Consider the following 541,468-nt stretch of genomic DNA (forward strand, 5'->3'; position numbering starts at 1 on the left):
GGAGGAGCTTGATTTGATTTGCTTCTGCAATACAAACACAATTGCCATTATGGAGGGCACTGTACATGCACATACAGTACTCTATATAATGATTAAGGGTTGAGCTCATTCATGAAATGATCTGCATGTGTTGATAGAGAAGGGTGTTTTTTTTAATGTTCTTTCTTTAATTGTGGGATAGGTTACTGGATATCACAGGTGTCAAACTAAGGGCCGGGGGGCCAGATCTGGTCCACCACATCATTTTATATGGCCCACAAAAGCAAATAAACTTTCATGATGCTTGCTAAAATTTCGACCAAAATGTCAAATTCTCATTGAATATCTCATGTAATAAATAAGAGTGACGCTGTAAGCATTTTCTTGTGACCAAACATGAAACATTATGAGAGTAACTTAAACAGTCGGTTAATAAACCGTTATTGTTGACTTATTTATATGCTTTCAGTCAAACCGGCCCTTCAAAGTGAAACCGTAATTAAAATCTGGCCCCTGACAAAAATGAGTTTGACACCCCTGCTGTATATGGAGATCATACTCAACCATTAACGTGATACGAGTCAGAATTTAGAGAGAAGAAGGAGGAGGACTAGGTTGGGTTTTTTTTCTACTTCTTTATACTCGTCTTGAACACTTAAGTTGTGCAGCGTAGAAACATCTATTGGTGTCCTTTGCCTTTCTTTCAATTTATTTTTTTATTAAAAAAATCTCTCAGATATGGTTGTATATGCTCCAGAAATCAATCAGTCAATTATATAGGGGGAGTACATTCACCTCACAGTTCAGCCGTTCCAATGGAGGCTCCAGCTTTCCTGTGTGGGCTTTGCATGTTCTCCTCAAAAATGTGCGTGTTTTCTCTGAGTACTCCGGTTTCCTCCCGGTTTCTCATGTAGATCCATTGTGGATAAATACAGTATAAATGTATGCTTGCCTCTACTCCGAAGACAACTTTAGTTGTCTTTGGGGGCCAATTAAGGGAGCAGAGAGCAGGATCGTTATTGACTCCAGTTTACAGCATAAATAAGTATAAAATATGAAAGGAAAAAACGATACATTCCAAGTGTTTTTTTCATAAGACAAAATAAGAAAACCTTTATTTGTCTCACAATGCACCAAAAGTTATGAACGGAAGAAAGTAGAAGAACAAAAAGTAGAGTAGTTGCTGTCAAGGAAGCCACTCTCGCGGCGCCAACTTGAAGTCATGATAATACAATAACAAAATAATACAACACAACACATAAGACACAGACAGCCATTCAATCTTGACCCCTTTCCTACATACTCATTGTTGTTTGAAGCAGTTACAGATGCAAATGACAAAAGTAAGCAAGCGAGTCCCTGCTGCACATTTCGTCTTTTTGACTTTTGACCGCCCAGTCACGCCGGGGCAAGTGACACAATGGATTTTCCTGAAAAGTCAATATCACAAACAGGGTGACATCACTCATCAAGTGTTATTTGTGAAAGACTGACGACAGCTTATACAATAAAATAAGCAGACAGCATTCATCACTTAGGGGCGAGGACCAGTTTTTATTGAGTGGCCAACCGTAAAGGTAAAAGCTTAGATCATCCAAGAAGCATAACATTCTGTGCTAAAGGGCTGTTTGATTGATGTTGATGATTGATTTAACAAATCCACGTATGTTTTCTTTATCATTAGATTACATGCATGCTAGACGTTAGTGTTTGGCAATACGCAATGCATTTTAGTATGTGTTTGAATCCCTGGGGAGTTGTATTATTATTAGCACAGTTTGCAGCAGTGTAGAAGGGCCCCGCTTCACAGTGAGGGATGTTTCTAATTTTGTTCCTCTCATGTAGCTAGAAATGTCACCCAAATCTCAACACCTTCTCTAATTTGACAGCGGCAATTAAAAATCAGCATTATTGAATTTGTAAAAGCAGAAAGAAAGCTCCAGCAAGTGCCTTCCTCTGCTACATTAAAAAGAAGCTCAATACAGTCAATAAATGAATATTCTTATCTCATTAGTCTTTATCGTTGCATGCATGTCATATCACCTCCAAAAAGAATTCATGTAAACTACCGTACCAGTGGACACAAACCAGACCGGAATTTCTCAAGCATATTCTGTGTTTTGCCTCTTCCAGAGTACATCATACTCAAGTGATATGAATTCTTCTTAAAACCAAAATGAAAGCAAATTTGGAGACAAGAGCAGAGAGAGGGAGAGAGGTGGGAATAAAGGCACGGGAGAGAACTTATTGAAGATACCAAAATAGTACCTGCAAGTAGATGCTATTGCAAAAATAGACCGTTCTTTAGAACAAATCATGTATCAAGTCGATGAATACAAAGCACACTTGCTCTTTTGAATTTTACCCCCCATGAACCAGTCTGAGGTATGAAACTGTTTGATTGCACCCCTGCTCCTCAAGTTTCAGCAGCCACCAATTAACACCGATCTATTGCTCAAATACATTTTATCATTGCATATCGTTTCTTTTCAACCGCCTTCCTCTATCTCTTCTTTTCCTCCTATGTTCAACAACTAATACTGCAACTTTGCCTCGAATGAGACACATTAAAGCCTTAAAGAGGCTTTAAGGTCCAGTTGGCAGCCAGACGGTTGCAGGCAAACTTTTATTCTGCTAATGGGTCGGAGTGGGGTGAGTAGTTAATGAAAATCAGACCCTTGAAATGAAATGACCAATGTCCCAAGGTAATGAGGCGCACTGCGGCAGTGAGCCTTTACACGCATTAAGCTAACTTCATATGGCAGGATTATGTAAAAACAACTAATGATGCTGATTAAGTCGCGAAGGACTGACTGATTATTACATGCTCAGCTAACAAATACACTGACTACTGACTCACAGCAGTCACTGTGATATTCATATGGACCGCATCCGCTATCCCTTGCCAAATGCTATCAATGGGTCTCGTCCCACACAGCACGGCGAGCTTCGAATGACTGCCCGTAGTAATGTGCCGCAATATCGTATGTCACAAGACTCCCAAATGAAAATGATCACGCGTTACCTTCAGAGTGCAGCTTTGTGACCTTTCTTAGCCTGCAATCAAAATGACTGTGCCAACAACAGTTCAGATCTGTACCAACTGTAACACCTGCCTTATATAAGATTGCACTGGCCTTATATAAGATGCCTGTATATCTTATATAAAATACCACCTCGCAACTGTAACACCTACATTGTATTTAATCAACCTTATATAACAGGTAACCACCTTGCACTGTAACACCCGCATTTAATTACATTTGCCTTATATAAGAGGTAACCACGTCGCAACTGTAACACCTGCATTCTATTCCATCTGTCTTATATAAGATGTAACTACCTCGCAACTGTAACAGCTGCATTCAATTACATCGGCCTGATGTAACAGGTAATCACCTCGCAACTGTCACACCTGCATTCAATTATACTTGCCTTATATCAGTGGTAACCACCTCGCTCTCTAACACCTGCATTTAATTACATTTGCCTTTATATAAGAGGCAACCACCTTGTAATCGTAACACCTGCATTTAATTACATCCACTTTATATAAGAGCTGACCACCACATTTGCCTTATGGAAGAGGTAACCGTTGCAGATTGTTTGCTTGATAATGAGGCTTCTCAGAATGCCGCTACTTGAATATAGTATTCGAATAGATTGGCAGAATAATAATTTTCTTTAAGAGAAAGCCCTTTACATCAAGAGAAATGAAGACCACTGCAGAAAGTTGGCAGGACATGTTTTTCTTGATGTAAATAATGAAGGTGAAAAACACTGGCCATAATTAAGAACAGGAAATCCAGATGGAGTCTTGCCAGAAAGTTTTACGTTCGGGAGTAAAATTCTTCGGACAAATAAAATCAAGGTCAACTATTTCAACAATGGGATGAGAAATGTACAGTGAAGCAAATTTACGACTCTAAGTCCTCTGTCAAACATTGTACAGGCAATCTCGTAGAATGAGAAGCATCGAACTTAAGTGACAAAAATCCAAAATTGAACGAGGTGTATGGTTTGTATGAAAGACTATTTTGAGCTTCATCCGCTTCATTTTTAGGTCAAATATTTGGAGTTTTGTCATAAAAGTCTCAACTTTAAACAGGAACAACTACAAACCATACAATTTGATTTTACATCAAAAGCCAGTGGCACCCTGATATCGGAGGCATCGAAACATTTTGTAGTTCACTGCCTCCTTGCTTCTTATCCCCTGCAACCATTGCTGCTTCGTTAGGCTTTCAAATTAGGAGGGAAAACTTGCTTGTCATGATACTGGCTATGCCCAGCCTCAGCCGTGTGGTAGCCAACATGCCTACATATTTATTTATTTATTCTTCTTATTTTTATTAATGATATATATATATATTTTTAAATCTTTTTGAAGGTGCTGGACTCTACACTTCTCCTATGTCTGTGGATGCTCTATTTGATTGCCTTTTGACCAGTAATATTGTATTACATTTCCTTGACGACACTAGTGGTCTGTCTAAAGGAGGAGGAGCGGGCAGTCAAAATAACAATGCAAATCTGGCGCATATTCACATTAATGAGGTGCATGGCTTTCATCAGAGACTGCAGGGGGTGGGGTGGGTAAAGTGAGGCTGCATTCAAATCTTTGAAAATGCAAACTCTCCCTCAATACTGAATCTGGTTGTATAGAAACACAAAATCGCACAAAAAAATAACATGAAGGATGACCGTGAGTGACATTTATATTCATCCTAAACAGATTAGCACAGAAAAAGAAAACTTGCTCAGTCGTGGTTAGAATGTAAATTTGTAATTTTATATCTTTCGCCACCGTTAACTCTGGAGTGCACAAAAGACAAAAAAAAAACAACAACAATTTTGACAAGAGTGAATTCTTTTGCGCTGGAGTTTTAAAGTAAACATCAGCAGGGGCACAACACTTGTTTTGATTCAACTCAGAATGAGGCGTCATCTCAGAGTACAAAGTAAACACGAAATGTTGTTGTACCAAAATAGATCAGAATAAACGGTTTGATTTTTTTTGTTCATTACTCTCTCGAATATGGTTACAGAGATGGATCGAGGGGAAAAATGTTTCCAGGCATATATTGTACATTTTCAGTGTTTTATTTATATAATCCATATTTCTATTGAGAGTAATACAAGGGCAGAATTGAGTCATTCTGCCAACTCTGCTGACTTTTATTTTTACTTTCTGCTGAACCAAAGAATCCTCTAGGCTTTTACGTATTTAATAGACAATACTGGAAAATGAGACAATTGAACTTTAAGGAAGGTAATCAAACTTAGAACTGGATGTGCCATTATGTTGTTAGCTTTGTGCTTTTTTTTCTCCCCTCTTTAGAATGGATTTTGCTTGAATGCATGTGAGTCAATACAAATGTCGAACAAAGCAAAGAAGCTAATAGAGACTGAATAATAGTGAAAGGTAATAATAGTGGGCAGTCAAGAATGTGTTACAAAAGCACTAAATATGAAATGTCGATGTGGACAAACTCAAAAGAATGGCTGCAATAATAGCCTGAATCTGTTATGTCGGAGCATCAGGAGATGCTCCCCCTCATCACTCATGCATGCGAAGGGCTCATAAATATTGTTTGCGCAAATGTGCAAATTGGCAATACAGTATTCTTTGAGTGAGGTTGGGGGGGGGGGGGAATCAATGTTTACTGATGAGAATCAAAAAGCACTCTTTAATTAATTGTTTGTTTTTATTTCTTATCTTACCTTGTGTTGGCTGTTACCCCATTTCCACCTTGATGTCAAGTGCCTTTTCTCTCGCCATTACTGTAATGACCCCATTTCCTCCTGGATGTCAAAGATTTTCTTTGACTTTACATAAGGCTTTATGAATACACCAGAACAGTTTGTAAGTACATGTTGTATTTCTTCCTTTTGTCGGAGCATTGCTAATTGCACTTCCTTATTAGCATGTAGCGTAATGGTGGTGGGGGTGGGGGGGCCACCTCTGAACAAGTTCGCCGCACACACGACAGCTTCTTGTCCGCATCCTGTTTTTTTCTGAAAGAGAAAAGGAATTGTGTGTGAGGCTCCGCTTGAACTTTAACCTCAAACATTTCACATCTGCTTGGTGGTTTTTGTAACTGTGGACAGGAAGACCGCTCAGGAGACAGACTGCAGGGAGAAACCTCTTGTGCTTCTTTTTTTTTTTTTTTTTTTTTTTTGTGCGAGCATTTTTGTTGTTCCGGCCGAGGCTACGACCCAGGAGATGCAGCATTGTCGACCCCCCACCCCATCCCCTATCATAACTCCTATCTGATGGCCTGGGACCACTAATAGTCTTGCCAATAGATTCAGCAGCCTATGGTAATGAGCTCAAAAGGATTCCGATGCTCCGCGCGCTGTCACTTTGATAACTCCAAAATTAACACTGTGCAGGAAATGTTCAACACCTGCTGTAATAACTTTGGAGATAGAAGGAATATGTCAACAGTAATATTGGTACAGGAAAATTAGTGTAACCCTTCTTGTCAAATATAATTAGGACCATGGAAATGCAGATGCACCACAATGAATAATTTGTTTCTTTATTACTTTTGAGCCACACAGAGTATTGTCATGGGGGTTTTTTGTTTTGTTTTGGGGTTTTTTTATGAATGGGAAAAGGAAGGTCATTGCGATCCACACACTAATGCACAAGTTTCACACAAAGCATGGACACACATTAACGTGCATAAACGTTTTGACAGAGGATGTGACATATTGTCCCACACTTGAACATACGCATCGACGCGCTCTCTCTCTCTTTTCCCACAGCGCACCCCTCCCTCTCCTTGACCTTCTCTTTTCATTAGTCAGAGCGTGTCCGCGCCTCTGAGCATGCTGATAGTGCACTGCTCCAAGGCTGCATTTATCATGATGATAAAGCACTCTCAGGCAACAGCCCAGCATCTCAAGGCTAGCGGAAGCAATGCCTGACAAGTGACAAGTCACACAAACTGTCCCGCTTTCTTCATCCTCCCCCGCCAGGTGTCATCGAGAGAGTACGTCGGGCTCTGGTCAGTCACAGGTTGTCGATTTATGTCACCTGACCTCCTAATGAGCAGTTAAAGGAAGGTGGGATGATTGTGCGCGAAGCTGATCTGCCGCACATCAATGTATCGTACATCCGGTGTGCTGTTGAGCGGTGTAGCATACGAGGCTCTATATTCATGGACTGTGTCGATGTGCCAAAGTGTAAAAACTTGTACATCCTGCTTTTTATGACGACGCAAGCCTCAGCGTGCTTGTTGGGAATTTTCTCTGTGCCCTGCTCGGAGTTCTGTCATACCTTAGGGGGGGTTCCTAAGAACTAGTGGCTAAGTGTAGACTAAAGTTTACGCCTGCTGGAACCATTGTCTAAGTATCGGTGCACATAGTGTCACGCGAGCTTTGAGCGAGCTTCAGATATGCCGCTGCTTAAGTAAAGTGGAAAAAAGGAGAGCACCACCATCTGTACTTTCAGCTGCTCATGAAAGGTGCAAACACACAACCACAAACTCTAAATGAATAGACTAGTCCAATAGAATGCCAAAACTCCCAAAAAAGTAGCCATGTTACGGGCATCACTCACTAGGCCACACCCCTACAAGGCACAAATGAACACTGCAGCTGAAGATGCCTTGACTCGCCTATCAGTTAAAGCACATAAAAAATGTGTTGGGTTTTTTAGGGGGGATTGGGGGGGGGGGTCGCTGTATTTCATCTCTGTTCTTTGTCAAGCATGTACTGTATGTCTATTTCAGAATATTTTATGTGACACTTTCTACCGTCTTTATTACCGATTTGTCTTACTGTTTATTGTGCATGTTAAATTGCTCCATGTGCAGCACTTTGTATGCAGCGATGGCTGTTTGAAAGTGCTATATAAATACCGTTGACTTGACTTGACTTATACATGAAAGTGGAATATCTTGTCAGGAGAGTATCACATCAATTAAACTGAATCTGATCAACCAAACATTTAATTTTGGTCCAAACAGCACTAAAAAGGAACGGCTGAGATTATTTGAAGTAACAAGTAATCACTTTTAATTAAAAAAGTTCAGGTCACTTATGTTCACTTGCTTTAGTGTGGACAAAGTTCTGTGGCTTTTAATTAAAGTGAGTTTAGTTTAATGGAATGTCTGAATGAGTTTGCGTGTGGAGAAGATGAGGGATTGGGACCAAATGGCCGCCTGTCAATGGGGAAAGTCTGGTTGTGCATCCACAGAAGGTATCATTTGCAAATCTGTCCAAGGACGGCATTGGAAGCTTGAGGAGACTTTGGATGCAGTAATGGCTTTTATATTGAAGGATTTGCAGCTCCAAGAACAGACAGGGTGTTTCGTCCAAGCACGCTTCACAGATCAAGTCATCCAGGGCATCATGCATACCCAACAGATTATACGTGATTTTTTTTCTGAATATTCTTTCATCATATTGCATTCATATTCCTCCTACTTGCGCTCACTTCCGACTCTGCACCATACAATCTTCTGTCCATCCATCTGTTTTTATACTTTTTTTTTCTTGTCCTGTTCAGCATCACGGGGAGCTGGAGCCAATCCCAGCTGGCATCTGGCGAAAGGCAGGGGGGGGGGGGGAGAAATATGTGAAATATGTGCATTCTTGTTATTTTGTATTAAAAAGAAAAAATAATAGATCACCTTTAACCAATGGTAGCACATGACATCCATCTGGGTAGTTTTATTATTATTATTATTATTGCTGTTGTTTTAACCTCTTCCTATTAAAAGTTTTTCATTTATTTTCTAGACTACTACGACAGTGTAAAGTTTGTCTGATGGCGCAAGTTTGAACGTGCAATTATTTTTTTTTCTTTTTCCATTCAAATGGGAAAATTATGTCAAAACAAATTGGAGGTAAAGCATCCATTTTGAACAAATGTGTCTAGTTCTAAGGCATGGGTGTCAAACTCAGGTCCTGGTGGGTCGCTGTCCTGCATGTTTTCCAAGTCTCCCTGTTGCAACACACCTGATTCAAATGAACAGGTTCAACGTCAGGCTTCCGCAGAGCTTGCTGATAAATCTGTCTAAGGTATTTCACTCCACAGAGCAGAACTCAAACTGGAATCTTACATCAATAAGGACTGGACGCATTGTATCAGAAGGAGCGCTACCAATGGCCCGTTCTTCAAAAACCGCTCATTCAGTGATGCTCCCTGTCGACCACTGGAACATACTCTCTTCTTCATGTGCAATACTTACATCTGAGAAATGCTAATTGTGCTATACGTAGCATATGCCATGACATAGTTGGGTCATACACCAGCATATGAGAACGTGTTTTTAATTCGCCATAAACTTCACTTGGTTTACCAAACATTTTGACCCGTTTTGGTGACAATTGTGTTCATGCCCATGAATGGCGTAGTGTGGTTTTCCTCAAGTGTAGGACTACCATATGCTGTCTCTTATCATAGGTTAGGATAATTAATCCCACCACAAAGGCTTCTGGTTGGAGTTTTACGATATTAGCAGTTCCACTAACAGGAGACAATGGTCCAATTAGACACATTTTTCCTGTGTTGTTTTATTATGACTCTTTACCTAGCTCCAAGTTTAATTTAAACGCGGTGTGATTAAGAGACCATTATATTAAGGAACGTTTGACTGGAATTCTGAAGTGAATTGCTGAAGGAAATGAAAAGGCTCACAAGGTAATATTACGTTCTTTATTGCTCCAGAGTTTAATTTTATTTCTGTAAGTCTGCGCGCTCATTGTTATTATACAATTACTAAACCGTGGCAAGATGCAAGAGGAATTGAGGCAAGCTTTTCAACATGCCAACCTTGTACCGCGTAGTTCCATTTCATAAATTGTGCTCTTTCATCAATATGAACCAGTTTTTTTTATTATGCATCTGAAGTTATGTACCTCAGTCAGCAAAGGGATTTTACAATGACACATTGGTTTGTCTTTGATCTTATACGGTATTTCCATTTTGGGAGAGTTTCCATTTTTAGCTCGAGGCAATAACATTCTGACATGCAGATACTTGACACTTTTTTTTTTTGCTTGCACAATGCAAATTCCCACCTAAGTATAATGAATAAATGCTTGAGTGAATAGAAAGTGGTCGGTGAGACTCTGCAACCATCCACGGCCATCCATACTAATTGTAGTAAAAGGCAACTAATTGCCTGAAATCAGAGTCCTGCTGACGATGAGATGACTCAGTCCTTTTGACTGAGTCATGAGTGCAGAAGCACACAGCACTGCACTCAAGTGAAATTAAAAATGATTAGTTCGGAGTGATATTCGATGACTTCTTTGGTATATTGTTTCAACTTCTGGTAAAGTTCACTCAAGTTACTTTAGTTCAGGAGCGTTTTTTGTTGTTGTTGTTGCTTTCATTCTATTATTGGACTTTATTTATATATTTTTTTTTCATTGATCATTCCAGATTAATTAGATCGTGAACCAGACTTTTTTTTTTTTTTTTACGGGGTGGCAGCTGCCACACGTATCAATCCCCATTTGCCACCCCTGGCAGTTGGCAATGATTCTTTCAATACTAAATTCCAAAATGTATGAGAAATGTTCCTTCTATTTTCTCCATAGTGTGCATAAAATGTGTGTGTGTGACACCCCAGGAGTGATATGATAATCCAATGCAACAGCAGTATAAATAATTTTAAAAAAACAGATTGTTTATAAACCATAAATTATTGTTTTGTGGATGCCATCAAAATACACCCACTGGTGAAGTTATCCCACCTGCATCTGTTCAAATGACACAATTAAGCATGGGCTGTATATGTAAACACAAACTGTTAAATATAATTAAAATACGGATCGTTAGAAGTGTTGATCATTAAATAAGTTAAATGAGAGCCAGTGGAGCATTGTGGAGGTAATCCTCATTAAAATCATCATTGGGTATAAGTGAGCGCACAGGCCTACTTACTAAACACTAAAAAACAAGGTGGTGTTATTTATCTGCAATTTGGCCTTTTGCGCATGAATGTGGGTTGCTTTATGTGTGCCTGGAAATGTTGATGTAATAACGTAAAAGACATTAAAAAAAGACAATACGGTAAATCAGAATTGGACACTTGGACCTGCAGCGTTACTAAGTCAAGCAATAATTATACGGCTACTTAAAGCCTTCACCATAAATCATGTTGAAGAGTTTCTGATCAAGAAGTGGTTAGTCATGTGTGAAAAAGCAATTTGCAAATTACAGTATAATACAGCCCATTGCATGTACAGTTTAGGGGAGAGGAAGCTTATCACAACTGACATTGGCTGGCCGTGCGCAGCTACGCAAAGATGATGCTTTTCCTGTTTCTCACAAGGTTGTTTGTGTATTCCAGATCATATCTCGCCGTCGATGCTTGAAGCTCACCTTTGTCAGGCTGCCTCTCTATCGATCACCGAATCAAAGACAACAATGTTTGTCATCAGCAGCTCTACAGAAACAAGGAAATTTTGCGTGCCCTTTTGTTGCGCGGTTAGAAACATTGTTTATGGAGCATTCTGATTATGGATTGTTGACTCTAGAAGAGAAACAAATCAGTGATAAGCAGTAAAAGCAAAACAAAATATGAATGGGTTATTGAATACTTTATCTGTTGCGCACATCTTCTGTCCCAGTGTGTCTCCCCAATCCATTCCAAAACAATTTAGAAAGTACTCATTAAAACAATAGACACTTTTTTTTTTCTAAAACACTGCTTGAAAAGTCAATGTGACGTGTAAACATCTGCGGATTGACCTTTTTGTTTTTCGGTAGGTCTGCTTTGCTGTTTTCCACAGAGGTTTAATCTCAAATGTGCAATTTCTACACACTCTTCAGTTAACGTCTAAACCGGTGATTCCCAACCAGTGTGTCGTGGCACATTAGTGTGCTGTGAGAGATGGTCAAGTGTGTGTGTGTGTATATACACAGTATATATATACACATATACATTTAATTGTACATTTTATTTTTATTTTTTACCTTTGAGTGGGGGGAAGAGTCCAATATAGTTATTCTTTTCAGGCAATCTTGAAAAAGCACATGCAATATACAGTAGAGTGGCATTTGGAGCTGGAGGCTTTAACATTGGCTGGCAGTGCAAGACCAGAAGTTGAGGGGTGAGTTGTATGCAATGAAACTCAGGTGGATAAAAAGTGACCTGGAGGCAAAAGCAGAGAATAGTGTTCATAAGAACCCATGTGAATGGCTCAAAGTGATGGGCTTACCTGGCTATGAATATTTCAAACAGCGCTGATGTATGTTATTACAACTCAGCAGGAACTCTCACAGCGTGGGCCGAGACATGTGCCATCACAAGATAGGATGGAGGACAGGCGCAATTTCTTCCAGTGATCAAAAGAAACACTTTTGAAATTGTTCATTCCTTTCATAGAGCACAATGTTGATGTTGGTGAACAAACATTAGTTTCCACTATGAAAACTCAAGAAGAGAAGTAGATTTATACATTTGTGGAACTGGAATTTTAAGATAGGTGAGAGAAATCCATGTGCCATGCTTTACTTGAGGCGGAACACATGTATAATGTTTGCTTTCCATTTTGCCTGCAAACTACTACAGCAAATCAATTTTACTGGGCTCGCTTCCAATAACAGAGTCCGTTTTGATATATACCATACATGAGTTTAACAGCAGCTCTGTTTCAGGCTACCATCTCTTTTAAATGAGACTGTCACCGCCAACAATGATGGAGGAGATGCCTAAAACACAGTCTAATTATGGCGCAGCGTACAGTAATAGGTTGCTGGCAGTGTCAGAAACAACCAAGAATAATTTATAACTTCAACTAATTAACGCAAACAGCTCATTGATGTATTTTATTTATTTATTTATTTTTATCATAGGAGGTCAATATATGAGGTCCAGAAGAAACAACAACAAATTGTGGCTCATATCAGCTTGACACTAACGTAAAAGCTCCAAGCAGGGAACAGCCAGTCTTATGCATTAAACATCAGCCCTCCGTAATTCATCAGAAAAGACATGGATTAACCTGTACGTAACCTGGCGTGCGTCATTAATATTCAACAGAATGTGCTCTTTGATTGAATGTGTCCAAAAATAAATAAATAAATAACACTCAGCACCTTAAAAGCGTGACATGTAATTAACAACCGGCCCTATCAGGACCCTCTGATCTAAACAGTCTCGTTTTTTTGTGAACCATTTGGAAATCATTCACATCCTAATTCAGGGATGTGTAATTACGGTATATGAATATTTATGTAAATATTTATAATGTAAGATTTATGGTGTTTATAATGAAACGAGGGGGTACACATACTGTATATATTACATTGATTTTGCTGGTGCAGCAGCTTCAGCCGAGAAGCCCACAGCTCCCTATCAGGAACCACTTTGTGAAACTCTACGAGGAGTATCCAGAGACAAAGTGGCGTTCCTCACAGGTCATACTTGTGGCCTCCTCATTCCTCAACATGTCCAGAATACCTCATCATGCATCCAGGAGACGTCCAATTCGAACCAGATGTTATGTTAAAAGTGGTCATGAAGAGGGCGGGACAACTGGTTAACAAGTCTGCCTCACAGTGCAGAGGTGGAGGGTTTGATTCCGGCTCTGGCCTGCCTATGTGGAGTTTGTTGTGTTATGTTCTCCCCGTGCCTGTGTGGGTTTTCTGCAGGTTCTCCGGTTTCCTCCCACATTCCAAAAACATGCATGGCAGATTTAATGGAACACTTTACATTGTTCCTCGGTGTGACTGTGAGCTTAAATGGCTGTTGGAAGAAGTAAATTATTTTCTTTGTTTTTTTTTTCATTTTATTTTGAGGTAAATCATCTTTTCTTTGTTGCGCCTGCTAGTTAGTCACCAATTCATTCGCATCGTATCACAACAAAAAATCGTTAAATGCAGCTCCCTGGTAAGTGGTGTCAAATAATGGGCCTTGGCTCAATAAAGGTTGGCAAACTGGTCACTTCTGATAATGAGCTTCACCTGCCCGGTCCTTTTTTGTTGTTGTTTTTTTTGCTCCGCCCAATTCCCTCTCGACCAATCATTTACAGGCTTGCTCTTGTATTTGCATTCTACCCAGCTGTGCCTAATCTCATTAATAAACCTGAGTATATATACACCTTCCGGTTCCAGCATCATTTTGTGAATGCCCTATGTTGGCTTGGTTTTCTGTTGTCCTTTGTGATTGTCATTTCCGAGTGTGGTTTTTTTTTCCTTCTCTTCTCCCTTCAATAAATTGTTTTAGTAAATAAATATTTCATTACAAGACAAAAAAATGTTAGGGATACACTTACCTCGACAAGGCTGTTGTGATAACAGAACCCAGCTGCAGCTAAAATGCCTTCTGCATCACAATGATAAACAAGAATGTGAGGTTTACATTTTTTGAGCGCAGTACATAGAGAGTTTTGGTTAACTCATTGAACGTGGATTGACTCAAAAAAGGAGTTTTACCTTTAAAAGTCAAGCCAAGAAAGTTGCAGTCTGAAAAAGTAAATGGTATTTGATCCTTTGCGAGTGGGGAAAATTTGATTATTTTTTTTTTAAAGAACCTCTCAATCTTGACTGCAAAAAAAAAAAAAATAGTTTAAATGCACTTTACGCTTCTGTTTAAGTAAGGTTTTCATGTTTAAATGAATAACTTTGCATTTTAATGAAAACTTTGCATCTTGTTTTGGTCATAATTCACCCTCTGGGGGGGGGGGGGGGGGGGACACCTGAATGTTATTTGTTCAAGGATAAAGATGGAAAATCTTTACTGTTTGCCAAATGATTCAAATGAGCAATCATCCATCTCCACCTCCTCAAAGATTGCTCAGTTTGAGTATGTGATGCATTTTTTGTTCAAGTTGGCCACACACGCTAAGCAACCTGATAAATTGGCACATATCTTCAAGGGTATATGGGGCTGTTGCTTTTTCTACTTTCATACATCTTATAGAAATATTTATGTCTCTGCAAAGGTGAAAGTCAATATTTCTCCCTGTGAATTCAATTATTCACCGCACTTGGTAGGGATAAAAATGACAGTGAGGCACAAGCCGGAGCAAAAGAAGCGTTCAAGTTAATGACTCTCACCTGCCTGGTGGAGATACAATTCATATTCAGTTAGCTTTTGAATTAACATTATTAGTTTTCTATCATGCTGATGGGCTCAAAACTAATTTGCTTAAGACTGGGGCGAGAGCGATCCCCTGGAGGATGTTCCCTCAGAAAGAACACGGCGTGTAAAATAGCCAAGCAGGTGTACAATAAACCCTTTGTGGAGTGTTCAAGCGGAGCAGGTCTTAACACCTGCCAGAATGTCAATTTGGAGAGTCTACAGGAGGGCAAATGGAGTGTGTGGGTGCGGGCGAGTGTACATAATGAAGGTGACGTGGAAATGTATGTAATTTCTGGCATCGCAATAAATGTAATGCTACGTATTGTATTTGTTTTTGTCTATTAACATGGTCCTTGACGTTCATATAGACCTGTGTCTCAAGCATTGGTCACTTCTCACTAATGTCCGTTTCATAATTGACCTGTATTAGACTGGAGACCATTATAAGAAAATCTAAATTGTCAATTGTCAGATTTATAAATCGGATCGACAGTACGTTGGTAGGTGAGCGTAAATGGTGCGCTTGGGGGTGGGGGGAGGAATGATAGTTCATAAGTGACATCTGTGTTGGTACTGTATTGTATTCCTTGTGATTTGAGGAGATGATTGGGTTATTTGCCTCCGTTAAATATTAGCTGCAAAATCGTACAGATTTGGAAAGCTTTCACTTCTTTCCAAAATTGACACCTAAAAACCATGTTAGATTTTAACCCGTGCTTAATCCCAACTGATTCTGAATGCACATGGGGCAATTGCTTGTCGGCACTCGTTTCTTACCTCGAGAAGAAGCTGAAGGTCATCTATCAATCTCGCTGAAGTGGATAAATGGAGACCTTTTGAAAAGTGGAATCCAGCCAGAGGGGTGAGAGTGACTATAAATGATTGGTGTCTGAACTGAAAAAAAGAAATTGCTATGCAAGTGCCCCACAACATTTTGATGGGTCTTCATCATTCACTGCGCGCACTCCACTATGAAACGTTATTAGACAAATTAAACAAGTGAACAGTGACAGTGAGGACTGGGAAAAGAAATCCAGACGTTGTTGCTCATGACAAATGCGGCAATGACTTGCTGGTGATATCCACTGTGTAAATCCGTGTGTCATACTTCAATTTTCAGGTTCACTGGTTTCCCTCTGTCAAGACAAATCTGATTTATCTGGTTCCACTTTCCTCAGGCTCTGAGGGGGCAACTCTCATTCGCTTCACATCGACGAAAGGCGAGGTCAACATAATAGCAGAATCGTGTTCATGCCTTGATTAATACTTTTGATGTCTTGCAAATGCAAAGAGGAAATGATGAAATGCATTTTGTTGCCAGGATGTCAAAATGGTTCAATTCTGTGTTTGTCTTAAAACCACCAAAGCACTTCACAGATGGATCCTGTTTCATCAGTGACCAGATATTCTCTTTTCCCTCTGACACGTCTCAGGAACGTGACTTTAATGTCATCCAGATTCTGTCTATTGTGTTTTATAAGGTCCCAACGTTTGTCACACACTTGAATACAAAATCTAGTAATCAGCTGGCTGCATCCCTCACTCTTGCCTAATTACTTTTAAATGTCTTTCAGTCCATACTGCATATATCCGCCTAAGAATCGAAAGTAGTTTCCCTGTTTTCTGATGAATCGATTCCACCGTGTGGTCTTCTTTAGTTAGGCTCATTCGGCACTCGGAAATTCAAGTGGAAATCGTTTTGAGCACCACCTATGCGTGAATAGCTGCTGGAGTTCAATGATGGGCTGCTTCAATGTGCCATTCGTTGCCCAAAGTGATGCAGCGGGCATACATGAATAATCGGGAAGTGCTGGGAACGGGAGATTATCCTTCAGCAGTGCCATCGGCTCAGGGCCGCGTTGGAGGTGAGGTGGAAGCGTACGTGACTTGAGCAAGGGAGAAAAAGAAGCAAAAAAATGAAACAAAATTATTCCCGTCATTGAATCAGCTTTGGGGTTGTTGTTGTTTTGTTTTTTGTTTTTTTTTTTTTTTTGCTGACCATCATTTTGCAGTTTGGAGTGGAACGCTGCTGCTTTGTTTATTTCAAATAAGTACCGGTAAATGTTTTCCAAGGTTCCAATTCAGATGCCAACCTGCAATGCCTTTTGTATTGGTGAATAGTTGTTTTCCCTGCCATCGCCTGAAAAGGTTTAGGAGAATTGCAATGCACCGCACCAGTACACTTTACTGTAAATGAACTGTTTATTTTGGGCTAAAATAAAGAAATAAATCCAATCACGCTGTCCCAGAGTTGCAGATTCCCCAAGGGTGGAACTGAATGACCTGCCAAATCTAATTTCTCAGTGTGTCTATTTACCAGAGGAGCCCTCATGGAGAGGGAAATGTATTGTGTCAGCGTCTGGTGGCTCGCTCGGTTATGGAGGTTCAGTGGCCCATTGTTTCGTGGAGTCATTTGCACAGTAACGTCGTGGAGAAATAGCAGAAAACAACAAATTACATCACGGGATACTTAGAAATTAGATATTTGACTGCAGGATTGAACCAACTGCTTCCACAGTTTGTAGCCAATAAAAGCTAATGAGGTGTGCTGATGGAACTCTCGAACTCTGTGCCATAAAGTGGACACAAAAACTTGACTCTGTATTGAAATCTTACGCACATGATTCAGAGTTTCCGGTGAGAAGGATATATACAGGTGTGTGTGTATATATATATATATATATATATATTATGTGGGAGTTAGGAAAAGGTTAAACTGAATAGCACATAAATGCTGCACGCATGATCTCACAATATTGATTTTGTTGCTTGGCGAGCCGCTACATGAAAAGGAAAGAGATGTAATAAGACGTATCTCTCCCAAATGTATTATGTCATCCTTTCATGGTACCGTGCAAATATTGTGATAGCTTGTCGTTAATCTGTAATGCTGTGTGAGAATAGTTACGATATTGAGGGTAGCGATTGGTGACTATCAATTCCAGGCTTTTTTTTTTTAAGGTATCGGGTACTCATGAAGCCCGCCAATACATACGAGCCACTGATACTTAAGGCGAAAAAAAAAATGTGCACACACATTGTTGAATCATCATGTATGCTATTAAGAGGTCTTGCGTATGCGTCTTCAAACGGTACATTTGGATGTTCACAATAAATCTCACCACGATTGGAATTCATCCGGTCGATGCCTTTGCTTCCGGCTGACCTGACCACATTGGAGTGGGAAAAAATAGAATTGTGTGAATCACGTACTGTAAACAGATCCTTGAAGACATGCGTGTCACCCATTTTCCTTGTCCTTCTTCCTGAGGTCAGCTAAATGAAGGAATAGCCTTTTTCTCTCTTGGGACTTAGCAACATATTTTCTTATTGAGCAAGGAATTATCTACATCACTGTCATGACTATCTCAAAGCACTCATAAAATAATCCTTATTCTGTTTCAAATTTTTACTCCGTAGAAAGGCGTTACACCAAAAATTCTTTTGAGCTTAATTATATTGGTCATTTCCTGAACGACGATAAATGCCGTACTCCAGAGCATTAGTTATAAGTGACTGAAAGAAATCCGGATTTACACAGCCTTGTTCCGAGACTCTGATTCTGCCGTGCTGTACCATGGATCATATTTACGCTTGCACAGCAGATGAGGACTCGGGGGACGAAGAAGAGTCTTAGGTCACTTGACCAAACACAACCTGTAAAGACCTGTGGGAAGAAGCCAGCAGCCGTATATCATGTCAGAGGCCATTCATCAGCCTGGATGCTCAATTTTGTGGCAGCTACTTTGAGCGTTTTCAGCCAGTCCCTTGAGGGATAAGGCGGAGACGGAGCTTCCCTCAGATCCACATTACTTCTCATAAGATGGTCACTTGGGTCGTCTCATGTACGAGCTCACACACAAAACATCGTTGTGGCTTTGGCTCTCAGATGCATTTCAACAGAACCGAAATGCTGCTGTGCAGATCTGTGTAATGACGTCTAATGGCTAAAAGTTCAAATTACAACACCACCTTTTGCTATCCAGCCCAATGAATAAACTAATTATATGAAACATATTTCATTACAACAATCATGAATCCAAAAGTCCTATGCCAAGACAGTGTCGATGATCCAAAAAAAAATCTATTTTAGATACTTCCCTACAAAGATACAAGCCACTATTTACATAAAGTATTCAATGACCAATTTTGGCTCTCAGCCCTAAATTGGGAATTGAGAAATCCTGTTGTCGTGTATTATGCGGGTGTTTGGAGTGACTCCAAACATGCCATCTGCTCTGTGAGACATGCCTGTAAATTCAGCAGTAAAACGAAATGTTAATGCCTGCTATCTTTGCATTTATGGCAGCGGTACTCGCTAGCTTTGAAACTTTGGTGGCCACCAGACTGCCGAGCGTTTGGCTTCACCTTTAGACCGTGCTAAAATATTCTTTTGACAATTACTTTAAAAATCGCCGGCTTTTTATGAACAACATTCATCCAATGAACTCAGGTGTTCAAGTTTTAACCTCAAAAAGCTGTTTGTGAAAGTCACCTGATAGTATCTCGGGGACATGCGGAATTAAGCACAACTGGATGTTTGGCAACAGTCTTCCGCAACAGCAGGACTCCCGGATTGGAATTGGGATCTGGAGATTCAAGGATCATTAGAAATACAGCTTGACTGCAGCTGCGGCGTGCGGAGAAATAATGGCCGTCGGTGAACACAAAGAGTCGGATGAAACTAGGATTTTAGCACCTGGCATCTAACAAGGACATAGCCATCTAATAACAGTAATCAGGTTTGGTTAAAACCCACACGAGCTTGTTTTTATTATAATTAAGTCTGGCTTGCTGCACTGTATCAAGTTAAATTACTTGCCTCCATACACAAGCACAATGGATTTGAGAGGGCGTGTGGTGGTTGCAGGGGGATGGGGGGGGGGGGGGGGTTGTTGGGGTTTATCTGTTATTTATTTATTTTTCATGGCCCCTCGATTTTCAAGGAGCCAAAAGTATTTGGTATAAATTAACGCCCAAGTGGCAAATTGCCAAAGTACAGTCCACTTTTTTTTGTAACTTGTTGGTATCAAGGTACAGTATTGAGTTTGCATTCGGTGGCTGTTTGTGTTGAGTCTTGCTGGAACATGTCTGGACTTGAAGCATAATTGTATCATTTTCATTTCATTCGAGTGTTAATTAATTATTCTTTTTTTTAATCTGTCCATAGGTTGTGTTGAAGGAAGAAAGTTGATTTTAACATCAACTCAACAGTTAATATGACTTTGAATTCACCGACTAAACCAATCGGGATACCAAAATTGCGGGCAATGATTTATTGCATCAAGTTCATGAAACTTTTGCAAATGACGGACGTCGTATTGAAGAATTTTTTTTGTCATGTTCATATTGAAGATGTGTCCAGACTTTAAGACCACTGTGTGTCATATCAATTTATATGAACTCATTGTGATAATTTGGTCGGATTTTCTGTTGTCTTTGGTACGAAGCAAAACATCCATTTGTTTCTGGCGCAAGAAAAAGCCCAATGTTTGTTTTCAAACACGATTTCTAAAGCGAAGGGTGAAACACAGTTAATGAAGTCACATTTCAGGCACCACTTTTTTAGTTTTGTGTGTGTGTGAAACAGGTGACTGATCTTTTTAATACTTTTCCACCGAGAGTGGCTTAGAGGAAAAGCCATTTACCCCCCCAAATGTGGACCACTCTGTTAGATCTTATGTCTTCGCTTTTAACACACAGAAACATGAAGCAGTGACAAAAGTGGTAACTATCTTTTTCGCAGGGGCACACTGCAGCAGCCGCCAACATGAAGAATAACACGCAGGCTTTTGCAACCTTGGCTCATTGTGACGCTCAAGCAATGATTTCAACAGACATTTTTTTTCCCTGAGCCGTGCATTTCAACTATTTGTTTTCAAGATTCACACTTTGCTTCAGCGCGAGTCGGTGCAGAAAGTATAAATATAAAATATATCAAAGATTTCCCACGGCTGAAGGTGTGATTTACTTTTACGGTAGCTTCGACACAGAGGGAGGAAAATGACTGTATTGTTCCCCCCAGGCTCTGCGAAAGGCCTCGGCAAAATGTAAACAATGTTTGAGGCTAGCTTTTTGAGCCTCGTTACAAGGGCTTGCTACTGTGCAGTGTTCATTAGAGTGGAAATGATATGTGCAAACAAAGAGAGGCACCGAAGCAGCGCGCTCGGCAGCGTTCAGAATTGCAAATGACTGCAGCCTCCTCACCTGTTCCCCGCGGACCGCATCCCTGGGCCTCCAATCATCGCCTTATTGGCGGCAGGTATCCATCAAAACATTGACCCCCCTCTCATGTTAAAGGGGAATAGCCGCTTAAAACACATTCTCCCCTTTCACAATACCGCCACTAATCCTTCCCCGCCTCCACCCAAGGTCAATATGGAGATGCTTGGCAAATAAAGCTGTTTTGCAACAACTGGCATGCTGTTCTATTTGAAAATCGGACTCGTTTTGGCCGCTCTCCAGCTTCTTTGTAATTCTAAAAGGTGCATATTTGTCGAGAGTGGTGCAGGGTCTTATTGGAGGAGACAAGTAATTTCCATTCATGTCAGCCAAGGACACAGATGCATGTAAATCGCACGTGACATGGAAAGCATGTGCGGGAACCGAAAAGCGAAATGACGTATTATGTAAAATAATGCCCTGTGGCACAAGTGATCATGCACTGGAGTGGCCAAAACTCTTGCATGAAACACAGTGGAGATAAAAAAAATATACACTTAACTGTAGGAGAAGTGTTCTTTTTTCTTTTTGTGACAAACAAAACTTTTGGAATGATGGATGGAAAGTTCAACCGTGATTTCATTGGACCAGAATTTTTTTCACGTGTTTCGGAGAATCCAAGTGTGTTTTTACAGTCACATGTTTTTGCCAGAAATTACTGCAGTTCCTTCAATGTTGCTACGGGACTCTTGGCACACTTTCTGACCCTTTTTTTTTTCTCGTATTTTCATTTTGGAGGGCCTTCGAGTTCTTGCTGATGTCACAATGGTGCCATATTTCCTCCACTGTGTTCTATGGTATATTTAATGCCTTGGAAAATGTTTTGTACCCATCTCCTGACTGACACCTTTGAACAATGAGATCCCTTTGATGCTCTGGGAGCTCTCTGTGGACAATGGCTTGGGTTGGAAAAAAAGATAGGAAAATCCTGCAGGAATATCTGAAGATTATTTGGAGTAAATCAGAGGCACTTGACAAAGTGTTTGATGACTCCCGTTTAACATGTTTGAAAGTGATTCCTTAATTCTGAACACAGGCACATTCCCAGTTATGTTGCTCATTTGTTCAGTTTCACTTCTGTAAAAACTTTCAAGTCCCCCCCCCCCTCCTTCAAAAAAGAAGGAATTTGAGCAGGGGTGTGTATAGACTTATATACATGATACCACGAGAGAAAGGGTTTGTTCCTCAGCTTTGCCAGGCTAATGACTTCCTGCTCCAGCGGTTTGCGAAAGTGTTGGGGAGCAAAATAAGTCAAATCAGAAGCCAAATTTAATCTGCCACTAAATGGAAAGCCTTTAAGCAGCCACCCAGAGGGTGCACACAAGCGAGGTGAAATTGCATCAAAAGCTCTCGGGCAGAGTGAAGGACAGGTTGTGTGTCGGAATAGGGATTATAGATTGGTTCGGATAAATAAGAGATTCCCCCCCCCCCCCCCCACCCCAGCAAAACATACTGAGCATGACTATCCAACAAGGTGGTGATGCAAGAAACCATCAATCCGTTTCAGCCTACTCACTGTAAACCGCATCAGGATGGAGATTGATGGGGGAGTAGGAACTCTTAATTTGCCTCCAGCTTATTTTGCATGGTGGAGCTGTGCCGTATACATATTAAAATGTTCGGTGATAACATGAGCAACAGCAGTCAGCATTCCCCCGCAGCTCAACTTCATTCATTTCCATGAATTGTTTGTTTCCTCTCGTCTCCTGAGAAAGCCGACGGGTACGCCGAGAAGATACTCAGAGGTCGGAGCTAAATTTAATTAAACTCATCCTGGACTTGTTTGGTTAAAACTTATTTCTGACCTGCTGTTCTTCCACTCTTTCATGAAGGGATGAATCGAAATGGCATGACGCCGAAATGTCCTCTCCGTCATTGATTTTGCAATTGTTCTTTTTAATTCCTAGAAAAAAAGCTCATTTGAAAAACGATAGCAGATCAGACTGCTCAAGCGGTATATGTAACAACAGCAATAAATGCTTTCGCTTAAACTTATTTGGGATCGCCAACATCAAAGTTGCCTGGTTCTATATAAATATTCATGTGCAGCGCAAAGATGTGGGGGGGGGGGGGGGGAATAAAACAAGACATGAAATGCAGATTAGGTTTTTTTTGGGAAGCTATGCTAATAGCAACTCACATTACATCTTTGTTCTTTTTTTGTACACGTGAGCACAGACTGCAGTTCACATGCACTGCTATATACGTACTTGGACAACATTTCAGTTCATAAATTCACAAACCTCATAAGGCTCAAAATAGAAATATCCATTGTCTCAACAAACTCATGCATCTGTAGTTCTACGAAATGTATGATGAAATCTCTATCCGATATTTTAATGTATTGTATAAATATTTAATTCTGGCATCACAATATATTATGTAGTTCACTCTAGTTTTACCCTTGCAAAAAAAAAAAACAAACAATAAATCAACATCAGCAATGTTTGACATTATATAGAAGCAAGATCAGAATGACAAACTACATTCTTTCATTTTTGAGGGCTCCACAGCGGCCGCAATAAATAAACCAATATGCCTCCCCAAAAAAGTGTTAAACTTTATTTTCATTTCATATGAACAAAAATACTCTGCACATCTTAACATTATTTGTCACCAAATGCGAGGTTGGTCAGATTATATACTTAATGTAATCAATGAGTTCAAGCCTTGTCGTTACAATGAATTCCTTTCATGTACATTTAAATCTTTCACGTGGCTTCTAAACAAGTAGCAATTTACTATTTGAATGGGATTGGCTCCCACTGTGAGTCCAAATTCGACAAGCCCTATAAAGAAAACAGAGCTCTATTATGATCAACCGGATCTTCGTGAAATCCATTTTATTTTAAATGAATCTTGATGAGTTTGTCTCCACTTATATTTACACTATGGAACAATCCTCGGCGAATAAAGAGAAAAATAATTTAAGTGCAACAACAGCTTGGTTAGTTTTTCAAGTGGAAAAGATTCTCTTTTGTTTTATTTGTGCAAGTACTGCTGATTATTTGGTGACAGTTATTTATGTGGTTTTCCAAATACTCTGACGTGAGATATAAATTGTAATTTATGGTGATTAATTTAAAGAGGACCACATTCCTCCCATTGAGCTTCGCCCCCGCTAATAGGAAAAGAGATAAGAGGAGTCTTAGAAGTTGGTCAGACTTTCTTGGAGAAGTCCATCCAGAGCAGGCTTATCTAAATCCTCTTGGCAGGGCTGAATAGACAGGAAGCGCAGAGGAATGCTTAAATTTGCCTGAAGAGCAGCCCTTTAAAATACAGAAGTGGCAAGAACCCCCAACGAAAATAGCTCCGCTTCACTTAACTTTCTCAAGCATCACATCAAAGGTGAGCAGACATTAGCCTCGGAAGCAAACTCACATTCACGAGGAAGAACAAATATGACAGAATCCCCTAAATTAAACTATCCCCCAAATTGTTTTTCTCTGTAGGATTTGCTTCCCTCCTGTGTGTTCGGTTAAACATGAGAGCTCAAGGTGACCCGAGTTTGAGTTACGACGTGCTCTCGCCCAGCGTGCACTCGCCGTAGCACGGCCTCAACAGCTGCCCGTCTGTGTTGAATTCCACCTCGTCCTCAACGTCCGATTTGCCATGGGTCATGTGTCGCCTGGACGCAGGAGGGCTGTAAAAGTCAACACATACACATTCAAATAATAGTTAGGATGGTGTGTTATGGCTTGCTTGCATGAAAACACGCGGAAAACGGGATGTCGGTTTCTTTTTGTTAACTCTCAAATGCCGGATTATTACCTATTCTTAAATGTCCTTCGCTAGAAAAGGAAAAAGCACCATAGTTGATGTTTTCAAATCATAGAATGGCAAGTATTTAATATCGAAGGACAGCGCAATTCAATGCAGCACAGCAATACTTGACAGGCAAAGAAGGCCAATGATTCGCGACAGCAATGGCCTCCGTTTAGCAATGTTCAAGTGTTTGAATGGAAGGGGGTGGGGGGCTTAGAAATGCTATATTTGCCGACTGTGAGGCCTTGCGTTCAACTTCACAAAAATGACAGCACAGAAACACCTTGGGGGATTAAAAAAAAACGGCAGAATATGTGTCGATAGATTTTTAACGGAAATAAAGGGTTTTATTATTTTGAATATATTACAAAGTCCCTCCAATTTTTTTCCCTTTTTACAAGAATCTAATCAATGTAACGCTTTACATTAACATAATATATTATTGTAAACTTGTATTAGAATAATAAATCCATTATATTATGGTGGTTGAATTTTGAATGTAATTTGAACAATTATCTGACATATGACACAAATGCACCCATAATGCAATTACTGTTACTCCTCTGCGTGTTTAAATTTGCCTATAAAAACATCATTACTGTAATAAGACATAACCCCATTGATGTTAATGTTGGTCGTCTGTGAGAAAGGTGCTACTACCTTACAATGCATGCATGCATTGTCCGTTTTGACCATTACAATAATTAAATGTAGTTCCAGTATTTTGTCTATTTAAATCAAACAAAGGAAGACACGGTTCATAAGGTACCCTGAGCTTTGCTGACACCTTTCAAAAGTGCAAGAAGAAATATAAAGATGGAATACTCGAAATTTGATGAAAAAAGGACAAGATGCCAAGGTGTTGATTGCTTTTCTGGTTAAGCTGTTGCTGCAAAACAAATAAGTTATTGGCCAACCTGTGTGGGTGGTGTGACTTGAGAAGTGCAATCTCTAAGGCTATTTTTTCATGTAATTTGTTTCTGTTGTCACACCAGAGCAGAAAATCTTACGTAAACACCATTGGAGAAAGGAGGTTTTCTTTATCACAGTGGTACCAGACCAAAACAGATCATTTTCTTCGTTTTCACATCCAAACCACACTGAACTTTTGTTTTTAAACCGACCTTTTGGTTTTTTTTTGAAGCACCCCAGGGTTGGAATAATAGCCCTCGCACTTCAACAACAGAGTTCATTTTAACGGAACAAAGCCTGTGCAGTCACAAATGAAGTTAGTGCTTTAGAAAGAAATGATCCAATGAGATCACACATAAAATGCGGATCTGTGTGAGGACACAAACCAAACGACAGCGAAGAGCAAGTTAGTCTGTTAAACGTGTGATCCGAGATTAGTTTCTTGCCACACCAAGCATCACCTTCATTTGTTGTGATCAGTCACTGTCTGGTCTGTAGAGGTACTTCATCATCAAGTTATCCATCTTCTTCTGTTTCCTTTTGCTATCCTTCTTCCTGGATGTTCCACCACTCGCGTTTCCCTTTTCGTCGTCAGACGGCTGCTTCGGGCTCTTTTTAACACTGTTCGAGCTGCGGTATGAGACTGCCGAGTCCGACGAGGAGGATTCAGATGATTCTGACTCTGAGGACGAAGAGGAATCTTCTGACTGGCTTTCCTTCTTCTTGGCTCTCTTCTTGGACTTTTTGGCTTTCTTTCGCCTTGCGCTCTTCCTGCTGTGTCGATCGTCTGAAGAGGAGTCATCCGACTGAGTGATTTTGCTTTTTTTGTCTTTGCGACCGTGGGAGTTGCTACTGAGGATGCTCGATGGCCGACTGCTGTAGTCCAGGGCCGAACTGGATGCAGAGCGAAGCAAGCTTGATTTACTGCACCCGAGGCCTTCATAATCTTCTGTCTTCCTTCCCTCCTTGCTGGCCAGTCCTTTCTTCTCCTCTGCTTCCTCATCAGTGGACTCGTCAAGCTTACTACGCTTGAACTTGATGGGTTTGAAGCTGAGAACCTCATTGATGGCGGCCTCCAAGTCGGGGTCCAAATAGTTTCGGTGCGTGACAGGCTTGATGTCAGACGTATCTGGCGGATTTCCGTCTGAAGAGCGAGCTCGGGCCGGGGTGGAGAAACTACGGGTGGTTGAGCGAGAACTGTATGGGGAAGTGCCTCCTTCAGTAAACGCAAGATTTTGGCCATCGTCTTTGTCGTCGTCATCTATATGCACACCAAACTCACTGAGGCCGCAACTACGGGCGAGGGACAGGCGAGAATTGCTGCGCTTGTCGTCTTTCCAGGAGCTGCTACGATGTAGCGATGGCGGGCTAGAGCAACTCACACTACTGATGGTGGACTTGGTGTCGTCCTGATCCAGTATCGCTCTCCTGGTGGATATCCTGCTGGGTGCCGCAGAGGAGATAGTGGAATCCTTATCGAATTCAGGGCTGTTTCGCGAGGTCCAGCGTGACTCCAAACCCTTCCTGGCCCTGCTGGTGGCCTCCGAATAGGCCATGGAAATGACGGAGGCTTTGTCATCAAAGTCATCCTGTGCTTGGTTCTTCTTCCAGTCCTCCTGGAGATCGCCAGACTTGGATATGGCTTTGCGAAGTGAGGTGTGGTCAGGGGTGTCGGGCTGTTCCTTTAGAGTGCTAAAGAGGGAGCTCTCGTCGCCTGTCCCTCCTATGGAGTCTTTGAGGTTTGAACGCTTGCGATAGCTCAGGGAGCTCATTACAGATATTGACCTATTCTGCTCGATGTCTTTGCCATCTTGGCTTCCATCGCTCGCCTTAACCTCATTCACATCTTTGGCATCCACATTTGCAGCATATCTACAGGGTGGCAAAATACACGAATAACCCGATAAAAGATGCATTTCTGTTGAGGCAGACATTAATACAATGAGCAGCATATTGTTCCCGGAGTTGGTGTCATGATGCTAATCCGTAATGTCGGATGCAACTGATAATTTGTCACGTTCTTTTTGTCCTTTGGAGGTTGATGGCGAGGGAGTGCCCTCTCTCCCTCCAGCTATTGCTGTTTGTGTACACGACGGTATTGTGGACAGTGTGGGAGTCAACAAGTGAGAAGATCTATGGAAGCAGAGGCATCATTTAGCAGACGCGCCAACTGGCCACAGGCTAACTTCAATAAATTTGACAGCAGCCACTTCGCCATTCCGCCTGCTGTCATTAGACAGATTACTGGAAAGGAAAGCAATGACACCTAATCGCATAAATCACCCTCTCCCTTTTTTTGCCTCTGGTAATGTTGGGCCTTTAAAGACTCTAGTTGTTTTATCCAACAAGGAGGACTGCAAAGAACCTATTCATGGCATGAAGGCTTTCACATTTTAGGCTTACACATAATAAAACACTAACTAGTAGGACAGACACAGGTTGAAGGATGATGTTAAATATCGGGCCATGGAAGAACTCTAGAATGTTTACATCATGTAACAGCCAGTCTCGCAAAACGATGGACAAGCAAATACATTTTTACTTCAACAGTTTGGAAGTTTGTGTGTGTGAACAAAGTTCAAGTTGGTCATTACAGCATTGGTAAAACAAAGACTCACGCAGAGTACTACACAGTATATAGAGCATGACAGAGGTTCTTCAGTAACCAAACGTCCCGCTCAATATAGGCCCTTATCACTGCTCGATCACAGGGATCCGCGCGGTTATCTGTGATGAGGTAAGAGGATCAGAGAAGGAAGAAGCACTAACCTGGCGCTCCTTAGACTTCCCTCATCCGACTGGGGCTTGGAGGAGGCTTTGTTCTTGGAGAGCCAAGACTTAACCTCATCCACACGGTCCTCTACCTCAGAATCTGTGTCTGTCTCTTGCCCACTGTGGGTACAAAGACGCATGTTATTGAGAAGCATCGGATGATAAAATAAAAACCAAAAGAAGGCATCTATTCCAACAAGTCATATTCCCCATCAGCACTTGATGTACAAATGATTCCATTGGAGAAATCGGTCAACTAGATTTCTCCCGCAATCTGTTTCGCGTCAAAATGTGAAAAATCTCGATGGGTCGGAATCATTTCCACAAGTAAAAAGATAAAATGACTCGTTGAATGAATATTTATGCAGTGGAAATGCCATAAATGACATAATGGTGTGAAATGAATGGCCACTTTGTATAAGGAGGTTCGGGTGATGCATTGCAGTGCCGACAGAAGAAGCATAAATCTCATGCCATTGCTCAACATACTCCAGTTAAAGCACATGTATTATCCAGTCAGAATGCAAATCAAGCCCTTGGTGGGATAATTAACTTGTTTGGCTGCTGGCTGCTCTCGCATCTGTGTGGCGTGTCACCAAATCTGGTGCTTGTAATTGAGCAGAGCCATGAGCACCAAAAGCCCCTACACTTGACATAACAATCAATACAGAGACTTGTTGATCCAAGTTGCGGGGGGGTAGAGTCCACCTGCTCAGACACCTTCCTCATAAACTCCTTTAAATGCAATGCTGAGTTTTCAGAGTGTGACCCACACTGTGTGCAACTCAAGTAGTTGAACTTTTCTAGCAGGAACGCCTGAGGACTGAAAAACATTTTTCGAAAGTGAAACTTCCTGCAGTCATTAGAAGTGATAGAGGCAGTGTAATGAAAAATAAAAATAAAAAAATAAGTTGATCTCTGCTCCTGTTGCAAAATGTAAAAGGTGTATTGCACTACATTTATTGGATAGCGAGAAAACTATTTAGATTACTTGGTGACTTGAAATGCTGTACGGCCTGCAAAGCGGGCACCACGCTATAAATCAAAATGAACAGCCAGACGCAAGACCAACTAATAATTCAATAAATATCTCTTCCTAAATCTATACCGAACAGGAAGTTGAAATCGACCATCCCAATAACTATGTTTCCACCTCGTATGGCATAATACGTAATACTTGCGTTAAAGAATAAAAAAAATAAATAAATACTGGACATAAATTGAAACTCGGGTGCTTATGTGAAGCGGTTCCACATTTGATTCCTATTTTCACAATGAAGCAACAAAATAATCAATAAAAGTGCCAAGATGATCCATTTTGGCATTTTTGCTGATTATGACGAGAAAAGATTTTTCATGACGGTGCAAGATGATAGCCATGCTGGAAAGCTTTATCGGGTGTCCTTATGTCCATCGAGAGAAAAAATCCGACACCAGTGTCACCGTGCCCCCATCGCAAATTCAGCCCTTTTCCCTTTCAGAACAAAGTGTTCCGTCTCTATTTTGAGGGAAGGTCTGTGCTAAAAAGCTATTTTTCTCACACCAAAACTGTAAGGAAGCTTAAGTTCGCATTAAAATCCATTTGTGACGACGGCTCACTTTCTTTACTCTCTCCGTCTATGCAGGATGCCAAGTGAAACAAGTGAAGGCCAACCAAAGAAAGAAGACAACGAATCATGCAATTGCATTTGATAATGCAATGTGCTGAATCCAAAGAAACTTCCTCTCTCACCTCCCACAATAAAACACAAACCAATGTGAAATAAAAGGTGGCTTGCAATTGAGTGTTGTGCAAATGGTGTCAGAACGAATTTGTCCTTGGCCCTACACTCCTTGCTAACTGCTCCTGAGGCCTCCAGATACAAACAAGCCCCAAGAATTTGGAAGTGAACGTTAATGGATTCTGACAATCAGCCTCGGCTGGTTGTAAATCTTTGTCACAAATACTCAAACTCAGCCTCAAATCACATATGGCTGTATGTCTCGGTGTTATCGCTTTGGTACCATACTTTGTTAATTACGAGACATGTCGACAGGCGCATTGCGTTGAACAGTGTGTCTTACATTTCGTACAGTTTATTTGCCTTGCCGGCACCGTGACTACCAGATTAATGCTTCATTTCGATTGACATTAACAGCCCGTGTGTTATTGTGATAGCTGTCTGTAGTCTATAAATGCAACAAGAGCTCTCGACCCTGTGGTGCATTTATACTCTAGTGTACCATAGTATACTGAAAATCCGTCCACTTTCAGATCCACTTATCCTCAGTAGGGTTACGGGTGTGCCGGAACCTATCCCAACTGTCATTGGGCAGTAGGAGGGTTATACTCTGATCTAGTTGCCAGCCAATCGCAGGGCACATGTAGACGATCCCTGCTCACACTCACACCTAGGGACAATTTGGAGTGTTCAATCAGCACGACATCCATGTTTTCGGAATGTGGGAAGAAACCGGAGTACCCGGAGAAAACCCACACAAGCACGGGGAGAACATGTAAACTCCAAAGAGGAAGGAAGAAGCTGGAATTAATAAACAAACGGCATGCATGTGGGAAAAAACAAAAACAAAAAGCAGCTGGTTTGGAAGGGAAAGCTTTTCAGAGAGGGAGAAATTCCAGGTGTTAACGATGCAGTATTACATACAACCTGCTGCAGTTTTCAGTGTAGGGTCTTAATTTTATTTTTTTTTCTCCACAGCTTGTGGAATAAAAAATGATGCCAATACATGTTTGAGTTGTTGTTCCCCTAAATGCATTGTAAACATCTACCCAGTATAATAAATATGTAATTATATTTTAATTTGTAAGAGGTGCAAAAATGTGCCGATAGATTATGCCATATTTATTTATTATGTTCATGTTGGTATTTTTCAGCTCATGACGAAAAAAAAAAATACTGCATTGTTTCCCCCCTCAAAGAAAAGGTGTAAAAACAAGCACTATGACAAACACAAAGAATGATTTTTGCACTCTCACGTTTTGTTCTTTCTTTTCTGATACTTTGTCACCATGTCTTGCAAACTGTAGGGAGAGTGTGGATGACACCAAAACAAGAACAAGAAAACAGAGAAAAGAATAGGTGAGAGATATGCTCATGGCATTACAGTGTTAAAATGATTCTACATTCACACCAAATTATAATTATTAAATCTGTAACTGGCCTTTCTTCTGAAAGAGTTCACACGCTTTTATTACTATCTATTTTTTTTTCATTTTTCTCTTTTATGAAGCTCTGCATTAGTTCATCACTCACACCTGTACGAAAGATCGGCAGCATACAACGGCATTAAACCAGGTCAGCCAGATAAGAGTGACGCATGACCCAGAATTACAAACTAGGTTTATTCACCGTTGGAGACAAAGAAAAGCAAGTTATGATTGACAGAAAAATACATCTTCCTGCGCTCATTAGAAATCGTTTCATTCAACACAATGTTAGTCTACGGTGCTCTGAATCCACTCTGAACATCCCACGGCAACACATTTAGTATTTTTGTACCTGTTGATTAAGTCATCATTGTCATCACTGTCCATTTCGTCCTCGATGGCGGCCTGCAGGTCCCCTATCCTCTTAAAGGCTAGTTTGAGATCCACTTGTAAGCTCTGATTTGCTGCCTCTAAGCTCTGAATGTCCATTTCCTGGTGAATGGATCGTAAAGAAGTCATTTCCTCTTAGGTTTGGAGTACAATCATATTATCCCATAGCGGTCGGCACCTACCGACTCGTGTTTCTTTCGGCTCGCCTCAGCCTCCTTCTTGGACACGTCAGCCATTTCTTCTTTCATGTCCCTTATTTGTCTCTGCATGCGTTTGTTCTGCTCCTTCTCCCTGTTCTCTGCAGCAATATGTTGGTTTCGTTCCTCTGACATCTTCTCAAGATTCTCCTTTAGTCGACCCACCAGGATCTAAGGGGGAAGTGGGAGATTTGTTTGGGTCGGCCTGTCGGTTAAGCAGCGTCGCAGTTAAGCAAACCGGCGATAAAAGCCGAGCCGTGACGATCAAAACTGAACATTATATTATCCTTGATACGGCTCATGTGTTGGATCGCGTTGGATTTTGCGGATGCGCCTAATGTCACGAGTGCTCTTGAAGCCTCCCTCCTGATACATACAAAATGAAAATGTCGAGTCGGATTTGTATATTCTCTGAAGGATGTTCTTTTACATTGAAGAGACACTGGGATTGTCTGACCTCCAAACGTTTGATCTGGGTCCTCTCATACTCCAATTTGGTTTCCAGCTCACGGATCTTGGCCTCTTGACGGCTCACAAGAGACTTTTCCACCATGGATTGTTCCTGAAACTCCAGCTGACTCTGCAGCGAGTGAAGCTGTGCGAAGGACACAAAGACACACACTTTTATAACTGCAACCGCCACCCGCCGCGTGCACACACACAGTCAAATACACAAAACACTCTCGATGCTAATTCTTGATCTTGGCTTTGCTGTTTCAAATGAGGGCTGGAGAATGATCAAATATTGTGTATGTACATTGAATTTATGTTACCCTCGAATTAAATGTGTGCGTAATGAGTTGGAGATAAACCCCAATCTACTAGAAATGGTGCTAGAAGAGCTTGGAGTTAAGTCGAACACAAAATTCACGATAATGAAGTCAATGCCGAGAGTCTAAATGCGAAATGTAAAGCTTCTCGAGCTAAAAAATCTCGAGCTTTTGCACAATAGGTGAGCTACTTTCTTCCTCAGCCTTAACATTTAACAGTGAGGACACAAATGACGCACTCAAGCCACGGTATGCAGGATGATGAGATGAAAGCCTTGAACCTGAAGTCTCAAATTTAGTTTCAAGTTTGAAAACTGATCGGAGGCACAATTATGATTCTACTGAAAGTATTTAACATGAATGTACGTCAACGCTGAGCCTGGATATTTACATGAATCGAATCAGCCAGCCCAGAATAGAAAAGGCCCACATTCAATCATGTGGTTGCTTCATATCTGCAAAATCAAACCATTCAAACACAAACTGTAGCCACATTCAGCCCCTAAATGGACCGCAGTGCTTTTTGTAAGACCATTTCACAATGAAAGGCGGGAAAACACAAGAAATATGATCCGGACCGACCATCCTAATAGCAGGAGCTATGCTGTGGTTACACTGCAAAGTTCGGCAGTGGAGTATTGACTGGGTGGTGAGGACACAGCAGGTCAGCTGCTCGATGTATTCAAATCTCTAATTTAGCAGAAGCATCAAGCCGCTCAAATTCTGAATCGTGGCATTTGATAAGAATAATTTAATTGTATTCATTTGTAGAGGTCATCCACTACTGCAGCAATTTGGCGTTCATTTCCAACACCGTGTGCTTGATTAAAGCTACCCTTGTACCTCACTTTAAATCATCTAATAAGAAGGCAGTCAGGTGTATGCACCGTACCTTTTCTTGAATCTCCTGCTTCTCCTTTGTGGCCTCCTCCAGCTGCGCCTGCAGGTCACTGATCTGCCTTAAATCTCTGGCAGACTAACAAACACACACAGATGCAATAGAAATGATGTCATCGTTTATGATGCTGATTTATATAATACAAATATGATACCAAAAAAAAATTGTGTCGTATAAGTTGATTTCAAAAGCACAAGCATGAAGAAATCCGGATTGAAAGTGCCATTGATGATTTTTAAGCGGGCTGACGTATGGCTTGGTTACCTGGGCGACCGCAGCCTTGTGTTTCTTCATCAGTTCATTCATGTCCTCCTGGTCTTCCTCTGTGCGCGACTGCATGTCGTTCTTCTCTCTCTGAAGGCGGCTCACCTGCTCCTCCAACTGATCCGTTATAAAAGGACGGACGGGAGAAGAAATGGGATGTATTGGTGGGCTATAATAAATGGTCATTAGTGAATCTGGAAGTACTTCTGGCAGGACGATGAGACCAATTGAAGATAATCAATGAGCTCATTTAGGTTGGCAAACGTGCAGGCAGAGCAGATTGCTGCCAACGTCCAAGAGTTCATCCTTTAGGGTGGTTCCAGCCCTCCAAATGCTTTCTTTAATGTGAGACATTTCGAAGACGTGCCCTTGACATATACACAGCAATTAACGAGCACTCCCAGATACACAAAATCCGCTGTCAACAAGTTTGAAATGCAGCCAGCACCATTATGTGACAGCTATTAGTGAGCAGATTGTAAGAAAAAAAAGGGCATTTTCTACTCATTAGTACACATTGCAGAAATCAGACATAATGCTAAAGGGCATGCATCTAAAGTGTGATTATGCACATATAATGGTGGGGACTCAACTGCAAACAGAGGTCAAGTGCTCCCATTCGCATTTGACTTTTAGATTGACAAAGGTCAGACGGTCATGACTTGAAAAAATGAATTGTTGCACTCTTACGAAGAAAAAAAGAACCCTCTAATAATACACTCCAGAAGAACATTACATGATTGCACGCAATCTCCATTGTGATGAAGTTTGGGATAAAAGTCATCTTAGAAGAGTAATTAAAATACAATTAATAAAGCGGAGTTACGTCACACTCTCAGAATGCTTGGCTAACTCACCGACAGTTTGGCTTTCACCACGTCCTCCATCTGGATATGCAAGTCCTCTATCTCTAACTCCATGCTCTTTCGGGCCTTCACTGCAGCCGCACAAGTGAACTCGGACTCCTCCAACTGTGAGGAGAGAGAAGGAGAAAGTGTGTGACAAATGTGAGAAAGGTCACAGATCTCCTCAGACTTTGCAGAGGATTTTTCTTCAAACGTATGACCTTATCCAAGTGTTACGAGTGGCATACTTGATTTCTGAACTGGGCGATCTCTCTCTTGCTTGGGGCATTACTCTTCAGGTGGTCCAGCATAATCTGAGCATCGGCCAGCAGGACTTTAGTTCTCTTCAGGTCTTTCCTCAGCCTCTTCTCGCTCTCCACGTCCCTGTGGCTCACCTGAATGACAAATCATTCCTGTCCAGCCGGTGTGGATAAACATGTTCTCCTTTAATCACAACTCTAAGCACCTGACGAAATTCAGCAGTAAATTAAAGCGCACAATAGCAACCCCGCCCCCACACCCCCACCCCCGCCACACACACACACACAGGTCTGTGTTGACAGGATGAAGATGAGACAAATGGGGCTACCTGGTCCTGCGCGCTCAGCAGTTTGGACTCCAGCTCACGTCTCTCGCGCAACACTTTCTGCTTATCGTCATATTCTTCCTCCAGCTGCACCTCCATCTGTTTCAGCTGAGAGACGCGTGGACGGACCGTCACAAACAAAATAGACAAAATCACACACGCAACCGTCTTTTTGATTGCGTCGTATTTCGAAGTCGCAAATAAATGTTCAGTGCACCGACAATGTATAGAGAGCCATATCGTGACATGTCGTCCTTTTGCCAAACGTTACATTTGGGCTTTTGTATATTTGTGAATTAAAATACAGTGGTGCCTTCTTTCACTAGGTTTTCTTTTCTTTCTTTTTTTTGACATTTATATGTACAGATGTTCAGGACAGAGACTAGTATCAATAGTTCTCATAGCAAGGTGAAATTCCTCAACGGTGTTCTACTACTACTTCTAGCGGAATAATTCCTTAACAATATGTACAAGTAACCTAAATTTTACAAAAGCATTAGATGTCATTAGATTATGACAGTGTGCCTCATGAAGAAGCTGGAGTGTGCAGAAACTGTCATGCAATATTTGGATATAAGAGAGTACAGTGTCAATCTAGCCCACAGGTCCCCAACCACCGACACATTTGTGGAACATTTGATACCAAGCTGAATAAAATCCATATTTTATTGATCAGTGTCTGAAGGAAGTTTATTTGAAAATCAGGTGCATTTCCCTGTGCCTCTGTACAAAAGTCAAAATGTTCGGCTCAGTCACATCAGCCGGTAGTAGAAAAGGAGGCCTATAGTTTAAAAAAATGAATGTATTTGGAGAGATTCTTCAGAAAGAGCAAACCACTCAGCCATAAAATGACAACTTCTTAAAAAAAAACTTTTACACCACAATAACAGCAGTCCTTCTGAAATTACGAGTTCACTGCCACAGGTGATTCTTCTGAACGAAGTCTATTCCGTGTAATATTTTGTGGGGCTCATAAATGTGGCATTGTAGCCCACAAAACTGCCCAAAAAAATCAGTTCATTCTTTCCACCATATAATCTTTGTGAAGTGGGATCAAAAGGGTAGACACGACATCGACTAAGTAACACACTTAAGGTGTCATTGCATCCCCCTGAAAGGGAGCTACCTTCTTACTGCAGGACCGCCTGATCTCATCCACCTCCTCATCTTTGCTCTCAATGTCTTTTGAGTGGCTCTGTCGCTGCCTTTCCATCTCCATCTCCAGTCGTAGCTTAGCCTTGCGTTCAGGAGAAGAGGACAAATCAAGAATAAACCACAGAGCAAAAAAGGTTAAAAAAATGTTGACTGTGGTCAGTTACAAGGATGTGCGATCTTCTTATATACCTGCTCCAGCATCTGGATGGTTCCGGCTTGCTCATCCAGTTCCTCTTCTTGATCTTTCACCTTGGCCTCAAGGTCACGAAGCTGCTTCTTGACCTTGGCCAGCGATGCTTCATCCTTGGACTCCTGCGAAGAGAGATCCTGCAATTCGGCCTCCAGCTGCTGCACCTTCATGTTGGCAGTGCACAAGTCAGCGTCCTTTTCCTGTGGTCCAAGGAGAGCCCAGTGTGACATAGAGAAAGGACAGTCAGTGCGGAGAATATCCTCCGCAGTACAAACCTGAAGCTGCTGGTGGATGTTGAATATCTCTGCCGCCATTGTGTCTTTCTCTCGAGCCAGCTTTTCCCTCAGACTCCTTTCTCTTTGTACTTCCGCCTGGGCCTGGTTCTGCTCAAGATCAAATCTGACATACACGCACAGAGCAAATTATAGCAAATATCAACAACACCTTACATAAAAATTGACTGTAGTTGTAAAATTAGGACAACATTGTATACTAGGAGAGATGATGTGGAAAAACGATCTACCTGCATCACATTAGTAAACAACAATTCCCCACAATATCAGGCAAGAAGTTCATACTTCCAACATTTCAGCCCCCAAACTGTTCTCCACTTCCATTAGCCTGGTGTTTTGGTACCCAGTTGTGCTAATGTGCACCATGTTTTTCTTCAGTTGTTGAGGCAAGAAACACTTATGGTTAGTGAACGAGAAAGCCAAGTGTTTCATGTTGTCAGCTCGCCTCGCTGTAATTTTTCCCCCGGTGAAGCACAACTGAAAATAATTTCACCCACAGAGCATCTTCAATTAGCCGCAGGGGATGACTTCTTGAGTGCTTTAAGTCTGACTCATTTTCTGAGCTAATGCGATTCTGCAGATTCCAGAGCAATTTCGCCACTATTCAAATGAAGGTGGATTGGGGGCGGGGTGTGCATCCTGATATGAAAGGACAAAAGAGCATGCATTGTGGTGAGGTGGTGTGCATTTTTGAAACACTATACCGGACACAAAATTGGTCCTAAAGGTGCGAGTGTGTCTCCGGTGTGTCTGTATGTGTCCACAATGGTTTTGAGTGGTGATCAGTCCAGAGTGTACCCTGACCTCTTGCCCAGCATCATGATTTAGCAACAACGAGAATTGGAGAAACGGTCATAAGTTGTTTCCAACAAGGGGTACAGTAAAGCTCAGATTGCTACAAAACATTTTGGAATTGTTTTCACGTCGGGGTGTATGCGGAGTAGCAATTGCAAGATGTTAAATGGCATGACATTACATCAGCACGACTCATGTAATGAATCAAACAAAGGACAACAATGAAGGACATACTATGATCCTTCTTTATGGCATTTGGAATTTGCTCATGAAAAGGCACTTTTTTTGCTCATAGATCAGAATAAAGGCGCGTCCGAGTGGAGGCCTGCATTAATGGAGCTCGACTTCCAATTTGACCATAGACTAGTTGCGACTGAATCAACAGTGCCAATGTTGGTTGTTGCCATGTACCGTATTTTCTGGAGTATAAGTCGCAGTTTTTATCATAGTTTGGTCAGGCTGCGATTTATACTCTGGGCAATTTGTGTGTGAAATGGTTCACACATTGTACACATCACGTTATTTTCACATTAAACCGCAAGAGGGTGCTCTCGGCCTATGTTGATACTTTCCACGTTGGCGGTAACTGAGAAAAACAACTGACGACTCTGACGTAAGCGATGTAGAAGAGGAGGCGCTGCATCTTCTTCCTCTGGAGTTGGCGGAGTTGTTTGAAAGTGACACAAAGCATGAAGATTTCATTGGATTTCGTTATTTGGAGTGACGCTGATGGTTTGGTAAATTTGCTAGCATGTTCTTTGTGCTATCGTTGTCTAAATAACTCCTAATGTTTTGTGAACATACCAGGCACATTCACACTTTGTTGTTTAAGTGTCATGTAACGTTAGCATATCGTACACTTATTCAGCCTGTTGTTCTCTCGTTTTGTTTTTATGTTAAATTGCTTTTCAAGATGACATGTAGGTTTTTGGTGTTGGATTTTATCAAATTTCCCCCAAAAATGTGACTTATACTCCATTGTGACTGATATGTTTTTTCCATCATATTTATGCATTTTTGGGCTGGTGCAATTTATAATCCGGAGCGACGTATAATCCGAAAAAGACGGTACTGCAAAGAACCACTTGTTGGACATGACATTTAAAGTGGTGCTTTTCCCGAGCATTGTCAAATGATTTTAATCATCTTGAACGGGAGAATGGCATGTCACTGTACAAATATAGGTACAGGACAATATATATTTTTTCTGAGAATACATGACTGAGCAGAGTCATCAGTGTGACAATATGCGTCTCGAATGTAATGACTGACAGACAGAAAGCACGAGGTTCAAACTGACTTCCTCTGCTTCTTTTCCAAGTCATGATTGCGGCTCTGGAGTCCCTCCAGATGACGTTGGGTATCCTGCAGCTCAGCCGTCATCTTCTGGCACTTCTTCTTCAGCTGCTGCACAGAGTGCTGCACGTCCTCATTGTCTGTCTTCAAATCGGCCAGCTGCAGCAGCCACATTATCGTTTTATTTAAACATACAAAGCCGAGGCGATCAAATATTAAATATAGCCATTCTAAATGATTAACTATGACAAAGTGTCTTGCCCTTCTCTCAAGATGTCTTTTGCTCTGCTGCTCCGTTTCCAGCTTGTCATCAAACTCTTGCTGGAGTTTCTTTTGGGTGAATTCCATTTCCCGAATGGCTCTGTTGTATTTTATGCGCCACTCACCCCCTGAAGAAGAAAATGCGAAGAAATCATGTGTTTACATTTAGCCAGCTCCTGATTTTAATGCAGGCCATGTGGTATACAATGACGAAGGAGCTCAACAGCTCAATGATGAGCGATGCTGTGGATTATGTGGTACATTGTACAGGCTATTCCGTTTTATTACATTTGAGGGACCGAAATAAAATAACCTCATCTGAAATAAAACCGTTTTTCATCAAATCCTGGCCTGACAGGGTCAAAATATTTGACAGGAGGACTACAAAGCAGCACTCACATTCGACTCTCGTCTCGGATAAACCTGAGCCTCAAAAGCTCGAGCACATAACAATGGCGGTTAGAGCAGACGTGACTAAGTGGTTCTTCCAATGCCTTTTTGCCGACCCTAATTCTGGAGCTGTCGGGGGCTATCAGAACTTTGACAGTGTCCAGGCAGCCATTCAGTTTTAATCTCATTGCCGAGTTTTATCATTTTTTTTTTTTTTTTTTAGCTGTCCATGTCTCCTTCACATGGCAACACAGGCTCTTCCATCAACGCTGCTCATTAGCATATATATAGCATAATGACAACTTGCAAGGCCACCGGCTCAGATCCCAACGATTATTTTCTCATTCATCCAAGAATTTTGATATGCTTTGTAATGGCTTGTCTGCGGAGGTTGGTTTGAGGGGATGTGTTAGCACAAGGAGGAAATAACGACTGCCTTGTGGACAATGCTCTCTCAGTGGGAGCGCACTTTCTCAGTAGGTAATGACCAATCAGCGGCCAGCATTACTTTTATGCCTGGGAGAGAACATTTTAATCCCCTAGTGTAAAATACCAAACTTGGAGACTTAATACTTAATACCATTATGCAATATGTCTAACTGTCACGTCGCCTACTGAAACAGGCGACTAAAGCCACTGAATCCCGCAGCGACAATTAGAATGTGATTTTTCATGCTGTCCACACATAATGCACAAACCGGATGCTTAATTAGGTACATCTGAACGACCTTTTAGACATTTATAGGTGGTGAATATGTATAAAGTTTTGTGGACAGTTTTGTGCTGATCTAAAACACGACTGGCAGAGGTCTGCGCTCAACTAAGTGTGTTGTATGTGTTTATTCTTGAGGTAGTCATTAGCACCGTGGTAGAACTACTCTCAATGATACTGAGGTTTCTTCTAATTAAACAAAAAGGGTCAAACCTTGGAAACAGTTTTCCAGACTTAGTTTCCATACTTATCGTGGGTCTTTGGCCACAAAATTGAGTCTTAATTGGAAAATCAAATAAACGGCAATGTCTCAGTAGAAAGATGAAGGGTCTCAGGAAGAGGCTCTTGTATTGAATCTGAATGCAAGACTACACTTACTTGCCCCATTCAGTACAACGAATGTGGCAAGTAAGGGTCGTCTTGGATTGCCAAAGTCGACTATGAATGACAAGCATGCAGAGACAACTGTACTTGCTCCCTCGGTTTTAACCACGTCAACGAACCAGCATCATCATCGTCCTCCAGCTCCCCGTTGAGCTCTGAAGTTTTCATGAGCCGAGCTTCCATCACCTCCATCTCCTGTGCTTCCATTTGTTTCTTGGTGGCTTCAAATTTTGCCTGAATCACACATTTTTTTTCTTGATTTTACAGTTTTGAGAACAACAATATTTCTCATGTCATTGTGCGTAGTTGCCTGCAGGTCCTTCATGTCCTTCTCTAGCCGCAGTCTCTCAGCCGTCTCGTTCTCCAGCAGCTGGGATGCTGACTCACTAGTGCTCCTCTCATCAGCGAGTTCTGCCAACAAATCGGCAATCTGTCCACATATGACAGTAACAAGTTACTCACTTACAGTGACCCTTTGCAATATTACAGCTCATTTTTCGCTCCCCGGCGATATGGTGGTATTTTAAAATTACCGTATTTACCCCACTGTAAGGCACACCTAAAAGTATTCAATGTTTTCAAAAGCCGACAGTGTGCCTTCTAATCCAGTGTGCCCTATATATGAATCAATATTCTGATTTCTTAGATGTAGTATTGTAAATGTTCTGAAAAGCACTTTGTTACAGCTGCAGCGCTTGTGAAAAGTCTGTATAAATAAAGCTGTATTGTATTCCATTTAGCATAGCACCATCTAGTGGATGCATCACAACTGCAGCCAATATGATAGCTTCTATTATACACACCTTATAATGCGAAGCGCCCTATGTATGACGACAGTTTTAAAATTGAAGGTGCGGCTTATACTCCGAAGCGCCGTATAGTGCGGAAAATACAGTATTTTGTTGTTGTTTTTTTAAAATGGTGTTTCTATCACAGATTTTGACCTAACGGTGGGTCTGGAATGTATCCCCCGCAGTATACGGCGGTTCACCGTGACTCTATAATACAATATCACCAATCTTGACAACCCTCCTCAGAACCCACTTTGCTCTCCAGTCGATCTGTGTTCAGTCTCAGCTCATTGCGCTCTTTCTCCACCTTCTCAATCTTGGACTTGTGCATCTGGATTTCCTCCTAAAGCGCAGAGCAACTATTATATGGAACGTCACGTATTAAACAAATAGAAGAGATAACATACAATCATAGTGTGCGCATAAGTGCAGTGGACTGAAGTTCGCTTACATCTTTGCTCCGCATCTGATCCTCAGTGAGCTGCACCTTAATGAGTGGCTGCACAGTTGTGAAGAGTTTCCACCATGGCCAGTCCTTCACACCTCGGTTTTTCTGGATGTTCTTCTGGATGCAACGAATTGCTAGATCCTGAATCTGTTGGCATTATAGGAAGTCCACGGCAAACATGTCAATATATCAATGAGAGTATTATTGAATATATGCAATGCTTGACAAGTGTATAGTTACCATTGTCCTGTAAGTTTGTTTTGTATTTGTGTCTGTCTGTTGGTGAAAAATAAACTATACGAAATAATTGGTGTAGCTAGCATTTCATGTCATCCCAGACGTATCTGGTTTTTGTTGCGGGCCATGTAGTTATGTTTTTCATTTCAAAATATGAATTGCTGTAATATTAACCAATATGTAGTAGCTTGTTTTGAGAAAATGCCGCGACCAGGGTCCATCAAAACATGACTAGGAGATGAAGGAGAAAGAGCATGTACTGATTTTACCTTCTCCAGAATCGCCTCAATCTATCTAGCATGCTATCATATAATATTACAATCCAGTGACTATAAACCAAAAAGTGAATGGTTGGGAATCGCAACTAAAATAGTACATTGGAAACTTTGAGTGGACCTGTGCCCAATTATATGAATTGTTCGCATTTTACCGCAACTACACACGACATAAAAACCAAACCAAAAAAAATTAAGAAAAATATCCAGCATGTATTATCCAAAAAGAAGTTGAACATATTGAAGGGATGCGCGCAAATCACTTGCCTATTGAACTGCCTCGACCTCCTCCTGCTAACTTAATGCAAATAACCACTACATGAAAAACATTTCCTGAATCCCGCGTTGTTTTATTGCTGCTGTATGGGGGAAGCAGCTATCCAAGGGCTTTGCCAGCCTCCTACTGAGAATTTCAGCCAAGTGTGTTCCAAGGCTGGAAGCTAATTTCTGATTAATTAAATCAAACACGTTGGCAGCTCATTCTAAGTATTACACGATTTCCATGCTGCTTATGCATGAGGCTCTTTCGCGGCGGCAGATTACGGGGCAAACCCAATTAGAGCAACACAATTCTCAGCATCAGGTACATAGCGCCCTCAAGGTATTCCCTATGACCAATTAGGATTCGTCACACTAAGAACACCTCGCAAGGAGGAAAACGCAGCCGATTCGTGACACACGCCTCACTCGTCTGAGCGAGTCAAAAATGATTGGAAAAACAAACAAATAATTGTACTACATGAGCACCGTGTATAAACATTTTAGCGTCCGTGTTACATGAAGACAATGTGACAACCGTGAAGGCAAATTACACGACAACTGCAGCAGAGCTAAAGACGGGTTTGGGGCTTTGTGCGCATACAGACATGTTTGTATGCGTATCAAACACCTAAGCGCTGCTACTGCTGACACCTTAATCTCATTAGTGAGATTAGTATATTCATATTTGAAAGGATTATCTCCACACGCCGATGTTGGACAAGAGGGCCTGGTTTGCAATCTCTTGTAGTTTTTGAAACGTGTTTGATGAGGCCGAGGTCAGGGTTCTCAAGTTCTCGTCCAAGCAAAGCCTTTATTGGATCTTGCTTTGTGCGGCGTGGCGGCAGTCATGCTGGAGCAGAGACGGACCTCCACGTAAACAAAGTTAGAAACATAACATTGTCCTCAATGTCTTGGTAAGATTGACGGTGAAGCATTAGGGGGACCAAAAAAACAAAAAAAGCCTAATTGATTGTAGACGGGTGTGGTCTATAGTGTATATCTCATGACTTTCAAAATCAATAGAGACAGAGTCATAATTATTCCTGCAAGGAAACATGGATTTATTTCACTGCATCTCTGTCAGCAACCTTGTGTTAAATGACAGGCAAAATCAATGTGGTTCTTGATTGGACAAAGAACAATCATTCCTTTGCCTTTTAAAGTAAACTGAATTGTAATCAATTGGTTGTTGACTAGTTAATGACCTTTAAACTAAGCGTCCCTAAGTAGCCCAATCAGGACGTCAAGCATTGACAAAGAAAGTAGCACTGCAATAACATTCAACAAGTGACCTTTCACTACAATCACCGCAGCGTGCTTGAGTCCAAAATTCAATTACTCGTACAATTCTTGAGCTGAGTGTTTAAACGTCTCTCAAATGCCGAGGATGAAAACGGAAAAGAAGGGAATGTACAGTGCCGCGTTATAATAGTCGGATAGGTGGAGGAATGTTTCTTTCTACCTATTTTGTGCTTCATACTGCTCTTGATGCAAATATGTGACAATATTTACTGTTGTTTTCAAGGCCACCCTAAGGACAAAAACTCACAAAGCAGGAAATGACTGCTGAAGTCAGTCCTGTAAAGCCGAGTTTGTCCTTTACGGACAAAAGGACAAAAACAAGATACAAACACATGTCACGTGGGCGTGTCACGTCCTCACATGCCAGGCGAAACCAATCAACGGACCTCCTGTCACATCATCATCTGTCAACAAACATCTACCCCTCATGCCACCTGGACTGTTCAAACACGAGCGAGATTGTGGACCGATCCACTTTTCCCAACGTGAGACGAGATTAACAGCAAGGGTGCATTGGACGCTATTATATGATGATAATCCTCACACTGATCAACGGGAAACATAAATCATCTAACATCCATCGCTGTGCTTTTGCTCTCATGCTCTGTTGCCAACTAACTGGATCAGGGTTAATGTACTGTATATGCTAAGGGAATGCCCTTTAGGTGTTAATATTGTCTACAAACCCAATCTAATGCTTTCGTTGCAATAAATGACATACATTTTGGTTGTTGTGGCAGCAATGTTTTCAAATTTCATACCGGCTGATGCGTAATTGCGCGTCTTTGTATTTGACTCTTTCACACTAGAAAATTGTTGTTGATCAGTGTCATCCGTCTCCCCGCACACTCGACTCCTACTCACTGTTTGCAACTTGTGATCTGATGAAAGTGCATTTTGGAGAACTCGAGATGGGTAACACGTCCGTCAATGGAATGGTAAACAAGCTAGATCTATTCCATGGATGAGCGAACGTGCCTGTCTCCGCCATAAAAATGTTTTTTGTTTTTTTTTAAATTGAAAAAAAAAATATGAATGCAGTATACATTATCATAAGGACAGTTTTAATAACCCCATACTCCCCACTGTGCATAATGAGAATAACCTATAGATCTCATTTTCAGAGCCTGCCTTAACATTAAACGCATTTATGATTGCATTTTCTAACATACAAAGTCAGTGTGATCCGGCAAGAGAATACCATTACCAGTTAAAATAATATGATGACTTAGCTTCCTATTATATCCATATTTCTAGGGGACAGGAGCCATACGGGGACCGAGGCACGGAAGTGGACACTTTGCACTTTGCAAATTGATTTTATAATTGCACAGTTGCTCAAGCAATTTCACATCACTTCTTGCTGTTGAACTTGAAGATTAAAAAAAAAAGCATACTCGGCTCTTCGCCAATTCCACCGTGTGAATAATGGCCTTTAAACATAAAAGTGTAAATAGAAGAAAATACGACTAAGCAAGATATCTACTCACAAACATCATGTTATACTGAATGGCGATGATCAATTTTGAATTCACTTGCTGCTGGTTCAATAACCACAGAGGAAAGCGGGTATGGGACTGCATACAGAATATGGAGGAGGTCCGTGGAGATTGGGTCTATCAGGTGTTTGCACGTGCGTGACTATGGGGGAATGGGATATAATTTATTCTACCAAATGGACATAACATCTAATTATAGCTCATCATAAGAAGAGAATGCAAAATTTGTTTTGCCAGAAAGGTATTTCTTGAACAATATCTCCGTTGTGGATTGCAATCTCTGCATCATAAAAGAGATTATACTTGTACACCGAATGGGGAATGTGACAAGGCTACATATAAGGGCAAAGACAAACAAACCATGAACACAGCGGCATTGTATTTGGGCGTAATAGAACAAAAAACAATTCGGTTATTGCTCTCTGTGTTTTAGTGCTTGCCGTCTAAAATTGGTTTGTGTTGTGAGCCCTGTTCCGTTCGCCCGTGAGTCTGCCAAACAGCTCCCTCATGGACCTTCATCCGTAGCTTGCCATCTCATCCATCCTCTGGTGTTTAGTCCTTTTGTTTTACCGCTAGGTGCGCTATTTTGAAAACCCACTCCTCTCGTTCCGGGTCTGCCATTCCAAATCCATTCGTGTTCATAATATTTAGCACTTGGTTGAGTCTGTTTATTTGTGGTCTCCTTGAGTAATTCCTCATAAAAAATACCATCTTGTTGATTTGCTGCATTCTTGTCTCCATCTATCCACAACCGTCGCACAATCAAAATCCCTTTCACAAACTGACAGGATGTGTCATATTAAAGCGGGGCATCTAGATTCAGCTTTTTTTTTTTCGTAATTGCTTGGAGGCTTCCAGCAAAGCTGGCAGGATTGACTTACAAGTGCAAAGCAAACAGACACTAAAATTAGGTCTGAAGAGCAATTCATGGTTCCTAAGGCTCACCCTGTTTGCCTGGTCCATATATGGACACGCTCCCTTTATCATGTACTACTTTTGATTGCATTACCTTGTCATTTCAAATGGTGATTTGGATGAAACAAGGGATAGGTTTCACATCCCATCTATTTTCAGTCGGGATGATACTGATAAGCGTGAGGTCATTTTGCTTACCTTTCTCTTTTTAAAAGCTTGCCGTGCCAGATAACCTCGACAAGCAGCTTGGAACAGGATTAAATTCCGCTTGGTTTGCTCATCCCTCTGTTCCTCCAATTTCGCCAAGGTCCCAGCTTTGAAGAATAACTAATACGAAAAAAAAATGTAAACACACAAGAGCATGTTTTTTAAATTAGGAATAAAATAACACATAAGGGAATGACAATGTACAGCTTTAGTGTTGGTACCAAACTTCATAAAGGACAAAGTTTGCATAAAAGCATGAACTCAGGAGGAAACACTCTCATTCAGCGAGAGTTGGATTTTATGTTGGGAACAAAGCTCGATTACATTCATTAAAAAATCTCTCTTGATCTGGACCAAAGGTTAAAAAAAATAAAATAAAATGAAATAAATGTTTAAAAAAAACAAAAGAAAGCAGATCTCTGACAGCTTTCATGTATCGTCGAGGGATTAGTTAGGCCTACTTGCACAAAGCATCTGTCATTTTGTTCCTTGTTGTCTTCCGTAGCACGGTAGAAATTAGGCAAGGTTCAAATTAATCAACATTGATTCATTGTGATAATTTAGCCCAGAATTGTTCAAAAGGTTAAGCGATTCATATTGTTTCAATCCGATGATAGTATTTCCACTGATAAATGTGTCTCAATTATTCGCCAGATGCATCGTGTACTTGAATAAATAATTGGCTCATCCCAAATTGATGCATCCATTTTTTTTCCTACTCTGCGAAAAAATAACAAGCGCCGCCACTTGGGAGCTGCGTTGAACTTTAAGATGGCATCTGATAAACGCAATGTGATGCAGTTGAAATATGTAATGTAGAGTAATGCATTTTTACATGCATATTCATTCGTTATGTGTCACTATATACTGTTAGGTATTAATTTTAAAAATGCTAATTATCCAAAATTTACACCAAATGCACGCCTAGTGCATCAGAGCAGAATTAATAACTGCCACTATTTGAGGACAAATGGCAAATTCAAGCACGATGAGTATCAGTGCACCGGTTTTCAGCAAATTAGAGTGACACATGAATTTCGCAATACTTCTATGGATACGAATATCAGATTGTCTTATCAAAGCTATCGTTCCGCTACACTTGCATGTGTTTCTTTTGTTTTTTGATGCTTTCGGTCTATTGTTTGTGTGGGTGATCTTACCATGTAGGTGAGACAGAAGTTGACTCTTGTTCACCTGCGAACAAACTATTCTTTTCTCATGCCTTTTGAGAAATTATACTATATGATACGAGTGTTACCATGATGTAAGTGTTTTGGAGAAATTTGGAGGACTGAGAATTTTTCCAAAATAAAGGCAAAAAAAAAGCATGATGTGAATAATATATTATTTACATTGCAAACTGGATTACTGGAATATTGCAAACACATTTGTGACACACAAACGGAGCCATTCAAGGAGGTGGTCAAATTTAAAGCCTTAAAGGTCAGGCTTGAAACAAGAAACTGCTTCCCATCAAGATGCATATTTGCACTGAGGATTGAGAGGAAGAAATTTCATCTATGCTGCATGTCATACATAAAGCATATTTGACAACAAAGATGACCTTGACCTTGATTCATATGCAACTTAATAAAGAAATATATTTAGAATAGAACGATGTGGATGAAGTCATGCATTCAATTTATTTATTTTTTTTGCGTCTTGAAGACAGTGACGGAAATGTTGAGCTTGAAATTGAATCATTTTTATGAAAGTGTGTTCGCATGTACGAATACATTGATCAAAATAACCATCTGGTCACTTTTCTAAAATGGTGGACGCTGATTATATGTTGCTGTTTTTGTTGTTGGCGGTGTTTTTGTTTTTGGTTGCTTCTATGCATATTTAAAATGATCGAAAGGAAGAAGAAGAATCGGGACCCGCAGATGTCTGAGAACACCAATTTGCCCGCTACTAAGTCCTCTGATTTCCCTCTTGGCTGACTGCCACTCTCCTGCTAGGATTAGACCGCAAAGAGCAGAGTGGCGTTTACTGCCGTTCCTTTATAAGTTGCTCTACAAAACAAAGACAGGCATCCTTTTGGACGATTTTGCACTCATGACCCGAGGAGAGGGAATTGCGGCAGAAAGACAGCCAGTCGGATCAGACGCGCGCCTTTGGAGTTGCACGTCTCCCAAAGACAAGAAGGGGAAAGGGTGGAGGTTGGCAACTTTCCAACATCAAAAAGGTTCTCAAAGAGGGACAGGTGGAATGAAGGGCGCACACCACAGATGCTGGGAAGAAGAAAAGGTGTATGTGCGTGCATGTGCGTGTGATGTTAATAGGGGTAGAAATGGCAGCATTGCAAAGTGAAGGTTTATTTAATCATTTAAAAGGTGTTTACCCATGCTGGATGCTGTGCGACTACTCACCCGGCTCACACCCATGTGGTAACTGCTCTTCTCTAAATCCAAAGACTCCAGCAGCTCCTCCACAGCCTGAAATTAATGTACACATTAATTCATCTATGCATAGGAATGAGAACCTTGTGCATTAGAGGCTTCAGCCAAAAAGACCACAACTTGGTTATATCGGAGAGTTTCGCCAAAAGAACTGAAGCGCTTTCGTTTCCTAAGTTCCCACAGAAACTCAGAGTACAATGGCACAGGGGGAGGGAAGTGATTTCCTCACCCCTTAACCTTATTCTTTCAATCGCTCACTCCTTTTTCTCCGGAAGCAACATTTCATGTTTCTGAAATCTCTTGTTCCAAAGACAAGAATATATGAACTTACCCTGCTTCATTTTAAATGGTTATGAAGATGTTTCTCATTGACGGTTAACATTTCTACTTTCTTTTGCTTTCACTATAAATGTTTGACTCTCTCTCCACATCAACACACAGGCACTACGAATGCAACGAGGGTCTTTCGCTGCCCCAGTTCCGACCTGCCTCTTTAGCAGGCGCAATACAAATGCGGTCAAGTTGATTAGATCATGACAACAGCTCTTGATGGATGAAGGCTTACTTCTCCGTCAGACGGCTGCTGACAAATAACGGGCAGATGTAATGAAGCTCCCCTTTCACAACATTAATCTTAACTGTTTGGCCAGTGGCAGCGCTCTCTCGCTGATTGACTCACTCTCTGCTCGTCCTTCACAATGTAATTCCGCCCGTGCTTCTTGGTGAGGTGCGGTGCCAGCACATCAAAACGTCGGCGGAACTCAGAGAACACCATGTGGTCCGGGTAACCTGTGAAGGTCAATCAACAAGAACAACATTTGATTTGTTGGAAAGATAGTCTGAGTGGTGGGTCTGGGAAATTAAAAAAAATACCTGGTAGTATATTTGTAGAGGAAAGTGGATCTGGCACGTAAGGTTATATAGCAACGGGCTCACCTTGTCTGTGGATCCGGAGAGCGTCGAGGAGCTTGGATCCCCGCAGTTGAGCACGGAGTAAGGCAACATCCAGCTGCATTAAACCAGAATCTCCACCCTCCCCTTGAGCCTCACTTTCAACACCTTTGAAGAAGGATCCACTCAGAGCCTTAAGAGCATCTGCCTTAGGCAATAGGCAGTGAACAAAGTGAATTCTGGATCTGCGCACCATGTCCAGCAGGGCGTCCTGGAACGAAGGACGGTTTAGGGCTTTACTAAGCAACATTCCGTTGTCGAATTAATATCGATAATTGGCTCCAAACTATATGGCCTCACACTGTGGCCCAGCCGTGCTTACCCTATTTCAAAATAAAAGTAATACTGTAACTGATTTGCTAAAAAAAAAAAACACACACACACACACACACACACACACACACACATGTAAATGACGTGAATTAATGCAATTAAGTCAGTACCAAATTTGACAATTTGTCACAGCGTGTCACAACAATCCCCAGATTGAATGCAGCTGCACGCAGCATATATTCCAGATCCATTCCAGATTCGATCAGCAAAACTGGACTGGACTTTTAAGGAAATTCACTTGAAGAACCGATATGGTATTTTTGGCGAAGATCGGATTGCATTATTAAAAAAAAAAAATACAATTTGAAAGATTAAACTTGTTTCTGAAAGTTAGACTTTATTCAAAAATATGACTTTACCCTGTGATACGATCATTTCAATGTTTGTGGTATTCCTTAACCCAACTATACGATGCATTTTCTTGAGAAAAGAAAACAATATAAAACGTTTAGTTTTGGTTTTCACAAGTTCCACACTCCAAAAGGCACAGTCCTGTCGCATAATTCATTTCATCCATCCATTCTTCAATCCACTTCATCCTCACGAGGGCCGCGGGGTGTGCTGGAGCCTATCCCAGCCGTCTTCGGGCCGTAGGTGGGGGACAACATGAACCGGTTGCCAGCCAATCGCAGTCATTCATTTTCTGTTATTTATTTTTAAATTAACGCACACATTTTCAGCAGTTCAATATGTATATTGTCAGATTAAGATTTGGAAATAGACACAAATGTAAATTTAGTTTGAGAGTTACAAGAAGCAGATTGCTCTAATTCCATGGAATGGCCCATATACTGTAGAACACATTTTGTTTTTACTGTCATGATTCGGTTTGGGACCAACAGGTGGCACTGTTGGGCTCTCCCTGCAGCTGCAAACCTGTTGGTCATTATGTAATTAGTGCTTTAAAAGGACTCCCAGCCCAAGCACTCATTGTCGGGTCACTGTTGCTCTTTGCTGCTGTTGGCTACTGACATGTTTGTTTGTTGCTGTTTCTTTTTGGCTGTCATTTTTGTTTGTTCAGTCACGTTTTGGTCATTGTTATGTTTTATCTTCAGTCATGTGTTTTGTTTGATACTTTGGACTTTGTTTGTTTAGGATTTAGTTTTCTCTGTTTTAATACAATTCGTCAAGTACACCCTGCTCCTCTCTCCTGCCTGCTTTTTGGGGTCCACCACCACCACGCTATGTGACATTTACCCTGTTTCGCTGATTGACTTACAGATTTGATTACATTATAATGATTCGTGTATGCCGTTTGTTTCAACTTTTTAAACCCAGAAACAGCTTCATCCCTTATCATGGGACGATCGATTCGCTGATTATTCTATCGTGCTGAAAACCAACAACATTTTCAATTTGGACTGGCACGCTCACCACTTGAAGCTTTATTTGGATGCACACAGACTTTTTCTTGATCGCGGCCACTCCGGAAGTGAATGTCTTCCTCAGGCTTGAGGCCCGTCGCAAAGACAGCTGGGAAACACCCTCAAGACCTGCGATGGAACCTGACAGAACGGTGGCCCCGCCTGCTCGGCTCATGAACAAAGAGCTGATGATCTTCCTGCGAGACACGTATTGCGTCAGTCCAATGTTTTTTTACTTGATAAACTGCATGACAAATGACGGCTGACGCTTACTTCTGGGAGTCCTGCAGGAGGCTCGTAGCATTGATTGAGGCAGGATTTTGCTTGGCGTAGTTCAGCCACCCACGGGCATCGTACTCTACCCAGTCAGTTCCGTGACTGTGGCCCAGCAGGAAGTGATTATCTTTCTCACTTTTTAGAAGGAAAGTGTGACCTGATATTGATGTAAGAAGCCTGTGTAAGATTTCGTTGTTTCATTGTACTGTGCATAAAGAGAGGTGATGAAAAATAAACAGCCTCCCATGGGAAAATGCATCTTCAGCCTGTCTGCAGGCTGTGTCAATGCAAGCAGAATGTGCTAATTAATCTGGTCTGAATAAAGTTACTGTGTATACAATTATTGATACAGCAATTTTAAAAAGTTTTTTTGTTTAAATCTCATGAAGTTGGGGCGCTGTGAGCCGAACTGATGGGAGTTATTTTTTTTCTCTAAAATCCATAAAATTGCCAACTCAATAATACCGCAATGAGACTCAATGGTTGCATGTCAAAGAGCTTTGGCTGATGAAGTCATCTTGAAATCTGCCTTTATAGAAAGGCCTTAAATGAGATGCTTTCACACGGTGTATTTGACGGTGAAAGAAAGAAGAAAAAAAAAATCACACTTCACGCCTTCAGTTCTTTGAGTGCTCCTGGGAGAGCACTCTGCATGGGCTGTAACCATGGCAACTACGGTCGAACAACAATAACGCAGCAAGGACTTTTGTGGCCGGTCAATCCGTTTGATGGAATTTTGTGTTCGCTATTAATGCTGGGATCATGCTGTCGGTTACATTTTATGACATGGTAAGGCAAGAACATCCTGGACACAACGGGCAATTAGACAGTGGAGAAACGGAGAAAAGAAATTTCATCTTGGATTGGCACCAAAAAAAAAATCTGCCTTCCCTCTTTTCTATTTAACTGAATGTAGATTGTTGCAACGGTCATGAATAAGGGTCTAAAAACCCACTTGCTTATATTCGGATGACCTTATCTAACGTGAGAATAATTTTTCAGGATGACATGTTGAAGTTGTACACCACTTAAGCCATGATAATGATATTAAAACAATCAATTTCTGATCGTTGACATCAAAGATGAGCGTTATTATTCATTTGTTGGTTTATTAGCAGGATTACGCAAAAAAACTGCAAAAGGGACTTCTGTGAAATTTTGCAACCTTCTAATTTTAGTGGCAATCCATGTACAGCTGCAGATAAAATCCATCCATCCAGTTTCCGATTGCATATTCTCACTTGGTCGCATTGAATTTTTCGCCATTAAACTTCACCTAAATACAGGTTCAGCAGATGGAGTTGTACATCCAGAGATAAAATTAAACAGTGGCGCGGCAGGTAATGGTTTCTCATCAAATAAGTCAAGAGTCACGTGGTGGGTGTTATATCCTTGCTGGAAGTGCGTTATACGCCTCTGCTGAGTGCTAGTTGTAATTTAGAAGCTTGATAGAGGCTACTTGTAGCGATTGTATAATAAACAGCAATTGTATTTCATTTATTTACTCTGCTTAATTATTTCGGCAAAAGCACAGATTTAGATTTGTGAACAATGGGAGCAAATCAATTTGATGCCTTATAGGCAACAAAAGCTACAAACACGTTTTGCTCATCTAACTTGTCTTGCTCTTACAGACCAAACGGAGGCCTGAAAGATTGCATGCCAATCTCTGGAGGCAACATGAAGTTTGATTGGTTCAAGAAACAATTCCATTGCCAATTTAGTTTAAGTTACATCGGCCGGCGCTAATGTTTCTGAAAGTCGTCGGCAGATGGGATTGACATAGATTTCTGGAAGCGAATCGCAACAAAATAAAAAGAGTAAACTGTTTCGATATTTCACGGATTGCACATCACTTGTTTGTGCCGATGTACCCAATATTTTGACAGGTGAGGATTTTTATTGATGCCATATACAGCGGAAAGCTCTCATTGTGATGGGTGCTACACTCACCTTTGATCTCGCCTTCAGCTGGTCCATAGTAACTAAAAAGGCGAGCCAGCAGGCTTTCGTCTGATGCCCCAGGCTGCAGAACCTCCTCCTCCATCAGCCACAAAAGCCCACGGGCCTCATCTGTTCGGCCGCTGCGCACCTGTTCAATTGGACGGCACACACAAACAAAATCCCTACTGCAAAACTTTTTTTTTTCTTCCCCAGAATGATAAATCAATTCATAAGCTCACATTCCCAGATGATAAGTACAAAAAAGGAAGAGAGGTAAAACGGCAGAATAGTTTAGCTTGACTTTTTAAATTCGCTTTAATGCAAGATGTTCTTTCAAATGACATGTTTTAAGAATGCGGCTTGGAAATTAAAATTTTAAAATAGTTCTCCTGCGCCCCATCCTGCTGTGTTGACAGCAACATAATCAGTGAAGTTATTTTTTTTCTTGAAATAGAAAGACAGACCTTTATAAATTGAATAAAAAAGGAACAGAATGGATTTGTGACTTTCACATCCAAGTTTTTTTCAAGATGATCCATCAATCCATTTTCTCTACCACTTGACTTTATCGGGGTTGCGGGTGAGTTGACTTTGGGTATACCCTAAACTGATCATATAAAGACAAACAACCATTCACACCTGTAAATTCTCGCCTATGCACAATTTTGAATCTTCAAATAAGCTAACGTGCGTGTTTTTTTTGGAATGTGGGAGGAGATCTACATACCTGGAGAACACACAAGCACAGGAAGAATATGCAAACTCCACACAGGAAGGCCAGAGCTGAGATTCAAACTCCAAACCATAGGACAGACATCCGAACAACTCATACAATCTGCCCCCGTATTATAATACCAAACTAATATTTATTTTCTTGCACTTTCTAGCTAAAGACTCCCACCAAGGTCATTCATGTGGAAGTGAATTCAAGAACCAATTGTGCTTTTGTTCCACTGTTGGGTCCAAAAATTGATAAAATGTTAATGTTGCAGTCGAAAAACATTGTTGCTGTTTTTTTTAAATCTACCTTTTTGTGCAACGCTATCTACTTGTGTCACAAGGTATATTTCCACCCGATTTCTCCTAAATTGGACCAGCAGTTGTTGCTGACAATCGGACAGATAAACAAAGCAACAGGCGCAGCAGAAAATAAAAAAAACGGCTGCTTTAGTCACTTCTATTGTATGGATGAAAATGAGCTGCGGAGATCATGTTCTCCACGTTGCAGTAATGTCTCTGCAACCCGAATGCTTCCTGGAAAGAAACCCGACCTACCAAACCAAAATCGGTTTCAGCGCCTATCAGAAAGTTACATTCTTATCAGCAGTGCGCGCTACACTGACTGCAACACAAAGTATCAGTCTGGAGGAGACAGCTGACAACTTTGTGGCTTTCAGTGAACGGTGATAAAAAAAAATATATTAAAAAAAAAATTGACCCCACACACACACACACACACACACTTGAGTCATAAAAAACATCTTTGATCATCAAAGCATCATGTGAACTCCAAACAGGAATGGAGGAATTGTTGCTGTTTTTCCCCAAGGTGTTGATCAATGGTCCATGGCCTCTGATCACAATCCCATTAGAGTGTGGATGAATTAAAGAGCAAAAACACTCAAATCAAAATTCACTCCAACATGATCTATGACACACTAAATTCTCGCAATTTCTGTTTCCATGGTGCAGATCATAAGCAGCAAAGGCCAAACATTGATTCTTCTTCGTCTTTTGAAGTCCATGTTCTGACCTTTTTTTTCTTTCTCTCTCTCTCTCTGCTCCTACCTTCCCTTTTATTTAAACTCTAGGCCAAACAACTCATTTCCGTATTTGAAGGCCTCATAAAGAAAACCTCCGATGCCCCGCGATGATATTTGTTTCCATATGAAAGCACCACCGATGGAATACCGAAGGAAAAATAAAAACGACAGACCTTGAAAGGTGATCGAGTCCCACTGGTGTTTATGAGAAAGCCTGAATAGGTGAGCAGATTTGTCTCAGAAATAAACTTACAAGTGCTTGGCTCGATGCTTGGTCCACCACCGCCACAGAAAAAGATGTGTCAGGTTCCGTGTCATCGAGGGCAATCTCAATGTTCTCCTGGTGGAAGAGACGCATGCTAAATGTCAAGAAAATGACATTTTTGTTTGGACACTATCAGAAGTATTTCGCCCTGTATACAAAACGCCACAATAAAAAATAAATAAAATAGAAATCCCACACAAATGACAGCATTAACATTCATGAATTACATGTGAAGATGGCGGCCAGCTCATCGATTCTCTCGCATTGTGTTCGGTATGTGCCATATTCGCGTTGTACTTGAAGCGCATCACCTTATTGTTAACCATGACAATTCCAGTGTAATAACGCAAAGAAATGTATTTTGCCAATTACCTGCTTCTGCATATTTGAGTCAAAAATCAATTTTGTTGTGATTTTGACGTGACATCGACACGAGACAAATGAATGAGTTTCGAAGCAGATCAGCAAAGGTATTGGCTTGGCTTTGGCGTTTATAAAGGCTGCTCTAAAGATTAATGGGATCCTCACAGGATGATGCTTTCATGCTAGCCAGGTACGCAATTACAAGTCACTTGTGTATCACGTTTTCTCACAGCGGACCACTGGACAAGAGCTTACCAGGGCGAATATGTACTGTTAGTAGGTATTAGAAGGACCCATAAGGCTTATAATGATAAGGACTTCTGGTTGTTCAGTTAAAAACAAATTGTCTGGGCCTTTAATTCAAATTTTAGGAAAAGACTGATGGCAATTAAAATGTAATTAAGATGTGAAGAGGCAAACTCATACGGAATGTGATGTTCTCTTTGGTATCAATTATGCTTAATTTAATTGCATTCTCTGGTACCAGAGTTAGAATGGATGAAGCTTGTTACTGCTATTGTTACAGCTTCAGTTCCACTGGAAATCCATGGTGAATTATGCGCATTCGCCGGCATCGAAGAGAACACTCCCTCGCAATTGAAAAAAAAAATTTAAGTCATCCAATTCCGCAGGAATGCTTGGAGCCATAGCCTCCACGTGACCCGAGATCTCCAAATGAATGTTGTGTGTCACTTTCTTAATGGATGTCAAATTAGAAATTCTAAATGAAAGAGGTCTGGTCACGACACACTTTTCAAACGCTCTCGGAAGCAGCAATCAAATTAATTACAAATCCCAACTTCCTTGTATTTTCTTATCTCTTCCTGTTGAAAATTATATTGCCCTTTTCAAATGTCCCAGGTGGCTACTTGCTGTTTCCGTTGAACAAAAATCTCTTTGAAATTTTAGTGATTTTAAGTACCGGTAGTCGTAGTCTGAGTAATATTATATTTGTAGTTTTGTGGTCTTATCATATCCCAAATGGTGTCACCATTTGCTACGCAATGTCTGTACGTATTTTCTAAAATATGTTCTGTATACAAAGAAAGGAAAAATGTAAAGGATGCAATTTCTGTAGCAGATGCTAACATTTCAAGGATCATGTGGAGGCAAGTAATGATAAATTACCTTGTCGAGAGCAACAACCAAAAAAAAAAAAAAAAAAAAACAGACACACAAGCAGCTTACAGGCTGTGTCCTGGAAATGTGGAGGGAAAACTGTTTGCGGGGCTAATAGTGCGCACATGACAGATGCCAGTGTTCAAGTTGACTGTATGTGTGATGTACCTTAAATGATTTTCTTTTCTACTGTGGAGATGCAATATGCAGCCGGGAAGACAAAGACAATTCGACCGGCTGCGGTATGCGACAGCTTTTAATTCTTGAAGCACAAAGTCCATTGTGTGCTTGCATCACTTTTTCAACCTGTCATTGCAATTATTGATACAGAGAGGGGTTCAAAAGGAGTTTGACCCAGTTTCTCTGCAATGGCGTCACGGCACCTTATAGTCTGCAATGCACTGACAAAGGGGAATTATGCTACACGCAGACATATGCGGTATTTCACTTTGCTCCACTTCTTTGTCACCCAGGTTGGGAGTTGAGGATGGTGAAATGAATGGAAAATTCCAGCTGCCATGTTCAAATCATCGTCAGTGATTTGTGGTTTAGTGTGCTGTCCCATTTGTAAGATTCGACTGAGAAAAACAATTTACCTTGAAACAAAAAATGTCGTCTTTTTTTTTTTTATATTGAGAGGTATTCATTTAACCGTACTACAGTTCTTGTAGTTAGCAGGGGCGAGTCGTATTATTTAAGTTGTCTATATGACAGGGTCAAAATACTAAAAACACATCTTTGGTATCATCAACACTATTTTCGAATGAAACGTCACAATGTGAATGCTGAGAGTATAAAATTGATTTCGGACAATACCGTTAGCTGATATGTCAAAGTATTAGAACAGAGGATCTCAAATTCAAATGTCAAAGCTAAATTCTCATCAACATGAAAGGTCAAGGAAAGTTGGTCGGGACAGATGTTTTCAATAGACCTGCCGGTACAATAGTTGGCGGTGCATCCAAAATATGCTTTTATTCTGCTCGAAAAGCCGACTGGATGTGCTATCATTTTACAACGATAACCACAAAATGGGGGAAACAAAATGAAATTCATTGTTACGCTGCTTATTATGAGAAAAAAACAACAACCTGAACGACTTTGCTTTACTTGACCACAAGGACATTGCTTTGGAATTTCTGAAACTGTATTTTTCTAAATCCTTCAACCGAAGGTGGCGTTTTTTCTTCAGTAATAACAATTGCTATCTTCCTCTCTATATACACCGTATCATCCAATTTTCCTTTTCAAAAGCATGCCCAGCGGACTTTTGTCGACCATGGTGCAGTCACGAATCGTTTGCTGTTGTTGTTGAGTGACATTGGTGTGACGTTCATGGTTACAAACATATTTTGCAATCGAGATGGCCCTCTTCTTCTTTCTGTTTTTTTGTACTGATTATCTTTTCTCTGAAGGTTCTTTTTGGTCGATACACTGCTCTTCTCTTGCGGGTGAAGTCACAGTGGCGTGTTTTTTCGGTATTGTGCTCTGGTGCGATTATCTTGCAGAAATGGTACTGTAGAAAATCACCAAAACGAATCCTCTAAGTAAGTGACAACTCCCCCCAAAAATTGTCACCGGGAGAGTTTTGCGTGTGTATTGGTAGAGTTGAGCAAACCTGCTAATTTTGAGCTAGCGCCTGTTGGCCTCATCGTAAGAATCATTGGGAACTGATCAAAACCAGAATATTACACTTTGGTGAAAAAAAGCTTTTCATGTATTTTTTAATTAGGAATCAGTTGTTTCGGACTTTGTTTAGGCTCCCTTGAGTGCTATTCCAGTCATTTTTTTAATGCAAAATTGGTGATACATGTCTTTTGTTTCATTTCATTTGATGTGTGCAAGGCAGTGAAAGGATAAAATTTTTTTAATGACACTTCACCCAAGGCAAGCGACAAACATGGCAAAGTACTTTGAATAATGCAAAGAGGGCAAGCAAAAAAAATAAAATAAAATCGATCCCTTACAATAGAGTAACACTATTGTGTTGTGCTGCCGGTGGCGTGTCTCCCCAAGGCTTGTGTTGCGAATGTTTGCACTTTGATCTCTGCAGAAGAGGTGAAGCCTAGCATCGCTAACAAGGGGGTCTAACACACGAACCACTTTGGCTCGTCACATCTCGCGACAGGTGGGACAGATAGATATTGTGACGTGTGAAAGCTCGCCGCACTGGGGTTGATGTATCATGTGAGAGAACGAGCAGGCGAAGGGAAGAGAGAAAATGGAGAAGATGAAGGCTGAGCGTATAGCCTTCACATACTCCCACCTCCTTGTATCGCTCCAGCTCCTGAACGAAGGTGCGCTGGTAGAAGAGTGTCTGCAAACGTTCTTGGGTGTAGTTATGGCATAGGTCGTCAAACGTTGCGCCGCGGTCGTGCTTTACCAGCCTGGGGTTTTGAAAACCCGGTGTGTCCATAATGAGAAGAGAGCACAAGGGAAGCTGGCTGGATTTCAAGGCCCTGAAGCAAGAAGAGAAAACAATACTTTACACAATGATTTATTGATAACATTCACCGAAACCACCCCAAGCTTTAACCTTAGCGCTTTTCACTCCATCCCAGCCCTTCCCAAACTTCGTGTTGATTCTTTTTTTTTTTAACTAAAACCGAATCTTAGCTAAAGTCTGCATTTTAAATGCAGTGATGAAAAAAAATATCCCGAACCCTGGTTCTATCCTCTCTTCAAAACGTTGCTGTTTTAAATAGAATAAGCACAAATGAAAGGCAAGCCATTTGCACTGCATAACAGAACAGTTGAAGGCACTGCATTATGTTTTTTTTTTATATGATACCCACTTCAAAACAAGAGAAGGAATACTAACCGGTTTATTAAGCAAATGAGGATATTGAAGAGTTCAGAGTACAGCCCAGTGGCCATGGCCTCTAAACAGTCCATGGCTGAAGTCTTTGATCCTGGTGTGAAGAGCAGTCACATGCGCATCCAAATCACACAATAAAACAGAAAAAAACAACAACATAATGAGTTGAATTATAAGAAATAAAACATTTTACCCAGTAAATGCGGGAAACATTTGCACGAAAATGGTCACATAATGGCATGTTGACTATATGGCGCTCAGTGGCAAGAAGAAATTGTTACTGAAATTATCTCAGTGAAACTGTCATTTAGGCTTCGGGTGCTCTTGAATTCGACGAGTCAGAGTGTGCGTTTATGCCGGTGCAAAATAGCAATCGCCAACTGTTAAGTTACCCTAACTGACTCCACTATCTCATAAAATGGTGAGTTTCATGGCACCCAAGGGACATTTTCAAGAGTGCTAATGCATCCAAGACTGGAAGGTCATGCTGAAGGGGTGGGGGGGTTGTTACAGATAGGTGAAACTGAGGTCAATTCTGTCCTGTCTTCAAGTATCCTTCCAAGTGTTCCACTTCCACGGTGGTCAGAGAATGTGAATAAAATCAATGCGTGACAATTATGATTTCAAGGACAATGAATGACAAGAGGATCCAAAATTGCTTGTCCTCACGTAAGAGTGTGTACTTATCCGTCAATGCCCATTGTTAAGCTGCGGTTTTCATTACTAAGATAAGATTTTCTCGCTCTAAGCATGCCGTTTCCCTCAGGTGAAGGGGGGGGGGGGAAAAAGCTTGTGGATGTGTTGCAGGAGAAAGAATGTTGGCGAGAAAGTGGATGCATGGCGGGTGTACCTGCATCCGATGTGCAATTTTCATCCAAAGTTTGGCGGATGCTGCCGGCTCTGGGCAGGGCGCCCTTGGCCTGGTGCTTGAAGATGGAGGAGGTGAGCTCCTCCAGGGTACAGCCCAGCAGGTATGCTGCCTTCTGGGCCCACTCGTGACGTGCAAATTGTTTCCTGCCAGCTGAGAAGCATGCATGAAGACCTTCATTAGCCCTTCTGCCAGCCACACGTTTGCACATGGCTGGTCTTGTATTTGCTAGTAATTCTGTCTCTGACACTCTGGATAATGTCACTGTAAGAAGGAGGCCGAAATCGCAAAAGGGTGCATGCAAGAAACTGTACTGAAAGCATGTATTGGCCGTGAATACAAAAACATACGTGTTAAATGTAAACATGTCAGCCGTCGTTCTTCCACTTACAGCTTTACATGTTTGCCCTTGACTTAAGGTGGCATTTGCACTTAAAAAGAAAACATTGCAACAATAACAATTTTTACTTTAACCCCAAGACTAGATAAGTGCTGCTTATGTTTGCGCAAACATCCGTTTTAATGGCCCGTGAATTTATCTTCTAAGGCTTAAGGGAGGCACTGGGAGAATTCACACAGCGAGAGAAGTAGTCGTGGCGCTAGTAGATTTTATCCAGCCGACAGATTCCCTGCAGGGTCAGTCATAAGCAGGAGGGTTGCACAGACATGAAAAGACATCACATATCTGTAAAGACTAAATGTTCCATATTTGCTTTAATCGGTGATTTATACTCCAATTACTTTCATTCTGGTTAACTATCAAGGTGAGGACATTTTATTTGGCATCATAATTAAACATTGCCGGAAAAAAGGTAATCACATGAGCAGTAATAATCAGACATTAATTATTGCAGCGTTTACTTTAGATATCATTGCTGCCCCCTTGAGTTTGACTTCTGCATTGCAAATGCATACAAACACAGTGTCATTACTCATTCATTATCGATAAAGTAGACATTTCCTTTCGCCATTTCCTATTGGGGAATGGCACATAGTATGTTCTTCTAGCCACAGTCTGGCTCCATCTCTGGGCTGCAGCAGCTGGCTCAATACGGTTGAGGATTTCTCGAACTCTTTTTCTTTGTACTACAATACCATCAGCACGCAGGTATGCCCTCATCATCTGCAACAGGTTCATAGAACAACACAATAAAGAAAGTACACTTTCACAATGAATATAATGATATATACATGAAGGGACAAGAGTATGTAGCAGAACACTTGCTTCCGAGCCTGATCTGGGAAATTGGCTGTGCAATCTTCTGTCATGCTCCTCCAGGTCAACATCATGAATGGGAGTAAATCTATTTCTGGCTGAAATCTGAAAAAACTTCTTTTTTTTTATGCAGGTATGAAGAGGAACAACCCAACATCCCCGTGATCGCTCTCACTGTAAAGCCCTGAGTAGGGAGCAGTTCTATTTGATCCCTTGTAATGTCAAGTGCTGGTCTTCCTCGTCTACCTAAAGTATGGAAATAAAAGGATTAAGGAATTCAAGCAAATGAATCACTACGTGTTTTTTTATATACTGTATACATAACAGGCATATAGACACAGATGTACATAAAAGTATATGCAGCTTCAAAACCACGGGCAGCTATTTTCTCTAACCATTTTACTCAAGAAAAAAATAATTCAAACTTATAATTGAATAACTAAAAGATCACTAGATATTGCTTAAAAGTGTATAGCCATCGCGTTACTTAATAGTCTACTGATTTGCAGGAAAACCACTGGTATAAAATGACGTTTGATAAGGTGATAGAAGATAAGTCACAGCAAGTCGTCAGTAAAACCCGTGTGTAGTTCGAATAAAAATACATACAAAAAAGCAATGACAAAAAAATGGTAGCCATTTTACCTGTGTGCAAACGATGTGCCACGTGGGAACAAACACGTCCACCGTTAGGAGCGGGTCCCGCAATGATGACAGATCGGAGATCTATTAGACTTTGAATCAAATTTTGAATAGTATCAGCGCTAAACTGGTCACTAACTCTTCTTAAATTAGCAATTGAAATGTTTATCGCGCGTGCTTCACTTTCACCGGCAGACCCTTGACGACAGGCACTCTCTATTGCCCTGCACCTTCGCCGAATACGTCTCGGGACGCTGTCCGCCATTGTTGTTCTAAAAAACTAAGTGGGCACAGAATTTTCAAAATCATGAGCCCTGACTGGTGGGATGATACTATTTTGAAACGTACAGCCAATAGTATTGCATGTAATGCAAGTACAGTGTAATGTCACTAGCACTACAATGGGGCACATTTATGGCCTTACATGTTCACTAGTAAGCGTCAAAATGATCTTACTAGTGAACTAGTGGGCGTTTTGCGGCTTACATGTCAACTAGTAAGCCTCAAAATGATCTTAGTAGTGAACTAGTGGGCGTTTTGTGGCTTACATGTTCACTAGTAAGCGTCAAAATGACCTTACTAGTGAATGAGTGAGCGTTTTGTGGCTTACATATTCACTAGTAAGCGTCAAAATGACCTTACTAGTGAACTAGTGAGCGTTTTGTGGCTTACATGTTCACTAGTAAGAGTCAAAATGACCTTACTAGTGAACTAGTGGGCGTTTTGTGGCTTACATGTTCACTAGTAAGTGTCAAAATGACCTTACTAGTGAACTAGTGAGCGTTTTGTGGCTTACATGTTCACTAGTAAGAGTCAAAATGATCTTACTAGTGAACTAGTGGGCGTTTTGTGGCTTACATGTTCACTAGTAAGCCTCAAAATGGTCTTACTAGTGAACTAGTGGGCGTTTTGTGGCTTACATGTCAACTAGTAAGCCTCAAAATGATCTTACTAGTGAACTAGTGGGCGTTTTGTGGCTTACATGTTCACTAGTAAGTGTCAAAATGACCTTACTAGTGAACTAGTAGGCACATTTATGGCCTTACATGTTACAGAGGTCAGGAAGCTTGAGGGTTCTGCGCAGTATCCTTGCTGTTCCCAGCACTGCACATTTCTGGACTGAGATGTCCGATGTTGTTCCCGGGATCTGTTGCAACCACTCATCTAGTTTGGGGGTCACTGCCCCGAGTGCTCCGACCACCACAGGCACGACTGTCACCTTTACCTTCCAGGCTCTCTCTAGCTCCTCTCTGAGCCCTTGGGATTTCTCGAGTTTCTCATGTTCCTTCTTCCTGATGTTTCCATCACTTGGGACCGCTACATCCACTACAACGGCTTTCCTCCGGCCTTTATCTACGATCACGATATCTGGTTGGTTCGCCATTACCATCTTGTCAGTCTGGATCTGGAAGTCCCACAGGATCTTCGCTCTGTCATTCTCCACCACCTTCGGAGGTGTTTCCCATTTTGACCTTGGGGTTTACAGTCCATACTCCGCACAGATGTTTCGGTAGACTATGCCAGCCACCTGGTTATGGTGTTCCATGTAGGCTTTCCCTGCCAGCATCTTACACCCTGCAGTTATGTGTTGGATCGTCTCAGGTGCCTCTTTGCACAACCTACACCTTGGGTCTTGTCTGGTGTGGTATATCTGGGCCTCGATGGCTCTGGTGCTCAAGGCCTGCTCCTGAGCAGCCAGGATGAGTGCCTCTGTGCTGTCCTTCAGGCCAGCCCTCTCTAGCCACTGATAGGACTTCTTGAGATCAGCCACTTCAGTTATGGTCCGGTGGTACATCCCGTGTAGGGGCTTGTCCTCCCATGATGGTCCCTCTTCCAGCGCCTCATCTTCTGTTCCCCATTGTCTGAGACATTCTCTGAGTACGTCATCCGTTGGAGCCTTCTCCTTGATGTATTCATGGAGCTTGGATGTTTCATCCTGGACAGTGGCTCTCACACTCACTAGTCCCCGGCCTCCTTCCTTTCGGCTTGCGTACAGTCTATATATAGATATATATATATATAGCTGGATAGCTCAGTTGGTAAGGTTTGGCGTACGGGAGACGGTGGTTCGCTTGGGTCCCGCTTGGGGCAAAAAATGAGCACATAACACCATTCAGTGTGGGTCCTTGGGCAAGAGCCTTCACGCTAATGCCTACCTCATACAATGATGAGAGACAATAAAATGAATGACATGCCAGCTCAGACGTCGCCCGGCCAAACAAGGTCTGTGTCAGGTGTTGGGGAACCAGAGCACCTTGATGAAAAATGGAGCGGAGATGGGCAAGATGCAATAACATGTTGGAATGCTACTACTCAAGCAAGCCTAGTCAGAGAGGTTACATGCAGAGAATGTGGGCTAAATGGTTACTTCGAAACCCACAGTCACGGGTGACCAAGAAACAACTAGTAACTCAGTGTTCCAACATCCACAAACGGCAACTGCTGTCACAACTTGAGATTGATGAGGTACAACGCAGGTTCCATGGTGAGGGGCCCCAGGCTGCCAGATCAGAGGAGGAGTTCATACCAGAGTGAATGCAGATGAGATTGGGAGGCCAGCCCCAATGAATGAAATGCTGAGCGAGGCAGCAACTGACCTGAAAGCTAAGATCATGGCAAGAATGAAAGCTGGGAAACCTAGAAACCGATTACAACGGCTATGTGAAGTACCACCTGAAAGTCTCATGGAAAGTGTGAATCCAGCTCTGAGGGCGAACCCTACCGTAACGATCACGGAAATGAACTGATGTACGCTTCAGCATCAGTGATCCTTGAGATGCTTGGCTGTAAGAGCATCTTATGCTCTTATTCCATGCATGGAAGCCATGAAATACATTACCGACCATGGAAAAGACGGTTGGAGGCTAAGATCAAGGCGGCTCAGAAAGATGTGAGTCAATTGACGGAGGCCCACAGAGGTGTGATGAAAAGGCCGATACCTGAGAGGTACATCCAGATGACCATACCTGAAGCACTCGAAACTGCCAAACAAAGGCTCCAAGCCTTGCCCAGCCGCCTAAAGCGGTACACGAAAGAGAATGAGGCCAGACGAATAATCAGGCTGTTCACAACACAACCTGCGAAAGTGTACGCTCAGTGGCAGGGTCCTAAAAGATACTGGAAAGGCATATGGGAGAAGGAGGTTGCACATAACAGCAGTGCACAATGGCTGGTCTCCCTGAGAGAGGAGCATAGACACCTCCCTGAACAGAATCCAGTTACCATCACAGTGGCAGACATACAGGAAAGAGTCTCAGATATGAAGAACTGGACAGCACCAGGCCCGGACATGGTCCACACCCACTGGCTAAAGAATCTCACAGCACTCCATGAGCGTCGAGCAGCATAAACGAACCAGCTGCTGAGGGATGGGACTCACCCAGGATGGCTAACCGAAGGGCGAACGATACTGATCATGAAGGATCCCTCAAAGGGTGCAGTCGCATCCAACTATCGGCCAATAACCTGTCTCTCCACAACATGGAAGCTCATGTTGAGGCTAAGATAAGTCCACACATGGATCAATACATGAGCGAAGCACGGAAGGGCATTGGTAGAGATACCAGGGGAGCCAAACATCAGCTCCTGGTTGACAGAACAGTCGCACAAGACTGCAGGTCCAGATGTACCGACATGTGCACAGCCTGGATTGATTACAAGAAAGCCTATGACTCGATGCCACATACATGGATCACTGAATGCTTGGATGTGTATAAGGTGAACAGGACCCTAAGAGCCTTCGTTGCGAACTTGATGAGGATGTGGAAAACCACACTTGAAGCCAATGGCAAGCCACTTACCCAAGTGTCCATCAAATGTGGCATATACCAAGGTGATGCACTCTCCCCACTTCTGTTCTGCATAGGACTGAACCCCCTAAGCCAAGTAATCGCCAAGACAGGCCATGGATACCGCCTCAGAAATGGAGCTACGATCAGTCACCTCCTCTACAGGGATGACATGTAGCTGTTTGCTAAGAGCGAAAGGGACATAGACTCCCTGATCCACACAATCAGGATCTACAGCAGCGACATCGGGATGCCATTCGGGCTGGAGAAATGTAGTCGGATGGTGACTAAGAGAGGAAGGGTAGTCCGCACTGAAGGGGTCTCACTCCCTGAAGGAACAATAGCAGACATTGAGGACAGCTACAAGTACCTCGGTATACCACAAGCCAATGGCAACCTCGAACTGGCAACAAGGAAAGCGGCTACGGCCAAATACCTACAGCGATTGAGGCAAGTCCTAAGAAGCCGGCTCAAAGGCAAGAATAAGACCCGGTCAATAAACAGCTATGCACTGCCAGTGATCAGATACCCTGCAGGAAAAATAAGGTGGCCAAAGGAAGAGATTCAGACCACGGATGTTAAGACCCGAAAGCTCATTACCATGCATGGAGGGTTCCATCCCAAATCCAGCACCCTGAGCCTGTACGCAAGCCGAAAGGAAGGAGGCCGGGGACTAGTGAGTGTGAGAGCCACTGTCCAGGATGAAACATCCAAGCTCCACAAATACATCAAGGAGAAGGCACCAACGGATGATGTACTCAGAGAATGTCTCAGACAATGGGGAACAGAAGATGAGGGGCTGGAAGAGGGACCATCATGGGACGACAAGCCCCTACACGGGATGTACCACCGGACCATAACTGAAGTGGCTGATCTCAAGAAGTCCTATCAGTGGCTAGAGAGGGCTGGCTTGAAGGACAGCACAGAGGCACTCATCCTGGCTGCTCAGGAGCAGGCCTTGAGCAGCAGAGCCATTGAGGCCTAGATATACCACACCAGACAAGACCCAAGGTGTAGGTTGTGCAAAGAGGCACCTGAGACGATCTAACACATAACTGCAGGGTGTAAGGTGCTGGCAGGGAAAGCCTATATGGAACGCCATAACCAGGTGGCTGGCATAGTCTACCGAAACATCTGTGCGGAGTATGAACTGGAAACCCCAAGGTCAAAATGGGAAACAACTCCGAAGGTGGTGGAGAATGACAGAGCGAAGATCCTGTGGGACTTCCAGATCCAGTCTGACAAGATGGTAATGGCGAACCAACCAGATATCGTGATCATAGATAAAGGCCAGAGGAAAGCCGTTGTAGTGGATGTAGCGGTCCCAAGTGATGGAAACATCAGAAAGAAGGAACACGAGAAACTCGAGAAATACCAAGGGCTCAGAGAGGAGCTGGAGAGAGCTTGGAAGGTAAAGGTGACAGTCGTGCCTGTGGTGGTCGGAGCACTCGGGGCAGTGAGCCCCCAAACTAGATGATGAGTGGTTGCAACAGATCCCGGGAACAACATCGGAAATCTCAGTCCAGAAATGTGCATTGCTGGGAACAGCAAGGATACTGCGCAGAACCCTCAAGCTTTCTGGCCTCTGGTAGAGGATCCCAGCTGAATGAGGGATGGACACCACCTGAGGGGTGAGACGAAGTTTTTTTTTTATAGATATACAGTAGATATATGGATATGTATTTTTCCCTGCAAGAAAAATTGAAAAGCCATTTAAAAAGTGCTTATTGTATTTAGGAGACAGACACAGCACTCCATTAACTTCTATACATCATGCCACTTCCTTCACACAACGTCATCTTACTCTGAGTATTGCACGGAGGCATCTCTTCATTTAGTTTAACAAAGTTAAGCAGCACTTGTGATCCTCCAAACTCCTTGGCTTACTCGCAGTTGGAGGGTTCCCCCCGAATGGGGGGACAAATCAAGGAACCAATCCCTGCACCCCGAACGGGGTGCCCTTACGGCCGTTTTTTTTTTTTTCCGGCTAACCGCCCCCTGAACCTGGCAGGGTGGCGGGCGGACCTTTTGCTCCAGGCGGGGGACATAGAGACAAATCCGGGCCCCACACAGACACTCTCACGCGCGCAACAAACACACACACAACAAACTACCTGGACATGCGACATTTGCACACAACAGATTACAAGAAGACAGACATCCTTCAGATGCAACCACCACACACCACACTGGGTACACAAACATTGCACAAACATAAACACTAGACAATACAACATAACATGGAAATGCAGACTACATCCCAAAACACCACCACGAACAACAACACCTCGTAGGACACCAACAGGCAGCAGAGCACAAACAGACCAAAACAACACACTCGCCTCACCAACACTACCCTCAAACGCAACACGGACAGACAACTCCAACAGAGACACAACAAACACAAGACCACCCCCCCAAACCTGGACCTGCAATAGCTGCAATAGAATCATCACACGCAGACAAACCTCACTCAGATGCAACTCAACACACCCACACTGGATACACAGACATTGCTCCGGCATCACCACCCGCCAATACACGAACACGTGGACATGCAGAACACACACGCAAACAACAAACACCCCAACACCACAACCCCTGAACAACCCACAAAGAACAACACCCACCAACAAAAACAACAAACACACACTGACCATACTACAAATAAACATCAACGGCATCCAAAACAAGAAAACAGAACTAGAAGAACTCGCCTTACAACAGCACGCAGACATCATCACCATACAAGAAACCAAACTAGAAAAACAACACAACACACCTCGTCTCACCAACTACACCAGCATTAGGAAAGACAGAGAACACAAGGGAGGAGGAGGACTGCTCACATACATTCACAAATCAGTCACATTCACTCCCATGAACATCCCCAACAACATCAACACCAACACTACAGAAATTCAAACCGTAAAGATTCACATAACCAACCACAAAAGACTACACATATGCAACATGTATATACCCCCCAGAGATACCACCCGACCAGACCACGCCACAGAAGACACAGACATCACCAACACCTTCCAATACATAAACTCGCTGAACAACACCATTCTAACCGCAGACATCAACGCTCACTCAACACAATGGCACTCTCCCTACGACGACCACAGAGGCACCCACATTGCAGACATACTACAGAACTCCCAACAACTCACTCTAAACACAAACACACCCACCAGAAAACCTACAAACATCAACCAACAACCAACATCACCGGACATCACAACAGCCAGCAACAGCATCACAAACAGAACAACATGGACCACAATACACGCACTTAGTTCAGACCACCTTCCTATCAAAATCACACACAACACGCATGCTCCTTTCCGCCTACAACAACACCTTCAAACTTACACAAATTACAGGAAAGCAGACTGGGAAGGATACACCTCTGAAATAGAATCAGCACTGGAGAACATAACCATACCTGACAACATCCACACAGCCAACACCATGCTCACAAACCTCATACTTACAGCAGACAAACACCACATACCCCACGGAAAAATAAAAAGCAAATCACTTCTCCTACCACAACACATCAGAACACTCATCAGCCAAAGAAACGACATCAGACAACAAAACCACCAAGACCCACGCATCACAGACCTAAACAAAGAAATAGACACACAAATCCAAAAACACAAACAAGAGCTATGGAAAGAACACTTAACGGATGCATGGAACAACAGACACAAACAATACATACTCTGGAACACAGTAACAAGACTATCAAACAAAGAACAAAAAGCACCAGAAAACACCACAATACAGTTCGGACAAAACACGGCAATATCCAACAAACAGAAAGCACGAGCATTCAACAAACAATTCACCAACATAATACAACACAAAACCAACAGAACATACAGACAACTACAACGCAAAATACGAAAACTCAACACCACGCCCATAACCATCACAGAACAACAAGTCAAACAAGCACTACAACGCTCCAAAAACAACAACTCCACAGGCCCAGACAACATAAACATCAGACATCTGAAACACCTAGGCCCCAAAGCAATAACACTACTCACACACACTTACAACACATCACTCAACACCAACACCATCCCCGCAATATGGAAGACTGCAAAAATAATCCCAATACCAAAACCCAACAAAAACCACGCACTCGGCCCATCTTACAGACCAATAGCACTACTCAGCCCAATAGCCAAAACAATAGAAAAGGTAATACTACCCTTCATTACCAACAACACTCAACTACCCTCTCACCAACACGGCTTCCGAAAACAACACTCCACAACCACAGCACTACACCACATACACAACATCATAGCCACAGGTTTCAATCAACAAAAACCACCACAACGAACAGTTGCCATAGCCCTAGACATGTCCAAAGCCTTTGACACGGTAAACCTACACACACTCACAAACAAACTCAACAACACTAACACCCCAAACATCATCATCAAATACATCTTCAACTACATAAGGGGACGCAGACAATACACTCAATACCGGGGGGAAACATCAGAACATAGAAACACGAAAACGGGGGTACCACAGGGGGGAGTACTTTCACCAACACTATTCAACATATACATGGCAGACTTACCACAACCACCTCCAAATGTACACACAGTTACATATGCAGACGACATCACCATTCTATCCACACATGTCAAACCACAACAGGCACAACAACAAGTACAAAAATATCTCCACGACATATACAACTGGACAAAACAGAACCAACTCACACTCAACGCAGACAAAACCACCACCACTCTGTTCACACCGGATCCGGCAGAATACAGCAACAGGCTCACTTTACAAATAGATGACACCACCCTACCCACAGTCCGCGAACCCAAAATACTGGGATTAACATGGGACCCCAAACTCACCTTCTCAAAACACACACAACACACTCTAACCCGCGCCAAGCAATCAAACAAAATACTTAAAGCCTTAACAACCACTCACTGGGGAAAATCCAAAGAAACTATACTCACCACATACAAAGCAACCACACTCACACGCCTCGAATACGCAAACACTATATGGTCACCAACACTATCGGACACAAACAAGACAAAACTCCAGACCACACAGAACACAGCACTCAGAATAGCAACAGGATGCACACAAGACACAAACATACAACACTTGCATGAGGAAACAAAAACTCTCCCACTGAACACCCATCTAAAACTACACGCATCGCAAATCAGACAAAAAGCCCAACACCCAACCCACCCACTACACCCACTCACTCAACAACCACCACCACCCAGACAAAAGAAACAAACAATCTTCCACAACAACAACTACACACACAACAAAGACACAGCACCACAGGACACCAACAACGACACCATAAAACAGAACATGAAAGACATACACACCCACTTTGTACAAATACACTTGGACACCAGACAACACAACAAAGTAATAGATGCACCAGCACCAGAAATAGACCCATCAGAGCAAGACCTACCACACAGAACCAGACAACTCCTAGCACAACTCCGAACCAACAAATCACCAGCCCTCCACTCCTACCTACACAACATTACACCGGACACACACCCAACACCACTCTGTGCGCTATGCGGCACGCAAGTGCACGACACACAACACCTGTTCACCTGCACAAACATACCCACCACACTGACTCCGGAGGACCTCTGGCGAAACCCAAGCGGAGTGGCGGCCCTGCTCGCCCGCTGGGCGGAGGAGGGGGGTCTGGGGATCCGGGAGACGGAGTGAGGGCCCGGTCCCCCAATGTCGGGGCACGGGTGGGGTCGACAACAACAACAACAACAACAGCACTTGTGATCGGCCCAAGTTACAGCTGCGCGATGTGAAAGCAATTTCTGCTTCCGGTGGACTGTGACAGAACCAGAAATTTTGTCCTCACAGAAACTGTGATGTACTGTTCGGTCAATAGCAAGTACAAAATGTTAGCCCCCTGATTTGGATAAAAACAAGTGAGATTTTCTGCATAATTCATATTCCACAAAGGTAAAATTAATCTGAATACCATGTTTAGACCAGTGTATGTGCATAGAATGTATGATTGTAAAGGCATTAAAAATAAAAAAAGACTTCCCCTTTAAATATTCCTGCTGCATAATATATCTCCTTTCTTTTCGTAAAGAATGATCAGAACCTTTCCTAAGCATTATTAAAATTTAGACGATCTTTGCTCCAGGTGCTACCGGCTCATCTCACTCGGTTAGGATAGGAAAGTTCCTATGCCAAAATGATAATCCAAAAAGGGCCCCTGTTGGTAGATAATCAGGCCATGGGAGGTGTGAGTAAATTGTGAGGGGGTGTTGGCTGGAGCTAGAAATAATTTTGGTGTCTTGTCCCTGCAGTAGGTTCATTAAAAGAGCAACCCGTGTTTTCACCACCATGGTCGGATCTTACTCTGGAGGGTAACCCATACAGGCAGGTGGCTTGGACAAAATATTTCAACACTGTCAAAGCTGTGTTGTCTGTGCTGCAGTTGAGGGTACGTTATTAGCCTGGAATTCCCATCAATGCCAGCATGTGTCACAAACCCCCACCTGTAAAACAAACATGAAAAGAATAATGATTAAATACAAGAAAACAATCAAGTTTCATATCTTGTTTGAAATATCTCGGTAGAGATGATATTGCTGTGCACTTAAGACTACATGGAGGCAATTTGGAGTTTGTGTAACTTGGATATACAAATGATAAAATTCAATTTAATCTGTGCTGTCCATACAATATGGCTTTCTAATGCTCCCACGAGTACAAATATAAGATGATCCCTTATTACCGAATGAGACGCATATGCCCATCTATGTGCCATAAACTATTGGGGAATGGCACATAGTATGTTCTTCTAGCCAAAGTCTGGCTCCATCTATGGGCTGCAGCAGCTGGCTCAATACGGTTCAGGATTTCTCGAACTCTTTTTCTTTATACTACAATACCATCAGCACACAGGTATGCCCTCATCATCTGCAACAGGTTCATAAAACAACACAATAAAGAAAGTACACTTTCACAATGAATATAATGATATATACATGAAGGGACAAGAGTATGTAGCAGAACACTTACTTCCGAGCCTGATCTGGGAAATTGGCTGTGCAATCTTCTGACATGCTCCTCCAGGTCAACATCATGAATGGGAGTAAATCTATTTCTGGCTGAAATCTGAAAAAAACTTCTTTTTTTTTATGCAGGTATGAAGAGGAACAACCCAACATCCCCGTGATCGCTCTCACTGTAAAGCCCTGAGTGGGGAGCAGTTCAATTTGATCCCTTGTAATGTCAAGTCCTGGTCTTCCTCGTCTACCTAAAGTATGGAAATAAAAGGATTAAGGAATTCAAGCAAATGAATCACTACGTGTTTTTTTATATACTGTATACAGTACAGGCATATAGACACAGATGTACATAAAAGTATATGCAGCTTCAAAACCACGGGCAGCTATTTTCTCTAACCATTTTACTCAAGAAAAAAATAATTCAAACTTATAATTGAATAACTAAAAGATCACTAGTTATTGCTTAAAAGTGTATGGCCATCGCGTTACTTAATAGTCTACTGATTTACAGGAAAACCACTGGTATAAAACGACGTTTGATAGGGTGGTAGAAGGTAAGTCACAGCAAGTCGTCAGTAAAACCCGTGTGTAGTTCGAATAAAAATACATACAAAAAAGCAATGACAAAAAAAATGGTAGCCATTTTACCTGTGTGCAAACGATGTGCCACGTGGGAACAAACACGTCCACCATTAGGAGCGGGTCCCGCAATGATGACAGATCGGAGATCTATTAGACTTTGAATCAAATTTTGAATAGTATCAGCGCTAAACTGGTAACTAACTCTTCTTAAATTAGCAATTGAAATGTTTATCGCGCGTGCTTCACTTTCACCGGCAGACCCTTGACGACAGGCACTCTCTATTGCCCTGCACCTTCGCCGAATACGTCTCGGGACGCTGTCCGCCATTGTTGTTCTAAAAAACTAAGTGGGCACAGAATTTTCAAAATCATGAGCCCTGACTGGTGGGATGATACTATTTTGAAACGTACAGCCAATAGTATTGCATGTAATGCAAGTACAATGTAATGTCACTAGCACTACAAGGGGGCACATTTATGGCCTTACATGTTCACTAGTAAGCGTCAAAATGACCTTACTAGTGAATGAGTGAGCGTTTTGTGGCTTACATGTTCACTAGTAAGCGTCAAAATGACCTTACTAGTGAACTAGTGAGCGTTTTGTGGCTTACATGTTCACTAGTAAGAGTCAAAATGACCTTACTAGTGAACTAGTGGGCGTTTTGTGGCTTACATGTTCACTAGTAAGTGTCAAAATGACCTTACTAGTGAACTAGTGAGCGTTTTGTGGCTTACATGTTCACTAGTAAGAGTCAAAATGATCTTACTAGTGAACTAGTGGGCGTTTTGTGGCTTACATGTTCACTAGTAAGCCTCAAAATGATCTTACTAGTGAACTAGTGGGCGTTTTGTGGCTTACATGTCAACTAGTAAGCCTTAAAATGATCTTACTAGTGAACTAGTGGGCGTTTTGTGGCTTACATGTTCACTAGTAAGTGTCAAAATGACCTTACTAGTGAACTAGTAGGCACATTTATGGCCTTACATGTTACAGAGGTCAGGAAGCTTGAGGGTTCTGCGCAGTATCCTTGCTGTTCCCAGCACTGCACATTTCTGGACTGTGATGTCCGATGTTGTTCCCGGGATCTGTTGCAACCACTCATCTAGTTTGGGGGTCACTGCCCCGAGTGCTCCGACCACCACAGGCACGACTGTCACCTTTACCTTCCAGGCTCTCTCCAGCTCCTCTCTGAGCCCTTGGGATTTCTCGAGTTTCTCGTGTTCCTTCTTCCTGATGTTTCCATCACTTGGGACCGCTACATCCACTACAACGGCTTTCCTCTGGCCTTTATCTACGATCACGATATCTGGTTGGTTCGCCATTACCATCTTGTCAGTCTGGATCTGGAAGTCCCACAGGATCTTCGCTCTGTCATTCTCCACCACCTTCGGAGGTGTTTCCCATTTTGACCTTGGGGTTTACAGTCCATACTCCGCACAGATGTTTCGGTAGACTATGCCAGCCACCTGGTTATGGTGTTCCATGTAGGCTTTCCCTGCCAGCATCTTACACCCTGCAGTTATGTGTTGGATCGTCTCAGGTGCCTCTTTGCACAACCTACACCTTGGGTCTTGTCTGGTGTGGTATATCTGGGCCTCGATGGCTCTGGTGCTCAAGGCCTGCTCCTGAGCAGCCAGGATGAGTGCCTCTGTGCTGTCCTTCAGGCCAGCCCTCTCTAGCCACTGATAGGACTTCTTGAGATCAGCCACTTCAGTTATGGTCCGGTGGTACATCCCGTGTAGGGGCTTGTCCTCCCATGATGGTCCCTCTTCCAGCGCCTCATCTTCTGTTCCCCATTGTCTGAGACATTCTCTGAGTACGTCATCCGTTGGAGCCTTCTCCTTGATGTATTCATGGAGCTTGGATGTTTCATCCTGGACAGTGGCTCTCACACTCACTAGTCCCCGGCCTCCTTCCTTTCGGCTTGCGTACAGTCTATATATAGATATATATATATATATAGCTGGATAGCTCAGTTGGTAAGGTTTGGCGTACGGGAGACGGTGGTTCGCTTGGGTCCCGCTTGGGGCAAAAAATGAGCACATAACACCATTCAGTGTGGATCCTTGGGCAAGAGCCTTCACGCTAATGCCTACCTCATACAATGATGAGAGACAATAAAATGAATGACATGCCAGCTCAGACGTCGCCCGGCCAAACAAGGTCTGTGTCAGGTGTTGGGGAACCAGAGCACCTTGATGAAAAATGGAGCGGAGATGGGCAAGATGCAATAACATGTTGCAATGCTACTACTCAAGCAAGCCTAGTCAGAGAGGTTACATGCAGAGAATGTGGGCTAAATGGTTACTTCGAAACCCACAGTCACGGGTGACCAAGAAACAACTAGTAACTCAGTGTTCCAACATCCACAAACGGCAACTGCTGTCACAACTTGAGATTGATGAGGTACAACGCAGGTTCCATGGTGAGGGGCCCCAGGCTGCCAGATCAGAGGAGGAGTTCATACCAAAGTGAATGCAGATGAGATTGGGAGGCCAGCCCCAATGAATTAAATGCTGAGCGAGGCAGCAAAACTGACCTGAAAGCTAAGATCATGGCAAGAATGAAAGCTGGGAAACCTAGAAACCGATTACAACGGCTATGTGAAGTACCACCTGAAAGTCTCATGGAAAGTGTGAATCCAGCTCTGAGGGCGAACCCTACCGTAACGATCACGGAAATGAACTGATGTACGCTTCAGCATCAGTGATCCTTGAGATGCTTGGCTGTAAGAGCATCTTATGCTCTTATTCCATGCATGGAAGCCATGAAATACATTACCGACCATGGAAAAGACGGTTGGAGGCTAAGATCAAGGCGGCTCAGAAAGATGTGAGTCAATTGACGGAGGCCCACAGAGGTGTGATGAAAAGGCCGATACCTGAGAGGTACATCCAGATGACCATACCTGAAGCACTCGAAACTGCCAAACAAAGGCTCCAAGCCTTGCCCAGCCGCCTAAAGCGGTACACGAAAGAGAATGAGGCCAGACGAATAATCAGGCTGTTCACAACACAACCTGCGAAAGTGTACGCTCAGTGGCAGGGTCCTAAAAGATACTGGAAAGGCATATGGGAGAAGGAGGTTGCACATAACAGCAGTGCACAATGGCTGGTCTCCCTGAGAGAGGAGCATAGACACCTCCCTGAACAGAATCCAGTTACCATCACAGTGGCAGACATGCAGGAAAGAGTCTCAGATATGAAGAACTGGACAGCACCAGGCCCGGACATGGTCCACACCCACTGGCTAAAGAATCTCACAGCACTCCATGAGCGTCTAGCAGCATAAACGAACCAGCTGCTGAGGGATGGGACTCACCCAGGATGGCTAACCGAAGGGCGAACGATACTGATCATGAAGGATCCCTCAAAGGGTGCAGTCGCATCCAACTATCGGCCAATAACCTGTCTCTCCACAACATGGAAGCTCATGTTGCGGCTAAGATAAGTCCACACATGGATCAATACATGAGCGAAGCACGGAAGGGCATTGGTAGAGATACCAGGGGAGCCAAACATCAGCTCCTGGTTGACAGAACAGTCGCACAAGACTGCAGGTCCAGATGTACCGACATGTGCACAGCCTGGATTGATTACAAGAAAGCCTATGACTCGATGCCACATACATGGATCACTGAACGCTTGGATGTGTATAGGGTGAACAGGACCCTAAGAGCCTTCGTTGCGAACTTGATGAGGATGTGGAAAACCACACTTGAAGCCAATGGCAAGCCACTTACCCAAGTGTCCATCAAATGTGGCATATACCAAGGTGATGCACTCTCCCCACTTCTGTTCTGCATAGGACTGAACCCCCTAAGCCAAGTAATCGCCAAGACAGGCCATGGATACCGCCTCAGAAATGGAGCTACGATCAGTCACCTCCTCTACAGGGATGACATGTAGCTGTTTGCTAAGAGCGAAAGGGACATAGACTCCCTGATCCACACAATCAGGATCTACAGCAGCGACATCGGGATGCCATTCGGGCTGGAGAAATGTAGTCGGATGGTGACTAAGAGAGGAAGGGTAGTCCGCACTGAAGGGGTCTCACTCCCTGAAGGAACAATAGCAGACATTGAGGACAGCTACAAGTACCTCGGTATACCACAAGCCAATGGCAACCTCGAACTGGCAACAAGGAAAGCGGCTACGGCCAAATACCTACAGCGATTGAGGCAAGTCCTAAGAAGCCGGCTCAAAGGCAAGAATAAGACCCGGTCAATAAACAGCTATGCACTGCCAGTGATCAGATACCCTGCAGGAAAAATAAGGTGGCCAAAGGAAGAGATTCAGACCATGGATGTTAAGACCCGAAAGCTCATTACCATGCATGGAGGGTTCCATCCCAAATCCAGCACCCTGAGCCTGTACGCAAGCCGAAAGGAAGGAGGCCGGGGACTAGTGAGTGTGAGAGCCACTGTCCAGGATGAAACATCCAAGCTCCACAAATACATCAAGGAGAAGGCACCAACGGATGATGTACTCAGAGAATGTCTCAGACAATGGGGAACAGAAGATGAGGGGCTGGAAGAGGGACCATCATGGGACGACAAGCCCCTACACGGGATGTACCACCGGACCATAACTGAAGTGGCTGATCTCAAGAAGTCCTATCAGTGGCTAGAGAGGGCTGGCTTGAAGGACAGCACAGAGGCACTCATCCTGGCTGCTCAGGAGCAGGCCTTGAGCAGCAGAGCCATTGAGGCCTAGATATACCACACCAGACAAGACCCAAGGTGTAGGTTGTGCAAAGAGGCACCTGAGACGATCTAACACATAACTGCAGGGTGTAAGGTGCTGGCAGGGAAAGCCTATATGGAACGCCATAACCAGGTGGCTGGCATAGTCTACCGAAACATCTGTGCGGAGTATGAACTGGAAACCCCAAGGTCAGAATGGGAAACAACTCCGAAGGTGGTGGAGAATGACAGAGCGAAGATCCTGTGGGACTTCCAGATCCAGACTGACAAGATGGTAATGGCGAACCAACCAGATATCGTGATCATAGATAAAGGCCAGAGGAAAGCCGTTGTAGTGGATGTAGCGGTCCCAAGTGATGGAAACATCAGAAAGAAGGAACACGAGAAACTCGAGAAATACCAAGGGCTCAGAGAGGAGCTGGAGAGAGCTTGGAAGGTAAAGGTGACAGTCGTGCCTGTGGTGGTCGGAGCACTCGGGGCAGTGAGCCCCCAAACTAGATGATGAGTGGTTGCAACAGATCCCGGGAACAACATCGGAAATCTCAGTCCAGAAATGTGCAGTGCTGGGAACAGCAAGGATACTGCGCAGAACCCTCAAGCTTCCTGGCCTCTGGTAGAGGATCCCAGCTGAATGAGGGATGGACACCACCTGAGGGGTGAGACGAAGTTTTTTTTTTATAGATATACAGTAGATATATGGATATGTATTTTTCCCTGCAAGAAAAATTGAAAAGCCATTTAAAAAGTGCTTATTGTATTTAGGAGACAGACACAGCACTCCATTAACTTCTATACATCATGCCACTTCCTTCACACAACGTCATCTTACTCTGAGTATTGCACGGAGGCATCTCTTCATTTAGTTTAACAAAGTTAAGCAGCACTTGTGATCCTCCAAACTCCTTGGCTTACTCGCAGTTGGAGGGTTCCCCCCGAATGGGGGGACAAATCAAGGAACCAATCCCTGCACCCCAAACGGGGTGCCCTTACGGCCGTTTTTTTTTTTCCGGCTAACCGCCCCCTGAACCTGGCAGGGTGGCGGGCGGACCTTTTGCTCCAGGCGGGGGACATAGAGACAAATCCGGGCCCCACACAGACACTCTCACGCGCGCAACAAACACACACACAACAAACTACCTGGACATGCGACATTTGCACACAACAGATTACAAGAAGACAGACATCCTTCAGATGCAACCACCACACACCACACTGGGTACACAAACATTGCACAAACATAAACACTAGACAATACAACATAACATGGAAATGCAGACTACATCCCAAAACACCACCACGAACAACAACACCTCGTAGGACACCAACAGGCAGCAGAGCACAAACAGACCAAAACAACACACTCGCCTCACCAACACTACCCTCAAACGCAACACGGACAGACAACTCCAACAGAGACACAACAAACACAAGACCACCCCCCCAAACCTGGACCTGCAAGAGCTGCAATAGAATCATCACACGCAGACAAACCTCACTCAGATGCAACTCAACACACCCACACTGGATACACAGACATTGCTCCGGCATCACCACCCGCCAATACACGAACACGTGGACATGCAGAACACACACGCAAACAACAAACACCCCAACACCACAACCCCTGAACAACCCACAAAGAACAACACCCACCAACAAAAACAACAAACACACACTGACCATACTACAAATAAACATCAACGGCATCCAAAACAAGAAAACAGAACTAGAAGAACTCGCCTTACAACAGCACGCAGACATCATCACCATACAAGAAACCAAACTAGAAAAACAACACAACACACCTCGTCTCACCAACTACACCAGCATTAGGAAAGACAGAGAACACAAGGGAGGAGGAGGACTGCTCACATACATTCACAAATCAGTCACATTCACTCCCATGAACATCCCCAACAACATCAACACCAACACTACAGAAATTCAAACCGTAAAGATTCACATAACCAACCACAAAAGACTACACATATGCAACATGTATATACCCCCCAGAGATACCACCCGACCAGACCACGCCACAGAAGACACAGACATCACCAACACCTTCCAATACATAAACTCGCTGAACAACACCATTCTAACCGCAGACATCAACGCTCACTCAACACAATGGCACTCTCCCTACGACGACCACAGAGGCACCCACATTGCAGACATACTACAGAACTCCCAACAACTCACTCTAAACACAAAACACACCCACCAGAAAACCTACAAACATCAACCAACAACCAACATCACCGGACATCACAACAGCCAGCAACAGCATCACAAACAGAACAACATGGACCACAATACACGCACTCAGTTCAGACCACCTTCCTATCAAAATCACACACAACACGCATGCTCCTTTCCGCCTACAACAACACCTTCAAACTTACACAAATTACAGGAAAGCAGACTGGGAAGGATACACCTCTGAAATAGAATCAGCACTGGAGAACATAACCATACCTGACAACATCCACACAGCCAACACCATGCTCACAAACCTCATACTTACAGCAGACAAACACCACATACCCCACGGAAAAATAAAAAGCAAATCACTTCTCCTACCACAACACATCAGAACACTCATCAGCCAAAGAAACGACATCAGACAACAAAACCACCAAGACCCACGCATCACAGACCTAAACAAAGAAATAGACACACAAATCCAAAAACACAAACAAGAGCTATGGAAAGAACACTTAACGGATGCATGGAACCACAGACACAAACAATACATACTCTGGAACACAGTAACAAGACTATCAAACAAAGAACAAAAAGCACCAGAAAACACCACAATACAGTTCGGACAAAACACGGCAATATCCAACAAACAGAAAGCACGAGCATTCAACAAACAATTCACCAACATAATACAACACAAAACCAACAGAACATACAGACAACTACAACGCAAAATACGAAAACTCAACACCACGCCCATAACCATCACAGAACAACAAGTCAAACAAGCACTACAACGCTCCAAAAACAACAACTCCACAGGCCCAGACAACATAAACATCAGACATCTGAAACACCTAGGCCCCAAAGCAATAACACTACTCACACACACTTACAACACATCACTCAACACCAACACCATCCCCGCAATATGGAAGACTGCAAAAATAATCCCAATACCAAAACCCAACAAAAACCACGCACTCGGCCCATCTTACAGACCAATAGCACTACTCAGCCCAATAGCCAAAACAATAGAAAAGGTAATACTACCCTTCATTACCAACAACACTCAACTACCCTCTCACCAACACGGCTTCCGAAAACAACACTCCACAACCACAGCACTACACCACATACACAACATCATAGCCACAGGTTTCAATCAACAAAAACCACCACAACGAACAGTTGCCATAGCCCTAGACATGTCCAAAGCCTTTGACACGGTAAACCTACACACACTCACAAACAAACTCAACAACACTAACACCCCAAACATCATCATCAAATACATCTTCAACTACATAAGGGGACGCAGACAATACACTCAATACCGGGGGGAAACATCAGAACATAGAAACACGAAAACGGGGGTACCACAGGGGGGAGTACTTTCACCAACACTATTCAACATATACATGGCAGACTTACCACAACCACCTCCAAATGTACACACAGTTACATATGCAGACGACATCACCATTCTATCCACACATGTCAAACCACAACAGGCACAACAACAAGTACAAAAATATCTCCACGACATATACAACTGGACAAAACAGAACCAACTCACACTCAACGCAGACAAAACCACCACCACTCTGTTCACACCGGATCCGGCAGAATACAGCAACAGGCTCACTTTACAAATAGATGACACCACCCTACCCACAGTCCGCGAACCCAAAATACTGGGATTAACATGGGACCCCAAACTCACCTTCTCAAAACACACACAACACACTCTAACCCGCGCCAAGCAATCAAACAAAATACTTAAAGCCTTAACAACCACTCACTGGGGAAAATCCAAAGAAACTATACTCACCACATACAAAGCAACCACACTCACACGCCTCGAATACGCAAACACTATATGGTCACCAACACTATCGGACACAAACAAGACAAAACTCCAGACCACACAGAACACAGCACTCAGAATAGCAACAGGATGCACACAAGACACAAACATACAACACTTGCATGAGGAAACAAAAACTCTCCCACTGAACACCCATCTAAAACTACACGCATCGCAAATCAGACGAAAAGCCCAACACCCAACCCACCCACTACACCCACTCACTCAACAACCACCACCACCCAGACAAAAGAAACAAACAATCTTCCACAACAACAACTACACACACAACAAAGACACAGCACCACAGGACACCAACAACGACACCATAAAACAGAACATGAAAGACATACACACCCACTTTGTACAAACACACTTGGACACCAGACAACACAACAAAGTAATAGATGCACCAGCACCAGAAATAGACCCATCAGAGCAAGACCTACCACACAGAACCAGACAACTCCTAGCACAACTCCGAACCAACAAATCACCAGCCCTCCACTCCTACCTACACAACATTACACCGGACACACACCCAACACCACTCTGTGCGCTATGCGGCACGCAAGTGCACGACACACAACACCTGTTCACCTGCACAAACATACCCACCACACTGACTCCGGAGGACCTCTGGCGAAACCCAAGCGGAGTGGCGGCCCTGCTCGCCCGCTGGGCGGAGGAGGGGGGTCTGGGGATCCGGGAGACGGAGTGAGGGCCCGGTCCCCCAATGTCGGGGCACGGGTGGGGTCGACAACAACAACAACAACAACAGCACTTGTGATCGGCCCAAGTTACAGCTGCGCGATGTGAAAGCAATTTCTGCTTCCGGTGGACTGTGACAGAACCAGAAATTTTGTCCTCACAGAAACTGTGATGTACTGTTCGGTCAATAGCAAGTACAAAATGTTAGCCCCCTGATTTGGATAAAAACAAGTGAGATTTTCTGCATAATTCATATTCCACAAAGGTAAAATTAATCTGAATACCATGTTTAGACCAGTGTATGTGCATAGAATGTATGATTGTAAAGGCATTAAAAATAAAAAAGACTTCCCCTTTAAATATTCCTGCTGCATAATATATCTCCTTTCTTTTCGTAAAGAATGATCAGAACCTTTCCTAAGCATTATTAAAATTTAGACGATCTTTGCTCCAGGTGCTACCGGCTCATCTCACTCGGTTAGGATAGGAAAGTTCCTATGCCAAAATGATAATCCAAAAAGGGCCCCTGTTGGTAGATAATCAGGCCATGGGAGGTGTGAGTAAATTGTGAGGGGGTGTTGGCTGGAGCTAGAAATAATTTTGGTGTCTTGTCCCTGCAGTAGGTTCATTAAAAGAGCAACCCGTGTTTTCACCACCATGGTCGGATCTTACTCTGGAGGGTAACCCATACAGGCAGGTGGCTTGGACAAAATATTTCAACACTGTCAAAGCTGTGTTGTCTGTGCTGCAGTTGAGGGTACGTTATTAGCCTGGAATTCCCATCAATGCCAGCATGTGTCACAAACCCCCACCTGTAAAACAAACATGAAAAGAATAATGATTAAATACAAGAAAACAATCAAGTTTCATATCTTGTTTGAAATATCTCGGTAGAGATGATATTGCTGTGCACTTAAGACTACATGGAGGCAATTTGGAGTTTGTGTAACTTGGATATACAAATGATAAAATTCAATTTAATCTGTGCTGTCCATACAATATGGCTTTCTAATGCTCCCACGAGTACAAATATAAGATGATCCCTTATTACCGAATGAGACGCATATGCCCATCTATGTGCCATAAACTATTGGGGAATGGCACATAGTATGTTCTTCTAGCCAAAGTCTGGCTCCATCTATGGGCTGCAGCAGCTGGCTCAATACGGTTCAGGATTTCTCGAACTCTTTTTCTTTATACTACAATACCATCAGCACACAGGTATGCCCTCATCATCTGCAACAGGTTCATAAAACAACACAATAAAGAAAGTACACTTTCACAATGAATATAATGATATATACATGAAGGGACAAGAGTATGTAGCAGAACACTTACTTCCGAGCCTGATCTGGGAAATTGGCTGTGCAATCTTCTGACATGCTCCTCCAGGTCAACATCATGAATGGGAGTAAATCTATTTCTGGCTGAAATCTGAAAAAAACTTCTTTTTTTTTATGCAGGTATGAAGAGGAACAACCCAACATCCCCGTGATCGCTCTCACTGTAAAGCCCTGAGTGGGGAGCAGTTCAATTTGATCCCTTGTAATGTCAAGTCCTGGTCTTCCTCGTCTACCTAAAGTATGGAAATAAAAGGATTAAGGAATTCAAGCAAATGAATCACTACGTGTTTTTTTATATACTGTATACAGTACAGGCATATAGACACAGATGTACATAAAAGTATATGCAGCTTCAAAACCACGGGCAGCTATTTTCTCTAACCATTTTACTCAAGAAAAAAATAATTCAAACTTATAATTGAATAACTAAAAGATCACTAGTTATTGCTTAAAAGTGTATGGCCATCGCGTTACTTAATAGTCTACTGATTTACAGGAAAACCACTGGTATAAAACGACGTTTGATAGGGTGGTAGAAGGTAAGTCACAGCAAGTCGTCAGTAAAACCCGTGTGTAGTTCGAATAAAAATACATACAAAAAAGCAATGACAAAAAAAATGGTAGCCATTTTACCTGTGTGCAAACGATGTGCCACGTGGGAACAAACACGTCCACCATTAGGAGCGGGTCCCGCAATGATGACAGATCGGAGATCTATTAGACTTTGAATCAAATTTTGAATAGTATCAGCGCTAAACTGGTAACTAACTCTTCTTAAATTAGCAATTGAAATGTTTATCGCGCGTGCTTCACTTTCACCGGCAGACCCTTGACGACAGGCACTCTCTATTGCCCTGCACCTTCGCCGAATACGTCTCGGGACGCTGTCCGCCATTGTTGTTCTAAAAAACTAAGTGGGCACAGAATTTTCAAAATCATGAGCCCTGACTGGTGGGATGATACTATTTTGAAACGTACAGCCAATAGTATTGCATGTAATGCAAGTACAATGTAATGTCACTAGCACTACAAGGGGGCACATTTATGGCCTTACATGTTCACTAGTAAGCGTCAAAATGACCTTACTAGTGAATGAGTGAGCGTTTTGTGGCTTACATGTTCACTAGTAAGCGTCAAAATGACCTTACTAGTGAACTAGTGAGCGTTTTGTGGCTTACATGTTCACTAGTAAGAGTCAAAATGACCTTACTAGTGAACTAGTGGGCGTTTTGTGGCTTACATGTTCACTAGTAAGTGTCAAAATGACCTTACTAGTGAACTAGTGAGCGTTTTGTGGCTTACATGTTCACTAGTAAGAGTCAAAATGATCTTACTAGTGAACTAGTGGGCGTTTTGTGGCTTACATGTTCACTAGTAAGCCTCAAAATGATCTTACTAGTGAACTAGTGGGCGTTTTGTGGCTTACATGTCAACTAGTAAGCCTTAAAATGATCTTACTAGTGAACTAGTGGGCGTTTTGTGGCTTACATGTTCACTAGTAAGTGTCAAAATGACCTTACTAGTGAACTAGTAGGCACATTTATGGCCTTACATGTTACAGAGGTCAGGAAGCTTGAGGGTTCTGCGCAGTATCCTTGCTGTTCCCAGCACTGCACATTTCTGGACTGTGATGTCCGATGTTGTTCCCGGGATCTGTTGCAACCACTCATCTAGTTTGGGGGTCACTGCCCCGAGTGCTCCGACCACCACAGGCACGACTGTCACCTTTACCTTCCAGGCTCTCTCCAGCTCCTCTCTGAGCCCTTGGGATTTCTCGAGTTTCTCATGTTCCTTCTTCCTGATGTTTCCATCACTTGGGACCGCTACATCCACTACAACGGCTTTCCTCTGGCCTTTATCTACGATCACGATATCTGGTTGGTTCGCCATTACCATCTTGTCAGTCTGGATCTGGAAGTCCCACAGGATCTTCGCTCTGTCATTCTCCACCACCTTCGGAGGTGTTTCCCATTTTGACCTTGGGGTTTACAGTCCATACTCCGCACAGATGTTTCGGTAGACTATGCCAGCCACCTGGTTATGGTGTTCCATGTAGGCTTTCCCTGCCAGCATCTTACACCCTGCAGTTATGTGTTGGATCGTCTCAGGTGCCTCTTTGCACAACCTACACCTTGGGTCTTGTCTGGTGTGGTATATCTGGGCCTCGATGGCTCTGGTGCTCAAGGCCTGCTCCTGAGCAGCCAGGATGAGTGCCTCTGTGCTGTCCTTCAGGCCAGCCCTCTCTAGCCACTGATAGGACTTCTTGAGATCAGCCACTTCAGATATGGTCCGGTGGTACATCCCGTGTAGGGGCTTGTCCTCCCATGATGGTCCCTCTTCCAGCGCCTCATCTTCTGTTCCCCATTGTCTGAGACATTCTCTGAGTACGTCATCCGTTGGAGCCTTCTCCTTGATGTATTCATGGAGCTTGGATGTTTCATCCTGGACAGTGGCTCTCACACTCACTAGTCCCCGGCCTCCTTCCTTTCGGCTTGCGTACAGTCTATATATAGATATATATATATATAGCTGGATAGCTCAGTTGGTAAGGTTTGGCGTACGGGAGACGGTGGTTCGCTTGGGTCCCGCTTGGGGCAAAAAATGAGCACATAACACCATTCAGTGTGGGTCCTTGGGCAAGAGCCTTCACGCTAATGCCTACCTCATACAATGATGAGAGACAATAAAATGAATGACATGCCAGCTCAGACGTCGCCCGGCCAAACAAGGTCTGTGTCAGGTGTTGGGGAACCAGAGCACCTTGATGAAAAATGGAGCGGAGATGGGCAAGATGCAATAACATGTTGGAATGCTACTACTCAAGCAAGCCTAGTCAGAGAGGTTACATGCAGAGAATGTGGGCTAAATGGTTACTTCGAAACCCACAGTCACGGGTGACCAAGAAACAACTAGTAACTCAGTGTTCCAACATCCACAAACGGCAACTGCTGTCACAACTTGAGATTGATGAGGTACAACGCAGGTTCCATGGTGAGGGGCCCCAGGCTGCCAGATCAGAGGAGGAGTTCATACCAGAGTGAATGCAGATGAGATTGGGAGGCCAGCCCCAATGAATGAAATGCTGAGCGAGGCAGCAACTGACCTGAAAGCTAAGATCATGGCAAGAATGAAAGCTGGGAAACCTAGAAACCGATTACAACGGCTATGTGAAGTACCACCTGAAAGTCTCATGGAAAGTGTGAATCCAGCTCTGAGGGCGAACCCTACCGTAACGATCACGGAAATGAACTGATGTACGCTTCAGCATCAGTGATCCTTGAGATGCTTGGCTGTAAGAGCATCTTATGCTCTTATTCCATGCATGGAAGCCATGAAATACATTACCGACCATGGAAAAGACGGTTGGAGGCTAAGATCAAGGCGGCTCAGAAAGATGTGAGTCAATTGACGGAGGCCCACAGAGGTGTGATGAAAAGGCCGATACCTGAGAGGTACATCCAGATGACCATACCTGAAGCACTCGAAACTGCCAAACAAAGGCTCCAAGCCTTGCCCAGCCGCCTAAAGCGGTACACGAAAGAGAATGAGGCCAGACGAATAATCAGGCTGTTCACAACACAACCTGCGAAAGTGTACGCTCAGTGGCAGGGTCCTAAAAGATACTGGAAAGGCATATGGGAGAAGGAGGTTGCACATAACAGCAGTGCACAATGGCTGGTCTCCCTGAGAGAGGAGCATAGACACCTCCCTGAACAGAATCCAGTTACCATCACAGTGGCAGACATGCAGGAAAGAGTCTCAGATATGAAGAACTGGACAGCACCAGGCCCGGACATGGTCCACACCCACTGGCTAAAGAATCTCACAGCACTCCATGAGCGTCGAGCAGCATAAACGAACCAGCTGCTGAGGGATGGGAGTCACCCAGGATGGCTAACCGAAGGGCGAACGATACTGATCATGAAGGATCCCTCAAAGGGTGCAGTCGCATCCAACTATCGGCCAATAACCTGTCTCTCCACAACATGGAAGCTCATGTTGCGGCTAAGATAAGTCCACACATGGATCAATACATGAGCGAAGCACGGAAGGGCATTGGTAGAGATACCAGGGGAGCCAAACATCAGCTCCTGGTTGACAGAACAGTCGCACAAGACTGCAGGTCCAGATGTACCGACATGTGCACAGCCTGGATTGATTACAAGAAAGCCTATGACTCGATGCCACATACATGGATCACTGAATGCTTGGATGTGTATAAGGTGAACAGGCCCCTAAGAGCCTTCGTTGCGAACTTGATGAGGATGTGGAAAACCACACTTGAAGCCAATGGCAAGCCACTTACCCAAGTGTCCATCAAATGTGGCATATACCAAGGTGATGCACTCTCCCCACTTCTGTTCTGCATAGGACTGAACCCCCTAAGCCAAGTAATCGCCAAGACAGGCCATGGATACCGCCTCAGAAATGGAGCTACGATCAGTCACCTCCTCTACAGGGATGACATGTAGCTGTTTGCTAAGAGCGAAAGGGACATAGACTCCCTGATCCACACAATCAGGATCTACAGCAGCGACATCGGGATGCCATTCGGGCTGGAGAAATGTAGTCGGATGGTGACTAAGAGAGGAAGGGTAGTCCGCACTGAAGGGGTCTCACTCCCTGAAGGAACAATAGCAGACATTGAGGACAGCTACAAGTACCTCGGTATACCACAAGCCAATGGCAACCTCGAACTGGCAACAAGGAAAGCGGCTACGGCCAAATACCTACAGCGATTGAGGCAAGTCCTAAGAAGCCGGCTCAAAGGCAAGAATAAGACCCGGTCAATAAACAGCTATGCACTGCCAGTGATCAGATACCCTGCAGGAAAAATAAGGTGGCCAAAGGAAGAGATTCAGACCACGGATGTTAAGACCCGAAAGCTCATTACCATGCATGGAGGGTTCCATCCCAAATCCAGCACCCTGAGCCTGTACGCAAGCCGAAAGGAAGGAGGCCGGGGACTAGTGAGTGTGAGAGCCACTGTCCAGGATGAAATATCCAAGCTCCACAAATACATCAAGGAGAAGGCACCAACGGATGATGTACTCAGAGAATGTCTCAGACAATGGGGAACAGAAGATGAGGGGCTGGAAGAGGGACCATCATGGGACGACAAGCCCCTACACGGGATGTACCACCGGACCATAACTGAAGTGGCTGATCTCAAGAAGTCCTATCAGTGGCTAGAGAGGGCTGGCTTGAAGGACAGCACAGAGGCACTCATCCTGGCTGCTCAGGAGCAGGCCTTGAGCAGCAGAGCCATTGAGGCCTAGATATACCACACCAGACAAGACCCAAGGTGTAGGTTGTGCAAAGAGGCACCTGAGACGATCTAACACATAACTGCAGGGTGTAAGGTGCTGGCAGGGAAAGCCTATATGGAACGCCATAACCAGGTGGCTGGCATAGTCTACCGAAACATCTGTGCGGAGTATGAACTGGAAACCCCAAGGTCAGAATGGGAAACAACTCCGAAGGTGGTGGAGAATGACAGAGCGAAGATCCTGTGGGACTTCCAGATCCAGACTGACAAGATGGTAATGGCGAACCAACCAGATATCGTGATCATAGATAAAGGCCAGAGGAAAAGCCGTTGTAGTGGATGTAGCGGTCCCAAGTGATGGAAACATCAGAAAGAAGGAACACGAGAAACTCGAGAAATACCAAGGGCTCAGAGAGGAGCTGGAGAGAGCTTGGAAGGTAAAGGTGACAGTCGTGCCTGTGGTGGTCGGAGCACTCGGGGCAGTGAGCCCCCAAACTAGATGATGAGTGGTTGCAACAGATCCCGGGAACAACATCGGAAATCTCAGTCCAGAAATGTGCAGTGCTGGGAACAGCAAGGATACTGCGCAGAACCCTCAAGCTTCCTGGCCTCTGGTAGAGGATCCCAGCTGAATGAGGGATGGACACCACCTGAGGGGTGAGACGAAGTTTTTTTTTTATAGATATACAGTAGATATATGGATATGTATTTTTCCCTGCAAGAAAAATTGAAAAGCCATTTAAAAAGTGCTTATTGTATTTAGGAGACAGACACAGCACTCCATTAACTTCTATACATCATGCCACTTCCTTCACACAACGTCATCTTACTCTGAGTATTGCACGGAGGCATCTCTTCATTTAGTTTAACAAAGTTAAGCAGCACTTGTGATCCTCCAAACTCCTTGGCTTACTCGCAGTTGGAGGGTTCCCCCCGAATGGGGGGACAAATCAAGGAACCAATCCCTGCACCCCAAACGGGGTGCCCTTACGGCCGTTTTTTTTTTTCCGGCTAACCGCCCCCTGAACCTGGCAGGGTGGCGGGCGGACCTTTTGCTCCAGGCGGGGGACATAGAGACAAATCCGGGCCCCACACAGACACTCTCACGCGCGCAACAAACACACACACAACAAACTACCTGGACATGCGACATTTGCACACAACAGATTACAAGAAGACAGACATCCTTCAGATGCAACCACCACACACCACACTGGGTACACAAACATTGCACAAACATAAACACTAGACAATACAACATAACATGGAAATGCAGACTACATCCCAAAACACCACCACGAACAACAACACCTCGTAGGACACCAACAGGCAGCAGAGCACAAACAGACCAAAACAACACACTCGCCTCACCAACACTACCCTCAAACGCAACACGGACAGACAACTCCAACAGAGACACAACAAACACAAGACCACCCCCCCAAACCTGGACCTGCAATAGCTGCAATAGAATCATCACACGCAGACAAACCTCACTCAGATGCAACTCAACACACCCACACTGGATACACAGACATTGCTCCGGCATCACCACCCGCCAATACACGAACACGTGGACATGCAGAACACACACGCAAACAACAAACACCCCAACACCACAACCCCCGAACAACCCACAAAGAACAACACCCACCAACAAAAACAACAAACACACACTGACCATACTACAAATAAACATCAACGGCATCCAAAACAAGAAAACAGAACTAGAAGAACTCGCCTTACAACAGCACGCAGACATCATCACCATACAAGAAACCAAACTAGAAAAACAACACAACACACCTCGTCTCACCAACTACACCAGCATTAGGAAAGACAGAGAACACAAGGGAGGAGGACTGCTCACATACATTCACAAATCAGTCACATTCACTCCCATGAACATCCCCAACAACATCAACACCAACACTACAGAAATTCAAACCGTAAAGATTCACATAACCAACCACAAAAGACTACACATATGCAACATGTATATACCCCCCAGAGATACCACCCGACCAGACCACGCCACAGAAGACACAGACATCACCAACACCTTCCAATACATAAACTCGCTGAACAACACCATTCTAACCGCAGACATCAACGCTCACTCAACACAATGGCACTCTCCCTACGACGACCACAGAGGCACCCACATTGCAGACATACTACAGAACTCCCAACAACTCACTCTAAACACAAACACACCCACCAGAAAACCTACAAACATCAACCAACAACCAACATCACCGGACATCACAACAGCCAGCAACAGCATCACAAACAGAACAACATGGACCACAATACACGCACTCAGTTCAGACCACCTTCCTATCAAAATCACACACAACACGCATGCTCCTTTCCGCCTACAACAACACCTTCAAACTTACACAAATTACAGGAAAGCAGACTGGGAAGGATACACCTCTGAAATAGAATCAGCACTGGAGAACATAACCATACCTGACAACATCCACACAGCCAACACCATGCTCACAAACCTCATACTTACAGCAGACAAACACCACATACCCCACGGAAAAATAAAAAGCAAATCACTTCTCCTACCACAACACATCAGAACACTCATCAGCCAAAGAAACGACATCAGACAACAAAACCACCAAGACCCACGCATCACAGACCTAAACAAAGAAATAGACACACAAATCCAAAAACACAAACAAGAGCTATGGAAAGAACACTTAACGGATGCATGGAACCACAGACACAAACAATACATACTCTGGAACACAGTAACAAGACTATCAAACAAAGAACAAAAAGCACCAGAAAACACCACAATACAGTTCGGACAAAACACGGCAATATCCAACAAACAGAAAGCACGAGCATTCAACAAACAATTCACCAACATAATACAACACAAAACCAACAGAACATACAGACAACTACAACGCAAAATACGAAAACTCAACACCACGCCCATAACCATCACAGAACAACAAGTCAAACAAGCACTACAACGCTCCAAAAACAACAACTCCACAGGCCCAGACAACATAAACATCAGACATCTGAAACACCTAGGCCCCAAAGCAATAACACTACTCACACACACTTACAACACATCACTCAACACCAACACCATCCCCGCAATATGGAAGACTGCAAAAATAATCCCAATACCAAAACCCAACAAAAACCACGCACTCGGCCCATCTTACAGACCAATAGCACTACTCAGCCCAATAGCCAAAACAATAGAAAAGGTAATACTACCCTTCATTACCAACAACACTCAACTACCCTCTCACCAACACGGCTTCCGAAAACAACACTCCACAACCACAGCACTACACCACATACACAACATCATAGCCACAGGTTTCAATCAACAAAAACCACCACAACGAACAGTTGCCATAGCCCTAGACATGTCCAAAGCCTTTGACACGGTAAACCTACACACACTCACAAACAAACTCAACAACACTAACACCCCAAACATCATCATCAAATACATCTTCAACTACATAAGGGGACGCAGACAATACACTCAATACCGGGGGGAAACATCAGAACATAGAAACACGAAAACGGGGGTACCACAGGGGGGAGTACTTTCACCAACACTATTCAACATATACATGGCAGACTTACCACAACCACCTCCAAATGTACACACAGTTACATATGCAGACGACATCACCATTCTATCCACACATGTCAAACCACAACAGGCACAACAACAAGTACAAAAATATCTCCACGACATATACAACTGGACAAAACAGAACCAACTCACACTCAACGCAGACAAAACCACCACCACTCTGTTCACACCGGATCCGGCAGAATACAGCAACAGGCTCACTTTACAAATAGATGACACCACCCTACCCACAGTCCGCGAACCCAAAATACTGGGATTAACATGGGACCCCAAACTCACCTTCTCAAAACACACACAACACACTCTAACCCGCGCCAAGCAATCAAACAAAATACTTAAAGCCTTAACAACCACTCACTGGGGAAAATCCAAAGAAACTATACTCACCACATACAAAGCAACCACACTCACACGCCTCGAATACGCAAACACTATATGGTCACCAACACTATCGGACACAAACAAGACAAAACTCCAGACCACACAGAACACAGCACTCAGAATAGCAACAGGATGCACACAAGACACAAACATACAACACTTGCATGAGGAAACAAAAACTCTCCCACTGAACACCCATCTAAAACTACACGCATCGCAAATCAGACAAAAAGCCCAACACCCAACCCACCCACTACACCCACTCACTCAACAACCACCACCACCCAGACAAAAGAAACAAACAATCTTCCACAACAACAACTACACACACAACAAAGACACAGCACCACAGGACACCAACAACGACACCATAAAACAGAACATGAAAGACATACACACCCACTTTGTACAAATACACTTGGACACCAGACAACACAACAAAGTAATAGATGCACCAGCACCAGAAATAGACCCATCAGAGCAAGACCTACCACACAGAACCAGACAACTCCTAGCACAACTCCGAACCAACAAATCACCAGCCCTCCACTCCTACCTACACAACATTACACCGGACACACACCCAACACCACTCTGTGCGCTATGCGGCACGCAAGTGCACGACACACAACACCTGTTCACCTGCACAAACATACCCACCACACTGACTCCGGAGGACCTCTGGCGAAACCCAAGCGGAGTGGCGGCCCTGCTCGCCCGCTGGGCGGAGGAGGGGGGTCTGGGGATCCGGGAGACGGAGTGAGGGCCCGGTCCCCCAATGTCGGGGCACGGGTGGGGTCGACAACAACAACAACAACAACAGCACTTGTGATCGGCCCAAGTTACAGCTGCGCGATGTGAAAGCAATTTCTGCTTCCGGTGGACTGTGACAGAACCAGAAATTTTGTCCTCACAGAAACTGTGATGTACTGTTCGGTCAATAGCAAGTACAAAATGTTAGCCCCCTGATTTGGATAAAAACAAGTGAGATTTTCTGCATAATTCATATTCCACAAAGGTAAAATTAATCTGAATACCATGTTTAGACCAGTGTATGTGCATAGAATGTATGATTGTAAAGGCATTAAAAATAAAAAAAGACTTCCCCTTTAAATATTCCTGCTGCATAATATATCTCCTTTCTTTTCGTAAAGAATGATCAGAACCTTTCCTAAGCATTATTAAAATTTAGACGATCTTTGCTCCAGGTGCTACCGGCTCATCTCACTCGGTTAGGATAGGAAAGTTCCTATGCCAAAATGATAATCCAAAAAGGGCCCCTGTTGGTAGATAATCAGGCCATGGGAGGTGTGAGTAAATTGTGAGGGGGTGTTGGCTGGAGCTAGAAATAATTTTGGTGTCTTGTCCCTGCAGTAGGTTCATTAAAAGAGCAACCCGTGTTTTCACCACCATGGTCGGATCTTACTCTGGAGGGTAACCCATACAGGCAGGTGGCTTGGACAAAATATTTCAACACTGTCAAAGCTGTGTTGTCTGTGCTGCAGTTGAGGGTACGTTATTAGCCTGGAATTCCCATCAATGCCAGCATGTGTCACAAACCCCCACCTGTAAAACAAACATGAAAAGAATAATGATTAAATACAAGAAAACAATCAAGTTTCATATCTTGTTTGAAATATCTCGGTAGAGATGATATTGCTGTGCACTTAAGACTACATGGAGGCAATTTGGAGTTTGTGTAACTTGGATATACAAATGATAAAATTCAATTTAATCTGTGCTGTCCATACAATATGGCTTTCTAATGCTCCCACGAGTACAAATATAAGATGATCCCTTATTACCGAATGAGACGCATATGCCCATCTATGTGCCATAAACTATTGGGGAATGGCACATAGTATGTTCTTCTAGCCAAAGTCTGGCTCCATCTATGGGCTGCAGCAGCTGGCTCAATACGGTTCAGGATTTCTCGAACTCTTTTTCTTTATACTACAATACCATCAGCACACAGGTATGCCCTCATCATCTGCAACAGGTTCATAAAACAACACAATAAAGAAAGTACACTTTCACAATGAATATAATGATATATACATGAAGGGACAAGAGTATGTAGCAGAACACTTACTTCCGAGCCTGATCTGGGAAATTGGCTGTGCAATCTTCTGACATGCTCCTCCAGGTCAACATCATGAATGGGAGTAAATCTATTTCTGGCTGAAATCTGAAAAAAACTTCTTTTTTTTTATGCAGGTATGAAGAGGAACAACCCAACATCCCCGTGATCGCTCTCACTGTAAAGCCCTGAGTGGGGAGCAGTTCAATTTGATCCCTTGTAATGTCAAGTGCTGGTCTTCCTCGTCTACCTAAAGTATGGAAATAAAAGGATTAAAGAATTCAAGCAAATGAATCACTACGTGTTTTTTTATATACTGTATACAGTACAGGCATATAGACACAGATGTACATAAAAGTATATGCAGCTTCAAAACCACGGGCAGCTATTTTCTCTAACCATTTTACTCAAGAAAAAAATAATTCAAACTTATAATTGAATAACTAAAAGATCACTAGTTATTGCTTAAAAGTGTATGGCCATCGCGTTACTCAATAGTCTACTGATTTACAGGAAAACCACTGGTATAAAACGACGTTTGATAGGGTGGTAGAAGGTAAGTCACAGCAAGTCGTCAGTAAAACCCGTGTGTAGTTCGAATAAAAATACATACAAAAAAGCAATGACAAAAAAATGGTAGCCATTTTACCTGTGTGCAAACGATGTGCCACGTGGGAACAAACACGTCCACCATTAGGAGCGGGTCCCGCAATGATGACAGATCGGAGATCTATTAGACTTTGAATCAAATTTTGAATAGTATCAGCGCTAAACTGGTAACTAACTCTTCTTAAATTAGCAATTGAAATGTTTATCGCACGTGCTTCACTTTCACCGGCAGACCCTTGACGACAGGCACTCTCTATTGCCCTGCACCTTCGCCGAATACGTCTCGGGACGCTGTCCGCCATTGTTGTTCTAAAAAACTAAGTGGGCACAGAATTTTCAAAATCATGAGCCCTGACTGGTGGGATGATACTATTTTGAAACGTACAGCCAATAGTATTGCATGTAATGCAAGTACAATGTAATGTCACTAGCACTACAAGGGGGCACATTTATGGCCTTACATGTTCACTAGTAAGCGTCAAAATGACCTTACTAGTGAACTAGTGAGCGTTTTGTGGCTTACATGTTCACTAGTAAGAGTCAAAATGACCTTACTAGTGAACTAGTGGGCGTTTTGTGGCTTACATGTTCACTAGCAAGTGTCAAAAGGACCTTACTAGTGAACTAGTGAGCGTTTTGTGGCTTACATGTTCACTAGTAAGAGTCAAAATGATCTTACTAGTGAACTAGTGGGCGTTTTGTGGCTTACATGTCAACTAGTAAGCCTCAAAATGATCTTACTAGTGAACTAGTGGGCGTTTTGTGGCTTACATGTTCACTAGTAAGTGTCAAAATGACCTTACTAGTGAACTAGTAGGCACATTTATAGCCTTACATGTTACAGAGGTCAGGAAGCTTGAGGGTTCTGCGCAGTATCCTTGCTGTTCCCAGCACTGCACATTTCTGGACTGAGATGTCCGATGTTGTTCCCGGGATCTGTTGCAACCACTCATCTAGTTTGGGGGTCACTGCCCCGAGTGCTCCGACCACCACAGGCACGACTGTCACCTTTACCTTCCAGGCTCTCTCCAGCTCCTCTCTGAGCCCTTGGGATTTCTCGAGTTTCTCATGTTCCTTCTTCCTGATGTTTCCATCACTTGGGACCGCTACATCCACTACAACGGCTTTCCTCTGGCCTTTATCTACGATCACGATATCTGGTTGGTTCGCCATTACCATCTTGTCAGTCTGGATCTGGAAGTCCCACAGGATCTTCGCTCTGTCATTCTCCACCACCTTCGGAGGTGTTTCCCATTTTGACCTTGGGGTTTACAGTCCATACTCCGCACAGATGTTTCGGTAGACTATGCCAGCCACCTGGTTATGGTGTTCCATGTAGGCTTTCCCTGCCAGCATCTTACACCCTGCAGTTATGTGTTGGATCGTCTCAGGTGCCTCTTTGCACAACCTACACCTTGGGTCTTGTCTGGTGTGGTATATCTGGGCCTCGATGGCTCTGGTGCTCAAGGCCTGCTCCTGAGCAGCCAGGATGAGTGCCTCTGTGCTGTCCTTCAGGCCAGCCCTCTCTAGCCACTGATAGGACTTCTTGAGATCAGCCACTTCAGTTATGGTCCGGTGGTACATCCCGTGTAGGGGCTTGTCCTCCCATGATGGTCCCTCTTCCAGCGCCTCATCTTCTGTTCCCCATTGTCTGAGACATTCTCTGAGTACGTCATCCGTTGGAGCCTTCTCCTTGATGTATTCATGGAGCTTGGATGTTTCATCCTGGACAGTGGCTCTCACACTCACTAGTCCCCGGCCTCCTTCCTTTCGGCTTGCGTACAGGCTCAGGGTGCTGGATTTGGGATGGAACCCTCCATGCATGGTAATGAGCTTTCGGGTCTTAACATCCGTGGTCTGAATCTCTTCCTTTGGCCACCTTATTTTTCCTGCAGGGTATCTGTTCACTGGCAGTGCATAGCTGTTTATTGACCGGGTCTTATTCTTGCCTTTGAGCCGGCTTCTTAGGACTTGCCTCAATCGCTGTAGGTATTTGGCCGTAGCCGCTTTCCTTGTTGCCAGTTCGAGGTTGCCATTGGCTTGTGGTTTACCGAGGTACTTGTAGCTGTCCTCAATGTCTGCTATTGTTCCTTCAGGGAGTGAGACCCCTTCAGTGCGGACTACCCTTCCTCTCTTAGTCACCATCCGACTACATTTCTCCAGCCCGAATGGCATCCCGATGTCGCTGCTGTAGATCCTGATTGTGTGGATCAGGGAGTCTATGTCCCTTTCGCTCTTAGCAAACAGCTACATGTCATCCCTGTAGAGGAGGTGACTGATCGTAGCTCCATTTCTGAGGCGGTATCCATGGCCTGTCTTGGCGATTACTTGGCTTAGGGGGTTCAGTCCTATGCAGAACAGAAGTGGGGAGAGTGCATCACCTTGGTATATGCCACATTTGATGGACACTTGGGTAAGTGGCTTGCCATTGGCTTCAAGTGTGGTTTTCCACATCCTCATCAAGTTCGCAACGAAGGCTCTTAGGGTCCTGTTCACCTTATACACATCCAAGCATTCAGTGATCCATGTATGTGGCATCGAGTCATAGGCTTTCTTGTAATCAATCCAGGCTGTGCACATGTCGGTACATCTGGACCTGCAGTCTTGTGCGACTGTTCTGTCAACCAGGAGCTGATGTTTGGCTCCCCTGGTATCTCTACCAATGCCCTTCCGTGCTTCGCTCATGTATTGATCCATGTGTGGACTTATCTTAGCCGCAACATGAGCTTCCATGTTGTGGAGAGACAGGTTATTGGCCGATAGTTGGATGCGACTGCACCCTTTGAGGGATCCTTCATGATCAGTATCGTTCGCCCTTCGGTTAGCCATCCTGGGTGAGTCCCATCCCTCAGCAGCTGGTTCGTTTATGCTGCTAGACGCTCATGGAGTGCTGTGAGATTCTTTAGCCAGTGGGTGTGGACCATGTCCGGGCCTGGTGCTGTCCAGTTCTTCATATCTGAGACTCTTTCCTGTATGTCTGCCACTGTGATGGTAACTGGATTCTGTTCAGGGAGGTGTCTATGCTCCTCTCTCAGGGAGACCAGCCATTGTGCACTGCTGTTATGTGCAACCTCCTTCTCCCATATGCCTTTCCAGTATCTTTTAGGACCCTGCCACTGAGCGTACACTTTCGCAGGTTGTGTTGTGAACAGCCTGATTATTCGTCTGGCCTCATTCTCTTTCGTGTACCGCTTTAGGCGGCTGGGCAAGGCTTGGAGCCTTTGTTTGGCAGTTTCGAGTGCTTCAGGTATGGTCATCTGGATGTACCTCTCAGGTATCGGCCTTTTCATCACACCTCTGTGGGCCTCCGTCAATTGACTCACATCTTTCTGAGCCGGCTTGATCTTAGCCTCCAACCGTCTTTTCCATGGTCGGTAATGTATTTCATGGCTTCCATGCATGGAATAAGAGCATAAGATGCTCTTACAGCCAAGCATCTCAAGGATCACTGATGCTGAAGCGTACATCAGTTCATTTCCGTGATCGTTACGGTAGGGTTCGCCCTCAGAGCTGGATTCACACTTTCCATGAGACTTTCAGGTGGTACTTCACATAGCCGTTGTAATCGGTTTCTAGGTTTCCCAGCTTTCATTCTTGCCATGATCTTAGCTTTCAGGTCAGTTGCTGCCTCGCTCAGCATTTCATTCATTGGGGCTGGCCTCCCAATCTCATCTGCATTCACTCTGGTATGAACTCCTCCTCTGATCTGGCAGCCTGGGGCCCCTCACCATGGAACCTGCGTTGTACCTCATCAATCTCAAGTTGTGACAGCAGTTGCCGTTTGTGGATGTTGGAACACTGAGTTACTAGTTGTTTCTTGGTCACCCGTGACTGTGGGTTTCGAAGTAACCATTTAGCCCACATTCTCTGCATGTAACCTCTCTGACTAGGCTTGCTTGAGTAGTAGCATTCCAACATGTTATTGCATCTTGCCCATCTCCGCTCCATTTTTCATCAAGGTGCTCTGGTTCCCCAACACCTGACACAGACCTTGTTTGGCCGGGCGACGTCTGAGCTAGCATGTCATTCATTTTATTGTCTCTCATCATTGTATGAGGTAGGCATTAGCGTGAAGGCTCTTGCCCAAGGACCCACACTGAATGGTGTTATGTGCTCATTTTTTGCCCCAAGCGGGACCCAAGCGAACCACCGTCTCCCGTACGCCAAACCTTACCAACTGAGCTATCCAGCTATATATATATATATATATATATATATATATATATATATATATAGACTGTACGCAAGCCGAAAGGAAGGAGGCCGGGGACTAGTGAGTGTGAGAGCCACTGTCCAGGATGAAACATCCAAGCTCCACAAATACATCAAGGAGAAGGCACCAACGGATGATGTACTCAGAGAATGTCTCAGACAATGGGGAACAGAAGATGAGGGGCTGGAAGAGGGACCATCATGGGACGACAAGCCCCTACACGGGATGTACCACCGGACCATAACTGAAGTGGCTGATCTCAAGAAGTCCTATCAGTGGCTAGAGAGGGCTGGCTTGAAGGACAGCACAGAGGCACTCATCCTGGCTGCTCAGGAGCAGGCCTTGAGCAGCAGAGCCATTGAGGCCTAGATATACCACACCAGACAAGACCCAAGGTGTAGGTTGTGCAAAGAGGCACCTGAGACGATCTAACACATAACTGCAGGGTGTAAGGTGCTGGCAGGGAAAGCCAATATGGAACGCCATAACCAGGTGGCTGGCATAGTCTACCGAAACATCTGTGCGGAGTATGGACTGAAAACCCCAAGGTCAAAATGGGAAACAACTCCGAAGGTGGTGAAGAATGACAGAGCGAAGATCCTGTGGGACTTCCAGATCCAGACTGACAAGATGGTAATGGCGAACCAACCAGATATCGTGATCATAGATAAAGGCCAGAGGAAAGCCGTTGTAGTGGATGTAGCGGTCCCAAATGATGGAGACATCAGAAAGAAAGAACACGAGAAACTCGAGAAATACCAAGGGCTCACAGAGGAGCTGGAGAGAGCCTGGAAGGTAAAGGTGACAGTCATGTCTGTGGTGGTCGGAGCACTCGGGGCAGTGACCCCCAAACTAGATGAGTGGTTGCAACAGATCCCTGGAACAACATCGGACATCTCAGTCCAGAAATGTGCAGTGCTGGGAACAGCAAGGATACTGCGCAGAACCCTCAAGCTTCCTGGCCTCTGGTACAGGACCCGAGCTGAATGAGGGACAGACAGCACCCGAGGGTGGGTGAGACGAGGATTTTTTTTTTCTTAATATATACGGTCCCTGATTGACTGTTGTGTTCTTGAGATACAGCACAAACATTGCTGATTACTTCAGCGTTCATCCTTTCCCTATGGAATGCAATGTTAACGGAGTGGTGGCTTGCTGGTGATGCACTGCAGTTCCAAAACAACAATGGCGGAGCCACCCGGGTTTGCAACTGAAAAAAAAAAAAACACAAGCAGCCAACACCTGCCCAAAAAGATGTTTGTGAGAAATATAACAAGAAAAGTCTGCCTGCTTAATAATACAAATAGGCCTTTTAGGGAAATAAGACATTTTTACTTTAACTTTGTTAAACAGTAGTTGTCTTTTTTCCCTTACTTTAACAAAAACAAAACACTAATTTTACCAAAATAAATACTAAACATGAAAACAAAAATATCCTTTTCATGTGTACAATTCCCCTTTTCAAATCCCCTCTGAAATCACTTAAAAAATATATCAGAAGAGGAGTTAAGAACCATTTTAAATACTGACACAAGGAGCACAGGAATGTGCAGTGCTGTTCTTCCACTATAAGTGAATGCAATGTCTGAGGCATGCAAATATTATTTGAGGACGCCATTGTGACATTCATTTACCTTGCTGTGTCCTGCTGTTAAACAGCTGCAAAGAACCCCGGGTAGACAGTGGAAAAATCCTGTGCACTATGCGGGTGTTCGGCCGTCTCGTTTTTGCCCCCCGCGACGCTCGGGTTCGTCGGAGGGTATCGTCCGAGGCGCACCCTTCGGGCCGCCGCGAGGATTTTAGTGGAAAGTGAATGCAATGTCTAAGGCATGCAAATTTTTATTTGAGGACGCCATTGTTACGTTCATTTACCTTGCGGTGTCCTGCTGTTAAACAGCTGCAAAGAACCCCGGGTAGACGGGAGCAGAACTGCACACAATCGAAACCTTCCGCGATTCGTTTTGTCTAATTGTCTATGTGCGGCTCTCCTGGGCTGAAACTGTGAGCACACTGTGGCGTCGCGCATGCGTCTGTTTCCGGACACAATCCGCGACGCCACAGTGTGCTCACAGCTTCAGCCCAGGAGAGCCGCACACAGACAATTAGACAAAACGAATCGCGGGAGGTTTCGATTGTGTGCAGTTCTGCTCACAGCGTCAGCATATATACGATACGCTGATTGGCTCATTTGAATTTAAGGTGTGCCCATACATAACCGTCAGCACGCGTCTATCCCAATACACACGCATTCAAAATGCCTCGGACGAGTAGTTTTAAGAGAGAGGGGGCGGCGGGCGGGCGGGCAAATGATTTATTTTTCATTTCAGACGACAACACAGGGAGCGTACATTTCGAATCCCGCGATAGACAGTGGAAAAATCCTGCGCACTATGCGGGTGTAGGGAAGTCTCGTTTTTTGCCCCCGCGACGCTCGGGTTAGACGGCGGGTATCGTCCGAGGCGCGCCCCGTCTGTTTCCGGACACAATCCTCCATTTTGAATCGCCGTGTTAAAATCCCGCGCACTATGGGTGTAGGGCAGTCTCGTTTTTGCCCCCCGCGACGCTCGGGTTCGACGGCGGGTATCGTCCGAGGCACGCCCTTCGGGTCGCCGCGCGCGGCGGGTCGACGGCCGCCGCTGCCCGGCTCCGACCGCGCCAGCTTGCAACGGCTCCGAAGGCCCCAGCGCGCATGCAAATTAGCCATGTGCGCGAAAGCCGCGCGCGGGATTCGAAATGTACGCACCTTATGTTGTCGTCTGAAATGAAAAATAAAATCCTTTGCCCGCCCGCCGCCCCCTCTCTCTCCTCGTCCGAGGCATTTTGAATGCGTGTGTATTGGGAAAGACGCGTACTGACGGTTACTTATCGGCACACCTTAAATTCAAATGGGCCAATCAGCGCATCGTATATGCTGACGCTAGGGTATGGGCACACCTTCATTTCAGAGGAGCCAATCAGTACGGAGCATGGAAACGCCGCCGGAGGAGGGGGAAGCGAGCCGGCGTGCTCGTTAATCTCCGGCAGCGCGGATTTCGAACCCCGCTCCCATCGATCCATCTTGCTAATATACGATCTCTGCCAACTAAGATGGATGAACTTCTTCTCACAAAGACCAACAAAACCTTTGCACGCTACATCTACCCGGCTTCCGCCTTCTCCGAGCCGACCGCGACACGGAGCTATCAGGGAAATCGAAAGGTGGTGGGATTTGTTTCTATATCAACGAAGAATGGTGCACTGATGTCACGAAGCTCGACGCACACTGCAGCCCGGACCTGGAGTCGCTGTCTTTTAAACTGCAAGCCATTCTACTCGCCACGTGAGTTCACCTCCTTTTTACTAGTCGGTGTTTACATTGCGCCACAAGCTAACGCTAACACGGCGATACAAACGCTAGCCGAACAAGTAAACAAACTCGAACTAAAATACCCAGAGTCACCCCTGATCATTTTGGGCGATTTTAATAGAGCACATCTTAACCGTGAACTTCCCAGACATAAGCAGCACATCGACTGTTTCACCAGAGAAGACAACATTCTAGACCACTGCTATACAACAATCAAAAATGCATACCGATCGGTGGCCCGTGCAGCATTGGGTCTTTCTGACCACAGTTGAATCCACTTAATACCTACATACAGACAGAAACTCAAATGTGTTAAACCGGTTGTTAAGACTGTGAAAAAATGGACGGATGAAGCAAAGCTAGCTCTACAAGAATGCTTAGACTGCACTGATAGAGATGAAACCTCAGGGTGAAACTGACTGCTTCTTCCAAGGTGCATTTGCATTACAAGACAAGACCACCCCAGTCAAGACTTCCATTTTTTTTCCTAACGTGCATCAGCCTATCCAGATTTTTAGGGCATGCACCAGTTCTTAATGTGATTCATTACGATTCATCGTAATGCATGTTTCTTTCTGGAAAATCTATACATTCCAAAATCCAGTCTAACTGTGCGATCCAGAGTACGAGACAGTTCAGCGATGAAAAATACATAATGCGTAGCACTCAATGAAAACATGAGGGCAATTATATTCATAAAGGAACGGTACTGGATTTTAAGCTCAAAATGTGAGCAAAAAAGGCATTTTTTCTTATCTGGTGCTGATTAGAATTGCCTTTTTTACTTTCATGCACAGCTATATAAATGCAGTGGATTTCAGGAAATGTACCTTTCGTTGCCCCTGCAGCTCCCAGGTGGTAGATGGCCCCCAGGACTAGCCAAAAAGCAACATTCTAGACCACTGCTATACAACAATCAAAAATGCATACCGATCGGTGGCCCGTGCATCATTGGGTCTTTCTGACCATAATTGAATCCACTTAATACCTACATACAGACAGAAACTCAAATGTGTTAAACCGGTTGTTAAGACTGTGAAAAAATGGACGGATGAAGCAAAGCTAGCTCTACAAGAATGCTTAGACTGCACTGATAGAGATGAAACCTCAGGGTGAAACTGACTGCTTCTCCCAAGGTGCCATTTGCATTACAAGACAAGACCACCCCAGTCAAGACTTCCATTTTTTTTCCTAACGTGCATCAGCCTATCCAGATTTTTAGGGCATGCACCAGTTCTTAATGTGATTCATTACAATTCATCGTAATGCATGTTTCTTTCTGGAAAATCAATACATTCCAAATTCCAGTCTAACTGTGCGATCCAGAGTACGAGACAGTTCAGCGATAAAAAATACATAATGCGTAGCACTCAATGAAAAAGTGAGGGCAACTATATTCATAAAGGAATGGTACTGGATTTTAATCTCAAAATGTGAGCAAGAAAGGCATTTTTTCTTATCTGGTGCTGATTAGAATTGCCTTTTTTACTTTCATGCACAGCTATATAAATGCAGTGGATTTCAGGAAATGTACCTTTCGTTGCCCCTGCAGCTCCCAGGTGGTAGATGGCCCCCAGGACTAGCCAAAAAGGCTTTTGTTCATCACTAGTGACCCCCAGAACCTTCATGGCTGCTTGCAGCTTGGAAAACTGCTGGGATGCCCGTTGTTTTTCCTCCACCTGGTGGACACCGCAACACAATTTATCGAAAATCATTTTTGTTTTTTACGAGCGACCAGGTATGAAGGTTTGATTTCACATGCTGTGAGAATCTTTATTTGGTTGTTTCTGAAGTTACAAGATGGCAACGAATAAGTTCTGATGCTTCAAATGGGGAGCAGTAGCTCGTCTGTAAGTAACGTGGGCTTTTGAACCGTATGTTCATGATTCAACTCCCGCTGCGGACATTATATAACCTACTGAATGTTGGAGAGATGCTAGTCTGCTTTCTAATTACTGTTCAGGCACACTTGAGAAAGGTAGAGTGGAAATTGAATTTCCCATTAAGGGATTTTAATGAGTACAATAAATTAAATATGATTACCAATAGTTTAAAAAAATGCCTGCTACATGTAAAATAGAAAATCTGTTTCAGAACCAAAAAAAAAGAATAATGTTCTCCATTAAGTAGTCTACCTTTGTTTGAGGCATGATTCCAAACGCGTTATTTTCCGCAAAGTGGTTGAGGTGCAGCTCAGTTCTAATGAAAACAAAAAAATACAAAATGACAAAGATGTTAGCTTTTCTCAAACCAATGCGATCCACTCATTTGATTCAATAACATTATCTAATAAGAGCTATATTGAAACCCTGTATTTGGAAAGATGAATCAGGAAGTGGAATAAATGAAGAAGAAAAGAAAAATAATATTCATGTGGCCTGATAAGGTAAAAGTTGTGTTCGAAATGGCGGAAGCGTCAACAGCTTCCAGTAGGCGCACAGCTCTTGCGGTAGATCTTATAGATTGTGCAGGTGTACCTAATGTTGTTACTGGTGAGTGTATATCAACATGATAGATGAAGTCTGGCTCTATGAAAGACTATGGGGCACTGTGCATCCAGTTGACCAGTCAGTAGTGATCCATACCTAAGGGAGCTGTCGACTCCGGCCATTAGGTAGTAAAACACGTGAAAAGTGGACTCGCCCTCAGGTCTTCGTGTCACTCTCATCTTTTCCAGGAGCATTGTCTGCAAGGCCGCAGCGCAAATAACGAGACACGGGAGGGGGAAACAGTACTGATGCAAAATGGATACATAAATAAAAGAAATACCTGGATTGAGGCTGAGGTCACCAGGCCTGACTGGTCAAAATCCAACGAAACAACATGGGAGAAACGGCTGGCATTTCCATTCATGCAGCTTGATGCATTCCCAAATGCCTCTAAAACGGTGTACACCGCCTGCCACTTCTCCGCTGCAGACAAATCAGAATGTCGAAAAAAATGGTGACATTCCTTTATTTTTATTTTTTTTTTTACAGGCTTGAACCTTTCCAACCTACTGGAGAATGTTTTGTTGGTGCTGCCAGCAATAGTGACCAAGTATTGAATGATGTGTTGACAGTTTGTAGTCTTGCCACTACCGCTCTTGCCCAGTAAGACTATGGACTGATCCTGGCGAGTGGTCAAGAGCTTCCGATAGGCAGACTGAGCCAAGCTGTAAATATGGGGGGCTGTGTCCTCCCTTCTACACCCTTTAAACATTTGCATCACCTGTAAGAACAAAGACAAACGGAAATAGAAGTGAAGAGTGACTCCTTGGCAACCATTTCCGTGCGTTCTATTCCATTAGATTCACCGTGTAGACAAAGGTATTGAGCTGTAACATAAAGAATCCCACTTAATCATTACCGTAGTTTTCGGATTATAAATCAGTTTTTTTCATAGTTTGGCCAGAGGTGCGATTTATACTCTGGTGCGACTTATGTGTGAAGTTATTAACACATTATATCATTTCACATGTTATTTTCACGCTGAAACCGCAAGAGGGCGCTCTAGGTCTGTGTTGATAAGTCGACAATGAGTGACGTAAGCGATGTAGAATAGGAAGCACCACATCTTCTACCCCCGGAGTTGGCAGACTTGGATTTCGTGATTTGGAGAGACATTGATGGTTTGGTAAACTTGTTAGCATGTTCTTTATTGCAATAGTTATCTGAATAAGTCTTAATATGAACATACCAGGCATTTTTGTTGTTTATGAGTCATGTAACGTTAGCTTGTAACATACTTATTCAGCCCGTTGTTCTCTATTTTTATTTTTATTTGCCTTTCAAGATGACGTGTCTGTTCTTAGGATTGGATTTTATCACATAAATTTCCCTCCAAAATGCGACTTATACTCCAGTGCGACTTTTAGTCCGGAAAATATGGTACATTCAATCCCATTCCCAAAGGTTTAACGCAAGGTCTGTACCACAAAGTCTACCTTTACAAATATTTGCCAAAAGAAGGGTCCTTGCAAAGAGCTCCCTGAATTTGGCATGCTCTGGAATTCAGACATTTCATTTCATAGTTTGATGTGAGGGGTATTCGCACAAAGGAGAAAATTGTGTATACTAGCCACCAAACAATCTGACGAATTAATAACTACGAAATTCCAAACCTGGTCTGGCATTAAATTAGCCCCAAAACTTGAGCCTGACATACTGGTGCTGTTGAATGTAATGCTTTTATAATACAATTTCCTGTAGCATTATTACAGGTATGTCAATGTCCTAATACATCTGTCGATCATCAATCATCCACCTATCAGGCTGCATCATTTGCATGGTAATAATGACAAAGAACACAGCAGAAATTGATTTATCTTTGACACTTTAACGTTCGGAAATCCTAATAAAAAATAACGTCATGTCCCTTGAATGCTCGCTGCAGCTCACCTTCTCCGAGTACATGGAAGGAGCGCTAATGGGGTTAATGACCACCATGTTGGGCCCAGCATGGGTGTGCACCAGGTTACCGCCGTAACGCTGCCGCAGGGAATGCATCACACTGGACTCGTTCAAGTACTGAAGAGAGGCCAGGTCCTCGGCTCGCTCAAACAACGGTGGGTTTGCCTGACGTTGAAAGTCATGAGAAGTTTCACCCGGCGTCGTTTTTGACTGATGTGCTTCATAGGTGATGAAATGATTTAGTACCTTCTCGACATCATCTTCATCTACGTCTAATAAAGATCCATCACTGTCCAAGCGTATTTTCACCTTCCCCTCGGGCAGACTCCCCGCTTCTGTCTTGAGCAGAGTTGCTGCAATACCAGAGCATTAATTCCTCTTGTTATGAAAAATATATGGACCCTGGTAGCTCTTTACATGAAATGAAATGCTAAGAAAAGAGAACCTTTACTCACCCAAAGAAAAACCATCCTTGTGGACAAGCCACACTTTTTCAGTGTTGTACCAGGCTCTCTCAGATTCGATGTTTGTTTCATTCTTCGCCTGTTTAAAAAGGCAACAAATCAAGATTGAAGAGTCTACAGCTTACAAATAACATTAAACGGTCACAGCCATGACTGCTTCGTTAAAAATTATTGAACTGAAAAGGATCCTTGATGGAAATGTCCAAATGCACTCAGCACAGCAGTTGGTAGTGGGAGTTTTTTTTAAATCATCTTGTCTTTTTTTATACAACCCTCCTTGACGGAAACCTCTTTCAGAGTGCTATCTAGGGCAAAGAAAAAGGCCTTGAACTCAATGAGAGTCAGTGAAACATATTCATTAAAAGATGTCTCAGATTTAAGAAAAAAAGTGCTCACAATTTACAAAAGATTGGAGAAGATCTAAAGAGGGAAAACAGTAGATATTATCAAAATTCCTTGCTGGTGCACAGGAGGGTATGTGTTTTTATAAACGTGATACTGCTTCTGGTAATGGTGATTAAATATGAAATTAGAAAAAAAACACAATTGTCTAACCTTTGCTGCTAAGTGTGATGCTTGTAGAATGGTCACGGGGTCCTCGGAAAGCTTTGGCTGGAGAAGGGGAAAAAAGTAAATTCAGAAGTCATTAACAGTCATTTTCGAACAGAGCAATACATGACGCAATTGGGGTTTTTTTTTCATGCAGAAAAACCGAAAAAAAATCATTGACCATATATGGAAGGATGAGAAGAATTCAAAAGTAGATCTCCCAGTACTTTGTCACAGCAAACATCTTTAGTCATGATTAGTAAGCCAAATGTGGTGCGCTCAATCCATCAGAAAAAATATACCACTTCAGGATAACGAAGTGCCGTTACAAAATCGTGTGAGCTCGAAAACACTCGAGGCTGACAAATGAGAGTCCATCTAACCCGGGATTGCAAGAATGGTCAGTGGGTCACATGTAGCCTGTCTTTCACTGCGGCCCACCAATGCATTTGCATTTCACGAGTCCAATAATGTTGCTGCTGTTAATAATGTATTGCTTTGCATTAATATACTATATCTTAGTAGATAATTGTTTAAGTGATTGTTTTTAGTAATTATATATTGAAGTCCAATTAAAACATATCTTGTACTGTACATGATTTTATGCGTTGAACATGTTTTATTGTACTAAATAAAACATTTGGTTGGTTACTCATCAACAAACCTATTATGAAAAAAGATGAGAATGCCTTCATTTTAAATAAACAATTGCACATATATTATCCTCTGAGTTTTTTTTTCCCTCTCCCCACCTAGTGGTTTCCTTTCTGAACTCTGACTGTAAATTTCCCCATTACGGGACAAATATAGGATATCTTAATCTTAATCTTACTTTTTTTTTAAACCTCATCTACGAATCTACACAACTATTTAACGCAATGATTGGCCCGCTCCTGAGCTGATCCATTCAATACCTCCTTGGTTTCAAAACACAAGAAGTCTTTCAAAGAAAAATGCGTTATTCACTATGATGAGCACAGGAAACAACAAGATCAGTAAGAGTAAAGCCAAAAGATATCTACGGCACATTTAAAATACTCATCAGAATATTCATAATCACAACCCGTCTTTTCAGACAAAAAAGTCATCCAATGACGGCCATGTTAGGATAAAGACAGCAGGTGGGTGCAGACAAAGCAGCGCTTCAAAAATAATGAACCAAAGCCACGATCTCTGGCACAGAGTGGAGGTAGAACACAGAGCTTGCAGTCAGTCACACAGGTTGTACCTGAGAGGATTTGGGTCCTCTCGCACGCTAGCCATTCAAGCATCAAAGACGACGGCAGCATGTCGAGATCCAACGACCCGCGAGGGAAGCAGAGAGTAGAAATAACCAGACAATGTCATCATTGCATATCATACCAGTGGGCAAGGTTGAGCACCTCTGCTCCTTTTGAACCACAGCAAAGCAATAAAACAGACGCATTCAAAGGAAGACAAGAAACGCTCGACTGAATCAGTTCAATGCCTTTCCAGCGGCGCAGATATCGTACCGTAACATGTTCTACTGTTTGCAGTATGTTGATTTAAGCATTATGTTCATTTAGGCGTTATTATGCCTGCTCGAGCTTCTCCAGCGACATACAACAATGGAGCCCTTTTGTGACAAGCTTCACAAACAGGGCACATTGGCTGCACAGATAATTGCATCCCGTGCCCTGAATTCCATGCTTTCAAATGTTCACATTTGTCTATTAGACATTGAAAATCATATCATTTTTAGATATGATTTTAATATTTATTTGGAGTAAAATATCCTCTTATGAGGGATTACATTGTTATTTATAAAGATGCTGTTCATTTCTAAAATTGAACTAATGAGCAATAGTCTCCACGGTTACTTCTTTGTTAGCATCTCACAATTCTCTACAGTACACGCGGCGTAATGTAAGGTATGCTTCCAAGCAACTTTTAGAAGTCATGCCCAAAATTTGAGAACCGTGAAATGATTTCACATTGTCAGGGATCATCCCGCTAATTAAAAAGCTTGCTGTGAGTGGAAGGTCAGGGACAGCTCAATACAATACAATACAATACAATACATTCTGATTTATATAGCGCTTTCACAACAGCGGCAGCTGTAACAAAGCGCTTTACAAAACAGTTAACATAAAGTAAAATAATAAACACAACACACAACATAAAACACAAACAGTCGTGCAATCCTAACCACTTTTCCGTCACACGCTTTGTTGTTTGAAGCGGTTTGAGATGAAAGAGGAGAGAATCAAAGTGAGTAACATGAGCAGATGTGTCCCTCAAGCTGGGCGAGGGTACAGAGTAGCCCAGTGCGAGAAATGGCAAGGGCAGACGCAGAAAACAAGCCGAGGAAGAGAGACCTTACATCAGTGCTAGTGATGGTGAAGATCCTTTTCACACGCATGTAATCCTCCTCAGTAGGAGTGACCTGTGAGACCTGCAAATGCAGGGCCAGCAAGTCCATGCAAGAAAATGCATCCATGAATTTTAATTTTTTGGGAATGCAGAAAATGTAAAGATGAACACAAATCCAAACACACCTGTTCACTCGATGTGGAATGAGCCTGGTGGGATACAAAAGGGGATGGTTTGCCATTGGGAGCCACAGTAGGACAAGGGAACTCCTTTATGTAGCAGTTTAACACATCATGCACACAGACAGGAATAAATGATCAATGAATGGACAATGAATGATAGGTTTACATTCTGATGTATGCATGTGGTTAGCATGACAAACGGTCAAATGGTATGGGTTTGAATTTGAGCTTGGACATTTTTGTGCAGTGTTTGCATCTTCTCGCCAGCCTTATGTAGACACAAACAGTACTTTTAATCTGTTACATCAAACTACGTTCGACTTTCTACTGTCTTTTTTTTTTCCATCTATTATGGCTTGCTCATTCCAGACGCACGTTGACATCTTGAGAGCTGTCACTTGATTCGAATTTAACAGTGCAACGGAACTACAACTGGAGTTTGAATCCATTTGACCAATCAAAGAGAGCCAGGCAGTTACATGACCAAACAGTCTCTGCGGCCTCAGACAGATGCAATGTTTTCAAAGTGATTTTTATAAGGGATGTTTTTGGACAATATCTGAATTTACACGTTCACATTTTGTATTTTTGTCTACGTTACGTTCATGCGTTCAATAAAAACAATATATACAGGTACTGTATATCTATATATACCGTATTTTTCGCACTAAAAGGAGCACCTAAAAGCCTCAAATTTTCTTAAAAGCTCACAGCGCGCCTTAAAATCCGATGCGCCTTGTGTATGGTCATTACGGTAATATTTCGACCGCAAAATGGCTCCTTGCTAGAGACATGCTTACAACGCAGATTTCAAACTTAAGGCGATCGGTTACGCAGTTGGACACAGAAATAGAGCAGCGGCAAGAGAGTTCAATGTTAACGGGTCAATGTTATAACTTTCTGTTGGTTAAGTGAACTGTTTCGCTGCTTCATTTGATGAGTTTTAGCGACATCTGATCGTTCTGTTTGCATTTCCTTGAGCGTAGCTCCATCTAGTGGATGCATTGTAGATTGCGTCTTATAATGCGGTGCGCCCAAAGGGTGAAAAAAAATTACAAAATACGCCATTCATTGAAGGTGCAGCTCAGAATCCAGTGCACCTTTTAGTGTGGAAAATACGGTAGTGAGAAGTTACCCACCAGTACTTCAGTAACATCAGTAAAATGGTTGGGCAAATTGAATTCGTTGGAGAGCCAATACATATTTCGACATAGCTAAGTTGTAATCACAATTCGTATCCGGAGGTTATTTTGACAACATGTTTAGATGCGGTCGTGATTTATAAGATAAAAAAAATAAAAAGGTATTTTCTTTGCAAGGCTTTGCCTCAGAGATGGTTCTCCTGGCACAGATGCAATGTTCCACTAGCAAAGAGTGACACTAAAGAGTCACAGCTCAATGCCTAATTGCTTACACATACTGACTGGATTGGGCAACAAGCACACCATTATACCCTCTGATGAGGTTTGGACTGATCATAAACAGCGTTGTGCACTCGGTGAGCATTAATTCTAGAAGGCTTCTTTATAGAGATCTTTTTTTGTCAATGAATATGTTTAGAGAGGAAATGTTTTTTGCAACGCTGAGAAAGGAAGAATACTGCCATGAACTTAAAGATGACTCATACAGGTTCCATTATCAGGTCGCCAAGACTTAACTTGTGTTTGATGGGTAAATATTATGAGCTGTCGTGTCTCTGTTATTATCACCCAGTATGCTTCACTCAGAGGTTAAGTGGCAAACATGCAGTTCTTTCAGTCTGTACCTCTGGTTTCTTCACTGCTACCAGGCGAGGTTTTGGGATGAACCCTGCAGGAGGTGCCAGAGGATTTGTTTTTGGGACCGGAATGAAACCTGCAGGCCTCACTAGACCATTGTTTTTTAGGGGAATTGGACTGGATTTTCTGGCGGGGATAAAACCAAGTGGAGGAATCAAGAGAGTTTGCTTTGTGGCGGGAATGAAGCCAGCGGGTGGGGCCAAAGGGTCGGGTTTAGGTATGAAGCCTACAGCTGGTATAAAGGGGTTCGGATTTTGTGGGACAGTATTTGGTGATGTGCTCTTGAGTACAGCTGCAGATGCGGAGTCCTCTGTTGTTGTGTCCGTTCTCTCCTCCTCTCCCTTATCCTCCTCCTGTTTGAGCTCCTCTTTCATGTCTTCTTTGCGATCTTGTGTGCGTGTGCGAGGCCGGTGCTCCTTGGTTCTTCCTCTGCCCATTAGGCTGGTCAGGCCCATGGAGATGTCATCCTTGTCCTCCACTGAAGACTTGGTAGATTTAAGTGCAGCGGTAGCTTTGGCAGCTTCGGACACAGCCAGCTGGTTCTGCTCGTCCGTTGCCGCAGGAGCAACACGCCTCACAACTCTTCTCATAACCTTCACCACCTTTTTACCACCGGACTTCTGCCCCTCTCCTGGAGCATCTGGACCACCCATGGCAGCGTTATTGCTGGTGTCTTCTGCTGATGATGCACTCCCTGTGTCTTGCGCAGGTTTAGTAACTGCCTGTGGCTGACTAGCATCTACATTAGGCTGGATGCAAATAGAGCAAAACAGCAGTAATGTGGATTGATCACAAAACTAACAGGAAAAAAAATCTGCTCAGTTCTGTCGACTGAATATATTGTTTATACGTATAAAGATGTGCAGGTCAGCTCAGTTTGATGAGGAGCACAATTTTGATGGTGGGAACCCTTGCCAGACCAGGGGAGCGGAGCGGGGGATTGTTCCAACATGACCAGTGGTAGCCAAACTTGACTGTACTGCTTGGTGGAAAGGTGTCTTTAAAAGGGTCGTTAAAAGAAATGTGTCCGCAATAAATTCATTACATTCAGCAGTTTCAGTTAATTGCTTTTTCCTGGCAAACTGCTGGCTTTGGGCATCCCTTAATTAAATGATTCAGATGACAATGAAAATGCATCTAGCCGAAACACAAATATTTATGGCATTAGCTCATCAACACTGAGTTGGCTCATGAAGAGAAGATTATTGCTTAAATGGTTTTTCAAAACTGGAGTTAAAAAAAAAGTTTTAAAGTCAATATACTCAATTGTGATTTTATTATTGAAAAAAGATACCAGATAAAAACACTGAATTTTACTCAATCCGACACCAAAGTTATCCTTAAATTGTTATCATCATTCCAAAATTCATCATGCTGGCTAAACTCTCCAGAACAACCGGAAGAAGCATCATTTGTTTCAGTTCAGAAGGCATTTTCAAATGAGCATCATTCCAGTTCATGTGTCAAAGAATATATTTAAAAGGCACTTACATCTGGCTTGCTCTCAACTTTAACCTACACAAGAAGAATCAACACAACAGATCAAACCCACAGCAAAGCCTTTCTCAAGTGAAATGTGACAAATGAAGTAAGATGCAAAAATGAAATATAAAATGAATGAATGAATTAATTAATTGAAAAGTCACACAGAATAGCGAAACTTCCCTTTTGTTCCCAAAATAAAAAGCGTGATTTGTACGCCATGGTGATGGGCCAGACGGCATGAAACAAGCTGGTGGCAAAGAGAATAAATGTATGCAATGTTGACGATACAAAACAAGAAGAGGATATGAGCTCAGTCGTGGTGATGGGAGCAGTTGGGGATATGATGAAGCACAATTCTGCACACAACGGCCCATTGACCAACAGGGCAGTGGGACCATGCAGCACTGAGGACAAAAGATATGATGAGAAAACAAGATGAGATGATAGCTTAGTTTCAAGCCACTCTCACGAAAACCTGCAACGTGCACACATGAGGCAATTTCTCAAAATCAACCATGCGTACGAGGCCAAATCATTAGCATTTACTTCGGGTGACTCGATGCACTAGAATCACAATACTGAATAATCTTTCTACACAACGAACTCTTGTCAAAATAAAAAGAATGTAGCAATGTGAAGATAAAAAGAACAACTGTGTTTGATTTGGTAAAAATCAAAACAAGCATCCCTGGAACTCAAATATATTAAGACTAGCTCCATCCATGCTAATTTGACTCAAAAGGGAAAGCACATGCACAGGACATAAACTTCCAAAGTTTCAAAATCGGACCAAATAGCATTTTGTGAATTTCCCATTTGATTATTTTGTGAAAATGCACTTTGTGTCCTTTTTCATTGAAAGTAAATATCAATAGTGTCAGCTACCCCCAAGTTTCATCAGTCTCCACCTATTAATAGTTTCAGCAACAAGAGAGGCCATCCTGAAATGCCATCAGAGCCCACTCCGAAGCAGAGCACATGCACCCATGTACCAGCAAACCACACTTTCCAGCACACGCTGAGGCCCGAGTCCATTACCTTCTCTCTAGGCCTGCTTAACCTTCCAATCTCTTAACCTCCAGTGACTGAAGCAAGGGCCGAAGTAGTGTCAGAACCGAGTCGACAAAGAGTTTACAAAGACTCCTCGTGAGAGAGGGGCACGGGCATCCTGGAAGGCGGTGTCAAAGTGGCCCAAGCCTGTAGTCAAAAGAGTAGGGGGGCCAGGGGGTGTAATGTGAGGAGTTGGGCAGTGAGAGAGGACAGCTGCCGGAACACAGAAAGTCTATGAATAGAATTTGCGTAATCATTCCAATACACTCCTGCCACCTTCTTCCCTGGTGACAGACCATCAAAGAAGGGGTCTCCTTCACTCAGATATTCCGTTTATCGCTACCTGCCACTTGGTAATTGTTTTTTTTTTATTAGCTTCCATTTCTGGAGCTCAAATTGTTTTTGCTTAATTAATTGGAATATGCTGTACACTCACTTGACCACGAGAGGGAACCATTAACAAATGTACAAATATGTCACGCACAATGACAATTCAAGAAGAGTGAGACAGTCATTTTATATTTTACACTGGATAGATTAGAGCAGTCAAGATTTTAATGAGCACAATCATGTGGTCATTTCAATTTAATTCCAATCACGGTTATCGGATTTCAAAATAATAAGAATAAAATTAAAACTTGGAAATACATGCTTTGGATTATTTCCCATTTATTTGGTTTATACTTACATTTGCTAAAAGAAGAATATTCTTGCTCACATATTAGCACTCTGCCAACACATGGCTGACTTGGTCCACCATGTATACAGTCTGCTAATCCTTGTAGTCAGATACTGGGACACAACACTATGTAAGCTGTTGGTTGACACATGCTTAGCGTAAAGTAAAGATTAAAGACTCATAAAACATGCATATTGATTCTGACCCAGTTCTGGCTAACCGTAGGATGACAAATATTCATGTTTTTCAGCATTAGCTGGACACAAATGCCACTATTTTCACATACATAAAGTCCAAATGTCATGGACGGTATAACATTTGTCAGTTTTTATTTTATGTTTGCAAAAGGAAGGTTGACAATAGTGAATGGCTAAACCCAATGTTTTTATATCGACAAGGGCAAAATTAAAAACAAATCTTATCAGCATGCAAACTCATTTGTAACTTTTGGGTCAACATTGGTCATGTAAAGGGGAAAATTTTGAGAAAAATATAACATGGATGATGATAAAAAAAGATAAAGGGATGCCTGTATATATAATTGATGTTCAGCAAAATTGTATCTTCTGTGTTTAAACAAGAAGATGGCACACAAATGCGTGCTGTGTTGTGCAGGATAAATCATGTCCTGCGAACATGCATGACTGGTCATACACCACCATTTGAGTGACAGATCTTCACTTCAGAGGACACTCAGTTGTGTCTTCTAATGAAGGAATTTACATTTTAACACAGGGTTCATGTTAGTTAAAATAAAGATGTTTTGTTTTTTTTATGCAATTTCTAGTCTACAAGCCACTCACTGAATTACATTTACGTATTTTTTGGTTGTCACTGTTGTTGTTAATTGTTCAGATTTTTCATTTGAATTATTTAATGATTACATTAACTGAGGTGACAGTGCTAAACTCAGCGCCCTCCAATTAATATTGGGAGAGTATTTTAAAAAATAAAGACATTTTTTAAAAATGTAAAAAAGGATTATATTAAGAAACACCTGTATTCTGTGCAAGCAGAACCAACAAAATCACAGCATGAGGGTAGTTATTGTCAGCTGTTGTGTGGCTGCCACCTTATGGACAAAAGTGTCCTCAACTGGAAATATGTGAGTGTGGGGGGTCGCGGGGGGCACTCATCAATCTAATTTTCTATGGGTAAAATGTTGGGCCTGAATCAATAGCTAGGCTTGAATTATTTTAAATATAGGTTATTTCAACAGTGTGAGAAAGTCAGATTCCTTCCCCAGATGAACAGTCTCGAGTAAAGGTGGGATGTTGATCATGGGTACTTTAGCATCCATCCATCCATCCATCGCAACAATATCAAAGGGAAAGTCGGTACTCTTTTTTTATTTAATAGCTGCAGCGCAATTGTTCCCGTCTTTAGAACAGCAATTCCATAGTCATTGCTGGTTGCCAGGCAGCCTCGTAACCCATCACAAGGTCATTTCTATGCACCCAACCAATCATTACATAACTATACCCTCGTGAAATCATATTAAAAGTAAGATCCATACATGAAGTACAAGTTTCGAAATGCTCCTCAGTTTCCAGGTATATTCTCAAACAAGCTCCCCCCCACCATTTCAAATGCGTATTAAATTCAGTTGCAGCAAACGATACAAAAAGACAATTAGATTATATTAAATAGTATGTTGAAATTGCAAATAGAGCCATATTCATGCAGCGCATGTGGTACGCATCTGCTCTAGATCCAGAGTCAAGATTTTATAATAACCACCTATAAATAGTGCAGCTGGTTCTAGGTCAGCCTCTCAAGTACATTTTTGTAGTTTCTTTAAATTATCTGGCTACTGATGATCATTAAGATGTAGGACAGAGTGAGGAGCTTAATGATGTGAATCGATTTAAAAGATGAAATGTAAACACCAGATGGGATTTTGGTTGGATGGTATCATTTTCACAAGAACAATCTGTGTGTGTCTTCATTGCTAAATTATGGCCCACGGAAATATGTGAGAGGATGTTTTGCTTGAATGTTGAATCATGGAATCGGGTTTGAAATATTATGTTTCCAATGTAAAGCTCATGACTGACTATATATGCTGTTGTAAAATATATCATTCCACCAAGAAAAGAACTACTTCTATTTAAATACAATTAAATGTCGATACCGTTTGTGTATTAGTGTAAGTCAAGAGTCAAAGGCACATATTTAGAAAGGCTGAGGGATAGTTTTTTTCTTTTTGTTTTTGAAAACGTGTCATGGTGAGCTCCTATAAAAGGATTAATTTCAGGTGTACCGTCAAATAAAGAGTTATGTTTGACACGCCCCTTATTGTTACACATGATAATCCACATAAAAAGAAGTGAATAGGCAGCCAACCAGAGACCATATGGCCCTGGACTGTCGCGTTTGGGCCGTTGTCCACATTAGCATCCCATTGTTTGGTGTCAAAGGGGGTGAGGGGGATGGGGGGATTAGATATACACACCAGAAAACATTCTCTGAAAGCACACACAATCCCCTATGAATACCAGGCAGAAATGCATGACCGTATTTTAACAAACTCATCTCCAAGATCAGAATTATTGCATCGATGCCTTATACTTTAATTAAAAAAAAAAGAACATCCACAATCAGATGCGGAGTAGCCTTAAATAACACACTTGGACCAAGACGATGACACTCTGCTTCATATCTATTTTATACCCTGGCACTGGAAAACGTATATTCTGTTCTACACATAAATATGAAATAAAGCCACCGTTCAACTGCCAGAGACAGGATGTGTACTCATTTTCACATTCATCAAGACTATTGGTCTGGAAGAAAGGGATAATCTGTATTGCATGTCATGATGTCAACTAGAGATTGATATCATTGAATCAATTCAATGTGACTTGGGAATTTAATAAATTTTGTAAAAAATATTGCTACAATCGTTTGCAAAGATATTGTGATAACTAAAATTTAGAAAAAAAATTCCAACAACCAATAAATCCAATGATTATTAAAAAAACAAAAACATGCTGAATAAAATGACATCTTTGTGGGTACCTTAACACTTCCAACAAAAAAGACACGAATAACCGGTTTAACATTTGAATTATATTTACATTTAATCCATAAATGTATGCAAATTATAAGTGAAGTTACTGGAAAATATTATTTATGCATGATGCCTTTTAACATTCAAGGAACAAGCCCCCTGAATGTTCATTTTCCTTCATTCTATTAGGCTGTGTGGATAAATATTCATTGTGAAAATGTCAAAGGCATCCAGTTCCCTGAAAAAAAATATGATGATTATGTATCAAAATAATGGCATACTGTGTAGACCACCGTTTTATTTTTTGGGTTTTTTTCCAATCAATTCATGTAATCACTGTGACGTGTTGCCGGCTGTAACATGGCACTGTTCATTTTGGATTTGTTTCCTGATCTGATGTGCTATAAACATGCCATATGGCATGTCTAACCATGTCAGGTGTCATACTTTCCTTTGAGAAAGAGAAAAAAAATGATGTGCACATGTACAGTATATGCATGACATGTGTCATGTTATCATGACACACACTTTTTTTTGAGAAGCAGAGTTGAAAGTGAGTGATGTTAATTACCTCTAGGAAAGATAAATTGCAATTGAAAAAAAAAAAGAATGCAACTTACACTGAAGCCTTCCTTGTATGGTCCCTGCGATGTCCTCAGCCAGCTACGGTTCAACTCACTCAGTTCCAAAATGGGCTGCACCTTGAGTAACACCGACTCCCCAGATTGTCGGATCATCTCCACGATCTCATCCCTGCTCTTGTTCTCAACCTTGATCCCATTGATCTCCACCAGTCTGTCTCCTGGCACCAGGCCCAGAGCACAGTCCTTGGTCGCCGCACCGGGCTCTGCAAAGTGCACCACTTTCCGATACACGTCTCCATCAGGTTGCCTGTCCAACATGGTGGTCCTCCTCAAAGAGAAGCCAAAATCGCCCGTGTTGCGTCGCTTTAGCTTCAGTTCTCTGGGATTTGGTATTGGGGGAGCAACCAGTGCCGGCAACTCTAAGTCGACACCAGGGAATGTTTTTTCTACAAGTTCAGGTATGTGTACCCGATATATGTTTTGAGGTTTGCTTCCTTGGCGAAAATATTGTGGCTTTGATTTCTGAACAGAAACTCTTGACGTATCAAATGCATTGTTCCTCTGGGAAAGGGCCGGGTACCTCGGGCCGATTCCAGAATTCAACTTTGCTAGCTCTCCAAACTTAGCTGCTCTCTCCTTTACAGAGCTGCGTATTTGTTCCTGGTCGATACCCTTGTTTTCCTCGACAGGTCTCACATCCTGCGCTAAGGTGTCACAGCTGCCGAGGCGCTCAGCATCTAAGTCTGCCAGACTGATATCCGGGTTACTTGTCACCTTGATAGGAATAGGACCAGATATCTGCAATTTGCTCCTTGATTCCTTCTTGGAGCTCCCCCGATTGAGGTGGAAGAAGCCTCGGCGTATGCTCATCTCTTCCAGGCTCTTCAACTCGGCTTGGGACATGCGCTCTTTCTTTTTGTCTTCCTTTTTGTCTTTTTTCTCCTTCTTGCCAATGTCCTTTTCCTTCTCTTTCTCTTTCTTCATCAGATTAAACATCATGGACTTTTTCTACAGCCTCTTGACTCAAATTGTGTTTACAATCCAAAAGGGCAGATCTTCATCAAGCACCTGAGAGCATCGACAGTATAATATGAGAGCAGTGAGGAAGAGGAAGGCAGAGAGAAAAAAAAAAACATTGTTCATGAATGAGACCATACAACAAATACTTCTGTGAAGAGTTTCGAAAATATTGTCATGCAATAAAAGTGATTTGCAAAAGCAAAATGAATTTGTGTGTCAGTAAACAAATAATTGATCAAGACAACAGATGCATCACACCCATAGTAATGGAAATGACCGTTGACTGTTGTCCAACCTGTCACTATCGTCACGATACATAGATAGATAGATAGATAGACAATATTGTGAATGATTCAATGAAAACGTCTCTGATATTATCTTTGGCAGAACATTTGACATCGCTCATTTGTTGGATTCTATCCGGGTGTGCAAGTGTACCTGAAAAGTGCCCTACATTGATCTTAAAAGCATTGTTGCACGACACAATAAAATATGAAATCGTCTCTCATGCAGACGACCTAAAATATATCAGTTTCACCGTGACACACAGCACTCAACATTTATGAACAGCAGAATAATCATAGCATTTGAATAATTAATGTATGAACTTGCCTTGCTGATGTATGTACCATCCCTTTCATCGTTTTTTTTCCAACTTAAAAAGACAAAAATCACGTTGTCGTCGTGTTTCCCAGGTCACGATAAGGCACTTTAAAAAGTTAATTAAAAAAAATAACCATACAGCATTTCCCCACAAAATCTACTCGCACCTAGTATGCATTTCTATTCTATTATATTAACCTTTTTGTCAGTAGAGAATTGACTACATGCTCCAAAACTGTGTTTCTATCTTGTCCTGCGAAATGCCCAGTCAGTGCTGGGATATAATTCTAAGCTGCTTTGCCCTCATTAAAAACCCGATGGCCTCAGGGAAGGATGTCAGTGGAGGGTGTACAAATATAGTACAGTATAACGGTCTACATTACAAGCGATAGACAACATCCTACCTGTAACTGTTGTTGTCACCTTTACCTTTTCGGCATTTTCTTCCTTGAATTTATATGAGATAAAATACATTTTACTCCTGGTGCATGCACAATCCACTATAAGGTAAAAAAATATTTAGCAAGAAGATAAAGAAAACTTCAACAGCCTTCAGGTATTGTGTTCTTATGTGGTTGATATGAAAATTAATGTGCCAAAACTGAACAAAAATACACATATGCACGTACAGTAGGTATATCCAGAAAAAAATAAGAAAAGATAAGTCAATAAATAAATAAAGATAAAAGATTCATAAGAGACGCTTCCAATTTAACGGTTTTGTGTACTCCATTAAAATATTACATGAAGTTTGGAAATGTAAAGCTCAAATTTACACGTTTGCGACGTGTTGAAATTCTAAGTACCGGTACATGAACGTCGCATGAGGGGAGTCGGGCAGCAGTGACCTCTGCTGGTCAATTTGAACAAACGCGCATGTTTAGATAAAAACAAGCAAGCTATTTTGGTCTACAAGTTACTATCATACAGTTTAACATTTTATGTATGATTTGTATAATCTTTATGTTGGAATTTGAATGAATTCAAAATAGGTTTATACATACACACAGCTTCCTCCCTCATTCCTAAAAATGCTTGGTAGTTTCATTGAAGACTCAATTGTCCATATGTATCAATGTGAGTGTATAGTAAATTGATTTGTCAGCTGGGATAGGCTCAAGCTCATCTGTGACCTGAACGGGGCACGTGGTATGAAAAATGGATGGAAGGATATTATGAAAAATCTTTCCAGATTGTAAAATGTGTGATCATAAAACAACCCAGACCAAATCTGAGATATTAGAGATTTGTTGTTGCCTGATACAAAATCTAAAGCAGACAGTTCAGTTTGAGGCATATGTTACTCAGAAATTAATACTGTCCAACAATGAAGCAGCAGTGCAGTAGAAATGTGGGTAATATATTGGATAGAAAGCTGTGTTGGATGCTATAGGCCCACCACGCATATGTTTCTTCTTCAAACTTGTGTTTTATTGCATTTACGCTGCAGTGAAGTGCAAGTAGTGTAGACCTGGAATACTCAATGCTTTGGACAGTGCTATCACCATTCAGGTTTTGGTGTCTTTTGTGGAAATACTAAATCAAAGAGTGACATTTGTGCTGCCTGCTGCTAGATGATGCTAACCACACCTAAATTATTCTCAGTGAAGTTCTCATTGTAATGAAGGTGGGAAAAAAGTTTTCAATGTTCACCAGAGGCCCGTATATTCCAAAAGCACTCTAGAAAAAATTGTTTTGCTCATCGCAGAAAGATTAATTATTGTAGGCTATTTCAATATTTAATCTGTGCACAGGTGCATGTAACAATCTCACAAAAGTGTCACACTTGCATAGTAATGAGAATATTTTCTGCAAAGACTAAGGAATACTTGATATGAACGATAGTACTTCACAGTGCACAACCAAGAGTTCATTCATCCCTATTTCAGAATGAAAAAGAATCACCAGAGGCCCGTATATTCCAAAAGCACTCTAGAAAAAATGGTTTTGCTCATCGCAGAAAGATTAATTATTGTAGGCTATTTCAATATTTAATCTGTGCACAGGTGCATGTAACAATCTCACAAAAGTGTCACACTTGCATAGTAATGAGAATATTTTCTGCAAAGACTAAGGAATACTTGATATGAACGATAGTACTTCACAGTGCACAACCAAGAGTTCATTCATCCCTATTTCAGAATGAAAAAGAAAGGCTAAGTCAGAGGGAGTCGCAGTGCTCTTTTGATCGAGCCAACGCTTTTAATCGATAAAAGCAAAAACATTAAATCGTTGATATAAAAAGAGCAAAGGCATTTAAAGATTTTTTTTCATCCATCGAGGGACTATTCATAAAACATCCATGAAACAAGCACATGCGACATCGCGGATAGTCAATAAAATATGCATGGACAGAATCAGCAGACACATGAAATGGGGAAGTTTTGAAAACAGTCTTCATTGCATGAGACGTGAGGTGGGTAAATTATTACTCAAGCAATTCATGAATTTACAAAATATATACAACTTATATTGAAAAAATATATAATTTGATTTAAGAACTTGAAACATGCGCAATTCTAACACATTAAACTCTCATACCCCCGTGTTCTTTGTAAAATGGTATTACCCTTAAGGTTACCGGAAGTTGTATCAGCTGCCATGTTTGGTTGCTTTGTTGTAAGCTTCTACTAGGTTTCCTACAGAATTACTAAGTGTGGAAATGGAGGCAAGCTGGAGTACGTTTCTTTTCCAAGTAAGTTTACTGCTTCGGGAGGGTACTGCTATTGCCCGCACGGGGGAAAACTAAAACTGTAAACACTGAGTCTTTTGGCGGCAAAATCAGTTTTGAAACGAGTAGTGCGAAGAACAAGTCAGCAAGCAAAACAATGGTAAATGAATCCTGGCTTCCAGCTGTGAGGGTCGGGATTGACGCTTGAACAAAAAATCATCCTCCAAGAGGAGATGACAAACGCGATTTGTTTAATATCTGCCGTGTATTTGGAGAAGCCGAGTGCTGTCGCAAAATGCCGAGTTTATTCTCTGAAGTTTGTTTTCCAAGTCGATCCCAACCAAACATGCGGGATCATTTCAAGTGAGGCACTGCACCGTTACAATCAACCCGCACACACACAGCAGCTTGAGCCCTGTAGGAACGCGTTCTTCGGATGCCCACTGATCATGAAATCTCAAGCGGGATTTTGCCACAAATATGAAAAACAATATTTTTCCCAGTCCCGAACGCCGAGTAATTGTGTGCGCTTCGAAAAATCTCTGCAGCTGATAACGGCGGTTCGCGGCCAACTTTCCCCCCGCAGCGACTGGAGCGTTCACTAGCCAACTTAGCTAACGGTGTTTCGGAAAACCTGCATCGCGTTCACCCAAAACTCCATGAAAGTAATTGGTCGCCACGGAGTCGACCTGACTCGCCAAGCACCGACATTGCAATAACTTATTGGCAACTGAAAGGCCCGGGCTCTATCCATTTATTTGTCGGTTTATGCTGCTGAGCGTCGCGGAAAGGAATTCAAACTATGCACACAACATCGGCTAACACTAGCTACGAATCGGCTAATGCTGGTTCATTTCTTGTTTTCAGCACGACTCCGAGTGCTGAATTGCCCCGGAATTAAAAATCACGCGGAACACGATGTTCTCCTGCTCGTATACATACAATTAAACGAGCGATTTTTATGAGCGTGACAGATTCAGATGACGTTGCCTAAGCAAGTGAACATTTTTTTGTGGTGTTCTGGTGTATATATCAATGTTTAAAGTTATGGTTTGGATATCAGAGAATGCATTCATGAGTCCATTTTAGAAATTCTCTCAAATTGTACGTGAATATAAATGAGCGTTGTTACTGACTGAAATTAACTGAGGGCTGCATACCATAGCGATCTCTAGATGCAGGTAATATGCCCACAAGGATCCCTGAGCAACACTGGGGGGGAATCAGAGTGTAGATATTTTATTGTGGGGATGAATGCCTATCGAAACCCGGTATCAGGTACTGTATTGGCCTTATTTTTCGGTAGCGAATATTCATTGAGGGTGCCGATACAGAGCACCGATACTTAACGTAAAGAACGTCTGACATTAAATCATCCTCAGCAACAATTGGCATTCTACTGCGGCAGTTTCACACATCGTAAAATCATTTTCTGTGTCAGAAAGAAATGTTTTGTTCCCAATGCTTTATCATTGTATTAAATCAAATGTTATATCTGAAAAGGTACCGCAGGTATTGGTCTCTATCAGTGAGTACTGAAAGAGTGAATACTTGTACTGGTATGGGTCTGAAAGAAATGGTCTTGAATATTCCGCCAAAACAGTAACAGTCATCTATTTCTAGCTATCTTAATTTATAGTGCAAGTTGGAACGTGATAAATGGCCACCGTGTCTTTGGAATTTGGGGGGGGGGGGGGGGGGTGACGTGGAATGAGCACTTTCAATGCTTCAAAATAGCCAATAAAAGATACATATTTGGGGAGGAGGTGGACATTAATTGGTAAAGTACACCACGTATTCTACTGCTCAATCTTCTATTTGTGCAATTTAAGTCTTGTCCAAGTGTATTGGTGGATATTTTTAATTGACACTTGTCAGATAATCAGAAAGGGGTTTCCTCCGATTAGCTGACAAAACAAAAGGATAAGTTCCAAAATAAATGTTTTAAAGCTCTAATTAGTTTTTTTTACCACATTTTGTATAGGCACACAGAAATGTTCCCCAAAAGGCCTTTTCCCTCCCCTGAAACAAACAAAAAAAAAAAGTTTTTTTCTGTTGAAAAGAAGTTTGCTGGGATCGGCTATGCCTTTGAGCTCACCATCCTTTTTTTTAAACTGCAGTTTTAATAAGTTATAAATTTGCTTGTCTTTTTAGTATGAAGAATATGAGCCTTGGCACAATGAAGTACTTTATCCTGCTATGTGTTAACGCACTCTGTCATGTCAGTTTGATGTTTTTTTTTTTTTTTTTTGTTCTGGTGTGCCTCTGGAGTGCTTTACTTTTTGGACGATGAAGACAGATGGACAGTGTGGCTTGTTTTAAAATATCTGGCATCGTGCCAGACGCCAGTATCCACACTTGCATTATGTACCGCACACTGTTACTTTGTCTTTCAGTCTTTTGTAAATTCAGGCTCCCAGTGGAAGAGGAGCAACACGAGCTTCAGAATGTGTTCTGTTCTATTTTTGAGGAATACTGACCGTATACCCTCTGGAAATATCGAGTCATTTTAAATTCATTTTGAATTCCATACTGAATCGTTTTGTACGCAGCGGCCATAATATTTGCACAAATACCTTCTTGAAGCACAAATATTAGCGGTGCCTCCTCTGGGTCTAAAACTGCAAACCTCTCGTAATAGTAAGAAACATGAGACGGGTGCCTTGTAATACTTCAGAAACTATGCAGCGTGAACAGTTAACACTCTTACAGAAAGTACATTTTGTTCCAAATGTCATGTTTTACACTTTGAGTGCCCCAAAACTCTATGTACAGTACACTTGTATTGTTTATAATCATTTATATCCAGAATCGTGTTTATAGTCTGTAAATTGTGAGTCAGAGAAATCCACGAGAATATTCCGATATTCCTTCAAAACTTTCTTGTTCCTGGGGTGTGAAAGAGCCTAAAGTCTGTTAGTCCAGTGTATCTGAATGGAAAGCAGCCGCGCGTGTGTGTGTGCGTGTGTGTGTGAGACACACAGGAAGTAGACTGTTTATACAGAATATTAATGTCTCCTCCTCTGACACCTGTAGTGTCATTCTGGAAAATGGGATTCACAAGACTCAGCGCGAAGGCTCTTTGCATCTGCTTAGCAATACATTTCTGAATCATGCATTCAGATTCTTGTCTGCTCATTTTCAGGTCTGGTGTTTTTCGAAATTATGTTTTGAGTGGAGGTCATCGAGAACATTTTCTTTGGTCAGGACAGCTCAGGAAATTATTTAGATTCTGGCATGAGCTTATTTTTATCCCAGTACACAGACAAAATCAACATGGGTCCCCAGTGTTTAAAAGTGAGTTAGTTTGAGGTTGTAAAAATAAGTTTTGGCACAGCTAAACAACTTCACTGATAGGGCTCTTCAGGTACACATTTGAGCTTCAAATGTTTGCTGCCAGTCTTTGTGAACTAATGTAGTCTAATCAAAAGCCTGAGTGTCAAACTGCTTATTGGTGTGATGGTGGTTGTGATCCATCTTCCAAGAAATGTGTGTAACATTTCTAAAGCCGACATATGATATTTTTTGAATGTTTAATGTCCGGAGGTAGTTGGATTCATATTGCCGCAGAGGTGATGATGTCATGTTTTTAAGTATATCATCACATGCTTGCTATGGTGACTAACAATAAGCTACTGGCATCTGCGTGTTCTCTGTTGTAGCAAACTTGCTCGACGTTAATATCCATCCATCCATAATTGTCAAACAAAATTGCATTGTGATGTGAGTGACCATCTTTTTTGTCACACTACTCGTGTTGGCATTTCAAATTCATGTAAAAATAAATGAAAATTCAGGGCCTTATTTTGCCTCTTTAGGTTTTTTTTTTCTTGTTTGTTGGTTTAAATGACAGCTCGGGATTTGCAAAGTACTTTTAGCTGTATTTCAATTTGCATACATTATTCCTAATTATACTTCCCAATAATTTGTAGACGTTAGCGTTCAGTAAAGTGACTGTGGATTGTAGAATTCTGATTAGGAACACTTTAAGAATCAGGAGCAAATGAAGACCAAACAAATAGTTTTTACAAGCAAAACTGAAGTAATTTTTTTACATTAAACAGTGATTTCTGCAGCTCTCCCTCGTTTCCCTCCCTCCCTTCCTCCCCTTTCTACCATTTTTCACATGGCCTTTGTTTTGGTCCAAAATGGGATTATGCCAAGCAGCTGTATAGTGAGACACAAAAGATGGAGGCAAGACGGCACATAATCGGACTCACGACTGCGAGAGCTGTTCAAGTCTACAGTGGCCTGTGGAGCCGTCAGGACACTCCCTCCATTTTGATGTTATTTATGAGCGAGCAGCCTCAGTTGCCAGGGCGCATTTGTGTCAAAATGGTCAGAGCTGCGTGAACGCACAGCAGCTTGTAACGGGCCCTGCACCTCTGCATCGGGGCCACGCTGCGTGCAATGTGTGCACAAGCTTCCACAGCATCGCCCCGCCACCCAAACGGCACCCCGACAACGCCCGGCGCGCCAGTGGGACGGGGTAGCATTGCATTATGATGACTAATCCTGGAAGGTGGCAAGTGTGAGCAGGTGCTTTGAGAAATGGCTGCGCTTGGTGGCAAGCTGCATGAGTTCCCCTCCCAGGTTCCCCTGCAAACTGACTGCGAGCTTCGCTGAGTGGTGTGTGGATAAACAATGTCCCCGGCTCATGAATAGATGAGCCAAATCAATGAAGATGAGCATACAAAGCACCCCTGCTGCGGCCCTAGTGCATCACTGCTCAGATTTGTGTCTTTCACAATAGGCTAGATGGCATAAGGAGGACATTGTGCGTTTCATTTTTCTTTCCGAGCCCCAACCTTTTACTCTTGCAACTTCTTTCTTAGCTGGCCTTCCTCGATGGATGATTGAACCTCAAAGGGAAAGGTCAAGCATTTCACCTTGGCCATTCTTGCTGCTGGTTGACAACAATTTTATTTTTTTTGCATCAGGAACTGTTTTACCGAGCTAATGGCATTGAGTGTACTACCATTTTTATATTGGCTCACATGTTATGAAATGTTCTCTACTGTTATACGGTAAGGCAGGTTTTCTCAATTGTATTTTTCCAAAAATAAATGCTTAGCACTCCAAGTAACACCATCATGACCAACACGAAAATACAGGAACATAGTCGGCCTCAGGTCATTTAAAAGTTATTTTTCTCTTTAATTCCTAAAAGGTATATTTTCCTATTGCATGGCACTGTTACATGATGGACAATAATAAACAAATGCAGGACAGCAAAAGAGCTACCTCACTCACTATTTAACTAATTCACTCCCAAAGACATTCTTAAATGTCTTTTCAGACTTGGTCCAGAATTGGCTGGTACTGAAGAGTTAATAATAGATATATTGCACATCAGAACAGGTGAATAAAACTTGTATTTACCTGTAAGTATATATTTTACAAGAGACTAAATATTATGTGAAAATTAATTGTCGGGTTTACCTAAAATTTAAATGAAACTGAATTGTACAGTCCAGTGTACATGGGGGGGAACCCCCCCCCCCCTCACCACTGTTCTACCAATAATTCCTTCAAGTTTGCCAATTGACATTATGAACTTTCTTTCTTGTTGAAATCTCAGAATTTATTATTGCAGCATGAAAGTGACCATAAATTTGGATTTCTTGTGATTGGATCTGGACAGTTAATATCGTCAGTCAGAATAATTCCAGAATTTACCACTTTCCACCAAAAGGTCTAATGAGGTTCATGAGGATATCAAGTCTGATGTGTTTGCGGGCAAGGCCACAAAGTAGTGAGTTGCTGTGCCACTTTCCATTGTGCTTTATAACCTAGATGTGTGCTTTTTACGACCTCTCTTGACCCGCAAATGTGTTGCTGTTCGATTGCAAAAATAATGGTCTTTTTGGTGGCATCCTACACTCTGTTATGCCTCTAGCTTGGAATGTTTGTTTGACGGTCATTGGATGAATCAGCGGGGTCATATTTGGATCTCTTTTTGGGGGGGAGGGGTCCAGTATTTGGATTCTTTTGTATTGGTGTGTAATGTGGCGTCAGTTTCATTACTGAAAAACCCTCTCAAAAGTCTGGAGCCCATTTGGCTCTCACAGTTGTCAAATTAGAACTCAACCGTTAGCCTTTGACCAAAACACAGCTATCATTGGCATTCTGAGGGTTTGGAAAGTAATCCATTTGGATACTGCCACTGTCATCTTGAGGTGAAATAGTTCTGTTTTGTAACACCCTCATAAAATTCAATTTCAATTTTAGTTCAGGATTTCATTCATATGACTTTAAACGACTCGGATTAAATACGGATTTAAAGCTTATTTTGACCCAAAATGTATTGTATTTTACAGAATACATTTCCGTGGAAGCAATGGAAATGCGTATTTGCTAAAATGTCTACCTGCTGATGGACTGCATTAACTTCATTGGCTAATTTCGTTTAATGTATAATCACCAAATTCAATAATGTTAAAAATGTACAAAAACGGCTTTTTAAAAACATGATTGAAACACATTCCTGTGATGTTGCCATCTTCCTCTTCTTTACGTTTTTCTTTTTAAATTCCACCAGCAGGCTAATGAAGCCCTCCACCACCAGCACCAGGTGGCTCAGAACAGCCTGCTGCCCCTTCTTAATGCAGGAAGTGAACCAATTGACCAAAAGCCTGTGCTTCCCATCCAAATCGACCAGAAGAACCCTTCCATTGCTCTCGATCTCCTTAAAGACAATGTGGCCAGCGGAGGAGGTGGACGGCCACCCATGCCTGTGATCAAGAAGGAGCACAAAGGCAAAACACCATTTGTTTGTGGCTACTGTAACAAAGCCTTCCGCGACAGCTACCACCTACGGCGCCATGAGTCCAGCCACACAGGTATCAAAATGGTGTCGCGGCCAAAGAAGACTGCGCAGACGGCCCCGACCATGGTGCCAATGATCTCCACGATGCAGCGAGAGAACAACGGAAATGTTTCTTACATCTCCACGGCGGCGGGCATCCTTTCCACAGCTACCACGTCCGTCTCTTCGGGAGCGAGCATCATGACTTCGGCAATGGGCAACATTCCGCACCACCAGCAGACTGTCCCGAAGAAACCTGCCAAACCTGTCAAGAAAAACCATGGCTGTGAGATGTGTGGCAAGGCCTTCCGTGATGTTTACCATTTGAATCGCCACAAGCTGTCCCATTCGGACGAAAAGCCCTTCGAGTGCCCCATTTGCCACCAGCGGTTTAAAAGGAAGGACCGAATGACCTACCATGTTCGGTCTCATGATGGTGGAGTCCATAAGCCCTATGTGTGTTCCGTCTGTGGGAAAGGTTTTTCCAGGTAAGGTTGAACATTTTAAGAAAATAAATTGCACAGTCAACTCCGAAACCTTTCTTGTCAGTATCCAAAGTACTCCTTTTTCTCCTGATCATCTTATCAGAATGGAATGAGAAAACTGTGGAACTGTGGTTAAGTGCTTTAATGCGATAATTTTCTTTTGTTTTTTCTTTTTTTTTGGAGGGGGGTGACCCTACAGCACCAAACCAATCAGAAGTCTCACAGTCGTGTTTTGAACTGGTGTCAAAAAAGCAGAATGAGAAAAGTATCCATTTTCAGATTTGTGATTCAAACTAGGCTTTACTACTTACATCCTGATCCTTAAATTGACAGATCTACTCCAAATTTTAACCCAATTTCCACAGCCCTAATACATTTAAATATTTAAATGTATACATTTACGCTGTCAGTCTGTTATTTTTGTTCAGCTAAATACATGTGTGTGTGTGTGTGTGTGTGTGTGTGTTTTAATGGGACATAAAATATAGTTCTCATCAGTCCCCTTCTTTGTTTGCAAAGACTTTTATTAGTGGCCACCTTAGGACTATGTAGAAAAAAGAATAGCAACCTGCTTACTTTTCGAATCTTTTGATGTGTTTGGCATTATTTATCTAATCATTCATCTAATGAGCAGCGCATATTAATGCTACCAAGGTGGCGCCCCATTTGCCTGTGCTTACACCGTGACGCTCGTATGTGAGCCACTTTCAGGCATGCCTCCAGTGACGTGGCTAAGGCATTTGTCTGCATGCTGGAAAGTGAGAATGGGCACTGAAGAAAAGGGCACTGAGTCACTGCCACTTAGCTTGATCTGCTGGCATCCACTGCACTCTATTTTGCCTGCTCCTCTTGGATTGGGACCAAAAAAAAAAAAGCAACAAAAAAGTTCCGGTTCATCGGACTGAGAAGTTTCAATGTGACTTCTCATTTGTTTGGATAGGCAATAAAAAATTTAAAAAATGCAGCAGACTGAATCTTTCCGGCTCTCAAGCAACTGCCAACGCAAGCGCCCTTATTCACCCAGATAGTTCTGGATAGCTAAAACTATCCAGCTGTCCGTGGTGGATCCATGCCAAACTGAGATTATCAATGCAAGGGACTCGCCGTTAAAGGTCAACAAGGCAAAGTCTCACTCAGGGAATGTCCTTTTAATTAAGGAATGGATGATAACTGTTGTCATCAATAAGGTGACTCATTTTTACTTTTGAAGGACTGGCATGACGGCACATTCATTCCAAAAGTTTATTTTCAACCGAAATTTAGCATCGGACAAGCAATCTGAAAATGGCATTTTAATGCAAATAAACATGTTGTTTCACATTAGCCTTTCCAGAAACGAAGAGTTCAGATTCCAGTAATATTTAATTGTGGAATAAAACAAGATTTTATTTTTGAAGGTCATTCGAGAGTAAAGGTCAAATATGAGTTGGTTTGGTCAGATATAAAACATTTCAACTGGGTTCAGCCTTCATAAAGTTGAACTAACTTTGTGCCCTACATTTTCTCTTCGTCCCGAGAGAGACGCTATGTAAAATTAGCACCGGACTTTCAGCAGCAAAAATCCAGGAGGCTGAATCCGAAATACTTGTATGACATTAGTATTCACTTAGTATTTATGCAAGCAAATACATCCATCTGAGAGCTATGTCAGCGTCAACGGCCACTTTCCTGAAAGTAAACAAGTGTACAATGTAATGGTACACCATCTCAGTGTGGTGCTTCCTGAAACTAGGCCAAACTAAATCATGCATGATTGATTGTGGAGAATCAACTGCCACTGACACAACTTTTAAGGGCCCACACAAGCCCCTCAAAGCAAGCATACAACATACGGATGTGCGCAGTGGAGCTCATAAAAGTAACAGGAAACGTACGTATGATTTTATTCAATATTGATGGTAATGGTAATTACATTTCTATGTGATCATGTGATACTGCACATTTGAGAACTCCATTCCATGTTACCAATCATTTGAAAGTGGTTGAGTAAACACGTTAGGGTCATTTATTAATACTTGGCACTGAGAATGCGTTAATGGACCAAAGGGCCTTTCTGCATGACACGTCTAACCTCATTACTTTCTTGACCAGTGTTTTTTAATTGTTTTCCCCCCCGCCAGGCCCGACCACTTGAGTTGTCACGTGAAGCATGTTCATTCTTCCGAACGACCGTTTAAATGTCAAGTGACGGTACGTCTGCCTTCTATTTACATTTGATGGGATTTACAGTCGAGGTTATTGTCATTGTTTGACCTTTAACCTGGTGTGCTTTGGGGCTCGCAGGCGTGTACCTCTGCTTTTGCCACCAAAGACCGCCTGCGTTCTCACATGATCAGACACGAGGGAAAGGTGACCTGCAGCATCTGTGGGAAGATGTTGAGCGCAGCCTACATCACCAGCCACCTGAAGACACACGGCCAAGCCAACTTCAACTCCTGTAACAAAGGTATTTTGTACCTGGCAGAAAAGCATGGCAATAGCCCCTAAGAATGCAGTGGAGCCTTGGTTTTTGGACCACACCAATGTTGACCGCAATAAGTGTACGGGAAATATAGTTTTTAAAAAGTATATGTACGGTATATGTGTTGTAGAGTTTTTTTTTTTTATGAGTGTACACTATAGCCTGTCTCGGTCCTATTTTTTTTAGTTTTTTATTTTTTTTAACTAAGTTACCTTTTTACTTAAATCTCACTTTGTATCCCTTCAACTACAGTGCTGAGCTTGGCCAGCGGCTCGGAATTGTAGCTCCCGTAAAACGTTCCCAGTTATGCATTTCTGCTACCATTAATGGATGAAAACTAGCAAGCCCTGAGATTGACCGCTGCCCAGTTTGTTATGTCATCCGCTTTTCGCCCCCAAGTCAGCTGGCATATGCTCCTGCTTTCCAATCCCTCCTCCTGTAAAGAAGAATGGATATTCTGAATTGAAGCACTGTGAATAGTAAGACGTTTGAAATGTGTAAGTGGAGAAGAAGGATTACTGCCTGGAATGCAAGTCACCCCACATAAAGATGCAATTCAGAGTCGAGAGCATGTTGCTTTCTTCTGTGGTTATTGTCTACTTAACCCTAAGGTCACTGGTGAGATTCTGTGGTGTCTTTTAAAATGAGCATCACAAAAAAAGATGAGGAAAAGACAAAACACACAAGAGGAATCAACCTTTTTTTTAATGCCAACTTCCAAATGCACGTTTGTCAAATTTTGGTAAAATTGAGAATTCTGAACCAAGTAAACATTTGACGGCTGCTCCTTGTTGCTCCCCAGAAGAGGTCTGCAACTCTGCCTCAGCTACACCCGTGACGGTTTCAGCTCCCAACACTACGGCGATGAATCGGGGCAACGCCAACAACAACAACAACGCCGTCACCATAGCGGCGCAAATGAACATTAGTACCAATACGGTCAACATCACGTCGCCGGTCAGCCTTCAGCACCCGCTCACCATCACCGGGCCCGTCAACATCGCTTCTGTCAACATCCCCGCCACCGCGTCCATGAATATTGCCCACCCAGTCGCAATAACCACACCCATGCCAATGAATATCGCCGGCCCGCTTAACATTGCCATGAGGCCAGTGGATAGCATGCCTTTCTTGTCCCAAGTCTTGCCATCTTCCCCACCCTGGTAAATAAAATAAACAAACAAAAAAAGGCAAAGGAGAAGAGCATTGAACTGGCCACAGCGAAAGGGAAAATCAAGTTAAACAAGATTCACAATCTCACAATTTGCTCCTCAGGCCAGGGTCTATTTGTTCTTTTTCCCCACCCTAAAACTTTTCTTCTGTCATGCCTCCAAGCAGGTGCTGCATTGACTGCTGTCTCAGATGCATCATGACTCATGCGACAAGAGTGATAGGAGATGTGCAACAGTTGAGTCGAATCAAAGTAGGACCGTCCTTGAAATAAGGACAAGTTTAGGACTTAGCTAAGTCAGTTAGACTGACAAACTGATTTGTACTGTATCAGCGTGTCAGGCGATTCCTTGCACGTGATGACGGACTGTCTTGGAAGATGAACCAGAGTTGTTTTTGGAGGGTGAAGATGGAAGTTACCGTTGCAGAGGAGTAATGGACCGACTTTTCTCCATAGCCTTTGATTGATGCTGTGTACGCTAAAGAAAGTCTGGTTATCCACATTTAATGTAGGAAATAAGCATAGTAAAAAAGGGGGATAGCAGCTTCCAAGTGCATGGAAGAATATTTTTTCACCCTGATACAGCTTTTCCATTTTTTTTTCAGATAGTAGTTACTACGCTCTTCAGGTACAGATGTGAATTTGACATAGTGTGCATTTAAAGTTTTTACGTGTCTTTTCAAGAGGATACCTCAAACAGTGTCCGCTTGATGATGAAATGTTTGTAATGTTATATTTTTATGGAATCATGAAGACTTGTGTTAATATGTTCTAACATGTTTTACCCCCCCGCCCCCCATCCCCCCAATGAGTCGTAGTGGAGTGAGTCTTGCACTGAACGCACGTCCAACACAGTTGAAGAGCAGCAGCAGTATTAACATGAAAGGTCAAGCCAATCTGTGTCTAGCCTCATAGTGGTTAAAACTGGAAAGGCACGGGGTTATCGTGAAGCATTTCAAGCTGTTTTTGTCATAAAAATGTATCTGATGTGATGTCTGAATCCTCTATCAACCTCCCCGCATCACCACCGTTTATCTCCTACTGCCCCAAAAAGACTCACTCAGGAAACACACCTTTTGAAAGAACATGGACTTCACATATTCATTCTGGACTTCTATGTGTTTGTTGTTTGTGTTAATTGTATTTGGTTTGGAAAATCTTTTGGTACCTTAGGAAATTTTTCACAGAACAAAAAAAAAAAAGGTCATTTGAATGATCACCAGTAAGGAACATCTCCACAGCCTTCCAGGACAAATGTTATTTTTGGGGCGCAGCTGACATGTTTTTTTTTCTTTTATTTTTGTTTTTTGGCTGGGGGGGGGGCAGGTTGCTTTATTTTGATTGTTTTTAATTGAGTTGTTGTTTTCACTGTAATATCATACCGGTTGCGCTCAAATCATTTACAGTATATTAATTCCAAGGGTCATTATGTAAAAGTGAGTCTGATTGCCAAGTAAATATTACAGTACCTACAATACTCCAAAATTTATTTTCAAGTGAGCTTATTCTTTTGTGAGTCAGGATTTCATCTTGATCTGAATGTTAAATGTTTATTTTTTAACTTTTATTTCGGGAGGGGGGGGGGTGTTAAACTCCCTTTGTCGAAATAGTTGAGTGAATGTCGGATGTCTTTGGTTGCCTACAAACCTCCCTACTTCAATCACGGCAAAAAATAGTATTTTAAAAGCATAACCGTTTACTGACTTGCTGTCCAATGGCATATCTACTGTACATCTTGTTTTATTTTTTTAAACAAACAGCAGACTCGGTCTGTTCTTCCCACTGAGGACTGACAGGCGATTTTTTTTAAACGAAGGTAATGAAAATATTTGGACGAGACTGAAATTGCATGACCCTGAACACTATAACTATGTTGAACTTTACATATTTCTTTAATGAATGCATTGTTGTCTGACAGTGTTGCAACTCCTGAAGACTTTCAGTTGATGCTGAAAAAAAATGCATTATGCATGATTGTTGTTGTTCAGTTGTTGTTTTTGTTTGTTTTTTAAACTAAATGTTATTTTCCTAATGTAGGCCTACGTATTGCGTAGATACACTATAATCGACTGTTTGCCAAATTTGATACAGCGATGATGTGATGAACTGAACATTTGTTGTTGTTGAATTGAACATCTCTTTATTTTTTACGACAAATATGAATTGGAAATTCCATGAGCCTGGTGAAAGCAGTTGAATGTATATCTTTGTACAAAACTATTTTAGGTCTGCGGATATGTTAGTAAAGATAGATGTGAAAGATAAAATAACCCTTTTTTAAAAAAATAAAACTTTTGTATTAGAATATTAACAATGGTAATTTTGTATATAGAGTACAAGAAAGTAGGCTTTACAATTAGATCAAACATTCCTGCATTTTTTTTCATGTATGTTTGTCAAATAATTACATGAACATGCACAATGTTATGTGCCTTTTATTTGGGTTGTCTGAATAAAAGAAAACAATTTCATATTTGGTCTTGATCAAATGATATTCGCCATCAATCATTGCAGAATACAGGATCGTTTCACTTTATTTCAGCCTCTAACTTTTCATCCCCTACAAACTCCAATCTAAAATCAGTAGTAGCCTCTTTCGTTTGCCTTTGTTTTCTCAGATTGCACTCATTCCGTGCTGAACTGACCCAAGTTTGATCGTGGCCGAATGGAGCAGCCACGAGCATTTATACATTTAGAATCGTCTATAGTTGTCCGGCAGATGGCGCTCAGTAACCATCTTCACATGCGTTCACCGCCTGCATTGAATCAATCGGTTGGTGCCTTCGATGTTTACAGCTTCACCCTGGAGAACCCACGGGGTCAAATTTGGCCCCTGTAAATTCTGCTACTCAAATGCTACCCTTAAATCCCAGAGTGTCAGATTTGGCCCTAATCCTAAATTAGAATTAAAACATTGAATATTTGGGAAAAAAATATATATTCTGGTGTTCAGTGAACATATAGCAGTCATTTAATGTATAATTCATCATTTTCCAAAGAAGAAAAATGTTCTTGGGTTCTCCAGGGTTTTAATAATCAGTCAGGATCTTTCAAAGTAAGCAAACCGTGCATATAAGTGAAATTAGAGAGAGTAAATAATGACATCATCATTTTGTCTGCTGGAACTCTGACCGCAAGCTAAAGAGCAGGTATTCTGCATACACCAAATATATACATTACCCTCTCTAATAGAGGCCACGGAACCCAACGTGCACCCGAAAGTTGCAACAAACTTGAAAAAGGACTCCCAATTTGATTGCTTGTTGGAAATCCTCGGCAGCAAAAAAAAAAAAAAATTGTCAGCTGACTGTCTCCAATCTCATTTGGTCTGAATTGAACTCCGTGCTAAGTGTAGCCACCTGGCTGCTCTTTAAACAGCTTAAGAAGAACACTGTTGGACTGCATGATCCAGGGTCATGCTCTTCCTCAGCTGAGTGACTCACAATCTACCTATCTGGCCGTTGTTATGCTCCCGACACCCGTATGAGGTGTATCCATTTTAGTCTAATGAATAATCAAGTTTGATTTCAGAGCAACATGTTTGTGGATGGGGAAACGACAGCAAAGAGGGAGGAGAAAAGAAAGAGCAAGAAATGGTGAGGACTTTTCACATTTTCTAATCCACTCATGCTGCAAATTAGGTACTTGACATGTAAATGGACATGATAAAATCGCTTAACTTAGAAATGTGTCCATTTTAATGTATGAATTAGTACATGCTGCTGTATTTGTACATTCTGCTGTGTGTCGGTTGTCCAATTGGTGACACAACAGACAAAGTGTGAAAGATAAGACAAATACTGTACTCTCTTTCCTTCCTGGGTGAAGCAACATGAGTGTTTAGCAACATTGACGAAACATTTCTACTCACTGGTCTTCCCCATCTCTGTGCCTCTCATGTCCCGATGCACGAGATCTATCGCAATGCATTCCTTTCAAAATATAATGTTCTGTTGTTTATTGTGATTGTTTTATTCATGAAATAGTATTTTACTGTATGTAACAATCAAGCAGAAAGATAACACCATATAGTAAATAGCATAACCAAGCGATATTGTCTCTCTCTTCGTATGCACTACAACTGCTATTATCATTTTTCATTTGGAGGCAAAGCTGAAAGTGGCACACGCTGTGCTGCTGGCTGGACACCATCAAGTCTGTGCTGTTAGAACAGTACGGCCTAATTAAAACAAAAAGTTGCATAATAACAAAACCACACCAAAAAAAAAAGAATCCCCACTGTTTATACTTTATTTTCTCCAAGGGGTACAGTACATACATGACAAGCAAACAACATGGCTGAGGAGTATTTATGTTTTTGTCAAGAATGATGGACGAACGCGCGGCCGCCACTGACCATCCCTCACTGTGGTGTTGTGTCACCCTGGCCACCCCACTGAAAACTTTCTGCCTCCACCCCTGCATGAGTCATGGCTCCAATACGAGAGATGTCAATTGAAACATCAGAGAAGGATTATCAAACTTTGATTGATTGAATTTTTGTCAGGCGTTTTTAGGCCATGACAAATGTAGAAGACAATAACTTTGTACTGTATTGGTTGTTTTTAGGTGCCGAAAAAAAGTACTTTAATGAACAATTAGCTCTGTTGATTGGATGAACCCTCTCCTATTAGTGCATTAAACCACTTCCTACTTTCCTATTCTCCAGGGCTTTGTGAAAATGAGATCAGGGGAGTTTTTTCATCAAATAGGTTCCACAGGGGGAAAATGCAAATACGTGATTTTTGTCAATAATAATAATAATAATAATAATAATACATTTCATTTATAAGATAGTGAACCACTAATAGGTCGGAGTTCACTGTACACTGTACTGTTCACTGTACTCTACACTGTCCATTCATGGCTCCCTGGTATGGAACAAACCTGAAGCCCCTTGCAAAAAAAAAAAGAAATAGTAAGATGGACACAAAGTTCCTCGAGAAATGACTCACATTCTATTGTATAATTTGCCTATATTAAAAGAATGAACATCACACCCTCATGGCATCAATGAGATGTGTGTGTGAGTGTACCAATATTGCACCCTATTTCTCCACACGAGGATGAACGGCTTCATCTTGAACTTGCAATAAAATGGGAATGGGTCACATTTTGTCAACATTTGTTTGATTCCATTCTGTGTGGAAACAGATCAGTAGGAAGAAAGAGTGATGATGTTGAGCACCACCTGTTGAGATGTCTGCAAAATCCCATCCTGTGCAAAAATGGTTTTGATCATGAATCTTTATCAAAATATAAGAGTGCATACAGTATGTAGTAGAATGGGTCCCCCTCTTCCCCCAACAGCCTCACTACACTGACTACCCTGTGATGTCATGTGGCTCGCTTGCACTCGAGTTGAATAATGGCATTCACTCTTTTGGTACAGCCGTGGCCAAGTGGCTAAAAATAAAGCCCGTGACTGAAGGACCCTTGGCTCGAGCCCCCCTTTGGCACGGGCCATCACATCTGAAGTGCCCTTGAGCCAGTCATGTCGGTGGCTCCCTGAGGCACCAGAAGGCTGTCCCTGGCTGTGTGTCCCCAATATAATGGTGTTTGTTTGCTGTTTGGTGACTGGAAAGAGTTAACTGAATAGCAGGGGGGGGGGGTTGTGTGTATGATTCATGTCAAAAATGTATCAGTACAGTGCATGATGAGAAATTGAGTTACTGGTAATTTATAAAAGATGGAGTGTTTCTATGGGTTTTTGTGAGGTGGACCTGAGAGAAGGCCTGGATCCCAATCTTAACAGTTAATCACACCATGTATTATAGGCTTCTTTCATACCAAACAATTTTTTGCGCAAAGCCCATTTTACAAATGTCACAGCACCCGGCGCCCTCTCTACAACCCCCCCCCCCCCCCCACACACACATACACACACAATGTATGAAATATTGAAATCATGATCATCTCGTCTCGATTTAGGATCAAAATCTGTGTAAAATCCGGGTCTGTTTTATAGCTGATTTACTCGCAGGAAGCAATGACTTGTCCTGATGTTTGAATGGAAACAGGTGAATCCACAGCTCGTTTTTATCTTCTGCCTTTCACTCTATGTTGCTGGCATTGATAGATCGTTAATTCTTGTTATTCATTTTTTCAAAAATTGTGTTGGGAATCACAGAGGTGGAGCATGAAACCAACATATGTGAGTACTACAGCCAATTCGTCAATCATTGGCATATTATATTCATGTCAATTAAATGTTTACTGATTTGTTTTTCTTGCTCAGCCAATTCACATTGTGTTGTCTTGCCGTTTGTTGACTCAAGTGGCAACTTTAACATCTAACAGCTGGAGCACAAAACAGTTGACTCGTCTGCCATGGGCGGACCGGCTGGGGGGGGAGGCACGCCCTATAGACTACATTTCCCAGAGTGCACCGCTCTCCCCATGATGTTCCTAACAGCTGACAGACGCTGAAAGCCACTAGCAGATAACTGTCTGTTGGCGTGGGGGGGAGAAGACTCTCTTGTCGCGAAACAACGGACTTAAACGTCACATCGAGGGAGCTTTTCAACAATCTCCTTCCATCGATCATATTCACTGGATTTAAAGAAAACGAGATACATTGCCTTCGATCACACTCCGGATCGGAAGCTGGGGACAGTCGCTCGGTCAGGTGCTTCTTGTCACAATAGTTCACTGGGGCTGCTGCATATGTCGGATTTTATCCAGTAACGCTTCGACTCAAGCCCTCCCAGCCGAGCCCAAATGCCGAGGAATGGATAGTGTGTCTACTATCGGCGGGAACATGGTCGAGAGTGGCGAGAAGCCGGAGAGGGACGGTGGCGGTGGGGGCGACGCTGCCATGGCCGCGCTCCACCAGTGCGAACTGATCCAGAACATGATTGATATCTCCATCTCCAGCTTGCAGGGGCTCAGGACAAAATGCGCCGCGTCCAACGACCTCACGCAGCAAGAAATCCGCACACTGGAGGTAAATTGCATGTTTCAGCAGTGACAAAAGGCCGTCCCAACCGTCGTGAGCCTGGTCAAACTGCGCAGTCATGAAGCCGAGACGTACGCCTCGTCGATCGCAGAGGCTTTTGGGCTTGTAGGCACCCCCAAAAATGACGTAGTTTTATTTTTAAATATTTGTTATCATTGTTATTGATATTTGCGTTTGATTAAATGGGGTGACGTGTTTGCTTTTTTCCTCTGAGGAACCCCCATTGTTTAATTCGCAGCACAATTCATCTCGTCTTAATATTGAATAATCTGCTCTTATTAATAGAACTGCATGCTCCGCACATGCTGTGCTTGTATTGCAGCCTAGACTCATGGAGGCCCCCACGCTGAACAAATTGTAACAAAAAAGAAAAACGAATTGCACAACATGTTCTTGTTTTATTCGATGCTCAACCTAAGCTATCATGCATCTGAATGCGGCGTTGTAATGACTTGACATTGCTTTTTTGCTGGGCCTCTCCACACCACGCTCTCGTCTGCTATGTGCCATGGATGCACGCCTTATTTTGGAATACAATGTTTGATCATTTAACTTAAAATCAGTAGCTCGGGGTTCAAATTCGTCTGGTGCACTCCCTTTAATATAATGTACGTTTCACACTAGTGTTTAGCTGACATAAAGTCATAAAAGTGACTTGTTAGATTTCATTTTCGCCAACCTTCCCTCATATACTGACCCGTTTAATTCATTCAACTACTGTAGAAAGTGCACAAAGTATCTATTCTGCTATGTCGTTTTCTTTGGTTGGAGGCCATCCATCCATCCATTGTTTGTTTGTGCTTGTCCCTTATTCGGGTTGCATCGCCGGCACCTATCATAGCTGACTTTGAGCAAGAGGCGCGGTACACCCTGGACTGGTTGCCAGCCAATTTTTGAGCACATAGAGAGAAAACTGTACATGCACTCCCATTCTCATTTATAGAAAATGTATAGTCTTCAGTTAACCTGACATGCATGCATGTGGAATGTGGGAGGATGCCAGAGTACCCTGCAAGAACTCAAACAAGCACATGCAAACTCCCAACACGAATGCCAGAGTTGAGATTTGAAACCAGAACCTTAAAACTGTGAGACAGACATGCTATATATATATATTTAAAAAAAAAAAATAATAATAATAATATACAGTACATTACTGTGCAACGGTGTTAGTCCGCCGTTTCATTTGCTCTTTTAGCAATGCCCTAATAACTAGAACCCATCACTCAGTCTCACACATGTCTGTCAGGCCTCAACTGTTCAGGAAAGCGAAAGAAATTCTTGAAGCACCATCTTTGTCTTGTTTTTTTGTCCCTATATGAATTCGTTAACAGGCTACTTCCTGGTTAAATGAGGATTAGGAACAGATGGGAGATGCCGTTATGTCTCAGGGAAGTGGACGAGTAGTTGGAAGTGCACTTAAAAAAAATGCTGGTTGAATTGACTCAGTTTTATTTCATCAAACAGTTGCACAAAATAAAATAATCTTAAAGTAGATGCACTTTCGACTTAAAAAAATCTATCTGGATTCAGATGGTTTTATTCTGTGCAACCACGTGACAAAATTGAAATTGAGTCAACGCAGCACATTTTTTCAAGTGTAGTTTTGTTGGTTGTGCATACACATCCACATTTTATCTGTCCTACTTTACTAGTTTATCTGAGGCGTGTCAAAAACCTCCAGGACTGTTGTGACAAAAAAAAAAAAAAAAAGAGAACAACTACAAAGTTTTCCCCCTTCAAATTGGGCCAGACAATCAACCTGCATGCCAAACAAGAGATCCTGTGCCATTTGCGTCATTAAGTGTGCAAGAAGAGGCAAAAGGTGTGGCAGGACAACTTGGGGCTGCTCCACCATGACAACACACCTCCTCCCAATACTCTGAGCATCCAACAGTTCTTGGTCAAGAATGTCACCATCCTTGAGTGAGCTCACGTCTCACCTGACCTGGCTCCGTTAGGCTCTTTTCCTTTTCCACAGTCTTAAGGCGGGCTTCAAGGGGACCTGTTTGAAAGATGTAGACCAAATCAAGATTCCAGTAGAATCATCACAGGAGTAGCGTATGAAGGCATGGCAGAAAGGACACTGAGGTATTATTACTTCAAAGGGGAAAACTTGTAGTTTGGTTTTGAAATACATTTTTTATGTTGCACCGGTTTTGAAATGCTCTAGAAAAGATGCGTAAAAACAAAGGCAGTGGTGGCATCAGACTTTTGTGCAGTATATACCTATTGCATATAGTGAACATACATGATTCATGGCTCAGCTTCAGAAAATAAGTGAGCTGTGATTGGTCGTCACCTGATCCCTGAACAACTGTGAGGTCATTTTCAGCGGACAGAAAGTGGCAAAATGGCCGCCACCTGAGATGGCTAAAAAACGGGTGGATTTTGCTGCTTAACTCATATTCCACAAACAAAATATGAATGAGAATGCCATGTTTTGACGAGTGAAGGCTCAGGGAACATATTGTAAAGAAAAAAATTCGGGTTGACTTCCCCTTGAATGCCTCGACAGCACATATCCTTAGCACAACTTCCCCCCAAAAAATCAGTCATACATTCTCCGTCAAAGATCCCCTCTAACCTGCCCGCTATTGCCTTATTTGCACAATTTTTCACTCCTTTAATATATTGACCACGTCGGAAACAATCATTTGATTCTATTTCATGTCCTCATCATCCATAAGCATAAGAACATTCTTGAATTCCTTGCAACCGTATGATGCATTTCTTTGTAAGGCCCATGTGACCTTCCTCGAGGGTCACTTCCATCTGAGGCCTCCATGGGATCTGTTTGTGTGCTCCTCTTTTATTTATGTATTTATTTATTTATATTTACTATCATGGCAATAAATAGAACTGTTAGGAACAATGTCACAGCTTGTCACAATGTCAATGTTTTTTTTTTTTTAATTTATTTTAGTTAGCTGGACAAATACAATATGTCCTTGTATTGATTTCAGCACAAACAGCACGGGGGAAGTTTGCTTCGCAGCAGTTTGCATCTTCTCCCTATGCTTGAGTCTGTTTTCTCCCGGTACTCTGACCTCCTCCCACATTCCCAAGAAAAAACATGCATTCTTTGTAATGTTCTCTGGAAACTGAAATTGTCCATTAGTGTGAATTTGAATGGTTGTTCGTCTGTTTGTGATTGACTGGAAACCTGTCCAGGCTGTACCCCGCCTCTTGCCAGAAGTCAACCGGTGAGGCAAAACTACACGTTTTTGCCTCACTAATACTGCGGTAATATAATACTAAAATATATTCATAAATACACATTAAAATCATACCAAATGTTCATTTACCCGGCAAATCTTCGGTTATTTGTCGTGCGTGATGCAAGCACTAAGTTTGATGTACGTGTTTTCCACCAAATGAAAAGAGCACAAGTGCAAGACATTTTTAAATCCTCCGGGCGCTTGGTGATGTTTAAGGAAACAAAAACCGTTCAAATCAATCGCTCTGGGAAAACGAAAGCCATATAACAAATGGCTCACCGATGACGTTATTTTTTTTATCAGTGCACGTTTTGTTTATTGGTGCAATGAGTGTTATGTCATTTTTTCCCCCCCTAATATCAGTTTGATATTTACCGTGCATTCCGAATAGGTTTAAAGCCAATGTCAATGCTTCCATGTACAGTTGTGCACCCCCACCCCTACCATAAAAAGCCAATCCCCGGCTCCTGTTGATGTTCTGCTAGAAGACGCCATCCTTCAGCAGGCCAAGCATGCATGTCACCCTGGAAACCGATATGATATGGCTGAGTACTTCCTGAGCAACGCTGTCTTCCACGACGATTTGTTGCGATACTCTCACGAGACAATCGGGTGGTCAAGCTTCCTGTATTGTTTCTGAACGCTTTTCACGCCAAGCAGTTCGGGCGATTGCCAAGGATTATTTTGTTTAAATCTGAATGTTGAGTTGAGTTTTGTTTTGTGTTTTTTATTCAAGACAGTTGCCGTTGATAGCGAAGTTAGTTATCCACCAATAGTTTTGTTGATTGCTGCTCCTGAGGTTAGCTGAAGAAATATTTCTTGCTGACAAAATATACACTTGTTGAAAGAATTTAAAAAATATATATATCCAATGTGTCCTCTCCCCGGTTCATAAACCGTCACTCGAAATGCAAAACGGAGCATTTTTCTGGAATAAGTATCTGAATTCCTTCGTGATTAATGCATCATTCTTTAAGACAAATTCAGTCATTGCTCATCCTTCAAGTATGTCTGTGCTGATTGCAACTCTTGGTTTTCGGACCGAATTGCTCATTGATTAATCGAGGTGACGTTCCTTCCATAATAGTGAACTACAGCCCGTTTCTCTCTTGAACAATTAATCTCAACCTTGTGGTTTGACCTGATGAATGAATTTGCCGGTCGTAACATTCGGCTACCGAGCCAAGTGCTCAGGTGGTCTTGCAGCATTTGTGTTTTCAAGTGGCTGAGGCTAGCAGGGCGGTGCTGTCAGCGCTCCAACTTCCTTTGTCTTTACTGGCACTGCTTCTTGCCACTTTCATTTCTTGTTTGAGATCTCTTTGTGATTTCACATTCTAAAAGCCAGATAGTTTGGAGCATTGCCTCCAGATGTCTTTTTCAACGCGTTCCTCTATGTAATGAAATGCAGTCACCAAAATAGTGCGATTATGCCTTTTAACTTCTCCAGACAGCTGAATTCATTTCAGTTCTTTGTGTGATGGGTGCGTTAAAGGTTTGACATTAACTTCAAAATATAATCGATCAATTTTTAAGATATTATTTCTGACCAAGTTGTTCGAACACATATCGTGGCACGGATTAAAATGGTCAACCTTAATTTAGGGGGATGGCAAGGTCTGTGGAAAAACTTTAAATTTCACATTTGGGACATTCCCTGTTTTCTTGATTTCTCTACTTATCAAGTTCCGCAATGATTAAAATTCAGTTTGCAAGATTGTCATTTGCTTGCCGCTCCCACACACCAACGAGATGGATGAGCAGTACCTGCTAAATGTTGCAGCTGTCCATTTATTTATGTGTGTGGAAAAAAAATGCATCCCTAACACATTTTTTTAATCACTGGCTTTATATTTCCGCACTATACTTTGTCTCATCAATTTGCTTTCAAGTTTTTGGAAGGTGTGACCCTTTTCCATACCATTTTGCTGTACTTTACTCTTTTCATCATGGGTTTGGTGGATCGAGTGTGTCAGGTTGAACTTTGGGACCGGCATAGAAAGGTCCAGATCGCTACGCCAAACTGTTCAGTCGCAAATAATTAGTCGGGATGGAGATGGCATCCCTGCTTGAGTTTTAATGCCACCGAGTGAACGCCGTGAGGTCAAAGTAGCTCTCGCACAGGTGGCGCGGAGCGGCCTTGTTTCAGTGTTGCGCTGGAGTGTAATCAAGAGTGACTCCAATTCACTTGACGTGCTCATTGAGACAGCTTTATTATTCCACTTGAACTGTGTGTTGTTCTGCCTTGCCAGTGAGAGGATAATGATATCGGCCTCTCCACATGGAGTGCAAACCGCTACTTCACTTTACGCGTGGTAATCCCACTCAGTCTGGCCTCTGTCTGCCTCTTATGCTGCCTACGTTCTACTCGTACTGTGCCTCTTCATAGATTTCTGATTTTGGCTCCCTTCATATCCACTTTTCTCTCCCCTTGGAGCCTGTGCGTTCTTTTTTTAAAGCAGGTCAAAATGTCTGCACGGCTCGTGAGCATGCAACAAAGGACCTGCAAGAGGTCTGCTCATTATCCGTGTTGTGTTTAAATGCATAACGGGTAATTATTGTTCATTTAGGTATTGATCACCAACGAAATTCAAGAGCTTCTCGTTTTAATGGTGGCGTTGCATGGCGGCGATCGTCAAAACAGCGTGGCGTCACTGTGTTTTGTCTCCCCTCTGTGCGGGAGAGAGCCCTTGCCGTGCGCATGTAGCGTGAGCTGTTTTGGCTGCATCTATATTTAGACATCTTCTCTTCCTCCGCATTTTCAGGGTAGGTTGTTAAATAAGAAAATCAAATGACGCGCAAAGAGAGACTAGGAGAGGCGGGGGGTGGGGGGAGGGGGTGGAGGGGAGAATCAAAGCCAGTGCCTCTGCTGATGACATGACAACTTGTGTATGTGGTTGTTTGTGCATGTGTGTGTGTGTGGATGCGTTTCTGTGTGTGACGAAGGAGAAAACAATAGGAGAACGTGGCTCACGTGTGTATACTGAGGAAGCATGACGTTAGTGATTGCAGCGGCACTGACCCTGTCTCTATTTCCGTTTTGAGCCGCAGCGTGTGACGAGAACCTGCAAAACAGTGGAAACCGTGTAGGCAGGACTTGATCTATTCTTAAACCCACCCAGGATTAGTTGTGTCTTGTAATTTTGCGGCGGGAAGAGGGGGCGGGCGGGCGTATATCTTTGCTCCAAACGTATATTTGCTCGTCAAAAGGCCATCTATTCTCCAACGTGTGCATTTTAACTCAACATTCCCACAGATCGAATAATACGATCATTTTGTTTCGCAGTGACTGCTTATATGTTTGCTCGATTATGCATGTGCAAATTAGAAGTCCAACCTTTGGAGGTCGGCGACCTCAGGAGATAACAATAATGGAGGAGGAGGGGCACCATGCAGGCCATTGTCCGAGATGATCAAGCGGGTGCTTGCCCCTTAAAGGTCATGTGACCCAACTACTGCCTATCTTGGCCTCCCTGGCTGCACTATTTTTATCTCCTGACACATTTTCTTAGCTCAGCTTCAAACTGTGCGTCATGAGTTGCTCCTAAAATGGGCCATCTGTCCTTGAAAGCAGTCCCTGTATTAGGATGGCTGGAACGTGTGCTTCTGCTCCCTTGAAGACTGATACATAATCGCCATTAGAAAAAAAAATGAAGAATCACTCGGACGATCACATCAAGCACTCTTTAAAATACACAACGTCATGCACGTTTTTCATGAGCTTGCAGAGGTTCAGTGTTGTCCATACGTCAATTTTCCATACTGCTTGTCATGTTCGATGTCACGGGTGAGCAAATGGACTTAGCGAAAGACGTTTATGGCTGAAACACACACCTCTAATAATTTGTGATTAGAAATCTGTAAAAGGCAGTTTAAACATTTTTTATAGTACCGGTAATAACAACAAGGCAATCTGCCCTAGATTTGATGGTGAGCGTGTGAGTCTGCGTTTCTTGACGCATTTAAGAGATCATTACTTTGGAGTGGTTGGCCCTTTTTGGTGGTAGGGGGGAATCCCGGTAAGTGTAAAAGTAGAACTCGTCAATCCTTTGTTGGCGGTATGGTAATGTCTTGACCTTATTTTTATCGTGGGCCACATTGTAGTTGTGGTTAGCCTTAATGAACGGTTGTCATGCGTCATCGCTAGCAGTGTCATGGTGCACCAAAATCATACTCTGGGTTTAATTTCATGGTTCTGTTCACAATGGATAGAGTAAGGGAACAAAATGCAAAATGAACTGCTTTTGCTTTTTGGTAAATCGGAACATGTTTAACTCATTCACTCCCAAAGACGTTTTTAAACGTCTTTTCAGACTTGGTCTAGAATTGGCTGGTACTGAATGAGTTAACACACTTCAAATGAAACATGTTTTTGCCTTTAGGAAAGTACAATGTCAATAGTTATTATTTATTTTTTTTTTTTAGGGAATTAAGAATGAGAAGATGCCAAGGGATTTTGCGTTGGTATCATGCTCTTCACACCCCTCCTGCCTCTCCCCCCCTTCCAAACTGATATTCACATGATGCCATTTCAAATTAGTTCACTTATTTTCCATTCATTAAATGATGTCAGGCTTGACATGGTTGGTGGGATCCGGCTGATGGCTTTGCGTTTGATGCCCGTGCCTCAGAGGCATTCAGTCGAAGAGTTCCCACTGTATGGAGAAGATGCTTATCAATAAAGGTGTGTTTCATGATTAGGGTTAATCGGACGTGACAAATTGCTTTGGCCTTTTAATGAGAGCTGCGTTCGACTCGTCGCTAAATAGAAATGGGATACAGCACGTCGAAAATTCATTGATCTCCCTGTGTAAATATATCGTCTTTGGACAGAATTTTGTTGCCCGGTTTTTCGTCAGGGTCGCACTTCCCTTGGCAGGTGGCATCGTGTGCCCGTATCAGCAAACGTCAGGAACAATTGGGGCAGCGGTGGATTCTGCTAGGCCGAGTCTGCTGTGTCAGACGGGCTGCTGCTGGGACCATCTCTCTTTGCTCTCTTCTCCTGTCCTGGCTAACACGCTGGCTGTCACTCATCCCCTCCACAGCATTAGGCCGTTGCCATGGTGCCGTTTAACTCGGCTGACAGGTGGGCTCTGACGCCATCTGTCTCCCCACCTCCCGGCCACGCGTCAATAGCTGCTTTCGCTACCCTGCACCAAAAATAATATGGAGGAGGCCTGTTGTTATCGTGGTTTGTTGACACGCTTGTGCACCCAACCTAAATGCCATCTCACTGATATTAATGAGGGACTAGGGGACTTCTCACTTGTGTTGTTTATCAAGATAATAGATGAGTCAAATGCTCCGATAAGATGCCCGAGCTCTTCTGTTGCTGCGCAGAGCCACATGATGACATTTATATGTGGGGTTGCATTTTGTCAGCACTCGGTGTTTCACATGCATGGGAAAATCCCACTGAAATGTTGCTGACAACTCAGAAGAGGGGTTGCTAGGTAACCTGACGTCACGGGGCCGCAGTAGAGTACAGGGGGGCTAGCTCGTTAGCCGCTTCAAGTGAGGTATGATTTGCCCACGGATGTTGTATTCCATCCGGATCACAAGAAACAATTATTGCAGTTTATTTTCTTGTGTAGGTAGAAAAAAAAATTAAAAATCTATATAAGGGTGACAGCCTGTAAGAAAATGGAGATGTAAGAGAAATCTAAGGAGCAAGTTTAACATGGTTGCCCTTAGTCTTGCATGCGACGATGCTATGCTGTCATTTCCAATCAGACTGCCACTCGACTGAACATTATTCATTTAGTCAAATTATTCCATGCGGTAAGTTAATTTAACATGTTAATATGTTAACTATGGTTTGTAAGGATGTTCAACTGTGCTGCATTGACGCCGAGATGTGGTTCTCATCGTACTATACCGAATAATGCACAGCATTAGATTGTGCGGGTGTGGCCGATTAGAGAATTTGTTGAGGGAGGCGGGACAATGTAGCTTCCCCTCATTCGTGTGAAATTAAAAGATTTTAGTTTACCGTAGTTAGAAATGTCAATCAATATTGGCGGCCAGTAGTAGAATAAACTCTTGAGTGTTAAAGGAAACTCTTCCAAGTTTGCTTCATAAGACATTTCCATTCAGTACAAAATCTTTGTTGATCTTCTACAGCAGACAGCTGACACAATCTTTTTTTTTTTTTTTTTTAGTGTCTGACCTCCACTAAAGATGCTTTTTGTGCGCCGCCACAACGTCTTTCTTGCTTTTTCTTTTCTTTTTACGTTTCAAGGCCAGCCTTTCCCAGTGTGAGTTTTTACTCTTTGCCTATCACAAAGAGAACTGAATGAACAGAAAAAGACGCGTGCTCCTATTCAATGCTCAGAGACTCAAGAGGTGGTTTTTTTGTCGGTTTAGAGGTTGTTGGTGTTGCACGGCTCATCCGAAGGTGCCGCCTGCTGTAATGGACCCATGCAGATAGACTGCACGATAGGGGGACACGCGATCCGATCCACAATTTGGCCTGCAAACCAATACTGTGGTGTTCATTGTAATGCATACAATACTCACTCACAAGACCGCTCTGCGATCTAAGTATGCCTTCATTCCATGTTTGAAGTCTGTTTTAACATGACCTTAAGAACTTGAATACTTTGGCCTTTGGAGAGCTTTTACATGTTGTTACGTATTAATTGAAACGAATTGTTCCACTTGAAAATGTGCCATTGTCGAATCATATCGTTACCCCATGTATCAAAATTTAAATCCTCCGAAATGTGACAATTTAAGCATTTTATAGGGTATCAAAACTGCTTTTTAAAAAAAAAAATCTTCATTACCCCCCCCCCCCTAATTTAATGTGGCTCATGGGGGGGGGGGGCATTAGCCACATTAAATTGTGCAGATATAGTCGTGAATGTATTCTTTCAAAAGGTGTCTTGCACACTGGGGGCATTGTGAAATTGGGTCAAAGACACACTGCAGGTATGTCGAGTGGTGTTGTTACAGCAGGTTTGTGGAGTTTAGAACGGAAAAGCTAATACAGGATGTATTGACTGTGTCCCGCTCCGTGAACCACAACTTCTTCTATTGCCGGCCCTTTCCCTCATGTGTCGTGTCCTCTATTGCTCCCTGCAGGTGAAGCTGGTGAAGTACATCTGTAAACAGCTGCAGTTCAAGCTCAAAGTGCCAGAGACCAAGAGGCCCGACAACCTGGAAAGCTATCCGCGCCTGCGAGACTGGCTCCGCACCATCAATTTACGACCAGAACTCATCGAGGTAGGCTCATATTGTCCGCATTACATTTATTAAAAGAGTGTGTCATTCTCACACGATGCAAGTGGCTGGTTGCTCAACAAGATGTGTGAATTTGCGTCCATTTTTTTCCCATTTCCTGTTTTTCTGTTCTATTTTTCATTCCTATTTACTTTTGCACTATTTTCACGACACCGCAAGCATCACTGGGAATGTTTTAGCTTGTTGCATCATGTGCAGACCCCCACAGCACCACAATCCCAATTTGGATTCACATGTTGTTGTATAGTGTTGGTACCACTTATACTATCCATCCATTTTCCGATCCGCTTATCCTCACAACGGTCACGGGGTGTGCTGGAGCCTATCCCCAGGTGTCTTCGGACAGTAGGCGGGGGACTCTCTGAACTGGATGCCAGCCAATCGCAGGGCACACAGAGACGAACAGCCATCCACGCTTACACTCACGCCTAGGGACAATTTAAGTGTTCAATCAGCCTGCTATGCATGTTTTTGGAATATTGGAGGAAACCGGAGTACCCGGAGAAAACCCACACAGGCCCGGGGAGAACATGCAACCTCTACACAGGGAGGCCGGAGCTGTAACTGAACCCGCCCGGTACCTCTGCACTCTGAGGTCGATGCGCTAACCACTGGCCCACCGGGCCGCCCGCACTTATACTAACGGTGCTAATTTAAGATTAACATAACTACTAAATTTAAACAGTTTGCACCACAGAAAAATGTTTGAGGCACGAAAAATAGTTTGCCGCTTTCCACAATGTTAATTTCAGCAATAAATACTGTTGAGCGGCCCGGTAGTCCAGTGGTTAGCACTTCGGCTTCACAGTGCAGAGGTACCGGGTTCGATTCCAGCTCCGGCCTCCCTGTGTGGAGTTTGCATGTTCTCCCCGGGCCTGCGTGGGTTTTCTCCGGGTGCTCCGGTTTCCTCCCACATTCCAAAAACATGTGTGGCAGGCTGATTGAACACTCTAAATTGTCCCTAGGTGTGCGTGTGAGTGCGAGTGGTTGTTCGTTTCTGTGTGCCCTGAGATTAGCTGGCAACCGATTCAGGGTGTCCCCCGCCTACTGCCCAGAGACAGCTGGGATAGGCTCCAGCACCCCCCGCGACCCTAGTGAGGATCAAGCGGCTCGGAAGATGAATGAATGAATGAATGAATGAAATACTGTTGATTATACACAAAAGAAAGCTACGTGTTCAGTCAGTCTTGAAAGAAAGATATCCTGTTCCAAAGATCTTATTTTACTCGAATTCCACTCGCGCCTGATTACTTTTAAACTTTTCATACTTGAACGAAATGCATCATTCATTTTCACTTCGCTCCCTGGCAAATTCAGTGTCGCTGTCATTCCTCAACATATTTGTTAGTCATATTTTACTTCCATTTTTTTTCTCCCATCACTTGCTTTCCTTCCTGTGCAGCTGCAAACTGTCAGCTACTGTATGTTTTTCTTGTCCTTGTTTGCTTTTGTGTTGTGACCTCACTGTAACATGATCAGCGAGGATGTTTCGCTTGCTTGTTCTTCTTTAATACAACCCGCCGTACTTTAAAATGATCATTTTTCAGTTTTGCCACATTTTATTAACTGCATAATATTCCCGTTTTACTTGCTCAGTTTGCTTCATGCATATTCTCACAACCCTTCCTGGTTTTAAAACACTGTACATATATTTCAATTACTTATTTGCATCAACATGTCACATTAACATGCAGAAAGAGGTACTGTGCAACAGTGTATATCTCTCTAATAATCCGTTTTTAAAAAAATACGGTTCCGATGATAGGCAGCACCAAACAGAGGTATGTTTAAATGCTGTACATACTGTACGTTAAGTGTTGCATAGAACTGCATCGCATCCTACTTCCAAGCATCATAAAGCCCTTTTCCCTCATCTAATTGAGTTCCACAGGCACACATTATGCAATTCTCCCGAGGAGAACTGGAGCTTTGCTCATTTGGAGTTACACAATAGAGAGGTTTTATTTTGTTTACCTTATTCAGAGATCCAGGCCTTGGTTCGAGGCCATGTCTGTCATGTCGTCCTGTATTGGTATTTGGGAAACAGAAAGGCTGGCGCTGGCCCACTTGCCTGTGCTGTCCTGTGTAAGCAAAAGTCATCGAAAAGACAGAAGCCGCCAATGCAATGGTGCAATGAACCTTGTCATTTAACATTTAACTACCGACAACTTCAAATCGTTGCCTATTGTCAAACAAGCACCCAATATGATCTCACGTACTCCCCTAAAGCAGAACGTCGGCATCCATCCTTTCGATTTCTACAGTTTTATCCTGTTCAGGGTTACAAATTAGTGTATATGTGGACCAATAATCATTCACACTCACATTCTCACCCAGGGACATTTTAGTTAACCAACTATGCATGTTTTCCGAATGTGGGAGGAAGCTGGAGTCATTTTGTTTTACGAATATACCCAAAAAAATTATATCCACCCATTTAAGGTAGGGATATATTTTAATCATGGTTGATCATAATAAAATCACAAAATCAATGGACATGTTTTTTTTTTCCATCAAAGAATGTCTATGTTGGTTGGTTTGGCATTGCCTTGATGACTTGATGTACTGTTCACAGTCACGTAACTTGTATGTCATCACAAATGATTGAGAAGGTGGGTGTTGCTCCCCTCTTACCACTTTCACTCCAAAATCTCTCTTGCCTGCTTGTGCACTTTCCTTTGTTCGCAGTGGACACCTCAGCGTGTAGGACATTGCCCCTTGCTCTATGATCACTGTTTGCCCTGTCAAAGCGCGGCTTTGACCTGACTGATAAGCAATTGCGCACTTCCCATGTCCAAAAACAACATCCTAAGCTCACCGAGCTCGCGCTTGTTTCCTTCTGATTCTGAAATTTTTGTATCCGGTCATATCTCTGTTCTCTGGCGCAAATATAGGTGGTACCTACTGCATATCCCTTCCAGTAAAATGTTAACTGCAGCAAAAAGGCTGGTATTGATTTTTTTTCTAATTTATTAAGTCATATTAGCCAAATAGTAGGCACCTATGAGTAATATGAACGAGCATTGTTGTGCTTTCTTAAAGTTATCTATTGTTTTTTTTTTTTTTAATGCAAATCTTCATTTTCTTTCCTTGGTTTTGCTTCTGTGTAGGCAGTGGAAGTGAAGTTCTCCCTGGATGCCTTACTGCAGATGGCAGGAACTCAAGTGCGGGACACAATGCGAAGGCTTAGCTTCACCTCAGAAGAATGTGCCCGCCTAAGTGCTGCCCTCTCCTGCCTCAAGAGTGCAACTGAAGCCGGTATGCATGTTTGCTCCCATCTGCGCAATGTTTAATGTCCCTTCCATGGATGCAGAGCGTATTATTCCACTCTTGTCTGTGGTCCAGGAGGTGAACCGAAAGAAGACGGCACAACTTGGTTGTCCGAGCCCGCAAGGAGGGACAGCGGGTCTCTCCTGACTGCCGATCAGGTTTCCAGCCTTGGAAACCCGCTCCGGCCGCACAGCCCCTCGCCTCTAGCCCGCCCGTCCACCATCCATTCCACGCCCTCCACCCCATGCGCTGTTTTTCCTCATCCTCGCTCCGGCTCTGTGTCAGCGGTGCCCACGCCCGAGGCTCAGATTCCACACCTACACGGCGAAAGCCCCCTCGCCAACGCATTCCCCATGTCCATAGCTCGCTCCAGCCGTCTCCAAGGACACACTTCCACACCACCCGCAACGCCACCGTCAAAACGACGCCACCGACTGAAGCCTCCATGCACCCCGCCGCCTCCGTCCCGCAAAGTGCTCCATCTGCTTCCCAACATCACCCTCACACGCAGCAAAAGTCACGAATCGCAGTTGGGCAATCGCATCGAAGACCCACTTACCAACAAGTAGGTACTCGGAACACGTTGGAAGATTATTGCTTTTGGTGAGATTTGCTTCAAGCCTCGTGGTGTGGTTTACAAGCTTTAACGATAGCTTCAGGAAAGTAAAGCACACGCCAAAGCTCTTACTGCCACCATTCTATACGCACATCAATAGTAACAGTGATGAGCACTGAAAAGTGCTGTATTGGCACCAGACATGCCTTTTGAAATTTTGGCAAGTTGCTTTCATATGACCTAAACAAATGTTTCCACATCTATGCATGCAACAGTCCTTTGTACCGTTCTCCTGGCTGATGTTTTTTAAGCATTGAGATCCCTCCATCACTGCTTACCATGACTTGTGCTGTACGGTCTGAAGTTTAAAACTCTGGAACATCCCACTTGAACAGTTTTTGGGCACTTTAGATGCTTGCAGGAGTCTCCCTTTTAACACGAGTTTCAATGTGATTTGTTAATTCCGGACACAGACACGTCCGCAGTTAGGACAGCCACATTATTTCTGCAGTTTTTTTGTCTGCCCTACCGAATTGAACATGTTATATATCACAGTAATGGCGGAAAATAAATTATTACGGAATTTATTTATTCCTTTTTTTTTTTAAATATCACATAAAACTTTGTATTTGAACAGGGGTGTGTAGACTTTTTAGGTCCACCATATCTACTGTGTGTATACCAACTACATTACACTGACAACAAAAGCATCTGTCCTGTTTTTATGTCAGTTTGCCTTTCAGTACACTTCTATTCCCTCTATCATACACACTCTTACTGGGAATGTTTGGCCGGGGCTAATCCGCTCCGATTCCCAGAGATTATGAGTCGTGTCCAAAGAGGAAGTATTTCCTCGGACTAATGCTCAGAGGTAGCAAGTCAAACACACACACAGACATACATGCACAATCTTTCTCCCCTCTACTTTGCTCTATTTCGATGGGGGATGCACAGGCACAAACTAGTGCCATGTTTATCCATCACATCATGTCTGTGCATCGGGAGGCTAAACTATCTCCAAGGCTGATTTAAAAACGCGACCAACTGATTCAACGCGCATTTGCACGGTCTCGTTAGCAATCTGTGCGAAATGGGTCTCGGTTCCAATGTCCGAATATTTTTACCGTTTTTGCCCGCTCTTGGTTGCTCACATGTCAGCGTGTGTGGAGAATTGCGTCCTTGAGGCTTTTGTCTGGCTGGCCGGGGTTGTCACCCTGCCTGTCCCGTGCCGGTCCTGTTTAGCCACTCAAACGTGCCTCCCTCAAATCCCGCTTACATAATCTGCGTCAAACGCTTGAAGCCATGCGGTCCACGTTCTGTCTCGAACTCAAGGGGATGACTCCAATTGAAACTTAACACGCTCCTATTCTTGATTGGTAAACTATTTTAACCTGGTTTTCCCCTGCTTTCAGATGTGTCAAAAAGAACAAAATTCTCTTGAATATGCAAATCAACGGGAATGGCCATGAAGACACGCCTTCTCGCTACCCCGCGGTTCCTGTACGAACCCCAGGGGTGTCCCCAGCTGCAACCACTGCGCCTTACACCCTTCCTGCTACACCGACCCTGTTGGAAGAGCATAGCGTCATCAAAAGTGAGTTTTGCGTATTAGCTTGTTTCTGTCTTACTCATTCAGCAGGTATTATAAGACCGCCTCACGGTATGTGGTCTTACGTATGCTACTGCAAACGACAGATAACCTCAGATAAGATAACCTCTATTTGTCCCACACTGGGGGAAATTAACAGTTTACAGCAGCAAGATTGTGGGTGGAAAGAAGAAAGAAGAAAAACAAAGTGTTTGCATTCACTAAATAAATGTTACAGTTTCAATCATCATCATCGGGCAGAATTTTGACTGCATTGTTTTAGTAGGGCTGCTCAGTCATGGGAAAAAAAATTCTTTTGCGTACAAAATGAGAACATTTTTAAACACAATATACTGAGACAAATCAAATTCTCTGAAAGACAAAATTACGTGAATTCCTTTCGAACAAAACAGAATTTATAATGCGTTGGAGTTTACATGGTATGCGCCTGTAAGTTGTCATGGAACTGTAGTTGAATATTGATAAATTGTGCAGACTTCTGTTTTAGTGGCAAATTGTCATCTCGTAACTGCATGTCATGTTCTTCCGCTTCTTGCTTTCCCGTGATATCTAGATCACAAACCAGTTCACCGCAGCTCTCCGCAAGCTGTGAGGAGGGACATCGGCCTTGCAGTCACACACAGGTGGCTTTAAAAAAAAATATATATATATATATGAATCAATAGAACGCTGTGTTTTATCTCCCATTATGTATCGTCACCCCACAGGAGGCCTTGGTTAATAGAATTAATTGAATGTGTTCTTTTTCTGTAGGTTCTCCACCAAATCCTGGCTCTCCCAGACGTGTCAGGTGTGTCAGAAGAACATGATGTTTGGAGTTAAGTGTAAACACTGTCGGTGAGTTGAGCCCCTTTCATATGAACTCATTCACTCCCAAAGACGTTTTTAAACGTCTTTTCAGACTTGGTTCAGAATTGGCTGGTATTGAATAAGTTAATTAGGAAATACGATGTGATACCTAGTTTTCTTCTGGTCTGTTTCTTATTTGCGTGCAGATTAAAGTGCCACAACAAGTGCACCAAGGAGGCGCCATCCTGCAGAATTTCTTTTCTTCCAAGTAAGATTACTTTGTGTATTCTCCTGCGGGTAACAGACGACGAGACGCAAAAGAATTGTAATGTCTCCTGTTCTAGTTGCCAAAATCCGGAGGACCGAGTCTGTGCCATCAGATATAAACAACCCAGTGGACCGTCCTCCCGAACCGCCACAGTTTGGTACACTACCAAAGGCCATTACCAAAAAGGTAAAATGTCTGGTAGTCTAGTGGTTAGCACGTCGGCTTCACAGTGCAGAGGTACCGGGTTCGATTCCAGCTCCGGCCTCCCTGTGTGGAGTTTGCATGTTCTCCCCGGGCCTGCGTGGGTTTTCTCCGGGTGCTCCGGTTTCCTCCCACATTCCAAAAACATGCGTGGCAGGCTGATTGAACACTCTAAATTGTCCCTAAGTGTGAGTGTGAGTGCGAATGGTTGTTCGTTTCTGTGTGCCCTGCGATTGGCTGGCAACCGATTCAGGGTGTCCCCCGCCTACTGCCCGAAGACAGCTGGGATAGGCTCCAGCACCCCCCGCGACCCTAGTGAGGATCAAGCGGCTCGGAAGATGAATTAATTAATGAATGAATGAATGAATGAATAAAATGTCTAATGCTTTGAAACAGCCATGAATCTCACTTCACTCTCCCGATTGGTGAAGCATCCAACCGCCAGACCCGAGTCTCTTGTCTGGCACTTAAGTGTTTGTATGTGTGAAAATTCAGAACACACTGGCGCAGATGTCCTCTACGTCTGGATGTTCCAGGTTTGTTTGCTTTGGTGTGAAAGACAAATAGTTATGCAGGTGATTCTTGCCATCTGACGTCTGTCTACTTACCACTGCTCTGTGCCCATTAGAGAGTGAATATTAGATTTATTGTTTCCCCTCAATTCTACCTTGAATGAATTTTATTTAGAGGCGCGTCTCAGTCAATACAAAGTCGCTCATTTTTTTGAGAATTGAGCGACTGAAAAGTTGAACTTTTCTTGTATATTGAAAATGCTTTGAATCACCTGTACAGTTGTGTACCTGCACACATTTGGCATATCTACACAATCTCAGATCCAGAAAAATTATACTTTTTGAAAAAATCATGAGTGCAGATTCATACTCTGAGCCGTATCGATTTAATAATACAGCCTGTTTATTACTGTGATTGTCGTTTGCTTTGACTTGGATTACCGAACTGTATTTTTAATATTTCAATTTAACAACAAGATGCCTACTGCAGCTCACATTAGATTGTGCTGGTGTACCTAATAAAGTGTCCTGTGAGTGTGACGTTAGGCTGATTTCTAAACGGAGTGGCTTGTGTCAGCAGGATCATCCTCCCGCCCTGAACCAGCTCGACTCCAGCAGTAATCCGTCCTCTACGACCTCATCTACGCCCTCCTCCCCGGCGCCCTTCCAGCAGAGTAACCCTCCGAGTGCCACGCCGCCACCCAACCCCTCGCCCAAAGGCCATCGGGACAGCCGCTTCAACTTCCCAGGTACGACACTGGCCCTAATGATGAGACAAAAAGTCCAAATACACATGCCAGCATGACTTCCAATACGGTCTATGAATTAATAAGAAAAAGAACCCTCTTTTTTTTACTTACCTCTCTGGAATTAACATTGAAAACCGATAATGGTTGTGCGTTTTAAAAAATTCTTTCTAAAAATGAAAAATAACCTCTAATCATGAGTCTCTCTCTGTCTCTCTCTCTCTCTCCCCCCTTTGCCATGCTTGCTGGCTTTTCCGACTTTAATTTATTTTTTTAAACAAAAGCTGCCTGCTACTTTCAGCATAGACAACAGTTTATCTTCCCCGGTGAGTCCCAACATGTCATACTGCATTGTCACCTTCCCATCATTTCCCTGTGCAAAATCAGCGATACCCTGCAGCTGCTATCGTCTGCTGCATGTCGTTGAACGGGTTTCACAGTGTCATACTCATGTGCATTAGCGCCTCTATTCCGTACATATGATGTTTTACCGCCATCTGGTGGTGATAATTGGAACTTGCATGTACTCTTCCATTTTTCTGTTTTCGTGGTACAAATAAATGACTGAGGGGAATATTTTTGAGTATTGTTTTCCTTCGCAGACGTCTCTGGCCCTGCCACTTTGCATACTGATATCCTCCAAGATACAGTGTAAGACTTGATTCATTTCGTTCCTGAATTCCTAACTCTAATTCGAGAAGTTGATTTTTTTTTCATCTCTCATGTTAGAATGGTGAGAATACTTTTCATTGGATTTTGTTATTGGTTTACAGCAGTGAAATTGTGCAGTCAGTAGAGGACATACATGCTGATCTGGTCGAAGATGAAGATGAAGATGAGGAGGTATGACTGGAATGTCAGAAAATACACAAAATGCTGACAATTAAATGATGGTTTTGCAAGGACTCACATTTATTAAAATGCATTGACATTTAAACACAACAAATGTGATTGAAAGGAAATATAAATCCGAAACCCTTTTGCCGAGTAATTCTGTGCCTATGTCCTGATCAATTAATAAGAACACATTATTTATTCAGTTCCCACAGGAATCCCCGATTCCGCGATTACGGAAGTTGCCGCAGATTTCAAAGCCCTCCTCGCAATTGAAACCATTTCGCAGGGATGAGGGTGTGGTGCAGAATATGACATTTCCATGTAATTTTCATCCCGGCAGCCAGATGTCACACTGCAGGGCATTATGCCCAATTCAGATTCTCTGCTGATTCCTGGGGGAGACCCAATAATAAAATAAATAAGACCCAAAGTGGGCCCAAAAACCAAACGTTTGTAAACCCTGATCAAAATGACTCTACACTTCTGAGTTGAATCCATTTAAAGAGCAAGTTGTGGTCCCCTTTCCAGGAAGGAGATGATGACATTGAGGTCGAAGATGAAGACCCTGAATTGGATGAGGACGATGAGGAGGAAGAGGAGGAGATTTGCGATGAAGGGGAGGACGAGGAGGATGGCGAGGAGATCCGGATGAACATGGGCTCTGATGGCGAGTGCGAAAGCGACAAGTTGGACGATCTTCCCTGCTCGCGGGGTAACCAATGGAAGGTCCCCATCTCTCGCAAAGCCAGCCAGACCAGCGTCTATCTGCAGGAATGGGACATCCCTTTTGAGCAACTGGACCTTGGAGAACTCATAGGGAAGGTAAGGAAGCAAAAACAGACTCAAATTCATTGCGCTCAGTAAGTACATCTGTACAATGGAGAAATTTGAGTTTGAATACTTTCAGATGTTTTTTTTTTTTTTTTTTTTTTAAACCAGGGCCGCTGGGGCAAGGTGCATAAAGGTCGGTGGCACGGCGAGGTGGCGATCAGACTTCTTGAGATTGACGGAAACAATCAGGACCACCTGAAGCTCTTTAAAAAGGAGGTGATGAACTACAGGCAGACCAGACATGAGAATGTGGTGCTCTTCATGGGGGCTTGCATGGCCCCACCTCACTTAGCTATCATCACTAGGTGAGAACTCCCACAGAATCAAACCACACCGGGCTGGATTTACACTGCAGGTCCAAGTTTTCCAAATCTGATTTGACATGTGATAATTATACGATACGTTATCGATCGTTAGCTCACATTGACATTGTTTTGTTTACTGTACATTGCAATCAGATTGGCATGTGACAAATACGTAAATAAAATAACTAAACGCAATCCTTCTTCATTCTGTTCACAGTTTCTGTAAAGGGAGGACGCTCTATTCAGTTGTGCGAGATAGCAAAAACACTTTGGATATCAACAAGACCAGACAAATCGCCCAGGAGATTGTCAAGGTAGTTTCTTGTTGGTTCATTTCGGTTTTAATTGCTCCATAAGCGGTCTTCGATATAAATACTTAATACACTGAGCTGCCAGCCAGTTCTTCATAGCGTGTAATAAACAATGTTATGATGAAACGTAATAAACCGTCTCCCAATATAGGGAATGGGATATCTGCACGCTAAAGGCATTGTCCACAAAGACTTGAAGTCCAAGAACGTCTTTCATGATACCAACAAGGTCGTGATCACAGACTTTGGCCTTTTTGGGATTTCTGGTGTCGTTCAGGAAGGCAGGTATGTTGAGTCGTAGTAGTTGAGCCGCATCAGTCGTTGTGCATTTGTCTTAAGGTGCTGTTTGTGCCCAGTTCTGTTGTTGTTCCAGTCCTGCTGTTTTGTGCCATGACGTAACACCTTCCGGTCCTCTTTGCCTGCATTAAGATAATGTATTGAATTCAAATCAACTTTTTTGTTTCATAAATTCTTTCAGGCGGGAGAATCAACTCAAACTTCCACATGGCTGGATTTGTTACCTCGCACCGGAAATAGTGCGTAAGATGAGTCCGGGGAACAATGAGGACCGACTTCCTTTCTCCAACGCGGCAGATGTGTACGCCTTTGGGTAAGACGTCGTTCGGTGCACCGATATGGGACCGCCTGTCCCAGACATGAAAGAATTAATCATGCATTGGTTCCTCCCCCATTTTTTTTTTTTTTCTCAAAGCACCATTTGGTACGAGCTCCAAGTAAGGGACTGGCCAATCACCAACCAGCCCGTGGAAGCAACCATCTGGCAGGTGGGCAGTGGAGAAGGTATAAACAAGATCCTGTCAGAGATCAGCCTGGGGAAGGAGGTCACGGTGAGTTCGAGTTGTCAGACGCGCAAGTGTATTCGGGAATCGGTCGGTGTTCTGACCCAAAGAGTCTTCTCTGGCTATAGGAGATCCTCTCGGCCTGCTGGGCTTACGACCTGCGGGAGCGGCCCCCTTTCACGCAGCTGGCTGACATGTTGGAGAAGCTGCCCAAACTCAACCGCAGGCTGTCTCACCCGGGACACTTCTGGAAGTCAGCAGAGTAGGTATCCCACGAGTCAGCGAGCCAGATGAACGCTCCGGACCGAAAGGGACGTGGGGGAGGGAAACGGTTTCTTTGCTGCATTGACTCAGTCACAAAATTATCCTTGCAGTTTATATGAAAGAGAAGCTCCTTAAATTGAATGATGATTTATATGCCAGTAATGTGGTTTTGACAATTTACAGAGATTCTTCAGAGAAAATAAATCCATAATCATATTCTGGCCACATTTGGAGTTAAAGGGATTTTTTTTCATGGCAAATTTACTATTTTCTGAAAGAACGTTTTAAATAAATAGTGTTTAAAAAAAAAAAAAAAAGCTACCTTCAATTTTTTCATGTGTTTACATTTCAAAGCATTTTTTATGTATGTCCCACAAATGATGCCCGAGGGTCATTTAGAATGGTACAAAGGTTTTCTCCAAATTGTTGGGAATAGGAATAATATACATTGTAAAGTGCATTTAGTGAACGGCAAGTTGCAATGTATCGCAATGTTTAGCTTGCCTGCCTCATACTTCTGAGATGCTGTGTTACATTCTGGGTTCCGTCCGGCCTTCTTGCGTGGAACTTGTCTATAAATTATTTAGATCTAAAAAAAAAAAAAATGCTTTCACTCAAAATGTGGTCGGTGAAGAAGTAATTCCTTATCCTTTTAATTCAAATTTTCACATGCATCACTCATTTTGTGCTTTTCATAATCGTATTAATAATAATAGTAATTTCATCATAGTATTTACGCATTTTTTTATGACAACCTGTTGCCGCAGCTCACTTTCAACAGTAATATATGAAAATGTGTCCTTCTTTTCTTCTGCGTCATTCACTTTCACTTTCCTGTAAGCGAAAAACCACAGCAAAGAAATAATTTGGAGATGGACTAATACATTCCTAATCTGCAAGTGTGTGTTTACTGCCCTGCTTCTCTTTGAATCTTCCCAATCTGTGCTTTTAACCGATTGACTAACCGTCAATTAATGACCGCCTCTTCCTTTTGCTCTCTTTTGTCTCTTCTGTCTCCTGTCGGCGTCCAGGTTGTAGCGGCAAACATAAGCAATGCAACACAAAGCCTGGGTCTGCCTTGCATGCTCCCGAATCCTTAACGCCCACAGGATTGTTCAAAGCATTGCCTCGAACACACTCTACTTTTACACACACACATATACACACACACGCACACACACACTTGTCTCCGTCTTGTTTGAAAAGAGAGCATCACTGGACTGATGTGTAGCACACTTTTTCTCCTCCCCTTCCTTTGGGTTAATCTGAGGCTTTGGTTGTTACCACATGATGCGCGCCCGCACACACACACACACGCCCACGCCCACACACACTTTGCAGGACATTAAATGCACCACGAAACCCTTAACCGATCTCGCTTGCGTGGTGTGTCCAAAGCCTCTCAGTTCATTAGGCTCCATTTTGAACAGTGATTGCATGTTTTGCAAAAGGTCCTTTTTGATTTACAGTATTTTATTTTTGTAATTTGGTGGACCTACCATTGCAGTGTTTTGTGGCATTTGTTTTCAAAAGAAAACATTCGCTTCTTTGTTCTGTGCTAATTTGGTGACCCCGCAACACTCGCCCATTGATTTCTTGAGCATTTAATTGCATATCCCTCCCCCTCTTATTCATTCAACATCCTCCCAGGGAAAGGAATACATGCTGGATTTCTTTTTTTTTTTAAGCTGTCAAGTGCACCTTATAAGAAGATTAGTTATTTCAAACAGCTGAGGAGGGACTTCATGAGGAAAGGGGAAAAAAAATCAGGAACCGGGTGCAAAAGTGTCCTACCTTCCTTAAACATTGCCTCCTCTGAGTGTGTGTGTGTTTTTTGCAGTTGTGCTTGCATTGTGTTTGTATGTGTGTGACTGGAACATGCTGGGTTAATTTGTGTATTGTTGCAAATCCGTTGGTAAATGCTGTAAATACATTATTTAATGTACAGCAATTTATGACGATCGAACATTTGTACAAACATTTTCTATGTAAAAGGCATCAACTAATTTTTTTGCAATACGGCCCACTTCCGCCAATACAGATGTATATATATTTATATTTTTGTCATGTATAAAGACTGTACATTTTTTTAACAAAAAATAGGCCAATACATGTTTGTTTTTTTAATTTTTTTTTTTAATTTTATGTTATAAAAACTCATATTTTTGTATTGCATGTGAAGACCGTTCCGTACATGCAGGTACTGTTTTCATCCATGGAAAAGAATAAAATGAGGATCATCATATGACTATACGACATGCTTTTCTTGCCCTCCCAAATGCAGCTTTTAATATCGAGTAAAGCATTTGCTGGCATTTGTCTACTTGCAATATTTGTTTTTTGTTTTTTATGAGTGGGCGGCGGGGTGGTTCAAGTGTTTATTTGCTGAAAAATTGAGGGGAAGCTATTCAATTAGTCATGCCGTGGCTGTCTCTAACAAAAGAAAAGCTACATCATCTTGCGTCATCCGCAGGCAATCGCAAACCTCTTTGGGTAGGAATCACATGGATTTTTAAAAAATTCCCCAATGAACAGGAAATTTACAGAGAATAAAAAAATGCGCTTGACATCATAGCGTGGCCGTTTACTGCATAGGAAAGTCACCAACCCAGCAACAGAGGGCGACTCACCCTCGCTAGGTTGCATCTGGGTCATCCAAATATCGATTGGACATTCCAGTGAAGCACATTTATCTGGGTGTCCTAATCTACTTGCTGGTCCTCATCTTGTTTTAGACCAAACTTTAAAGCCTCAACAGCAGCAAAACAAAAACACCTTGCGTTTCACCTTGCCGCCTCGGGGAGTCATTTCGGCGAGGAATCAATCAAGAGTCTCGCTACGTGTCAGTAAAATGAGAAACATTGACTGATAAGAAGGGGGGGAGGGATGGATTTTTGCACACTCATACTGCACAGAAGAAGGTGCTCGTGGATCACATGACCTTGCCGGGGGGAGGAGGGGGGGGGCACCGAGAGCAGACACAAAATGTCCTCTTTCTCCACTGGACCGTCAAATGACAAATTGTCCTTTTGCATTTTGTTATATTTGCGGAATTAAGTCAGCTACCCTTGTTTCTATTCATCAATTATAAGCACCTGCTTTTATAACTTGAAACAACTAGGGGAAGAAAAAAATGTCTGTACCGCATGCTTGGGACCTGCTCTCAGTTCCTTACACGTGTTCTTTATTTCCCACCAGGTGCTGTTCAAGTATAAAGTGCCTTTTTCAGCCGATCCCGCAACACTCTAAAATCAGTGTAATCAAATGTGCATATACTTTGTAGCCCGCTGAGGCCCAAGTTATACGACCAGCGTCAAAAGAAAAAGTGGTATACAGCATCTTTTCAAAGCATGTTGACTTAACGTCTTGCATCCACTGCCATGATCATATGCATTTTTACCAACGAGACGAATCATTTCGCTGTGATCGTGCCATTTTGTAGTGTTCCACCCCACAGATGTTCTCAGTAAAAGCCACTTCCTTTTCTCATTATAACTCAAATGGAGAAGTACGCCCGAGACAGCTTTTACACGCCATTGATTTCTCTCACTGTCAATGAGTGTTTCGCACGCTCATCTTCAGCTCTTCTGCTTTTCTCCTCAAGCAAGTTGGGCATCTCCGAATCGATCACATCCAATGTAAGTTAAGTGACTTCTTTTTTTTTTTCCTTCCAATACCTTTAGACCTATTTCAGTTCTCGCATACCTGCTTATTTGCAGACATAGGTTACTTACCTACCGAATTAAGGTAGCTTCCCTTCAAGTTAAGGTAAATACTGAAATATATTCCAAGTGACTTGCATGCTTATTTATATATGTCCTCTTAATGTACTTATTTTGTTAGTTACTACTTAGCTACTTAGTCATAACTATTTACTTGTCCAGCTATTTAACTGACTAACTAGCCCATACTCGTACCTGCGTATTCACCTTATGAGATACTACTTCCTTGATTTATGTGATTTGTTTAATACTTGGTTGCTCATAAATTGATTGCAGCCTTCAGTGTTTACTTACATGTTATTTGTCGACATATTAGTGATGTATAGATGATACTTCTATGACCTTTCTATCACCTTTGTTGCCTATTACTTCATTCCCCCTAACAAGCGAGTTAATTAATCCGTAGTCGTGGGCTTCGATACTAACTGGTTTCTGATCAATACAAGTGAGTTTCATGCCTATTTGTTTGCCTCCTTGATGTGTTTACCTTGTTTCTTACAGTTTCTAGTTAACTGTTATTTTCTTACATATGGTTAATGCATTCATGTTCGATCTTACCCACCTCCTTATTTGCATATCTCCACCCATATATTTCAACTTGCTACGTATTTTATGCCAAGTTACGGCTGAATTACATGCTTAGTCATTGACGTAGAAACATTTGGTTTACTTACATACGGGATTCCTTATTACTATAACCTTGTTCTTATCACTTACATTAATATGCACAAATATGCTACTTTGAATACCTAGTTACTCAGTGTCATTGATCTTATTGTATTTGCATGAATCGTCTTCATCTTTCGTGATCTACTCACCAATGTTGCTTACGCATATTGCTTCTGCTAATTTTAAGCATCTCAATGTTGCTCACCAATATGCAACTTTTATACCAATTATTGACTTGTATTATTTTCTTGGTTGTTTACTTGCTCGTGACTTACGGTACCCTTATTCCGCAGTTGCTTGTGGTTTGGTTTGTTTGACCTAGTTAGCTAACCAGTGCTGACTCACTTGTTCTCATTATTCTTTTTCAGCTACATTAGCAACAATGAAAGCCCTCACATTCCACCCCCTGTTTTACGGTGCAATTATACTCAGGGCTCTGATGTGTGGTGCTCAAAACAACTCTTATAATGTGACTGCCTTGTTGGCCACAACTCCGAACCAAAGAACACCAGAAGAAAATGTGGCAGCCAGTGCTATGTCTCCACGTCCATCATCCCAAGCCGCCACCACTCCATTACTCTCTGCCGTGAGAAGCACCTCTAAACCGAACCCTTTGCCGAATTTGACGCCAAGCAGCATCGCAACACCCGTGGGCATGTTGGACACTCATAACTGCATCCCACTCATGATGCTAACAGGAGGCCTGATCCTAATCTGCCTCATTCTTCTCCTGTCCACTTCAATGCTGACCTGCAAAGTGTGCCAGATGAGCAAACGCATCAGGATGCTGGGAAGCGACTTCGCAAAGCAGATGGAATCGGATGGGAAATGCAAAAGTAACTTGGAGACGGAAGCCAAAGAGACCAGTATGCTACTGACTGACTTGAATGAAACACAGAAAGATGTGAAGGTATGTAAGAACGGAGAAAAGGGAAAAGGGGAGCAGGAGGCTGAAGAGGCTGCCAAAAGCAAAGAAGCTGCTGATGTCACCCTAGTGGATGATTCATCCTGTCTGACACAGCAAAAAACTGGTGATGCCAATGCTTCAGCTGCCGCCTTCCCTGATGGAACGGAGAAACAAAAAGATGTGGTTTAGCATTCTGTGTGTGGGGTTGGGGGAGGGAGTCAGGGGGGGGCGGTGTTCCTTTTAACTACTTGTATTTTAGCATCGTATTGCCAAATCGCTACACAGCTTTTGTTTTACAGCAGGGCCGTCCAATCCACCAGTTTGTTTATTTGCAGCAAGTCCCCACATAACTGTGTGTCGTACGCAAATTAACATATTTTTCTCATTTGGCTGGGAGGGGAGGAGGAGGGGTAAACTCACCTCTTTTACTGGCTGAAAAGTAAACCGCCGTTTTTCTGCTCTCGTCAAAGCAATAAAAGTTTTACTTTGCTGCCGTATTGTGTTATATTGTTAACTATGCTAAAATGAGTTGAATTGAAAAGAGTATCATTTACCCAAAATGCTGCTATGGCAAAATCTTTTGGCATTTTGTTGAAAAGAATTTCATTTAAGTAGTGGTTTGGATCGTGTGGCATCTTGGAGTTGTTAAGGATTTTCATTTAGATTTTAAAATATTGTCGTTTTACACCATCTGAAATATGTTAAAATGAGTTGCAGATCATTTACACTAAATATTGTTTCGGCGCCCTTTTGTGGCAAAATGGGGACAAGGAACTACGTTGAAATGAGTTAAGTTGTTTCATATAGACTACAATCGTGCTTTGGAGCCATCTTGTGGCATCTTGGAGTTACGTTGGTTCATTTAGACAAAAATAGTTCTTTGACACCCTCCTGTGGCATTTTGGTGTCAAATTACTACGTTGAAATTCCATGTACAGAACTTTGTATGAAGCGATGGCTGTATGAAAGTGCTCTATAAATACAGTTGAGTTGAGTTGAAATTAGGGAGAAATATAAATTACACAAAAAAATATGCTTTGGTGCCAATTTGTGGTATATTGGCATCAATGGAATACTATACTAAGTAAGTGACAAGCAGATAAAAATTACAAGCAACCATCGAAAGCAATTTTGTTCCTTTGTTTATTGTCTCACAATTGTTCATATAAATTCATCTGCTGTTGTTGTACAAAATTGAAGTGAAGCGCTGTGAAAAGTGATTAGACGGATGTCGGCCTTCTCTGCTGCATGCGCCGAGATGCGAAAGCATTTTTAAAAGGATGATTTTTTTTTTAGTATGTAAGCGAGAAGGATTTTCAAAGAACTTGACGTGAGCGGTTCATTTTTTGACTTTTAATTCCATTCTTGTAAAAAAAAAAAAAAGGAAAAAAAGTGAAAAATAACTCTGAAAAAACACAATTTTGTGGGAAAGAAATAAAATTTTTATTTCACTAGAATAAATTTGTAACATTATTAGGGAGAGGGTCACATTTTTCGAAATTACATTTTTAATTCTGATCTATATTTTATTTTATTATTTTTTTGAGAAAAGGTGTGTTGGTTTAACCAAAGCATGCCATCTGTTTCACATATAAACAATAGCATTTTAAAAAGTTGTTTTTTTTCCTTCCAGTGTAGCACTCATTGGCCTCAACGTAAACAGTCCACAGCGGCCGCACTGTGCGCACCGCTGCCAACAAACGGGATGATGCAGTGGATGAGAATCATCCGCAATCAATCTAACGCCTCCCTTATTTACATTTAGCATAACAACGCGCGGTTGCTCATTTTCCTCCGTCGAGGGATGTTTTCCATTGGAATCCCATTGATTGAAGTGACAACACTCTCATTTCTTTTCAACATGAGCAGACCGCCCAGTGTAACTACTTCAAGAGTATTAGTTGCTAAATGCTGAAAATAAAGTGTGAAAGCCGCCGGATTGAACGAGGATTGATGAGAAGTTTCCCTCAGAGGAGCCCAGCCCCTCTGTTATGTATTCTGTTTTTCTCCCATTCCTCTCCCTTCCAATGTCCCTCTCTCTGAAAGAAAAAAAAAACACCCTCCCCACTACTCGGCAGCTACAGCTTGATCGCGCCCACCCAAAAGATCCATCTTCAGAGACGGGCGACATCAATTTGAGGACGAAAAAGGGGCCCCCATTGAAAACGTCTTCAGTACCAAACACTGGACGTGTACAAGGCTCGCATTCTTTTTCGAGCCAACTTGTCTCAAGGTTGAAAGCGTGAGTGTCTGCACAGCACAAAGGAGCCCTGAAAAGACAAAATGAGAAGGTGAGTTGTGGATTAGTTCTCTAGTTGTTGTTGTTGTTGTCGTCGTCCCCACCAAAAGCATATTGAGTTTGCATAACAGGAGTTATGTTTTGCCTTAAAGGCAGTTGATGTGTCTTTTTTTTTAAATTCTGTCGTCATTTGTGTATATCTTAGATTGACAGGTTAATCAGCGAAATCCTTTGCGTCTCATTCAACACAGGCTGGAAACTTGAAATGCATTTTTATAAAGAATTTTAAAAAGCATTTGATGCTGCGCCATTCGGTTCATTTTAATTTTTTTATTTCAATGGTTGTCAAAAAAAAAATTCTCCAGCTACCTCCTGATATGTATTATTGTAGGCCACTCTAACATTATGCACAGTATGACACTTTGAACATGAACATTGCTCTTAAATATAGGAAATCGCATTCTTTAACCCTTTCATGCCCCCTGTAACCTGATATCACGATCAGCTGTCCGCTGTCGTCACCACTGTCCCTGAAAAAGGTTAAAAGAGATAAGAGCAATCCAGTTCTGTACCAAAAGAAATAATTGAACCTGAATGGATTTCGAATGCTGTGTAACCTGACAGGAGAATTTCCTCCGGCATTAAATTGACATACAGCGTGATGGTATTTACCGGCAAACAATGCTGTGGGCTGCAAGAATGTGTGTGTGCAAACAACCCCAGCATGAGAGAGGGGCAGCTCCAGTGCTGTTCAGAGCAGTGGCCTCCAACCCATAGTTTGCTACCAGGGAGTCGATGTACAGTCTATAAATCCTCCGTATTCACAGTCCACACTACAAGCATCAATCTTACTTACACAGCATCCTCTCCTGAGGCGAAGATGCTGCATAAGACGAACCATAATACGGCACTCTCCCTCTCTTTCTCCAAGCAGGCGTTCACTGCAGAATCTGTCCCCTAATGAGGCCCCTCTGGAGCTCCTGCTTGTCTTGTTGCTTGGGTTACGAGCCCTGGCCGCGTGCCCCGCCGCCTGCTCCTGCGGCCGCAGCCACAGGGACGTGGACTGCTCACGGAGGGCCCTGCGAGAGCTGCCCGACGGCCTCCGGCGCGACCTGCGCTCCCTCGACTTGTCCCACAACCGACTTGAGAACCTGGACGGCGCGCTCGCCCCCTACACGCACCTGCGCGTCCTCGATATTTCGCACAACCGCCTGAGTCGCCTGCCTGAGCGCTTGCCTCGTTCCCTTTGGCAGCTCCGCGCCGCCTCCAACCGAATCGTCCTGTTGGACAAGAACGATACGATCCACCAGTGGAACCTGAGGGTGCTTGACCTCTCCGACAACAAGTTAGAGAGGACCGTTTTCATTAACAATACGCTGATCAATTTGTGTGCACTCAATTTGAGCTACAATCACCTCTGGACTTTTCCGACCAACCTGCCCACACGCCTGGAGATCATCGACATCTCCCACAATTCACTTGTGCAAGTGCTGCCGGGATCGCTGGACCGACTTCCCAATTTATCCTTCTTCTACCTCCACGCCAACCGCCTTTCCGAATTCCCTTTCGGGGTGTTTGATAAGGTGACGTCGCTTCGGGTTCTCACGCTGGGCAACAACCCTTGGGCCTGCCACCCGGAGGCTGACGTGACCTACCTCCTATCCTGGGTGCAACGTACCCCCGCTCTCGTCTTGGGCTGCCCCTGTCACCCTCAACCGATCTGCGGCGGGTTAAAGACAGGACGATGGAACTTAACCTCCCTCAGTCTTCCTCTTGTGGTGGAGAGCACACAAGTGTCGTCCCAGGACTCCGCGAAGGCTTCAGTTTCTGCAGATCGTACACCGCACGTCCATTTCCATAGTGTTGCTAACAAAACCCCACCTGGTTTCTCATTCACAGGAACAACTCGAGTCACGACAAAAAGACCAGTGAAGGTAACCGACTACTTCTTTGCAACAGAAAGCACCGCTATCCAGGTAAAGAAGACAAGCACTCTTCGGAAGGAGGATGCCTCGTCGTCCGGTTGTGCCGACAACATTGGTCAGACTAACTTCTTCTCACCCTTTCTTCCGGTCACCTTCGGGCTCCTTTCTCTCACGCTGCCTCAAGGTCTCTGAAGCCTGGTTGACACGAAGCTAACATAACACATCTAAACAGACTTTTAGCATGTAGAGACCCAATGCAATGTAAACACCTGAGTGGGATTATTTATTTACGTTAACAATCACAATTCCCCAACACCCCCCCCCCACCCCACACACACACCAATCTCATCCCCCACCGCCCACAAAGTATCTGTCCATGATTGATTGATTAATTAATTAATTAATCATTGTTCAATTAATTTAATTAATTAATTGAACATATATAGAACATAGAATACAATAACAGATTGACAAAAGTGAAGGCAAGTAAAAATGATCTAAGGAAAAAATGAAGACAGACATTGTCATAGTTTTATGTTCAAAGGAGGAGGAAGTAAATAATTTATCTAGTCCTAGCCCTTGTTATGTATTAATATGAATTGATCTTTTTTCAATACAAAGAAAAAGAAAATCTACACATCATCAAATACTTTTCCCCCTTATGTGTACTGTACTTATCTATTTATACGCCTTTAGGTTTTGTGTATATATATATATATATACATACTCATTCTTTCTCCTTTATATATCAGTTTTCTCATATTCTTTATAAAAACTGCATTTCTTTAATACATATAAAAGTACTTATATAATACAAACAAAAGTACCTTTTTTCAAAGTTTAAACTATGAACAGACCACAAACCATAGTTCCAAAATAGTTTAATGTCAATAATATTGTGATTGTCCTTTTTAAAAAAAAAAAAAAAAAGTGTGCACGTACGTACGGCAAAACTTTAGCTTCAACACAATATGGAAATATTGTTTCTCGCTTGATATGTAACTTTGAATTCTATCTTTGATACCAGTTAGTGTTTATGTTTGGTGACATCTTGTCGCAACTTGGGACGTTTCAGAAAGATTACAAAACCACTACTAGGGTTTTTTTTGGTTTGTTTGTTTTTTTGTTCTCAGATCAATGTTGGGAATTGGATTCACAGAGGGCCAAAAAAACGTCAAAGTGAATTTTTGAGAAGTGGACTTTAAATATGCGATGGGTATTTCGTGAATTCCCTACACGTTGCTTTGCTTTTTAAGAGCTATCCCTGAAAAGAACCAACACTAATTCCAAAGTGAAGTGTCTTGCAATGGGCAGATTTGGGCACATGATGGCACTCTACACTCAAGTTCTACATTAAAAGCTGAATGCAGCTTTGAAGGCACAGCCTTCAATCAATAGATCCTCAAATATCTCATGATTATGATTTATTATATTTTAACTTCATTATTACCGTTTATTTTAAAAAGCTGAAATGATTTATTGGGCTTATTTAACTTTTCCAGCCTTATGTAGTCGCAGCGTATGCGATAGTGGTTCACGAATACATTTTCAGAAACTGCCAGGAATGATTAACATCGTGCTCATTTGCTGCAGAGTATTCAGGATGTTCATCCATTGCTTTTTGTTGATGCAGATGAATGTAGCTGACCTAGCAGTAGGTAGATTTATTTTTTTAAAACAACATTGCATCGAGTAACGCGTGTCTCCAAATAAAATTATGCACAAATCCGAATTCTTTGTTTTGTCACTTTTGTGTCAAAACCTCTTTTCCCGCAGACCTTGTTGTGCTGCACTTTATACATTCGGACGTGGTGTTTTTATTCTACAACACGATGATGAATTATTCAGCAACTACATCTCCCCTGAGTAAGCATACTAACTAAGCATAAAAGCATTAATCCCAGTCAGGCCTTTTTTCACACTTAATCACAGTTGACAACTACCTACTCCAAACACATCTTTGAAAGGTAATCATAGTGCAATAACTCAAATTTAAGGTTGTTTGTTTTCTTAAAAATGGTTGCAAAATGAACAAATACAGCAGCTATTGGAAATGAACACATCTGAGGCCTGGTTAATATTTTGAAGAAAAAAAAAGTATGCTTGGTGCATAAACAACATCTGAAGATTATTATGCCCACGGTTAATTATGGTGGTAACAGCATCATACTTTGCTTGATTTCCTTTAGCTGAGGCAAGACTTTCTTTCAGTGAAGGACTCAGGAACACTTTTAAATATAAGGCCAAAATCTTAAAATAAAATGACTAACAAGGTTGACTACCCGTGGGAGCGTGGAGATGCAAATGTGGAATAAAAATATTACATTCAAGCATATTTAAATATATTCAAATGTACATTCAAGCAAGTAGGTTCGAACATACTCACAAATACAGTACGTTGGTATTTGTAGCCTGGAGCTGCCAGTGTTAGTGTTGTTGTTATTGTTATTATTGTTGTTGTTAAAAGTTTAGATTCATCTCTGATTAAAAAAAAAAATTAGTCCTTGACTGGTGTAATCATTTCATAATGCCTGTTGGCTCACGATTGTAAAGCGGCCCTGAAAAGTGTACCGAGAGGTCCAACTACGAGCATATTTTTATTTCTTAACAGATGGTTCTGTCATGTAAGAATGAAACGTTCGACATTTCTCGCAGAAAGTAATTCGTCAAAGGCAAAAACCATTGTATTGCTGTGAAATAAGACGGAAGTTATGTTTTAGTTGTATCTTTTTATGGTTTGTACTTCCCCACAATATGCCACTAACAAATACACTGCAGTTGCCGTGGAGAAATGCAATAAGTCATAATGGTCTCGCATTAAAATTCATGCATTTTTCAACCTCAAAAATATGCACCCCCATGACAAATTTGTGAATATACTGTATTTTCTAATTTGTATTTCAGCTCCACAGTTGCTTTTAGCTTCAGAACTTTATGACAGTCTCTTCAAAGTAGTGTACTGTAGGAGGTATTGCTGCCTCATACTAGCCAATTATTTTGCTTTTTCCAGACAACACAAAGTTGTGTCAGATTTCTCTTCTCCTAATAACTGACAAGGTGTAGAAGGCTTGTATCATTTGCTGCTGCCATTGCCTCCCCCTCTTCATCTCTCTGCCTGGGCTTGTTTGCTATGTTGGAGTGGACTGACTCTTTCCTTTTACAGTGACTATTACGCTTTACGCCTTTGCACGTAATACAGCCCGCTGCCCTTTTAATGTTTGATTCTATTCAAAGAATCCCTTCAAATTTCACAGCATGCAACTATGACATGCATCACCCACCACATGTGGTGAAAAGAAAAGCATTACTGAAAGGGAATATAACTACACTTTTCTCTTAGGTGCACTATTCCCTATTCTGTGGGAAACGCATCTAAACGGCCCTTGAAACCAGGGGAGTCCAATCTTTTGCTTTTGAGGGCCACATTCAGAAAACAATGGAATGCATTTTTGCTTACAAAACGGAGTTATCAAATATTGTGAAGACACTTTGTATGACAAATTTAATTTCGAGTAGTTTCTTTGAGCCTTTGCAAAACAAAGTATGGGAAATATCTAAATCAAATCAAATTACAGCGGTCCCTTGAGATACAAACAAACACTTTGGGAGTTGTTTGAGACGTGACTTTCATCTGGAATTTTGCTTTAATTTATCAAACAGGAGTTTGGCATGGCAAACTCCTCTCCAAAAAAGAGCCTTCCCTTCGTTTAATGTGACTCCCACTTGAAGTTCAGTGTCCAACTACACACACGACAAGGAGTTACAAGTTGTGTACAGGTATGTGTTGTGTGTAAACAACGTCATAACTTGGTCTTTAAGATAGCTAGCTTAATGCTAATACATATTGTGAAACGGCATTGCATAGCATCTATGTGGTGGTGTTATAACGCTTTGAGGAACAGCAATTTTAATGCATAACAACACTCTTGGGCATATGATCTTTATCTTGTGAGAAAAAAGACGAATATTACTGGACATTACTGAGTCACATACAGTAGATTAGTCAAGATCTTCGTTTTTTTTTAAACAATTGTGATATGCTGCCGCCTGGTGGCCACGTCGCTCACACCCGTAGGAGTCGCATGGCTGATATTGTTTATTGTAACAGATTCATTTATTGGTGTTTTATGTTAAAATTACGAGATGAGATATAAAATAATCACATATTAAAGTGCAATTGAAATATTCGGGGGGAAAAAAATCACAATGCGATTGACCTCTAAAAGGTGCATTGCTGTTTACCTTTTATCATGATTATAGTGGGCTATCATTTTGTCATATTAAACACAATAACAAACATTTTGTACCTGCTTTGACCCACCCGCACAGTCACACTATCAATCTTAACCCCAAATCAGGCTGTTACCCAACCAAAGGGCGCTCCAATGTTGCACATAAAGTTTATCTGATAAAAGCTAATCTGTATTGACAGCTTGCGTCTATATGCCAAGTGGCTCGCCGTCTCTTTCAGCCAAGAGCAATGTTTTCCCATCTGGGTGTTGATCAACTGAAAAGGGAATGTGTAGGAATTCGGAAATAACAAGGCGTATACCAGCCGAAGCAGAGAGACTGATGAGACAGGCAAAATTCAACCCTTCAGCATAGTTGGGGGTGGGGGGTGTCGGAGGGTGGGGGTGGGTGTTCTGCGGTTGTAGTGGATCTTGCTTGTTGTCTCGATGGCACAGACAAGGCAAGGTCAGTGTTAAGGTCTTTTTTTGTGCAATATCAGACAAGAATGCATGGTGGTAATCAGTAAGTGGGGAAAATGTAACAGAAATGATAGAAAAGACTGGCAGAAGTTATATATATAGAAGATATATATATATATATATATATATATATATATATATATATATATATATATCCATCCATCCATCCATCATCTACCGCTTATCCGGGGCCGGGTCGCGGGGGCAACAGCTTTAGCAGGGAAGCCCAGACTTCCCTCTCCCTAGCTACTTCTTCCAGCTCTCCCCGGGGGATTCCGAGGCGTTCCCAGGCCAGCTGGGTGACGTAGTCTCTCCAGCGTGTCCTGGGTCTTCCTCGGGGTCTCCTCCCGGTGGGACATGCCCGGAACACCTCACCAGGGAGGCGCTCAGGAGGCATCCGAATCAGATGCCCAAGCCACCTCATCTGGCTCCTCTCGATGTGGAGGAGAAGCGGCTCGACTCTGAGCCCCTCCCGGATGACCGAGCTCCTCACCTTATCTCTAAGGGAGAGCCCGGACACCCTGCGGAGAAAACTCATTTCGGCCGCTTGTATCCGGGATCTCGTTCTTTCGGTCACGACCCATAGCTCGTGGCCATAGATGAGGGTTGGGACGTAGATCGACCGGTAAATTGAGAGCTTCGCCCTTTGGCTCAGCTCCTTCTTTACCACGACAGACCGATACAACGTCCGCATCACAGCAGACGCTGCACCGATCCGCCTGTCGATCTCTCGCTCCCTCCTGCCCTCACTCGTGAACAAGACCCCAAGATACTTAAACTCCTCCACTTGGGGTAATATCTCCTCCCCGACCCGGAGGGGGCAATCCACCCTTTTCCGACTGAGGACCATGGTTTCAGATTTGGAGGTGCTGATTTTCATCCCAACCGCTTCACACTCGGCTGCGAAACGCTCCAGTGAGAGTTGTAGAGCCCCGTTTGAAGGAGCCAACAGCACCACATCATCTGCAAAAAGCAGGGATGTAATACTGAGGCCCCCAAAACAGACTCCCTCAACGCTTCGGCTGCGCCTAGAAATTCTGTCCATAAAGGTTATGAACAGAATCGGCGACAAAGGGCAGCCTTGGCGGAGTCCTACCCCCACTGGAAACGGTTCCGACTTACTGCCGGCAATGCGAACCAAACTCTGACATCGGTGGTATAGTGACCGAACAGCCCGTATCAGGGGGTTCGGTACGCCATACCCACGAAGCACCCCCCACAGAACTCCCCGAGGGACACGGTCAAACGCCTTCTCCAAGTCCACAAAACACATGTAGACTGGTTGGGCGAATTCCCACATACCCTCAAGGACCCTGCTAAGGGTGTAGAGCTGGTCCACTGTTCCACGGCCGGGACGAAAACCACACTGCTCCTCCTCAATCTGAGGCTCGACTTCCTGACAGACCCTCCTCTCCAGCACCCCTGAATAGACCTTACCAGGGAGGCTGAGGAGTGTGATCCCTCTGTAGTTGGAACACACCCTCCGGTCCCCCTTTTTAAAAAGAGGGACTACCACCCCGGTCTGCCAATCCAGAGGCACTCTCCCTGTTGACCACGCGATGTTGTAGAGGCGTGTCAACCAGGACAGCCCCACAACATCCAGAGCCTTGAGGAACTCCGGGCGGATCTCATCCACCCCTGGGGCCTTGCCACCGAGGAGCTTTTTAACCACATCGGTGACTTCAACCACAGAGATAGGAGAGCCCACCTCAGAGTCCCCAGGCTCTGCTTCCTCAAAGGAAGGCGTGTTGGTGGAGTTGAGGAGGTCTTCGAAGTACTCTGCCCACCGGTTCACAACGTCCCGAGTCGAAGTCAGCAGCGCCCCATCCCCACTGTACACAGTGTTAGTGGTGCACTGCTTCCCCCTCCTGAGTCGTCGGATGGTGGACCAGAATTTCCTCGAAGCCGTCCGGAAGTCGGCTTCCATGGCCTCACCGAACTCTTCCCACGCTCGGGTTTTTGCCTCGGCGACCACCGAAGCCGCGGTCCGCTTGGCCAGTCGATACCCGTCAGCTGCCTCTGGGGTCCCACAGGCCATAAAGGCTCGATAGGACTCCTTCTTCAGCTTGACGGCATCCCTTACTGCTGGTGTCCACCAGCGAGTACGAGGATTGCCGCCACGACAGGCACCAACCACCTTACGGCCACAACTCAGATTGGCCGCCTCAACAATAGAGGCACGGAACATGGTCCACTCGGACTCAATGCCCCCCGTCTCCCCCGGAACATGGGAAAAGCTCTGTCGGAGGTGGGAGTTGAAACTCCTTCTGACAGGGGATTCCGCCAGACGCTCCCAACAAACCCTCACTATACGTTTGGGTCTGCCAGGACGAACCGGCATCTTCCCCCACCATCGGAGCCTACTCACCACCAGGTGGTGATCAGTTGACAGCTCCGCCCCTCTCTTCACCCGAGTGTCCAGAACATGCGGCCGCAAATCCGATGATACAACTACAAAGTCGATCATCGAACTGCGGCCTAGGGTGTCCTGGTGCCAAGTGCACATATGGACACCCTTATGTTTGAACAAGGTGTTCGTTATGGACAATCCGTGGCGAGCACAGAAGTCCAATAACAAAACACCACTCGGGTTTTGATCGGGGGGGCCGTTCCTCCCAATCACGCCCCTCCAGGTATCACTGTCATTGCCCACGTGAGCATTGAAGTCCCCCAGCAGAACAATGGAGTCCCCAGCAGGAGTACTCTCCAGCACACCCTCCAAGGACTCCAAAAAGGGTGGGTATGCTGAGCTGCTGTTTGGTGCATATGCACAAACAACAGTCAGGACCCGTCCACCCACCCGAAGGCGGAGGGAGGCAACCCTCTCGTCTACCGGTGTGAACCCCAATGTACAGGCACTGAGCCGGGGGGCAATGAGTATGCCCACACCTGCTCTGCGCCTCTCGCCGTGAGCAACTCCAGAGTGGAAGAGAGTCCAACCCCTCTCGAGAGAACTGGTACCAGAACCCAGGCTGTGTGTGGAGGCAAGTCCGACTATATCCAGTCGGAAATTCTCTGCCTCACACACCAGCTCGGGCTCCTTCCCTGCCAGAGAGGTGACATTCCATGTCCCAAGAGCTAGCTTCTGCAGCCGAGGATCGGACCGCCAGGGTCCCCGCCTTTGGCTGCCGCCCAGCTCGCATTGCACCCGACCCCTTTGGCCCCTCTCATGGGTGGTGAGCCCATGGGAAGGGGGACCCACGTTGCCTCTTCGGGCTGTGCCCGGCCGGGCCCCATGGGTGTAAGCCCGGCCACCAGGCGCCTGCCAACGAGCCCCACCTCCAGGCCTGGCTCCAGAGGGGGGCCCCGGTGACCCGCGTCCGGGCAAGGGAAACCTAGATCCATTTATTTTTGTCGTCATTGGGGTCTTTTGAGCCGTGCTTTGTCTGGCCCCTCACCTAGAACCTGTTTGCCATGGGTGACCCTGCCAGGGGCATAAAGCCCCAGACAACTTAGCTTCTAGGATCATTGGGACACACAAACCCCTCCACCACGGTAAGGTGACGACTCACGGAGGGGTATATATATATATATATATATATATATATATATATATATATAATTGATATAATTGATATAATTGGGGGTATTTTTGTTGTAGTGTTTCTTTTAGTAACATCCAGATCATGAATAATGTCTCATTACTGTAATTTGAATAGAATTTGCAGACAGAACAAAAGCACAAATGCGCAAGAATTTGAAACATTCTGCTAAAAAACAAAACAAAACAAAAACATTTGAGACATACTGTAACAGTGTTTTACATTTCCTCTCTCAATGAAGCTATACTCGACAGAGCTCTCCAAAATGTCGACAGGCACCTCAGCCCTCCCGCTGCCTTCAGTACAGGTGACAGGATCGCAGGGCTTGAACACCGTCCTCCATCATGTGCGGCGCAAATGCTCTTGCTGAAGTCATCTGAGACTCCCGAGGCTTGGTGGGAGCAGCGGGGGCATGTACTTATCTCCTGGCCCAGTGGAGCAGGTAAATGATGTCATCGTCATCCGCTCGTAATTGAACAGCATTGGCCTAAAGAGTCTCACATCTAAATGCTTTTTTAATACAAGGGCCAAATGACATGTTCATCATTTGATTTGAAAACAAATACCAATCTCAATCTCATCGTGGTTGTCAATATACAATGGAAAATAAATCACATTTGACGTTAAAATATTACTGAATTTTTTAACGTAAAAATAATATATATATATATATATATATATATATATATATATATATGAACTAACTGTATCCAAAAAAAAATAAAATGAAATAAAAATGAACAATAATGAAAGATCGATAACTCTTCCAACTCAGTTGGCAACTTGCACTCATCCCACGAAAAACCGAGACACACGTTTTTGATTGGCTGTGACTTCTGTGATGTCACGACGTTGCGCACAATGGCAACTGAATTCGCCCACTCTTGAAAGCTCATTGCGGCACCAAGCACACCGCAAGGCAGTTCAGTCGGTTTAGGCTCAATGTGCAATAGGCATTTTTGGCTTCAAAGAGAAAGCTCTTCATTATTATCATCGACAGCCTCGTTTTTTTTTTTTTTTTTGGTTTGTTTGGCCGAATATACTCTGCTCATCACCTAACCTGCTGATCATGACAATGCAGTTAAAAAAGCAAACTCACCACTAATACCAGCTCAACCTTGGCAGAGGTCCGTGCTCTCCTAAGTGCTATTCTGGTTGAGAAACATGATCCCACCTAGATTCATATAGACTTTAGATAAAGCGGAAAGCTCTGATGTGAAACACAATCTGCACCATTACATTGGTTTTTCTTCCAAGTTGTTTGAGTTCTATATATCCCAACCCCCCCACCCCCCTTACATATCATGTAGTCAGTTCAGGACGGTGACTTCCCCATTTTGACACATAATGGAAAAGGAACACGGAGGTGGATACCGGCAACTTTGTCATGTAGTGAAGAGTATAATGTCTTGCTAATAAACTGATGCACATCATGGTTGGTTGAATTTTTTGTTTTTATAAAGCACACTTTTGTCATTTTCATGCTTGTCATTAGCCATTATGCTTTTGGCTACATAGTATTTATGTAAGCATTTGTTTGGCAAAATTAATTGGTGTATGTAATCGATATTCAATTAATTGTACAAGTCATATTTACAGTGACAATCAGTCCCATTTCTGGTCCCATGGTTATCATCACAACATCAATATTACACTTTCATTTCTTAGTAATGTGATTAAATGTCTGCATATCGCAGTGGCCCCATCTATGTGGAATGTTAGTGTGTAGCCTCTGGCACAGTTTAATTAACTCATCTGTGGAGTTAAAGCAGGAATAATGAAAGAAATCATTTATCACCAGAACATCCTTTCCACTGATCCGCCTTCAAATAGTCTCTCTGTCGTAACAAAGGTGGACATATGATAACCACCTCTGGGAAAACAAACACGTTGATGATGAAAACAAGAATCTTGCATTCATTTCACTAGTTTCAACTGATCATTTATGCCCAGAATGGGCTTTTTAAGCAAGATGAAAAGGGCTGACAGACTGCAGTTTGGTGGGTGGCTAATTCCTGAAATAGGACTGTCAATTATGCATGTTACGGCCTGGCTTCCTCCCTGCAGTCTGAGGCTCGCTCGCTTTAGTCAAACAGAGGGGAAAAGACACTAGAGGGAGACAGTTTGTGCACATCTGCAGCTTTCACGGGTTCACAGCCACCCCCCACCCCCGTCCCTCCACTCCAATAAACCCTCCAGAGAAAAGCATGATGACTCAATCCAGAGTGATCAATAGAGAATCTTTTGGTAACTCCAAAAGATAACATCCTGTTGGATTAATATCCCAAGCAATTGAGCAAATTTGTGGAAGTGAAAGGAGACCCCCCCCCCCCCCCCCACATCGGATTGTTACAAATGGGAGTGTGTGCACAATAAGGAGAGCAACTGCAACAATTACAACAATTACAGTCATACATGTGAAATCTCATGAACAGCAGTTTTGTGTTTCAAGCACAAGTCTGACGCAGGAATAAGTGCAGAGAGAGGCGTCCACACGTGATCCAAGAACAATTTGGCCAAGGTCAAGGGAATATTGCGAGGGTTTAAAATGATTACTGCAACAGGAAATAGGAGGCCCTGCTCTCCAAAACGCCATCTCATAACTCTGCTGCTTCTCTCACTTTCTTTCTCCTTTCAGCTCTTTCACACACTATCAATTTTACTTCTCTCTAAAGCCTCAAATCCTCCAGTTTTCATGCAAAGGCTCGATTAGTTACAAGCGCTTCGCCATTGCGCCCCCCTCACCCCCCCTTTTTGAAAAGAGGTTCATCTTTTTGCTATTGAACTGCGGGGATGCATTTACACTGACGCTTTCAAAAATCCTTGCGCTCCAAAAATATGACAGTAAATGTTTCACTATGGTTCCACACAGATTGGTTCATAGAATTCCTCGTGCCAAGAATAGAGTATTTTCCTCACCAAGAACTTTTAAAAAAGCCTTCAACGGCTTAATATAATATCATTGAATCTTTGCTCGTACCTTGGCATGAAATAAGGGCAGTCATTCAAATTCCGCTAAAGTATGACATGCTAGCTGCTTGAGATGGAGATTTCATTTTGCTAGCTTGAAAACCTCAATCAAATATTACGAGACGTCACACTTGGGGTGGTGCCGTTTCCATCACATTTGACTTGTCTGCCTTGCTGTCTGCTGTCGAAAATCACAGAATGGAAAGGCCGGGATAACAATGTTTAAAAAAGAAAATTGAAGAAGCCAACCTTCATCGCAAAATCTGAGACGTATTTGAGCGGAACAGCTAACATGCTGCTCCCTTAGTCAAGCTAAACATGGAATTTTTATTAAATAACTTTGGGAAATAGCATGATGTAGGACAGGGAGCAACAACAAAGCAAAAAGTAGATTTCCCTGTCTCACAGGAATTCACACTTTCATGCATTTTGACGGATGTGTGCTTCACTGAATAGCCGCCGATTGCTTTTTTTCCCCCTCAAGACACAGGCGGCTGCAATGTGGCCACCTGACTAGAGATATCTACTCAAATGCCCCCCCACGAAAAGTGTTGTCATTTGGGTTTTTATCGAAGTCATTGTTTGAAAAACATGCTGCCAGGCCAGATAAGGAAGCCTCTCTGGTAGTGTTCCTCATAGACAGGCCTATTCACCAAAAGTTCTCTGAATGCAAACGATAGTAAAGGCTCGGTAGTCACATTTCAGTCAGAAGCTTGGGAGGTTTAAGTCCAAACATTGAAAAGATATCGAGCATTTATTTATGATTGCGCACTAGTAGTCTGGACTGGTTACAGTATTACACCGTGTATATACAACATATTGAGCCTGAAGCTCAATGTAAAACGACACCACAGTTAAAGACTCTGCGGGCAAATTCAGATATTTGCTTGCGTATATAAGCAGAAAATAATGTGCACCTCGTTGTCGGTGAAGAGTGCAGGGAAAGGCAGAAGAGCAAAAGGTTTTATGGGCTTTGTGCTGGCGTAACTGCTTTAGAGTGCCTCGTTGTTGCCCTGTGTTCCGTTGGAATCTATCTCAGCCACTGGCGGCTTTGAGTGGACATGTTTCCTAACATATCGTCATATATGCTTGTCGACAAAGAAGGGTCGGTTTTTCAAGCCACAGCAGTGTTATTTGATTTACGATTGGGTGCGTCTTTAGTTTTTGCATGATATTTCCTGCTGCCTTCTAATAACGTTCTTGACAATATTAAAAATGAGAACATTGGTAAATAAATTTCAAGAATAACAAGGAGAATAAACAAATCTGTCTAATGAAGAAAGAGTAATGCCCAATAAAGTGGTTGCATAAGTGTGCACACTCCAAAATGGATACTTGGTTACAGCAATCTGTCCTTTTTGACACATTTTGAATGGAGAAAATGGCCCAAAAATGAGTCAGACATGATGAACATTAGAACGTGATGTGCATGGATACAGCATAAATCCCCATGGGAAAACACTTCCATAATGAATATAATAGATGTGAAAGGCCATGCCTCAGGGTCGACAGAAAGGATTTGGACCTTTTTGTGCTCTTGAAACCTGCTTGTGTACAGGTTTAATGGCTCAGGAGACTTACGCCGATAATCAGCTAACCCCACAAACCAAGAGTAGGTAAGATTTGGAACATTTGCAGACTCTGCTTTCTTCTATATTGTTGGCTGCTTTTGAATTACCGGATAGTGATTTGCTGTATTGATTCACTGACGTAAACATGTTTCAATTTCATCATGTACACGGCTTGGTTAATAAATACAGGCTTGTTGTGTGAATGTATTTTATGGTTCGTGCTTAAATTTGGCAGCTGCATTCACGTGCACCCGACTGAAACATAAAATTCGAACTCACCAAACATAAATCACTCAGTAAAAGCAGCATTGCAAGCTGCTTAGATGAACATTAAATTACAGTATTGTTAAAATCTAGTTGTGATTGAATTCCCACCCGCCACACTTGTTTTAGACTCGTGTGCTTGTTCAAAAATATGGGCCTTCGAAGCGTATCTGTAACATCCAAATATTTGAGTGGCCAATGTTCATTTACTCATAAATATAACGCTGTCAAGTGAGAGTAATGACAATGCTCAGTGCCCAATTAGACATGGACATGGTTAGGTTTGTTGAACATTATAAATTGTCTGTAAGAGTGAATATGTAACAGTTTGAACAGTCCGTTTTGGCCTCCATGGCTTTTATGCGATCAAAACATGTTCCCCCAGTTTCGTTGACATTGTGAACTGGCTACCAAAAACTGCAAAACTGACTCATGATAACAACTGAAAAGATAAAACGTAACTGTGAGGATTTTATTTATTAATTTTTTTTTAACCCTGGCACAATACACAAATGTTATGCCACGAATCATTTTGTATGGACATTTTTTTAAATTCTCTATCTTAAATAATGTATTGGATGAGGATCTTGCTTTTCTGAATCTGCTGTCGGCATTGTTAAAGCTCCCTGGTTCACATTCCTCCGTGCCGCGTCCACAAATAAATCAATCAAGATTGTTCTAATTTACATCAACAAAGGCTGACGACGTAATGATCTTAAAATTGCCAGATTAAATAAAAAGTATGATAATTCAAGTATAGTTCAGTCTTATATTATGTGACAGTTTATAGTTTCCACCCATGCTGTATCGACTGCACGATTGTAAGCGATTGTTATTTTTTTTTATGGCTCTTTCCAGTAAAGAGGCAGATCTGAATTGCACCGGGAGTTGCCGCATTGGATGCTGCCCTTTTTCAGGGTACTGTTGTGACTGCTTGTTCCTCCTTAATGTTTCAGTTGTTACGCACTCGCTGTGGCCCGTTTAAGCTTTGGTCCTTTATTCTGTCATACAGGCTTGATGTCTCACAGTATGTAAACTCGGATTACTCAGTGAACACCATGTCAGGACGTCGAGGTTTCTCCCAGTCAGAATGTCAGCTTTCTTCCGTGTCTTTTTCATCCAGGCCTTCTCTCTGTAGTTACTTTGTATTTTCATAGATCAAGTCTTTTACTTTTCAACTTCCATGTCAGGTCTGCTTCTGGATCCAAATTCCACTTGTCACGAGACAAGGGGGCGTATTACACACAGATCGTGCAATTCATGGGATCTATGGTATGTATATATTTGTACTTCATTAGTTCATTAGTAGTTGGAACAGTAAAGGTGCACATTAGTGTGCCGTGGGAGGTCCTCGGGTATACAGCAGGAAATTGTGGGTTTGTATCCAGGGTACGGCCTTCCTGTGTGGTCTTGACATGTTCTCCCTGTGGATTTTCTCCAGATAGTCTCTTCCGGTTTCTTCCTGTGTTCCAAAAAGATGCATGCTATGTGAATGGAAGGCACTAAATTGTCCTTCTGTGTGAATGTTTGTTTGTCTTTATGCGCTCTGCGATTGGCTGGTGAGCAATTCAGGGTGTACCAAAAATAATTTGAGTCAGTCTAGACTCAAACCACCATGTCAACACCCCGTATTTATGTTAACATAGACAACGAGTCTGCTAACCTGTTTTCCTGGTTTGGCCACGTAAAATTTCACATTTAGAAGGAAGTACTGCTCCTTTCCAGGAAAGTGGGAGGTTGGAGTTTTCAGTCCTCCAACCAGGAAAAGTATACTGGAACTTGATTCAAAGTGGGAGCGCAGGCTTACACAGTCAGAGAAATTGTCTGTACCCTACCTTCACTGAGTTCAATCTGAAGTCTCTCGACCATCGTGACACTCGGTGAGACACTGACCATGAATGGCAAAACCTAAACATAAATCATTGTCACAAATCAATGTCCTGTTCGAAAAGAGGAGACCCGATCAGTTTAGATGACACGGTATTCGGGTTAGAAAAGGGTACAAGAAAACAAACAAACAGAATAACAGCACAGTCAGGGTTTTGCGTGCGTTTACATGGCCTTCAAAGAAACGAACGCGGCCACCAATCTTTTTATGCATAAGGAAGCCTAAGAATGTAACCAAGGGGTAAAAAACAAATTGGATGATAGAAAATGGGTATTTTATGGCTTAACTGAATCATTAACATAAGAGAACAGAAAGCTAACACAAGAGGAAGGTTTATTCACAGGGGCAGAGCGACAGGGTCATGCCCACTTCTTGTCACTCTTTGGCCACCCCTTACACAGGGCTGTAGTCAAGTCCGCCTTTATCGTGTCCAAGTCACACAGTCCGAGTCCAAGTCAACACCTTCCTTAGATGGAATGAGACCTTTTGCTTTATTAACTGTGGTGTGCAGCAGATTTACGACGAAAACAATTTCAAAAATAATGTCGCTGCATCAGTGGCGGTCGACTTTCATCCCGAGACAAGGAGGAATAGCAAATTGCACCGAGCAGTGAGATGCAGCTAAAAACAGCGCCAAAGTCAACGCGAATGAATAGACATGTATGCGTTACTGCAACAGGGTTTGCTGTCCCCGATTCAGGGAAAACAAACTTTATTTCAGGGTCCTTTTTCAGAAGAACGCAAATTTCCAGCAATTGAAAATAGGTGGATTCAAGTCGAGTCGATCAAAATATTTTTCGACTTTGAACAGCTCCAACCATACCAATCGGCTATGACTGCCTGTGATGTCACTCTACGGCTGTCAAACTCAGGTCTTGGGGGGCGCTGTCCTGCATGTTTTCCAAGTCTCCCTGTTGCAACACACCTGATTCAAATGATCAGATTATCAGCAAGCTCTGCGGAAGCCTGACATTGAACCTGTTCATTTGAATCAGGTGTGTTGCAACAGGGAGACTTGGGAAAACAATGCAGGACAGCGGCCCTCCAGGATCTGAGTTTGACACCTATGCTCTACGCGATGCAAGACCCAATGCACCAGGGCAAGGAGCGCAAATCGAAGTGCGCAGCGGTAAATGATGGAGCACGTCAAAATTTTTTAAAACTAAGGAATGACACACTGACACATGTTTGGACACCCTTGACTGAGATGTTTTACCCTGCCCACCCCATTAAAAAAAATCAAACAACAACAGTAATTTACACTTATTATTACTGAATGGAGGCAGCCCGGTAGTCCAGTGGTTAGCACATCGGCTTCACAGTGCAGATGTACCGGGTTCGATTCCAGCTCCGGCCTCCCTGTGTGGAGTTAGCATGTTCTCCCCGGGCCTGCGTGGGTTTTCTCCGGGTGCTCCGGTTTCCTCCCACATTCCAAAAACATGCATGGCAGGCTGAATGAACACTTAAATTGTCCCTAAGTGCGAGTGTGAGTGTGAATGGTTGTTCGTCTCTGTGTGCCCTGCGATTGGCTGGCAACTGATTCAGGGTGTCCCCCGCCTACTGCCCGAAGACGGCTGGGATAGGCTCCAGCACCCCCGCAACCCTGGTACCCAAGTAATAAGTAATAAGTAATAAGGCGGTAGAAAGCACCAAGCAGTAAAATCAAGAGCAAAGCTAAGTCATGCTGAGTCAAACGCCAAAGAATACAAGTGAGTTTTGAGGAGGGCTTTAAAGATGGGCAGCGAGGAGGCTTGCCGAATGTTCAGTGGGAGGTCATTCCAGAGAGATGGACCAGCAACAGAAAAGGCTCGATCCCCTCTGAGCCTCAGTTTAGTTCTTGGTACGTCTAGCAAAGACTGGTCCACAGACCTGAGGCGCCGGGCAGGGGTGTAGGGGCGTATGAGCTCAGAGAGGTAAGGTGGCGCGAGATTATTCAGAGATTTGAAAACAAAGAGGAGGATCTTAAAAATAATTCTAAAATGAATGGGGAGCCAGTGAAGGGATGCCAAAGTAGGAGTTATATGCTCCCTCTTACGAGTACCAGTCAAGAGGCGAGCAGCGGCATTCTGTACCAGCTGAAGGCGCTTGATGGAGGACTGGCTGACTCCAAAGTACAGGGCGTTGCAGTAATTGAGCCGGGATGTGACAAAGGCATGAATTACTGTCTCAAAGTGTTCATGTGAGAGGAAAGGTTTTATTTTGGCCAGCTGTCTAAGGTGAAAGAAGAATATATAAAAAAATAATAATAACAATAATAATAATAACAATTGAATGATGGGAAAACAATTGTAAATAGCACTGCGATTTATCCATTTTGTGTTTATATTGCACTTAATTGAACAGTGTTTGTTGTTTTTCTTTCTTCTTTCTACCTACATTCTTGCTGCTGTAGGCTGTAAATTTCCCCAATGTGGGACAAATAAAGGATATCTTAATATCTGGCTACACCCTTAATTCATGTTCCACTGACGCAATATCAATCAGGGTACTGTCATGTGTTTTCAATTGTGGGGGTGCGCATTGAACCCCGTTATAATCAAGAAAATGTTGGAGTTGACTTTCCCTTTAAGTAGGCAGCAATGTTTTGATTCCACATTAGACTGTGCACCTGCTCGGAAGTGCTATAGGACACTTTCACCTCATGTGGTTTATTGCTTAATGAAATGACAAATCGGAGGATTGCGTTGCAGATTGTCCGAGTTGACGTCAATCGGATTGGTTAGATGACAGCGCGAGGCCCCGCCCCCCGTGGGACAGGGTAGAGCGTACTGCGTGAGGGAGAGAGGGAGAGAGAGGGGGGGGGGGGGGAGTGGAGAGGAGGTGGTGGAGGAAGAGGAGGAGGAGGGAGCAGGGAGCAGGGGGCTGAGCTGATCCCACGTGTGACGCTGTCGTTCCCGGCTCAGTAATATTCTCATAGCGGGGCTTTGCATATCTCCTGCTTGTCTGTGTGTCTGTCACTGTTCCTGTAGTCCCAGCCGATAGTTCGGAACAGCTATGGAAGGAGACGGGAGTCAAGCCACATCCGGAAGCCTAAATGACTCACAACATGACCCGGGGTAAGAATCTCGGAGCTAAATTGAAGCCGTGTTTTGTGCATGTTTGCAACATCTTGGAGAGGACTTCGACTGGCGTGCCGTATTCGTCCACAACGGCACGCACTCGCTGCTCTTTGCAAGGGGCAGTTTTCGAGAGCTTTTAGCGCCAGTGTCCTCCCCCCCTTTTTCTCGCAACAGCAAGCGAGACTTATTACGACTCGATCGGTCGCGATTTATCCTTTCGGGTCGCTTTTAGAAGTAGTTAGTCGTCAAAATGGCCGAACTGACATCTGGACTCACTTGTGTTGTGTTTCCCTCTTACAGTAAAATGTTTATCGGTGGCCTCAGCTGGCAAACCTCACCAGGTGAGAGTGTTTCCCCTTGTCCTTGTATTTCGGTGTTGTTTTCGTGTTGTTTGCTGACTGCGTGTCGGCGGCCGTTGACGCCGAAGATGGCGTGCGAATGCGAATGCGTGCACGCGTGCACACTATGGGATGTCTCAGCTGGTGTGTGTGCGACGTTATTTCCGATCTTCGTCCGTCTCAAGTCCTCTATTCGACCCCTATGCGCATCGCGGCGGTGCTGCTGGTGGAGGAGTGGGGAGGGGGGGGGGGTGCGTGTGCGTGCGTGCACGCGCGAGTGTGTGTGTGTATTTTTTTTCTAAATGACAAACGCGTGTGTGTTGTCTTTCTAATGACCCGACGTGTTTCCTCTCTCCACAGACAGCCTTAGAGACTATTTTAGTAAATTTGGAGAGATACGAGAATGTATGGTGATGCGAGACCCCACGACGAAACGCTCAAGGTAAATGAAATGCCCCCCCACACACACAGACACATGCAGCGATATCGCTTTACTTTTGTTTCGTGCTTAATCCACTGTTTGTATGTGTGTATGTGCGCGCGCCTGCGTGTGGTTCCACAAGCGAGCCAGATAAGCTTAAATGCTCGCTGCCGTAAAGCTGCGACCGAATGCAATTTGACATTGACTTTGTGACTGCAGCACAGTGTGGCGAATAGCGTGCTCACTTTCAGTTTCTGCCACAGGACGTCCGCAATCTGGATGATAAACGCATGCACTGTAACCGCGACTGTTTTTGCAAGAAACAATACTGTGTGTGTGACGCTAGTGAGGTCAAATCGAGATGACGTGCTCTTGCAATGTAGTTTTGTTTTGCATTCGGAACAATCATAAGTTATTTATTTTGGGGGTGGGGGGGGGGGGGGGGGGTTAGCATGCAGTCACTTTTGACACCGTTGTTGTTTGTGTCTTTGCTTTGCAGAGGATTTGGGTTTGTTACATTTACAGATGCTGCCAGCGTAGAAAAAGTCTTAGCTCAGCAACACCACGAATTAGACTCAAAGACGGTGAGTTAATTTCTTTTGACATTTTTGTAAAAAAAAAAAAAAAACTCCAATGCCTGAAACTGAATGTGCTTTCAATGCCCGATGGGGGTGGTGGGGGGGGGGGGGGGGGAACCCCACTCTGCTCAAGGTCATGAATAAGGGTTGAATGCACGACGGTCCTTTCAGCACTCATGCTGGCAAGAAAACGCAGAACCGTTCTGAATTATATGCGTGCACTTTCACTTCTCCGGATGAATGGGACAGACACGCCCCCCCTCTTGACTTCCGCTCCACAAGCGGGACTCGCACACACTTACACGCGCGTGCATTGTGTACAGTGAAGTGCGTGCGCGCCTCGTGTGCCACTGTTGGATTCACATATGTCATCCCATACAGTATTTGTTAAAAAAAAAAGGTCAAATGGGTTCATAACACTTTCCTCAAGGTACTTACTTTCCCGTCCACTATTTTAATATGCGAGTTGAATTTACTCATGATAATTCAGGTAAATAAACAGTCATTCATGAGTGAGCGCTTGCACGACTGTGGATTTTTCTTGATGTTTGAAAATTTATCAGTCGATGAATAATTATACAGGAGAGTCACTTTTAAAAGATGTCTGTGCGGTGACAGAATAAATGGCTTTTCGGCTTTCTATATTTATTTATATTCATATTATTATTTCATTGAAAAATGATACTTTACAAATTTCAACGACAACAAGTTTCGATTCGCAGGGCTGGAGAATTATTTTTTTTTCGCTGGCTTTACAGTTCTGAAATCTAATTTCAGTGAATATTAGCCACTTTCCCACACTAGTCGCACTCTTGTCATGTCATGCAGCTAAATTGCCTTAAGCGCTATTTACGTGCTACCGGGGATGAGGGTGATAAGATCACACTTTGTTCCATATGTTTCCAATTAGTAGCCACAGAAAGAAGACGGAAGTTCTTGAGAGCTAAATGAACAGCAAGTTACGACCGACGGTGTCACGGAACTGTAGAAAGGTTGAGATTTAGAGGATGCCACGAAGAGACGAGGTATTTGAAATAGCCTGTGAAATATTAAACGGGCTCGCGGCTGCAGAGCGGAAACCGTTCCAACTATTCTTCTCTGAAGTTCCCCCTGTGCTTGACAGCATGTCACGATAGAGCAGCTCACAGGAAAGCAATGGCGGTGGAAGGAGTTAAATTCCTGGCGCGCTTTTTAATTATTCCGTTAAGCTCTTCATAGGATTTAACCTGAGGACCTTGGACTCATTCAGTATACAGTACCTCCAGCTGACTTACCGGTACTGTAATAGCTGGCCCCCGCAGTAAACATGCGCTTTACTCCGACTAAACGGACCACATCTAAGACCCTGTTTGTCATCCAAGATCGAATGTTTATTTGAGGTGGCTTGAACTTGAGGGGCCGTGTTTATCCGAGACAGTTTTAAATCGCCATAGATAAAAACGCTGTTGCTTGATCCATTTGATGACACATGACCTCAGCGATTTGAAAATTACAATGCGACAGTTCACATACTACATAGCTTGTAAAGTTTGAGGACATGCGTGTGAAGTATTTCATCAAAATGAATACAAGGCAGTCAACACAGTAATGGCAGACAGGTTAGAGTCTTTTAACACTTTATTCAAGTGAATATTATCGTGCACTACCCGGTGAAGTCAAAATTGAAATATGCAAAAGTTACTGAAAGGATGATTTTTGCCTGGGAGAAAAAGTATTTGATAAGTGTGTCATTTCTCTTCACAGTGGCATACACATGATTACATTTTATTTTTGTGTTTAATTTTTCCTACCAGAATTTTTATTTTATTTTTATTTTTTGGGATGCATGTCTACAGATTTCATGTCGTAATTCTCACGTTGCTGGAAAATAGTCCCAAGTAGAAATGTTACGTTCAATTCATGTATAATTTTATGTTGTTGCCCTCCTTTGAATCATGTGACTTGTCTCTGTAGTTTTCACTTGAAATTCATATTTTTGGATAAGCATTTATGGTTCATAGAGAGTTTCTCAATGTTGTCTTCTAAACATATCCCATTAGATTTCTATCACCATGTATAAAAGAGCAAAGACGCCACTCTTGAGTAGTAGCAATCAAAATAATTTGATACCAAAGTGTCCATGAAACTGATGAATGAAATAAAACAACATTTCTAGACATTAAAACACAGTCCTCTCTAGTGTTCCCGAGTCATTCTGATTGCAATGCAAAATAAATGATATGAAAGACAACTTTGTGTCGGGTCCTCCTATTTTGCAGACCAGCGTTATACACGTGCGACAGCCAGACAACTCAATGAGGGACATTCAGTTGTCATCTACACTGAATGTATTTTCTGCACAGTCGTTCTTCTCGAATCATAGCGATCATTGACACTGTTGACATCTGCTTTGAAACGAATAAAAAAGTATTCATTTTTCAAACTTAAAACGAACAAAAAAATAGGGCATCGTCCTTGTGTGAGCGGACATGCTGGGAATGAGAGGAGAGAGGCTCAGCTGGACTCAAAAGGGAAATACACGGTCAATGTCTTAAACTGCTTTTCCAGTGGGAGCCTTCAAATTAACTGTTTGTAATGACCATTTTCGCGGTCTTATTAATGACTTTTTTTTAGTGATTCATTTTTCAAAAACATAACTTTTATTTATAGTCCTGGAAAATAAAGCTGTCGGGCTGTTTGGTACACGTACGTATTTGACCCCTTTTTAAAAAAATCAATTAGTTTTGTAATATGATTAATTATAATTAATGAGGCAAGTACCCCCCGCCCCCCCCCCCCCCAAAAAAAAACTTAGTATCTCACAGAGAGCATACATTCCGACAGCCTAGTTAAAAATGAGACTTCTCATATCACCGATACGTCAATACGTGCTGCTTATTAAATTCGGAGAGATTTTCTCTTCATTTTCCAATTTCATTGACACGGTGATTAGAATATGGGTTGAATACGATTGCTTGATAATGACGGGTTTATTTGTGATACAAGACGGTGATATATAGTTTTAAATTGATCGCGCTTCGCTCTCTTGTTGTTGAGACAAATATTTGACTGTGTGATTGACGCACCAGCCTTGCGACATGATCCTGATGACTCGGAAGACATTCAGAAATAGATATTTCCCAGCTGCTAATGTGCTGTTGAAACGTGCCGCGGAATAGAACAAATCTGAGGCAGCTGGCGGTGTGTTCTTCCTCGCCATTAGTCACCGGCCACTCTCGGCTCTCGTGTTAGCCTAACAATGGCACAATCGCCGTGCATTAGGATCTGTCATATCGCTTGCGTAGTTACTCAGCACAAATAAAAGGAAAAGAGCAGACCTGCAAACATTCTTGATTTGTCCGCAGATGTTCGATTCGATCCAAGCGTTGTGACTTTACGGGGGGGGGGCCGTCCAGTGAATCTTTCCTGTCACGGGTCACCTTGAACGGGCTGGGCTGTCTTTGAGAGGCCGCAGGGGCTGTGACTGTGAACGAGCTGAGTCATATTATGAGCATTCAAAGAGGGAATGTGCAAACCATCCCTCATTTACATATGTTCCAACTTATTACCGGATCTGTGAATTTGTTTCTTTGCCAACATGATTTCAGTCCGGATCGTCAGGTTTGTGGTGAGGCGCTATTTAATCAATTTTAAAGGAAAGTGCAGGATAAATATAGTCTGCGCCACAAGAGTCATGTTATTCTTTACAGTACCGGTATATATGAATTTGTGCTACATTTTTTTTCCCCATCCCCAACCGGATATGAACACTTGGATGGAGATATGAACAAGACATATGGGGGGAGCACAGCCTCAGGCATCACAACACACATGCTGGTATTTCAGAACATATTTCTCATTTCCCCCCATTGCTTTTGTTCGAAATATGTTTTCCCCTGATGATGTTTGGAGCTCATGCGGGCATGAACACTTGAAGAGCACTTTACAAGGCAGCCGATTTATTGCCGGAAGATTGATTGCACATTAATTGTTATTTTAAAGCAAAAATAATGGATATAAAAAGTCTACACCCCCCTGTTCAAAAGCCATTTTTTAAGGAACAAGACAAGTAATTTAAAAACATTTTTCACTATCAATGTTACCCAAAACCTGTCCTACTTATTTGGGGTGGGGTGGTCTTTTCAAGAGGGTACGTAATAAGCAACTGAAATAATGTGACTGCACACCCTCTTATATCTGGTGTTGCGGCTTCGCTCGGAATTAACCAACGCTATCCAAACTCGTGTTAAACGGGAGTCAGCACACAACGGGCATCGTTTAAAGTGCCTCTGATTCACCCCAAATAAAGTTCTGCTGTTCTAGTTGGACAAAATATTGAATTATATCGTTTGTTGGCGATAATAATGATCGAAAAAGTTTTAGAATGGTTTATGGAGGTCAAATTTTTCATATCACAAAAAAAATTTACATTTCAACAGGGTTGTGTTGACATTTTATATTCATTGTACTGCACCGTAAATAACTGTAAAAATAAAAATTTTGCCAAGACAAAATGACAAATATATTACCGAAAGGAAATATAAAAATAATCTGTCGCAGGATCAAGTTGTCACTGTCATTATTATAAATACTAATTTTCCAGGTGATTTGTAAAAACAAAACTGCATTCTCAGACTTGGGAGCACACAACTTTAACCGCACCGTTGTTTTGATTCATCTTTCAACCACTGAGCAATGTTACGTTAGGAACTGTGTGTATACAGTATGTGGGGCGCGGCACAAACAAGTCAATACGGTACGATGCAAATAGATCATGCAGATGGAAAACATTCACAAACTGGTAAAAACTGCAGCAAAATCTTACCTTTTAAATCCAATGTGAAATGTGACAATTATGCTTCACACATGTTTGTTCTTGATATCATTTGGCTGATGGATAATTTGATGGATCGAACGGGGTACCATATCTTTACTACTTCTCCTTAACAAATTTTTGGGTTGTGTGTCAACACAAAAAAATAATAAATCAGTATTGTTCTTTCTACAGTATATCCAATCGGGGGGGGGGGGGGGGGGAATATACATGGATTCCTGACCACCATTCCATCCGTCTTTTGGAGTAATTAGAAGTAGTAATAGTAGTAATTGCAGTAATTAAAAGAAACCCCAGAGTAAAAAGAAGCCTCAAAAACCAAAAAGGAAAGCAAAAAAATGCCTGGAGTTAACACTATGGTCTTGGTTAGTAGGACAAATGTCAGAGTCTCCAAAATATTATGGGTCTTAAACGCCAAAAATGTTATATTCTGAACGTACGACCTCTGTGGCATCATTCAACTTGTGTGCTTCACTCGTGACCTCAGGTGACTTTTTGCTTGTGAATAAAGTTGCAAAGTAGGAAAAGAGCAGTCTATAAGAATCCTCCCCTATATTCATCATGTAGGATTTGGAAAGAAAGTCAGTCGAATGATCTGAACTCTGATGTGCCCTTGCATTAGCAGGGGCTCGCTCTTGCAGTTAATTATGGCTGAAAGTGTGATTAGTTCTTGCTGCGTCCGTGTCTTCTGTGTACTATTGGTGGGGGGGCCTGCAGCTAATGATTATTTCTCTTTGAGCTGATTCCTTGAGTCAACTTCCAACATAATTTTCTCGATGTCACGAAATGACTGTTTCCCATGCCCAATGGATTAGCCACTTAAAAAAAAAAGTTATTACTCAAATTGATGTCTTAACATGTCAAATTATAGTTATTTAATTGCATTGATGAACAGAAAAAAAATCAAGTTGGTTGATTAATTTCTGAATTCTAAGGGCGCTATTTTCATAGACAGGCGACTGTGTGCTTTGTGTAAAGCTCATCTTCATTTTCATGCCGGGACAATTTGGTGACACAAGTATTTTGCACTCAGAGTGAAAACGGGCGCATTTTGATTTTTAATGTCGGGGCAAGTCTAGTTTAGTCGTGAATTTGGCAGGCTGCGCTGCGCCTTATTAGGTGTTCTATCGCACGCACGTCTATCAATTTCGTGACCAAAAGTAGAATACTTTTTAGACAAACTAAAAGCAGGTCTAAGTTGTGGTGCAGGTGGCATAACGCCATTTTGATGGATTTGATGGAGGCATAGGCAGACAGATTCTGAGCTCCGTTGATGTGTTTGGTGGATGTCAGTGCAGACCCCAGCGAGTCAATTCCTGCTTCCGCAATGTCAAAGGTCACAACGGAGTACAACGGCACAAACTCCGCCTTCTACCTGCGCGGGTTTAGACTGCTGCAGATAGTTAGACTGCTCTATGCGCTATAGACTTGCTCATGTAACTAGGGCTTCGAGGCTCAAATTTATGTTTGAAAAGTACATTGTTTGAAATTCCTCGTTTCTTTTCAAAATTATGTATGCCTACTGAAACGAGGTGACAAATTTAAGCCTGCATTGAAGCGCATTATGATGCGAGACGTCCTCTGATAAATTAGTTTAGCGTTGTCTAATTCAAACTCGTTTACCAAAAAAATTGACGAGTCCACCTTTTTTCCCTACTCTGTTATCGGTGATGTCATTCATTGTCCTTCATTGCAGGTGTGTAACATCTTGTACACCAATGAATATCCAACATACTGACGATTATTTTGAGGAAAGGTCAATGTGTTTGCTGTCTTTTTTTTTGCGGGGGGGGGGGGGGGGGATAGTTAAAATTCTTGTTATTGATTTAGGAGCATAACAACCGGCTTCTTTCTGGAGTTGTTCAGCCGCAAAGATCAGCGAAGAATGACAGCCCTGATATGAATCATTTACGCTTTAATTTCATGGCCATTCTATTTGCTATCACACGCGAACACCTGTGGAACTCCTCACAGCCCTAAATTGGGAGAAGCTGCGCACTTTGATAAGCCGTTTCCTTGAAGCTTAAACACCGTGGCGTCGTGTGAGGGCAGATACGTGTTAATCAGGAGTTTACCAAAGAGCTGCATTGATATACAGACGATTTATTATTATTTTATTTTATTATTTTTTTTTGTAAGATTTTTCAGATGTATGCCGTTTCTCCCGCTGATCTCACTCGGAAGGAGCCTGTAGAGACCTTGTTGTAAAAGGCTGCAGAAGATAAAAGATGGTGGGTTAGTGGCTGTGGGGAGGTCGTGACCTCTCGGTCTGTTCGCATTTTTATTACTTTGACACTGCAGGTTGTGATGATGTCTCGAGGGGAACCACTTTTGTTCCATGTGTGGCGCTATTCACACAAAGGACCTCTTTTGCACCTCCTTAAATCATCTGTGTAACCTGCACCGCACGTGATTTTTTTCAAAACAATAAATGCAAACTGGTAATCACACTTTATTAGAGGCCGGCACTTACGTACACCATAAAACAACTGCTCTCATTAGACTTGCTCACATCTGTAAAGTTATGTACGATCCTGTCGAATAAACATTACTGTACCTGTTGCAACGTTTTACATTTCTTCCTCCCTGCCCCCATTTAATTTTAATAAATCAAGCTACGATAGTTTTATAGCATGTATTCACAACTTGGAGGTACAGTACCCATGTCAATTGAGCACTCCCCCCTCCCCTCCATGTACTGTAGGTATAGTAAAATAAAAACTCAATGACCTTCACACTGGCACGGGTGGAAAACAATAAACAAAAGGTAAATGCGAGGTCTTAAGCTTCTTAATAGTGCTACTTGCCCGCATTTGCGCAGATAATCCTGTAACAATAAAACCTAATGTTCCAAGGTGAAAGCACACTGCCATTCGTAGTATATTGTTCCTTCTGTTCCAATAGGGGCTTACAAGGATCTTATTGGTTAGTTTACGCGCCCGGCATCAATAGTATGATCTGCTAGCCCTTAAAGTGTAATTTTCCTGCCAGGTCTAAAATGATTACGATTACTACGACTTGTTCACCGAGAATGATTGTCTCTCCCACTTCGAGATATTTTCATTTCGGCTGATTTTCACAATCTATTTTAACGGCTGGCAAAAGAGGCTTAACCTCCTTGACATTTATTATGCGGCTGGATCTTGCCATTTTCCTCCCAAACCACAAAGTCAATGGGTCGAACATCTTAGTAAATTACTAATATGGAAATGATCATGAAGATGATCCAGGTGAAACAGAGACGACGTAATTGCTGGCACTCTGGTTATCCGGAGCAAAGGGGGCAGTGCGTATTTTTTTGCTTGATGGCCTTAGGGGCCCGACAGTTTTGAACCACAAAACTACATATGCATGAGTATGTAAAAATGTGGGGAAACAATCGCTACACCTCACCTGCCCTTGATTTCACTTTCCTCAAAGGAGCCATTCATCATAAGTTGTGACCTAAAAAGGTACTGCTGCAACATTTCTCCAAAGAATTGCATCATCTGTGGCTAATTTGTCGACATGGCTCTGATCGTATCACAGGTACATTCTTAATACAGTTGCTCATCCACCCTACGTGTCGAAAGGACAGAGAAGCCGTATCGTTCTTTCTTCACACAATTTTGAGTACGTACAGCTTCAGCGGCAATGTAAGGTAGATACGGTAACACGGCAAGATACTATGAATCGTAAAAATAATACACGCGGAAACACAGGACTCCTGACCCAAAAGGAAGATACAGTAGGTCAGAAGGCGCGCTGGAATTTGGTATTCCGAGCATGACATGTTGTCTTGGCGCAGACGAGGCAGTCATAGTAATTGAGTTTCAATTGGTTAAGCCTGAGGCTAAGTGCTAAAACAAATCTTTAAATGAAATTCATTACAAGCAGGGTTTCCATACTCAGGTGTTATTGAATTCATTTCTCATTGTGGCCTGATTTAGAGAGATAACAGTAATAACTGAGACTGGCAGAAATGATGGCAATGAGAGAGCGCATCATGGTTTCCCTTCAAACGCATTAAAACATAGTCAGTCTCCTTGGCTTAATTGAGCTGCGCAGATGCTTCTCGCCTTCATTTTGTTTCTGCTGTTTTCCCCCAGCAGGGTACGCATTTCTTAAATGGATCCATCTGCACCGAAAGAATAACTTTTATGAACGGTTGGAATTGGCTTCGTAAACTGCGAAGGGTTCCAAATGATACGCAAACGTGAAAATGCAATGAAAGCCGGAACGAAAAGACACCGAGTGTATCTGGGAGAAATTCATCGCAATGCATTTAAGGATGACATTGCTGTGTGATTTATTAAAAGTGCAAGGTTGATGAAAACCCGCCACCACCCCCTCCCCACACTTCCCAGTGTCACATACCTTCATGCCAGTAAAATTAATGGGGAAAATTAAACTAATAACATAACAAGCACAAGACGGGCAAACATGCTCATCTGATGCATCCAGCTTGTTATTTGGAGGCGTCACGAGCCCGGGATTCTCATTTTCTCCGTGTCATATTCAATCAGTGATTCCTGGTCAGATTCACAGCGACCCTCCACCATCGTGACTATGGCTAGTCAAACCACGGCTGTCATAGCTCATCTCCAGATTTACTTTTATTTATTTATTTTTTCCCCAATTTACTGTAAAGTTTTGTGTCTTACCATATCTACCGTCCAACTTATCACGAGTAAAGATGGGCATTTGACTTCATTTCCTTGTTCCATTCTGGGAAATTAACATTCAGTTTTTTTTTTTCCAAATGGGATAAGAGAATCCCTTTCGAGATGTTCACAATTCCTTTTTTGATGACTGACTACACTGCATATCGGGCGCTTAGGATTGATGACTGACTCAACAGTGCCTCTGCTGGTTGCAGCAAAGTAGTGCACCCCAATTTGCTTAAATGGCTTCAAGACGTGCTGAATCATCAGTCAGATCCGCACAATTGACCAAGTTCTTAACGAACAATTAATCGATATTAGACTCATCCCATGTTCGGATATTGTTGGACACTGATCAGCAGTAATGAATGATTTTTTTTTTTCCTCCCAGTGGTTCATTGCCCAGTTAAATTAATGCATTTTATGCCTTGAACGTGACAAAGGAGCTCCATCAATTGAGCGTTGACGTGGATCGTAATGAGGGAGACATGACCAGAAACTTATCTGTGTAACGGATGACATGGCATAAAATGTAAAAGTTTGTACGGGTAATGTGATTTTTGTTGACTGATATCACTGACTCACCTACCGCTAACGATGTGAAATGAAATGAACGCTTAGTTCAATTTTGGGGTTCCATAAATTGGAAAACTTTTAAGTGGTCAACAGAGCGAAAGGCAAAGGGGAATAATACCGTCAATAATCTTATTCAGTTATTTATGATGCAGGCGTTAGCAAAACAAATCCTGGTTTGATATTGTTTTGTCCTTGTGCACTTAATTTTTGATTGCGGTTCCGATAACTCCATTTTGAATGCAGCCTTAGTTTAACAAAATGCTTTCCACTTTTGAAAAGCCAACCACATGGATTAATGTGACTTGATTATGCAGCATTTATGAACCTTTTAAATGCTTTGATTAGTTGGTAAAAAGTCACATTTGAATCTTTTGAATAATGAATTTGTTGCTTTGAAATGCCCTTTTTTTAATACTTCTGTCTATTCAGTCATGTCACTGATTGCACTCTGGCCATTTAGATGGGATTAGAAAATAGGCAATGTAATGCTTTTAAAATATTTTAACATCTCCGCTCTTTCTTCTTTTTTCTCACCCCCCCCCACATCCTCCCCATCAGATTGATCCTAAGGTTGCCTTTCCACGTCGCGCCCAGCCTAAGGTAAGAAGAATAAATTGGTCACCTTGCCTCCTAGAAGAAAATGATTATGTCTCGTGTCACCACTATACGTAATTTTCTGTGGCCACACAGCAGATTCAAAGAGGCAGTGGTTGTCTGTTTGCTTTAGAGAAATACCTCGTCTGGCTCCATTGTTCCCACATTGTTTCTGCTCTGCACATTTAAAAATATCTCTCCTTTATATCATCGCTGTTTTCATGCTCCCACTCAACGCTATTGTATAGGAATAAAACCCATTTCGGGGAAATTGATTTATTTGCATTCGGAGACGAGCGTGCAACCATTGTTTGACTTGGCTGTGCCAAAAAAAAAAAAAAGCTTAAAGAATGTGGAATACACACAATGTCCTGTGCAATCCGTGCAGCGTTGGTGGCGCACGTCTTTGTGGAATTTTTGATGACATGAATGGCCGGGTATATAAGAAGATTTAATGAGGAAAGGAATTGTCTTTTGCACTGACAAATATGAAATACGTTCACCGTCAGTGCTTTTCTTTCGTATTCAAAGTCAAAGAGAGATTGATATAAGCCGCGTCACAATTAGCACGGAGACAAAACTCTAATCACACTGGGGCTGTTGTTCATGATGCATATTATCGTTTCTCTTGATTGCTGGTCTTGAGCGTCTCCATTGACGGTTAAATATGCAACGCGTGCAGATGGTGCTGCAGCACGGTCGAAGGCTTTGTTGACATGCCCTCTTACAACCGCCTCCCCGTAGCGTTTAGTGTGAAAGCTGTAGCACCTCAGGGTGTCGCGAAGCACTTTTACACGTCACTTTTGGGACTTTTGACTCAGAACTTGGAAATGTCTCGGAGATTCTCTCTTTCGACACGCTGAAGTTTTTGCCGTATTCCCATTAAGAAAGAACGTCCCACATCTTTTGCATTTTAAACTCGTTTGTCCCGCTTGCTTCGCCGCTCCCCGCCTGCACTGCTTGGCGGCTCTCAGCTTTGGTTGGATTTGCCCCCCCGGTTCGAGTTTTAGAGGAGCTCAAATCGGCACGAGCGATACAGGGCTTCGCCAATCAATCTCATCGGCAACCATGACAATGACCCTTTTTCGCTGCCAAATGCTGCAGTACAGTAAAAGCGCCGCATTATGTACGGCACGTAGACTAATGCTGGAAACAGACAGGAAGTGAAGGTGAACGCAGAGGACATTTGGCTGTAAACAAGCGAAGGTGTTTGCACCGGGGATGACAGGATCACGGGAAAAACAACTTGGATCAGACGGCGTTGCTCCCCGTGGCCAAACACACGGACACGTCCGCTCTGAGGAGAAGGCGCTGGCAAAAGTGTTTTGGCAGCAACTATTAAGACGAAAACCTTGCAAGTGCCTAACTTCGACCGGAAGGAAAATAGTAAGGGAGAAAATGATTTTAGGGCATACCTGCATCAAAAGGGTTAAGAATACCAAATCAACCACAAAGCATGCACACGGGCGTCTGCTTCTAGCTGTGCATTGGCAGATCGCGGCAGTGTTTGATTTCTGTGATCTGGCTTGTTGGCGACCATCAGCGTATTTCAGCGTTGTCAAGGTCACAAAGGCAGGGATGGGGGAGGGGGAGGGGGACAACCCCAAGTTGTGTGCATGATAGAAAACATGCAAGCTGTTGTCCGGAAACCCGTCACGGTGCTGAAGCTTATCTCGGAATATTCAGCATAAGAAAGGCAGATCAAATGTATCACGAGCTGTGTATATTCAAGGATGAGAGTGCATCTGAAAAGGATCATACGATACCGCGCTATCGCTATATGTATAGATGCATGTTTGTATAGCGTACATTTAGTCACAATGGACAGCTCATTCACTGATTTTACACAGAACATGCACATTGGAACACACAGGCATCGACATGACGCTATGGCGTCGTGATATTTGGTGGAGTCAAGTTGACAAATCGACTCGTCGACTCGTCTGTACAACCCCGGGTCCCAAATAGCATTGTCATCTTCCACTGTTGTTCTTCTATGTGTTGCCATTGTTTTGACAGATTCAGTAAATTGGTATTCAGATGTGATGGCAATAACTTGAGGCCTTGTCTAGTTTGCTGAAAAAGCCACGGGCCCAGATGATTCAACTGAACACCTACTCGATGCATCTCATTGCATCATGAATGCAGTTGGGAGATGATTGCGAATCTCTGTTACCTGATGCTTTGTTGGGGAAACCCGCGCAAGTCCGAGGCTCTTCCTCGCAGCCGGTTTCTCCCTTTTTGCTTTCATTTAAAGGTCAGCCATTCAAATGTGTCTCATCGTTAGCCCTGAACGCAAAACAATGGTTTCATTTAAAAATAGGTGATGACATTTCTTTAAAAAGCCATCAGTCCTGTTTAAGTTGTGAGCATTCAAATTATTCTTCAAACCACAACAGCGTTCATCCCGTCAGCATATATTGATGGCAATTTGAAAGAGGCTCTAAAAGGAATTAGGCGCTTCATCATCACGTTGCCGTTTCAGTACGCTGAGGCGCTCGTTTTGTAATGTGACGTCACTGGCATATGATGGGAGGGGGCGGGGAGGGGGGTCACCTCCCTCAAAGGCGACAGACTAAACAAATTCCGGATTGATGGCGCCATATTTTCCTGATATAGCTAGTTTGTGTTTTGCGTCACGCGCCTTAAATCTATATCGCGCTAGCTCGAGGCACTGCAAGGAGGAGCTGCACGCACTTCTGGCCGAGCGCCAAGACATGAGCATGTGATTTATGGCATGTCTATATAATCTCCGTTTTTATTTCCTCATAGTAAATATAAGTGAAAGCCATTCACTCCGATGGTTTATGTTGATTGTTGATGCAGCCGTTCCATAAGAAGTTATGCTTGTTTTGTGTGTGTGTGTGTGTGTGTGTGTGTAATGATCTTCCCTCCTTTATTCCTTACTACAAATTATTTTGCAGACAAATGAAAGTTTAACAATCCCGACAGTGATCATTAAGTTGCACATGCAGGCACGCAAGGAGAGGTAGAAGACAATGTCTGAGCTTGAGTGGAAGGTGGTTTGGAAACTTGCTCAAGGGCACCTCAGCAGTAGTCAAGAAACAGACTCGCATCAATAAGTGTAGCAAATCAATTTTTCTTTTACTTTTTTTTTTTTTTTTTGGTTTGCAGTTGGACTCAAACTATGATGAGATCCCGGTGCACTCTATTTTAGTGTCAAAATGTTGTGTTTCAGTTCAGATCCACTTTGTTGCCCGATTGCCTCGCTCCATCTTTGTGTTTCTCGGGGAAATCAAAACCAGCCTTCCGCCGCCCTTGCTCCAAATTCGCCTTTCAATGATAGGTGTCAACCGCTGCCGCCGCTTTAGTTTCTTCCCACGGTGGAGTCGCACACAATCACGGCAGGTCTCAGCATTATTTTAATCGCCGGTGGGACTTGCGGCCACTTCAGTGGGAGATGAGTCGTGATGGCTTGTTTTCAAAATTAAAGGACTTAGCGGCTTCATTTGGGAGAGCGTTGCCCGTAAACCTTTCCTTGCACCTCTCGAAGAGCCCCCCCTCGCCCCTCCCCGCTGTCCCTCTTGCTCTGGTTGTTGTTGTTTCATAGAAATTTCGGCATGCACAAAAAAGACTGTCCACAAATAAAATGTGACCTTAATAGAGGCAGCTGTGACAACACTCTGCGGAACGGTTTGTATTTTATCTGTAAGACCCTTTACACCCCCCCGTTACTTAACCCATACGTTTTGAATGTCATTGAAGAGAATGGCTAAGCCTGCTTGCGCATTGATTGAGGTAATTCAACGACGTAACGTCAAAGCGCTGTCCTATATTTTACTCCAGGCTGACACCTGTGACTGTGGCTTCCCTTTTAACGGCAGACTGTCAAAGCTGCATGGCTGGCAGCTATGTCTTAGTTCTGCTTTTTCGTTCCACACATACCTCCTTTTTATCCATTTCATTTCCTCTCTCTATTGCACGCGTTTTCTGTGACTGGCAAATTGACTAGTCTCCTCACTCCGTTCTGTGGGACACTTTGCTTATGATTGAGTTGAACGTTGAAAGAAGAAAAAAAAAGACTATTCACTGTATTGTGGTTCAAGAGAGCCATGCCTTACATTTAAATAAATTCGAATAACAATGCCGTGAGAAGTAAATATATCCCCTGGGTTACTGCTTCCGTGCAAAGGCACATGCATATGTGCATATATATTTCATATTCCACTCTAATATTCCTGTCTTACTTGATCTCTCAATACCTTGCTCGGCTACTGTCTATTGCGCTCTTTGGCACCTCTTTGAGGATTACCCCGCCTTGCAAATCCAGTCGTACACCTTGCTCTGTTATTTGATCTAGATTTAGCATGATGATATCCCCCCCTCCCCCCATCTCAAAATGATCCTTATTTTAAATGACACAGCTCACTGCTGGGTAAATGAAACCTCAGTGGCTGCCAGGCCCTTTGAATGTCTCGGGGAGTTTATTAAAAGCACCAGCTTCCCCGTTCCAACTCTCCACAGTTGTATGAGTCTGAAAGAATAATCAAGGACAAAAGTCCTCAGTGAAGAACAGAGTGCTATATCAGTAGCTTTTGTTCAGCTTGACAATGCGCCCTTCCAGATATTTGTCATGTGAAGCGGGATATTTTTAATTAGACCCCTCCCATATTCCAGGGCATTCCCGCAGCACATATAGACTCCCGAGTAACCAAATGAATACGCTGCTGTGTTTCCGACAAAGCTGACATCACATTTCGGGAGATATGGCACGCGACACGTCGCTGCGAAATAAGCGAGCAATCCCGCAGAACAGACATTGGTTGTATTTCTCTGGATAAATGGGATTTGAAATGGGTTTTACATACTCTATTGTAACCGAGAGACGGTCCATAGTGAGCAAAGACATGCCAAACACAAGCCGGTGGTTTGTCATTCCCCTCTCCCAAACAGATGCACAGCTATTGTCCATAAACTCTCCGTGAGATGAAGGATGATTCTCGGGGTGTGACTTTCATGGAAAACAAGCTACTGTGTTAAAAGACCATAAAAAAAGCACACTGTTATATGGTCCTAAATTATGGATGGCCTATAAGGATTGATGACAAAAAAATAAAAATCCAGTAATTGTCATTAATTCATTTTCCTAAAAGTCGATCGACTATGCAGTCAGGTGCCCATCTCTAATTTTGACACCCCAAGAGGCTACAAAATAATGACTATGACTTAATGACCAAAACATCCCATCCATACCTGTGTTGTCGAGGTTTTGGAGCCTAACCGAGCAGACTTGGGGTCAAAGTTGGACTCAACCAAGATTAATCCGTAGTTTATTGCTACAACCGTATTTCTTGTGACTGAGAATATATAGTTGCCTTTGACCTTTGCCATTCATTGTGCACCAATGCAGCAAACGAATGTGGAAATAAAAGGAAGCCATAATGAGAACCAAGACTGTATTTGAAGCATACGGTCGGTACCTTACGAAGTGAATGCGGCTGAAGCGATACAGTCATATATGCATTATTTATTTGTTTATTCATCTACAAGCAGGACTAGGACAGAATTGTCAGCAGGTGGAAAATGTATCAGACAATTAGCCCTTGTGTAAAAAGGAAATGAAAGTCACTGTGAAAAAGGGCACATGGCGAAATTCACCTTCTTGATCTTTGTCAGTTCCAATTTTTTATTTCTTACACGAAAAGGAAACCCAGCTGGAAAGCCTTTGGTGCATATATATACATATTTTTTTGTCTGGAACCACTTTACTGCCAGTGGCCCCGACACAGTGCACAGTATCTAAGACAGTACTGCGAGCGTTGGCAGTCCCGAAATTCTTTAAGAGTGCAACAGCAGTTGGGAATTTAGCGGCAAGGTCACCCCTGGCAGGGCTCAAGCTTCTCTCCGCGAACTTGTACCAGTTTTCACATTTTCTGTCGACAACAGTTCTCCCGTGACCACCAAATCTCGAGTCCTTACGGTCTGAGCCACTGCACTGTACGCGCTCGAGTGGCTTTTTCCACTTCCAAATTGCAACGCGAGAAACTGATCGAAACCCGAATCAGTCAATGTTGCTGTTTGAATGTTGTTTTCTGTCTTATGCTATACGACGCTATTCCTTGTGGTTTTAGCTGTTGTGTGGAAATGTTGCCTTTCAGTCCCTGACATGTCAACTCTTTTGCGTTCATTTGCCACAGTGGAACTGCTCTAGATGAAAAAAAAGGGGGGCCAAAGCGCAAACAAATGAATGACTGTTTGGCGGTCCCGTACAATTGCCAACAGAGTGACCCAATTAACGGGTAGTCAAAGAGCTTGATTCACGCGTGTTCTTTTTGTGTGTTTTCATAACATACTGCTTTCTTTTCTTTGCCAGCCGTTATACCTCCATTGAGAGATAAATTGTGCAAATGGCGAAAGCTGGTTCCTGTTTCCTTTATGAATAATTGTCAGATCTCTTGTAAGTGGAGTGCACGTTTGTGTGATTCCTCTTTCTCCTGCCTCCCATTCTGCGCCGGTCTCCTTGGTTGCTGGCGGAGAGTAATTAGGTTTTCTCGGGGAATGAGGGGTTCTTACAATGCTAACCCAACGGCAGCAGTCAGGCAGGCAAGTGCTGGCAGGGCAGAGAGGACAGAGGGCTGTGCAGGAGCCTGGCACTGCTAAAACCTGATGCTGACTGACAGTAATGAGGACAGTGATCCAGCCAGGATAGCGGCCACAGAAGAGGACATGGTCTTGAAGGACCTCTTTTCAAAAGCCTTTTTTGTACGCCACGTAACTACAAGGCTACAAAAATATAGTAAAATAGACATTGAAACACAAATTGATTGTTTATTTATTTATTTATTTTTTTAAAATGAACTCATTCACTCTCAAAGACGTTTTTAAACGTCTTTTCAGATTTGGTCCAGAATTTCCTGGTACTGAATCAATAAAAAAACAAAAACAAAAAACCCCCCCACTGTGTAATGTTTTGCCAGGGATGCGTTTCTTTCTTATTTATGTACAGAGTTGTTGCCCGCGGTCTTAGCTGAATGCATTTAACCGCTAAAATATCTGTTTGGCATTCTTAGTCATCTAACCGCGAGACAATTAATCGGAAATGCTTATGGTCAGCACAAACCGGAACGGTGTCTCTGACCTTGGCCCTCTTCACCACTGCAGTTCTAAACTGGCTTACGTTAGTGCACTGCATGACAGGTGGATAAGGCAGCCATTTTCTACTGTTTTCTTTTTTCTTTTTTTAAAAAAACTGTTTTAATCAAATAAAGAGATAATAGAAGTCCCCCTTTTCTGGGTGAAGCTATAAAGACTAGAATGTTTTTCACGTCGTATTTGAATGAGCCACAATCATAGTTCTGCTCGATGCAAGTCATTATAAATAGACCCCTTAATCATGCTGCTGACTTTTATTGTTGACAGGGCTCACTGAGCTGTCCACCTCTGACTTCCCACCAGCTTCATTTCTGCCTTATTTAAACAAGAATTAAATGTTATCAAATTTGACCAATGATTTGTCGTCAGGTTTGTGAAGACCCGAGTGTAGCTGTAAGTAAATGGGCATAACAAATCAGATGTGTGCCGGTAAAAGTGTGTCATATGTATGTACTGTCCGTGCACGTTTGACTCTTGACAGATCTAGATGCATGTGTTGTAGCTATATAAACAAAGCTGCATGTTGGTGGTGGACTTAACGTTTGTCTCAATGTACTCATACCGCGGATACAAAAAGGCAACACTCCTGTTCAAATGGCATTTAAAAATGTTTTGGGTGATTTCAACAAATGAGAGCAAGACAAATCCATTTCAAACTTGTTTTCCCATGATATACTACTCAAATGAAGAAAATAAAGCTGAGATCATGTAGTATGCACCATCTTATAGCTGGGTTTGTGGCGAATACTGACTTGTAGTTGAAACTGTTCATAATTCTGACCTTGACTAAAGGCCTCAGTTGCAGCTGAATAAAAACGGCCCCAAAGCGTGATGCTGCCATATCCAAATTTCCCTTTAGGTCTGGTGTTCTTTTCATACTGTACCTTTTGGAATTACCGTCAAAATGATTCAACCTTGGTTTCCTCGGCCCGTAACACATTTGCCCACACGAATGCTTTGAAAAGTCTGTTCCCCTCGTCTTGACTGATACCTTTGAACAATCTGACCCTCTGATGCTTTGGAAGCTGTCTACGGACCGTGGCGAGCGCTGTTTGATTTGGCCAGTGTTGGAAAAGTTCAGTTCATAGTCCATAATTCAAAATTTTGATTTTCTAAAAATGAACGATTCATAGTTCTTTTTTGTTTTGTGTTGCTATGAGGTATGACCCTCAAAATACTGCCATTTCCCCCTGCGCTCTCAAAACATGCTTCAATGGGCTTTTTTTTGAGTTAGAACCAAAAAAAAACAAAAAACACAGTTCTACTGTCTGTAATGAGCAGCCAAAAATAAAATCTGACGTCGGAACAAGACTGAGGTCAAATATTTAATGAAACTCCCTTGCTATTCTTCAGGGGACCATAAAACGGTTACCCACCTGCGACTTCCGAGTGCTCCCAACCCACCGGCTTCACCAGCTTTCTTCAACACAATATCAGTACCCACCGCCACAATGCCAGCACAATCCAAAAAGGAAAACACTCTGAAGGCTTACCAGGAACTAAGAAAGGGTAACTTAACTTACTACTTGTCGCAAACCGATACAAATTTCCCAAGTGAGATAACCTGCCACAGGGTCTTATTTTTTTCCCCCTTCAATCTGCCATCGTGCATTACGTTTTGATGGCGCAGGCGGCCGTGCGAGTGTTGGGCTCGTGGCCAAATGAGGTCCTTATTATCCTACTTATGAGGGTTTGGTTGACCGTGTGTTTAGCCGGGGTTTCTCCCGGAAGTCTCACGAAACCTGGCACTCTTGATCTAAAATGAACCGTCCAAACCCCCCCGAACCATCCAAAGAATTTAGAAAGCTTTGTTCAATGAACATGTTGAACTATAACACTGGATTTGGTGACATCAGTGCCAGAAAACCCTGCTCATGCGGCCACAATTTGGAGGGGGTTAATCTGAGCTATTTTAAATGATGGCAGGTTCATGCTGAGTCACATTTAACGTGACTGAATGGGATCGGTTCATTCTGAACGCAAATAGGAGTGCGTGCACGCTTGTGCCACCACATCTCCATTGTTGATTTCAACTTCAGCTCTCAATTTGTACAACTTGTTGGCAGCAATAATGGCAGAAAAAAGCTTTAAAATCAATTTGTCACAAAAACCCTGAATTTGAACAGAAGGGTATTTTGGGGGTGTTCCTGGGTGGGTCCAATGGTTAGCGTGTTAACCTCACAGTGCAGAGATCGTGGGTTCGATCTCGTCTCCGACCTTCCAGTGTGGAATTTACATGTTCTCCCCGGGCCTGCGTGGGTTTTCTCCGGGTACTCCAGTTTCCTCCCACATTCCACAAACATGCATGGCAGGCTGATTGAACACTCCAGATTGTACCTCGGTGTGCGCGAATGGATGTTCGTCTCTATGTGCCCTGCGATTGGCTGGCAACCGGTTCAGGGTGTCCCCCGCCTACTGCCCGAAGGCGGCTGGGATAGGCTCCAGCACCCCCCACGACCTTTGTGAGGATAAGCGGATCGGAAAATGTAACATAGTGTGCAACGTCATGTTAGTTTGAAAAATATCAATACGATAATATCAATAGTGTAGTGAATATCAATAGTATAGTGTATTTCCCAAGCTTATGGACATCTATTTAAAAAAAAAATAGTGTTTTGAATGATCAATTTACCTGTGTCGATGGACATTGATGACTCTTCAGTCCTCATCGCTTTATTCCTACAATTGATATCTGAAGCAGGAGTCACATGAGTTATACTCTTCCGACAGAGCTTTGCGCAGTCGGGAATTGTTTCATAGCTAGGCAATGACAGGCATGTGCATTGGCTTGTTAGAAATAAGCAGGAACATAGCGGAGCGGGAAGGATGCGCAAGCGTACAGACCGTGTGGCATGTTGCTTCACATTCAAGGGGGACACCCTCATCACAGGAATTCCTCAGCATGCCTTGTGGTGTGTTTCGCTTCCACTAAAAGGGAAGCAAAAAAAAGACTGTTGACATGTTTTTCAAATATATGTTACTTAATGATAAAAAAATGATATACTGTAGCATGTGAAAAGAGACTTAATAATACATTACTGGATCAGTGGAGGCCGCGAAAAGAAGTTCGCTGTTGCCCTACCTAATGTTGCGGTCCTCATCTGTGACCTTTATCTTCCACACATCACTCACCATTTTACTGCTGACATGTTGGCTCACGCCATTAATTTTTCATCGCAGGCAATGTCATCCGCATCATATTTTATCATCTGTATACATTTGTGTCATGTTCTCACGTTGGCCTGCTGTAGTTTGTATTTGTCTTATTTGCTTGTCCCAGAAATGGGATGTTGCATTTAATTTAACCAGAATTTAAAAATAAATAAATAAATAAATAAAAATCGGTGTGGGCACAGCCTGGCAGCTGTGGGAAAAGACGTGCAAGAAAACGACTGGTACAGTATTATCAAAAATAAATTACATGAGTGTATTAATACGTAATAATAAAATTAATAAAGTATTTATAATAAAAAAAATAAACAAATAAATAAATGTATCTAACAAATTATATTTGCGCAAAGAATATGCAAACATTTTGATGCACAATCAAAAAAAAAAGGAAACTAACTGGTTTGGAAAGAAGAAAAAAAGAGTATCATCTTTGCACAGTTAAGTTGATGAAAAATTTGTTTACTGCTGAAAATCTATCAAATTCTCTTTGGACCAAAGCAATAATGTTTGTTGTTGGATTTTTAAGAATTACACTGCGTTAGCCGGTGTTGCTCTTTAGCTGTAAAATCAACATGAGTCTATGCACAACAGGCTGGTAGGTGATGTTTAATTACTGCATTAGCTGTGTTTATCATTTGACAAACAAATAATCCGTGTTTCCTTAACAACAGATTGAAACCAGCTCCAACAAATGTGTAACCATGCCAATTATAATCTATAACCATTTATTCTAAATGCCAGGCACAATGTTGAAAAAAAAATATTCTCGGAACTGTAGGGACTTCAATGCACTCATTTTAATTGCAGCAAATTCATAAATGAAGTAATTATGCCACATTATCTATTCCGAGTGACGTGATTCTTTACTTGAAATTAGATATCCTTTGACTTGCTCGCACATTTTCATCATCTTGCATTCTCTGCTCAAAACTGTACACGTCAACAGGTTTTTTTTTTTTCGTCTGTTCTGAGGATTTTATAAGGCCGGGCGTTTGGACTCATTTATGGTGAAACAGTCTGTGCCACATGGCGGAGAGCTCATTGCTTTTAAAGTGAGATGATCAAATTTAATTGACTGTGATTGACACCAAGCCCCAGCCCCTACCACATCGACTGGTAATATATTCCACTCAATCGTCTTTTTTTTTTTAATTTTTTTTTATACAATGGCACTGCAGGTGTGCTACAGCTGTGGCAGCGTCTTTGCCTACGAAATTGACCAACGTGGAGTACAATATTGCTGGTACTTCCAGTACACACTCGAAATGGAGATTTTCCCAAAGACTTGTTAATTGCAAACGTCTTGTAATTTGCTCCATTTGACAAACAAACTCACAAAGAGCCTCATTTCTGTGTTCCCACTGAAAAGTCGAGGATAATAGGAAGTAATCAAACAGACTTGATGCATACGCAAGTCAACTCTAGCTTGTGTAACAGCTTTTTTTGCGACTTCATTTTCTTTGTGTTATCAGACAATAATGAAACGTGTTGACAGATTCATTTCCTGGCTGCTACTGCCCAACGCCATCTTGTGATTTCTAATTGATTGCTACATGCGGCAATTTTCCAGCGCCAGACAATTTTAGAGCACTTTTAATTAGTCCAACTTTGACCTTATGGGCTCTTTGCATTTATATTGGTCCAAATTATGTTCACCTTCTTTCCTCATTATTATTATTATTTTTTAAATTGGGATGTAACCTAATCCACATATGCTCTACATGGACTTTGATTAGCTCGTGTGAATATGTCAGCTGAGTTAGTCAGGTCAGACCGAGCGGAAAAAACATCTGTAGGCGTCGAGGACGAAAAACCTTCCGATTGGACTAGTTAATTTCTCATGGGATGTTGAGTAGATGTGTGTACATTAATCAACACCAGGATGTCTTTAGTTTTCATTCGGTGAAAGAATTTATTTCAGGGGAATGAATAATGCATTTTTCATAAGGAAGATAGAGATGGTAGGAGACAATTCACTGAAGGCGCAAAGACACAAAACAAAGGCAAACACCAGTTTTTCAAATCATGGAATCGTCATTGCATTCCAACCGGTAACGATCATTGGTCAGGAATTTTGACTGTTCTGTATTTTTGGTCCGTACAGCGGTTCACATTTGAAGTGAACTGACTTGAAGAAAAGCAGAGTTTGTTTACAAAGAGACCCCCCCTCCTCCCTTCCAGTTCTCTTGATCATGATTGTTTGGTCTTCTCAGAAATCAGCTTGACTATCAAGAGAACTCTTACGAGACGGTTTTCATAGAGACAAACATATCAAATGGTGTGAACAAGTGATTATTTTCATACAGCTATTCCTAGCAATGATTCAGACTGACATCCTTACACGTACATCCTGGACTGGTTGGCCGCCATTCATGGGGCACATGTTGACTGACCTTTCATACTCACCTTTGGATATAAAAGTACCGGTAATAGATAACAAGAGTCTTTCAGTTAGTCCGAGCTGAGATTTAAACCGCGATGCTTTGAATGCGAGGCAGACCTACAATACATACTTATGTGCAGCTGTGCCATCCACAAAACTGAATTGTGGGTTGAAGCAAATATTTTAACTTAGTTGTTGCACCGTTTAATGAGTTCCCATTTCACTCCCTATAGAGCACAATTAGTCGACATAAAGTGAAAATGCATAAAAAAAATAGAGCCAAGATGACTTGTCCCAGGCTGACCTTTTCTTTCTGCTCTGTTTGGTTTTTATTTTAGGTTGCATTTTACACATTTGTGTGAATGAATTAGTCTTTCTCCCTCATCTATCTACCCTTCCTCAGGTATTGGAGTCCTTATCTACTTGGTTGATTTTTATAACTGTAGCAGTTGTTTAATATCCTTACCTTAATTGAAATTCACATCTCTCACTGGTGGTGTGTGTGTTTGTGTGCGAATGTGTGTGTGTGTGTTTGACTGGCAGATATTAGTAGAGATGTATTTTCATTCTAAAAGTGGCAAGTGATGGACAGAATCACCCGGACAATGCCGCCTTTCCCCGCCCTTCAATCTTTTTGTCTGCCGCTGTCTTTTAGATATCTTTCAACCTTTCCTCTGTATTTTCTTTGCCCTATACCCAAGTCCACTCCTACCCTGGATTGCAGCTGTCTGATAAAGCTAATGCTAAATTTAGAGACACATTTCTGAGACTCGACAAGAAAAAAAAAAGACCAGGCCATCGGCCACTATAATCCATATTTATCATCTTTTATTTAGCCCCCTCTGAAAAACGTGAGGTGGTCTGAGAGTTTCTCGTCTCCCCTTTGTCTCTTCTAGCGGCATAACTATTCCCCTTCTCAGTTCTATTATCCATTAAATGTCAGTGGCCACATTCTTTTCTCTGAAGACTGAATTTAAACAGGCAGCCACTGCATATTTTCATCCTATCATTTCAGCTCATCTGGGTTGTGCTTCATGAGATTAGGCGCTTGTTGTGTATGCAATGGAACATCTTGGCCATTTTATGTGCGTCCGCCGTGGAGTGCTTTCAGCTGCTACCTCCACTCACTTTCGAGTGGCAATGTGGCATGTCCTCAGATGTAGCGCCGAAACACAGACGTTGATGCACTAAAAAAAAAACATAAAAAACCAAAACGAAGCCTCATTATGCTCTATGATGTATGTGTGTGTATATACACACACAGTATATATATTTTTTACTTTACTAGCCATGAAAGAATATACAGTCAAACCTCGGTTTTCGAACGTCTCGGTTCTCATCCAATTCGGGTTTTGACCAAAAATTTCTATTTTTTTATGCCTCGGATGACGAACAAATTTCGGTTCTCGAACAAACTGAGCGCACTGAATGCACCATTTGACTCCTCTCGCCTTCCTTACACGAGAAAGTGACGTGTCCTCGGGTAGGTGAGGAAGTGACGCGTCCTCGTGTTGCTTTCCATTGTGAGCAGACGTGTTCAGTGTGGTTTCGGTTTTTGAACAATTTGGGTTTTTGAACAGCCTTCTGGAACGGATTATGGGCGAAAACCGAGGTTTGACTGTATTGAATTTTCCCAGGCGGCTCATTGTTTGCAACTGCTGCTGTAGGTCGAAGGAACATGGATAACACAAAATATCCGAGAAGAGATTGGAGGGCTAATGTTGATTCGAAGCCCATCTTCACTTGGGAGGAACATCAGACACCTCAAAGAACTATAGACCAACTGCTCTGCTAACTCTTCCGCCTTCATCGTTGTACCGTTCTATTGCTCATCACAAAAAGTGAGCAGATGACATATGAAGACACATCAGGTGTAAAAATGTGCCTTTTTGCGGGGATTTCTAATTGCAATGCAGTTTCTTCGCCCCGTTCTACCGATGGGTCAATTCGCTGAAACAATAGCCACATTCCTCGCTTTGGTGTCTCCAACGTCAAGGTAATGGCTTGGACAGAAATGCCAGTCTTCCTCCTCCTCTTTGTCCTGTCTTTTTACCCTGTCATCCTCTCCCTCTTGTCTTCTTATCAGCCTGTTGCCAGTAATACCGCTCATTTATCCTCCATAGCCCCCCTCATTTGCCTCTTGCTTATGCTGAATATGAAGGGTGGAATAGTGAAGTGGCATCCAGCAGGGCCCCGCCACTGCTGCACTGCACATATTTCAGAGATGGCGGGTAATTAGTTAGCTCGCTGCATGGATTCACAGTGCAGCTATATGCTGCATGGTCACTCCTTCTGATACCCCCCCGACCCCTCCATCTAAAACTACAGAAAAGCCTTTGTGCTCAGCACAATGCAATTTTGTTGATCCGCACTCTGCATCGACAGATCATATTCAAGAGTCGGCCACACGAAGAAAGAAAAATCTTTGACACTCCTCGCTCGCTTGGAGTCTTGCTGTTGAATCTCTTTTCAAACGTTAGAGAGAGAGAAAGAGAACCGCGGCGCTAAACTTGTGGCGCTCTTTGTTGCGATCCTCCTCTTGTCCACCGAGACTGGGTTTACACAGCAGGTCTTGGTAACCAACTCCAAATGTGTTTTATAGCCAATTTCTACTGCCTTTTAACATCTACTCCCAAGTATCCCACATAGGGCAACCCGCGTGCGCACACGGCCAACCGCACGCGATCGACGGTGAAATCATCATCAGCTGCAACATGAATAGAAACTCAACAAGGTCTGGGCAAGGGGTTAGGGTTGTTTTAATGCAAGCAATCTCAGCAATGCTCCACTGGGCATTGTCGGTGATTCTTGTTTAATGGTCTGTGAGCATTAGTAAAATTATTTAATCAGAGTTGGCTATCTTGTTGTTCGTTACTGTGGGTGTGTTTTCGGTGGATGTGTGTACATGCCATTGATCCTCACACTCCGACGACGTCAGACTCGAGTCTGACCCGGTCGATCCAACGTGTTGGCTTAGGTTGCAGTTGGACAACAGCCGATAGTTGCCTTCTCTCTTGAGTGCTATTTTGTTAAAAACATTTATTTGAGTTAGGGGAACGTTTTTTTTTTTCGCGGTGAGGAAATAAGCCGCTGCTTGTTTTCATTTTTTATTTTATTTTTCTAATTTGTACAAGTGGCAATGAATGCCTTCTTATTCATAGCACCATTCAGCGATGTGTAGCTCTTGCAGCCGTGAAGGCTGCATTGAAAACTCGCCTTGTACTTGACGTTTGGCATTTCCCAGTCGCTGATCGATGAGCTTTTCTGCCGGCTCCCTCTCTCTGTCACAGAGGACTCCGGAAAGATGGCGGAGTTAGTGCCTACTTTTCCCTGAAGATCCATCATGAATCCCCATTGGCCTTATGCAAAGCAGGGAACTCTGAATGATTTAAAAAAGGGACACTGAATTACTGTGTAGAGCAAGAGTTAGAGTTAACACGAATGATTCAATGCCTCATCATCATCATCATCATCATCATAATTGATTTATTCATCAGTAGGAAACACATCACCGCCATCAATTTCGTTGACATTGAAGTATTGAAATACTAAAGCCAACGGCACCGGGCTGTTGAAAGAATGCGCTAACCAGCACAGGACGACTTGGGAGTGAATCTTCTTAATGGAGTAATCGCATCTTTAGTGTGTTTTACTTGTTAATCCCTGGGTTTAAATGGGATTTTGTTATGAAGAGGGTGTTTCACTTCAGCAGAGAAAATGTTTGGATTTGTAACCTATCACGTCACGTCAGTCTTTCCGGTGTTGAATTCAGATTCAATGTACAATTAACTCATTCGCTCCCAAAGACGTTTTTAAACGTCTTTTCAGACTTGGTCTAGAATTGGGTAGTACCGAATGAGTTTTAATAACATTCAATGATCCCAGCTAAATCGTATCGTCCGTGCGCCTCGCATCGTTATTTTATCATCCGTTAAATATGATCTGTCGTACCCTGTAATATGAATTCTGAAGAGTACACGCAGGTGCGAAAACAATAATAAATCTCGCATTATAGGCAGGCACCTGCTCTGTAACCACAACTCGTAACGGCTTTCATCAGAAACGGCACGATTACAATATAGACCTTTGCTGCCGTTGTGATGAAATGCATTTTGCGCTGCTGAGCATAAGGCCTTAACTGACATGGACAAAATTAAATACTCCCGGGGACCGTCATTTTTCAATTCTCCTCTTTCTGTCATAAGTGTGGTATTGTGTCACTCCATGTTGCATGTGTGCGTACGTGTATATACTCAAATTTATGGGGGTTAACCGTTCTCGCCTTCAAAAATAATCCATGAGTTTACAGGCAGGAACCTCGCAGAGAAGACCAATAAACATCAACTTTGGCCCGCACAATGGACAAAGGGACAGGAAGTTGTCGTCTTTGTCTCTTTTTGTGCAATATTGTTTCCCTAGCATGGGAAGAGGGAGGCAGCTGAAAAAGCAAAGATGATTTCTTTTCAGCTCCTGTGTGGGGCTCGGGGGGCCTTGAGGATGAAACAGGGGGAAGTAAATGCCAGCACCCCGCAGTGCACCAGGCATGAGGCCCTTTTTGACTCGGTTGCCATGTTACTGGCCTTTGGTCACAGGTATCTTCTCCCGAAGGCTTACAAATGGAGACGAGTGGAAGACCGGAGACGAAAAGGGGGCAAGTCAACGCCACTTTGAGTCAACAGAACAGGAGAAAAGGGTCGACTCCCAGGGTCTGTGGATTGCAGATGGATAAAGATTCGGGTCTTCTGCCTGTTGTTCTATCTGGTCTCTGAAGCGATAACAATATTCCGGCAATTGAAAACGCATACAAGTGTTTTTCCCTGTTTAAAGGCACTGAATGTTCAAAGCTTTGAAGCATTTGCTAATGAAGATAAGCTTTTTCAGTGACCAAAAAAAACCCCAACAAGAATCCGAGGGCATTGTTCATTTTGTTTTAACGTCAAACACATTAATAATGGAGCGCGATGTTTGAAAGGAATGCACTCACATCTGGGAGTTGTGTGGAGATATGAAAATCTACAGGAAGCCAGAGTAAAACGCACGGGAACAGTTCTTGCAGATTTATGAAGCTGCAAACATGTGGCGACTGTGACAAGGAGAGAGACGAGAGAGCATGTGTGTGTCAATAAGGAAATAAATTGACATTGTGATTAGTTTGACAGATATCACCGTGTAAATCATGATTTTTATGGGAATGGGATATATATATATTTTTTGCCTGGAGGCTAATGAAATTGACAATCTGGCATAGATTGAATCAGTTGTCACGGTTACCGTTTTTATGACATTGACCTGCTCACATAGGAACGAATGAATGGACTCAGTCGGACAACTTTTTGCAAGCCCCCGGCTGGATCAAGCCCTCTTGGTGTCCATCTCTCTTCCCATAATCGCATAAATTATGACGTTAATATTGTCCACAGGTGAAATCTCGTGATGCCAATTTGAAAGCACATTTGAAACGGTAATGGAATAATAGACGACAGAAACATGAACAGCCTACCCGGTTGCAGGCACATTATCCCGTTTTAAACGTCCCCGTGCACTTTCAATTCATGTGATTTGTTTGTTATTCTCCGGCCTATTAAACGTGTTTGTTTTTCATACATGTAGGCGTGTTTATGTCAATGAAGTGCATTTGTAGCATCTGTAATTGGACTATGGGTAGCGCGGTCGTTATCGCAAAATGTAATTGTACTGAAAACAATATAATCATTGGATTCAATTGTATTACTTAAACAGCATCTTTCTATGATTACAGTACCGTTGTAATGAAAACGTATGAGTAACCCGCCGTCAAGTTAATTCACGTTCCACGTGTGAATTCAATTTCTTTCTCAAATGAGACAGTCTGTTGTCTTTAGCACTCGTGTAATATGTGACGGGAGTATTTGCAGGGTCAGACTAATGCATTCACTTTTGTTTTAAACATTAGATTCTCCTTCAGTGGTGAAATCTTATGTGGATTTTTTATTTTTTATTTTTTTAATATTGACTCGCCAACTTTCTAAATGTCAAGCAGCAGGGGATCAAGTTGAGCTTTGGAAACGTTGAACATGTAAATAGTTTATTTACACTTGTGCCACACAGACCACAGAAAGCACAAATGTTGTAGATATGAATATTAACGTGAACAGAACAAATTGACTGTTTGCTTTCACGTGCTCCGCCCCTGGAACAGGCACGCACGCTTCCCGCGTAATATTGACAGGACTGTCCGTGAATAATGTGCGTTAAAGAGCAAAATCAAAGTTGTTATTTTTGGATGTTGCTCCTCTTGTAAGAACCCAAAAATAAAAGTTAGGCCAATTGAAGGATAGATCAAAGTTAAAGGAAAACACATTAAATGATGAAGTGAAATAAGTAAATATCGATTTTTTTTTTTTTAATTTCAATGTAATTGAACCTTTTGTGAAGTGCGACAGGCATTTCCGCATCCTCTTTCGGTCAGTATCACTGTAAGGTGCCTTTGAGATGTACCCGTTTCAACCAAGATAATGACATTTTTCAATGAAGTTCATATTCATCGTATTTGGTTGACGTTGCGGTTTGGCTTGACAAAACCCAACTCCTAATACGATTTAGAGACCTCAAGTGTCAATATTTACTAGGCGCTAGCCACCCTTTCAGCCTCAAAGGAAGACACCTAAAATGCCAGTCGTGTTGCAGAAACTAGCAGATGGTTTCATAAAGGGGCAGTTAGTCGATCATTACAAGGTGGACAGGAATTTCGGGGATACATTCAAAACTCGTTTTAGCAAACACATCATTGCGGACAAGGCACATTATCGTGTAACCACCGATTAGCTTGTGAGTTTTCAACTGAAGCCGCGAGCAACCAACAGCAAAGCTCATGTACTATCGAGTGTACCAGATAATCATCTTCACAGTATTCTAAAATATAAAATGGATAATAATCCCAAATACGGCAAAACCCAAGATATCAGCTTTTTTTCTTATTCATTGACTAGTTTAGTTTAGTAAGAAAACAATAACACTGTTGTGAAGTCGAGCTGTTCTAATTGAGTGGCCATTCCACACTGCGGCTTTGCATTCTGTCAATAAAGACGTACTGTAGGTTGCTTTGTTCATTTCGAGGTCAAAGCAAGCAGGAATATTAAACTTAACCCTGATTGTTTATGTGTCTGACCTTTAACCTGCCCCCTTCTGCTAAACTAACGGGGGGGAAAAACCCAGCCTTTTCCTTTTGTGTATTCATGTGGCACAGCTTTGATTATTCATGTGATGTGTGCACGCTTGTGTGGTCAAGTGTGGGTGTTGCTTATGTTTGATGCCTCCTGGAAGGAATAAGATGCACAGCAGAGGTTGGAGAGTGATTCTTTTCAGGTCTGTTTGTGAGAATAATGCTGACTGCTGATAACAGGCCTTTGAACCATAACCTTCTGCAAGTGTAAAATCACATACGCTAGGTATTTCTTTTGGTAATGCTTTAGTAAACCGAATTCCTATTTTTTTTTTCTTCTGTATCAAATTTATTGTCAGGATGGCGCAGAAGGTGCTGGCTCTCGGTCTGATTTTTCACGCTGCTTTATAACACAGCAGCCATCCAGATTTTGTTTACTGACCCAAAATACACTGCCTCAACCTTGATATTCACCCATGATTGGCAGCTGATTTTGTTTAGGTAATAAGTTAAAGTTTAACAATCTCCAGTGCATCCACACTTTGAATTTTACCTCATATCTTCCTTGGGGCTAAACTGGGCTTTGCTTGTGCTCTACTGTACTTGTCGGAATTATCACCCAGACTCAGTCTTGTGGATTTCCCGGGTTGGAGAGAGAAAAAAACAGAGGGTGTGTGAGAACGACGAGAAGGGTGAGAGGTAGAGGGAGTCCTGTGTTGTTGGCAACCGCAGCCTATATCCAAGCAGTCTACCGAGACAGACATGCTTTGTCTCCAGCGTCATTTTGCCGCTTAAACAAACAGGTGTGATGCAAGAGCCTCTCAAACAAACACGCCGCCGCTCTTTGAATGGGAGACGAGTGTGAGGGGGTTGGGTGTGGGGGGGGGGGCAGAGGAATTAATAGAGGTGGGGGGTATGGGAAGCCAAGACAAAAAGCGGATATGTGAAAAGGAGAAAAACATTTTATTTGGAGGTGTTGTGTTGATGTTTTCTTCATTTTCACATTCTGTTTAGAAAATAGATTGGCTCCCCCCTTCCCCTCCCCCCCCCCCCTCCTGTTCACTCTGGCAGCCTTTTACCTTCTCGACTGCTCCCTCCCCCTCACCCCCCTTCTCGGCTAAGTAATGGGGGTCCACGGCATGTCCACTGGAGACAAGCCTGTATGGTACTGCGCTGCTTGACCGCGACTATCCACAAAGCATTACATCTGGAACCGGCCAGGTCTTGCTCTGCAGCCTTGACTTCTTATTGAAGGCTCATCACTTCTTTGCAAGTCAAAAGCACAGATTTATTTGTCTTATCTAATGGGCTTACTTTCATTTACACTCAGTGGTACTCTGCTTGCTTGGTGCTGGCTTATTTTTTCACTTTAAAAAATGCATGTATTTGCGTAATACAACACACACTTGCCGGGGAACGTCTGGGGTAAAAAAAAAATGTTGTCAAGATGAATTTAATATACCGGTAAATCTGGAGCAATCAAAACATCCAAAATGAAATGAAAAAAGTCCATCAGAGCAGTAGCTCTCACATATTTTGCATAATTTTGTCATAATTGCCGCACGAAAACTGGACAGAGTTGATACACTGAGGTTTGTGCGTAGATGCCGATGTGTCGTGTCACATGACGGCAGTTCAAATTTTGATAAATAGATTTCGGAGGCACAAAATGTTGCTTACAGTCCAAATTGTATAACCTCCCGGAAATTCTACTTTAAAGGTTCCACTGCGTGGACAGAACACAACAGTGCTCAGGGCAGACATTGTAACATTAGACTGCCCTCCAATGCGCGTGTTGAAACGATAAAAGTCTGTCAGTGCTCCATAAAGATTAAATAAAACAATTAAAAGTCCATTGATGCCTTTGGCGGCAAACCTGACGTTACGATGAAAATGAATAGGGCCGTGTGTAGGAGCCTTGATTAATGCATGCCCTATACTGTAAATAAGCAGCAAAGACAATATACTGTGGGTCTTAATGTAGCAAGTGTCAGTCCAACCATTCAATTATCATGATCATTACAGAATGTCCTCATTTTGTAGACACACTCACTTGCAATGATAGATCATGCATTCTCCATTTGCTTGGCTGTGGCAACGTAGAACAACATTACTCATCCAAACCATGCTGCAAAAAAAAAAGACCCCCCTCACCCTCCAACCAACAATAAAACACCATTGGAGGTGTAATTAAGTCATGCGAAGCCTTGTCCATGCAGGTGCACAAAAATGAAAGTCCCTGTTTTTTTTGTAAATGTTATGCTCATAGACGCCAGGTCATTTTAGTCTTGCTATAAGATATAATGAGACGTCAGTGAGCTCTGCTGGGACAAGAGATAAAAAAAAAGTAGTGCGGTAGAGCAGAGGGCTGATTTATGGCCCGGATAAATGATGCAGTGGGTGTCTGCCTGTGTAATAGCGCTGGGTTGTGCACACCTCACTTTCACTCAGCTGTAGTTTATACGGTGATATGTGATGGGGATAAATGTCAGCTGGGCTTACCTTAGAAGATCTGATGTGACTTTTAGCTCCTCTCAAACACGCTGGCATTTATGCAAAAGGAGGGGTGGGGGCGGGATTAATCGTGTAATGTCATAACTGATGTAACAATGCATGCGTGCGCGACGGCACAACACACTTCTTATTGAACACATAAATCCAGTTATGTTTAAAAGATGCAATTTGGAGTAGTTTGACCTTAAAATCAAAGCTTTGGAATTTTAATGACAATGGCTTTTAAATAATGTCTATGTGAGTGTGTAAGGTGAAGCTCTTGTATTACGCAACTTTAGAGGTGTATTTTTCAGGAGCATTTTTGGCCGAATCCCGACCTGTTTGACTTCAAGGGAGTTCTACTTTCGAGGTTCCACTGCAAATGTATATCAATCACTGCAATTCACAATTAATGCAAGTACAACTATTACACTCACTTTAAACTCCTCCCTAGCACAGTCAATGCAAGTCTGCAAATTACATAATGTCATGCAAAACATGGACCAGCCGAATTACAAAACATGACAAAATTAATCCTGCGCTGGGTTTGGTTTATTTCTGGGTTTGGTATTGAAATGGGGTGGCGCCTCACGTCAATGACGTAACAGTACAGAGCGAGCATCTTGGCTTGGTGCAGATGCATGAGGCTCTGTGCGATTTCTTTTTCATTGATATGACTAATGTGTGAATACCTTTGATGGCAGGGGGGTATGACGGGGATAGGGCTTACTGCAATTATTATAATTTTTTTTAAATCATCACCCATCCATCCATTTTCCGATTCGCTTATCCTCACAAGGGTCACAGGGGATGCTGGAGCCTATCCCAGCCGTCTTTGGTCTGTAGGCAGGGGACATCCTGAACCGGTTGCCAGCCAATCAAAGGGCACACACAGACGAGCAACCGTCCATGCTCACACTCACACGAGGGACAATTTAGACTAGAGTGTTCAATCAGCCTGCCATGCATATTTTTGGAATGTGGGAGGAGTACCCAGAGAAAACCCACACAGACACGGAGAGAACGTGTTAGCTTTTCTGCAATGTTATAATCACCAGATTGGCAAATAGGTCTTCATTCATTGTTTGTGATCCCTTTATTTAAAAAAAAAAAAAAAAAAGAATTTTGGCTTTTGATCCCCCCTTCATACTAGCCAATGGTCAACATTGATCGGAAATAGTGAACACACTTTTGGGGACCCACTATGATCAGGCACCATTATTTGTCGTTCGGTTGGAGGACTTCATCTTGTAATCCTGTCCTCTTGGGGTTTTTTTTGCGGGGGTAACGCTCGAATCAAAACCAGCAGCTGACGAACAAGGCAGATGACCTGCTCGGTTTGCTTCCCTTGCAGTTCTGTGGGCTAATTTCTCTTCCACGGCCTCCCTCATGCATCTTGGTAATGAGAAAATGCGATGTTGTCTTTGTTTACTCAGCCAGCCTGTCTCGCTGCAGCTCTTCACATTGTTTGCGTATAAACGGGAGCAAAATTACTTGCTCACTTGGAGGGTTTTCTGCTAGTTTCATCAGCACACACCATGTCAGGAAAGCATGTTTTTTTTGTTTTTTTGGTATATGACATTGCACATAGTCTGTCGATTATTAATTGCTGTAATCAGGCCAAATGCACAAATCGAGATGATCCCTGCAGTACAACGTCTGACGTCTGAGATAACTGCTTGTGTTTGCTTCTTTTTTCTTTTTTTTTCCCCTGTGTTGATTGTCAGCAAAAATGAAATCCCTTCAAATTGCACACTAAACACCCTTGATACCTTTCATCTTAAAGGCAAAAAGTATTTGAGGGAGAGACCACATGGGCTTGACGGTACTTTCAAATCAATCTTTTTTGTTTTTTTTGTTCCCCCCTGCCCCCTTATTGATCTTTTAGAAAATATGTCAATCTCAAATTGAGAGTCATCTCATGCGAGATATACTGCCAAGATAAACACTCGGAGCAACCTTTTCAAGGAAATTGCTGATTTAAGAGTTAGGTTTTAATAATTTTGTGACTTTGTGATGCCTTTGCATGCCTTATTATAAATAAAGTTGAGCGGATATTTGCCTGTCAAAATTATATCATTGAACTCCCCAAAAAAGCTATCGTATATTTATGCATCCGTTTATTAGGTTTGTCATTATACATTGAAAATGAAATTGCGGCTTTCTCTTTTCTTAGCCAGCAACTGTGACTTCGAATTTACTCTTCACGAAGTGACAATTTCCTTCTTCAACTTTTGCCTGCAAGAAATATACTGTACTGTGTATTTGTGAAAGCTGCATTTAGATGTTGCCGCCTTCAAAGACCCCAACTCGCCCAGATGCAAATATTGCAGCTGCGGTTGTGTTTTAATAATTTAAGAATAAATAACACTAATACCGGCGGCCCGGTAGTCCAGTGGTTAGCACGTCGGCTTCACAGTGCAGAGGTGCCGGGTTCGATTCCAGCTCTGGCCTCCCTGTGTGGAGTTTGCATGTTCTCCCCGGGCCTGCGTGGGTTTTCTCCGGGTACTCCGGTTTCCTCCCACATTCCAAAAACATGCGTGGCAGGCTGATTGAACACTCTAAATTGTCCCTAGGTGTGAGTGTGAATGGTTGTTCGTTTCTGTGTGCCCTGCGATTGGCTGGCAACCGATTTAGGGTGTCCCCCGCCTACTGCCCGGAGACAGCTGGGATAGGCTCCAGCACCCCCCGCGACCCTAGTGAGGATCAAGCGGCTCGGAAGATGAATGCGGTGCGTCATCAGACTGGAGGTAACTACAGCATATCCCAATTGACTGGTCATCAGTCAATATAAAGACAAACAACATAATTTACATTATACAGCATTGGAATATTCAATTCGTCGAGCAGGCAGATTTTGGGAGGTGTATTTGTACATGCAGAAGGACTCCCCTGTAACTTCTAATCACAACCCAGGCGAGATTTTGTCCCTCCCCTTCATCCAAAGCTTATTGCTCAGTCAAGATTTTCACTTCACCTTCCCTTAGCCGCAAATTACTGTTCTACTTTCCTGTTTATCTTTGGCACCTTCAAAACTGCTCTAAAAGGTGACTTTTTCAGAGAAATGTTGGCCATTGATTCCACAGGAAAAAAAGAAACTTCAAGTGAGTTTGTGAATGGAGAACCATAATTATGGTGGGGATTACAGTAATTCAAACCCCTAACTGATAAAAAAAAGTGATGTGACATCTCTGTGCCATGACTACAGTGACCAAAATAACCAAGGTTCTCACTATTAGAAAAATCACAGATACAGGCACTGATGATATTTTATCGGACTTTTTATATTCAAACAGTTTTTCCCAATTTTAGTACGTTCTGCGTGACGCTCCAGTTAAAGTCCAAATTGCAGGTGAGCTCAGTCTCCTACTTAACACATTCACTCCCAAAGACATTTGTAAACGTGTTTTCAGACTTGGTCCAGAATTGTCTGGTACTGAATGAGTTTTAAAAGTCAGGGATACCTGCAACGTAACCCGTGCGCTATTTCTATCCAACCCTTTCGACCTGAAACTCATCAACCTCACAAGCAAAAGTGCCGTTGATTGAGGGGTAGTAACGTGGTCAGTGTAAGAAAATCCATTGACAGCTCACTTAGTTTGATCAAATATATTGATACTGGGTAAAAGTATATCAATAACGTAAGGCACGGTAATATTAGAGCATAACACCTCATTGATTATTTTGTCCTGACCCTGATGAACACCCTGATGTGCAAGTGGAACGAGGAGGTAAATGAATCACCTCGTGGCACTCAGAGGTCCTTCTCACCGATTTTTCAATGATAAAACCATCATTTACCTCACGGGTGAAAATCCGCACATTGCCACAAGCGCTATTACTTCTTTGCCTCCCGCCGGGTACTTGCGTAAAGCTTGGGTTTTGTGTAAAAAGCAATGTGACTGAAAGTGGAGATGATTGTCTGCTTTCTCTCAGGTACAAAGTGTCTGCAGCTATTTTAGAACATCAATCATTGATGTCCCCGATAGTTCATTTCCTTTCTCTCAAATAGCAGTCCCTTTTACGGTTAACATTTGATATAACCCTTGGGGAAAAAAAGTTCCACATTTTAAATACAATTTCGCTTACCCTAATTTCATCAACTAAATAACTGGTGATGTGCATTTGTGCACGCGTGTGTGATTGTGCGCTCAAAGCACTCAGAATGTGGTGAGTGTGTGGGTGACATTTGACTGTGAACAAGGGTGAATGTAAATTAGCTTTTTATGATATTTACTGCGCTGTACGGTTTCTTTTTTTATGGTTGGAGGAATTTTCCTGAAAGAATAATAAAAGTAAAATTGCCCCATGTCTTGCAAAGGTGTTGCAAACCAGTTTCCTTTTTTCTTTGGATTATTTCTGACGGCAAAATAATCTTGTGCTTTTCTATTGAGAATTTCAAGATCAACATCTGACAGTACTGACGGATCTTGCGTGGGCTCCTTTTTTGCGGTTGACTTAATTTGCAGCATAACCGGCCGGCCTTTTATTAGATTCTGGGAAAGTGTAAACCTCAGAAGTCGTGGATGACATGGATACAACTGTGTTACCGGTAGTTATTTTCCTCATTTATTTGGGAAATTTGAAACCACTTTTTTTTTCAAACTGGTATGAGTACTTACAGATACCAAGTCACTGATACCACTATTTATGATGCGTACAATTTCTCATGAAGCAATGACAGATCATTAAAAAAAAGGCCTTTCATTTATTTCTGACAACAACAAAAAACAGGACAGAGACTCTGCAATACACAAAAAAATTACAAGAAAATAACTCACTCAGAATTCATTTGTAAGAAATTAACAAAAGTGTAAAAACGAAACTGAGTTTTAGTCATTCCTCAAATAGTACAGGTTCAACCGTGAACTGTTAAGCATGGCACGGTGAAGAAGGAAAATAGGGCGGGGTTGTTACTGTTGAAAAATGTATGACGATGCATTTCATATCAGTCAATACGGATACATATTGTTTTTTTTAAAAACTGTTCAAAAAAAGAAAAACATATTAAATGGATTAAAGACAAAATATCAGAAAATAAAAGCATCCAGAGTATAAATATTATTCATTCATAGTATGTAAGTACAAAGATTATGCAACAAGTGAGGACAGCACTTTGTATTATCCACACACAATAAATATATACATTTTGCTGGCAACTCACTAATAATGGCCTCCAAGCATTAACGTAAACATACACAGGCTTATAGAAATTGCATCTTCATGGGCATATGACGGGACGGACATGGATGGAATTAAAAAGACTGTCAGCCATGCAGAAATTGACTCAGCAAAGAGATGTATATATTTTGGTAGCAAAACCTTAATGATGCAAGGTATTAACGCAAACTCTATAAACATGCACATACTTAGAGAATTTTTTTTCCAATGGACATTTGACAATAATGACATGGATTGCGGTTCATTTAGTCAGTCATACATGCTATTTAACTCCTGATAATAAAGCCTCAGGAGGGCACAGGTGACTGGTATCGGCCTCCTCGTGTGTACTCGATACCTTAAAATAAAGCCAGTATCGGTACTCGCCCATGACTATTACGGTCTGTACGTACGTATCGTTCTCCGTGCACTGAATAAATACATGGCGATTTAGCTTTTAATCTGGATACAATTAAACGATATACTCGTAATAATTCCGAAATTGAGTTTTTAAAGTCTCATGATGTCTTGGTTAAATCAAAGAACCTTCCGGTTTTTGTATGGCATCTGATGTCATTGAGGTCAAAAGTCACATTGACGCGAACCTTCCCGGACATTCATCATGACGTACTATGCTATTTTATTTTTTTAAAATCCTATGGAGTCTTTTTCCATTTCATGACTTGATTCACTTCTATGTCAGATGCTCTCGTGCGTGGGGTGGAGAACCAGGGGGGAGCACTGCAGCTGAACACCACCTATGGTGTGACTTTATTATTTGAAGCCATGATCCAGAGTACCCTCTCTACCCTGCTCATCAGCACTCACTGCTGACCCTTGCTGGTCGTCCCTCACACTGGTTCATTTAAAAAGAAGCCACTTGAAAATCACTTAGCGTCTTTGTGTGTGTGTGCATGTGCGTGTGTGTGTTTAGGAATTGAGGAACAGTTTATACAGCATGAGTGGATCCATATTGGGTCGGCATTCACTTCTGTGCTTATCTTATTTAATTTCTCTGCCGTTTTCCTGCATAGATTGTTTGTTTCATTTCAAATCCATGATGGTAGTTTTTCGAGCCCAAAACATGACAATTGTGTCAATGTCAGAAAAGATATGGGCTATTCCTGTCAATAAACGGAGGGGTTTTCTTTTCACACGAAATAATATACTCCAAGGATGAACACAGGCATGTGCATGCTTGCAGTTTGAATGGAGTGGAGTGTGTTTTACTTTGCGCGGGACACGGGTGAACCTGGCCTACCACAAAGACATTGTTGTTCCTTTGCCGCCAGGTGAGCTGTTAATGTAATGCCGGTATCCCTGTAGGGGGTTGGGGGGGAATGAATCCGGGCCCAACATGTATTTCCGAATGATTGAGCACCAGGGCCGGTGTACAGTGTGAGCTACATTACTGCAGCAATGCCAAGCACTCTGGAGTTTGCTCCATCAGCTGCCGCCCTGTAATCTCGGCGCTTCAAGGCTCCTTATTGTCCTTGCCCACATAACCTCAAAGTCACTTAACTTCATGAGTCATCCCATTCCGCCTCTTGATGGAATTCCTGCCGTATGTTATCTTTTTCCACTTCCTCTGCTTTCACTGTTTATTTACACGCAACCGGGGCACCAAGACTGCACCTAGATAAGAGTAATTTTTTAGGACACAGTGTTTGCATTTTTACACAGCCTTGGGAATGCTATTTTTTTTGTTTTCCATTCACTTCTGGCAGACTTGTTACAATATAGGGCAGTCAGCATTTTATTAGTCAGCACTTAACTTTGAGATGATTTTTTGATGACCATAAATATTGACTCAAAGCTTTTAACTTGAAAAGCATCAAGGCCGACGGAGGCAACCGCTCATGACGCTTCAAATGCACACTCGCATTTTCTAAGCAGCAATCTTTTTCTTGTCCCACCTCATTTGTTAAGCATGTGTTTTTAGAAGGTTTTATCCTGTGAGAAGCAGAGAGTGGGGGGGGGGGGGGGTGCCCAAAACGGACTGTAATTACATCTTTGTGAAGAACCCCGAAAGGCACACTATTACTGTATTGGCCTGAATATAAGATGGTGTTTTTACATTAAAATAAGACTGAAAAAGTGGGGGTCGTCTTATATTCGGGGTCTAGACATTATACCCATTCATGACGCTAGATGGCGCCAGATATCATTGAAGCAAATGCTGAACTTGACTCCCCAGGTCAAAGCGAACCCCTGTCACGAAGAATAAAAATCAAAATAGCGGTAGCACGAAGAAGAAAGATAAAAAAAAATAGAGGTAAGAAAGAAAATAGAAGAAAATAATGGAAGAGATAACAGAAAATGGAGAAATGTAGCAACAATCTGGAGAAAAGTGGGTTGAAGATCGGCCAGGTTAACTGACCACCCAGTTAACCTGGTGCCCAGGTTAACTTAACCGAGGTTAAGCTGAGAAGTTGTGATGTAATTTACATTTCAAAGACCAGAAGATTTACGAATGTGATTGCACTTTAGTTTACCCATTTAAATGTTCAGGTATTACGATTTGAATGAAGCAAAATAACATGCTTTTTCTCTCAAATATATTGTTATAATAATTTGTTTCAGATGTACTGTAATTATTTTCTGTATAAAAATTAATTTGGTGTTCAAAAAGTCTTTCTTCAAACTTGAGTCTTGAAAAAGAGGGGGTCGTCTTACAATCAGGACCGTCTTATATTTTAGCCAATACGGTTTACCTTTAAGTGACTGAATCTACTCCTCAAAGTTGCAGACATGAGTAGGTGCTGCGGGAATTCCATGACGTAGTCATCATCAACACTGCTTAATGGTGCCAAATCAACCGGGCTGCTCGAAGACAAATAATGCTAGAGCTGATTGTGTTAATTAAGTGTGTGGGCAGGGTGGTTTGTTTAAATGGCCCTGTTAATTGCGAGTCCCTGGCTGGTGGAGTCAGCCGCAATATGTTGTGCTACCTGGGGCACAACTGGCTGCACAACTGTGTGGAGAGCAGGGACTCCAAAAGATTGGTTTGGGAGATTTGATTTGGGTCAACGTGTACATTTTCTGAAGGTATGCAGAGGAAAAAAAAATGTGCACTGTCATGTGCACTCAAGTACGGTCCAATCGTCAACCCCCGTCTCTTAAAATGTCGGTATTGTGTTGGTATTAGAGGTGAATATTGGTGTCGGATCGGCTACATTTTTTCGTACAATTATAAAAGCAAAGGTTTGGATTTTGTTTTTCTGACGTGTATCCTAGCACAACAGTGACTTGGTGAAAACAGGAATGCTTTTATTCCCTCCCTCCCTCCCCACCCCCCCCCCCATCCCTTCACACCAGCCAGTGCCTCCTAATTGGACACAGACTGATGCACGTACTGTATTTTACGGCTTGGAAAAGCTGACTGACTTGTTCCCCATCAACTGAGAGGATGATGAAGTCATTATTCAAAGCGTTTTGCAAGTTTTCTGTTGCAAATGTTTCACTCGACATTGCTTAGAGGTTGTTGGCCGTGACAGTTTAGCCGACATTTAGAATAGAAAGCTCCTCGGGCTAGAACTCTTCTGAACTCTGCCCCACAAATGGCCTTACCATGGAAAAAGAGCTATAAATAGAAAGTGTGAGCGAGGCTGGCCGCTCTGATGCCAGTAAGAGCTGCGTTTCTGTCTAAAAGCCACCTGCTTACCCCTAAGAATAACACGGGACAGGAATAGTGGGGCACCTCAAGAAAAATACATGCTTGTAAAGCAGCGTGGTATCATACCTAACTTTTGTTTTGGAACCAACCTCACCAAGCACTTTACGGAGATTCCCCCCCCCCCCCCCCACACACCTCCCCGCTGCTATAAAGAGCTCATACTGCACCGTAGAGTGGTTCTCTGTGTCAGGAGGCCTAATTATACAATCCAAGTCTCATCATGTTAGATAAATGAATCTTTCTGGCCTCTGCAGCGAGCCCATTCTGTTTTTCTTCTTCTTCTTTTTTTACAGAGAAAGGCACCGTTTTCCTTGACCCTTTCTCTGTAGTTACAGTCTAATGGGACTATAAGCTCTCATAGGCAGTATACTGGGTACCATCATTCATCACAGACCAATGGCCAGAATCCGTTGCAGCCTCTAACTCAAGTTGATCCTGCGGGATTCATTGCGCTTTAAAAACCCTGTTGCCGAACATTTAATATAGTCTCATTGTCTACCTCGCAAAATTAAGAGGTGTTGTGACCTATGGGGCTCAGGCACTAAGTGCGTGTATTTAGTTCTAGTCCTGCTTCAATGCCACTTTTGGGTGTAATGACCTGTTATCATCTTCTTCCTTTTTTTTCCCTACTTTGGACAACGGCTATCTGTTGTGGAACGCCACTTTCTAAAAATAACCAAAGCGGTATCCTTTGCAGCGAAAGAAGGAATTCTATATAAGGGAAGAAGAAAGAGAGAGGAAATCCTGGAGGGAGGAAGGGAATTGAACATATGCAGATGAAGATGAAGCTTCTTCAACTGTTTCAGCCACATGCCTTCCGACTCCTTGTTATTGCCCTTTTAATGTCATTTGATTTCATTTACCTTAAGTGCTGATTGATTGTGATGGCTTGTGAAGGCTGTTTCAAGGTAACCTTTTTTTCCCGTGAAAACACCCGCACCTTGGACTTGTTTTCCCTCAAAGACACGGTCAGTTTTATTTTTCAGAGACAGCATATTTTTTTCTGTCAAATCCTCTCCAAGCAGGCTCATAAGTGGGGGTGTGTATGTGTGTGTGTGTATACCCGGTGACAGGAAACATACCCAGAAAAATGGAAGGGTTTGGATAAATGAGATGTATGCTTTTGTGCAGTGGTAAGATAAAACCTGACACTGCTCTTTGAGGGGTAAAATGTGATAGTAAAAATGGGAATGCCAAACAACACTGTTAAAACAACAACATCTCAGATGTGCACTGTTTCATCCAATGAAAAATGGAGCATCGCACGCATTGTGAAAAACAATGCAACACAAAATCTGTTCCTTACATTGATCGAGCTTTTGCAGTTCAAATCTGTTTATTATGGGTACTAACTTCAACTGGATCTTTTGGAGGGTTTCCATTTGTCTTGGATTGCAGCGTGACCCTCAAACGACTGTGACGTCCTAAAACCGGGCAATTCCATCTACCAATGAAGCTTGTATGGACATAGAGGAGATCAGGATGCTTTAGGATCTTACTTCACTACGCTAACAGTAACTCCTTTTGTACATTACCACATGTATGCAGGGGCGTACGTGTACCTTCGCATGATCGTAAGCCTCTCTGTAACTGAGAAGTCATTGTTTATCTTACCATCCATAGTCAGGGTTTCATGAAATAAAATGCACGCCGATCCCTAACTTTGCTCAGCACACTTAGCAACATGTTAAATTGTGGAATTGAAATGGATTTCCATTGGACAGGAGAAGTGAACCAATCTTTTTTTTTCATCAATGAATGCTACAGCTTCTTCTTGACTTTGAAACTTAGCTTGTAGCCGACGTGTGCACATTTTGAGCATGACGTCTCTGATCCAGTGGCTAAAGGACACCTTGATTCTCTCCTTTCATCTCAAACTGCTTCAAACAACAAAGCGTGTGACGGAAAAGTGGTTAGGACTGCACCACTGTCCGTGTTTTATGTTATGTGTTGTGTTTATCATTTTACTTTATGTTAACTGTTTTGTTCAGCGCTTTGTTACAGCTGCCGCTGTTGTGAAAGCGCTATTTAAATCAGCATGTATTGTATTGTATTTTATTTGCCATTGCTTTGCTTTTGTATGTGGTCACATCGTCTTCTATCTCACGCAGTAATTTGCTGACTAACAGTGAATCAGAGTATCCGACACCATTTTGCAAATTGTGATGGATGGCCCATTGATTCAAATCTGATCTGAAATGACACAAAAATGTATTCATTCTTCACAATTTTCTCCCTGCTTGCATTGTAAATGCGTTGGGCATGATTTTGTTCCATGAAACCATGGCTGTGGATAGTCTGATAAACGATAACTTCTCGCGGTTTGCTTGCTGTGGTGTGAAAATCAGGATTTTGATGAACATTGCCCATCAGAATCAAGCGTTTTTTTTTAAACTTAAAAATCAGTTTGCATTCAGTTTAATTGTAAATTTGATCTTTAAATGTATAGAGGACATGAATCAGTGGATCTAAGAATACCGCATCCATGAGAGAATGCCAGGGAAATCACAAGTATCAACATTTTCGCCTACAAGTGGGGTGGCCAGAGGGCTGATTAGGGGTGTCCATAGCCACCACATAGCTCCGCCCCTGAATTAACATATGCAATGGTTAAGACCATGAAATGTTATGAGATTTTGTTTCCAGCACGTCTCTCAAAATGAACCACCCCCACCCTCCCAACATCCTTAAATACCCTTTGGAGGTACAATTTATAGTGATATAATTTGCAGGCGTCAGTCACCCGTGCAATATTAACCCTTTTTTTTTCCCCTCAAGGTGATATTGAGTCACTGTAACGTGGAAGAGAGGCAGCTCTACCCGATGGATGTGCTTAGATTCTTAGAGCTAAATGTACTGTATGTTTCTTCCAGGCCAGCCACCAATCTCATTTTACCCAAAGCTCATGAGCATAGGTGAGTGATGGAATGTAAATTGAACGTTAAGGAAGTCAGCATTTCTGTCGGTCTTAGAGAAAGGCGAGAACACCGCTTCCCGCGATGGCCTGAAAAATGGCCAACAAAAGCTTTTCTGCTACTGATTGTACTCTTTTTTAGCAAAGAAGGAAAATCTACCTGTTTGTTCGTATAATTCTGTTTATAATTACCTGCAATTAGGTGTGTTCACTAAAAGCAACCAGAGAGCACTTTTGATTGAAATGAACAGGAAATAGAAAACTCTCCAGTCAGCTACATTCGTAGCTGCTATAAATAAATAGAATTATGCAATAATTAAATGTGCTGCAAGCTTTCATTTCAATTTAGACGTGGACCAGGGCGGTCGCGGAACAGGGCTTATATTGTTTGCTTGCTCATCCAACCAAACAGTGATTGACTGTGCCTTGTTGAAGGTGTTGTCGTCCTAAAATAGATCACTCTAATCAGGTTGCTAAGACCTGACTGTAGGGCAAAGATGGTCCATCAGAGCGCTTTTACATTTACTCCAGCTTGCCACTTCTCTATGAAGCGATCACACACACACCAAAAAAAAAACCCTTCACATTGCACCCTTGAAGCATCGCCAGATCACAATTTTCAAAACATTTTGAATCTCCAAATTTTAAGTGAGGCGAAAATGCTAAACAAGTGCGGCTAACCGTGCAGAAGCGGAGTGGGGGTCGGCAGGGGGGGTGGGGTTGAGGGAATCGGTGGCAGCTGCAGGGGAGGCTGTGCAGCTGAGAGCTCTCTGACATGATGATGCTATTTATTAAGGGTTATTTATGCAAGACTGAAGAGGTGATGGATAACAAGAGCATTGCCAAGGCTCTCTTTTGTTTGCACAGTAAATATGTGTTCCATTGGAGCCACACTGGTTGGTCAGTCCCATCTGCATAGACGCTGGGGGTGGAATGACGTTGCACGTAAATGCGCTCATTGAAACAAGGCCCGGCGTGTAATAGTATTTCTTCAAATGTGTGTTATCAGGAACGCGGCAACATGTGACCTTTTGCAATGTGTTTGTTTCCGTGTTTGCGCAGACGGAGAGCGAAGACTGTCAAGATCTTGGGGGAGGTTTAATATCTTTGACCTCAATACATATTTTCATCTATTAGCCTTGAGCAAGGGAGCGCCCGCTGAAACGTGACATGGGCTGTTTGTCTGTTTGTGTGGATAATAGATGTGTCCCACAGGTGCATTAGTGCAGAAAATAATAAAACCTGGTCAAGTAAAATGGTGGAATATAGATGGATGCTAACTATTCGGGTGGAACATCTCTCAGGACAGTGCTACATTACGCTCTTCAGTATTACTTTTCAAAGGAGTGAAAAAGATCATTTCTTACCCCGTCGAAATTAATTTGTTTAGGTTTACCTAAAAACGAGCTCTTCACATTTGTTTTTGCCCGCAAAAAAGAATGACATTTCAACAAATGGGCCTGAATATAATGTCGGCCTACGATAAATCATGCATTAGTAAAAAAACACCTTAATCTGATATAAACAGTGCACAATAAAACAGAAATATTATAAATATACAAAAATACTCTATATAATGAGCTTTTTTTAAAGCTAAATTCAATTACATTGCAGCACATATCCAGCAGAAAGCAAAAGGTTGACAGTTACAACTCTGGATGCCCTTTTTTCCCCCTCCTGCATCTCTCTCGGTCTCTCTCTCTCAAATGTCATTAATACCGTACATCCTCACAGTCACCAATACGATCACAGACCTGCCTCGATTAATCACAGTTTCCTCCTTTTTCTCTTTATGGAAAAAAATATGGGGGACAGTAGCTATAATTCAGTAGCCACGCGTCCAACCAAAGCGGTACAATTTAGTTTGCTACACAACAACGATCGAGTGAACATTTCCACTGAGGAAACACAATAGCGCTCGTAGATTCGACTCCCGCTACTGCTTTAAACTTTACAGCTTAAGTAACCTTGTGCTCTTCTAAATTTCCACCCGCGTCGGCCAGCCCCTCTGATTCACCACTGCCTAAAGAAATGATTAAAACAAAACATTCATGTTGCGTGTAGTTTAGATCATGAAGAATTGCAAAATTTTCTCTCAGGGACATTGTGCTCTAAAAATAGCCCGTACATCTATCTTTCTCTTTGTCTGGGGAATGGGATATTCTGGCTGTGTGAGGTGCAGGTGTGTTCAGTTGTGATCGTCAGAAATTGGATATGAAGGGGACTGCCAGCTCCAAGTATGACCTCATTAATTACATCTGTCAGTGATTCCCTGCAGATCTGTCTCTTGCTCTTCACATGCTGCCACTCAGCCAGCCAACCAGTCAGTCAGGAAATTCTCTGCCCGGGGTTAGACAACCTGCCGGGCGTCTGCCCGCACCGCTGGCAGGTGGGAGCAGGGGGTGGGGGGCGGCGGTGAGAGAGTGAGCGGGGAAGAGGCAGGAAACTTTAAGGTGGGCGGTGATGGGGGATGGCTACAGGGAACGATAGACAGCCAGCCGAACAGACGAGCACATTCATGCAAGCTCACTTGAGCCGGCCAACTCGGCGCATTGCAGCCGGAAGGAGTTGATCTTTATTTAAATCCCGAAATTATATCTGATTAAAAATTCATCGAAAGGCGTTGATATGAAAGCTGGGTGCTATGCGGGCTGCCCTGTGATGTCTAATTGGTCTGAAGGTTGCCAGACCTTTGAACAAGGCCAGCCGGAGAGTTGCGAGCGACCGTGTGCTTAGAATGAAGATGTGTGTGTTTACCACCCACCTACCCTTCATCCTGCTCTCTTTATTTCTGCCCTAATACACAAAGACTGTTCAACCTCAGCAGTTTAGCGCCATCCAATAGCTTTGTAGCGAATTGACTCAAGCTGTATGTAAAAAAAAAAAAAAAAAAGACATTTGAGAGAGCACTCGCTTTAGCATGAGTCCCACTTGAGTTCTCCTCAGTGTGCATTTTTTGATTTCGGGTTTCATTTTTCAAGTATTGCTGAACCTCAAAGCCATTGCTTTTTTGTCTCTTTTTTTATGGAGGGCAGGGGGCTATAGAAAATGGATGTTGAAGCTCCACCGCTGGAGGTCCACTGTAGCCGATTGTATGAGCAGCCCTAGTTTATTCCCTCGTCCTCATTCCCGTTAGACATGCGTATGCAGACACACAAAATGAACACGCATGAAGACGCGCCGTTATGCCGTTCAGTGGCCGGGCCCTCCTGCTGCCCCAAAGCATGGAATACAACATTTGTTTGTTTATGCCTCGTTTTCCTACCCTGAACTCTATTAACATTTATATTGCGGCTGAAGGTGTTGGAAGTCCCTCCCGCAGTGGAAGGAAACTCGGCTTAGATGGGAATGAGCTTCGGTCAGGCCTTTCTCGGCATTCTTGTGTGTTTATACCAAAATTATCCTGCCTTTCCCCAACTGCTTCTTTTCTGTCTTGGTAGTTTCTTCTTCATATCACCGTTTCCTCAGCACGCCTCTTATGTGGCTCTTTAAACGTTTATCTCACTCCAAGGTAAATTGATTGCTTGAAAAAAAAGAAGAGAGAATGTGATGGGAAATAGTTTGGGTTTGGGCACCCTGATTGTACATTAGCATATGAATAGAAGAGCGACTGCTCATCATGTTAGAGGAAGGAGGCGTTATGAGAAACATCTGCTACACATCTGCGGTTCAGATGTTTCTCACAGTTTTTAAAGAAGCGTCTTGCTGGTGTGGTATCCCGTCGCCGCATTTGAGAATCGGTGTGCTGGAGCTTTTCTATTTCTGCAGTGTTCGGTCTTCTAATCTGTAGTTTCACCTTGATGAAGTCGAACATGTGCTGTTAAACACTTTGCAGTTTTATAGGACATTTCTTTTAAAGAGTGTTGAGCATACTCATGTCAAGCCACCCAAAGCTGGAACAAGTGCACGCTCTACCCGTTTCATATCGGATGACACTGGTCAAGGGGCTAATTCTAATCAGAGATGGCTATATGTGTCCCGAAATGTATTTTTGAGTCTGGTTTTAAAAATGTCGATACATTTTTTTTAAGCTTATTAGGTTTTTGAGATAATTTCATTTTTGACTTTTAAATTTGATCATTAAACACTTGCACAATACGGATATTACCATGCTTTTTAATCTATAGCTATGGCGTTTCCGGAAAAAAAAAATCCACCTGTTGCTGAACCTAACCCTTAATTCATAAATGTTGCTCAATATATTACTCGATTGCAAAATACTGGATGATATTATTTTATTGTTATTGTTAGTCCTATGAAAAATCCGCCGTGCTTGAAAAAGAAACTGGGCCGTGGAAGTGATGTATTTAACTTTACAGGTTGTTTCTGTGAGGATGTAATACCCTTCGACACAGGCGGCATCCTTACCACTGTTATGGCGAAGGTGTAAAATTGCTTCCACACGTTACTTCCACAGTGTTGGTTTACACAGAAATGAGTCGCGCAGAGGAAAAAGGTAGACAATTGCTGTATTTTTTTTTGTAAAAGGGGCCAACTGTTTGTTTGATAGCCTGCTACAAGGTGACAGTAGGCTAACTGTATTTACATAACCCAAATTTAATCAACCTTGTTCGAATAATCTGTGTGCAATTTCATGTCCAGATTTCACAAATCGACACAACCTTAGCGCACTTACTTTTGAAGTGTTCTGTGTTTATTTTCACAAATTAAATAGCAATGCGGTGCAGTGAGTCAAATCATGTTTTTTCCATGCATGCTCCTTTGCATGTCTTGTCATGAGCCTCTTTTATGCTGTCATGGGCTTAGGTCATTCTCGGCAGACCGACACAGCAGTAAAGAGCTAGTTAACATGCACAATTAGATTAATTGTGCAACACTGCATGCAGCCAGAGCTGTTTGATATCAAGGTATAGCCAAGATGTCTGTTTAACAGCGCTTTGTTGGGGAAGGTGGCAGGTGTGTTTACGGCGTGTGCGCACTGTAGAATCGCAGCAAGATATATGGAGAACACTAGTGTCTTGTTTGACCTAGCGATGAAACGGAATCCGAATTATTTAGCTAAACACAAACAGTAGCAATGAATTGGCTTGGACTGAACTTGTGCTGGCAGGATTTGTTTCCACTCATTGACTGCACTCCGGGAAAACTCTTTCATTGACTGATTTTGCTCCCAACATTGTACGCAAACGGCAAATTACAGGACTCCAGTCACGTTATCCGGCGAATTCAGATTTTTAGGTCTGAATTAAGTGGATCTTTTTTTTTCTTTTACCTTTCATTTTTCCTTTGGAGTTAGGTACAGCTGTACAATCTTAATATAACAGATATTAGTTCTCACCCTTGTATGTTGGTAGTGCTCGGTTACCTTGTGTTGTGGCCCATGAATTTATATCGGGCAGCAACTTACATGGTCACTAAGTGGCTATAAATAAACAAATGCATTTTACCTCACTCGAAGTGAGAGCTTATATTTTATGTTTTAGGGCACACTCACACTCTGCAATTCATCTTTGCTTGGCAATTCTAGACAACACGAGCCCTAATTTTGTGACGAGCGCATGTCGAGCGATAAAGTGCTGTCAAACTGTGCACATGGGTGGAGTTTTCTTTCTTTTGATGTTTTCTTCAACTGGCGCAGATAGAAAGGGGGTAATTTGCGCCGTTGTGGGAGGGAACGAAGATGACTTTTTTTTTTCAGTGAAAGCAGCTTCCCTCATTCCGTTTAAATTCCATGCACAGAGAGACGTGCGATCGACATGGCAGGTAGATGCCTATTGATCAGTTTGTGCAAAGTACATTTAAAAGGAACTGAAAGAAGATCTCCACTTATGGATGATGTAAAGTTGGCCACTATGCATTGGGCACTTGGAGACCCGATATCACTTGCCAATATTCCACCAAATATATCATGAAGGTATCAGTGAATCACTTTTCACTTGAGCCGAGACTCTTGCATATAATTGCTATTCATGTTTTGTCTCGATAATGAAGTTGAACTTAACATTTTAATGTGCTGAGATTGAAGTTAACTATCAAGTTAATGTCAGCGGTCTTTTGTGCGGTTTAATACATTAACAAAAAAGAGCCTGGAGGAATGTGGGTATGCATCTATTAACACAAAATGTAACATGCTCATCTAGTCTGTGGCCTTTGCACTCGGACTATGCATACTTGGATAATGTTAGAACATTGCCTGCAGCCTCATTTCCCGACAGCATCCCTACAACAATGTGTTACCAAATGTAAAATGTAGAGCTGTCAGTTTAACGCGTTTTTATTGGCATTAATTTAAATAAATTTTAACGGGATTAATTTTTTTCTCGCAAGATTAATGCGGCACACGTCACAAGCGGATGTTACATTGCCCTATAAATACACCAGAAACAAAACAAGCGCACTGCAGAAGTCCATGCGCATGTCTGTTTTGCCAGCCACGGCAGCGCGAGACACCGAAAATGGATACTTAGAGTTTATGAATGGAAAATTTACTTTTAAAAAGTTGCCAGATTGCTCCACTGACAAGACCAAAGTTGCCTCTTCTTCTCTCTCTGTGTATCATACAGGTATACGATGTATGCCACTGACACGATTGTTACTTGTTTGGAACAATGATGTGTGGAAGGTTACAGCGTTCCGTGTCCATACAAATAGAGCGGGTGGAGCTTGTCTGTATTCGTCTGACAGTGACAGCGCGCTACTGTTGTAGCGACCAAGCGAAAATCAAACGTCTCCAGTGTTGTCATCGAACCAAGTGTAGTCGTCCGAAATGAGGTAGACACAAAAACCGTAGAGAGACTTCCGCGCAAGAAGGACCAACACAATCAACATAACCTGACTGTGTTACGGGGAGTGAAACCTCCCTCTTTCAGAATGGTTTGCCCCAGCAACACGGGGGAAGTGCTTGCGCTTGTTTATACGGCCGGCAGTTTTGAATACAGCGGCACATAACGAACACTGGTGTCCGGGGTCTCGTTATTCTCCAACAAACATACAGAAACAGCTGCTGTGTTCAAAGCAAACTTGAGAAAAACAAAGTATGTAACCATGGTTTAAATCCACTATAGGCTGAGTACTAGTTTACCTTAGATGTGCACTTTATAATGTTATATTGCTCTGTTTTGATTTAATAAAAAAAACGATGTTAAAGCAGCTGTTGTGTGACAAAAAAAAAAATTTCACTGTTGTTGATGGACAGTAATATTGTGTGAGAGATTGTGTGAACAACTGCTCCATGTGAAAAATGTTGAAATTGAAAATTGAAATTGTTATTTCAGTAAATATTTGCATTTGGCACGTAGAAAACTGATTCATGATTCCAAGTTGATGAGAGCATTAAAATGGGGAAAAATAGGACAAAAAATGTAAAAGTAAATTCACAAACGATCAAAAATGTGTGATTAATCACGATTAATTTTTTTGTTCTTTTGAGTTAATTATGACAGTTGCATTTTTAATTAGATTAAGTATTTTAATCGTTTGACAGCTCTAGTAAAATGCAACATTTTCTCAATGTTGATTTCAAAATTGGTCTTGCATGTGTTAGTCGGTGTAGACACTCCTTTTGTCTGTTCAGATTTATGCAAATCCCCTCCCCCACCCCTTTCCCCTCACGCAGACACACACTGTACATAAATGCATATGAATATCTCCTGTCTTTGAAGAAAGTTTTGGGGGTAATACATTGCAGCAAGCGAAAAAAAACGTTATTTTCCCACTTTTTTTCCCCTGTCATTGACACCAGCTGTCCCTGTATTGTCATATTTCACACTGAGCAGGGTCTTGTGCCATCAGGCAACTTGTGGTTTGTTCTGCTCTTCAGTTCCCTGGGCGCACACAAATTCACACACGCGCACAAAGAACAGCATACCAAGAGCCAATTTTTGTGTTTTTCCTGACTGCGCGATGCAACATTTTTCCTGATGACTTCCTACAGCCAGCAGCAAAGTGTCACTTTCCTTCGATTTGCTAATTTGCATGAGTTCCCTTCCCCAGCATGATTCAGGGCGTCCGTGCCCACAAGCTGAATGTCAATGTCTCCTCACAGAATACAAATATCCCCTTGATAGCGGATGTCATGTATACTCCTGGACGTCTCTAACATTTGATAATACCCTTGATATTTTGCTCTATGAAAAAAAAAATGTATCAAATACCACCGTGCATGTTGAATGTGACTTTCTTTCTGAAATATCTTTCATGTACCTGACACTCGGGCTTGCCAATGATGTTTAAATGATCAATTACATAATTATGGATTTTCGAAATGAATGAAAAATATTGACTTTGTTGCATCTTGAGTGACAACCACATTATAGTTCAATGCATCAATGTGAGTATTCCCACAATTCTTGTCTTGGGGATTTGAAGGCAGCTCGAGACTGAGCAGTATAGGTGATCTGCCATGGCCTCATCTAATCTGATTTGCATGCCAGAGAGAATTATGTAATTGGCATTTATGCAGAACAAAGAAGGATCAGCTCATGGAAAAGAAGGGTTTTCATGCAGAACTGTGTGTCTAAGCCTGTTTTCTACAGATCTGCGCTTCCTTCGGTTGGCAACCGAGCACACAGACATGAAATCACGGTGTGTGTGTGCGTGTGTGTGTGTATACATATACAGTAGATGGTGAATGGCGTTAGTGCACACTATAATAATAATAACAATAATAATTATAGTAATAATAATGCATTGTGTATGTAGGTCTGCCTTTAAGTGTCTAACAGTGACACTGCAGAAGAAAAAAAAAGGAAAACATTTCTAAGAACATTGCAACAAGATGAAAGGTACATTAAAATGATCCATAAAGTACTAAGTGATAGAAGATTGAACACTGATGCAGGGAAATGTTCTGTAAAGTGGATATGTCACGCCACCTCTGCTTATAATGTGGTGCATCCTATATATGAAAACTGTTTCAAAATAGGCCATTCATTGAAGGTACGCTTTATAATCCGAAGCGCCTTATAGTGTGGAGAATACTATAAGGGTGGGCATGAGTATGAAATAAATTCTAGTGCCAGAACAGGCAAAAGCGTTTGCCATTACAACCTCTTTGTCTGGAATGCATTATCATATTTCATATGCAGAACAAAATTAATTTCATCAAGCATTTTTTGCAAATGGCCTTGAGGAGAAGATGGGAAATTGGTTACAGTAATGGACTTTTCTTACGTCTTTTTTTTTTCTTTTCTTTTCTTTTTAACACGACAACCAAGCATTTCTAATTGAATTCTTTGTTGTTGTTGAAAATGGTTTGGTTGCCGTCAGGGAAGCAAGAACAGAGGCATGACTTGTGAAGAAGGATTGATAAGCTTTATAACTGTGCTGAGTAACACCTGGAACTCCCCCAAATCTGAAACGTGGCCTGAGGCCAAATCTCCCACAGTGAGTGGAAGATTTGTGCAATGGACTCTAATCTGACACACTCTCCCTGCACCTCCCATTTCTCATGCCCGGAACTGTTGATGTTTGTGTTGGCGCGCTTGTGTGCACAAGTCAATTCCGAAGTAGAATTTCACCTATAGTACAAAGCGAGCTGTCAGAAGCCGACTGGACTGTTATTAGTTGGCCTGCCTCCTGCGTGTTCAACTGCCATGTGCATTTACTGTATGTTAATGATGTTGTCCTGCCCATTTTAGGGAGCTTAGCCAAAGGAAAAGCGAGGAAGCAGTGAATTCATAAATAAGAATGGTTGATGTGTCGCCATAAATGTGCAGCCTCTACAACTCCATTCTGTAAAGGTCAAAATACGTATTTGCTGGACGAAGGGGATTTTTTTCCCCTGAATTTATAGAAGTAAAGGTGAGAAAAAGGAAAGATCAGATGAATGCTGTGCTTAAGCTCTGATAAGCTTTTATGACCTTGTAAAAATGGGGCTTCATTCTCATTTGTTTTAATATTACTGGACGTTAAATCTACAGATAAAAGAGCACTGTGGCGGCCATTGCTTTGATGACTGATATTCTCAGAGGAGACAGTCTCTCTCGTCCTCGCAAATATATAATGCACACGTCATCTGCAATGGTCATGTTTTGTTTTGTTTTGTTTCTTGAATGAGTTTGCCCGTTTCAATAACTCGGTGAAGCTGAAGACAATAAAAAAAAAGTATGAAACTAATTTTAAAAATAGTGTCTTTTCTTAGCATTTGTATCATGCTAACTCATCGATTAATGTTGAAAAATGCTGTGCCAGCGTATCAGTAAAGAAAACAAGACTGCAAAGGCAGAGAAAAGGAGAGGAAACCCTGTGACAGGAAAACATTTCATACGGAGAGCCCACTCAATGGTTTCACATTAAACGTAGGCCTCTCATAAAATATTCCCGTAATAAAGTGACTACTGCTTCTCTTAAAGAAAATGAACATAAACACAGTTGAGTCCAGCAAATATAAACACAGTCGAATGAGAGCAGAGATCGTGAAATGGCAACTGTGAAAGTGTGAGTTTTTGCAAATGATGAATGCAAAAATCCCTGAATGGTTTTTCCATTGGATCTTCCAATCAATTTCACAAAATCCTCAGAATTATTAACGACTCACCAATCAACTCATTGACTAATGGCTTACGGTATCATGGCCATCCGTAATGGATTAAATACAGCTTTGGTATCGCTCAAATAAGTAGGTTGTCATGTAAAATTTGAAAAAAAAAACAAAACTGATTCTGCATTCGTTTAAAAGTGTTTTTTTTTTTTTTTAAATACACTATCTTGTGTGAAAGTACACTTGAAATTAAAGAAATATTCAACCTTTCTAATGGGGGCGGCCCGGTAGTCCAGTGGTTAGCACGTCGGCTTCACAGTGCAGAGGTACTGGGTTCGATTCCAGCTCCGGCCTCCCTGTGTGGAGTTTGCATGTTCTCCCCGGGCCTGCGTGGGTTTTCTCCGGGTGCTCCGGTTTCCTCCCACATTCCAAAAATATGCGTGGCAGCCTGATTGAACACTCTAAATTGTCCCTAGGTGTGAGTGTGAGTGTGAGTGCGAATGGTTGTTCGTTTCTGTGTGCCCTGCGATTGGCTGGCAACCGATTCAGGGTGTCCCCCGCCTACTGCCCGAAGACAGCTGGGATAGGCTCCAGCACCCCCCGCGACCCTAGTGAGGATCAAGCGGCTCGGAAGATGAATGAATGAATGAACCTTTCTAATGGTTTACTACTAAGCTCTCCTGAGTACATGCCGGGATTGGGCGCATCATTGTTTTGAAGTGCATCAGTGTGGGGTTTTGCACAGGTACTGACTATACGAACCGAGCCAAAAATGTTACCAACACCGATGAAATTCACCGGTACCCTCTTAAATTCTCATGGTACTTTGTTGATTGCATGAATGGTTTTCTGGTCAACGCAAAAGTATGACTGAATGCATTTTGACATAAAACCCCATCACCATCCACTCAGCTTTGGGTTGATGTGGCATGCATTGCACAGACTAGCGGCAAAGCTGGTGAAACTATGAACCCGTTTTGATCCCTTATTACTCTTTAAAATGCTGCGCTGTCAGCACGAGGCAGGTGAGGCACTATGTTCTGCTCACTACCGAACGTGACGTAATGGGTCAGGAGTGAATGACGGCCCGAGTTCTGGGGTCAAGCCTAGCTCCCATCTTATGTCCCTGCAGCTTATTACTGGAAGTGTGCACGTGGCTGGTGTGTACGCATCCATCTTCCTTGTGGCGTCACACTTTTCCTTGATGTACCTGATGCATTAGGGCGGCATGAAAACCCAGCGTTTTGCTCCTCAACCAATAAGTATGTATCATGTAGTCTCAGGCGATCTCAGATTTGGGCGGTGTATCCTTGAAGGATTACGACTAAAGCTCATCAAAGAAAAAGTATGGAGTGTCTTACATGCTGCTTTAAAATGACTGAATATTCAAAGCCATTCCCTTTCCTGGGAGGAAATGAAACATGCACAACAAATAGAGAGCGAGAGGATTTTTGCTGGTCTCATCCACTGCCCGGGGGGCGGAGGGGGCAGAGATGGAAGATTTGGAGATATGGTGGAGATTGTTTTTGGAGAGAGGCATTTCGGGAGCCTGTGCACTCCACAGCTGTGGCCTCCACTAGCCACAAGGAGTTTATTTAATTCCTGAGAAGAGAGCACAAAATATCTTGAACCCCCCTCAAAGTCAAGCTTTTGCGCACTCTTCTCCTTTCTGCTTTGCTCCAATCACCTGCTGACAGCTTGAGCTCGGCACGTCAAGGACAGTACACGCGCTGAAGCATAGGCACACACAGACAGCCGCAGTGTAAACAGGCAGTTTTACATGACATCCAGTCAGGATGATTGTGCTTGCTCTCCCATGCATCACCTGCTACCAAATGATTTTGTATTACACAGCGCCGGTGGTAGTCGGGGGTTGTCCTTGTAAGTGGACAATGGCCAGTGCTCGGATTGACCGTTAGCAGTGGTGCCAGCCGCGGGGCTGGACAAAGTTGAGCCTCGCTGCTGAGTTATTCTGAGCGTGCTGAAGAGCTGCAAATTATTCCACTCATTTCTGGGTTCCCGTGAAGCATGACCAAAAAAAAAAAAAAACCAAGTGCTTCATGCTCTCACAGTTCCCCTCCTGAGAGAAGCCAAAAGACTTAGGTTTAAAGTTGTTCAGCAAACCCTCAACTTGATGAGCGTTAATTACATTCATTAATTCGACCCCAGCTATTGTCTGAGGTGAATAAACCCCCTCTGTCACAAAGGCACTGCCAAAACACAATGATGTCAAAGCGCAGAGACGACACTGAACATTAATACCGGTACATTTATATGTCTGTGTCAAACAAAATGAGTCAACACCGACCTGCTCGAATTCCAATACATGTGAAAAGAATGGAAGAATACATGGTTCAAGCCCAATTATGTCAGAATTTCATCTTTTGGACCTCTGAAGCGCGTGGATTCAAATGTGTTTAGACACTACACGCTTTTTCACCCAGTGCCGCGGTACAGATCAGGTAAACCCCGATCAGACTTGCGGTCACATGGTTCCGTCCTGTCATCATGTGGTTCTTACTCTTTTGCACCAATCATCTCAATGACCAAGTAAGACATATTGTTACAGTGACATTTTTATCAAAGTATGAACCAAAACAGGTCTTTTACTTCACAGTATAAGCAGAATACTGTGAATAAGACTGTTGGCTATTTAAAAGGCTTTCAAAACTTCAAAACTGATTGCGCTGTTCTCCTCTGGCGGTTTGCAGTCTCAACTTCATCACACAGACCAAGACAATCTGTGATGCACGCAGGTTCGCTTTAAGACACAATTTGGGCATTCATTAAACCACTCAAAGTTAGCTGTTAAAAAAAGGTCGAACGACACTCAGTAGGGTGAGACCTCTGCCTAATAACATTCTATTATTGCACTTGTTACCTGCAGAGTGCTGCACTGCGCTCTACTAACCTCACTGATGCGCAGTCAATTTTCTATTTCAAAAAGGTGCCATCGGAAACTGGAAAAAAAAAAAAACATGGCGCATTGAATTCATTAGGCACATTTTTTCATGCAAACAAACAATAGAAATGGACAAGGTTCCGAGATGAACAACCCCTTATGAGAAAAGTTTTATTTGTGATGAGATTGATGGGAAATCTGATTAAACAGAACATTAATTGGATGTGGAAACACTTGCTCTGTGGTCTGGAGATAGATTTGGCCGGTATAAAACTTTTTATTTATTCCCTCAGATATACTATTTGGTTCTTTTGGCAGTGTTTTGGGGTTGTTGAAGGATCTTAAAATCAATTTAGTTGCATTTGTCTTTTTAAATTGGCAGCCATTTTTTTTCTCCTGTAGATTTCTGAATTCATTTTTCTCCTGCCGTCGTGAACAGAGATTAATGAGCTGGTCCCAGAAGAAGTCATGCAAGCCCAAGCCTCGACACCACCTCCCCTGTGTTTCACAGATGGGCTTGTATGTTTGCGATCATGAGGGGATTTTTTTCCCCCCTCAAAGTGTTATCCTTTTCATTATTTTGTGAAGGTGATTTTTTTTTCTTATCTGTCCAGAGCAAATTTCTGAGTCTCATATCTTTTTGGCAAATTCCATTTTGTCCTTCCCTTCCATTCCTTTTTTTTTCATAGCTAATGAATGGTTCGTGTCTTCGAAAGGAATCCTTTGTACATTTGGAAAAACGAAATCTTCTTGCACATGATACTTTCATTCCTGCCCTCTGGAAGTTGTAGCCCGTGTCACAAAGAGTTGTGTTACGGTCTTTATTTTGCAACGCTCAGAATGTTTCTCTCATCAACTGATGCTGTATTCCTTGATCTTGAACTGTTTGATGGGAAAACAACTGCCCATATAACAGCGAGTATACCATACAGTTGTAAAAAGCTATAAACGAAGCTAGCATATGGTTTTTACCGGTGTTTACACTAGTTAGAGGTGTAATCAACAACCAGAGAGGTGTCTAAGGGTATAAAAAGAGCAATTGTGAAGCTGAGCAAAATGGAAAATCGATCGGTGCCATTGGTCATAGCCAATACAATCAACTAAGTAGCAACCGTCCAACAGTGAAGATCAAGAAATACAGCAACAGTTGTATACTCGCTATTATATAGTGAGGTGCTTTCTTTTGGTATTCGCGGAACAGAACACGCCATCTTTTGGCGGTCGATCCTTTGGTGATCTTGTCTTGGAGGTGAACTGTTGAAGGAATGAGGGCGTAGAAGCCCACCGTGCGGCAGAAGGCAAGTTTAAATACTGTTTGTCAGGATGCTGAATGATTGATGACCTTGGCTGCCACGCCTGATGATGCACACTTAACCGTTTATTTTGGGAACACAGTGATCCAAATAATTAACTTTGTAGTACAATACATTGTGCTTCCATCATCCTGACACTTGCCTGAAGTTAGTTTTACTTGGAAATGATTTACAAGGTTGACACGCATTAGTCATATACAGCTGCATTTCCTTTGAGAAACTGTGATGTGTGATTATAGTCTTCCCTTCTAAGGCTAAGTTTGTGTTAACTTCTTGAGGTTTACATGCTGGCTGTCACGCTGCCTTTAGCTAATGGAAAAAAAAGGGAATCAAATAAAATCTGACTAGATTATGGCTTCAAACTGCCAATCGGGCATCATCTGAAGTAATATTAAAGCAGTTTGCAGTCCGCATGCGCTTTGTCTTGCTGCAAACAAACTGGTGTTCAGTTGCTGGCAGAATGCAACATCCACTTTGTGCATTTGGAGGCACATTGTGATTGAGTTGTGTTGCTCTACAACTGTGGTTCAAAACCTGGGTTTGGTGATACAGTCTCGGGGGGCCACTGCCATGGAGGTTAAAACACACCCGACTCAACATGTCAATTAGTTATGACATGCCCACTTGGCCATCACTGGCTGGTTCAGTTTGTGCACAATTAAACTTACACTTTATACTTATACTAATTGTGTTAACTTTTTTCTGTTTTTAACAAATGTTTTTTTTTTTATGTCTTGAATTTACGGAAGAAGGTTAGTTTTCTTCATCGGGCCTAATCCTCTTCCGTAGAATTTTGAGATTAAAGTCAGAATTCTGGGAATAAAGTCAGAATAAAGGGAATCTTATTATTATTATTAAAGTGAGAATTTTGAGATAAAAGTGAGAATCTTGCCAACATTGTCTTTTTTTCTTCTTCATTGGCCCTAATCCTCTTCCGTCTGAATTTGTATTAAAAAAAATCAGTAATGAAGGGTTTCGTGAATGTGCATATGAACTGGTTGAGTTCGGTACTTCTAACAAGGTTGAAAACCACTGCTCTATAGACATAAAAGCCAATTCTTTAAAAAAAGAACAACATATGACTTGAAAGAAAATGAATGGTAGCCAGACGTGCATCAGTATAACGGTGACAATGCGTCCAGTTGGGTTTGCCTTTAGAGGGTGCACCTTTAAAGGAACCATACAAAAAAACGGGATTCTTTTATGTGACCTTACCCTCTCCTGTTATCTCCGGACTGTTTATCTCCTCCTCCTCCTTTTGTTGCCTTGTCACTCACACAACCACAATTGCAAAGATGGAAGATCAGGATCATTATTTGCATTGTGTTCACAAAGGGTGTGTGTGTGCGTGTGTTTTTCTCAGGGAGGGAGAGAGTTTATATGTAAGGCGTATCGTTGGACTGCCTGTCAAAAAGCCATTAATGTAATTGGAACTTAAAATCCCATTTGTTTTCCCCTCTAGTGCTTACTGTCAGTACACAAGTCTGGGACTGGTGTTGAACATCAACTTTTGTTATCAATATCAGGCGTCATGGAAGAGAGTGCCATCTTATTGGAAACGCTGCCACTCAAAATGCTGTCGCTGAGGCGGGAGAGACTTTTGAGAATTTGTGAAATGGTTTCCAATGCACCACCTCTGCGGTGACATTTGCGTTTCTCGGACCTAATAATAACCGCTACACTTTGCCGTTTGCACATTTCGACATGAGCGTTTTATTCCTACTCGCATGCCGCTACTGCGCTACTTGTTCTTCCCCGCCTCCTAAACTGCAATCGTAACTATAATAGCAGCGTATCATATCGAGATATATTGCTATTATTTGCGGTATCTTGCTTAGCCACACGAAGGAAAACATCTTACGAATATCCCTCGGTACTACGATTCTACAAACTCCAGTCACAGCAGTAAAAACCTGTCAATTAAACATGGCAAGAAAGCCGGGATGCACGATGTTTACCATTTGGTCTTAGTTAGCAGTGTTACGGAAAACCACCTTTTAGAACGTATGCAGATGTTTGCCATGTTTGAGGATTGCTCGACTTTGGCCGACGTATGCGTTCGGCTGACTGGCGTTGTTGATGTCTCCCTGCGGTTTCTAGTTCGGATGTCACTTTATGGCTTCATGATGTGACCTTGGGCACTCGTAGGATCAAGCTGTAGACCTGCTCGACAGTAATGCACAGGCTTTAATAAAAGGTCAGCGAGCTTGCTCAGACTTGAGATCATGATTTATATACAGTCGTGTGACACAAAGATGACATGCATTCAGTTTGTGTGCGCGTCAATGCCGTCAGTACCAAGCGCTTCCCATATGCCGCTACAAAGGATATAAAAATATTATTTGAATGTGCATGGGAAATACTTCAATAATGCAATCAAAAAAGCAGTCTGCACACACAGCTATACACCTTCATTGGAAACCACTTTATCTGAATTTGTTCATCAAAAGTCATGCATTTAGTTACACATTGGGTTTTGTGTCCCCCACCCACCCACACACACACACACACACACACACACACACACACAAAGTTTAGTTTAAGTTAGTTAATTAGATTTGGATTAATCCTGCAAACAAACAGCCATAAAACTATGCCCCCCTAAGTTGAGGTAATATGATTCAGCATGACTCAAATCATAAATCTGATCGCTTCCATTCAATAAAACTTGACCGAGATGAATGTTCATGCTGCTAACACATTTATTTGGCTATTTCTAGCAGGTCTTAATTTCAGTATCCACGATGTTAAATCGATCTTCTCGATATCATGAAGCCGTGCTGTGCTCATCACCCTGCAGTGAATTCGAAATATCCACGCATGTTGACGATATACATTTGAAATGTCATTAAATGGCCGTAGCATGCTCGCTCCAATGCCCCAGAACTGGCCAGAAGCGTGCATCTAATTAGCATAATATTTGTGTTTGTGAAAAGCGCTTAAGAGCACGCCCGGCATCGTCCGTTTCACATTTGCCGCGGCTCGCCGTAACGTTTGCTTAATGCCTGGCCTGTGCCTAGCGACGGCATGCTGCGCTCATTGTGAATGCAGCGTGAATGTGCAGTTTGGGTATGGGCCCATGCATCTCCAGGGCCATATAATCAGCTCTAAGCCGCTTCTATCAATCTTCATAACAGTAGTGGGCTGAGGAGGGAAGTGCAGCTAATCACTCCTAACTGGCCCCATGTTCAGCTTGGCTGTCGGTGTTCGAGCGAGGCCAAATGCAAACGGTGTCCTTACATGCATGTCCCTGACTCTCGTGGCTTGGCCGTCTCGCCGGGCCAGTCCGCAGGTGGCTGGTACGGGCAGGAACGGGCCTGTGACTTTCCCCGAGTCGCTTCTAGTGTAGGTTAATATAGGAGTGGTGGCCCTGCAGCAGCGGCAATCACGGCTCTGATCAGAGCGGCGCTTCAAAGATGTCTGTGCTAGTTGAAGCCAGAGTTGTCATTAGCTTCTGCCCTGTGCTTGACAGCCTCTCCCCTCCCCCGTACTTGTTTCCCCTCTCTCTCTCTCTCTCGCTCTTTCTGTCATTGTCTCTCGCTCTTATCGCTCTCATATTCTGCCCGTGTGCACGTGGCGACTGTAATCCCGTCTGCTTGCTTGGGCCTGTCACTCCACATTTACACTAAGCATCTTTCCTTCCCTCATCTCCTTTGCTCTAATTGTATTGTAATAAGCAATTACAGATCTATTTATGCACACCAGAGCTGAGATTGGACCACTTTTTAATTGGACAAGTGGAGGTGCGGAACCGGACAAGGCCGTGGCCCTCATCTTTTAACTTGTTGCTCGACAAAGACGTCATTGCAGCGAATCACTCGGTTTCCTCTTTTTCCTCTCGCCGATGTTCTAATCCCGCTCTCCTATCATGCGCTTCCTTTCTGTTTTCTCTCCCGTGCACAGATGCCTCCAAAGCAGACATGATTGCGCTGGTGTTTGTCATTTATTGGCTGTGTTTTCTCTTCGTGGTTCTGTTCTCGTGATGCAAATGAGCAATGGCAGTGTTTACCTGGCCATGTTTTGCCTGCATGTGTGCGAGCGCCTGCGCAACGTCTCGGGCTTTGATCATGCTGCATTGCATTGACAGATGCTCTCTGGTGCTTTCTGCTTCCTTATGAGCGAGGCGAATGACGGGATCCGAGTGCCAGTAATTATATCCCCGCACGAGAACCATAACAATTGTGGCTCCTACAACAGAGTGTGATGTGATGGCTTTTTTTTTTTGCGATGCGTCCCATTATTTTTAGATATGAGAAACGACATTGAAATCCCCGGCCTGAATCCAGCCTGTCTGGGGGCCCCGTGTTTACAACTGTTTATGACCCCGTGTGTGGAAGAGGTGAGGGCCGTGATAAAGGCTTACACCTTGTAATCATAGCTTGATGTGCGACCTCAACAACGCAGGTTCATGAGGACAGTGGGTGGTTGAAAGATCTGGCAACAACGTGTAATAGGGAGTTAATAAGAAACATGAAGAACATCTCGGCGACACGCTTGTCTGACCAGTTCACGCCATGGTTTTATTACCCACGGTACGTTTGCTGATAGGTTTTTCTTTTCGGCGCTTGGTGGTAACTCGTCATACATGTTGATGCGACGATTACAAACGGGCTTCAACCAGCAGGGGCCAGCCCTAATACGGCTCTCGACGAAAAGCCAAAGTTGTTTACTGTGGCTTTTCGGCAGAGATGGAATGAACTACTAACCGTGATAGGAGCAAGACTTTAACTTACAGAGGCAAATTGCGATTGTCGCAAATTACGATTGTGGCGGTTTTAGTAGGGTTATGCCGTTTCTAATTTATTTTGTGAGTCCGTTTGACGTGCGCTTTGCAAATATGTCTGAGCCCTCTTGCTGTTCTTTCAGGCGGCTTCAATCAGATTGATTTGATTGATTTGTGGCTCACCACCAACAAAAGCATCGACAGAATACATGAGAGGAGCAGAGGGCGTTCCATAGGAGAAAAGATTGCCAAAAGGTTACATATAGTTAACAGCCCAGATGCGTGATCAATTCAGAGCAACTAAATGGGACATAATGTTGAATGATTGTAGCTATTGAGATGCTTGAATATATTTTTCCTTTCATGGGGTTGCCTCCCAACATTGTTTTTGGAGTAATTTTTTTCCCTCTCATTTTGTATATGGGCATTTTTCAGGTTTCTGATAAATGTAAACATAGTGAATTTTGGACATGCTTGGCTTCCAGCCTTTGAGTCTTACAATTAAAGTGTAGTTGATGGTGTTCAAAACAGTTTGGGGCAATTGTTTTATGGGAAAAGACGCTTTGGTTGAGAGAATGATTAAGGAAGATAGGACATTGATCTGAAATCCCCCGCACCCCCACCTCCCCTGCAAAATACTGTTTGTTGAGTCTTCTCTCTTCTCGCCATGAATGGAGTCATCTTACACCTTTGCCAGGAAAACTGCTAAATATCTTTACCACCATCTGCCAGTCAGGCATGTGGCCCTGAATGGAGTTTAGAAGACAACATACTGCTGGTGCTCGAGTGTAAAACTCTCAAGATTTGCAGAAATATGTTGCATGTTCCCCCCACCCCCGTCTCTGAAGCCTTCTGTCTTACATTTTATTTTGTTTCACACTATAATCATCTCGTCTCATACTTCTAGCGGAGTTAATAACATTCACAGCTTCCCTTTGCGGTTTCCGTTCTCCACGTTCGAAACACTAATAGCTTTTTGTTGGTACATCATGAAGGCGCTTTGAATTTTGTTTGCTGCCACAGGTCGAGGTACTGAATTTCACCAAATAGTAATATTATAGCGTGTTGCAATATCAGCTGCAGGCTTATCTTTTTCATCTTCCTCGGCACCCACAGTAGTTCGAGCCTGCTGTTATTAAACACAGTCAAACCAGCAGCTCGGTATTCTAAGGATGTAAAATGCTTTGCATTATTTACACTCAGTAAAAATGGGCACAAAAGGTGCTGGCACTGTACATACAGTTTTCATTCAGAACCACCTGTACGTTTTAGCTTTCAGGTTACGCTTCCCAGCCTTTTTTAAGCCATGCTTTCCACAAAGGAATCCAGTTTAATTTGGCACAGTCGGGTTTGGATCTCTTCACCCTGATTAGGGTTGCATTTACACGGCACGGTATGTAGACTGGATAGCATTCGTACTTGGGTTGCATAACATAGCATGCAGTGCATCTGCTTACTAGTCAACATGTGCTTTATTCACTGTATTTTCTTTCTATTAATTTTTTTTTCTCAACCGCAGATCCATTGATCCCTTTGTGCGGGATGTAGATGAATATGCACGTGCAATTTCTTCAGTCTCCGTACTTTTTCTTGTGTTGTATCAGTTCTCTAAATGTTGCTTGCTTGATAAACTTCGCCCGTCGTCCGATCACTTTGACCATCTTCAAACATTCCAAGGCTCGAAAGTAATTCACTTCACTTTACAAACACCTATGATCTAATTGCTGCAGTCAGCAGATCATCAGGGACAAGTCCTGAATGTTCAACGTTACCGCTTGACTTCGACGTAGCAAATGGGATGCTGAAAGAAGACTGCACCTTGTCACGTCTAATGATCTCACACAGTGAATCTTTCCATTCATTCGGCCTCTTGCTGTTTCCCCTCGTCTGATTAGTCTTGACTTATTGACGTATTTCCAATTCTAAGTGGTAATTTGCTTGTACATTGTTGGTGAACGGCATACAAATGATTGATGTTAGGTTGCATGGGAAAAGTTAACAGTGAAGTACGCAGTAAGTGCTCTCTGGACAATGTTTGCCTGACAAATATTTTGAGTTATTTTGATTAATTTTAACATTGTACAGCAATCATAACAACATAGCAGAAAAAGTCAGTACAATTGTGTTTGAGAGGTTATTTCATGGATCTAACAATGCTTCTAGGCAATTACTACCTACCGCTGGGAAGTCTTTTATGGTACTCTTTTAAATGGTGCCACATTTGTAAGGAGCATGCATTGAGATGAGCAGCAAAGCTGATGATGTGGGTTGGGGCCATGAAAAGTTTGCCAAGCTTCTCTGCGAATGCCAAACAGCGTACTTGTCATTGACTTTTGTATGGTGTCTGGGAAATAAGATGATGAGGAAACATCTGTATTGTCATGACATACATGCACACATGCACTTTCATACACACTGCTTTTAACCAATCACTGCAGCGAACACACGCTCACACACGTCGTTAGCATCACGCAGTGGAGCGGCGGGCTTCGGGGAGTAGCTCGGGAAGAGTTCAAGGTGTCCGTGTCTAGCTCAGCAAAACCAAAGCGATGAATCCCGATGATGTTATGGTTGTATTGTCCGTGGGCCACATTCTTCAGCCGGTCGATGGCTGGGATTTTACACAGTCCCCCACAGTGACGGGCAGCAAGCATAACCACTTGGCAACCACAGGTGCCCCCACAAAAACCATAGCGGCAACAACCTGGCACGGTGACACTTCATGCTGCTCAGCATTCGAATCACACACTGGTGTTGAATTCTTCAACCAGCATTTGTTGCAAATCAGCCACTGTGGTTGTGTTTGTTAATCTGGCACAAACAGCACACCTAAAAGGACCACACAATGTTTCAATGTGGTTGAGGTCAGGACTGCTGGCAAGCCATTCCAATCTTTGACACTCCAAAATTCTGGAGGTAGCATCGAAGAAACCTTTAATGCCTCTCTCGTTTGAGATTCCCTCCAATGATTACAAGCCTATTATTTTGCCCTTGCTTTAGGGTCACTTTTGGAGGTGCAAAAATAGCTAAAAAATTGGGTTGAGAAAAAAAAAACTGTGTTGAATCTCTGTCCATTCAAACATTTTGTTGAAATGCTCCAGGTGTTTTCTTCCATTCCGTGTTTTTATTTTACAAAATTGTACTCTGCAATGATTTTTGACAAACTATTGTTTCCCTCAATTGTTAGTGCTACCACGTTCATCAACATTAATCAGACTGAGGCAGGTGATATATTTGCACATTTTATTCAAAACACATTTAGGACTTGTTTTTGAAACAAAATCTAACCTCCCCATTTCAGTTTATAGTACAGAGCCATAATGTCTTCAGTCACCATGGGAACCCCCCCCCCCCCCAAAAAGAAAAAAACAGAACAAGTAATTGTGTTACAACGGGAGTCAGCAATGCCATCAGCTTCTCGGGAGAGAGACAAGGCTGAAAACTTGACAGGCTGGAACAGCTTTGATGGAACAAGATGGAAAGATGACCAGGGAATGGGTGGCCTGGAAGGGAAACGGGACAAAGAGCTGATGTCACGAGGCAAGCCACCGCTCACGTTGGCTTGTTTATTTATCAATTTCTTTATTTTACCTTGATTTACAAAGATAACGGTGAGTGATGATGATGAATACTCACACAGCCGGCTTATCAGCAGCTGTCTGGCCCAGGGTTGCCGGCAGTGGCATTCAGGGCTGATAACCCCCAAGGTCTGAGGGATGATGTTGGCAAGGAAGAGGGGAGAGGAGCACGATGCAGCTGCCGGGTCTATTCTTGTGTACAACCTGCGACCAGCCGCTTCATCGTTTGGCATGTTGATGTATTACAAAGGAGGGGAAAAGCATAATAGCGCTTGGCTTCGCTATGACTGTCCCCTTCAAAAACTTGAGTGACATCGCACTCTTTTCCGATGGAAAGTTTGAAGTGAGGAAGTCATTTTCTCAGAGCCATTCTCTAACCATGGCATGTGCTGGATATAATATTGTCACGCTGTTCTCAACTGATGCCGTCTTTGGAAGATACTGGCTTCATTGACTGTACATGTATTCCGCGCATTTTTAAAACCGTCTTTGAGTGGCCGTCGGAATCTTTCTGGAATATTTTCATTTCTTCGGAAAATCAATTTGTGCTTTCACAATATCAAAAGTGTCAAAGCACGATCGATAAACACCGCATGTAACCAGAGTGGACTCGAATGCGCGAGCGCATGTTCGTATGGTGCACATTTTGTGCTAGTGAGAGTCGCCGCACTTGGAAAGCCCTTGACAGATGTGACTTGGAGCTGAATCGTACTTCTTTTCATCACTGTTAAGCCTATCTTTCATGCATTCAAAATATTTCAGTCAGCGTTTGGATCAAAATAGTTTTTCCTCAACCGTCAACTCTCCAGCTGGGTTATTCTTGAGAATTACTGTAAGGTTGACATTTTTATCTTTCGGGGTTGTTTCTGCTAATCTTATTGGATTATCTATGCAGCCAAACGTGTACATGTAAACTAAGATCTCCAGGAGGAAAAGCACAGATTGAGGAAATGATCGGAAAATAATTGTCATTGTCCTGAAATTATTTTGTCAAAGCATAAAAACAGTGTCATACTCATGTAATCAGTGTCATTCGAAAGTCAGTTAAGATTCATTCACTTGAGCTGACGTTATTATTACGTTATTATTGTAGTATTATTATGTATATATATTTTTTTTGAAACACAAGATGGGATACAGAGTGGTCGTCTTGAGCCTAATATTCCCCGTCATAATGATGAAAATATCACGGTAATGCGGTTATCTTCCCAACGACAATGTTAAAACGCTGCTTGAATCTGTTTGTGTTATTAAACGTTCAGAAGCGCCATATGAACTTGGAAACTTCGTCACACATGAAATCGTAGCGTTTTTGCTGTCGTTCCCTGACCCTGTCTCCACCTCCAAATTTAGTACCAAGATGTTTTTGTTTTTTGTTTTGTTTTGTTTTGTTTTTTTGTTGGGGGCTATTTTGATGCCGTGAGTAATAATCCTTCATATTGTCACTGGTTGGAATTAAATGAGGCTTTTAATGCACTCTGATTCCATCAGCGCTCATTAATTTGTTTTCTTGCTCGTAAATGAATGCTGAAGTTGTTTAAGATGGACCAAACTTTTTTGAGGATGAGATGTGGATGTTGTCTGACAGAGAGAATCACCGAACGGTGTTTATTCTCTCCTCCCTGCCCCCCTCCCCGCCCCCCTGTCAAAACGTTCAGCCTTGTGACCTTGCTCGCTACGAATGCAGAATTTCAAATGGTGGTTTGGGACTTTTATTTTGTGTGCTTGCATTCAAGAAGAATGCATGCGTCCTCGATATTAGATGTGTCGCTCATTAAAGATCCGCAATGTATAGAAACTCTTACCTGACTAATCATTCCTTCGTTGTACTTTCAGATGGTCACAAGAACGAAGAAAATATTCGTGGGTGGCCTCTCAGCCAATACAGTAGTGGAAGATGTGAAGCAGTATTTTGAACAGTTTGGGAAGGTAAGGCTTTTTTTGTTGTTGTTGTCATACACTGATTGCATGTAAGAAAAAACAAATTCTACATTTATCGCACCAAAGAAACACTGAAAATGATGTCTACACATGGCGAAAATGAAAAAATAGTTGGCAAATCATATTTAAGTGGAACCTCCAAAATTGTTCACAATCTGTATATATTTTTGCATGATTAACTCTTACATGAATTTAAACAGTTTCATCAGTCCAATGTCATTTTTAGAAACAATGCAACATTCTTAAACGGTGTTTACATTAATGACAAATCCGGAGGGTGAATAAGAATTCTGTCATGTAAAACACTCAAATCTGTGACACGGGGTATCAAAATCAAGGTTCTTTATATACCAAAAAACTGGTTTCAATACAAGCTCTGACTGAGAGTCCTCTCAAGCCATTGGGAGTGGGAACAGAAAGGAAGTAAACAACATAAAAAGACCAATAAAAGCAGCAAACACCGCTTTTGGCTAAGAGCTATTATCGTCAACTGTAATGGAACTGAAATAGAGCAACGCTGGACAGACGTGCTTAGACACCACCGGGATCTTTTCTGCTTCGGATATGCGCTTAGTTTAAGGTATTCCTCTTCGCGCCTTCTCTTTTCTTACTTTTATCTTTCTCTCAGGATAATATGTCGCCAAAAGACACCTCATTCCAAAGTGAAACGCAGAACACAAATGCAGACTTAATCCTTTGAAACGGGCCGAAATGAGTTCTTTCAAGTTACGTGAACAGCGCGTGACGTGCGGACTAATGCGCCGAGACAGCTCGATGCTCCAAATTGTGCAAATATGCGTTTGAGCTCCCACATTTTTGGGAGCTTTCACGAGTCGGTCGGACCTTTTGCAGGTTCCACGTGCAACTTGCAATGGAAATGAAAATAGCGGCGTCGCTTTCTCGCTTCGATGGTCTTCGCTAGCTTTGTGCGTGACAGTTTGTGGTATGGTGCAGCGAACTGTTCTCAGACCAACCCCCCCCCCCCCAACCCCCCCAGCTGAGCGAGGCATATTTCCGCGCCCTTTAATACAAGGACATGCATGCCTCACACCCACACACGTGCACACAAACAGACTTTGATACAGTGGCAGCATTTCACAGATAATTTCCTCACGCTGAGTGGAGATCTATTTCCCTCATGTCATATTCCACATCCGCCAAGGTCACCTTCAGCTGATACAGTCTCTGGAACATCGGCACTTGACCTTGAGTTTAAACAGTTTCCACGAGGATGGATTTTTCATGGGCACATAATGCACCGTGTCCTCAAGGAGACAAAAGAGCTGTTATGAAATAATGGAAACAGTTATTTTTGGTTCAGACCCAGTATGCAACCATCTCTCCCCTCCTCCAAAAGGCAAGCGTTGTTTTCCTGGCTGGAAGCGAGCAAGGTGAATGACTTTGTTTGGCTCCGCTTCTGTTGAGGATGCTTGGAAGGCCCTACTACGGCCCGGCTGCTTTATTTGCACAATAGAACTCGGCAAGCAAATATGCGGCCCGACTTTTGCAATCAATGGATCTGGGAAAGGGCTCAAAGTGATTTTTGACTTGATTGAATGACATAATTGACTTGATTATACAAAGTTTCTCCTCCCTCCAGCCCCCCACACCCCTCCTTGAGAAATCCTCAAACGCTTAGGAGGAAACAAAACAAATCAGACTGATTGAGCAAGATCTCGCACATGTTTTCTCGGTGTTCTTTTCTAGCCTACTTGCGCATGCCTCCGTGCGTTTGCAGGATTGCTCTCGCCTTGCGTGAGTGTTCCAGCGATTAAGTGTATTTATACGGCTGTCGTGATTAGGTGTGCGTGCGGGTCTCTGGGAGCTCGGCGAATGAAAAATCGGAGGAGATGTTGGTGGCAATACCTGTAGAGTAGATGTAAAGCTTAATGATTTCCTTTACAAGCTCCTTAACTACATTAATGCTGTCTGTTTTTCGGGTACATGCCGTTGGCGTCATGGGGATTCTTCAAAACAGAAACGCAATTTAGTTTCCGTTGCATAGATTATTGGCCCGATGTATCAGTATGGATGTATTTATCCAGCATGGTGTAAGGGCTGCTTGATATCTATCCAGTTAACAGGCAAGAATCATCCATACTGTGACCGCATTTTCACTTGAAATGAATTTGGTGTTTTTCCGATGTATACCTTCTGGCTGCTACTGATGCAGCAAAGTGGTAAGAGAGACTGAATTAAAATCACATGATATAGTAAAGAAACACACCCACCCACTTGTGTTTGGTGATTGGTACTTTTCACACTGTGGCTTTCATTTACTGTTGATTTAGTGTCGCGCTAACCTATTTTGACTCATTTACGGCATTTTAGCAATGACATTGTTTCTGGAAAATATTGGCCGATTCTGTTTGATAAGATAAAAAAAAACCTTTGTGTCTCACAATGGGGAAATTCCCAATTTACAACAGCAAAATTATGAAAGGGAGAAGTAAAAGTATCTCAATAAATATAAAATATAAATATAAGCATATTAAAAATGCGCCTGTGAACTCGGCAACCGCTCTGTCAGTTTTATTTGTGCTTTTCAACTGCTTCATCATTGGGCGTCGTGCTAAATCGTCTGCACTTATAACGTTTTAGCAGTGGCATTTCGTTTTATTTTTATTTTTTTTAATTATTGAAAAATATAATTTCTCAACAATGCTACCAAAGGAGCTGGCCCACATCCACTAACACAAATCAAGGCCTGCATCCCAGAGCGGGGACAAGAGCTGGAAATAAAGTAAAGTGAATCAAGAGACAGGACTAAATCCCACAGGAGATTTACACCATTCCGTCTGTGTAGGCGTGTTACTCGGCGGTGGACGCCTGTTAGAAAACTGCGGTTGTTTGTTTACATTCAAACTTGAGCTCGGACAGCACATAGCATGTCTGCGCACTTAAACTGGTCGTTGGGGACTTCAATCGTGTTTCGATCTCTCATGTACTAACAACCTCTTGAAACTTTGGAATTCGGTGGACTGCGCAACCAAAAATAATATATATTTATTGGTTTATGCATATATGTATTTATTGATGTAGATATTGTATTTTTAGCAATATTATTGTTTTATTCATTGTTTTTGACGTTTCTTTTTAAAATCTCATCTGCAGTGCTTTCTTACAGCTACAGTTGTGAAATTACTCGATAAAAAAATCGGGCTTGGCGTAAGGTACCACTTTCCATTTTTAATTATTGTCACTAGAGGTTGCTCCATCTGCCCCCCATTTAAGAGATGAGTCTTTTAAAAGTATTGTTCCATTTTATCTGTCAAGGAACTGGGCGAGTCGTATCTATACTGCAAGACGCACCACTACAAACAAAAAGTATTGTAAAATTAAAACCGCCCAGACAGTGTAAATCAAAACGTAACTATGTTGTCATAGAAAAAGCTGAATTTTTGATGCAGCTCTTGTATTGGAACTCATTAGATTGCGCAAGTGTAACTCACACACACACACACATAAGAAATAGTGCCTCTTCACAGTAAGTCCTATCAGCAAGGTGCGTGTGTGTGCGTGTGCGTGAGCTGTCTGTGTGGCACCATAAGCCAATTATCAGGATGTGGTCTGCAGAGGTGTCACGGGGTTGGGAAGCGGTGGAGGGCAAACAGCTTGTGTGGCCACAACTGGGTCACAGGTTCTGTCGGTAACCTCCGCACCTCACCTCACCTCCCCTCTCCGCCACCTTAGTCCCACTCTCTGTCTGTGGAGTGGGGGTGGGGGGTTTGACATCTCTCCTCCACATCAGTCTCAGAGCATCAGTCTCCCGTGCTGTCACCTTTAAGACGCACCACAAGCCTTTGCACTTGGCCCAATTTCACAAGCCGAGCCGCTTTTTTGTTGCCTTCATTACATGTCGAAGGCGTATATCGGAAGTGATTGCATTTAAGTGGAAGTGTGCTTGTGTTGGACTGATTATAATGCATCTCGGATGGATCCCATTACCTAGCTAATAGTTACCACATCCTGCCTGCTATTTTGTTTCTCAGGGCATCCCACCGCATATTAGCCGTGCGAGCCAGTTGAGAAAATCTTATCGTTTCTTCATATTCAAGTGTTCTTAGCCAGAGGCTGGTCCCGCTTCTGCCTCGCAATAAAGTGAAATTAATCATCGCTGTGCTTGAGCTGTTATTTGCGTCTGTGCGGACTTGTATATTACCAGACGATAGAATGCTACCATTCAAAGATCATTCTTGTTTTTATACTAGATTATTTACTTCTCAAAATATGTAAAGGTTCAGAATGCTACGATTGGCTGGCAAGCAGTTCAGGGTGTACCTTGCCCGAAGACAGCTGGGATAGGCTCCAGCACGCCCGCGACCCTCGTGAGGATGAGCGGATTAGAAAATTGATAGATGAAAGGGTGGTTCAAAATTTGACCTGTGATTGAAGGGCCTCGAGTTCGATACATCCAATCCAAATGTGATGCATCAGGATTCGATGCCGCTTACCCTTTTTGGGGTCCACAGCAGTTGCTGGCACCTGTTCAGGCTGACTTAAGATAAAAGGCAGCCGACACCCTAAAAAAGTTGCTCGTCCATCACATGTATTTTTTTTAGATGAGTTGAATTCCATAGTTCAAGTTGAAGGGTAAGTGAACGTGCTTGTAGTAATTCAGTGCCACAATATATTTTTTCTCATATACTTTGTAAGCAAGCAAGTCGGTTGACGACCAATTCATGTTGACACCTTTGCCCAAGAGTATGCAGAGATTTTTTTTTTTTGCTCCAGAAAATGAACCAACAATTTAAAATGTCTTATCCTGCTGCTTTTCTTTCTTAATGACCAAATGGGTTCTTATTGCAATACTCAAACACGTTTTGAGATCCCCACTCCCACCCCCACGCTTTGCAAAAAGGTTCCACTGAGACAAGCACTTGATTAAAGTTGGAATTTGGTGTGAAGACACCTTGTAAATTTGGATGTGGCGTACCAGCTGAGCCCAGCCCTGGCATCGAGAGTGCTCGCCACAGTGCTAAAGGCATAATTAGACGGGGTGACTAATGCTTTGGTCCTCATTGGTTTATTTTGATCAGCTTTGAGTGCATCCCACACTGGTCTCGTTTAGCCCAACAGAAACGAGTCCTGTTCTCCGAATCAGTCCGCCTCCACTTCAGTCACTTGGCTGGGTTTTGCAGCGCAGCCCTCAAGCAGACTTTTATTTCCATCAGCACTACTTGCTTCCATGTCACTCGGCTCCCACAATCATTTCTTTATGTCCAGGCCATCCTGGTGCTCATGCTCCACTGGTCTAGAGCCAGCTCCTGGAGGTGTAACTGAATGGGTGGAGGAAGAGGAGGAGCTTATCCAGTTCACTGCCACTGGGCTTATGAGGGATAAAGGTAGATACAAAGGTCACCAATGAGTCAGACGAGCACAGCGGTGCGTTGAGTCCTAGAAGATGACAGTGAAATGATTGAACTTAAATAACGTCCATTAACGGATGCGAGTGTCAGAGAGATCGAGAACACAGCGCACACTGTATACTGTATTTATCGAGACATGACGGAAAAAGATAATAGCGCATAAATTCTTCCCTCATACTCAAAATGAAGCAATTGAGACAATTAACTAAAATTATAGAAGGATCAGAAACAAATTCATTGGGTAGTGTGTGACATTTGTTCTGGGGCTTTGATACTCTAATACCACGGCTGACATTTTGCATGGTCTTGGAGTTTATAAATGGCACACAAAAAACTGTTTGAAACCATCTGTACAATCTCTATCAATTTATTGTGCATACTTGACAAGCATACTAACGAGCGTCTCGAAATATTTGTGATTTTTAAGTTGAAGTCATGAAACAACCGGATGGGAAATAGATTAGCAAAATATTTCATGTTTAATAGATTGCCTTGACCATCTACTATAGGCTCGGACCGTCTCAAAATTGTGCCTCTGTGAATCAATACGTTGGAAAATTGCATTACTTTCGCCCCCCCCCCCCACCCCAAAAAAAACATGATTATAAAGTACTTTGGAAGCAGGTAGTATAGTTTCAGTATCGCAAGCACATTCCACTCTTATCAGTATCATCATATAAAAATTACTTGTAACAAAAAAAAAATGATGCATGTATCTAAAGCATTGCAGCAAGTTTTATTTTGAAAGCAAAAAAATATGAAATTGGCAACCGTATGCTCTTCTTGGAGATTATAAATCATAAACGGCAGCAATCGAAATGATTTTCTATGCCCCACAAAATGTATTTGCTTTCACATCTGTAGTTCACCTTCTGAGGTCCGAATAAGTTGATGGGTATGAAGCTGGCCGCAGATCATCTCAGGGGGATGGCCATTTTGCCACTTGCTGTTGACTGAAAATGAAATCACAGTTGCTCAGTGCTCAGGTAACAACTAATCATGGGGTTGACTTCCCGTTTTAATATGGTATTGAAAATAATTACAGTTAGAAAGGGAAATGGAAATTTGATCACGGTCTATCGGTAAACCATAAACAACATCTAACCTAAATATGTTAAAGTGACACAAATCATTTAAGTGTTTTTTTAGCAGCCTTTAGTGGGCAACGCTATGGTACCGAAAAGACTATTGATTGACCGGTCAGCTGAGAAATGCCCCTGACATGTAACGCCAGGGATGGAATGGGAAGTATCGTTTTGATTGCAGGCTCTGGATTTTTATTTTCTCAACAGTCAGAATGATTAGGCACAAACTATCCAAAGGATTTTTACTCTTAAATTTTGTGAAGGGGTGGCACATGCCAATGAAGAAAAACTAAGCCACACTGGTCTTCAATCCATTTGACTGACAATCTAGTCATTGAATTTATAGACTGAAGTGACGGGCACTATGATGAAGAGAGCCTCTGACACGTTCAAGCGGCGAAGCAGAAAAACACAGATGATTAATTCAGAAAAAAAATGCACTTTAAAAGAGGGAAAGGAAGCTAATCAAAAGGCCACAGTCCTTCATCCCACTTCCTCGGCTGGTGCAGGTGCACATTTGCATGCCATTTACATGGTGGCTCACAGTGACTACGAGCGCGCCAACGTTTCGGTGTCCATCACCGGCTGACGTCCTGTGATTGTTTTTCTCGCTGCCGCAACTGACCTAATCAGTTGGGGGATATTGTCTGGTTCCAGTGATTATAAGGAGTGATCAGAGCAGCCATGATGGAGCTTGTGCCTCTCCGTCCCGATTTAGCCAGAGGCTTCAATCTCATTGCAGTCACTTGTAGTTAGTGACTGAGACGGGCCCAGAGAAGGGCAGAGCCATATAAATGAATTGGCTATGAATGCGCGGTATGCTAGTGCTGCTGCGGGGACACATGAGGGAAAAGGGCCAGTTAGACAAACCATTTTATACCCCCCTTGACCTTTATTTGCCCATTGGCCCGGCAACATTTCCAACAGCTCTTTAAATGGCCGCTGAAGAATTGAGCTGCAGTATCCACATCGTTCTTCATCCTCGTCTGTTTGATTTCATATGAGAAACACGACTGTGTGTGTATAGTGCTGTCTTTAGATAGACTGCCCGTTTTGTTTTGTTTTGTTTTTTTACCTTGAGGGCCAGACCTTTAATTAAAGATGGATTTTTGACAATCACTGATGTCCCGAAATATCTATCACACACACACATTCTCCTTCCGTTACTTGACACTGTGCTCTATAGGCGGCTCACAAATAGAGCTTCAGATCAGAGAAGATTGACACCTTTCTGTAAGTCTCTGGTCTCATCTCCCAGCTGTCTTTCCTGAAATGGCTCCCTTCGGATAAGCCTGGATTGGCTTGATTGTGTTATCGGTGACTGATCAGGTGATTGAATGACAAAATTTTCAGCCCGCTGCTTGAAGAATGAAATGTTTAAAGAAGATTGACTGCGATTGGATCAGATTCAGCACCTGCTCAAAGGGGTCAATCAGGTGACGGCAGGAGGCTGAGGCGCCATTGTGACTCGAAACCAGGGTGTTAATGCGCGGATCGGGGGTTTATTATTGGGGGTGGTAGACGGATGCTTACAAGGTGCCACGGATGCCATTCAACTTGGGAACAGTTGAAAAATGTCACCAGACGAAGTGTCACCAGTCATTTGCAGCCATCTTAACATCAGATTAGTATGGAGGCGTCCATATCCGCATCTCCACCTCTGTCAGGATAACACCCTGTGGGAGGATAGTTCGCTGGGAATTGTGTCTCCAAAAAAAAAAGAAGTTATTTTGCTGATGGATGCGAGACATCCATTGACGTATGCTGCATGCGTGTTCTCAAGATTGGCACGGAAGGCAGAATTTGAAGGTCGAGAGCTTGGCAGAATATGAATGGAAAGGGAGCCAAGAGAACGCTGAGCTAAAGACACATTTTAGTGGGAAACTTCATTTTTGTTGCTTAGCTTTGTATTCTTAATTCATCGTTTTACATTTTAACTGTATCGCAGTCTGTAATTTTGAATGACGTTGATCGATTCCATCGGAAAGCGAACAGTCTTCATGCCATAACTTGACACTGTTGTGTCTCGGCAAACGTCAAAACTGACAATTACTACCAATCTCAGAAACACGATAAATACCTGTTGGAGAAGGACGATACGCATTCACGCAGCAGTGGCTCAGGCGCAAGACGTTAACAATTGCTTGGACAGGCATATGTGAGTTGCGATCCACGGCGAATGATACCCGCATGTGATTGACACAACTTTTTGTCTCTGCCTTTCACAGGCAAATGAGAAAAAAAAGTCACAGTGGTGTCAGGTTTCCCAAAAAAATAATCTGATCTGATAGGCTTTCAGGGACAAAGTGATTCTGCTTTTCACCTCGGATAAACCTCCTCATCAAAATCACACATCTGAGCTGAGTTACAAACTTCTCCTTTCTCTCTTTTTCTCTATTTGGACCATGACTCAGCAACACCTGAAAGATTTTCCACCATAGAATCCACAACACTATACTCACAGACAGCTGTGCTATTGCAAGCCGGATTTTTTGCTGTGGCGTTTGTTTTGTTCATGCGGATGGATTTATCCCAGAGTGACCACAAATAATAGCTGTAGCTTTCTCTCTGCAGCTGTGTGAGAGATATACAGCAAAGCACAAAATGTAAGGCGCCAAAAAACAGAAAAGGCAGCCTTTTTATCTTTTATCATCGAACTTTTTGCCAACAGCAAAAAAAGTTAGCAAGATCCGGCCCCACTGGTTAATGGATCTTGCAAAATGCATCTATGGATGGAAACCCAGTATGTAGAGAACACTGAATATTTGGCTTGATAAACATTTGCAAACGTATCATGAGATTCCTCACCCATCAGCAGAAAATAGATTTCACAGCATCCTCCATAATATCGCAAGTCTGAATTTGCAATGCAAAGATAAAATATAATAAAAATAGGGTGGCACGGTGGTAAATGGTTATCACCCCACTCTCACAGTGCAGAGGTGCAAGGTTCGATTCCAGCTGCAGCCTTCCTGTTTGGAATTTGCATGTTCTCCCCATGCCTGCGTGGGTTTTATGCGGGTACTCCGGTTTCCTCCCACAATCCAAAAACATGCGTGGCAGGTCAATGGAACATTCTAAATTGTCCCTAAGTGTAATTATGGGTGCACACGGTCGCTTATCTATGTGTGCCTTGCGATTGGCTAACAACCAATTCAGCACGCCCGCGACCCTCGTGAGGATTAGAAAACGGATGGATGCTTGAAATAAAAGTAATAAAACAAAACAAATCACAGTTTCCGAATTGTACTTGTGCTCAATTATGTAGTATTTAAGCAATAGTTCCCAGTTATTAGCCTGGTGACTATCTTTAGCCACCCACAGCTGTGTGAGCAGATCCATAGGCGCCTCCAGCTCATGCCTCCTACTCATGCCATTGCTTTCCTGAAATCACTGCTTAAATGTACTGGCATGGAAATGTGCACTATGTGCTTGAGTTTGATGTGAATGGCTAATGATGTCTCAAAAGTTTCACTTATCTGAATCACTGCGCAGCTCACAGTCGTGTGCATGAGTGCACGTCTCCATCGCCTCAGGTCTGGCAAAACTATTAAGGTCTTAAAGAAATCCACTATCGTAAATACAGTTGTTAGGAACTGCTTGTTAGGTTTTATTTGCTGTAACGCTGGAGACTAACATTGGTTGTGACAGGCTCATGGCATCCAGACATATTTAGTTGGGAGAGAGAGAGAGAAGGTCAGTCAAACAAAATATATTAAATTAAAAAAAAAAGGATGATGTTGCAGAGTCTCACAGTTTTCATGTCTTTTCACATCTTTTGTTCTGAAACGTTGTACTGTCATTTTCATCTTTATTTCCTCTATAACACACACTTTATTCGAAGTATACATCTTCGTAGTGTTACGGTGCCTTGACAATTGAGTGTGGAAGCAGGAGATCACAGAGGTGGTGTTCAAAGTCGGAGGCCGGTATATGTGCGTCGGAATACGACCTGCGTTCGCGCCACAAAACTAATTGAGCACAAGCGGAAGATTATTTTAGCAAACCTCACACTTTTCGCTGAGTCTCATATCTGAACTGTATCTCATGTCTGCATACGGCTCATTTTCGGTCTACAGTTTAAAATGGCGTCGCGGTTTTAAACAGGACAACAGTTTCATCCCTAATACATCCAGTATTTGAGACACTGTATTCGGAAAAGGTTAACACGCAAATTAGATATCAACAGGATTATTACCACATAACTGTAGATGATGCGTGTAAAGGTAATGCAAGCCCATCTAAAATCCTCTGGATGTGTTAAATTGCACTTTAAATGGCACTAAAGTAGCGCGCAGAAGTGTACAAATACCACTTGGAAATATAACAGGAGGTCTAAATTTTTATTGCCTGAAATGACGACGTTCCGCAGAGAAATGCAAAAGGTTAATTAAATGTGGTGTCAACAAGTCTTAAAAAAATGTTGAGGTGATCTGTAATTAAGTTATTTTGCTTTTATAGGTTATTAACAGAGAAAGTGTTTTTATTGGATTCTGAGGAGTGTCGAAGGTGGCATTCGGCAAGCCTGTTGTTGTGGTATGTTCGTTGTATCACTAATTCAAATGAAACCATCATTCCTATGAGATAGTTTTACCCTTCACAAAAGCAAGTCCTCGACGCTGCTTGCTTCCCCCCCACAGAGTGGAATAATGCATCAGCAGATATGGCTGCCAGCATGCGACAGACTGACAAGCAATCTATCCAGAAAACGTTCTCTCATGGCTTCAGTTGAATCATCTTCAAATCGAAATAAGTCAGTTTGATTGAAACAGTGGCACCGAGCCAAGATGTGACATCAAATCTCACAGTCTAATCTTTTGGTCACGTTGATCAACCCCCCCCCCCCCCCCCACACACACACACACATACTCAAGTCACTTCCTGATCGAGGAAGCTTTGAACCCAACATGTGGCCCATAAGTCCTATCCACAGGTAATTAGGTTTGATGGTTAGTTGAGCAGAAGCATGGATGTTATCCTTTTTCCAGACTTGCCACCTGGAGGCTTTCCTCAAGTTGTTTTTTGAGCCCCGCTGCCAGCCCAGCATCCTCTCTTCCAGCTCAGCACACATTGTAAAAGCCACCAAGGAGCACTTAATTCCCTTTGAAGATGATTTATCCACTAAAGTAACATGATGGCAACCGAATATGAATTTAAATACTTATTAAACAAACAACCTCTTGCATCTACCCGGCATAGCCAATCCAAAACAACTGATGTAACCCAGCTGTGCTTCTGTATATTCGCGGTACAAAAGGCAGCCGCTGCTACCTCATCGGGAGAGGAAAATGACCGCCAATTTCATTTCAAACAGCTTCACGTTTAATTGAATTAAAGTGCGATTTGTATGTGATGCACTCACGTGGACAGGCGGTATCATGCTTGAGTGACAGCTTGATTCTGTTTAATCATGAGCAAGTTTTCCAGCTGCCGACAACTTTGTGTTTAATGACATGATATTGAGCGGAAAAAAAAGTTTGCATCGGTTAGAAAAAAAACCCAACACAGGGCTGCAGTGGAATCTCTCAAGTGAAACACACGCAAGTCGTATGCTTGAGAATTTGACCAACGTTATGTGCAAATATATGATATGTCCTCTGTGTAGCGCAATTCAGGGAGTAGGGGACTAACTCTGGGTGGCTGCTGTGTATTTTTTATGTCTTTTTTTTTTGCAACACCTACAAACAAGAACCAGCATTGAAAAAATAGAATTCTGAAGTGAACTATTCACCTGGTTACTTCCTCTCACTTTCATATCGAAAGCATTTAGACAGCAGCGGTGTTTGCGCGACTTGATTTCCAGCGTGACTATGCACACCAGCTGTTCTAAAGGTAAAGGTATTTTTTTTTTTTGTGAGGTGCGGGGGGCACAATTTTTTGGCGCAAGGCTGATATATGTGATGCACATGCCCTTTAATTGCCAAGACTACAGTGTTCGATTCCTTTCCATCCAAATAGCAACGGTCAATTTATTCATACTTATGCAGTGTATGCTGAGTTGCTATTTGTGATTTTAAGAGGTCAGAGTGAACCTCACTTGTGTAGACAACAATTTCATATGTAAAGATGGCCTCTGTAATAAATTTATTAAAGGCTTAATACAGGATTTCTAGGGAATATTTGACTTTGCGAAATGGGGCTTAGACGAAGCCTGCTGTTTTTGGAACCTGCAATATGTGGCCGTCAGTGGCAGTGCATTTTGTGCAACTCTCAAACTATGGATGTGATTTACCAGAGGTTTGCTCCAGGAATGTGTGTGCCAAGTGGGCAATATTGCAGTGCGATACATTTTAGCTTTTTAAATATTGCGGGCTACACCGCTTCCAGAATTATTACCAACAGCACGCGGAATCTATTAGAGTGAGTGAACACGCAGTTTAGCACGGCAATTTTGTAAGATCTTAGTTTATAAATTAAATAAATAAATTGTCATGCACAGTACGCTCACAAACAATGTTCACAATCTGTTGGTGTGAACACACAATTTTGTCCCCGATGTAAATCTTTAAGAGTTTGGACATTTGAAATCAGTGCATAGTTTATACAGGTCAGGAAGGACTATTTTGACTTAGCATTTTACAAGGAAGGGGTCTGATGACAAATTGACAAATCGTGCAATCAAAACATTTGCATCAATTTCAAAGAACCACATTACTTTTGATGACCCCCCCCCCCCGCACTCACACACACACACACACACACACACACACACCACCCCAAACAGCTAATAAGGCACCTGCACAGCCAACCATTAGATGCAAATTAGAAAGAACATAAAAGTGTGGAATTGCCACGTTTTCATCCACAGTGTTTTTCTTTGTGTTTTTTTGATCATTTCAAGCATTGAAGTGGGTTTGGATTCAGCAATTCAAACTAAAAAGCTCACCACGATGTGCGGTCAAAAGTAGATGTGACAACACGTGCATTATTATTGGTCATCCTGGGCTGAAGTGCATCGTTTTATCGTCTTTTGCAGTTCCTTCAAGTTATATGGCCTTAAACACTGCATTGAGAATCATTGTAAGCTTTATAAAAGCAAAACAAAATGAGTGGAATGGGTTTTGCTTTATTGCTTATGTTCAACCAGTGGTGTTCCTCTTAATTAGGAATAATTTAACTAAATTGCCACATTACCATCTGGTTTGCACATAAACCACATGCAACTGAGAAACAATTTCCCATGTACAAAAGAGGCAATTTAGTCAGTTTTATGGAGTTTTAAAAGTGTGTTGCGCATTGTGATACGATTTTGATGAAAAAAGTCCTTAAGCTAACTCAAACATTGTTGTGTGAAAATGTCACGCTCTGTTGTCAAATCAACATTGACAAATACCAAAACAAACCAAGTGTTTGTGTGTTCATTTTACAGTCTTGTGAACATGCTTTCACCTCCTTTTTGGCCTGCCTGCCTGCCTGCCTGCCTGGCTGGGTGCCCATTCATTGGCGGCTTGCGCGTAGCCCAGTTCTAAATCAGATTCAGACTTTCCATATAAGTGCCCCACTCAAGGGACTGGCCAAAACTGGACTGGCCTTTAGTCTGACCTTGGACAAGTTTTTATAAGCTTGGGAAAGAGCAACACGGAGTAGATAACGCTGCACCCAATAGAACGGTGGTGTGTCGCTTACATTTGATTAAATCTGACCTCATGGCATTTGAGATAATTTAGCCGTCTGCGGCAAATACTGTATTTTGAGGTTATATTTCAGTGTACATAGTAACTCATTCGCAGTGTCCTCTATGTGTGAGTGTAGTGGATTTAGATTGAACTCCACTGGGGGTAGAGATTTGTACTTTTGTCCTGTGCTGTGGCGGTGTCCCGGTTTTGGTCTTTGTGCTCCACACAGTGGAAGAGTTTGGCACACCTTGAATCCCTCCACACCTGCCGTCTTCCTCATCCTTGTTCTTCTCTTCCCATCACACCTGATTGCATTTGACAAATGCCCCTATTGGCTCCATATCATCAGATGCAACAGAGGCAGCCTACGACTATATTACTCCGGCCATATACCACATCTGTTCTCTATTTTGCACGGGTGGCACATCTGCTTCTGCGAGGTTTAAATGGGGCCAGGACTTTGTCGGTGGATCAGTTCCAAGAGTCACTACCTCCGTTGCCAAAACAGTGCAGTATACCTTTGCCGATCTTAAAGTGCGGTTCAGCTATCCAAATGTTCATTTATGGGTGTCATCATATTATTTTCTTGTACACGACTCAAGCGACATCACACACATAAAAAAATACAACCACACAGATGAAACCAAAACAAAATAAAACACAATTGTAGAATTCACATTCGACATGCTCACTGAACTCTGAAAATTTTACGAGATAAGCGCAGGTCGCGGGTGATGTCATCCACTAGATTTCACTCTCGAAGTTGAACTGATATTAGTCTGCTTCTTGTCTACAGTTTAGATGCCCATGAGCAAGGTAGCACCCCAACTTTCACTTAGGAGCCAATCACCGTTTGCGTACCTCGTCACTCTGAAATCTTTCCTTGATGGTGTATCTCTCCCTCTGTATGGTGTGCCCCAGAAAATCGGTATTTTGGACTGCATAACAAGCCATTTTGTTTAATTTCTCCAAGACGGGCTACCATAGCTGCGGGTATTACAGTATGTGCTTACTGGTTGTTTGAAGGTGAACACACCTTGGGGGCTAGATTCAGACAGGCAAAAGAAAAGAACCCTGGTGGGCCACATCGCAGCGAGAAACTGATTCACTGTCCTAGTCGGTATCTCATCAGCATGAATGCAAGGACGCTTGGCTCAGCCGTGGCCATGTGAAGGCAAGGTTAGGTTACATCATCGCCCTCTCATCCTGATAACGGTCATGCTCAAAGGAACAACCAAACGTTGACATGGTACCTTGAGAGTCGAAAGCCATTTTCATTGTATGGTGATTAGCAAGGGGGAAGAATAGCATCTCACATGATAACACCACATCACCACATTTTTGCTGCTGATGGTTCTTGTTCACTGTCAAATTGCATTTAGCGGTGTCTTGGGCTGTTCACACTTGAGGACAGTCATCAGTACCTTGGTGCACACCAAAATAAGTGCACGGCGACAGCTTCAGGAGCGTCCTCAGTCAGCATCACATGTGAACAGATTAAAGACACACCAGCGTAAGAATAACTGCCAAGAGCAAGTATGGAACAATGTGCATCCATCTGTATTAAGATTTGGCACACAATAAGTCAGCCTGCGATGTGAACCATGTGCATTTGAAAGGTCGTCATTCGGACCCAGAATAAAAATTAACTGCAATGCTGAGTCACCCAGGGCAAAGTGCTCTCATAGCTCATTTCCGAACACAACATATTGAGCCAAAGACTAATTCATATTGAGAAAAAGGGGGGAAAAAAAAACTTTCATGTATTTTTGTCAAATTAGAAGAATGCAATCTTACTGGAAGAATGCTGGGAAAGGATTGGTCATTCAACAATACACAAAAGTGGCTAACACTGAAAAATGGCTCTGAGCCTTGTATCTACAAGGTTCTTCATGTGACTCATGAATCTCATGAGTCGACCGGAAACTTGCACTGCTGGGTGATAATTGACAGGCTCCTTGGGAGAGGTGTCCACAGCTCTACTTTGCCTCTGGGTCATCCTCACCAGCCTGCACTTGTTCTAATTGGCACAGCACACTGCTTTAGCACACTGTGTATTATTTTTTTTTTCCCGTGGACAGCAGGGATATTAATTAACAATCGATCGTTGATCAAGCCCCCTTCAGACTTCAAATCATAAAAATTGTTGAGGATTTTGAGCAATGAGATGTTGATTTTATTGATCCTAGCCAAAGCTGCCCCCTAAAACACAAATACTGTTTCTAAAATGCGCCCGTCTATATAAGATGATATTTTGTGATGTGAAAATAGTCTGCACATTTTTCAATGATAGTGAGTTGTATTCCCAAACGTTTGATTCCTGATTCCTTCAAGAAGCCCAGTCATCTGGCACACGTCCGAATGTGTAAAAATGTAGAATCAATTAGAAAGGTTTTAATTCCTGCTCCAAATGTTGAAAGAGTTCACTGAATTTTAAAGACTCTCCAGTAAAGCATATATTTTGATGGCAGATGGTCTAATAGAGTGGCTAATCGCTGTATGAGCAAATAATCATAAAAAGAAAGTGGCTTACCTCTGCATTTCCTGATTATAGCGCAGTTATACTGTCGCTAGCGTTGGCATTTCTCACAAGCCCCCCCACACACAGTCCAATTGGAAGTGGGGGGAATGAACTGGCTGGCGCCATATGGTAGGTCCTTGACTGTGACAGACTGACACATTAGTCATTGATGGCTCCCAGCCTCTGAAATGATAAGCAGTATTGAAAAACTGACCTACAAATACACCAACAGATGCCCCCCCCACACACTGGCATGGAGTTTACGGGCATTTTTTAACCGAGCCTGTCCTGTGACAGTGTGTGCATAAAACGGTGAATGAAAACCATTGGGGCAGTGTCTGAATGCATATTCTCCATTCGCCTCCATTCACATTCATTTCATTTTTTTTTTCATCAGTACTCTATAGTGTCCCCTTGCATGACAAGGTCAAAGATGAACTCCAGCTCAGGTGGCCCGCAGCAGCATTTGAGCTTACGGTTGGGGTGACTTGTGCAGAGGTGGATTTGATTGACATCACCCTCAGAGAGCTTTAAGCCGTTTCTCTCGGTTCTACTTTTGACTCGCCTCAACAGAAAAACTCGATGCTTGCACATCCCATTTCAAATGTGTCATCAGCTGTCCTGGCAGGTACGTTGTCAAACAAACCTCTCAGGTGACAGCACTTCTTGTGTGAAAAGGTCACTGTAGGAACCGGTTAAATGTTCCCTATGGCTTCACAGTTTTTGATTCGAGTGTACGTGCGTGTCTTTTTTTCTTTTTTTTTTCTTGGGCTGAAGCTGAGCAGCTCTGCATGACCTTGACCAATTCCACACCCACGGTTCAACTTGGAAGTCACTCTCTGGAAAAGCCACCATGCGCCAAATGTGCCACAAGTCATTAGTCTCAGTCTGATTAGAGATCTGAAGAAATTTAAAAAAAAGAGTCCCCTCATTAGAGGTCAAGTCATCAGAGCAACAACACGCAGAACCCTGTCTTATGGTTTAATCCAATTAGACATCCACTGAAGCTTTGGTTGCTTTCAGGCAAGCCTGATTAATTTTCTTGTGGGTAGCTGTTTGCGGTCCTGTGGTTTGTATCTTTTGTGTTTACTCAATAAATGGCAGCCAACCGCCCCAACCCCTTCCATCATTCATGTGCTTGATGTACAATATCGATCGTGTTTTATTGATTATTCATTGATTTGGTCGTCACTGAAAATCCAAGACGGAACTCATATGAAGGTGTAAAAAGGAAAGGAAATTGATTGAGAGCGGTCATAGATAAGAACAGAATTCTCCAATAAACAATATGTTGATTTGAAATACTGTAGAGCAATTCATATTTAGCGGCCCATTTATTTAATTATTTATTTATCTGACCATCCGGAAATGCGCCGACACCGCTTTTTCAAGGGAATCCTGGCCAAGATGTCGCAAAAAGTTCCAGTTTCAGCACAATTAAAATGAAATACATGTTAGCAAAAATGCTACAGTTTACAATGACAGAAATAATGACTGGCATATCAATTATTGTATGATTGCAGAACAGGTAAAAAAAAAAGTACGCACAATGGTTACTCCTACATTTTTAAATGATCCACACAAATGTGAACCCAAAATATCTGCCATGTTTGTGATTTACAAAAAAAAATCACACTACACTGATCCCTCACTATTTCGCGGTTCATTTATCGCGGCTTCAGTGCATGGCTGATTTTTTTAAACATATAATTTTTTTTAAAATATACATGTAGTACAGTGCTGTATATATTGCTCTATGTGACTCGCTGTTGTTTTGCAGCTTCTCGCGGACCGTTTGCAGACTTTTTGCAGACTTAAATACCTGTATATGTTAATTGGTCGCTATTTCGCGGATTTTCCTTTATCGCGGGTGGTTTTGGTCCCCATTAACCGGGATTACTGTACATACAAAGTATATTTTTACATGGATAGTATCATACAGTGTAATGGGTAAAGGTGAATAATGAAAGTTATCTCGTGTAGCCCGAGGAAACTTGAAATGAAATTGGTTCCTGGAAAATAAAACAACTAAAAAAACACCCAACTAACCCTGCTAATGGTCATCCACGTCTACCTGTCATTCGGCTTCCCACACGTCTTGCCTCAATAAGTAGATGAGATGATAGCTGTGATTTCAATTCTTAGTCATATTCACACGGCTGAAATGGAAGTGTCACCATCAGTGCAGCTTGCTTGATTGCAGACAGTGAGGAGCGGCTTGTTGAACAGCCAGTGGTCAGCCTCGATCAGCTGAGGTCACTTGCTGATTTGCGCCACTCAAGAGTGAATTAGTTATTGGTGTTTTTGCTCATGATGATGATGATGATAATCATGATGTTTTGCGCCTCTCGACTATGTATTAGTTCTAGGTATTTGTGTTGGTGATAATGATCCTCATTAGACCCATTTAGAGCAATTGAACAATTCTGCAGTCCTGGAGGAAATATGTTTTTTCTTTTTTTTTTAAATGACAATGAAAGCCACAGCGGTGATTATTGAGAAGGCGCTTCTATTGTTTAAAGTCTTATTTTTGTAATGTATCTTCTGGGTCATTGTGCGTAGTGCCTCTGTGGTCTCCTCAGGTTTATAAAGATGCCGTTTGGAATTCATGAGCCGAAGTGGAGATACAGATATGGAAAGGCTTTGATTAAAGCTTTAACAAGCGCTTGATGGTCGGGGATATTGCATTTCCTTTTGTTTTAATGCACTCTGTTAGGCTCACTCACAGTTAATAAGTCACAATCAATCTACCTGCTGTACGCAGTGAGGCTTTGTAAGAGCTTAACAGGACCCCTGAGAGATGAAATAATTCCACTTCTGTAACAGACTTACCGAGCGAGCGCATGCATTGACGGTTGTATCTGTGTGGGAGCGCAACATCTTTCCTTTGTGTACTTTTCCGCGTCCCTCTACGAAGGTGGAAGGGAGTGCTGTCAGCTCGTGAGAGAGTGCAAGACAGCTGCAGTATGCTGTCTCCTTTTCCATCTCTGCTTGAAAGAGTGGGTGCGCTTGCCCCCGGGCTATTCTATCGTATTTGATGACCTCGGAAGCAGCTTGCCTATTGTCCATGTCATTCCATCTCGTAGAACAGCGGTCCCCAACATTTTTCGTGTGACTGAGTGGTTTCACATGAAGACAGATCAGCATCGAAACAAATGTTATGTGCTTAAAGATACAACTCGCCAGTGTGCTGAATGTTTTATTGATTTATTTTTGAAAATGTCATTCATTATATTCGGTGATGAACCAATTGAGCTGTGCCTTGCTCAACGGGACCTCAGCAGTCGCCCACCATCCCCCAAAATCAACAGGCATGTACCTTCTTGGGGCAATTTTAGAGAATGACACCAGTCCAGTCTGTGATTTTACTTTTGTTGTCCTTGTTGCAAAAAAATCTCACTTTTGGATGTTGGAAATAAGCGAGTTCAAAGAAAAAGTGCTTTTCCGGGGTATTTTGAAGGCTTCATTGCCTCATCTGCAAGCCCGCTGCCAAATTTGACCCATTCTTGGTCCATGTCTCTTAAATGCAGCTTTTTTGTTCTTGGAAGGTCTCGGCTATTCCCTCTCATCACTTGGCAAACTTTTTTTTCCTGAAGTTGATTTTTTTTATTTTATTTTTTTAGCTACTCAATTTAGCTAGCTTATGGACTTGCTTTTTTAAGAGACAGAGAAGAGTGGTTTGACATATAAAGAGGCACGGGTCCGTTGTTTTTTTTTTTTAAATAACACCTCTTTCAAAAATTATATTTTTTGCTCAGCATCTCTCTGCAGCCCAGTACCAAATGTCCCACGGAGTGGCACTAGTCCGTGATTGGCGCCCGCTGGCAGAGAGGTAATTTTATCGGTGTACACATCCTCAACAACTACCATATCTAACTTTGTATGATCGAAGCATTGCACACATTTGTGTGGCTGTATCATTCAAAATGTTTTTGGGGGGGTTTGCCTCCCGTTGGGTCATTTCCTCGTAGCTTTTGAAATGTGCAGTAAATTTCTTCCTTTTTTTTCTTTTTATTAACCAACACACTGATTCACGGATGAAGTCATTACCTAATTAAAACGAAGGATGGATTGTGGTTGCGGCAAACATCGTAGTACTGTCTGTTAATTATTTGGATTACATTTTGTCCCACGAAGACAACAACAACAACAAAATGCATGTCATTTGTAATTGTTCCATTTAGTTACTGGTTAAACATCTTGATGTTGGTCATATTCAAAATGATTTTGCAATCTGCAAAGAAAATGTATTGTTGCGGCAGTTGAAACCCAGTGCTAATTAATTGTGCTTCATCATACAAGAATCCCATTATAGCTGTTGCCAGTGTCTCAGACAAGCACTCGGCTCTTCACAGTTCAACAATAATGCACACTAGCATGATTGATTCCAGTCTCTAATTGAGACCGTGGCGACAATAGGCTTTTTCAAACTAGGCTTGACGCATTGCAATAGTTGTCAGTCAGTCTCAGCGCACTTATAGAGTCAAATTTATTGCCAAATATGCTCTTTGTGCAACATACAGCACAGATTAAATTTCTTTCCTCTCAACTACGGTACAACCAGAGGAGTTACAGTGCTACCTCTACTTCCGAACGTCTCTTCATATGAAATTTTCAAGTTACGAAACGCCTCGACAGGAAAATATTGCCTGGATGGAACGGATTAGGGCATTTACATGGAAAATGTGTCTCTACTTACATTTTTTGTTAAGAAGTTTCGTCCAGAACCAATTCATTTTGTAAGTAGAGGTACCACTGTACTTGCTGGAATATGCCATTAATATTAATTTGTTCAGTAATGACATGATTTTAGTGACGTGAGTACGCGATAATGAGTTTGACAATAGGTGCAAAATGTGGAAATTCCGACAAATTGTTTTGGAAGTGAAGAAATTTCAATAGGTGGGCAACTCAGTGTTCATTATAGTGTTCTAGCTGAGCGCCGTGTGCCTCTGGTGACCAACACCAAACGGCGTCAGTTCGTGTTTTGTACATCACACACCTTACCCTGATGACTGCACTCTGTTCTCACACATTGGCTTCACACCTGTAAACAACTTTCCATCTCCGACACGTGTGTACCGCCGCTGGATGCAATCCCCCTGGTATTCAGAAGTAGGATTTCATCCATTTACACTTCAAGTGCCGTGTCAAACAACAAGACTGTTTGCGGATAAAGTTCAACTGTGGGATGTTTTTGTTCAACATCTTGCACAGTTCTACTTTTCACAACTTCTTGTCTGATCCTTCACTCAAGACACAAAGCAGCCAAATGCAACATTGAGCTGGATTTCTCCGGTCCTGTCAGAGGAAGATTAGAGGAGGTAGGGATCTTTTGTGGAGATGCACTTTTATAAACCTTTCCCTCACATCATTACTTCAGTAATGGCTGAGCAACACTTGAGGAGATAAATGAGACAGTGGAATGGATGCTGTTTGTTTGACTAGTCAGCGTGGACCTCTAATTCTCACAGCGCAAGGCGCACAATAATGGCATTTCCTCACGAAGAAGGTTCAGGAAAATGAAAGCAGATACTTTTTTTTCTTTCTTTGGAATCTCCCGAGACTTTCCTTTCCTCTTTCAAGATGAACCCTTTCTCTGTGCCTGTGTTATTGAGAGAGTTGATGTCATAGCGCGACGGGAGAAGGTTTCTTTGATTTTCAGGAAAGGTTCGGTGACAATTTGACAGAGGCTGAGAGGACGTGGAAGCAAATCCTTTGATAGTGACTGTTGACAAAAGGCTGCTGCTACATACAAATAGCAATTTATCCTCTCCTATTCATCTCCTCTCCTCTCTTCGTATTTACTGAATGTTAGTGCTTCTGGGCTCATCGTCTCACATTGCCCACCACATCATAATTTTGCAGTGGCAGCCTATGGCATGTTGCGTCATATCAGTTCAGTGAGTTGAAAGATAAGGTTATAGAGCTCAATCCCCAAAAAATGTGCCGATCATTGGATTTGAGCTTTTATGCATCTTTAAATTGTTCCATTATCTAGAGTTGATTATATCCAACAAACATCAGCACCATGAGGGAAGGGGGAAAAAAAGAGTTCTGATTTTAAATCATAATCTGAGTCACACTAAAGGAAGTTTGGTAGGAGACTTGCTGATGTTAATTGGACCTTGATTTGGTGAAGGGGAATTAGGCGAGCCAAAAAAAGCAACTTATTTTGGATTCTCCCATGCTCTAGGGTGTCCTAAAATGCGACAGGTTAAATATGGCCCAATTAAAGAGAGGCAGAGCAGAAATTCCTGCTAATTTCTCACACCAAGCTTGGTCTTTCAAAAGAAAGTGTACTTCTAGGAACAAGGAACTTTAAGACCGAGCCAATGACTCAGACTCTGCACTTAAAACAAATAGGGTACATGTAGCATGTTTGCAGAAAGTTGAGGCGACATCTCGTTTTTGAGGAAAAAAAATATTTTTGAATCAGTTATCGTATACAATGCAATACCTTGCTTTACATTTGATCTGGTATTTATGACCGCCTTACTTTTTCATTACCATTTGCTACTTTATTTCCTCGATCAGAGTTGGGCAAACTAAAGGGCGACATTTAATTTTTAAAACAAACAGACAGGCAGGCCATTCATCGATTAATTAATAATAAAAAGTTAAAGCGGCGATCTAATGATGTAAAATATATTATAACTTAAAAGGGCGACACAGTGGGTGACTAATTAGCATGTCTGCCTCACACTGCAGAGGTGCAGGGTTTGATTGCAGCTCTGGCTTACCTGTGTGACGTTTACATGTTCTCCCCCTGCCCGCGTGGATATTGTCCGGGTACTCCGCTTTCCTCCCACATTCCAAAAACATGCATGGTAGGGTAATGGAACACTCAAAATTGTCCCACGTTGTGAGTTTGAGCGTGAATGTGTTAATTTTTTTTTATTTTTTGGGGTGAATGTGTGCCCTGCGATTGGCTGGCAACCAGTTCAGGGCGTACCCAGCCTACTGCCCAAAGACAGCTGGGAAAGGTTCCCGCATGTCCGCAACCCTTGTTAGGATCAGCAGCTTAGAAAATGGATGGATGGATAAAATAATTTTAGGGGGAAAAGGTGGCAAAATTGCAGCTAATATCGGAATTACAAAACTCTTGATAATGTAAATGTTTGAGCCAGATGGAAGTGAAAATAAACATTTGACTCACCACAGAGAATCGTGTTATTAGCCTGCCACATTTGAAGAAATAAAAATTGGCCAAATACATAAAACGAGCTTCTAAAATTATGAGAAAATAGAGCCATTCTCCGAGCTGTCGGATGCTGTGAGGGTGCCCGCTGATTGGACTGAAAACACGCTCTGCTCGACTCTTTTCTGTCGCTCAGATATGTTTCTGCAAGAACTTGTGTGATCACTTGTCAGTAATCTGAGCCACAATCTGAATAGCATGTGCTAAGCCGCTGAGTTCAATAAGTTAACTCTCCTCCTCTCTCTGTTATGTGGACCCGCGCATGGCACAAAACCGACAGAGGCGCTGACCTATTGGATGATGCCGACACCGGTTCACAGGCAGCGAGACTTGCTAACCAACAGACAGTCTTCATAAGTCACCGCTCACTCTGTTTTGTGTCTTTCGTGGGTCCACATGACATAACGGGCGAGCAGGTGGACCGGTGGGAGGATAGTCTGGAATGACGGTGCTCAGTACTCAGTGGAGGAGGACCGACTCATGCCAGAAAACCCAAGCCCCGTCCGTCTAAACGATCAGGACAACAGAAACGGAGACATAGTGAATAGCTCAAGAATTCAATGCTAAATTGTTCTTTCTTTGCACATTTTTCAGCATTTATCTTCAAACCCATTTAATGTACAGTATTTGGAAGCAAATCACTGAAATCTTTAAAGTACGGGGTTGGCCATATGTGACCTGCCGGCTATACTTTCCCCTAGATTAATAAAAAGATCTGTATCAGAGTACCACCAAAATTTACGCAGGCCTGACTTTACACTGAATAGAGACCAGCTATTATTATAATATTTTTAAGCGAACCTAATTTGTTCCTTAATTTTTCAATTCGTAGCACATGAATCATCATAACAAAATATGGGCAAATGCAGAAGGTGGGCGTCTAAAAAGATTATAATTTGTGCTACCCAATATGAAAATCGGACTTGGTGGAGGTCAGTTCTCTGACTTTTATTTCTTTTGAAACTCATTTTGTCTGTGTTTTAATGAGGTGTATAAAGATTGGACAAATTATTCTCAGAAGCAATTTTGATATGTGAACCCGCAAGCAAGTCCTTCAGCGCTCTTGCTTTCCTTGTATTCCATGTCAACTCTATGATCTCTGATCGTCGCGAGAATCCTTTAAACTCACAGATTACACGTTACTTTGTTAAATCTTACTTTGAATGAGTGGAACAATTAGGAGCAGTGATGGGATTTGTGCATGAAACCACACTTGGAGATTTTCTGTCTTTTTAAGAATTCTTTCAACTCCCCCAATGCCTGCTCGGATTGCAGTCTGATTACATTGGGCTGTGCAGAAATGGCTGAATTGGAATCTTATCTTCTTCCATCTTTCCCATTACGGGCAGATTGAAAGCCCTGCAGCGGCGTTCTGGCTCACTCCCCAGTCAAGACTGCTTTTTAGACTATAATTTGACAGCTTCTAATAATGTCACATTTTGTTGTTAAGATGCACTGCCAAGCACTTGAGCCATGCATGCTGTGACATCAGCACCACTTCAATTGTGAATCTTTGCTGACCTTCCCTTCGCTCCTGGGCATCACCCCTGGCACTGGATGCCTCCTGGTGTCAGTATGACTTGAACTTGAAGAGAATACATTTCTAGATGATCTTTTAATTTAACTCTCCTAACACGCAAGCAATGTCTCTATTGACGAAATTTGCCATTACTATCTGAAAGCTAACTACACTCCAAAAAATTTATTTCATCAAGTGCTAGCACGAAATAAAACCATTTGGATCCAAGTACATTTCTAAAATGTACATCATCTATACATTGATGTAAAAAAATGTGTTTGGATCCAAATGACTTTATTTTGTGCATCCTCTTGTTGAAAAATTGTTTTTTTCCAATTGTCTGGGGTGCCTTGAGGTACAGGTTGAATTTGTTCCGTAACCACACTCATTACTCAAAACACCCAATCTCAAATCATCTTTCTCCATTAAATTGAAAGGAAATACAATTAATCCGTTCCAGTCTCCCCAAAAGCCCGCCCTCCCCCCCAAAAAAATTTGTAATGAGGGGAACGGTATAATAGTTGACACGTACTAGGAAGAGTTTCACAGCTGCTGGAAATGACTCAGCAAGTGGCAGTAATACGGTATATGTTGCTTGTTCAGGAGGACAAATATTAAGTGCCTATACGTATTCTATTGCCTGTCTGCACGTGTCACTGCACCCTTTGTGTTTAACTAGCCGTTGCTTAAAGCGTCATGGCAAAATTTCTAATGCACGACGGCTTGCGTCTTGAAAAACACCATTGAATTGTATTTATATATTCACTTATATAGTTACTTTCATTTAAAGGCAATGAACTTATGCACTGTTCCTCCACATGATTTATGTTGGGCAGTGCAGATGTCTTATCTGGATGGTTCAGTCACTCATAGGGACATATGGTCCAAAGCAGAATCTTAGACACACTCAGGGGGCCAAGCCTTCAGTGACACAGGAAGCGTGAGGGGGCCCCTGCTGTCTGCCATCTGGGCAACTGGGAGTTTTTTTTTTTTTTTTATGCCGGTATGGTAACCACTGAGGATAAAGGGCACGGGGGCATAGCGGGAGCCTCCGAAGACAGACAGAGGGGGCATTTTCAGACACAGGTCATTCTCCCTCAGTAAAAGAGCCACTCAGTAACACCTGTGCCCACTCCCCTCTGCCCCACTTAAGATGTTCTGTCAGAAAGCCCGTGCTCAGCAGAACTAGTGGCTCCAAACAAAAGAGGTTGCAGGCTTGGCAGCATGAACGCAGGTGAATAACAATAACCGCTTGTTCAGTTATTCATATATTCATATTTGTGCTCAAATTTAGCCTTGGTTGTGAGGGTGATGAACAGCGCTCGGCTGAGTCTTATGCCGTGCTGACAGTGGGGAACTGCCTCGGTTTCTCTCTCGTTTAGTGTGAAGTAGTTGCTGTCAAGCAGGAGACTGAGTGGTCAGGGTGTCTTTTGTGAGTCTTGTCTTTGGTAAGCATGTTTTATGAAAAAAAAAAGTACTCTTAATGATGAGGCATATCAGTCACTAAGTTGTCGAGCCAGAGGCTTAGCTTTGACTGATAGATGAGCCACTGAAGGCTAATACACCCGATCAGTTGATAGACAGCAGTTCCAAAAAAAAAAGCTAATAGCTCCTCAAACCTTATTTGCTGCCGGGGTCTTCTCGAGAGACCTCCGTACCGATCCTCTCTTTGAGTGTTATGTTCAGCCTTGCACTGTGAGCTTTACCCTGCACTTCTATGTTTTGTTTTGTTTTCATTGCATCCAATCCTTTTGATTGCTGTATCGCTCAATCCAGGTAACGGTCGTGCTGGAGACCGGTGAACTGTAAGAAAAGAATCGATTCCTGTAAAGCAGAATATACCATACGATGTGAGGGAATCTGTCGGTTGAAAATGTAAATGGGCCGGGCTGTGAAGCGATCAGGCAGCTTCGGCACCCATGGATCAAGGACCGTGTAAGCATGAGATAGCATTTACCCCTGGTTTTAACTAAAGCACTCAGACATTCTCTTCTCTGCAGCCCTGTAATTCCCTCTGAGTGGTCGGTGTGAAAGTGAAGCACCATTATCAACCTCTACCAAATGTGTTAGATCTTCTTTGCGCTGCTGAAACGAAACACCTTGTTGTAGATTATTCCATCCACTCAGAATGGAGGTAATGAAGAACTTGTAAATTAGCATTGCAGTCTTTGTCTTCATATTCATTCTCTTTTATATTGAACTAAAGGCAATATATCATTGTCATTGAATAGAGATTCGATTGATGGTATTGCCTGACGTCAACCTCTGTAATAATATATGTCGGTGACACAGCAGAATTCAGGAGCACTTTGCGCTTTTTCTGCATGGCATGTGAGCATTGGCCAAGATTGCATATTTTTAGAGTGCAGTGAACTAGAATAACTGGAGTTACTTAAATGGGACGAGTCTGCAAGTGTCATGTTTTTTTTGAGTGGGTGGGGGTGTGTGATAATTTTAATGTGCTAGCAGAACCTTTTACAACATATACAGTATTTTTAAGCATGCGTCCACAACTAACTGTACCAAAAAAAAGCTGCGTGATTCTAATTTGCCAGGGTTAAATTTTGAATGAATGCATTCTAACTTCACCGTGGATACATTAGATCAAATTCAGCTGAAGGTTGTGCTCGTCTCCTACTTGAATACAGATTCAGAGTTGTAGTGGCCATGCCTAGATCAGAATCTAGTGAAGCTGTTTCTCTCTTTCCTACTGTATGTAGTAAACATGTCACGAAAAGAGATTGTCCCTGTAACCGTTTGATTTGAAGGATCTATATTGACAACCTGCTAAAGTGCAGGGAAAAAAGGCTCATTTTCCCCCTTTGTAAAAGTTGACAATGATAAAAGTGGATTGCAGCAATCATGGCTGCCATGGATCAACACCTAGAAATATTTCACTCTGCTGATGTGGACATGAATGAGATCCAAAGTCATGTCTCCCTCTGGCTGACTGCCAGGACCTTCACAGGAGCTTTAATAAATGGTTTGTACCAACAGACGGTCCTTGGCCTGTGCGTGAGCGCTTGTGTGTGCGTGCGTGCAGATGTCATTGTGTGTTTATGTGCTATAGGAATTTTAATAAGGACTAAGTGCACAAGAACCCTCCGGGGAGAGAGAAAGACCAATAACCTACAGTAGTGCATTGTACGACTAAAAGGGTTTGAAGAACACGAAAGGGGTGGAAGCAGAGGTGTATTAGCTATTTATTCATAGCACTGGGGTGCACATGAATTATTCAGAGTGACATTCATTCATAATTAACTTTTAATGGATAAATAAATAGACAAAATTGTAGCAAAGGACTTGTATGGATATGACTTCAAGTATATATACTGTCTATTTAATGACGGAACTGAAGGGTGACGTTAATGAGGAAAGAACTATAGTCGCTGCTAAGCTAATGCATTAAACACAACCGCATGAGACGGCTGCGTTACCGATGCTCAGCATGGTGACGACGGAGAAATTGGTTCAGTAGGTGGGCTGCCTGAGGGACAGGAAACCGGTGCTCGAATTACACGCAAGTGTATGCAAGCCTGAGGGATAGCTGTTCCAAGACCTTGAGCTGATGCTCAGATCTCGGTAGTGATTATGATATGCGATACGGCGAGGTGGATAGATGGAAAGAACACGCTGACGATCATTGACCTCATCATTGCCATCTCATCGGCTCATTCCAAAACATTTAGATTTTCATAGCAGTGGACCAAATTAGCATGCAAGCATCCAAAAATGCTGCAACGTTGACTATTTTATCTCCATGGGCATCCTCGTCCACTAATCAACATATTGCCTTGGAAATGTCTGCTTCAGGATGATCCCAACGTTTTAACATAATGAAATTGTGTGTATTGTCCTCTGCGGACTGCTGAAATTATGAAGCCAAATTCCCACTGAAAATGTGGTTTATAACACTATGTCACCTCAATTTGTTCATCATGAGAGAGCTGACAATGAGTGACGGGGTGATGACGGGTAATAAAGGACATTATTTTTTGTATTTTATTTTTTTGATGCATTTACCGGTCAGTCAATTTCGGCTAATACTAAAAAATATGCAGATTATATATATTTTTTTCTGTTAGAGATGAGTGGAACTCTTTGATGATAGCATGCTAACTTACGATTCACACAATATGAAAAAAGCATGAATGGAAGATTTCCCAGCTCGTCTTTTGCATATGTTATTGGATGCCTGCATTCCTACTTTGACATTCTCGACAGCTTCACTTTATAAATGCTTTGAAAACTTGATTGTATGCATACAACATACAGTAGCGACTGCACAAAGACACAATTACTTTTTTTTAAGGTGTCTAATTTTTTTCTCACACAACGTATTCAACGCTCTGCCGTCTTTGTACTGCTCCTGAAAAAAAGTGACATGCTTACGCACATTTCTGAATGTGTATTGTCCCGTCTTTGTCAGAGTAAGAACACCTGCCACTCAGCAGAAGAATATATTTTGGAACGGGTAACCGGAATTCCACTGTTGGAACACTGACTTTTAAGTGACAAGTGATTGCTTAACAGCGGTTACGTTCTTATCGGGGAAAACAGTTAACGTGTCAGGCATATGAGCCCGGCGGGGGTGCTGGGCAGGTGTTTGGCCTCCTTCGGGAGCTGGAGGTCACATTACCATACAAAAGCCACTCTGCTGGGTAACCTTTCCAGGCGCCGCTCCCTAGTCGGGGGGCCAGCGGTCACACACTGGCACTGCCACAAGTGTCTCATCACCCAGCCACACACTCTGCCACAGATGTACACAAATCTCTCATATTCAGCCCCCCTGCGTTCGGTGTGACAGAAACATTGCTTGTATTGTGACATGATATATTTGTCCTCGGGGAACATAAATCACCAGGGACAGCTCTAAAGCAAAACAAATACTATGATATGGTCCATTGCCATCATAATGCCCACTAAAGGGAAAGGCATTCATGTGGAATTTAGACCCAAAGCCCGACATTTTATCTTCGCAGCCGTCTTTCGCACAAATCAGTACCTTTCTACTACCTTAAATCCCTCCGGAAGAAGGGCTGTTGTCATTTAAGCTCCTCTCTATTTACAACTCTGATATGATGTGTGCAAGGCTCAACGGTGAGGAATGAGTGCAGTATGTTTGATATGGGTCGCGCGAGGGAGACAAGAGATGTACATCGACTTCCTGTGGTAGCATGTGGCGCTTTTCCTGGTTGAGAGGAGGAGGAAGTGAAGCGAGAAAGAGAGACTCGAAAGTGGAGGGAGGTGCACGACGGGCTGCTGTGGAGACGCTGTCGATATAAGGGGGTCGAGCCGGCTGACTATACAGGTGCTTGTATTGGCGGCCGTGAGCGCTCGCACAATGATGAGTGACTGTTGAAGAAAACGGATTGTCATCAAAAATGCTCGGCGCTGGCAAGGCATCCGCTGCAGTTAAAAAAAAAAAAAAAAAGTAGTGTTCAATTTCAATATCCATTGTCTGCTATCGACTGTCCTGACTGCTCTTGCTCTCTCTATTCCTGTTGTGGTTGTTTCCATTCCTGGACGTGGCAGTAATGCACATATTTAACTTGGTAAAAATTCCCCAAATCATTGCAACTTTGCTTGTGTCACTATTCAGATGAGGCAATACGATTTTGTGTTTTTTCAGGGGCGGAGCTACGTGATGCCAGATATATTGATATCTGTAACTTTCCTGCCATTTTCACAGAGATATTCTTAGATCCCTTGATCCTTCCACTCGATTCCATTTACATTCATTGCATATTTGAGGAATATTTTCCTAACTGATCTCGATAAAAGACACCTTTTTTTTAAATGAAGAACATTTGATTCTAACAGTCAACGTCACTCAAAATCAGGACTTTTACAACTTATCAAACAACCAATCTGGCGAGAAGTCATTGCTTATCATTCCATCCTAGCTCACCGTTTCATGAAATAAAATGGACACAACTACCAACAGTGCCCAGCAATAATACAAGCAGGGAGAAACCTAAGTAAACATAAAGTTTAGAATTGCGAAGAATTCAGAGATATTTGTTCCATAGTGCTATTTAGATTCCAATGAATGGATGTCAGCTCATGAATCGCTGCGTGAGATAGAAGTAAACTATAGTGCACAAAGGCAAAGCGACGGCTTTTTCTAGTCAACTGTGCTTTTTTTACAACCACATGTTGGGCAAGCATTTGTATATTTGTGCAATTTTATTTGGTGAAAAACACTGACTGTGGAAGGTATGATAAACAGTGACTTCAGAGGGCGGTTGGGGGGTGTATGAGTGCACGTGTGCAGGTGGCCACCCCTGTCCATCACACTGAAAAATGTGTGGCGGTGTCCCCCCTTTATTTCCAGCAATAAACATTTCTCCAGAAAAAGAATACATCAACATTTATGATGTAATGACATTCTTCAATTGAGTTTTACTGTGAATGTGCCATTATTCCGATACTCACCAAGTAGTTTCTAATACTGACATTTTAGATGTTGATGTTTGGGAAAGAGGGAGCATATCTTGTTGGTAAGTTATTAAACTAATGAAAAAAAAATTGGCATCGCGCACACTGATTTTGACTGACAGGTCATGGATTAAAATAAATAAATAGAGGTGTGCTCGATTCCACGTGCATGCGTGAATGCGTGTTAGGTTAGCCCACAGGTAGCACATGCTCACCACATAATTATAGTCATTACACGGCAGGCTGTGGATCCGCTTATTATGATAGTAGACACTAGAAAAATATCTGGATCGTTGACAGCCTTGTGGCACTGTAGCAGTGTGACAGTCAAGCGCATTGTTTATGCTGCAATTACCAAGCCCCAATTCAATCAGTCAGACCAATACACGTTTTTATTGCAATTATGCAAAAGACCGTACAGCTCGCTGTGTGGCGAGACGTGGTGTGCGCTCGCTTGTATTTATTACTGTATTTGTAAAATTAAGTCTTAAGAAGTACCTGTCACTCAGGCCCTTTTGGCATCCTATATCACAAGCAAACGCCGCAACCTCTCGAAAACAGCTCTTTAATATATAATTGAGGCAACAATAAGGTAAACGGTCTAATCAAATGAAGTAGTCATTGCCAAGCTGTAATTAAACAGTTTGATCCAACTGATTACCAACCTCTGATAGAGAAGGGGAATTGGTGATGGGGGGATTTTTGGGGGGGTGTTATGAAAATATTAATACCGCCCATAGCTCTAATTGCGAGGCGTTTTGCACTTGTGATTGGCTTGTATCAAAGCTATCATCACATTGACCACAATAAGGCAGGAAAGAACATGAGTATGGCAAGATTAAGCCCCACTCCACTTTGTGATGCTCCAGTACACACTCTAATGTTAACAGTGGGGCCCTGCAGTCTGACTGAGCTAATGGGGTACCATCCTATCAGGCCATGCGCCCAACCAGAACATTCAGATAGATTGTCCACATCAAACCTTTTGGAAAATTAACCCGCACATATTACGCTGTGGCATTTTACTAAGCCTGTCTAAATACGGCGATATGCTTAGTAGCCAGTGAGGGCTGAGTGATGAGTGAACCCAACCGGGCTCAGTTTAGATTTGCTCGCCTCAAACCGAAATGATTGAAATGCTGTTGCAATCACAAACTAAATGCACACATTTTTTTTCAAAGGCGAAAATCATTATCTGAGCAATGAATTGATGTTTTAAAAGCAAAATGTAAGTGTTTTGGAAGGCAAAACAATAACTCGCCGTCCTCACAACAAGCAACTGAACCCACTCATCCTTGCCATTCAAATGTCACAACAGACAAATGTGGTTGAATTCTATCATAATACTTGCAATCTAACACCTGACTGGACTTCAAACTTTATTTATTGAACCAAAGGTAATTTGAGTGTGAAGCGATTTGCCGCAGCGGTGTCATGAGCAGCAAATGATGGGCAGTGCAATGAGTGCCAGTTGTCATTGGGCACATTTGATGAGAAAACTGACCTGCAGGTAATGAGCTTCACAGAGATTACACTTGCGCTCGGCTTGCTTCGTTTTTCTTTTTTTGAAGTCCAGCCACATTAGAACTAGGTTTAGTTCCACTTGCTCATATCGATATAGGATAAAATATAATTAACCCCCATTAAAACGTTTCCATTTTGTTTGTATGACCATCCCATTTATGTGAAGGACTTGGACATCCATTTACGTTCATCCTATGGAACAATTTGAATCATTTGAACCCTCATCAATAATTTAGATCAACAAACATTGCGCAGTGTTGTCCCATTTTGAAGTCCAATGAATAAAAAATGTGACCGCCATGATAGATTGGGTTTTACACTGATGAATCTCATAAAATTCTCCGAATCCAATCGTCTTCGGCGTGTTCAGGTCACCTTTGTAGTAACAATTCAGCACATGTTAAATCTTTGAGACGAATGAAAAATCAACACGTCCCCACAATTTTGCTCAAGTAATTAATTAGAAAAAAAGGACCATCTGGTCTGTGGGAAAAGTGGCCTTTGAATTCCAAGTGACTTGTGCTTGACTTTATCTCACACTCTTGGTTTTAAGCGTGTGGCTAGCGAATGCAAATCCATCAGAACACATCCATGAGAATATATTTGTGACAAATGACAGTGTTGTGTAAATGACACAGTGAAAGCTTTTAAAACCGAATAGTATTTGGATGTCCTTTGACGATATATGTATTTTAGTTTACTGAAGTAGCAGTCACAAAGCGGCATGATTGTTGGCAATATTCGGCACGTTTTTGCTGAAAAAAATCTCAAGCAGCGTATCAACGTGATTGAGGTGTAATGTCTTTAAGTGACGCCTTAATTTATTTGGCTTCATTCCGTCCGCTACCAACATTTTTAGACAAAGTAAGCACATCGATCTTCCCTCGTCTGCCCCCGCAGGCACATTGAAGCCAAGCTCTACATACGCCTCGTCATATTTCCTCCCTGAGAATGCTCCCTGCGCAAACTTTGCCAATGAGAGCGGAACTGCCCCCTAATGTAGTGGAGATGCAACTGCAAGTTATTTTAGGACAGTAAAAAACAAAATAAAAAAGTATGTTCCCCGAGGTCAAACGCGCACCCCCCGACGGAGCCGGGGGGCGCGCCCCGCTATTTGAGAAACACTGGGCTACACCAACAAGCGTGCCCCGTGTGTGTATTCGCTGCCGAAAACAAAGTGCTACATTTTGTACAAAGAGGGTACAATAAGTGATTACGATCGCATCTCTCCTATCGTTCCTCTCGCGTTGCGAAGACGTATAGTCAAGTAAAATGACACAAAGCTCATGATGTCATCAAAGCTTCACGTTGACTCTTGATTGATAGACCCAGTTGGATTTGCACGCGTCAGTCAAGACTGTTCACTATGTTGCATGACATTACTCTGGAACGCGCAACTTTCCCCCCCCGTCTGTGATTTCGTCTCCATGTACAGTATACTGTACTTGTGGGCAGCTCCCTTTCACAGCTGCCAGTGCTTGCAGATCAGCAGAGGATCACAGAAACCGAGTTTTTACATTATACAAGGCTTGCGTGAGCTCTGGATTTCCTCGCCTTTTGTTGTACAGCCTGGTTTGTGGAATAGCAGATCAAAGCTTCGCTCAGCGCGCCTCACATAACATCATTTACACATCTGTGAAATCTACAATCACGGAGAAGACTATGGAAGCTCTCCCGCATTCATGAATGGAGAACTTTGACCAGGTACAAAGGTTAGGCGCGCGATGGAAACGGTCCTGCTTTTACCGAGCGGATGATTTCAGCTTTGACAACGGCTCATTAATTCTATTTCTACTTTGCGTATTGCTGATTTGCTTTCTTCTTTTCACCCGAGGAAGCTATTCATTAGTCGATCCAGGTTTGATGAATCTATTATTCAATGCTAAATTGTCAACGGTGAGTCCACAACTCATGAAATATGTATCCCCTTGGAAAATGTTCATTTCGCCAGCTGTTTCATATCGTCACAACGAAGCTAAAGTCTTCGTCTATGGCTGCTAGTAACTGTCACTCAAGGACAAACACTTGTTGATGTTTTTACCCTCGTTGATTATTGTGTTGATTTTGTGAAAATGAAAGCTTGTGGTGCGCTGTGTGAAGCATTTCACCCCCAGGGTGTATTTTGGTTCCAGGGATAACTTTTCTAATTTCACACTACATTTTTGACTGATAAGAAGGTGAAAAAGAAAGAAAGAAGCTAATTAAATACGCAACCGGTATAGGATGCTGGAATTAAGTGAACGCATTTTCTGACGTAATGGTGAGGCCAGGACATCTATTAAAGCTGTTTGCGAGATCATCAACGCTAATTTGGTTGAAACTATAGACTGCCCTCGTGGCGTCTGTGGAGAACAAAAAGCAGGGAAAGGAGTGTTTTTGTTTTTTGCTGAGCTGAAGTAGCTCGACTGAAAAGATGAATGACTGTGTTCTCTAGGAACTCTGAGCTTGATTGAATTGAGTTGAATTAAACCTAAGCCAGGTAGAAATGGAGACAGAGAGAAAATCTATGCTGTTGATCTATAAAAGCCTTGAGGGCTTCGATTCGGATTACGTAGATTATTTTGCTGTCTGGTCACAGTCACACATCAGTCTGATCCCCGGAGTCCGTTGTCCTTATTTATATATTGTTTAGGTTGCGAGCTGATGACAGATGACCGCAACTGTTATGTGATGTTGCTTCCTCAAAATTGGTACAAATGTTATTCGGTTATCATAATTCGGTTGAACTTGTGGCTCAATTACCATGGGGCACCACCAGCACAACCGAGTAAACGAAATAACGTATTGATTGGCGATTTAGAAGAGCAGGTGCAAGACAAAAACATCTTGACGTTGTTCAAAATACTGTAGAGGCATTCAGAAGATTCTGTTTGGTAAGTATAGATATTGCTAACGTATTTCGTGATTGTCAACATCTAGTGGACACAATTTGTGACGTTGCAACGAACTGAACATTGCTGGATAATTGAAGAAAAGATGAATTGGAAAACCGCTCAGGGAGGTTGCCAAATGCTGACAGCTCGACTGAAGGGGCTGCAGCAATTTCTGGCAAGTATTGGCTGATTATTACATGTGACAACAATCTTCCTTCTGGGCCATGGTGGCAAGATGAAAGCCTCATCTTGCAAAGAAAAGAAACAATTGAAAAAGCATATATGCAGTTGTATATAAGCTTATATCTTATATTTTATATGGCATTCTGTACTATGTACAGTTCATTTTTAAAATTATTTTGTGCATGCAAATAGTTTGTTTTTCTAAATTTGGCTGCGAATTTCTCCATCGTGAGACAAATAAAGGTTTTCTTATCTTACCTTATCTCATCTTCAGTCTCCCAAAATGCGCATGGGAACGATAAAATAGATTAAGATGATCAGTCAATGATCCTCAAAGGGAAATTTCAGCTCATAGGAGACAGCCGAGTTTACAAGTTCAGAATAAAAAAAATAAAAAATTTAAAAAGAATGGTTGCATATGCCCTTTTTTTTGTTTTGTTTTGTTTTTAGGGTAAAGTAGCATGTGATCTGATTTTTCTTGATTTATTTAATTTTGGGGGGTGGAGTTTAACCGAACATAAAAACAGAGCAGCATATTGGGGTGGAAAAAAAACAAAAACAAAAACTGGCACAGAGTCTGTGAATTGTGGCCCACACTGCTGTTGTACAGTCTGGTGGCGCCGAGCACAAAGGAGTGCCTGAAGCAAGTGAAAATGTGTTTCTGATGAAGCAACTTTTTGGCCATGATTCCTAAAGGTATGTTTCACGCAAATACAACACTGCTCATTACCGAAAAAAGACGGTTACCCACGTGAAATATCGCGGCTGCAGCATAAGGCGTTGGGGCTGTTTTTTTTTTTTTTGTCAGCTGCAAGTTGGGCCTTATATACGGTGATGGGAATTATGAACAGTTCCAAATCCCTTTACGAGTCGGTGTTTGCCCATATCCTTTAAAATCCCGCTAGGAGCAGCAAATTGTCAGGAAAAGCCTCGTATGGGTCCAGTAATTGAACATTATAATATTGCGAAGGCAACTGCACTTATGGTGCATTTTTTTTAAATGATCGATGAGCAGTTCATTTTTAAGAGTAATGCTGTCGGATGAGTTTGGAATTGTAGTATTGTGTTTTGAGGTGGGGGCGGAGGACTCAATTACTGCCGATATCGTACATCTAAAAAATAAATCGATTAAAAACTTTTTTTCAGAGTAGCTATAAATTACAACGCATGATAAAATTCCTGTTGCGCAAACTTTTAAAAGTCAAACTTGAAAACCAATAATGAGAATATCCCAAGTACGATATACTCGGGGGGAGTAAATTTATTTTTTAAATCAGGGTCAAAATACATTTAGGGCCATAAAAATCCTTCCATTAAAATTTGCTGTTGACTTGTCAAATAAAAAAAAGGGGGGTGGGGGGAATCAGCTGTTCATACATTTCTGCCTGCTGACGTAGATGAAGCTACGCTGCCAACGTCGCCATAAAAAGCACGCCTGAGCAAAGGGGCTTATCTCAAATGCGTTGGTCTTTCTGTGCTCTGTTCCATTCTGCCGTATGTACACAGAGGCAGGGGCACGATCTCGCCTTGTCTTTGGTTGTCTGTATTTGTCTTGCTGTCTTTATTGTGCTCCCCACTGTGTTCTTTCTTTCTGTCTCCTCTCTATTTCATCGCCGTTTCAGCCCTTTGCTCTGCTATTACCTCACTTTCCTATTATATTCCCATAACAGGCCTGTCATGTCCTAAGAAATCGCCTCTTGTTCTTGACTATTGCAAGATGACACATCGAAATGTTTCAAATGCTATGATTAGCCAACGTTGTTCAAGGGTTCCCAGAACAAAGCGGCTTGGGGGCAAAAGATAAATCCGTGCCATATATTTATCTGCGACATTACAATCCTTCTTGCTATTGTGACAGTAGAAATGATACAAGTGGGGCGCTAAGGTGGCCTTTTCCTTCCCTATTAATATGATGTTGCACAGTAAGGAAATGAATGGTGCTGTTCTGCGAGCTGGGCAGGATCAAATGAAATATTATGCAGCTCATGTTAATTTATGTATATGCCAATGTTTTTTTTTTGTTTTTGTTTGTTTTTTGCTTTGGAGTTGAAACACATTCTGTGTAAATAATTAAAGAAAGAAAACAGCTCGGTTCAGTTGATATGCCGTGGGACTTTGATTGACTTTGGCTGCATGCCACAAAATCAACGTAGAATGCGGAAGAGCATGTTTTATTATTACATAACTTATGTGAGTCCTTGAGATCTTGTCCTTTGGTGAAGGCAATTAACACGTTCATTACGAGTTGCTGAGAATTAGAACTTAGGGCAAAACTGAGACTGGGTGGAGTATATTAGTGACACATATTTTGTGAATTAGTTTCTGGGGTTTTTTTTTTCCTAACCTGAAATGTTTTCCTTGATGATTTCATATGCATCCATTCATTTCATTCAAATCTAAAAAAGAAAAATCAGCATTTATCCCGATGCACCATGCCCAGCTGCTGCAGCACCTGCCACTGAGGTCGAAAAAGCACCTAATGTTGTCTGCTTCTGCACATTTGGTTGAGAAACACCCTTCACCACCCGTTGAAATTTTTAAATGGCTCTTATGGAATCAGCACATTTTGACACCTTTCATGCTTTGGTTGCACCTTTTTTCCCCCTGTGATTCTCGACAAATTCAAGGTATTTATGAACATAATGGACTTATATTTGAAAGAGTATGGCTTCAGTTTTTGCTGCACTGATTCAAATGAGTGGATTGCAGATTTTAACAGTTTGGCCAACCAAAGCCTCACTATAAAATGAATAGAGGAGCAGACGTGGTGTGAGAAATTACTCAAATCTGTGTAATTAACATTTCAAACAAGAAAAAGGCAAATGCTGTAAATATTATAAATCTCACCAGACCTCTTGCAGCTTCAAGATTCACTGCTACATTAATATTCCTCGCAAAATGTCAATGATTTTTATTCCGACCGAGATTGTGAAGAATAATGAATAAAATCAATTTTGACTTGTCACGAGCGCAACTGTGTCCAAAGAGTGAGAAGTATTCAAGCACTCTTTGAAGTTTAAACAGCAGGAAAATGTTGAGCAAGAATTATGCGGCGATGACAATTCAACAGCTGCAGCCGGGTAGACCAATGCCAAGTCATAATGTCTCAAAATCAGCTCTTGCAGCCAACTCAAATTGCGCTTGGAAAAGATGCAAAGGAACATTGCCAACAAAATGTTTCTTGCATCTTAGATTTGTTGAAAAGAAGAATTGCAATTAGAATCGATGCGCAGAACATTAATCACAGTCAAGATTGATAAAATCTAAATTGCATCCAGTTACCGCAAACATCGCGGATAAGTATGTGGTCAACGAATCCAAAACGGCTGCAGACGATACCATTTTTTTTTTACATGATCAAGTGTCTTTAGTGTGCATGCGTGTATGCACACTCGTGCCTTTTATTTCTGCATTTTCCTGCTTTACGTGTGTGCATGCTCCCAGAGGGGAAACAGGCTGTGTGGGGTGTTATCTGCTTCTGCAGAGGGTGACAGCTAATCACCAGCCCTGACAAACACCGGGGAAGAGGGGAGGGAGGAGCGATGACAAACGAGCGCGAGAGGGGGAGATGGCACTGGGCAGGGCGATTGACATTCGAATTCCGCGGCGTAACCGCAGAGTGCCTCGTATCCTGTCATCGCGGCGCCCGTCGAAGTTTGAATCCGGCGGCGGACAACCGCAGAGCCCTCCAACCTGGCCCACTGACAACTCATAAAAGCCGCCGTCATTGCAGGGCCTCACCGCGACAGAAAGCCACCAAGAAAACAAGCGATGATTTGAATGAATCTTGATGTTTGCCAAGTCTGTCAGCACCAGCTTTGATCTCCTACCTGCTGCTCGTAAATTCCTCGGTGTCGCCCAGGAGAACGGCTGGGTAGCTTTTACGGAAGCCACCTTACGTCGTGTTACCTTGTCAGGTGAACACAGACTCCCGACTGATTTTGCCGGTTACCCGACTTAAAGTGCGTGCCTTGCAGATGGCTTGCGTTCCCGTGAGCTGTGTGTTGACACGGGGATCAGAGGGCACCAAGAACATGAGTGTCCCTGTCATAAAATGGAAGCAGGAAGTCAGGAGATAAGGCGAAACAATTTTAGGCGCACTCCTGAGAGTGGGTGTCGTCGTAGCGTGTGTGAGGGGGTAGGAATGGAGTCCCCCCCCCCCCCCCCATTGAAAACATGTCCAACCACGGTTATGTGATCAGCGCTAAGAGCTCTGTACAATCATTAAATACTTGGTTAATGGACATTAATGACTGCTCAGTTTGATTAACAATAGCCAGACTGAAATGTCAGTCTTCTCCTGGTGTGCCATTGGCTTCTGGCCTCCATATGGTTTCTGGGCTCCCTCCCAGAGCCGGTGTGGGTGGCATTACTCGGACCAACTGGCGTCTGTCTGAGTCGCCTTGATGGGTATCATGCCGAGGGCCTCCACACGGAGCGACCCTCATCTGCTCGCACTGTCACACCTCTCACCACTTTGCTCTCTCTATCTGACCCTGTCACCGAGGCACAGAGTGACAGATTCAGCGAGAGAGAAATCGCACCAGGAACTGAAAGAGCGGTTGGCAGGATCTTTTCTGATGCAGACGCCGCTGAAATCCTTTTGAAATAAAATCAAAGATAACTGTCAGCTGCGTTTACCGCGCACGCCGCTTGAGTGCATGCAAATAGCACTATCAGTGAACGAGTCAGAGGTCCAATGCAATTCCAGAATTGAAGTTGTCATCCATTCCTTTAAGCTTAAGTGCTAGCCATGTGTTAAACAGTCCCACCATTCTAACGCCATACAAGACGGATCAGATTGCACAATTACTGTTTGACGGTGGGGTTGGAAATAGACATTTTGTCGTCTAATATCTAATTCGCAGATGGTTTGTGGCCGTTTGGGATGGGAGGGTGGCGCAGGCGCATCTCATCCACGTTTGAGCGGACCCGTATCTACATCCGTGTTCTCACTTGGTGTTGGGCGCTAATGGCTGTTGGCATTTGGCCGCTATCACTAGATTGTTAATTGTAGATTGTGCGAGATGCACAGCATCCCTTCTACCTCTGAAACAGATGCAAGTTTGATCCGCTAACCCCACTCACAAGTCTCTCCTCTATTTGTTGTAAAAGTTGTTTTCGCTTGTTGCGGAATTTACGAATGCAAATACAATTCAGCGCCACACATGGAATGATACAGAAATGCGGTCGCGACATCCTCTACGTATGCAACCTATGCAACGTCTGGGGTTGTCCTAGTTGCTCAAACGTTGGAATTGCGTCGATGCAACCTATGTAAATGACTTTAATGGTGGTGCATCAAATGTGGGGAAAATTGTTGTTGAATTCATTCCATCCAATCAACAGAGTTAATTAGCCATTAACATGGTCGCAAAAGCCGAATCGAGGCAATTTAACGTTTCTTGTTCATCCGCTTTTAATTCAACATTTTGCAGACGACAATGAGCTGGGTGGCCGAAAATCTACACAGAAGCGTGAATATGCCAACCTGTCATCACTGGTGGTTGGATCCCGTATCTTTCTCAATGCGACAACTAGAACATTTCAAATCATGATTACTTGTAAAATGAAAAGCCAAGAACTGAAAGGGTCAACTTAATGTTCGAGAAATGCTAATCTGCTAACTGACTTCTGTCTCGGACGCCCTTGAGCAAGAGGTTGCAGCGCTGCTCGCCTCTTCGCTCTGACACATCTCCCTTCAGGCCTGCCTTTGTATTCTCTGGGTGGCGTGCAAAACAAGTGGCACTATAAACAGAAGAGTGGCCACTGAATTTCCCCTTGAGGATATTAAAATCAGTAGAAATGAATAAAGTAAATAGGTAACGGGAAGGATGTGATGTACTGTGTGCACCGCGTCTACAATTGAAACAGCCCTTTGATGTATTGGGGATTCTTTTTTTTTTCCAATCGTAACTGAAGGCAAGATGTGACAGCCATATTTTGTGGCGCAGCAACGGTGAAAGCGAAGTTGGGCGGTATACAATATCCTTTTAAATGTCCCCCGTAATGAATTTTTCTTTGTGACTTGTTCCGCATAGAAAAAGAAGAAAGGAAGAAATACAATTAGAAAGATTTCCATGTATTCAAAGCCAACCTTTAACAAATCTCTACAAACTCCGAGACATTGAGCTGAAATATTCCTCTTGCACTCTCTAATGTCAGGTCCTTTGTCTATTCAGTTAATTGTAGAAGAGATGTCCTGATGGAATTGCTCTGTGACCTTTGAGTATTTTTATTTCCTCAGCCCGTGTATTTGCTAAGTGATGGTATTCTGGCTGATTAGCGCACCATCGCCCTCCCGACACACACATGGATACACACACTATTACCAAACACAATGTATTCACTCCCAGAACCCTACTCCCATTGTTCTGCTTTATAACACTGGGAAAGGAGCATCAGTCAAGTATATTAGCTGGATCCTATTACTGTCACCAGATTGCCTCTCTGAGCCATCTTAAAGAGCCCCCCAGACAAAACTTCCTGTCATGTTAATCCAAGCTTTAATAAATAGAGGGATGTGTAACCATATTCAAATCGGGCCTCCCGTATTTGTGCTGACAAAGAGAGACATGCTATCACCAAATAACAGATGAAAGTGTTTTGCATGAAGAGATCACAAGTTTTCCATCAGCGCCCGTTCTATTCAAATCTTAGGAGAAGGGACAAATTATTGAAACGTCCTTCAAGCTTTTTGAGCCAAAACAACAATGGAAGGGAAGCGCGCGGTATTAGCAATGGTGGCCGTTGCGTGGAAAATACATTCCATTTTTCTTCAACTCGCAGATCACTTGATCCCCCGGTGTTCACCTGTTGATATCTTAAGTAGATGATAGACTCCAAGAACAGAGCCGCCAGTGAGTGGCTGCCATTGATTCATGAATACCGCGCGAAAAAATCACTCTTGGCTTTCGATGGTGGTTCAAAGCCAGTGGCAAACGGCACAATAGAAGCACATCACGTTTCTGTTGCTGAGTACTCTCAGCGCATACAGAGGCAGACGAAACCCACCGTCTGGATTCAAGGCCACGTTTAGATTCACAACTTTCAAAGAAAGAGCAACGCGCACACTGGATTGCTTGCACTCTTCCAGACTCGTTTTAACTTGCAGCTAATTGTTCCTTTCCGCTGAAGAAAAATAAAAAAGTCAAGGTTTTTCCACAATGAGCTATCACTATTGTGCTTTTGCGAAATATCATGCCGCGAAGAAGGCCACTTCATGTGAGTGTGACCTTTTTATTGTTATTTATGTTTTATGTAAGCATTTATTACCTCCAAGGAGTTTATTTTATGTTATAAAATGACTCTAACTGAAAATCAAGTTTTCCTCTGGCGCATATGTAGGCAAACACAGACAAACAACCATCCGCGCTCAAATTCACACAGAAGAAAAATCTTGAGTTCAGTGAACCTAACCTGCATATTTTCGGAATACGGGAAGAAGTCAAAGAACCTCGAGTGCAACCTGCACATCAGAGCGCTTTTGATGTAAGCCCAAAAAGCTAGAAGAATTATCAAAAGTGGCAGCTTTAAGTGCCCACTTTTTTTAAAATTCTCACTTAACTGTTTATTAAATAATAGATTCTCCAACACCATGTTGGTCATTTGGAGTGTAAACCTTAGTGTCCTCTGCAACCTTCTGTTTCACCTCATTTCATCTCTACCAGCACCTCCTTCAGGGATCCGTTGCTTCCAGCGGATTGTATTTTTGCACTGTGCCCCTCAACCCCTTGTTTCTTTTGACCTTTTTTTTTTTTGCATGTCCACCTGTAGCCATTTCTTAAGATAAGATAAGAAAACCTTTATTTAACGCTAACAAAACGAGAGAAAAAGGTGCATCATTTTGTAAAATCTATTGTGTATTCTCAGTGCATGTGCGCTTGAGGAAAAAAAAAATCAGATTGGCTTTGCAGGGAGGAAGAAAATCATTTTAAATAGGTCCTCGGTGTTAAACTGTTTGCTCTGGGGGTTTAAGGATTGCTCACCTCTCCAAATACTATTTTCGCTTGAAAGCAAAATATTTCCCTGGCTGAGCTTTCACATGGGAGAATGAGGGAAAGCCCGGGCACTGTAGTTTCATGGAGGTGGCTTGCAGGCATACTCTATTCTGACAGAAAGAGGAGGCACTCTGCACGAGAGTGGCAGAGAGGAAAAGGGGCCCTATTAATAAAATGACTCCATAATGGGTAGTTCCTGCAGCTTGGCAAAGGAAGACAAGAAGATTGATGGGCAAGGCCAAGGCCAACATCCTCAAACATACGGAGTTCAAGTATGAGGATATGACTGTGGAAGGCCAAACGGGGGACGGAGCACCACACCACACTGACTTCACATTTATTCAGGAAGGCGTGACCTTCAAAGTGATGTCTAGATTGCTATTAAAGGGTCATAGGGAGTTTTAAACGAGTGTGCTTCACATATGAGCCGAATCACAAAGTGGATACTGGACAAGCATATTGTAGCGGTTCGGGCATGCATTTTCCTAGGAAGTTACCCATTATGAAAACTCCTTCGGCAATAAATACGAAACACCAGCGTAAGAAAATATAAACATGATTCCTTGGAGGATAACAAAAGATTCTGAATGCGTAATTGGGAGTACTTTGGGGTTCGAGTACCCATAAAATTATATTTTCCCAAAAATGGGACTGATTTCTTTTTTTTTCCCAACTGCATTTTACTTTTCTGATGGGTGTCTTCTCATGAAATAATATTTTAGCAAAACAATGTTACGGCCTCCCCTGAAAAATGTAGAAACCTCCGAAAGGCATTTTCCTTTCATAACATTTCTTTTATAGCAGCACATTGCTGAATGTGCCCTCTGCATGACTGCCTTTTTAATTGTGCCGTTCGCTGGTCTGTGAGCCGCACAGAGCTTCTGTGCTCCGATCTGCCGAAGCTCTCCGCGAGAACATCACTTTGCATCACCATAGCGACCTCCTTGGATGCAGAGCAGGGGACCTCATAAATATGTAACTGTGACACATTTGAGAAATTGTCTTCCTCAAGTGTTTCTTTCAAGTCATTTTGTTAATGTCAACAAGAAGGAAACTTGTTTGAATAAGTGTTGACATTCAGCCCACGCTGTATATAATTAATAATTACACAGATATTTATCATCAGATAACTGCTTGAAAGTATATAGTATATATTTTTTTGATCGCTCTCATTTAGCAGTAACAAATATTCTGTTCTTTATTCTTTACTGACTCAGGTAATAAGATTTTTAATGAAGGGTCCACATTTCAATCATATAAAGTGTTTTCAAATGCAACAACGCAAGCTCGTGCTTCGACTGAAGCAGAGATGATAGTCGATCTTTTCATCTTCATTGGGGCATTTTGGGGAAAACCCCCGTAAATCTGCTTCAAACTCTTAGTTCAAGACACGTTTAAGCTTCCCTGAGAAACTATCGAATCAAATCAAAACGGTGTCAAGGAGCTACCGAGACTGCCAAGTGGTTCACCGAGATGGAACGAGCCAAGCAGCAATGAGACGGGTGGGAGGAGTCAGTCGCAACGCTCATGCTGGTGGCCTCGCAAATAGATTGGGAGTTGGAAATATCAGTTTCCATAGCGGATAACAAGACAGCTTGTCAGATCACTGCAAATAGTGCCCCTGTAAGAAAGTCATGACGATTTTAGATTTACAAAAAGAGAAGGCTCATCTCCAGTGTCAACATCCTCTAGCCGTGTTGATGCCGAGAAGGAACCGATCAGCATGGGATCTTCTCGTTCCTTAACTATTGTACATGTCTCTGTAGCCTGGGTTCTTTGTTGCATGACCAAAAGCCACCCATAGGCGAACAATTAACACCCCCCCCCACCCCCCATGAGCTGAAAGGAAGCAAAAATTTTGCCCTCCACTCTTTGTTAAACCACCACTTGTAAAAGCACTCAAGCGCGGATGCAGCTCTGTGTGCAATTCAACCTCATTTGACAATGATATAGACTCGCCTCTACAAAAGAACAATCGAAAGGGTTGTTACAAATTTGTCCATTGTCACTGGGCTGCTATCATTTCTCTCTTAATTGTCATCACAGAAATAGAATATGAGATTATCTACTCTGCAAAGGGAGTGTTGATGAAGGGGCAGTGCCAGCTGAGCTTTCTCCTTGACCATGACCCTTATTTGTCATAATGGTAATGATCCTAATGATGTGATACTTCATTGAGCGCAATAGGGAGTTTTTTTTTTATATCCCACCCTCATCCCTTTTTTATAAAGCTATGGTGCAGCTAAATCTGAAGAGAATCTGTTGAATCACTCTCCTGCCCGATGACTCCCAAAGAAGATGGATGCTTGACAGCGAGAAGTGTTCCTTCCAATTCGTTGGCAACATGCTATTATATTGGATGAGCGGATAAGGATTGTTTTATTTTTTGTTTTTCGTTTACATAACTGTTTTCATTTACATCTGAAAGATATTGCCCCTTTGCAAATATATGTTGAAATCGGGAATATTTTGAAATCAAATCAAAATGAATGACACTAGGTAGCTAGCTATAAGATGTGTATCAATTGTCTCTGCCCTGGTCCAGAACCAGAACTTGCTGTGTCCAAAACTAGCAGCAAAACACAACAGTCCCAGGTCAATGTATGTGGTTATGACCTGACATTATTTCGCACCAGATCTCATCCACATCGGTGCCACCCCAAATTGCAGAAAACCTCCTCTGCTCGCTTTCCTGCCATGAGTTGAATGTAAATGCGCGTTTGACACCGACCTACCTGTAAATCGCTGTCATAATTCATTTCCAGAGCTCTTAAATCTCCCCCTGTCATTTGGCAGGTCTGCTGTTCTCCCAATCCAAACATAGCACATTAGCCCTTATTGATGCCTTTTGTCCTTTGATACATGATTCATCACTCACAGAACTTTTCCTTTTTCCAAATCATTACGTATTTGTCTTGTTGGGGATTTATTTTTTACAAAGTGCAAAAAGAAAGAAAAGGTAAAAAGCAAATTTTTATCTGTTATACGTATCTCATATCCGTGAATGCAAAATAGATCTAAAAGCAAACAGCCTGTCAGCTTTGATATTTCTTGCAAGGAAGGTGAGTCGAGAACGACCATAACCAAACCGACCAGTTTCTCAAGTGAACAAAGTCCAATTCTTGGGAGATCGGTGTAAGCAAACAATTGATTCACAGACACATAAAAAGAAGTAAGACACAGATGGGAATGGAACACATTTAGGCAAGCAAAAGACCAAACTCCCGAGGTAAGGAATTGGCAAAAAAGCAGGGAAAATTCATGGCAGAAAAAAAAACCTTTTAAAAACAGAAAATCAGCTGATTTCACTGATATGGACGTTGGAAGTGAATTGTGGGACAATCGAAACAACAAGAAGTGGTCAACTTCTTATTTCAAAATGATAACTACCCTTTCGGAATACGTACGTTCATTATTCGATTCTTCCACTCCCGTGCTCTTTTGCTCCACTTCTTGCCACTTGTGTATTATATAAGGTCAGCACCGCTTGGCGACAGCAAAAGAATATCGATTTGTCGGGTTTTCTCCCAAGTGCGTTGAAATTTACATGAAGCTTCAAGAAGCCAATATCAGTCGATGTCTCGTGTCATCCCGTCACCTCTCGGCCTTGTTTGGATGTGCTTATTTGCTGCAGGTTTGGTTAAAGAGCTGCCTGGCCTCCTTAAGTGGTAATGGATGGTTCTAGTGCATATCCCAGCGCCGAATAGACTTTTGCTCTTTTCTCCGTTGTCACAAAAGGCCAGCCACTTCGCTGGAGTTCCCTTTCCCCTTTTACATAGTGATAAGACAGTCATTATCCTTTGAACCTTTCCTTTCACCAAGCCAGGAGAAAAAGGAAAGAGTGAAAGCCAAGGAGGAGGAGGACAGAGAAAGATTTCTTCCCTGAGGTGAGCCTGGCCTCACCTCAATGTGGCGGGCTTTTTTGTGAGCAGTGAAGAGGTCCTTAACCTTCTATCAGATGGAGGCACACAGTTGTGTTCTGCTTGAATAACTACATTGAAAAGCCCTCAAGCACTGGAGATGGTTCTATAGAGTCTGCTGGTGCCGGGGAGAGCGAACGGGAGAGCCCGACTGAGGTTGACAGAGAGAGAGAGAGAGAGCAAGAGAGAGAAACTTGAGTTTGACCCTTACATGATGTTCACGTTCTCTGGTAAAATGCCCATCAGTGCTTCACTATGAATCAATGTTTCCTGTATGACCGGATAGTTCTCCTCGAATCATGTTACAGCATCATACATTTATATAATACACTTCCTCTGACAAATCTCACTTCAGCTTTCCCCCCGAAGCTCTCGACGGTTTCAATAGTATCCGTAGCGGCAGAAATAGTGGAATGCTGACTTCTATCAGGGCCGCCCGGTTGTTGATAGTGTGAGATGGTTACATAATTCAAGCAGCCGGTCACCATTTCACCGCAATGATGTTGTAAATTCATGTGGATTTACATGATATAAAGTCAGAGTTGATTAACCGGCTCTTCCATCTGTCACTCTCACAATTTATGCTATTGTGTCGTATCCAGTGTTGTGGAGTTAAAAATATGCACCTCTGACGTCGTTACGATTAAAATTATGGCAGTGCGCTCACTGGCTCGGTACTTCGAAATATGTTTTCCTTCATTGCAAAATTGTCCTTTTGTACAAAGTCACTCAAGTCACAAACGCCCCAAAGACAAACTGCGGTTATCACACATTCTCTCACTGTAATGTGATTTTCAGGAGATAACACGAGGCAAAAGTTAGGACAGATAATATTATATATGTCTCTCGATAAAGATGTTGCTGCTGGCATTATTGCTTCGTACTCACATTTGATGTTGTCCCGTCGTATAATAATTAGGTGGCGCTACTTCTCACAGGTAACAAAATTATGTCTCTCTTGTGTTCTGCTTTTTTTTCGGTGATGAACTGGTTAACTTTTACCTCTGGCATGTCTTACTGCATTTTAATGTAGACGGTATATACACATTTGCGGCTATCTTTTCTTTTTAATGAAAAAGACAAAAGCCAAAGGTGATGCGACATTCATATCAAAACCTGTAAACTCAAAAACGAATAAAAATCAAAGAACAAATGTTGCTTCTCACTGTGTGTGACACCGCTCCTAGAGACAATTAAACGCACTCTCAACAGCGATGAACGCTTTTCCATCGAAAAATGTCCAGAATTGCGTGTAAACATAGCAGATCGTCATTTTATCGCTTGTCCATTGCGCAATCCGTTTGGTGGGTTTTCCACTTCAAAACAGTACCGCAAAACACGTTCGACTGCATCACTTACTGTGACACAAGCAATGTGACCGGATTTCCCATATTAAAACTCATTCACCCCCAAAGACGTTTTTAAACGTCTTTTCAGACTTGGTCCAGAATTGGCTGGTACTGAATGAGTTAAGTTCTGACAAGCTTCTGGCCACAATATGGTGAGAAATCTTTTGAGAGCAGCATGAAAATATGTTAAATTGATGAGCATCGAGTATAGTACTGTAGCATTCAAAGTAACATGCTGAGTAACATGTCAGCATGTGGCAGGATGGTCCAAAACCTCATTGAAATCTTTTTCTGTCCCCGTCTGCTATGACTAAATGTGAATACAGGCAAGAATGTGATTGTACATGTTTATATCCTGGTATAAATTGTGTGTTAGCCCCCTTCTCCAAATGAGCATTATCTTCCCATTTTATTTGCATAGGTGTACGCGTAACCAAAAAAAAAAAAAATCCTAGAGAGCTGCATTTAGTTAGTGAGCTGTGCATAAAATCACTGGATTCCCCACACCGTGCCAGCATCTTGCTTGGCAACGTCAACATCTGTGCCAAATGTGCAGCCAGAGTGTGGCAAGAGCAGTGTGCCAGTGCGAGTCTGCCTGGTTGCCAGGGACTACTTTTTTTTTTTTAATCCAATCAGACAGTTCTGCTTGACTGAGACCCCTATTCTTGTCTGGTCCCATCTTCTCCCAAAGCTTTTCCACCCTCCCATGAAAAACACAGACACAGGCCTGTGCGCACGCATTTCCCCCGCACGGCATAAAGCCTTGGAGGTACATCGTTACACTTACCTAGAAACCATAACCAGGAAGCGAGCGGTGATGTGTTCCCACTTCTTTTTTTTTCCTCTCCCCTGTCTCTCGCTGTTCCCTAGCTCTCTGTCCTTTTTATATTTCCCCTGAAGACAAAATTACGGAGTGAATGAGCATGCCTCACTCTGTTTTTAAAGCAGTTCTTCAAAGATATAAAAATCACAGGTTGTCCGTGGATAGGAGATGCGTGAGGGAAAAATGCAGCCTGACTATCTGTGTGTGGCTTTATTGGACATGATGAGGGATGATATTATGGTGGATGCTCCTGCTGCCGCGCTTGTGAGATGAGCGCGGATGGCCATTTGTCTCACTTTCGCTTAGCGTAATGCATTTATCCGTCTCCTTCCCCAAGAATGGACATTGGTGTTCATCAAACAAATTGTCCAAACAGTTCTCCATTTTCCTCAGCGCTTGTCATTATTGTCATTTTCTGCCACTTTTCACTCACACGTCTGTGCCGCGGAATCAGAAGGGGGAAACGATATCTGGATGGCAATGCCCGCCGTGGCGATTTTTCATGTTGTCTGACGTTAATTGAATGGAATGAATTGATCAGATGATGACACAAAAAAAAAAAAAAGACTAAAAAGGCTTCATCCTTCCTCTCTTTCAGGTCGATGACGCCATGCTTATGTTTGATAAGACTACGAACAGACATAGAGGTGAGTGCACAGTAAACCGAAAAAGCAAAACATGTTATGTCCTTTCCTTACGCGATAACGGAACGGTTCCATTTCACATGATATTGGGTGTCTGATCTGTTGAACAATGAGAGCGTGTCGAACTGATCAATAAGTTGGGATGGTGCTTAGAATGTCTCAGCATTAGCTTGTGTGCATGCATGTGTGTGTGTGTGTTCAGGTCATGGTGTTTGCGTGTTTCGGAGATGTGCTTAAAGGCTGTAAGATTGTCAGATGGCGGGTGCTGTGCAGTCAGATAACAGTGTCAGATAACGCCCAGGAGAAGCACCGACTTTATCGCACGCTCATCGGCGCCTTATCTTTCGATGAGCGAAACGTTTCTCTCTCAAATAGAGGACTTTCCAAAGACAGGTTTCCTCTTTTGCGCCGTGAGCCAGCGCCGTACGCGTAAGCAAAACAGTGCACTCAAAGGCCGGATTTAACCGCCGGTTACCGCACATCGGGCTGTCGTTTATCGGGGAGGCTGCTTCTATTGGCTGTTAAAGGAACTTAAAAGTAACAGCGTGCCTCACTCGGTTGGTCTGTGTGTGCGCCTCGGTCTCTTACCGTCCTTCTCCCTGTCTCGATCATTTTGTCTGCGAGTAGTCAACAGGCACCGACAGGTATTTCCACAAGACTAGGAATGATGCGGGCTTTTCTGTCACATCAGTCAGTATTCTTGTTAGTTCGTCACTCCCTGCACATTGAACTGGGCCATATTGAAGAAAGTATGAGTCTATTGAGACTCATACTCCCTGACTTGAAACGCACTGCATTTATTTATTAAATACTTGTGCAGTCGAGATCGATGGGGGCGGCAGTAGTAGCTTTGGAATCGGAAGGCGGAGGGTATGAAATTTGGCATGCGCGCAACAAGATTGTGATTGTGATTGTAACCATCATAGATTGTAAACAGGATCTCAATGGTGCCATTTTCCAAAAAAGACAAAAAAGCGGAGTCTTCTGTTCTTGATGTTTTCGTCGTTGCTTCGTTGTGACAATACTACTCAATCATCGGACTGCAGTCTTGCTTATTGGGGACCATATCGGCTTGTATAGACTGCAGCTCACCTTGGGACCATTGCCATCCCAATGACATGCACCTCGCTGGTGGAAACGGAAACCTGACCTCTGTTTAATACTCCTTGCTGTTTTGAAACGGGGCTCTAAGTGTGCATTACAGCCTCTCCCGCTCCTTTCTCCTCTGTGTCAGACAAACCCTTTGAGCCTGGTAAACAGTTTTCAAGTATTGGAACATGTGAACTATAGTGGAAGTGATCTATGGCTTTGAGGGGATTTTGATCTGTCATGACAGAACCCGGTGTGGGGTCTTTCAGACAAAGGCATTTTCTCCCTCTTCTCTTTCTCCCCTGTCTGCCGCATAGGCAGCATTTCCTGAGAGAGTACGGACACTCTGCTCCGGGACTTTGTTAGACGTTTGCCTTTGGGCAACAAAATGCCCTTCAAATGAACACTTTTTTTTGGGGGGTGGAGGGGTGATGACAACAGCCGTATTTATATTGAGTGTGACAATGAGGCAGGCGGCAGGTGCAGTTAGTTTCTTCGCTCACTGGTTCTCTTAATAGCATTTTGATATTTGGTTCCGGTGGGAATTTGAAACAGTAGACATTTACCGCTTTTATCTTGAGACAACAGGTCTCCGAGATGAAACGCATTGAATATTACAGACCCGTAAGAACATTTCAATAATTCATCAGTGCCACTGGTGTGGTTGTGTAATATTAATGACTCAACTGCTCCATGACCACAAAGGAAAGGGCATTAAATATATTATAAGTGAAACCAGTGCCTTGGTCCGCTGACTGCACAGCTAGCTGCCTGCAGTCCAAATCAATTTCCCACCTGTGTAGATTTTTATCCTACAGATTGAGTCATGAAAAAATAATTCCAGGTTTTGCTGTCGTATGTAATTTTTTTTTTTTAAAGATCAGCACAAGCTCATTTCTATCCATCGAAATTATTATGCTGATATGAAGCTTCCTGCAATTCGCCAATGCAACTTTTTGTACAGATTTTCTCACAAGTTGTCATTTTATCATAAATGTTAAACTTATATTCGTAATCCTACATGATAGCCGAAAAATCAAACAAACCCCTACAAAGGTTATGGGGAAAAAATGTCATTGCTCTTTTCTATCTAACATTGAGTTTAATGGAGATGGAGTCAAGATGGGCAGAAGTTGCGTGATTGACACCTGATTGTGTGATTTCTGTGGGGCTGCGCTGAATTGGATAAAGGACAAACGTCACACTCCAATAGTAGCAGCATTGTCCTCCAGACGGTCCCCGTGAGGCCAAACGAACGAATACCAGAGACATTCTCTACATTTCCCATTTTATCTCGTGCAGTCTCTCCCCTCCCCCACCCTGTCCGACTTTGCCACCTCTCGTCTTTCTCCCGCCGTGTCTCCTGCTTAGAGGACAATTGCCATAAGCAAAGCCCCCAACAAAGGCGCGTGTAGAGCACCATCTCCTTGGCATTTAAGGGAGTAGAATACTGCCGATTATGTTGGAAATTGAACTCTCCAAAGCCGCTCTTGCCTCAGCAGCCGTTCATTGTGGACGACTTCAATGCCTTCGGTGAGCAGCTTGGACCGTCCAGGGGTTGATGCCAGAGGGCACCTATTGTTCCATGTTTTACCGCAATTCCCCCCCGTTGCTCCGCCTCCATTCCACCGTCTCTTTTCTCCTGAAACTCATTTTGTCGCAAGACACAAAGTAGGGATCTGTGACATTCATTCAGTTTTGGTTAATTTTTTTGTATGTTTCAATGGCTGACTCACACGACAGGGAAGGGAGTTTGGTATGAGGTGTTCTGCAGGTTGCGTCTGTCCAAGTTGATGCTCTTCCTTTATGGGCAACAGATAGACTTGATGTCATCATAGGAAGCTTGGAAGGTGATGTTGTTGACCAGTTGCAACATCTCGCTTTCTATCTATGCACCGCTCATTCTCAATCCCTCTGTGGCAGCGCCGGATTTCAGACCAGATGTTGCTGAGACGGGTACCTCAATCCTGTTTTTCTATTTTTTTTAGAGCAGGGGTGCTGCCAGGAGGTCTTGAATTTGTTCTTTAGTTGAAACAAGGTGTTGGTCATGATGCGCCATTGCCCAGAACAAAGAGCGAGGAGGTGGATTTTGAGGTCTTTTAAGATTAAAAATAAGGTATTTTTCGGCCACGTGCCGCTCCGAGATTAGTTTCCTTCCTTTGCTCTGAGCACCATGCCGATGTGAAGGGACTGTGGTTGAGAGGAACCAGGGCATGTCCGCACGCTATTGGGCCTGGACGATTTCTCTCGAGGTACCACGGTCGCTGAGAGATCTCCTGCTGTTTCGACTGGACCGGGAGATTGCCAATTGCTATCTGTGGCCACGAAAAGACACTGTTGGAGTCTTTGCCATGGAATGCTTTGTACAAGCAGGATGAGGTTTACGTGCTCCTCTCCTCCTTTCAATCCCGTCCGATGCTAGCCAGTGTCTGAAGCTGAGAGCAGAAAGTAGCAAGCAGACGCATCAGATCGCATTCTGGAACTGCAGGCAGTACTACCCCAGTACATGCAACTGCACCGACGCTCACACACAGATTCTGTGCTTCTCAACTAGGCAAAAATAATGTTTTGTGCTGATAGTGTCTGAAAGGTAATCATTTAATGTACAGTGTATCATTATTGTTGCCATAGTCATGTTTTTTTGGGGGGGTGCTATGACAATATCTAGATTTAAAAAAAAAAAACCAACCCTAATGAAATGATTTAAAATTGCCCCCTTTTCAAACCCACTTAGAGCAGCAGCAGCAGAGACATTTTGAAAATGATGTGTTGTCAATGAATTGGTGAAAGTCCCTACAGCAAGACAATCCAATAAAAGTTTGATCAAACCTGACCTTTCCCCCCCCCAATACCTTGATTTCATTTACTCATACTTCAAAGGTGTGAGCTAAAATATGAAACGCGGTACCTCTGATGATTTCCACACATTCTCTCTTCCGTTTTTTTTTAATTGCACCATTAACAAGAATGATGAAATCCATGTGTAAGTTTCTTAAATATTGCTCAGTATAAGTGCGCACGCAGACAGCACCCATTAGTTTAGCTTTAATTGTGTGACTGATTCTAAGCTAAATTCCTGCTTCGCTATGACTGATGCAAGTGCCAGTAATGTGCAACAGATTTGAGGACCGGGATAAACATTTGTATCGGTGTTGTGCATATTAGGGGGAAAAAAAATTGTTCCTGGAGAAGTAAAGGATTCATGGCATTGTATGAGGACGACATAAATTCGTGTATTGCCATTTTTTTCCCTCCTTCTGGTTGTAAGGGCTGTTTTTCCACCTGGCAGAGGAACAGAAGACCGCATGGTGTGTGTCTGTAATCTCTTTACCTGAATTGGCAGAAAAGCTTGCAAGTGCAGCTCACAGTGTGAAGTTGGCAGGGAGAAGTCAATGTCACACTGAGCGAGCTGCCTTCCAAACAATCCAAAACTGTTAGATGGTGTTTATTTTATAGGAGAGTAGTTCGGCGCCTGCATGGGGATGAAACGATATATGGTTTACCGATAACATTTCAGACACTTTTACTTTCTTTTTCTTTTTTTTTTTGGAATAACATTACTCATTTATTGAGCGTGTTTGAAAGTCGTCGTCGTCGTCTTTTAGTTTCAGACGTGCACCGCAAGAGCAAACAAACATGACGAACAAGCAGAAGACGACGAAGAAAAAGAGGCCACGACTCAAGACAAAACGTAACATGACAGAAGGCACCCTAGATGCTGGTGATATATATATATATTTTTTTCATAGACAAAGCGCAGTCGTGCTAAAGTGTAGGTATGTGTCAGCAGAAGGAAAATTAGCTCAAGATAATTACTCGGTCTGCGGATAATACAAGAGAACAAAAAGTTACCGTGAAGGGGGGACAACCTGTGAAATCGTTCGAATCATTTGTGATCCTTGCCGATAACTGTAATTAAGCCAGGTGTTGTTAGCGGTTAATTTTAAGTACATTTTGGTACCTGCACTACATTTAGTGATTTTTTTTGAGGGGGGGGGGGTAACAACCATGTGATAGTATTGATGAATTGATCATTTTTGTTGCTATAATCATATGACCATTTTATACCTTTTCATCTCAGCACAGAAAAAAAAAGATCCTTTGGAATTCCCGAATTCAAATTTTGACATCAATTGCACATGATTAAAATTTGGTAACCTTTGTAATTTGCCTGTGCTTTCTACAAGTACAAACAAAACACATTTTAATCATGCACAATCAAAAATCAAGGACGATTTTTTTTCCCAGTGTACTCCAAAGTAAACATTTCGATGATGTCCAAACAGCGAGTATCTCGCGACATCGAATGAATATTTACTCTTTGTTGCCCTATATGCGTCATTATACAATGACTATTTGACATGGATTTTTGTCTTTCGCCCCACTGGCTTAGAAGGAAAATATAATTGGCTTCATTATCTTTCATCTCTTTGGCATCTTCCATTCATTATCCAAAGGCTGCCACAGTATGAGTCCAGCAACCCAGGAAGCAGAGCTGTGCCTCCGCAGGTTAACCGCCGTTCCCAGAAAAACCTTCGTGTTTGACGTCACCACAATGCCTCATCAGCCACCGGTGCTAAGGATTGAACATGGCCGACTGAGCAGAAGATGTCTGGCTGCAAAGTGATTGCTGGCTCATTGACTGTGTAGGAGCGGAAGGGGAACAGGCCGAGTGGGGACAGGGAACACGTGCTGTTCGAAAGGAAACGGGAAGTCGAGAGAAGAAAATGGAAAGAAGGGAGAGCGAGAACAAGGAAAAGTATAATGATGTCATGGAGAGGAGAAGAGGAGGAGGATATAAAGAAAAAGGCAAGTGCCTCGATGGGGAGCCTCCCCCTGCTAACTCCTCAGGCTGCAAACTGCTGCTGATGGCTTCAAAAGAGCGCCAGGCGACCCCGTCCTTCGCTTCTAGCAATTAGAGATCACTCCAGCGTATGCCTCCTGGCCAGCCTGCAAATCCCTCAAAAAATACCCCCTGATTACTGCTGCAGGACACAGGCTGTTTACCAAATGGATCTCACAATGGTGAGAGTAGAGGTTTGATAATGTCTTCTTTTTGTTCAGGCAAGAGACGGGGAGACGGCTCATTTGAGTTTTAAAGACGGCGCAACTTAAGAGATGAATTTCCTCCAAGAGAGACAAGTTAAGCAATTCTCACCCAAGTAGCCGTGCCAGCAAATGGCCTACGCTGTTATCATGACAAGTGCACAAAATCTACTTGGAAGGAGCTCAGACACAGTATCTTTTCACAAGCACGTCCGCAAGGCCCACTTTGATTGTGAATATCCTCCACTGGCAATCCCTTACTAAACAAATTCAATCCCTCTTGGTTCCACTGGACTTGTCGTGTTTGCAGATCGGCACTGCTCTTTGGTCTTGAGTACTGTACAGTATAGCTTCACTGATTCCGAGTAAACAATCAGCCCCGCGGTCCGATTTAGGCCTGGCAAACGCCGAAGGACGCCGCCGAAATTGACCGAACTGTCGCAGAGTGTGCTGAATACGGTAATGCATTGTCACCAGTTGCTGACAACTGGTTGTGCTGCGATTCCATTAGTACAACACTTAACTCTTTCATTCCACAAGACGTACTTGTACGGCGTTTTGAAATTAGGCCCCGCCTACTATGGACGTACTTGTACGTCTTTTTTTTTTTTTTTTGCATCATAGTGAGGGGGAGGATCTGATGCAATCTGTGAATGAGAATAAGCCGCTTGCATTGTAAATCATGTAAAAAAGCGACCAGTACGTGGCAGTGGTGCCTCACATGCTTTTACAAAAAGCTCTTTTTCTCAGTTTATTGCCCAGGAATCGCCATTTTCATGAAACTTAGCCATTTTGTAATGCTGATTGCTCAAGAATGGAAAAACATTATTTTTTTCCTGCTAAGAGATTCCAAACTTTGTTTTGGTAGGCTCCATGTTTATATAGCATTAGAGCCGAATATTATGTGGGCCTTGCAATATTAGTCAAAATCCATTAAAACGCTGGGATTGAATGAGTTAACTCGATAACTTCAAAAGTACCCGTGTATGTAAAAGTGCACCGTTGGAGAGACTCCGACATGTAAATTACACAAGTGCAATCATGGGACTGACACTCGCTCCTGTTCCTCCCTTTGTATTATTCTAGCTCCAGCAGCCAGGGTCAACCTCCTCTTCTTTGGCAATCCAAAGACACAAATATCTTTTTTTTTTAATTGAACCACATAGAAAAGATAAGTAGAGTGTGTGTGGTGCCTCAAAAACATTGTTTGCAGATAATAACGAGGGGAGTGACAGCTTTTCTGTTGGAGCGAGTTGGTTATATTGGCAGCGGTCAGTCGCATAATGTGCAGCTGGGCTTCGCCAACTGTATTTTTTTTTTTTTTTGTGTGTTATGTGTTTTTCCATTTCAGCTGCATTGCTCAGTATGCGATGGGCCTTAACTGATTGACGTGGCGTTCATATCAAGGAGAAGCCGCGATCTCTGCACCTTCTCTTGTCAGCTCACTTGGTCTGTGCTGAAAAGACTCACCTTCACACACCCAATATTCCCATCGGGTGTGAATGTCATTTAAATGGCAGAGCTAATCATACGCAATAGATCTACCTCCACCTGGGGGCCTCCCACCACGGCATAATCACAGTGACACAGGAAATTATGTGTTTCGCCTGCACTCTTAATAACGGCTCCAGCTCATCAGCTTTCTGGACTGCTAGCTTGTGCCGTGTCCACATTCACAACCAGCAGACTCGGGTTGCTTTCACGGTTTTGGTCATTCTCTCTGGTCTGAATTACTTGATGTCTTTGCAAAGCCCACGCTCCATTTCTCTCTTGTCACACACACTTCAACCTTCCACAAAGGTTTGATATATGAACGAGTAAGGAAAACAGCATCATTAAACACCACCACATAAAGCAAAAATGGTTTTGTTAAAAACTTTTTTTGGCCTTTTTTGTCCTCAAATAACAACCTGCACCTCCCTTCGCGCAATTGCCATGTCTGTTGTTGTTACTTTACCAAAATAAAGCCATCTTCCTCATTGTATGCCCCCTTTTTTCCCTTAAAGTACACAGGGGTGGTAATTTTAATTACCTCGTTTCGAAGACACTCTTTTTCCCTACGCCGATCTTAAAAACTGCCGAGAACGTTTGATTCATATTGCTAATCAAAGCAGCAGCACCAACCGAGACACGTAAACAATTTCTCCAATGAATTGAGTGAAGGAGGCTGCCGCTTGTATTTTATAAATAAGTTCACTGTGCGCGATGCTTTACGTTTTTAATGCCCGCGCCTTGACATTAGTTCTGGCCAGACTGCTGATATACAGTACATACATATATGAGGCTGCCATATGCCTAATCGACACTTGGGCCTCTGCAGTTGAATAAAGAGACTACTCTATGAGCAAATACTTTAATTATCTGACCAATGTACCAGCAAGTTTCATCACAAGGTGAAGAAGTGCTGTGATTAGCTGTTTAAAGCGAAACATGGCAGCAAGTAAAGGGCATGGATGACAAGATGCAAAATATGTACAGTACATGTTCGAAAAGAGTTTCACCACTTGACCAAACAAGCCAACAGGAGAAAGTAACTCGGTTTTCGACTTAATGGTGCTAATGTAAACACAGCCTTAAATGCATAGATTCTTACTTACCGTATTGGCCTGAATATAGGACGGTGTTTTTGCATTGATATAAGCCAAAGTGAACCCCTGTCACGAAGAATGAAAATAAAAATAGCGGTAGCACGAAGAAGACAAATAAAAATAGCGGTAAGAAAGAAAAGAGAAGAAAATAATAGAAGAGATAACAGAAAATTGAGAAATGTAGCGACAATCTGGAGAAAAGTGGGTCTAAGATCGGCCAGGTTAAGCAGCAACTGAGAAGTGTAATTTACATTTCAAAAACCAGAAGCCATTCGTTTACGAATGTGATTGCATTTTAGTTTACATATTTGATTGTTCAGATATTAAGATTTGAATGAGGCAAAATAACATGCTTTTTCTCTCAAATATATTGTTATAATCATTTGTCTCAGATGTACTGTAATTATTTTCTGTATAAAAATTCATTTGATGTTCAAAAAGTCTTTTTTCAAACTTGAGTTTTGAAAAAGAGGGGGTCGTCTTATAATCAGGGCCGTCTTATATTCGGGCCAATACGGTACTACATTGTGTATTTTAGGAATCTCCTTGTGTGTCACCACCGGTTGGTGCGTGTGTATATGCCGTGCCTCATAGTCCGGGTGTGTCCGGTTTTGAATGAGATTTGGCTATGAAAACCACACGGGATGGAGGATGGAGGCAGGAGATTGTGGAAGAAAGCCTGGGGTTTTAATCTCTTCCCCATGTTTATCTCACCACCAGGAGACAAACCATGTGCCATTAAAAACATCAGCTGCTCCCACTGCTTCGCCACACAGCTGCACCCCAGAAGACATTTGAAGGGCAAAATGAAAAGGGACCAAAAAGGCCCAGAAAGGCACATTTATGTATCGAAGGAGTGGTCTGATTTTATGCTTGGGTAGATGTTTGAAAGCAATATTGATTCGAATTTTCTTTGGCTGTGCAGTACGTGAAATATGCCATTATTCGGCACAACCAGAATCCACATATTCCACATATTTGCGGTATGCATTCTCAAGCGAAGGCAAAATAAGCAGAAGTAACCATTTTCGGCCTGAGCGGCCAAGAGGGATCAGTCTCTTCAGGAAATGAAAATGCCATCTTGAGATTGTCGTCATATTGAGAGTTAGCCGGCCTTTGACCTTGTAATACCCCCATAGCTTCTCTATTTGTGACCCGCCGGATGCGCTCAGAAAGTGAAACCATCGCGGAGGATTGACTGCTCACATCATCATTCTCAGAACACCTAATAGTGGATTTACCAAGGTGAAACCTCCTGTGCGAATGACCTGGAATACACAAGTCTACGTCTGCCGCCCTACAAACATTGGACATGCACACTCAGACGTAAGCTCCACACTGTCTTGCCTGAAATTCTATTCCGTGTTGAAGAGGGCTTCATTTGGCTAATAATATAGCTCTTGCATTATGTCAAAGTCAAGACATGTATGCACGTCATTATTGAGGTGAAATTGTTCATGAAACTTCTCCTGGCGATGTAGCCTGTATTTACAGCCCGATTGGTGCTTAGCCAGGCGTCTTACAGCTGAGTGCAGCACATGAGGGAATTGGCTAAATGTCTGCCGCGCCGCTTCCATGAAATATGTTGCCTTTGTAACATTTTTAAAAACATGCTGATCACACCAACAAAGGCATTCCATTAATACGCAGTATGTACTCTCTGCAGAGCCCTCTTTGAAGAGGTCCTTCCCACAGATTAAATCATAATTTATAACTTTACATCTCACACGGTGAATAGGAACGTGATTGAGTTTGCATCATTTGAGTTTTTGTTCCGAATCCCGACACAGATGATTTGTCAGGCAGGTGGAATACAAAAATGACTACTTTTCAGTTTGGCCGTTTAGCAATCATGTCAACATTCCGCGCTCCGCTGAAATATAATATTTTCTTTGTGAATGAGCAGCGCCTTTCACAGTCAGTCACATGATAAATTGCACATGCACAATCTAATATAATCAAAATGTGAATCAAACATCTGTTGTCAAATATATCAAATGTCATCAAATATCATTTGATCTTGAATGATCATGATATTGAAAATATAATCATCAAATATAAAATGTGCGGTCCTATTTTGGCATTAAATTTTTTGTGTTTCACGGTTCAGATTCAAGAAGCTTTGTCAATTTTACTGGTACACTTTTGCCAAAAATTGTCTTCAACACTAGCATAATGTTGAGTTGAATAAACTATTTCTTGCATTTTTCGGCACACCTAAAAGCAATCATTTCCGCAAAAGCCGACAGTGCGCCTTGTAATCCGATGCCCCTTATTTATGGATCAATTTTCTGATTTATTGGACGGAGTATTTTAAATGTTCTGTAGAGCGATTTCTGATAGCTGCAGCAGTTTTGAAAGCGCTATATTAAATAAAACTGTATTGTATTGTATTCTTTTTAGCATATTTCCATCTACTGGCTGCATAACGCAACCTCACCCGTTATTGTAGCTTCTATTCTATGCAACATATAATGCGCTTGATATGAAAACAGTTTTAAAATAAGCCATTCATTGAAGGTGCACCTTATATGCCTTATAGTGCGGAAAATAAGGTAATTGTTTTGTATGTGCTTATTATTTGGATCTGGGTGACTTCTAGCATCAAATGGAACTTATAAAAACTATCAATTGATAATAAGATATACTGTAAATATCTATTGAGAATTTAGTTGAATAATTTAGGGACATTTGATGTTGAACAGATGTTTGAATATGCCAAAAAATAGTGCAAGTATGAATTTAACCACAGTGCAGGCAAAAGAAAAGGTTTTAATTGTAGATAGGTTTCGCTGTGTCCTATTTGGAATATATTTTACTCTTGTGGGTAAATAAATGCAATAAAAAATATATAAAAGTGAACAGAATGGGCAACTGACCTTAATGACTTGACAAATTGCCACGAAGATACGTCATGTTCGCTTGAACGAGCCATGAGTTTGTTTGTGTTCCAACACAGAGCTTCAAGCGTAACGGTGGTCAGAGCCCACACGGCTGAAAATCACAATCAGCAACCGAGCCACAGCAATCACCTCTCAGAGAGAGATTACATCACCACTAGTCCAAGCATCTAATCTTAGATTAAAGGGATGAGGGACAGCAATTTCTCCTTTCTTACATCTTTTTTTTTTTTGGCCATTCTTTTTTTTATCTGCATTGAGCTTCAAACTGGGTGCCTTTCACAATGACATCCCATGCAATTTAATCAAGTGTCCTCAGCAAAAGCCGTTTCCATTCTCACCTGCACACTGTCACGTCATTGGGTGTTTATTGGGCCAACTCCGCCATTGTTGCCCCAATTTGCAGCTGATTGGCATCCCACAGCCCCGCTGGTTTACCACTTAAGTACTTCTAGGAAGCTTCCACACCCTCCTCCAAGTAATACGTTTTTTTTTTTTTTTTGGTAAGACCAGAAAAAATCAGCACGCTGCAGGATACATCGTGGCACGTTGCTCCAAAAGATAGGCTTGATTTTGTGCTTTTCCGGGGGAAAACTTGCAATACCGAGGGGAACAAAAAAGAAAAAAAGATGCAAAAGAGCATATTTGAGCAAGTCTGGAACAATAAATCATTATCATAACCAACTACTCAGTAGGGACGTGGTGTCTGTCACCATGTTCACAGGGGGTATTTGTGCGTTCTCGTGTATTTGTTGGGAATTTGGTATTCCCGTGAATGACACACAAACACATGATAAATGCGGGGGGTAAGCAAAGGAGAAGCGGCGTTTTGATTTGGTGATCACGACCAGCAAGAGCTGTTTTATGCACCCCGTGGTACAGATTATGTGATGGCCCATGTGTGTGCGTGTGCATGAGCCGCCACTCTGTAATAAGGGTTGCCTACCCAAGCGTAAGTGTCAGGGTGGAGACGCCTGGTTCATTAGGTACCATGGCAGGATAATATATGAACAGAATTCTCAAATGCGCACACAGGTAAGAGGAAGAGATGGCGTGAGCAGGAAATAGGCAAGCAGCCATTGTTCTTTCACATCTTTTATTTCTGTCGCTGTCCTCGCGGCCCTGTTGCTCCGGTGTGTGTATGTGTGTGTGTGTGTGAGAAAGTGCGTGGGGGGAGTTGAGGCTCCCAGGTCACATTATGCCCTGTTTTGTGATGCAGAGCTCATTGGGTTTATTCCATTAATTCATAAATTAAATTATTTATCGGTTTATTAGATTTAATTTATTGCATCTTGCGTGCCGCTTGTTTGGCGGCTCTGTTGCCGGATTGACAGGTTGCTAGTCATGGTAAGATTCCATATCCCATCAGCGTCACGCAGCAGCACACTGCTAATTGAGTTGAATGCGTCGCTCGTCTCTCCTCGGTGACTCCATCTGTCGGCGTCTTGTCATCAGTTTGTTTGCACTTGACAGCTTCCAAGTCAGCCTTTGTGTGTTTCAACGTGCGCCTCTGTGGAGGTGTGCTGCTTTTTTTTTTTTAAGTATGCATCTTTTTTTTATTGGGGGGGGGGAACATTGTGTACAATACCTGCGCTAAGGCTTAAACATTTGTTGACTGCAGAATCATCGAGTGTGGGATTTAGCACCTTATAAAATGACTATAACACCGACCGAGAACGGTTTTAGGGGCCGATTTTGATTTCGATATTTGGCAGGATAACGTTCCAAAAATTGATTAATCAGCTCGTGAATTTCAAAACTACATGTTGGGAAAAGTAATTTATTTTTTGCTCACTTTATCACAGACAAGAACAAATCTTAGAATTGCAAGCAGTTTTTAAAAGTCATACCAAAAAGGATAACTGATGAATTTATATTTATTGAAATTATAGTTTTGACCATAAATATTTTCTACATCTAAGCAACCTGAGCGGATTTACTGCCAAAACGTTTTGTGTGCATGGGTTCCACTGTGCATATAAGATGAACAAAAGGAGAATGAAACTGAAATGGCACCAACCCCTTTTTTTTCTTTATTTTTAAAACTATTCCCCGAAACCATCAAGAAATGTGTGCGTCCGTAGACATGCAACTCCCGAAGCCTACCCAAAATGTGCTCCTGTCATTCAAGGTGAATGGAAGAACGTGTTACATTCTTCACTCCATCTCCACTTGTTGCGAACGGTGAGAAGCAGCAGATTATTTGGTAAAAGCATTCTAGTGTTCACGCACGGCCACACGATAAATGGGACAATACGTCATTGTCTGCCGAGATGCTTATTGGATTGAATGGCGTAAAAGATCTATCTAGTGGGAAATGGCACAAGGACTTCTGAGTGATTCCAAAACTGAACAGCATTTACTGAGATTATATCGGCTGCATACACCAAATCCACAAAATAGAATCATAGATTCGCTCCTTTTACCAGGAGGAAAAAAAAAGTTGATTCTGGCGTTTTCCCATTCTTTTACTTTCTTTAAGTGGTTTCCAAGTTTGCAATTTAGAGTGGAGAAGCCTCACCCATTTCCATTGAAAAATACTCATTGACGAGTATACACGTCAGTGGCGGTGAATGAGTTTGTCGGGCCCTGATCATTATTATAAGCCGTTGTGTGTTGAATTGAAGCGCTCGGTCTGGATCAGATCCATATGAAATGACAGTCTATGAACCTGAATACATATGAAAAATTATTTTCAAGCAGATATGAAAGGTATGAGTATAAATTCCAAAAATGAACAGCAGCAACAACAAAAAAGTGTGTTGGTAAGTGTTAGTGGAAGTTAAAAAAAAAATGTAAAAAAGCCTTGAAGATCTGGCCTAATCATCCAACCACTGTGTGTACAGTTCATAACAACACACAATAAATCTGAATTTGCAAAATAATCAGGGGCAGGGGTAGCGTCTGTCACCATCACATTCTGTTTTTGGCTGATGTAAACACCTCCCAGCTATAAGGGACCTCGATATGGCAGCTAGTCACTCGTTCATCAGGTTATTTCAGGAATGCATGTGCAGTGATTAAGTGCGATAAATACGCCTTGTGTGCTGTGGCCTTTATTTGGCTTTTGGTCCGCACGGAATTGGCAAGACGAGTGGGAAGAGATGCTGTGGAAGGTGTGCGTTTATCCACACGCTAGTGGAAATATGTGCGCCTGTGATCTTGACTGGCTCACGTTGAAAGAAGCCAAACTTAAAAGGCGGCGCGTGATGCGTTTGTAGATAGAATGACATCAACTTTGGAGCCCGTACCGTTATCGGCACCGCCAGCACATCTCTCTCTCTCTCTTCTCTCTTCTCCGAGGGCCTGTTTACCCGACACTGTTTTTAACTGCAGACATGCTGCGACTGACATTTTGGCCAATGGCAAGAATTTAAAACGCAGAGGCGGAAGTTTTTCAAAAGTATTTGCGAAATCTGATCAGTTAAAATATTTTCTAGACAGTGGCCACTGTGTCTTTGCTTTGAGTCGGTGTACTGTCAGCCACGGCAAATCAAACCAAGCAAACAAGTTGTCTGTCAAGCAAACTTCGCTTCGTCTTCAGTATCTTTGCGGAATCCTCCAGTGGCAACTTCGGTGCTTGTGTACGCCAACCATGCACTTTCCAACTTCTGAGGTACGACAAATGAGTGGCGGCCTTATCAATCCTGTCTTTTCACGCTTGTGTGAACTTCATCATAACAGGCACGTTAGCTCAAGCGGTGGCTCAAATACGCTGCTTGCGCGCTTATGCATACATCGACTAAACGACACAACCAACGCGCGCTTTGCACAAGCCTCCTTGCGAACTGCCACAGGTGACGAGCGGTGGCATCAAAGGCACTTGTCGCTCTTCTGGCTTGATCTTCATCTCTCATCTCTTCCTCGCTTACTCTTTCTCACCTCTTGTTACTTCACACATTTCTTCTTATTCACATTTTTTCCCGTTCCGCGGTGTATCTCGCTATTCTCCTTTGGCCTTTTTTTTTTCTTGCAAACCCAATCTTTTCCTCACCTTTGTCTTTCTCTGCTCCAGTTACCTGCCAGCAAAATCACCTTCAGAAAAGAAGACCTGTCTTTTTTTTAAATGTATTTATCGCTTTATATTCATCTCCCATTTCTGGAGAAAAGACTTTTGTAAAAAAAAAAAAAAAAGGATCCATATCACATGCTCTTCTCTGTCGACTACCCCCCCCCCCCAAAAAAAAAATCCCACCTCTACCCCTGAATCGGTAGAGTGCGGCCAGTGAGCTTCGCCAGCTCCCGTCATTTCTCATGAATTAGCCTTACCTGTCACACACTTTCTTCTTTAGTTTCTTGCTCTTACTCATTCCATTCTCCCCATGCCCTCTCCTGCCTTTCCATCTCTCTCCGGTCCTCACATTTCATTTTTCTTCCTACACACGCCACACAGCAGTCCCTTAAGAAATGTCATTTCTGTCTTCTCTTTTTGTTCTGTAATTTCTCCGTGTCCCTCCTTTTCGCTCGGGAATTCGTTTGTCGTCCGCCGTTCTTCTGTCCTGTGATCCCTTTCTTTTTCTCTCCGGTTCTCCCTCTCTCCGTCTTTGTCCCCGCCACTCCTCCGCTCCATTTCTCTTTTCTGTTTTTCTCACACTTTCACATCTGTTCCTCTCAGCCTCCTTTCTCGCCTGTCAGTTTGGGGCCTTTTCCGAAATGCCACGATAGCATGAATATTAGATTATGGTGCTATGGCCACATTATAATCATCTCACAAGAGAAATATTGCAAGTGTTGGCATCAATCCGTGAAAGTCTTTGTTTCTCTATTTTTGCCATGTGCCTTTTTGAGTGCTTGTGTAAATCTCGGCTGATTCGAAGTCAGGTAACAGCTCTGTCCAATGATGGGAAGTGTTGAATTGTTTTTTGTTTTGTTGGATCCCTTTGGGTCCCAAATAAAGAATTAGCATCACACAAACGTTTGACATTGAGCTAAAATGAACCTTATTCATCATTTGGTCAAATTTGATGTTCAAGAATTTTTCAAATATATTTTATTGGACATAACACAAGTGGCAACCGTTTCGGATTTTGCAATTGTTGTTTCAATGGAAAATATAGTTCCACTCTGTTCCAATAGTTCAACAAGAGCTGTATGTGCTAGCTTTCTCTCATCAACTGTCAAGGCAGATGGGACGCTTCTCTGCTCGATCTGAGCGAAAAGTCTTCATTTGAGATCAGTTCTCGTGCAGGCAAGCGCTTGTGGTCCATCAAAATGCAAATATTATGTTCTGCAATATCTAGGACAATATTATTGTAGTGCTAATTGGTGCAAAATTTTGTTCCCGGTTGCACCTGCCCACCCCGCTCCTCAATTAGTTTTAATTGCAATTGCTGTAATAAAATGGGACAAATTGTGTAATGATCAATGTTTCCGGAGCGAGCTGACAGTTGTGCTCGTATTTGCTTTCGATGGCTCGTTTAGTTGAATGGGATGAATGCTAAGTGAACACGTACCCTCAAGGAGGGAAGGGGCTTCTCTCTCTCTCCCTGGTCTCATGCAGCATGATTTATTCATCACGCCACATGTCTGTCGAAGAGATGCTCATACGTGCCATGGTACCCCGCGTTTCCACTTGAGATGATTTCATCGTCATACGTGTGTATGGAGTAGAGAGAGAATGATCAAAGTCGGGAAATATATGAATTGAGAAATATATTTTTTAAAATCTGTCACTGGAGGGGTAAATCTTATTTTTCAACAGTCCCTCTCTTCCAAATTGTCAAATTAACTTCTTTTTTTTTTTCCGAAGCAGTGAGAGGGGATAATTAATAGGTCCTCTTTGGGTTTTTCTGGCTGCCTTCAAAGTGATAATTCTCGCCGGCTGTTGCCTCCAGGGACTGCTCCATCTTATTAACTTGTCTTTCTAGACAGCAGGGATGGAGAAGAACTGCTAAGTCCTCCTCTGACATCTCTTGCCCTACACGTGCACTGCTCACTGCACATGCTTACGATTGCATGTGAATTCTCTTATCAGACAAAAAGATTTGAAGGCACACAAAATCACTTTTATTTGTATCATTTTAACTCATTCACCTCCAAAGACGTTTTTAAACGTCTTTTCAGACTTGCTCTAGAATTGGTTGGTACTGAATGAGTTTAATATGAAGTGCAGTAATGCAATGTGGTGACCCACAATAGTTTGAGATAAGGACCATGGGGCTGTGCACTCAGGGTGAGTGGCATGACTTTGGGTTCCATTTTAGGAGGAGTTACTCTAGTTGTCAGGTTTGGAATATAACATATATCTATGTTCAATATCTGTAAATTAAATTATATCATAGACCAATCAATTTATTTTTATTTTATTTTTTTGTGGAGCATAAACTGTTGACTCCAAATGCTCCACAGCAATACGTTTTAATATGAGTAAAAAAAAATAAATAAATTTGAAGCAGATGACAATGCAATGTTAAATTGTAGTGGGGATCCGGTTAACTGTGAGCCCTTAAAAATGACATTTCAATCCTCTATATAGTTCACGCATGCTGTGGATTAACAATAAAAGTGTCCCATACCATATAATCACGTGCAGTCAGGTGAAAGAGTACCTGCACACATTTAGTTAATGATGTGCTTCGAACCTTTGATACATCATTCCCATCTACCTGCATGAGAGTAGACGGTTGCAGGGAGCAGTGTGTAGGATGCTGAAATTAATTTACCCATTATGTGTACTTTGACAGGGACGCATCAGAAAGAAAGAAAAGAATAGGAACAAAAAAACAATAGGAAAGAAAAAATGTGTATATATATGTTTTTGCCACATAAGAGCTATTTAGACAGGTTAATTTTTTTTCCAGTGTATAGTAAACTACCAAACTGTAATTCAAGTTGCCATGTAAAAATGTGATGAGGGGTGCTTAGTTATGTTTGATGGTTTTTGCTTCCTTGATGAGAACCTTGATGGCGGCCCCATCAAGGTGCTTGAATTGATTTCTTAAACAGAAACACAAAGGCAGGATTACTGGAAGAAATTAGTCTTAGCTGAACACATCAGGTAAACACCTGATTAAATCTCCAGTTCATCTTTTTCCTTGAAATCAATACATGAATTGAAGGTGTCCCTCAGTTAGCCCGAGTAGGCATTCAGTCTTGCTGTACGTTTTCTGGCATGTCTCCTTTTGTCCATGTTAGGGGCGGGGGTGGGGGGGTGGGGGAATAAATGACCTACTGTATCAATCAATCACACCACCAGCAGCTGTCAAGCCAAATACTTCTGATAAAATGTATCGCATCAGAATGTGTCAGATAAGATAGAGTACATCACATCCGAAAACATCCGTTCTATTTTCATATGTGACTCCGCAGTGCATGTCGTCACAAAATAACATCGGTAGAGCATCTTTTCAGCAAGCAGTAAAACGCTTTTAGTTACGTGTAGAACACATGTTGGAAGGCATGTCGTTTGTTTCGAAACAAACCTCAGTGCTTTGCAGGCAGCTTCCAACAGAACTGAACGACTCGATTTGTCCTCGGTGCCTCCGGAGCTTATCTGACCATTGGACATAACATGGTGCTCGCTCTCCATCACTCTCCTCTGCTGTAAGAGGATGCCTTCACGCTGCACTGTAGCATTTTGAAAGCTGTTGTCACGGCTGGGGGGGCTTGAATGTACGGGGAATAGGATTGGCACAGACAAGCAACATGACATATGAGTAGAGAATCATTCAAGACACCTGAAAAAAATGCTTTATGCCGTGCTTCAAAGCTAAAAAGAGGATGGATAAAAAAGCTTTAATCTTTACCCTGTGGCAAAGAATTTATGAGTATATCATTTTGAGGTTACGTTTACCCTATTCCAAAAAAATATCGATATGAAATAAAAATTGATGCCCCAATTGGCCAAATGTCTACATTGCCAATAAAATAATTCAGCCCTCATTCTATTTCATTCTGTATGAGTTTCTTTTTTAAAAAAATTCTATTAAACTCCCCTGAGAAGTTGTGTGATATGATATTGTGCCAAATACAAAGTCGCCCGGCACACGGGGTCAATGTAATCCGCTGCCGAACAGTAGAGAGGCAGACCAACCTTTTCCTCTTGCGGCTCTCATGGTATGTTATTTTCCAACTTGAACATAAGAGTAGCAATGTGTCATTGCGGCGTCTGTTCACTCAACGCCGAGCCGAGGTTTTACTTGCCGAGAAAAGATGCTCTAAATTAGTGATCATAAATTAGCCCGTGCATATTCATTACGCCAATCTCTGCAGTCTCTTTATCGTTTAACTGCGCTATCATAAACATAATCATGGCTTCTCTCTCGTCAAGTCTCTGGTGGTGATAAAGCCTCTCCACTCGCTCATAGTTTAGACAAATATGCAACGTGATCAACCTATAAGGTTGAAAAAATGATTAGTTTAGTCATGAATGTGAACCGAGATAACCATTTATTCTAATCAGCTCAGTTTAGCTTTCCCTCCATCTTTTTTTTTTTTAATGAAACCACTTTTTATTCTGCTTGTGTTCATCTGCCGTGTTATTGTCCTGTCTTTCATGCATCAATAGAGGGATTATTATACATTCTTATTTGTAATTGGAGGGCAGGTTAGACAAGGGGATAATTAAAATAGTGCGTGTCGCTACTCCATCCATTTTCCGTCTGTGTCTCTTGGCGGCGTGTTTGCGCGTCCTGCTTTGTCCTCCAAGCTAATGCAGATAATGTGGCACTTAGTGCGGACAGCAACAAACAAACGCGTACTCTTACACATCGGCGAAGCCGTTGATCAACCACCGCATCACACAGAAGCGGCAAATAAAGTTTAGATTCCCCCGCTAAGGCCTGATTTATTGACAAATGTTTCTGTTCACAAGAATGGGGCGGTTTGATGAATTGTTTTTCGAAGAATGATTTGTTGTGATCAATCGGAGAAAAGCCTCCAGCAGTGACGAAAATGTCTTGACACCGACAAGAAAAGTGTGAGAAGGGACCCATGTGTCTTTGGGTCTTGAGACCGGCGCTCATTACAGTGGCTGGTAAAATATTAGAGTTCAGCTGACACCGTCTAAGTGAATTGTGGAGAACAGTTTTGACAGCAGGGTGAAGGCAGGCCAGATTAAGATGGATGATGACAACAGGCGTATCTCACAAGCGGCATTGTATTTGTTTGTGTGTGTGTGTTGTTGTTTTTTTTTTGTAGCTGGTGCCAAAGTGTTCATTCAATGCGGTGCTTTGGGTTGGTGCCACTGTGGCGTAAATGAAGATTCCTGATGGGTGTGTTCAGATGTTGTTCAAAATGATGTTGCAATTTTTCAAAACCGCAAAAACCATTCATTACCCGGACGCGGCTAGCCTGACAGCTCCAAAAGCGTTCGTGAAATGTGGTGCCGTGGTTTGATTTAATGTTTGATCAGGAAAAAAATATGCAATCCATTTCTTTTTTTATATATATATATTTTCTGTCTGCCAGCTCTGTTGCTGAAATGCAGGGAAATCACCTCAAATTATACTCTGGTTACTTCTACTTTGCTTTCTTTCATGTACATGAAAAGTTAATTTGGCGAGTGAAATCTTAATGAGGTTGATTGAAGAAAACTTCTTCGCAGACTCAGAAAGGCTCCTCATTCTAGATCACAAAATCAAAATTCAAAGGAAACTTTGGCAAAGAATGATCAATGTATCGAAAAGTCGTTATCCACAACTTACCAGCTTGACAAGTTTACTGATATCTGCTTGAACTATTGAAGGTTAAACAAGGAGCAGAGGTTGTTTTCCACTGCGCACCCGCACTGTGGTGTCACAGCACTGAAGAAAGCTGCACCCTGTGCTGTTGTGTTAAGGTTTTTGGAAATGAAGCTTGATAAAGATTGCAGTTGGCCTTTATCAAATGTTAGTGGTCACAACAATTTGCTGAACTGTCTGTAAGTTTCGATCGTTCCAGGTACATACGGCACAATTACAAGACATAAGCAATTTAAAAAGCTGTAATATGCATGCCAAACCAGTAGTTGGCGATATAAGGAAACACTGTGTGCATTCAACCAACTGCTTGCCCTACCTGAACACTCCTTTGAATGCTCGGTATTGGCATATTTGTGGGTGTAGAGTTTGACGTCTGCAAATAAGTAAGAGTACTTCATATGAAGGACCAAAAAAAACTGCTTTGTATCCAGTTTTAGTTACAAAATGGATCTGGTGTGAATTCAGTCACAGTTTGAAGGTGAAACAATTCCAGACAAATGGTTACCTCCCTTTTTCAACATCTTACTGACCATGTGTTGATCTATGTTCCCATCAAAGACAGAATCACAATGTGACACAATATTTCTCCCTCTCTCGCTCTGAAGAGCAGATGGAACAAGGAGAACACTTCATCCGCAGGTTTTTGGTCTCCTTTGGCTTTCTCTGGCAAAGCCAACTCATCCCGCTGTACTCATTGGCAGATCTGGTTCCTCGCCCGTGATCCTTCCCTCTTGTCTTGCCTCCAAATACTGACTCATTCAGTCATTCCCTCTCTTTCATTCACTCTCCTCCTCCTGATTTGGCCACCGGGGAGCTACTGTATGTGGCAATGGAGCAAGCACCATTGATAGAGCATCTGTTTCGACACGGTGCAGGATCTGTGGCATGTGGGCGAGCATCTGGGGGCACGCGCGTGGGGCGCATTACATCGAATTGCATATCTCAACATGCCTTGCTTCACCGTTTGCATATATGGCCATTTCGCATGCACAACCACTCCCGCCGATTTCAACGGTCCCACCAAGAGTACCGTGGTTTTACTCCAGCTGCTTCTATAGAAACATCGCATAAATAATGGATATATCCTATGTGCAGCTTGTTGAATATGACTCCCGTGCACCAGCGGGCACGCGTCCATTTTCGACACTCGCTCAGTCAGGAAGCGAACATTTTGGCATCATGAATGCATGGGGGAAGCCAGACAGAGAGGAGAAGCCCAATCCAAATAATCACCGCACATCTCTTCTAGATGGCCCGACTTGTCAAAGCTCATCAAGACACGCTGCCAATATACTTTCACCCTTGGCAGCAAACAAAATGAGACATTTTACTACCCAAAGTGCACAATTTTCACAGAGTTTTGATGAAGTGGCAATATGCTTACCAGTAATGTACTTTGTTTATCGTTTTTATAGCAATTTATTTTTTTTTCTGCATGCAGCTCTCATTGAATATCCTCGAGGCAACTGCGGGCAGTACGCTGGCTGAAACAACCGTTTGACTGTTAAAATGTGTTTATTCTATTGACCAGGCAAATTGTTACAGACAGCCGAGAGGGGGGGGGGGAGTCTTTTCTTGCTGCAAATGTTTTCTAATGAATCAGACTGTTGATGGAAAGTGGCAATAAAATCTAAATAACCCCCGTGGGCACTTTCCCTCCATTAACATTTGTGGCTGAATGTCTAAATTAAATATTATAACATCTATTATTATACTATGCTGTCTCCCTTTTCAAGACAAGAAGCAGGGTTTGTTAGTTTTCCTTCATGGGATTTTTATTTATTTATTTTTTTGCATGTAGCGTTATATCATCCAAAAATACTCTGTCGGTTTTCTGGGTTTTGTCACATTTGGAAAGAGCCTCCTGAGTTTTGAATGTATCTTGACGGTTGAAGTACGTAAAATGATCAATGCGCATCTGATCTCTGCTTGGAGTGGCAGAGATCAGGTGTGCACCATCAATTTATCCCAACTGAGAAGCGTCTTTTCGGTCTTTTTGAGCAGACGTACATTTCTGAAAGGGTGCAGGTGCAAGTCTAGTAATTACATGCAGCTTAACTTTTTTTTCTCCTTTGCACAGACGTTTTGCAGCAGCAAAGCACCCAATTGATGGGACATCTACATGTTACAAGCTGCATGGTGGAAATGATTGCATTGATTTTATAAATTCCATGTAGTAATATACTAAGAATATACCTATTGCATTCCCATCAACGGTGATGCTTCGAGATATGAGTTAAACTGGTGTCTATCATTCACTCTCTTGTTACGTGTCAAGAAGTACACATAAAAATGTCCAACTATAGTCGTTGAATTTAGTTGGGGGTTTTTTTCTCAGTTCATATTATTCCTGCAATTAAATGGCTACATCAGATTTTTTTTAAATCTAATTACATGTACATTGAACTTCACAATTATGATTGGAATTTCACGGCATGGTTCAATTGACACAATTCCCATTTTTTGCTCTCAAGTGGCACTATTCGGATATGCATAGCAGCGTGAATCGAAAAAAAACCTGCATAGATATCACAAGATATCTTTGGAATGCCTTCTGTTGGCTCCTTGTCACATCATCTACAAAATAACGTCCTTGCATATTAAACAGTCACACTTTCTCTTGACACAAGTGATTTATTTTTTCCAGTGCGCCTGGAGAAGTGTTTCACACGAGTGGCACCACGCCTACTAGCCTCAAATGATTACCTTGTTAAAGCAATGCCACCCCATGGCAAAAGTAAGAAATACAATGCATACAAGCCCATGCCGAATGTGGCCGGTGTTACACTTTTTTAAAAAATGACAAAATGCCACAAGGATGTCTGCTGTAGCTGCTCTTCATGGTCAGCCATGGGTTCATGGCAATGCTGGAAGGGAAGTGGCTTCCAAGCTATTTGTACTGTCTGACCTTTAAGATGATGAAGCGCAGGGAGAATGACCCTGGCCGGATTGTTCAAAGAGCATCCTCTACATGTTTGGGTCCAGAGGCTGGCAGCATGCTGCGGGATTGATCCACCCCTTCGTCAAAGGCCAAATACAGGAAGCTTTGCCAGATGAGAAGGCCATGCATCCTCTCCTTTTGAAAGTGCTCTCCAAATCTGCCACGCTATCCTTGCATGGATAAATACTGTATGTCAACCGCATAGTCAGTGAAGATGGACGAGCTAACAGTGGCAACTGTTGACGATGCTAACGAGACTGTGGACACAGGACATATACTATGCGTGCTCTCTCTGATTTTGCTTCTTGCACCTCTTGCTCTGGAGTTTCCTGTGCTCCAGCCCTGTTGCGCAGGATTAAATCTACTCATTTAGAGCTCACATTGCGACCACAGATGTCAGCTTTGAGATTGAAATGAGCTCCCCCTCTGCAAAGGAGCTGGCTTGAAAAAGGAAACTTCAGAGAGAAACTAAACACAAACGCAAAGTCCTTTCAGTTGCCTAAGTGTAGCCCAAGTGGGACTTAACACGTGTGTGTGTGTGTATGTGTGTGTGTGGTTGTAAGGACTTAACATGTATACAGTATTATATTTGCTCGCTAAACTAGTAGGGCTGGTCAATTTATTGAAATTGAACCGTAATTTCAATTTTGGCTGCTCAGAAACTTAAAAACATTTAAATCAAAGAAAAGCGATTCATGTGTCAATCGACGCGATGGGTATGCAAGTTGTGAAAATACCCTACATGCACCTTGCTGTTTGTGCAGCATGTGAATCTGCTCCCCCTGGCATGTTTTAAGCTGTCTCATGACACTCCAGTTGGAGTTTGCTGGAAAACTAAACACACAAAAGAAAAGCTTACACATATTGTGTTTTTAAATACAAGACATGCTTTGTAAAACAGAACATAGTGCTAATGCTACATTGAATGTAAAATCCCATTCACATGCTACTGGTAAATTAGCATCAAATTCAACGAGTGATTATCCTTCAAATAACAAATATTCATAGTCAAACTCTGTCGAAACATATCCAGACAAGCAGTGTAACGATAATGAAACACACATATTCTTCCCAATCAGTGAAACACGACTGCTAATAATGGAGCACTACCAGCCAATTCTGGACCAAGTCTGAAAAGACGTATATAAACGTCTTTGGGGGTGAATGAGTTAAACACAAGTTTCTTCTACTCTTCTTAGGTCTTTTTAAGTGTGTACTCCATACATGCATGGCACCACACTGCTCCTAAGCGGTCGATGAGCAAACAACCAGTATTTATTTTTTTATTTATTGTTTTTCTTTGCTATTATTTTGGTATTTTCTCATTTTTCATTATTTATTTTGTGGTTGTTTTGAGAGTTATATTTCAAGTTAAGATGTTGAAGGAATTTTTCTTGTCTCATTAACTCACATTTCCACATGCGATGGCAGGAAATGAGATACCCAAGATCCCAGGTTACCACAGCCAGTCCCAAGACTTGTGAAAATAAAAATAGAATAACAAAATAGACAATATGAATATGGTGAAGACACAAGGGAGATGCTTATTCACGGTTTGAATTTGTAAATAAATACAATGCAGCAATTAAAGGTGTGGATACGGCAGAATGAAAATGCAAGACGCTTGAATTTCACATGATATTCACAAGGTCATCTTGTACTGAACAAAAAAGAAGTGTTCTCAACAGTTCCACTTGCAGGGATGACATTTTTCATCCACCTTCTTCTGACAAGTTTTCATGATGAGCACAAACTGAAACCAGGAAACAAAGTCTTTGTCACAAAAACATCTCAAATCTATGTATGCATACACAACACTATAGAATCGTGATTTCCTTTACAGTTTTTCAGGAGTTTGTTGAATAAAGTAGACAAATCTTTTCATCAGGCATTTACTCCTATATAAAGCAAGATGATAATGGTTGTCCTAGACGCTTTTTCATCTCCTCTAATTACTGCCCAAAAGCACTGATGAAAGGATATCATTATGTTGCAAAGCTGGAGAGCCACTTTGAGGGTGTAAACACATTCTATACGCAGTTCGGTAAGAAATTAAAAAGTAGCCCGGCTTGTGATTGGGGTTTTTTTTCCCCTGTAACTGTACTACGGTGCTATTCCTCACAAGTGTGTGCGTTTTTGATGAAAAGCGGTGCTTCAGCCACTGGATGAGCTAGCCGTGATTGTGTGGGTCAGTGACATCAAAATGACATCATCACGCAGCGCTTGATGGGGTAATGATATGATTTGAGTTAGTCTTAAGAGTACAGACTCCCTGAGACTGTCGTGCTTTTTCTTGTGCATTAAATTGCAACATTAGCTACATAGGCTATACACATAAGTGGTATTTTCATCAGAAGGCTCCGTAAAAGCCAGGTCTGCTAAATGCAAAGAACCACTAAAATGGGATCATCATTGTGCTTGAGCTCTGTCTTGCTTTTTATAAAAAGTAACAACATGGCTAATGCTCGGCCTAACTGACATGAATCGGCTTCACTTTGCATCTAATTGTAAAGCTGCTGTTCAAACCCGCTGTTTTGGTTTTTCGAAGTGGTGTTCTGCACTGGCTGTTGGTACCTCAGCATCATTCTCCATTCGGTCTCAAAAGTCTTCTCATCCCAACTTTGGCTGTAATCTTCTTTTTCCATCGCTGCGTTCACGTATTCACCACCTATTATTGCCCGTGTCTGATTCTCCACATTCATGTGGAGCAAAAAAAAAAGAAAAATGCTAATTAAGTTTAATGAAACAGCTACAGTATCTATTGTATATCAAATGGCCAGAAAATACAAAAGGTGCATATGCGTTTCATTTCATCCAAGCCCCTCATTGCTTCACGTCTCAAAAGAAATTCATCAGAGGGTCTCAAAGGCTTTTAGAATAAAACCCTCCTGTCTTGACCTAATGCTGGCACGCTTCCCTGCCATTGGTTGTTACTGCATGTGATAGAAATGGAGACATCTATTAGGCCTGGATTATTGCTTGCTACAAAGGAGGCTGACATTCTGAAATGAAGCATCCCCTTGTGGTCAAAACCTTCATATCTCGTCTCATGATACGCATTCTGAAGCAGGGGTCCCTAACTTGCTCCCGAACGATACTGGTCCGGCCTATTCACTTGCCCAGAAACGGCTGTCATTGTGCAGCATTTTGAGGTCATTCATGTTTGTGTAAAAGGAGGTGATCATCCTCTCTCTTCTCTCATACTTGCTCACTTCCAAAGTTCCCTTGTGAAAACTTGGGTGTGACTTCATCTGATTTGGCTACTTTACCTCAGTGTGGCTCAGAAAGAGCCGCTTCGAATGTTCTTGTTTATTAAAAGTGAATTTGGCCACACGGCCGATGGGCTCCCCTTAGCCCTTTAAGCCCAGTTGCTTTTCGTTTGCTGTCTGGGTGCCAGAGAGCAAAAGGGGGGGGGGGGGTACATGGTCACCTTCTCCATGGGTAATTGCTTCCGTTCACTTGGTGCTCGCAGTCCTCTGATCATACAGCAGACAGAAATAAACTCTTAGACGTTTATTGTTTGGCACTAATGAGGCTCTTTCTTGGGTAGGGGAATCTTTTTAAAGTATATAGAGGTCAGTGGAGAGACACTCATTTCCCAGATGCACACGCCGTGTTGCTATTTAGATACGCATTAATGCTGACCACTGCAGCTCGGAATGCATTAGTAGCCGAAATGTGTGTCGAGCAATATGTTCTGGAGTTGCTGTCACCCGTATAATTAGGCAAACCTAATGCTAATATGAATATCGAGAATAACAATATCAATAAAGTTGATGCTGCAAGTCGGGGTTTGAGTGTTTAAATGTAATACAAATGTTTGTGTGTGTCTATATCGAGGCGGGGCACCTTTTAAAGTAGGACAGTCGAAATTGATGGCCAACTCTGAAAACTGACCTACTTAGAGGCGCAGACAAACTAGTTTCCTCAGCATGCGTGCTGAGCCAAGTTGCTCTGCAAGAAATGCAAAGAAAGCACACCTTTTTGGACTTTAATGGAAGCATGCATTTCCTTCTCATCTCTTTAGCCAGTGGATGACAAATGCAAATTTTGTAGTTCAGGTTAAGTTTCCTCAATACAGTGGCCCCTTGGAAATCACTACATGCTATTTTAGCTATATTGCAGTAGTACCTCAGTTGACAAAAGATTCAGTTTTTGAATGACATTTTCAGGCAGCGGTGAATTCATGAACAGTCTTGGCATGGTCCTGGATTTGTCTAGCTTTATTTTGAAACACCCAAAGATGCTTAAAGAGACATGCAAGGGACGGCAAAGTGGTCCCTTTGTCCTGTAGAACAATATAGCTAGCTCGCACATGCAATTATGCTTCCATTCAGAACATTATGAACACACCCCAAATGGAATTGCGGAATGTATTACGTTCTTGAACCCGAGGATCCAATTTAGGTTGTTTTTGTAATGCTGAAGACTGTTACTTAATTTCCGTTTGTATAAAATTTATCGAAACGTGGATGCAAAACTTCTTACGACATAAGTAAAAGTACATTTGTTTCGGGTGACGCCTCTGATCAAGCATGCCAGCATTTAAAAGGTTCTGTGCCTAAAATGGCTTTAGGCCAATCGTTCCATCACCTGATGCTTTTACAGGCCACCTACACATAATCATTACCTTAATTTCTCGTTGACATTGGTGACATTGTTGACATTGCAGTCCAAAATTAGAATAATACTGGTCCAATCTACAGGAGGCAATTTGCACACCTACACTATCACATATTGTTTTGGCTCTACCACACTAAACTATATATTTGTTGGTCGAAAAAAATCTCTGATTTCAATTTTTATTAGGAGAAGCAGTCTTAGTTTTAGCGGTATTAGACACCAGGATGTATTTTCTCTCATCAGTGTCCTATGGTCTTGGAAAGTTCATGGCATTAACCGCATTAAACAGGGGATTAATTCTTGGGGCTCTCGATCTGTAGTAATTGCCCACGGAAATACTGATCAAAGGTATCAAACTGTGCTGTGGATGTCTACTTCTCTGCACTGCTGAAAGATGGGACTGTAGACGCCGGGGCATTGCACACCCAACAGTTCAGTGCAGACGCTTGCTGCGGTCTGCCTGCTGATTGGACAGGTGAGAGTTTGATTGAGGTTTTTTTTTTTTGTTTTATAAAGCAGAATTGGCTGGTACTGCTCCATTCACAGCAGTCGTGTTTCACTGATTGGGAAGAATATGTGTGTTTCATTATCGTTACACTGCTTGTCTGGATATGTTTCGACAGAGTTTGACTATGAATAGTTGTTATTTGAAGGATAATCACTCGTTGAATTTGATGCTAATTTACCATTAGCATGTCAATGGAATTTTACATTGAATGTAGCATTAGCACTGTGGGGGGTTTTTTTTGTGTTTGTTTTATAAAGCATGTCTTTCATTTAAAACCATAGCACAAATGTTCCCCTTTTTGAGCATCCTGGCGATTGTGTACTTGATTAAACTCAGAGATTATTCATCCAGGAGCTACGTGGGATGAAATAAACATGGCCAAATTGCAGGACATTTTAGACGGTCGCGCTAGGGGCCCGACGATGATGAAGTTGGTAAAAGGCTGTGAAAGTCACCTCCCCTGCCAAATCCGCGGTGCGAGGCCAAGCTCCAGCTAATAAGTGTGAGGAAGTGCAGTCGTAGCTTCAGCCAGCGGCCCCACAACACCTATTATTACCAATCCTATCAGACAGCCATGCGTTTCCATTTACAGGCTACTGTTTAAGCTGTAGGGAGGTGGTTCATTGTGAGCGTGATGACACCTCTCTCCTTGTGTCTGTCAGGGCTGACACTCTTTAATAGTCTTGTGGAGGTCATCCTCATGTCATGTGCGGATGGGAGGTGCGGGGGGGAGACACGACACATGAAGACAATTGGTGCTATTTTGTGCCTGTTATTGTCGGTGTAGTGTGAAAAATAGGATTGCTGTGCACGGGATTGTACTGCGACGGCAGGTCCAGAAGTTTAGTGAATGCTTAGGGGAGTGACTAAGATGATGTGTGCTGAACCAAGGCAGAACAAAAAAAACATGTGTTTTTTGTGTGTTTGTGTGTGCGGATTCTGTAGTTTACACCGCAGCAAAGCATATCATTGTTCTTTTAAACTCATCCAGACATGTGTAGAAGGGCTCGGCTGGTGGTATCTGTGTTCATGTGGCTCTGGCCTGACCCAAGTGGATATAATGGTGCAGTAGAAAATGTCCTGTCAGTTGATGGAGGAGCTGCCTGTAGCAGCGGGAAGGAGTGTGGCGACAGGGGCCATGTGCGCTAACCTCTCCCCCTGTCACTTTTTCTGTCTCGTTCAATCCCCCTCTCCTTTCATTTCCACCTTTTTTTCTCTTTCACGTTGCCCTCAGATACACTGCCCCCCCCCACGCACCCACTCACCCCTTTTCCTCAGACTGTGTTCCCTCCTCCCACAACACCCTGTGACAAATTACTCCTGGCGGTTGATTTGTTGGTTGTCAAAAGTGCTCCGTGCGCTGGCATGAAGGTGGGGTGAGCAGGAGAAGAATCTTCCTCCCTGTTCCTGCCTGTCGTCATCAGCGTTCCCTCAGCCCCTTCGTCCGCACACCCCCCCCCCCCCTTCTCAGCCCCCCTCCCCACCTAAAAAATGTGCACTCCGCTCTCACCGCTACAGCTCAGTTTGCAGATGCCTCGGTGGAAAATGACGTGCGGTCTCTTAAGGTCTCATTAGAATAGCTGTTGTCCTTGTTTAATCAGCTCACTCCACGTTGACTTCACAATCCTTCTTTCGACAAAGCCGTTCCGATATATTGTCGCGTGTTGGCTCAACAGAGGAGAGGCTTTTGTTTATCGCCACGGGTGGGGGGAGGATGAGCAGAAAGGGGAAATATTTGTCAAAGAACTGTCAATGAAGTTATGACATACAAAAGGAAAGTTAGTGGGGGGAGGGAGGGGGTGGGCAATGCAAAGATCCGATGGAAAAATCCTCAGATGATCACCCTCAGATGTTAATGAGTGTAAAATAGACAAAACCAGGTAGAAATTTCATCGGAGGACGGACCATTGTCACCATATATGTGTGCGCCTGCTGCACCCCTCAGTGGCGCAAACAAAAACCTTTTTCTGTGAAATATTTTTGTTTTCATTTCTTAAATCAACTTTTACAAAAATACAGGAACGCTGTTAGATATGAAATGGGATAAAGCAATGCTACTACTTCTAGTAATAATAAAAATAATCAATTAATGTTGTATGGGGGCCCAGTAGTACAGTGGTTAGCGCGTCGGCTTCACAGTGCAGAGGTACCGGGTTTGATTCCAGCTTCGGCCTCCCTGTGTGGAGTTTGCATGTTCTCCCCAGGCCTGCATGGGTTTTCTCCAGGTGCTCCGGTTTCCTCCCACATTCCAAAAATATGCATGGCAGGCTGATTGAACACTCTAAATTGTCCCTAGGTGTGAGTGTGAGCGTGGATGGTTGTTCGTCTATGTGTGCCCTGCGGTTGGCTGGCAACCGATTCCGGGTGTCCCCCGCCTACTGCCCGGAGACGGCTGGGATAGGCTCCAGCACCCCCCGCAACCCTAGTGAGGATCAAGCGGTACGGATGATGAATGAATGAATGAATTAATTAATTAATTAATTAATTAATTTTGTTAATTATATCACTTAAATGTTGTCTTCAGTGTTGCCGGCGAGACACACACGCACATGTTTTATTAGTGTGTATTTATATAAAATTCCTCGTCTCACCCCCCCTCGGGTGGTGTCCGTCCCTCATTCAGCTCGGGTCCTCTATCAGAGGCTAGGAAGCTTGAGGGTTCTGCGCAGTATCCTTGCTGTTGCACTCCTGGTTGACTGTTCTGTCAACCAGGAGCTGATGTTTTGCTCCTCTGGTATCCCTACCAATGCCCTTCTGTGCTTCGCTCATGTATTGATCCATGTGTCCACTTATCTTAGCCGCAATGATGCCTGACATGATCTTCCATGCTGTGGAGAAACAGGTTATTGGCCGATAGTTGGATGGGACTGCACCCTTTGAGGGATCCTTCATGATCAGGATCGTTCACCCTTCGGTTAGCCATCCTATATACAGTACATATACCGTGTGTGTGTGTGTGTGTGTGTGTGTGTGTGTGTGTGTGTGTATAATATATATATATATATATATATATATATGATTAATATGATGTATTTTGAGGGTAAAAATAATATTTTTTACCAAGAGAAGAAATTGCCCTAAATATTAAATGAAGACTCGTATACTCATAGAGTGCTTTATTTACACCATACGGTACCCTAAATGTTTTGCAAAATCCGACATTCAATTATTTAAAAATTGGGATTCAAGATAAATAAAAGTTTTCCAAAATCCATCTGTAGACTTTTTTCTTTGCTAATATATGTTATTACGTGAAAGAACAGTGGCTATTAATATGAAGTGGCCAATGTACATACACGTTTGTTTTATTGGCTAATTTTAGCTTTTGTGGGTTTTAATCAGGTGGGAGTTTTTTTTTTTAAGTCAGGAAATTACGTTACGTATTGATTCAAAAACTGTCATGATGGTCATGCCACAACACCATCATGTTTTTACAGCTTTTTTAATAAATGTCACAAGGCATGCCAGGAAGTCAAGACACCTGCTTCTTTGTGCTTCACTACGGAATGAATGCGAGTCGACTTTGTTCATCAATGAGACTTTACGTTTCGCTATTAAACATATTTTGTGCCGCGTTATACAATTGGAGGAGGAAGCATTTCCCAGAATGCTTTGCCTTGAGTTACAATTATCACATTTCACTGTGTGATCGTACCTCTTTAATGTGTCATTTTGTACAGGTGCGGTGAAATTGTTCAAGTGGTGTCAGTTCGCGTTGTTCTGCTTTTGCCGCTGGTGAATCTGGCACCTTGACTTAAAATGTTCAGGTTATTCATGACACTCTGGACTTTTGCAGCTTTCGGGAAGTATGTGTTTGGAACCATTTCTGAGAGTATCAAAGACTTGTTAAACTACCAGCATTTAACGCTTGCTGTGGCGGGCCAGATGTGACCCGCAGCTGGGAGTTTGACACCTCACTGAATGGGATTGTTCAGGCTTGCAAGAAGCTGGGGTCTATCCCGGGTGACTTTGGGGAAAAGGCAAACTACACCCTGGACTGCTCACAAGTCATTCGCAGATCACCTCTCCCATTAGAAACAGCCATTCACACGGTCTCTGAGCACTAGCTAAATCTGTGCTGGCTACCCATGATGATTTCCGAGAATTTGATAGATTTCCGAGCCGCACCATCCTTTGGTCTGTTCAAATTTGACGACGCTATAAAACAAAACTGAGCAGCAGCATCTTGTCAAGAGTGCATTTTTTGTGGCAGCTCTCGCTGACTACAGTGTGGTAGTATACTCGCGTCCAGTCAGTGTCCAGCTATCATTTTCACACTCAGTAGATTTTGCCTCTTATTACCTCCATCTGACATCCCATGGTAATAATTTGATGGTGTTTCCCGTGGAGCATGCCAGTTAGAGCGGCGGTGTGTTTGCTGTGGAATCTCCAGCAGAGTTGGTTTGATTTCATCGTCTGGCCGTGGCCTCTGTGAAAAGAAACTCATCTCCTTTTCAGTCACTCTTGCTGCTTTATCCACTTTTCCCTTTTGTCGTTTCCTCCTTTGCAAAAGTAATAGAACATCGGTTTTCCTTTCAACCCCTGCTTGTATAGAAGCCAGATTGCTTTGTGTATCGTCATCGAAATAGAGAAGAGAGCATCACATTCCGCTTGTGTTCACGAGGCGCGGAGCATCGGGACTCTGGCCCATGTGTTGAAAGAGACGTTGTGCTTTAGTGCTATAAATTTGGCTCGAAAATCCTCCCGTCAATGACAACGGAGCCTGCATTAACATCAAGACGGTGCCTGCTCTTGCAGTGAGAGCTCAATAACAGAAGAAAAACACACACAAAATACATGTAATGAAATTCAGCTGCTGAAACCTGGCTTCCTGAATCTCATTAAAGGAGCTTTGTGCAGTTTCCCCTTCTTCTCTTTGCGGGAGAGTTTCTGGGTTTCCCCCCCTAATATCGGGGCAGATTTCATCCTCCTCCTCATTTAAAAAGGACAATGTCTTGTTCCTTTCCAAGCCTGAGCCCACTCGCCACAAAGATGTGCTCCGCGGGGCTGACTCACTGTAACGATCTATCTTGTTGTGCATTTCCCCTGAAGTTGTGACTAACTCCCTGTCCCCCTTTTCTCCCTCCCTACCATCTGCTTCTCTCTGCACAGGGTTCGGTTTCATAACTTTTGAGAGTGAAGACATCGTTGAGAAAGTCTGTGAAATTCATTTTCATGAAATCAATAATAAAATGGTAAGTCCACTCTTTTTTTTATTTCCAAGTCCAGTTGGGCATTGAGGGATTAATATTTGATTTGTTCCTTTTTTATGACCCAACTATTAATAGCTGTGTGTGTGGGGGGGGGGGGGGGGGGGGGGGTGAAAGAGAGAGAGAGAGAGAGATACTGGCTCACACGCACACCCTGTGGTTCTGTGGGTTTTGGGGATGGGAAAGTAGTGGTGTGTACTAGCCACAAAGCGTGAAATTGTGTGACTGAGTTGTGCCTGTCAGCCTGAGAGACAGGAGACTGGAGCCTGTCCCTCTTCCGGAATCCCAAATACACACACACACACACATTCACAGGGACACACAAACGTGAAGATGTCCAGGGATGGTGCTAGCAGAGACTGAGTTCATTAGTTGGGGATTAACGCCTTCCGCAGGCTCCTGTGGCGCTTGTTTTATTTACACTTGGAGCTTGGTCATCTCACAGCACTCAAAGCATACTTGCCCTGTCGTTAAATGATGATTTTAGAGTAAGCAATCCTCTGCATCATGGCTCTGAGTGCCCCTCCACCGCAGTCGAGAACAATCCGTCCCAGGACGTTGGCGCAATTGTTTCCTTAGCATGTCAATTGTATTAACCAGTTCATGGCTCATGTCCCAAATATAAAACTTTTATTCACTGTGTCAAACGAGTGTTGTCAAAAGTCAACGACTCAGAAAAGAAATGGATAATGCCAGACTGAAACATGGGCTTGAATCAATCCCCAATCCACTCTAGAATATCCGATATAGTGAGCGAGTCGGCCATTTTGTAGTGTTTGACGAATATGGGTTATCCCTTTATATTGCGCTCAGTGTATCTGACATGTCGTTCCGTAAAAGTCGGGAACAACCGACGGTCCCTAGAAAACCCAATCCCTATTTGCGGGTGTTGTTTGATTTTCATCATGCAGCCTGAACTACCGGAGACAAATTCCTTGTCATACGTGGCCAATAAAGATGATGCTGATTCTAATGAGACAAATTTATGAATTGTGGTAAGAAAATAACTGTAATATAGTTGGAGCAACACATCTCAATATGAATGGACATTGATCTTTATAAACTGTTTAAGTTCAACAGTGTTCAGATGTTGAGACATTCTTGTGGAGTATTTTACTTTTGTAGAATTGTCCTCAGAATTGTCCAAACCGACTGCATTCACAGACACTCAGCTGACTGCCTTGACAACACAAGTGGACTTGGTATGCTGAGACCTTGATTCTTAAACTGCCACGCTAGGACCCCCCCCCCCCCCCCCCACACACACACACACACAGCTTCTTATGCATTCTGAGCTATCCTCTTGCATCATGTCTACAGGACAGCCACTCCCCAGAAGAGCAACCGCGATACTTAACCATTATCCATTTGTCGACAATCTGTCTTAACGTGGACTGACGTACAGGTACATTAAGGCTTTTAGAGATAATTTTGTGACCCTTTCCAGTTCCATGCACCTTAACAATTCTTAATTTTAGGTCTTCTGACAGCTCTTTATTGCCACATCAGGCAACGCTTCTTTCAAATAGCAGATTCATAAATGGTGTGCGGGGTTTTTAGGAAAGGGGAAATTTCACCAGCACCCCCAATCTCGTCTTATTTATTATTACTGGTTCTGTGTTCATCATTTGTGTCGTTCATTCTTGACAGATTCATTGAACTGCCATTGTACAAGTTTCTGCCCAGCATATTTTTCCTGAAAATTTGTGTTGAAAGCATAAATTGTCTGACTTTTGTGGGTGCAATATCTTTGAGCAACTGTGTGGATTGTCATTGACTGATGGGAATACTTACTTGCCTTTCATCTTGGCTTTTCTCAAAGTGTCCCTCCCCTTTTTCATTTCCCTCCCTGGCCTTTTCCACAACTTGACAGACTGACTGGCTGTCTGACGGACAGGACCAGTGTAGTAGAACCTTGTTCACCAGGGACCAGCCCGGGTCACACATGACCCTGGTGCGCACCCCTCTATGCTTCAGTGCTGCATCCCATTCTGTGCTCAGGCGGATATCTAAAGTGTTTTTGAAATTATTGTATAAAAGATAGTCTCTCACATCCTGTGACATTTAGTTGGAGCACACTGTTGACATTTTTATACCTCTACACTCAAGGCTTGAATATAAATGCCCAAGATTTTTTTTTATCTACCCTAAGATAATAAGCAAAGGGGTTGCCATTTGTCCCCTACCTGTGCGGTCATGCAATATACAGGATGACAATTTTTATAGCCATTGTTTACAAACTAATATGCATGCGCTACAGCCATTCTAAAGCCTAATGAAAGTCCAAATCGCTGTCTGTTTCTAAGGAGTAATATGAATGTGACAATTATGCTGTATTAATAATGGGTAATTAGCCATAAAAATAAATGCATATGGTCCATTTTCCTTTGCATTTGCCACGACAACTAATGAGAAAAGGCTTTGGAAGCATAAAAAAAAAAATGTTGCTCATGCATGCGTCAAATGCGTGAACAATACCCACAACCAAACACATTGCTGGTTCATGATAGGATAACACAAAGGAAAGGATTTTCCAATATGATATAAAAGAGAGTGCGAGCGTTCCAATTAAAGCTAAAACCGCATCTCTCTCTCTAAGAGTTGCGGTTTATATATATTAGCTCACGCCTGCCCAAACTTCCATGGCCACTGTCGGTCTATGATGCGATGCACCTTGACATGTTCTTTACACGTCACCTCCATTCAGCCTCGTAGGACATGATTGCATAAAGCTGTGAAGAACAACATCCTTGAATTCTTGTGAGTCTTTCGTGAGTCCCAGTAAGATCAGAGTATCTGGGCTCCGGGGCATGTGTTCGAGAACCGCCCCCGGCCCGGGCTTTAGGCCTTTTCGGAGGCTTTTGTCACCTTTACAAGAGGTCCTCCTGATAACACCTAAGATAAATGTCCTCTCGTGTGCAGGAAATAAGCGAGGCCCTCACATCTACAAAGTGCTGACATGTGGAAATGTGTGCAAAAAGGAAAGGATGTGGAGAGTGTTGAGAGCATTTTTCAAAGGACCCTTCGGTGTTGCCTTAGTTGCAAAGAGTCGCGGTGGAGACTGCTGGTTATTCTCTTTCTTGAAGCACCGGCACATAAAGTAAAAAATGCTTCCTGTCTTCATCTTTATGAAGTACTGTACAGAAATAGACCTCATCCATCCTCCCTGTGAGTGTTATCTAAGATGGTCCTTGAATAATTTATGCCGACAGAAATTCACCCAAGTCGTGAGGGTGATGCATGTGTAGGGCAGCTCACCCTTCTCCTTCCGTGTCCTCTGGTGGGCCGCGGAAGTGCAGGAGGTCAACCCTGGCTCGGATATGAATGAGTGACCCTTTAGTGTGGCGGTCAAACACCCCGTATCACTTTTGTTTGCATGTACCACCCAAGCGATACTCTCAGGAGCGCTTCCCCTTCTTTCACTGTGGTGTCCTTATTAATCATTGAAATTAGGGCGCTGCTCAGCAAGACGCTCCCAACCTTTTCTCTGTGCCATACCGACGTCCAATTCAGTCTTACCTCAGTGGACCAAATCTGCGTCATCTGTTGGTCTTCAGGTAGGACATAGGTGTCAAACTCAGGTCCTGGAGGGCCCGATGTCCTGCATGTTTTCCAAGTCTCCCTGTTGCAACACACCTGATTCAAATTAACAGGTTCAATGTCAGGATTCCGCAGAGCTTGCTGATGATCTGATCATTTGAATCAGGTGTGTTGCAACAGGGAGACAGCGGCCCTCCAGGACCTGAGTTTGAAACCTATGAGGTAGGATATAGCCGCTCACGCTGTTTTCTTTTAAAGTATCGTTTCAGTTTCTGTATGTGACGTATCATCATCAAAAGGCCTTTAAGGAGAAATTGGAGTGGTTACAAAATCCTTAACCCCACATCGACCGTGATGAAAATCAGTGTTCGATTAAAATGGACTCAAGTTGGTGTTCGCCAAGAGGCCCTTTTTTTCTAATGCACAAGCTGACAACAGGAGGGAGGAATTTTGTCTTTGTCCTCAGTTTCTCACTCTGGCTTCCCGACACAACCGCCCAATTACTGCTCTGAGGAGGAGAAAGAGATATTACATCTCAAAGGGTTCACCCTAATAAATATGGACTTACTTACAAATAATCTTTGACTGCTCCGCTTATCGTGGAAATTGAGATATATTTAGATTAGGTGGTTTGGGAAATACTCGATTCACAGAAATGATGAGGTTTAGACCTTTTGCAGCTTTGCTTTAAAATTTCCCAAAAAGAATTTTTTAAAAAAGAAAAGAAAAGTAGCTTTCACTTACCTTAAGTAACATTTTCATTAATATCGTGCCACTGTAGAATCGTACAATAACTCGGGAGACACAGAAGTGAATCTGTTTTATTGATTTATTTTGCAATCATAATTTCAGAGCATGTTTTATGTAAAACCTTTTAAATACTCGGAAGTTGTTGTTTTTTTTTTTTTAATTGATCTCCCTGGCCAAAATATGACGTATTACAAGGACTGAAAGACTATGAATTGAAAGATATAGATTTAGTCATGCTCGTGATATCATGGAACTTTAAAGCTGCTATTGTCTAGTCACGTATTGATGAGATAAACCAGGCCAAAATATATCAATGAATAACAGTTTCATCATATTTGTTTAGTTTTAAAAGAGAAAAGCCACTCAAACGTGTAAAATATCGTTAACTGACAATGTCCAACGTTTTATAGCGACGACAATATTTTGCATCGACCTGGCCGCAGGACAATCGCCATGCAAGCATATCCACATGAATAATGTTGTCTTGATGTTTCTCCAAAGACCAAATGTATAACAGCAAAATACAATTTGATGTTTTGATCCACCGCTTGGCTGCCGTTTCTCATAGCTTCGATAAACAAAAAAAGCATTACCGATCAGAAGCCAGGCATTTTTTTTTTTACGCCGCTGAAGCAATCCTAAACCCACTTGTTTGCCTTAGCAAACGTAATAGCTTTTAATTAGTCGCATCTTCGGAATTCTCAATTGCCAGCTGGACTGGTTGTGCGTTTGCTTGTGAACCCTGCAAACCAATCAGTCACGCTGCCGCTGAACATTATAGATAAGAAGCATTTAAAGAACACATCGTGAATTGCGCGTGTTTGGGATGTGCGTGTATGTGTGTGTGTGTGTGTGTGTGTTTGTATCGTCGAAGCCTTGGTACATTGTAAGAATGTCTTTTGCAGCCAATTCATTCATGTTCTAGACATATTATGACTATTTAAAAAAATGAGCTCATTGTGTTGTTGAAAACGGCTTGGGAAACAAAACGCTAAGTACATATTTTGGGGGGACAGGGGGTGGAAATGTTCAGCAGTGTTTGTACATCATGTGCCCAATGAGGGAGAAGGGGCACTGTTTGGGTGAGTCTGTAAGTAATGGGATGTTTCCACTTGAAAAAGAAAAAAAGCTCAAGGAGTGGCGATGGCAGTAAAGTCCAGCCCGCTCTATACTTGGGACATTTGAAGAGAGCTCAAACAGTGCTCAAATCTGCAACTGATGGGAAGCCATTTGATAATGGCATCACTCGAAAGTGTCTCTGTATGTGTGGCGACATTATCATCTTGGAATATGGAAGCACCACGGGGAGCGTATGGTCCTTAAAATGACCTCATATTCCTCAGCGTTTATGTAAACCGCACAGAACAAACATCCAATCTTACCATTCCTTTGAGATTCTAAACACTGAAAGGCATTTATTTTGTTTTATCCAAATGTTAAACCACCTAAAAGTAGGAAATGTCAATATTAGTCTACTGCGTCCCTTTGCTCAGCCATCTTAATGATCTTATCGCTCAAAGATCTGCAGCAAACCGTTTTGCATCGACGATAGATTTCAAACAGTCAACCCGATCCAGGTACTCGGATGAAACCAGTCAGTCGAACAAAAACATGCTGCTTAACAAAAAACCACCGGTGGTGGTGTTCTTTTCCAAATAAATGGTAGCAACCTCTACATTTGTCATCGTGACAAATTTCGCTTTGGATGCATGACCGATAGGGGACGTCCTCTCATGGTCAGAAATGCTCTGTTCATCCCTTAGCGTCACTTCCTCGTCAACCCAAGGAAACGTCACTTCCTCGTGTAAGGAAGGCGAGAGGGGTCAAGTGGCGCATTCAAGTGCGCTCATTTTGGTCGAGAAACAATTTTCGGTCATAATCCATGGCATAAAAAAATCAAATTATGGTCGAAAACCGATTTGGTCGAGAACCTAGACATTTGAAAACCAAGGTTTGACTGTATATACATGTCAGAAATATCTGATTGATTTTGGTATTCAATTGGTAATCAATTAGCATTTCCGAAACACTCCGTCCGTGTTTTGAGTATGGGCCGATGAAATAAACGAAACAAAATGAATGACAGAAGTCCTTTGTTTCACCTGCCATTCTACTGATGGATCATTTCTCCACTGAAGCGAAAAGAGATCTGCTCCTCCCCCTCTACACACACACAAAACACACCGCCAACACTTGTCCCTGAAGGACAATCATTTCTAGTCCAGCTCGCCCCCACACCTTTGCGTTTTACATACCAGGTTAATATGTATGAGAGATATACTGAAAAGGTCATCACTGGAGTCTTTCTCTATTCTCTTTGCCCTGTGGCAAAAACAAATGCTTTCATGATATCGATGCAATAAATGTCTAAAATATACTATTTGTTGACAAATCTGTGTGTGGGAAGGGATCATACAACTGTGTAAACATTTACTTCAGTGTGTAAATTGAATTGACCCCCGTGAGGGATCACAATCAGCGAACTTGAAAATTAAAAAAAGCGTTGTGGTTGAAGTACAACTATTTGAATTTTAGTTTTGCATTTAACATTTTTTGGCTTCGCATTGCATCAACATTGCATGGGAAAACACTTTAGTTCAATAATCCTCGTCTAAGCAAAACACAAAAACTCTCCCCACCCCCACCCCCTTTCCTTACTTCAGGAGTTCCTGAAGCCGTCACCAACACCAAAAAGCTGTGAATCCCCCTACTTCCCCACTGCCGCATCCTCTCGTTACTTAATCATATTCGGAATTGACTTTTCATTCGGTCTGTCCTCTATTTTCACGTTCTTGAACTTGGTTCTCTGTTGAAAGCTCCCCACCTCTCTCCTTCACATACTCCTGACTGTTTGAAGCGGGCGAACACCCACACACTCACACCACACCAGATCCTGGCTCCTGGCTGGTTTGGAATCTATGACAAGGAGCCCTCTCTCTGAATATCAAAGACCTGCGTATGAGAGCATGTAGGCATGACTCACGCCAGGGTCTGTCTCTCTCAGCGGGTAACCTGAGCATTCAGGGGGAGTGGGGGGGCTACTGTTCGGTATACAGTGTGGGCAGAGACTTGCTGGATTAGTTGCCCCGATGTCAACGATCTGACAAATCCAGCAATGCGTTGAGATTTCTTACCGATAGGTTTGTCCGTTCCACTTTCAGTTTCTCAGCACTTATGTCAGACCGAGGTGGCGAGTGAGGCGGCCAGAGTTGCCGTGACGGAGGCAAAGCGGCTTGGGGAAAATTTGTTCTTCAGCCGCTGCGCTTCTCGGTCTTTGGAAGTTTCACCGCTCAAAACTCTGCAACACGGCAACTTTGAACGAAAGTGTTTTCTTTGGCTTTCTTGCTGCAGATGTCTCTGTGGATGAGTTTGACAGTTGGTTTAATGGATGTTGTTGATTGTATGGGTTATTGTACATCTGGTACAAGGGGCATCAACATTTTTAAAAGGGAACGTGACTTCTTGGGTCCTGATGAGTGCCGAGGGCCACGCGTCTGAAATAACGCATTTCTTCAAATGACCTTAACTCACATGAATTAGTATGTGTCATAGTTTGACACACTGATCATGTTCATGTTGTCTCAGAATAGTTAGGAAGGAAATGGATATGTTTTATATGCAATCAGGGGGCGTACTAGAGCATTTGAGGTGAAATCCAGCATTCTACCAAAGGGCCGGTCTATTTCTGACGTTTAGCCGCATGATGGTCACAGCTAGCAGCTTCCACCCACCACCCCAAACAGACAATAACATTTTTGGCTCATTACGGAAGCCGTAAACTACTCCCCGACCCCAGCCCTCGAGTCACTACGTCCCTGAATGCAGCACGTTTTTTTTCCCCTTTTAAATCTCTGCCAGTATTTGCATTTTTAAATGAACACTTCAACAGCAGTCATTAAAAACCACAATGTACTATCCCTGGTGAGCTATTTTTAGAAGCCCTGCGGGCTACCCGTGCCACATTGGTGACCACCGTTCCTGCATGTCTTACTATGTTGCGTAATCCGCAATGCTTTGAAGCAATAGACTCAAAATGAAGTTCTCGCCAATCAGAACTGCTTGTCATTGTTTCAGCCTTACTTTGTTTGCCGGCTAAATAAGTCATTTTTCAGCATTAAGCAACACCATCTTAACTTAGACTTTTTAAAAATTGAAGGGCTTAATTGTCTTGAAAAATGACATTGAACACATCCGTTGAATGTCAATCGTCTCAAGCCGGCTGACAAGGAAAAATACACATTTGAGTCCTTGTTTCGTTTTGTTGAGGTAAGATAAGGTAGCTCTAAACGGGTTGCATTAAATTATGTTGTAATTAAAAGAAAAAAATGATCCATTTTTCGTAGTATATGTACGTTCTAATGATGGACTGATTATCGTCCGGGGAGATAATCAACACAAATGTTTGGCATTTTAAAATTTTCATATTTTCCACACGTAACCCAAGCACCTCTTGAAACAAAACGAGCACATATTGTCCGTCTTAAAGGTGACATTAAGTAAGCGAGTGCTGTGAAATTTGATGTAGAAAAGAAATCTATGGCTTCTGTAAACCTGCAGACGCTGTCACCAAGAACTTGCTCCCACCTCGGTACAGGTGGAAAGTGAACTGTTGGTTCCCCGGTAAAATTAGTGTGGCAATCACTGCAATAATTGCTAATAGTCCTCAAAAAAATAAATTCTTTTATTTTTGTTTCATTGGCCTAGAAGTGCTTTAGTCACTCATAACATAGCTAAACCTCAAACAAGTTCCTGTGAGTTAGGTTTCACCATTTTTTAAATATGTTTGCAAATTTAATGACATCTTCTATTACAATCTTATTGTGTCATAATCGAAAAGTTAAGATGTATGTATTCGTCTGTCTGTATTAAGATCTTTTATTTTTTAAACGGTTGAGCCAAGGAATAACATGCCCACCTCTACTATTCACTGCACTGTACATGTGCATGTTTGTGGGTGTGCGTGCATGTCAAGAGTTGGATGTCTATTTGTATGGATGCCTCGATGCTTCTTCGTTGAGGTGTACGCAGCGCGGGTGCTCTCGCCTGTCTCGCGCAGCAGGCCAGGTTGACATGTGAAACCACAGCAGCCGAGGAAGCCCCCGTTCAAGCAGAGGCAGTAGGGAGAAGCAGAGGAGAAGCCAGGAAGCAAACCGACAAACATACGGACAGGCCGATGCCAAGTAGGCAACGGAACAAATAGATCGGGCAAGCCCGGCAGATGCATACGGCCGACCCAAAGAGCAACCAACAACTGACCCTCGTCAGCTCCTCCCCGCCTCTGTGTAATTCGTCGCGGTGGGGGTAGACGCGCGGTAAATAGGGCTCTCGTCTCGCTCCTTTCACATCATCTGCCCTTGTCACATCCCTCATTTGATATGTGTGATGTTGGAGGAGGGTCTGTCATTCACGCAGGATGGGAAATGAACAAAGCCGCACGTATTGGAATCGGAGTGAGAAGACGAAATGCGGACGAGAGACGAGCGCGGCGGGTGGAATTGGACAGTGGGTCACTGGGGAACTACTGCAGCCCGCACACCTACACTAAAATTCTACTTTTTTTGTGTGTGTGTATGTATATTTCACATGCAGCATCCACGCCGCTTTGTTACACGACACCCAACACCAATGCCTAAATGACGATTTTGATTATTTAGCTCACCGCTTAAACAAAAGCGCCTTTCACACAGCGATGTCATTGGAGACCAGAGCTGCTTCCTTCCGCCTTGTCTTCTCCAAAAGTCTTTCAAAGTATTTAGCTTGTATTTCCCCAAAGCCTTTGAGCACATGCCCACCAGAGCATCAACCTTTGCTTGAAAGCAGCCCAAGCATGATTGTAAGTTTTCCACAGGGACTCGGTTCTAAAATGTGAGGTGCTCGGATTGACTCTGTCTTGTTTTCTTTCCACGGAACACATCGCCGGGCTCTGCAAGTCAAATAGAAAACTACCTTAAAGAGCCGAGACAGCGCTGTCAGATCTGTCTGCTTGTGTGCCTGCACAGTCTAATGGTTTGTCTGTGCGTGTGTTTCCGTGTGCGTGCGTGTCTTTGTCTGTCTACATAGGTAGAATGTAAGAAAGCCCAGCCCAAGGAGGTGATGTTCCCGCCTGGCACGCGAGGGCGAGCCAGGGGTCTGCCCTACACCATGGATGCCTTCATGCTGGGGATGGGCATGCTGAGTGAGTCATATACTCCTTTGTACACACAAACAGTCACACAAACACATGTTTTGTACATCGCATTATCGAAGAACAACGTGAGACATGCGATATGTTCATTTTTACTATCAATTTTACCTTTAGCAGCACAGTGTCGTTCCACCTTCGCCACGCTGGAAATAGTAGAAAAGCTATTATTGGAGTGCAAAAAGTAGAGCTGGTGAATTTGTTCATTCCTGGAAAGCGCTTCTTTTTTTATTTTTTTTTTAGTTTCTTTTGTGTCGACAATGAAAGTATCAAGCCTTATCGAGCCATTTCAAATGAGAATTCAGGAGGGTTGCTTGAAAACGCAGCTTGTGGAAATAACATGCTATAATACCCTAAACAATTTCAAATTATGAGCCAATGGATTTTGGTCTTGGCAAATCTTACATTTTCTGCACAGCATGGATGTGACTTGTTTGCGTACAGCGATAGCCCCTCGCAATTTTTGCAGGGTCGGCGTGTTGCTTCAAAGTAGTCCATTTCGCAAAGTCATTTAGCGCGTAAATGCGTGTACGGCCGACGCATTAAATTCACATGATTTCATTTTTACGGAAGGACTGAGGAAAATGGATGCCGTTTGGTCACCGGTTCGTACCTGCCAAGGAAAAGTCATCCGAGGCAAAGTGTTGTCAAGAAAGCGCCCATTAGTTGAACACTGGCCCTAATTAGGTGGCTTCAAGGTGTGCCACCAGTGGCCACTGTGGTCTATTTCTGGTGAAGTCTGGTACAGACAGCCCCTGGCCATATCGGAGCAGACCAGCACATTAGCAGGCTAAATGAAGAGGAAAATTGGTGTAATGTCATATTAAGGATTCATCACTGTGCCCCCCTTAATGGGTAATGAAGGGGACACACATGTCAGGGAGAGATCTCATCTACAGGGACCTCAGCTGCTAGTCTACCCCTCTTCATTACCATCCTGCCCATGCCCGTGGCCCTTTTTATTTAACATTATTTCACTTTCTCCCTTCTTGCCTCTCCATCCTTCCATCATCTCTCTTACGCTCTCTCCCTGCCCTTCCTATGCATATAATTTGTATGTGCGACCCACCCAAATGGACTTGCCCTCACATAAAAGATTTATTTTTCATTCAAAAGCAAAAGAAACATGCTGCTGATTGCATGAGCCTCGTTTTGCTCTGTGAGTATATCCCCCCCATCCCCTCCCCGTACAGCAGGTGCACACTGTGCCATATTCATGCATTTTTATCTGCACCAGTCAACACAAAGTCTGAAGCACCTGAGAATGTGGATTGCGGTCAAATGTAGTTTTTTGCTGTTGAGAACTTTCCTCATTAATACCGAAATATTTGTCAATGTTTTGGATAGATTCATATATTCAGTGTTTTTCAATTGAGGTATTTACACTGGAATTGATGTACCTCCAGTAAGTAATGAAACCTGGCAGCATGGTGACAGCGCAGTTAGCACATCCGCTCACAGTTCCTCAGTTCTTTGTGTGTGTGGGGGGGGGGGGGGGGGGGGGAGTATTCTAATTTGTAATACTGGGAGCATAAATGGTTAGAGAGGGGAGGAAGGACTCGCATTACCTCTCTTTGGCACTGTGTGGATGAAGAAGCCTATAAATAAGACAATGTCAGAGAAAATTGGCAATACAAGACAAGATCGACAGTCCTATTTAAGGTACGGGATTGCTCTTTGACTTGTACACACATGGCTATGTCGCAACAAGCTAATGAATGAGACAGTGAAGCCACCAAAAATGCTTCAGCACATGGAGAGCCCAAGCAGGAAAGACAAGGCTTTCATTTGTGTGTGTATGTGTGTGTGTGTGTGTGCGTGTGGTGGTGGTGGTCTGGGGGAGAATCACCCCAGACCGTCTTGTTGAAAAGTACAGTTCTCCCACCTTGAGGACCGCTGCCTTACAGGTCAAACTTGGGCCGCCCTAAAAGCCTTTAGCAAATTAAGGTTTTAAATAGGATTTGAATATTCATTACCTTACCTTAATGTCTAGACCAGTGGTGTCAAACATATGGCCACGGGCCGGAACAGGCCCCCAAGGAGGTTCGATCCGGTCCGTGGGCTCATTTAAAAGTGAAAACAAATGCATTAAAGACACAGAATGAATATTTTAAAGAAAATGCAATTCGTGGATTATACGCTAGGGGGCACACTGTTTTGATCACAGTAGAAGACAACATTGTTTTGATCGGGAAAGAAAAACAGCAGTCTCGGTCTGTCACCGAGATAAACCCAATGCAGCAAATGTTATGAAAGCGCCAATCAATGCCTCTTGAGACCGAAACAAAGGAAAAAGATGATATCTTGGCGATTCATAGGACAGTATGGTATAATGTTAATGGTTCGGCCCACTTGACATCTACCGAGTCCGTATGTGGCCCACAATGTGAAATGAGTTTGACACCACTGTTCTAGACACTACTAATAGTATAACTATATATTGTGAAATCATCCCATAGATATGGTTACGTTTCAGCTTTTCTCTTTTTTGGGTGGGTCGGGGGAGGGTTCAGGGTTTGTCAAAGACGTTCACGGACGTTTCCAGTTTTAACGGTCACAAACAGTTGTTCTTGCCATGAAGAAATTGTGAAAATTGTTGCGAACGTCCGACGAAGGTCTTTGCAACCAATTATCACGGAGTCGTCTGAGCTGCCCTAGGATGGCACTTCAATTCGCCAATAATTTTTTAACATGTTCGCTTTCCTGAAAATGTAGTCATTTTCAACTCTCCTTCCCGTCAGTCATTTGCATCTCCTCTTTTCAGCACCTTTTAAAAGGCACCGGGAACTTTGCAGAACTTGTCACGCACTAATGTTTCCGTGGAGGAGAGCACTCTCCTCCTCCGCTGGGACGAAGCAGACAGAAAGGCAGTGATGTGCTCATGTAAGAATATTAACCGCCAACTTGTTTAGAGACACTCTTATCTAAATGAAATTGGAACAAGGACAGCGAAACATTTCTTTATATAATTTGCATTCAGAAAAAAAAACAAGACCCGTAGCTCATTATTTAAGAAAGTGTAAGCTTCTTTTGTGCCAAATCTCATTAAAGCCTTCCCCCGCTCCTTTTGTTTACTCCCTCTAATCGAGGCATTTATCTTTATTGTGCCGTGCCCGATGTATGTTTGTTTGAAATAAATAGACATTTGAGCCTGAGCGAGATATGGGTGAGCCAGATGGATAATTGATTTTCAAGTGAATCAGAGCCGGTGAGCCATAAAATAGGTTACATTAGCACGCATATTAATAAGGCAAATAAGTGCAGGCAAAGACGCCGCCGTCGGACCAGACAAACACAACGGCGGGCTTCGTTTAATGGATGAGTGGCATTTTTTTGTTTCCTCTCCTCTACCTGCCACTTCTGTTTTTCTTCCACTCAAAAGTGTGCAATGTGAACGACACGAGGTGTGCGTCTTGCTCAACTGTCCCAAAAACTTGAAATATATCTCCCTTTCTCTATCCTTCCACAAAAACGCGAGCCATTTGCTGCAAATTTGGTAACGGGAGCTCTGTTTCAATGCGATACATCAGCCTTGAAGAATGGCTTTGCCATTTAAGCCAGCAATTTTGGCTTGGCATTTCTTCTGTTTGACAATATCAAACACATAATATCCAATTTTTGGTGTCCCATAATGGCTTTTCATTGGATCACATCTCAGTTCTTTTCAGCCCAAACAAACAATGAGATCTTTTGTGAAAGCTATCCATCTGTGGCTTCCGGGTGATGACTTCTCATCATGGGCTAATGAAGATTGTTCTTTTTTTTTTTTTTCATGCATTCATCCACACCGGGTTAACGTTCCCCTCACCGCCTCTCTGAGTCGCTTTATTTCTTTCGTTTTTGTCTGCGAGCGAGGTGGAGATGGTTGGCGCAGACACATTTTCCCCATTGGGTCAGGAATAAATTGATCTTTTTCATGGACAGCAAACACTGATTAGATATTTATGACCAAGGTCAACCTTTCTGATTCCAACCGACACCGGCTCTGAGGCATACAGAACAGAATCGACACACATGCCAACGCACACACGCCGAAACATGCATGCATGCAAAATACTGTTCCTTTTTCCATATAAAATGGATGAGGGATCCTCTGCACCGGTTACACTTTAGAGCAATTTGCTTGCCTTTGTTTGAAAAAGTCTTCCTCGTATTGATTCAATCAAATTGTATTTTTTTTTAACCCTTTCAGGGACAGCGGTTAGGACATTGGATAGCTTATCATGTTATCGGGTTACAGGGTGCAGGAATGGGTTAATTAAGCATTACCATGGCAACCATAGACTATTTACTGGCTTTTAACCTGAAGTAACCCGACATAAGCCCAATTTGAATTCACATGGTCAGTTTGGGTATTTTTGCTGCACACAGTGAAGAAAGACTTGTGACATTTTCCGTCCTGGCTTGAAGGACTTACTCCTATTAGGTCATTTAGTTGAGAGTTATGGTTGGTAGGCTCCAGTAGCTTGTGGAAAACAGATAAAGACTGAGACATATAGCATAATTACAAGGTTAATGACAGTATGTTTATATAGCCCTTGATGGTACTTAAATTCACACTGACTCACATGTTGGCCCACACGCTCATCCACCCACTATCCTTGTGTTTTTTTTTTTTTTTGAGAGGTAGGGGGGGTTGGTTACTGCTTTCCTCACGGCTCCCTCGCATCCTTCTCTCAATATGTTTCCCACAGCTGCTTCGGCCTCAACCTGTCGAGCTAATTAACTGAAGGTTCTGCGCTTCTAATAAGCATCGTGACAGCCGATCGACAATGCATCTGCTGCTTTTTGAGGAGTTCTCATGACACGCTATCCTCTTTGAGGCTCGTGGTCACTCAAAGTATAATTATTCCTCCGGCAATAGATTGCGTGACCGTGAAGAGCCAAGCGTCGATAAAAAACATCCATCCATCCACCCATCTATTTTCTCAACTCAATTCCCACAAATTGCACATATTCAAGAGAAGCGAAGGTGGACATTTAAGAAGAGCGAAAGTCATATGCCAATACAGGTGTCCGTTATCCTCAGCGCACGTGCTTACCATATTTCCAATTGGTGTGTCTAGCGCGGCGGAAGTAGACATACAGACATCGAAATAAGGAGTTTGATTCCAAATCCCATTGAAGCAACCAAATCTGGCCAGTGAATCCGGCACCTTTAATGTACAAAGCTCTCTGCACAGTCCACAGAACATAAAGTACAGCAACACTGTCACCGGTGGGCGTCTAAGAGTGCTCCCCGGAGGGCCATAAATGTTATTACTTTCTCTTATAAAAATGCCTCACTATTTTTGGTCAATAAAAAGGGCTGCGAACCAAGAGAAGGACTTCCGCGTGGTCATGTTACGTCAGGCCTTCAGGTACTTGCGCACTTTCTATGGAATCTGAATGACAGTCTTGGATGGCTTTCCGTGACCACATGATGTGTTGGCAGAACAACACGAGCGGCTCGATCAAAATTAGATGCTAATCTAATTAAGACAGTTGACCATTGATTTCGGGGTGGTCCTTGTCGTCACTCTGCCAACACTGCGAAGGTTTTTTTATTTTTTTCCTTCCTTCACTTGACAGTCCACCATAAACATGATGAGCCATGAATACATGTCACCTCTTTTTATTAGGCTGGAATTAACCAAGTAAATTGCTTCTACCATGCCATTTTTCATGCAGGGTAAATGAGGTTGGGACGTGATGCATATTAGGTTGTCTGCTTGACAAAAGATTCTTTCTAAATCTCTGGCTTTTTAAGAGGATCACATTTGATCGCTTTCAGTGTGGGTGTTCGGGAAGAGAATCATGTCTTTAATGCATTATTTTTCAACCAAATGGTGTTTTTGTTTTGGGTTGTTGTTTTTTTTTGAATGGCTGTCACGGTTCCAGTCTGAAGCATATTTTGTTTGTACCTTGCCCCTGAGAATTTTCACTCTCTCTGTTTAAAGGTTACCCGAATATTGTGGCAACGTATGGCCGTGGATACACTGGATTTGCACCCAGCTACAGCTACCAGTTCCCTGGTGAGTCGCAAGCATTTATGATATATACTTATATATTTTTTCTCTCTCCAAGATATCAATTTGACGCCAGTTCTTTGTTATGCGCTCTCCGACCGAGTCATACGCTTGCACACACAAGAACGCATGCATAAATGCTCATCAACATACACGTCAGTCATGAAATCACCTGCGGGGCTATAAGGATGTGATGTGTCCAGATTGCTTATCCAGCTATTGTGAGCGAACAAATAGCAAAGTCAATTATGAGCTGCCATACTTGAACACTACCGTGACCAAATGACTAAAATGGGATAAATTCTTCATTTTCCACGAGCCGACGTATGCAAATTTCTCGATGAAGAAGGGAGAAATAGGCTCTCGGCAAGCCAAAGAATGAATTTTTGTATTCAAAGTGTTGACTTGGAAGCTAAAGGCACTTGAAGGGGAGTCCAAGCGCTAGATTGCGGTGGGTGAGCAGGTGTAGCAGACCACTGCGAGAGGCCTCACAGGGATTCCTTCCATTTCATGCTTTATTTAAAGACTTTACACATACTTTGTTTGCTGTGCCAGACATCCCTCCTGCCACTGATAAGCCGGAATGGGGAAAGGGCTGACAGGGGCTCAGATCTCTGTAATATCTTTGTGAAATGGATCCAGGAATGGGTCCACAACAGGTCCAGCTGTGACCCCCTGCAGAGCAAACGTGTACAAGATTTGCGCCTAATATCATCCAAGTATGGCAGACTACGTGTGCGTTTTCTTTCGAGACGGCACTGACCAATCGGGAACGGATGTCAACTGTGACGAAAGGATTCTTTTTGTGTGTGTGTGTGCAGTCGCATCTAAAATAGCAATACCCATTTTACGATGCATCCGTCATTCATTCGTACCTACAAAATGAAGCTTAAAAGATGCTCACGAGCCAAGGAACGGTCAGTGTTTATTCAATAAATTGAGTGAAGCATGGATTTTTCAAAATGTTTACTGTTTGGAGCAAATTAAGTGATATCACCTTCCCCGCGGCAGAATACATTATCCTCTCCATGTTCAACTCAATTTAAAGAGTTTGATAAAGCCGATGATTAAAACGGTGTCCCCTGGACTTGCGCAGCTCTTGACAACGTAATTGGAATTTTTTTTTTCTTTATGTATAAATCAAACCCCTTGCCCAAATTAGATAACCCCGAGACAAATATTGACTCATCTCCTTCATTGCTAAACTGGCGGAAGCATCCTCGTTTTCGAAACGGGCTGTTTTTCTCACTGTATATAATCTCGCTGAAACATTTCCACCAATAAAATGGCAGACCAGATCCAAGAGGCATAAATTCTGGGCAGTGCTCCAATTTTTTTTTCTTTTTTACACGCAGCAAACCACATGGGTCCAATGTTACCAGCAACACGTGTTTAGGCAATTGTTCAGTTGTCAAGATAAAGCAGCGCTAAAACAATGATCAGTGATGAAACACTGAATTGAGTAAGATGGCAGCGAGAGAAAAATCACAGCAAGAGCAAACTCAAGCTGGCGTTCCCGCGGCACAAGTGGAGGTCAAAAAATATGAACTGACAGTAAACACAACCTGGAGCAGATTTTAAAAATACAAGCAGCCTAAGTGGAGAGACAACATTTCATGGACCCAAATTATTTTGCACTTGGAATCACCTGAAAGTGTATTTTATTATTTATCAATATCAATTCCCGGTAGCCAAAAATTCACCGCATGACATTTTAGAGCTTGAAGTTGACTTGTATTGTTGATTGGATAGGATTATTTGTGAGTGTCTTGGGTCTCTGACATCATGTCTCGGACCACATGCCAACCAACAGTTTCTGTCGGAAAACACATGTTGAAATGTGTCAAATCAGATTGCGCTGATGTCATCCCAATACCGCTCACCTTGCGTGATATTCGATTTCGATGGCAGTGTGGTGGTAGTGATGCATGAGCATCTCTCAGCATTCACCCTCAGCATTTATCGGAAAAAGTGGAGTGAAAACTCAATTTGTAGTCAGTAAATAAATTGAAGATACAGATTTGTGGCGATGTGTTTCTGCCATGCCCGCTGTCGTTATAGCTTAATCGTTTAAAATGAAAAAATATATATAGTTGTGACCCACTATGAGCAGGTCAATGTATTCCTTGTGCATCTTTCATGTGTAAATAGAGTTCAGTGAAATGTACCCCATGAGCTAAGAGTCGATTTGATATCCAGACAAAGTATCTGCTAAGAATAGTGTCGCCGCAAAGTAGGCAAATGATGAAAACGATGCATGTGTTTTATGACACCGAGAATGAATTTGGAGCGCGCGCGTACTGAAGTTAACAAGGAAAGACAAGAAGCAAAACTACATTTCGTCTGGATGAAAACATGCGAAGAGAATTAGTCCTTCCACATGCCGTATTCTCAATCTGATCAAATACCTGTTTTATGTGAAGCTCTTCCTCTGTGATTTTGTGTCCTTCTCTTCACGTTGATACCCCCAGTTTCTGAGCTTCCTAGCTGCATTTTTGTGTAATCACACAATGATTGCCTTGTAGCAGCTGCCTTCGGGCATTATGCCTGAAGTGAGTGAATTGCGGTGATAATCAAGAGAAAAAAATGGTAAGAGGTGCATAGATACGAATAACTTTTTTTTTCTTTAACTTATATGCTCAAATCGTGTCTTGAGTTAAGACTGGATATTGTAATTTTTCTAATCGTAGACCCCCCCCCCCCCCCCCACCGCCACCAACCCCCGCGCTGGCTGAGATGTCGTGACATGAATGAGTGCATGCTTTACAATGCTTAGGGATTCACTCTTGTTTGATTATGATTGTCATTATGTAGCTTCGCCAAAAGGTCGCATCGCTGTGTTAAATTATTTCATTGCTTGGCATCTTGTATCAGTTCATCATTAAAGCTTTAAATAATTTAGATGAAGTGGATGAAGAGGGGAAATGATGAGCTATTCGGCTTTGGCGGTTGGCGTTCGAGCCAGCTCCAAATTAAACTCGAAACTTCCCAATTTGGCATCAAGCCACAACTGAAGTCCAGGCTTCCTAAACTGTGGAACAGCAATAAATTGAATTTGTCAAAATTCTTTTTGCAATCGTTGTGCTGGGTAATCCACACAATTTAACAACTTGATCATTTTTTCGGTTATGTTTTTACTCCTCTCTAAAATATGTTTTTCCCCATTAGTTTGCGCATGTCATAGGTGAAACTAATGGCGGAAAAAGTTCTGTCTTGTTATATCACATCGACCTGAAATATGAGCATGGGACTTGCGGAAATGACTGACTTTATTTCAAATTAAAAGACATCTTTCACTAAAAAGGAAGCAGAAAGGGGACTGACTTCAAAGAATCAGACATTAGAGGGCACATCTTTTCCTGGACAAGACGGATAAAAACTTTGTGGGCAGCCTTGATTTTCAGATAGCTTTAAAATAAAATAAAAAAAGACCCTTTAAGAACAAACTAATGTTAAAAAAAGAACAATAATAAAGAGAGATTGCCACATGGCATTAAAAGACGTGTAAGAAATAGATTTCTACGTCTGTTTACGTGACAACAACAAACTATAGAGCAATTGTCTCTCTTTGAATGTATCCATGTAGCATGCAGTCTAATGCACCCTCTCCAGCAGATTTTACCGTACAGTACATTTTCTCTAATAATGCGTGGGAGTGTAATGCTGCAAATGGACAAAGTAGAAGAAGAACCCAAAGCATACTTCACAGACTGTACATTCTCGTTTCTATGCAACTGTCTCATTTGCATTATTTTAATGTGTCATTGCGTTGCTCAGCTTGCAGCACCCAGGAGAGGACCATAGCGTGGGAATTTCTTGCTCCACATATACAGTCTAGACTCTAGACTGTATACGGTAAACATGCAGGACAGCGGCCCTCCAGGACCTGAGTTTCACACCTATCTTCTAAGGCAGGGATGGGCAATTATTTTTTGCATAGGGCCACATGAGAACCAGAAAATATTATGAAGGGCCAGATCAAAAGGGTGAACTATATTCGACATAATATTAATTGGATTTCTTTATTTAAAAAGCAGTATTTTGCATTTTTTGGCATGTTTTTCCGACTTGAGGAGTACCTTATTCCGTCGAATTCAGTCGTTGACATCGAACCTTAATTGTGTACCAACCTTCGGCGGGCCGGATTAAAAAGACCAACGGGCCGGATTTGGCCCGCGGGCCATAGTTTGCCCACCTCTAGTCTAGAGGTAACCAGTATCCATGTTAATGGACTAAATAGAACTGAACCGCATGTCCGTCACGGATGTGGTTCGAACTCTCGACCGATCGCTTTCAGATCTGCACTGTATTTTTCCGACGGTTCGAATGAGTTTGACCAGGCAACCATATTGATGTTCATGTTGCGCACGAAACAATTGACAATTAACTTATTTGCAAGGAACTAAATTGACAATATATACAATGTACCTTAAGTCGACATGCATATTAACACAACCGCTGCTGCAGGAAGCACTGCGAAGAAACAGCGCACATGTATTGTGAGGCACGTTGCATCACCCATTGTGTGAATGGCAACGTATAATGTGTCCGATGAATAAGACGCTAATGATAATGATGATAATTAAGTGTGCGTTTTGTCTGTGAATAGACCAAAGAAGACAAGAAGGCAAGACATAAAGCCCCCACATGACAGTTATAGAATCATTCCATTGTTGACAAGGCTTGCCTCAGCTTCCATGACACACACATGAATAAATGGTTAATTGCGCTCACACAGCACGTACATAAAGGCCGCATTCATAAGAAGAATTAGATTCGCGAGACGTGTATGATGGGAAGAGGTGGAAGTGGAGGGTCTTAACCAGCTTCACTCCGCTCTCTCGTCGTCTTGTGCAACTCGCTGCCTCCACAGCTGTGCCCTCAGAGCCTCCCCCGGCATAAATGACCATTATGGTTCCATTAGGGCTGCTACTTGGAGGTCATTATGCTACTCTAAAAAAGCAGAGATGAAGATGTTAGTAAGCTCCCATCAGGGCAGAGAGACAGACTCTGTAACAGAGACGCATTACAATCAGTCATTCAGCTACTCCAGATGTCAAGACAGACAAACAGCAACATGGGTCCTCTGAGTCAGCCTTTTAAGTACTGAACAAATAAAAATGATGGAAACGATGATTAAGAAGGGGAGCGAGAGGATAACTGCAGGTAATTTTTGGGCTACTGCAAGAAAATGCGAATTTTTTTTTTTCCATGGTTGGTTTTGCCCAAGAAACTGCGTTCAAACACATTTACAGGGAATTTCAAGATTATTCTTATTTTTTATCACCACACATTGTACAATTTCACAAATTCAAAAAAGAGCTTGAGGTATTTTTTTTCTGGCTCGAGGACCCGCTTACTTGTGTGCGCACTTTCAGGAAGAAGGAAGAAAATAAACCGGACCAAATAATCTGTGTAGATCAACGCCTAGGAATGCTTTTATTTTGAAGTGCTAATAATGGCAGTGTGGCGCGGCCTAACGGCTGACTTGACACATGTTCCAGGCTGTGTTTGGTACATCATTTATTTCTGTCACAAGACAACAACACAACCTTGTCTTGAAATCATCTTTAATCGCTAATTCAAGGCACTGAGAAAAAAGGCTTAATTACGCTGACACCATATTGTATGGCGCCTGTTGCCAGCGTTTAGAGCTACTAATGCTAGCCTCGCTACCAGCGCGATGAAGAGCTGCCCAAATAATTGAAGAGCAGTCCTTGGTAGAAAATTAGCTTTTCATTCTCCATATCTGCACTGCAAAAATACTTCATAGGTGGTGGTCTTCTCAGCACGTAGCATATAGGGAAAGAGTTGAGTTGCTGACCTGTGAGTCTGCCGTGATGGTTCCTTAGGGTTGCATGTCCCTTTAAACTGGGGCAGATCCAACCAAGCATATGATAAATGCACAACAGGTCACTGCAAAGCATTGGCCTGAAACACCAGGTAGCCTCCCAGGGTTCTGCACCTGTCTGCTGCAGAGAGATGGAAAGGTGCTGACATGGAATATATCGAGCGTTCAACTTTTGAAGCAAAGATTGTGCGTGCACTGTTAATGGATCAAGACAGAGGTGGCTTGCATTCTGGTTTCAGGGTTGTACAGTCGATGGACTTTTCATCCTAAATCTTCACATGTGGCATTAGCAAAGTGCGATAGGTTATTTTTGAGACAGTCTGAGCCAACACAACAACAGAATTCCACTAGTTAAAAGTGTGTAATTTCTTTTCAAAGTTTTTTTTTCTCCAATTGATCTCACTTCCTGCAAGATATAGCTCATTAATTCCAGCGTGGACAGTGTAATTTGGGACACCATGTGCAGTCATCACCAGCATGTCCAGAGTTTTTCCTCAATGCTCAGACAACCTCTCTCCCTCCCCCTTGTCAGTACAATAACTGCCCAATGTCTTGGCAACACTACTGGAACAGGTGCGCAAAGTCACTGGTCTGGAGCTGATGAGGAGGTTACCAGTGTCATGGGTGTGTGCAACAATGTGCTCCGGAACAGAGGTCCCTCTGTGCGTCGACAGCAGTGCCGTCTCTGCGGCAAGTCTCAGCTGAACTTCAGCTAGGCAGCAGATTGTTCTTTGGATCCTGTGACCATCTCACGACAATCTGGGCGAGCTGTGACCCCAGCAAGTGGTCCCGCAGGCCAGAATAAGTGCTACTGGGCTGGAAGCAGATGGCCCTCCTGATGCCACTCTGACTCACAGATAGGTTTTAATTGCCAAGGCTGATCATTAGCCCAACGGCTCTGTAGAGGCCAGAGCTCTTCGTGAGTTGCAAGCCTTAAAATAGGGCCTGACAATGAATGTTGGAAGCTCATACAGTCGAACGAGCAGGCCCATCCAATCTCGTTCTCATGCACATAGGGGCATCAAACAGGCACAATCAAAGTCTCCTCAACGCGAGCGACGGAGGCACTTTACCAGGGGGCCTCTCTGCTTTCCTGTCCGTCTGACTCACTGTCTCTAAAGTAATGCTGACTGCACGCGCACGCACACGTACACAAGCGCTGAGCTCCTCAGGCCCTGACTCCATTCCCAGTGACAACAGTGAGTGTCTGCCGCTGTGACGCCACTGGCCAGCACGATATGTCACGCCTCGTCTGCTGAAGTGTGCACTCATGGAGCGACGTTGCTCCCCGATTGTCTGCTCTCCAAGCCAATTTCACCAACATTTAAACGCATCTCGCACCGCACCTTGAGGCCCAAGCAGGAACAGTCTGCCACAAGTTAGCTCTAATAAGAAGCAGAATGGCAATCATGTCTTCAATGTTGAAGCAAACCTTGAAGTGACTTGCCTCCTCAATGACTGCTACCTTTGGACGCCGCTGGAGATGAAATAAGGAGGATGGGCATGGAAATAGACGGAGGAGAATGTGTGTGTGCATGCGCCGTCTCAACTGTTGTTTTGTTGCCACCCACTGTTCGAAAGCTCCAGGCCCAGGGAGTTTTGTACTTGCGAGATCTCTACCCAGTTGGCCCGTCCTTTCCATCTAGCCTCCCCAGCCGTCCCTCCTGCTGACTGTGCTAATAGCTCTCCAGTTGCTCCCATCACTCACGTCCCCAGCGGATGGACATGTGCAGGCATACTCAACACCTATGCAAATATTGACGCCGATAGCTCACAACCCTCTGCACGCCTTCACTCGGTTTGAAAGCAGCGTGTCAGCTTTATCGTTTGCAATCAGCTGGAAGTACATGCGAATGCATGTTTTTTGCACCACGCTATCTTGAACCCTTTGGTTCTGGACCGCTTGCTGGATTGTGTGTCATTGCTCTGGCATATAACGGATAGGTTTGAGCTATAAAATGCAATGTACTGTAGGTATGTCGTATTCGTTTAATTTTCATCAATCATCCCTGGAAAAGAAAGTTTGACTCACAGTGGGGAGTTTTACTTTTTTTTTTTTTTTTTTTTGACGACAACATAAATCCACAAACACACAATTTCTCTGGTTGAAATGACATTTAAGATACTCTCAGCCAACTGAATTATCAGCCTGCATCATTCATCTGTCGCCTCGACCGCCGCTCTCAGAGCTGGATGATGGGCATTAAAATGCATATAAAATTAAGGCTGTTTACTTGGACACTAATGAGAGGAGGCTTAAGTAGTCCTGTTTAATTAGTTTGATTGGCTCCATTGGGACCACACAGCTGATTCACTGAGAGCTCACGCGGCCCTTTCAAACGCTAAGTATCACAAGGGATGTCCAAGGAAAGTGGATTGCAGCGACATGTTGCCTTTTCTGATCCCGCGATGGGAAGGAGCTCGACAGTCCAATGCACTTAAGGAAACCATTACATAAGAACCTCTTGCAAGGTCAGACATCTTTGTTCTTCTCATCTGTCTTAACCTATTAAAGTCACCTAATAAACGTCCCCTGGTCAGCTTCAAGGGTTATGAACCCAAATCGCATCCTCTTCACAGTGTTCGCGTTTCTGCAATCAAAATGACTGTAAATGATTTCGCCTTAGCTGTTCTGTCGTGCGTTTTTACACTCCATAGTCGTACTCTAGAAATGGGGCCCCTCTGTCCCTTTCATCTCGAACAGCTGTTGGAAAGTAACCGAGAGTAGACCTAATATTGATTATTGTGTCGAAGCAGATGTGTTGAGATGTTAAGATGGGCTCCACGGCGCAGGAGAGGTTTCCTTTTTCCCTAAGTGCACGGGAAGGAGTACAAAAGCGAGGGCCAAAGTGCAGCTCCACTTCAATAAAGAACCGAGTTTGTCCGCTTTGATGCTGCCTTGCAACTCGGCTACAAAGACCCCCGTGCTCTTGTCACTTAGAAGTGCCGGAACAGACGTCGCTCGTCACTTGTGCTTTCCACATACCGTCACACCGTGCACTGCTGTACAATTTGAGGATCGGAGCTGTCATTTTGAAGGCTGGGAATCCTCTTATTCTCTAGTCGACGTGAAATTTTGTCAAGCAGAAAACATTCACTTAGCAAGCCAAAGAATAGTGAGAATGAGAATGAAGAAGTAGAGAATCCTCCAGATTCTCGCGCTATTTGCATATTTGCCGATAAAAAAAACCTAACATTCTGTGGACCGTACACTCAGCTAATTACTGAAAAACAAATCAATTATTTACAGTTTTTGCGCAATTCCTTTCATGCTCTAAAATGCCACAATGCGGCACCAAAGCCCTGAAAGTAATCATTTGTTTGTTCAAATGGCTCATCCCGACATATTTGGATGTCGACGAGGTTTCGCTTGGGTCGTTCGTGGAACTTACTCGGCTGCATCTACATGCCAACCTTTGGTGCATTTTTGTCCAGAAAAAAAGTTACCTGTCAGATATTTACTTTTAATTCAGTACCAGCCAATTCTAGACCAAGTCTTAAAAGACGTTTAATAACGTCTTTGGGAATGAATGAGTTAAAGATCGTGATGTGGATATGTTTCTAATTATTCTAAAGTGTTTTTGGATCACAATGTCCGCGGTATTTATCTTTTCAACTATTAAGACACACACTTGTAAACATTTTAAAGGGGGTGGCAGTTAACGTGGTTGTAATGTGCAGCTATGTGCAGTGCGTTTTACTGAGTAGAGTTTCTCACATTTAGCGACGTGAAAGGGGCAAAATATTAGAAACACAGTCGGATTGAGTGCAGTGCAAACAACGGTGGCGTTATAATAATAAAGTATTCGATCTGGGACAATGTCAGCAAAACCCGAGCGGTGTTCTCGAGCTAGTTAATTAGATCTTGGCTCTGGTCCATCTTTCGTCGATGGCATCTGTAACCTAACGCAATTGCCGTGAGAAATGTAAAGCCGAAAGCCCTTACGGTCCGGTGATTATGATATTGTCATGCGTGCTCGATCGCTGTCAATGTGAAACCATTGAGTTTTAATTTGCATTGCGGTGTGGCAGCAAGCAGAGCCGGAGCATCAAGCTGAAGTATTTCGGTTCATGCAAATGTATGATTGATTCACTTATACTTGCATTTTGGGATCGCAATCTGCAAGTCCCAATTCGGAGTGACGGATGACATTTTAGTATGGAGATTGGCCGTTGCTTGAAAACCTGCGGGTCAAGCCTTCTTCTCTGCTCCATGCTGAAGGGTACTTAAAGCAATTCATTGCGTTTCTCCGAGCTCTAGCGAGGATGCGCTGCAGTTCACCCTTACCTCATATTTGAACTCGCAGAGAACAAGGCATGCGAATTCTCTGAATGGATAACTCGAGGCGCGGTGTTTGTTCTTTGTATGTAGGACGCCGACCGCATTAAAGGTGTGTACGAGGCAGGGATTCAGCACGCGGTGGCACATTTCCATTCAAAGTTTGTCACGACCCCACTTTTGGCCCCAAGCTTGGTTTACAAACACATGATCATGCCTGGTGAGAGGACGACATATATCTCCTTCTTGACCTCATCTTTCCAAAGGTACACCATTACAGGCCCAATTACTGGCATAAAGCCAGGTTTTTGCCAAGCTCTGGCTCCCTTCACCTCTGTAATTGACTTTTTCTATTTCCAATCACAGACTCCAAAGTCTTAATGGCAAAGGATCAGTGTGCCAAAATGCTTTCATTACTCAAAGAAACATTTCGCTTTGGTGACAATGTGCAAGAGAGATAAACTCCACTGACGCGGACGCCTCACCTAGTTCAAACATGTAACGGTCGTACCAAATCAACCAAGCCGGTGGGAGTCGTGCAACAAAATAACACCATAAATTGATGGCTCCGTAGTCAAAAATGCACTTTGACGGAATTCACCGTAGGATTGCTTTTTGTGCTCTAAAATAGAATGCCTACTTTGGCTGAGGCCAGCTGCAATACTTACTGAACTGCAGCTTTTAAGTTGCCATTGTGGCTCGTCTGACCGGCTTGGCCATTTGTGCCGTGAGATGGACTGCTATTAACTCAACATTATAACCGTAAGTTACATCTATGTGTTATATGGGTGCAATATTGGGAGATTAGAGCTGTGGAGCGGTGAAAATGAAGCAGTTTTATTGTGGTCGAATGGCAGTCAAGCAGATGTGTGAGTAGGAAAAGGAAACAGGTGTGTGTCAAAAGCCATTAGACAGACCCCCAGCATGACTCTCAGTAGTGCATATAGACCCATTCCAAGGCGGAATAAAACTAGCACTTTTGTTCCACTGCAGTCCGATAGATGGCTCAACTATGTATCTAATAATGTATCTAATTTTAAGGTCCATCATGGGCGGCCATTTAGAGATGCGGTTCTACTTAACAGCTGTGTAGAACTGCCCCTGTATCAGACCAACATACATGAGAGGTGGGGGGGGGGGGGGGTTTCAGTGGTGACTTGAATTTTAACGTAAATACATTCCATGACAATAAATCAAATGAATAGAAAAGCAAAAATATATATATTTTGAATGAAGGAAGAAAGGAAAACACGACTGCTTTTTAAAATATTAATGTAAAAAACATAACAAAATCGAATTGAGAGAAATGAACTACTTTTATGACGTGTAATGAAGCCAAAAGCCAAAAGCCAAACAGCGGGAGCGGAAAATGACACTGCCAATCGAATGCCTTCTCTACCCTCCAGCAGTCTTTCTTTAGTAAAGGTTGCATCCCAAAAACCTACGCCGCCGCTCTCTTACGTGAACAAGAAGCGACTGACCGTGCGCATATCTGCGGTCGTAGGAACGAGACTTCATTGGTCTTGCGAAGCAGCGTTTCCAGAAACAAGAAACCATTAAACACAAACAGCTCATGGCGACACGCGCCCAACCCTTACCGGCAGGAGCTCTTAATAGCACAATTAACTTCGCTTTGTTGGGGGCCGCACTGAGGGCTAATTCACAGCAAAAAAAAACAAAACCAAAAAAAAAAGAGACCTGAAAAGATGTCTGCTTACGCCAGAGAGAAAGTGAGCGCTCCGCGTGGCTCATAGTTTGTGAAGGCAAAGATTTCCGAACACGTCTTTTACATAGCACTCATGTTGCTTCTCATTCGATTGGAAAGGTGTAACTCATGTCAACCAATGTTTGATTTTAGGTTTTAGTCGTAATTTATCCCAAGCAAGTGTGTTGGGCTGCGTGCGTCGAATCCAAAGAGAGCGAAAGCAGACAAACACACTGCGAGGGGCATTTCAGTGGTTAGCACCCAAGCTCTCTTAATCAAGTTTTGCTCCCTCCGATTATAACTTGAATGCGACTAAGATAACCTGGTGAAAGTGTTCACACAAGCTTTGCAATAATATGCGCTGTGGATCAGCCCGCTTATAATTGAATTATTAAGACGGCGTGTAAAATGTTCAGACGCTCCCTCGCCGGCTCCGTCTGCATTCCGCGTGAGGCTCACGTTTGGCGCGCGCCGTAGCTGCGCGGCGCTCAGAAGAGAGGTGAGACAAGAGCACCTGCGAAGCAGTTCATACGAAAGCCACCTGGCTCTCCTCGGCTCTGTGATTTATGCCTTTGATAACAACAAACCCGGGATGCTTTCAACTACAACAAAGTAGCGCTGAGAGATGACAACAATGGGATACTTGTCAGTCTGGAGATGAAAAGATGTCTTGCTAGGTGGCTGTCTCCCTTTTTTTTTTTTTTGGATCCGTAATTGTTCTTTTGTTTTGTTAATTTGTCTCCATGTGTTTCTCTGTGCGCTATTGGGGATTATAAATGGAACGCAATGTGAAGTGGTGTCACGGTTTCCCCTCTGTGACAGGATGCCCTCCTCCGCCTGCGAGGAGGCGGCAGTGTGCTTCGACGCCTCTGCTGTGACTTATCAACAGACTTATTTCCGCTGACTTGTCCCTCTTACTGTCATCCCCTGACAGGAAATAAATGACGCTTCTGCATGAAATATGCTCCAATAAAATGGTGGGGTTAATGTATTTACAAACAAATATCGAATCAAAACTATTACTGATCCAACCCCCCCAAACTCGTCTACTATGTCGCAATCAGCGGCACAACATAACATTTGATAGCGACATTATTTTATCCCTCTCGGTGATGCTTTGCATTCATGGTTCACTTCGGTTTTATGTGCATAAGAGCACGGGTCACCCTTTTATTTGGATGACGCGCACGTTCTCGAGATCTCAACGCGCTGATACGGCAATCTCCTTCTGTGCTTTTAGTGGCATTTATTCTCACTGAATCCGTGGGATTCGAAATTGTTATTATTGACATAATTAAAATAATTGGAGGATGCCCAGTGGGATACGCCGCGATGGACTTTAAACGTGTACTTTTAGTTTCGCCGAGCTATTTTTTTTTTCATATTGATGACCTTTTCCCCATACACTATAAACACGTGCATGTATTTAATGGTGCATTAGACTGTGCGCTAATGGCGGTGTGGCTATTTTTATCCAGCGCCTTGGAGAATTCCGCAAGAGTGAATTGGACACTGGTGTTCTGGCCTTATTTCTCTCTCTCTCTCGAAATTTCTCATTGTATGTCATTTCCTCTCTTTGTCTTCCTTTGCCACTGTTATGGCTGTTGCCCTCCTCTGTTCATCTGTTCTACTCATCTCCGCTCCTCACAGTTCATCTGTCTCAGTCTATCTTCCCCCCCGCTCCCGAAATGGACTGGAGCGGCACGCTTGAAAGACTTGTTTCACCGATCACCAGCTTCCATCTCAAACCGAAATTCCCCAGCATCACCTGTGCACTGGTTTTGGTGGATTTATAGTCGTGTGCCTGTCATTTGTAATCAAGAGCCTTGCCTACTCCAGCGTGGATCAATAATCCCTGGAAGTTTTATGATTCATTGAAAACTGTAGTGGTAAGAAGTTGACGTAGAACATGTTCTGATTTGACCTTTAACACGAGGTGCCTCTTCCATCTTGTGTACAATAACATTTACGACGACAATTCTGACTATGGCTTAAAAAGAGACGTCTCTGTTGTCGTCTACGGTGAGGTTACCAGTCAACGGATGTCAGTGGATTTGTACATACTGTATATTGTATATTTTCTGAATGCCGTCACTATTTCTAAAGCCAAAACAATTCTCACTTCATCGTGTGAGTCTAAATACTAAGATGAAGACAGCATTATTTGAGTATTTGGGGGATTGTGCCAATGTTGGAGCGCAACATGGTGAGTCTCTGTTTCCGATCCCAGACTTTGCGATTGCATTTTCACGCCTCAAACGTGAGGTGTCATTTTGCACGGGTGACAGTGAACTTAGCAAGCACAACGCGAACATGCGAAACAGACTTCTTTTTTTCCCCCCCGACCGGTTTGTATGCACGGATATGCGTTTCCACACAAAAAGGGTACAATCCAAACATGGCTCCCTTTAAAAAAAAAAAAAAAAAAAAAGTCACTGTTGTGCATCCCACCAGGAAATCTAAACTAAAAACAAAACTGTAGCCTTTCCAAAAATGATTATAAATTGTGATTTTCTCCGACATAGTGGCGGTAATTTGTCATTATTTTTATTAACACAGTGATGTAAAACTGAACTGCAGCTTACTGAAAGACGTTCCCAACATTTTGACCACGGATGTACGACACCAGACCGAGACGACTATGAGTATTGGCTCTGTGAGTACCCGCCGATAGCGAGTACCGATGCCTCTAGTACTTTTGAAGTATATCAAATTTAACCGAGTAACAAAATATTGTGACCAAAGTTTCGCTTTGGTCACAATATTGATATTGATGTGTCAATATTGATGATGCTTCGCCAATGTGTCAAAGACGACTTACCCGATGTCAGTTGGGTTTTTTGGGGGGTGTTTTGCCTTAAGTATTGGTGTTTGGTATCGGCACCCTTCATTAGGCCCTCGATACCATGAAATAAGGTCAGAATTGGCCATACCTCATTTCAACCTTCTTATGCTGATCGATGAGACACTCAAAAATGTTACTAATCGCTATTGTTTCCAGACATTACTAGAAGTGTAATAATGTGGACATCCGTTTGTGTTGGTGGGCTGGTTTTTTTTTATGCTTGTCCATTTTGCCTCGCCAAACATAGATTATATTGCCCCAAGCGTCCAGCCTTTGTTTGAGAACTATCCTGTACCGCAACAGAGAACCCAGGTGAGGGCTGTATGTGACACGGCAGGTCATATTTTTAACCTTTGTTCTGCATCGCTTCAAACCTTACAAGCAAACCGTGCGTTACATGGGAAGCGCTTAACAAGCTACGCCATAGCCCTGAGCGTCAATTCAACCCGGATATATGAGCCTTTAGACAGCAAGCTTGCACTGGTTCACTGCACTCCCAAGGCATTGCTAAATGTGGCGAAAGCTCTGAGACTGCACTAATAACTGTCCGCCATCCCATCGGAGTCGGTCTCCTTGTGCAGCAAGCGCTACACTGCTCCCAGCATGCTGGCAAGACTTGGAACGGTCCCTGGATATCTTGTCATTTAAGTGTGCCCGCAAGCTCCATCAGTCTGCATTTTGGAGCTCATCCTACGTGTCAGAAAAGCAAACCATACACTTGGAAAAAGGATGAATGTTGCAGGACGCCAAATGTGTCCAGTCACAATCGCTGCAGCGACGTCCTGCAAGTCCAGATGCTAACGAGTAATTGTGGTTAATAGTGTGCCCAAACCTTACTCCATCTCTTTCAGGCAGCTGTCAAGATGCAGCCAGAGGCTACTTGATCCATAGAGCCTCCATAGAAATAGCAGCTGTCCCCGAGCTCGGCCTATGTGTTAGACAGTTGACAGTCTTCCTAAAGCGGAAGCAAGCGGAGTGCTCTGTGACTGATGGAGTTCTTTTGTCAATGACGGGTGAGCCGCTGCTGGCAGTTTTGGGCCAAAGAACAGTGCAGATTACATTAACATCAGTCAAGCTGTTGTCAGAGGACAAAGGAGAACCTTATTGATGCATAGGGAAGAAAGTTTTCAATGGCAAGGGTCTGAGAATAAAGACTAGAAAGCCAGCTGAAAAGCAAGGGCTAGAACGCACAACCGCAGTTAGAGAGGGTGGAACTGCTAACAAAAGGGGAACCGTTTGTATTTGTCCGTCCATGTTCGCAGACTACTTCCTGGTTCAAGGAGGTGAGAGCGTGTCGTCGGTTTGAGATTTTGTCAAGGATTTGCTTGGATAAAGCTGTACTTTTTATCTATATTTTAAGCATGAGGTGAAATGCTGACGCGAGCGACAAATGTGTCACCCAGTCGCATCATTTTTGAGAACAAATGCTTTGGCACTTTTGAAAGCAAAACATTGGACTCGGAGTCTGTGTAGGCAGGCAGCAAAAACATCCAGCAAAGCTTGACACCAGAAGCTATTTGATCACCAATGAAGCCTGCTGCTCACCGCGCTACACAAAGATTCGCAAATGCATTCGCTTGCAAGAAACGTCGCGGCGTGCCTAGAAGGAAAACGTTTTAGCTATAAAGCCCTTTTCATTGTCACCAATACAGAGTTGTATGTGCACAAAGTGTACATTGTGCTCCTTCGGTACACTGCGGAGAGTGACCTTTAACTTCTTTACCAAGTAAATTTTTTACTCTGGCTTAAGGCTTTGAACAGGTAGGGAGGGAAGAATATGGATATACGCCGTGTGACGGTTTTGTTAACATTTGTCCGTGGGTTCAGCAGGATATTGAGAAAATGCTCGGATTTAATTGACAAGTATGTTGACATCGTTTTTGGTTGCTTTTTGCAGTGGTGTGTGAAGCGGCCTTGCTTTTGGCCTGAGTTCATTTCATATTTTAGCACAACAGTCTTAAATACTGTATGCTTTGATATTTGTTTATTAGTATAAGGTGTGCGTGCATACGTCACATTTATGTTCTAACAGCCAAGCATATTGAGTGTCAATTACAGTGCATCACAAAGAAGCAAACGCAAAGTTCAAGATGTGTTCTAATGCTGCCTTCTTGTCAACAGAAATAGATTTATAAACTCCATCAGTCCCTATCAAAAAAGTGATTTTGTTTGTCAAGTATCTTTCAGAGGGTACATAGCTTTACTTTTCTTGTAGCTTTTATGTTCATAGAATTTACGGATGTCTGATAACTGATAATTGTAAATTTCCTCAGTGTGGGACGAATAAATCAACACTTTTTTTTTCAGAGCATATTCACCGATACCAATTGGCGATACATTCAGTCTTTCGATATAGAAAATTTCTTTTCGCACAATTTGTGAACTGACCTTTCTTTCTGAAGCAGATGATGATTCACCGATGAGTCCATTTGAAATGGCCTTGCGCCAACTACTGCCGTGGAGGATTCAGTCATTTGCAGATTTTTTGTTATTTTTTTTTGTAGCCTTAAGTATCAGCTGGTATCGGCAGTATTCACGAGGGCCCAATAGTTGACTGATACCAATATCACCTGATATCGGCCCGATAACAGGCACCTGGTATCAATACATGTGCATCCCTAATTCAATTTTACAAGTTTATCTTGGCATTATGATGACTTTTGACACTTTGGGGGAAAAAAATACTAATTTTACATCATACTATATAGGGTTTTTTTTTTAACAAGAACTTGGAAATCAACCGATGTCACGAAATGAATTATGTTGTAAAATTCACCATATCCTAAAAAAGCACAAATACTATCTTGCTTCATCTCATTTGATTGTGCAAGTTTTTGTTGGCCGGTGTATTTAGAGAAGACAAAAACTGCTCGCTTACATCTCCTAGTGGCTGTTTGCAGTAAAGGCCATAAATACCTTGAAGTGAATACAGTACTCAATTTGACTTCTGTTGTGCAACAAATTAATTCCTTTCATTTTGACACACAAACAAAAGATGATAGTCTGTTTTGTTCATGCCGCCTCATGATTGAGGTGTGCTCCGAGTAAAGTAGCAGTCGGGAACCTTTGGTATTTATGGACTCTCTGTGAGTCGTTCATAAGAAAGTCAAGAGGGGCTTCGACACTGGCTCTCCATCACTGTCTTTTTCAAACCATAAAAATGAGTTGCTCTTCAATAAACCTTTTAGTGTAGGACCCCCAACACTGCAGCGCCTAGTCACTCGCATGATGTCACCAATAATAAAACATAATTACGTTTAGTGAGCCATTTGTTGCCGTGCATTATGCCTTTCTAATTGGGTTGTACTTCTCATTGAAGTCGGTGTAACATTGTGTGTTCTGCGTACAGTGCTCGGCATAGACCAGTACACCCGCTTTGAAAAGTAGTCTATTCATCAAATATCTGAGTTTTGATGAAGTGATACATACCATTTTTTTCATTTTTGCAACATCCATCCATAGTGCTTCTCCTCATTCCGCTGCGGGGGTGCGGGCAACAAATGATTGCTGTGCTATCAACATGATTTTACCAAGCTTCCACATTTTGTGATATGTCATAGAAAAGGCAAAAAAAAATTTTAAATGCCTGTCTGTGGGATCCCATTCATGATGAACAGTGACAGCCGTGACTAATCGTGCTGTGCTCCTGTGCGCCACTTCTTTGGCGCACTCATTTCTGGAGGAGTGCATTCCGATCAACTGACGGGGCTTCTTATTTTGAACAAAAGTCCCGCTTGCTTCCATTTCAATCATGATTCTGTCAGCAGCATCTCTCCGATTTTACATTAAATGAACCACCACGCCAATTGTACCTCCTCATTCAAGTGATAAATAGAATACCATTTGCGCCGCTTCATCCACCGACGCTGTGAACCGAAGTCTCATAAAGATTGTTTTTCCCGTTGCGGTTGATGCTGTGTTGAACAAATGAATGTATTCCTTTAGCCATTTCAAGTTTGTTTTTGTTTTTCCGGCAGAGAAAGATGTTGCTTGTAGAAAAGAGGTCGATAGCGTTTGCCTGTGTGCCCGGTTTTATTTAGGTCAGTTTTTTTTTCTTGATTTCCGTGGCACTTCTGATGATTGCTGAATTTCTGCGCCGCGAGCTCGTGGAAGCAAAAGCTGAGGACAGTTCCCCCGAGTCCGGACACCAAGGCCCCCGGGCCTGCGCAGCTCATAAACAGATGTGTCCTTGTCCCCAGCCAAGTGCAGCCACTCAAGTGGCAAAGCGGGGGCCCAATAATTGTGAAGAATTGAAAGCTAAATATTGGCTTTATCTCCTCAGTAATAAAAGGGCCATGAAATTGATTTAATGCCGCAGCGCTTCTCTTGGGTGGCTTCTTACAGCGTGAGCACAAAACAATGAGCAGCAGCCATCTATTAATTAACCCACCTAATCCTGCAAAGTTAATCTCTCACCACAACTTTGCTCGCAACTAACTTCCAAGCCAGTGGGTCTATTGGGGTGTCGTGACAATGGCAGGAGGGAGAGCCAAGGAAATGCATGAAACATTGTTCTGCACAAGCATACGCCCCGGATGCTATTAGTGGAAATGCATGGGTGCGCAAGCATTGCATTTGTGAAAAGAGGTGGACGGCCTCATTGGAGCCATTTCAGTGGCATTCAAGTGGCAGATTTTAGTCTGCCCCTTCTTGATTGTCTTTTTATGATTGTTTTACTTCTTTACTCACTCTGCCAGACCACTTTATTACATTATTCTCCCCAGAGACGTGTGTGGAAATTATATTTCTCCCTCTTCTCGGCCATCGCGCAGGTCGCAGCGTGGTGGCATCTCGCACCCAACACGCACAGTCGTGGTCATATTGTGTCGGCAGAGTTGTGAATTACCTCCTTCTCGGGCCATCTAATGAAAAGCTATGTGTTTCTGTTTTTTTGGGTGGGGGGGGGGGCTCGTCTGACCTTGCTCTCTCACCCCCTGTTCCATGCCCTCCATTTCATCATTCTTTTTGTGCGAGCCCCTCTTCATGGAATAGCACTCGGAGGCTGCCTCAGAAATAGGTCACATGCTCTCCCCTCACCTCCGCAGCTTTGGAAAAACAATCCTCCGAGGTGTCCTGTTCTATTCCGCAACGTCCCAGTCACCGTCTTTGGAAGAGGGCAGAGCCGGGACGTGGCGGCGCAAACACATTCTGCACACATTCATTTCAAAAAAATCAGGAGCAACTCCAATTGAGAGGATTTGGAGCTCATTTCTTTGCAAGAGAGGCAAGCATATCCTGTGGAGATAATTTTAGGAGGCTGATTAGGCGTCGACGGCGTGGAGCCCAGAGTGAGGAATCTCATCACCGGCGCTAATGACATGCCATTCCTGTGTTGAAAGAGTCCAGGCCCTGGGCATGGACCAGCTTCTGTCACCCACCTCTTGCTACCATGTTCATTAAGTCCCAACAATGTAATTACAATTCACTGATACTGCTTTGGATTAATTACAGGCTGATTACTAAAATGATATTTGTCACGAATAATTAGATCCCAAAGAATCGCATTCATATTTACACTCTGTTGATGTCTGTACTTCACGAGAGCATTCGAAACCTCCTCAAAATAGACCACGTCGAAAACTAAATGTCCTTCACCGTGCTAAGAGGGAGCCAAAGGCCAGATTTGAATTTGCGTTCACGATGACAAATCATAGAATAGACGTCTCCATTTGTCCACAAAACTACAATTAATCTCCCGTCTGACGAACCCGCAACAAAAAGCGGCGATGGTTTGCCTTGGTGAATTACATACAGCGCTTGATTCAAAGTACTCAGAAGCTTGCAATAATTGGTTGCGGGGGGCTTGGGAAGGCACACCCGAACAAAAAAAATGTAGGGTTTGTGCCCAGGGGTAGGGCTATCGTGCGCATGGCTGTGCAGCTCAGAGGTGGTTGTAATCTTTCCTATGAGCTTGTGACATAAACACCCCCCAGAGCAACATTATTTCATTAATCTAATCAGCCGTTTGCAATTTGCAAACCCACCTCAAGCCAGTTTATTCTCTTGATTTGTAGTTTCATAGGAATTTTGAATATTTTCACGTTTGCAGATAATGTACTTATCCAGTCGTATCTTAATTAATACAATCACCCCACTGGAAATTGCTGTCATTCATTTCGATCGGCCATTCATTCGGAATCGCTGCACCTAACGAGATGCAACTCGAGAACCGTATTAAAAATGGCCTCGATAACGAAAAGATTGATCAGTTCTTATTTATTTTAACAATATGCCCGTTATTGTAGATGATGGTGATATACTAAGAGCTTTTTCTAATATTTTGCCTCTTTCGGCTTATAAGGCCTCTTTCAGCTTATAAGGTCGCTGAAATGGTCAAAAGTTGCTCGGTATGACAATCGTAAAAATCTGGAACACAAATCCAAGTCATGACATATTCCTTTGTCGTGACGGCAACGGGCGCATACGCAGCTTTTAATGGTACCTTCTGCCACGAAGTTGAAAAGCTTTTCGTTGTTCTGCCGCCTTTCACTCATTCACTCCCAAAGACGTTTTTATACGTCTTTTCAGACTTGGTTTAGAATTGGCTGGTACTGAATAAATTAATACATTGTTGGTATTTACAGATGAATAAAGGTGTTTTTTGTTTGTTTTTTTGTTTGTTTTTTTAGCAGTGAATAAGAAATCGGCCCAGTTAAGTGAGATCGGATGATTCCTATCGCGCAACAGCTGGTCGCTCACGGCATCCTCATGTCTTTGGCAAACAGATTGTTACTGTGCGCCTAATGTTTTGGCCAGTGAGTGCATACCACTGAACCTTAGCCATTAAAGCATCCATACGTCACAATTTGTAAACAAACGGGCAAGCATTTTCAAGTTGATTAAACAACCATTTGCGCTCTATATTAAGTGAGTTGCTCCTGGCTGTTTGTCGCACCGCGCACGGACCTTTTAGGTCAGCAGCATGTTCCGAGTCTGCTGATAGATATCGCACTGACATGAGCCCCTGCCTCTGACAGCTCGTTTTATCCCGCAGCTCAGTGTTGGTGTCAACATTCTCCCGCAGCTTTGGGACATACTTGTCCGTACGCAGGAAATGATGCATGCGCGTGTGTGTTTGTGCCCGCAGGCTTCCCAGCGACGGCATACGGACCGGTGGCGGCGGCGGCAGTCGTAGCAGCGCGTGGCTCAGGTAGGGGGGCCCGTGGAAGAGGCGGCTACTTGGCGTACCCACAGAGCACAGGGCCAGGTAAACGCTCTGTCCATGTTCTGTGTGGCTGCTGCTCTCTTCAACTTCTCCTGCTCTGCTTCTTCCCATAGACATAGTCACCCAAGCTCCCATGCGCTCTCACAGGCATTTATATCGATAATCATATCGACTGATCAGTGGAATTCCTTTGTTAGATGTGAGCGGTTCTTGCCACGTCAAGAAAAATGAGATGGCGGGCTTGAGGTGACATCATGGGACAGAAGCAAAAATAACCAGAATTCAGTTTGACGAATTCAACATTCTAACCTAACCAAATTCAGTTGCCGCTGTTTGCTAAAAGAAATCGAATCTGTAGACAAATGATCCCGACCTTCAAATCAAAAGGTGACACTTCGTTAAAATTACATGAAGTGGATACGATTAAGTCACGACCAGAAATTTCCTACATTTAACTTTTGAATATATCTATAAGTCCCAAAAAAATACAAATACAAACTGCAGAAGCTTACTGCGATAAGCCATAGTACCTTGAATGAAATTAACATTTTCTGAGCCGGTCAATCTATCTTTTGGTTTATCTTTAAATGCACTGCAACCTGCGGCCGAACGCAGTCCAAAAGTATTGAAGCTGTCCCTGCGTGGAACAAATGTACATTCTGCTCTTCTGGGTTTTCTCGGTCTCGAGTTAGGGACAATATTTTGATGAGCTGATTCCTGAGGTCTAACATTACATCATGCATGACAGCCATTTATAGCTTCTGTTCAACACTCCTTCAAGTGTGTTCAACTCAAGAGGTTCCGCTGTGATGTTCTTGTCTGTGATGTTAACCTGTGGTAGTGCCATAACCATTTGTGTTAATTAATCTTGTTTTTTTTTTTAAATGCTGCATAAAAAAAGTCAAGAATGTCAACCAAACTAGTTGACATTATGTTCTTATGTTCTGTTAAGGGGAGTAGAGGAATAACCGACATGCCCTTACGTGCACCTTCCGGTGACCATTTGTGATCTCACTTCCTGCTTTATTTGCTGTCTAACGCAGCAGGAGGCAGCAATGTGCTAGTACAGTACGTGTAGTACAGACTAGAGTGTCTTTCGTACGCTACAAAAAATATGGGATGGTGAACACGCCAAAGTAACAAATGGAACTATAACATGAAGCAGTTAGGAGGTGGGGGGGGGGGCTCAATATCAACGCCGTGAAACTCGAGCATTGCACATGTGGACTGATTACTGAAGTGGCTGACAATTGATTCATTCACTTGAATATGAATATCACCAAAAATAATCTTCTACGTATAATAAAGGCCAGAGCAAAACTATGAAGTGCATATCGAAGAGACAAGCCATAAAAGGCCAAAACAAATTGCGAAATTAGTCGGGTTTTGGTTTGTGTATGAGTCATAAAATGCATCTGTCCTTTAGTTCCGTCCGTAACCCTTGTGCCTTTGAATTTTTCAATATGCTAGTGAACGTCTACCAAGAGATTTGCTCCCCCCCCCCCCAAAAAAAAGCAGGCAAGTTTGTCTCAGTCTGTAACAGAGTTTCTCTGTGTGTTTAACACAGCATCGATTGACTTGTCGGCTTCACTTAGACAGTCTGCTTTTTCCACCCTTACCACTATAGATCATTCAATAGTTGTCAATAGTCGCTCCCCTGAGTGAGCGCACCGCCTGCAGCCTAGCGAGGAAGCGGCTCTCTTCATCAGACATACCGCGCCATAAGAAGCTTGTGGCGGAAAATCAGTTTTAATTGTACCTCGAATGTTGTCGGCTTTGTGACTCCCACATGTAATGTTGTCTGCGCCAAAGTGGGCATGCAGACAGCCACAGTGCAGCAAGTGTGGCGTCTGTGCATACAAATCAAAGTTCATTTCAATCAACATTACTGTATGAGATGCTCCGTCCTTCACATCAGGCTGTTTGTATTTTCAAAACAAACCATTAGCACGACCATCATTGCAACGCACGTCATTAAGAAGCAGGAATGGTGATTCGGGGGTTGGCAGCAGCCAGAAAGTAAATGGCGTGATGGCAGCCATCATCAACAGTTTATTTCTGACAGCTGCAAATGGAAGCGAGATAAGTATCATTATGGACATGGGCTGATAAACAGTAGCGTTGTGATTTTTGACTGCTGAGCCAGTGTCAGGGTTTTCTCTTTGTATGGTATGAGCTAACGACGTATCCATTAGCCAAATTCTCAAATCTCCAAACTTGTAAATGCAATTATGAAATGACTGAGCCTTTTTTTTTTAGGGATGGATCACGCCATTTGTATCATGTTTAAGCATAGCCACGTGTCTCCTCTTTTTAAAGACACAGTGACTCGGCGTGACCTCCGTAAGCGGATGTGTGTAATAAATTGCTCCCCATAGGACAAAAGTTGCTGTGGTGGCCTCACTTTTCTGTTTTGGCTCAAAAGTTTGACAAGATGACACTAAAGTCTCACAGTGGTATTTGTGGAGTCTTTGTGCTTTGACTCCACCTACAGGTCCCAAAGAGGACCACATGCAGAACGGTTGAGTCATCTTAAGCCCTTTTACCACTGAGCAGGTTCTGTTTGGTACAGTACTTGGGCTGAGCAGGATATTGAGTCTTTCCGCCAGGTATACACAAAGCCGGTCCCCGAGGGCATCTATCCTGCATGTTTTAGATTCCCCCCCCCCTTCTCGAACGCTTGATTCAAACGATCAGCTCATCAGCAGGCTCTTCAGAAGCCTGATTACAATCCTGAACATTTAAATTAGGTGTGTTGGAGGAGCGAACCATCTAAAACATACAGGTTGGTGGCCCTCGAGGACCGGATTTGGACAACCCTGATTGATGATGTATTGAAGAAAAAGAAGAAGAGGGAAGGAAAGAGCTAGATTGGGCTACCAAAAGTGATTCAGTGGTTAAAAGAAGATGGTCACCCTTTTGGATTAAGAAGAGCAGAATTTAATTTGTATACATAAGACGTGTGATTATCGCACTGTTATTGTTGGAAAAGCCAAAAACGTGACACAGGTGAAATGAGTATTTCCATTATGTTAAATGTACAACCTATATTCATGGTCCATGCTCCATATTTTAATAATAAGTTTGGAAACCTTGCCTCTTTACATTTTTTTTAAACTTGGTTCTACTGTTCAAAACCGGACCGTTCACTTGGTGGAAGCATGGTGTTCTACTCAAGAGGACGCAAAACCATCTGCCCACACGATCCAAAACCAAAACTGATTCAAAAGCTCGAAAGACGAAATGCCCATCTAAAGCAGAGCACCAGTGTGTTGTGTCACGTTTTTTTGTAGACTGGCCAGTGTCCCATCAATATCGCTCGAGGGACATTAACAATATTTTCTGTCCGTGACATCGGCCGTTTGACCCGATGCTCACTTCACCTCTCGTTGACAAAACATTCGTGGCGACAAGGTGCATTTGAACGGCTCGCTGCGTCCTCGCCCAAGAGACGGATAGTTATGGATCAAAACAAGGAAGTCCCCCGTAGGTTTTTGACTTGCCGCACCTTTCAAGGAGGGTCAAATTGTAGGCAGCTGGAGGATGTTGTAGACAATCAAAGTGCGTTTTGGTCTCGTTCAAGATGCTTGTTTGTGTGCAAGATTCGGTATCAAGGAGAAAGTAAATGCCAGGCTCGGGTCACCAATATCGATCCCAATCTAATGGGTGATTTCTTCGTTTTAACGAATGTTATGTTTCCACAAATTTGCCCCTCTTTTTACTCCTTGCAGTTCTGCAATAGTCAGACTGAAAATGAAACTATGCGGTCTCTCTTTGCCATCCTTCAGGACCAGCTTTCTGTGCTGCTTGTATGTGTGTATGCTGCTGGCCGACCCATGCTAGCTTCTTGTTAACTTGGCTTCAGTGAAAGCTGCAATAGAAGAGAATAGAATCATTACCGTATTTTTCGGGTTATACGTCGCTCCGAATTATAAATCGCACCAGCCAGAAAATGCATAATTAAGAAGGAAAAGACATAAGTCGCATTTTTGGTGAAAATTTATTTGATAAAATCCAACACCAAAAACATACATGTCATCTTGAAAGGCAATTTAAAATAAAAATAAAACTAGGGAACAACACACTGACTAAGTATATGACATGCTAACCTTACATGACGCATAAACAACACACTTTGAATGTGCCTGGTATGTTCACGCAACATGTTGAGTTATTTAGACAACTGTAGCACAAAGAAAATGCTAACAAATTTACCAAACCATCAGCGTCACTCCAAATCACGAAATCCAATGAAATCTTCATGCTCGGTGTCACTTTTAAATAACTCCACCAACTCCGGAAGGAGAAGATGCTGCTCTCCTCATCTACGTCACTTACGTCAGAGTCATCTTAAGTTGTTTTTCTCAGTTACCGCCAACGTGGAATGTATCAACACAGGACGAGAGCACCCTCTTGTGGTTTCATGTGAAAATAACATCTGATCTGTACAACGCGTGAACCATTTCACACATAAGTCGCCCCAGAGTATAAATTGCACCCCCGGCCAAACTATGAAAAAAACTGCGACTTATACTCTGGAAAATACGGTAATTCACATATCGATCTCACGCAAGTTGATATCGGTCACTGTCAATAGCAACGTCAGTCTCAATATTATCCGCGCTGAGTCGGTCAGAAATGCTGTACAGCCAATCAGGAAAGTGTTGCAATAGCTGTAGTTTTAGCTGTGTTGTGGGGGTTAAGGATGAGCCTCCACAAATGTGTCCTAGCCAACATCATTGAGCCACGAGCTTGCTAAATGCAAATGTTTCACAATTAACTGTGTCGTATTTTGATGAAGGCACAGAAAAATAATCCCCGGTGCATTTATTACAACCCCAGCTAATGCAATATGAGCACCGTTTCAGCTGCGGGTTTGTTTTGTTTGTTATTCATTGAAGTTGCAGAAATAGCCTGTGCTTTTGGCATTGCCAGACAGAAGCGGAGCAAAACACAAAAGAATGAAAAAGGTTCCACTGGGTCCCGGGCTGCTTTGTTAAGTGTTTTCTTGATCCCCTCGGAGCTTCCCCGTAAGCTCAAATGTCGGCCTCAGATCTCAGCTTCACCTCCAGTGCTCACAAAGTGGCATTCAGGTGTCGGAGCTCACTCTTTACAGTAAGTCAGGTGAGACTGCGGTTACCACCACCAAGATAGCGCGGCATTGTAAATCAAGATTCTTCTTGCGTTAAAGCCGTCTCTTTGTTCCAGGCTTTTTTTGTTCTTATTACGCATTCCTCCCTCCTCTCCCGGGCCCTTTTTATTCACATGAAAAGCGGACAACTAATGTGACAGTCATTTCAGAAAGAAGGTTTCCATCAATTTCCTCCCAAATTAAAAATTTAGTGATCTTGCGCGATGCCTGGGAGAACACCAATGTGTGCTGTGTGTTCCGGCTTCAATCAACCTGGGGTCCATTTGTCCCACACGTTAATCCGCAGAGCTCGACCCTGATGCTCGGGGCGCTCCACATGTATTTGCTGCGGATTTAACAGGCATACTAAGACCATCCCGTTTGGGATTTTGTATAAGGCGCAAGAAAAGTTGTGACACACCGGAGAGGGCAAAATGTCCCTTTGCGCTTTTGCCACGAAGCGTCGGCTCTGGCAGCTGTGGAGAGCAGATGCTCGGAGGTTTAGGAGCATCCCTTTGGGGACATCGCGACTTTGCCCTCCAGGGTGTGCATACATAACACTCTCTTGAAAGAAAGCGTGCTTGAAGCATGCAACAGTGAGGAGAGTTGTTTGTTTTTTGTCTGCTCCCTTGCTCCCCCTACAGTTGTGAAACTCAAAGTCCACCGTCGTTGCTCCAAATTAAGAGCGGCGAGCGTGCATTTAATTCGCTGACTGAGGTGGAGTTGGTTTGATATTGGGCAGAAATTCAATTCCAAGGCACCGTTTGTTCTGCAAAATGTTGTCCTTCTTCCATAATTCATTTTGTTGGAAGTATGCCCAATATCTTACTAACTTTGAGCTCAACCAGCAAAGACACGCTCCAGTGCCAAAGAAGATAAGCCAATGAATTTGCATGCTAAACACCGACAGAGCTCGTCTGCACATTGGAGTGCGCGGCAAAGTTTGTACAGAATACCTGAATATACATTCTGAAACGTTGGCGATCTCCGATGACGTAATCCACGATCAACCGGCTTGGCATTTATGATCACGGACTTGCGGTTTAATTGCCGTCTTCATAATTGACTATAATTATTCCGTTTCGACGGTACACGGCCAAAGAATTTGAGATTGCACCCCTGATGAGTTCATATGAACATGAGCACAAAAAAAATGTTGAAGCTAAGGTTCAGGGCTGTAACCCTTCGGTTTACTTTCTCCGTCACAACCAGAGCATATCTCAGACGACTTCACTTTTCATTAGAATCAGTTCTAGTCGGGCCTGTGTGCGCAGCAGATAGTCTGCTTCCCCTTCCACTAAATATTCGTCGGGAGCGCCGTTGATTTTGCCCATTACTGGGAAATAACGCAACGAGAATAGAAAAGGTATAAAATGGACGGTAACAAAAGACAGACATGAGTATGAGTGAGCAAATGCAAGAAGAAATCATCTGTTAAAATTCATTAGCCAAGCTTCTGTGAACACAAAATGACAAGACATTAAATATGTATTATTTATGAAATGTCTATGCTCTCCGAAAAGGCTGTCTAGTGCTGTTAATTACTCAGCCGTTGGTTCAGAAAAGATTATTTCAAATGGAAAGTGAAAGCAAAGCAAGACAGCAAAAAGAGCTGTTAGTTTATATCACTCGCTTTTTAAATGACATTGGCGAAAATGGAAAAGCTAATTACGGGAGCCCGACAATACAATTCTGATTCGAGAAGCAGCATGTCAGGTTTATTGACATCTTCTGTAGTGATGTGGTTTGATGGCCACCAAGGAATCGAACTGGCACGGTGACAAAAGGCGGAGGAGGGAGCACGCCAAGAATGGCTCCTTGTAGAAATGAGCGGAGCTGCTTGATAGTCACTAGCAAACGCGCACAGGTGAACCTCTGCACAAACCCGTCATTTCTTCATGTAAATAAAACAAAGAATCATCTGAAGGGGGGGAAATCACGGCACTCCACCCATCAAAAATGTCACAAAAAGTAAGACTCGTAAAATGATGATGATCCGTTTTTTCGCAAAATTTATATCAGTGTTTTCTGAGTGTGAAATCTAATTGAACACAAAGCTGATATATATGCAGGAAGACATTTTGGGGGTGATTGTAAATTAGTTTCTTTTGGTATTACTGTACGGACCACACAGATGAGGGAAGGAACTGAGGATTGTTGTTCTGATCCATTGGTATAACATTTCTGGTTCATTAAGTGTTTGTGGAGTAATAGCTTTGAAGGTGTTCATGGTATATGTGTAATCTTCTGAACATAGTTACTGTACGTCGTGAACCTTTCACTCAAGCTTGATTCAAAGAAAATCGTGGCTGGAATCGAAATTGCAATAGTGCCACAATTCAGTCTTTCCCTCCAAAAAGCAGCACAGATATACGGAGCAAGACCCTCAGTTGTGTTGCCACAACAACAAGCATATTCTGGAATCTCTCTCACGGTGGCCATGCAAGTGGAGCAAAAATATCTTTGTTCAAGAGGAATGTTGACGTACCTTTATCTGGAATCTCCTCGTTTAGGTGTACCTAATGTGGTCAGTGAGTGGATATCAATCAAAGTTTGTATAATTGTATTCCTCAGATGGAGCGGGTGAAGTGCACAAAGGAAGGAGAGGAGAAAAAAAAATGTTTGGTCAAAATGTAACTTTCTGATGGCCTTGCCATCAGCGATGATTGCGGCGGTATATGACAAAGTGACAAGTACAGGTTGTGGTGCCAGTGTTAAGAGGGCTGTCAATCAGTTTTGAGAGTGCAGCAGCTCCTAATGGGCTGCTGATAGTGCCGTTAAAACCCACTGGAAAGCTCAACTTGCCCGTTGAGAAAGTGGTGGTTTGTGTATGATGTTGTATTTTATCATCACTGATTGGTTTCATGTTAGTACTTGTGAGGAACAAAAAAAGGCCGCAGTGCTTACAAGGTTGCTGATTCCTCCTTAAAGGCAGTCACCTGGCAAAGTGGCAAGCAGAGCAGGACATTTATCCACTCGAAGAGCGCCACCCTGATGATGTCAGAAACAGATGACTGCAGGACCCCCCCCCCCCCCCATCCCTGCCAGCTTTGGTCGCTGAGGGCAAGAGAAAAAGTTGGTGGGGGGGTTGTGGAGGCGAGATAATTATCAGTATAAATGAAGCACTGTGAATGATTCGCACTGCTGGGTCCCCTGATCTAGTCTCCAAGGCAACCTCGGCACGCTCATTTGTTTTGTAGATGAGTAATTACATCCAATTAGTGGCCAGTGAAAAAAAGAGCCTAAGAAAGGCCCATTGTTCTGGATAGATTGTGTGAATATTAATAATGGGACGGTCCGCAGCTCCCTGATATGATCGGTGATACTTATGCAGCTGTGGGCACAATCTGCCCAGTCCCGTCCTGCATAACGGATCAGATAGCCACTGATGAAAATATATGGCTCTGAGAATGGGCAGGCATGTTTGTGCGTGAGTATCTGAGAAGCACTTTTGTCCAGCTGCCTGTGGACAGCCAGCAAAACTCCACTTTCGCCTTGGCTCCGCGCAACGATAGAGACTTGCATTTTCTCCAAATATTTTTCTAATAATGGGCTACATATTTTACAAACAATCTATTTTCTGGATTGAAAAAGCTTAAAGCATATGTAGCACTTTATTGTTTGTAATGTATCCGGGGGGTTCATTGGATTTGGGTTCCGCCACATTTGCCGCGGCAGCGTTTTGTGTTGTAACAGTGCTTCGGATCTCAATGACATTCATTTCAGATGACATTCTTGGAATAAGATTGTTTTGTTGAACTTTTAGGAGGCATACATGTACAGTTGAAAGTTTGGAGTCACATTCTGATGAAGTAGCAGGAGGAAGCTTCGAAACACATCTGGGATTGAATCGATTAGTTGCCTTCATGTTTAGGGGCAGTGAAATGTTGGTCCGAAACGGACATGCAGTCTTGACACATTGATGCGGGCCCGAGAGGACCCCCGCTCCCCAAAAAATGGTTGTGGGTTATTATATATACTAAATATATTATGTGGGAATTTCTCCTTTGTGAGACAAATAAAAGTTTTCTTATCTTATAATAGCAGTTAGCAGCGCTAGCTTCTGCCATCCTGATCGCCGCTGGTCTTGAAATATGCATATCCACAGGACTAGTAGCGATGAACAAGGGCAGTGATGCCAAGTGAAGCTCACTCTTTATTGCCAAAATGTTATGTCTAACGCGTAAACAACAAGTGTGTGCTAACAGGAGCTCATTCTCCACACAAGTTGTAGCATACACTGTGTGAATGAAGCTTTACGACACTGTCGCAATGCTAGTCGCAGTACGACTGCTATGCTAGATGTGTGGAAATATTCAACCCAAAATTACACCAGTCGCTTAAAAAAATATCCAAGTCTGTTCTCAAATACAATAAAATACAAATGAGAAGAAGTGCTAGATTTTTTTTGGGGTGGGGGGCAGTCTACAATGTCCCATTTTTATAGCACTATTCTATGGAACACAAGATGTTGCTCATTGAAGAGAATAGTATGTGACTCCCTAATTAAAAACTAATTCTGCGTATGCCTTGTTGTAAAAACGGTCCGTAGTGCAGCATGTTGGTCCCCCAACAGTTGGCCATTTGACCATTTGGATGTGTATAACAATAAAACTGTTAACATATATTGTAAAGCAGTGGTCACCAACATGGTGCCCGCGGGCACCAGGTAGCCCGTGAAGACCACTTGAGTAGCCCGCCAGTGCCTGGACATTGTGATTTGCTAGTAGAAATTATGATTTAAAAATGCAAACATTGGCAGTACTGTGAGACATTTCGAAACACGATCAAAGTCTGACAATTTAAATCATCAAGTATTAAAAATAACACATCCTCATATTATTGAAGGTATTTTGGACAAATATGTTATTTCAGACGTGTATCAATTTGGTAGCCCTTCACACAATCGGTACACATGAAGTTGCTCTCACCCTCAAAAATGTTGGTGACACCTGTTGTAAAGTGTCCTTGGGTGTCTTGAAAGGCGCTTATAAATAAAATGTATTATTATTATTATTATATGTGCTGCCAATACAACACATTATAAATATTTACAGCTGACTGCAACGCGTTTTTTCAAGTTCGGCATTGAGCTTTTGGAGCCTGAAATGTATTCATTTGGGGCGCAGCTCATTTTGAAACATTTTTCGTTCTTTGAAATGTTTACATGATCTTAACGTGAGCCCATGGGGCTTTCTTCTTCTTGAAATTGAGAGTTTTGAGCTGGTGTATGTTACCTTTCTTCGGCCACACTTCACGCAAAAAATCAATAAATACTCTAGCAAGCCGGCAAACTCTGCATGCAGTCATGCGACTGTCAGGCTCTGATTGGTGGAATGGAATCAAACGTCACAAGCGAATACATTTGTTGGGTGAAGAGCTCGGGAGCAGGATCTCTCGTAGGCACACCGAGTTGCAACGGAATGCAGCTCAACATAATGGAGTAAAAGTACCATTTCATCTTACTGTGTATAATTAAGTAAAAGTCAAAAGTATGTTAAGTCAAAACTACCCCGGCGATAAGATAAGATAAAATATCCTTTATTTGTCCCACACTGGGGAAATTTGCATTAGTTTTGCAATAGTTTTGTAAATGTAAGAGGATAAATGTAGCATGCTCGTACCCATCTCTGATGAAGATGAACTTTGCACACGCGTGGATGTGAAAAGAAGAAGGCCTTTGAACATTTGTTATTCCACATAAATTCCAACTAACACAATTTAGTTATATTGCCGAATATTTCACCCTCCATTAAAATGACTCCATTGATCCAGTTTCCCCTCATTAGCGAGGCCAATCAATTTTCTGTGACATTTTTCAAAGTGAACTAAATGTAATGATTGGCTCTTGAGCTTTTGTTCAATGTGTCAGGCATTACGTGACGTACGTGGGAAGCCTGCTGCATTTGGATCCTATAATTTGACGAGTGGGCCGACAGCCCACAAGTGGCGAGATCACAGTGCTAGAAAGCACTGGCGGGAAAAACATGGCCGCCGCTCGCGTTCCATTTGGCACAAGTGGACTTTATCATTCCGAGTGGGTAGAGGTGAAGTGGCTTTGAATGGCTGTGTGCTCCGCGGGCCAAATAAAAACACAAACACAAGCGCCGAGGGTGGAAGGTGTGCTGAAGGGAGAAGTTGGTGTCACCAGGCTGAGTCCCCTCCTGAGTAGATTAAGGCTGCTATCTAAAAGAGGCGTGAGGAGGACGTTTGGTTTAATTGCCCTGTTTCCACGAGCAGCTTGTCTCCGATTAAGAGGACATGCAATAAATGTCAGCGCGACTTACTGCTGAATGACATTTTCTAAACTGTTGATAATCCACCATCTGTGTCAGAGGGAGGGTTATTAGAAGGAGGGGGGGACATGTTTGGATCACATTGGGAACGCGCCGCATCAGTCAACACCGATGTATTTTGTATCTCATTCACATACGCGTCTTATCATCTCTCGCTCGCTGGTCAAATTAGGAGCCATTAAATTAATTATTGATTGGGGGCGCTTTGTGTTTCTTTCGGTCAGGCTTCCTTCAGGTATGTCAACAGAGAATTGTCCGTTTGAAATGAGAATGTATTGACCTGTGTTTTAATGATTCCTCCGTTTCATCTCACTCCGTAATGATTGCACAAAAACACACACGCAACATTGGTCAAATCTGCAAAGGGGTAAAGAAAGAAGAAAAAAAAACGATAAATAAAAAAATAAATTGCCCGGCCTAGGAGAGCAGTAATTGCGGAGACGTTTAGGATGCGGCTGAGCGTGTCAAACGTGGGCTACGGCGGGGGAGGGTGAGTGGGGGGGCATTGACAAACACAAGGAGAAGCTGCTCGACACTTCTGGACATTGACTTTGACATTGACAAAGTTGATTTTCCACAATGATGGAGTCCCCTCCCCCTCCCCACCTTTACTGTATCTCCCAGGCCTCCCCGATTATGGGTTTTACTCCACACCCGGTGACCAAAGGGGGGGGCCCTGCTCCTTTGCTGACTATGGCTCCCTGGGGCCCCAGGCGGCTCAGATGCTGCACAGTGAGCATGCCACCTCCGCCTGCAACTCCCCCCTCCAGCACCTACACAGCCCGGATCAGTTTAAGAACCCAGGTTTGTATCTGTCTTAACCGTTTTTCGGACATTTTCACTTTGATTCATGACATTACGCCATGCGGATCTTTCACTTTCCTCATTGTTTGGTTTGGTTTTATTTTCTCTTCCTCTTGTCAAGAAAAAAATCCTCCCTGCCCTATTTAGAGAAACAAATAGAAAAATCAACCTGTCTTGCTGAGAAAATGCATGTTCCCTTTTTGGGCGTGGGTCTTCTTTTCAATTCTGTGTTTCCTTGGGAAGTTGTGTTGCAGCCCCTGCTTGCACCCGAGGGCCTTGCACCGAATGTTATTCATCACTTGCATGTGAGCGGTACGACTAGTGATGAGGTCATGAATGACACTTGACTCTCCAAGCATATTTCAGATTTTATTGAATGGGGATTAAAATGCATATGTTGTTTCTTTCAAGTGTTTTTTTTTTATTTTTATTTATTTTGCTTATCTGTGTTTCTGAATATTACTTTATAGACATTACCTTAGACAAATTGTCCCTTATTTAAGATCCACGCATTGACAATAAGTACATAGCACATGGCCATTTCACTTTCTAGATCACAGAGTCAAACTCAAGGTCCAGGGGGGGCAGATCCTGCCCACCATATCAATTTACCACAAAAGCAGACGGGCCTCTTCATGTTATTGCTAAATAATAGTTCTTTGATCCTGGCAGAAAATCTGTACCTAATTTGATCATTTGTCACTGCCACTTGTGATTTCAAAATCGATTTGTTGTTAAAAAATATATTTTGACTGGACTCACCAGCCAAATGCAATCTGATGAGGTGATTACATATTCATCTGATTTTCATTGTTCAATGAGCAGTCGGAGGAAAATCCGGACGACAAAGTGGCCCGTGAGAAAAATGAATTTGCTCCCCCCCGGCTGGATTCAATGTGTACCGGCCGGTAAATATGTTGTAAGCTTTAGCTCCTTTGAGGGAGCATATTTTCAGATCAAAACAACAATGCGCTAGTCATACAGCGCTAGCCTACATTGTCTGCCGACGCTCCCGTCCTTCCCGGCATGACCGCCCACCAGCATTGGCTATTGTTAAGTAAGGGAAAGTCATTTAGTGGAGTGCTGCGTCTCATTGCAGGTGACAGTGTTGACCTACACGCGGTGCTTAGCTGCCACGTCTCCAGAGACTCTCATGCACTCACTCGGCTTGTTACTGGCAAAAGACTCAAAAGTTGTGACTTAGCTCGTAGAAGCGAAAGTAGGAAGAAAGCCGAGGAGGGAAGTGTGGCCTTCGCAGGCTGGAGGACAAGTCCCAACCTTCCTTTAATAGCACGTTGGCCAGCTGCCTCAGGCAGATGTTGGCATTTACCGCAGCCGCTCGCGACAACATGTAGCTCAGCAAACAGCAGAAACACAGACAGGCTCAACTCCACGGATGTGATTGGAGTTCTAAACCCGTGCGGCTTTGTATTATACGGAACACGTATTATCACAGCATCCTGTGCTCCCAAGAGACTTTTTCTTTTTTTTTTTAACATGCATGAGCTATTCTTTCAACTGTGTAGATTACTTTCACTGAATAAACACATTGTACAGTATGAGTGAAATTTTTTTACATTGGGTTGTGCAGATTCATAGAAAGGCAGATCGTGACGTAGGAAAGGGCTTCGTAAGGTCACAAACCCACTGTGGAATGCGCGGCTTCTTTTCAGGCTTGCGGACACCAGAGAGCAGGCAGTCGACGTCACTAGGTCACATGAATAAGACTTTATACTGTCCGTGTGCCTAAAAATATAACTTCCTCAAGCCGTCTCCACAGTGCAGGCTGCCGATTTGCGGATTTTTTTGGTCTTCTTGCAAAAAAAGAGTTTTTTGAAATGTTTTCTCCATTATAGTGTAAATAATTTTCATTTGTTCTAGTCGACACACAACTTGCTGCTAACATTCAGAAATACTGTATATATATTTAAATAATGTTTTTTTTAATGAAACGAGAAGATTGTGCAACTGTATTACTTGGCTAATGAGCAGGGCTCCAGATTGCAACCAGTAAATTTGCTGACTTTTTTATTTTATTTTTTAAAATAATTCTTCAATGTATTTTTGCTGCTAACAAACTCCCGCTCCACACTTCAGCCCATTTATCAGTAAGTTTTTAAAAATGTGAATATTTATATTTATTTCGTCGGCTTCACAGTGCATAGGTACCGGGTTCGATTCCAGCTCCGGCCTCCCTGTGTGGAGTTTGCATGTTCTCCCCGGGCCTGCGTGGGTTTTCTCCGGGTACTCCGGTTTCCTCCCACATTCCAAAAATATGCATGGCACACTCTAAATTGTCCCTAGGTGTGAGTGTGAGTGCGAATGGTTGTTCGTCTCTGTGTGCCCTGCGATTGGCTGGGAACCGATTCAGGGTGTCCCCCGCCTACTGCCCGGAGACAGCTGGGATAGGCTCCAGCACCCCCCGCCACCCTAGTGAGGATCAAGCGGTTAGGAAGATGAATGAATGAATGAATGAATGAATGAATATTTACACCAGTTGATTGACAGTCTGAAGCAATTTGAAGTAGAGTTCCATTTAGTCTTGTTGCTTACACCGACAATGAAAGTATGTCCTGCTGCTAAATGGTATTTTCCCGACACATAGACAAATTCCACAGAGCTTCTGAGCAAAAGATCAAGCTTTTTCTGTGGGGATTTTATTGTTTTGTTTTTTTTAAAGTAGCTTTTTGCCATCTAAGAATGAGGGCCGGACAAAGGTGCATGTTGGAGCAGACAGCGGAGGAGATTGCTGTGAAGAGATTCGCATTTTTCTCTCGCCCCGGCTGTCTTTTTCTCACCGGCCTTTCCTTCCTATAGTCCCACGGTTACGAGCCTTTAGTATTCATTCGGATTGTCGAAAGACGTTTCATTAGTCTCACTTGCTCTTACTTGCAGGTCAAAGGCGGTAAGTCACGTACAGTGTTTCTTTTCCTGGTCCCCTGATTTAGGACCCGCAAATGAACATGGGTCAAGCTTTCATATTTCCCCCGATGCCTTCTATCTCTTGTCTCACGCACGTATTAGCCGTGGACTTATTGCGCAGGACTGACAAGTTGGCGCGCGGCTCAAAGTGCATTCGGAAGTAATGGCCATGTTTTTGTAGACGGTACTTGTGAGCGGGTCGTACAATAAAACAAACAGGCAATAAACTCTGTCGCACAAATGGGGAAACAAAACTATCCAACGGTGCGTCACTCTCCTCGTTGACAAGTATCCCTTTGCATTATGCATGTCGGCATTTGCACAGCAAGCCTACATGAAGTTGCGAGGCATGCCGGGAGTTTGGAGCAAGCGTGCTTGCTTTCGTGTTGTGCATGATACTGAGTTGATGTCGATGCATGTTGAGCCAACGCGAATAGAACGTCATACTGGATTCACGATTCATTTGACTTCCATTGAGCGAAAAATCACAAAATCCGGCACCGGTCGGATGTCACGTGTTTCTCAGGAATCCAGTGATGAGCTCTATTAGTTGAATGGAACCGAAGTAGCTGACGGGTTGTCGTGAGGTTGTTCTGAGCTGCCCCGCTCCACGTTGTGTTTGTACGCAGGCGCCAACCCATCAAGGCCCGGAGGTTTCCACGGAGCCAATAGCCCAGGGCCCGTGGCCGATCTTTACGGACCCAGCACCCAAGATTCAGCCGTGGGCAACTACATCAGCGCCGCCAGCCCTCAGCCCGGTTCTGGGTTCGGCCCCAGCATCACTGTGAGTAGTCAAGCTTCACCGATGTCTGGCTGCACCTCGCTGTCAGTTGCATTCAACAGTCTGCTCGTTTTACCGCACGTCTTATTGCAAACTCCTCAACTTGTGTCAGTTACCTCAGCAAGGCTCCAGTCACGAGGTTTGTGTTTTGCGTCCCGACCTAATTTCACTCAGGTGACAATTCTGTCTGTCGCCTGTGTGCACATGGGGATGAACCTAATTTCAGTTTGGAAAGTTACTTGTGTCAAATGCTAATGTTTATTTCCCTCAGCAGTAGCTGCGATTACCTCACTTTACCCCGCGTGTGGCGCTTGTAGGAACAAAATGTGTGTTATTTTTAGAAAGCCAGCTGTCCCAAGGCTTGAGTTCACCTCACCACCAAACAGATTTTCGTCTCCGTCAGCGTCCGATTGCCGCTGCTTGATTTACCTCCTGTTTCACTGACTGGTTAGCCGATGCTTGCTACGTCAACTTGTAAATGTAAAAAGAGCGGGGCGGGTAAAGGTGGTATTAACAAAGACGGGTTGATGACTTTCTCAATCCGAGGCCACTTATTTATTGATTTACACGGCACAATTCTTACACAAGGCACCTCAGAGTGCTTCGCGCAAGCAAAGACGCAACGCCGAAAACCATTCGCGACGGCAACAGAGAACAATAACATTCAGAAGCCGAGCAGAGAAAATGAAAAGTTGCTGACGAAAAGAACATTGCAACATTTGAGCAAACAAGTTCTCTCTTGAGCAGCTCTGAAGGGAAACACTTGCGTTAAAATATTCTTCGAAACTTATTGTTGATTGGCAACCTCACTCGGGGCGGTTTATCTATGACCACCTCTCAATGTAGTTTTTACATGCACGCGTGCTGAATAAATAAATGAAGATTACAGACGGCGAGTTGTGCTGCAATAACGATTGGCAAGTAGATGGCCCAATGATTGCATTCACAATGGCCAAAAAGCTGGCAAATGATGGTCCTGTCAGACCAATCAGGGGCCGTGTGACTCGGACAGCAAAACGGGACGCAATGTCTCAGACAAATACATGCCGACGGAGGTAATGAAATCACTAACGATTTAAGGATTCAAATTCCGGCCCAGTTGCAAAACGATAGGGTGTGAAGGAGAAGATTACTCTCATCTACCTTTATGTTTAACCCTGGAGAAGCCACGTGGTAAAATTTGACCCCTATAAACTCTGCTACTCAAATGCTACCCTTAAATCCCAAAGGATCAAATTTAGCCCTAATCCTCAATTAGGATTAGCATTAAATATTTGAAAAGAAACATATATTTTTTTGTGTGCAGTGAACATAGCAGTTATTTAATGTAAAATTCATTATGTTCCAAAGAAGAAAAGGGTTCTTTGGTTCTCCAGGGTTTTTAAGATGAAGATCATTCGCACTGTGACATTGGCCGCCCCTTTTCATTCTCATTGAGTGATTTAGAGCAACTCGAATCAATTTGAAGCGAGGCCTCCAAGCTCACGTTTACACAACTGGTCAAAGTAGTCGGTCGTCATTTTTATTTATGATGTGTTAAAAAAAAAAAAAGCTCTTATATTCTCACGACTATTCAACCAAGCGACCCCAATGAATGGACGCCTGTTTACACTCCTGTCCGGACCTGGATGGTTCAGCGAACCATTTGTTTGCTTGGCACTTCTCGTGGACCTCATTGAATATTTCATTGGAGTTTTTATGGCCCGAGAATGGTGAAGCATGGCTGAACTGCTGGACTGGCACTCAGCTTGTTGGGGCATGTATTGAATAGTTCTACACGATTAAACTGACTGAGGAAGAAGAGGCTATGCAAATAACACCTGCTTTTGTGGGAATAAAAAGTAATTAGCATATGGGTTGAGGTGGCATAATGAAGAGCCCATTAGTCCTGCAGGACTACAGAGTGAGGCACACTTAGTACTACACATCATTAAACTGAGTTGCGCAAAGCATAACGCGGCGGTTGAACACATGCATGTGTGGCATGTATCACTTTACTGGGCTTTGGTGCGTGTGAGAGCGTGTTGCCTGATTTGCATCGAAACAAGCACAAATAATTGCTTTTATGGTATCCAAAAAAAAAAAAAGACAGAAGCCATGTTTTTCCATTTGCTTCAAAAGCGAAACCTTTGTTAATTGTTTTAGGTCCACTGGCTAGCAGCCATCATTGGCTGGCATCAGTTTAGGGAGCAAAATATTTGTTAGGAAGGATCAGGTTGGCTCGTTTACAAGGCAGATTTACCAGCTGTGAGTTTACCAACGGATGTGGACCGGTATCCTTTTCCAGTTGTTGCTTCACTGGCTACTATTTAGGATATAGTTGAAAGCATGTGTAAATAAGCAGCTCCATTTCCATATTTGAAGTCATAAATAGTTGATTTGGTGGGGGGGGTTGTTTTGTTTCGTTCTGGGATGGTGAAACCGCTGTGGTAAATTTACATTTGACGGTGGTAAAGAGACATTGGGCCATGAATAAAAACACCATCAGAAGCTAAAAAGAGCCAAGCCAATCATTCTATGTGCTCTAGATTTATATCCATCCATCCGTTTTCTGTCACACACACACACACACGTGGGAGTGAGCTGGAATGGAGCTCAGTTTAAAAAGATCAAAGTTGAACTCGACTCCAATCGGCAGAAGCCGTATAGAGACGGAAGGGGTGCATGGATGGATCATTTCAGTTTTTTTTCCACCGACAATGGCCTATATTACCCCATACGGCTGTCTCCTGGCTGGTCCATCAATATTGTCAACCACTGAGTAGTTGATCCAGGGTTGCCATGGCAACCCGAGCCGTTCTATTAATTTCGAGCGAAGCGGTACCATTCCGATCATTTTTTTTCACACAATTATTGTCAGGTAGAATCGGAATTTATTTGTGCCTTTTAGCAAGATTCCGGCTTCCCCTGGTGGATGATGCCAATATGCCAGCGTTATTAAATCATCTCGTCACAATCAGCCGGCAATGCTGAATGCTGATGGGGCCTCGTCATCAGCGTTGCACACGACTTCAGAGTCACGCTCGGCTGCTTTTATTAATCCCTTTAGCCACTATCAAAATAGCGCCGGCAAAGAAGCCGTAATGATTTTAACTGTTTTTATATGCAAGACAATTAGAACGCAATTAGTTGATTGAGGCGATAACGTCGGCTAATCACAGCTGAAAGGGCTGCTCCTTTCTTTGCTCGTGATTTCCACCAACTTGTCAGCAGCCACTCTCACGCTAGCCTGATTAGCTGAGCGGCGCCATGATCGCATTCTGGGATGGTTTATGATCTCGCCGTGCGCTTATATCTAATCGCTTGTGTGTGTGTGTGTGTGTGTGCGTGTGTGTGTGTAAGTATTTTAGCATCATATATGTATGAGATAGTCTCAATGTAACATGCTTGATTTGAGAGAGTGTACTTTCTCCAACATAATAATAATCATATAGTACTCAAATAATGTTAATAAATGCAGCATGTTCCCAAAAAATCGACACTATTTTCTAGTCTAGTAGCATTGTCGATTCTCAAGATATGCAAAAATTAAGTGTATTGTAAAACTTGTAGGTATTTCAAAAAGAGGTGATTAAAGTTTGTCTTCTGCCGAGTTGTCGGCAAATGAGGAATGACTATTTTAGTACTTTCCTGTGGTGGATATTCCGCCGTAGTTTCTTCAAAGCTCCTGTAGCTCAAGGTAACAGGTCAGTGTGAGGCCGCGGCTGTGTGCCGGCAGTCGATTGAGTCCGCCGACGAGGGCTCGGCAAATAATTGACACCTTGATTTCTTAAAAGTCAGATTAGTGGTTCAAAATGGGGGCCAGAGACGGGGGGGTTCACAGATTGTTTGACTACATTTTACTTCACCACTGTCAGATTTATACTGCCTTTTCTTAACAAATGTGACTAAAAGTTCTTTCTTTGAAAATTAAACGTTAGTTTAATGTTTCACGTTTTCTTTCTTTTAAGGTGAAGAATGACATATAATAGCAACAATGTTATGGGTTTTTATGGTGTTAAAATATGTGAACAAAGTCACACACGGTTTAAAAAAAACACACACACAAATTTAATTAAATACATTCAATTAAACACAAAACAAAACTGGATAGCAGAAAATCCATGAGGGCAACAAAGAGTAAAATGTGTCAAGTGTTAAAATCGATTCAAAGATCTAAATCTGTTTGCAAATGTTGTTCATCAATAAATCTGATGTTTTTAACATGAAGCCAATTTTTGAAGAAACATTGTTGTCACTGAGTTACTCGGATATGAAACCATGTCCATTTTTGGGAACAAACTGTGAATCCTGTACATGACAACATTTAGCTGCTAAGCTAGCTTGCGGAGTGTCAATTGAACATCAAATGAAAAAGTTGATATGACTCACTTTTTTCCTTGAAATGCATACTGACAACAGCACTAACTGTACACTTTTAGGGCCCCTTGATTGCGACAGCTTTTACAAATGGATACCATTGAACAGGTGGCCTGCTTGCCATCTCATCAGAGGTATTGCATTTTATTTCCTGTGCTTTTTTTTTTCTTTTTCTTTTTTTTTTTTATCAGTCCTCTCTTTATTTCATGTCCGTAACATCCGTCGTCCTCCACATTGCAGAGCGGCAAGTAAAGCCTGAGTGTGACTCAGTGGCCACAGCAGTGCCAAGATGTACACTTGAGCTCAATTTGGCGCCGTTTTCAATTTGTTTTTGTCAGAGTTGATTGTCAAAAAGCTTTTCAATTTAGTCATTTCAATTATTTTAGCGTGGTTTTACTACCCCTAAATTTCACTGCATTTTTTTTTCCAATCGGCTAAACCTGCAATAAAAAGCGGGAACTGCAAGGTGTCTTCAAAGATTCCTATTAAATTCCTACGCCTTTTTTTATTTGAAATGCAATGATCTTCATTTGTGGATGAAATCGACACGACTGCATGAGAATTGTTGTCAACCAAATTTCTGTTCTAATTAAAAATGTATTCAATTTTCATACAGTAGGCACACTTCATTACAGCTATACCTGATGGTTTTTTTAATTGTTCTATATGTATGGCCAAGAAGTGTTTTTCATGTAAATATTCAATGTAATAAGTTAGTGTCACTATGAACTATGTTAATATGAATTTTAGAGATCCATAAAGGGTATATCTGATATATTCTATGCTCATCCTGAAATTTCACTCAAAAGCCGACCATCCCTCATTTATCGTTTGTTAACTTACAGTTTGGCTCCGTTACTTTTACACCCGCCACCACTTCGACCAAAGCGAACGTAAAGAGTGACATTCGAGAGCTAAGTGAAGTGTACGCCTTGGCGGAAACGAGACTAACCGAGCTCAATCGTAGCATCTCAGGAAGGATGGCATCGTGTTAGTCTCGTGTTCGAGGTTGCTCGTGGGCCTTCGCCGACACTCACGCTGCGCTGCAGCTCTGCCAAGTTACTTTCTTCATCACGTTGTCAACACTTTTCCGGAAGCAGTTTTGAACTCTCAGCTCTGCTTTTCAAGTACCGAGCCTCCATCTCACCTTCAACTTCCATGACCAAAATAGACTCATCATAAACCATCGGAAAAAGACAGTCAATGTCTGTTTTCATGTCACATTTGCAGCATGCGCACATTTCATCCTGCATGAAGTCCCGTTGACTGTCACCCTGATCTTTTATTTGGTTTTCGGGTGACTGCCGCTCTCACCCCGCTCTCCTCTCTCCAGCAGAGTTTGTCTGGCGGCCCAGGAAAGACGGGACGAAGTTTCTAATTGGCTTTGTGTGCAGGTGGCGCTACTGAGGCACAGCGGACAGGCTAAAAGAGCCAGCAAGTGGTAACCATATGAAGAAGAAAAGAAACTGTTGAGTCATCTCAGAAAAAAAAGAACAACTGCTGTACTATATTCCAAACCTCCTATAACGTCAGCGCCCTGGTTTGGTTTGATGTTTCACGTCTCTTTCCGCCTCTTTTCTTTCCTGTGCGTCGGTTGCTCTGATTTTAGCACCACACGATGTTTGTGTCATTTTGTTTGTTTTCTTTTTCTGCTTTTTAAACTGTGGTCGACATGGCAGAAAAAAAAGAAGAAATCAGCTTGTAATGTCTTTGGTAGCTTGAAGGTGAAATGAAGCATTCAAGCTCAACCCACACACACACACACACAAAGACAGTCGCTGTGCAAGATTCTTAGATTTGAAAAAAAAATCGGCAAATCGGCTATGATGGTATCAAAATAATAAATCTGAGTAGCGCTTTTATTTCTTGTGATGTCTCATTGATAACCATGATGACCTATTTTTAGGCAATACAAAGAGGACTCCAATATTTTTATGGTCCTTTTTTTATAAGTGTTGTTTTTGTTGTTTAGAAATATATAAATATTAAGTGTGTGTGATTGTGTGTGTGTGTGTGTATATATATATATATATATATATATATATATATATATATATATTATACATATACAGTACATACACACGCATATATATGCTATAACAAATTTCATATAAACATTGTGAAAACTTGCGAAAAAGTAATGTAGCTGTACATATTATTCCAGTCACTGCATATAACCAACTCAGTGAAAGAATAGCATATTTTTGTGATGGTGTGTCAAAGAACATGTTATAGCGTGTGAATAGAAGAAAAGGCTGTAAACACTCATGATTCTGATGATGATGATGATGATTATTATTGTTATTGTTATTATTATGATACCTTACCCCCGCCCCGTCCCCCCCACTGGAAGACGGTAACCGCCCTTAGACCAACACACACTTGTTGCTCTGTAAATAGTCAAAAGCTGAATCGTTTTATAGCGTCAAACCAGCAAATTTATGAATGGTGTGTTCAGTCAGTCAAGATTTATGAAATTTAAAAAAAAAGAGGAAAAAAAGAAAAAATAACAACAAAAAAGATCCGAATTGGTATCTTTTGTGAAGCTGTAAAGATGAGGAGAAGAAGAAAAAAAAAGATTTTAATCCAAAGCACACTGTACTTTTAGATTGCATTTTGTGCATTTATGCGGACACTTTTATACTCTTCTGGGTTTTCTCTTATTGTTTGTATCATCCTGCTCCTTCCCAAATTCTTTTGGGAACAAACAATGTATGGGCTCTGCGCATGAGCTCGCTTGTGTTTTTGTTTTGTTTTTTGTTGTTGTTTGAATTAGGAAAGGTTTTTTTGTTTTTTTATACCATACCTCAGCCTTGGGAATTCTGTTGTGGAATCATGGGCAGGTTTAATTTATTCTCACGTAAATGAAAACACTGAATGATTGAAATAGATCTATTGATTAAAAAAAAAACAGAGAGAAAAGAAATCATTGCACTGTGAGTAGTGAAGTACAGGCCATTTCCTATTTGCACATGTTCATGTTGGCTTTTTAAAAGGCGGCCCTGTGCTTTGGGATTAGCGTGAAGGATTTTTTTTTTTTTTTTTGATTCGCCTGTTCTGAAATAGACAAAACACCTTTGAATTGTGAGGTGACTCAACAGCTTTGCTAAATAGTAGTTGACATGTTTGACCTTTGCTTTGCTTTTATTGGACCCGTGACTCATCTGAACGTATTTATTCTGGGTCTCACACTGAATTACTCATTCTCAAACCACAAACGTTTCGCTTGTAATAATAATAATAATAATAATAATGATGATACGCTCCCGGAGTGTCGTCAGCTATTTCAAGGTCATCCGGCGGAATGGATGGTGTGCATTCTGCTGCATAATAATTATGTATCGTTTATTTTTTTTCCTGTTGTTTTTGTTGTTGCCGTTGTTGTTGTTCCTCCCACTTGCAAACAACCAGGTTAAGAAATATGCTGGATACCTTTAAAGTCAATGGTATGGAATGATCAAGTAATAATTTAAAGGAGAGAAAAAAAATACAACTTGTAATGTTCACATGTAAAAGAAAATACAAAAATGACCAAAAAAACCCAAGGACAAACAAACAAAAAAAAGAAGAAAAAAAAAGAAAGATGCTTATTTGCTGATTTCTAGTTCAATTTTGTTGTGGTTTCTATATGAATAATAATTGTACTATACTATTAAAATGTACTGTGCATCCATTACTTTTATCTCTTTCCATCCTCGGAAGATCTTTTGTTACTCATTCATGTATTTCATGGGTGTGTAAAGAAATAACTTGTAAACGCTGTGCTGTCTTTGCTCCCAGTCTAGTGCTTCATTGTTGTTCTCCCCTCTGCTCCGCCTCTCCTTCCTTTTCCTCTTCCTCTTCCCTTCTCTGGCCTCCCCCCACCTCCCTTGAAGTACAAGTAGATGTTTTGTAGAACTCACGAATATGATAGATGTAGTGACTGTAGTAGATTTAGGACCAGTCAAGATAGACACTAGACCTTTCTCTCAGCGACCATGTTAGTCTCACATCATCACACTTGGACCTTTCAGTTCTTGTTTTTCCTTCCTCTTCTTCTACTCCTTCTTCTTCTGTTGACGTCACTTCTCTCGCGTGGTTTCAGCGAACCAAAGCTCTCGTAGATGGACGATAGAGGGAAACACTTGCTGGGAGGTGGAAGTGTACACAAAGGCATTATTTGGATATCCCACCCTTGAATGTTTTTAAAGGGGTGTGCCATACTACCTTAAATGCTAACGCTCGATATGCAAAATGTGTATTCTTTGATTTGCTTTTGCAAAGGGGCGCGCCGTCATCGTTTCTCAAGCGCGAGTCCGTCGTTTCTATCGAACCGCTGACTCTTTCAAGACCACTCTTAAATAGTTATGTTAGTCCAAGGGTGATTTATGCGGAGTTTATAACTCCTTGAGATGTAATACATTGGAATAGAATGGGTGGAAAAGAAATTTGAACCCGGGCCCGAGAATCCAATCGCTTGAACCAGTCATATTCAAAACGGCAAGGGCTTCAAGTGGGATACTTTCATATCGTGATTCCTCAAATAGTGACTGTGGGAGTGTTTGAGATGAGGCTTCGCTCCTTGGCGCCTCTCTGGTAATGGAGATGGAAGTAATTGTTGCCCACCCGCGTTTTGCGCCATCGCATACGATCGAAGCTCAAGCGCTTTTTGCACTTGCGGCAAAGAATGTAAGACCATCCCACATTTGCACATTGTTTAGTTATTTGTTTAACTGACACGTTTCTTTTTTAAACCGCCGTTTCTAAATTTACCGTAGTTTGTCGAAAACCACAATTGAAATGATACCAAAAGGATGGTGTGATGAACTTACCTCACTGTACTGTGACAATTTTCTTCTTCGTTAACGTCAATAATGCTGTCCAAAAGCTATGATGTCGCGCTACATACTCTTGTAGCTGTTTGGTAGCCTATTCATGTTCAACAAATCAGGTTTTTGTGCGCCAGACCAAACATTAGCAATTGGTGGAAAGGCAGCTACAGTTAAGGTAATTCTCCATCAAAGTGTAATTTTGGCTAGCCGGTCTAGTAGAGTGATGGCCACTATTTGAGGAAATAGGATATTCATAAATTGCTCCCATCGAGATTGTTATTCGACAATTAAGTATAATAGATCAACAAATCACAGCAACTCGGACTGAAAGAGTGCTTGCCGAATGGAATTGAAGCTATCACGAGCATTCATGTTTACGTTAAACATGTGAAACATTTCCACAAAAAAAAGAGAGATTATAATCAAAAACAAAGACATTTAACCTCTTTGTGCTGTTTAGCCTTCTATCCAACAGGGTAAAAAAAAAAGTGTTCCTTCGCGTTAGTTTAACTGTAGTCTATATCGCCAATAGCTTAGAAGAGAAATAGCATTAGCATCATTTTTAGAATGAAGCCACCTGAACAGAACAAAAACTTGAACTTTCTTTGCCACCAATGGCCTCCGTAGTGTAGTGATGCAGTAGCTTGGACTTTAAGGTAGCATGGCTATGTGTGGCTCTCATTTCATTTGATCGCAAACTGACAGCGCTTTGCAGCTGATGAATGTTACTCATTTTAGTCGACGTAGCTTCTCCATTCAGGGAGAGGGGAGGGGGACTTGGTTTAAGAAAAAAAAATCTTTGGAAAAAAAAGCAATTAAAAAAAAGTCCACCTGGAAGGTGTTGACATTTATGTACTACCGTATCCATTGAAACTTGAATCTCGAGGCAAGTGCTAGGCAATGGCCACACTTCACTTAGCTCGCCCACACGCTGACTTTTCTGTCATCTTGTCCGCTAGACAAGCAGCGGCTCCGCATCCACTCAATTCCACTCTTGAATGTTCTCCGTCAACGCCACCCCAGAAGAAGCTTAACAAAGCGGCGCTTTTCGATAAGCTATCTTGTTTGAAAAAGTGGGCTGTCACCGTGACCACAAAGTTAGTCTTCTTTATTTTTATTTGGAGGGGGGGGGGGGTTTGCACATCTCATCACACGCTCACCACAGAAGCTTTCAAGATGGCAGAAAAGAAACGCGTTTAGAGTCAATTTCCAGTTGAAAGCATCACCACCTCCCATGCAATAGACATATGCGTGTGTCTTCATTAAGTAGGAGTGTCTGACTAATACTAGCCTGCAGACTCGTGCATGTGTAGTAGGACTGTCCTGTCCCATCACTATTCCATTGTTGGAGCCCATCCCAGGTGCATTGTGGGAGATGTGTCTTGCATCGCTCTCGGGCCATTCCTAACACTTGCCCCCTCTTTTTTCATTTTTTATTCCGTTAACCGACTTTTTATGGCGAGAGACGGACAGACAGACTCGACTGACCTGATCTGAAAGCATCTTTCAGGTTACCATATAGGCTTGCTAAAGCCCCGTGTAAAATATGTGGAAAATAATAATGGATGGATGGGGGTCTCTCACATATCAAATGTGGAAAGTCTAATTTTATATTTGTATTTTCAAATAATAATATTGACAAAAAAATTGTCTGTGAAAGGTTTCCATCCTCTACTGTGGTCCAGAAATTGATGTGTCTGTCTGGAAAATAAATACAATAAACTGAATTGTTATATGACTTGTTTTTGTTTTTTTTTTTTTGGGCGGGCGAATGATCAAATTTACTCAGCGTCACATTTTTTTAAACACTAAGATTAATGTTGGAATCCATACTGAATCACTTATACACATTACATCCATTCACAGAGTTAAGTAGCATAGAAAGGCGGTCCATAAATCGAAGTTCTCTTTATGTTTGCAGCCCCAAACGTTCGATGCCTCCAGTGAGCAAACAAGTGATGCTGCATAGTTATGCTTCCCTCCAGTGGCCATACCTGGTACTACATATACACTCTGGAAAATAATCCAATCAACCACCATTTTTTTCTCATCAGCATCATCGTAAAGAGCGTAAATATCAGCTAAGGCTCAGTGACTAAATGGCTGTAGATGGAATAAGAGGATGAATCAACGTGAGGAAGAACACCCGCACACATGAGTTGGGCTTAATAAAGGTTGAAATTCGGTCATTCCAATTCCAGGTTTATCATCATTATTCACATTCCATTCACTCTCATGCATTGTTTATTGAACATATTATTTTATGTTCAATAAACAATGCAGACGCCATATATCACTTTCAAAGATGTGTAATGTGGTAACTCCATCAGTCTTGTTGACAAGCTGATCGATCAGTCACAGCGCCAGTTGTAGTTGGACGTTTCTCGAGACCTTTGAGGCTCCAGGTAAGAAGGACTCTGAAGAAGCACTCAATGGAGAAGCAAAGATATCCCTTGTTAAATAATCGACGTAGCCGCGAGACAGTGTCAGCTCAGCGGCCTTATGCGGGGGATTTTCACATGACGTTGCATTGTCCAAAGCAGTTTTTGTCAGTGAGATGGGCCCTCATTCATTGTCTCTGGGGGACCCCTTTGCCTTGGGGCCCAAGCTAATTAACCTATTGGGAGAGTTCTATCTTCACTTTGACAACCATGTGGCATGTTGTTGCCAAGGAACTATTTTGAAGTGAGTTAAGGACTTTGATTTTGACAAAAAAATGCATTTGCTGCCATCCTGTGATATTTACTTGCAATTCGAGGCTGGGTTTTTAACCCTTTCATGCACCCTATAACCCAGACATGTCCAACTTCGGGCCTGGAGGGCCACTGTCCTGCCTGTTTTCCAGCCCTCCCGCCTACAACACACCTGATTCAGATGATCAGCTCATCAGCCAACTCTAAAGCAGCATTAGAACGAACCTGATGATTTGAATCAGGTGTTTTGCTCCTGGGAGGGCTGGAAAACAGGAAGGACAGCGGCCCTTGAGGACCAACTTTGGACACCCATGCTGTTACCTGAAAACACGGCCTCAAAAAATAACTTTACGACCAAAAATGGTCGCAAAGTCGTAAAATTTTACGACTTTATACTATGTATAGGTCGTAAAACCTATACATGTTAATTTTTTTTCGGTTAAAAACCATAAGATATCCTTTATTTGTCCCGCAATGGGGAAATTACAAATGTATATAGTTAGGCATTTTTAGCCGAAAAAACGACCATATAGTAGGGCGTTTTTAGCCGAGAAAAACGACCAAGTATAGTCAGGCGTTTTTAGACAAAAAAACGACCATTCATAGTAAGGCAATTTCAGCCCCCAAAAAACGACCATGGATAGTAAGGCGTTTTTAGCTGGAAAAAACGACCATGTATTGTAAGGTGTTTTGAGCCGAGAAAAACGACCATGTATAGTAAGGTGTTTTTAGCACCAAAAAATGACCGTGTACAGTAAGGCGTAAAATGTAAATATAGTAAGGCGTTTTTAGCCGAGAAAAACAACCATGTATAGTAACCATGACCATGTATAGTAAGGCGTTTTTTTTTCATCGAAAAAAACGACCATGTATAGTAAGGCGTCTTTAGGCGAGAAAAACGACCATGTATAAGGCATTTTTAGCTGACAAAAACGACCATGTATCGGAAGCCGTTTTGAGCTGAAAAAAAAACGACCATATATAGTAAGGCGTTTTTACCAGAAATTTTTAGCCGAAAAAAACAACCATGTATAGTAAGGCGTTTTTAGGCAAAAAAAAACGACCATTCATAGTAAGGCAATTTTAGCCCCCATAAAACGACCATGGATAGTAAGGGGTTTTTAGCTGGAAAAAACGACCATGTATAGCAGGGGTGCCCACACTTTTTCGGCCTGAGATCTACTTATGACGTGACCGAGTCAAAATGATCTAAAAATGAAAAACACATGTAAAAATGTATATATATATATATATATATATATAATTATTTTTGTTTGTACATTATAGATATGCATGATATGCATATCTATATGCATCAACCTGTATAGCACAATACAACAAATAAATGCTTTGTAATTACCTTACTCTGACGACTTGCACTGAATTAAATCAGACAGGGATGCATAGTCCGGACAGTAGCTGCTGATAGCCAGCCTCAAGCAGATTTCCAGATGCTCATCAGTCATGGTGGAACGGTACTTGGATTTAATGATCTTCATGTGGGAAAAGGCTGACTCACATAAATAAGTGGAGCCAAATAATGCGGTCAAAAATGTAGCACATTTCCTGATGTTGGGGTACTTTTCCTGTGGGAGTAAGTTCCAGAATTGCACTTTGAAAACGACATTATAAAAAATAACTCCTCTTCCCACTCCTTATGATAGTGGTAGGTCTTTGGATTTTTACTTAGTCCAGCTTTTCCACTCATATTTATATCCTGTCTTATTCTCAAATTTACGAGAGTTGTGCAGTAATTAGCAGAGTTGAATGCGCATGCGCAGTGATGCGTGTGTCAGAGAAAGTTCCAATGTAATTGTCAGGACGGATAAAAAATAATAATAATAATTGTCAGGATGGATTTTTTGTGATTTTCTATCGAATTCTTAAATAAAGATTGTGATTTTAAAAAAAACTGTCAGGGCGGATGGTCAACCTGATCTACCCACAATGCCTTTCAGATCTACCGGTATTTTGAGCCGAGAAAAACGACCATGTATAGAAAGGCGTTTTTTAGCCGAAATTTTCAGCCGAAAAGAACGACCATGTATAGTAAGGCGTAAAATGTAAATATAGTAAGGCGTTTTTAGCCGGAAAAAAAAGACCATGTATAGTTAGGCATCTATACTATGCCGTTTTTTTGACTAAAAACGCCTTACTATACCATGTCGTTGTTTTCGGCTAAAATCGCCTTACACTATGACGTTTTTTTCGGCTAAAACGCCTTACTATACCATGTCTTATTTTTCGGGCTGAAAACGCCTTACTATACTATGTCGTTTTTTTCGGGCTAAAAACGCCTTACTATACTATGTCGTTTTTTTTTCGGCTAAAAACGCCTTACACTATGTCGTTTTTTGGGGGGCTAAAAACGCCTTGCACTATGTCGTTTTTTTCGTGCTGAAAACGCCTTACTATACTATGTCAGGTTTTTTTCGGGCTAAAAACGCCTTACTATACCATGTCGTTTTTTCGACTAAAAACGCCTTACACTATGTCGGGGGTTTTTTGGGCTAAAAACGCCTTACTATACTATGTCGTTTTTTTCGGGCTAAAAAAGCCTTCCTCTACTATGTAGTTTTTTCCGACCTAAAAACGCCTTACTATACTATGTCGTTTTTTTTCGGCTAAAAACGCCTTACACTATGTCGTTTTTTGGGGAGCTAAAAACGCCTTACACTATGTCGTTTTTTTCGGGCTAAAAACGCCTTACTGTACTATGTCGTTTTTTTCGACTAAAAACGCCTTACTATACCATGTCGGGGGTTTTTTCGAGCTAAAAACGCCTTACTATATACTATGTCGTTTTTTTCGGGCTAAAAACGCCTTACTATACTATGCTGGGTTTTTTTGGCAAAAAACGCCTTACTATACTATGTCGGTTTTTTTCGGGCTAAAAACGCCTTACTATACTATGTAGTTTTTTTCAGGCTAAAAACGCCTCACTATACTATGACGTTTTGTTCGAGCCAAAATCGCCTTACTATACTGTCGTTTTTGTCGGGCTAAATACGCCTTGCACTATGTCGTTTTTTTCGGGCTAAAAATGCCTTACTATATACTATGTTGTTTTTTTCAGGCTAAAAACGCCTTACTATACTATGTCGTTTTTTCGACTAAAAACGCCTTACACTATGTCGTTTTTGGGGGGGGCTAAAAACGCCTTACACTATGTCGTTTTTTTCGGGCTAAAAAAGCCTTACTATACTATGTCGTTTTTTCAGAGCTAAAAACGCCTTACTATACTATGTTGTTTTTTTTTCGGCTAAAAACGTCTTACACTATGTCGTTTTTTGGGGAGCTAAAAACGCCTTACACTATGTCGTTTTTTTCGGGCTAAAAACGCCTTACTATACTGTCGTTTTTTCGACTAAAAACGCCTTACTATATATACCATGTCGGGGGGTTTTCGGGCTAAAAACGCCTTACTATATACTATGTCGTTTTTTTCAGGCTAAAAACGCCTCACTATACTATGACGTTTTTTTCGAGCTAAAATCGCCTTACTATACCATGTCGTTTTTGTCGGGCTAAATACGCCTTGCACTATGTCGTTTTTTTCGGGCTAAAAACGCCTTACTATATACTATGTCGTTTTTTTCAGGCTAAAAACACCTTACTATGTCGTTTTTTACCGTGTCGTTTTTTGGGGGGCTAAAAACGCCTTACACTGTCGTTTTTGGGGGGGCTAAAAACGCCTTACACTATGTCGTTTTTTTGGGGCTAAAAACGCCTCACTATACTATGACGTTTTTTTTCGAGCTGAAAACGCCTTACTAAACCATGTAGTTTTTTTCGGCTAAAATCGCCTTACTATACTGTCGTTTTTGTCGGGCTAAAAACGCCTTGCACTATGTCGTTTTTTTCAGGCTAAAAACGCCTTACTATATACTATGTCGTTTTTTTTCAGGCTAAAAACGCCTTACTATGTCGTTTTTTACCATGTCGTTTTTTGGGGGGCTAAAAACGCCTTACACTGTCGTTTTTTTCGGCTAAAAACGCCTTACTATATTATGTCGTTTTTTACCATGTCGTTTTTTTGGGGGCTAAAAACGCCTTACACTATGTCGTTTTTGGGGGGGCTAAAAACGCATTACACTATGTCGTTTTTTCGACTAAAAACGCCTTACTATACTTTGTCGAATCTGGGATCCCTTTGCATTGGGTTCTCAACGCACTCACCACTGGATCACGGGGCCCTGGGCTCATTGAGCTTTAAATACATGCTTCTCCTCAGCCGCCACCTCTGGTCAGTTGATAAAAGTTTAGGGATGGCGGGAGCCTGCAGGCTCCACACTGGAGGGCTTGAGCCAGGATTGAACTTGTAATTTCTGGGTTGGGAAGTCAACACACTAACCAGTGGACCACGCTTCTCCCAATAAAATTTGAATTACTCCTGTGATATTTGTTTCGTAAGGCCAACGTTGGAACAAAATAGCCGGTATATCATGTGGGCCAGAGCTGGAATTGAACCCTGGACCTTCACATCAGCAGCCTGCCACCTATACCAGTCAGCCACAGCCCGAACATGAGGAAGTCAGTTTAGTTCTATGATATATGTTTCTGAAGGCCAACGTTGGAACAAAATAACTGTCATATCATGTGGGCCAGAGCTGGAATTGAACCCTAGACCTTCACATCTGCAGCCTGCCACCTATACCAGTCAGCCACAGCCCCAACAGATGGAAATCAGTTTAGTTCTCTGAAATATGTTTCTGAAGGCCAAAGGCACATGGTTTTTCAGCTAAAAACGCCATACATATACATGGTTGTTTTTTTTCGGCTCAAAACAACTTACTTACCTGGTCAGGTTTTTTTTGCCTAAAAATGCCTTAAGATACATGGTCGTTTTTTGGGCTACAAATTTCGGCTAAGAACACCTTTCTATACATGGTTGTTTTTTTTTCGGCTGAAAACGCCTGACTATACATGGTCGTTTTTTTTTTTTTTAGCTAAAAACGCCTTACTATATCTACATGGTCTTTTTTTTCGCCTAAAAACGCCTTACTATACTTGATTGTTTGTTTCACGGCTAAAACGCCTTACTATACATGGTTGTTTTTTTCGGCTAAAAACGCCTTAATACATCGTCGGGTTTTTTTTCAGCTAAAAATTTCTGCGAAAAACGCCTTTCTATACATGGCGATTTTTTTTTCAGCTAAAAACGCCTTACTATACATGGTCGGGGGGGGGTTTCGATTAAAAAAAGCACCTTACTATAAATGGTCGTTTTTCTCGCCTAAAAACGCCTTTCTATACATGGTCGGTTTTTTTCGGCTAAAAATTTCGGCTAAAAGTGCCTTACTATACATGGTCGTTTTTCTGGCCTAAATACGCCTTACCATACATGGTCGTTTTTTTCAGCTAAATATTTCTACTAAAAATGCCTTACTATACATGATCGTTTTTATCGGCTAATAATGCGTTGCTATACATGGTTATTTTTTTCGGCTAAAAATGTCGGCTAAAAACGCCTTACAAGCCATGGTAGGTTTTTTTTCAGCTAAAAATGCCTTACTATACTATGTCGATTTTTTTCGGGCTAAAAACGCCTTACTATACAATGTCGTTTTTTGGGCTAAAAACGCCTTACTATACTATGTCGTTTTTTGGGGGGGCTAAAAACGCCTTACACTATGTCGTTTTTTTCGACATTTGTTTTTTTTTCAGCTAAAAACGCCATACTATACATGGTCGGTTTTTTTGGCTCAAAACAACGTACTTACCTGGTCAGGTTTTTTTTCGCCTAAAAACGCCTTACGATACATGGTCATTTTTTGGGCTAAAAATTTCGGCTAAGAACGCCTTTCTATACATGGTCGTTTTTTTTTCGGCGGAAAACGCCTGACTATACATGGTCGGGGTTTTTTTCAGCTAAAAACGCCTTACAATATACATGGTCTTTTTTTCGCCTAAAAACGCCTTACTAGGTTGTTTTTTTCAGCAAAACATTTCTGCTAAAAACGCCTTACTATACATGGTCGTTTTTTTCGGGTAAAAACGGCTTAATACATGGTCGGGTTTTTTTCAGCTAAAAAATTCTGCGAAAAACGCCTTTCTATACATGGTAATTTTTTTTCAGCTAAAAACGCCTTACTACAGTATACATGGTCGGTTTTTTTTCCGATTAAAAAAACACCTTACTATAAATGGTCGTTTTTCTTGCCTAAAAACGCCTTAATATACATGGTCGTTTTTTTCGTCTCAAAACGCCTTTCTATACATGGTCGTTTTTTTTCGGCTAAAAGTGCCTTACTATACATGGTCGTTTTTCTGGCCTACATACGCCTTACCATACATGGTCGTTTTTTTCAGCTAAATATTTCTACTAAAAATGCCTTACTATACATGGTCGTTTTTATCGGCTAATAACGCGTTGCTATACATGGTTATTTTTTTCGGCTAAAAACGCCTTACAAGCCATGGTAGGTTTTTTTTCAGCTAAAAATGCCTTACTATACTATGTCGTTTTTTTGGGCTAAAAATGCCTTACTATACTATGTCGTTTTTTTCCGAACTAAAAATGCCTTACTATACTATGTCGTAGGTTTTTTTCGAGCTAAAAACGCCTTACTATACTATGTCGTTTTTTTCGGGCTAAAAACGCCTTACTGTACTATGTCGTTTTTTTCGGCTAAAAACGCCTTACTATACTATGTCGTTTTTTTCGGCTAAAAACGCCTTACTATACATGGTAATTTTTTCAGCTAAAAATGCCATACTATACACGGTCATTTTTTCGTCTAAAAATTTCGGCTAAAAACGCTCTAACTATACATGGTCGGCGGGGTTTCGGCTAAAAACGGCTTACTATATACATGGTCGTTTCTTTCGGCTAAAAACACCTTACTATACATGTTCGTTTTGGTGGGTTTTTTCGGCAAAAAACGCTGAACTATACATGATCATTTTTCCGGCAAAAAACGCCTTACTGTACATGGTCTCCATGATGGCAAGTAGCAATTTTAACCACTTGTCCACTTACTTTTGCCATGACTCAACAGCTCGGCTGTTCTAAGATCCATAAAGCTGCTTTGCGGTCACAGCAGAGGGTAGTGAATTTGAATTTGAATGTGGATGGTTGTTTGTCAAATTGTACCCTGCCATTGGCTGTCAACCAGTTCAGGACCTTCTCTTTGACTCAGCCGAAATCAGCTGCGATATGATTCAGCTCACTGGCACCCTGTTGATGCTCTGACAGGACTCGGAGTGGTCACGAGGGCCCTGAGCTTTTCGCTTTCTTTTGCCTTGGGCTGGGCTACAAAGTAGCATGTGAACGTGACCCACCGCTCATGGCAAACAGCGCAATTGCTGCTGGGTGCATCCTGGCACCATGGTGACACAATCCGTGGAGGTGGCACGGAGAAACAGTCCACTTCCACCTCACCACCACCCCGAGTGTGTCAAAGAGACGCAGAGGATGCCATGGCAATATATATTCATGATTGCAGGACACGCATGCCTCAGCATTTATTAAAGATAATTAAAAGCTACTCAGAGAAACCAGCATGGTTAATTGGCAATTTCAGGTATAGGTGAAAATGACAGCTATTTGTACAGTACACTGCCCTAAATAATCACGCTTCATTTATACCTTGAAAATGGCTGGGAAGCATCCACACCAGCCCGCCATTGTCGGAATTCCAATATAATGAGCAACATTTAATGCACTTGATTTTATGTGCATCACTAAATTATCTCCCCACACAGCCCTGTAATGGTTGTTCCTCATTGGCAGCGGAACATTTTTTTGACAGGGCTGCGTAATGGAGTCTATGGCTACTTGCCTGTGTGCGCGTGTGCGTGTGCGTGTGCGTGTGCGCGTGCGTGCGTGCGTGCGTGCGTGCGTGCGTGCGGAGATGAGGTACTCAGGTGGCGGCTGCCTCCAAGAATGCACCTCTAATTTGGAGGCCGCCATGCAAATTGACATGACGTTGATGGGCACTCTTTCACCGCCGCCCGCACAGCCACTCCATTCGCTAATAATTGCTGATTAAAAACCACTTAAGAGTCCATGACAACTCAAATGTGCATTAACAACATGACCTTGTGCCAATGCAAATACTGTAGTCACACACATGCTGCATCTTATAGAAGAGTAAAGGTATCGAGAGGCAAAACAGAAAAAAACATGATTCACTTAGTTATAAACTTTCCAGGTATTGTTTTTTAATATACTATAGAATGACATAGGATAGTACATTGTTGCCATTTTTGTTTTTACCAGTTTCATTTGTTGCGTGACTCAAACCACTTGTATTTCAAATAATCTTTTACCATTGAAATAAAAGCAAATGCCATGAAACTGTTCCAGCCTTCCCCCAAAATTAACTAATTAACATGTCTCTAAATGAGGAGAAATAGCATTCAGTAATGAGATTGTAAGTCATTATAATGCATTACAATAAATTACAATAGTATGCTACTGTTTTTCATGAAACAAGTTGCTCAAAGAAACAGCTCAGAAGAACGAGTCATTTGACCTTCGTTCATGCGCAGAAGAAAAACGCGACCATTGGTTATAGCCTGCGTCGCTTCATATCGAATAAAAGGTCATTTGTGTGAGATATCAAGTCATTTGTCACAATATCTGCTGGTGTATCATACACAGTGGAGAACCGCCCGCATTTCTCACGCAAGGACACTCTCAAGGTCAACTGTGGTATCAACCATGAGCTCTAATTAAGGTGCGAAATAACATAATAATTGACACTATGTCATGCAATCGTTTCTTCCCCTGTACCGCTGCTGATATCTTATGTTTCATGTTTTATTTTCAGTTTGTTTGTGTGCGAGTTTCATACAGCACACAAATAGCCTTATCACGCCTTCCACCCCACCACAACACAAAACTATTTGCTCATGTTTGTCCAATGGCTGTGCGCTCCCTAGCTCCACATTCACAGATGTATGCACAATTTTATAAACGCAATCAGCGCAGTGAATGGAGGCACAGATATTCGGCAAGTAGAAATAAAACTCATTATTGTTCTTTAGCTATGGAAAAGCAGTCAATGGCCCACATCACACAAAATGACCCCACGTGTACTGGTCCAAAGCTGAATTCCACCAACAATGTACAGGACAATATCACACCACAAAAAGAAAAAAAAAATCTATTTCTATGAACATCACTCATCTACATGCGAATTTCCTGGTTGCACAAACGTGACGCTCACTCTGTTATAATGTGAGCAAGAAACAAGTTTAAACGCTTATCATAAATGAGATGAGGCAAATCAGTTTTACAATTTGAACGGGGTGGTGGGCGAGGGGACGAATAGACAGGAGGAATAGACAGTCGCAGACGGATGTACGGACAGATGGACGGACATACAGAACGAACGGATGGACGTACGGACAGAGACAGACAGTCGGACAGGCAGACAGCGGGACAAAAACTGATGAACAGACAGACAGGTGGACGGAAAGACAAAGACGGAGAAACGGACAGACAGAGCACAGGTCTGGAGGACGTCACAGAACTGCATATTTGGTTTCTACGCGTAGTATCAACTACACTCCACAGGGGGGCGTCGTAACCAAAATTGTTTAAGATGATTTTTGTAGTTTATGGACTGACAGAGTAAGGTAACAACCACACACACACAAAAACCAAGACGCATTATATTTTAATTTAACATTTTAATGAAAACTAAAATTGTGACATCATAAGATTTATAGTTCTTCTTTCAATTCTATAACATTGGAATTTTCATGCTGCAAACAAATGGCAAGCATTCTGTTCAATGCAAAACAAAACATGACTGACGACTCGGTTGAAGACTTCAATGTCAACGTGTAAGACATTTGAGAGAAAATTCTCCTGCCTTGTGTTTCAGGAGGGTTTGACGATAAGAGCAACAAGAAAAAAAAAGACAAAAATTGAGAATGAAGATGGACAATTCAATTACAATTCATGTCACTCCTCAGAAAAAGCACTGTAAAGTGAGCTCCAATTAGAAAAAACATTATCACATGATGCAGTGTACTTCCATCTTTCCCAAATACTTAAAGAAACCCAATCTAATTTGCGAGTGACTTCAAATATCAACATTGTTGCTACAAACAAAAACTGTTCACATCAGACTTAAATAACTAAACAATGTGAAATGCATAAAAAAACAACTTGCTTTCCATTGTCATAAATTCCTTTTAAATCTCATTCTATTTGTGCATCTATTGATAAGTTAGTTCAGAACTTGAAAATAACTTTCTTTAAACGCTTTATAATATTTGTTAAAATTAACCATGTGCTACTTCAGACACGAACTTGACAAAATGGAACGCACAAAGTCCACTGACTGAGTTTAGTTTTCCCTCACACACAACCCAAACAAGCCGGTCGTAATGGTTTCATTTTCCATCTACAAAACACGTCAAATATTCTTTTGCGTTCACTTGCGTCCATGTCGCTTAGAAGGAATTCAGCATAGCAAAAATTAGGTGGGGGGCGGGACAAATGGCACAAGAGAAGCTTGGAAGCAGATTTGAAACAATCAAAATTGCTGTAAAAGATCTTCCACTCAGGCACCTGAACATTTAACAGGGCGTGCAGTTACATGAAATGAGGAACTTGCATATAAGAACATGAACAATTGACTAGGCGCTAACAATTGAGAGGCTTAAGTTGTCTGTGGTCATGTAGAAGCCTGCATCAGCATCCTTGAGGTGATTGCACATCCTGAGAAGTGGAGGGTTCAACTCCACGTGATCAGGCCTGACTTTGCACGTGCACGTCTACACACACGGACGCGTGATTATACACACACACACAAACGCACGCACACACACTGCTTCAAAAAGCTGTTTTTGGTTTGCAGGCGGCAATCTCTCAATAGATATTTCACATAAGAAGCCTGTGGGGGGTTTTGTTAGTTTGTTTTTTGCTCGTTTAAGTGCTTGGACAAAGGACACTGAGTAAATCTAGTTCCCATCCTTTTCTAAAGAAACATTTTGACACAAAATAAAAGGTATTCATTGCAAAACTATACTAACAGCACGTTAACTCATTCTTGATCACCCTGTTTCGACGCGCAGAAGCCTAAATATGCCCAACAATAACCTGATAGTGACACCTAATGCTCACCATAAATGAGTATAACATCCACCCACCCCAAAAGATTTGCTAGAAAACCCGGCATTTCCTTACATATACATTTCTTTTTGTGGTATACTATTTGTTTCTCTCTCTCTCTCTCACACACACACACGCGGAAGCATTTCAACACTCAGGAGAAGCCAAAACAAAAGCATTTTTGAACGACATTGAAAAGTTAAATGTCAAGTTGACTTGCAATTGCGGGGATTGAAATTGTGTCCGCCTCTGCAGTGAGGCCTAATCAGGCCACAGCAACAACAAGAGTACTCGAGAACGGGCAGCCAGATTGCGGTGAGCCGGTGGATGCTCGCTCGCTTGGGAGATCAAGAATCATCAAGGAGCTAATGAACGCTTAGACTTTGCAGACTAGCATACGTTTAACAAAAAAAGTTAAAAACCGTGCTTTAAAAACAGTTTTCGAAATGTAGTCCAGCATGACTCCAGACACAAGAAAGGCTTTCACTAAAAACTAGTATTCAGTGGCTAGTGAAATGCTCATCCATAATGCCATCAATCATTTACTTAATAGATTCCCATTCTGCATTTCCAAATTAAGAGGGCATCACAACAGGCTGTCTTTTGGCTAAAAAAATAATAATAATGGTTAACATAGTCATGGCTTTATCAACACTACCTGAGTTACATTTAACAATTCTGTTTGTTCCGAGAAGTAACAGCCCATAGCCATTCTTTTAGGGAGGAGTTGTGTCAATAGACCTCTAGTAGCTAACAACAAAGTAATTAGTTTACATAAAGTGCTAATAATCCACAAGTTAAATGAATTTTGTTGTGTTCAATACTGATTTGGAGAAGGTGATGAATGTGACATCAAGGCGGGCAAATTTGGGCTTCCTAGACTTAATCGGAGCTTTCAACACATCAACAAGGCGAAGCTCGACTGAGACCACTCCAGGTCGGCCATCTTGCAACGTGCACACGTATTCGCCAATGGCATCAAAACATGACCGACGACCCCTTGTCACATTTCAAGAACAGCTTAATAGAAGGCGTCTTTGCAACCCTTGTAGATGAATTCCACCAGTAAACATGCAGGACGCACCAAAAAAAAAAACATTTATAAAAGGGGGTTGTGGGTAAAGTTCGAGAATGTGACGCGTTACTTCAGCTCACCCCGCCATCGACAAAATAAAATCAATAAAATACTGAGTCATGGAAGCAACAATCCTAAACATTTGAACTGAACCTGACATGGAAACTTGGCATTTTGGTTGAGAAGGCGTTGCCACCCGTAGCACGCCGACGACAGGGTGATGAGAGCCGGGTCACAGTCAAGAATAAGATGATGCTCACATTAGGTGAACCACTACAATGCGGGTTGCGAGTTGCCCTGTAGATTTTTAAGACAAAGATTCCGGCCCTTCCATTTACTAATGTGTACAGTTTGACACAACTGAGCCACGTGAAGGCATTCGTTTCAAAAAGTGTTCTCCAGTCGCTCGCTGTGTTTCGTTTATGTACAACTTGTGTGAAAGCCTCAGTGGCGTTTCGGCAGTTTTGACGGATGGCCGCCCCGGGCCTACCGCGATAAAGGCTTTTAGGAGCTTCAGCTCAGCTAAGGACACCACCTTTTTGTGGCCGTCATCGGCCACATTGGTCACAGTTCGCTCGTTGTATTGTAGAGGCCCCGATCCGTCTCCTTAATTGTATCGTATTCGTCCGACGCCCTCAAAGAAGGTGTTGCCGTGCTAAAATGAGCAAGTCTTTTCACAGTTGTCCACTTTCTTCCACTCCTGCACCGGTGAGGGTTGCCAAGGAGGGGAACCACAGCACCCAGAAGAGACCCAAGCACTGCGGACGTCTGTCTACCTCACTGGTGGGGTCCATCCTTGGTCTCGGCATAAATCAACACTCGATTTGGATCTGAAGAAGGAATGTGGCAGGAAAAACAAGCCTCAGAATATGTCCATCTCAATGAGGTCGACAATCCGAGTCATGATGGCACATTTCCAGGGGACACCAACTCCGGTCCTTGAGAGCCCCCATCATGGCTCGGATTGTCGACGTTTCAGATGTTTCCCTTGTCCGATCCACATGATTCAAATGATCAGGATAGTTACAGGGATTCCGCGGAGATTGCTGATCATACGAGGGGAAACACCTGGCAGATACGTAATAGGGGCCCTTCGAGGACAGGAGGTGGTGACCGCTGCATTAGACTACCCTACAGCAGTGCTGAGCACTTCACTGGTCTCCAACGTATTTGCAAGGCATTCACGGCGCTTTGCCTTTTTCCACATTTTATGGTACAGCCCCTCATGCAAACTTATGTGTCTATATTTTTTTAAATTAACAAGCGCATTCATCCTCACTGGATTCATCAGTAGCAAGCTATGTGTATTTATCATTAGTTAGGCTTCTGACACTTGCCACCTTTGGCTAAAATGAAAATGATTCCAAATTATTCAAATTATTATTATTCAAATTACTCCAGTGAAACTATATTCCTTGTTTGATGATTAACACACCTCTGATGTATATCATGTATAACTTATTGTCGATGCTTAAATTCAATTTATACTGACAACAGATGTTTTTGTTTGTTTGAACAATCAGTATGGTTTCATTGACATCACAAATGTGGGTATCAGTAATAGGTGTCAATCTATGGAATAAGCTTGAAACGGACCTGAAAATGAGCAAATCGTCGGAGGAGTTCAAAAACAAATTCAAAAGATTAGTACAAAAAAAACTACATGAATCAGAATTTAAATAGATAAATTTGATATATACCGTACTTATAAAATATAGTAATATAACTGTTCTTGTTTTGGATTTTGATCAACTTAACAATTGTATTCAAGAAATGCTAATTATAATGAATATCAGAAAATTTAAATACAAAACAAAGAATAACTAGATATATACACAAACCAAAAAGTGTATAAATAGAATAGTATAGTTTACACAAGGGTAAAAGTATTTTATGATATGTAGATTTTTCATTTCTTCTTCGTTTTGAAAAATGATCAATTCAGCTACATAATAAGGGGTAGGACTAGATAAGTTATTTACTTCTTCCTACTCCTTTGAGCGTACAACTGTGATGATGTGTGTTTTCTTTTAACTAGTTTCTAATTTTCCTTTCATAATTTTTGTTTGACCTTTGTCAACCCGTTATTGTGTGTACTATGTATGCTCAATAAACAAACAAAATAAACAAACAAGCTCACACTAACAAGATATGAGACACTGTGTTGAGCCTTAGCTCGCGCTGGCACTTATCAAATATGAATTGGATTTATATTCACGTTTGGAAGCGCCCCGATTCCAATCTGACGATATTCCATTTCATGCAGTCTTTTTTTCTATTTACTTTGCCATGAATCAGAGAGCAAAAGATTCTGAATGCAGTATGAATCCAATCTATAAGAAGGGTTCAGCTCAATACTTTAGTCAATATTGTTCACCCTTGGTCCTAGATGTAAAATGTTCATCATTTTCAGGAAATCGTTTTGGTCTCTGTCGCTATGGATTTTTTTTTTTTGACGCTTCAGATTTCTTTCCCTGACAAAACCACTGACAAACGCTCAAAAATGTCACTTACATTGTTTTTGCAAGCTGAAAATGTATTCCATTTCTGTGGAGAAAGAAAAAAAAAAACGTAAGTGAATGTTAACAGGCGTGAGGCATACTTAATACCAAGTTTATCAGTTCGATTAAGCAGAAAAAGCTCTTGAAAGCTGACAGGTGTTTGCTAAGCTTAGACACAGACAATTTCACTGCAAACTAGCACTTTACGATTACACAAATCATTTGAGTCTTATACCTTTAGTGTGATAAGTGACAGCAGCTTTGACGTCGAAGGACCCCCAGCTCCGCCTCCTGCAGACATCTTTAGACAAGGCTTGTTCTTTAGACTCGCCAAACAACACCGTGGTTGTCTGGCCCAGTACAGGCTTAGCACCATTGTCCTTACAGGGAGAATCTACGCCCGTCTTTTCTCCGTTCTCCTCCTTGGCCGGGACACAACGATGAGAAGAAGCTGGCGAAATAATTGCAGTCCTTTTCACCTCATCTTGAGCCAAAGTGCCAGGCTCCAAGAAGAAGGGGCCATCCTCAAAGCACGGCTGGCCAGCTTTGGTCTGACACTGGCCCACAGATGGGTTGTCCTCTGCCAGCGCCGGCCCGCTACCCCCTTCTGGCCCCAAGTTGGGCTCATTAATGAACGAAAGCCCCCATTTATTGTGGAAGATTTCTCCCAAGGCTTTCTGATTTGTCTGAGCAGCCGGCGGGGTGACGTGACGGGCACTGGGGAGCGCGGGTTGCATATTTAAAGGGTAAATTAAGAGGGAACACTTTCTCAGTTCATACACCTCTTCTTCAATGGGGCTATTTGTAGAGCTACGATTACTTTCAAACAGAGATGCTACATTGTCGCCACTTCCTGGAGCAGCAGGAGCAAAGAAAGTACCCACTGATGGGCAGCCGTTTCCACTAGCAGAAACAGAGCCGTTAGTAAAGCTAGCTGACGTGATGGTTTTCATAGCAGACATTGGGACCTGTGAGAGTCTTACAGTTGGAGGCAGAGCTTCTGCTCCACCTTGAGCTACTTTGTTGAGGTTCTCTTTGACTTTACTTGCATAACTGATCTTGGGAACTATTTTAGCACTGCTATTGTCCACGGGAAACACCGGAGGGGGCTTGAACAAAGTCCACGAGTCCTCTTTTGAAGGTGAGCGAACCTTGGCTTTGTGCCGCTCCTCAATCTTTTTACCAACAGCTTTCCCATCAGAGTTCTTCCTCTGAAGTTCCCCCACTGAGGCCTCAGAGACCGCAGTCCGTCTTGGCGCTGACTGAGTCTCCCCTTTATGTGTGGCTTTCAAGCAGTCAAGTCGACAAGTCTCTCCCTTCTCGGTCGCCTCAATATGAAAAGTCGCAGGCTCCTGTGTAGTGTTTCCCTGCTGCATGTCATTTTCTCTCATTGCATTGTCAGTGTTCTTCAGGTTGTTACATCTGGCCTTGCGTTTCTTTGGTGTGGTATAGCCACCCTCGGATCCGCTGCCATCATTGTCCTTGCTCGAGTAGCCATTTATAATCACTCCGCAGTGTGTGACACCATTTTGTAGCACCATACAGTCTTTCTTATCCTCGTGATAACTCGAGTCAACAACCTTATCATTTTTAAGGTCCACAATCTTTTTGTAGTCTGGTCCTTTCATGTTCGCTTTTGGAGCTGTTGAGTGCAGCCGTTGCATTGACTTCTGCTTCACATTTGTGTTACTTGTGTGTCTGTTTCCATTGCTGTTGGGAGGATGTGTCATACCAACAGCAGCAAACAAACGCGTACCCTTCTCCACCTCTTCTTCGCCACTGATTACTTTTTTGTTGCCTGGAAGTGAGACAGAAATAAACTTGTTCATAAAATGAATCTAGAGGTTTATGTCAAATGCTTTTTCAGGTATTTTATAGTACAATGAAGAGAAATGCCGCACCCTCGATTTTGATGTTCATCACTTTGAACTTGCCCACTCATCTAAATTTGTCACTAGTTCCTTTTTTTCTTACCTTTGACCTGGAACAACATGCAAAAACACAGGATGTCAATATGAAATCCATTCTAACTGCACAGAACAACAAAGCCATCAAAGAGCACTTTGGTGATCTGCTCTTTCAAAAGCCAACCTTTCCATTATTGCCTGCAGCAGAGGTCAAAGTTCACAAACACTGCTGCTGTCATCATGGCTTCAACTCGACAACAGAAGGCCAACTCATGCCACTGCTGGCTTAAACATGAACCTTCACCCAAAAATACATGACTGACACATCTGAGGATGAGCTCAGTGTGTGTGTTGCATTACAGCAATCTGATATGCAGCAGAACACATCTGTCAAACGGATTCTTCAAAGCGGCCTGAATATATCATTTCTTTTAAATGTGTGTTTAGCCGGTGTAAAAGATGCGATTCAAAACATAATTAAAACCCATATCTAGCCTAGCCAAGTAGTACTATATAAGCTGCTTAAGACCAACTAATGACTTAGCGTTCAAAGCAGAGTTGACATACAAATATATAGTGACGTGAAATGCGTACGACACTTTTAAACGTGTACTTTGATCTACAACTATTAAGTGAGTTTCTCGGCGACTGCAACAGGCCTGTCAAAGCTGCTTACCACGAGCTCACATCAACTAGCTAGCAGGTCGGCTTATAACCAGGCCTAAACGAGTCATTGCCTGCCCCCCTAAACTAAACAGAACCGAAAAGTAAAATAGATACTCAAATATATCACGGTGGGAGTATGTCGTTGCAGTATTAAAAAATAACTTTACTACGCGGCTAACTCGAGCATTAGCCTGTCATTTGTGCCCTAACATGGCCGACAGGAAATGGCAGTTCCGAACATTCCAGTGGAGCCGGCTCCTTTCCCTAAACTGGACGACAGCACAAGCGTGCTGAAATGAACTCCATTACAGACCACGGCGGCCGCTCTTCTTAGCATGTAAATAAAGGTTAATAGCTTGAGAACCTCGAAGGCTCTCCGTGTACTGTGGGGGGAAAAGTGGGTGAGGGGAACGGCGCACAAGGTCAATTCCAGACATGTCAAACCACCGCCAGCCACAACTGTCACGCAATGTCAGCTAGCCAGTGAGCTAGACATCCAACAACGTCTTCAGAGATTGTGGCTGATTTTGTGTGTGTGTGGTTTTAATCAATAAGCCACCCTTCACATATGACGCGTAATATTGTACCGTAAAACGAGAAGCGTAGGTTAACTTTTAAATCACGTTTGCTCGAATGCTGTTTAGGACGCGCCCGGTAGTGGCTAGTTGACATTAGCTGACTAAAGCTAGCGAGTGCTAGCTAACTTTTACGGATGTCCAAACCTGTTTTCTTCGCGTTCGTTTCCTGATGCTGTCGCTGGTGGAAGTGGCTCTGATCATGTTTTAGGCAAGAGGTCCACCGAGGAGGGCTGGCGTCGTCTCCGCGGTTCTGATTTCGACTGTCCCGTGCCCGATCTTTGGGCTGCGCCTCCATTGAAGTGGAGAATGTGCAACTTGTTCAACGGGCGCTTACGCTAGCTCGCCGGTGGTAAGGGAGACAAAAAAGTGCAGACCAGTCCAATCACTGCCAGAGCGAAACGGAAGCTATTTGAAGACTGTAAACGTCAGCAGTAAACGTCTAAAAATGGTTTGTCGCCCTTACAAGAGTCCACGTCGAGTTAATTATACAGCAGACATTATCGCATGTTTGAAGACACTTTGGGAATTTGAAGAGAATCCAGCGGTGATATTATTTATGTCGGGTGGAGTTGCAATTTGAACTCAAATCATTAGACCGGAGGCGCTGCCACGTCTCCCAACACGTTTCGTGGAGGGTCCCGGTAGAGTACGACAGCCCCACTTTTTTCACAGAATGAAACTACAGTCTATACATGGCCATCTTTTATTAACAGAGGTGGCAAAAGTACTCACACTTTCTATAAATATACAAACATATAATTGTGTTTAACCCCCTCGCCCCCCCCAAAAAAAATAAATAAAATAAAATAAAAACGATAAAAGTAGAACCCCACGACCCTAGTGAGGATGAAGCGGTTCGGAAGATGAATGAATGAATAAAAGTAGAATTCGTCTTTTACAGGAAAATAATACAGACTCTGAAATGAAAAATTTTAACCAACAGTTATATCAAATATTATGATACCTTGGAAAAATAGTTTCCCTTCTTGCACCGAGAAGACAAAAATCATTAGATTAGATTAACTAAGAGTTGAAAACTGCGATTGGCTGGCAACCAGTTCAGGGTGTACCCCGCCTACTGCCCGAAAACAGCTGGGATCGGTTCCAGCACACCCGTGACCCATCCATCCATTTTCTGTTTATGCGCAACGACGGTCGCGGGTGTACTGGATGTGCCAATCTCAGATGTCTTTGGGCAGGAGGTGGAGTACACTCTGAACTTGTTGCCAGCTAATCGCGGGGCACAGAAAGACGAATAACCATACGCGCTCACAATCAGACCTCGGGACAATTTAGAGTGTGCCATGAATCAGCCAATTTAGGACATTTTCACTGGTTCGTTCACTAAAGTTCTAACATGTAAATGCATCTTTGAACGTGCACAATAAATAATAGTAGGAACAACAGTGTCATCTTCTGGTCATACAGGCAAAGAGGCTCCAATATATAAACTCCAAAAAAACTAGAAAAAAAGATTTATCATCTATCTTTATGAAACTTGACAGGAACGCATATAAGCAATAGACGGACAAATAATAAATAAGTCATTAGGTCTCGACAGAATGGCATTTATTGAAATACATTACAAAACAATATGAACCGCTCCCATTAGGGATGGGGGCGGGGGGGGCGAAGACATTGTGAGATGAGCGAACTGTATGACGAAATAAAACATTTCCTCTGTTGTTTTCAGCAGAGTTGAAAAGCCTGCTGTGTTACTATCAACATCTGTCAGAAAAGTATTACTTTATTAATGTTTGAAATTATGCTGGTAGTTTATACTGTTTGCTGTACCTAATCTTCCCGAGGGCTGTTTCTAATCCAATAAATGTATAACAATAATTATACTTCAAATATTAGAAACAACTCTTTGTTTGATGCAGTGAAGTGTTAAGCTGTGTGAACTACAATAACAAAAATAAATTACTGTAAAATTGAAATTAAATCACTCTTAATTTATCACATATACACAAATTGTACTATGTACAAATTGTAGTGAGGTGTATGGCCGAGAGCATTTTATTGCAAATACAAATAATATGATAATAATACAAATGTTCTGTATACAATAAATCTTTGTAATTTGAAAGAAAACTTAGATTCAAATGTATGATAAGAGCAGAAATTGTGATTCATTAGATTGTGCTGCTGCACTGCAAAGCGGTCAGTGGGATGTAAAAATGACGCAACAGCCTGAGAATTAGGAATCACAAGTATGCAGCAGTCCAAATGCTGGTGAAGTTAAGAAAAGGAACCCTAGAAAATGACTTGATTGTACTCGAGGTGCTAACCAATGTGTGCTATACAGTATGCGGTTTGCTCATGAGTGCAAACAAAAAGTGTATTTCTTTTGAAGTCGAGGATTCAAAGTATAAATAATCATAATAATTAATTAAAAGGACCTTAGTGGTGGAGTATGTTAACAGCAGCTGACATGCAGTCACTACACATTGCACGGGTCAGCTGAGGCCTGTTAATGCTTGAGTGACACCGTCCAGTGTCCTTCTTGTGAGCTCAGAGTTTTAATTGGACGTCTTCATGCCGTAGGACCTTGTACGTGAGCCAGTAGAGGACATTAAACATAAGGAAGCTCATGGGGAATACGGCGCGAGAGATGGTGTCAATCTTCTTGGCTCGGTCTACAAAGCGCCGCCTTATGTCATAGTAGCCCAAGCCAGGAGGTAGGTCGGCAAAGACCGGAGTTGCATCCATTTCTGGAGCACTGGCAAGTCCAAGACCAAAAGTGTGGAAGAGTAAACCCTGGTGTGCTAGCTCCTCCTCCTGAAAGACAAAAGACTGACTTGGAGAATTGTGTGTTGTGTTTTCTTTGCAGCTTGTTGTTTTCAAGCGAAGCAGGCGGCGGCACGTACCCGAGCGCAGGCACTGCACCGTTGCCCTGCGCTCCCGTGAGCCGCGTCATTGCCTGACATGTTGCCTTTCGTCTTACTCTCTCCACTTCCCTGCTAATGGAAGAGAGAGAGAGAGAGAGCGAGAGAGAGAGAGAGAGAAACACATAGTGTTCATGGAATCATCCAACTGTATATTTGTGTCCATTAGCAGAGTCGTGAAGCAAAAGTAATCAGAAGTGTTGCGTTGTCATCCTGACAAATAAATGCAAATGACTCATGCAAATGCTTTGAGGATTGTGATCTAAATATTGAACACTGTCATGAATCGTGTTTTTGGTCTCACAGTGCTGCTTCTCTCAAGGAATGCTTTTCATTCAAGAGGACCAAAGCACATTCTGTCACCCTTTTTTTTTCCTCATGAGAGTCAATGTAAGCTAGCAAGATGTTAAGGTGTGCACAGCCGAGAGTGGAAAAGGGTGACGGCTTGAATTAATTACAGGTCAACGCTGTCGGCCGCGCAACATGCAGCTGAGATGTGGAGCCCGTGCATCGCCGGGCAGAGGGAATTGCAGGTGACAGCTGCCCTAGGGCGCCTGAGTGGGTGGCTTGCACTCACAGTCCGTTGCCGCTCTTGCTCTCTGAGCTTCTTCCTAAGTCTGAAGAACTCCTTGTGCTGCCGGGAAACAAAATTAACGGCTGCGTACTCCAAGAGCGCGGCGAACACAAAGAGGAGGCACACCGCCATCCAGATGTCAATGGCTTTCACATAGGACACCTGCAAAAACAGAAATTTCTCACTACGGGACCAAAACGAGCTACACACTAGTACATCATACAAATGTTCACTTTCATTTCCTGCAATAAAAATTAATTCAACACATAAAAATTCACTTTATAAGATGTCTTACACTATTATGCAGCGCATAGAATTTATCTACAAAAGTTAACAAAATTCAAGTCTTTTTATTTTTTTTCAAACAGATGAGTTTTAGATTCGATGCTTTTTGCGTGCACCTCTATTCTCTCATCTGTGGTCGCGTTAAATGAAAGGAGTTCCATATTATTATTATGGTTTTTTTTGCAGCAGCAGCAACAGCAGGCTGAATTTTATAACACTTAGTGAAATTTTACGTAAAAGCACTTGTCCTTATTTTAGATTGACAGCTATCCTTTTTCTCGAGTGAATGTGTTTTTAAAAATTATTATTATTTATTTATTTGTGGTTATTATTATTATTGCGTCATGTTATTTTACATCCACATTTATAAGTTTCTGTATTGTCACTGTGGGAGTATTTTACACCTTTTAGCTGAGTGTGAAATAAATACTGTAATTGAATCGAAGGGCGCAAGGAATTATGGGACAGGGCCCCATGTTTCCTCAAGCTTAAGAGGAATCCAAGCAGCTCGCATCATGGCTACCACTGGCACCTCGCAGGCATTTCATTTAGGACGGAGCTTTCCCAAGTAAACACACATGTATCATCTCGCTTGAGGAAACGACGATATAGCGCATGCTTTAGTGACATAGTGACATGACACATTAATCCAAAGAGTCCATATGACACTGAGCTAATGGGTGTAGAAGAAGCAAGTCATTTTCCTCTTGCCACATTGTTGATTTATACTTGAACACCACGTTCTGACATGTCGCCTGCGCAAAATGCCACAGCACATATCCTGACTTGACTGTGGTACGCTCACTTTAGGGAAGGTAACTGTCTTTACTATTTTCACACTACAAGTACCGTATTGGCCCGAATATAAGACGGTGTTTTTTGCTTTGAAATAAGACTGAAAAGGTGGGGGTCGTCTGATATTCGGGGTCTAGAAATTATACCCATTTACGACGCTAGATGGCGCCAGATACCATTGAAGTGAATGTTGAACTTGACTCCCCAGGCCAAAGCGAACCACTGTCACGAAGAATAAAAATGAAAATAGCGGTAGCACGAAGAAGAAAAATAAAAAAAGAAAAGAGAAGAAAGTTATAGAAGAGATAACAGAAAATGGAGAAATATAGCGACAATCTGGAGAAAAGTGGGTCGAACATCGGCCAGGTTAACCGGCAGCTGAGGAGAAGTTATGATGTAATTTACATTTCAAAACCACAAGCCATTCATTTACGAATGCGATTGCACTTTAGTTTACATATTTAAATGTTCAGATATTAAGATTTGAATGAGGCAAAATCACATGCTTTTTCTCTCAAATATATTGTTATAATAATTTGTTTCAGATGTACTGTAATTATTTTCTGTATAAAAATTAATTTGGTGTTCAAAAAGTCTTTTTTCAAACTTGTATCTTATAATCAGGGCCGTCTTATATTCGAGCCAATACAGTAATAGCTCCTCACTTATTAGTGAGAAGCTGAAACTGCTAGGCACATCAAATCAAATATGGTTCCTTGGGACTACGGGCCACAAAGCAAAGGAGTCCAACCTTTGGCAGGGACGCTCTGGAGCCGGAGCTCTGCGTCGTCATGGTGAGCACCGTGGTGATGCCCAGGCCTACCCTGGCTGGAGCCGCATCCATGTTGATCCAGAAGGACACCCAGGAAAGGATGACGGTGAGCAAACTCGGGATGTACATCTGGATCAAGTAGTAGCCCATCTGGCGCTCCAGGTAGAATTTGACCTCAATGCAGGTGAATTTACCTAACCACAGGAGGAGATACAGGTACCAACTAACGGGCTCATTAGAAGTAGAGTGACACAGGCCTTCAAAGGTGCTGGATGGGAGTCGTCCTATATGTTGTTTTACCTGTGTTGTAATGCTTGGTACAATAGCCGAGGCCTTGCTCCTCTTTTAACACAAACTGAGGGAGCACCAGGTCGTCGGCCACCTGCACAGCGCCCACGTCCAGCCATTCAAAGATGAGATCATTCATGGTGTAGCCAACTAGACGAGAGAAAGAAGCTTGTTTTGCGGAATTCAACGCGATGCCGTCGGCCCGGCTTTTAAATGAGTCACTCACAGCTCTCCAGCTGCATGATACACGTCTGGCTGTCCATGGGGAAGTTCTTTAGATCCATGGGGCACGAGAGGGTTAATGTCAGCCTGGAGGACAAAGATGGCACACTCCGCCTTTGAATCATTCATTTTTTATTTTTTAGGTCTGAGCAATGGCCTTACAGTACCAGTGGCAATTAATTCATCATGAAGGACAGTGGCCCATGATAGTATTTTTTTAAGGTTACTATTATTTTAAAGTAGTACCAACTGGCAAACTGCAGACAGGTGGATTGTACAGTAGTCCCTGTATTTATTTATTTTGTTGTCACCAGATTTTCAGCTGCATTTGCTACATTATATATGTTTGTCGAAATGTAATCAAGGCTTCATATTTCTTACCATCTACTTATACTGTGTTTCCTGATTATTACGCCACGCTGCTTTGGTGTCACTCTAGCGGCGGGAATGTATGTAGCCTGCAGTTATTGTTTACCATGAACATGTTCAGAGGATTACCCGGACACCAATTACAACTCAGCTGAACTGGAGTGGAAAAAAATATGAGGCCAGATATTAAAACCAGCTGTTGTAGAAGTGCATATATTCATGGATAAAGATTTATGAATTTTCCCCCATTCTTGAGAAATGTAATCTAATCCAGTATGAGAGCTGAATTTTTTTTAAAAAGTCCATTTTTTATTGACGCTGTCCAAGAGGCATTATCCATCCATCCATTTGTCCATTTTCGATACTACTTATCTCAGTGATTCCAAACGAGCACATAAAATTCAATGAGAGACTATCAGGTCTCCAATTTAACTTCACTGATCTAAAAATCATGTATGTATTATATGTAAAACACAGTTAACTTACAAAGTACAATAGGAAATGTCATTTGTTAGTCAGATGCAGAATGTGATGTAGATTACCTGATGCTGTAGAGGACATTTCCATTCTGGAATATTCGGAGCAGTGTATTGTCAGTGGTGACATCATGGAAGTTCGCTCCCTTTTCATTCGCAAAGAACAAATCGGGCTTCCAAATGGAGTCCAACATGGACGGGTCAAGGTCCAGCGAGTCATCCGGGTACTCTCTGTATGCCAGTCGAGGGTCATTCCACTGCTGGCGCAGAAATACGTTTAGCCGGTAATCCTGCAATCATTTTGATACGTTAGAGCTTTGGATAACAATTATAATCAAATAGTGATTTTTTTTAAAGCAGCCTGAAGATGGCCCACATTATTTGCATTGCAATGTTGGACATACAAATAAAAAACACATATGTGCGGCCTATCAGTCATCCAGGCGTGACTCACAACACTCCAGAGTGTGACTAAAAAATAAATGAATATGCATTTAGAAACAAGTCATTCTGCCGTCTATAAACAGGTGAGTATGTAAGGCCAAAATGAAAAGGTTGTCAAAAATCCAGACACTTACAGGCTTGTGTGCTCATCATTTAAAACAGCAGCAAACTCCACTTTCAATTATGGCAATTAATATTTAACAAGGCCGCCTTTTAAGTATTTTAGAAAATACATGAGTCTCACTATCTCTAAATGTGAATAAATAAAATGCCTCAGAAAGTGTTCAGGCCTCATAAATAAGGGAGGGTTCTTTTTTGGGAGCCATTTTAAAAACCTTGATATGGAAACTCCATTTGAGATTTTACATTTGATTGATGGTGTTTCCAGTCAAAGAATATTCATGAATTGATATATGAACGTTTATTATGTATTGAAGTATTGTTGTTCAAAAAAATAACCCCCCTCCCCCATAGTAATTAAAACATGACTATTACACAATCATGTTTTAATTACTATGTTAATATTTATGTATGTATTTTAAACTGCAATCAAATATTAAGTCGCATTCTTATACTGTCGTTAAATAGGGAAAAGAAAATTCCAGTGAACCCAAGCTATATGAGCGTAACAGATGCGAAGTGAAATTGACCAAAATAGTGAAAATGACACACCAGGTTAAAAAAATAAATAAATACATACTTGTAAAAAAAGCAAAAGCAATACTATTTTAGGCGACTACTGAATAGACAAATTCACAAATGCATAATTTGGAAATTAGAAAGTCAAACTAGTGCAGGGAAACGACACACAACGGGAAACTACAACTACAAGAAAACATTGTGAAACAAAGACTGCTCCATAGTGTCAATCAAAATGGAACATTTTTTTTAGGCAGAAATAGCGATACAGCACTTGCATCGAATCATGCAGATGTTCTTATGCTCGGGAAGATAGTGTTGGAAACTCACCATGGTGGTTTCAGTGATGGAGCCGAAGCTGTTGATGAAGATGTTGCAGGTGACGTTCACGGGAGGTCCTAAAAGGTTGCGCAATGTTACACAACGTGGTCACAAACACTGCCTTATTTCTCGAATATGACAACGCATTTAATAAACAGATCCATCCAGGAATTCTATCATTCGCGTAGCCCATATGTTGACCACTAAACATGAAACATTTAAGTGCCTCACTTCCCTAGAGGCGATAATTTATTGATTCTCCTTTCGTAACATTAGTGTACGGTATTTATAGATAATCAGCTGGGATTTTGCTCAGCATGCACTGACGACAGAGTGGAGAGAGGTATCAAATATGATATGAAATATATATGAAAATCAACCCTGGAGACTTGTGTGGGGTAAAGTGTGTCAGAGAGAATCTTCTGGCTTCATTCAGAGCTCCAGATCAGGATTGGACTTAAATGGGCCTGTGGGGTAACAACACAGGCACTGCTGTGCTTTTCAAATTAAAAGGATCTGAAGGATGTGTAAAAATATCACAACCCAAGGGTGTGGGTCAACAGTAATAGTGACAAAAAATTGTAAAAAAAACACATCGGGCTCGTGTGGGAAGCATCCCAGCCTGCAGCATCTCTGGTCCCCCTTGACCCATCTGTCAGGGATTTGTGCCGCGTCAACGCCCACATTGTCAGACAAATTGAGCGGCAAAGCTTCCTCACACCTGTCACGACAGGGAGGTAACTCCCAGCGCATCCGGCGTTACCTTTGAAGTTGGGTCGGATGCGAGCGTCGTAGCCAGATGTGCGACCCATCAGCTTGTCCAGAAAGTCAGATGGCGAGGGGGGTCTGGATGCACCGCCGGGTAACTTCATGTCCTTACACAGGACTGACCTGCAGGGCGACGACAGGCATTGACACATTTGGCACCACGTGCATGTTTTATTTTCAAGGCGGCAACATTTTCGGGTTGCGATAATTCTCATTCTGCCTTCAAATACAGTATGATGCTTTTCATATTTACACTAATATTCATTTGCTTTTTAATTGTTGTCGTGCAAAAACAGAATTGAGACTTAAATCTATATTGAGTGCACGCTCGTACTTTAACTATGCTCTGTCTGACTCTCTTATCCCGTGAAGATGGCCTCGTCTCTGATTTAATCAAGAAGGAACTATCACTGTATTCAGCGAGTCACATATAATTGACTTAATTTTTGTAAGGGTGTACGGAAGCTCGTCTTTCTCTAAAACTGCCATCAACAAGCTTACTTCTGCGTTCAGGATGTGATGTAATAAAATAATGTTACAGTACCTGCCTTGCAGAAAAAAAACACAAGGAGCCCACAGCAAACACAAGGCGTGCAGTTGCATCCTCGAAACAAAAAAAAAACAGTCCCAACTCTGGAGGCAAAAATTAAACTGAAAAGAGGAAAAAAATGCAGATGCTGGGAACTTGTTGTTGCTCCTCCAGCAAAAGCCGTCGTCTGAACTCAGCAGCTCCTCCTTCCCTCTCCCCCAGCAGGTGTAAACTACAGGACGCTGCTGCTGTATAATTCAGAAAGCCTGGGAACTTCCCCCCCACACACACTGCTTGTGTTTGTCGGAATGACTTCAAGCTTTCTCCCCCTCTCTCTCTTTTTTTTTTAATGGCCATACACATGTTCAAGGAACCACTGCAAGAATATTTAAAGAGACAGTAAATGCATTTATTTAAATTGAGGAACAGAACGAGTCGCCACAACTATATTAACCCATTTTCAAACATGATACTTCGCATAAAAAGTTTTGAGCAAAACTAAATTTTAACATCTTTCTGCAAAAATCTTCAAAGAATAAAATTTAGAGCACTTGTACTGAACATCCACATGCCCTTTTTTTGACACATTTTAAATGATACTTCAACTTAAAGGTTCTCCTGGACCCCTTTGGTCCAGTTTTGGGAGCTGATGTTGTTTTGGACAATATCCAGTATTACATTTTAAGCAGTTACAAGGAATTTTGCACAATGTTTGCTGCACAGCTCACATTTCTATTGGTAGCAGTGGATATTAGATTTTTCCACCTCAAGCAGAGATGTCCGATGTTTCCGGCTTGCTGGGTGCATCTTTGAATGAGCGCGGGGGAGAAAAAAAATGTAAATATAAATGTGGAAGCTCATGTTCATTGCTCCATCCACTTGATAATGTAAAACGAATAGGAAACGAAGAGACGGCCCATTATTGCTGCAAGTCTGCCTCAATTGGCTCTGGAGCCTTCAGTGTCAAATAGAATAAGAAATGCGTGTGATGAGTAAACAGGGATGCATTACTAATAACGGAGAACTCAAAAGAGAATAAGAAAACCGTTTCTGCATGCTTGAGCGTTGTTGTTGTTTTTTTACCTCCAGACAACATAAGTAGGCCATGGCGCTTCAGTCTACGGTCGCGGCACAGCAGATCGGTTGGATTCTTACTTAAACGACATGCTTACTTAATTGTTTATGAACAGACACGAGTCCAACATCCGTTTTGCTCCATCTTGAACTTGAGCACACAGAGTACAACAATCCCTTGAGGTCAACGCATCTCACATTAGTGCCAATGCGAGAATAAGGGGATAACTCGGATTTAAAAATAGATTTTATTTCAGGCTTTCTCTCAACAAGCTGCTGTGACGCCATGTTGCGTGACCGTGACACTGTGACCAGTAGTTTGAGAGAGAAATGTTTGTGCCAAGGCAAAACAGTGCTTTCTTTTTTTAGGGCGGGGACAAACTGAGCGGAAGTAGGAATTCTGGTCAATACTTTGAAATTTCAACTGTAGTATGAAAATAATTCGGTGAAATGATACAATTTCCAGAAACCTTGTTCAGCTATTGTAAGGGACAAAGTTCACAAAATGTTTCACTCCATTGCCAATGGTCTTCAAAGTCCTAATCCTCGTGGATGTTAAACAGCTTGGCAACTTCATTTAGGTCTGCATGTTCCTCTCCATCCTTGATAATCTACATGTGAAAAAAAAGATGTCTAAAAAAAAACCCTCTGATCTTGAAGTTACCTTTTGTGCTACTTAAATAAGAAAACTGACCTTTCTTGCGATGGGCATTCGATTAAAAACATTCCACAGGATGATGCCCACCACCACTTTGTCTCGCAGGTAGAAGATGACTCCTTTGCCGTAGTCATCTTTGTGCGTCACGGCGGGAGCGGGTGTAGGGGAGGCCACGGCACTCGATGCCACAGCCTCCGTTTCGCTCTCTGAGCGGATGCCAGTTCCTGCAACACAATTGTCAAAACATTTGGAAACGTGGTCGGGGTATGAATGAAGAGCTGCGATGCCGTGAGGAATACTATTAGATATTTTATTACTGCTCATACCTGACTTCTCGGTGGCAGCTTTTGGTGTATCCTTGGCTGTGGCTTTGGCAAAGACCCCCACAGTGGGCAAACTGCTGTCCACAATCCCGATGGCCTCGTATCCGACGTCAGGACCCAGGTCACTCCTGTTGCGCAATATTGGGACACAAAGACTTTACAGTAGCCAAGCGTCTGCCGATGTGGACACCACAATCAATCAATCGAACGATAGAAAAATACAAACTTCCAACGTGAGATCTATGCAGGTTCCATTCAAATAAATAAGAATATAATTGAGTTGTTCAAGTCAAAGATAAGAAGAAGAAAAATGCATCAGACTAAACAGAAAGCCGATTGCTACCAAATGTCTATAAATAAAAACATTGTTCACTTGTTAATACGCACCAGAACATAGACTGATGCCAGTAAGGCTTGTTGGCTCCCGTCATGTTCTCCCCCGCCAGCCGGCCACTGACAACAGCATGGTCGTGGTGCTCCACCCGTCTGCGGCCCAGCCTTATGTCGTAGAAGCAGGCGGCGTCTCCCGCCTGAATGAACGAGAGGACAACCGAGAGCATCATCAGCTTGGATTAGACTGAAAGCGTTTTTTACATTACAACACACAGAGGTTTTACTCTTAAAAATAAAATCAAATTGAAAACAAAAAAAAAAAAACTAAAAATCTAGTGTTGCATCTCAATAGGTAGACCTTCCTTTTTGGTGCCATGACTTCAATTCATCACAAGAGGGCGCTAACGTCCCGCAACCGATGGCCAATTCTTCAGCGTAATCATTCGCCATTTATAATCTAAACCATCATTTTGAGTTTACTCATACAAAAATAAATATTTGTATACAACTGACATTTGTCCTCTTCTAAATAATGATGAACAAGTGGTTTGCTGAAGCAGTAGTTTTCAAACATTGAACCCACCACCCAAATGTTGGACCGAGCTTGCAGCTCTGCATTGACACGATAACCACCAAAGTCCGAGTCCACCTCCAGACCTGCAGACTTGGCGAGGTCAACATTGGGCTCCAGCCCAACAGCTGCAACGACGTGGTCAGTTTTTACCTACGACATGAAGCATGGATGGTTGAGTAAGACATAAAAAAAATTTAAAGTCTCATCCTCTGAATTACACTGGACTTACCGATCGACCATCCTTTAGTTTTATTTCTAACTGATCCTCATTACATGTCACGGACTTGACGAGAGCTTCGGAGATGATTTTTACACCCTCTAGGAGATCAAATTGAGAATGTTGTCCAATGGAAAGGAAAGCACATTTAGATGAGCTGCAAAGCAAAAGAGAGGCAGACCTGTTTTGACTTTTTCGGTCGTCCAGTTGCTGAGATACTCTGGCAGAACTTTGCCCATGTTGCCCTTCTCGGGGAACATCTGTATGACCTCCAGACCGGAATCGTGAGCTGAAATGGGAGAAGTCATGAGTAACTTGCTGCGTCAAGTGTTTTCTCCTCTTCATGATCTTTATCTTACATCTCCTGCCAAGGGCACAGGCCAGCTCGCTGCCTAAGAAGCCACCTCCAATGATTGTGATGGACTTGATGGTCCTGGAGATTTTATCTAAGGATCGGAAGTCATCAATCTGGAGTGGAGAAAATGCACAACGATGTTGTTGTTGTTGTCATATTTGGACGCCTCTCAGCTTATTATGATTTTATTTGAATTGTAAAATGAAAGACGACAACACGTGTTATCAAGATAAATCTCCAGCACTGCTTTTTTGATGATGACACTGACCTTACGAAACAAAGTTGTCCTCTTCTTCACTTCCTCTCCTGCTCGGTCGATGACTTGCAAATTTCTTGGAACGCCACCTTACATAACTTGAAATTAGCTTCTACAAAGTGCAAACAGTTGCTCAGAGGACGTGAGTATGCTGATGCGACCTACCTGTAGCAATCAAGCATTTGTCGTATGAAATTTCCGTGTCGTCGTCTAGTTTTACTTTGTTTCCCCTCACATCCATGTGAACAACCTGGAATGAAATATTTTTTGCTTGTCAAAAATCAGATCAGCACAATTTACATCCACCAAGATAGTTTACGAATATGGAAATAATTCGGCGATATCTACATGTACCCAAAAACATTTTAAAAGTCAACCTGCCCCACTTTAATCAAATGCCTTTGGACAAAGCCTGAAATAAATGACTTTCATGCAAAACAGAAACAATGCCCAACCAACCTTTTTGCCTGTGAGAACAGCCACGCCTCCGTTTTCTGCATTACTCAGGTCCTCCGGAGTAATGTAAAACGATGGTGGTTGGAAGTAGATACTGGAAGAGAAAAAGAAATCTTGTCAACATCAACTTTTAATTGCTCCCCATTGTAGCCTGCCTTCTGATTAGTTGACAAAGTGCGGTTCACTTTTCCTGATAAGAGGTTAGAATTTTGTTTTCATGGAAAATAGTACGAACTGGACAGATAAGGTGACATGCCTTCGTTCTTTTCCATTCCACTGCTTGAAACGTAGTGTATCTGTCACAGCCGGGTCATCGGAGAACCACAGCTCTTTGGACAGAGGCGGTCTCATGTACGGGAGGTCCGGCTCGTCCGTCACAATCAGAACCTGTTTGTCGAGGTCACAGTTTAGGTGAGAGACAAAAAGCTCAGCTTACAGACAAGGGATATGAAGCTACTTTGAAGCCAAACGCAAACTCACGCGGGCACCGGGGTCTCTGGCTCGAATAGAGCGGGCAGCAGCAAAGGAGGCAGTGCCTCCACCAATGAGGAGGTAGGGGGCGTGTGACGGCAGACTCAGTGAGGGCTGTGCAGCGTCGAGTCCTGCAGCTTGCATGTCAGGGAGAGAGAGCAAGAGTCAGAAAACGGGGGGTAAGCTGCACCCATAAACCTGTTAGGAACGAAGAGAAATTAGCAGCAGACTAAAAAAAAAAAGTTTGAGGAAACCGTGAGAAATGTTAAAAACAACCCAGAGGCAGAGAAATAAACATCATCAGAAATATCGTCGTCTTTTTTTCTGTTGGTGTGACCAGAGCAGCATAAGCAGTGAAGACAAAATAAAGCTTGTTGAAAGATGTTACAGGTGTAAATCACCGGTTCCTTGCTTACCAGTCGCCGGGGACGGGTCGGTTTGTTCGGCTGGGCTTGGCTCGGACGGGGGGCCGTGATCTGGTAGTAAAGTGGTAATATTAGTTCTTAGCATGTGACTGTGACTGGAGGTATCTTACCGTCTCGATCAATACATGCAACTAAATTGCTCGCATGCCCTCACATATGGCATAAAGGACGTCAAATCCTTTCTTTACATCTTACCCTCCTCAACTAGCGGCTCAGCGGGCGCTTCTGTAGCTACTTTTGGAGCCGCTTCTAAAACAGGTTCATCTGCTGTTGAGTTTAGATTTAGAAGTTTAGATGACTGGGGAGGAGCACCAAGACTCATGTGTTTGCAGGCCGAGGCAATATGAATACAGACCATGCGATCGTCTAATGAATCATAGCTGGATGCTGCCCAATTCAAGTCAACCACTTCCTGCATGTCATAACACATTTTCACAAAGTTGAACGTTATGTTGTAAAAGTTCCCTTCTAATCCAAATGCAGCAGCAGTTCCAGCGAGTAATAGAAACGTAAATAAACACTTCAAGCAATGTTTTAACCCTTGAAGCCTAAAACGACATTTTTGTATACATTTAACTTCCAACCATTTTCAAGCCCCAAACTTTTGAAATAGTGATATCAAAATTGAATATTTTAGTGAAAAGACTCTAGAGTCTAAAGCGTTAAGGAATGCTTTACATTTTTCATAATCATCAAAGTACTACTACTAATATAATTTTGGCTGAGTTCCAAATTTAGGGAGTGTCCATCAAACTGCATTACCCAAATTGACCAGTTGGTGTCACAATATAGTTCTAAACTGCAATATGAATTTCTGCATTTAAAAAATGGACTCAAAACCATGACTAATGTACATTTTAAATGAATCTGAACTTTTAGGCAAGAGGCCACATTTCATACAGACATGAAATATAAAAGTCAGCAAAATAACCTTGTGGAGGTTCAGTCGTCTCACTTGGGGCTGCTGTCTCAGCATCAGGCGCAGGAAGGCTCGACTCTTCTGGCGAAGGTTTGGCTTGAGCTTCTGATTCAGTAACAACTGAGTGACAAATGAGTACCACAGACTTTACGACTCAATACAACTTGCTTTCTGGGCTGTTTACAAAGACAGCGTTCAGTTCCAACTGACGCTGTCACAGATGCACACATTTATCTTATCTCATATCGCCAGTAGTGAGGTGCCAGGAGGTAGAAATATTTTGGAGACATGAGACCACACTCTTCGATCCCCTCATTTCATACAAACATCTACTAGAGATGATGTCAAGTCATTGCCGAGCGTAACAAACCGTCTGCATCAATAAACCTCGACTATGAGCACCAATGTCCACATTACGCTTCATGTTCCAAGTGAGATTACATTCAAGTCAAATAAAATTAGAACGGTGATTGTCAATAGTTTCCCAAGCACTCTTCCCTCCCGGCACGGAGGGAATTACCGGTACCTATACATTTTTGATGATGTATAGGTAAAATTTATGCGAATGAAGAATCAAACTACTAACGCATCGGATACATTTCAGATTTCTATCCGCAATGAAAAAGGCCCAGAGACTTGAACAAAATCGGAGTTGTACTATTCAGGCTGAGTGAGTACACTCTGGCTTCCTGCCATATTCCACTACCATGTGTTCTGCGTTATTTGAAGACTCTAAATTGTCCACAAGTAGGAATGTGAGAGTGAATAATTGCTTGTCTATATGTGTCATATGACTGGCTCGTGACCAGTAAGTAAACCACATCTCACCCAAAGGTAGCTGGGATATGCTCCAGCTCCTACAACCCCACTGAGGAGAACCATTTTCCAAGATGGACAGATGATGGTTCGTATGTGTTTCAATAGTTTCACCAGCGGAAACTGGATCGAGTCCTGCTGACTGGGGCGAGTCTACTCGCTTTGCCCCAAAATGTAAAGAAAAATAAATTAAAAAAAGAATAATAATTCTCTTTATATGAAACCAAATCTATATTGTATGTGTTCCTTATAATCAATATGAAACACTTTTAATTACATCTAATCACTCGCCTTCTGTTTCAAAGGTCTCTGTGGCTACAAAAAAACTGACAGTATAAATCCTTAGTCACAGTTAAAGGTGGGTTGCAACAACAATCAACAGCAATAAAAATCACATTTTCTAACCAGGAGCTTCCATCTGGACGGTAGCGGTTGCTTCTTTGGTGCTTCGATGTGGTCGAGATTCAATTTCTGCAATTCGCTCCTCATATCGATGCTGGTCTCCTTTAACAGTTCTGTATGTCTGGGAAGACAGCAGAATTATTGTGATGTACAGTTAAACAATCCACACCATCAACTGTGCTGACTGCAGATACAAACAGGTAGGATTAGAATCTAAAGCCTATTCCAATTGATGGTGGAAAAAGTTATGGAAATTGCCTTGGTCTCAATTTTTACACACACAAAAAAAGGCATTTGAACAGAGGTGTGTGTACTTGTTACATGCACCGTAAAGATAAGCTCACTCACGTATATTGCTCCACCAAGGCAGGTTGCCCCAACTAAAAGGACATACAGCTGGTTTTCCCCACCGCCCTTTGCAGGCCCTGTTGCCATATGAGCCGTAGGTACATGTGCAGGTAGTCTGGCATTGTGCAAGCCTGAAAACAAAAGTGCAGTGCACCATATTGATCGGTTTTCACAAATGCTAACAAGTCTTTCGGGATGTTGGTGAATGGTGAAAAAATGGTACAGTATTCGGGCTACAGATACAGAATACCCTTATGCTGCCCACATTGAGGTGTAGAAATATGGCATTTTAAAATAATAATAATTCTATAGAGACGTCATCGACATATTCAAAGATCACAACATTAGACATGCTTGCACTGAAGACCTGCATCATCACTTTGCATTTGCAAAGATTTTGCGCCTGATACTGGACACGAAATCACAATACTGTATTCGAAACAGTTGTCACACCATTGCACAATACGACCATAATAATAAACATTCAGTTAACTGAGATCGATTACAGTCCTAAATGTCAAGCCACAATTGGCTCCGCGTTAGCCAAAAACAAACCCGTGACACTTTTAGTGAAGCAGAGGAATAACACAGGGGCTGAAAGTAATATCGCCCGTTCGCTGGCCGGCTACTTTAGCTCTTTATCGGGGAATTGAAGGTCACACTTCTACCTAAAAGTCGTCAAATTGGTAGCCCGGAGAGGAAAACGAGAACACACAGGGTAATAACTAGTATCGTTAATTAGCTGGTTTTAAAAAGTGATTCAACGAGCCAATAAGAATTTCTGCAAGCTTTCGTGGTTTTTGCATACCTGTTCTCTTTACATTTTGCCGACACAGTGTTGACGAGGCTCTGGCAAGAGGAGCAAGTTTTCTCCACACGGTTCTACAATTAAGCATTGTGGCAACTTCGCTCTTATCAATTTCTTCTTCACTTGCAGACCTGTCAGTTTTGTGCACTATTGCTACTTAGTTATCTAATCCTACCACCGCCTGCATACGGTCCTGCTACCTGCCGCGCTGCACAAGGCCAGAGACAGGTCACACGTTTCAGAGGAATCATGGGTAATTTGTAAAGAGCTTAAACTGCCCAAGAGGGACACAGCTCGGAAGGGTGATGACTAAAGGTGGCGCCGAAACTTGCAGGATTAAGTCGATGCCCTTACAGTCGGAAATAACTATGCTGCCATTTATCTACCGCTTTATTTTCCATTATTGAACATACAAATCGCAGTCAACATATGTAAAAGTAATGCCAGTTCGACGCTGAGTGAACTTGAGTCAGACAAAAGTCGTTTCTATTCTTTGAAGATCTTTGGCTCAACGTCATTGATATTCACAACGGTTTTGATTGGTGGAATTCAGCCCCGTGTCAACTCTAAGCCAATGAGGGACTAGTTTCTATACCGATCCTGTCCATGGCGAAACACACCGCACCTAGCCTCATGAGCGCTCTTGGTATACGTATAACGGCAGCCATATTTGAACGGTACACGTCGACATCGCAAGTGCAAGTGGTTATATGGTAACGACTTACTCACTGGGGTAACCTAGTGGTCGAAAAATAAAAAACTCTGGGAATGCTGGTCTTACGTTTGCTACGAAAAAATACATTCATTCATTCATTCATTCATCTTCTGAGCCGCTTGATCCTCACTAGGGTCGCGGGGGGTGCTGGAGCCTATCCCAACTGTCTTCGGGCAGTAGGCGGGGGACACCCTGAATCGGTCGCCTGCCAATCACAAAAAGGTAATTAACTTACAACCATACAGGCATTAACATTCATATTACTTATACATTTCCATATAAACTCAACATTCGTCAGTCATTTGGAATTCTCCCGTTTTATTTTAAAAACAGATGTTACACTTGCAGGAACCACTAGGGTATAGGTTTCAAACTCAATGCCCGAGGGCCAGATCTGGCCCGCTATGTCATTTTACGTGGCCTGCAAAAGGAAATCATGTGCATTGATTTCAAGTTTCTTGCTTGGATACGAAAATGGAAAATTGTTTTCACTTTTAAAAACTTTGATGTATCGCAAGAATTTTTGTAACCAAGACCACTTTTATATATATAATATTATTCAAAGGGACCATATTTACTGACCTCTTATTTCAAAACTAGTTATTAATCAATTTGATGTGCATATTACTGTATTTGGATTCACAGTCTTAACGGCCCCCTGAAGGACACCATAACTACGATGTGGCCCACGACAAAAAATAGATTGACACCCCTGTCCTAGAGGCATTGTTATGATGTCGTTATCCTGAATGGGACCTCATATAAACACAAAACGTGAAGCACCAGATGCTTGTGCATATTTACAGTGTGTGGACAGCCTGGACAACAAAAGGTATAAGTAAACAAACACAACTTACTACTGAGACATTTACATTTAAAAGCTTTTTTTTCATGACTTGAATTAAATGGAGTCCTATCATATTATTTACTAATCTTCATATGTCAGCAATGATTGAGCAGTGGAAAAGAACTCATTATTGTATATCACACTTGCACAAAAATATTCAGAAATGTCATTTACTAGAAAAAGTAAAAAATGCATTCAGGATAAAGTCTTTCAACAGCAGGGTATTGAGTTTATCCCTTATTAGTACAACTTCACCATCCCCTGCTTAGTTTTCACTTTTTTTTTGAAAAGCTTCACCCTTTCTTGGTAACGTAAACAGATGATTCTTTCACTCCTCTTTTCTCTGTTAGTGTAATCAATTTTTTGACTTCCTCCTTTTGGAGTGGCTGGGCTGAATACCAGAACACAGGATATGCTTGCTCTCAGTTTCACAGCAACAGCAACAGCAGCAGTTGCAGCAGCAGCAGCAGCAGCAGCATAGAGGACGACACGCTCTGCAGTCAAGATGAGTGCTGGGGATGTGGTCTGCTCTGGCTGGCTCATTAAATCTCCCCCGGAGAAAAAACTCAAGCGATTTGTGAGTACAAGCACACACCGGACACTTGTTTTTGTTTCGTACCACTGCAGCAGCCTGACAGCAGAAATGCCACCCTGTGCTATTGAGCCTTGCGCGACAGTGTGTGTGTGTGTCTGTCTGTCCGTATGCATTCTCTATACAGTATGTATATATTAATGATTTGAAATATATCCATGTATTCACATAGCTGCATTTCAGGCTCCTTTCTATTCTTTTTTCCTCATTCTTGCCGTTATCATGACCACATGTAATTATGACAGGAGCAATAAATCACAATTCATGGAAAAAAACTTGTGCAACAAATAAAATCGTAAACAGCACGTCGCCTCGATCGGCATGCAGTTGTTGGGGTCATGTGATCTTGGGCTTAGCCACTGACTGCATCTTTTGGGTGCAAGGAGCACATGCATTGTGAAACATGGGAAGTCATGTCAGCCTAGCCAGACATCAGTCATGAGAAGCAAGCAGAAATAGTCCTGCTTTTTGATGGCCTGCTTGCACTTCCTCTGTGCGAAAAGGAGGAGGAGGGAAATTTGTCAAAACAAGTGCGGTGGAAGGTCTGTGTTGTTTGAAGGCGAGAAAAAGAAACTTATTGAAGGACACCAGAGCAGTTCTTCTGGTGCCAGATGACAGATTCCAGGCATGTTGAAGAGCCCAGCGTGTCTTATTATTCAAATACCCACAGCAGTATGAAAATATCTGTTATCTTGGTTTATATGATGGAATGGGATCAGATGACATAAAGCAAGGGTCGGGAACTTTGTTCCTATCAGGCGCCAGTTCAGTTTCTATGAAGTCGTCTACGGGCGAGACTTCATTTATGAAAACATATAATGCAATGATTGAACAAATGTTGAAAAAAAAGTTGCCAAATGATGATGGACTCTTAGTTCCTCTGATGTTTCATTTGTTTTAAGAATTGGAATTGTGGTGTAGCTCAAATCTCCCCACAGGCCGTGTCTGACCGCGGGCCATTCTTCATCCTTGACATCAAAAGCTTCCCAAATTGTTGTTCAGTTGCAGTCTCTGCGTGAAAAGACTTGAGACTTTGTTTGTCTCAGGTCCAACCCACTGTGTATAAACACAATGATTTAGGCCTAATTTTGTACAAACATAAATTTTCCTGCATAACGCGTCAAATTGTATGTAGCTGTCTTTTCAGTTACACGTTCATCAAACTAGAGAGACACCCATCATCAACGTGTTGCTAGCAAAGCTCTCATGACTTTATCTCACTAGAATGCCACTATAGGTTACAAAAGTTTGTATCAACATTTGTTGAAGGGAGCATATTTGTTTTGTTTGTTAGCTTATAGGCCACATTTTGATTCATGCAGGATGATGAACAGATGGGACATTGGTAGCATTGTTATATTCCGGGTGGCTCTATTGATGCCGGAGTGATGATGTAAAAGCATGAAAAAAAAGTAACTGTCCGATCATACAATTGATCTGCCTGTTTTATCAAACTGGCTGCAATAAGCAACTGGTGGTTCAATGTAATTATATTTGCACCTGAAATTACTTTCAATTCAATTGGAAAATTAACTGGAATTCAATCGGCTCCACCGCGCCCCTTCATAATCCTTCTAGATGTTATAGTGCATCAGTTGCTCAAACATTAGCATGCTTCTTTGAAAGCCACAGCATAGTGAAAGGAAATTCTTATTCGAAGTATGCCAATCTCTCAAAAGGTCAGATGATTACCAACATTGGTCTTACTTTCCCATAAATTGGGTGGTATTGATAGGAATTGTGGTTAGTCTCACCACTTCCTGGTACCAACTGACGTGCAGGAGCAGATAAGTCTCACACAAAGAAAAAAAGTTGATGAAAACGAAGCCACAAAACCAAGTGTGAAAATGGCAACTACAATCAAGCGCTCAGTGTTAAGGTTCCTGTAAATTTAGAATGTGACATTTAGAAAAATCTAATGTCTGACGATGAAATGCAGCAGGAGTCACATCCAACAAGTAGTTCTGCTATGAAATGTGTTAAAACTCTTTTCAGTCTTCTTTCCCAATTAGAGAACAGTCATCAATTTTGAAGTAGTACATACAGTACGTCTTTCTTTTGTTGTGTCAAACATTTTCTGCTAAATACAGTCAACTTCCTCTTCTATGTGGGGAATTTGAGCAAAATGTTCCGCTTAGTGACCGTACCAAAAAAAAATTGAATTTAAAGTTGCCAAGTAAGCTGTGATCTAGTTCCCATGACTGCATTCTCATGACTAAAAAGGTGCTGATGGGTGTTTAATTACTGTACCAGTAGACTGTCTCAATGTATGATACCCAGTATTGTATTTAGAAAACGGGCCAAAGGGCAAATTCACCTTCTCTCCTGCAGGCATGGAGAAAACGTTGGTTTGTCTTGCGAAGAGGACGCATGAGCGGTAACCCCGATGTGTTGGAATACTACCAAAGTAAAAGTTCCAAAAAGCCAATCCGCACCATTGACCTGAAAGAGTGCGAGGTGGAAATGCTGAACGGGCAACTTGGGATAAAGCGTGACTTGACAGAGAAGCATCTCTTCGTGGTGAAAACCTCTGCTCGTATGTTCTACCTGGTGGCCAAGACTGAAGAGGAGATGAACAGCTGGATCAGCAGCATCAGTCACATTTGCCAGTTTGGCAACCATGACGAAGCAGGTACGGAACAATTATCATGAAAAGCTTTCTCTCTCTCGTTCAACCCGGTGGCCATTCGATTCGATATGGTACGGCTCAGTTCAAGAGGGTATGATGCAATGACTTTGTTGTCATTTGACATGCACTTAATGAAATCGTCAGTACCGTCAACGTGCCTTGAACAAGGTTTGTGTAATTTAAAGCAATCGTCTAGAAAGTCAAAAGTTGAATCGAGTCAACTGGATTGTTCTTGTTTTCTCTTGACGTTTGACCTTTTGGCTTTTGGTTGATCATTGTCAAGAGTTCAGCTTTAGTTCCCTTCATAATGAGTGAAAAATTTACTGTAAAAGCTTGAATCAATTGTAGCTGAAATATTTTATGACAATATGCAAAGATGTTTGCGTTCGTGTGCGTGCGTGTGTGCGCGCGCGTGTGTGCGTGCGTGTGTGTGTGTGTGTGCGCGTGTGCGTGTGTGTGTGTGTGTGTGTGTGTGTGTGTGTGTGCTGTACCTTTTGAAGAGAAGGCCTTGAATTTCTGAAGACGGTCCAACTTGACGAACCAAGTAGGAATTATTCAAATAAAAGAGACAATAAAGAGAGAATAAAGAGAGTGATCACCTTCATATACTTCATTTTTTTTTAATCCAACTTGATGTTTCTATCTTGGATTATGATAGTTTTGAATATATATATATATTTTTGTGCGAGAGTTGCACTATTTTGCCTTTTGGTGTCACTCTTGTCACCTATGTGCTAGTACAAATTCAGAAACAACACATTCACAGTGCCACTTGTCCGTTGTTGTTGTTTTTTTTCTCAACAGGAAGTTCAGAAGAAGGCTTTCCTCACACTTTGACCTCACTTCAGCCGTCAAGTGACAGCTCTGACCGGGTGTCTCGGTCAAGTCATCAGGACTCCAGTCACCCACCAGATTATCTTGTCCTTTCACAATGCGGGACGGGGAGTGGAAGCACTTGTAGGCATGTAAAAACCACTCACACAAAATCACGAGATAAAAAAAAGTTGATATTTTTCATTGATTTTTGACATCCTTGTATCTGCAGACATAGCAGTTTTTCAAACTCAGAGACCTCTTTGGAGCAGAAGTCGACAGAAGATGTTTTCAAGGACATCGTGCCCTCCCCTCCCTGCAGTGATTCCTCATCATTTCACTGCATTTCTCAGTTTCGCCTCAGTCCATCTCCTTTTGCACATGGGATGCTGAGCAACCCTCCTCTCAGCGCTCCATGTAGTTCCCTCGCACCACCTTCCTCATCTCCGCTGCACCTCTGTGCCATGAGCGTCTTCCGATTTGACAAACCGTACTCCTGTGCGTCATTTGAGTCCGCGAATGACAGGCAAACACCTCCTCCGCTGCCACCTAAACCGAACCATCTGTCCGATGAAGGCGTTCGCAGGCCGAGGGCAATGAGTGCACGGCATTTCCCAAAACATGTTGCAATGCTTTCCCGAAGGACATCATTGTCGAGCCTGGATCATTTCACGATTGGTATGCTTTGAGAGGAAAATCAGATTGAAAGTCCTCCTTGCGGTATTCTGGGGCAGCATGCAAACTGGTGTGGCCAGATGGGGAAATAATTTGTATTCAGCAGTTTCTTTTTTTTTCAGGAGATGCTGACAGCAGATCAACAGGGAATAGAAGGCAGACTCTTAATTTGGTAAGACAATCATGCCATGGGCAGCACAAGCTCGGTCTATTGAATGATGGAGAGAGGCCAGTTTGACATAAATAGAGTATTCAAGTACTTTAAAAATGTATCTAGATCCAGATGATTGTATTGGCGACAACCACTTGACAAAATAAAATTGATTGAATTGGACACAGCATTTTCTTTTCAGTGATAAGCATAAGAAGAAAAATGTCAGATGACACACGAAATAACATCACAGTGCCAACATCTTAACTGGTAGTGCACGTTCACAAAGGATCATAGACAAACAAAGCTTTTACACTTCCCCATGCATTTTTGACACGGCTCCTCTTCCCACAAGGGTCACCGTTCGGCTGGAGCCAATCTCGGCTGACTTTGGGCCAGAGTCCACACTGCACTAGTCACAGCCAATCGCAGCGCACATGAGGACGGACTACCATCCACACTCACATTCACACCTATGGATAATGTAGAGTCCTAAAATGCAAAAAGAGTGGCATTCTAGTCAGCCAGCATTATGAGAACAACAAATAAAATGCTGATCTCATATTAATGCAGCGTAGGGTATACTTGGCGTTCATCGAAAGGTGTTTCATAATCTCGATACTGCTGAAACACAAATTAAGGCTATCCTAAAATTCTGCTCCACAACAAGAGACTGTTGTTCTCAAAATTTTCACACATATACAAACTCAAAAAATTGTTTGCCATTTTAACCGACATCAACCACACCAACTACAGACATGGTCTCACTCCTCATAGACGCCTCTGCAGTTGAGTAAGTGCCCCGGGCCACTAGATGAGACAATAGACTGAACACCACTGTGTGGCCACACATCTTCCCCACTTTAGATGAGTGACTTCTGGATTCCCTTGTGATCTCTGTCTTTCAGAAGTCCTCTTTAAATACCACACAGGTTCAAAGCCAGCAAGACGAGTCCTATATCCCCATGGTTTCCATATCTTCATGTGTTAGCACCGTTGAAGGTGATGCTTACATTCCCATGAGCCCCATCAGCATTCCCGATACAAACAGCAAAGCCAAGGCCTCAAAGACGATCAGCTCCCTCATGTGCCAACTGGGAGAATTTCCACCTCCTCCGATACACCGACATCTTAAACCTTGCTTGAGGAGAGGTAAACGTGACAGCGGTCTGATTGTTTTGAAGCTTGTGCATAAGGTACTGCACCCAATTGGAGTATTCTTTTGGGGCTTTGCTAAAAATAGGCAGTTGTTAATGCAAATGTCAGACCTCTGTTTGCATTTCAGACCATATTAAAGACCTTGCTGTCCTCTCTGGATTCACAGCTCGACCCCCACCTCTTGATTTGAGAGGCCTCTCGACAATCACTGAATGTCCCGCTCATCATGCTTTGAGCAGAACAAAGACTGATTCATGGTGAGACTGATTGGAACTTGCATCTTGAGGTTTATTCATGCATGTTATGTCATTTAAAAAAATCTTTTGTAATGTAAACATAGATATTGGATTTTTAAAGAGTTGCTATTTAAAGAAAATAAATCAAGTTTTTATTGAATTTAGAAATTGGGGTAGAACATTTGACTTCCAACACTTAAGAGGCTATTTAAATAAATGACCAAAAGATTGGTATGACCATAAGATTCTTCATTCAAATTTTTTTTCTTTTTTTTTTCTGTAGTTTCAACTTTTCTGGAACTTATGAAGGAAGTCTCGAGAATGGGGACACAGATGAAGAAGACCCAAACTGTGCCACAATGGTAAAATATATTTTGAAGGAACAACGTATTCTCATCACATTTAAGTGTGTATGGGTTGCACACATTTAAGTCTACACTAAAATACAGGTTACAGAATGACATAATGGTAATTCTCATAATTTCCCATAATGTAGGTCTTTATAATATAGCTTTGCATTTAAAAAAAATAACAGTCATCAATGCACTAATGTCCCTCTTCTTTATATTTGGCCGTTTTTTATTTTTTATTTTTTGTTTGTTTTAGCTCTGCAGCATCTCAACCATTGCAATAGAAATGTGTGTTTTTTTTACGTACCATTAACTTGGAACATTGATGACTCTTCAGATCTTCAACTATTTCTCTAATGGCAGGAGTCAAGAAAACACTTCGCCCTCAATGTCGAAGGAGTCGTTCAACCTTGGGCAAGACGATCAAACCTTGACTACTTGTCACTGGATTTCAATTCAGCTTCTCCTTCTCCTGTCCAGAAGGTGCAATGGATGACACAACCACAGTGGGGATATTCAACTTGACCTTTGACATTTACCTCACATGATTCTGCTCGTGTGTCTCCACAGAAGCCTCTTCTGTCTGATGAACACCGGGTGGATTACGTGCAGGTGGATGAGAAGAAGACTCAGGCATTACAAAACACCAAGATGGAATGGATAGATGTGCGACAGTCCAAAACATAAGTGGCAAAGACCCAATGTAAATGTCAAACATTGTTTTGGTTGGTCTGATATTCACAGAAATAATATTGAAGCAAAAGCTTCAGCAGCTTGAACTTGCACTGGAAAAATTACAGTTAATCTGTTTCATGAGTTCTCACTGGTCTGAAATGTAGCATAATGTTTTTGTATGTATTTGTGAAGAATTTCAGAATGACCTGAATCACACAAGGATTTGCTGCCTAGCATTTACTTTCATGACTGTTCCATTCATCTATTTTCTATGAACTAACATCCCTCGAAACTAATTCGAGTCACTTTGGGCAGCAGTATACACCCTGAAGTGGTTGCTAGACAATCACAGGGCAGATCCTGTATAGATAAGATAAGACAAGTATAGACAAGACAAAATAAATTCCACTCATGTTTACTGCATTGACAATTTTAGAGTGTTAAAAAAGTATGCCAGATTTGCCCGGAGCTGTTGTGCATGGAGGAAACATGAGGAGAACATGCAAACCCAGGAAGATCTGAGCTAAGATCTTTCACTGTGAGACAAATGTGCTAAACACTCCACTGTCACCCTGCTCATAAATATTGAATTCCATCAATCCGTTGACTATATAGCTTCCACCTCTGTAGATGACAACACAACATTCCAAAAAAAAAAAAGTCTGCACACCCCTGTTCAAATGCCATGTTTTGTGTTACAAAAAAAACAATTAAAAAAACATATTGCAACAACTCAATTGGATTTTATTTAATCTTTTTGGGAGGTAGTTAAACAACTGAGATGTTGGTGCACAAGTGTGCATCCACTTATAATTGAAATGTCATACATCGGCCAAATCAATCGCCAGACTAACCCTATATAGCATGCCTTTGACCTCAAGAGGAGACTGAAGGGAGAAACCCCCAGAAACAAACAAGAACTTAAATAGACTGCCGTAAAGGCCTGGAAAAGAATTTCAAATGAAGGATGAAACGATCTGGTGAACCCAATGAGTCACAGGCTTGATGCAGTTTTTGGCTTCAAACAAGGTGCTGTGTCCTCATTTGTGTTACAGTACACATCTAGATGTAAATACCTTAAAATAAAATCTGGACTTCTCAAATTTCGTCTCATATTTAATCTGAAACAAAGGAATTTATTTTGACCTTCCAATGCTTTAGGAAGGGACTGTATTTAATGCATTTGCCATCCCTGCATTTAAACTGGCTCGCCTGGGCTCTTCAGATTGAGCCAAAGCAATAACGAATTTAACTTTAATCGCTTTTTATCAAGCAGTTACGATTTTAATGCTCACTTTATTATGTGTTGGGAAATGCAGTTTGACCATGTATGCATTGTCATTTTTTACAAATTATCTACGTGTCTATTGCAGTCTTTTGAAGAAAAAAAAACAACCACATATTATTTCTTGTTCTTAATATCCAAACAAGTGGGTCGCGACTTTGCTACAGCGATGAATTGCTGAGAACCACTGCCCCATTTCTATGCACTCACTGCCCATGCTGAAGAACAGTTGTTCACACGTGTTGCGTCACTAACATGCGCCGACTGGACTCAGCGGACTGTTGTTGTAGCCTTTAACGTTGGCGTCTTTGCTGAACGTCTCAAGTGAAATCGCCACGCAAAAGCCCGATTGATCACAGTCACAACACCCCTGCTATTTTGCAGAATCCTTTCCCCAATAGGCGGGATTGTCGTTACTAACCGTGGAATTTACACGCCGGTGACGGATTTTAGCCTGTTAGCAGGCAGCAGGTGCTAGCGAAAGGTTACGTTAGCGCAAGCAAGTCAAAGCGCTTTGGGCTTTAACGTCTCATCTACGATGAGAACGCTTGAAGCGAGAAATTAAAATAAAGATCGAGATGCCGGAAACCTTGCGTTGGGGTACGTGATGGGAGATTTTGGCTGCAGCAGGTAAGTTTGTTTACAGACTTTCCCAATTATCTCACAATACATGTTTATTGTAAAGTAGTTTGTCATTCCCTGAACGCCAGAATAGAATTGACCGTGTCAGCACATATTTGCAATAACCTATTCATAAATATGTTTCTACATATTTTAGCCAATTTTCTCTGTGCAATGTGACTTTAGCTGCGTCGTTGCAGCCTGTTGCATTATTTAATGTGCTTTAAATTCTCTACTCAATCGAACAATGTTCTACTTTATGGGCAACATTTGTTCTTTAATTCTATTTTGTTCGTCCCTGCTACAATCCATTGATTAATAGTGTCTGTCAAAATAAATACAAATATACAGCCACCTCCTAAAGTATTGGAACTGCAAGGCAAATTCCTTTGTTGTTTTTGAAAAGTGAAGACAAGTCCAGCTTTTATTTCATGGTATTTTCATTGAGAATTTAAAGTGAATAACATTTAATATTTGGTGGCATTAACCTAAATTGCAATATCTGCGTCAAGCCTCCAACCCATTTACTTTACGAGGTTGTTGATTTCTTTGTTTAAATTCCTCAACTTTTGTTTGATATTCATTTGTTGATCTGAAACCTTAGTCCTTAGTTTACAACAAAAATAAAAAATTGACCTTGCCGTCCAATATGTTTAGAGGGGATTGTAAGTAAAGTAAACTGCTGATTTATTTACAATTGAATTAGAGCCCTACTGAGCATATACTGTATTTCTTTTAATTACTAAATATGAAATACATTTTAATTGAGTTATTAATTTTTGTGGCTAGGCTCCAGCTATCTGCTACCCTAATAGGGAGAAGCTAATGATGTTCAAACCACATTTTACAGAGTAATAATATAAAATCACACACACCAAAAAAAATCGGAATAACACCACTTTCTTGCTCTTGATGAACACTTAAACTAATACACTTAATTGTTGGCGATGATGATCATACCTGGCAAGCCAAGGTTATTATTATTATTATTATTTTGTGTGTAGTTGATGAAAAGAGTTCAAATAATAAAAACTTGCTCAAGGCCAAAGTTGGCCAAATTTCACTTCAGCAATTTTGATATGAAAACACCACAGTAATGGTTCCATATCTTTCACTGTAGGACTCCTGATGGATGGATGAAGAAGTGACACACGTGAACCACACTGCTGGGTGTGGACATTCAGCTAAAACAACCTCAGAAAGTCATGATTTTGTAAACAAGCTGGCAATGGCTTCTCGTGACGTTGACAAGCTCCCAAGTGACACCGGGGACTTGGAGACAATTTCGGGATCCCTTTCTAAATGTGGCGGTTCTGACGTTGCAGAAGAGCATCTTCCAGATAAAGCAACTTCTATCGAGAAAACCCCAAAATCTGGAAAATTTAGGACTGCTCTTACATTCTTTGGAGTTCGCAAAAGCATGTGTCTCTTACCGAGCTTTTTCGGAGGAAGGAGTAAAAACCAGAGCAAGTGGACTTCTAAGAAGGGACTCTACAAAAGCAAAACTCATGATGGGCTAAGCCAAATAAGTCACGATGACAGCCCGAGAGGTGCATCCACTTCCACTGGGGACTTTGAGTACCTCAACCAGAGTGACTGCAATGAAAACCTGCATTGTAATGAATGTAGTTTCCCCAACGAACAGAAATCTCAGTCCCTCACTAGACAGAAACGGGGTTTGAAAAGTTTTTTTAGTAGTTTTAAACATCACAAAAACCAGAGGAATGGCTCGGACAAAACGGAAATGATTGCAATGTCCTCTCCTCACTGCCCTAAAGCGATGCCTCCTGTCCAGAGCGACCCTGACCAGTATGTCACACAGTGCCTGGAATCTGAACCGGATGTGCCTGATTTTGCAAATGCTATGTGTGATAGTTCACTGGCACCTGAATGTAACAGCACTAAAGTCGTAACCTTAGAGAAGAGTTGCGACCAAGAAAACACTCCGATTGAGTGTGATACTCAATCATGTCTTGATCAAATAGATGAAATAAATTTGATGGCTGTGGTTTCCAGCGAATACAAGGAGAGCGGGAGAGGACAGAGTGAGCCTTGTCTGTTACTTGAGATGATGCCTGATCCTACACTGAAGTCCGAAACACCGGCTGGCTCATCTGATCAACTGAACCTGATTTACGGCGAGGTCGCCTCACTTAAGAGCTTCGATTCACTCACTGGTTGCGGGGACATCATTGCGGATCAAGAGGTTGACGGCATCACAGAGGCGCCGGTTTCTGGAGAAAGAAGTAGAAATGGAGGAAAGCGGGCCTCCTGCTTTCTCACGTTCCAGGGCGGCGGTGAAGAAATGGCCTCCCCTGAAGATTTCGACGAACAGTGTCTCCACGATTTCTGGGAAAATAATGCATCTGAGGAACTTCACTGTCCTTACAACCAGGACTTCATGGATGTGAGTGCCAGCATAATTCCATCGCACAATATGGACAGCGAACAGCAAGCCAGCACCTCAAACACTTCAGCTGATGTGTTGACACCCCAAAGTGAGCATCAAGAATCGGTTCCTAATAGTGACGAGGGCTACTATGATTCTACTACCCCGGGTCCAGATGAAGGACAGGACAGAACAGACCGGCTAAGACAGACAAACAGATTACCCAGGGACAGTTACAGCGGGGATGCCCTCTATGAACTGTTTGCAACGGATGAGAGTCTTGTCAGTCCACATCATGAAAGCAAACCCAGACTGCCAAGTTCCAAACAGATTGAGCAAATGGATGTCCCCGATTCTGTTTTCTCCGAGATGAAACGACTACCAAGTGCCGAACAGTATCAAGTGCAGGATTTGATTGAGGTGCAAAGTGCATGCAAGCCCTTCAAATTGACACGAAATACAGTATCTCCGCAAGAAGTTGACTGGAAGAAGAACTGTCATTTGAATTCAAAATCACAGGCAGCGCTTAGCAAGAATTTGGAGGCAGGTGAATTGAATGAAAAGGGAACTGAGCTCGCTTCCCCAACTACTATAAATGTTGACTGTAAGACGAGGCACAGCAACTTGTCATTTGCAAATCCATCTGACCCAGATTTTAAAACGTTATGTGATCCCAAAGAGCTACATCCAGAGGAAAACAAGCCTGTTGCACTGCCGTTCGGAAATGTCGGTTCCCATTCTCCGGATTGTAACAGTTGTTTGGATGAAAGCCACGCCGTTTGTTTCTCCCAAGCGCTTGTAAACTATGAGAAAAACTCTCAGCTGCTGTGCAACTTGCACAACGCGAGCGTGGACGTCTTGGAGACGAGCAGCGCCTTCACTCCAAATATGGAGGCCTTACCCACCATCGTCACGTTCGATGTGGTGGACACGCATAACGAGGGGGAATACGAGGAGCAGATTCACATGGAGCTGGAGGAGGACATTTCGTCACCCTATCAGGAATTTGAAGAGAGCTACCTCCAAAAAGATGCATTCGCTGAATGCGACTATCAAATGTTAGATCTGTATGAGCAGAGTCTCATCAGTAACACGTGGGCCATCGCGAGTCTTCCACGGCACCTTGGCCTTACAAGACTAAGCCAGTCCATGTCCAATCCCTTGTCCCTGGACAGGAGGAGTCGGTCTCTGGACACGGAAAGCCTTCAGTTGCAGATGCCGAGTGCATGCAGAGAGAGCAGAGCTGCTACCCTTTGCTGTCCTAAAGCTGAAGGAGACCCTGAGAGTCATCCTTCAGCATATTGTGAAAAGAATGTACTGATGTCCTCATCAGAGGTGACAGGTGGTGGCAGCGCTATGGCCCTACCGTGGCAAAGTCGCTCAGAAATGGCTTTAAGCGTTCCTTTGACTGATGAGGACATCACTGCAACGGTTGAGAAACTTAACATATTTTCTGATTCATTCAGCGGGGGCTTACCTGACGATGAAGCCCACCTTCACTCTGATGTGCCAATGTCTTGTGATGTCATGTCGCCAGACGCAGAGCTTTACAGTCGGCCGTGCCACCTCCCCTTGCCGTCAGATTCTTGTTTACCTCACAGCACCTTTGTTTATTCAGGAATAGACACGTCGTACGGTTCAGATGAGGATGGGTTTCGCAAAGCTCCCGCCGATTGGCAGTCGTATAACATGCAGTTTGGTCAAAGCGGACAAACGGTGAATATGGATAGAATGTCTCATTCCGGAAGTCCTCGGAGGGCGGGTGTGAAGACGGAAGACCCGCACATAGATGCGACAAATCCCGCAACGGGCAACAAACTTCCCAAAATGACCTTGAAATTGAAAGGCTCTCAATAATACGGTTGGCAGGGCAATGAGGTGCCATTGATTGCTCTTTACGTGTTATTCTTTGTGATCAATTATGGCTTACTTGAACAATTCATTTGAAATTTACTGCACAAAAACTGAAATAGGAGTCAAATCCCAGTCATGTTGAATTAAGACAGCCGAATGGTTTCACACCGTGGCATCACCCAACATGTTTTACAAAACAATCTCATGTTTCCCTTATATCCAGGTTTCATCTGTTGCTGAGCTTTATCTGAAGCCTCCTCATCAGCCTGGTTTACATCAAACACCAGTTGCCTCTTAAATCTCTTACTTGATCACATTTGCTTCTGTACTACAGTGCAGCTTTCTTAAATTTGTAGGGTTTTTTTGTTTTTGTTCACCTCATTTCAAGGTCAATGTTTTTTTAAAGGGAACACTTTGTGACTATTGTCACAAGAATGTAGTCGTTTGGTTTGCAACACTTTTGTGACTATCGTCACAAGAATGTAATAGTTTGGTTTGCAGTACTGAAAGTCTGTTGTTAGTTTCGATTGTGGTATTGAAATTGTAAAGGTGAGTCATAGTCCTTGCACATTCAACGACCATTATTGTAGATAGTATGGCAGGATAAAGCTGGTTTATTTATGGAGCACATGAGTGGAATGCTGCTTCACTGCCTGTGCAGCGCAAAAGCAGAATACTGGCACAATTTCTGCACATTTTTTTTGCATTTAGAAGGAATGTGGTTTGAATAGAAATCCCTGCCTCATGTTCATATCATGTGAATTCCACGTTTCATTGATCGGGTGACTTGTTTTTTTTCTCGTGTCATGAACAAATGTCATGGAATGTTTTGTATTTATATTTCAGCCATTTGTCCCTTGTAGGACTGTACTGAAAATGCTGTTAAAACTTGTCGATGTGGCTTCAGTTTTATCTGTTATTTTGGAAAATCTGTTTTGTCAATTTGAGCACTGCCTTAAAGTAAACAAAAAAAAAAAAAGACTTACCTGAATTTAAATTTGTCATTTTCCTGTTCAGGTATATTCCTGTCTGCTGGCCCACTTTTTTTTTCTTTTAAGTGCACTCTTGACTAGAAGAGTGATTCGAGTTTGACATAACCACTTATAGACAATTAAATTTATATGGATAACGCCTGGGTATTTATCCCCAAATGTAGCTTTTTACTTTAGGTAATTATTTTTACATATGAACTCGACTGAAAGACGGACAACTATATGAGAAACTCCTCCTAAAGGTGCAAAATTACAGCACCAAACACAAAATTGAAACGCTCTGTGACAATAAATTGTCTGTTTCATTAAGTATAAACAGCATCCTGGATCCTGAGCCTTAGTTAACACTCATTAGTGTGCCATGAAAGATCACAGGGTGCGCTGGAATTAAAAAAAAATCAAATTTCACTTCAATTGTCTGAAAAGAATGACACCCTAAAATTGCCAAATAGTACAGTAATTGCAGTCAAAGATATATGTGCAATCCTGATTCATTTTGGTTATCGATGCTTGTGACTGTTATCATAGCTTTTTTTTTTTTTTTTACAAATGTTTGTGAATTTATCAGTGATGGGGGCCAAGTCCTGACACGAATAGTGCCAACCTGAGTAATCAGTGACCTCTCTAAAAAGTTTTATCCTGTACTCTAGTTGTCTACAGATGCCAAAACAGGGCGGCCAAGAACTTTTTTTGTCTAAATGAAGCTCCTCAACTCGCCTCAGCACTAAGATGGTGCGAAAACAATTTTATTGCTTCGCCATGAGCAAAACAGATCGGCAAGTTTGCAAATGCCAAATGGAATATGCAGTGGATTCACTGTGTCCTTTTCGTGAATTTTGTCTGGTGGTGGGCCGTGAGACTCTTCTAATGTTAAAACGTATGCCTTGGCTCAGAGGAGGTCTGCATACACTGGATTAAATAGATGTTCCAGTATACCTACCGGTAATTTGGTGGCCGATTAGTACGGAATGTACATTACATGACAACACTGCCCACAGAAGCAGTGCAGCGGTAATGGTACTGTAGTGTAAAAACAAATGCTTTGTGCATCACAATTTAAGTTGCGAAACTTCATCGTGCTCCTCTACAAGTACAGTGCGTTTTGGCGATGCTTAAACGTGGAAGGAGTGCGCTGAGGTGTCATCAGCGAGCATCCTCTCGTGATCGAGCAACCTTGAGCAAACTGCGACAGCACAGCAGCGCCAATGGCAGCCAAACATCCGAGGAGCGGGCGAGGAGGATGACAGCAACATGGTGAGACTGCTCTCGCTGCATGGCAACGCTCGCCCCGATTTCCGTGCGCTCTCAGCACAAGCACGAGCACGTCGTGTCGCCGCAACTTCACCGCAGTGTAAGATTTTTAATTTCACTTTATCTCAAGTTATAACAAAATGTTAGCACGCGCGCCTCAGCTAAAAGCTAACACACACTCGCAAGCGTATGTCAAAGTTAGCATCTGGAGCTATTCATTGGCTGGTATGTTTTCTTTTTTCATTCTGCAGTTATAGATACCGATTGCTTGTTATGGTTTCCAGTTAAACCATAAACTCCTCGATGGATCCCCACCGTGCTACTTTTTAGCCATTAACCAAACCAGACGTAGCTAAGAAAGCTAACCTGGTTAGTGGATGTGGCTAACAATGTTGACTCCAGCTGGCTAAGTAACCACAGAGCACCTTCGTAAGCCTGTGCTAACTGGGGGCCTAAATGATGTTTGGACAATTAATTACTTGTGGGCAAACGTCGCCTATTTGACATCCCGTGGAATAGCGCTGAAAACAATCTGTTCAATTTTAATAAATATTTGCTCTCCTACAGTGTTGCGTTGGTCACCATTCATTTAGAGGCGCGATGTTCTTGTTAGGGATGACATGATACAACGTTGATATTGACGTGCATTTAATCGTAACACGTTTGAAAATGAGTTCAATCAAAGTAACCGCAGTTTCTATTTAAAGTACAAGCCGTGACTCATTGAAATTCTTTATATTACTAGTTTATTTATACCGGGTAAGTGTGTCATTAAGTGCAACCTAGAACTTTATATCATGCTTGTATTGCTTTGCCAAATCAACAAATGTCCATCATTATGGCTGGAAATGTGAATCTACACACATTTTCGCACGAATTAGTCACGCAGTAATTTAGTCAGCTTATTACAAAGTTGAAGAGAACATAATGTGATTGGATGATGACTTGGTAAGTTCTGATCGACTGTCAGAAATATTCATTTAAGAGTACATACACTGTGGCTATAATTTCCAGTAGTGCACCAAGTTAGTTTTTGATACAGAGCTGGTTAACTTATTCTTGAATTGCTGTCAAATGTTGAACTTTTTGCAAAATAGTTTGAAGGGTTCTTAATTTCCAGATGTCAAACTAGTCCGGCAATAAATCAACAAAATTGATAATATATAATGGCCATGTTCAGAATCATTCCGTAATTCCTTACACTCTAATCATTGTGTAGGGATTTTTATATAGTGGACTATAAAGTTCTCTCATCAGTCAAATGAAAAATGTTTTTTGAACACTACTTGGGCAACAAGTTAATTGCGCCATTGCTTCCACATAATTGTGATGTACATCAGCGTCACCCGATGGACCTTCTGAATGAAATATTTAACAAATATTTCATAATTTTATGTTTTGAGCGCCATGTACCTTATATAAAATAATACAAACAAATGACTTTGGGAACATTTGGATGATAGCTTCCACTGCTTTGCTTTTCTAGTGACCATCAGTTCACAACTTTTCAAGATGCATTTTAGGATACATTGAGGCCACTACAGTATACAGTATGGCGGATAACCTGTATTCATTATTTATTCAAACAGTACGACAAAATATGTAATTCACTCTATAGTGTATAGGGAGTGGTTGCAAATATAGACAAGATACAGGATGGCCTCAAGGACCTCTTCAAGGTCTCTTCACTTGTTGCCATGTAACAGAACTACACGTGCATAAACAGATGGGTCTCTTGCCTTGTAAAATATAAACTTGTGAATCAGAAAGGTGAATGATAAGAATACTGTGCTCCATTAAACTTAGTCTTTTCCGGTGAGATGATTATATGATTCTATCAGTGGACTGTGGCGGCTTGTGTCTCGTCACAAAGTTGACACTCCAGTTGCACTACTTAAGAAGTAGAGAGGTTATGGGGGCCTAGAAATGTGCTTAAATTAATCGCCGACTTTAATAGACTATAAGGGTATGCATTGGCTGCATAAGATTGACTTAACCTCCTTTGTATTTTGTACTCAAACACAGGTCAACACCTTTTATGTAAATTTCTGATCCCAACCAATGGCAAACAAACCACCAAATGAAATCCCCTGTTGCTAAAGAAAAATTATTATTGGATGATTTTACCCTCATTACAAAACTTTACAGGGACCCTTCTTGTCTTTTATTAGAATGCTGTGCACTTCATAGACGTGTATTTACAATATACGTTTAAGTTGACCGGAAAAACTGGAATGATGCCATCTTGAAAGAAATGGAAATCCTATAAACTTAACTGCCTTCTGCATGATCTGGAATAGGTTTCAATTTACTGCTCCTGAACATCTTATATAATTTAGATTATGGTCTACTGCAATGGTTGGTTGAGACAAAGGACTGTGGAGTAAAGTCCATTTTTAATTTGGGAATATGCTGCCTCAAGAGTCGCAGTGCAAAGAGGAGTGCATCTGTAAGTGTTGTGCATTTACTGGCCGCCTGAAGAGAGACGATGAGCTGTGTTTGCTTTAGTCGTGACTTGTAAAAAGGAGTTAGCTGATGACACGGCTGCGTTGCTAGGCAACACACATCATGGGCTGCGCCTCTTGAATCTAGCAGTCTTGTATCTGCTCTCCACCTTAACGGGCTCGTTACGAAGATATTTGGATTTTCATGTGTAACAACACATATTTGATTCTGTAAGATGTGCTCTCGTTGCCCATCGCAGATGAGTTGCCAAGCAATGTTCACTCTCGGAGGGCTGGCAGCACACCGATGCGCTGATCAGCCCACACTGTCTCAGGTTCTATGCACTCATGCGTGTCTCCCTTCAATGTTGCTTTTGTGCGTCGAGGCGAGGGCAGTTCTGCAGCACATTAGCAGACCGGGCCTGCTCTTTTTGTATTATTTAAAAAGCAATAGACTGAGAGAAGAGGGAAGTCACTTAGATATTTGGAGTCGGTTTCATTATTCTCTTTCTTTCGGGGCGAATCGTGATACTGGTTGGCTGATTATATACTTAGTTTTGGACTGTATGATGTAATGTTCACAACACATTACTTAGATTGAAAAGATAACAGCTTTGCGTGGCTTCCAAACAGATCAGATGCAGAATGGTGGTGGCGTCGCTTTCTGAATATTCATTTATGCTTTCGTCATTTGGTCCACTGGTAATATTCTCGCTGCATACCAACGACAAGGGAAACATGTTCATGAATGCAACATTGGTGAATATTGAATCCACCGTGTGAATAAGCAGCTCGGTTGTGTTACAGAAATTAGATTTTTGGGATGAAGTTCCAAAGATTTCAATGGCATGGCCCTTTTTACTGTACAGTAGAACCTCAAAGGGTCAAGACTATCCATTGTTTTGATTATTCAGTCATTTTTCCCATTTGAAATGATTGAACATGGATGGCAGTTTTCCGTGGATATGCGGAAATCCACCGTTTTATTTCTTAAATTGATCATTTTTATGAATCGTCTAAATCCGTTGAGAAAATTTTAGGGGTGGTGGGGGTCAGGTACCTTATCGTCGAGTTTTCACGAGCTCTCCCGATCAATCTTTCCATCTTCCGATTGTAAACAGCCCTGCGATTGGACGTGTATGATGTCTTACTTGTTGTGATTGGTCGCCCCGTCGCCCTGTTGAAATATGAAGATTTAGTTCCAAGGCATCGTAAAACCTTTTGAATGAACAGGGAAATTTCTTATGTTAAACTTTCATCATTCTAAGGAGCCGTGTAAGTCTTTAGTTACCTCGTGTTGTATAAATTATATTATTTTATGGGAACGAAACCATTTTCATGACAATAGAATTATGAGTATGTGATTTTATTTTAATGACAATTTAAAAAATAATATTCTCTTATTTGCTTTAAAACTCTTTACTGAAAAAGTCTTGTCTTGCAGAAAAGTAGTGCTTTGGTACACTCTTTCTGCAAACGAATGATGTTGAAGTGAGAGGAGGAGCTTCTATAAGACAGGCCGTAGCATATATAGGCAATTATAAACAAACTGGGGAGTGTCAGAAGCTGGATGTTTTATGCTATCATCCACGAAGAGAGGGGGACTAGTGATCTTGAAAAATCTAAGTCCCACTGCATAAAAAATATTCTTTTTTTGTGCTCTTCTACAGATTTAAAAAGTTCACACAGGGAAGAGTGTAATCCTTCAGTCCGACACAAGGAGTGTGAACAGTCCAGCAATGAATGAGATTCCCCGGTTGCAGCTGAGGTGAGGAAGAAGCATGGGGCGTAAATCCGAAGTGTTGAGGCAAACGTGACAGTATGTTCTGCGTTGGAGAGGCTCAAAATGGAAAAGCACCCATGCAGGGAGGAGAACATTGACTCGAGCAGGGACCAGCATGCCGCCGATCAGCCAGGGGACAGCAGCAGCAGCTCAGGAAGTGACGCTGAGGAGCAGCAGCGCCAGAAGGCTCAGGTGAACAACAGCGGCTGTCAGAAGTGGGAGCCCTTGGCGGTGACCAAGCCCCATCGGCAGCTGTGTCGTTCCCCGTGCCTCGACCAGCCCAGTTTTTCCCAGAGTAGCACGGTGCAAGATTCCCGTGAGGATGAGACCAGCGCGGGGCCAGCGATCAAAGCGGCCAGTGAGAGGGAGTACCAGACAAAAATGGACTTTGCGTTGAAGCTGGGCTACTCTGGAGAGCAGGTGGAGATGGTGCTCAATAAACTGGGGGCCGCAGCTCTCATTAATGACCTTCTTGCTGAGCTCGTAAGGCTGGGAAACAAAGTGGAGCCTGAAAGTCAACCTTGCAGCACCGCAGCCGCGTCGCTCTCACTTACACCGTGCTCTAAAGAGACCGTTAGTCCTGAGGTGTCGGTGGAAGAGGAATCTGTGGACCCATACGACAACCTCAGGCCTATTGTCATTGATGGGTCCAATGTGGCAATGAGGTAAGATGCAAACAACTTTGACTCCCTTTAAATGTGTTCAAAGTAGCACCAGGGGGCTAAAAGTATTGAAAACTAAGTTTTCATATGGTTTCTATCTCATGGCAGTTGACTGCATCTTTGTTTTTCAGCCATGGAAACAAAGAGGTTTTCTCTTGCCGTGGTATCCAACTGGCTGTCGAATGGTTCCTCGAAAAGGGGCACAAAGACATTACTGTGTTTGTCCCAGCCTGGAGAAAGGAACAGTCAAGGCCCGATGCTCTCATTACAGGTAGCAAAGACATTTTTCGACCGTTGCAATAACATGTATTGTCGGTGCGCGTAGTCCCGCATTCTTGGCCTTTTGAACAATAAATGCGGACGTTTAAGATTAGCTGCTAAAGGTTGCCTGATATATTATGCATGTCAGTTGTCAGCAGTCTTAAAACCGCTAGGAAAAGTACAAAGTGCTAAAGGTATACTGCTATTTTATATGTGTGCCCAGGCAGTGTTTCGGTGCGTCCGTTGCCAGCTAAAACCGTGTTTCCCCTCACAGATCAAGAAATATTACGCAAGCTCGAAAAAGAGAAGATCCTGGTTTTCACCCCATCTCGGAGAGTCCAAGGCAGACGGGTGGTGTGCTATGATGATCGCTTCATAGTGAAGCTGGCTTATGATTCTGATGGAATTATTGTGTCAAATGACAACTACAGAGACTTGCAAAATGAAAAACCAGAGTGGAAGAAGTTCATCGAGGAACGTCTCCTAATGTATTCATTCGTCAATGACAAGTAAGGAACCATGTAGACGCTTTTGTCTAAAACAGGTGTGTCAAACATACGCCACGCGGGCCGGAACCGGCCCCCAAGGAGGTTTGATCAAGCCCGCAGGATAATTTAAAAGTGAAAAAATACATTAAGGATACGGAATGAATATTTTTCATAAAATGTACAGTACTTCATGGATTATCCACCAGGGGGCACACTGTTTTCATCAGAGTAGAAGACAACATTGTTTTGATCAGAGAAGAAAACAGCAATCTCAGTCCATCTCTGAGACAGACCCAACACATCAGACAGAATCAATGCGCCAATGCTTCTTTATACCAAAACAAAGGAAAGACGTGATACTTTGGTTATTTATAGTAGAGTATGGTATAATGTTAATGGCCCGGCCCACTTGACATCTACCGAGTCCGTATGTGGCCCATAATGTGAAATGAGTTTGACACCCCTGGTCTAAATCCTATCATTGGAGAAGTTGGTAGATCCTCGCAGTGTGATGCTACACCAGAAATTACGGCCTCAAATGGTGCTCTTAAAATAAATCTGAAGATTACAGCCTTGACTATTTTTGTTGACATTGGCAAATGTACTACTGACATCCTAGTGATCACATTCATTCTTGAAATATTTTCATGTCTTCAGATTTATGCCACCCGATGACCCACTGGGAAGACATGGTCCTAGCTTGGAAAATTTCCTTCGCAAGCGTCCTGTTGTCCCAGAGCATAAAAAACAACCTTGCCCCTATGGTGAGTGAGTCAGTTACTTTTGTTGTTGAAGTTCTTCAATATTGCTAAATTGATTTGTTCTTTCCTTGAAAAGGCAAAAAATGCACATATGGACACAAGTGCAAATACTATCATCCGGAGCGTGTCAACCAACCGCTGCGGTCGGTGGCCGATGAATTGCGGGCCTTTGCAAAACTGTCTGCAGTGAAGACGATGAGCGAGGGGGCCTTAGCGAAATGCGGCACCGGTCCGGCACTTGTGAACAGGGACAACAACTCTGAAGTCAAACGCGTGGCGCCCAAACGCCAGTCCGACCCGAGTATACGCTCGGTGGCATGCGAGTCTCCCGAAAGCCTGTCCGTTGTGAGGAAGTCTGAGACAAATTCAGTGCCTTCCCTTGTGACCGCTCTCAGCGTGCCCACCATGCAGCCCGCCAAGAGCCACGCAGCCGGGGCCTTGAACACGCGATCCGCTAGCAGCCCGGTGCCAGGTTCTTTGCAGTTCTCACATAGTTCTCTCGAGCACATGTCTAGTGTACAGTACCCTCCCATTTTGGTCACCAACAGTCACGGCGCTTCTGTTACATATGGCGACCAGTTCCCAAAGTATGACTCGGTCAGCGACCACGGCTATTATTCACTGCACAGTGACTTTTCAAACATGAGCATGAGCAGTATGCACAACGTCGACAGTTTCTGTAGCATGGAGCACGAGCACGCGGTGTGCCTGAGAACTCGCAGCCACTGCACCGAGTCCTGCCTCAGCCACTCCAACAGCGATTCGTTCTCCTCCTACGGCGACATGTACCCGAGCTCTGTGGACGGGAGCCTGGAGGAGAGCATGAAGGGCCAGCAGCAGTCCCCGGCAACGGGGAGAATGCAGACTTTCCCCCACGGCTTTCGACACGAAGCGCTCACCCGGGTTCAGAGTTACGGGCCGGAGGAGCCCAAGCAGGGTCCATGTAAGCAGCCCGCACCTCATCTGGCCCCGCACATCCAGCACGTCGCAGTGGGGGCCAGGTCGAGCTGCCCCGGAGACTACCCCGTGGCTCAAAACGTCCTACCGCCGCTGTCATCGCAGCCGACGCGGTCACTCGGCATGACTCGCATGGACAGCATATCCGATTCCAGGCTGTACGACAGCAACCCAATGAGACAGAGGCGACCGCCGCTGTGCCGCGAGCAACACGCGAGCTGGGACCCACTGCCCTGCGGGAACGAGTCTTACGGCTATCACTCGTATCCGCTGAGCAACAGCCTGATGCCGTGTTGCGAGCGAGTCATGGTCCGCAGCATGCCTGACAAAATGGAGCAAATTTGGAACTCGCCGTGGGAGGCCCCACCCGCAACGGAACACGCTGAACGGTATGTCATCCCAGAGCACCAGTATCAAACATATCGGAACCTTTGCAACATTTTTCCTGCTTATGTAGTCCATTCGGTGATGGAGAAGAACCCTCATTTGACAGACCCCCAACAACTGGCGGCTGTCATTGTTACAAATTTGAGGTCTTGTCACTGAGGGCAAAAAGGTTAAAAAAAATAATAAGGTGGAAATTTTGAAAATAGATTTGAGTGTTTTGGTTGCAAACACAGGCACTTGCTAAATGTTGCCAAATGTGCAACATTTGCCCTCAGGAGTTCTTTTTTTTTTTTAATGTCTCTGGTACAAAACCCAGCTCTCTGGATTTTCATCAGCAAGATGACAAAGTCAACAGCCTAGATGAAGTATGTCTGACATTTTTTTGAGTGCAACTTAAAGATGTTTCGCACACAGAAGGCTATACATTTATGAGAAGTGTGGTGCAATTGTAAAAGAAAACTTTACTGTATGTGTTTCATAACGCATTTATCATACTTGACCAGGAGCGGAGTTTCCTTTCAAAAATATCAAATAAGGATTTTTTTTTTCCTACAATGTATTTCGATTAGCTTTTATCAAAAATGTGTCAGTTGGTTAACCGTCCGATTTCAAGAAATAAGGTTAACCAGTGCCAAACTTTGGGCCACTTGCTTTTAATATAAACCAGAAACATCACCGCGAGTTGCTGCTTTTCAGCATTTGGTTTCATTTCATCAAAAATATACGGTACTTGGTTTTAGCCACATGGCTATTAAGATGTTCGTGTTCAGGTCATGTAGATGTGCTGTGAAAGGCATCACAAATGTTTGTGGTGCAGTGCAACTATCAATAACTTTCTTGAGCTTTGCCTCTACTGTAAAAAAATAGTGGTGATTTTTTTCTTCCTTTTTTGTGCATTTCTTTCAAAAACGAGTAAGAGGGAGGTACACTCATACCTCCAAGCATGAACTGATATTTAATGGCCTTATATCTGAGTGACCTCACGCTTTAGTCTCCTTCAATGAACGTCTTTGGCATTGAAGCCTCTTACTTTCAAACCTAAAGCACTATCTCAGTCTGGAAAGAGATCTATTTTCTCAATCTCACAAAGCTACTATTTTGGTAGAATTTGACAGTGCACAAAGCAAGCCAAAAAGAGATTGTCTTGCATACAGGTGCACGTGTCTATATCTATGTACATTAAAAAAAAAGAACATCACACAAAAGCCATTATTTCAGTCATTTATAAGCTGCTAAATAACGCCAAAAAAAGAAAATAGTCATTATTCTGACTTCACATTTCATTTTGCTTCACGTAATTGGAATTATTTCTCATTTCCAACTGCCTAGTATATTTTTGTCAGATTTGCTGTGAAAATAGTTTATAATATATATGTAGCGCTAACTATGTATCTTTGGCTTTTAGACAGCGCTCTTGATTTTTTTTAATTACCGGTACCTCTATTTCTCTAGTATAAATTAAGAAGTACTCTTAAATTTGGGTGTTTCATACCTACTAGTGACCCATCACAAATACAATGTTATCACAATATGACTTGTTTTTTTCTCAATTTAATTTATTTCCAGGCTACATATAGTATATGATTATCTTAACAAAAAAAAACAACAAAAAAAGAAAACAAAAAAAAGAACGCTCCTCTGAACTACTTCAGGTTGTCAGTAGAGCTGTTTGTTGCTCATTTGTATCAAAGACTACTTTTCCATGCACTCAAATGGACTGAGACACATACGGCTTTTATTTCTAGTGGGCTTTGGCTTGAAGAACATTTCTTGAGGTATTTCCGAGCCCGCTTACAATTTACTTTTAAGAGTCAGTCAGTGCAAATACATTTTTTTAGCAAAAGCTGCAAAGTTGCTCATGCATCCACAGTAAATTAGATGCAGCGAACGACAATAAAATTGTTTGAATTGGGACGATCAAGATGCATTTAGAGTAAAAAGATTACTGCAAAAAAAAAAGTTTACCGTCAAGAGTTTGCACAGTTTTCTTCTGATATTTAGATGGATAGATTAAAAATCTATCCACGAGTATTCAGCCTGCAAGGTTATTATAAAGGAGGGGTTTATTGTTGTATTTTTCGGGTGAAAAAAACAACTGACATGAATGCAAGAAAGCATGTTTAGTATGATGTTTGACTTTTATCGTGAGAGTGGATGGCTTAAATACAGTTTGGCTGTGCCTTGCAGCACATTGCTCTCAGGATGCTTTCACTTTTTCACCTTCACTGGCCAAAAGAAAAAAAACCTGCTTACTGGTGGCAAGTGTTCTCTTCTAATAGCGATCTATTTTGTGAAAACTTGTACATGTATAGAAAGTTGCAGTGTGGAAAAACTGCCTTGTAAAACCTTGTACAGCTATCTCTGAAGTATGCACCTTGAGTTGTTTAAGACTGGGTCATTTGGGTGGCTTTACATGATGCGGATGTGTTGGTGTTAGCATTCAAAGCTTATCGCAATTGTGAAGCCACAAGTGTGGGCCTTGTAATGCTGATCTCACTGATGTGGTGTAAATGTACTGTAGGTTGTATATTTTTTTCAGGAAAATTCTTTTCCATCTTGTGAAAATGGACGAAAATTCTGGAATTTTGAACTTTGAGATGCTACCGCTGAAAAACATCACAGGTATCGTATAAAGCCAGCCCAAATGCAAGGTGTTGCTCGGAATGCATCGAAAGGGAAATGCCACTTTACTGAATCTCTATGATCACCCTGAGTGAGCATCGAACCGTTCTTAAAAAAAAAAAGGGGGGATGCAACTAACATCTCTCACAAAAGTACACAATGACAAAGGGCCACACAGATTTTCGACATTAAGTGGCGTTACTCCTTAACTGGGAATTGATGTGAGCTAGATTATTTTTCTCAATGGTGATTCTTTGACAAATATATATATTTCTCTCTAATGGTCGGTAAAACGAGTGTGTAGAAACATCCAAAAAGGGAAGGAAAAAAAAGTGAATGTGTATAGCCCAAAATATTTTTTTTGGGCATTGCTGACTTTGTTTTATTTTTCATGAAAACACACAAGGCCACTTGAGGCCAGCTGTCTGTTCATGAGAAGGTGAAAACAAACTGCCTAAATGTTTCTTCATATGAAACAGTCAGATTGCAAGGCTGCCGTCACCGTTGTTTCTGGCATTTGGCTCAACGTTTGCGTGCCACCCCGCCCCATTCCCAGCTAGTTATATTGTCACAGATTCCCCAAAAATGTTCCTTGTGCAAAGGGAAAACAAAACAAAACAACCGCTATCATTACTGTTTCGGTGACTGAAAGAACACTGAGTTAATTGCACTGATAATTTTAAGACGACACAGTCCATCTCAAACCACAACATCACATCACAAGTGAAAGTGGAATTATTGTGTTCTATCCTGCAAGGTCTGATTGCAGTTGTAAGAAAATTAGCATATTTCCTCATATAGTAACCTGGGATGCATTTTGTACTCAATTACAGAGGGTCATTTTCGACAAATAACGTACTTAATAAATTACTACAAAACACATGCCGTCAAAATCACCCCCCAACACACTTTAAAAAAATCTATAAGAGGTGTGATGTCAAATGTAATTTTTTAAATGTTCAACGCGATTAATTTGGGCACGTCAGAGGCCACTATTTGAGGAAATGTTCTATACATGAATAGAAATCAAATCAGTACATGAATGTACACAAATGTAAAAAATGATTGGTCATTTGGGGAATTTGAACTACACACATAAAAAAAACATTTTAGACTTATCTCAAACGAAGTGACATATTCTGTCTGACATGCTGATTTTTGTCACGATGCACTTCGGTAATTTTGAATGACTTGTCGGAAATGGGATCCACAAGTTTGTCCATATTCAATTACATTGCTTGTTAAGTTGTTCTAGGCTGCACTTAAGAGCCCCAAAAAAAGTCTTAAGAGAAAACCCTATCCAATGATGTAGCTTTGCGAAAAAAACTTTTCTCGTCGTAGTTCAATGCCCCCGCAATCCTTCTTTTGTAAGTGCCGCAAACAAGCCACAAATGTCCAGAATTGACTTTTACTTGTTGATACAAATTGTATCTCTACCTTGAATGTAAACTAAATATCAAATGTATATTATGAAAAGAGTTTTATTGAAATAAAGGGGAAAGAAAAATGCCTAATGTTGTGTGACACTGTGTGTCACTGGGAGTAGCCCATAGGTATGTACTATCTTTTATTGGATACAGTAGTTAATTTCCTGGGACTTTGATGTGCTAGGTCAAGTGCGCAGCGAGACAAAACTGTGCCGCACTAAGCATCACGCCCTCACTGTACATACTTGCGTGTTCCTGTGGATAGGATTTAATGTGTAAGTGTAAAGCATTACTTCAGTTCACATGAATGTTGTAACCTGTGCTTATTTTCTCTTGATTTGTTCATTTTGCCTTGTATAAACTTTGCATATTTGGGTATTTAAAAACAAACAATGGTTTAACACTGAGATTGTTAAGCACCAAACTAATCTACTTTAAAGGATACTTTGACTAAAAACTATGAAATGAGAGCACAGTGCCAGTTTTGAATCATTTGTGTTTTGATGTTTCACGTTATTGTTTTTTTTTTCTTCAAACTGAACTTTAGTGGAATGTTTGGCAGGGGGTTGAATGACTAAACAATGTTGACAAACAGATGTGTGCTATTTGTTGTTACTTTGACCACTGCAATATGATATTGAAGTAGTGTAAATGAATACTTTTACTGTCGGTGGCCGGTTTGTGCGTACTTCCAGCTGGTGCCCTATGAAAATTGGACTCGTGTTTTGAATAATAGCATGCTAATAGAAGAGATGAAAACCAAAGTTGTTCTTTTTTTTTTTTTTTTTACTGTACACATTATGATTAGTGGTCCAAACATACCTTCACACTTATTGTGTACCGATGACACTTGATGCCAGCATCCTCCCAGATGGACAGACTTGTTTTGCAGAATGTCAGGACTAGAGGTGTGCGCATTAACATGACTGTACATATTTACAGTGTAATACTCAGGTTTGACCGGCTAACATTCAAAATCACAAGGTTCAAAAACAGTAAGTTGTACCGTTGCACTTTTCTAAAGTGGTGTGCGTGGACTGTAGTGTTTACAATGTAACAAGGGAAACATTGAAGCAAGCTTTTTGTGTTGTGCTTATCTGCGGTATTGTAATCCTCACTGACTTGGAAAGCATTGCTTTTTTTTTCTTTTTTTTTTTTTTTGTAGACCAAACTAGACTATTTGAGTCTGTCGGCTCAAACAAAATGTAAGTCTTAATGACATGTGTTTCTCACCATTAATAAAGCTATATTATGTTCATACTGTGCTAGCTCCTCTTTTAATAATCAGAACAATTTGGGTGGACCAGTCCGAAAAACGTGTGTGGGAAAATCTGCAAGTAAACCAAATGTGATGGGTTATTTTCAAGATGAGCCACGGGACAGGAGAAAGTGTACGTCCCATCTTCTGCATCTGATTGTTTTTGTTTTTCTTTGGTGCACTGGTTTCTTGAAAATCTCATTTGAGGTGCAAGATAGCGGCAGAAAGGCTGATTTATTATTTTTTCAAGGTCATTTTACTAATGTACTAGGGCAGTGATTTTTTTTTCTTTTTTCATGAAACGTCAAACTTCCCCCTTAAAAGTCGTACACAACCGAACTTAGGTGTAGGCAGTCATTCTTTTGTGTACCACTAATGGTAGAGAGAAAACTAGTAGCCTAGAAAAACTTTGATCTACAATGTAAGATAGGGAGAAACCTGTGCTCTTTGTTGCATACTTGCCTTCAGGCTCTGGTTGTGCAAATAATGGGCACGTATGGAGTGTGTCTAAGCTCAGGACACTTAAACAAAGCAAACCCTTGTCACATCGAAACGCGCTTCGTGTTATTTATGCATTATACCATTAAAAACAAGTAAAAACTAACCCTCATTTCGAGACGCTAAACTTCCAGCTCGGTCAACATTTGAGTTCGAGTACCCTCTGCTGGCAAAATCTGTGCATGGGATAGAATATGGGGCAGTAGACTGGCGCAATCACACTGAGCATTCCCTGCTTTCTTTGGCTTACTGTTGGATGCTAAAGAATGTGAACTTGAGTAAGTTTCTCATTTTGTGCGAACACTCCACATGAAGTCATCTTACCCGAGAAGTGTAACTCGTGGCAATGTAATTTAGCGAAGTCAACACGAAGCTATTTGAGTTGGTTACTTTTTAAAGGAAGGGACATTTTTATGCTGGCAGAATTTCACCTCAGGCATTGTGTTATTCACCTTTCATCCCTTATCAGCAGCAAATGGATTGTGGACGTTACGGAGATCTGGAGCCCATCCCAGCTGACGACAACCCTGGACGGCCTGTCAATCACAAGGCAGACAATGGGAAGTGAACAAGGCGTCTTGTACTGTATAGTATCGGGGCTGGGGGGTCAAGGGCTACGTGTGCTTTTTAAAACGTACAAATGGGCCAGGTCATTCATAGATTCGTCCCAACCCCCAAATGGATTTAGTATAAATGAGTTAAACAATTTTAAATGAATCATTCATTGAAAATGTATGTACAGTACTGTATATGTAAACCTCTATAAATGAAGCTGAGTTGAGTTTGGGAGATTAATTGCAGTGGTTGCATTGGATAGTTTGGATGACTATACGACGCACATTTTTAGATTACAAGCCCTGCGCATCGCTTTCTATTTGTTCATTCCAGAGACGTTTTGTTCGATTGAATGTAAAGGGGGTTGTGAAACGCTAATGTTCTTGCAAAATCCAATGTTTTCGATGTGGCGAGGAAGTGTGATAGCCCAATGTGAGCTGCATGTTAAGAAACCAGTACAACGACATCATTTTGCTTCTCGACCTCTGAGGAAATCGTGTCATGAATCATCCCTCTGTATCCTCAAAGAGAACTAGTCAAAAAGCCACAGGCCATTGTCTTCTATGATGAAGCATATTTTTGAAATCGGTGAAACATCTTCTGCCTGTTTAGCCCTTTCTATAGGATATCTGACTTGGAAGCAATCTGGATGGATTAGGCTGGCCTTTTCCACGTTACCCCAAAAATATGATAGGTCAAGTGAAGCCAGAAAAGCACAAGTTTAATGATTTTACCTCCTTTCGCTGCTGCATGCTCTCGCTCACCACATTGTGGGCCCACATGAACATTTCTGCTGTGGCGTCTGCTGGCGTGTTTTCCGTTATTCCAGTACTGTTGGTAATGTGGGGAAGGCAAATGACTCCCCTTTTTTCCACTGCCTGTATAAAACATTAGAAAAAAAGTACTTCTTACTGAAAGTAATTGTTATTTCTCTTTTAGCTGATGTTTTATCTCTGTAGCTACTGAGGTCAGCCTACCATTTCAGTCCAGACGAAGAATTTATAGTGTAGATGGTACGTGCAGAAATACAGAAACAACTACGATCTGCTAATGTTTAAAATGAGACTATACATCAAAACCTTTGCTAGCAGTTTTAATACTGCAAACTCCCCCTTTACGTTTTATTTCATAATGTACTGTACATCTTTTTACGATAAACACTAGGGTAGTGTAAAAAACATGCCAAGAGAGTATTTAAATTGTGTATTTCTATATCATGGATGTCATTTGTAGATGGGCTGGGCTGGAACATAAAGCCCATGATGGACGGGATTATTGTAATTAACGTTATTTGTGAGACAACACTTAATACAAGATATATTTCGTGATCCATCACGGAGGTTTTTTCAGGTGTGGGGGGGGGAGTGCTTTAGGATAGGATGTGCTTCAAAGTTTTTATTTGAGGCCCCCAGGTGGTATTCATCACTCTAGCTTCATTTTTGTCAAAAAAGGCTTTTGACACCCCCCCCCCCAAAAAAAAAACGAGTAAAACGCAGAGGTAGAAGGAATAAAAGTACAGACTGTAGCCTGCCTGACAAAAAAAAAAGCCAAGAGAGTGAATGTGTGCGGCCATGATGATGCAGAGGCAGCAGGCGGAGTCTGCGGGCTCCAACTAAATCAACCCAAACCAAACCGAGCTTCTCCTTCTTTCTGTCTGGCTTCTGTCCTGTCATCGGACTGGGTGTGGTTAGATAGTCCGGGTACCGTTAGCAGGAAATCGAGCTTTCGAGTCCGTTTCTTTTGACGAGTGCCACACAAAGAATAATATTCCCCTCGAAAGTTCAGGAGATTCTTGTTATTTTTTGTGCGTTTAAATCGAGCTAACAAGTAATAGGACTCGTTTTGGACAGGAAGGCGTTTCACTGGCGCCGTTGTTCTGATGGGAAAAAGTTTTCTGGTGGTTTCGACAACCGCTCGTCTGTTCTATTAGTCCCTGTTTGTTTTTTCTGCTTGTTTGTTTTCTTCTAACCCGAACCGGACCAACAAAAGACAAGATGCCGAAGACGGTAAGCTTGAATGAACGTAACTATTCTTATCTTGCAAACATCTCGTTATTGCTCACAATTAACAGAATCCTACGAAGATATCTGACCAACACCGGTATGTGATTGCTGTTTTGTGGTGTGTATTATTTATTAGGTGCTTCGGCTGGTTAATTGTAGTCTTTTTATATTAACGCGACGACACAATACTTTCCGTTAGGAGAGTGCGCGTGCGCGCTCCCGCCCCAGTGCCTCTTCAAATGACCGCCTTAAATCACATCTTTCATGGAGGCCTTGAAGCTACTTTATATCACAAACCCGCTTTCGAGATCTCCCCACGAGAGGCACGGTTGAGGATCCCGTCCCAGTGTAGCTTTGTCCTGGGAGAGTGCCCTCCAGTTCCCCCAACCCCTCCCCGGTCGCCATAGAGTTCGTGTTTCCGGAGGCCTCCACATCCAGCCAGAGCTAGCTAGCGGGTTAAGAAGCCGAGATTGGAGCTGTCAAGCCGGCCCAGCTGTGTGTCCTTCAGCCCCGGCACTTACTGCATGAAAAGATGTTTTTAGAAGTGTTATGGGTGACGTCATATTTCATTCACTTTAGCAATCCGTTTTAGCGTGGCATACCTGGGAACAATGAAGAGGACCCAGCCTCTCATTGTTGGGAGAATGGGGGGGGGGGGGGTTGCACACACACTCTTTGTTTAATTCAACCCGCATAAAGCTCATGTTTCTGAGCTGTTAGCACGTTTTGACGTATATGAGCTCAAACGTGAAATAAAAATCTTGCACACCGGTGGGACAGTAAAATTGTTATCCATAACTTGTGTTGCTGATTCTACACTTTAAATGTTTAAATGCCCATCTTTGTTTATCAATGGAGCTTTGGATAGCAACTTTAAGTTGAAATGGACAATTCACTTTAAACAGGGGTCCATAAAATCTGCAATAAACTGATGTGTCAAATGTAGACCTAGGGCCCTGTGTGCCAATAAAGCAATAACATAAAGCAATTACTCCTCCCCTTGGGCCAATTAAAATCTGATGATTGTGACATATTGTCTCGTCAGATAAATCTGACATGCCTGCATGCATGGAGTATTCCTAGCTTGAGGCGATGGATAAATATTTAAATCTAATTACTTGTCATTTGGTGAAGGGCCTTTCTATTAAACAGGCCATAAATATTTAGGCAGAAACATTAAAAAAAGTTATATGGCGTTTAGCGGTGCACTTTGTAACTGTTGGGCAGAAGCCCCCTATTTGGAAAATAACTTTTTTTTTCATAAATCACAAATTTTGTCAGTGTCACTGCCCACGTGGCTCTGTCATTTTTTAAAAAATTGAAGTTCACGAAATAACTTTAACAATACAGTTTTGAATAACTCAAAAATATGACCTTGATTTTCAGAAAAAAATAATGGTTTCGTAGATGCAAGGTTTCCGCCCAACAACAGTAATATGGTAGTTGTGTTTAATTAGAGTTTTAAGGAAGTTCCTTGGGGAAAAAATAACTGGAAAGTATGTAAGAAGCCCCGCCCTCTTTGATACAAACAGCATTAATGAAGGCAAAAAGTAAAATGCATTCACACGGGTTGTTTTCAAAGACATAAAACCGGAAGTGGTGCTTTGTCATCCACACGGAATGGTGTCAGCTGCACTCAATATATTTTATCTTGCACCCAATACAAATAGAGTACACTTTTGAAGTGAATTTGTTTCAATTGGCGTTTGAGCTTAACTTATCATCACTTCTATAAGTGAGGATTTCAGCTATTAAAAACAGTGGGAAATAAGATGCACCGGTATGAATAAGTAGGGCCATTAAACTACAAAACAATTTGAAATATTATGACAAATAAAATCTCATAGTATTAGTGGATAAAGTTACAATATTAGGAGGAAAAAGCTGGAAAGATAAGACATTTCAAGTCGTTACATTACAACAAAACTAAATGTATCGCAACATCAACACCACCATCACATTGAGCGGTTTAATATGACAAAGTCTGAAGAAATAATGACGCGAACTGAAATAAACTCTGTTGGGTTTGTGAGAGGAACAATCAGAACTTAATAATTAATATTTTAGAATGCCCATTATATAGGTATGTACATTCAATTTAAATATGAGGCATGTTCAAAGCCCAGTATGTGTTAACTGCTTTTTAGAAATATATTTAGTCTGTTTCTTAGGTGACCGTCTTTGTGCCAATTGTCTGAGTAGTGCAGCCAGAATACGGTTAGCCTCGACAACGGTGGCGTGGTTCCCTGTTTGCACAGGCTTCACAGGCCAGCTGAAGCTATTACAATGTGTTTACAAGCAATAAGACAATACGTGGTTCAATGCTGCTATGTTGTTTCGATATTCTGCTTTAGTGTTAGGAAAAAAAACAAACTGAAAGGGGACAAATATCTGATCGAGAGGAAGGTCACTGGCCGTAAATGATGGCAGAAATAACTGAGGAACAATGCTTTCGTGATGAAAAGTTTAGTACCCCCCACGATCAGAGATTGCTGTTAACTTGTGCCTCGGTCAGGTTATTTGGAAACCAGGGGAGGCAAAATACAGAAAAGACGGAAGCGAGATCATCTGACTCGGCAACAAAGTTCAGTTTTTGCCAAGTGAAAGTTGTCTTTGGAGAACTGTAGCCACAGTAATAAAAAAAACAACACAATTTAGTCAATTGTCTCAGTCTTGATGACTCGCAATGATTCCAAAAGTTGCGCCTCTCTGCCATCTTCACTCAAGTGCTTAAGTTTCTCAAGAGAGTCACGGTGTGACTCAAATGTTCTGCTCTTACATCAGTTCCTTTCTGGTAATTTCCTCGCCTGCAGCCTTATATGGACTTTCACATCACGGTCTAGCTACTCTCTCCTCCCAGCTTCCCCCAGCCTGCTCCTCACATGCCGTGCACCACTCAAGATTGCACCGGAGCACTCTATCAGCCAAGTGTCATTTTATCACGAGTTGCTGTGATTCTTTTACTGTGTCGGGTTTGAAACACTCCCAAATAAAGTCATCGTGACACATTTTCATTGGACATGAGTATTAAACGCTCATTCGGTATCGTCAACATTTTCAACCTACTGGTACCTTGTCACTCAAATATCCGTGATGGTAGAAACATTTTCTTTAAAAAAAAAAAAAGCGAGGGTATAACTTACCATTTTAGTCGTAGGTGAACAACATTGGTGGTTTTCTTGCGAAAGGGACAAACATTGAGTGTGTGTGGCTATGGTGATTTGGTCAATGGAAAGACGTGGAGGTATGCTAGCAGGGGATTTAAGGAGGCCGTAGTGCGCATAGCAGAGGAGATTAGCCGTTTGTAGAAGTAGAGGTGGTAGAAAAAGTGAATGTTTAATTGTTTTACACAAATAGTGGAATATTTTCACCTCGGATCTTGTGTGACAGTTACACTTCGGAAAGTAAGTCGTTTTGTGTTCATATTTCTAATACTTGTGCGCTAATTCACTCTACCGTAGTCCATTTTTTTTCTCCTCGTTGTTTATAGCTCACATCAAATCAAGGTTGTCGAAAGATAAGAACAAGCTTGCGGTTTTGCCAAACGTTTGTATTTATGTTCTGCCCCGGACTCAATGATACGTTTCACGCACAAGTATTTGTGAACGGTATGAAGGTAGAGTGAACATGCCTTCATGAGTTGATTGAGCAAAGTACCAGTTTGGACGGAGGGTAGAGAAGGATTACCGATGTTAACTACCTCGCCAACAAAAGGGACTTGGCTCTGGCGCTAAGAGATGTCTGAGCAGATGAATGTGCACAAGTATGTATATTTTAGGAACAATGGTCATGGGAAAGACCCCTCCTCGCTTTTGTAAAGAAAGCTCATCCTCTGTCTTTCATCCCTCCCTCTTCCTGTCTGCCAGTTTACACTCTTCAACTGGAGGGTTTCTCGAAACGTAATGCTCGGCTGCATCCAGCCCCTCAGCTGTAAACACATCTGGACTGCAGACACACAACAGTACACATAGCCACAGGGCGTTTGAACTGAGGTGGGAGGTTTCACATCCTTTTTCTGTACAACCGTTCCGACAGCTTACATAGTATGTCACACACTTTTTTTTTTTTTTTACTCATCTTCCCAACTCTGAGATCATCTACAAGTGCCACGAGCCTGAGCAAAAAATATATATATTACAGTATCTACACCGTGTTGTTAAATACATTATTGGCTGGTTTGTTAGTCAGTAGGCTTACGCCACGGAAGTTTGTTGAGGGGCAGCCGATTGACCAAGAAAAAAAACTCATATCAATAGAGAATCACTCATATCGATGAGAATCTGCATCAAGGCATGGAAACGGACAGTACGAACTGCGTTCAAATAGTTTTTTTTTTTTTTTTTTTTGCACTACCTCGCAGACAACTCAAAAACCAGTCTATGTCTCAATTACTTTTGGATGTTCACTGTGTTAGAGTTCACATCATTGTGAAGATATGTAGCGTAGGTTTAATATGAGTAATTAGAAGGCGGCTACATAGTTTTCTCAACATATCATTTGTACTTTGGGATATTGTGGCCGTCTACATCATGTTTATGGTAATTTATGGAGCGATTACTGTTTTTGGGATGACACGTCAATAGGGAAATGAGATTTGAGCTGCGAGGCTCTCTTAGACATTAAGTCAGAGTAAAGCAAACACCGCCATTAAAAATGCCAATGTCACAAACGTTTCAGTATCATTAGACACTGTCGTAAGATGGTGAAAGTATTATTTTGGAAGTGTATGTTGTGCAGTTGCCATGGTGGGAAAATGAGGTTGAACGCATGGAAACATGGCACGTGGGTCGACAGGGCGCGGGTGAGCGTGCGCTAAGAATAGTGTAGGCGGCACACCCTAACACAAGCAGAGAATGTAGCCGCGTGCTTCCTTTTTTTTCTCATGCAACGTTAGTCATTCGGGCTCAGGAAATGAAGTGGCTGAAAGTCCAGCCGAGTCATCGCGAGATGGAATGAGATTTCTAAAATGGTTTTCTTATCGACATCTTGGTTCTTTAGACTTGGAATTGTTCTCAAATTTGTTAAGGCAAGTGCAACTTGGAAAAAAAGACCAACATTAAAAATACAGTAAGCGTAGTAGGCCGTTTTATTTCCTGTCAAGTATAATTCATTCATTGTAAGCCACTAATGTAATGCTGTGCTTGAATTAAAAAAAAAAACTTAAATTAATCAATGAACGAGCTTTGCACATAAATGTTAAATTGTACCTAAGTAAATGTTTGAAGACAAACGGTCCTAAAAGATTCAATGCAAATGGAGTGTACTTAACAAATGTACAGTACTAGTTTAAAAAAAAAAAAGAACGTTTTAACGCACTCTAACATTATGCACAGTTTGAGCATTTCATTCCGTGATTATTTTGTCTCCCACTTGAGGAATCCTGCGCACCACAAGCGGTACTCCCCGATCTGATTCTAGACCAGTCTGCCTCAACTGGCAGACCGCGATCCACGACCGGACCGCCGACCTCCTCTGTCCGGACCCTCGGCAAATTGTATAAAATAAAAAAATATGAAGTGATTTTTACGTTATACATTTTATATTTTGGGACTATAATCTGCGCATTACCGCGATCGCTTGTTAAAATTATCTGTTGTATTCTTTGCGCGCACTAACAGATGTAATGCAGAGGACCGCAGCAGCGCGACTTTGTGTGTATAATGTTTGACTAACTGGAGACCCTGGCTGAGCAGGGCATGTCGGCGATAACGATGCGCTGATTGGCTCCTCTGAACTGAAGGTGTGACCATACATAAGCGTCAGCACGCGTCTATCCCAATACACACGCATTCAAAATGGATCATTGTGTCATGAAACAGACGCATGCGCGACGCCACGGTGTGCTCACAGCTTCAGCCCAGGAGAGCCGCACACAGACAATTAGACAAAACGAATCGTGGGAGGTTTCGATTGTGTGCAGTTCTGCTCCCGTCTACCCGCGGATCTTTGCAGCTGTTTAACAGCACCGCAACATGGTAAATGAACATCATAATGGCGTCCTCAAATAATATTTGCATGCCTCAGACATTGCATTCACCTATAGTGGAAGAACAGCACTGCACATTCCTGTGCTCCCTTCTGTCAGTGTTTAAAATGGTTCTTAACTCCTCTTCTGATATATTTTTTTAAGTGATTTCAGAGTGGATGTGAAAAGGGGAATTGTACAAATGAAAAGGATATTTTTGTTTTCATGTTTAGTATTTATTTTGGTAAAATTAGTATTTTGTTTTGTTTTTGTTAAATTAAGGGAAAAAAGACGACTACCGTTTAACAAAGTTAAAGTAAAAATGTCTTATTTCCCTAAAAGGGCTATTTCTATTATTAAGCAGGCACAACTTAACAAAATAAAAGAGTTCCTGTGCCTCAACACAATACCTCTCATTATTTGCTGTGTACTGGCAAAGTGAATAATTGTTATTTTCATGCACCCCATTATTGGTTGGTTGTGAGGAGTGTTGATTTGTATAAGCTTGGCTTTACCATACTAAATGGGCATATAGCCCTGCTCCCCATGACCGCCGTGCATGGGATCCGACCTTGGTCTTATTAAAAAAAAAGTGGACCTACAGCATTTCTAGTTGAGGACCACTGTTCTAGACGCTTCTGTCGCTCCTTGGCGTCGACCCAGATTGACCGACAAACTAACTGCCGGCGATGACAGGAAGTGACAGACGGGCAAGTGTCCTGAGCTGTAAATGGGGTTCTGCTGACATGAATGGGAAAGAAGGCAACACTCTCGTCAGCCCCTACTAGTGGGAAATAATGCGCACCATTGTTGTTGAAGGCAGGCGCGGGCCTCAGCCTGCTCAGTTATTTCCCAACAGGCGTGTGTGCTGCCTTTTTCATCATCACCAAGTGGGCAGAGAAATGAGAAACTGCCAGACAATCGGTTTGCTGATTCCAGGCTAAATATAATATTTGTATGACCTCGGCAAGTTGGAATTAATGCAGGAGACACACGCTATTGATTTCTTTTTTTCCCCCGTTCCCTAACTATTACAAGTTCAACGTCACATCACTGCTGCAAAAGCACGGGGAAAAATGTCTGACTTGATTAAGGCGGTGCTTACGATACATTCCGCATTCCTGTTTCAATATCTGTTATGAGTTCAGTGCATTCTTGACTTGAACAGGAAGTTCCCCGGTGGTGTACGAGTATGTACTTGGCAGACCGCAGAGCAGCGAGCTGACTGCTTGACTGCTTGGTACATGACAGGAAGTCGGCCGCTCTCATGAGGGTGCAGCGGCCAAAGGCTTTGCAAGGTCTCACCACCAGAGGATGTGGTTACTTCCTGGAGATAAGTTCCATATTGAGACCCGCTAGACGGGCGCATGGGCTTTCATGGAGTCGAGTCGCAGGAAAAAAAATAGAATTATTCATTACACAGTCAGATGGGGGGTGGGGGGGCTTGTCCACCGTTGAGTGTTCAGTTAAGGCTTAAGTAAATGTCCCCGTCTCATCACTGTTGATTTTCTATTGATTCCAATTACAAAGACATTCAATTGTTTCATTTGACCTGACCAACGTGAATATGAAATTAACAAAAGTATGCAGTGGTTCTAAATGATGCAGTGGTTTCTAAAGGAACCTTCATTTCCATGTTATATTATTGTCATTTTCCATTGTTCATTCATTCCATTTGTTCTTGACCCTAGATTAGTGTAAGAGTCACCACAATGGATGCGGAACTGGAGTTTGCCATTCAGCCCACAACAACAGGAAAGCAACTCTTTGACCAGGTAGGACACGCATTAAAATAGTCATTTGGTTTTGCCTCCGGTCATACTACATAACGTTGGCAATAACGATACAAATGTCACATGTTTCACCTCTACTGAATGATATTAGATTTATACCTTACATATACATTTTTTTGGTTGTAGTTGACAGGTGCGCATAGACGGTCTCCCAAAACAACACGCCTATTGTCGACTTTTAAAATACCTGTTAGAGAATGTGTTAACAGTTTAGGGATTTTTAAAAAATATATACTGCATGTATATTTTTTTCAGGTTGTTAAAACAATTGGGCTGCGGGAGGTTTGGTACTTTGGACTCCAGTACCAGGACACCAAGGGTTTATCTACGTGGCTCAAGCTCAATAAGAAGGTGAGCGCTCGATTGATTTCCTGTCTTTGTCGCTATCGAACGGCAGAGTGAAATATTGCACCGACATTATATTCGACTTCTATCGTTTCAGGTGACCGCCCAAGATGTGCGGAAGGAGAGCCCGCTACTATTTAAGTTCCGTGCCAAGTTCTTTCCCGAGGACGTCTCAGAGGAGTTAATCCAGGATGCCACCCAGCGGCTTTTTTTCCTGCAGGTGAAGGAGGGAATTCTAAATGACGATATCTACTGCCCCCCGGAGACGGCCGTCCTGCTGGCTTCCTATGCAGTGCAGGCCAAGTACGCTGACTACAACAAGGAAGTCCACACACCAGGCTATCTATCCAACGAGCATCTGCTCCCTCAGAGGTAATTCCGACCGCACTAATTCGTTGATCGACGAGACGAGCAGTGGTCATCTGGGGTTCGGATCAGCCACTTTAGACCTCTGCGTGACCTCTTACCCACTTATGTCGACAGAGTTCTGGACCAGCACAAACTTAGCAAGGACCAGTGGGAGGAGAGGATTCAAGTATGGCACGAAGAACACAAGGGAATGATGAGGTAATCTCCGATCCTCCTCCTTCTCGGTCTCATAAGATAAGAAGTTCCCAGCTCATTATACGGGTTACTAGTTTTATTTGTACTGTTCGGCCAAACTTTATCTGACTCTGCCTTTTCTCCTTTGTATGCCTCTTCCAGTGGCCCGGCGTGACTTTTCAAATAATAACACTGGCCAGGACCCAGAGGTCACGATAACACTTTTCATGGCTCATGTTTTCTTTGAGTCGTCATAACCTAGCATAGATCTGAAATCAGAAATAAATCTCACGCTATTTCATATAACAAATGGCACAGACAGACGGCCATTTACGACAGTGGCCAACATTTATGGGGTTAGGCCATTCGATTCTCGCCTGAGGCATTTTTGACACCTAAAGTCTGCTATGTTTGGATTGAGGCTCTTCCGCGAGATCCTATTCGAGAACTACTATACAAAAGTCTTAAAACTGCCTTGAGGAACTCCGGAAGTGTCTGCGGCTTGCTGGGATCCAAAAGTTTTAAGTTGGGCAAAGCGATAAGAGATGTTTATTTCCCTATCTAGCATGACCAATCCAGTATTTCAAAACCATCGCTTGTGTGCGCAGAGAGGAATCCATGATGGAGTATTTGAAGATCGCCCAAGACCTGGAGATGTATGGAGTCAACTACTTCAGCATCAAAAATAAGAAAGGAACAGAGTTATGGCTGGGAGTGGACGCTTTGGGACTGAACATATATGAGCAGAATGACAAGTAAGCGTCTACGCGACTGGTGTTTCATACTGCCACCCGTTTTGTAGCTTTTGGGGCTCGTCATCAATACTGAAGTCTGTGTGTTTATTTCACAGAATGACGCCCAAAATTGGTTTTCCTTGGAGTGAAATCAGGAACATTTCCTTCAATGACAAGAAATTCGTCATCAAACCAATTGATAAGAAAGCACCAGTAGGTTAAACTTTTCCTTCTTCACCCATTCATTTCGCAATACCCGGCACTTAACTTTCTGTCCCTTTTTTTTTTTTTTAGGACTTTGTATTTTATGCTCCGAGGCTGCGCATCAACAAGCGCATTTTGTCTCTCTGCATGGGAAACCACGAGCTGTACATGCGCCGCCGCAAGCCCGACACCATCGAAGTACAGCAGATGAAGGCGCAAGCTCGGGAGGATAAGAATCTGAAGAAGATGGAACGGTAGCAGTCACTTTATTCACGGAACATATACAGTATTAAATTAATTGGCTATGAAGGAACCGAAACCAAGTCTCCGAACATTATGTGCATCACTACTGCGTTAATCATCTGCTTCATCACTTAATAAATCTCGCTACGCTCTAACAGTCACTTTTAGAATTGCGGTATTGTCTTCAGCTTGACAACGTTCGCTGCGTCATTCAAAGTACACTGTGAAATATTTTCTCAATGCTTTATCAGAGCTATGCTGGATAACGAAAAGAGGAAAAGGGAAGCCGTGGAAAAGGAAAAGGAGAAGATCGAAAAGGAAAAAGAGGAATTAATGGAGCGGCTAAAGCAGATCGAGGAGCAGACTAAAAAAGCCCAGCAAGGTGGGTGACCGGCCAGTATGTCGGCTAAGATGTTGTTCCGGAGTGATTTTCATGCGGCGTGATTTTGCGCAGAGCTGGAGGAGCAAACAATGAGGGCCCTTGAGTTGGAGATGGAGAGGAAGCGAGCCCAGGAGGAGGCTGAGCGCCTTGAGTCGGACCTGAAAGGCGCAGAGGATGCCAAGATGGCTCTCTTGCAGCAGTCAGAAAACCAGATGAAGAACCAAGAGCACCTGGTCCGTTACACGGCGTACAGGTTACATTGGTTTGGCGCTTTTGATTATCAACGACTCAGACAAGGATGACGATGTTGTTTTAGGCCACCGAGTTGGCTGAGCTGACCTCAAAGATTTCCCTCCTGGAGGATTCCAAGAAGAAGAAAGAAGAGGAGGCAATACTGTGGCAAGAGAAGGTGTGCAACTCGCGGATTTATCTCGCTAATTGCAGTGTGTCGATCAATCTTTGTTCTTATTACAGTGGTTGGAAAAACAACTCAATTTCGCAATACGTTGCTGTGTAATTCCATCCACCCTTAACGAGCATTCTCTGATTTCAGGCCACCATGGTGCAGCAGGACCTGGAGAAGACCAAAGAAGAGCTCAAAAACAAAGTGATGGTGGCCCATGTTCAGGAGCCGCTCAACACCGAGAACGAGCACGACGAGAATGACGAAAGCAGCGCCGAAGCCAGCGCCGAGTTTACATCTGCCGCCACGTACAAGGACCGCAGCGAGGAGGAGCGCATGACCGAGGCGGAGAAGAACGAACGTTTGCAGAAACACTTACTCGTAAGTCTCATTGAGCCAAGGCACACATTTTAGATAAGCAAAATCCCCGCCAAACAAAACAAAACAAAAAATGTCACTAAAAGTACAGAGTAGACTGAAATAATAATGATCCTGTCTCACAAATTGACTTGGTCAAGGTGAAAGCTGGGCCCGTTTAGTTGAAAACAAGGCTGTTGTTTCTGTTGTATGAGTAAGGTTAATTGTACCTTCTGCCATGTAATGGTACAACATTTAATTGTTCTGCCTCTCCCTGAAGCATCGGGCGGGGCCGGTGGGGCGCTCCGATACAGTGGCTGGGCTGTTCTGGTAACATCTTCACACAGTTTTACACCCAGCTGTTTTATCGTCTTATATGCTCGAGTCAGCAAAGGGTTGAATGTTTGGGTTATGTCATGCACGGGGAATCAAAATGTTGTTTTTAGCTGACCCGAATATATTGGCGCAGTCGACGGTATGAAACAGACTGTCTGCACTGCGCTCTAAAGGCATTCAAGTGGCACAGTTCAGAACGCCGCGTACTGGACCCTTCAGCTGGCTTCAGCGTCCACCGTGGAGCGTGTAGGCAGAACATTCGAGCAAAGCGTACTAAATCGCCAGGTGGATTTAGCAAAGGTCACCGCATACTGCAGTGGGCTGAGACCATTTTAAAACAAGAAGCACATACTTGTCACTCATCCGACCATCCATCTTCTATAGCACTCATGAGCATCCACAAAGGAAGGTCGCAGCCGAGTATCACAAATCGGAGGCAGACCTGCTATCCCCGTTCTCCTTCGAAACTCAATGAGCCAAAATATTTTCCCATTCCACTCTCATTTTCCATTGTAAGTAATAATTACATGACGAACAATTCTCGGACAGCGGTATGTCAACGCTCCTCCCGAAACACTCCCGTGACTCCCAAAATGCCAGGAAAAAAAGTCGTTTGGTTGGGCTATGAGACAGTTGAGTATTTTTTTGGCTACACCATGAAAACAGAACTTGATGCTTCAAGACGGTGGCGAAGACGCTCCTCAAATCACCTGAACCTTTTTCCTTGGCACCAAAGCAAAGTACACATTTTGTAGCAAATAACAAGAAACTGGAAAAGCTCGGCTGTCCTTTGTGCCCCTCGAGGCCTACTTGTCACCAGAATGAAAGGAAGAGGGAAGATGTTTAAGACGCTTCACTGAGAAATGTGTGCCAACTGTCGTTCCAGGCTTTAAGTTCAGAGTTGGCCAACGCCCGAGACGAGACCAAGAAGACGGTCAACGACATGATCCACGCAGAGAACATGCGGGCAGGACGAGACAAGTACAAGACCCTCCGGCAGATCCGGTCAGGAAACACCAAGCAGCGCATCGATGAGTTTGAATGTATGTGATGCGGAAGTCGCCAAGCCCACTTGACTTGGACTGCTGTCCTGCGTCACTCGAGCTCTTTCTCCCCCGCCCCAAATAAAATTATCAGCTGCAAATCATGACATGGCTGCACAAACACAGCACAATGTACAAATATGGATCTGTAAAATTGCAATTGCTACCATTTCTAACTGAATTTAGGCAAGTTACTGCTTAATAAGGGACATGTGTTTTTTTTAAGTGCATTCCTCCCTTAGGGGAGGTTTGTAGCATTTCGTTAATGGACCACATTTTCTGACACATCGAGCAAACCATTTATAATTTCATCTCATATTTCTGTCACTTCCTTGTATCCAATATGAAAAACCTGATGGCCAGTCCAACTCTGTGGCTGTTAGCTATAAATTTTATGTTTCTGCTGTACACATTCAAACTGAGTTTTCTGTTCGTATTAATGATCTCATGATGCACAGCATTTAAATACTGTACAATGTAAACAGTCGGATGAATTGATTTCGGTGGTGGTGTTTCATCTAAAGTGCAGAATTAGACAATGAATTGCTTTTCTTTTGGGAGCTAGACTGAATAAACTTGTGCCATAAGAAACTATTTTAGTTTGTAGTGTTAAATTTGAATCTGCAGGATGAGATATGATGATGCTCATCATGTTTGTCTGTAAAGGGGAAGCTTTCAAAATGGACGGAAAAAAAAGTGACCCTGAAGCGTTCATATCTGATTGGATGATTTTGGTCAGATTGTAGCTCTCACACGTACACAACATACATCAGACTTACATTTTTGAGTCTTGGGTTTCGGCTTAATATATAAGCTTTTAATCAAATAGTTCTGTTGTCAAGGCATGACCATTTATTTTGTTCAACATCCTCCAGCATGTTTTTCAAAAGTTGGTATGTTGTAATTTAATCTTTTTTTTTCCTTAATCACATCTGAAAGACTTTTTTTTTTTTGCATAATTCCCTTAACATGCACTGGAACATCACAGTATTCAATATTAACCAAAACAACAATGAGTAGTATCTCTAGTTCTTACATTTTAATATGCTGTATGTATTTAATTAATGACTTTTGTATTTTGTGATTTGGATTATTCTGATGTGATCAAATCGTGTACGGTGTTAAAATAGAGAGAAAAAGAAAACACCGAGGATATTTTTGTATCATACAACTTCAGCATCCGCAGCACGCTATTAATGAAGTGGCTGGTGGCTCTTCTAGTAAGTTGAAGGAAACAAGCAACACCCCGTGCACACCGTGTCATTGCAACAATGAAAGAAAAATCCACATTGCAGTTCTTGACAGCAACATTCCTTTTCAATTAAACATGTCATCGCCATCGTTTTAGCCTCATTTTGGCATCAAGGCACAAGAAGGGTTTTGCTTGTTTCATAGATTTGTCTCTGAAAGATGTGTTGACATTATTTTCACAGGTCAAAATAAAAGTATTATAGCAGTAGGTGTTGCTTTCTATTTTAATGTGTCTAAATGATTTTTTTACTTAGATGCAATTGCAATACAGTATTTTTCTTCAAAAAATTGCCGTCAAACAAGAATGCATTTGCTATTTTGGATACCTTTAGATGCCTTTGACAACTGAAACGAAGCTGTACTGTATGTTTTACCTGTTAAAACAATCCTTTTAAGTTTAGTCAAATCATCGTGTGAATGAGGTGACCTCACTCATGTTTGCCCCCAGAAGTTCTTTAAAAGATGAAATATGAAGGATTGAATCATAATCTTTGTCCATCTGACAGACAGTGCCTTGCCCAATTTTTGCTTCGTCTTCCTTGCACTAGTGAATAAAAGCTAGAAAAAAACGTGCTTGGTCTTGTCTTTTTTGTTTGCAACTCGCCTCTTGTTCAAACGTGTACCTTAAATCGGAACGCGCTGGTTTATAATCGGTAAATACACTTATAAAAGAGTTTTATAACTGTACATTTAAAAAAGTACGAAAGCCGCACGGCACGTACTTGACCTTTAATGTCTATGTACCTTTAATGTCTGTAGGGGCCGAAGAACGAGCACCCACCGCACAATGGCCTCCGGCAGTTTTTTTTTTTTTTTTTTTGCAACCACCGTGCTTGCAATTTTGCGATGAGCCTCACGATGGCGCCTTTAGCTCATGAGTATCGGCGATTGGGCAAGAAGAGAATTTTCAGGGGAGTGTTCATCCATACTGTATAACAAATACATTCGACCAGTAAACGTTTCTTTATTGTGCATCACACTGTATTATTATTAATCCATTTGTACTGTATTAGCTAAACATGTTTTCAACTCAGTTTAACAGTTAGTAAAAGCACGTCTTGCATTTAGTGATACAGTCCACAAATTTATCTCCAAAAAATAAATCTCACTCCTCACTCACCGTTTTGAGACTAAATACAAATAATAGAGCAGGTGGGTGACAGGTGAGTGAATAATAAGCTCGCAGTTCAGCTTCAGTCTGGTGGAAGAAATAGATAAAATAGGACGCGTCACATTGCCGCAAGCTCCTGTCACCAGAAATCCCACCAACAATTTTACTACTGTGTGAGTTCTTGAATTTAGAAATGTGGCTGCCACTCAACTGCAGCCTGTTTCTTCAGTTAATTGTTGGGGAACAACTTGATGAAAGTTCACTCCACTCTTTCTCAAGAGCGCACTTGGGAGGCATCTCTTCACCTCCTACTTCCTCTATCTTGGCCTGCTGCTGCTCGCAGAAGTTGGTTCAACTGCTTATGTGACTTGCGGCCTCAATGCAGTCATGAAGGACCGTTGTAGCGCTTAACGTTTGTGAAGACCACCAGCACCAATATGTCTAAGAGACCACCTCGCATCGTGTAATGCTTCAAGTGCAGCCTCTTTCATTTTTCAGTTAACAGGAATTAGGAATTTCAATCAAAACAACAACAATAAAAAAGCGATTTCTACCCTGACACTGCAGTACCAGCCAATTCTGGACCAAGTCTGAAAAGACGTTTAAAAATGTCTTTGGGAGTGAATACGTTTTAACTGTTCGCTTAAATCTGCTAAGTCAGAATTTCATCAAACATAACACGAAACCACTCAAACTAGCCTCTTTTTTTTTTTTTGCGAAGAAATGCAAGAACGGTACTCAAATTTGAAATCTTAATCAACCTCTCTTCTACATTGTCGTTTATCGGAGCTGTTGTAGTAGCAACAGAGAATCTTGGAACAAAGCTAATAAGCAATAAATAAGTGTGCGCTTGTTTCTTCACATTTATCACTTCCAATTTTGAGCTTTTCTGTTCCAGTGCACAACGCAGTTGGATGGACAACTTCTGGCTGGCACGTCAGCCAAACGTGGTGTGTTCGAGTCTCGGTTGTGATCTTTCTACGTGCAGTTTTTGGTGTTCTCCCCGTGCTTGAGTGGGATTTCATTCCGGGTTTCTTCTCAGATTGCAAAAACACGTTTGCATGGAAATTTTATTGAAGACTCCATTTGTATGAATGTGTGTAAATGGTTGTTTTTGATGTGCCTTGCGATTGGCTGGCAACCAGGAAATGACCCGCGGGCCAAAATTTGAACTCTGCTGGTCTCAGAAGAAAGACAGCAGCACTACTGGTCAGTTAGTTCAAAGACTGTCTGTGAAAAAGTGAATACAAGTAGGATCATGGAACAATTACAGTATGTGTCGCTGGTGAACGATGGAGGAAGTTCTTCTTGGGTTCAAATAAAGTGGTCCCTCTTTTCATGGGGTGTTTGTGAGCTTCAACGAGTTCATAAACTGACAGACTCTCAATCATCAGCACTACAAGTGCCTTCTGAATGCATCGATAAGAACTCTGAAATGCCGCAAAACGAAAGGCGTGGACAACGTCTGTCCGAGAAAGCCTTCAAGAGCATTTCACAACCGTGACATGTTGACACTTTATTTCCACACATTTCCTGCGAGCGAGCCGCTCAATTTATCTTCCTCGTTTTGACTTCCCCTTTGCAGCAATGCTCCGACCGATTGTCAGTGTCAGCTCGGCGCAGTCCAAGGACGGGAGCGGCGAGAGTCCTTGGCCCTCAGCAGCAACACCCAAATGCCCGCAGGTAACTCATTCAGCTCGTTGTTGAATAACTGAGAAACGATTGCTTTCGAGGGGTGGGCATGCGGTGAATGTTCATTTCTTCAAAGGAGTCAAGTCTGATTCGGGGAGATCCGGCCCCCCACTTAGTGTATTTGACAAGCTGAGTCGGACACTCTGATTCTGTGAGTGTCAGTTTGTCAAATACCCGAAGTGAGGCGTCACTGGCCTACCAGACAACGCCGACCTCAACCGAGAAGCCAAGTCAACGGAGCCTGGAGGGAACCTCTTCTCTATCGTTCTGTTCCATTTGTATCTTAATGATGAATTACGAAGGAAATTGGCCAAGACCTTGTGGCCATGTGAACAAATTATTTGAGGTGGTTTATGAAAGAATATGTCGTGCGGTACGACTGAATGTAAAAATATGTGAATAATACACATTGGAAGAAATTCTGCTCAATGATTATTGCTTAACATTTTTGTGTGTGTGTGTGTTACTGGAAACAAATACGGTGAAATCATTACCGCTCTTATTGATTTCTTTTCACCATTAGGAAATCCTATCTGAACCACTTTGGTACTACACAAATAAAAATACACAAATATAAGTTTTCTGCTGAAGTCAAATGGGGTTGCGCTCAGGTTCATCATGACACACTTCTCAAAGACACAAAACGCTTATCAGCCTTTCGCGCGCTTCCTGTTCTTGTGGACAAGCCGGGTTATAATTGTTTTGGATTTTTACATTTCTTTTATGATTACTTTTTATTTCATTTGACTTCAGTGTTTTATCTTCAGTTAGTTTGATTTTTTTAATTAAGTTTTTATGATTCAAAAATCCTTTTACAGTTTTTGTTAGTTTTAGTATTAGTTTTAGTTGTTTTTATATAGACAGGAAAAAATTAAAAACAAGGTCACTAAGCATTGTGTAATAAAGCAAACTATAATTCTCAAACTGTTTTGTAAAGAAGGAGGAAGCCAATGTATAGCAATGGTGAAATAAAACACATTTGTAAGCTTTATTATTTTAAAGAGGAAAACTCGCAGCTTGAAATGCCAGTCCTGGAACTTTGCTGACACAGTCCGCCTTTCATTGCTGCTATGTAGTAGTTTGTCCACTAAGTGGTGATATTGGTCTAATATATTTCATGTCACCAACTGAACAAGATGTGAGCGTTGTCATTGCCCCGCCCCACAGAAAAGGGGTACAAACAAGCAGCAAGTGTTAAAACAATATTGCATTCATACTCTCCTCGACGGCACATCGTTGTCATTAATTGTATGTATTTCTTTAATTTTTTTTCAAAATGTTTTTTACCGTGTATTAACAAAAACAACACACCGATTTAAATTGACGTATGAGGAAAGGGATGTAAGATCTTGCGTTCAGTCCTATTTGACAATTAAATCACATCAGAAACACTCAGGTCATAATTGTTATGGAATTTTTCTTTCAATTTTAATAGAGAGGAAGAAGAATACAATGAAATACTTGAATGTACCACGGTATGGCATTCTGGCCGCTGTTTGAAATAACATTTAAATATGACACTAATGTTTCCCTTCTGGATAGCACGAAAAACAGTCTCACGTGCATTGCAGTAGAAAAGAAAACGTACTAGCGCAATGAAGCCTGGCAAAAATAGATCAGGAAGAAAACCACGTTGTCATTGATTCTCAGGCTCATCGCGCATTGGTGTGTTGATGTCTCTGAAGACGGCAGGAGCCAATCAAGCTGTGCTCTGTCTCCTGTATACTCAGTCGCATGTGGCCCTCTCACTTTTGAAAGACTCAACCAAACCTTTAGTTGTTCAGTCGTTGAGACTTGTGCATCTGGAAAACAATGACACCATCCACCCCTTTTCTACTGTTATCCAGTTCAGGGACGCTGCGAGTTGTAGCCTATCCAAACTGACTTAAGCCTGACTGGTACAGCTCTTCCACAAGTTATATAAATAAACATATTAAAAGTTCTAAGTGTGCCCGCAACCCATTTGTGATTCACTCCTCACGCATGAAAGAAATGTTTCCTCCATTATTTGCTGAAAAACTCTTCTTAAACCGCCACAAGATGGTACCAAAGCCTCGTTTAAAAGAAAAGTAGTCCCTTGGTGCCAAAAAACTAGGCAAGACAAGTGGGGAAGCATTTCCAGAAATCTAGTGCTCCAGTCAGTGCCTTCCTGCAGCAGAAAGCGATGTAAACATACAGCATATGCTGCTCCTTGGAGTCAATTCCTCCAGCATTTGGCATTTCTCTGCCCCCCCGTCATATGAGTTATGTAGCTGTGGCTGCTTGTTTGCCTGTGACCACCCTGGAGTGGACTAGGGGGCCAACTGGCCACGTGGATATTGCCTAGAGGCCGCTCAAAAAAGAAAAAAAACCCAACAACAAACAAAAAGTTTTAAAAAAACATAGGGTTTGGAAAAAAAAAAAGTAAGGAGTTACAATGGCTCGTTTGTGTTCGGGTTGTTACCCTACACAAACTTTTGTATCTTCCTAACATGGCCTAGGAAAAGCTATCACGAGAGTCGATGATTATCCCGACAAGCGTTTGTATTATTTGCATGGGCTTCCACAGACACGAGTATTGATGAACTGAATCGAATAGGCAAAGTGACACAGTAGATTAAATATGAGTTCTCGGCTTTACTCAAAACAAACCGAAGTGCTCATTATCATGATGAACTCCGGGACACATCATTGCAATGGACTGCTTTGGTGCGTCACTTACACATTTCTGGACAACAATGAGTGTAATAGAGCCGAGAAATAAGCTATTAAGATGTGCCTACGAGGACAATATCAGATAAGGAAATTGCTACTTTCCTGGAGCTTGTTGACAAGATAACTAGGGTGTATGCAACGAGGGGAAGCAACGCTTCACCGGCTACATCATGACGGTATTGTAAATCTTTTCTTGCTTGGAAAACCCGAAGGCCAAATTTAAAGCGCGAGGTCGCGCTTGTGACCAAAGACCGACTCCCGCTCGTCACTCCGTCACAGAACGCCCGTTTTCGTCTTCGTTCAAGCGAGGGCGCACGAAATTCAAATGTGTCGCCTTATAAGTGCACGACGCAGGGATGAGAATGGGCCGAGCGGTGCTTTTCCCGCTCCAAGGTGCACCGTGACCCCGTTTATTGAGGATGTTACATTCTCAATGTCACTCTGACTTGTGCTTAGGAGGAGCCAAGCATCCTTTTGGAAGACATGGTTAATTGAGGCAGAAACTTACTTGAGGGAGGATTACATGTTCCCAGCCCGCTACTAAAAAAGTCACTCAAATAGAAACATCGGCAAGCTCACATAATTACTTTCGCATTGATTGACTGCGCATCTTTATTATGTGCAGTCATAGCTCATGCAATGCTATTTAATTGAGGAAGAGATTTTTGTTTGATTGTATGAAGAGGTTTCAGAGGGCGGGAGGGGGTGGGGGGGCGCTCAAACTTGCAGGTCTGAAATAACAGACAACAGACAAATTGGTTGCTAGTGGTAACTGGAGTTGCAAGTATGCTACACACACACACACACACACAAGATTTTTTTTTGCAGCCTCTACGTAGGACTTCTCTTTGGACGTCTCTTTCGGACTTTTTTTAAATTTTGCATGAGTACAATTAATTACAGTCTCTTTCTGTGCGGGTTGCACTAAAGAAAACATAGGCCGACTTTCTTTTGTTTCTCATGGAAGAAAAATCTCCGTCGCAGGGGCACGCCCCCATAAACAAAAAAAAAAAAACAATCACATCGAACTCAGCTTACAAATGGTATTGTACATCATACAATAGGTGGCTCCTTTTTTTATGTCAATTTTTAATACAACAGAAGTTGCGTAACCTGTCATCACCAAGAGCTTGCAAATGCAGAGAGACAATTATGCCAAATCATTTTCACACTCTCAAATGAATTCCACAAATGCTTCACGATTCATACTCAAAGAGGTAAACATTGGGCAAATAATGCAACAACAGAGGGGAAATCTGGAGCCTAGGCTTGAGGGTTGATGAAATGATGGCTTCGGTGATCGTGACTTCTTTTACAGTTAAACAATTGCACAACATGGATTTAAAAAAGTGCCCTGCATTTGGATTATCCACCCAGTATGTCCCCGCCTGGGTGCTTTTCAACTACTGTGACCAAATGGAGGACATAATCTTTCATTTGTTACAGTGAGCACTCAAAATCAGTCTTACTGGGGACATACAAGTACCAGTATTGTACTGCTAAAAGAAAAGGTGAAGATATTATCATCAGCAGAACTAGAAGTCAAACATATCAACCAGTTGAGAAGCAATAACAATTCCAAATTAAAGAATGATTTTGCCGGAGACCTTTTCCTCATCCTTACTAATTCCAGAGTAGTTTTGGTCCCCCCCCACCCGCTCTGAGCTCTCGACACTACCGGTAGGATGAGGTGGTCTCTATGGAACACAGAAGTCCTGAGGTACCCGGAGACAAATAAGTACACCACAACGGTCACATGGTAGAGGGCATCGAGCCAGCTGTCCAAAAACCGATGTCAGAAAACTTTCACACATTTAGACTGCCATTTCACTAAATGGCAGACTTCCAACTGCAATTTCGGGCGTCCCAAAAGTCACTACCGTTCTAATCTTACTTTTTTTGTATTTCATTTAGGTATCATTTAGACAGATGTAAGGCCATCAGCATTCAGTCACTTTGGTATTGGAGTGCTTTTTTTCTGTACCCCATATGCAGTTCAGCACAAGATTAAGCAGATTTTTTTTTCTTTTTTACGTCAGTCTGCTCGAACCCATAGTGCGATTTATCCGTGGCATGCCTCTGGCTCTTTCCTAGTCAAATTATGCAGCGGAAGGCCTGCTCTGACCACCACTGATGAACACACCAAATTTCGAGGGCAGGTGTTAGTCTAAAACCAGGGCAGGCCAATCCAGGGGGCTGAATTGGAACTCGGCAGCCACAAAAACTCGACTCGTGCTCAAATGGGTTCCCCGCTCCCCAGACTTCACACCTTGTCACTTTTTTGGTTTGGTTTGTTTTTGTGAGGCTACAGCAAAAACAAAGCGTATGCCCCCAATGCTGCCTAACGTGGGAGCGGCCTGCGCCGCAATGCGGCTCCGGGTTGTTGAAAACGGTGGTGCTCGCGCGGAGTTATTCTTGCTCGTGTTCGCGGTATCAAAAAGTGAAAGCAAGTCGAGCAAGCCAAAGTGGAACGACATGATTGGCGAAAAGGAATATGCCCGGCTTTTTAACATGAGCTTCTCTTGCCATGCCAAAAATATTTTTTCTGTTATTAGGAAAAACAAAACCTCTACACTGGGGATTTTAATTTTTACAGGTCCCCTGGAAACTTTCCCTGCAGTTTTTAATCCATCAGTCTCACATACACACATCCAAACCCATATTTCAAGAAACAGCACAGCAATTCACCAGGTGAGCCATCATCGGCATGAGCAATCCTAACATAATTGTCCCTATCGATCCCTTTTTACCGCCAGCCTCTTTGGGAAATGCAAAGAGACTCTTCCAGGTTCTAATGGCAGACCACGTGAGGTTGCGTTGTGGAAAATGTCAATAGTGGAGAAACAATCATTCGGTGACATTTGAAGCGCCATTATGCATTGGGGGGGGAAAAAAAACAAAAAATTCAAAGTCATAGAGTGTTAAATCATGAAGAAACAGCCCGGTTTAGGAAAACAGTCAAGCTACGGTAAAACAAATCATCTTTTTTCCAAGTCTGCGTGCAACATTCAGCTACATTATTCTGATGGATCTGTTGAAATCTATTCAGAAGTACACCCAAGGCGCGCTTTTGAACAAACTGACAACGACTTTCTTTTGCTCCTTGTGCAAAAACTCAATGGAGACATAACAGCACATTATTGACTATCATCACCCGCGTCGAATTGTGACTAAATCTGAATAATGTGGAGTGAAGATAAGCACCCTGCAGAGTCTGCTTTTTTTCTCCTCTCTCTTTCAAATAAGCTTATGGAATGACAACAGCGATATGGATATTGGAACTTTGACACATAAACCTGTCGCAGTACTTATTTCCGGTGTTTTGACTGTCTCACGGGTGTTTCACTGTGAGGTTGGGCGGAGGACCAAGAAGTACGATTAACGACGGGCACTTGCCACGTTACATCCACTCTGATGTTGTGTCAGTCTAATGTTGCTCTCACGACAAACAGAGAGAGCGTTGCTTCCGAGGCAGGTCTTGGAAATGACCACGTTTGCTTTAGAGGGAAAATGTTGGATGCTCACCATGATGGGGAAAAAATAAAAACACTAAACATGAATTACAGCTAGTTTGGAACACAACCACGTCAGTTAGTTGCCAGCGCCGTCAGATTTCTCATTCAACAAATCAAAAGACAGTTTGAACATTCCTTTCCCCATCATAAATTGATTTGAGATATTGCGAAGCTGTCTGCGTTGAAAGCATTATAGACCGACTGCATCACGTGGCGCGCCGCTTTGGACAAAACTAAATGCGTAACAAAAGTAGGTGTGGGAGAGTTTGAGGAGTACATTGATGTCATGTAGCGCATCACTAAACAAACTGTATAATTTCACAATTCGGATGTTACAAGGTCCCCTACTTCTTTTTAGGTCATTCTGGGTTTTTTGGGTCCGTCCTTTTGAAGGACTTCATTATTTTGCAGCAGGAGGGGGCACTATGAAGGCCGTGAATGACTGCCAGACTAAAATGTCCCAGATAAGAACACTAGCTGCAACACTTACCACCTGCATTTTGCTCTTCTGGAAGGTCCTTAAAGTAGCCTTGCTGGAATGGTTTCGTAATAGTCGTTTACATAAGCACGCAGCGCAGCAGTTGATTTAAATACTGCAAGCCGCAACTTCATCGAATCGATGGCTTCATTCTTATGTGAATTCACGCCTGATGTCAAGCATTTAACGTTTGATGATAAAAGTTTTGATCGTCATGATGGTAACTTCGAGCGACACCTGGCTTTGACCTCATAGCGATTAAATACCAAGCGCTAATTGCAGTTTTGGAGCATTCCAACTTGGCAGGAATACCCACAAACCATATCCTCACTCTTGACTTTTTATTGCCAGGGCGTACTATATGAAGCCTGATATTCCACTTCACTGCGGAGCTGAAAGAGGGGTGGAGATAACGGAGGGGAATGTGTGGGAGAGCCGAGACAAAAAAGCAAGGATTCGGAGCGGCAAAATGCCAAGGCTGAGACATCAGACCTTCCCCTGAAAAAAAGTGGGGAATCTGTGAACATGAAGCTTCAAGGTTACGCAAACTCAAGTGTAAGTTTGGGAAAGAGGCTCTAACTGGGGTGGGGGGCGGGAGGGTTGAGTTCCTTAGCAGAAAGTTCAAGTAACAATATGTTATCAGTTTATATGAAAAAAAATGGCCTTTAAATCATTTGCTAAGTTGGCAGGTAAAAAGGAGAAACGTTTCTCTGCTATTGCCAAGGTGACCATAGATCACCCTGTTTAATGATGCATTATGCAAAGATGGGTCAAGTAACTAATACATTTTTGCCATTGCTTTTGAGTCAAGCTCACCAAAACTGTAGAGGGATGATTTGACATTTAACTTGAAGTTGATCAAGACATCAAAGCCAAAAACAACAGATTGAACACAGCTCCTTTCCATGGAACATTTTCACAACAAAAAAAGGTCACGTTTAAAGTCACAAAATAAGAGGTGCTACAATTTCAGACTCACTTGCCATAACTACAAATTTGTGATCAAGAGGTTCCTATAACACACCAACTTTTTAAACACATTGTCAACATATTTGAACTCACTGGAGGTGTCAAATCGATTGTCGATTGATTGACATCAATTATCAAATGAATCGACAACTATTTTAATCACTGGATAATTGGTTCCAGCTCCGGTCCTGAGGACCCCAATTCCGTGATGTCATTTTCAGTCGACATCAAGTGGCAATCCAATGCAAAATGGCAGCTTCCTCACCTCCATTAAAAAAATAGATTTTTTGCATTATTCATATTAAAAAAAATCCATTATTAATAAGAATATCAGATTTGGACTAGTTGGGGACATATTTAACTACGACGACTACACTTGACTACCCCTTGAATCATTTTTTAACATTACTACTGAGAGTCATACATGGCAACCAGTCCAGGGTGAACATTACCTCTTACCGAAAGCTAGCTGGGATGGTGATCCCATAACGAGGATAAGTGATAATGGGTGAATAATAAAACAACCCCCCTTCCACCTCTCCCCTCCAAAAAAAAAAACAACACAACAAAAGATTCATTCCTGCTTTATGCGCTGTTGTGACTAATCATGCTTTAAATCCTTGATTTCCTTTGAAGCTATGGGGGGCATTTGTGACACTGACCTGCAAAAAAAAAAAAAAAAAAACTAAGCGCTAAATTGTTTGACCCCCTCAAAGACTAAATGAACTCAGGATTTTTTCACCTCTGATGCCTCCTATCTGGAAGGATGGACACAATCAAGGTGAAATTAAATCAAAGAGAAACATCCTCGGCCTACAATGACCGTGATGGTCACCATTCAAGGTTTAGACTTGGATGTGTGTGTGAGGTTATGATGAAATAACGAAGCTCTTTTGGTCAGAAACCCAAATGTCTCCAGGACACGACAAAAAAAAAAGGAACTGACATTGTCGTTCCAATACTTTTGGAGGGGACTGGATATACATCAAACTTCTTGTTGTTCGACTAGCTGTTATGCTGCAAGTGATTAAAAAAACCCAAAAACAAAAGCCTTGAGCTCTTGATCATGGCTGCCAAGACAAGTGCCTCGACACGAGTCTGTTATAGGGAAGACAACAGTTGAGATTTTCATGAAGCAAATTTTAAATGTGTTGCTTCTTTGCCGAGCTCCAAAATGAGCACGAGAGAGCAACGCAAGACACCGCACCGGAAGGCATTTGCATTTTTATCCGACTGACTGATTTTTGTTCTCTCTTGTATCATTTGTGAAAATAGTTTGAAACTGTTTTCTGATGAGATTGTGCGACTACTGAGCTAGGTTTTCCTGGCATTGCAATTGTCACAAAAGACTGCATTTGGACCGTTCAAACTGCCATTTGTCTGGTGCCCAATGTGACACGCAGTCTAGACGAGCCCACTGGACTCTTCCTACTTGGCTAATTGAATGTTTCCACCTGAAACAAGAAATCTGGGCACAGAGATCAACTACACCGACCGGATTTCCTTCTCCGAAGTCGGCCGACCGCACATACAGCAGAATTATTTGGGGTTTACACTACACCTGTTCTAAGGTCATCTGTATACCAATATCCCGTACACTCGTCGGCTTTTGCTTGAATTTGGGGTAAAATGCGCCACAGTCTTCCAAGTTGAACTTTACGAAACTTTTCAATGCACCTTTCCAACTGTGCACATGTTTCAATACTTTCTGCCCAATTTGCTGTTCTCCAAAAAGGAGCTGAAATACAACATTGACAAATGGCTCATGATTTCCCAATTCAATTAGAATTGCGGTTCGCACAAAATACTCTGCATCTTTCTGTTCACATTTCGACATCATGACAACACCGAAGCATTTATCAAGAGTGGCCCACCATCGCGAGGCTTCCAACAAGATTTTGTCAGAGGGAAATGAACACCGAGTTGAGAGTGCCACCGATTTTTTTTTTCCAGCAGGTTGCAACAAAGAAACAGAGAGACAGGAAGAGGCACAGAAAGGTATAGATGTGTCAGTCCTTGGAAGTGGTCAAACCGCCTGTTGTGAATTTTGCCGTTTGGCTTCAGCAAGTTGCGCGGGAAATGCTGAAACGTGAACTTTTTCTGAGTAACGTATGGTTTCATTTTGCCAAATCGAAGCGTTAGCGCAATGGGGTACCGCAGTCGATCTAGCAAAGGGTAAATAGTAGATCTAGCACTGTGCTGAAAATACTTACATTGTATTAACAATCAAAAGAACATTGCTTAATACAGAGTACTGATGCATTTGCAACAATAATGCATGAAAACGATTTTCATTATTGATATAGCGAATCTTTTCGGAGTGACTTGCCCATGTGCCTGACTGTGCCAACGCCTTGTCCCCCCCGGCCCCCCAATAAGATTGCCTGAAGAATTCTACCGAGCAGCAACTGGCAGCGCGATTGACTATACACACAGCACTTTCCATGTTCGGTGTAAGGTGTTGTGGAGCAATCTCCCCGGTGTTTGAAAAGTAAAAACATTTCTAACCACAAAAAGGACGAACACGAAATTAATGTAGCGGCAGTGGAAATTGTTCTGCAAGCAGACCTTTCCACGCATCGTGTGGCCAGCACAATAATCTGACAGCAAACTTATTTGTGTTATTACATTTAAATAATTAATCACACACATTATTTAATTGTCAACTGAAAATGGAGAATGGGGTAAACAAACAAATTCACTTCAGAAGATGGAGTAAAATGAAAGCACTTTTTATCAGAAGGCTTAAGCGCATCATTTATTTTCCCATTATATCAGCCGGAGAGACGCTTTTGTTTCCGAAAGAAATTCAATTTCAAGCACAAACTGTGAAAATGCAACATAAAAAGTCAAGTCGGGCATTTTCAAGAATTTGGGATCCTCGTGAGAACGCCGAATCGTGCGACGCAAAACAATGTGACAACATGCAATCTCACTCTTACGCAAAGCTATAAAAACGAAAAGGTACATGATGTAAATTAAACATTTGATAGGCCTGAGCAGAAATTCTACTTCTGAAACTCAGGTCACTTGAAAAGTGAAGCAAAGTACAGGGAGTGCAGTGTGTCCACGAGCACTTGTGGCGTCTGTGCGAGGTCCAGCAGGCCCCAACTATGCTCAGATTCGAATGCAAGCCACATCCTTTCAATTACAAAGGTGGCACTTCGTATGCAGTGTGTAGCGGTGTGTGTGTGTGTGGGGGGGGGGGGGGGGCATTCAGGAGGGTGCTGCACATAACCAACAAGTGTGCCCTGATTGTTATTCCACAGATGAACAACACTTAGTTCACTTAAGTGCATCTTGACACACATTTGATTAATTCTACAGAATCGGGAATAATATGATGTGGTCTATAAAATTTAGGATTCAGTCGGCACAGTAGGCATAACCGTTCTGCAGTAAAATGTCTTTCTCCAATTCACAAATCCTCTGGGATTGGTTGTGTAATGATATGCAGATAAAAATCACATCAAGTTTCATGCCTGCTTCCCGTTTGGTTGCCCAAAAAAAAAAAAATAGGTTTGGGGCAACAAAAACTGTACGTCTGGTTCGGCAAAGATCCTTCTTCCAACCCGAATTGCACTCAACAGAGCGTAGACCTCTGTCATGGTTGATTTACGGGTATTTGTCAACAGGTATTTAACAAATTGTGGCGCATCATATTTGGGTACGTTTGTCGAACCGCATCGCGGCAAGCAGCAGATTCTGTCATCAACCTGATGTGCTCTTCTAAGATCCAGACAGACCGTGGCAATGAATGACCGTTAACGTAAAGCCATGCAAGCAAAATACAAGGATCTGTATGCTTGAACATGCAACGCATCATTAAAACTCAAGTTAAAGGAGCCAAAAAACAAAACAGGAAATGAGTTCCAACTCATAAAAGTGAAAATGGCTGCTCACCATCTTTTTATTTGTACATAAACTTAGCAAGTATGCATTCATAAAGAATGATTTAAAGGTTGGCTTTCAACAGGAGCGTTTGAAGACGTTTATATCGTCGCAAACATGGACAGACCATCGATCAATCACGTCGGGCGATCCAAACAAAAATCAGCCTTGATGTTCTACACAAGCGAGACTTACTCGGGTTTCGTGCGACATCAAGCAGTCACAGTGCCCATATGTGGTTTTGGCACGAGTGCTCACTTGTTTCATGCTCGGTTGGACTTGTGCGGCTGCCAGGAGCAACAGGCAGCCAGCGCTAGTGAGCTGAACGACAAGAAACATAAATGCACGGCGCAGCATGGAACCGACCACACGGGACTGAGCCAACGTGCAATTCATATTCCCTTCGACTCAACATAATTCAACAGCCATTGTAAACGACATTTACAGTGTTTAATGACAGTCACATTCGGGGGCGAGGGGAGACGATGTTGACACCTGAGGCCAGTCGCTAAATCATCCAGAGCAGACTGAACATGTGAACAAGGTGTTGTGATGAAGACTCCTGCTATTTTCTTATTTAATGAGGCATTCTATTTGTTGGAAGTCACGGCGCGTACTTTCCCTCGTTTCAAAGAAGCGCACGAGCGATGTTTGTTTGTGGTCATCTGAGCGGCGTGTTGAGCTTGTCGGCTAACCGAGACGTGAAACAAAAGTGAGATGTGTGAAGTGCTGGAAAGTCGCCAAGTGGCCATTTTAAAAAAAAACTCAAACGGTCTGCATTTAGACTGCATGTAAATGAAATAATGTTTGTTTTATGCTTTCCCTGTGGCCCTGCTACCAAAAGACGAACACAAATTTGCTTCGTCATCATGTCACAGTTTCAACAGGTATGCTTTTCATCCATATGCTTTAAAACTGTGGTTCCCGACCATGGGTACCGGGCCGCACAGACAGAAAGTGATTATTATTTTTTCTTGTATCAGAGCATTAGCACCATCCCTCATTACCACCCCCCAGACCCCGACAACAACAATAATGTGGAAAAGCTTTTTGCAAAGCCATTTCCAAAAGAGAAATTGATGAAAAGACAAAAAGAAAGTTGGTGAGGGGTTCTGCCAAGAGGCCCACAGCAAAAGTGAAGGAGATACAGGAAGTTCTGGCAACTATTGGCTGTTCAGCACATATGACAACCATCTCCCGTCTTGTTCTTATGTCTGGGCTGTAGGGTAGGATGGCAAGATGGAAGCTTTGTGTGAAAAGAGAAACATCCAAGCCTGGCTACATTTTGTAAAATCATACTGGCAATCTCCTAAACGAAGCGGGGCAAGATGGAACTTTTTAGCCATGAAGCCAGACGTTTTACGCAAAGGCAACATCACGCCGCGGGGTTGCACACAACCTTCTGTAAGGACCTAAAATAAGATTTTCCTTTTTATGAAGCCTGCATTAGAACAGCAGACACTTTAAAATAGTGGCAGGTGTGTGCTGACTCCCGTTGACCGTTTTTCTCCATTGGGTCAGCTCATTTCTTGAAACAGAATTGACTTTTTTCTTCTTTTTTTTTTTACTATAACATCATAAACGCGATGTTCATACACGCTCCACCTCCAAGCGGGGTTAATCGGTGAGTAAAGGAGAGTACGGTGGTACTCGCTCCATTCCATGAACAGTCATCAAATCTTCCAAGGAAATCCTTTCTGGTGTTCATGGTGTTTTTTTTTGACTAATTTTGACAAGTGAGCATATGATAACTTAAATAAGGAAATCATGCAGATTTTGGTAGGGGGGGGGGGGGGGGAGAGCAACCACTGGAGTGATCATCAGCTAAGTTCATATCAGCAAGGTCAATTTACAGTTGACCTTTTGTTTCAAAAAAAAGATTAAAGAGGGGATCATGGACAAAAAAATAAAACAATGCCAAAATGATGCCATAGCATCATCTCAAAGCATATACAAATTCAGGGTGCTTTGAAGTTATTCTTGTTTGTGATTAGGGCACATGATGTGCTTTGGGGCAAAAATTCCATTTTAGTATTTACGGTACTTATTTAACTTGTATTTATCCAGGCAAGGCAAATTCATTTGCAATACTGATCTGACCACAGACAGCAAGAAAAAGTAAACCTCAGGTAAAAACAAAACAAAAACAACAAAAAGTCACATTACAGAATTTGTCAACATAATTTGCTCAGGAACTGGGTCATTGTTGGTGTAGTGGTACACGTGTCTGACTTTTTGGCTGACAGCTTGGGTTCAGTTCTTTTAGTGACGGAGTGAATTACTGTGTGAACGTGAATGGTCGTTCTCGCCATTTACCTTTCATTGACTGGCGACCAGTTGGGCTGTAATCTTCTCTTCACCAGGTCAGCTCAGGTCTAGCCACCCGAGACCCTGAACAGGAGACAGATGTGTGGATCGTTAGCAATTAAAAATACAGTTTAGAAGGAATCCACGTAATTTATTGCAAATTAAATCAAGAAGAATATAGTCATCATTCTAAGTAGGGAAAAATAAGTGTCAAGAGTTTTTTTCTCCCCACCTCATTAGATTGTGAGCAACTAGTACATTGTTACGAAGTCAGGTAGCTAACAGTTTCAAAAAAAAATGCAAACGAAGGAGCTCAACAGTCATGCCTGAGACCAATATGCAGGCTTTGCATGGAGCTCATGCGCATTTGCCTGCTCATCGGCCCTAGACGTTTTTCAACTGCTGTGCACGGAACTCTCCATGAATATAATTTTCCATGGTTCATGTTACCGGATGTAACTGACTTGTTTTGGCAATGTGTAGTATTTTTATTTCATAAATACGAGTACAGTACAAGTCCTTTTTTGTCCCTTGAGGTATAAGCTACCCTCGTACTTTTTCAAAGGGTCTCAGGGGGAGCAGACTCTGAATAAGAAGTTTGAGAAAATAGCATACTTCATTGTGCCAAATATGGGCAGCTGCAGAAATGCTTGTTAAAGTACCAAAATCAAAGACAACAAAGTCTACAAAGGAATAGTGACACTATCGACACTAATTACAGTCACATTGGTTCAGGGATTTTCCCCAAAATAAATGCTCACAAATTCTTCCAATTTCTGCGTCAAAATAAAACCCAGGCAAATAATTCACTTTTAAATTACACACATTTTCACGTTGTCATGCACTTGCCAATCTATCAACTGTCAGTACAAACCCGAAAACAATTCCCAGAAGAGAATCAAACAGATCAAAGGCAAACGGGAGGGGGGTGGGGGGGAAATATTCTATTGTGGATTAGTTACACTTTCATGTCACGCTGAATATAAAGTTAACTAAACACTCCTAAAACCACTTCTTATTTGCGGGACGAATCCGTGTTCAAACCAATTCGCTAAAAAAAAACAACAAAGCTTTTACTATACGTTTGTGTGGGGATTTGGTCAAGTGTCATGAACGGGTACAAAATCCAGGACACCCTGTAATGCAGAACAACGTTCCCCTCCCCTAATAGCAGCCATGGAGACAAGAATATGCGAACTGCCCTGCCCACTCGTGCCACTTTGGAATTACGCAAGAACGCTCAGAGGAGCGCATTTGATCCAAAGGATTGCTTTGTGGCTTTAGCGTGAGTTGCGCGCATCATCAACATTGATTTCAATAAGGACTGTCGTTATTTCCACGCAACTAGTCGTCGTGTTTGGGTGTGCCAGTAATAGTAGACAACAGCAAAGTCTTTACTGTTTTCGTCCAGTGAGAGAATTCTGACTCCCAATTTTTTTTGGACGAGGTTTCTAGGATCCTCGCACACTTCTTCGGACGCTTCCACAGTCCCGCCGAGCACCGAAAAAAAGTTCGCTCTTCGGACTTCTTGAGTGGCCCAAAATAACAGCAACCAAAAAAAAACCCAACAACAACCCCACACACTCTTTGGGAAATGAGCCAAAGTAGCAGACAGTCATCTTGTAGCGCATTATGGCCAGCGGGGGAAAAACTAGCGACTGGCGAAGATGTGCCGGAAGAAAGTCGCTTTTTGGCCCAAAACTCCACAGGAGGTGAGACGAGTCGGCTGACGGAAGTTGACAATGAGAACATTAACGGAGCGTATGACGGGGGCAAACAGAGCTGTCGGGACGACCCCCGCTCCATTCCTGCTTGCGCCACCATATCGGAGACAGCCCGTGAACTCTGCAAAGCCGTGTCCGTATCTCTGGGGCTCCCCGTCGACTCGGCCGACGCCGGTGACGCGGAGCACGCAGCCCCGCAGTGCGCCTCCAAGGACCACCTCCAGGCCACCGGCTGTTTATACCTAGCGGGAGCGACCGTCCCCGTCCCCAAGTACAGGCGCTCCTCGGCGCAAGAGGAGCGGAACGCGATGTTTCAAAGTCCCGAGACGACGCTGCCTCATCAGCACCTCACTCCGACCTCCTCTTTGGAGTTCACGCTCGGAAGCCCCCCTGACCTAACTTCCAAACAACTTGAGCACATGGCGACCGTTTTCACGCCATCCATGCCGCACGACCACGACTGCGCCTTGGAACCATCGTGCCGAGCCTACAAACACATGGAGGTGTCTCCAGACTACCGACAAGAAGCCGGTGGATACCAGCTGGAGCAATACGGCGTCAGCGTCAAGTCAGAGGAGCCCAACGAAGCGTCTGAGGAGGAGCAGTGGGGCACCAATTACACCCACGGGGACAGATACAACGCTCAGCTTTGGGGGACGAGGCAGTTCGTGGCGACGGCCCAGCCGAGTGGGGTGAATGCGGCGTTCATATGCGAGCCCTATGAGAGGAACACCGGACGCACCGAGCAGTGGTACCCCCCGAGTGGGATGTTGAAGCCGCCTTACGCCAACTACGCTAAGGCCGAAGTTGGACAGTGGGTAGACGTCGCCTACAACGACTCAAGGTAAACAAACATCAGAAACTGCACTTAAAAGTAGACTTTAAAGAAACAACAAAAATGTGGTATCTACAATGAGCCTAAACACGACTAATGTGACCTCAATGAAACAACATCGGTCAAAGTTTGAATAAAAATGTCACCTCGGGCTAGTCACTCATTTGATTAAATTTAAATCACCGTTATTGACTGGCTTGGAGAGTAACTTGCACTTATGTTGCTAGAATTGAGTTCTGTGCCAAATAAGATTTTCTTCCTGGGATGACATTTGCTCAACATTTTGATGTACACCCATAGCACAGCGCAAAGGGGCATTAATTTAATATTACATGACGTGAAAAGCCCTTTGCCCCCTAAAAAACAATTACAATTTTTAAAAAATTGTCAGATTAGTGACTAAATGACACTGGAATCGTGGCAGGGCTCAAGTATTAGCTGTGATCTCCCCTTGCACTTAACCAATCGCAAGTCTCTCAAACTTAAATAGAATGACACGCTTATTTTTAACTAAGCTGCCCTGTGTACAAATATTTATTTTGACTGTTTCCCCAAACAGGTGCCTCAAGCCTTTCCATTGAATTGTACATTTTGGCAAAACTGCTTTATGACAGAACCTAGTCCTCATTATCTAAGCATACTTTTGAAGTTAGTGTCAAGCTTTTGAACTTGCCCTAAGTGACAGTTATTTTTTTGGCTAGACATGAAAGTGCTGCATGTGGCATGCATGTCTGGATGTCTGGTTTGGGGGGTTGGGGGGGGGGGCTCTGCGTTAGCATCTTGGCTCAGATCTTTCTCCGTGACAGGTTTTATTTTCTTCAGGGTCTCCATTTTACTCAGATTCAAAAAATGTGCATATTTGGATCGACGACTAATAATTGTGATTGTTAATGGTTTCTATGTGCCCTGTGATTGTGGACTGGGCTTTCTTACTCAAAAAAAGCTGGGATAGGCTCAGGCTTGCGAGGGGTAAAAAGTACATTTATATTTATGGCCACATTTCTTAAAACAATAACTCAGAATATATTATAAACAGCACGGTGTAATTGTGTTTCTCTTTCATGAATAAGAAATGTAAAATTCAGGTTTATACTATAGGAACTTGTTCAGTATACAGCAAGTGATAAATGATGTAATCATTAACTGAATACCACAAAAGATGAATGGAAATCTCGAGAATTATGAAGAACAAAAACAAACTGTCAACAGAGCTTACTGGACAGCAGACAAAGGCGACGGCCCGTTGATGTCAGCCCTCATGCCTGTGAGCACTGTCTGGTAGTGTTGGCCCTGTTCTAATGCAGCGCATTACTGTAGTTCGAGACCATCCAAATTATACCCAGAGCAAATTACTGAACCGCGTCCATGGCAGTGAAGTCTGCTGTGGCCAAATCAGAAGTGAGGCCCCACGAGGGGAAACAGGTTAAGGATAAGCTACAACCACATTTATTCATTCGTGTTGAGTAGAAATTTAACACGGTGACATTAGGTCTGCTCTCACTCATCTTGTCCAGCTTTTGTTTGCATCGATACTGAAAATTGTCACTCTGCAGGTGCCTAACTCCAGACGTGAATTTAATTTTTTTTCTCCCCTTTTCACTTTTTTTGTGTGTGTGTGTAACTGCTGTTGAGAATTTGTGCTCGGAGGTTGGTGACTGATTAGACATGACTGGTTCCGTTTTCGTGAAATGCTGTTCAGATGGGCAACATCCATCAAAGCGCTTCCACTTTGCAAAGACAATACAAAAGGTGTATCGAAAAAGTGGCACTTCTGTTTGAAACCGTTACTATGTTGCAGTATGGCGCCGCAGTGCGAGAGTTGCTTCTATTTTGTCACTCCCTGTAGCTACATGATAATCCAAAAACAGCCTGATGCAGTGCAGCCCAGAACGGCGAAAACCCCCGACTGCACCCATGAGCGTATTGTTGAATCAACCCCTCACTTAAAGTGCCAGTCAGCACTGAGAAGCATTACTGTCTCACCTTTCTCGAATTTGTTGGAAGTATATCGGAAATTTTGTCGACTGTTTTCATGGAATAGTTTTTTAGTATTGGGTGTTGCATGCGTTTCAACTTGAGTACTATACATTAATTATTCCATTTCAAAAGGCAGCATCACGGCAAGTGGACTAATTTGGGATTAATAACTTAACTCAAGCCCGCGCATGACTCTCAGGCATGTCCTCTGACGACGAGAAACCCCACACCAGCGCTCCTTGATCCCAGTTTACTCATTTTCCTCGGTCCAAAAATGATTTGACACAAATATACTTTTTTTTAAATGATCAAGGATTTACATTCTCATTTCTCTAAATACTGTGTACAATAACGTCACCGTCTCATGCTGCAGCCCAACAAAATGCCAGCAATGTAAATAAATAAATACGTATTTTCACGTCCGCTACATTAATTAAACTGTGCTTCTCATCAATAGCAGGTCCAATAACACCATTACCGTTTCCCGGCATTTGGAGACTAAACGTGTCACGAGAAAGTACTTGTACGCGCGGATTCAGGCAATCGGAGCGTCACGATCGTTTTGTCATCAGGTGATCGGAGGATGTGTTCTGTCCGTAGACGCATCGCGTACCGTTCGCCTTGCTTTCATGCTGTATGTGATGTACGGTCAGCGGATTGGGATCTTTATGTGGCTTTGTTTGAATTACATTTTCAACTGTCAACTTTAACACAAGTTTGCGATTTTTTTTCCTTTTCTTTTAATATGTTCTAAATGTTTAAAGGTGGTTGTAAGCGTGTTTAGCGGCACGGCTTGGCAGAGTTGAGGACCAAATTGCGGGGACGCACAGAGCAAGAGTGCTCTCCAAAAAAGAATTTAATTTCAAAAGAAGAAAAAGGCAAACAGGGTACTCTGAGGAATCAAAACTAAATTAACTACGTCTGATTATGAGATTCAAAATAACCAAAACTCAGAATCTATTAACTACAAAAAGCAAGAGATCATGACTGTGGGAAATGGGAAAACAGGACTCACAAAAACAGGAGCTGAAGCAGCAAACCCAAACAACGAACAGTCAATGAACAAAAGGGAATTAAAGGACTACCTGGGCAAGACATGTGTCTGAGGCAGCTGATGGGTGGACACACAATAACCTAACAAAACAGACATGGAGGAAAAAAAAAACAGCCAGAACCAAATCGACAAAAACATGACATTTAAAGATCTTCAACTTGTTTTTTTTTTCACTGCCGAAAAAGCCTAGGGTGCATTTTTGTAATCGCAGATTTCAATTGTGGTGGGGGTGTTCTGCGATCTAACCCATCGCGCTGGAGGGATGAACTAACAACTCAACAGTAGAGAGCAGAGATGACCTCATTGGTGAAGTCATAGAGCTGAGTTTAAGACATGGTGGTGAATGGGAGCTCTACAGGTTCGGGGCACCTTTCCTTTTCACCCTGTACGACTGATGTACACCTCTCCCCACTGTCACTTGGAGAAGTTTTCGAAAAGGAGACGAGGCTACAAAACCGTAACCCTGTTGTACAAAAAAAAAAAAAAAGGCCAGAGCAGACTCTCGTGAGAGGAGGCTCAGGTCCTTTGGCTCGGCACAAAGGAGGACCTCATGAGATCTAATTTTATGACTCCATCACAGCAGCCATCTTTCAGAGAGTGCTCTGCTGGGGAAGCAAGCTCTCACCTCCTGGCAATAGACACATGGGCAGGCTGATTAAGAAGGCCGTCTCTATTCTCAGGTGTCCCTCAAGTCAGTGCATGTGGTGCGGGGTTAGGGGAATGACAGTAAAATAAACTCTGATGGACAATGACCCTGCCCCCAATAGAGGACATCAAAGCACTCCGACACTCCAAATGTGAGGAGACAGGTTTTTTGCGATTGTATTAAAGCGACACCAACTACTCGGGAACCTCACTGTCAGTTGTCAACTTCAAAGCCTTTGTACTGCATCTGTGGTAAACTGTCCATCCAGGTCTTCACTCACAATTACAAACACAATCCCAGCCAAATTAAACATAAACAAAGTAGCAACTTCCTGGTGCCACATGCTTTCATTTCTGTTGGACATTGACGTGAAGTTGGATGTTGTACTTATGTATTGTGTTTTAAGATAAGCACAATTATCACAAATGGGTTGGAACCGTTTCCTGTATCATTTGCAATTATGTGCAGCTGCCTTTGTTAATGTATGCCCTCTTAAGATCTGCCACAGTGATTTCAGCGGGCACTTTTAACCTGAATGGAGCATTCACCATTTTATTCGCTGGAGTCAAACTGATGTCTTGTGTAAATATCCCCCGCCCCCGCTCACTCTGCCCTTGTCTTTTACTTTGGACCTTGTGTCCGAGTCGTCGTTATGTCTGGGTATTTTTCCCCCCCATCTCTATCTCCTCAAAGGCTGACGCTGGTCGCATCCTGCCACGCCTTTCCCCCCCTCCAACACCCCCACCCATCCCGTCAGCCCCGTGGCTGCACAAACATTTCCCACACCGTCCCCAGTTGCAAAAGCGAACAGTTAGGGGCTGTCGATTTATTACACGACGTGAACACCTATAACTCACCCGGTTATAACATCCTCAGTGCTTGCACATGCTTTGCATTACAGGTTTAAAGTCCAGCTTTACTTCTTAAATTTCAGATAGCTACGGTAGATAACCGGGTCCCAGACATTTATTTGAAGCAGAAAGCTCCAGTATTTTGACTGGAGGCCTTCATTTCAACAAACGCTCTGGTAAAGACTGAATACCAAACGGTGCCCAAGTGAGATGAATTGTACCTCCAAGTGGAAACTAAATAACTTTAAAAAGGCATTTACAGCTTTTTGATACATATGATTATGCAGACCAGTCAATGTGCATTATAATCAATTTTGTGGGATTAACGTTTATATATTAAAAAACAAAACTGCAAGCGTCGTACACAGCATTGAGGTTAAAAACAACAAATCAACATAATGCAGGCATGTGAAGTTAACTATGTGTAAAAAAAAACACCAAATAGAAATCAAACCATAAAAAGTGAAGCAATAAAAGCCAACATCTCAAATTATGTTAAAAGCCATAGAGCGACATGGCGGTATCCTAATAAATTGAAGAGTGCCAAGAGGATACAACCTTGTCATCAATGAACACGCTAGCTTGTAAAGAGTTCTGAATATGCAGTAGTTGGATCCATTTAATTATATTGGGTTACCCAGTGTTGTGATATTAATGAGTGTACGTACGTATTTTCTTCTGTGGCGGACTGAAGGTTTGAGACCGGCAGAGAGCACATGATCCCCATGGAGTTCTTCTACCCGCCACAGAGAGCTTGTCTGATCTGTTCGGACGAGGCATCCGGGTGCCATTATGGCGCACTAACCTGCGGCAGCTGCAAGGTTTTCTTCAAAAGAGCAGCAGAAGGTAAACAAGAGTTAGAAAGGAGTCCCGGCGGGTTGAATACACATTCACACACACACCTTTTAATTTAACTCAAATGACACATTCGATATTGCCCCTTGCTTTCATTGCTGACCTAAACGTGACATCTGCTCTCCTCTTTATCCGAAGGCAAGCAGAAATACTTGTGCGCGAGCAAGAATGACTGCACCATTGACAAACTGAGGAGAAAAAACTGTCCATCTTGTCGGCTGAAGAAGTGCTTTGAAGCTGGGATGACTCTTGGAGGTAGGGTGGATGAAAATAATAAAAATTAAAAAACCTTTCGAAGAAAACTGCCAGATGGTGGTGGATCGGATCCTTATAGTCCTCAGCGTTACACTGTACGCAAGTAAAACTGTTCTCTACGTAAGAGGGCTACAGATCGGCTTTCACAATGACAAACAATATGCCAGATCCACAGCCCCGTGTGTGGGCCTTGAAAGATGCAGAAACCGATTCAGTTTATCGTGAATACTACTTTTAACACACAAATGTATGGGTCATTTTCACATTGTTTTATCAATAACAAAAAGACATGTTATTTCAAAACAAAAAGACCACTTCCATTTCCTTCTGAAAAATCAATCAATTTGGCTGGAGCATTGGATTTATTGGCAGTCATCAGCCAAAAGATAAATTGTTTCTATATTTATATAAAAGACTTTTGATGCCAAATTGTCTTTACCGTTAGATTTTGAAACGTGTTTGCATACTGTATATGGCATTTTGCTACTACTGCAGAAATTGTTTTTTTTTTTTTTTGCTTTTTACAAATGGTCCCCGTTTGACTGAGGCTTTCTATACTGTTATTGCCACTGGAGCGAGCCTCGTTACGATGTTGCAATACACCAGAGGGGGTTGGTCTGGGAGCTGAAATTTCAGGATACATAATTTGCTCTGTCAGTCAGGATTGTCCTTACTTTCAAAAGCCTAAAATCATCAATAACCTTTTGAAACGAGCACTTTCAAGTGTGGCCATTTCACCACGAGCAGACAATTTAGCCACATATAAACCAAGGTTGCATCAAAGCAAAAAAATGCTCAACTATTCATTCGTTTTACGAGTGTCGTAATTGTCATTGAGCAAATGATAGGAAAATTACCCAAATGCAAATTATCATGTTATTTAATGTAAAAATGCTCATTAATTCTTAACTCTTCTATTAGTAATCACAAGCATGTTCTGAATTCAGTTGCCGTTTTAATGAATGATAATAAGCTTCGGTGCACTGCCTGAACAAAACACATTACGGGTAAGGCGAAGTTGTAAAAGTACGAGTGCTTTGCCAAGAAAGACCGAGCACTTTAGTCTTTGCCCACGGCACATCCTCAACAACTCTTCAATTGCGGCATCATCACAATAGGGGATGTTATTGATAATCAAGCCCCCTGACTGAGCCGCCGTGCAATTTAGACCTATTTCATTCACTTCCCCTTACCGCCAGCCACATCTGCTTGTCATATTAGGCTGTAAGAATTGACAAGTAGTGGACTAATTTTGGTCTTGTGTTCAATTTCCACTCTCCTCCATTTCCTCATTCTGTTTACAGTGAACATGGTACGGCAGGCACAAAGCTGACATGAGACATGCGAATTAAAGCAGCAGACATGCCGGTAATTTGGCCACTAGTCAGTGACTAACCCGTGGAGCAAAAATGCCTTCTAATGCAGTGATTGGTCATAAAAAGGCACACCTTTTCTAGTTGGGGCTGGAAAGAGGCTCCTTTTTCGCGTATGTTCTCATCATAAATGTGTCATTCACTTGCGGCATGTCACAGCACCATTTAGACACATTTTGTGGAGATTCAGAGGCCAAAATAAGACATTTTCCCATTTTTATTATCCTCCTAAAAAGCATGTACGTGTTATTACATTATTTGTGTCATCTAAAAATGTAAAAAAAAATGAAGATGGGAAGGTTTGGTTTCTCTTTATCTAAAAAAAAAAAAATAAAGATTTTTTTCCCCCTTTTAATGCAAAATAACGGTTGTATTTTCCAGAAAAAAAAGGAAATTAGGAGATGCAATATTTTTTTTCGTTTTGTACTAACAGAAACAACTCTTCGGTAATGCACATTTTCTTTTAAACAAATAATTTGCACTTAACAGTGCGGCTCAATGAGAACAAAACAGAATAAATTTTGATGTGCAGCTGCGAAAGGATAACAGGATAAAATGATTAATTTTTGACTATGATCCAGATTTGGATTTGTTTCGTCATTCTGGTGCAAAATAGCATTGTTCGGGCATGGTGAAGGTCAGCACTCTACTCGAGTGCCTGTTACTAGTTCATCGTGGAATAGTACATGTAGTACATGTAGTTGTTTCATTTTTAAGACAATTTTATTTCTTTCAGTTCTGGAAAGTCTTTAAAGGGAGGAAAACGGCAGTTAATTTTACGAATTTTGTTCAGTTTGGCATCTGCTCAAGTATCATTTGAAAGGTTCCATTTTTGATGAAATGAATTCCTTATTATTCCCGGAATGTTAATTATTTCCTCAAATAAGACCGAAGCAGCTTTTTTTTTTTAATGTTATTTTTTTTGATAGTGCAAGAGCAGGATGCAGCTCTTGCAAGCTGTCGTCATTCACCGACTGTCCCGCGGTGATATTTAGAGCTCGTCATCTGACGAATGAATAGGATTATTTTTTTTTTTTATTTTAAATGAAGGCTCCGTGAAGGGTGCAACTCTGCACACAAGACAGCTCATCTCCTTGTATGGCTTTGAACCAAGTTCTAGCAAATTTATCTGTCAACGTATCAGCGTGACATAGGAGGCATCATGCGTCCACTAGCTTTTCAAATGTAAAAAATTGGCTATTCACATCACGAGCAAAGCTCGTTGGAGGTGGTCATGGGCCCAATGCTTTTGTACACTACAAAATTTAAAAACAACCTGATTGAAGGCTTTATTGGCGCTTGCAACATTTCTGAATCCACTCATTGGATATCTTGTGTTTATGTTGGCTTCAAGTTGAAAGGGGGGGGGACTAAGGTTAGTTCAACAGAACCTGTTTGGATGTACAACGAAAGGATCAAGGCCACGCCTGACAATCCCCAGCGGGAACTTTTAATTAAGCACTTCTATTTGATGTTTGTCATGGGATCAAAATTTAGACAGGTTAGCCTCGCAAATGACACTCCTATATAATCTGCAATTTGCTCTCACCTCCACCTCGTTTGAGGCTGGCTTAAGGTGTGCCTAAAACCGGCAATTCAATATTGAGCCAAGTGAGCCGCAAAGCGAAGTGGCGCTTTTAATAAGAGTCTCTCCACAGAAGCTGCGAGAGGCAACCGCGAGACAATTAACGTTCACCCTCAGTCGATAAAGCAGAAAAATTAACCACTGAAATGATTTTGACCCATATACAACTATTCTACGTCCTCAAATAGGAACTTCCATTCAGGCGGAATGCTTCGAGAACGCCACAAGGAAGGAAACGCAAACATACATTTTTGATTACGGCTGTTTTCATCCCATTTTTTAACGTCCACAATAAGCACGTAAAGCTTCAGTTATTTTTTGTCTGTCAACAGTCTCTCATGAATATGATGCATCTTAAAAATACCTTGTGTGATTCTTCACTTTTGAGAGATGCATCTTGAATTTAAGAACTGCAGCAAATCATTAGCAATCCCATCATGAAAAAAAAAAGTGTGTGAAGTGTTTGGAATTTCCTGGAATTCTGCATAAATCAGTCAGAAAATGTGGTCTGATCACCAGCTAAGTCCCGACAATAGACAATAGACGAACACCGCACAATTTTGTTTACATGTTTGGACTCAACACAACACGCATCATGTCACAGAAACAGTCCATGGTGAAAACAGAATTTGGATTTAATAACTGGTTAAGCTTCCTTTGATGGCAAGAACAGCAAACGAGCAGTTTGTGTACTTGCAGATCAGAACTGCACACTGGTCAGGAGGAATTTTGGACCATTTCATTTTACACGACTGCTTCAGTTCAGCAATATTCATGCGGGTTCATGCCACCAGTGAGTTAAGGTCAGGACTTGGCCACTCCGGAAAGCGCATATTCTGTTGGCGCCATACCCTTGGTGATTTACGTCCAGGCCCCGGAGCAGTAAAGCGGTCCGTTAGCGTCACCGCTCCAGGATTTAAGAGTGCTAACTTTACTATCAGACCTAGTCAGCATTTTACCTTGGACTGATGAACCGCAAGCCTCTTGAAGATACGTTTGTGGCCCCATCAAGTTAACGTTTTGTATGGTAGTTTGAGAACTCTTTTGTACGAGGCATGATTCTCATCGGACGGCGCTTCTGGAGAATATAAAATGTTCTAATACTGATCATCTGAAATAATATCGCTGTTCATCAAACAGTAACATAACCAAACTACAGCCCTATTTCAAATAAATGACTTGTACCCTCTGTAGTTAAGAGGGGGGAAAAAAGCCATTATTTTAAGAGACGATTCTTTGAGGAGAACCCTTTGTTTTTTATTTGGAATGACCAAAGGACTTCCTTGAACAGCCATAAACCTTAAAAGAGCAACAAAAACATTACTGGATTCTACTCCACCAAAGCACATGTCACTTGGTCCATCAGTGTAGATTGTCAGATACAACATCTGCCACAGGTCGGCGAGTGCACCTTTTTCCTCCTCGCCCTCTCTCAATTTCCCGAGTGCACTTTTTCCATTCCACATCTCTCAATTTCACTCTGCTTTTTAGTGGAGGTTGAATACCAAATGTAATGCAAATGGCCATGATTTACCGAGTTGTGTGCTTCAAACATGTCTTTCCAACCGTGCAATACATTCGCGGTAGGAAAGAATTAAAAAAAGAAGCCGGGGGGGGACAGAGAGAAAATGAGAGCTAGATAAAGCAAGAAAGGAGAGAAAGGGGGAAAAAAAGAAAAAAAGCTACCCCTTATACAAGATGACCGCGGACCTTTCCACCAGATGAGACTCATCTGTTCAATATGACTCATAAATTTAAGAGATTAGAAGATTAGGCTTGGTATTGTTCACTAAAATAGTTTCTTTTAATAGGGTTTAAAAAAAATACACACACACTGGATGCATTAAGCATGTTTAAATTGATTTCAAAAGTGGGATGACTTGAATTAACATAACTGCAGTCATCACTCCAAGCTTTTTAGAATACAGGAATCCCTCTTTTATCCCGGTTAATGGGGACCAGTAGTGACCCCCCCCCCCCTCCATATAGGTAGATGTACATATTTATAGGGCCAAATTTAATGGTATACATGCATGTAGTACTTCTACATGCATGTATAACTTTGAAGTAATTAACATGACTTAATGCTGTATACTAATAGATTTAAACATATAAGTTAGGTTAGTTTATGAATAACAAAATACAGTAAACGTGTGTATATATATTTTTTTTTAAGTCCGCAAGAAGCTGCGAAAGTCAGAAAAACAACAGCGAGTCACCTAGAGCATCATATACTGTACTGGACTACATGTTTATGAAATCCGCGATGCACTGAAATCGCGATAAACGAACCGCGAAATAGCGAGGGATCACTGTAATGGCATACAAACAAAAATTGTCCAATTGAGATGAATCTTTTTTTAAATCTGAAAGTGACTGGAAGACAACTGTCTAATCCATCATTTCAAGCACCATCTCTTTATCCAATATGTAAACCACAATTCAGCCAACATAACTGACCGTGCATTCGTTTCTTTTCCTCCCCTTTGGTAGCACGCAAGCTGAAAAAAATTGGACAACCCAAAAATGTCACAGAGGATCATCCTATTAATAATAAAACAGAGATTATCCAAAATCTCACCCCTATGCCGATCCTGAATGCCAACTCCCAACTGGTCTTCCTGAACATCTTGGAGTCCATCGAGCCGGAGATGGTGAATGCCGGCTACGATTACTGCCAGCCTGACACAGCAGCCACTCTGCTCACCAGCCTCAACGAGCTTGGAGAAAGACAACTGGTCAAAGTGGTCAAATGGGCAAAAGGACTCCCAGGTAAGAAAATTGGGTTTCAAGTCTTTTCAAATTGAGTTTTTGAAGATATTAGCAATGGTGTCAAATTCAGGACCAGACAGTCACAACACTGCCACAGTTGGGCTTGGGCCACAGGTGCTCCCGAGGAGTTCGTTAAGCCGCTGGTTGAGTGGAAGCACCTGTGGCTAAAGCCAAACGAGGCAAGGCCTTTTTTTTTTACTTTGTGGACCTGCATATGACGCCTGTGGGCTGAAAATAATTCATATTTTTTTCTGGCTAGTCCGTGTTGGCATTATATTCACTACAATTGTTAGAAATGAATGAAAGAATGCATTGTGGTCCACAAGATAATATTTGGATGGAGAAATGCTTTTACATTTTTTTGGACATGAAAGCATGAACAGTTAAAAATCATCACAAAAAAAATTAAAACATTGTCTGTTGGTTCTGACAGATTTCCAAAACCACATGCCAAAACAAAAACAATGAAAAAGTAGTGACCCTAAAATTGATCTATGGAGAATCCTACAGGGTATTTGAAGGAAATGCCGACATATTGAATTAATTTCTTTTTTCTACATTGTCCAAAATAAAAATCCATCCATCCATTTTTCGATCCGCTTATCCTCACAAGGGTTGCGGGGGGTGGAGCAGCCTATTTCTGCCGTCTTCGGGCAGTAGGCGGGGGACACCCTGAACTGGTTACCAGCCAATCGCAGGGCACACACACGACGAACAACCATCCACACTCACTCTCACATCGAGGGACAATTTAGAGTGTTCAATCAGCTTGCCATGCATGTTTTTGGAATGTGGGAGGAAACCGGAGTACCCGGAGAAAACCCACGCAGGTCTGGGGAGAACATCCAAACTCCACACAGGGAGGCTGGAGCTAGAATCGAACCCGGTACCTCTGCACTGTGAGGCTAACCACTGGCACACCGGGCCGCCAATATAAACAATGTTTTCTAATTTTAACTTTTAAACATGTTCAAGTGGTTTAAAATTGCTGATGTTATCGCCGTAGGTTTTAGGACTCTACATGTGGATGACCAAATGACTGTCATTCAGAATTCGTGGATGACTGTGATGGTGTTTGCCTTGGGGTGGCGGTCTTACAAGAGCGCAAACGCCAGGATGCTGTACTTTGCGCCTGATCTCGTCTTCAATGAGTAAAGTATCAAATTCAATTGATGCATTACAACACCAGTTTCTTGCTGGCTCATGTCTTTTCCACCGACTTGTTCAAGAGGCCCTGCTTTTGTAGAATCACCCCTAGAAAATTCGATTTTTTGGGGAGGCGGGGATGGGGGTTCCATCAACGACAAATAGTTGCATGTTTTTCAGCCTCGTCACTTCATTACTATGGGATTAAAGTGAGTAACATTCGTTCTCATCATTCAAACTGATGGCTCTGCTGAGTGAAACTGATTCAGATGAGAATATTGGTTTTCACAGACAGCGAGGTGACCCGTGTAAAGAATTCTAATGCTTACAATAGGTAAGAACGTATTCATATCTAGAAGGTATTTTCTCACCTAAGTATGATGAAAAATAGTGTATCCCCGCTGATTAATCAGTTTTATTTTAAAGCATTAATTGCACTGTTGTTAATTGTAGGTTATAATAATAATAATAATAATATTGGTAATATAAATTGAAAGTGTGAAGGTGATAGCATTTATAAGACTGTGGGGCAAAAGCATAAATTGTATTTCCATTACTCTGCTATTTAACTTTCCCCTTTTCCCGTTTGCACTCCTTCTCAAACGTGACACCACACACTGCAATTATGCAAAGCAGCAACACAAAGTGTTTGACAAAGAGGGTGTATAGATGAGTTTGGGCTGGCAGCTTGCGCCAACATTCTCAAAAACAAAGTGCAAAAAGGTCCTGCTGAAATGATTAAAGTTGTGGAATGAGGCACTTTTATTTTTGTTTAAAGACACTAATGCATTTCGGTCATTTTCTCTGCTTATTTTAACAGGTAAAAGGTAGTAGGCGTTTCTTTTCTTTTTTTAAGGGGAGGGAGGTTAGATATAGAAAGACCATGCATAATTCAACCCTAAAAAAATAATATATTGTTTTTAATTATGATTCCAGTCTTTAGCCATCTGTATATTTCAAGAGTTGTGACACCGTGCGGGTGTCTATTTTATAGATCCAAAAGCTTTCTTATTTCCATTCATATACCGCCTGCCCTTTTCAAGGTTTGCGGGTAAGGTGTCAGCTGCAGAGCACAATAGACACTATTCATGTGCATACCTACCTCCTTTAGTCTAATCAACCAAACATGTTTTTGGGAAGTGGGAGGAAGCCAGAGTACCGGAAGAAAAAAACATTGCACTCACCAAGATAACATGCAAACGTACACTAGAAGGTCTGAACTGAGATTCAAACCCAGAGCCTCACACCTGGGAGATAGACATGCTAACCACTCGGCCACAGTGCTGCCACATTTTTTTTTCCTAATATAAAAGCCACATTTTCCACATCTCATTTGGAGATACTCATTGCAAACAAGTAACTTTTCTTTAGGAAACAATCCAAGGAGTAGCCTGCCCCTTGGCCAAAGTCTGCGACGATAGGGTACGGCGCAACCGGTAACCCTTAAAGAGGGACAGAATATTGGCTGGATATTGCACGTGAAAATTTGTCCTACAGGCGTTCAAATGATATTTCCATCCACGTTCTTGTGACTACATTAGGCTCTACTGAAACAGTTGCAAGTTGTGAAAATTACATTTAAGAGTAAATTTAAGTCACCAAGTTCAGTATCAGGATAGAAGACCGATTACTCAGTTGTTCTTCAAGATGTGGTGGATTATCAGATCCAAATTGGCGAAGTGAATTACGGCTGGTGGAAACCGTGTAATTCAGAAACGGTGGGTAATTTGGGCTATTTGAAAGAAATGGGAGCGCTAAGTGTTAATGGACCAAAGTGCTCCCTGTCACTTGGCTGCTTACTGTCTCTTGCCAAGCCATGCCTCAACAAAAAAGCTGGCACAGTCCATTGTCACGAGACCCCAAATTCAGCGGGGATTGAATAATTGTTGGGCTTTTTCATCGAAAGCAATGTGGAGGCGTAGCGCACCTTTAGCTCCCAATCGCGTCGAAGCTTCAGCCGATTCGTTGTGCGTCTTGCGCCGACTGCAGTCTTCTAATTGTCGCGAAGAGATTGGGCTGCACATGAAAGATGAGCTATCACAGGTGGGAAGAGATCTGGGAAATGAGAATGAGTTGGAGCGGGGCAGCATTAGTGGAGTCTAATCAGTTTGGTAGCATTTCACTGTCACATCTCTTTACAGTCACATCACGTTTCATTAAAAGGTACTGAAGTTTCTTCAAAATGGCCTTTGCTCCAATTCACACCGTTCCCTATTAATTATTAGAAAACAACCTCACAAAAAAAGTTATATCCCACGAAATGTAATTACTATGACCAGTTGTCAGTGTTTAACACATTTGGCCTCTGTGCAGCTGAAGCTTAAACACTGTATAATGTTAGCATGCGCAGTCAGTGGTGTCAATCTAAACACTCAGTCACTGCGCTGTCAACACTACATTTTGTTAGTGTAACACACTCAAGTGTTGAACATTTAGCACTTGCATAAATGCCACTTAAACACCGGGTAGCGTGGATGCATACAGACACTTTGCCAGTGTTAAAATGCTTACCTTACGGTGTTGAATTTACACCAACAGATTGACTTGAATTGCTTGTGTCCAAATAGTTGGCGTGCCTGCCTAGTAAATATGTTGTTAGCTGCATATTAACAAAATTGTGTCACTTATTGAGCTGTTTTAATTAGGGTTTGGCAATGAACCTGCATTATTTACGCTACGTGCACGGATCCGCTATGCTTAATTGAAAAGAGTCTTGACAGGACTTTAGCTATAAAGAGTGTGTTGTACATTTTGATCCCAGGGGCATATTTTCTTATGCCCCCTTCAAGCTCATCAGTGAGAAATTTGATGACAAAAACAAAACACGCTTGCCCACAGACAGCTGTTATTTTGCTGTTGCATAAATAATAGGCTCCTGGCTTCTATCTGAAGAAGTACGGATTTGATCAGAAAGTATAGTCGAACATTTGTAAGGCCAGGCGCTGGTTTGGGCAGATGGGGTCAGTCATATTTTGCCGAGTGATCTAAAATGTTCCATTACATTTCCCCGCTTCAATTTAGAACTGATGAAATATTCTTCTTCCCGCTTCGTCCTGGCGTCTCAAGCTTTTGTGGTAATTTCCCAAATCTTAATCAAATAGAACAGAAGCGAAACGATTTAACATTTGCGGCCAACCTCTGGTCACTCGCTCTCCTGCTCTTGTCAGAACGGGAAATACCCAATTTATATTTTTTTTCCTGGTCTAATGTTGCTTGGAGGGAACTGCTCATTTATTCCCTTCGCTTTACAGTTGTCATCAATTTGGCAGCAACCTCACTACTCCTCTCCGGCAGCTCATCACACAACCAAATGTCAGACGTGTAAAACGTTTTTCTGCCTCGCTTTTCTCTCGCCATTTGAGTGTTTCCATGACCTCGCCTCCTCACCCTGCGCTCTTCTTACCATGTGCAGTCATCGGATGCAAATCTCCACCATGTACGACCACTGCATGCGAATGAAACACCTGTCGCAGCAGTTTGTGCTGATGCAACTCACGCAGGAGGAATACCTCTGCATGAAGGCCCTGCTCCTCTTCAGCATTCGTAAGTTGGGACTTTTATGACAGTGATTTTTTTTTTGACACGACATGCAGAACAAACATAATTTTGGCTTGCCGTTGAGTTTTGTGCCATCTTTAATTGGGATTTTTTTTTTTAATCCTGCACGAGAGCTCTTTCGTCCCCTCGTAGTGATGATGTTAAAGTGTGACTACAATCATTAAAGTTGCCCATCTCTGTTCCACGAATTGGGAAAGAGATCTTTCCCCAAGTGTCGTGGGTCTTCTCCACAAATGAGGGAAGAATGGAGCCACTGCAGTGATGACTCAGGATAATTTTGTTTGTTTGTTTGTTTGTTTGTTTGACTGGGCAATATGTTCCCATTCTCATCAATGTTCAAGAGCAGTAATAGGAAGTAACGAAGCATCTGGACTTTATAAATTTATTTTTTCAAATAACAATTTTCCTATCTTTGAAAGGAGATATCTGTACTTTCTAGTCCTAACTTTGTCTAATTAAGCTTGTTACTTTGTTCAACCTCCGCAGATGAAGAAACAAAGTAACTGGAGAGAGGTCAACTGCAGTTGGGATATGAACTGATGGATTAATTGATTGGTTGATATCTGGGCTACGTAAAGCATAAAAAAATCTGGGTCAACGGCAAAATGGAGCAACATTAACGAGGGAGCGTTAACGATAATGATGCAATGTATTCCCGTCCATGGGCTAATTAAAGAGAATTGTTTGATGTTGCAACGCCAAGAATGAGTTGTTGCTAACGTGTTGTCATTGTGCCTAAAACATTAGTCAGTTCACAACATTAGCTAAGCTGTGGGAACATGTTTTTTTGATCGTGTGCAGTGATCACCCCCCCCCCATACACACCCCCTTCTCACTAATAACACTACGCACGTTACCAAGAGGGAAACTGTTTTTGTTGTTGTGCCAAGGTATCAAAATGGGGCTTTTAGATGGGTCATTGTTCACTAACAGTAAATACACTTTTGAAAATAAGGTTTAAAAAACGTTTGGCAATTTTTCACGCCTTGGTTTTATATGGGTCATGAAGTCATTTTATGAGTCCCATTTTTAAAAAGTTACAGATTTTTAAATGTAGGCATTCACAGTGACAGCAATCGTAAAATCTATTATCTGTTTAAAAGTGACATTTGGGTTGGTTTGTATGGAAAAGACGTATCAGAAAAATCCCACGCGTGATATTCAGAAAACAAGTTGCAAATCATGAAACTTCCTTTGAGAGACTACAGACAGTCTGGCATGAAAACACATAATGGGATTTTTTTTTCTTACCTTTGGAATGATGAGAACTGCCAATAATTAAATGACAATTAAAAATGTCATCCAAAAGAAATGCAATGATGTATGCAAATGCCCCATACAATATGAAAGTAAAAATGTTTAAAGTACATTTCATAGTGTACTTTTTAAACTTCAACTTAAGTGAAGGAGTTCAAGGAATACTTTTATTTTCTCAACACGTCAAGACATGACGTCTACTCTTCCATACATGCATAAATTAGTTGGGATTGCCACGCGCAATGGTCACTGAAAAAATGTTTTTTTTTGTTTTTGTTTGTCCATTTTAGTTCCAGTGGAAGGTCTGAAGAGCCAAAAATACTTTGACGAGCTGCGCCACACCTACATCAATGAACTCAACCGGCTGGTTAATTATCGCTTTACACCCAGTTCGCAGAGGTTCTTCCACCTCACGCGACTGATGGACTCCCTCCACATAGTAAGTGAAATACGCTACTTTCCGATGTCCTCTTTGCCGTGCTCGAAACCGAAGGAACAATAGCTCCTGTCTGATTTTAGAATAAAAACCCTTTGCATCTTTGAGTGGCCTTTTATTGTGGACATTCCAAAACCCACTTGTGCCCTATCATGCTGTCAACGGATGTCAAATCCAGGCCCAGAAAGTAAAAACTCGTGCCACAGTTTGGTTCTAGCCACTAGTGCTTCCACTCACCGGTCACAAACTACTTCTTGCTGGTTGAGCAGAAGCACCTGTGCCTAAAGCCCGAGTGTAGCAGACCCTGCGAGGGTCGCGGGAAAATCATCATACGAATAAAGTTATGTCACTCAGAGAGCAAACGGTGTGTTAAAATGTGTTGATATTTACTTGTACGTCTCGATTCTGTTGTACTTTAGATGGTGAAGAAGCTTCAGCAGTTTACATTTGACCTGTTTGTTCAAGCTCAGTCGATAAACACCAAGGTGAGCTTCCCAGAGATGATTGGAGAAATCATCTCAGTCCATGTGCCAAGGATCCTGGCGGGTCTGGCCAATCCCATCATGTTTCACGAGTAAAATGTGGAATTTTTACTTTCTTTTATTTTTTGGAATCAAGTAACATCTTTTGCTGCCAGCAGAATCTTTAACAATGGCTTTGTACTGTTTCTTGATAATTATGAGCTCATATTCATGTTCTCGGATAATTTTATCTCCTCTTTTAAGCCATATTTGACTATTTGCCTTTTTTGGGTGAGGGGAGGGGAACGGGGGTGGGGGGTGGCTCACATCCACTTCAGCTTGTACTTTTAGTTTTGGCAGTCCAAGCTAAGATGCTACTAAGAAAACGTGCAAACGGTCTAGAAATCAAAATCACACTTGCCAGCAGGCTGGAAAACATGTTTGACACCCTCCGGGCATTTCATTAGGTACACCTGCACAGTCAAAGCCTAGGAAACAAAAGCCAGATCAAAAAATTATATCTGAGATTACAAAGATAATATTGCTTCGTCTTGCTTGTCAACTCAGATATGAATTTAATCAGTCCCTGCTGAATTTCGGGCGATATTTGGGGCGATTGATTGGGACTAAAATGAGAAATGTTGCAGTACCGTTTCAGAGAAGCAGTCAGTTGCAGTGTTCTTGGCATTTTTGGATACTTGGATAAAACATTCACTTTTTATGTATTGATATTAAAGTTGGAATCAGCAGTATGAAGTGGTAACCTTTATTTAGACTGCCTTAGAGCATCTCAGTAACAAGGCTGCTTTGGGGGACTACATCAACTGTCGACCAATTCACGTTTCATATCACTTGTTTGACTTGAAGAAAAATCTTTGTAGCACCTTGCATAATTAACACGATTGTACTCTCTCATCATTAACAACAGCAGTAAACATCAACATCATTCTACAAACATGATGTATTTGTGTGTGTGAGAGACCGTGTACGTGCAAAATATTACTGCCACTGTCACGCTTGATGCTTTTTTTTGCAACACGTACATGTGATGTTCACCGTGGACGGCTGCAGACTGTCAATGCTTCATATGTGAATTATATGGACCTTGCAAAGAATCGACGACGCATGCTCTACAAATACTGTTGCCCAAATGGGAATAGGCAACAATTGGAAATGATTGGTAATTAGTATGGACACCCCACCCCTATGGTGAAGTGGTTCTGTAGGTGGTGAGCACAGACTACTTCTCAGTTCCTATCGTTTCTGGCTGATATTTTGGTCACGTTTTGAATACTGAATACAACCTACACAAGTGGTTCAGGTAGTGCAGCTCATCCAGGTTGTCACAGTGCGAGCAGTGGCAAAAGATGTGCGGTATTTATGTGCCGTGTTTGTCACCACGAGGTGCTACCAGGAGATAGGGCAGTACCTCAGGAGATGTGGAGGAAGTCCTATGAGGCCAACAACTCAGCTGCAGGACGGCTATCTCCGCCTTGGTGTGGGGGTGGCATGTCTTGGGAGAGCCGCACTCATCCATGTGCTCGCCAGAGATGGTCCGATTGCCATTAGGTGCCGAGTTGAGATCATCAGACCCCATGTGAGACAATATGCTGGTGTGGTTGGCCCCGCCTTCCTCTTAATACAAGACAATGGTAGACCTCATGTGGCTGGATTGTGCAGAAGTACAGAAAGTAACATGAGCAAGATGCGTGGAACAAACTGCGCTTTTCCATGAACACAATTAATTGCGTTTATGTGCGTATTGCTCATGCTAACTTGTTACGTCGGCCGTTCTTTCGAACACGGGTGCATGGTGCCAATTCAAACTTTTGGGAAGCATAATGGCACATGGCAGACGCCCATCATTCGTATAATGTTAGTTAAAATTAACAAACTTAGAAAAACATATTTGCAAACAAAATGAACTAAAAAGGCTTGAAAAAAAACCCTTGAAAAAAATAATTATTGTTTTGCCTTTGAACGTTTAGGGTTAATTTTAAATGTATTTTGGTATTGCTGTACATTCGTATAACAGAAGGAAGGTCAGTCTTTTGTTTGAGAACTGTCCAGTAGTTCACTTTATGAGAATACTTAGTAAGCTTTTACTGTGTTGCACATACATACATATAAACTGTTATTAACAAATCAGCTGCTCTTAAAAATGAACTAACAAAAAAAAGACAAAACTGTTGTAACCCTGACACACAGCATCTAAACTTTGTATTTGTGCCACAATCTTATTTGGTACTTGGCGAGCAGGCAGGAGACTGCAGCCTTCCAAGATTTCAAATTCCATTCCCATGCGCTGAATGGTCGTGTGTTGCATCATTGGAGTCTAAGACCGGTGACTTTTAGGTCAATGTTACTTTTTTTTTTTAAACACCTGTCACTGAGTAAAATTTACCCGTTTAATCTAAAATGATGGATTATATTTCCGAATCACAGAAAATGTTTTTTTTCCCTTTAACACTAAGCGAGAAGCATACCATTAAATGAAAACCTTTTTGACTGCCTGTGTAAGCTGAGTTTTTTTTTTTTTAAACGGCTTTGCAATGGATCTATTTTGGCAAGTGAATAAGCCCCATCTGGTGCTGACTACTTCAAAAGATTCAAGACAGCCAAAAATGATTAGATATTTCTTTAAACCATGCTATCAAAATACAAATTGTGCTTCTTCGGCTCGTCACCCCTGAGTCAGTCCCACTCATTAATGTTGGTTGCACCTTTTAAAATTTACACCGTAGAGCCAAAAGCCCAATTCCGATTGTCCATGCACTACCTTTCATTTGAAACACATTAGATTTGGCTGTGTTTACATTAAATGAGCACATGAAACAACCAGCATCCAAATCATGCACTGACAACAGAATTGTCTTCAATGAAATGATGATGTGAATAGATTGCATTCACCAAATGTGATTGGACTTGTTTGATGTTTTGAAGGGGGGGGGGGGGGGGGGGAGGAATGTGTGTACATTTTGACAACAGTAACATCTTCGTAAAAGCAGGCGTTTCCAAGCTTTTGTATTGCATCTCATTGCATTGTGCGGGTGTACCTGAAGTATTAGTGGCGTGGCAGACTCCCTTCAAATTCCAACAAGAGTTGTGTCAGAATTGAGATATGGGAGCCTTAGACAAAAAATAATAATAATCCCAAAAGTTTGCTGTACTTACCAGCGCCTTTGGGCTGTGCTGTAAGGCGGTCTCTACCCAATGACGACTTCATTGCCAGATCCGTCCTTATTTGAAGAGGCTAGAAATGTTCCAAGGAGACAACAAATACAAAGAAATGACAGCCAGCTCTGAACTGGAACGGATTTGTTTGTCGGGAGAATGACATGACTGAGCCAAGAACGAATCTGTCCTTTCTATGCCTTGAAAATTAACAAATCAGTCTTAAACACGCTTGTGTGGCGACTTTCAAATCAAGTTCACTGTCGGGAGAATTGCCAACCATTGTGCAGATTTGTTTCTTGTGACTATCCAACTGATCTGCAGATTTACAAAGAAGGGAAAATTGATATTTTTCCTTTAAAAGAAAAAAAAATCCATGTTCAAAGATCAGGTCACTCCAGTCCCAACCAATGCAAACTAAAAAATGCGTGCCCCTAAATTCTATCAAAATTTTGTTCTCTGAGCATTTTAACATGAGTGCTTAATAGGAACAAAAAATACGGTTTTAAATTGAGGGGTTTTCCTTCTTCAAGCGAAGGCAGATATTCACAGATATGTATGCTGGGCTTTTAAGCATAGTATTTTTTTCTTTAATGTTTTATCAAAAATACTTGTCGCCTCGAAAAACACTATGAAACATCTCAGAAAAAACAACAATACAAAGCGCAAAGCTTACTTTTTAAGCATTGCGCATGTTTTTGATGAGAGAACATCGACCTATTTGAATCGAGAAAATTGTTAAAAATAAGCGGCACTGCTCAGATGACTTTTTAATGAGATGGGCGCCTCGTTATTTTCAATGTTGCAAATCAAGAGTCACGAACATGTTGCATGAAGGCCCCCCCGAAGAACCACATGATGAGCAATTTTGAATTTTTACAGATTAGCCGTGGTAGGAACAAAATACCAAGTTGCATAGATTTAAAAATAAGACATTATCCACACCTCCCTTGTCTTCTGGTTTCAAAATGCTTTTATACACATGGTTCCTGTGTCAAATCTAGTTTCTTGAACATAAGCTCACACCCTTGAACTAGACAGCATGTTGTAGAGGTGCAGTGATAAATGTAAGCCAACGTCCATTGCATTGCTGTACATAGTGTATTCACGCGAGTTGAAACTATGAATATCTTTTCTGTGTTTTGCTACAATACATAGAAAGCCAAAGCGACTGGGGAGGATATTTGACATACAATTGGAATGTTTTGAAAATGTATATAACTCCTGATGATTTTTGGTCAACATTGATCTTTAATGATTTTCATTATGGCCGTAATGTGCTTTTCACAGATTAAATGTTTAAAAAAAGAAAGTGGAAAAACGCACGCGCAATTTCATAGTGTAGATCGCAATGTTTTTGTATAGCTGGTATGTGCCCAGTCTACTGCATATGAAAGTGGTTCCCTTGTATGCTTACTGTATATATTGATCAGTGTTGCTTTTGGTCTTGTGGTACAGTAATGGCCTTTCTGTTCATTTTCTTGTTCTATCTCACCAATGGAAAAGTGTTTTCCCAGTGTCATGTTTTTTCAATCATGTAACAGCTGCTTCGTCTTTTTAAGGCAATTAAAAATCATTATGATACAATGAGAGTTTATTTGAAATGAATCTCTTCATAACAGAATCACTTTGCACCTTTGAAATGAATCTCTTCAACAGAATGACTTTGCACCTCACTTTACGGTTTATGGCAAGTAATCATTGAGGTAAGTTTCAGGAAGTTGGACCAAGTATGAATTTGCTGGTGTAAACCCTTCACCCAACTTGAAGTTAAGGCTGATGAGTGTCTTATATAAATGTTTATTTCAGAGAGAACACAACTTTCATACGCTGGCAATTGGCTAACCGTGGTATGGATTGAGTCAAGCTGCAGGGTGTACTAATTGGGCTGAATTCAGGCAGGGAATTTTCACCAGCTCCTGATGTGGTTCCCTGGTGGATGCAAAAAGTAGAGAAGTCACTGCCACTCTAGGTTGGAATGCGGTGGGAGGAGTGGATGTGAAAATGAATACAATGCCTGATTACAAATGGGTTTTTATCTCTGACCTTTACGATGGGCTGCGAGTATTTAAAAGTCACAGGAATTTGCTTTAGTTGAACTGGAAATCTACAGTTGTGTTTCACAAGAGACAGGGATACCACAAGGTAGAGAAGCAGGGCCGCACTGTTTATCCCTCAAGTTAATTTCTGTATATACAACTTTTCGTTTGGGTCTTTGAAAGGTTTTGTATACAAGCAGCAATGATGAAGATTAATGATGTCCTACAGTTGGCAAAAAAAAAAAGGAAATAAAAGCATACATACCCACCTGTCCCAGATCTTATCCA

The 541,468-nt window shown here is 42.3% G+C and overlaps 13 protein-coding genes and 4 long non-coding RNA genes across 40 annotated transcripts; 10 read left to right on the forward strand and 7 right to left on the reverse strand.

Moving 5' to 3' along the window:
* Positions 1-23,352: 23,352 nt before the first annotated feature.
* Positions 23,353-133,240, reverse strand: LOC127588095 (unconventional myosin-XVIIIa-like). 3 transcript variants are annotated; one of them, XM_052046655.1, is made up of 43 exons: positions 133,132-133,240; positions 121,928-122,959; positions 110,793-110,849; positions 110,229-110,316; positions 110,020-110,126; positions 109,762-109,938; positions 108,382-108,592; positions 108,152-108,294; positions 107,968-108,068; positions 107,518-107,581; positions 106,917-107,061; positions 61,664-61,834; positions 60,817-60,907; positions 60,262-60,454; positions 56,502-56,588; positions 54,495-54,633; positions 52,539-52,698; positions 52,276-52,462; positions 50,554-50,779; positions 50,297-50,406; positions 49,588-49,653; positions 47,207-47,335; positions 42,523-42,666; positions 42,325-42,414; positions 41,591-41,710; positions 41,400-41,514; positions 39,795-39,922; positions 39,538-39,692; positions 37,425-37,548; positions 37,149-37,349; positions 36,931-37,041; positions 35,808-35,912; positions 35,467-35,613; positions 35,231-35,344; positions 34,374-34,490; positions 34,104-34,187; positions 32,899-33,036; positions 32,427-32,612; positions 32,207-32,346; positions 31,684-31,728; positions 28,704-28,826; positions 26,396-27,806; positions 24,757-24,900 (listed from the first exon to the last, which is right to left on the reverse strand). In XM_052046655.1, the coding sequence occupies exons 2-42, from the start codon at positions 122,888-122,890 to the stop codon at positions 26,411-26,413; spliced, it is 7,398 nt and encodes a 2,465-aa protein (XP_051902615.1). In that variant the 5' UTR covers positions 122,891-122,959; positions 133,132-133,240; the 3' UTR covers positions 24,757-24,900; positions 26,396-26,410. The 3 variants fall into 3 exon arrangements, with proteins under 3 accessions (XP_051902616.1, XP_051902615.1, XP_051902614.1); XM_052046654.1 differs by lacking the exon at positions 133,132-133,240 and adding an exon at positions 123,524-123,810; XM_052046656.1 differs by lacking the exons at positions 26,396-27,806; positions 133,132-133,240 and adding an exon at positions 123,524-123,808 and having other exon boundaries at positions 23,353-24,900.
* On the reverse strand, positions 72,795-75,130 carry LOC127588114 (uncharacterized). The gene is made up of 3 exons (XR_007958978.1): positions 74,429-75,130; positions 74,142-74,326; positions 72,795-73,902 (listed from the first exon to the last, which is right to left on the reverse strand). It is a non-coding gene; the product is annotated as an uncharacterized LOC127588114 (long non-coding RNA).
* LOC127588117 (uncharacterized) lies at positions 84,839-86,532 on the reverse strand. The gene is made up of 3 exons (XR_007958980.1): positions 85,831-86,532; positions 85,544-85,728; positions 84,839-85,304 (listed from the first exon to the last, which is right to left on the reverse strand). It is a non-coding gene; the product is annotated as an uncharacterized LOC127588117 (long non-coding RNA).
* Positions 126,096-415,026, forward strand: LOC127588109 (vascular endothelial zinc finger 1-like). 3 transcript variants are annotated; one of them, XM_052046677.1, is made up of 7 exons: positions 126,096-126,209; positions 132,727-133,481; positions 135,599-135,668; positions 135,762-135,924; positions 136,742-140,118; positions 405,477-408,611; positions 409,811-415,026. In XM_052046677.1, the coding sequence occupies exons 1-5, from the start codon at positions 126,177-126,179 to the stop codon at positions 137,104-137,106; spliced, it is 1,386 nt and encodes a 461-aa protein (XP_051902637.1). In that variant the 5' UTR covers positions 126,096-126,176; the 3' UTR covers positions 137,107-140,118; positions 405,477-408,611; positions 409,811-415,026. The 3 variants fall into 3 exon arrangements, with proteins under 3 accessions (XP_051902637.1, XP_051902638.1, XP_051902639.1); XM_052046678.1 differs by having other exon boundaries at positions 409,814-415,026; XM_052046679.1 differs by having other exon boundaries at positions 136,745-140,118.
* On the forward strand, positions 143,240-168,083 carry ksr1a (kinase suppressor of ras 1a). 4 transcript variants are annotated; one of them, XM_052046659.1, is made up of 21 exons: positions 143,241-144,056; positions 154,373-154,513; positions 157,642-157,789; positions 157,877-158,366; positions 159,770-159,951; positions 160,520-160,589; positions 160,720-160,803; positions 160,962-161,023; positions 161,100-161,209; positions 162,317-162,485; positions 162,767-162,808; positions 163,085-163,133; positions 163,259-163,325; positions 163,848-164,141; positions 164,259-164,455; positions 164,673-164,769; positions 164,918-165,051; positions 165,245-165,376; positions 165,479-165,614; positions 165,695-165,828; positions 166,862-168,083. In XM_052046659.1, exons 1-21 carry the CDS (start codon positions 143,841-143,843, stop codon positions 166,866-166,868), a joined length of 2,961 nt encoding a protein of 986 aa, XP_051902619.1. In that variant the 5' UTR covers positions 143,241-143,840; the 3' UTR covers positions 166,869-168,083. The 4 variants fall into 4 exon arrangements, with proteins under 4 accessions (XP_051902621.1, XP_051902619.1, XP_051902620.1 ...); XM_052046658.1 differs by having other exon boundaries at positions 143,242-144,056; positions 163,256-163,325; XM_052046661.1 differs by lacking the exon at positions 162,767-162,808 and having other exon boundaries at positions 143,240-144,056.
* omgb (oligodendrocyte myelin glycoprotein b) lies at positions 168,226-177,024 on the forward strand. 2 transcript variants are annotated; one of them, XM_052046690.1, is made up of 3 exons: positions 168,226-169,468; positions 170,590-173,419; positions 174,299-177,024. In XM_052046690.1, exons 2-3 carry the CDS (start codon positions 173,412-173,414, stop codon positions 175,482-175,484), a joined length of 1,194 nt encoding a protein of 397 aa, XP_051902650.1. In that variant the 5' UTR covers positions 168,226-169,468; positions 170,590-173,411; the 3' UTR covers positions 175,485-177,024. The 2 variants fall into 2 exon arrangements, with proteins under 2 accessions (XP_051902650.1, XP_051902651.1); XM_052046691.1 differs by having other exon boundaries at positions 174,302-177,024.
* Positions 189,363-415,026, forward strand: msi2b (musashi RNA-binding protein 2b). Of its 10 annotated transcripts, none has more exons than XM_052046680.1 (15): positions 189,363-189,620; positions 193,206-193,292; positions 193,596-193,636; positions 193,994-194,075; positions 194,554-194,638; positions 205,223-205,264; positions 264,103-264,195; positions 315,230-315,278; positions 349,763-349,845; positions 360,211-360,325; positions 366,271-366,345; positions 388,107-388,226; positions 400,236-400,415; positions 403,967-404,121; positions 409,872-415,026. In XM_052046680.1, exons 2-15 carry the CDS (start codon positions 193,231-193,233, stop codon positions 409,920-409,922), a joined length of 1,233 nt encoding a protein of 410 aa, XP_051902640.1. In that variant the 5' UTR covers positions 189,363-189,620; positions 193,206-193,230; the 3' UTR covers positions 409,923-415,026. The 10 variants fall into 10 exon arrangements, with proteins under 10 accessions (XP_051902640.1, XP_051902646.1, XP_051902648.1 ...); XM_052046681.1 differs by lacking the exon at positions 189,363-189,620 and adding an exon at positions 408,540-408,611 and having other exon boundaries at positions 193,051-193,292; positions 409,811-415,026; XM_052046682.1 differs by lacking the exon at positions 189,363-189,620 and adding an exon at positions 408,540-408,611 and having other exon boundaries at positions 193,051-193,292; positions 409,814-415,026.
* Positions 415,027-425,603: 10,577 nt separating this feature from the next.
* Positions 425,604-434,377, reverse strand: nufip2 (nuclear FMR1 interacting protein 2). The gene is made up of 4 exons (XM_052046670.1): positions 433,927-434,377; positions 430,867-432,429; positions 430,645-430,677; positions 425,604-428,960 (listed from the first exon to the last, which is right to left on the reverse strand). The coding sequence occupies exons 1-4, from the start codon at positions 434,075-434,077 to the stop codon at positions 428,908-428,910; spliced, it is 1,800 nt and encodes a 599-aa protein (XP_051902630.1). The 5' UTR covers positions 434,078-434,377; the 3' UTR covers positions 425,604-428,907.
* Positions 434,378-435,613: 1,236 nt separating this feature from the next.
* On the reverse strand, positions 435,614-444,310 carry glra4b (glycine receptor, alpha 4b). Of its 2 annotated transcripts, none has more exons than XM_052046676.1 (10): positions 443,168-444,310; positions 442,619-442,746; positions 441,865-441,932; positions 440,518-440,741; positions 439,611-439,693; positions 439,397-439,534; positions 439,076-439,290; positions 437,248-437,406; positions 436,653-436,742; positions 435,614-436,563 (listed from the first exon to the last, which is right to left on the reverse strand). In XM_052046676.1, exons 1-10 carry the CDS (start codon positions 443,224-443,226, stop codon positions 436,297-436,299), a joined length of 1,431 nt encoding a protein of 476 aa, XP_051902636.1. In that variant the 5' UTR covers positions 443,227-444,310; the 3' UTR covers positions 435,614-436,296. The 2 variants fall into 2 exon arrangements, with proteins under 2 accessions (XP_051902636.1, XP_051902635.1); XM_052046675.1 differs by having other exon boundaries at positions 436,653-436,745.
* A 150-nt stretch (positions 444,311-444,460) lies between these two features.
* On the reverse strand, positions 444,461-451,838 carry aifm1 (apoptosis inducing factor mitochondrion associated 1). 2 transcript variants are annotated; one of them, XM_052046668.1, is made up of 18 exons: positions 451,588-451,838; positions 450,780-450,910; positions 450,435-450,552; positions 449,226-449,333; positions 448,286-448,345; positions 447,879-448,006; positions 447,655-447,785; positions 447,402-447,492; positions 447,108-447,192; positions 446,955-447,031; positions 446,691-446,799; positions 446,513-446,620; positions 446,344-446,432; positions 446,124-446,264; positions 445,595-445,737; positions 445,211-445,335; positions 444,921-445,108; positions 444,461-444,837 (listed from the first exon to the last, which is right to left on the reverse strand). In XM_052046668.1, exons 1-18 carry the CDS (start codon positions 451,673-451,675, stop codon positions 444,766-444,768), a joined length of 1,992 nt encoding a protein of 663 aa, XP_051902628.1. In that variant the 5' UTR covers positions 451,676-451,838; the 3' UTR covers positions 444,461-444,765. The 2 variants fall into 2 exon arrangements, with proteins under 2 accessions (XP_051902628.1, XP_051902629.1); XM_052046669.1 differs by lacking the exon at positions 448,286-448,345.
* Positions 448,775-461,531, forward strand: gab3 (GRB2 associated binding protein 3). 2 transcript variants are annotated; one of them, XM_052046673.1, is made up of 11 exons: positions 448,775-448,792; positions 453,614-453,726; positions 456,073-456,373; positions 457,175-457,331; positions 457,416-457,861; positions 457,981-458,030; positions 458,918-459,161; positions 459,295-459,424; positions 459,687-459,765; positions 460,117-460,236; positions 460,324-461,531. In XM_052046673.1, the coding sequence occupies exons 2-11, from the start codon at positions 453,655-453,657 to the stop codon at positions 460,438-460,440; spliced, it is 1,716 nt and encodes a 571-aa protein (XP_051902633.1). In that variant the 5' UTR covers positions 448,775-448,792; positions 453,614-453,654; the 3' UTR covers positions 460,441-461,531. The 2 variants fall into 2 exon arrangements, with proteins under 2 accessions (XP_051902633.1, XP_051902634.1); XM_052046674.1 differs by lacking the exon at positions 448,775-448,792 and having other exon boundaries at positions 453,430-453,726; positions 459,334-459,424.
* Positions 461,532-461,890: 359 nt separating this feature from the next.
* Positions 461,891-467,574, forward strand: LOC127588096 (APC membrane recruitment protein 1-like). Its single transcript, XM_052046657.1, has 2 exons — positions 461,891-462,343; positions 463,455-467,574. The coding sequence occupies exon 2, from the start codon at positions 463,467-463,469 to the stop codon at positions 466,578-466,580; it is 3,114 nt and encodes a 1,037-aa protein (XP_051902617.1). The 5' UTR covers positions 461,891-462,343; positions 463,455-463,466; the 3' UTR covers positions 466,581-467,574.
* On the reverse strand, positions 466,201-523,070 carry LOC127588116 (uncharacterized). The gene is made up of 5 exons (XR_007958979.1): positions 522,938-523,070; positions 515,192-515,266; positions 483,658-483,801; positions 482,821-482,904; positions 466,201-466,327 (listed from the first exon to the last, which is right to left on the reverse strand). It is a non-coding gene; the product is annotated as an uncharacterized LOC127588116 (long non-coding RNA).
* On the forward strand, positions 468,137-481,870 carry zc3h12b (zinc finger CCCH-type containing 12B). Of its 3 annotated transcripts, none has more exons than XM_052046663.1 (6): positions 468,137-468,920; positions 472,935-473,712; positions 473,841-473,980; positions 474,245-474,479; positions 475,116-475,222; positions 475,296-481,870. In XM_052046663.1, the coding sequence occupies exons 2-6, from the start codon at positions 473,111-473,113 to the stop codon at positions 476,720-476,722; spliced, it is 2,511 nt and encodes an 836-aa protein (XP_051902623.1). In that variant the 5' UTR covers positions 468,137-468,920; positions 472,935-473,110; the 3' UTR covers positions 476,723-481,870. The 3 variants fall into 3 exon arrangements, with proteins under 3 accessions (XP_051902623.1, XP_051902622.1, XP_051902624.1); XM_052046662.1 differs by having other exon boundaries at positions 468,137-468,823; XM_052046664.1 differs by having other exon boundaries at positions 468,909-469,045.
* Positions 484,547-498,733, forward strand: LOC127588105 (moesin-like). Of its 2 annotated transcripts, XM_052046671.1 has the most exons (13): positions 484,547-484,929; positions 492,583-492,666; positions 492,940-493,035; positions 493,127-493,401; positions 493,513-493,596; positions 494,181-494,327; positions 494,423-494,519; positions 494,601-494,764; positions 495,005-495,135; positions 495,208-495,368; positions 495,452-495,544; positions 495,689-495,919; positions 497,118-498,733. In XM_052046671.1, the coding sequence occupies exons 1-13, from the start codon at positions 484,918-484,920 to the stop codon at positions 497,280-497,282; spliced, it is 1,740 nt and encodes a 579-aa protein (XP_051902631.1). In that variant the 5' UTR covers positions 484,547-484,917; the 3' UTR covers positions 497,283-498,733. The 2 variants fall into 2 exon arrangements, with proteins under 2 accessions (XP_051902631.1, XP_051902632.1); XM_052046672.1 differs by lacking the exons at positions 484,547-484,929; positions 492,940-493,035; positions 493,127-493,401 and having other exon boundaries at positions 492,608-492,666.
* On the forward strand, positions 500,905-502,252 carry LOC127588113 (uncharacterized). The gene is made up of 2 exons (XR_007958977.1): positions 500,905-501,319; positions 501,405-502,252. It is a non-coding gene; the product is annotated as an uncharacterized LOC127588113 (long non-coding RNA).
* ar (androgen receptor) lies at positions 516,208-537,086 on the forward strand. The gene is made up of 8 exons (XM_052046667.1): positions 516,208-517,750; positions 522,964-523,115; positions 523,263-523,379; positions 528,831-529,109; positions 530,116-530,260; positions 533,668-533,798; positions 535,361-535,509; positions 535,926-537,086. The coding sequence occupies exons 1-8, from the start codon at positions 516,777-516,779 to the stop codon at positions 536,082-536,084; spliced, it is 2,106 nt and encodes a 701-aa protein (XP_051902627.1). The 5' UTR covers positions 516,208-516,776; the 3' UTR covers positions 536,085-537,086.
* The last annotated feature ends 4,382 nt before the right edge of the window (positions 537,087-541,468 follow it).

The sequence above is a fragment of the Hippocampus zosterae genome, chromosome 16, assembly GCF_025434085.1.
Source record: "Hippocampus zosterae strain Florida chromosome 16, ASM2543408v3, whole genome shotgun sequence".
Taxonomy (NCBI): domain Eukaryota; kingdom Metazoa; phylum Chordata; class Actinopteri; order Syngnathiformes; family Syngnathidae; genus Hippocampus; species Hippocampus zosterae.

Bases quoted from the DNA above. Each gene is read 5' to 3' on its own strand.
- aifm1 (XM_052046668.1), bottom strand. From the start codon at position 451,675: ATGCTTAATTGTAGAACCGTGTGGAGAAAACTTGCTCCTCTTGCCAGA. The intron at 448,007-448,285 runs GTAAGCAAGGAA...CTGACATGCAAG, and splicing joins CGACCCGTCCCCGGCGACTG to CTGCAGGACTCGACGCTGCA. The intron at 445,738-446,123 runs GTGGGTTCAATG...TCGTTCATTCAG, and splicing joins CTCGGTCCAACATTTGGGTG to GCGGGAGACGCCGCCTGCTT.
- gab3 (XM_052046673.1), top strand. From the start codon at position 453,655: ATGAGTGCTGGGGATGTGGTCTGCTCTGGCTGGCTCATTAAATCTCCC. The intron at 456,374-457,174 runs GTACGGAACAAT...TTTTCTCAACAG, and splicing joins TGGCAACCATGACGAAGCAG to GAAGTTCAGAAGAAGGCTTT. The intron at 457,332-457,415 runs GCATGTAAAAAC...TTGTATCTGCAG, and splicing joins GGGAGTGGAAGCACTTGTAG to ACATAGCAGTTTTTCAAACT.
- glra4b (XM_052046675.1), bottom strand. From the start codon at position 443,226: ATGCAACTGCACGCCTTGTGTTTGCTGTGGGCTCCTTGTGTTTTTTTT. The intron at 440,742-441,864 runs GTGAGTTTCCAA...AAATGATTGCAG, and splicing joins CCATCACTGAAACCACCATG to GATTACCGGCTAAACGTATT. The intron at 436,746-437,247 runs GTGAGTGCAAGC...CTCTTCCATTAG, and splicing joins AGCAAGAGCGGCAACGGACT to CAGGGAAGTGGAGAGAGTAA.
- LOC127588105 (XM_052046671.1), top strand. The intron at 493,036-493,126 runs GTGAGCGCTCGA...CTATCGTTTCAG, and splicing joins GGCTCAAGCTCAATAAGAAG to GTGACCGCCCAAGATGTGCG. The intron at 495,136-495,207 runs GTGGGTGACCGG...GATTTTGCGCAG, and splicing joins GACTAAAAAAGCCCAGCAAG to AGCTGGAGGAGCAAACAATG.
- msi2b (XM_052046680.1), top strand. From the start codon at position 193,231: ATGGAAGGAGACGGGAGTCAAGCCACATCCGGAAGCCTAAATGACTCA. The intron at 349,846-360,210 runs GTAAGTCCACTC...CTGTCTACATAG, and splicing joins ATGAAATCAATAATAAAATG to GTAGAATGTAAGAAAGCCCA. The intron at 400,416-403,966 runs GTTTGTATCTGT...GTTTGTACGCAG, and splicing joins GGATCAGTTTAAGAACCCAG to GCGCCAACCCATCAAGGCCC.
- ar (XM_052046667.1), top strand. From the start codon at position 516,777: ATGAGCCAAAGTAGCAGACAGTCATCTTGTAGCGCATTATGGCCAGCG. The intron at 523,380-528,830 runs GTAGGGTGGATG...CCCCTTTGGTAG, and splicing joins AGCTGGGATGACTCTTGGAG to CACGCAAGCTGAAAAAAATT. The intron at 533,799-535,360 runs GTAAGTTGGGAC...TGTCCATTTTAG, and splicing joins CCTGCTCCTCTTCAGCATTC to TTCCAGTGGAAGGTCTGAAG.
- LOC127588096 (XM_052046657.1), top strand. From the start codon at position 463,467: ATGGATGAAGAAGTGACACACGTGAACCACACTGCTGGGTGTGGACAT.
- zc3h12b (XM_052046663.1), top strand. From the start codon at position 473,111: ATGGAAAAGCACCCATGCAGGGAGGAGAACATTGACTCGAGCAGGGAC. The intron at 473,713-473,840 runs GTAAGATGCAAA...TTTGTTTTTCAG, and splicing joins GGGTCCAATGTGGCAATGAG to CCATGGAAACAAAGAGGTTT. The intron at 473,981-474,244 runs GTAGCAAAGACA...TTCCCCTCACAG, and splicing joins GCCCGATGCTCTCATTACAG to ATCAAGAAATATTACGCAAG.
- nufip2 (XM_052046670.1), bottom strand. From the start codon at position 434,077: ATGGAGGCGCAGCCCAAAGATCGGGCACGGGACAGTCGAAATCAGAAC. The intron at 432,430-433,926 runs GTTTGGACATCC...TCTCACTTCCAG, and splicing joins AACGAACGCGAAGAAAACAG to GCAACAAAAAAGTAATCAGT. The intron at 430,678-430,866 runs GTATAAGACTCA...CTTTCTCCACAG, and splicing joins TGTCACTTATCACACTAAAG to AAATGGAATACATTTTCAGC.
- LOC127588109 (XM_052046677.1), top strand. From the start codon at position 126,177: ATGGAGGCAAGCTGGAGTACGTTTCTTTTCCAA. The intron at 126,210-132,726 runs GTAAGTTTACTG...AAATTCCACCAG, and splicing joins GGAGTACGTTTCTTTTCCAA to CAGGCTAATGAAGCCCTCCA. The intron at 135,669-135,761 runs GTACGTCTGCCT...TGGGGCTCGCAG, and splicing joins CGTTTAAATGTCAAGTGACG to GCGTGTACCTCTGCTTTTGC.
- LOC127588095 (XM_052046655.1), bottom strand. From the start codon at position 122,890: ATGATGTTTAATCTGATGAAGAAAGAGAAAGAGAAGGAAAAGGACATT. The intron at 52,463-52,538 runs GTAAGCGTCAGC...CGTGTCTCGCAG, and splicing joins CTCCTGCAGGACTCCCAGAA to GAAGATCATCAGCTCTTTGT. The intron at 50,780-52,275 runs GTGAGCGTGCCA...CCTTCGTTCCAG, and splicing joins TCCAAATAAAGCTTCAAGTG to GACGCCCTGCTGGACATGGT.
- ksr1a (XM_052046658.1), top strand. From the start codon at position 143,841: ATGGATAGTGTGTCTACTATCGGCGGGAACATGGTCGAGAGTGGCGAG. The intron at 162,809-163,084 runs GTGAGTCCCAAC...TTTCCTTCGCAG, and splicing joins ACAACAGTTTATCTTCCCCG to ACGTCTCTGGCCCTGCCACT. The intron at 163,326-163,847 runs GTATGACTGGAA...TCCCCTTTCCAG, and splicing joins ATGAAGATGAAGATGAGGAG to GAAGGAGATGATGACATTGA.